The 576,716-nt window shown below is 41.3% G+C and overlaps 2 protein-coding genes, 2 long non-coding RNA genes, 2 other non-coding genes and 2 pseudogenes across 15 annotated transcripts; 4 read left to right on the forward strand and 4 right to left on the reverse strand.

Moving 5' to 3' along the window:
* The first annotated feature begins 19,384 nt into the window (after nucleotides 1-19,384).
* LOC133260543 (uncharacterized) lies at nucleotides 19,385-34,853 on the forward strand. The gene is made up of 3 exons (XR_009740852.1): nucleotides 19,385-20,149; nucleotides 24,458-26,761; nucleotides 31,574-34,853. It is a non-coding gene; the product is annotated as an uncharacterized LOC133260543 (long non-coding RNA).
* A 1,553-nt stretch (nucleotides 34,854-36,406) lies between these two features.
* On the reverse strand, nucleotides 36,407-36,479 carry TRNAE-UUC (transfer RNA glutamic acid (anticodon UUC)). The gene has a single exon. It is a non-coding gene; the product is annotated as a tRNA-Glu (tRNA).
* Nucleotides 36,480-56,890: 20,411 nt separating this feature from the next.
* Nucleotides 56,891-185,201, forward strand: LOC133260545 (uncharacterized). The gene is made up of 3 exons (XR_009740853.1): nucleotides 56,891-68,482; nucleotides 182,272-182,389; nucleotides 183,844-185,201. It is a non-coding gene; the product is annotated as an uncharacterized LOC133260545 (long non-coding RNA).
* On the reverse strand, nucleotides 70,180-70,286 carry LOC133260848 (U6 spliceosomal RNA). The gene has a single exon (XR_009740989.1). It is a non-coding gene; the product is annotated as a U6 spliceosomal RNA (small nuclear RNA).
* On the forward strand, nucleotides 80,564-82,123 carry LOC133260544 (acyl-CoA 6-desaturase-like; annotated as a pseudogene).
* On the reverse strand, nucleotides 100,109-100,780 carry LOC133260218 (chromobox protein homolog 1-like; annotated as a pseudogene).
* A 22,437-nt stretch (nucleotides 185,202-207,638) lies between the features above and the next one.
* JPH1 (junctophilin 1) lies at nucleotides 207,639-298,988 on the reverse strand. 7 transcript variants are annotated; one of them, XM_061439025.1, is made up of 6 exons: nucleotides 298,455-298,936; nucleotides 292,109-292,868; nucleotides 227,054-227,172; nucleotides 216,214-216,851; nucleotides 209,643-209,738; nucleotides 207,639-209,195 (listed from the first exon to the last, which is right to left on the reverse strand). In XM_061439025.1, exons 1-5 carry the CDS (start codon nucleotides 298,831-298,833, stop codon nucleotides 209,658-209,660), a joined length of 1,977 nt encoding a protein of 658 aa, XP_061295009.1. In that variant the 5' UTR covers nucleotides 298,834-298,936; the 3' UTR covers nucleotides 207,639-209,195; nucleotides 209,643-209,657. The 7 variants fall into 7 exon arrangements, 5 of the variants coding, with proteins under 5 accessions (XP_061295009.1, XP_061295011.1, XP_061295010.1 ...); XM_061439027.1 differs by having other exon boundaries at nucleotides 207,639-209,198; XM_061439026.1 differs by having other exon boundaries at nucleotides 207,639-209,467.
* Nucleotides 298,989-299,977: 989 nt separating this feature from the next.
* On the forward strand, nucleotides 299,978-349,282 carry GDAP1 (ganglioside induced differentiation associated protein 1). 4 transcript variants are annotated; one of them, XM_061439029.1, is made up of 7 exons: nucleotides 299,980-300,066; nucleotides 330,306-330,487; nucleotides 331,162-331,354; nucleotides 340,137-340,310; nucleotides 341,518-341,612; nucleotides 344,358-344,472; nucleotides 346,103-349,282. In XM_061439029.1, the coding sequence occupies exons 2-7, from the start codon at nucleotides 330,371-330,373 to the stop codon at nucleotides 346,483-346,485; spliced, it is 1,077 nt and encodes a 358-aa protein (XP_061295013.1). In that variant the 5' UTR covers nucleotides 299,980-300,066; nucleotides 330,306-330,370; the 3' UTR covers nucleotides 346,486-349,282. The 4 variants fall into 4 exon arrangements, with proteins under 4 accessions (XP_061295017.1, XP_061295013.1, XP_061295014.1 ...); XM_061439030.1 differs by lacking the exon at nucleotides 299,980-300,066 and having other exon boundaries at nucleotides 330,187-330,487; nucleotides 346,106-349,282; XM_061439031.1 differs by lacking the exon at nucleotides 299,980-300,066 and having other exon boundaries at nucleotides 330,447-330,487; nucleotides 331,162-331,209.
* The last annotated feature ends 227,434 nt before the right edge of the window (nucleotides 349,283-576,716 follow it).

A 576,716-nucleotide genomic window follows, 5' to 3' on the forward strand; every position in this document is an offset into this window, starting at 1 on the left:
TACTGGTCAGGCCTGGCTGTGCATCCTGGCTCAGCCACTAACTGTGTGACAAATGCCTCCATTTTCAACTCTGAAATACAGCTGATAATAATATTGACCAGCACAGGTGGTGGTGAAGACTAACAAAGCAATGCATTAAAGTGCCCTTGTTTGAGATGCAGTAATCTCCCCACAAATGATGGCTGTGAGGATGGCTCTGATAATCAAGATAATTCAGTCAACCAATATATTGAGTCAGAGTCAAGTCCATTTAAAATCTCAGGCATCTTTCCCATTTGCTCCCTTTCTTCTATTCTCATGCTGCTACTTAAAGTGAAGTCACAGTCGTGTCCGACTCTTAGTGACCCCATGGACTGTAGCCTACCAGGCTTCTCAGTCCATAGGATTTTCCAGGCAAGAGTACTGGAGTGGATTGCCATTGCCTTCTCCAGGGGATCTTCCCGACCCAGGGATCGAACCCGGGTCTCCCACATTGTAGGCAGACGCTTTACCATCTGAGCCACCAGGGAAGCCCTACTTAGACCAGGCTTAAATATCTCTCTCTGCTTAACTGGTCTTTCTGCTTCTAGACTTGACCCCTCTTACCTGTCCGTCGCTCTGCAGCCTCAGGTTCTTTGTTCTCATGCCCTTCCTACTTACTGCATCTTTCAATGTAGTTCTAATTCTCCATCTGTCTTACCCACTTTTCTAGCTCTTTTTTCTTTCTCCCTCCCTCCCTTCCTTCCTTCTTGCTTGTGAAATACAGCACACATGCAGAAAAATGTATAAAATCTGTACACAGTTTAAGGAATGCTCATAAATTAGTCTCTAGGTTAAGAAATTCAATGCTGTTGCTCTCCAGCACCCTCCACACTCCCATGTGCCCTTCCTTGGTTACAAAACCCACCCTCTCTCCAAGAAGGAACCACTATCCTGACTTCTGTGATAATGCTTTTGCTTTCCTTTTTAGCTTTGCCACCTATGTATGAATCACTAGACCATATACCTCACACTATTGAATCCAGTATTTGAGAATATCTGAAGTGGAGATGTGCTTATAATGATGCCCTGGCAAGGTTTAATTGGCAGCGCTTTTTTTTCTTTCCTAGGAGAAGAAATATAAAATTAAAATACATAAGCATGAAGTAATGGTGTGTACTACCATCAGTGGTACCTTAGATTTGATGTAGACTAGTTTTGCTTATTTTTGAACCATATGATTGAAATTATACAGTGTGTGTTCTTTTTCATTTTTATTATTTTTTATTGGAATAATATAGTTGCTTTACAATGTTGTGTTAGTTTCTACCGTACAACATTGTGAATCAGTCACATACATATATGTATAACCCCTCCCTCTAAAGCCTCCCTCCCACCCTCCCATTCCACCCCTCTAGGCCATCACAGAACACACAATGAGCTCCCTTGTACGTGTTCTTTTACCTCTGTCTGTTCTTGGATCAGCAGGATGTTTCTGAGACCCCTTCACTTCGTTGCTGCAAGCAACTGTAACTTGTTCATGTTGCATACTACAAACAACATTGCCATGAACAGTCTTCTGTGTGTGCCCTGGGCTCACAGGGTTTGCAGCACTAGGCAAAGGCACCATAATTTCCCTCTCAACTATTGCAAATTTTTTTTTTTCCGTTTTTGGCTGTGCCATACTACTTACAAGGATCTTAGTCCCCCAGCCAGAGACTGAACTTGGGCAACGGCAGCAAAAGCACTGAGTCCTAACCATTGGACTGCCAGGGAATTCCCTCAACTATTAAAATATTACCCAAACACTAAGACTAACCTTAATCCCAACTAGAGCAATGTGCTTGAAACACAAATCTGATCATCTTATTCTCCCGCTTAGAACATTTTAATGACTTCCAGCTGTTCTTAGGCTAAAGCTCAACATCTCTGATACAGCTTTCAAGCCCTATAAAACCCAGTATCAGCTTTCGCCATCATTCTTACCCATTTTTTTCTCAAGGCTCTGCAGCTACAGTGGTCTTCTTCCAGTGTCTTAAACAAGCCTTGCCCAGGTCACTTTTACCACCCCACCCCAGCTGGTTAAATCCACCCATCCATCAACCTAAGCTCTCACCTCAACTCTTCATATAAACCCACCTTCTCAGACCCTGCATAGGTCCTGGCTATGTCTCCTCAGAGAACTCTCTTTTATTTTATTTTTTTCAGCTTATTTTTTATTGGCTGAACTGTACTGGCACATGGGATCTTTGTTCCCCAAACAGGGATTAAACTCATACACCCAGCAGTGGAGGCGCAGAGTCCTAACCACTGGACCACCAGGGAAGTCTCTTCTTTCTAGAACACATATTTGTTAGGATTGAGATCTGCTGCTGAAATAGAGATTCTGATGACTTTAATATGATAGAAGTTTATTTTTTGCTTACAACACAGCGTGTGCCTATGTAGCCCAGGACTTGTCTAGATGCTCCATGTTCTCGGGATCCCAGGGTCCTTCTAGCTCCTTGCGCTGATGTCTCTAGACTGTTAGCTACCAGCCTGCTCTAAGATGATGTACCACCATCTCACATTCCAGCCACTGGAAGGGAGATGAAGGCGGGGAGGGTACAATCACTCTTTTTAAGTGCATGACTCAGGAGTTGCCCTTGTTACTTTTCCTTACCTCTCACTGATCAGAACTTGGTCATGTGGCCACGCCTAGGTGTAAGGATGGCTGGGGAAAGTAGCCTTTATTTTGGCTGCCGTATGCTTTGGTGATGAACCTGGAGATCTGTTCCTATAGATGGAGTGAATGGATATGGGGACACCTAGTGGTCCCCATGGCATAACACCCAACCTTGACTTCAATGCTACGTTAATTACTTCAATTATTTGATTGACGTCTATCCCACCAGACCATAATCTTTAGAAGAGCATAGACCATATCTGTTTTTGTTCACCATTGTTCTCATCATCTATCCCTGTGTTTGATATATAGGAAGGTCTTAATAAATATTTGTTGACTGCCTGAATGAATTAAGAGATTGGGTTTCTGACTCCCTCTTGCTATTTCCCGTGTCACATCTGACACTCCAGCCAGACCAAACCACTTGTAATTTCCTTAATTCACTCTCTACTTAAAAAAAATTTTTTTTGCTAATGTAGTAAGTAAAAATATTCATCTCACTGTTGAAATTTCTCTGATTTTTGAGATTACATACATTTTCATGTATTTCCATTTATACTTCCTGTTTTGAGATTTGAAATGACAAATTCTAACAATATCCTTTGAAGTGCACTAAGAGTTTAACACAGTAGATTTTAGTCAAAGTTAGGCAGCAGATTCAGGCACTCACTTGATGAGGAGTAAACTGTAATGCTTTCATGCAATTCTACCTGAATGCTATTTCGCAAATCTGAGCTTTCCACAAGAGTTAAGTAGCAAAGAGTTAAAGGTTACATTTCCTGTTTAGAATCTCGAAAGTTGGTGTGATGTTATGATTTATAATAAGAAATCTATGAATATATTTGGTCTTCCTCTCATTTCTGGCACAGAGCTCCTAAAACCCTTGGCATTTCCTAAGTGTTAAGAGCAATTAAAAGAAATAAATCACTTCGGATGGTGACTTCAGCCATGAAATTAAAAGACGCTTGCTCCTTGGAAGGAAAGCTATGACAAACCTAGACAGTGCATTAAAAATCAGAGACATCACTTTTCTGACAAAGGTCTGTATAGTCAAAGCTATGGTTTTTTCCCACTAGTCATGTATGGATGTGAGAGCTGAACCATAAAGAAGGCTGAGCACTGAAGAATTGATGCCTTTGAACTGTGGTGTTGGAAAAGACTCTTGAGAGTCCCTTGGACTGCAAGGAGATCAAACCAGTCAATCCTAAAGGAAATCAACCCTGAATATTCATTAAAAGGACTGATGCTGAAACTGAAGCTCCAATACTTTGGTCACCTCATGCAAATAGCTAACTCACTGGGAAAGACCATGATGCTGGTAAAGATTGAAGGCAAGAGGAGAGGGTCACAGAGGATCAGATGGTTAGATAGCATCATTGACTCAATGGACTTGAATGTGAGCAAATTCTGGGAGATAGTGACGGAGAGGGAAGCCTGGTGTGCCACAGTTCATGGGGTTGCAGTCAGACATGAACAACACAACAACAACAAGAGCAATTAAGGTGTCTTGATACTCATAAAAGCCCCTTTCAACCACACCTGAGCTTATGTTAATGAAGTGCCTTTGGAAAGGAGGGGAGAGGGGCTGGAGGTTGGCCAAGGTCCAGTGGCCAGTGACTTAATCATGTTCTAAAGGAGATCAGTCCTGGGTACTCATTGGAAGGACTGATGCTAAAGCTGAAACTCCAATACTTTGGCCACCTCATGCGAAGAGTTGACTCATTGAAAAAGACCCTGATGCTGGGAAAGATTGAAGGCAGGAGGAGAAATGGACGACAGAAGATGAGATAGTTAGATGGCATCACTGACTCAATGGACATGGGTTTGGGTGGACTTGGGGAGTTGGTGATGGACAGGGAGGCCTGGTGTGCTGCGGTTCATGGGGCCGCAAAGAGTCAGACACGATTGAGTGACTGAACTGAACTGAACTGAAGTAATGAAACCATATAAAGATGCCAAAGAAGGGCTCCCAAGAACTTTTTAGGTTTTTGAACCAGAACTCATCTACATTTCAAGTTCCAAACTCTGTAGGGGCAGAAGGTCCTGGATTGGTGACCTCACCCTGTGTAATCTCTTTTTCTGGCTGTTTATTCATATACATTAATATCCTTTGTAAAAACCATTAATATCCTTTGTAAAAACCATTAATATCCTTTGTAATCTAGTAGGTAGACTGGCTTCCTGAGTTTTCTGGGGTACTCTAGCAAGTTAATCCAAACTGAGGAGGAGGTTGTGGGAACTTCTGATTTACAGCCATTGATCAGAAGCACAGGTAGTAAGCTAGATATACAAGTGGAATATGAAGTGGGTGCAGTCTGGTTGGACTTGGCTACTAACCTGTGGAATCTGATGCTCTCTCCAGGCAGATAGTGTTAGAACTGAATTAAATTTGTGGGCTACTTTGTCTGTGTCCTCTGAGAATTAAATTAGTTTCTTGATGGTGTGGAAGAAACACACACCTTGGGGATGGTATTTTAAATTGCTATTTGAAGGAATATCCATGTGTTTCAGCAGTCAGTAAAGATAAATGTTGTACTGATCACTGAATAAGTCTAAGACATGGTGTGAACGACAGCCAACTCACCCATAATCACCTATCCCCACACCACCCAATACTAGATACAGATGTTTTACTTTTCATCTATTAAGAAATAATAAAAGTATTAACAATATAAAATGCTATATTTAATATGGACACACTGAATGAAGCTATATGAAAAAAATGGAAATAATCAAGGGTGGTAGGATTTAGATTTTATTACTATTATTTTAACTTTTTTTTTGACTGGGCTGCTCAGCATGTGGGATCTTAGTTTCCTGATAAGGGTTCCAACTGGTGCTCCCTGCACTGGAAGCATGGAGTCTTCACTGCTGGACCTCCAGGGAAGTCCTTATTTTAACATTTAAAAAATATTGTTGCCATATTATTACTAATGAAATATGAGTTTCATTACTAATTTAATTACTAATTAATTAATTACTAATGAAATCATAGCACCATTACCATCACCAAAACATCACCACCACCATCAATTCTATTAGCAATGTCCTTTTAAAAATACACAAGACCTGGGAAATCCCCTGAGGTCCAGTGGTTAGGACTCGGCACTTTCGCTGTCAGGGCCTGAATTCAAACCATGGTCAGAGTTCAGTCTGTGGTGGGGGAACTAAGATCCCACAAGCCATGCAGCATGGCCAAAAAAAATCACGCACACATACAAGACTTATAAGGTATTATGGGTAACAGAGAGAAGAAGAGAGGTTGTTCTAAATATGAGTACAAATGTGGCTGATGTGCGGAAGACACATTTTCCTGTATAAGATTTAATTATAATTCTGAAGGCCAAGAGAGGAAGCAATAATTCCATGGAAGGGAAGTGACAGGCTTCTATTTGCTTAGTGTTCAGGAGCAGGTCTGGTATTGACATTACTGCTGATGGGAACAGCATGCTTTCAGACAAGAGTGGGAGCCAGGCTTCTATGTGCAGATACCTAGTACAACATCAGCACTCAGGAGCTCAGCAGTTTGCTCCTGCTGTAAGTTGGGCACCACAGAGAGTGACCTCTTAATAAACTGTTCAGTGGCTGCTCAGAAACATGCCTAACTGTAGATGACCCAGTGAGCCTGTATTTCCCACTAGTCATGTAGTTTAGGAAGCTTCTCTTTCATAATGTCAAAATCTTAGCAGGGTTCAATTTTGCTCACTTCTCCATTCAAATAACTGGGTTTTGAAGTTCAACTATTGACTGAGTAAAGTTTACTCATGTGGATGTTTAGAGAGGCTGAATATGCAGAAAGGGAAAAGAAAAAAAAAAGACTTGGCAATATGGTTGGGGAGAGAAGATTATTTCAGAGATGGGGAGGAGATTTTGGTAGATGGGCAATTTTGGCCAATACGAGGATAATCACATGAACATGTGCATCGGAATGTGTGTGTGTGGTACACCAGGGCAGGGGGTAGTGGAGGTAGCACATAAAAGGGGCTAAGAAAAGAGACTTGTAACATAACTGCCTCCATCACAATATTATTAAAGCACTGGCTGCAGCCCCTCATAAACAGATAGATGTACCTGGAAAGCTGTAACTAGCTTCTTCCAGTTTAGCCCAGCTTGCCCTGACTAGGCTGATCCATTTCTGACCCTTCATTTCCTAGACTGATGGAAGACTACTCCTCTGGTATTGGAAGGAAGAAGGGCTAAAAAGACAAGAAGTGGAAAATGCTGTTTCTAGGCAGTGGGACCTGGAAACCAGGCATTCTTTCTGGGACAGACTTGAAGCATTAAGTTCAACTACAGTTGGAAAGAGAGTGGTAGCAAGGGCTCCACATGGTTCTAGGAACGCACCTAGAAAATGAGTTACCTGGGAGTGATGGGAGCTTGATTCATGTGAGACTTACTTCTCTGGCATCAATTGCATCGGCATAAAGCATTGTAAATTCAGATCCTGAAGAGGGCCTGTAGCATGTAAAATAATAGCGAGCAGTGTGATTATTGTCAATAGAAGAACACAAGAACAATTACAATTTACTGTTGTTTTTGTTCAGTCCTAAGTCATGCCTGACTTTTTGAGACCCCTTGAACTGCAGTGCACCAGGCTCCTCTGTCCTCCACTATCTCCCAGAGTTTGCGCAAATTCATGTCCATTGTGTCAGTGATGTTATCTAACCATGAGTCCTCTGTAACTCCCTTCTCTTGCCCTTAATCTTTCCCGGCATCAGGGTCTCTTCCAGTGAGTTGGCAGTTCGCATCAGATGGCCAAAATATTGGAGCTTCAGCTTCAGCATCAGTCCTTCCAATGAATGTTCAGGGTTGATTTCCTTTAGAATTGATTGATTTGATCTCCTTGCTGTCCAAGAGAGTCTTCTCCAGTACCACAATTTGAAAGTATCAGTTCTTTGGCGCTCAGCCTTCTTTATGGTCCAACTCTCACATCCATACATGACTACTGGAAAAACCATAGCTTTAACTATACAGACCTTTGTCAGCAAAGTAATGTCTCTGCTTTTTAATATGCTATCAATTTACTGTAGGGGAGCAAAATTTGCTGCCCCCCAAAGTTGTATTGATATGCAGATTATTTCAAGCTGAGAACAATCAAGGCCCAACGGACTCAAGAAGAAACTTTGACCTTCCTTCTAACTGCCTAGAGAATGTGGATAGAGGACTTGTTCCAAAAAGGGGAGCCATATATATATATCATATATATATGGTATATATATATATCATATATATACATACTATTAATATATATATGAACTAGGTGTATGGGCAGGGAGGAACCTAGCAAGGTCTGTTGAAATTCCTCTCTGAGTCCCACTATCCCTGCCTGGCCCAGCAAATATTGGTTGACCAAACATTTGCTTTTCCATCTCCTTGTCAATTACCTTTATGTTGTATAACGTAGCTCACACCTTTATTTCTTTAGGAAACTTTGGGTAAAATCCACATTCTATGAACAGGCACTTCACAAAAGAGTGTTCGCCATATTTAGGAAATGCAACTTGAAACCAGAATAAGATACCATTATAACTTCACCAGAATGGTTAAAATGAAACTTATCGACAATTATGAGTGTTGGAGAAGACATGAAGCACTTGGAATTCTCATATTACTGGTGGGAGAGTATATTGTAAGAATACCTTTAAAGCTAACCATGTACAACTTATAACTCAGCAGTTCTACTCTACTCCTGGGTATATGCCCCAAACAAATGAATGTTTAGTTCAGCAAAAGACATGTATTCATTGCAGCTTTATGATAGTCCCAAACTGGAAATAATCAAATATTCTTATAATAGTCTCAAACTGGAAACAATCAAATATCAATAACCACTGAATGGAAGAATAATTTATGATGTATTTGTGTGTGTATGTGCTAAGGTGCTTCCGTTGTGTCCAACTCTTTGTGACCCTATGGACTGTAGCTCGCCAGGCTCCTCTGTCCATGGGATTCTCCAGGTAAGAATATTGGAGTGGGTTGCCTATGCCCTCCTTCATGGTATCTTCCCAACCCAGGGATCGAACCCAGGTCTGTGATGTCTACCTACTTTGTGAAGCAGGTTCTTTACCACTAGCGCCACCCGGGAAGCCCCTTGTGTGTGTGTGCTTGAGTGTGTATATGTGTATAAACACATATTTTTAATATAACAGAGTGCCTACACAGCAGTAAGAACCAAACTACTGCTGCTTGCGACATCACAGATGAATCTCACAGACAGAAAAGCGAGTGAAAGGAGACATGGAACGGTATACCCTGTGTTATTCCATTTATACAACGCTCAAGAACAAACAGGAAATCTAATCTGTAGTGATACAAGTCAGAATAGTGGGTTGTTTGTTTTTTGTTTCATGGGAGAGTGTTAACTGGAGTATATGAAGAGGGGTTTGGGGGTGCTAGTAATGTTCTGTATTTCAATCTGAGTAGGGACTATAAGGAAGTAAACATATTTTAAAATCTTTGTACAATTAAGATATGTGCCCTTTATATCTGAGTTATAGCAACAAAGCAATTTAAAAAAATCCTGCTTTACTTATCAGTACATTCGTAATTGGATTTGCATCTGTGTTTTTGATAAGGTAGTTCTGAGACTGAGCAGATGTAACCTAATAAGACACAATCGTGTGTGAGTTTTATATATGATTAATTATAATGAAATTACCTTCACAGACTTATCTCTAGCACTCCCCAACATACACATTTCATTCCAGCCAAATTGGATTACTCATCATTCCTTGAACATTTCATCCTTCTCACTTCCTTTCTTTGCTCATATTCTCTTTATATTAATTTTTTGAGAGTTAAATCACATTGTAAATGAAGCTAGAGTTTCCTTTTGAAGGGAATCAAATCTTGTTAGATCCTTTGCAAAATGAAGAATCTCAAATTCTCATTATACCATTTATTTTTCAGAAAAACCTAGATTTTCATATATTGAGCTTGTTCAAAATGAAAATCATGTGATATAGAAACAAGAATTGTAGCTAGTAAAAGTTAATAGGAATAATAAAAACACTCATGTTTTACCTTATTTATGCTGAAGCATTTGGAAGTAAATTATAGACAAAATAACAGTTGTGGTAAGTTACTTTTCCTCTCAAACTTGAGACCCTAAGATGGGTATTGTATTTTCTTTCTCAGCAATTTTATCATCCCAAACATCTGATAAGCTCTGAAAGTGTGTATGGCTCTGGATACACATTAAATGAAGATTAGGAATAGAGGAACTTGGACATGTGTAACCTCTTAGCCAAGGTAATGTTCTTGTTTTCTTTTGTGTTGTGTAATGTTGAGAGTGTTCCAGTCTCTGCCCCTCCACGATAATTTTGGCAGAAAGAGCAGGGTGCATACATGAATAGTAAAACTAAATTATAATTTTCAAAAGGTTACAAGGCATGGCTTTTGTGCAAATGTAAAATAAATACGTGATACATTTTATTCAATACATTAATTAATGAGAGAACCAGTAAGACGTTGTAACCAGTTCAAAGGGAATTTGAAAGACAGAAATGCAGAGGCAATCGGGACTTCTGAAGTGAGTATAGTACAGGATGCAAAACTAAAGGCCAATAAACTGAAATAATTGGGGGTCATCCTTTCTACAGAGGGGAAATCAGTTGTACCTCTATTGGCAAAATTCATTTGCATTGCTATGTACAGGAACATGTGCCTTATATCTTAACTTTTATTTCTACAGAGTTGAAAGATAGGTGAATCAATAGACAGATGACCATACAGAATCAATTATCTAGGGAGGGTCTATATAGTGTTTAAAAACATGCCTATGAATTCTTTGATACTCCTTCCTTCAGGAGGTGGAGCTTAATTCCCGTCCCTTTGAGTGTGGACTGGATTTGACCACCAACACGATGGAAGTGATGGTGTGTAATTTCTGAGGTCAGGACATAAAAGACATTGCAACTGTCTTCTTCCTCTTCCTCTCCTTTTTCCTCCTCCTCTTCCTCGTCCTCTACCTCCTCCTCTTCCTCCGTCTCTTTTGTCCTCCTCTTCCTTCTCAGCATTATTTACATATAATTTTGTAATTCACACATTACACAGTTAACTTATTTAAAATATCCAGTTCAGCGGGTTTTAGTATATCCACAGAGTTGTGCAATCATTACCACAATAAATTTTGGAACATACTCATCACTCCCTAAAAAGAAACCCTGTACCCGGTACCCAGTCACTCCGCATTTCATTCAAACCTTCCCAGCCCCAGGCAACAACTAAGCTGCTTCTGGTCTCTATGGATTTGTCTGTTCTGGGCCTTTCCTGTAGTTGCAGCCATAATGCTTCTCTGATGGAGCTGGAGCTTCTACCTGATTCTGTCCCTCTCAGGTCACTCTCTCTTGGAAAAGTCAGCCACCATGTTATAAAGATGCTGAGGCAGCTCTAAAGGGAGGCTTATGGATGAGCCATCTTAAAATGATCTGCTGCTCCTGTCAAGTCTCCAGATAATCAAAATCCTGGCAGCATCTTCCCTGGACCCTCATAAGAGACTCTGAGCTCTCACCCCCTGGGTAATCCTCTCCTGGGTTCCTGACCCACAGGAAAAAAAAAAAAATAAGTGTTTTAAGTTGCTAAATTCCAGGGTCACATGTTACTCACTAATAGATAATGAAAAGAATATGCTACACCAGAATTCCACTGAAAGGACATCCAGGAATCTTTTATGACCATATGTAAGCCTTAGAAAACTTTTTTCCTTGACACTAGAAATAGATTCCTTAATTTGGGGGAAGTCTTAATATACGTGTATTTAAAAGCCAAATTTTATAATCTCTTTACAATCAGCATATATTTCTTAGGAAATTGCTCTTTTAAGATTAAGTAAGTGATTAGTTGGGGCTTGCCTGGTGGCTCAAATGGTAAAGAATCTGTCTGCAATGTGGGAGACCCAGATTGGATCTCTTCGTCAGGAAGATCCCCTGGAGGAGGAAATGGCAACCCGCTCTAGTATTCTTGCCTGGAAAATCCCAAGGACAGAGAGAGGAGCCTGGTGGGGTACAGTCCATAGGCCAACAAAGAGCTGGATACGACTGAAGTGACTTAGCACGCAGCAAGCACAAATGAGTAATTATCTTATTTAGTTTTTTAATAAATGCCATTCTGGGCAAATTGGCTATTTGTAAATGTAAGTTTGATGTACAATAGTTTTAGTTAAACAACTACTGTATTAAGAATTTTAGGAAAAATATAATTTTGTTGAATATACCAAGAAAAGCCAGTCAGGAGACTGGCTGAGCCCAGGATGATTTTAGAAATCTGAACCATCCATGTGGTCCTCTGACATTTTGTGACAACACATGTTCATGGATGTAGACACAAAGAGAGGATACATATATATATACCAGATAGAGGGAATGTGGTTTCAGGTAAAGGGTACAGCCTTGCGAGTCAGGGTCCCTGGTGTTTTAGACTCACTAGTGCCACCGACAAGCTGTGTCACCTTAGGCAAGTTATTTAAACTTTTTTGCCTTAGTCCCCACCTTCAAGATGGTTATGATATTCAAAGTGCCACATCGTCTGGTTTTTGTGATGATCGAATCAGTTGATGCATGTAAAACACCAAGACAGTGTGTGGCACATGTATAAACCACACCACGTATGGTTTGTGTCCACACTCTCATGCCTGGAGCGTGTCACACGGCAAAAAGGACTTTGCAGTTCTAATCCAGGTTCAGTTCAGTTCAGTTCAGTTCAGTCACTGTCGTGTCTGATTCTTTGTGACCCCATGAATCACAGCACGCCAGGCCTGTCCATCACCAACTCCTGGAGTTCACTCAAACTCATGTCCATCGAGTCGGTGATGTCATTCAGCCATCTCATCCTCTGTCGTCCCCTTCTCCTCCTGCCCCCAATCTCTCCCAGTATCAGAGTCTTTTCCAATGAGTCAACTCTTCGAATGAGGTGGCCAAAGTATTGGAGTTTCAGCTTCAGCATCAGTCCTTCCAGTGAACACCCAGGACTGATCTCCTTTAGGGTGGACTGGTTGGATCTCCTTGCAGTCCAAGGAACTCTCAAGAGTCTTCTCCAACACCACAGTTCAAAAGCATCAATTCTTTGGCACTCAGCCTTCTTCACAGTCCAACTCTCACATCCATACATGACCACTGGATAAACCATAGCCTTGACTAGATGGACCTTTGTTGGCAAAGTAATATCTCTGCTTTTCAATATGCTATCTAGGTTGGTAATGACTTTCCTTCCAAGGAGTAAGTGTCTTTTAATTTCATGGCTGCAATCACCATCTGCAGTGATTTTGGAGCCCCCCCAAATAAAGTCTGACACTGTTTCCACTGTTTCCTCATCTATTTCCCATGACGTGATGGTGGCAGATCTTAAAATAGGGAAAATTATCCTGGTTTGTCCAGTGTGGTCCAATCGAATCACAGAAGCCCCTGAAGCAGAGGACTTCCTCTGGCTAGAGGCAGAATAGTAGCAGCAGAACAGGGAATCAGCGGCACCCTAAACCTGAGAATCTGCACTATTGCTGACCCTGAGAGGTAGGGGTCCATGCTCAAGAACTGGAGAGAAGCCCCCAGGATCTAAAAGGTGATGCTGGCTGACAGCTAGTAAGGAAGCAGGGTTCTGAATAAACCTGGTAGCGAATTTCCCCCAGAGCTTGCAGGTGAGAGCTCAGGCTGGTTGATAGCTTGATTTTGGCCTTGAGAGACCCAGAGAAGGGAAGTCGCTGAGCCCACTGGTCTACTAACTTACAGAATTGTGAGGGAATAAATGTGTGTGTTGGAGAAGGCAATGGCAACCCACTCCAGTACTCTTGCCTGGAAAATCCCATGGACGGAGGAGCCTGGTAGGCTGCAGTCCATGGGGTCGCTAAGAGTCGGGCACGACTGAGCGACTTCACTTTCACTTTTCACTTTCATGCTTTGGAGAAGGAAATGGCAACCCACTCCAGTGTTCTTGCCTGGAGAATCCCAGGGACGGGGGAGGCTGGTGGGCTGCCGTCTATGGGGTCGCAGAGAGTCGGACACGATTGAAACGACTTAACAGCAGCAAATGTGTGTTACTTGAGCTATGGGCTCCTTTGTGTTAAGCCACTGGAATTTTGAGTTTACTTGTAACCACCTCCTGGGCTTTTCAAGTGGTACAGCCGTAAAGAATGCAGGAAATGTGGGTTTGATCCCTTGGTCAGGAAGATCCCCTGGAGGAGGAAATGGCAACCCACTCCAGTATTCTTGTCTGGAGAATCCCATGGACAGAGGAGCCCAGCAGGCTACAGTTCATGGGGTCAGAAAGAGTTGGACATGAGTGAGCACATGTACACACACACCTGTAACCAGTTCCTAGCTTATCGTAGCTAATGTATTAGTTTTGTAAATATAAATATTTACAAAATAGCCCCCAAATGCCATCTACTTTTTTCTCCTATAAAAACATTGCAATGAAAACAAAAATTAAATGAAGCTGGAAGTGTGTGGGAAAAGTTCTTGGCAGAAATACATGGAAATCAGTCAGTGTGTATTCATCCTTTTAGCTCATTAAACATATATTGAATATCTGCAAAAATATATTGCGCTTTGGGAGCACTGGATACAGAATTATATTATGTAGTCTCTACTTTTGATGAGCTTGTGGCTGAGTGGGGAGGCATAGTGAAAAGTGAAAGTGAAAGTTGGTCAGTCGTGTCCAACTCTTTGGGAGCCCATGGACTGTAGCCTGCCAGGCTCCTCTGTCCATGGGGATTCTCCAGGCTAGAATACTGGAGTGGGTAGCTGTCCCCTTCTCTAGGGGATCTTCCCAATCCAGGGATCAAACCAAGGTCTCCCACATTTCAGGCAGATTCTTTACCATCTGAGCCACCAAGGAAGCCCAGGAATACTGAAGTGGGTAGCCTATCCCTTCTCCAGTGGATCTTCCTGACCCAGGAATTGAACCAGGGTCTCCTGTGTTGCAGGCATATTCTTTACCAGATGAGATCCCAGGGAAGCCTGGGGAAGCACAGAGGCAAGGGTAAACTGATGTCTATACTGTTTAGAGATGAATGAGTGGCATAAAGTCACATGATGGAGTGTGAGATTTTGTGATACAGGTCATGTGCTATCAACATGTAGAGAAGAGAAACTATCCAGGGTTGGGACTGGCTGTCAGCAGCTTCATGGATACACACGAGGAATATGCTCTTGGTTCCTCCTCGCCACCTCCACTTCTTTCTCATCTCTCTCCCTTGTTTTCGTCTATTCCCGGGTTCAATGCTGTCATCATATCATCACAGAATTCTGAAATCTAAAAGGAACCTTAGAGATCATCTACTTATGGATGAGGAAACACAATCAGAGAAAAGTGTGTCAACACAGCTAACTTCAGTAGGCATACAGTGAAAACTATTGCTCATTTGGTGGTCATTCATATATAATAATCCCACTCTAGTACTCTTGCCTGGAAAATCCCATGGGCGGAGGAGCCTGGTGGGCTGCAGTTCATGGGGTCGCTAAGAGTCAGACATGACTGAGCGACTTCACTTTCTTTTTTCACCTTCTTGCATTGGAGAAGGAAATGGCAACCCCCTCCAGTGTTCTTGCCTGGAGAATCCCAGGGACGGGGGAGCCTGGTGGGCTGCCGTCTATGGGGTTGCACAGAGTCGGACACGACTGAAGTGACTTAGCAGCAGCAGCAGCAGCATATATAATAATATGTGATGAATAATATTGATTAATAATTATAAAATTTAATTTTTATTGGTAATTGATTATTTCAGTCAGCAAACCACTGGTTTCTTAAATATTTTCCTTCCCCAAAGATAGGAGGCTTGTGTGTCAAGCATTCACAAGGCTTGCTTAGCAGATTCCTCTAAGATTCTTTATTATGACCATTTCAAAACTTTCCACTCCCCTCCAGCCTGACCCAAACCCCATTATGTGACTTAAAATCACTGGTGGACCCAGCAAGAAACAGATAATACTCTCAAACCAACTCTAAAAGTTTAACAAAAGGATTTTCATAGAAGCCGTGTGCAAGATTTAAGAAAACCAATGGGGGAGAGTGCAGAATCTCAGAGGTAGTGAGAGTAGGAGAGCTATTGCCACCTTAATCCTGAAGATACAACCACGAGAAATGGTTACCGGAACACTAGGAGGGTAGTTATATGGAGAGGCAGCCTGGCAACATATGTGGCCTTGGGTACAGGCACATAGCCCACACGCAGTACCAGGCAGGGAGAGAGCTGGGGGAAACATAACCACCTTCAGTCTACTCCACCCCTGCATCTCCTGGCAAGGTCTGTCATTGGCTGACCCCATCCCTATGTGGAGACAAGTGTTGCTGACTGAGTTTACACAGTTCAGCCTCCCAGGCTCAGAGCAGGTGGAGAAGATTGGAGGTCAAACAAGATATCCAGTGTTTCTTCTCTCGACCCAACAAAGACCTGTTTTTTTCTGAAAAGATTAAGCCTTTCAAAGTTTAGATGTTTCTGATTCTTTTTTCAAATCTTTGGATATTTATCCATCCTGTTTCTCTTTCACTCATAGCCCACAGAAAGTGTTGCTCTTTTTCAAGGTTAAAATCATTCTCTTCATCTAACTTCCACCCCTTCTTCCAGTGTGGGTGTTGGGAAGGTAAACAGTTGCTGCAGAAATTCTCAGTGTTCTTCTAGTAACTCAGGAGAGCATGTCAGAAAGTAAAACAAATACCAGAATTGGGACAAATTGGAATACATTCTAAGTCATGTTAAATAGCAAATCATCACCATACTTTAGTATTCTCCCTCTTAACAAATCATCTATGGCCCTCATCACAAATGAACATGACATAAGACTGAGACTGATGGGACCTAAGCAATGATTTAAAGGAGAGTTGTAACCTATATTTTAGAGCGATCATTGGCCATGTTAGAATGGATGAAAGGGCATTGAGTTAGAGGGGGGACAACTGAGTCTTGTGGTAACCTAGATGAAGGCCATAGCAGCAGGGGTGAAGTGAGGGGCAGAAGATGGAGATTTCAAGGAGGCACCCGGACAAAAAATATAAGGGAAGTGAGAGTGAAGGGCAGGAATGAGTGCAGGATGACTCTCGAGTTTTTAAGCTGGGTTGCTAAGAGGATAATGCTTAGTATTTGTCAGCCAGATAGTGGCATGCTTTGAGCTGCAAGGAATAAAAAGACCAGCTAATAGTGGCTTAAGACAGTATTTGCCAACCAGTGTGCCTAGAACAATAGTGCACAGCAAGTGTGTTCCAGATGCTCTGAAATACTGACCCAATTAGTCCTTGGGGCAACCAGGTGGCAGCCTGGGGCGGCCTGGAGACCCTGGAGACAGTTACCTCTAGCCACGAGCATCCTCATCTGCCTACCCAAGTGTGTCACATGAGCATCACTTCTTAATATGTACTATGAAATAGAAAAGTTTGGGACTGGCTTAAACATTAAACCGCATAAATTCTGATTGAAGTTAGATTCTAGGATTGGTTAATTCAGTAGCAAAACACAGTTGTTAGGAACCCAGAAGATTTCCATCTTTCCATTCCTTAGCACGTTAGCTTTCCTCTTCACACTTGTTTCCAGATGATCCCTGGATATAGGTCAGCTGTTCCCATGTCTCTTGATTTGGGCTTTTCCAATGTTCTTCGTGATGAGTTTCAGGTGATGAATTCTGACAGGAACATGTCGTTGTTTCCCCCCGGTGGAAGGAAATCTTTCTCAGAAGCTCCCCTATGAGACTTTGCCTTGTGTCTCTCTGGGCAGAACTTGGTCACCCATCCACAGCCAGGCCAATCCTGACAACGGGGAAGGAGATCATTGTGACCTGCTTGCCCAAGCCAGATATGCAGCCACATCTTCCTTTGGGGCTCAGCCTTCACAGTCATCTCTGCTTTACAGATCAGGTTCTTATCCTTCTCCCTTCAAGTCCTTTAGTGCTTTTCCACTCACCTAAGCCCCAGATTTTGATCTGCATCTACTGTTTCTGGAATCTTTGCCACCACTACTCTTTGTTCTCAGTGTTTAGTCATGGTGAGCCTTTGAACGTTCTTCTGAAGAACCTTGCTCTCTCTACCTTCCAGTTCACACAAGGTATTCCTGTTTCCTGCTGTACTATGTGAATAATTCCTATTCCTATTGTCCTGTTGTCTGGAACATTATGTTACCCCTCTTTGATTTTCCGGTGGCACTAGTGGTAAAGAACCCGCCTGTCAAAGCAGGAGACAACAGATGCCTGGGTCGGGAAGATCCCCTGGAGAAGGGAATGGCTACCCACTCCAGTGTTCTTGCCTGGAGAATTCCATGGACAGAGGAGCCTGACTACAGTCCATGGGATTGCAAAGAGTTGGACACAACGTTCACCTTCACCTGCTTCTCTTGGGAATTTTCTCAGCCTTCAGGTCTTGGCTTAAAATTTACTACCCCCAGACATCCTGACCCTCAATTTGGTTGTTATATCACAACAATACTTTTCACTCCTTTTTTAAAAATTGGAGTATAATTGTTTTACAATGTTGTGTTAGTTTCTGCTGTACAATGAATCAGCTGTGTGTATATATATATTCCCTCCCTCTTGGCACTTCCCAGGTAGCACTAGTAGTAAAGAACCCATCTGCCAACGCAGGAGACAACAGCGATATGGGTTCAATCCCTGGGTTGGGAAAATCCCTGGGAGAAGGAAATGGCAACCAACTCCAATATTCTCGCCTGGAAAATCCCATGGACAGAGGAGCCTGTTGGGCTATAGTCCTTAGGGTCATAAAGACTCGAACCTCCCTCCCACCCCACCCCACCCCTCTAGGTCATCACAGAGCACTGAGCTGAGCTCCCTGTGCTATACAGCAGGTTCCCACTAGTTATCTGTTTTACAAAAGGTAGTGTCTGACCAAGTCGTAATCTCTAAAATATACGAATAGCTAATGTAGCTCAATATTAAAATAGGAAACAACCCAATAAAACAATCGGCAGAAGACCTAAATAGACCTTTCTCCAAAGAAGGCATACGGGTGGCTAAGAGTCACATGAAAAGATGCTCAGCATCACTAATTATTCTACTTTTCACTCTTAAATCATCTTTTTTTGTTTAGTACCTAGAGAATAAAGTCTTTGAGAGGAGGGAACAGTGTTTGATTTCCCCCACTTTTGAACCTCAGTTTCTTGCATTGTGGTGTTTGATAACTAGTTGTTCCAAGACTGACCAACTGAATGAATAAAGTTGAGTCTGTCCTTGACCCCTGAGCACCTCATAGGCTCACCCGTCTTCAACATCCACCCCTAGGTGGAACTCATGACCAACTTTACTTCAGGTGACTCAAGCAGACACTTGTCCACCAATGTTTATCACACCATTATTCATGATAGCCCAAAGGTGTAAACAACCCAAGTGTCCATCGATAGATGAGCACTGAGCTGAGCTCCCTGTGTTATACAGTATGTTCTCACTAGAATAAACGAAATGTGGCCTGCTGGGCTTCCTGGTGGCTCAGAGGGTAAAGCGTCTGCCTGCAACATGGGAGACCCAGGTTTGATCCCCGGGTCGGGAAGATCCCCTGAAGAAGGAAATGGCAGGCCACTCCAGTACTCTTGCCTAGAAAATCACATGGAAGGAGGAGCCTGGTAAGCTACAGTCCATTGGACTGCAAAGAGTCGCACACGACTGAGCAACTTCACTTCACAGGTGAAATATTATTTAACCATTAGGAGGAATTCTGAGCTTGCCTTTGAACACAAGCTGCTGCTAAGTCGCTTCAGTCATGTCTGACTCTTTGCGACCCCAGAGACTGCAGCCTACCAGGCTCCTCCGCCCATGGGATTTTCCAGGCAAAAGTACTGGAGTGGGCTGCCATTGCCTACACATGGGTGAACCTTAAAAATAATGTGCTAAGTGAAATAAGTTGGACACAAAAGGACAAATAATTCATGATTCCACTTATGTGAGGTACCTAGAGTAATTAAATTCATAGATACAGAGTGTAGAACAGAGGTTTCTAGAGGCTGTGGAGAGAAGCAAGGAAAATTTATTATTTAATGGTTAATGTTTAAGAGTTTCTGTTTGGGGTGATGGATAGTTTTGGAAATAGATAGTAGTGACGGTTGCACAACGTTATGAATATAATTAGTGGCATTGAACTGTACACTTAAGAAACTGTTAGAAAGGCTAATTTTATATATGTTTCACCACAATTAAAAAAATTGTTTTAAATACTGAATTACTTATAAGACAACCTCTTTTTCTACTCTCTTTCCTGCCCCTAATACAACTCATTCTTAATTTCTTTTCAGGTTTTGAGTCCTTCTGCTTTTTAAAAAATCCCTGATTACTGTTTTATCTAGGAATTCTCCTTTTCAGAGGCCCATAACAAAGTGTTCAGCATGCCAGGCGTGTTTTACATGCTGTCCTGGAGGCTGGCAGCACAATAACCATTCCTCTCTGTTATGTTAGGCTTTTTAAGAATATAAATGGGTCCAGGTCACAGAATTTTATGGCTGGGTTGAATATTTTCCTTCTCCCCCACTTTGACATCTTGACAGGAATGAAAGTTTAAAGAAGATACAGAAAAATGGATAGTGAAAGCCTGTATCCTATCACTCAGGTAAAACCTTACTTGTAAATTTTCAGCTTTGCTAGTATTGCCAAATTGCTCTCTAAAATAGCTATACCAATTTCTACTTCCACCAGTAAGATGTGAGAGTTCTTGTATTCCATATCTTTGCCAATATTCGCCCATATTAACAGAGCATTTCTGGGGGTAAGGGTAGAGTGAGGGAGAGTATTGGCTTTGTGTGTGTATTGTGTTATTTATTAATTTAAAATTTTGAATTGAAGTATAACATGCTCACAAAAAATGTGTTCACACCAGAGAAAGACATCTTGGTAAATTATCCTACGGTGAAGATGCCCAATTACCATCACTCAGGCTGAGTATGCTTTTTGCTAACTCTATGCAGAACAAGGAAGTCTCATGGTGATTTTACTTTGTTTTCCTAATGAGGTTGGTTATCCAATTTACATTCAGATTTACTCTTTTGTAAATTGATACCAGCAGCTAACACTTCTTGAATGCTTCCTGTGTGCCAGATATTCTTCCAGATGCTTTATTGCATCAACTCACTTAATCCTCACAGTAGTCCTGTGTGGCATGCTGGCATTGTCTCCACTTTACAGATGAGTAAACTGAGGTAGTTAGATGGCTAGTCACTTCCCACAGTCACATAATTAGTCAGCAGTGAAGCCAGAATTTGAATCTAGACAGTTTGACTCGGTGTTTGGGTTTGTAGTCACTATGCTGTTACTATATAACTTCATGTACTAGTTATCTATTACTACACAACTTATTACTACTAGATACAGCAGCTTAAGAGAGCAAAAATTTATTAACTCATAATTTCTGAGTGTCAAAATTCTGGGCGTAGCTTAGCTATGTTGTTCTGTGTCAAGATCTCTCATAAAGTTGCAGTTAAGACGTCATCTGGGAGTGTGGTCATCTGAAAATTTGACTGGGGCTGCAGAATCTGCTTTCAATATGGGTCACACATATGGCTATTGGATGGATGCCTCACTTCCTTGCCACATGGACCATTCCCTAGGGCTGCTTGATTGTCCTCATGACTCAGTGGTTCAGTTCAGTTCAATACAGTCGCTCAGGCATGTCCAACTCTTTGCGACCCCATGAATCGCAGCACTCCAGGCCTCCCTGTCCATTACCAACTCCTGGAGTTCACTGAGACTCACGTCCATTGAGTCAGTGATGCCATCCAGCCATCTCATCCTCTTCGGTACCCTTCTCCTCCTGCCCCCAATCCTTCCCAGCATCAGAGTCTTTTCCAATGAGTCAACTCTTCGCATGAGGTGGCCAAAGTACTGGAGTTTCAGCTTCAGCATCATTCCCTCCAAAGAAATCCCAGGGCTGATCTCCTTCAGAATGGATTGGTTGGATCTCCTTGCAGTCCAAGGGACTCCCAAGAGTCTTCTCTAACACCACAGTTCAAAAGCATCAATTCTTCGGCGCTCAGCCTCCTTCACAGTCCAACTCTCACATCCATACATGACCACAGGAAAAACCATAGCCTTAACTAGACGGACCTTTGTTGGCAAAGTAATGTCTCTGCTTTTGAATATGCTGTCTAGTTTGGTCATAACTTTCCTTCCAAGGAGTAAGCGTCTTATAATTTCATGGCTACAGTCACCATCTGTAGTGATTTTGGAGCCCAGAAAAATAAAGTCTGACACTGTTTCTACTGTTTCCCCATCTATTTACCATGAAGTGGTGGGACCGGATGCCATGATCTTCATTTTCTGAATGTTGAGCTTTAAGCCAACTTTTTCACTCGCCACTTTCACTTTCATCAAGAGGCTTTTTAGCTCCTCTTCACTTTCTGCCATAAGGGTGGTGTCATCTGCATATCTGAGGTTATTGATATTTCTCCCAGAAATCTTGATTCCAGCTTGTGCTTCTTCCAGTCCAGCATTTCTCATGATGTACTCTGCATAGAAGTTAAATAAGCAGGGTGACAATATACAGCCTTGACATACTCCTTTTCCTATTTGGAACCAGTCTGTTGTTCCACGTCCAGTTCTGATACAGTGGTTAGCATCTTCCAAATCAGGTAACCCAAGAGATAACAGAGAAATCGTGATGCCTTTTATGACCTAGTCATGGAAATAACACACAAGCCTCCCTTCATTCCCACTTTATTCTTTTTGTTTGAAATGCATTATCAAACTCAACTCACACTCAAGGAGAAGGAAATTAGCTCTACTTTTTGAAGGAAATATAGACAGAATCTGGGAGCAGATTTTAAACCACCACATATACTGTCTATATTCCTAAGATTTTGTTTGTTTATTTACTTTGTCTTGTGTGATTCTTTTTTTTTAATTAGAAATTTCCCCAGTTTTATTGAGATATAATTGACATTCAGCACTTTTTAGGGTGTACAGCATAATGATCTGACTTATGTACATCATGAAATGATTGTTACAATAAGTTTAGTAAACATCCATTATCTCACACACATACAAATTTTTTCCCCTTGTGATGAGAACTCTTAAAATCTACTCTCTTAGCAGCTTTCTTAGATAACATACAGCAGTGTTAATTCTATATCATGTTGTGTATTACATCCCTAGTACCTGTTTGCATCATACCTAGATGTTTGTACCTTTTGACTGCCTTCATGCATCTCCCCCTTCCCTCTGGTAACCACAGATCTAATCAGTTTTTCTATAAGTTTGTTTGTTTATTTAATTTTGAAGTATAATTTACTTACAACACTATGTCTATTTTGTGTGGCTCTTTATATACTTCAGATATACCATTCTTTGTTGAATAAATGCACTGCACAAGTTTTCTCCCAGATCTGTTGCAAGTATGATTGGAATTGCAATGAATTCACAGATTACTTTGAGGAAAGCTAATGTTATACTATTGAGTCTTTCTATTCATGAATATTGTGAATCTATTTCATGCTCATGCTCAGTAGCTAAGTGGTGTCCAACTCTTTGCAATCCCATGGACTGTAGCCCTCCAGGGCCCTCTGTCCCTGAGATTTCCCAGGCAAGGATACTGGAGTGGGTTGCCATTTCCTTCTCCAGGGGATCTTCCCAACTCAAGAATCGGACCCTCATCTCCTTCATTGGCAGGTGAGTTCTTTAACACTGAACAACCAGGGAAGTATATCTATTTATTTAGCTATACATGCATCGTGTAATTTTTATGATTTTCTTCACTAAAGGCCCTATACATCTTTTGTAAAATTTATTCCTATTCTTAAAATTTATATTTCTAATTATTTTTGGCTATAGGATAATAATATAATAAATTTTAAAACATTGAGCTAATATCTAGCCATTTTTGTTGAACTCTTTTATTAAATTTTGGGCTTGCCTGGTAGCTCAGCCAGTAAAGAATCCACCTGCAACACAGGAGACCCCAGTTTGATTCCTGGGTCAGGAAGACTCCCTGGAGAAGGGATAGGCTACACATTCCAGTATTCTTGGGCTTCCCTGGTGGCTCAGTGGGTAAAGAATCTGCCTGTAATGTGGGAGACTTGTGTTCAATCCCTGGGTTGGGAAGATCCCCTGGAGAAGGGACTGGCTACCCACTCCAGTATTCTTTCCTGGAGAATTCCATGGACTGTATAGTCCATGGGGTGGCAAAGGGTGGGATATGACCGAGCTAGCCATTTTTGTTGAACTCTCTTATTAAATTTTCTATTTTCTGTATAGTCAGCTAGATTGACTGTAAATACTGGCTTTTTAGTTTCTTCCTTTTTATTCCCTGTGGCTTTTCTTTTTCTTGTTTCCCTCTGTTAGCTAGGACTTCCAATATAATAATGCACATACTCACTCTTAAGAGAAATTCCTTTCTTAAGTACTTACTAAAGAGAAATTCTTGCCTAAGGAGCTATGTGCAAGAAGTTTATAAAAGCTTTTGTTGCTAGTCAATAAAAACCAAAGCAATCAGAATCAACCAAACACTCATACAAACAAAATAAAATAAAAGCCAAAGCAAGAAAAAAAAACAACCCAGAATTGGCAACAATATCCATTAATAAGAGAATGAATAAGTTGTGATATAGTCATTCAATGAAAAATTATGCAGCAGTGAAAATTAATGAATAAGACTATATGTGTCAACACAGCTAAGTCCCAAAAATACAATAGGAGAGAAAAATGCAAATTACTGATGCATATATACCACATGACCAAATGTTAAAAATACAAAATAATATTATATTTTGTAAACAACATATACACAAATTGTGAGGATCAGGACCAACTAAACATGATGTTTACCAGGGGAAGGGAATGCAGCTGGGGGGTTTCAGCTTTATTTAAGTGTTGTATTTCTTGTGTACAGTGGTGCATGAGTCTTGGTCATATTTTATCTTTTCCTAAGATATCACACAAGGACAAGAAAAAAGAGAATTGCAAAGTACTATACCAACAGATGGAGAAGGAAATGGCAACCCATTCCAGCATTCTTGTCTGGGAAATCCCATGGACAGAGGAACCTGGTGGGCTACAGTCCATGGAGTTGGAAGAGCTGGACACGATTGAATGACTAAATCACCGCCATGCAGACATAAACCACCTCCACCGTGCAGACAGAAGCAGCTGTCAAAGTAGAAAGATTAATCGCATGGAATCTGCTGTGAGACTATTTGGGTTTAAATTCTGGTGCTCCTCACTTACTATACAACCTTGGCCAAGTTCTGTAACTTGTCTATGCCTTAGCTTCCTTGTCTATAAAATGAATTTTAGTAACATTATTTATCTTTTTCTTTATTTTTTTTTACTGAAGTATAGTTGATTTACACTGTTGTGCTAATTTCTGCTGTTCAGCAAAATGACTCAGTTATACACATATATACATTCTTTTTTCATATTCTTTTCCATTATGGTCTATCCCAGGAGATTGTATATGGTTTCCTATGCTATACAGTAGGACCTTGCTGTTTATCCATCTAAATGTAATAGTTTGCCTCTACCAACCCCAAACTCTCATTCCATCCCTCTCCCTCACCCTCTCCGCTTTGGCAACCACAAATCTGTTCTCTGTGTCTGTGAGTCTGCTTCTGTTTTGTAGATAAGTTCATTTGTGCTACATTTTAGATTCCACATATAAGCAATATCACATGGCATTTGTCTTTCTCTTTCTGATTTACTTCACATAGTATGATAATCTCTAGTTGTATCCATGTTGCTGCAAATGGCATTATTTCATTCTTTTTTTTTATCGCTGAGTAGAATTCCGTTGTATATACGTACCACACCTTTTTTATCCATTTATCTGCCGATGGATATTTAGGTCATTTCCATGTCTTGGCTATTGTGAGTAGAGCTGCTGTGAATATAGGGGTGCATATATCTTTTTACATTATAGTTTTGTCCAGGTTTATGCTTAGGAATGGGATTGCTGGATCTTACAGTAATTCTGTTTTCTGTAGAACTTCCATTCTGTTTTCCATAGTGGCTGCACCAACTTACTTTCCCACCAATGGTGTAGGAGGATTCCCTTTTCTTCACACACTCTCTAGTATTTGTTATTTGTAGACTTTTTAATGATGGCCATTCTGACTGGTATGAGGTAGACAATATTACCTATCATAGGTGATATAAAGATGAGTACAAAGGTGAAATTGTTAACATGGTTTATGTGAAATACTTAGACATATAGGACAATTCGAATCTATCTGGGTAGCCTAGGTTTTTATTTGCTAAATCTAGCAACCCTGGATGTTAGGGAAGAGCGCTTGAGGCGTGAAGGAGAAAGCTGACTTTGGGGAGTATCACAGAGTTCAGTGTGGCCTAGCATAATGGGGCGGGAGAAGGCAATGGCAACCCACTCCAGTACTCTTGCCTGGAAAATCCCATGGATGCAGGGGCCTGGTGGGCTGCAGTCCATGGGGTCGCTAGGAGTCGGACACCACTGAGTGACTTCACTTTATTTTTTCACTTTCATGCATTGGAGAAGGAAATGGCAACCCACTCCAGTGTTCTTGCCTGGAGAATCCCAGGGACTGGGGAGGCTGGTGGGCTGCCGTCTATGGGGTCGCACAGAGTCGGACACAACTGAAGCGACTTAGCAGCAGTAGCAGCAGCACCATAATGGGGTGGCAGAGGTAGATGTGCATTTGTATTTCATGTGGGGGTGACGTGTGGAGGACAAAAGCATGAAGCGAAGCTGAAAAAGAGGTGGAATCCAGGTTTTTTAAGCCTCATATTTTAAACTATGGAATTTGTACTTTAACCTGCTGTCATTAGAGAAGCATTGAGAGATTCAAGCAAAGCAGTGAAGTAACAAGAAGAGATGATTGCATTATGAGACTAATGTGCTGCCCATTGCACCAAGAAGGTACTCAGATTATTGTATTAAAAGGTCTTTCTGGAGGCAGAAGGGGTTGAAGCCAAGAAGCTGGGGGCAGGCTGACCAGCAGCTGCAGTCTAGGCAAGCAGTCTGGGTAAGAGGATGGAGGCTTAATGGAAACAGTGGAGACTTCCCTGGTGATCCAGTGGTTAAGAATCTGCTTTGCACTGCAGGGGATGTGGGTTCGATCCCTGATCAGGGAACTAGCATCCCACAGGCTGTGGTGTAACCAAGCCAATGTTGCAACTACTGATCCTGAATGATCTGGAGCCTGTGTCCGTGTGCCACAAAAGATCCTGTGTGCCACAACCAAGACCCGGTACAGCCAAAGAAGTAAGTAAAGAAAAAGAAAAAGAAACAGTGGAAGAAGAGGAGCACCCAGACTTAGTTACGCTCAGGAGCCCACCTGGCAGAACTTGAGAGCCCTTGGATCTGTTGGTGGTAAGGGAGATGGAAATGTCGCCGTGGATTCTGAGCCCAGAGCCTTGGCACTCAGATGCGCTGCCATATTAACCATGGTGAGGCATAGGCGAAAGAAGGGGTTTGGTGAGAAAGAGTGCCTTCCGTTTTGGGCATTCAGAGGTGGCATTTCTTGGAACAGAAGCAGGAGAAAGTTGGGGGTTAGGGGTGGGAACCATCATTGTCCAATGTAGCTGAAGCCACAGGGTCCCTGAGATTCCCTCTGGGAGAGAAGAACCTGAGCTGAATATTTGAAGAACCAGAGAGAGACCTGGGAAGGTATCACTAAGTGAGGAAAGGCGTAACAAAAGGGGAGCCAGCTATGAAATTAGCCAGAGGTTAGGCTGAAAAGAGACCACTGGCTAGCTAGGGTGCTGCTGGTGATCTTGTGTGTGTCTGTTAGTTGCTCAGTCGTGTCTGACTCTTTGCGACCCCATGGACTGTAGCCCTCCAGGCTCTGTCCATGGGATTCTCCAGGCAAGAATACTGGAGTGTGGGTAACTGTTCCCTTCTCCAGCGAATCTTCCCAACCCAGGGATTGAACCCGGGTCTTCTGCATTGCAGGCAGGTTCCCAGTCTGAGCCACCAGGGATGCCCCCACTGGCGATCTTACAGAGAGCAATTTCAGCCTAGTGTTGCAAAGCAGAAGCCAGAAGGAAAGATAAATGCAAAATGCTTGGGGCCCAGAGATCATGCTTTTTTGAACAGAGAAGAGACTCAAAGGAGAGAGACGCTGAGTGATTAACAATGTGATTGTTCACAACTGACCGCAGCTGACAATTTCCTTAAACTCATTTTAGGTCATGTTCTGGAATGAGAGGCTGGTGCATGTTTAGCCAGTCTCTCCCCATTTTGTGACAAAATCAACTGATTCTGTTTCCCTCTTCTGAATATTCTTCTGAGAAAACAATTTTATGCATCTCTATAAATAATATATTTTATATCCCAAATCAGAAATTTTGATGTGAAAATTCTCAGCTTTTAATGAACTACTGAATTTTTCATGAGACTGTGCATTGTGGAAAACCTATTCAATAATACAAATCTTGAGTGATAAACACAAAATGTAGAGAATAAAATATAATTAAGAAGACAATTTTACCTCTCCTGTATGACAAACTGAATCCCTGAAGCATGACATGATTTCATTAAATAAAACCTCCTAACTCTGGTTCATTGTTGTAGCTCGGATTCATTCTACTGCCTGGCACAAGATAAATATTGGTCATCACCATTTGGTATTAATCACATGTTGCTTTGCATTTAAAATGAATAAGTTTTGTGTGGATGTGTTGATTCATTTTTGTGCATGTTTCTCTGGGAGGATCAAATAAAATTTCTGGATGTATTTTAAATAAGTCTCAGGGATGTAATGTATAGCATAGTCAGTAATGTGATAACTTCTGTGGTGACAGATGGTAATGAGACTTCTCATGCTGTCATTTTGTTGTGTAAAAACTATCAAATCACTATGTGGAACAATTGAATATATATAATATATTGTATATAATATTGTAAGTCAATTACACTTTAATTTAAAAATATAAATCAAGTGAATATGTTTAAATCTCACTCCAAATGAGGATGTTTCTTAAATGACTTTGCTTAAGACTCCATCACCAGATTTTTTTCTATCCCTGAAGTCAGGATCTATAAATTATATTTCCTTGAACTCTGGATCTGGAATTTGGTAGGTCCAATAATGCTTATTGAATTATAGAGCAAATTACATTAACTATAAAATGGTAGCCCCCACATGTATATTTATGGCTAATACTAACTAAAAACTTCCTGTTGGTTTTTTGTGAATCCACTTTATCAGAATAAAGATGCTCCCTTTTGTTCCTAGGTCACCAAACTTAAAAAAAATTATGAATGATTGTTTGGAATTCCCTGGTGTCCAGTGGTCAGGACTTTGCGCTTTCACCACCAGGACCTGATTTCGATCCCTGACTGGGGAACCAAGATCCTGCAAGCCATGTGGTGTGGCCAAAAACACTGAATGATTGTTGAATTTTATTGTGACCTCTCTATAGATAATCATATATCTTCTCCTTTAATTTGTTAATATGGTAAATGACTTTAATTGTTCAACTAACACTAGATGATGCTGTGAAAGTGCAATATACCAGCAAATTTGGAAAACTCAGCAGTGGCCACAGGACTGGAAAAGGTCGGTTTTCAGTCCAATCCTAAAGAAAGACAATGGCAAAGAATGCTCAAACTACCGCATAATTGCACTCATCTCACACACTAGTAAAGTAATGCTCAAAATTCTCCAAGTCAGGCTTCAGCAATATGTGAACCGTGAACTTCCAGATGTTCAAACTGGTTTTAGAAAAGGCAGAGGAACCAGAGATCAAATTGCCAACATCTGCTGGATCATCGATAAAGCAAGAGAGTTCCAGAAAAACATCTACTTCTGCTTTATTGACTATGCCAAAGCCTTTGACTGTGTGGACCACAATAAACTGTGGAAAGTTCTGAAAGAGATGCAAATACCAGACCACCTGACCTGCCTCTTGAGAAACCTATATGCAGGTCAGGAAGCAACAGTTAGAACTGGACATGGAACAACAGACTGGTTCAAAATAGGAAAAGGAGTATGTCAAGGCTGTATATTGTCACCCTGCTTATTTAACTTCTATGCAGAGTACATCATAAGAAATGCTGGACTGGAAGAAGCACAAGCTGGAATCAAGATTTCTGGAAGAAATATCAATAACTTCAGATATGCAGATGACACCACCCTTATGGCAGAAAGTGAAAAGGAGCTAAAAAGCCTCTTGATGAAAATGAAAGAGGAGAGTGAAAAAGTTGGCTTAAAGCTCAACATTCAGAAAATGAAGATCATGGCATCCGGTCCCACCACTTCATGGTAAATAGATGGGGAAACAGTGGAAACAGTGTCAGACTTTATTTTTCTGGGCTCCAAAATCACTGCAGATGGTGATTGCAGCCATGAAATTAAAAGACACTTACTCCTTGGAAGGAAAGTTATGACCAACCTAGATAGCATATTCAAAAGCAGAGACATTACTTCGCCAACAAAGGTCCGTCTAGTCAAGGCTATGGTTTTTCCTATGGTCATGTATGGATGTGAGAGTTGGACTGTGAAGAAAGTTGAGCGCCAAAGAATTGATGCTTTTGAACTGTGGTGTTGGAGAAGACTCTTGAGAGTCCCTTGGACTGCAAGGAGATCCAACCAGTCCATTCTAAAGGAGATCAGTCCTGGGTGTTCATTGGAAGGACTGATGCTGAAGCTGAAACTCCAGTACTTTGGCCACCTCATGCAAAGAGTTGACTCATTGAAAAAGATTCTGATGCTGGGAGGGATTGAGGGCAGGAGGAGAAGGGGACGACAGAGGATGAGATGGCTGGATGGCATCACTGACTCGATGGGCATGAGTTTGAGTAAACTTAGGGAGTTGGTAATGGACAGGGAGGCCTGGCGTGCTGTGATTCATGGGGTCACAAAGAGTCAGACACAACTGAACGACTGAACTGAACTGAAGCTAATTTTTACTCACATACCACAACTAACTTGGTCTTGAGAATCTTCTTGCTTTGTTTTGAATGAATTTTTTTTTTCAATGGTGAATTCAGTTTGCTAGTATTTTTAAACCAACTTTATTGAGAAATAATTTATGTAAAATACATCCATTTCAAGTATACAGTTTGAGGAGCTTTGATTAACTATATGCATTTGTGTGACCGATACTATAACCAAGATATAAAATATTTCCATTACCCACCCTCCTCACAAAGTTCCTTGTTTTCTTTTTGGTCGGTGTCCTTCAGTGCTCTGGCAATCCAATGGTCTGTTCTCTGTCATTATAAATGAGAGTTTCCTTTTCCAGGTCTCATATGAATGGAATTATATAGACTGTGCTGTTTCACCCAGTATAACGTTTTTGAGTCATCCATGATGAGTGTAACAGGAGTTCATTTCTTTTTTTTTTGATGAATAGTATTCCATCATAAAGATATATAGGCATACATTGTTTTATTACACTTCATTTTATTTATTTGTTTTTGCCTATGCTGGGTCTCCTTGCCTGCACACGGGCTTTCTTTAGTTGCAGCAAGCTGGGGCTATTCTTTGTTTGAGTTCACAGGCTTCTCCTTGCAGTGGCGTCTCTTGTCATAGAGCATGCGTTCTAGGCACGTGGGCTTCAGTAGCTGCAGCTTGTGGACTCTGTAGAGTACAGGCTCGGTAGTTGTGGTGCATGGGCTTAGTTGCCATGTGGCATGTAGGATCTCCTGGACCAGGCACTGAACCCATGTCTTCTACACTGGCAGGCAGATTCTTAACCACTGGACCATCAAGGACATCCTTGCACTTCATTTTATTGAACTTTGCAGATACTGCATTTTTTTTTACGAATTGAAGCTTTATAGCAACCCTCCTTTGGGCACTTCTATTGGTGCTGTTTTCCAATTGACTTTGTTCACTTTGTGTCTCTGTGTCACATTTTGGTAATTCTTACAGTATTTCTAACTTTTTCATTATGATTTATATTTGTTATGGTGATCTGTGATCAGTGGTCTTTGATGTTACTATTGGAATTGTTTTAGGGTACCATGAAGTATGCAATATAAGACAGCACACTTAATTGATAAGTGTTGTGTGTGTTTTGACTGTTCCACTGACCAGCTGTTCCTCATCTTTCTCCCTCTCCTCAGGCCTCCCTGTTCTCTGTGATACAGCAACACTGAAATTAAGTCAATTAATAATCCTATAGGGTTTCCCTGGCGGCTTGGTGGTAAAGAATCCGCCTGCCAATCCAGGAGACACGCGTTAGATCCCTGGTCCCGGAAGATCCCACATGCCCCAGAGCAACTAGGCCTGTGCACCACATCTTTTGAACCTGTGCTCTGGAGCTGGAGAGCCACACTACTGAAGCCCGAGTGCCCGAGAGCCAGTGTTCTGCAACAAGAGAAGTCACGGCAACGAGAAGCCTGCACATTGCAACTGGAGAGTACACTCTGATCACTGCAACTAGAGAGAAGCCCAGGTAACAAGAAAGATCCAGCACAGCCAACAGAAATAAATAAATAAACCTATAAATAACCCTACAGTGCCCTCTAAGTGTTCCGGTGAAAGGAATCATTGCACGTCTCTCACTTTAAATCACAAGCTAAAAATGATTTAGTGAGGAAGGCATATTGAAAACCAAGATAGGCCAAAAGATGTGTGTTTTGTACCAGTCAAGTTGTGAATGCAAAGGAAAAGTTCTTGAAGGAAACTAAAAGTGCTATTCCAGTGAACACACGAATGTTGAGAAAGTGAAATAGCCTTATTACTGACATGGAGAAAAGTCTGAGCGGTCTGGATAGAGGGTCAAGTCAGCTACAACATTCTCCCAAGCCAAAGCCTAATCCAGAGCAAGAGCCTAACTCTCTTCATTTTGGTGAAGTGTGATTGAGGTAAGGAGGCTGCAGAAGAAGTTTGAAGATAGCAGAAGTTGATTCGTGAATTTTAAGGAAAGAAGCCATCTCTATGACATCGGAGGGCAAGGTGAAGCAGCAAGTGCTGATGTAGAAGCTATAGTGAGTTAACCAAAAGATCTAACTGGGATAACTCACAGAAGTGGCCACACTAAACAACAGATTTTCAACGTAGATGAAAAAAAAAAAAAAAGCCTTAAACTGGAAGAAGAGGTCAGGTAGGACTTTTATGGCTATAGAGGAAAAGTCAGTGCCTGCCTTCAAAGCTTCAAAGGACAGGCTGACTCTGTTAGGGGCTAATGCAACTGGTGACTTTAAGGTGAAACCAATGCTCATGTACCATTATGAAAGTCCATAATCCTTAAGAATTATGTTCAATCACCCTGCCTGTACTCTATATAAATGGAACAACAAAGCCTGGATGAAAGCATATCTGTATACAACATGGGTTTACTTGAATATTTTAAGCCAATTGTTGAGAACTAATATTCAGAAAAAAAGATTGCTTTCCAAATATTCCTGCATATTGGCAATGCACCTGGTCACCCAAGAGCGCTAATAGAATGTACAATGAAGTTAATGTTTTCATGCCATGTTATCATAACAAAACATCCATTCTTCAGCCCATGGATGGAGTAGTACTTTTGACTTTTAACTCCTATTTAAGAACTCTGTTTTTCAAAAAGCTATAGTTGCAGTAGATAGTGGGTGGATCTGGGCAAAGTAAATTGAAATCATCCTGGAAAGGATTCACCATTCTAGATACTATTAAGAATATTCATGAATATTCATGGGAAGAGGATATCAACATTAACAGGAGTTTGGAAGAAACTGGCTCCCACCCTCATGGATGACTTTGAGAGGTTCAAGACTTCAGGGGAGGAAGTAACTGCAGATGTGGCAGAAATGACAAGAGAATGAGAATTAGAAATGGAGATGTAACTGAATTGCTACACTCTCCTGAAAAAAATTTAACAAATGAGAAGTTCCTTCTTGTGAATGAGCAAAGAAAATGGTTCTTGAGATGGAAGCTATTCTTGGTATGAAGTGAACATTTTGTGGCTTGCTTATGTCAGAAGAATTGTTGTGAGCTTTGTATCCATATCATCAGAGACATGGATGTTGGAGGGACAGCAGGCTGATCTCTTGAGTGCACAGTGACATTCCTTAACCAGGAAGAGTCTCTGTGATGTTCCTTTCTTTCTTTCTTTCTTTCTGTTCATACTGCACAGCTTGAGGGATCTTAGTTCCCCCACCAGGGATTGAACCTGGGCCCTGTGCAGTGAAAGCAAGGAGTCCTAACCACAGCATCTCCAGGGAATTCTCTAAGTGATGTTCCTTTAGCACTATATAACTGTTTAGTTCCTTATCAACCTTTTTCCTAATGCTTTTAACCTCCATTCAGTTCAGTTCAGTCGCTCAGTTGTGTCTGACTCTTTGTGACCCCATGAATTGCAGCACGCCAGGCCTCCCTGTCCATCACCATCTCCCGGAGTTCACTCAAACTCATGTCCATCGAGTCGTGATGCCATCCAGCCATCTCATCCTCTGTCGTCCCCTTCTCCTCCTGCCCCCAATCCCTCCCAGCATCAGAGTCTTTTCCAATGAGTCAACTCTTTGCATGAGGTGGCCAAAGTACTGGAGTTTCAGCTTTAGCATCATTCCTTCCAAAGAACACCCAGGGCTGGCCTCCTTTAGAATGGATTGGTTGGATCGGTCAGCAGTTAATTCATTCATTTGTTGAAAAAAAATAAAAAATTTTATTGAGGCTGTGAAATGAAGATTTTTAATTAGTACTCTTATTCCTTCTGTACTTATTAGCTGGCATTTTTTTTCCCTGTAAAATAGAGCCATTTGGCTCTACTGAAATATATTTTATACTAGAAAACCAGGGTAAAAGTTTAATTCTTCCCCTTTACCAATTTTCACAGTAAGAATTTGGTTTAATAACTTCTTTAGACGGTGGTAAATGAGTTCCTCCTCCCTCCAGTTATATCTTTTTTTAATACACTGGAATTTTTGGTTTTAATATAGTCAATGTGTGCCATTAAACTATAATAATTACTTTTTGATTCCTATATTATCACTATTAGGCCCTTAAGATCCCCTTAGACTTACCTCTATGTCTTTTTGTTATGATTCCATTAATCTTTGAAAGTTTTCCTTGTTTCAAGCGCTACAAAAATGTGACAGGCTTACTTTGTATCCTTCCTGATTCCTTCCTTCCCTTTGTATCCTTCCTGGTTCCCCCTGGAACCAGGTGTTTCTCCAAGGAATCCTGATCTCTTTTCATGGGAAAGGGTTCTAGAGACCAAAATCAGGATATAAGTTGTTTTATTTTCTTGTTGGTTTAAGGGTGCATTTAAAAAATTAAAATATTTTATACAGCACATTATAAAATTTCTTTTTATCAGGAGTGTTGTTCTGGGTACTAGTGTGCCATATTGCCAGAAATGAGAATTTCCTTACTGAATATCAGTTGTCAAGCATTTTATTACACAAATATTTAATTATCACATCGGTGAAGTATGGTAGGACTCTTATTATCATGCTCATTTTAAAGATGACAAAGTGAGACTGAAAGTAAGTGACGTACCTCAGGTACATGGCAGGGTGGCCTTTGGGACTAGGCGGTTGGACTTGGGAACATGGGCTTGTTACCACCATGCTAGGATGCTATTCAGCTGCTCAGAAGTGTTACTCACAGAGGACTTGGCAGGAAGTATCTTACATGGCATTAATTGCTTGGCAAGAATTTTTTTTTTTTGAGAAGCAAAACTTACAAAATAAGCAGAAACAGGTTAGAAGAAACAGATAAAGATGTTTCTGTAGAATTGGAAATTCATCCAAAATAGTCTTCTTCTCTCAGTATTGCCAACAGAGTTAACTCTTTGGTTATGGCACGTCAAACAATCCTCCTCTGGCTGCTCTCAAAAGTGAACCCACTTGACTCCAGAATGTCTTGTAATAAGAAAAAATGATATATTCAAAAGATTACATGTAAGTTTGATGTTAGTTCTCAAGCATAAAAATATAATGAATACTGTGTATCCTCCACCTAATTCAAGAATAGGATATTACCAAAAAGTTGTATCTACTTTCCCCTTCCTGAATCTCCTACCTCTCATCCTCAGGCCCACCATTTTAAATGGAACATGGCTTTAGTTCTAATGTGTATCTGTTTGGATTTCCCAGGTGACGCTAGTGGTAAAGAACCATCTGCCAATGCAGGAGACATAAGACATGGGTTGGATCCCTGGGTCGGGAAGAACCCCTGGAGAAGGTCATGACAACCCACTCCAGTATCCTTGCCTGGAGAATTGCATGCAGAGAGAAGCCTCAGAGCTACAGTCCATGGGGTCACAAAGAGTCAGACACAACTGAGGCGACTTAGCACGCACACGCGCCTGTATCTGTTTAAAAGCCCTATCGTTTGTCTTTGCTTGTTTTGTGCACTGTGTGAATGGCACATAGCCTTCTGTCACTTACCTCTCCCTTCTCAACATAATGTTTATTATTTATCCACAATATGTATAGCAGTGGTTCATTTCTCTGCCATTATCACGTTGCATTGTGTGGATATGCACAAGTTATTGATTTATTTTCCTGTTGGTGGCCACTTGGGTTGTTGCTAGTTTTTCATTGTTGTTGTTATTGCAGACACTGCTCTGATCTTATATATGCCTCTGGTATTCAAGTGCCAAGTGAAAACATTTCTTTGGGATGCAGAGTCAGAAATGCATTTACTGGGTTGGAAGGTATGTGAGAGTTCAACTTGTCAAGATGATGCCAAACAATTTTCCAAAGTGGTTGTGCTATTTTACACCTTTACCAGCCATTGATCCACAGCTTGATCTCGTTAAACTTCTGAATTTTGCTAAACTCATAGGTATAGAATCACATCTTGTTGAAATCTTGGTTTGCTTTTTTGTCATTCTTAATGAAATGAGCTTATAGGCCATGAATTTTTCCTCTTCTATGAAAAGCCTGCTTCTTGCAATTTATTTTTCTATGACTATATATATATATATATTTTTTTGCCTTACTGCATGGCTTGCAGGATCTTAGTTCCCTGGTCAGGGATTGAACCTGGGCCCTCGGCAGTGAAAGTGTGGAGTCCTAACCACTGGACCACCAGGGAATTCCCCATGACTGCTTTTAATGGATGCATAATAATTCACCATATGGTTAAAATTGAATTTTAATATTTCTTTTACTATTTCTTCAATAGTTCATCATGATGAATTAAACTGACATGATAATCCTTTCTATACATCCAAGGTATATCTTTCAAATAAGTTCTAAAAGTGGAGCAGGCTGAAGTGGCAGATATCCTCATTTTGAAAAGGATTTGGTACATGCTGACATTATGTTGTGAAATGGTGGCCATCTACATGGAGAGATTTTTCTTTTAAACCTGTGAAAAACCCTTTCAGCTTTATGGCTTTTGACAAAGTTGTTTTAAAACTGGAAAAGCTTGAAGGTACAGGGAAGTCCTGGGAAGTGCTGGAAGGGGGTGAAGCCGTGCTGAGGAAGGTAGGGAGCAAGCATGAGTCTGGAGGTGAGAGCGTGGCCCCATCAGACCTGGTCCGGCCAGAGGAGCAGAACCACTAGCAGAGGCTGACAGAGACTTGGCCCCGTCCAGTCAGGGGGACTAGTCGTGTGGTCTCTATAAGGCTGTTGTCTTTGGTCTGTCTGATTTGGGAGCTTGCAGGCTAGGGGACAGGCAGTCAGAAATTGAAGATAGATGGAAAGATGGGGAGAGTGTGGGAGGGCTGAGTCCCACAAGCATAAGTGAGAACTGAACCCATGTAAGTTCTTGTGGCTTCTCACCTGAGCGTTCCTTGTATGTTTGTCAAGGACCTAAACACGACACACACACCTGGCTCAAAGATCAGAGACCCTGAAGGTGGGAGGAGGAGGGTGGAGTATTCACAGGTCCAGCTGCTGCTTCCCAACAAAAAGTGAATCAGGAGATTTGCAACATGTGTGTGTGTGTGTGCTGCTTCCCAACTACAAGGTAAATCAGGAGATTTTCAACGTGTGTGTATGTGTGTTGTGTGTGTGTAAGCAAGGGTTTGTAGCTGCTGGCATGTAACAGTGTAAAAAGGTGCTTTCTTGTACATTATCCCATCAGCCTTCATAACAGTACTATGAAGTTGAGAGTGCTGTGTCTAATTCACAGGTGAGTCATATGAGATTCTGGAGGCAAAGAGGCCTTCTCATTTTTCCAGGGGGACAGGGAGTTGAGACTGCTTTGGGTCAGCCAGTTTTCATGGATATGACCAAGTGCTCTAGGAGGGTTTTTTGTTCCTCTAGGAATTATAATACGTGCAGTTTCCCTACAGCCTGTGGTTGCTCAAGTAGGCCCTTGCTCTATTAGGGGAAAGAAAGACTGATGAGCATATTATAATTTATACTAAAATAGTTTTAATAGACATCTAGACCTTTTTACTTTGTGACTTATTTTGGGAGTGTCAGCAATTTAGTAGAAATGTAGATGAAATAGTTTAGCTTTTTAAAGAAAATGGAATAGAAGGGTTAATGTACACTGTATTCATCTTTGATTTCTTTTGATTTTAGTTGACTGGAAGTTTCTTTTACTGAAAATGAGAACGTTTGGCTTATCATTTCCATTCTGGAAAAAAACAAATGTGTGGATGCTGAAAAGAGTTACTTTCTTATTTATATAATTGACATATAACATTATATTAGTTTCAGGTGTACAACATACTGACTCAATATTTGCACATATTGCAAAATGACCACCACAGTAAGTCTAGTAAACAGTGTTATAAAACATAAAGTCAGTCCTAGTTTCTTCCACTAGTTGATGGTATGGAAAGGGAGGAGAGCTATGCACATTGCATTCTCTAGGAGCAGATACTGCCACACAGTCTGGGTGCAAGGTGATTAAAAAGGATCAACACCTGTAAAAGAAAGGGGCTGGGAAGCAGGGGGCAGCAAGAAAGAACCCACGTGACACAGGCCTGGCAGATCAGATCAGTTGCTCAGTCGTGTCCGACTCTTTGTGACCCCATGAATTGCAGCACTCCAGGCCTCCCTGTCCATCACCAACTCCCGGAGTTCACTGAGACTCACGTCCATCGAGTCAGTGATGCCATCCAGCCATCTCATCCTCTGTCGTTCCCTTCTCCTCCTGCCCCCGATCCCTCCCAGCATCAGAGTCTTTTCCAATGAGTCAACTCTTCGCATGAGGTGGCCAAAGTACTGGAGTTTCAGCTTCAGCATCATTCCCTCCAAAGAAATCCCAGGGCTGATCTCCTTCAGAATGGACTGGTTGGATCTCCTTGCAGTCCAAGGGACTCTCAAGAGTCTTCTCCAACACCACAGTTCAAAAGCATCAATTCTTCGGTGCTCAGCCTTCTTGACAGTCCAACTCTCACATCCATACATGACCACAGGAAAAACCATAGCCTTGACTAGACGGACCTTTGTTGGCAAAGTAATGTCTCTGCTTTTGAATATGCTATCTAGTTTGGTCATAACTTTCCTTCCAAGGAGTAAGCGTCTTATAATTTCATGGCTGCAGTCACCATCTGTAGTGATTTTGGAGCCCCGAAAAATAAAGTCTGACACTGTTTCCACTGTTTCCCCATCTATTTCCCATGAAGTGGTGGGACCGAATGCCATGATCTTCATTTTCTGAATGTTGAGCTTTAAGCCAACTTTTTCACTCGCCACTTTCACTTTCATCAAGAGGCTTTTGAGTTCCTCTTCACTTTCTGCCATAAGGGTGGTGTCATCTGCGTATCTGAGGTTATTGATATTTCTCCTGGCAATCTTGATTCCAGCTTGTGCTTCTTCCAGCCCGGAGTTTCTCGTGATGTACTCTGCATAGAAGTTAAATAAGCAGGGTGACAATATACAGCCTTGACATACTCCTTTTCCTATTTGGAAGCAGTCTGTTGTTCCATGTCCAGTTCTAACTGTTGTTTCCTGACCTGCATACAAATTTCTCAAGAGGCAGGTCAGCTGGTCTGGTATTCCCATCTCTTTCAGAATTTTCCACAGTTTATTGTGGTCCACACAGTCAAAGGGTTTGGTATAGTCAATAAGGCATGGCAGAGTCTTGGACAATGCCTAGGACTCTCTGGAGCAAATGTTGGCCACTGGAGTTGTCTGTCCTGTGTCAGGCCAAGAAGCTGGGCTTTCTACCTACTCTCGAATGTGGGCTGCTTGGGAAGGGTGTGACCTTGGGTGAAGGGGCTTTGGCATCAACATCAAGCTTTGCAAATGAGCTGCAGCTGCTCCTTGAGGGGATCTGGGTGGTGCTCCTCCATGGCTGGCACAGACCTGTTACAGATATAAAAAGACTTAAGGAATATTAACCACATGCAGGGGATTCCTGAATCCAAGAAACAACCATAAGAAGGTATCTTTGAAACAAGAGGGGAATATAGACTGGGTATCAAATGATAGTTAGGATTTGTTATTAATTTTATTGGGTTTGATAATGGTATTATGGTTATGACAGAAAATGTCCTTATCTGTTAGTGACATACCTTGAAGCATTTATAGTGGTATAATAAGACATCTAGAAAAACAATAACAGCAACAACAGTGGAAGGATTGCTGGTGAAACAAAAATGCTCAATTGTTGAAAACCATTAAAGTTCCAATGGCTTCCCAGGTGGCTCAGTGGTAAAGAATCCTCCTGCCAATGCAGGAAATGCTGGAGATGTGGATTCGATCCCTGGGTCAGGAAGATTCCTTGGAGGAGGAAATGACCACCCACCTCAGTATTCTTGCCTGGGAAATCCCATGGACAGAGGAGCCTGGTGGGCTACAGTCCATAGGGATTGCACAGAGTCAGACATAACTGAGCAACTGAGCACACACACACATTAAAGCTAGATATGGGCGCACGGAGGTATTTTATAGCATTCTATGCTTGTATTTAAAATTTTAAGCATAACAAAGATCATTTACAAAGAAGCAATTTTCTCTTGGTAAAAGAATTATCATATAGAGTTGGCATATGTTATTGGGTATCTCATATTCTAGAGCTAGACAAATGAATCCAGAAAGAAGTCAAATTTGAGTATCATGTTGATCTGCCCTGTTCAGAAACCAAATATCCTGCAATGTCAGCTGAAAACTTTCAGTGGCGTTTGAGGATTTCCTTGTTGAGTGAGGCCAAATGCATAACTGGGAAAGGAGAGACTGAAATAATAGGATGGCAGGAAGGAAAGGGAGACAGAAAATGATTTAATTCTGAGAGTGCCCAGCCACAGTTCTAGGTGCTTTCCACACTTCCTCTCCTTGAATTCTCACGGTACCACCCTATGCTATTGTTCAAGATTTTCCAGGGTATGAGTCTCATTTCGCAAATTAGAGTATTAAGACTTAGAAATGTGTGAGCTCATCCAAGTGCTGGGGTAGGGAATTCCAAGTCAGGCGGTGTCTGGTTTCTAGGCCCTTGCACTGGGCCACTGGGGTTCAGAGCTGTTCACTTCTCAGATTCCTGACATCTGGCAGTGCTGCAGGAGAAGAGGGAGAAAGAGAATGGTCATGTCCTGGGTCTTGGGCAAGTTCCTGGGATAGGCCAGCATGTGATGGTCCTTGGTTTTGTGCAGGAAAGAATTCAAGAGTAAAGTGGAAGCAAATTTATTTAGAGAGATACACATCCCACAGGCAGAATGTAGTCTCAGAAGTTGAGAGTGGACTCAGGGTATGGGGCTGTTTTTTTTTTTTTGGTGGCGTGGGGTGGGATGCTGTTAGTTTTTATGGATTGGGTAATTTCATAGGGTGGGTTTCCCAGGTGGCTGAGTGATAAAGAATCCACCTGCCAAAGCAGGAGATGCAAGAGACATGGGTTCTATTCCTGGGTTGAGAAGATCCTCTGGAGGAGGAAATCCCCTGGAGCAGCAGACTCTCCCTTCTAGAAAATGCAAGAATTACACAACCTCCCTTGTCTACTAGGCTCCTGGCCAGACCTTCCACTGTCTGGCATCATCCTCTCTGCTCATGACACTCCATATTTCCCAAATCTAGAAAAATTAGATGAGAAGACAGAGAAAGATAGTATTCTGAATCCTAATCAGAAAAAGTTGTGAGATTTCCCTCTTCTCTGGAAGCATTTTCTGTTTCTTGTTGCCATTGTTTTTTGGCTTTTGCTCCTGACACTGTTTTTCCCTCCAGGCTCTTCAAAAGTTTCAGTTCTTTTTTTTTTTTTTTGTGGGGGGGGGTGGGGTGGCAGGGGTCTCTTTGTATCTTTGGGTCCAGAGCTTGCCCCAACTCCACTTGCTCCCAGTTATTTTTAGTCTCACGTAGTTTCTTTGTATTTTGTTGCTGGAGCAGAGATGTGTGCAGGTGCCCGCATTGCAGCAAAGGGTCCCAGGTGTGCCTTACCTTGAGGTGTGGGCTCTGAGGTGAGGACAGCTGGGGACAACCAGAAAGAGAAAAATCAAGGAGGGCAGCTTTCTTCAAATTCCTGCCCATCACTATTTACATACAATGAGAAGGAGGGAGGAACAGAGGGTGTGCACCTGAAGTGAAGAGAAAGTCCATTTCTGCAGATGATGTCAGAAGTATTGCTCAAGCCCACTTAGTCTGTATGAAAGCAGGCCCTTCTTGCATCAGAGCGGGGTCTGGGTTGGGGGTGAGGGCTCTGGATTTGCCTGGGACAGGGCTCAGGGTTTCAAAGCAAGCTGGAAGATCTGTGCCTAAGTGGCTCTGCATTTAACTTGATCAACACTGGTTTATTCCCAGGGGCCTCAGTGTCTCATAAGAAGACTTTTTGTTCTTGTTGCTGCTGATGGCCTGCTGATGACAGCATTAAGGAATCCAGGGAGGAGACCTTCGGTAATAAAGTGACACTTAAAGTGCTTTCAGGTGATTTCTCTGAGCAGTTGTGGGGCTAGGAATTAATCTTTAAAATGCAGGTACGTGGCTTTGAGCATGTGTCAAGAGGGAACCTGCAGAACACTTTGGCATGAGGTTTAGCTAAGTGTAAGTTTTCAGGATGTTTATAGGAAAAACTTTCCACTGGGAATACTCTACTGTATCCGCTATCACTTCATCACAGCAGAGCCTATCCCTCCCACACTGCTACTGATTTACTGCTTCCCAACATTCTTCCAAAAAGCTACTTAGGCACTTTTTGTTGTCCTGTGAGAGGTAAGCCCTGAAGCCAAGGCTGGAAGTTCCCAGCAGGAAGTGCTGAGGCCCCACCTTTCTGATCTGGGTTTCGCATCTCTTAGAATGTTAGCTCTTTGCTGCCTCCTGTGGGTGTAGGTTTCGTTTCCATCACAGTCCTTTACTGCCCAGACTCACCTGGGGATGAGCAGAAGCGAGGTGAAACCCGTTTCAAGTCACAGCCCACCTCCTCTGGTTATGGACTTTCGTACATTTTTGGTTTGTGGTTTTCTTCAAGTAGATTGAGGGGAGTCGTGTCCCTTTGCTGTTCTGTGGCAAGTCTAAACCGACTGGTCTTAGCTTCCCTCTCCCAGTTTTAGACATCAGAATCCCTCCCTTACTCGGTAATCTCTGCGTTTTGCCTTCCTCCTCAATTAGTGATGCTGCACTTGCCAGGTGTGGTAACTGGACCGAGGAAGGGGTAGATGAATAAAACGTGGTTCCCTGGTTTCAGCAGCTCACAGTGATCTGCGGGAGACAGAAATGTGAGCAGCTCACAGTGAGTGACTCCTTCCTTACCTTCTTTCTGGTCCTCAGGGGGTCCTCCTCCCCTTCTCCCAGGGTGATTGCATCAGTTTTTTGGCCTAGCATGTTCCTGGACTGGTTTTAGTCAAATGTATAGATTATTTAAGAAATGTTAGTCGTCATTATTACTGTCATCATGCCCCGCGTCAAAAGCTTTAATGCCTCTAACTCCCAGAGCTCTTGGTTACCAGTAAAATGTGTATAGAGAACAGGAACCTTAAGGAAAATGATAAAGTTGCAGCAGAAGCAGATATTTCTGATTTTAGTTTTTCTTATTTTAGTTATTAGTTAAGAAAAAAAAAACACAGCCCCCTTATTGGATTAATTTGAAGCAAATCTTAGATATTCTAAAATGTATTTCACACAAAATGTTTATAAATATATATATAAATATAGATATATAAACCATTATATATATCTGAAAGATGAGGACTCTTTAAAAAGTAACCTCACTACCATTATCACACCTAAAAATGAACAATAATTTCTTAACATTATCAAATATCCAGTCAAATTTATCTGATTTTATCATCAGCTTTTAATTTTACAGTTGGTGTCTCTGAATCAGGATCTTTTGATAAGCCCTTATGTTGAGGTACCTCTTAAATATATTTTTTAATATGCATGTTTCCCCTCGTGTTCTTTATTTTTCCTCACAATTTATTTGTTGAAGAAACTGGATTCCTCTCCCAAAAGGGTTTTTGATAGCCTGGATTTTGCTTCCCCTTGATTTTTAACATATTCCTCTATTCTCGATAGTTCCTTAAAACTGATAGTTGGAGCTAAACGTTTTAGGCCAAGTTTAGGGCAGAAATGCCTCATAAGTGGCAGCATGGACACTTCTATCAGGAGGCACAAAATACTTTGTGATGTGAGCGCCCTTCATGGCCATCATCACAACCCATTAGCTTGTTGTTGTTTAGTTGCTAAGTTGTATCTGACTCTGTGACCTCATGGATTGTCATGGACTGTAGCCCGCCAGGCTTCTCTGTCCATGGGATTTCCCAGGCCAGAATACTGGAGTGGGTAGCTATTTCCTTCTCTAGGGGATCTTCCCAACCCAGGGATCGAACCTGCATCTCCTGCATTGGCAGGCGGATTCTTTACTCCTGAGCCACCTGGGAAGAGGTTGCTGAATAGTATTATTTTAGTTCTATCATCTCTTCTTATGGCTTAACTAGAATACTTTTTATTGAAAAGAGAAACTTCTCTCATCAACATTTGGTTACTCTGAAATGTACTTGTATGGGAAAATAAAGGCTTGATTCTTTTATTAACAATTTTTAAAGAATTTAAATAATGTGAAAATATATAAATCCTCATAGAGAGAAGTTATGGCCCTCCTTATCTAACTTTTTCCTCCTTCCTTTGGTTCCTCTGACATCTAGAATTTCTCTCCTTCATAATTCCTCTTTTTCATCTAACTTTGAAGGGATTTGGGAAAGAACTGCAGGCTTATTCACACTGAAGTATAAATGACCAATAACTTAGTGTGACTATATCAGATTTTTTATTGAACTTGTATCAATGTCTTAAATTAGAGAAATGAAATGACGCTTCTTGGATAAGAATAGCATTTGTATGTGCTAAATATTGTGTCTGCTACTCTGGTAAATACTTACATATGTTGTAAGGTGTTCATGTCCCCTCCCCCATTTTACAGATGTAAATAACAAGGCTCAGGTTGTTTAGCCTCAGCTGAAAAGTGGCAGAGGTGAAAATAAAACCTGAGTTGTGTGGCTGCAAAGCCAGAGTATTGAACCTGCCTTTTCAATACCATTTCAGGCATGAAATTGAACAGGAGGAGGGAGGGGTTAAGGGAGATGAGGGCCTCTTAAGATCAAAATCCGCAATATGAAGGAGCCAAGTTACTCACTGTGTTAGTGTGTAAGGCAGAGCCTGGAGTCACCCACAAAACCAGAGATTTCTCCCCTCAGGAATGTTAACGTGGGGTTGCTTCTCTGCCGTTGCAGCAGCAGTAATGATGCCTGCCCCACTGCCCGAGGACCCTATTTACTTTTTCAGCTTCTCCTCCATCTTGTTCACTTGGTCCAGCCCTAACAGGAGAGTGGCCCTTTTGCTGTTCCTCAAACGTGCCAAGCTCCTTTCGGTCTCTGGGATTTGCTTGTTGTGGACCAGGGCTCTTGGCCTCCTTAATCAATAGACATTGATTACAGCATGACAAGAAATTCAGGCAAGGCTTCACTGGTACCCCTGCTGCAGCAGAGGGCAGTGAGAACAAACGGCAGACGGCCTTGCTTGTACGCTGTCTCCCAGAGTGGGGGACAAGCTTGTTCCTTATATGGGGTGAGGCTCAGATTGTGTCCAGGGGTCGGGCTGGAGGGGTGGCTTGGGTGTTTTGCCCACCCCTTAGGTGCTGTTGTGTGCAGGGGGCCTGCTCAGTACCCTGCTTTTGCTTCCAGCACCGTTTTTTTTTTTTTTTTTCTACAGACTCTTCAGAAGTGTCAGTTGGGGTTTTTGGTCCCTTTGTCTCTTTTGGGTTCAGAATTTGCCCCAACTGCTAGTTAGTTTTAGTCCCATATAGTTTCTCTGTATTTTGTTGCTGGAGATGTGTCCAGGTCCAAGCACTGCAGCAAAGGGTGCCAGGTCCCAGCCTTTCTCACATCTACTGTTCTTCCCCTGGATCTATCTTCTTCACCTTTAGTCTTAGCTTGAATGTCAGTCTTGCAGAGACTGACATCCTCTCTAAAGAAGAAACCATCCTCTCTAAAGAAGCCACTCCCTAGCCCCCAGTCACTCTCTCTTTCCCAGTTCTCAGGGTCTTTTCTAGCTCTTATTACCACTGAAAAGTACCTTCCCTCTTTGGCTTCCAGAATGTATGGAGAACATGGCCAGTTTTGTCCATGACTGGGACTCTGGAGCCCACCACATGGTAGGCACTCAAGAAGCCTTTGTTGAACAAATGAGTCAGTTCAGGCACCCTTTGCTCATTGCCTTCTACGTGGAGGCCTTCCTAGCCCAAATCCATCACCACTGGTTCCAATTAATCACCAGAACTGCCGCAGCTGTTATAATCTACTCTTCCATCTAGAAAGTCAAAGGTTTCTGCCTTTCTTATTTAAAACCATAGCTTAACACAAACAGCCAGATTTATTTAGTTATGAATTAGGCTGAGGTCCAAGATGATTCATATTTTAAGTGAAACCTGTTTGCTCAAGCTAGTCTGTTTCCTCTGACATAAATTGTTCTGGGAAAAGGACAGAGGTGGGGGAACATGTTTTTAGGCCACATTTTATAGCATAGCCATCTCACTCTTCAGTTTTGACATGTGGGATCTATCTTAGTCAGCTGCTATAACAAAATACCTAGACCGGTGGCTTAAGTAATAGACATTTGTTTCTCATAGTTCTGGAGGCTAAAAATCCAAGATCAAGGTTCCAGCAAATTCAGTTCTGGTGCCAGCTGTCGTCTTGTGGTGTCCTCATAAAGCAGAGAGAAGGAGCTCTGGAGTCGTCTTATAAGGTAGGAAACCCCATCATGGGGGTTCCACACTCATGACCTCAATTTAAGCTTTTTACCTCTCAGAGATCTCCCCTCCAGATACAGTCATATTGGGTGTTAGGACTTCAGTGTATGAACATTGCAGGGATATAAACATTCAGTTCATAATATCATCTCTCAGATTCTTTTTGATGGAAACCTTGAGTGCTTCTCGGTGAAAGAAAACTATGACAGATGGAAGCACCTCAGACATTCTCCCAAAGTTGGTTGGTGAAAGCTCTTGATGGTCTATGAAACTAAATTGGAAATGGATAAGTTTGCTCAGAGTTAACCAGTGGCTTGGGAGACAGTTCACAGGGCAGTACCAAGTATAGTCCTAGCTTCATCTGTATCAATCACCTGGTGGGATGGGGTGGGAGAAGGTGTTTAAATGCTGCTAACTAAACCACAATCAGAGCTGCTGGTTCAGTATGTTTGGGTGTGGGGCCTGCAGGCTACATTTTGACAAGTACTCAGGTGTAGCCTACTTGCCATTAAGTTCAAGAACCGCTGTCATTAAGAAAGGACTTCCCAGGTGGTGCTAGTGGTAAAGAACCCGCCTGCCAACGCAGGAGATGTAAGAGACTCTGGTTCAATCCCTGGGTTGGGAAGATCCCCTGGAAGAGGGCATGGCAACCCACTCCAGTATTCTTGCCTGGAGAATCCTATGGACAGAAGAGCCCAGCGGGCTACAGTCCATGGAGTCTCATAGAATTGGACATAACTGAAGCTCACGCATGTCGTTAAGAAGTGAGATTGGACTTTACCACAGCCTGCTTATCCTGAGGAACCTGAGGTAAGTTGCCTCAATCACATTGCCATTTCACACTGTGGTTTTTGTTTCTGGCCTGCTTACTTTCTACAGTTAGTCCTGTATGTATGAACCTTCAAGTTGCGAACTTTTGAAGGTTAGTTCATGTGTCTGGGAGCTTCCCTGGTGGCTCAGATGGTAAAGCGTCTGCCTATGATGTGGGAGACCCAGGTTCAATCCCTGGGTCGGGAAGATCTCCTGGAGAAGGAAATGGCAACCCACTCCAGTATTCTTGCCTGGAAGGTCCCATGGATGGAGGAACCAGGTAGGCTACAGTCCATGGCGCTGCAAAGAGTCGGATGCGACTGAGCAACTTCACTTTCGCTTTAATGGGTCTGGCTTCCATTGTCACGTGTGTGAATCCTCTGCAAGCGGTGGTACTTTTGTATACTTTATAAAGTATACTGTATGGAGCATAGTACAGCGCTATATAGCCAATTGTGTTAGGTAGGTACCTAGTCTAACATTGTTGGACTTCAGAGCAGATTGGGCTGACCAACGTGCTCTCGGAATGGAACTCGTTCTTGTGTAGGGGGACTACTATATTGCACAGGGGTGTGAAAAGTGAGACTTCCTGACCAACCAAAGGTATATCTCCAAACATTGCTAGAGGCTTCCCCTGGTCAAGAACCTCCTTTGCTTTTTTAGATGCTGCCTCTCTATTGTTACGGAGAAAAGGTGTAGTTGATCTTCACCTTGATGTAAACATTGTTTAATATTCAAAATAATAGTTGGCCTCAGACAACTCTCTCCTGTGTTGGCTCTTCTATGGGTCTTTCTCTGAAAGATTTTCCCCCTAACACTAATTTCTTTTTTTCCCCCTGGTCGTCTGAATCCTCATTTTTCAGGAACAAATTCAAGTTTGTTTTCATCCACTTAAGTCCCCTTTTTCCTCCCTCGAATTCCCAAAATAGATGTACCATAGGCTTTAGTACTTAATTGCGTTCTCCTGTGGAATCAATTAGAAGGCAGAGCCTGAAGCTGCTTTTGAGAGCTTGGTAAACACCTGAGGGCAGGTTGATTGGGTCCTTAGGTGAAAATTGCAGGACGACTGCATTGGATCCAGGTGGGTTCGGTCTAATCGCCCCAGCTCGAAGGAGCGAAGTTCAAGAGGAAACATTACAAAGTTTCTGGTTTATATTGATAAATATTTAGAGAATGGATTTTTGGCAGATGTAGACTTATTAGTCTACCTAATATGTTTAAAAAGCAGGTCTTACCTAGGAGCATAAATCTTTATGCTTTTATTTCCTCAAGTTTAGTAGTGAGGCAGTACCAAATTTGTATTTATGAAATAGTGCTTTTTAGATGTAAATGAGGCAGGGCTTTTCAGAAACCTTTACAAAGAAATTGAAAAAGGGTTTCTGTGTCATAGATAAGGTTATATAAATTTTCTTGTTCCATCCTAAAAAGGTTTAAACGGTGTTCTGCAAAAAATCTGTCCAGATACGTTTCTTTGGCTCTAATGAAAATGAGATCTAAGTTTCACCCTGTGTTTAATGTTGCTGGGCTGACTAGAGAGAGAATTCACTCATAACTACTTAGCGCAGCACATTTGTTTAAATTTCATTTTGATTGGAGTATAGTTGATTTACAATGTTGTGTTGCTGGTAACTACTTTGAATGCAAAATGTGCCTTTTTATGTGGCCATTTCTTGTGACTGCCTTCACTCAGAGAAGGAGGAGAGAAGGAAACTGAGAAACAAAGTTAGCATCCTAAAAGTTTGATGCTTTTCTGTTCCACGTTACAAACGGTCGCTCTCTAGTCACTACTTAAGGGTCTCAAAGAGATGATGATAATAGATTCTGCTGCTGCTGCTAAGTCGCTTCAGTCATGTCCGACTCTGTGCGACCCCAGAGACGACAGCCCACCAGGCTCCCCCATCCCTGGGATTCTCCAGGCAAGAACACTGGAGTGGGTTGCCATTTCCTTCTCCAATGCGTAAAAGTGAAAGTGAAGTCATTCAGTCATGTCCGACTCTTTGCGACCCCATGGACTGCAGCCCACCAGGTTCCTCCATTCATGGGATTTTCCAGGCAAGAGTACTGGAGTGGGGTGCCCCCTCTCTAAAACAGGAGCTGCTCTGCTCTCCTGTCTATATGGATCACCATGTCATTACTCTGGTAAGAGAAAGAGGCTGGAAAGTGTTCCTTACCCTTATCTTAGCACCCCTTGCACCCTCCCCCTGCTCCCCCCCCCGCCCCCCCAGGAATCTGGCTTGTTGTGTGTGCATCCATCATTCTGGAAAATCTCTTGGAGGCCTTGCCAGCCCTATGCGCATGGACATTTCCTTCAAGAGCCAGCAGGGGTCAGCCGGAACACTGGCTGCTCTGGCCACTTCTCTTGCCAAGACCAGGACGGCACAAGGAGGCACTTGTTGGTTCCCTGAGCTGAGACAAGCTGCTAAGTCTTCGGAGATGTTTTACATGCCTTCTACCTTTTGGCACTGCCCTCCACTTTGTACCACGTATCCCTAAGCGTTCAGCCCTCCCTGGGTTCAGTGCACTTTCCCATCAGCATCTAAGCCAACACCATAAACCATCTCTCTCCTCCGCTGGAATGGAGCTGTTCTATTTTAAATCTGAAGTTCTACAGTCACTAATTTTACAGTTTTATCCAAGTGAGTGTGCTATGGCTCCTCTCTTGCCATTCACTGACATTGACGTTAGTGGTGGGGAAGTCCAGCTTGTGGCCTGGAGGGAGGGAGACCTGGGGATGAGAAAGGTGCAGAGGAGAGAACTGCTGGAACCATCCCATGACCTGCCAAAGGGCTTCGCTGTTCTCGTCTGAAGAGAGCGAAGATCCCATGTGCCTCAGGGACCAAGCTCCCATCCTTGCGTTAGTACTGATGGGATAGCTGGTCACCATGACCTGCCCCAAGGGTTGTGCATTCTGAGAATTGTCCGTCTTTCAGGACCAGCTACATAATTTGTGGAGTCCAGTGCAAGATAAAAATATAGGTCCCCTTGTTCAAAGACTATTAAGAACTTAATCCATGATCACAGAGCATTGAACCAAGCACAAGGCCGCTCTGAGCATGGAGCCCTCTGTGACTGGCCTGCAGGTCACATACCCATGATGTCATCTCTGCCCCAAACATACGAAGGAAAAGCTCTTCCTTGTCCTGACCCAGGGGATCTGTGTGAGGGCATCTCACATCTGACTTCTCTCCCGTCCCCAGGAACCAGGGTCCTAGAGAGAGAGAGAGATACATGGGGGAAAGTGTGTGAGATCTTACTCCACAAATACTGGACATACACTGTTTTAGGCTCTGGAGATTCTGCAGTAAACAAGTCCTTGTCCTCATGGGGCTTGAAATCTAACTGGGGAGGACAGCAGTCAACAAACAGGCAAACACCCGCACGTCATGTTGGATACTGACAAGCACCTTGGAGAGAAGGAAAGCAGGGCAAGCAGGGATGGGCGTCAACGTGAAGGGATGGTGTCTGAGAGGGGCTATTCGAGTAAAGGCCTGGAGGGAGGGAGTCACGCAGTACTTGAGAAGGGGAGCATTCAGGCAGAGGGTCTGCCAAGTGCAGAGGCCCTGAGGCCTGTCGGATTTGAGGAAGAACAAGAGGGCAGCTTGGCCGGTATGGCTGACGGGGGTTTGGAGGCTGTGCAGTTGGAAAAGGGAGTTGCACTAAAGACTCTGGATTTTACTCTGGATCAGATGGAAGCTTTGGGTGTTTACAGCAAAGCTGGGTCATCATCTGACTTAGGTTAAATCGGGGGTCCCCGGCCTCCAGGATCTGATGATCTGAGGTGGAGCTGATGTAATAATAATAGAAATAGAGTGCATAATAAATCTCCTCCCTGCCCCTCGCCGCACTGGTTTCTTCCATGAAAATCAGTCCCTGGTGCTGAAAAGGCTGGGGGCTGCTGGGTTAAAGGGCTCCCTCTGTACTCCGTTGAGAAGAGATTGTGGGGACAGAAGAGTGAGTGGCCAGTGTGGAGGTTCTTGCAGTAATAATCCAGGTGGCTCTGACCAAGCTGCTCCTGGTGGAGGTGATGAAAAATGGCCAGATTCTAGAAATATTGTAATCTTAAAAGGACAAGGGGCCGGGTTGGACTTGTTTATCCCTTTAATCCTATTGCCAGACAGATGGTCTGGCCCATGTAGGTGCCCAACAAGTATGTGTTTAATGAGTTAATACAATTTAACACAATTTCTTATAATAGAGTTGTAAGATATATTTAAAGAATGAAAAGAGGCAGGAAGCCTTGCTAGTATTTTAGAATTTTTTATCCCCACTGTGCTTCAATGAAGTCTTCAAAAATGTTAAAGTTCAGTTCAGATGAAATAAATTACATGTCTCAAGGTGATATAGCCTGTCTGCCTGAACACGCTTTTAAAATCGACAGTAAGACTATTTTTAGTGTGTGGTCCGTAGGTGACACTGCATCTTGTTAGGGCTTCCTCTCCACCAGGTCATGTGTGCAAGGGCACTAAGGTAGAGTGTTTTGTTTTGTTTTCATAAGAGCTCTTTTTTATTCTGTTTTTTCTTTAAAAACTTTATATTGGAGCATACTTGATTAACAATGTTGTGTTAGTTTCGGGTGAACAGTGAAGGGACTCACTCATATATATTAATGTATTCATTCTCCCAAATTCCGTCCTCATCCAGACTGCCACATAACATTAAGTGGAGTTCCCTGTGCTCTACAGTAGGACCTTGTTATTTATTTTAAGTATAGCAGTGTGTACATGTGGATTCCAAACTCCCTAACTCACTCTCTCTCCACCCTTCTCTCTGGTAATAAGGTTGAGTGTTAAATGCAATTTTAACTGAACTTTATACTTGGTCTATAGATAATTAGATTAGCTTCTCCAACAATTTGGTAAGACTCTCTTGAAATTATATGTACAAGACAAACATTTGAAAAAGTCATTCTTCCTTAATGGAATACTTAGATATTATATAAAGGATCAAAAGTTCATCTCAGTGTTGGAAATACAGCAGTGCTCACAAGCTACAGAGACCTTCACTGCTTGATGGCAGTTTAAGTCTTTTCCCATGCGATTCTGGTATATGTATGTATTTCATATATATGGGCATGCTAAGTCACCTCAGTCATGTCTGACTCTTTGTGACCCTATGGACAGTAGCCTGCCACGTTCCTCTGTCCATGGGATTCTCCAAGCAAGAATACTGGAGTGGGTTGCCATGCCCTCCTCTAGGGGATTTTTCCAACCCAGGGATGGAAACTTCATCTCTTACGTCTCCTTCATTGGCAGGCGGGTTCTTTACCACTGGTGCCACCTGGGAAGACCCACATGTATATATTTTGAGGGGGCTGTTATTTGTTAAGACCACATAAAGTATCATTAGATTTATTTTCCATTTTGAATTTGTGCAGGGAGGTGGAAGTACAGAAAGGGATGGTGTAGGGAAGGGATATTCAGGGGAAGATGAGGCTGCAGTAAAACTTAAGAAACTGTGGGGTATCATGGGAAATTCTATGAGTGCTTTTCAGATGGCAAGTTTCCTCCAGCTGTGGGCCTTCTAAGCTGCTAGGCCATCTTTCTCCACCCAGAAAGCTTGCTGAGGCCATACCACCCTGCAAGACTGCTTCCCCTGGGGCTGTGAAGCTGATTGGTTCTTCTTATCCAGTGCCCACCTTCCTGCCATGGGAGTTGGTCATTCCAGATGAAACCTGGCTAAAGTCAGACATTGTGCGATTCCTGTCTTGTTAGACTTGAAGAGTCAGATGATGAAAGATTCCAGTAGACCCATGGCTTTCCTCGGAGTCAGGCATCCCCCTCCAAGATGGCTGGTGTCCCCTGGAGAGTCCTTGGGTGTTAGTGGAGCTGTGGGCCTCCAAGGATGGAACCATGTTCTTCACAGCCTACCATGTGCCAGGCATATGCCTTGATGTGTCCCTCCTCTGGACCCATTTGTAGTCTGATTTTCCTCCTCTTGTACTGTTTGTGTTCGTTTCTTGCCTAAGTTTCCCACAATCCAGGGCTAGACAGCATCCTATCTTTTCATGCCCCCACCCCATTATTAACATACTTTTTGCCATCTTATGGGTGACAAACTGGCTCTAAGAACTTCTAGGCCTCATGTCCTCATTCAAGGCAAACGGGGCTGCTCCAGCTATGCCTGTTTCTTTCATCAGAGAAGTGGGCTTTACCTTCGGCTCCAGTGGACTTCCCCATCACTGTTTCACCACTTCAAACTAAAAGCAATACTGGGAAAATGAGGGTCCGGCTTTGGGAAGAAGAGGTTTGGGAATGGCTCCTGACTTAAGTAAAAGTCATTCAGTCATGTCTGACTCTTTGTGACCCCTGGACTGTATCCTGTCAGGCTCCTCTGTCCATGGGATTCTCCAGGCAAGAATACTGGAGTGGGTTGTCATTCCCTTCTCCAGGGGATCTTCCTGACCCAGGGATCAAACCCAGGTCTCCTTCATTGCAGGCAGATTCTTTACCATCTGAGCCACTGGGGAAGCCTATATACCTATCTATGATAAAGTTTAATTTATGAATTAGGCATATTTCAGAGATTAGTAACAGTAATGGATAATAAAATGGAGCGGTTATAACAATATACTGTAATAAAACTTGTGATATGGTCTCTCTCTTTCTATGTGTCTCAGAATGTCTTATTGTACTATATTCACCCTTCTTGTGATGATGTGAGGTGAATAAATGTCTATATGATAAGGTGAAATAAGGTGAATGATGTATTGTGATCTGTGTGCGTGCTAAGTCACTTCAGTTGTGTCCGACTCTTTGTGACCCCATGGACTGTATCCCGCCAGACTCCTCTGTGCGTGGGATTCTCCAGGCAAGAATACTGGAGTGGGTTGCCATGCCCTTCTCCAGGGGATCTTCCTGATCCAGGAATGGAACCTGGGTCTCCTGCATTGCGGACAGATTCTTTACCCTCTGAGCCACTAGGGCTTCTGACTTAGCCAACTGCAAACATCTGCCCCAGGGGCCACTCTCTCCAGTTGGATCATATTCTTCTACACAAGCTGCCATAACATGTGAAAATTCATGTCATTTTGTTGCATCCACTCACTCTAGGGCCACCATCTCCCTCCTGTCTCTGTCGCTGCCTTTAAGTGCAGCATCAGCGACTCCTGGCCTTAGCGTTAGTTGCTTAACCTCGATCACCTGTTCACCCCTGGCTCCTCCCTCACCTACTGCTCTCAGGAGAGCCAGTGCTGGGCAGACATCTTCACTCAGGCTTGCCCTCTTCCTCCTCCTGCACCTACTACCCACAGGAGTGCCAGTGCTGGGCAGACATCTTCACTCAGGCTTGCCCTCTTCCTCCTCCTGCATGCCTGCGTGAGAGTCTTGGAAGTCTGTCTCATCTGTCACTGGAATCACTGGATTCATCCTGTGCTCCTGCATCTCTTTAACCTCCATCACACAAAGGTCCCTGAGTCCTGTTCATCTTGTTTTGAAAATAACTCTCACCTCACCTTCTCGTTTCCCTTTGCATAGACCTGGTTCCCCTTCAGGGCTTCCCTGGTGGCTCAGCAGTAAAGAATCTGCCTGCCAGTGCAGGAGACACAGGAGACTTGGGTTCGACTCCTGGGTTTTGAACATCCCCTGGGGTAGGAAATGTCAACCCACTCCAGTATTCTTGCGTGGGAAATCCCGAGGACAGAGAAGCCTGGCGGGCTACAGTTCTTAGTGTCAGAGTCGGACATGACTGAGCATGAACACAAGCATGAGTTCCCCTTCAATTCCTGCTTTCCTCACTCCACTTCAGTCCACTCTCCAAACTGCCACAGTTATCTTTATGTAACTTGATTGTTCGCCTTGACTAAAAGGCATTCATGGTTTCTTATTGTTTGAAGCATGGCATTTGAATTGCATCCTGCCCAACCCGTCGCTTTAATCACGTTTGCTCGGTGTTCTTGCCCTTCTGATTCAAGGTCTCCCGTTTCCCAGAGAGATCTCAAGGCTTTGCTGTGTTCGGAACGCTTGTCCTGCCTTTCTGCCTCAGTGACCTCCTCCTTGTCCTATGGACCCAGGTCAAAAATAACCTCTCCAGGGTGGTTTCTCGCAAACCGATTCATGCAGCTGCCTTTTCCCCTCTTATACTGTTGGTATCACATTTGTGACATTGTTTTTCACCTCCACATCCATCTCCTCTAAGAACCAGCCTGTGATGTAGCTTCACATTTTTAATAGCTGTTGCAGGGCTTGGCATCATAGCAGGTGCTCTGAAGATGTTTGTTAAACAAGTATTTTTTAACTCCTGGGAGATAGCAGTGGAGGAGGTTTTCTGAATGTTGTGCATTTGGTACATGTGTGGTCAGTATGAATCCTAACAGTTCAGTTAAGAAAACTTCAGAGAACAAGTGTTTACTGCAATGGAGAGCTCTTCAGCTTCCAGGATTGGAGGTGGTGTGTGTGTGTGGTTGGTGTTTTTAGAACAAGGCAATGGTTCAGCCCCGTGGGAGCAGATTGCATGAGACAGACACCCAGAATGGGGGAGATAATGCCAGCCAATCTGTCAGGTTTCATCATCTGCTGGTCTTGGGCTGGGAAGCTTCCTAATATACGCCTCTCAAACTTAACATCTTGGGAGGGACTGCCTTCAATTTTCATTTTCTGCAGGTTGCTTATACAACCCACCTAAAAGTAATATTTTAAGAAAGCTTATTATTTATTTCAAGTCGAGTAAGTAAATCTTGGTGTATTGGATTTAGTAAGCATGGATTCTGATCATATCTGCCCTGGTAAGGAAATGTACCTGGCATGGAGAAGAGGCAGATCTCTTTTATAGATTACTTCTTAGCCAAGAAATAACATTTTTTTCTTTTAATTTCACACAGCTAAAATTGCAATTATATAATTGTGAAAAAGCAGTTTTGGGAGTAGTTCATTTAAGACTCAGGGATAGAGGGAGCTGTGGATTCCCCCCCCCTCAAATTGGTGATTTTATTTTATTTTATCTGGGAAACCTACTTGCTCTTGGGTGTGTGCATTGGCAGATAAAGCATGTGGGTTGGTGAGTTGTTTGTATATACTTACATGACTGTAGGTGAGTGAGAGTGTGTGTGTGTATAGATCAGAAAGTACAATACAACCTCTTAAATTTAGAAAAATTGTGAAATGACATAACTCATGAATACACATCCATCATAAGCAAACATATATACTGCCTTTCTGTACTGTTAGTGTACAGATAGGTCTCCTTTAACAAATACATAATATTTGAAACACATTATGTTTTAAGTGAGTTAGATATCTTTCCTGAACACTGTTTATGTTATTAATTTTCTTTGCAGTGCTCCCTTTTCAAACGTGTTACAAAAGTAATCTTCAATCAAGGTTTAATTACTGTTATTTTCAAAGCAGTTGGATCTGAAATAATGAGGCTTTACTGGTATTTTCCTATTTTTTAGCCATAGAAGTTAATGATAGTTCTTTCCATCAAGTTGGAACAAAGCAGAAGATAAGCAGTATAAATAATCATGTCTTAGGTACTTTCCTAGAAAATATTTCATCTTCTGGTGCAACTGGAAAAATAAGCAATTGGTAATTCCTAGTGAGTTGGTACTATTCAGGACTTTTTTGAGGTGACCTTCCATTTTTGAGATAAATTCTGATGGGATTAAGTAGATCATCTCTTCTGCATTCCATATATGGCTTTGTGTGAGAAAGAACAAGGTGGTTCTAAGTGGGTAACTTGGCAGGAACACTGGCAATAGATGATTTTATGGGAGACAGTGTGTGGCATAAGAGTGAGCTTAGCCTTAAAAGTGGAAATCTGGCCTCTTTGGCCCTAACACCAAGAAAGAATAGTGTGCGTTTCCCCATATTGTTGTTCCAGAGGTGTGGCAACAATATCAAAAGCAAAAATTCATTGCTGGAACAATGTACCTCAAGTTGAAGCCTTCAAGCATGGCTTTCAGGTAATGAATTAAGTCCTGATTTCGTATGAGGGAAGGCTTAATAGCTGGTAGGTGACCTTTTATTATTATTTTTTCTTTCACTTAAAAGATTAAGCTGTATTCAGGACAGAGTTGGAGAGAGAACAAAGAGTCAGTAAGTCAGCAGCATAGTCTATTGAGTCATGAGAAAATAAAGACTTGTGCACACACAGAACAGCTCTGCTTGCCTTACTCACAAGTCTGTGCCTTAAATGCCAAAGGTGCATCACTTCTTCCCTCTCTCCTTTTTTCATTTTATCACTGATGTTTTCCTGTCCTTTCAGTAGGTAAAACTTCCTTGCCTTTCTCGCCTGAAACTGCTGCGAACATTACCTATGGCCTCCACTTTGCTAAATCTAAAGCTCAACTCTCTGCTTTGGTCTAACTTGACCTTTCAGCAGAGTTGACATACTTGATGACTCTCTTCTAGCAAACACGTCCTTCTCTTGACTCCCAGGCCCTCACAACTCCTTGGTTTCCCTCTGACTTCACTCATGGGTCACTCTTTCCCAGACGCTTGCTGCTTCATTTTCTCTTCGTGGATGCGCCCAGGACTCAGACCCTATAGCGCCTGTTCTTCTCAACTTGATTCCCTTCCCTGGAAACCTCATCTGGTCTCATGTGCTCACAGCTCCCATGTGGACGTCTCTGGCCCACGTCCCTGAATTCCAGACCCATGCAGTCACTCATCTCTTTTGTGTGTCTACACTTCAATCATCACCTGTCTAAATGCAGACTCTAGATCTGGCCTTCAAGTCCGCTTCCCTTGGAGTTATTTGTATCAATTAAGGACAGCTTCATTCTTCCAAGTGCAGGAAACATCCCTGACTCCTCCCTTTCCCTCACATTCTACTCTAAGCCTTCGAGAAATCATGAGACCCAGGTCTTATTACACTTCTCACCACCTCACTGTTACCCTTCTAGTCTGACCCACCGCTGCCCCTTGCGTGGGTTATTGCAGCTGCCTTGTAACTGGTCTCCAGGCTTCTGCCCACTTCTCAGTTGGCTCAGAGAGTGACTGGCGTGAGGTTGTTCAGTACATCGGTCAGGTCACGTCACTTCTCAGCTCCAAACCCTCAGCGACTCCCAGTTTCCCTTAAAGGTGTCCTTCTCTAGACCTGAGGGGCTCTGTAAGGTAGACCTTTCTGCCTACCCATTACCTCCCTGGCTTCCTCTCCTATTAAATCCTTCACTGCAGGTACAGTGGCCTCTGCTTTTCCTTACACATTCCAGATGTGGTCTGTTTCCATTTTAGGGCCTTTGCACCTGGTGTTCCATCTGCCTGCAGATGTCTTTTCCCCAGACATGTGTGTAATTAACTCCTTCATTTCAAGCCCTTTCTCCAGTGTCGCCTTCTTCCTCATGACCCTAATGACTAATGCAGTCTGTTCCACCCCAGCACTCCTTATCCCCCTCTAATTTTTCTGTAACACTTATCATCTATTAACATATAGTATGGTTATTTACTGTGCTTGTTTTTAAGAACAGTTCTTTCTTTTTGGCTGTGCTGGGTCTCCGCTGCTGGGCAGGCTACTCTCTAGCTGCAGTGTGTGGGCTTCTCATTGTAGGCACTCGGGCTTCAGTAGTTGCTGCGTGTGGGCTCTGTAGTTGAGGCTCCTGGGCTCTGGAGTGCAAGCTCAGTAGTTGTGGTGCACAGGCCTAATTGCTCCGAAGCGTGTGGGATCTTCCTGGATGAGGGATCCAACCTGTGTCTCCTGCATTGGCAGACAGATTCTTTACCACTGAGTCATGAGGGAAGCCCTATTTTTTATTGTCAGCTTCTCCTACTAGAATGCAATCTTCATGAGCACAGGGGCTTTTGGCTGTTTTCTGTCCTAAAGTCTGGTGTGGTTGATGGCACAAGTTCTCAGTAGCTATATGCTGAATGAATAAGAGAAAATTGTGGATGCTGGGAGGTGTGGGCTGGCTTTCTCCCACGTACTGAGACTTGTTCTGTCAAGCCTTTTTCCCCTTAAGACCCCACTTTCTGAAGTGTTTGTTGTGGGAGCTGGGGCTAGAGTGAAGTCTCCCTTGGGATGGTTTCTGGGAGGAGGAGGAAAAAGAGAAGGGAAAGCCTTTCCTGCTATTGCCATAATGCATTGGCTTGTATCAGCTTGAGTGATGGAGCCAGGTAATCAGCAGGCCTGGCCTGGTCTGATACAGTTTGTATTCTGATGTTTTTACTTAACATTATCTCATGAGTACTTGCCCCACTTTTTCTTTTCTTTCTTTCTGCTTTTTATGAATATATTTTAAGATCTACATATTTAAAATATGGTCCTAATGACTCAGCCTTAAAAGCTGACATGTGTAAGCATGGAGGTGATCTTGGATTGCTTTTAAATGTTTATTTTTAAAAATGTCTCTTGCTTTCATTATTTTTAAAAATAACTATTTACTTTTGGCTGTGCTGGGTCTTCATTGTTTCGAGGGCTTTTCTCTCATTGCGGTGAGTGGCGGCTACTCTCTCGTTGCAGTGCACAGGCTTCTCACTGTGGTGGCTTCTCTTGTTACGGAGCTCAGGCCCAAGGGCTTCAGTAGTTGCAGCCCTTGAACTCTGCTGCTGCTGCTAAGTCGCTTCAGTCGTGTCCGACTCTGTGCGACCCCATGGACAGCAGCCTACCAGGCTCTGCCGTCCCTGGGATTCTCCAGGCAAGAGTACTCTAGAGCTCAGTAATTGTGGAGGAAGGGCTTAATTGCTCCACAGTATGTGGGATCTTCCTGGATCAGGGATGGAACATGTGTCTCCTGCACTGGCAGGCGGATTTTTTTTTTTTTCTTTTTTTCCTTCAAACCACTGAGCCACCAGAGAAACCCTAAATATTTATTTATTTGGCTGCATGGGGTCTCCGTTAAGGCATGCAGGATCTTCGAACTTCCATGCACTATGCGGGATCTTTAGTTGCAGTATGTGGAATCCAGTTCCTCTACTAGGGATTGAACTTGGGCCCCCTGCATTAGGAGCATGGAGTCTTAGCCACTGGACCACCAGGGAAGTTCCTTGGATTGCTTTCAAGAACCTAAGGGTAAGATAACAGTTAAGAGGACTGGCTAGAATTTGGTCCTCTGGGTGACCCTGGCTCCAGCCCTTCCCAGCTGTGTGACATGAGGCACTTCACTGAACTCATGCTTAGTTTCCTCCTCTGTCAAATGGAAGTAGTGCCAGTGCCTGGAGAGTACCTGGCTCTGTCACAGAAACAGGGTTCTTCTGCAGAAATGAGAGTTTGCTCTTAGAACCCTTCTGTTCCCTGTCATCTTCAGACCAGCATGATCAGTGATACCTGGGGAGCTGGTCAGTAATAGACTCCGAGACCCCACCCAGACCTGCCCAATCCGAATCTGCCTTCTGACAAGCTCCCCAGGTCTTTGCTTGCACACCGATGTCCCAGAAACAGTGACTTCAAGCACTGGCTGGGACATAACCAAAGACTACCCGATGCTGGTTTTGTTTTGGAGCAATTCTGCTTTGGGACCGGTTAGAAACATACTTCTTTTCTGTGTCAAGCAAGCTTTTCTAGTATTAATAAGCACCTGTGGGATCCCAGGCCCTTCATGGCACATCTCTGGGCTTCAGCGTCCTCATCTGTGATGTGACAGTCAGAAATGAGTCATTTCAGAAGCAACCTGCCAGCTCTGGCCTTCTGGGATTTGGTGCTCCTTATCAATTCATATTTTACTGAATGGTGGTGGTTTAGTTGCCAGGTCGTGTCTGACTCTTGTGACCCCGTGGACTGTAGCCTGCCAGGCACCTCTGTCCATGGGATTTTCCAGGCAAGAATACTGGAATGGGTTGCCATTTCCTTTTCCAGGGGATCTTCGCAACCCAGGAATCGAACCTGGGTCTCCTCCATTTCAGGCAGATTCTTTACTGATAGGGAGTTTTAGAAGACTAGGATTTCTTTTGGAAACTGGATAAGAGTACAGCCTTGGAAAAATGTTCACAAATACTCTTGTGGTGAAAGCTAACCATACCAGAGGGACTGGTCTTTTCTAAATCCTCCAGGTGCATCTTACTCTGTTTTAATGTCTTGTTTGACAGCACTCTAAGAACCAGTAGGATTTGGGTGCTTTTGGTAGAAGCTATTCTACTTAAGTAATCATTAACCCTTTTAGAACAAAAACAATGGCCCTTAAAATGATCTATCTTTCAGTGACATAATTGCTTCATAGGCTATATATCAGAGAGAGCAACAAATTCTAAAAGATTAATCTTGTAAAATGCAGTCAGTAATCATGGTCTACTAGTTTGGAAGGGATCCTAGAAAATAGCTCTTATTTTATAGACCAGAAAAATGAAAAGGATGGTGCCTTTCTTGAAAACATGTCCATGACCACTTTTGAGATTTCCAACATCTTTCTACCAGCAACTAAATGGAGGTCAAACTTCTTGGGCTGGTTGGTAGTCTTGACTCATGTTGGTTTGGCTCAAGATTATTTGCTGTGTACTGAATTGTGTTCCCTCAAATTCATATCTTAAAGCCCTAACCCTCAATGCATCTGTATAGGGAGGTAGGACCTTTAGGGGGAGGTAATTAAGGTTAAATGAGGTCATAAGGGTGGAGCCCTAATCCATTAGGACTCATGTCCTTATTAGAAGAGGAAGAGACACCTGAGAGCTCTCTCTCTGTACACATAGAAGATAGGCCACATCAGGTGCACAATGAGAGGGTGGTTGTTCGGTCACTCCATTGTGTTTGACTCTTTGAGACCCCACGGGCTGCAGCATGCCAGGTTTCCCTATCCATCACCAACTCCCAGAGCTTGCTTAAAATCATGTCCATTGAGTCAGTGATACCATCCAACCATCTCATCCTCTGTTGTCCTCTTTTCCTCCTGCCCTCAATCTTTTCCCAGAATCAGGGACTTTTCCAGTGAGTCGTCTATTTGCATCAGATGACCAAAATATTGGAGCGGCAGCTTCAGCATCAGTCATTTCAGTGAATATTCAGAGTTCATCTCCCTTAAGATTGGTTTGATCTCCTTGCAGGAGATCAGATAATATGGAATATTACTCAGTCATAAAAAGGAACACATTTGAGTCAGTTCTAATGAGGTGGATGAACCTAGAGCCTATTAAACAGAGTGAAGTAAGGCAGAAAGAGAAAGATAAATATCATGTACTAATGCATATCTGGACTTCCCTAGTGGCTCAGATGGTAAAACGTCTGCCTACAATGCAGGAAACCTGGGTTCAGTCCCTGAGTGGGGAAGATCTCCTGGAGAAGGAGATGGCAACCCACTCCAGTATTCTTGCCTGGAAAATCCCATGGATGGAGGAGCCTGGTAGACTACAGTCCATGGGGTCGAAAAGAATTGGACATGACTGAGCGACTTCACTTTCACTTAATGCATATGTATGAAATCTAAAAAGGTAGTAATGATCCTATTGGCAGGGCAGCAAAGGAGATGCAGGCATAACAGACTTCTGGACACGGGGGGATAAGGAGAGGGTGGGATGATTTGAGAGAATAACATTGAAACATACATTACCATGTGTAAAATAGATAGCCAGTGGGAGTTTGATGCATGACACAGGGAGCTGAAAGCTGGTGCTTTGTGACAACCTAGAGAGGTGGGATGGGGTGGAAGGTGGGAGGAGGTTCTGGAGTAGGGGGACGTATGTATACCTGAGGCTGATTCATGCTGATGGATGGCAGAAGCCATGATAATATTGTAAAGTGATTATCCTTTAATTAAAATTTTTTAAAAGCAAGAAACAAATGGTGCTGGTCTGTCACAGTTCCTAAGGGAAAGAATATTAACTGCGCAGGACAGAAATCTCAGAATGAAGACACCTGCATGTGATGGTATCCAGATTAATTTATTTGGAAGGGTAGAGAATGAGAGTCTTCTGTACAACTGATTTAATGGTAGTTTACAGAAACTTTATGAGGAATATTACTATGTAGTAGAAAGGGGACCTGGCTGGGAATTTAACACTTTGAGTTGGGGTTTGAATCAAGATCCTGCTTATCTGTGGCTGTTACGCCTTGGACAAGTCACTCTCAGAGGCTCCGGGTCAATATTAGCAAAGTGAGGAAAGAATTGCCAGTGCTACCTCATGAGACTCTTATTAAAATTCTGTGAGGTAGATGATGAGAGAAAGCTCTGGAAGATGCAAAGCCTTTAAGAGTGACAGCCGGGTTAACCATTATCAAGGTGTCCTTGTTGAGTCATGGTCATATGACCCCCAGAGATGCAGGAGTTAGATTCATAAAGAAATTAAGGGATCATGTAATAAACTCCCTAATTTCACATGCAAAAACTGATGTCTGAAGAAACTGACTTATCCATCTGGTTTGGATCAAGGGGACTCACAGTGGGAGCTTGGGTCCTTCCTCACTGAAGTGAGATACTGTGTTTACAGAACAAAGGGCCACAGTGAGCAGGAAACCTGCAAAGCTTCTGCCTTTGCAGAAGGTAACCACGCTGACTTCACCTGGCAGAATGGATAATTAGAGCAGTACAGTTTCCAGAAACACTGTAAGAACTTTGTAGATAATGTTAAGGGCTTCCCAGGTGGCATTAGTGGTAAAGAATCTACCTGCCAATGCAGGAGACGTGGGTTTGATTCCTGGGTTGGGAAGATTGCCTGGAGGAGGGCATGGCAACCCACTCCAGTATGCTTGCTTGGAAAATCCCATGGACAGGGGAGCCTGGCGGGCTACAGTCCATGGGGATTGCAGAGGTCAGACATGAGTGAAGGAACTTAACATGCACACACAGATAATGTTAAACTTATTTTGTAAAATGATTCTTTGGAAGTCATTTTGAAAAAGAATGTGATAAAAAAATCTTAGCAATCACAGTCTGGTAAGGGCACAGTTTACAATGGCATTTATTCAAGGCTTAGATTGTAGGGTAATATTATATCCTAGATTATTTGACAGACAGGGGTGTGGGTTTTTAAGGCAAGTGGATTAGATGGAGATGCCCAGAGAAGACACTGACAAGTCAGCAGCTCTCAGCGAAAGAGGAAAATGAATGATTGTGTCGGTGATGTGATGGAGAGATTGACAGCCTAGTTCTTGAACTTGAAATGATTAAAATGCTAATTCTGGTAATCTCACATGCTTGCTGAGGAAGGAAGGATAGAAACCTGTTATAAGGCACTGCAGTTGCAAGTGATCTGTTAACTTTAAAATATCTTTTACTGTGGGAAGGAAATAACAAAGATCAGAGCAAAAGTAAATGAAACAGAGACTAAAAAGACAATAGACAAGATTAATACAACAAAGAACTGATTCTTTGAAAAGATAAAATTGGCAGACTTAGCTAGACTCACCAAGAAAAAGGACACAAAATCAGAAATGAAAGGAAATGTTATAACAGATACTACAGAAATACAATCATAAGAGAATATTATAATCATACACCAACAAATATGAAAACATAGAAGAAATGTATTAATTTCTAAAAATGTACAACCTACCACGACTGAATCATGAAGAATGTGAAAATCAGAATAGACTGATTACTAGTAAGGAGATTGAATCAGTAGTCAAAACCTCTCAACAAACAAAAGTCCAGAACCAGATGGTTTCACTGGTAAATTCTCCAAAATATTCAAAATATATAAAATATAAAAGAGGAAAGAACACTTCAAAATTCATATTATGAGGCCAGCATAACCCTGATAACAAAACCAGACAAGATGCCATAAGAAAAGATTACAGACCAATATCCTGATGAACATAGCTGCAAAAATTCTCAGCACAGTATTAGCAAACTGAATTCAACAGTACATTCAAAAGATTGTATACCACCATTAAGTGAGATTTATCCCAGGGATGCAAGGATGGTTCAGCATCTGCAAATCAATTAATGTGACACAATACATTAACAAAATGAAACATAAAAATCATCTCAATATCTACATAAAAAGCTTTTGACAAAATTTAACATCCGTTGTGATAAACTCTCAACAAATGAGTTAGAGGGAAGGTATCACAACATAATAAAATATGAAACTTTTCCCTCTAGGGACCAAGACAAGGATGTCCATTCTCATCATTTTTATTCAATATACTATTAGAAGCCCTGACCAGAGCAATCAGGCAATAGAAAGATATAAAAGGCACCCAAATTCTAAAGGAAGAAGTAAAACTGTTACTCTTTGCAGATGACATGATATTATATGTAGAAAACCCAAACGATTCCATCAAAAAATTGTTAGAACTAATAAATTCAGTAAATTTTCAGGGTACAAAACCAAATTAAAAAATCTGGGTTTCTATATGCTAATAATAAGCAATCAAAGAAATTAATTTACAATTTCATTTACAACTACATCAAAATAATAAGATAGCCAGGAATAAATTTAATCCAGGAGGTGAAAGATCTGTACTCTGAAAACTATAAGATATATTTTTAAACTTTATTTATTTTTAATTGAAGGATGTTTGCTTTACAGTATTGTGTTGGTTTCTGCTAACCATCAACATGAATCAGCCATAGGTATACTCACTTCAACTTCTCTCGCCTCTCCCGCTTTAACTTCTCGCCCACCTCCCTCCTCTCCCACTCTAGGCTGTCACAGAGCTCCCGTTTGAGTTCCCTGAGCCATACAGCAAATTCCCATTGGCTATCTATTTTACATATGGTAATGCATGTTTCCATGTTACTCTCTCCATACATCCCAGCCTCTCCTTCCTCCCCTCCACTCTGTGTTCATAAGTCGTTCTCAATGTCTATGTCTCCATTGCTTCCCTGCATATAATTTCATCAGTACCATCTTTGTAGATTCCATATATGTGTGTTAGTATATGATATTTGTCTTTCTCTTTCTGAGTTACGTCACTCTCTATAATAGGTTCTAGGTTCATCCACCTCATTAGAACTGACTCAAATGCGTTCACTTTTATGGCTGGGTAATACTCCATTGTATATACGTACCACAGCTTCCTTATCCATTCATCTGTAAGTGGACATCTAGGTTGCGCCCATGTTCTAGCTATTGTAAATAGTGCTGCAGTGAACACTAGTGTTCATGAGTCTTTTTCAGTTTTGGTTTCCTCAGGGTATACGGCTAGGAAGGGGATTTCAGGGTCATATGGCGGTTTTATTCCTAGTTTTTTAAGGAATTTCCATACTGTCTTCCATAGTGGCTGTATCAATTTACATTCCTACCAACAGTGCAAGAGGATTCCCTTTTCTCCACATCTTCTCCAGTATTTGTTTGTAGACCTTTTGATGGGTGGCCATTCTGACCTGTGTGAGCGATATCTCATTGTAGGAAAACTACAAGACACTGATGAAAGAAACTGAAGGTACACATCAGTGGGAATATATGCTTTGGATTGGAAGAATAATTATTGTTAAACTGTTCATACTACCCAAAGCAGCCTACAGATTCAATGCAATCTCTATCAAACTTTAAATTGTGTTTTTCATAGATATAGAACAAACAATCCTAAAAGTTGTACGGAACCACTGAGACTCCCAAATAGTCAAAACAGTCATGAGAAAGAACAAAGCTGGAGGTATCATGCTTCTTGATTTCAAGCTATATTACAAAGCTACAGTAATCAAAACAGCATGGTATTGGCAACAAAACAAAAGCACAGACACCATCGATCAATGGTGCAGAATAAGAACCCAGAAAAACACCCATGCCTATGTGGTCAATTAATTTAAAACAAAGGAGCCACGAATATGCTGTGGAAAAAGGATAGTGTCTTCAGTAAATGGTAGTAGAAAAACCGGATCACTATCTTACACCATACACAAACTTTAACTCAAAATGGACTCAAGACTTGGATGTGAAACCTTAAGCCATAAAACTCCTGGAAGAAAACAGGTGGTAAGTTCCTCGAGACACTACCCCACGCTGATCAGGATGGCTGTTATAAAAATAATAATATATACAATTATTAAATCATTATGTTGTACACCTGAAACTAGACAATGTTATGCCAGTTATTCCTCAAAAAACATCCTTTTCTATTAAGAAAGATTTCATGGTTCATTAGGTGTAAGAATGCTTTATTTGTTAAGGAAATAAGAAATATGAAGATGAAACATGGATAATAACATTTTCAGATGGGAACTTATTGTATTTTCAAAAGAAAACATTTGGTGGAGAGGTTCTGTGATCGTGGCAGGGCGTATGTCTCAAATTAAGGCTATGCCTTGCTAGATATATGAAGAGCTATGTCTTTAAATGACTTAACAGGACATTTTCAAGCAACTCAGCACTTGGCAGATTTAATTTTGACAAGCAGGAGCAGGTGGGTGGCTCAGGCTTCTCAACCTTCAAGAGATGACCCTGGATGACTTTGTTTTTTTCCTGATAGTTGCAAGATAAAATAAGATTTAATTAAGGAACTTGGAAATGGTGTCTCCGTTGTTCAGGTGAAAGGAAGAGGAATGTGTGACAAATAGAAAGAAACAGGTGTAATGAAAGCATGGGATGATGTAAGCCCTGGGAAGTACACTGGCAAGGCGTCCCTGGGGTTGGTGGTAACTTGCAAGAACAGTTTCTGTTTAGACAAAGAAATGAAACCCAACCAGCAATAGTGCTTGCACATGTACTTCTGTAACTTCTGAGTCTGAGATCTCTTTTCTGTTTTTCTACAGCTGAGTGAAAGATTTCAAGGTTGAGGGAAGTCACCTCCCTGCAGGCTTGTACCTTTTGAGAGCTTTGAGAGGCTTTAAATGCTTTGAAAAAATATGTAGCTGTTCTGAAGTTGTTTCAAACTGTAACCATCTTGACCTCATCTTTCATTTTTTTTTTTCCTGATGATTCTATTTTCTTCCTTCATGCCCTCCCCCTCCCCTTCTGCTTCCTCTCCTCTCTTTTCCTCCCCGTCTGGGTAAAGTTTCTGGCACCTGGCTTGTTTGCCAGGAAAAAGACAACTGCTTGCAAAGGAGATATAACCCTTTCCTGCGTGCTCACTGCGTTGGGCTCTGACCATCTTGGCTGGGGTGGGGTGGACAGCTGGTCAGTGCAGGGGTTCGTGGGCTCCCACAAAGGGAAATGCCCCTCCTTGTACCTCGTACCCCTGTTCCCAAGATGTAGGCCAGATCAGGGGTTACAAGAAAGATTTTGAAATCTTTGAAGTCTGACTATCTTTCCAAAAAAGTGCTTTGGTAGGTTAATCATTGACTTAACATTTTGTACTTGGGAGCATATGATTATGGGCACATAAAGAACATACTCTGTTGCTCTCTGCTGCAGTTTGGGGACACATGCAAAGCTGCGGTCAGCGACTGCTGGGAGGATCCGTACGGTGGACTGAACAGGGTTAGAGTGAGGTGTTTGATTTGCTTTTGTTTGTTTGGTATTGTTTGGTATAAAATTCTATCAGCTTCTCTTATATTCACATCTCACACTGAATTTGTGAAAGTTTTGTAAATCAGGATAAAAGTTACATATGTTAATGTATGTCCACACCCCCATTTGTCTTTAAAAATTGTGACCCTTATTACATTGTACTGTTCTTTTTCTTCACACTGCTTTCTCCCACTGTTCTCTTCTTAGATATTTCCGTGAGTCTATCTACACCTATGAAATAGAAAATTAACATTAATTGTTTATATAACACACAGAATCATAACTATTTAAAAATTGTTACTTCAGTTCTTACCTTTCATTTCATTTTATTTTGCTTCCTCCTCTTGCTGTCTTCCCCTTCCTCCTCTTCTTACTCTCCTCTGCTTCTCTTTCTTGATATATCTCTATATATACACACAAACAAATATTACATATATTTTTCTAAACCTTGATCATTTGATTAAGGTGGTGTTTGCCAGGCTTTGCCACTGTAAAGTACTATTTTTCTCTTTGCAGTTAAACAGTTTGTGAGGAGATGCTTTACAACTGCATAAATCTCCTGTTTGATAGTAAATTTGCAGCCACTCATGTTAGCATCTACAGATAATTTCCCAATTCCGTCATGTCATTAATAAATGTAGATGAAATGATGGAGACAGAAAATGAAAACGGATTTTATCCCAGATTATGTGCGACACTCTACTGTCCTACAGTATATTTTATAGATGATTTATCTAGCCTACAGATACATAATTTCAACTGTAATGTAAGAGATGGAAGAATAGTGATTTATAAAAAAAAGTAATATGCATTTCAGTATGTGAATGCGTTGGTACTTCTTCACGAGAGGACACATTGAAGAAGTTGGATGTGGTATCTAAAACATATGCATAGGATTTAGATGATTGTAAATAGGGTTTCACCTACATGAATGTGGGGCGAGAGCCTTGGATGTATATGATATCGTATAGGGTGTAGAAGGGTGCTTTGCCCCGTGGCACCAGCCTGCTCACTTCGGGACATTTTCCATCTCTGGTCTGCATCCACTGGATGGCTTTGGGGTTCTCTTACCATTGAGACAATAAAATAACCCCACAAATGTCCAAAATGTCCCCTGGAGGTGGTGACATTGGTTGAGAAGCACTGTTTTAAGATTTCTCATAAGCACAGATTGCTGCCCTCCATCAAAAAAATAAATTAAGCAGCAGCCCATATATTTTTTCCTCTTAGCATTCTGTGGTAATTTTGTCATCCCTCACCTGTTTGCTTTAGAATTCTCTATTGCATCTTATAGGTCTTGGGACCCATGAGACTTTTATATTTCCATAGATACATAATGTGTTGATTTGAGGTTTTGGAGAACAATATCAAATAGCACGACCTACCCAACTGACCACTTTGTGGGGCTGAATACAGAGATTAACATCCCCTTCAATTAGATCAGAAAGACAAGAGACGTTTCCTAGAACTCATATCGAGGCTCTAAATGTTCCACACATTTTTCCCCATCAAATTTTGCAGGTGTCTTTACATTATAAAAGTTTTTGCCACTGAGTGTTCCTGAATGAGGATTGAAATCTGGAACAGAAATGTGATTAGATAACAGGAGGTCTGATTTGGGAAGGCTGCCTTGTTACATTGTTTTTTTTTTGTTTTTTTTTTTTTATTTAAATAAGAAAGACTTCAGGAATGTGCATGCCATCCTTGTGCAGGGGCCATGCTAATCTTCTCTGTATCCTTCCAATTTTAGTATATGTGCTGCCGAAGCGAGCACTGTCTTGTCACAATGAAACAGGAAATCTTATAAACAAGTGCTTGGGTGACCAGCCGTCCAATAGTGAAACACCAGACTGCTGCTAATCTGAGTGATGGAGGATGTTTTGACAAAAGAGGGCCTTGATAACCTGATTAACGAATCTGTTATAAACAATAACAATGCAATCTAAGGAATCTTAATGGCAATTCTGTTTGACCTGACTCGAGTTTAGATAGACGTGCTAACAGGAACATGCTCTGTCAGTATTGGTTATCATTGGCATGGTCCTTGAACCCATTTTTTCTCTTTCTCCATCTTTGTCTCTCTTTTGCTTTTTCAGACCTCTCATCATTTCTTTCTTAGGTTTTTTCATGTTCCAGCTTTTCAAACTTGATGAGTCTGACGTCTTAGCTGAGCTGACCAAACGGTCTCATGACCTTTGTGCTCTATGATTATATTTACATGGCCTTCCCTGGTGGTCCAGTGGTTACGACTCTGTGCTTCCACTGCAGGGGGCTTCCACTGTGGGTTCAATCCCTGGGTCAGGAAGATCCCTTGGAGACAGAAATGACAACCCAACTCTAGTATCCTTGCCTGGGAAATCCCATGGACAGAAGAGCCTGGTGGGCTGCAGTCTATGGGGTCACAAAAGAGTTGGACATGACTTAGCAACCAAAAAACAAAAACAACAATAGGTCAGCAGCAGAGAAAGAGACTGGAAGTGCCTGCTAAGATGGGGTACATTAATTTTGTGGTCTTTTAGCTTTGTGGGTTTTTTCTTTGTCCTTTCAGGATGTTTTATGCAGCCTTCCCTTGTTGAGAATCTCTTCCACAGGAGTGCTCCGGGTATGTTGACCTGGGGCATTACTGCTTTGGCTGGTGGTAACGTGACAAACTGGAGTGACAGGACAAAAATGAGTTGATTATTTCAGCTGTGTTTGCTGGGCATCTCATGCACAATAAAAGAGAGGCAGAATGTGTAGAAACGGGAACACATAGCTCCTCATTATCCCTTTGTTGTACCATCCATTCAGCAAATGTTTATAGAATCCCCTTTATGCTTCCTAGTGGGAGACCAAGAGGCAGAGTGGCTGGGTTCCCATGGCTACGACAGGAGGCAGGAGGTGGTGCAAAGAATTCGGGATGAGGCATTAGGTGGCCTGGCTGCTCCTTCAGTGCCCTCTCTTACCAGCTATCATGTCTGAACCTCGGGCTCCTTACTAAATACTTGATTTGTCTACAGTCCAGTATGACTGGAAAGTGAAAGTCAAGGGAAATAGGAAAATTTGAGTATTATAAAAAAATTTTTTTTTTTTAATTATGAGACACTGGGCAGCTTTTTTGAGACCTGGGAGTCTGGGGTATAAGGCTGACAGCCAACCGTGGTAGCTCCGTTCTGCACCACCCAGGGCTGCCAGCCTTTTGAATGAAGGTGGAGTGGACCAGGCAACAAGTCCTATTGTCTCTTCAGCCTCAAAATGTCAGCATTGAACTCATTACGTCTTAACCTTGGCTTGAGGCCAAGTCCTCTCTGGCCCTAATATCCCAGTCTTTTGAAGTTGATGGCATGGAAGGCAGCCATGTCCTCCCCCAGTTTGATCCTTGGCTGCACTGGCAGGACCAGGGTGGACATGATTCAAACGGCTTGTCATTGTCCCTATCATAGGCTCACAATTCTGTTTATCGTGTCTGCGGAGAATGGAGACTATCAAGAGTCGGTTTCCACTGAATAATTCAGAGGGTGTTTAACAAAGTCAAACTGCAAATGATACAATTGGAGAAAAAGAACTGGATTTAGGGTTAGACGATCTAGGGTCTAGTTTACTTCCCTCTTGTAAGGCTTTGGGAGAATTGCTTCACCTTTTTGCGCTGCCATTTTCCAGTCTGCAAGAGGAGGCTAATACTGGCTGCCCCTATCCTGTTACAAAGCTATCTGAGAGTCAGATGGGTTATTTCACTGTTTTTTTTTTTTTTTAAGTCAATCTAAAAAGAAATTATACAAATGAACTTATTTACAAATCAGGAACAGACTCATACACTTAAGAGAAGGAATTATGGTTGCCAGGAGTGAGAATTGAGGGAAGGGATAGTTTGGGATGGACAGGTACACAGTGCTGTATTTAAAATGGATAACCAACAGGAGTCCACTGTACAGCACTTGGAATTCTGCTTGATGTTATATGGCAGGCTGGATGGGAGGGGAAGTTGCAGGGAGACAGATGCATGTGTATGCATGGCTGAGTCCCTTCGCTGTTCACTTGAAACTATCACAACATTGTTAATTGGCTATACCTCAGTATAAAATAAAAAGTTAAAAACTGAAATTCCAGCCACTAGAATTTATTGAGCATTTATTACAAGCCTGACTTAATGTTAGGCATTTTACATATATCATCACATTTAATCTTAACAATCTTCGGAGCTAGGTGCTGTTATCTCTGTCTTGTAGGAGATGACATGCTTGCCTAAGATGACACATTGCTGGAATTCAAATCCAAGTTGGACTGACTCTTAACATTGCACCTACCAACTCAATAGTAGAAATGTATATTTTGACCCTCGCCAGTAAATTAGTGAGTTCTGTGCTTGCACAGACAAAGACAGAACAAATGAAAAACAACTCTCCAAATCCAATCTTTGTATCTTAATCCAAATAGGACTTCTGTGTTTGAGAGAGGAAAGGCCAGGCTAAACGCATGTATCAGAGAGATTAAAACTGAAGGGCTCTTCAAACACCACACCTAAGTGGGCGTTTAAGCTGGGAGTATTAGTGGGAGATGCCAACTGATGTGTCTGCTGTGAGAGTCCATAGGGAGAGTGAATACCATGATGAGTGTCCACTGTGAATGCTGGGAGCCAAACACATGGCCTTCAGCAGGTGGTTGGATCGGCAAATCCATCTTGAGTCTGGCTGCCGGCAAGCATTTCACATCATCCTTGCTGGCCAGAGCTGAAACTCACTAGATTTAAATGAAAACTGCTGACAGGAAGTGAAGTGATTTCGATTTTGTGGTGGAAGGTGTGAAGTGCAAAGTCAAGTGTAAACCTCTAAGCATTTTGTTTCGAGGGATCTAGGAGAAGATTTAAGAAGCTGGGTGTTTTAGATTCATGGCCTTCTGCTTAGGGTCCTGTTTTAAAACTGGTCCCTGGGTTGCAGAAGACAGAGAAACAGTACAGCCATTCACTATGACTTGTTATAAAACTTAGCTAGTGCTTTTTAAAAATAGTGTCAAACCAAATTAGCTCTGGGCACCTGCTGGAGCTTATGTGTTTTCAGATAGACTTGTTTGCTGTCAGCCAAAAAAAAAATCAACCCAACAAAACCCTCCACCCACATGGTTTGTTATAAAACCTGACACTCCTAATGCTTTTCTAAGCTACTTCTCTTAGATCAAATCATTCAAAAAAAGTCATACAGAAAAAAGTCATTTGACACCTTGAAAGAATGGGGCAAATTATTTGTTGTTAGATATGGTCTCGGGGTCAGGTGACAAAAACTGGATGTTAAATGATGTGATGTATTAATCCCATTGTAAAAGGTTTTCTAATTCTTTAGGTGAAAAATTTCAACACTGATATTATAATATGGCTGGAACTTGAGGATTTACAGTTTCATGCTTAAAGCATCTCTGTTATTGTACTATTTATCCAGGACCTGCATGGATAGCTGTCAAGTGATTTGAACATTTTGTTTATTTATCAGACAGAGAGATATAGATGCTGGCTAAATGAACAATGGCAACAATTATAGCAAAAAAAAAAATGGCAAAAATCATTTCATGGAGGTTTTATATTAAAATGTCAATAGCTAAAGCTGTTAATTGCTCATAGAGGATGCTGAAATCTGGACCAACGCTGACAAATGAAAAACTCATTTCTGAATTCTGAGTACTCTGGGAGTATCTTAGACTTTGCAGACCTCGCCTAAACTCTCACCTCCACTGGCTCTCTGATTGCCGTTCAAAACTAATTCTACTTAGACAGACATTATACAGACATTTTATATGGTAGAAAGGCTTGGAGAAGAAGCCTGTCTTACCATCATCAGGTACATGTCAATGAATAAAATACAACTGACTTACTAGTGATTCATCCTGCCTTCCTGAATAATTTTGAATAATTGCTTTCCTAAATACTGCAGGTTCTCAAAATCATGTTAGTATCTTAGAAGTCCTGATGGGGTACTTGTAATAATAATAACATGGATAATGATGGTGCTTCCACTTACTAAATACCTGGTGTTGAAATAGATACTTTCTATGCATTTTTTATATACATGATAACAACTGTGTGAAACAGTTATTCTTACCCCAATTTTATAAATGGGGAAACTGAGCATCTTAGCATTAAAACATAGTTAAAATCAAGGGAATATTATTAATAGAATTTGAATCAAACAGCCTGACTTAAAACAGTGTCGTTTCCTTTATACAAGGAAGGGAAAAGGCAGAAGAGAATGTAAAAGAAGACATTCACTCCACGAAGTGACCCATAAAATAGCAAACTCACTACTCCCCTGCTTTGAAACCTGAGATACAAATATGATATAGAAACACATTCTTGCTTACTCTGAATGAGGAGACGCAGGTAAAAACTTGTAGAAAATTTCTAGGCACCCTTCTAAACAGGTGTGGTTTGAATTTACCCAGGATGGCAGAGTAGTAACAAAAGTGCCTTATTTGTTTGCCAATAGGACTGGTCAGATACAACCATAAAAATGTGTGAATTCTCTATTGACTAATCCACTTTGCCATAGAAATCTTAAACGTCTTTTTTATGAATGCTCACCAATCCTCCTTTCGTTGAACCTCAAACCCTATAGTTTTACTAAGGACCCGAGAGTCTCACAGATGCTTATACTAGAGCATTTGGTTTTGCTTAAATTATCATTGCAAAATCGGATTCAGTATTTCCTACAGCTATTTGAAATGAATCTAGATATACCAAATAAAGCAAAGTAACCTAAAAAAATTTATTGGTTTTGGACTTTTTTCTTTTTTCTTCTTTATGGAGAGAACTCAAGCTTTGTATAAATCTGTGTGTGTGTGCACCAGTGGCCAAATCAGAACATATGAGAAATTTGTTCAGCTTCATTTGCCACCACTTATTTATACAGCTGAGTCATGTGTTAAGTATTTGGAAGCATCTTTCATTGCTAAATTAGCCCTCAACTAATTGGCCTGGAGTTAAAAAAACAAAGATCCTATTATGATTTGTCTGGGGTTATGTAGCCTTGTCTAAAAATACCCTGTCTTGTTCTTATATTAAAACATTGTAAATATCATATAAAAACCAAATAGCAATGCTTTTATCTCATGATAAATGTAATCATGAGATATCCTTTAGCTGAAGTCTTTATTTCTGTCCCCAAGCTGTTATAAACATATTTTCTTACTGCCCCAAATTGCTTAGGTCATTTCTTTTTCTTACACAAGACCACCTGTGGGGAATTACCATCTCTTTGTGCATATTATCAAGAGGTACCTCACTGGCTGGACTAAGTCTGTAAAAGGTAGCCCTTCTCTGGGTCAGGCTGAGACAGCTGTGGGCTAAAAAATACAGTCACAACCTGAAAGGAGAGAGTCATTTTATTTGGTGGGAATGTTTAGGACTCCAAGCCTAGGAGACAGCATCTCAGTAGCTCTGAGAAAATTGCTCTAAGGAGGCAGAAGGAGAGGTCAGGCTCCCTTTGCAACAAAGGGAGCAGGCAGTCTGAACATCAAAGAGAATTTAGCACTGGAAGTATGGAAGATGCAAGCCTCTGGGCTCACTGAGCTCATTCCTTTCACGTGCACCTCAGCTCTCGGGGCCAACCCTGTTTCCTTGTCCACTCTTCTTGATTCCCCCAGCTCCTCAGCAATCACCTTGGCGGGTGGCAGCACCCCCTGAATTGTAGTTTTGGAAGCCCTCATTCACATTTGGAGGCTAGAAATCGCTGATGGCTGTGACATTTCTTGTTTATTAATACACAGGAGATATTTTCATCTCACATAGCTCTGTGCCAACTCTGTGTAGACTGGATTTCAGCCCCTTTCCTCAAGGAATTCATATCATAGTGGGTGAGAAAGAGGCTTGTGTCAGTGTCACAGTAGCAAACAGAAGGCATAGCCATTGAGTAAACTGAAGAGGACCCAATAGTGGTAAAGAATCCACCTGCCAGTGCAGGAGACACAGGTTTAATCCCTGGGTCGGGAAGATCCCCTGGAGAAGGAAATGGCAACCTGCTCCAGTATTTTTGCCTAGAGAATCCCAAGGACAGAGGAGCCTGGTAGGCTACAGTCCATGGGGTTGCCAAAGAGTCAGACATGACTCAGTGACTGCTGCTGCTGCTGCTACTGCTGCTAAGTCGCTTTAGTCGTGTCCGACTCTGTGCGACCCGATAGACCGCAGCCCACCAGGCTCCCCTGTCCCTGGGATTCTCCAGGCAAAAACACTGGAGTGGGTTGCCATTTCCTTATCCAATGACTCAGTGACTAAATGACAGCAACAACAATAATGAGATCTTTACAGGCCATGGGTAGGGTGCCTGTAAGGGAGAGTGCAGGGCTTCAGAAGGGTCCATGGAAGGAAGCAGTTACTGGAATCTAGAGAAAAAGAGACAGTCAGGGTTCCTGGATGGAGCTGAAATCTTAGATGGGTGATACAGGTAGGGACTAAATAGGTAGAGAGAATAAACATCTCATCTCACTCTACTTCTGTCCTCTGATCTCCTGATATTCCTCAACCAGACATCAGGAGGCAAGGAAGTTCACTGATGTGGTTCTTGTGGTTCTTAGAGGTCAGCAGAGACCAGGGTGGAGGAGAGGGGAGACTAGGTCTGGGCGGGGGGCATAGTCCATTTCTCTACCTCCCTGTGTATCCACTCTTGCCCTTCACTCAGGTAAGTGTTTGTGTCCCAACAGAGGAAACATTGTGCCATCAGATAATCATTGATTCGTATGTCATCAATTTGGTTGTACTCTCAGCTGAAAATGTTAGCAATCACCAGCGTTCTTCCTGTAAAATCATGAGGATGTGGGGGAGAAAGGGAAAAATAATATAAAGTATTGCTGCTATGTTTTCTATTAATATTAATACTTCTGTAGATTGCCACAAGAGTTAACTGGTAGCCATTATTGCTTTTGTTTAGGAGCCAATCCTGAACAAAAAGCCAATGCTTCCTCTGTTAACGTCTCACCCAGATAGTGTGCTTTTCCTAGTGAGGTGGTCCAAACCTTCATTCCCGTGGGATTTGCATCCTTGGATGTCTGTCTTAATTGAGTTGCTGCAATTTTTCATTGATCAAGGCTATTGGTCAGTTTTCCATTGACCAGAGTTCTAGGAGGTGCTCTAGTCTTTCACATAGAGTCCTTCATACCTCTGTTATATAGCAGCAATCCAATTTCCTCCTGGTAATTGGGATCAATTTCCCTGGCCAGTAGAGAAACCTTTTTCCTCTGTCAACTCAGCAGCATGAGAATTTCAGAAAGGTCAGAGGTCAACCTCAGGATTCATCAGAACAGTGACTGTGTTTCCCCTGGCCACTAAGATGTCTAAATCCACTGAGCTCAAAGTCACGTTGATAGGAAACAAAATTTCTTTGAGTTGCAAGGAAGATGAAAAAATTCACTAGATAACAGTGAGAGGGAGTACGTTTACCTTCTCCCTTTGGTTCCTGGACCCATGAACTCTGGCTCTGGAGGACATAGAACCATGTTGTAGAAACTGATTTAAGGCATATATTGTATTCTATAGGGTGGCATCCCAACCTCATAGTATTTCCCAGTGGTCTCTTAGTGCAGTAGATAATATTTAAACAGGCCATTTTATTGTTTTATCAAGCCAGTTACCTTTGGAGGGAAAGACCAATCAACTATATATACACACGACCCTTACTATTCTTTTTTTGCCTTAAAATATTTCCTCTGGATGGAGCATGTGAGTGGGACACCACTGGCAATAGTTAGAGCATTCTGTAAGTCCACATGGAGGGGCTGGAAAAAGCACTTTAGGCAGAGAAGACAAACGTATATCCAGAATATGAGTCTAAGGTGTGGGGACAAATTTCACCCCTTCCATCATGGAGGAAGGCCAGTGTAAGTCCAGGTGACTGGCTGGACCTCTGGGAAAGTCATTTTATGTGTTTAATTTGGGTGGGGGGAGATCATTTTATATCAGGAGTTTGGTGTTGGCTTCTACTGTTGGGACGCTGGACACTCAGCAGATATGGTAGCTGGATGAGCTTTGATAAGCTGATGCCTAGCCTTTATCCCTGTTACTGTGGCCACTATTTTTTTTTTAAGACTTTTTTGATGTGGATCATTTTTAAAGTCTTTATTGAGTTTGTTACAATATTACTTCTGTTTTTTGCTTTGATTTTTTGGCCAAAAGGCATGTAGGACCTTAGCTCCCTGACCAGGGATCCAACCCACACCCCTTCCACTGGAAGGCAAAGTCTTAACCACTGGACCACCAGGGAGGTCCCCCATAACCACTCTTTGCATGGACCCACTGAGCAAACACTGAAGAGGCTAAGGAAAGAGGCTACTGTCAGAAATTAAATAGGTCATTTTGTCTACCTGATTGAGAGCCTCCTTCAAAGTGATCCTTGTGGTGAATGTCTTCATACCTCATGTGCATTCTGAGTCCACTCACATATCTCTCCCCCACTCACCTTCACCATCCATTTCCCAATTTTGATTGCAAGTCTGTGACTAGCTAGCCAGCACTATTAGGTCTTGCCCATGAGTCAGTGTTGATCTAGATCTCAGTGGCTTTTCCTTTTTCACAAAGCAAACAACGCAACGCTTTTCTTGTGGGGAGGGTTTACACTAGCCACTGTTTTGCAGGGGTGACCTGAAAGGCATATGGTGGAGATTTATTTTTTAGCAGGACTAGGCATTTTTCTCCTCTCTTAACTGATCACAAGAAACTCCCAGTGACCCCTTGGGATTGGGGGGAGAGATGTCCTTTCCAGACATGCTGAGTCTGATTTGTATTGTAGAATTTCTAGTTGGTTTATTTGTGTACCGGGTTTTATTTGCAGCTCCTGAGTTCTTCATTTGCGGCATGTGAACTCTTAGTTGCAGCATGTGGGATCAAGTTCCCTGGGACCAAACCCAGGCCCCCTGCATTGGGAGCTTGGAGTCTTAGCCACTGGACCACCAGGGAAGTCCCTACAATTCTACAATTTCTAATTTATGATGGAATGCTGCTGTATATAGTCAACTTTGTAATTTGGTGGATCAGATAAACAACTAATTCATGATAGCTCAAAATTGCAATATCACTTGATGCTACGTGGTCTAGGCTTTCACCCTCTACCAGGGCTTGGGAATAAGCCAAGAGCTGCCTTTCAAATGAAGAGTCTTTATTGATAAAAGAGGGCATGGTTTGTTGAAGGCACATTTTTGTGGTACCAGCTGAAGGTATCTCCTCCAAATTCTCTTACGGGAGAGGTGCTGAGTCAGATTTTGAAGAATGACTTAATACTTATTGGTTGAGTAGACAAGCTATTGAACAGCATGTACATAGATAAGAAAAAGTGACATAACAGAGTACTAATGTAGGGGACTTCCCTGGTGGTCCAGTGGTTAAGAATCTGTCTTCCAATGCAGGGGATGCAGGTTTGATCCCTGGCCTGGGAACTACCATCTCACATGCCCCAGGGCAACTAAGCCTGCATACCACAACTAGATAACTCTTGTACTGCAGTGAAGATCCTGTGTGCCAAACTAAGACCCAACACAGCCACAGTAAATATTTTAAAAAACAGATGATGTGATACCTATCTAAGAGTTATAAAAAAAAGAATACTGCCCCACCGCAAAACACACGGAGCCGCGCGGCCCTCTTTGTGCGGGCATCAGGTGCACATCCAGGAGAGCGGGTCGCCGGCGTGCGCGTAAGCGCCGGGAACCCCAACCGCCGCCCCCTCTTGCCCGCCTGGCTCCCTTGGGATCTCCTCGGGCGCCCCCGGCTGGAGTCGGGGGAGGAAGGAATTCGGACACGTAACCGGCCTCCCGGGCCCTCTGGACTCCGCGTGGCCAGGGACCCGGGAACCGCTGCCCCAGCCCGCTGGCCTTCGAAAGATCCGCCTGGGCCAAAGGCAGGAGGGGCAACGCGCCCGGATTGGTGCAGTCGCTCTGCTGATCACTGTGGAAACCCAGGCGGAGGGGAACGCGGGAGGATGCGGAGCCCTGGGCTAGGGGGGGTGGGGGGGGAGCCGGAGGGGCGGGCAGAGGAGGCTTTGAGGCCCTGAGCTACCCGGGAGTTTTCTCTGGAGGCAAAAGTCCACTGCAAGCTGTGGGCGGGGAGGGAGGGGGTGGCAGTGGGGCGCGGACAGAGGGGACCGCTTGGGGGCACTTGGAAGCGGAGAAGAAAGGCAGGGATGGATACTCCGGAGCCGAGGCAAGGAGGTTGGGGGAGGGGATGTCGTGGAAGGAGGAGGAGGAGAAGACAAAAGCCTAAAGTGGACTGCACTCACCGCACCTGGTCAGCAGGCAGCATGGGGAAGTGGGGTAACCAGGGCGAGGGGGCCACCAAGCTTGAGCCGCCGATGCCTACCTTCCGCTGGGAGGAGATTCAGAAGCACAACCTGCGCACCCGACAGGTGGCTGGTCATCGATCGCAAGGTCTACAACATCACCAAATGGTCCAGCCGGCACCCGGGGGGCCAGCGGGTCATCGGGCACTACGCCGGGGGAAGATGCCACAGACGCCTTCCTGGCCTTCCACCGCAACCTCGATTTTGTGCGCAAGTTCATGAAGCCCCTATTGATTGGCGAGCTGGCCCCTGAGGAGCCCAGCCAGGACCACGGCAAGAATTCCCAGATCATCGAGGACTTCCAGGCCCTGAGGAAGACCGCTGAGGACATGAACCTGTTCAAGAGTAACCAGTTCTTCTTCCTTCTCCACCTGGCCCACATTATCGCCATGGAGAGCATCGCCTGGTTCACTATCTTCTACTTTGGCAATGGCTGGATTCCAACCGTCATTACGGCCGTCGTCCTTGCTACCTGTCAGGTCCAGGCTGGATGGCTGCAACACGATTACGGCCACCTCTCTGTTTACAAGAAGTCCATGTGGAACCATATCGTACAGAAGTTCATCATCAGTCACTTAAAGGGTGGCTCTGCCAACTGGTGGAACCATTGCCACTTCCAGCACCACGCCAAACCCAACGTCTTCAACAAGGATCTGGATGTGAACATGCTGCATGTGTGTGTCCTGGGCGAGTGGCAGCCCACTGAGTACGGCATGAAGAAGCTGAAATACCTACCTTACAACCACCAGCATGAGTACTTCTTCCTGATTGGGCCTCCGCTGCTCATCCCTTTGTACTTCCAGTACCATATGATCATGACCGTGATCGTTCTCAAGGACTGGGTAGACTTGGCCTGGGTCATCAGCTACTATACCCGTTTCTTTATCAGCTACATCCCTTTCTGTGGTGTCCTGGGAGCCATCCTTTTCCTCAACCTCATCAGGTTCCTGGAGAGCCATGGGTTTGTGTGGATCACACAGATGAATCACATCGTCATGGAGATTGACCGAGAGCCCTACCGCGACTGGTTCAGCAGCCAGCTGGCAGCCACCTACAACGTGGAGCAGTCCTTCTTCAACGACTGGTTCAGTGGGCACCTCAACTTCCAGATCGAGCACCATCTTTTCCCCACCATGCCCCGGCACAATCTGCCCAAGGTCGCCTCCCTGGTGAGGTCCCTGTGCGCCAAGCACGGCACTGAGTACCTGGAGAAGCTGCTGCTCTGGGCCCTGCAAGATATCATCGGGTCCTTGAGGAAGTCTGGGCAGCTGTGGCTGGATGCCTGCCTCCACAAATGAAGCTGCGGCCCTCGGGGAGCTCACGGGGACAGTGGGGGAGGAGCAGGTGGGAGTGGCGGCGAAGGGGAGGGTGGGGTTTTGTTCAAAGAGGCGTCAGGAGGCTGTGGCGCGTGGCTCACAGACTTCAGGCTTGGTCTTTCCTCTCTCGCTGTCTGGTTTCAAGGCTTTCACACTTCCCTCTGACACCCTCCCTCCCGGGCCCCGGCCAGTCAGCCCCACCTCCACCCTCTGTCCTTAAGCATCTGTCAGACCAGATGTGCACAGGTGCAGCCTATGAGCCCCCTGCAGCCTGGCCTCCAGGCCACACACCACCCTCTTTTTCTCCCTCACCGCTCTTGAGGTCCGCAGGGCTGGGTCCCACCCAGCAGGTGGGACAGCTCCGTGAGCCTGCAGGTCGGCCCCACCCCCTCAGATGGCCGCCCACCCTCTGCCCTTCTGTGAGTTGATGTGCTTGATTACCCGGGTCTCCTTCCCACCACCGGCTCAGTACTGGGGGCACCCCTCCAGGCCCCACATTCTCTTCAGATGTCCAGGGCCCTGGCCCTGATGCCAGGCTCCCTTTGGCTATGTTGCAGCCAGCTCAGGCCTCTGAGCCCAGGGAAACGTCCTGGCCCCACCAGAGCCCTCTGACCCAGGGCTCCAGCAGTTCCATCCCGCCACTTCCCAAGTCCAGAGCCTGTGACCTTGGATCCACAGAGGTGGGGCCACAGATGAGCTCAGCGGAAGCAATGGCCAGGCCTGTAGGTTCAGATGTTTGTTCTGGTTGGGAGACCCAAGATTCTAGAGGATTTGGACTCTCCCCTAGAGTGCTCCGTTACTGCCAGGCAGTGCCAGCCAGTCCCTGGCCACTTGGCTGGTGCGGACTTAGGCCCTACAGGCAGCAAGTGGGCACTGGAGCCCAGAAACCCGTCAGCCCCTCCCTATGTTGGGGCTGCCCGTGGGGGCATGCTCTTTCCTGGTCTATCACGCTCTTGTTTCTTTTACTCGTTTTTTAACCTTTTGCTACAGGATGCGTTCTGCTGGCGGTGGCAGTGGGACTGGGCCTTGGGAGGATCTGCCTGTTCCCACCCCCACCCCCTCTGCAGCCTCCCCAGGCCCCACAGTGGGCTGAGCTGGGCTCAGTCACTGAGACCTCTGTGGCCTGACTATCAGCAGACAGAAGGAAGGAGTTCCAGAGGAGGGTGACCCCGAGAAGCCGGGGACTTGGTGGTGGTGGGGGTACCCAATAGGACAAGGAGGGGTTGGGGCTGAAGGCCAGACAGCTGAGGGGACAGGAAAGTGAGAGGGTGGGGAACCTGGGAGCCACTGGGAGGATCCAGAGCTGCTGCATCTGGAAATTAACCCACTAACCCGTAGATAGCTCCAGGGGAGGGCAGGGCAGGGCAGGAGGGACCAGCTCTGGCTGGTGACGGACCGAGGGTTGCCATGGCAACGAGGGATCCAACCACCTGAAGCTGTCCCACTGAGAACACACTGGCCCAAAGAGCCACTGTCCCTCCCCTGAGACAGAATGGATCCATAGGGAACTGAACTTAATTTTTATCATGTTGCTTTCCCACCTCTACACTTTTGGAAATAAATGAAGTGATTTTATTCGCAAAAAAAAAAAGAATACTAATGTCATTGATATTCCTGGATTATGGGGTGAAGGCTATGTGCTCAGTGTCCGGGTCATGGGGGCCCACTGAACCCTGGTGGAGGAAGGTACTGAATTCTTTTAAGCGGATCAGATCAGATCAGTCGCTTAGTCGTCCGACTCTTTGCGACCCCATGAATCACAGCACGCCAGGCCTTCCTGTCCATCACCAACTCCCGGAGTTCACTGAGACTCACGTCCATCGAGTCAGTGATGCCATCCAGCCATCTCATCCTCTGTCGTCCCCTTCTCCTCTTGCCCCCAATCCCTCCCAGCATCAGAGTCTTTTCCAATGAGTCAACTCTTCGCATGAGGTGGCCAAAGTACTGGAGTTTCAGCTTTAGCATCATTCCTTCCAAAGAACACCCAGGGCTGATCTCCTTCAGAATGGACTGGTTGGATCTCCTTGCAGTCCAAGGGACTCTCAAGAGTCTTCTCCAACACCACAGTTCAAAAGCATCAATTCTTTGGCACTCAGCCTTCTGCACAGTCCAGCTCTCACATCCATACATGACCACAGGAAAAACCATAGCCTTGACTAGACGGACCTTTGTTGGCAAAGTAATGTCTCTGCTTTTGAATATACTATCTAGGTTGGTCATAACTTTCCTTCCAAGGGGTAAGCGTCTTATAATTTCATGGCTGCAATCACCATCTGCGGTGATTTTGGAGCCCAGAAAAATAAAGTCTGACACTGTTTCCACTGTTTCCCCATCTATTTCCCATGAAGGGGTGGGACCGGATGCCATGATCTTTGTTTTCTGAATGTTGAGCTTTAAGCCAACTTTTTCACTCTCCACTTTCACTTTCATCAAGAGGCTTTTGGGTTCCTCTTCACTTTCTGCCATAAGGGTGGTGTCATCTGCATATCTGAGGTTATTGATATTTCTCCCGGCAATCTTGATTCCAGCTTGTGTTTCTTCCAGTCCAGCGTTTCTCATGATGTACTCTGCATGTAAGTTAAATAAACAGGGTGACAATATACAGCCTTGACGAACTCCTTTCCTTATTTGGAACCAGTCTGTTGTTCCATGTCCAGTTCTAACTGTTGCTTCCTGACCTGCATACAAATTTCTCAAGAGGCAGATCAGGTGGTCTGGTATTCGCATCTCTTTCAGAATTTCCCACAGTTTATTGTGATCCACACAGTCAAAGGCTTTGGCATAGTCAATAAAGCAGAAATAGATGTTTTTCTGGAATTCTCTTGCTTTTTCCATGATCCAGCGGATGTTGGTAATTTGATGTCTGGTTCCTCTGCCTTTTCTAAAACCAGCTTGAACATCAGGAAGTTCACGGTTCACATATTGCTGAAGCCTGGCTTGGAGAATTTTGAGCATTACTTTACTAGTGTGTGAGATGAGTGCAATTGTGCGGTAGTTTGAGCATTCTTTGGCATTGCCTTTCTTTGGGATTGGCATGAAAACTGACCTTTTCCAGTCCTGTGGCCACTGCTAGGTTTTCCAAATGTGCTGGCATATTGAGTGCAGCACTTTCACAGCATCATCTTTCAGGATTTGAAATAGCTCAACTGGAATTCCATCACCTCCACTAGCTTTGTTCATAGTGATGCTTCCTAAGGCCCACTTGACTTCACATTCCAGGATGTCTGGCTCTAGGTCAGTGATCACACCATCGTGATTATCTGGGTTGTGAAGATCTTTTTGTACAGTTCTTCTGTGTATTCTTGCCATCTCTTCTTAATATCCTCTGCTTCTTTTAGGTCCATACTATTTCTGTCCTTTATCGAGCCCGTCTTTACATGAAATGTTCCTTTGGTATCTCTGATTTTCTTGAAGAGATCCCTAGTCTTTCCCATTCTGTTGTTTTCCTCTATTTCTTTGCATTGATCGCTGAGGAAAGCTTTCTTATCTCTTCTTGCTATTCTTTGGAACTCTGCATTCAGATATTTATATCTTTCCTTTTCTCCTTTGCTTTTCACTTCTCTTCTTTTCACAGCTATTTGTAAGGCCTCCCCAGACAGCCATTTTGCTTTTTTGCATTTCTTTTCCATGGGGATGGTCTTGATCCCTGTCTCCTGTACAATGTCATGAACCTCATTCCATAGTTCATCAGGCACTCTATTAGATCTAGGCCCTTAAATCTATTTCTCACTTCCACTGTATAATCATAAGGGATTTGATTTAGGTCATACCTGAATAGTCTAGTGGTTTTCCCTACTTTCTTCAGTTTCAGTCTGAATTTGGCAATAAGGAGTTCATGGTCTGAGCCACAGTCAGCTCCTGGTCTTGTTTTTGCACTGTATAGAGCTTCTCCATCTTTGACTGCAAAGAATATAATCAATCTGATTTCGGTGTTGACCATCTGGTGATGTCCATGTATAGAGTCTTCTCTTGTGTTGTTGGAAGAGGGTGTTTGTTGTGACCAGTGCATTTTCTTGGCAAAAACTCGATTAGTCTTTGCCCTGCTTCATTCCGTATTCCAAGGCCACATTTGCCTGTTACTCCAGGTGTTTCTTGAGAGGAGTTGTCTTATATCTTTAGGAAATGGGCTACTCTTTGTATCTCTTCTGGTGCCTTGGACAGCCCCTTTCAATAATTTTTCATGCAGATTGTTTTGGCTTGGAGTTTTAATTGAAAATATGGTTAGTCACATATTGTATCACTTATATTTAATATTTATTTTTATTTTATTTATTTGGAGGTGCTGGGTTTTAGTTACAACATGTACCAATGAAAAGATCCATGCAGGATCTTTAGTTGTGGCATGTGGGATATAGTTCCCTGACCAGGGATTGAACCTGGGCCGCTTGCGTTGGAAGCGCAGAGTCTTAGCCACTGGACCACAGGGAAGTCTCCACATGTTTTGTCACTTGTTATAGTAAGTTCACAACTTTTTCTTTCTACTAGGCTTCTCTCTCTCTCCCCCTCCTACCTGCCCCCCATCCCTTCATGTAAATGAGACTGCATGGGGGCACTTAAATGGGAATTAGCTCTAATTCTGCTACTGGATTCTCAACATTATAATTTCTAATCTATTTGCCAAGTTCTTTGCCAAGTAACTTCCAAAGAAAAAAAGGTTTCACCTCCTCACTTCTATGAGTAAGACACTAATGCAAATACATCCCATCTGTTAACCTTTTTGTATACCCTTACTACATGTAGAAGTATTTTGCCTAAGCTACATGAAATATTCTATGGATAATGAGCCTTGTGTTTTCATAAGTGCATAGTGTCTTTAAAACATGAATGAATCCATTGCTAAAATATTTATAGTTTAGTCAACAAACACAGACTTGAAGAGTGATCAGTTGTGGTAACAGACATCCAAATCTTGGAAATATTTTGAGGAATACATTACCTTACGTGGTAGATACCTTCAGTCCTGAAACACTGCTTCCATATTTGGAAATTAAAACCTTTGTTGTTCTGTGACAGGAATGGGGCACAGCACCAGTGAAAAGTGCCATCTGGACCAGGACTCCAGGAGGGAGGGAACAGGGAACAAATGGCAGATCAAAAGTTTGGATCAGAAACTCATGCAGCATTTAGAGTAGGTCTGAGCACAGTGTGCCTTTGATTTCAAAGACTGCTCCGTGCCTGGATAAGTTTTGTAGACTGCGGAACATGGCAAAAGTTGGTCCTGAGGGAAGGCACGGAACACTGGGTGACAGACGGCAAAGATCAAGTTCGCAAAGGAAGCTTGAAGGAAGCATTAACCAGTATATCAGGATCTGAACTCCATTCAGTAAGCGTTCTGAAAACATGCTGATGACACTCAGCCACTGAGCAGGGTTTCTGCGGCATTGGAGTTGAGCCTCTGGAGGGCTGGGGGTTGATAATGTTGTCTGTCAGTAAGAAAGAAGTGGAGAAACTTTTTATTGATTGATTTTTATTGAGGCATAGTTGACTCGCAATATTGTATAAATTTCAGGTGTATAATGTAATGATTTGTTTACAGTGTTTAAAGGTTATACTCCATCTATAGTTAGGATAAAGTATTGACTATATTCCATGTGTTCTGTGATATATCCTTGAAAGTGAAAGTGTAAGTCACTCAGTCGCGTCCAACTCTTTTGAGACCCCGTGGACTACAGTCAGCCAGGCTCCTCTGTCCATGGAATTCTCCAGGCAAGAATACTGGAGTGGGTTGTCCTTTCCTTTTCCAGGGATCTTCCCGACCCGGGGATCGAACCCCAGTCTCCCACATTGCAGGCAGATTCTTTACTGCTGAGCCACCAGAGAAGCCCCTACGATATATCCATGGAGCTTATTTTATACCTAATAGTTTGTGCCTCTTAATCCCCTATCCCTCTATTGCCTCTCCCCACTTCCCTGTCCTCATTGGTGACCACTAGTTTGTCCTCTGTATCTGCAAGTTGTGGACATTGGTTCAACCCATCTATTCTGAGGATTTTTATCTTTTCTGGAAATCTTTTTTTCTCATTTCTATTTCTTCTCTCTATTCTTTTTTTGAAATTCCTATTAGGCAAATGTTGAAACCTTTGAATTTTTTTTCCCACCCATATTCACCTTTTTATCTGTCCTTTCTGAGCTGTGTTCTAGGAGGATCCTTAGTTGTATCTTCTAGTTAAGTAATCATCTTTTAGTTATATCTTTTCTGTTACTTGGCACATTTATTGAGTTTTTCAGACTTTTTCAATAATTACAACCTTCCTTTCAAAGATCCCTAGCTGTTTAGAATATGTTTCTATTAAAACGGACATTATCTTCTTATTCCTCTTAGGATGTTAATCATATGTAATGTGCTCAGTTGTGTCCAACTCTCTGTGACCCCACGGACTAAAGCCCACCAGGCTTCTCTGTCCATGGAATTTTTCAGGCAAGAATACTGGAGTGGGTTGCCATTTCTTACTCAAGGGAATCTTTCCAATCCAGGGATCAAACCTTTGTCTATGGCCTCTCCAGCATTGGCAGGCAGATTCTTTATCACTGTTGTACCTGGAAAGCCCCATATGTACCATACATACTTTTTAAAAAAAATCTCATTTTTAAACTTTGTTTCTTTGGATATTAGTTTATCCATATGATGATTATGGTCCCTTTCATTCAGAAGATGATGTCTTCCCAACCCAGGGATTGAACCTGGATCTCCTGCATCTCTTGCATTGGCAGGTGAATTCTTACCATTGAGTCTCACTAAGGTTTTAAAGAGTTACTTTTCCTTAAATATTTGCTGGGTTTGGGGACTTCCCTGGTAGTCAAGCAGTTAAGACTTCATGCTCCTTAATGCAAGGGGCACAGTTCCATCCCTGCTTGGGGAAGGTGTCACATGCCACATGATGTAGTCCAAAAGAGAAAAAAGAAAACCAAATTGCTGGGTTTGCATGATTATATGGGATCTGGGCTCCTAGGTTAGTCGGTCTCATGCTATATGTGATTACCTGGCTTGGCTCTAGAATTCCAGGCAGCAATGTGGCTGCCTCAGTTATGGAGGCTTCCCCTTTCTTCTGGGTGGCAGTGAATTCTGTCCCAAGCCCTGACCACCAGGAGGGACATCTTCCTGGTTGTGCATGGCTTCTGTCTAGGGACACAAACCTCTCCGGATCCTGCATGGCACAAGGAGAAGATCCCCTTGGATCTTGCGTCAGTCAGTCATCCTGGTGGTTGACCCTGGATCCTCTCTTTTCATCTATTTTCTCTCAGCTTGAAGCCCAAGCTGAGATACTCTCACACTCTTCATCAGTTCTCTCTTTTGTGTGTTTTGGCCATTATTTCTTCCTTCAATATAAACTCCTCTGCCTTTAATATTTTAGGAACTTTATTACAATTTCTGATCTATTGGGGGCACCAAGTCTTCTTTTCTTGTGCTGTTTTCAATTTAAAATATTTTCTTACTATTTATGGGGATTTGAGATGAGAGAAGCATGTTCTTACTTTGCAATCTTGATCTGATTACCTCCTGGTCTATTACAAAGCAGCCTAGTCCAGTTTAAAGAAAGTACATCAGTGTATCTGGCAAGTAACATTTATTCCTATGACTGAATTCTACTGGAAATTTACACTGTGAGTTTGTTAAATATATCAACATTTATTAATTTCCTGTTTGTGAATGCCTATTTTGGCCCTCTCAAAAAATCCTGATATATATCAGTTCTAAGATAGTAAAATAGAGGCTTAGAGGGGTGAAATCATTTATCCAACAGATAGCCAGAGACAGAGCCAGAATTCATGCCTATGTCTTGCTATAACAACAGCTTCCTTCAATTAAAGACAAAAGGTAATGATAATGCACAATGTCCTCACTATGGGATACCAAAAACCACAGCATTCACTGGAGTGGGTTCTTCTAGAAATCCTGAAGTCAGGAATCACTGATTATTGTGGATAATTTGTCAGCAAATCACTGAGCTGACAGCACTTTTCAATTTCATTTCGTTGCCTTTGTCAATAAGATTATTCTTAGAGGAATTTGTGAACTGTTAGTGCTGTCTCAGTGGGCAGCACACAGAAATGGTGTGTGCATATTGGTAAACATCTCTGCAGGGTTGGCAAGTTAGAGGTGTTATTTTGCATTGATTTTTTTCCCTTGCTTTCAGCCGAGGTTTATTTTCATATAAGCAGTAATTACAGAAAACGAGTGCCTGTGAAGGTAAACGTAGTTATGCTGGTTAAAGAGCATTGTATGTATTATGTGGCATGCTGTAATTATTGAAGTTATTTCACAGGAAACAAGGCTTTCTCAGCAATTGTGATACATGGGGTTCAGATCAATATTGGCAGAGATTATAGACAGTTTAAGCTTTTGTAAAGTCTGTGTTCTGTTGTTCAAGAAGCATTTTTGGAGAATCTGTCATAATAAACATTTGGAAAATGAAGATAGATACAGAAATAAAAACACTTTGTTTTTTTAGCTGAGAAGGTTTAAATACACAAGTGCCAGAGGACTTAAAACTAAAAATATTGTCAGAATGCAACGGGGTCCATCAGAGAAGGTGGGGAGTATGGAGCTGGGTCAGCAATGGTGTTCCATCCCTGTTGAACAGCATTCTTTGCTGTTTGATTTCCTTGATATGTTGTTGCTGTTATTCAGTCATTAAATCAGTCTGACTTTTTGCAACCCCATGGATTGAAGCACTCCAGTTTCCTCTGCCATCCATTATCTCCCAGAGATTGTTCAACTTCAGGTCCATTGAGTCAGTGATGCTCTCTAACCATCTCATTTTCTGTCAACTCTTTCTCCTTCTGCTTTCAGTCTTTCTCAGAATCAGGGTCTTTTCTAATGAGTCTGCTCTTCACATCAGGTGGCCAAAAGATTGGAGCTTCAGCATTAGTCCTTCCAGTGAAAATTCAGGGTTGATTTCCTTTAGGATTGACTGGTTCGATCTCCTTTCTGTCCAAGGGAGACAAGCACCACAGCACCACAATTTGAGACCACCAGGTCTTTCATCCTCAGCCTTCTTTACAGTCCAGCTCTCACATACGTACATGACTACAGGAAAAACCATAGCTTTGAGTATATGGACCTTTGTTGGTAAAGTGATGTCTCTGCTTTTTAATATGCTGTCTAGGTTTGTCATAGCTTTGCTTCCAAGGAGCGAACGTCTTTTAATTTCATGGTTCCACTCACCATCCTCAGTGATTTTGGAGCCCAAGAAAGTATGATCTGTCACTGCTTCCACTTTTTTCCCATTTATTTGCCATGAAATGATGGGACCAGACGCCATGATCTTAGTATTTTTGAATGTTGAGTTTTAAGCCAGCTTTTTTTTTGCTTCTTAATGCTTCTTGATGCTCTTTAGTTCCTTTTCACTTTCTACCACTAGAGTGGTATCATCTGCATATCTGAGGTTATTGATATTTCTCCGGCAGTCTTGATTCCAGCTTGTGATCCACCCAGCCTGGGCTTGGACATGATGTACTTTGCATAGAAGTTAAATAAGCAGGGTGACAAAATACAACCGTGTTGTACTCCTTTCCCAATTTTGAACCAGTCAGTTGTTCCATGTCTGATTCTAACTGTTGCTTTGTGACCCGCATACAGGTTTATCAGGAGACAGGTAAGGTGGTCTGGTATTCCCACATCTTAAAGAATTTCCTCAGTTTGTTAATGTGATCCATACAGTCAAAGGCTTTAGCATAGTCAATGAAGCAGAAATAGATGTTTTTCTAGAATTGCCTTGCTTTCTCTGTGATCCAACTAATGTTGGTAATTTGATCTCTGGTTCTTTGCATTTTAAAAAATCCAGCTTGTACATTTATCTGTAAGTTCTTGGTTCGTGTACTGCTGAAGCCTAGCTTAAAGGATTTTGAGTATAACCTTGGTTGCATGTGAAATGAGTGCCCTTGTATGGTAGTTATCCTGATGCTGGAAAAGATTGAAGGCAGGAAGAGAAGGGGACGACAGAGGATGAGATGGTTGCATGGCATCACTGACTTGATGGACATGAATTTGAGCAAGTTCTGGGAGTTGGTAATAGACAGGGAAGCCTGGTGTGCTTTAGTCCATGGGATTGCAAAGAGTCAGACATGACTGAGTGACTGAACTGTATGGTAGTTGAAACACTCTTTGGCATTGCCCTTCTTTTGGATTAGAATGAAAACTGACCTTTTCCAGTCCTATGGCTGCTGCTAGTTTACCAAATTTGCTGGCATATTGAATGCAGCACTTTAACAGCATCATCTTTTAGGGTTTTAAATAGCTCAGCTGGAATTCCATCACTTCTGCTAACTTTTTAGTAATGTTTCCTAAGGCCCACTTGACTTCACACTTCAGGATGTCTGGCTCTAGGTGAGTGACCAGACCATCATGGTTATCTTGGTCATTAAGACCTTTTTTGTGTACTTCTGTATATTCTTGCCACCTCTTCTAAATCTCTTCTGCCTCTGTTAGGTCCTACTGTTCCTGTCCTTTATCATGCCCATCTTTGAATGAAATATTCCCTTGATATCTCCAATTTTCTTGAAGAGATCACTAGTCTTTCCTGTTCTATTGTTTTCTTCTATTTCTTTAAATTGTTCACTTAAGAAGGCCGCCTTATCTCTCCTTGTTGTTCTCTGGAATTCTGCATTCAGTTGAGTATATCTTTTCCTTTCTCCCTTGCTTTTCACTTCTCTTCTTTCCTTAGCTATTTGTAAAGCCTCCTCAGACAAACTTCTTGCCTTCTTGCATTTCTTTTTCTTGAGGATGGTTTAGGTCACTGCCTCCTGTAAAGTGTTATGAAACTGTCCATAGTTATTCAGGCACTCTGTCTACTAGATCTAATCCTTTGAATCTAATCCTTTGAATCTATTCACCACCCTTACCATATAATCATAAGGGATTTGATTTAGGTCATACCTGAATGGCCTAATGGTTTTTCCTACTTTCTTCAATTTAAACCTGAATTTTTGCAATAAGAGGCTGATGATCTGGGCCACAGTCAACTCCAGGTCTTGTTTTGGTGTCTGTGTAGAGCTTCTCCATCTTTGGCCACAGGAAATATAATCAGTCTGATTTCGGTATTGGCCATTTGGTGATGTTCATGTGTAGAGTCGTCTCTTGTTTTGTTAAAAAGGGTGTTTGCTATGACCAGCATGTTCTCTTGACAAAACTTTGTTAACCCTTGCCTGGCTTCACCTTGTACTCCAAGGCCAAACTTTCCTGTTACTACAGTGTCTCTTGACTTCTACTTTTGCATTCCAGTCCCCTATGATGAAAAGGATGTCTTTTTTTGATGTTAGTTCTAGTGTTATAGCCACACATTCCGGGAAACAAACTCACTCAGAAGGACAATGCAGGTAGTGGAGTGCAGTTTATTATACCAGTGGGCCCAAGGCAGAGTCTCCTATTAGCCAAGGATCCCAACCAGCATTTGTGAAAATCTTTTATACCCCATGTATACGTATCCGAACTCACCACCTCAATTTCCTTGAGACTTACATAAAACAAAGGAAGGGTAAATACAATCACAATAACTCCATTATTCAAGTGTTATCAAGTGTTAGGTGTTCAAACAGTTAATAATCAATAAACTCTGATAGATACAGAAAGAATTTATGACCTGTCCGGAGGTAGGGGTGATTAGAGTATGTTTTCTCTTAGGCGATGAGTAACCTGGATGTGATCTTCAAGATTCCCCTGTCCAGAGGGGGTCCCATCCTTCTATTGTTGTTTCCATAGGCACTAAGCACAGAGTCCAGAGTCCGTTGGAGAGGTGGCCGAGCATGATCAGCATGAACAGGCCTAAGATGGGGTCCGGGCCCTGTGAATTCCTTCTTCACTAGGTGGTTTGGTAGGTCTTCATAGAACTGTTCAGCTTCTTCAGTATCAGTGATTGAGGCAGAGAGTTGGATTACTGTGATATTAAATGGTTTACCTTGGAAATGAACTGAGATCATTCTGTCCTATTTAAGATTGCATATAAGTACCGCATTTCAGATTCTTTTGTTGACTATGATGGCTACTTCATTTCTTCTAAGGGATTCTGCCCACAGTAGTAGATATATAGGTCATCTGAACTAAATTTGCCCATTCCGATCCATTTTAGTTCACTGATCCCTAAGATATAGACGTTCGCTCTTGCCATCTCCTCCTTGACCACATCCAATTTACCTTGACTCATGGACCTAACATTGCAGGTTCCTATGCAATATTGTTCTTTATAGCATTGGACTTGACTTTCACCACCAGACACATCCACAACTGAGTGTCATTTCCACTTTGGCCTAGCATTCTTACTGGAGCTATTAGTATTTGCCCTCTGCTCTTTCCCAGTAGCATATTGGACACCTTCCAACCTTTTGGGCTGTCTTCTGGTATCATATCTTTTTGCCTTCTCATCCCCGTCCCAAGATTGTGAGTTAGTGGATGCAGATTCCTTATCATTTACTTTCAACCACTTGTGTGAGACACATTTCTCAGACTAAACTCATACACTCTTCTTGCATTCCTTTCTGGTTTCCTCGCTGCCTTAAGGTCAGCCTAGGTGGCTGATGGCAGAGCAGACCACTGGAGAACAGTCTGAAGAGCCATCTCTGAGGGACTTGGAGTCAGTTATTGCCTCATTCAGGGCTTTGGTCCAAATATGGGTGGGACATATACAGGTGACTTTGTGTCTAAAATTCTAAGTTCCAAAGTAGTGAGCATGTGTTACATTCATGACTGTTCATCATCTTTTGAGTGGCCTTTCTATATTTAGGGACACCTCTCTTATAGTGAATTTTTACCTCCTCGATATAGAAATAGATGTAAATTTCAAGTCTTTTTGCCATGAGAATGCAAATATGAAGCCAGATTCTGCAATCAGATGCACCTGGATGAGTCTACAATTCACATGTGAAGAATGTAAGATAACATAATGGGAATGGAGCCTCCATTTTTGGTGACACTGATGGCCGAGGTAGCATTTCTGTCAATGCTTAGTACGGTACTGGTTTCCTCAACTGGCCAGTTCTGTGGTGTGAAATTGGGCTTTGTTTTTAAAGGTAAGCCTTGCACTGGTTCTCCAGACCTCCTAACAATTTTTGTGCTACCCAATATCTCTTAAATACATTTCTTTTCTAATTAATCAGTCAGGGTTTTCCTCTGTTGCTTACAGCTAAGAACTGCTCTTGATAGATAAATAATCTGGTGTATTTGTATTCCCTGGCCTGACTCATCTTTAAAGAACACCCCTACCTTCTCATATAAATTAAGGGAGACTTGAGGTGGAATTCATTCACCTGTTCAATCAGCAAGTATTATTAGATGCCTTCAGTGTGTAAGTACTGTATTAGGCACTGCGTGTTCGATGGAGAAGACTCTTCCTAGTCTTGAGGGACTTGAAATCTTGTAGCACAGATAAACATTAGCATATAAACCAAATGTGCTGTGACAGAGGACTGAACCAGATGTGACCTGTGAATGTGATACGATTGATAAAATGCTGGAATTTTTTCAGCCATTTGGCATCAGTTGAGGATGAAACAGCTGGGAATCATTTATAGTAAAAGAATCTAATACATGAAAAGAACTTTCTTTATAGTGGGAAGGGAAGGAAGGAAAGGTCACATAATTGACCACCTTGCTTCCTTTTTCTTCTGCCTTGTTTTTGGGGCTGGTGTGGATGCTTGGCTGGGTCTTATTTCAAACTTGTGGGACATTTAGGATTGGGGAGGTGGAGGGAGTTGGAGAGTATTGGCACTTACTTGATGTTATTCTTGGTTGTGATGATTTGACTGAAGGATAAAAGAAGTACAGAAAGCATAGATTTAGGGTCCACTGTTGTTATCAGTTGCCTATGGCCTGACATTCTTCTGGAGGTTTTCCATGTTATCTCAATCAGTCTTTTTTCCTCCCTCCATACCTGTGTATATGTTCAGTTCAGTTCAGTTGCTCAGTTGTGTCTGACTCTTTGCGACCCCATGAATCGCAGCACGCCAGGCCTCCCTGTCCATCACCAACTCCTGGAGTTCACTCAGACTCATGTCCATCGAGTCAGTGATGCCACCCAGCCATCTCATCCTCTGTCGTCCCCTTCTCCTCCTGCCCCCAATCCCTCCCAGCAGCAGAGTCGTTTCCAGTGAGTCAACTCTTCGCATGAGGTGGCCAAAGTACTGGAGTTTCAGCTTTAGCATCATTCCTCCCAAAGAAATCCCAATGCTGATCTCCTTCAGAATGGACTCGTTGGATGTCTTTAAATTACAAGTGGAGGAGAAGCTACATAAACTAGGAAGAAGGGAAAAGGAAATTTTTTGATTCATGTAACTGAAAAATTTGGAGGTAACTTCATGGAAAAAACCTGGACCTAGATGTTCAAATAATATCATCTGTCTGTCTCCAAACAGTGCTTCTCTTGTTGACTTTCTTTTCTGATTGCTGCCTCCCTGATAGAGGTCAAGAGCACCAAGGTCACATCCCACCTGATTAGTCACATCAGTGGAAGAAGAACTTCCGTTTTCCGAGAGAGGCAGCAAAAGTGCCAGGTTTCATCCTGAATCACTCAGGATGGTTTTGGCCACAAGTAACGGAAAACTGGGTCAAAGGGGCTTACTTTCTCACACAGCAGAAAGCCCAGAGATAGAGGCAGTTCCAAAGTGAGTTGATGTAGGGGATCAATCATGTGAGGGCATTTTGTCAGCTTCTCTGTGGGCCTCCTCCTTGTAATCTCAGATGGTTGTAGCAACTCCTGATATCACATCTTCATATGACAGTGTCCAAAAGTACTAAAGAGTAAGTCCCTGCTTGTGTCTTTTGAGAATGCAAAAAAACCTCTACAGAATTCCTCCTCTAGGTCTCGTGGGTCAGTTACCTTGCACACTCATGCTTTACCAATCCTTTTCAAATGGAATACAATTACTTGGTAGTTTTAGGCTTATTGACATTTGTCCCCTAGGGGCTAGATATGAATATTGGATATTGCTAAGGTCACCCAATAATTGAAAGTCAGAATTTAATTTGCAAGGAAGAAGAGGCAGGCTGTTTCAGTCCTTGATAGTATCTGCCTGTGTCTCACTGGGTTAATTCAGGTTATGTATCCATTCCTGAACCAATCACAGCAACCACCCATAGTCACATGACTACCTGTGATGCTATGGAGGTAGTGGCCTTGATGGTTCGTAGGGGTATTTTGTCAGTCTGCTAAACTCAGAGGAACCGAGTGGAAGAAGTTGGGTCCCTATTATTCAAACTGACTCCTAAGCTAACTGTCCTACCCAGAGGAGCAGGAAAACCCTTGTTAGATTCTTGACTCAACTGTTAATGAAGAAAAAAGGAATTCCTGTTCCTGTCATTCATCTGTGATCCAAGATTTGGGGTAGCTCATGAATATTTCAGAGTCACCATTGCACGTGAACCCCATGGTTAAGTATAAAGGAAAGCATGTGTTAAACAGGATCTCTCAGACAGAAGGCATGTTATAAGCTTCTCAACAGAACACTGTTATAATGGACCATCTGTAGAATGTGGACAAGTTCGTTAGGCAGAGTAATTTATTGTAATGATACTTGGCATCATGAAATTTCACTGTTACTGTGCTTCTTCACCTCGCTATATCTTTGGGAAATTCTCCATTTTAAGATTTCTTTATATAAATGTGGATGATCAAAAGGCTTTACTGAAGAGATGATAATTTTGTGTTGGACACAGATGTGAATACGCATGGGATGAATCTGCTAGACTACATTTGAATTAAGTGGTTAAATGTTTCTATCATGACATTCTTCTCTTCAAAATGTATAACAGCCTCTTGTTCCCTATTGTGATGAGACTTCATTCTTCTTCCTGATTTTTGGACCCCTGGTAACCTGCTCTTCCCTGGGTTTTTAGTCATCATGCTTGTACTCTGTAACCTAACTTCTGCCTAAGTTTCCACTTCTGCCTTCTGACTTGGTGTGTGTGTGTTCTGACCACTGAAGTGTCCTTCCTCTGCTTTTCCAAATTCTTCCCATTCCTCATAGCCAAGCTTCCTTTCTCCTACTCTGCTAACTGGCATGGTTCTCCCTCCTCTTCGAACCCTGATTATCCCACTTAAGGAATTTTAGCATCTTAAATGCTCCACATTTCTTTGTTCACTAATTGTTTCCATGTGTACATCCTCTCTTGTCTCCTTAGTTACAGCTTTTGGAGATATAACAGGTAACTCTGGCTCAACTATTTTTCTGTACTCCCAGTGGCTACTAGAGATTTGAACTTGGATGTCTCAGAGTCATCTTAACTTTAACGAGACTGAAGTGGCACCTGTTACCGGCCCCTCCTTCCTGCTCCACCTCGCTCTTGTTGTTGTAATCAGTTTCTGTAAAAAGCTTCTATGCAGTTACCCAAGCCACTCGTGATTCTGCCCTTTCTTTTAGGGACTCGTCATTCAGCCCGAGTCCTCTCAATTCTGTTCCTAAACATGTCTTGGTATCCCTTTCTCCATCCCTGACACCACTGGCTTGGTTCAAACCTTTGTGATCATTCACTGGGACCATTATTCTTCCAACAGATCTCCCTGGCTCCAGGCTCAATGCTTTATTTATTTTTTATTGAAATATAATGGATTTACAATGTTGTGTTAGTTTCTGGTATACAGTAAAGTGATTCATATCTATATATGTATATATATTTTTTCACATTCTTTTCCATTATAGTTTATTACAAGATACAGTAGGACCTTTCTGTTTTTATATGTAATAGAGTGTATCTGTTTATCCAAAACTCCAAGTTTATCCTTCCCCCTTCCCTTTCCCCTTTGTAACCATAAATTTGTTTTCTATGTCTGTGAGTCTGTTTCTGTTTTGTGAATAAGTTCATTAGTATCTTTTTTTTTTTAGATTTCACATATAAATGATATCATATGGTATTTGACTTTCTCTTTCTGACTTCATTCAGTATGATAATTTCTAGTTTCAGCCATGTTGCTGGAAATGGCAATATTTCCTTATTTTTATGGCTGAGTAATATTCCATTGTATATATGTACCTCATCTTTATGCATTCACCTGTTGATGGACATTTAGGTTGCTTCCCTTGTCTGTTGTGAATAATGCTGCTATGAGCATTGTGATTAATGTATCTTTTTGGTAGCTTCTTAGTCTTTTTTTGGGATCAGCATTAAGCTCAAGCAGGGAATACCTTGGCTTCTAAGTTTCAGGCATTCACAGCTTTTAAATAGTCTCTCACAGTGCTCATTTAGGTGGCCAATGACATTTTTTGAAAGGATACAATATTCTGGACACAGAACCGAATCATTATTAGTTGTTTTTTCCTTTGTTTCACCATTTCCCCAAATTTTAACAAAAATGATCCTAACCCATCTCCCTTCTTTCCCACCCCATCCCACCCACCCCAAATAATACACCAGTAAGTGGTGTTGGAGAAGACTCTTGAGAGTCCCTTGGACTGCAAGGAGATCCAACCAGTCCACTTTAAAGGAGATCAGCCCTGGCTATTCTTTGGAAGGAATGATGCTAAAGCTGAAACTCCAGTACTTTGGCCACCTCATTCGAATAATTGACTCATAGGAAAAGACTCTGATGCTGGGAGGGATTGGGGGCAAGAGGAGAAGGGGATGACAGAGGATGGGATGGCTGGATGGCATCACCGACTCCATGGACATGAGTTTGAGTGAACTCCAGGAGTTGGTGATAGACAGGGAGGCTTGGCGTGCTGTGATTCATGGGGTCGCAAAGAGTTGGACACGACTGAGCAACTGAACTGAACTGAATAGCCAAAAACGACACACATGCTACTCTGTAAAAATGCAGAGTTAACACGATTGGGAAAAAGGCTGTGTGGATTGTGGAGATGCTTTTTGAAGATCTACAGTATCTCTTGCTCTCCTACATCCCATTCTGCGTTTTGTTCTTCAGAGAAGGCAATTTGCTTTTTTTTTTTTTTTGGAAAGTTCAGAATGGGTTGCCATCAAACACTGACCCTCCTTCCCTTCCCGTCCACTGGGATGGGTGTGCAAACTGTATAGCGTGGAATGGCCTTGAAGCCCTTGGGCTGCTGTAGAGCACAGAAACTATACTGGCTCTTCAAAGGACATCTTCTCAAGCCACCTTTATGGTGTCAAGACAAGGAGAACTTTTTCCCCACTTGAAACCCAGTCAGATGTGACAGGGGCTGGTATTCAAGAGAGTTAATTCCTGTCATCTTTTTTGTCATCATCCTCTGAGGGGTAAGAATGCCATGTCAGCCTTTCCTCATAGAAGGATATGACAACCTGTGGGTACTTGACATTGGGTTCCTTGGCAGGGACCAGGTCAGCCTCATCAGAGTTCTTCATGTCATCAGGAACATGAGTTCTCCACTGGAGTCTCTAGCTCCAATAATCTGCTCTGGTTCCAAATCCTGGGCAAAGCCTCGTGGCTTTTCTGACTCTTCTTTCTTCTTTGGTTTGCTCTCCTCCCCCTTATCTTCCGAATCAGAATCAGCTTTGTGCTTGCCTGCCTCTGATTTATCTGTCTCGTATGCTGTTTTCTGTGACTGCAGAAACTCAGCAATGAGGTCAGGGCAATCCAGTTTCTCTTCTGGTTCCCATGTGTTATCCTCATCTGAGAACCCCTTCCACTTTAGGAGATACTCCACTTTGCCCTTTACCACTCGATGGTCTAAAACTTTCCCACTACATATTCTTCTTCCTCCTCTTCTAGCACCTCCTCCACTTTCTTCTTGTTTTATTTTTTCCCCATAATGCCCACCAGCTTTCTGGTATAAAGGATGATGCTGCTCGGGTCTTGTAGTTGTCAACCCTCCCTGCACTGGTTCAAGCGTCCAGGCTGTCTCTTCTGTCCTCTTCCCAATTTACTATGTTTCCTCTCCAGCCCAATCTCCCAGCCGTCCACCCAGCCCACGTCTCATTGTCTCGGTCTACTCAGACCAAAGAGCGACCCGCAAATGCCTTGTGGTCTGTACTTTCTCATGATGAGAACTTCATTCAGCCAAATTGAGCTTCTACTGGTGGCATGAGCACCTGTGCACCTTCAGGTCAGCAGACATGGACTCAGGATCTGGAGTCACCAGGTGCTGTGCCAAATTCCTCGCAGTACCAGTTATGTGTGTTTGTGTTTCTTTCCTTCAGTGGACTATGAGATTTTTGTCTCTTAATACCTGCTATAAAGTAGCAACTCAATAAATGATAGATGAGTATATGATACAGCATCATGATCTCATTCATAATTTAAGTCTCTCATTGATGAAACAATATTAGGCCCAGTAGAGGCATTCAATACATCCTCTTCATTTGATGGATTGTTTGCCAATGCCCAAGTCATGTAGTGTGAAGTGTCTTCTAATTTAACCTTTTGATCCATCTATGTTTTTATTTTTATTAAATGCATTATTGACTGAGTTTTTAGAACTGGTACTGGGTTTGCGTATCCTCTGGTTCCTTTTTGGATAGAATCCTGAACATTTCAGAAAGTTGTTGGCTGATGTGCTCTGGGTATGATGGGGAATCACCTTAGGTTGAGCCTATGCTGGATCATATGTTATACATATTTGTTTTTTCAAAGGAATGGGAAATACATGAATTAGAACATAATTTAGATATGGAAACCTACTCTGAACTCTCTGTTGGATTAATCATTAATATATTTTAAATTCCATATGTTCGGTGAGGTAGGACATAAACTGTGGTGTTGGAGAAGACTCTTGAGAGTCCCTTGGACTGCAAGGAGATCCAACCGGTCCATCTTAAAGGAGATCAGTCCTGGGTGTTCACTGGAAGGACTGATGTTGAAGCTGAAACTCCAATACTTTGGCCACCTCATGCGAAGAGCTGACTCATTTGAAAAGACCCTGATGCTGGGAAAGATTGAGGGCGGGAGGAGAAGGGGATGACAGAGGATGAGATGGTTGGATGGCATCACCGACTCAATGGACATGGGTTTGTGTAGACTCTGGGAGTTGGTGATGGACAGGGAGGCCTGGCGTGCTGCAGTTCATGGGGTTGCAAAGAGTCAGACACAACTGAGCGACTGAACTGAGGACATAAACATGTTAAGTGTAACTATATAAATACTTGTTAGTTGCTCAGTCATATCTGACTCTTTGTGACCCCATGGATTACTGTAGCCTGCCAGGTTCCTGTGTCTGTGGAATTCTCCAGGCAAGAATACTGGAGTGGGTAGCCATTCCCTTCTCAAGGGGATCTTCTCAACCCAGGGGTTGAACCCTGTCTCCAGCGCTGCAGGCAGATTCTTAACCATCTGAGCCACCAGGGAATCCCCTTGTAAGGCAAAGTCAATAAAAAGTTTCCAGGTAAAGTCTAAGTGGGGAGTTCTATTTTTCTAGGGATGAGTAACATCCAGGTGAGATTACATCCCTCTAGAAATAAAGCTGTCACACTGACGCAAGGATAGAGAGCCTGCTCTACTGATTTTGAAGGAGGAAACAGACAGAACAGGCTCCATCTTGAAAGCAGGACTCCATCTTGGGCCAGACTGTGGGCTTTGAGCTCTATGCCCAGTATCTATGGAAATGACATACCAACCGGAAAACCAGGCCCCCTGGAAGGAAGAGCCCCAGGGCTCGTACCTAGAGTCTCTGTTGCCTAAAAGAATACCCTAATTATCTGTGTAACTGAATAGAAGCATAAATTCTATTATGCTTATTGGGGTATGACCACAGGCCTATTGATAATTGTCCACTGTTAACTACCTAGGCTTAAGGCATATGGATCACGGGTTAACTTTGATCGTGTCTTTCTTTTCCTTTGTTCAGACTAGTTTCAGGGAATTTGGGGAGGTGGGTTTGGGCATGTACACTTAGGGTATATACGGTTTTCAGAAAAACTGGTCAGGGTCTTTGGCTAAGAGGAAACTCTGCCTTGGGCCCACCGGTGTAATAAACTGCACTCCATTGTCTGCATTGTCCTTCTGAGTGAGTTTGTTTCCCAGAATGCGTGGCTACAACAGTTTGATCAGCAATTCCTTAAAAGAGAATCTTCTGTATGACTCAGTCTTAACTGTGTAATCCTCTCAAAGCTTTTAAATGGGGTTTGGGCAGCAATTTTAATAATAGAAAATAATCGTTAATCTCAATGATTATTAACGTCAGTTGCTCTTCTACTTTGTAATGAAGTGTCTTTCAGGTAGGACTTGACTCATTCCTTCTCCAAATTCCTCACCTGATGCTGGCTATGCGTTTCTGTTTGCACTCAAACTGCCAATGTTCTGGTCTTTTTTCGCCTCCTCTGATTCTTTGTTACCAGATCTCTTCTCCATTGTCACTTTTTGCTTCTGGTTATTTTTGTGGTCTTGCCTGCTTCTAATCTCTAGTGTCATATCTTCTATCTGCCACCCCTGCAGCTTGCTATTCTTTTTCTTCTGTTCCAGTTGTTACTTTAGTTTTTTGATCTTTCTTCTTCCTGACTCTATTGCCAGTGTGTTCAGCTTTCCAGCTATTTCTAGCCAAGTATACCTCTCCTTCCTTGTTGTTATTGCTGTTCAAGGCCCAGTTGCTTCTTAGCTGGAAAGAGCAATACTGTTCATAGTTTTCTGATGTGTGAGGTCTGGTGTATCGAGAGTTGAGGTACTGGAGCATAACAAAGGTGAAGTTCTTCATCCATGGGACAGAAGGTTTGCATATTCTCTCCCCATTCTATTAGGAATAGAGCCATTTTACTTAGGGAAGAGTTACTGCTTTCATGATCTGGTGAAGGAGACAGAAAATGCCCTCATTAATTTACCTATCTCTTCTATACTAGAGTATAAGCTCCATATGGGTTGGAAACTTGCCATATTAATGTCTGCTATGTATTATATATATATTATGTGTGTATATATATATATAAAATGTGTGTGTAATATTACACATTATAGACCATCTGCAGTTCAGAAAGTGTTTAAAATATGCTTCTTGAATGAAGAATGGCTGAATAGTAAGACATATGGCAGAGGTATCAGGGCAGTGATTCTTATTAGAATCATTTAAGTCTCATTTAAAACACATAGTCTAGTTGTGAAGAGTTCACACTCCTAATGCAGGGGACCCAGGTTTGATCCTTGGTCAGGGAACTAAGATCCTACATTCTGCATCTAAGAGTTCACATGCTGCAACCAATACCCAGCACGGCCAAATAAATAGATATTAAAAAAAACCCATGCATTAATGCCTGGGTCCCCAAACTAGGCACAGTGCTATTCTTAGGTGTAATTTCCCCCTACATTTCAGAAATCTGTGCTTCTTAAAATTGATGAAATAATTGGAAGCATTTTTCTTTCTTAGTTGTAGATAAAATACACTTCAAATAGGCAGTGACATCTTAGATCGGATGAAACACAGTAAATCAGAATTTCTATAGCATGTAGCCTGGGCAGAAATGTAAGTCCTCCCAGTGAGTCTGAAACATACCGAGAGTTACAAGGTTCTGTATTTAGGAGGCTTATATGAGGGATAGATTAACAAGGGATCACTTACAACTACCTTTGAATTCTGAGCACAGCATCTGGTCTGTTGTAAACAACCAGTCCTCATTAGCTGAACCAAATAGAATTCCTCAGGGCACTGGAGAGGCCATTAAAATTACAATATGTATGTATTCTCTCTCTCTCTCTTTCTACATATATACACACATATACACACACACACCATGTTTGCTCTCTAGGCATCTGTATCTATATTTATAGCTATGGTGTGTGTGTGTATGTATGTATGTGTATATATACATGTGTGTATGTATATATATATATATATAGAGAGAGAGAGACTGCTGCTGCTGCTGCTAAGTTGCATCAGTCATGTCTGACTCTGTGTGACCCCATAGACGGCAGCCCACCAGGCTCCCCCATCCCTGGGATTCTGCAGGCAAGAACATTGGAGTGGGTTGCCATTTCCTCTCCAATGCATGAAAGTGAAAAGTGAAAGTGAAGTCGCTCAGTCGTGTCCAACTCTTAGCGACCCCATGGACTGCAGCCTACCAGGCTCCTCCGTCCATGGGATTTTCCAGGCAAGAGTACTGGAGAGAGAGACTGCTGCTGCTGCTGCTAAGTCACTTCAGTCGTGTCCGACTCTGTGCGACCCCATAGACGGCAGCCCACCAGGCTCCTCTGTCCGTGGGATTCTCTAGGCAAGAACACGAGTGGGTTGCCATTTCCTCCTCCAATGCATGAAAGTGAAAAGTCAAAATGAAGTCGCTCAGTCGTGTCCGACTCTTAGTGACCCCATGGACTGAAGCCTACCAGGCTCCTCCGTCCATGGGATTTTCCAGGCAAGAGTACTGGAGTGGGGTGCCATTGCCTTCTCCAGATAGAGAGATTAACATCCTATAATTTCAGTGGCCTCTCCAATGCCCTGAGGAATTCCACTTTGTTCAGCTAATGAGGACTGGTTGTTTACAACAGACCACATACTGTCTACACTGTAGATGATATGGGGCTTCCCTGGTAGCTCAGATGATAAAGAATCTGCCTGCAAAGCAGGAGACCCAGGTTCAATCCCTGGGTTGGGAAGTTTCCTTGGAGAAGGGAATGGAAACCCACTCCAGTATTCTTGTCTGGAGAATCCATGGACAGAGAAGCCTGGTGGGCTACAGTCCATGGCATTGGAAAGAGTCAGACATGACTGAGTGACTAACACTTTCACACTTATTCAGATGATATAGTAACTGTCCTAAATGACAATCAGGCATTTCCCAGGTGAGTTAGAAGTCTAAGAGAACCAAGCAAAGGCAGACAAGTACAGCCCCTTGAAGTGCATCTGGGTGGGTGTCATTGGAGGGGAGGCAAGTCAGGGGTATGGGTGGAGGAGGCTGGGAAGAGGGTCATTTTACTCTTTATGTTGTTGTTCAGTCATTCAGTCATGTCCAGCTCTTCATTCAGTCATGTCCAGCTCTTTGCAGTTGCGTGGACTGCAGCACACCAGGCTCCTCTGTCCTCCACTGTCTCCTAGAGTTTATTCAAATTCATGTGCATTGAATCAGTGATACTATTTAAACGTCTCATCATCTGCCTCCCTCTTCTTTTGCCTTCAATCTTTCCCAGCATCAGGGTCTTTTCCAATGAATCGGCTCTTCTAATTAGGTGGCCAGAGTATTGGAACTTCAGCTACAGCATCTGTCCTTCCAGTGAATGTTCAGGACTGATTTCCTTTAGGATTGACTGGTTTGAATTCCTTGCTATCCAAGGGACTTTCAAGAGTCTTCTCCAATACCACAGTTCAAAGCATCAATTCTTCAGTGCTCAGCCTTCTTCATGGTCCAACTCTCACATACATACATGACTGCTGGAAAAACTACAGCTTTAACTATACAGACCTTTATTGGCAAAGTAATGTCTCTGCTTTTTAATATGCTGTCTAGGTTTGTCATAGCTTTCTTCCAAGAAGCAAGTGTCTTTTAATTTTGTGGCTGCAGTTACTGTCATCAGTGATTTTGGAGCCCAAGAAAATAAAGTCTGTCACTGTTTCCATTGTTTCCCCATCTATTTGCTATGAAGTGATGGGACCGGATGCCGTGATCTCCATTTTTTTTTTTTAATATTGAGTTTCAAGCCAGTTTTTTCGTTTTCCTCTTTTACCCTCATCAAGGGGCTCTTTAGTTCCTCTTCGCTTTCTGTCATTAGTGGTATTCTCTGCGTATCTGAGGTTATTGATATTTCTCCTGGCAGTCTTTAATTCCATTTTGTGATTCACCTAGCCTGGCATTTTGCCTGATGTACTCTGCATATAAGTTAAATAAACAGAGTGACAACATACAGCCTTGACGTACTCCTTTCCCAATTCATGTCTGGTTCTAACTGTTGCTTCTTGACCTGCATACAGGTTTCTTAGGAGGCAGGTAGGAGGATCTGGTATTCCCATCTTTTGAATTTTCCACAGTTTGTTGTGATCCACAGTCAAAGGCTTTTACATAGTCAGTGAAGCAGAAGTAGAAAACATCTACTTGCTTTCTTTTCTTGCTTTCTCTATGACACAGCAAATGTTGGCAATTTGATCTCTGTTTCCTCCACCTTTTCTAAGCCCAGCTTGTACATCTGGAAGTTCTTGATTCACGTACCGCTAAAACCTAGCTTGAAGGATTTTGAGCATACTTGCTAGCCTGTGAAATGAGTGCAATTGTGCAATAGTTTGAACATTCTTTGGCATTGCCCTTCTTTGGGGTTGGAATGAAATCTGACCTTTTCTAGTCCTGTGGCCACTGCTCAGTTTTCCAAATTTGCTGAAATAGTGAGTGTAGCACTTTGACAACATCATCTTTTGGGATTTTAAATAGGATTATTTAGAATTTTAGAATTGTAAATTACTCAACTGGAATTCCATCCCCCGCCCCCCCAACTCTGTTGTAGTAATGCTTTCTAAGGCCCACTTGACTTCACACTTCAGGATCTCTGGCTCTAGGTGAGTGACCATACCATCATGGTTATCCAGGTCATTAAGACGTTTTTTCGTATAGTTCTTCTATGTGTTATTGCCACCTCTACTTAATATCTTCTGCTTCTATTAGGTCTTTACCACTTCTGTCCTTTACTGTGCCCATCCTTGCATAAAATGTTCCCTTGATATCTCCAATTTTCTTGAAGAGATCTCTAGTCTTTCCCATTCTATTATATTCCTGTATTTATTTGCATTCACTTATGAAAGCCTTATCTCTCCTTGCTGTTCTCTAGAACTCTGCATCCAGTTGAGTATATTTTGCCTTTTCTCCTTTGCCTTTCACTTCTCTTCTTTCCTCAGCTATTTGTAAAGCCTTCTTAGACGACCACTTTACCTTCCTGCATTTCTTTTTCTTGGGGATGGTTTTGGTCACTGCCTCCTGTACAAATTATGAACTTCCATCCATGGCTCTTTAGGCACTCTGTCTATTAGATCTAATCCCTTGAATCTATTCTTTACTTCCATTATATAGTCATAAGGGATTTGATTTAGGTCATACCTGAATGGTCTAGTGGTTTTCCCTGCGTTCTTCAACTTAAACCTAAATTTTGCAATAAGGAGCCGATGACCTGAGCCACAGTCAGCTCCTAGTCTTGCTTTTGCTGACTATATAGAGCTTCTCCATCTTCAGCTGCAAATAATATAATTAATTCTGATTTTGGTATTGATCATCTGCTGATGTTCATGTAGAGAGTTGTCTCTTGAATTGTTGGCAAGGGTGTTTGCCATGACCAGCATGTTCTCTTGTTACCCTTTACCCTGCTTCATTTTGTACTTGAAGGCCAAACTTGCTTGTTGCTCCAGGTATCTCTTGACTTCCTCCTTTTGCATTTTCAATCCCCTATAATGAAAAGGATATCTTTTCTTTGGTGTTAGTTCTAGAAGGTCTTATAGGTCTTCATAGAATCATTCAACTTCAGCTTCTTCAGCATCTGTGGTTAGGTCATAGACTTGGATTACTGTGATGTTAAGTGGCTTCCCTTGGCAATGAACTGAGATCATTCTGTCATTTTTGAGGTTGCACCCAAGTACTGCATTTTGGATTCTTCTGTTGACTATGAGGGGTACTCCTTTTTTTAAAAAAAATAAGGGATTCTTTTCCACAGTAGTAGATATAATGGTCATCCGAATTAAATTCACTCATTCTCTGTCCATTTTAGTTTACTAATTCCTAAGATATCAATGTTCAATCTTCCATCTCCTGCTTGCTGCTGCTGCTAAGTCACATCAGTTGTGTCTGACTTTGTGCAACCCCATAGACAGCACCCAACAGGCTCCTCCATCCTTAGGATTCTCCAGGCAAGAATACTGGAGTGGATTGCCATTTCCTTCTCCAATCTCCTGCTTGACCATGTCCAATTTGCCTTGATTCATGGACCTAACATTCCAGGTTCCTATGCAAAATTGTTCTTTCCAGCATCTGTCTTTCCTTTCACTACCAGACATATCCACAACTAAGCATTGTTTGCCTTTGGCCAAGCAGCTTCATTCTTTCTAGAGCTATTATTAATTGCCCTTCACTCTTCCCCAGGGGCATATTGGACACCTTCAAACTGAGGAAGCTTATCTTCTGGTGTCATATCTTTTTGCCTTTCATATTGTTCATGGAGTTTTCAGAGCAAGAATACCGGGGTGCTTTGTCATTTCCTCCTCCATGGACCGTTGTTTGTCTGAACTCTTCATTATGACCCGTCTATCAGTGGGAGGCCCTGTGCAGCATGGCTCATAGCTTCATTGAGTTACACAAGCCCCTTCCCCACGATAAGGCTGTGATTGATGCCCAAAGTACATTCTGTTGGGACTGATTTGAGAGGAGGCCAATGGGCAGTTAAGAATTCAGAGCAAATTTAATTGAGGATCCAATCTGTCAAAATTCTAAGCAGGCCAGGAATTTCTTCAGTCACCTCCCAGCTCCCATTTTGGTGACGTTTTTGCTTTGTATCAAATTCCCACAGCCTCACACCTCTGCTTGGCTGGCCTAGTTGTTCCCCCAGGCTTCCCTCCTTCTCTCTTTTGGACCTCACCGCAATCCAAAGCATCTCCAGTGCTTCACGGACTTGGTCATTTTCTTCCTGCTTCAGGGCTGCCCGCCTCCAGGGGGAGCCACTCACACCGCGGTCTTGGAGAATGGTGCCCATCCGTACCGCTCAGTGGTGCCGGGGTCACTAGGTGCTGCCTTCTTTTGTTTACAAGTTTATACAGGCCTTCTGAGGCCCTGGCCTTTTTCATGGAATTGGTCCCACAGAAAGAAGTTTAGGTTTCCTGGTTGATTATGGAGGAAGGTTTGTTTGTTTGCTTTTTGATTGAGTCAGTCTTCTATCAGAGGCAGCTTGATCCCATAGTTGGTGAGAGTATAGGCTTTGGAGGAAAACTGAGTTTAATTCCTCACCCCCTAAAACTGTACATGAGGGATAATGCCTTGCTGTTGGTAACTACATTTTCTCTTCTGGAAAATGGGGATAATAATAGTACTTATCTCACTGATAATCCTCATTGGTGTGAGGATTAAGGAGTTTAATATGATAAAGCTTCTAAGATAGTATCTGTCACATGGTAAGTACTCAAAACCCTCAGAGAATATTATTTGCTCAACCCTTCCATACCATAAGATTGAGAGCAGGAGGAGAAGAGGGCGACAGAGGATGAGATGATTGGATGGCATCACTGACTCAGGGGACATGAGTTTGAGCAAACTCCAGGAGATAGTGAAGGACAGGGAAGCCTGGTGTGCTGCAGTCCATGGGGTTGCAAAGAGTCAGACATGACTGAGTGACTAAACAACAACCTCCCTTCTACATGTAATGTAATTTTCTGCTTTCAAGAGTTGCTTGCTATTTCTGGTATTGTTAATTTGGCCACAAGGAGGAGAATAATGGTAGAAGTGTGCTAGCTAATTTAGTAGCAATGTTCATTTCAGATTTAATTGTGGTCCTGAATGTCTAAATTACCTACAACTTTGGTAATAATTCTTCGCTTTACCATGTTCTGTTTGGCAAAAAAAGTTTGATGAAATTCACAGGAGGACAAAAATTAGCTTGATGAAACCGACTCACTATATCATTAAGCATGAGCATTCTTTGGAATATCTTCACTTAGAGATTCTAAAATGATACATCTAAAGTTAGTCTAGAAGACTGGTGGAAAGAGAAGCATCGAATCTCCTCCTCCTGAAACTGGGGCTCTAGGTCTCCAGGTTGACATCATGGCTGATCTTTTATTTTATGGTCAATGAAGTTCAGGCTTGGCCTTGTGATACCATGCACAAGCTTAATGGTGCTTCCTAATGCACTACATAAGCAGGATTGATTTGAAGAAGAAATTAGCCCAATATCAGGAGCTTCTTGTTTCATATTAAACTTTTAAAACCAATCAGAAGCAAACTTAGTCAAGTCTCTGCAGACCATATTTTATTGACAGTTTATTGCAAAGGCGGCTCACTCCGATTTTTAAGTTAATGTTAGTTATGGAACAATGTCAGATTTCAGAGGAGCACACAGAATGTCTAACCTATTTTCAAAAAGCAGGTCAAATTTAGCATCTGGAGGATAACTTGCAATTTGGTTGAAAATAATTGAACAAGTTTAACATAAAATTCAATAAAGGGATCAGGGTATTCTAAGTTTAAAATTCTGAGATAAATGGCCCAAGGCTCTTGTCAACTGTCATTATTGCAAAGTCCAAGAGGGTTCCTGGGTTTCCATTTTCTCAGAGTGTATCTGTCTTGTTAAAAGAAGATTGTGCTGATTCACTTGTCTTGGTATTTCTTTAGAAAGACATTTTCAAAAAAAGTTAGAGATTTCACCACTCTAAGAAGTGAGGTTTCCTTCTACTATACTGAAGTACGGTAGAAGGAAAGCAGACTATAGAAGTGGTTTGAGCTCACTGCTTCTAGGAAGACGAAAGAAGAGAGGGAAATGGAGAGTCTTAAGTCATGTTTCCCAGAAGCAGACCTGGAGAGAGCGTTCACGTGTGAGTAAGTGATGCATTCAAGGCAGTAGCCAGGGAGATGGGGAAGGAAGGGGGGCCTCAGAAGGAAGGACTTCCACCCCCAACCCTCCAGGGGAACTTGAGGGTTTGTCCCAACCCACAGCAAGGCTGCTGAGGCTCTTATGTTCCTGCCCCATTAGCTATTGGTTAAGGACCGTGACTGCAGCCATGAAATTAAAAGACATCTGCTCCTTGGAAGAAAAACTGTGACAGACCTAGGGTATTAAAAATCAAGACATCACTTTACTGACAAAAGTCCGCATAGCCAAAGTTATGGTTTTTCCATAGTCATGTACGGATGTGAAAGTTGGACCATAAAGAAGGCTGAGCACCGAACAATCGATGCTTTCAAACTGTGGTGAAGACTGTGGAGAAGACTCTTGCGAGTTCCTTGGACAGCAAGGAGATCAGTCCAGTCAATCCTAAAGGAAAGCAACTCTGAATACTCATTGGAGGGACTGATGCTGAAGTTCTAGTACTCTGGCCACCTGATTAGAAGAGTCAACTCATTGGAAAAGACCCTGATGCTGGGAAAGATTGAAGGCAAAGGAGAAGAGGGCAACCAATGATGAGATGGTTGGATGGCATCATTGACTCAGTGGAAACGAGTTTGAGCGAATGCCAGGAGATAGTGAAGGATAGGTAAGCCTGGTGTGCTGCAGTCCCTGGGATTGCAAAGACTGCAGGGAGACATTACACTAACCTTATTCCTCATCCTCCACTAAGGGGAAGAGGGTTAGGCACTAGGAACACACATTCACAGACAAGTCTACTTTCTAGGCTTGCAGGTGAAGTGGACTCTGAGAACTCTTTCAGAGAAGACCCTTCAGTGCTGGCTGTTGAAGGTGAAAGCCAGGGAGCTGTCTTAATGCATAAAGGTAACCCCAGAGGACCTGTGCAAAGTGCTGACCTCATCCTCCATAGAGAAGAAAAGGAAAGGAGCTGGGGCGCCTTGATTTTCTCCCTGACTCCCCACTCCCTGGGCCAAACTTTAATGCGGGTGCTTCTAGTAACAACTGGATATGAGGGAACCATGCAGGACAGAGCCGGGTCTCCTTTGTCTTCCACAGAGCACGGAAGATGTCTGCATGTTCCCACACACAGGCGGACAGCACTGGGTCGGGGGCAACCGGGAGGCGGCAGACCCCAGGGGACAGCAGGGTCCCAGTGAGAACTGCAGTGAACACAGGAGCCAGGCAGCAGGGAGAGCTGCAAGGTCACAAGGCCAGTGCACGGCAATGCAGGTGAAGCTGGGCTTTGCTGAAAGGCATCCCCGAGCATAGACGAGGCTAAGCTGAAGGGCTCAGTGCCCTTTCTTCTTGGTGTTCTAGTTTGGGCTCCTGTTTGGTAGGCTTCTCCCCATCTTGGACAGTAAGACGCCTCAGAGCCAAGCCTGGAGGAGGTGAGAAAAGGATCAAGTGCTTTGGCCTAGTTCTGTGTTACTCATTCGGTCACATCTGACTCTTTGCTACCCCATGGACTCTTGCCCACCAGGCTTCTCTGTCCATGAAATTCTTCAGGCAAGAATACTGGAGTGGGTTGCCATTTCCTTCTCCAGGGGATCTTCCTGGCCCAGGAATTGAACCCAGGTCTCCTGCATTGCAAGCAGATTCTTTATCATCTCAGCCACCAGGGAAGACCTAGGCTTGAAATTCACAGGTGAGAGATAAAAGGGACTTCAGAAATCATCAGAGGAGGAAGAGGGGCAGGCAGAAGCACTCCCCTGCCATAAGGGGTAGAAGTGCATCTAGGCGTTTGCTCCTTCTCCTGCGTGCTATGGGGATAGGGGCAAAGGGATGGATGACTGGAGGTTGAGGAATAAGGTTAGTCTCCTGTGTCCATTTTTGCAAAGCCTTCCTCCTCTAGTTGACCTTAGATGCCTTAATCAGAAAACTATGGCCTCTCACTGTGGCCAGCTTCATCTAACATAGAACTTTTCAACATCTCATTTTCCTCGATGCTCTGATATCAACTGACTGACTTTCCAAATCATTGACAGCAAGGTATTAATACCTTCCTCTCATGCTCATAGCTTAATGGGCTTCCTTTTCCAAGGTTATCTGCAGAGAAGAAGGGTACAGTCCTTTTGTATTTGAAAACTCATTTTAAACATTATTGTAAAGACAGCCCAGGTTCATTTTAGAAAATTTGTTGTTCAGTTGCTTAAGTCCTGTCCGACACTTTGCAACCCCATGGACTGCAGCACTCCAGGCCTCCCTGTCCTTCACTATCTCCTGGAGTTTGCTCAGACTCAATGTCCATTGAGTCAGTGATGCTGACTAACCATCTCATCCTCTGTTACCCCCTTCTTTTCCCGCCCTCAATCTTTCCTAGCATCAGGGTATTTTCCAATGAGTTGGCTCTTCACATCAGGTGGCCAAAGTATTGGCGCTTCAGCATCAGTCCTGTAGAAAAATAAAAAAAAGAAATACCAACAATTCTACAACCCAAAGAAAACCATTGTTTATGTTTTGGCCTGAATCCTTCTCATCTTTTTATCAATTCATAAATAATGAAGACATACAGACATATATACTTAGATTATTTGCATTTTAACAGAAGAACTTGAGGGAGGCGGTGGAAGTTCTCAGCCAAAGGAAAAAGTTAGTGCCAGGGATATGTGTTAACCCCTTTCCAGACATTGACTCAGTTGATGCATGGGGCAGGAGTGAGTCTGGTCCACAGCCTGACACTCTATTCCCTGTTGAACTAGCTTAGGGCTGGGCCTTAGACAGGTCAGGTTGTAGGCTTGGAGACTTTGGAGAGTAGGCATTCAAATATAAAGATGTAGGGGAGGCAGATGGGAGCCATGGTTGGAGCAACCCCCAGACTGAGCTCACAGTGGATTTTCTGGCCTGGAAAGGAATCTGAGTCAACTTTTGTTCAACTGGTGGCAGGCCCTTTGTACTTGCTTTTGTTCATACACTAGGCTAAATCTTAAACATTCAGAAACTCTTAAGACAATGCTTGTGCCTTTTGTAGGTGTAAAAATTCACTGTGTTCAAGGAATGGGCAGGTTACGTGTCACAGGCTGAGTACTTCTAGATGTGCACTCTAGGATGGAATTTAGTGAGCAAAACACTAATTGGTAAGTGCCCTAGAGAACAACACCCATGGGAGGGAGGGAAGGAAAGGAAGCAGAACTGGAAAGAAGACGGTGAGTCACGATGCAATGACCCAAACCCTGAAGGAGCTGACAGTTGCTTGTGACAGACAGGTCCTTCCATGAGAGGGGATCTGGACAGTTCATCTTAGTGTCCGTCAATTACGTAGGTGGGATTAAGACACAGTGGTATGCTGGGGAGGGTGGTGAACTTGTGGAGCAGGCTGCAGGCAATGGCCAAAGTCAAATTTAATTCATGAAAGTGCTGCGCTGGCCACGCAAAACACATTTTGGGGTAGATTCTGGACTTGTCCTCTTGTCTAGAGCCTCTCTGCTCCAGCACTTGCTGGCTCTGAGACCTAGGACAGGACAGTCTGTGTGTGTTTCAGCTGACTTATCTGAAAAAAAAAAATTGGATAATAATTATATCTACTTTGAAAAGTTTGTTATAAGAATTACATGTAATCTGTAATAAAACACTAAGCAGGGCATATTGTTATCAATAACAATGTTATTTGCTTTTATGGTATTGGTAATACTAATTATTACCTTCAGATTACCTAAAAGCTCCTGGTGTTGATGACTCTGTGACCCTCAAGTCTTAATCTTATCCATGTCTCCTAGCCTCAAAATCTATTCTCTTTGCCTACTGGATTTTCCCATCTGATTCCAACTCAATGTCCTCAATGTCCTCAAACAGAATTTATGACCTGTATCACCTCCCTAACCCCTGGCTTTCTGCATTCACCATCTCTCCAATCTCTTCTGTGTATTTCTTTCTTTCTTTCTTTTTAAGTTTTTGTTTGGCTGTGCTGGGCCTTGGTTTTGGCACTCAGGAATTTTATCTGTAGCATGTGGGATCTAGTTTGCCAACCAGGGATGAACCTGGACCCCCTGCATTGGGAGTGTGGAGTCTTAGCCATTGGACCACCAGGGAAGTCCCATTTTCTGTGTATTTCACAGTCACCCAATATTGTCTTTCTTTCTCTCCTTTTCCCCCCAGATTCCACCCAGGCCTCCGTCCCCATTCCATCTTCTGAAGTGTTTCTGGAAACCTCCTCTTTTCCGTGACTGATTTTGGCTCTCATCCTGCTATCCACTTCTGATAACTCAATTTCATTTTCCAGATGGAAAAGATGCGAAGGAGATTATTTTCCAGATGCGAAGGAGATTATTTCAATACAAAACCACAGTGACCGCCTCATTTGTTCCAGCAGAAGTGCGAAACTCCTCAGACTGCTTTTTGTGATCTGGACTTGACCTACACTCCAAACCTTGTCTTTAACAACCTTTCGCCAATATGCAGCCAATTCCATAACCTGAGTCCTTGCTGCAAGGCTGGCATGTCTGCAGTTTCATGAATAAGGCTTTCTCAAGAAGGCTGCCTCCATCCTTGCCCACCCTCCTGGAGAATTTTAAATTATCTGTAAATTCTAAGTTCGCTTATCTCCTTGTCTCTGATGTGTCTCTCCTGATCAAATTCAGGCATTGTCTTTTTAAAAATAATTCTCTATCATTCCTCTATTTAAAATTTATTTTTTCAGTAAACACTCACTGAGTTCCCATCAAATGCTGAGCAATCTGTTCAATGCAGCTGTTACAATGAGTTTTTCGTTATATGTCTAGCTAGTAAAGTTATGAGGTCTGGGGTACTGGCTCTCTTAATCTTGCATGCCTTGTATCCAGCTTAGTTCCTTGCATGTAGTAGGTGCTCAATTTATGCTGTTTGTATAAATCAAAATAATATGATAGGATTTTCAAAATACACAATCGGGACAGATGGTCTGGCAAAGTATGTTTTTCTTATTAGTAGGTGTATTTATATAGATTCTTCTTAAAATTTTATTTTTTTCTGTTGGTCATGTTGAAAAAAACACAAAGACATAGAACAGGACATGTCTCCCCAGTTGGTTGCTGTTTAGTTGCTCAGTCCTCTCCGACTATTTGCGACCCCATGGACTGCAGCACTCCAGGCTTCCTTGTCCTTCCCTGTCTCCTGGAGCTTGCTCAAACTCATGTCCATTGAGTTGGTGATGCCATCCAACCATCTTGTCCTCTGTCGCCCCCTTCTCCTCCTGTCCTCAATCTTTCCCAGCATCAGGGTCTTTTCCAGTGAGTCACCTCTTTGCATCAGGTGGCCAAGGTTTTGGAGCTTCAGTTTTAGCATCAGTCCTTCCAAATAATATTCAGGATTGATTTCCTTCAGAATGGACTGGTTGGATCTCCTTGCAGTCCAAGGGACTCTCAAGAGTCTTTTCCAACACCACAGTTCAGAAACATCAATTCTCCGGCACTCAGTCTTCTTTACGGTCCAACTCTCACATCCATACATGACTACTGGGAAAAGTAATGTCTCTGCTTTTTAATACTCTGTCTAGGTTTGTCACAGTTTTTCTTCCAAGGAGAATACATCTTTTAATCTCATGACTGCAGTCACCATCCTCAGTGATTTTGGAGCCCCCCAAAATAAAGTCTCTCACTGTTTCCATTATTTCCCTATCTATTTGCCATGAAGTGATGGGACCGGATGCCATGATCTTAGTTTTTTGAATGTTGAGTTTTAAGCCAGTTTTTTCACTCCTCTTTCACCTTCATCAAGAGACTCTTTTAGTTTCTCTTCATTTTCTACCATAAGGGTGGTGTCATCTACAAATCTGAGGTTATTGATATTTCTCCCAGCAATCTTGATTCCAGCTTGTGTTTCATCCAGTCTGACATTTCACATGATGTACTCTGCAGATAAGTTAAATAAGCAGGGTGGCAATACACAGCCTTGATGTACTCCTTTCCCAATTTGGAACCAGTCAGTTGTTCCATGTCCGGTTCTAACTGTTGCTTCCTGACCTGCATACAGATTTCTCAGGAGGCAGGTAAGGTGGTCTGGTATTCCCATCTCTAAGAATTTTCCAATTTGTTGTGATGCATACAGTCAAAGGCTTTAGTGGAGTCAATATAGTAGAAGTAGATGTTTTTCTGGAACTCTATTGCTTTTTCAATGATCCAGTGGATGTTGGCAATTTGATCTCTGGTTCCTCTGCCTTTTCTAAATCCAGCTTGAACATCTGGGGATTCTCAGTTTATGTACTGTTGAAGCCTTGCTTGGAGAATTTTGAGCATTACTTTGCTAGCATCGGAAATGAGTGCAATTGTGTGGTAGTTTGAACATTCTTTGGTATTGCCTTTCTTTGGGATTGGTATGAAAACTGACCTTTTCCAGTCCTGTGGCCACTGCCGAGTTTTCCAAATTTGTTGGCATATTGAGTGCATCACTTTCATAGCATCATCTTTTAGGATTTGAAATAGCTCAACTGGAATTCCATCACTTCCACTAGCTTTGTTTGTAGTGATGCTTTCCAAGGCCCACTTGACTTCACATTCCAGGATGTCTGGCTCTAGGTGAGTGATCATTCTAGGTGGTTATCTGGGTCATGAGAATCTTTTTTGTACCCTTCTTTTATGTATTCTTGCCACCTCTTCTTAATATCTTCTGCTTCTGTTAGATCCATACCATTTCTGTCCTTTATTGTGCCCATCTTTGCATGAAATGTTCCCTTGGTATCTCTAATTTTCTTGAAGAGATCTCTTGTCTTTCCCATTCTGTTGTTTTCTTCTGTTTCTTTGCACTGATCACTTAGGAAGGCTTTCTTATCTCTCCTTGCTATTCTTTGGAAATCTGCATTCAGATGGATATATCTTTCTTTTTCTCGTTTGCTTTTCACGTCTCTTCTTCTTTCAGCTATTTGTATTGTAAGGCCTCCTCAGACAACCATTTTGCCTTTTTGCATTTCTTTTTCTTGGGGACCTTAACTGGTATACTCTGATTATAGAGTCACTTTCTTTGAGCTGAATTTGAGTTCTCCTGAGACCTTGGTTTTCTATTGTTTTTGTTATTTAGTCACTCAGTTGTGTTTCACTCTTCGTGAGCCAGTGGAATGTAGTCCACCAGGCTCCTCTGTCCATGGGATTCTCTAGGCAAGAATACTGGAGTGGGTTGCCATTTCCTTCTCCAGGCAATCTTCCCGAAAGGGATCAAACCCAAGTCTCCTTTGTCTTTTGCGTGGCAGGCAGATTCTTAACCACTGAGCCACTGGAGAAGTTCACGAGAACTAGGCTCCTTCCTCACGAGTGTCCTATTCCTTTAAGGGCTGATGGTTTGTCCTGGTGCAGAAGCAGTGGAGATGCTGTTTTTTCCCATGGTTTTCTAAGAATCCGCTTTTATATTACATCATTTTATTGCAGCTGATTCCATAACAGAAAAGCATTTCCTTCTCTCCTACTTCACCTTTATTCTTCAGTCCTTGAACTTGTCTCTGAATGTGCAGGCTATTTTGAGATCTTCTTTCATCCTAGGTTTGCTGTGGCACCCCAAACTGGCCAGCCATTTGAGGCAGAATGGCTGGAAAGGAGCCGTGATGAGCTCTATTTATATTCAGACCCTCTCTGGCTCCCACCTCAGGACACAGAGCCCGAGCAAAGTGGATCCTACCTGTGATTACTTTCAAGACACTGCTTCATTCTTCCTAGTGGTCAGAGTCCCAGACTGAGGCACCCAGGTGGCTTATTTCAACTGTGAGCTTTTGTGTTTCTGGGACAGAGGTGTGGAGGAAGCCATTATGTGGGGTAGATGGTGGTATTCAAGGGCCCAGAAATATCTGGTCTTATTTTTTTCCCCCAACAGAACTATCTGTATGGAGAGACACAGAACTTGGAAGTTGCTATACATGTGGCATAACTAATTAGTGATTTATGGAACTTTGAGCGCTCTGAGAATTCTGTAACAAGATGACGTTTGTATTAAAAATGATCTCGGGCTGGGGAAATGTACTAGACGTGCAGTTTATATAAGGAAAGAACATCCTTTTCTCCCTGATACAAGCCTCTTTCAAGCTGATTTTAGAAAGTAGTTGGGCTTTCTTTGATGGACAGAGAACAGTTCACATCTTATCCATAATGCTGTCATCAAGAACCAAAGTTTCTAATTGATTGTTATCAAATAATAATGTGTACTTGTGAGGGAGTTTACTCCTCACAAACTAATGCATTTTGAAAAGCTTTTTATTTTGTATCGGGGTATAGCTGATTGCCAGTGTTATGACAGTTTCAGGTGGACAGCAGAGGGACTCAGCCATACATATACATGTATCCATTCGCCTCCAAACTCCCCTCCCATTCAGGCTGCCACATAACATTGAGCAGAATTCCCGGTGCTATCCCTGTGGGTCATTGTTGGTTATCCATTTTAAATATAGCAGTATGTACCCTTCCATCACAACCTCCCTAACTGTCCCTTCCCTCCAGTCTTCACCCTCCAGCAACCATAAATTCATTCAGTCTCTGAGTCTGTTTCTCCTTCTCTGTATGACTTATTTCACTCAATACAACCAAGCAAAGGCATTTATGACTCAGTTGTTCTGGCCAAAAATGGGTAGCTGCATCATGTGGTGATCTGGTCGTCTTTTTCATAGACATTGATCACTATCAAATTCATTTCAGATCAAGATCTATTGATTCTGTCTCTGAATTTGAAAATGTCTGCCATTTGGAAATTTTATAAGTCATGAACTAAATCTTTATCAATTTAAATAATTTTAAAAAGTCTCTTCAGGACTCATCTGTTCCTTCGGGGAAACCCTGGCACTGTTTTCTTTAAGGGGAGTCAAATTCAGATAAATTTCTTATATTGCCTTTTATGCTTTAGGGTCAAAGGGGATGCCTTTTACTTTTTTTTGTTTTTAAATATAAGTTTTTAGTAGATAATACATGTATCTGGTATGAAATACATAAAATACAAAATCCTCTACAGTGAAAATTAAGCCTTCAAGAAAATTAAACCACTCAGTTTTTTCTATGCCTACCTAGAACTATCTCATTTTCAGCATGGATTTCCAGAAATACTCAATGCATATCAAAAATATACAGTATATGGCATATGTTTTTTAATGTGAAGAATAAAGCATGCTTTTTCCTTTCACTTAGTATCTCTGGGAAATGATAGTAAACATTGCTACTCATTAATTATTTCCAGTTCTCCTTCTGGCTAATTAGTAGGAATGCACTTCTCTGACCCTTTGTAGTTAGTCATGATCATATATATGACTTGCTTTAACCAATGAAGTGTAATCAGAAGTGACATGTGTCACTTCTGGGTAGAAAGACTTTAGAGTAGGTCATAATTCTTTTTATCTCTCTTCTTCCTGCCACTATGATTATGATGTTCTAGCTGGCAAACCCAGGTCCTTGAATTATATGGAGCAGGACATTCCCCTGCTTAAGGAATGCATATTTTATGATTGTAAAATAAAGTTTTATTGTGATAACCTGCGATGACCCAGACCATCCTGGCTGACATAGAGTACTTTATTAGTACGTACGGAATCATCAGTCTTTTCAACAGATGCACAGTAATCTGTTGTTTGCTGTGTGCTGTGCTAAGTCCCTTCAGTCATGTCCGACTCTTTGCAACCCTGTGGACCATAGCCCACCAGGCTCCTCTGTCCATGAGATTCTCCAGGCAAGAATACTGGAGTGGGTTGCCATGCCCTTCTCCAGGGGATCTTCTCGAACCAGGGGTCAAACCTGTGTCTCCTATGTCTCCTGCATTGGCAGGCGGGTTCTTTGCCACTAGCGCCACCTGGGAAGCCCAATCTATTGTTTGGAGATAACAGTATGTAACTAGTTGCCTATGACAGACATCTAATGTGTTTCCAATATTTTGTCATTATAAACAATGTGTTAGTGAATACCGCAGCAAATTATGTTGTAGGGCTGGATCCTTTATTCATTCATTCATTCAGCTGCGGTCTTAGTTGCGGCACACAGGATCTTTTAGTTGTGACATTTGAGATCTAGTTCCCTGACCAGGAATGGAACCCAGGGCCCCTGTATTGGGAGTGTGGAGTCTTAGCCACTGGACCACCAGGGAAGTCCCAGGGCTGGATACATTTTGATTATTATTCTTCCTTGAATAAGATGACAACTTCTTAAAACAGGTCTTTGCAGAAGTTGTCTGTGTGTGTTGGAAAGGGATTGTATAGTGGTGGGAGTCAGGTCATATTCAGGCTAGCAAGAATCTATCCTGTTTCACAGTGACATTTTTCATGAGATAGGTTATATGGGCTCATGTAGCCTTTACTCCCTTTAACTAGCAAGAACGAGCAGTTGTATCTAACCAGCCTTATAGACAGTTTGTGCCCTACAAATATGGCATGATTATTGATTTCTCACTTAGCTCTGCCTCCGCCACTTCTCCTTGGTGCCATTACTGATTCACAGAGCTTTGCAAAATCAGAATTACTGGTCTTGCCCACCTGTATGTGTCACCTCTTTTACAGGGTCTGTGCTTTGCTATTTTGCTGAGGTTAGCGGTCACAGGCATGCTCTTTTGCAGTATCTTTCTAGCCTCCTGTTTGATGCTGAGTTTGGCATCTTCTCCTCATTTTGTGTCCTGGAGCACTTATGCCTTCTGGTGTCATCGAGGATGTAGTTTGATTTATATTTCCCATTGTCTTTGTTTTACAGTGATTTCCAGGAGAAGGGGCAGTGTCATTTTAAAACTAGAAGTATCCTCCAATTTTTTGAAATTTGAAAGTGTCCTCTAATTTTCTGGTTGTTGCTCATTCCTTTTAAGCCGTGCTGAATCTAAGAAAGTTCACTGACAGTTAGATTTTTTTTTTTTATTGTAATGCAAGCGCCTGGCATTAAGCTTTTGATTGGCCAGGCATCCACTTTAAGTACACTTACTTCAAATAACCACAGTGCCAGCTACACAACCAGATAAAGAGCTAATAACCTGACCTGCCTGTGAAGTCGTCTTTCTGTAAAATCACTGGTTGACTGAGATCAATGACCATTTTGACCACCTGCAGTGCTTTAGTTTCTGCTCTTATTTTATTTTTTTAATTTAAAAAGATTACTTATTTTTGCCTGTACTGGGTTTTCATTGGTGCTCAAGTGAAGAGTGGGGGCTACTTTCCAGCTGTGGCTCACTGGCTTCTCAATGCAGTGGCTTCTCTTGTGGAGCACGGGTTCCAGGGCACACGGGACTCCGTAGTTGTGGCTCCCGGACTCTAGAGCACAGGTTCAGTGCTTGTGGCACACAGGCTTAGCTGTTCTGTAGCGTGTGAGATCTTCCCAGATCAGGGATCGAACCCATATCTTCTGCATTGGTAGGTGGATTCTTTACCACTGAGCCACCAGGGAAGCCCAGTTTCCACTCTTATATTTTAAATTCACCAGCAAAGAGTGAGCTCTAGAAACCCTAGGCATTTTCGCCTTGACCCTGATAGATGCAGAACCCTGGTTCTCTGTCTCCAACTCCCCCTATCCCCCACCACTGTGTGGTACCAGGCATGCCTTGTATCCTCCAAGACCTGTGAGTAATAAACTTGTTTTTTTCCCAAAGTTCTCTGATGTTGCTGAGGTTCATCTTGCAATCTTAATAAGAGCCACAAGGGCCCAGTCCAGCCACAGCAGTCAGAAAAGGAAACTGTTTGTGGGGGCTTGCCTTGATAGCATCCCTATTGGTGGCTGAGACTGACACAAAACATCCCTGCAACTTGGTTGGAGGGTTATTTAACAGTATGAATTTCGTAGCTGATGAGTTGTAGAAGATCAGCAATCTTGTATACACTAACCTACCATATTGAGTTTACTTGCTGCCCACAGCATAACGCTTTCTCTGCTAAACCCAAGAGTCAGAGTAACTTCTCCTCTTGCCCTCGATCTTTCCCAGCATCAGGGTCTTTCCAATAAGTCTGCTCTTCACATCAGGTGGCCAAAGTTTTGGAGCTTCAGCTTTACCATCAGTCCTTCCAGTGAATATTCAGGGTTGATTTCCTTTAGGATTGACTGGTTTGATCTCCTTGCTGTCCAAGGGACTCTCAAGGATTCTCTCCAGCACCACAGTTTGAAAGCATCAAATCTTCAGTGCTCAGCCTTCTTTATGGTCCAACTCTCACATACATACATGACTATTGGAAAAACTATAGCTTTGACTATATGGACAAAGAAAGAGGATAGGGAAAAAGCTAGTGCTTGGAAGGAAAGTTATGACCAACCCAGATAGCATGTTCAAAAGCAGAGACATTACTTTGCCAACAAAGGTTCGTCTAGTCAAGGCTATGGTTTTTCCTGTGGTCATGTATGGATGTGAGAGTTGGACTGTCAAGAAGGCTGAGCACCAAAGAATTGATGCTTTTGAACTGTGGTGTTGGAGAAGACTCTTGAGAGTCCCTTGGACTGCAAGGAGATCCAACCAGTCCATTCTAAAGGAGATCAGCCCTGGGATTTCTTTGGAAGGAATGATGCTAAAGCTGAAACTCCAGTACTTTGGCCACCTCATGTGAAGAGTTGACTCATTAGAAAAGACTCTGATGCTGGGAGGGATTGGGGGCAGGAGGAGAAGGGGACGACAGAGGATGAGATGGCTGGATGGCATCACTGACTCGATGGACGTGAGTCTGAGTGAACTCCGGGAGTTGGTGATGGACAGGGAGGCCTGGCGTGCTGCGATTCATGGGGTTGCAAAGAGTCGGACATGACTGAGTGACTGATCTGATCTGATCTGAAGCAGCTATATCGACTCCATGGTTTATTTTTTCTTTAATCTTTTTCAAGACCAACAGTAACATTTTAGAGAGAGCATGTAAATGATTTCTTTACAAATGGCAGCATTTCCTAAATCAGACTGTGATCCTCACTAGAAATAGTTAAGTAGAAAATGCTAGCAATCCTGCATTTGACCTTGAGGGTGGCAGATAGACTTTTTAAAAAAAATTTTATTTTATTTTTAAACTTTACAATATTGTATTGGTTTTGCCAAATATCGAAATGAATCCGCCACAGGTATACATGTGTTCCCCATCCTGAACCCTCCTCCCTCCCCATACCATCCCTCTGGGTCCTTCCAGTGCACCAGCCCCAAGCATCCAGTATTTTGCATCGAACCTGGACTGGCGACTCGTTTCATATGTGATATTATACATATTTCAATGCCATTCTCCCAAATGATCCCACCCTCTCCCTCTCTCACAGAGTCCAAAAGACTATTCTATACATCAGTGTCTCTTTTGCTGTCTCGTACACAGGGTTATTGTTACCATCTTTCTAAATTCCATATATATGCGTTAGTATACTGTATTGGTGTTTTTCTTTCTGGCTTACTTCACTCTGTATAACAGGCTCCAGTTTCATTCACCTCATTAGAACTGATTCAAATGTATTCTTTTTAATGGCCGAGTAATACTCCATTGTGTATATGTACCACAGCTTTCTTATCCATTCATCTGCTGATGGACATCTAGGTTGCTTCCATGTCCTGGCTATTATAAACAGTGCTGCGATGAACATTGGGGTACACGTGTCTCTTTCCCTTCTGGTTTCCTCAGTGTGTATGCCCAGCAGTGGGATTGCTGGATCATAAGGCAGTTCTATTTCCAGTTTTTTAAGGAATCTCCACACTGTTCTCCATAGTGGCTGTACTAGTTTGCATTCCCACCAACAGTGTAGGAGGGTTCCCTTTTCTCCACACCCTCTCCAGCATTTATTGCTTGTAGACTTTTGGATCACAGCCATTCTGACTGGCGTGAAATGGTACCTCATAGTGGTTTTGATTTGCATTTCTCTGATAATGAGTGATGTTGAGCATCTTTTCATGAGTTTGTTAGCCAGGCAGATAGACTTTTTTCATGGTGTGATCCAAGAAATAACAACAGAGTAAATGACTTCCGTGGGATATCTTTTGTTTGTTTTGACTGGCATTCTGTCTAGAGGATATCTTTCCCCAGCTCATGTCCGAGGAAAATTATGTTAGCATCGTGGCAACTGCACCATCAAGAAGATGTTCTTCAGTTACTGAAGTAAACTTCTGAGTCAGCACTGAACTCACATAAGACAAGTAGGCCTCCTTATGTTCCCACATAGACAGTATATTCTGTCCAACACCTAGAGAAGACTGGAATAACTTTAATTGAATAAATGCAGTCGCTCATTGTGTACTTGAGCAATTTCCCTCTTTGCTTTCTTGACTCTGAGAACTTAAGAGTAGAATAAAGGTCTATTTGTTGGGGGCAGTGACTAAGGAAAAATGACATTAGCTTTCTTCTTGCCCTCTTATTTCAGAGTCTGCCTCGCCTGTATCCAAACTCAAGTCCACAAGCACTGGGGTATTCATTTCACTGTCCCTGAGTATGTTATATTGGAGGATAGCAGTATGGTGTGTATTCTACCTGTGTCCCCTCAGCATCACTGTTTTTAAGCAGACAGCTGCTGCTTTATAACAACCTGTAACTTTCTGAGTGACCCTTTCTCTGGCTACGGGGGTGTGCTTGGCCCCTACACAGGGCGGGCCAGAAGTGCTGGAAAGTCTGTGGTACCAGGAGCAGGTGAGAGCTGCTTGCCCCTTGCCCCCCAACCTTGGTGGGTGTACACCCTGAGTTGAGATCTATGAAGTTTCCCAGATTTTCCAATGGGGATGAGCTGTACTGGCCCAAGGTGATAACCAGCTCATTAACATACCTATCTCAGCTTTCTCCCCTTCTCAGTCTCATTTCTCCACTCCCTTTTGATACTTCCTGGGATCACTTCCCAAACAAACTCCTTGTAATTAGTCCTATGTCGGGCTCTTCATTTAGAAGATTCCAATCTAAGACAGTTGATATAAGAGTGGTCTGTAGGGAGCAGGGGCTTCCCAGGTAGCGCAGTGGTAAAGAATCCACCTGCCAGTGTAGGAGACTCAGGAGACATGGGTTTGATCCCTGGATCAGGAAAATTCCCTGGAGAAGGAAATAGCAACCCACTCCAGAATTCTTGCCTAGAGAATCCCATGGACAGAGGAGCCTGATGGGGTATAGTCCATGGGGTTGCAAAGAGTCAGACATGACTGAGCATGTGTGCATATATGTGTGTTAGGAAACAGAGTCTTAGGAGGAAATCCTGAAGTTGGATAATTCTCTGGCCGGTGGGAGCAGGCCCAAATGCTGAGGTTCACGTGGTGGTGATAACCCCTGGGGTCCTGTAGCATCACATAGATAAAACTCTGACCAGGGCTAGACTGGGGTGGGGAGTCAGAAGACGGAGACGGATGGCCTATACAGTCGTCCTGATGCTTGGAAGATGTGGCATAATGGTGATTAGTTGTCTGGGGTTCATGGCCAGGGACACCCTGAGAAAAGAAAATGACCTATTCAAACTAGTCAATCATCACCTAAAGGTACAGTGTGAAAGCTCACCTTTATGGCAACATTTCAACAGACCCTTATCTTCTGGAGTTAGAAGGTAGATTGTGCTGAAAATCAGACAAGATTTGATTGTAAACGTGATAGAGTTACAACTCTAAAAATCCCTGGGTCAGGAAGATTCCCTGGAGTAGGATATGGCAACCCACTCCAGTATTCTTGCCTGGAAAATTCCATGGACAAAGGATCCTGGCAGGCTACAGTCCGTGGGGTTGCAGAGAGTCAGACATGACTGAGCACACACTTCTATATATGTCTATATTAAAATTAAGGTTCCTAATTTTAGGAGGTGGGAAGAGGTGGGATCCCAAGGTCTGGGATGAGGATATTAGGGTTTAAACTCTGGAATCCCCTTGGCTGCCTTCCCTGGCTGGCAGAAGTGGAAAAGAGCAGCCTCTGGGTGCATTCATTTCTCAGGGCTGCTGTGACAAGTTGCCACAAAGAGGGGGCCTTAAACAGAAATGTATTCTCTCACACTTCTGGAGACCAGAGTCTGAACTCAATCGTTGGTTCCTTCTCACAGGCTTTAAGAAAGAAGCTGTTGCAAGGCTCTCTCCTAGCTTTGGATGGTTGCTGGCAATCCTTGGAATTCCTTGGCTTTTAGATCCATCACGTCCTTCTTTGTTTCTTTCTTTCTTTTTTTTTTTAATTGGAGGCTAATTACTTTACAATATTGTAGTGGTTTTTGCCATACATTGACATGAATCAGCCATGGGTGTACATGTGTTCCCCATCCTGAACCCCCCTTGCACCTCCCTCCCCATCCCATCCCTCTGGGTCATCCCAGTGCACCAGCCCTGAGCACCCTGTCTCATGCATCGAACCTGGACTGGCGATCTGTTGCACATATGATAATATACATGTTTCAATGCTATTCTCTCAGATCATCCCACCCTCACCTTTTTCCACAGAGTCCAAAAGACTGTTCTATACATCTGTGTCTCTTTTGCTGTCTTGCATATAGGGTTATCATTACTATCTTTCTAAATTCCATATATATGTGTTAGTATACTGTATTGATGTTTTTCTTTCTGGCTTACTTGACTCTGTATAAAAGGCTCCAGTTTCATCCACCTCATTAGAACTGACTCAAATGTATTCTTTTTAATGGCTAAGTAATCTTCTATTGTGTATATGTACCACAGCTTTCTTATCCATTCGTCTACTGATGGACATCTAGGTTGCTTCCATGTCCTGGCTATTATAAACAGTGCTGCGACGAACATTGGGGTACATGTGTCTCTTTCAATTCTGATTTCCTCGGTGTGGGATTGCTGGGTCATATGGCAATTCATTGTGGTTTTCATTTACATTTCTCTGGTAATGAGTGATGTTGAGCATCTTTTCATGTGTTTGTTAGCCATCTGTATGTCTTCTTTGGAGAAATGTCTGTTTAGTTCTTTGGCCCATTTTTTGATTGGGTTGTTTATTTTTCTGGAATTGAGCTGCAGGAGTTGCTTGTATATTTTTGAGATTACTTCTTTGTCAGTTGCTTCGTTTGCTATATTCTATCTTCACATGGCGCGTGCCCCTTCTGTGTCTGTGTGTCTTGTATTCTCATAAAGGCACCATTCATAGTGGATTAGGGCCCATCCTAATCCAGGATGAACTCACCTTAACTTGATTACCTCTGCAGAGTCCCTATTTCCATATAAGCTCACATTCTCAGGTGCTGTGTGTTAGGACTCCAACCTCATTTTGAGGGGACATGATTCAGTCTGTAACATCTGTAGACCATGCACAAGACTCTCCTGAGATGGACAGTCCACAAGATGAGCCTGTGCTTCTCAAGATCTGCCTCTCCTCATCACTCCTAGACCAGCAACTAGGGTGACATTTCAACATGACAAGTGGGGGAAGACTTTCTCCTGTATGAGAAGCGAAGAAGTGTTCACTAAAAGAGCTGCAGGACAGGGCTCATGTGTACCAGCATGAACCGGAAGAGTTAAGTCTGGGAATTGAAAGTTTGAACCAGGAGAGCAGGACATGAGAGACAGTGTTTGAGACAAGGAGCAGAGAAGGATACCTCAGAGTCTGTTGTCACATATAGATGGGATGGTGTCTTGCAGTTTGAGAATAACATCAGCATCCAGTAAATGAGGTGGATATTCTCAGCTGCCTTGGTAGGTGTTGAAGGAGCCAGAGTCACAGAAAGCTGGCTCTGTTAGCATAAGAGCTACAGTGCAGGTGTAGAACCAGGTAATTAAAGGATAAGAGAATCTGGGCAGACCTGGTCAAAGACTCTTCCCTTAATTCATTGCTATTTTCCTTAATTCATTATTGTCAAGAATGAGAATCAATATTCAAGGCAAACTGTAATTAGAACTGTGTATTACTTAAAAGTCTATTTATGGAAGCTGGAAAACTACCTGTATGCTCCTGCTGGTGTGGGTGTCTATGTCACAAAACCAAGATCCTCCAACCCTTCTAGAGGGTCTGGAATCGGGGTAGTTTTGCAAAATTCTTTGAATTTATTTATTTTTACTTATTTATTTGGTTGCACTGGGTCTTAGTTGTGGTATGTGAATTCTTTAGTTGTAGCATGAGAGATCTAGTTCCCCAACCAGGAATGGAACCCAGGCTCCCTGCACTGGGAGTATGGAGTCTTGGTCACTGGACCACCAGGAAAGTCCCTGCAAAATTCTTTACCACTTACTGCCTGTGACATGAGGTGTTCTCCCTGAGCTACCATCTTGAGGTCAGGAGAGATGTATCCATGGTTCCCAGTGGATGTGTTGCAAGGAGAGGGACCCCTTTAGGGCCTGAAAGGGGGCTCTTATCTAACATGAATTATCCAAGGAGACACATGTGCTGACAGAGACTTTATTGGGAAGGGGTGTGCCTGGGCCGAGAGCAGGAGGGTTAGGGAACCCAGGAGAACTGCTCTGCCACGTGGCTCACAGTCTTACGTTTTATGGTGATGGATTAGTTTCCGGGTTGTCTTTGCCCAGTCATTCTGACTCAAGGTCCTTTGTGGTGGCACAGGCATTGTTCAGCCAAGATGGATGGCAGTGAGAAGGATTCTAGGAGGTGGTAGGACAGACTGCAAGGAGATCCAACCAGTCCATTCTGAAGGAGATCAGCCCTGGGATTTCTTTGGAAGGAATGATGCTAAAGCTGAAATTCCAGTACTTTGGCCACCTCATGAGAAGAGTTGACTCATTGGAAAAGACTCTGATGCAGGGAGGGACTGGGGACAGGAGGAGAAGGGCACGACAGAGGATGAGATGGCTGGATGGCATCACCGACTCGATGGACATGAGTCTGAGTGAACTCCGGGAGTTGGTGATGGACAGGGAGGCCAGTCGTGCTGCGATTCATGGGGTCGCAAAGAGTTGGACACGACTGAGCAACTGAACTGAACTTTGACCTTTCCCGAACTCTTCCAATTGGTGGTAGCTTGTTAATTCTGTGTTACTTACTAGGACTTTCTGTCTTAAAATAACTCATGCAGATGGTTACTATGGTTCCTGGCCAGGGTGGGCAGTTTCAGTCAGTGTGTTATTGGTAACAGATGTATCAAGGATCCCAGCAGAGACTTGCAGGCAGGAGCCACCAGGTCAATCAAGTGTCTGGCAACTTGGATTTACAACCACGAAATCCACTTTCCATGCACACATTTCTCATGTTTCCTAGCATTTTCAAATGCCTTTCAGCTTTCCACTAAGCCCCGAGTTGAGTGCAACTGCTTAGCTTTCACTACATATATAGATGCATTCGTTGAAAACTTAATTGATTTGGCATCTATTAATTGTTGCATTTGTGATTTGCTGCAGAGTCCTGTTCTGCAGGAAGACGGGAAACAGAAGTCATATTCTTCCTCCAGTGGTGACAGGGAGTCTTCAGTTAGATCATGTGAGGAAGCAAAAATAAGCCCCTACTGTGAGAATGAGAAGTATGCTGCCTGCAACCCAGCTGAAACCCCCTCCTGCCTGGGAATTACAGCGACAACTTAATTGAACAATTGGTTCAGCAAGTGGTGGAGTTTTGCATTTTCTGAACAAGACTATCAATTACCATAAAAACAGAACATACTGTGTTTCTTTCATTTGAAGCAATGCATAGCAATTAGGGAATGGGATCTATTGTGTGTAGAACTCAGAGTAAAAATGAAACCCGAATTCTGCGGACTCTATGGGAATTCAGCTCGTTGTCTTGCAAGGATCCTCTTTGAGGAAATTAATCACTTCTTACCTTGCTGCTTTCCTGGGCATTTAGAGCATTTGAGGAATGCCTTTGACCTTGATACTCTCTTATCCAGTTCCCCTTTTTTCCACTTGCCATCCTTACTTTGGGCTAGCCTCTGTAGTGTCCCGTATGGAGACTGAGACCCAAAGCTACAGGCGTGATGGAAGTGGATAAGCAGGTTATGTAGCAGGCTCTGAGGCCAATGACAACGGAAATCCAGTGCTTCCAAGTTGTGTGGGAGAGTCAGGCTCTCACACCTGTATGGGGCAGCTCAAGTAACACTTGGAACGTAATTCACCAATCAACTAAAATATATGTTGTTGTTGCTGTTCAGTTGCTAAATCATGTCCAACTCTCTGCAACCCCATGGCCTGCAGCACACCAGGCTTCCCTATCCTTCATTATCTCCTGGAGTTTGCTCAAATTCATGTCTATTGAGTCAGTGATGCTATCTAATCCTCTCATCCTCTGCCACCCTCTTCTCCTTTAATCTTTCTCAGCACCAGGGTCTGTTTAAATGTACACAATTATTTAGATTAAGATGAAGGAGGCGGAACATATAACCTCGAAAAGAGTCCTGTTGAACTTTTTACGATGGATGAAGCTATGCTCAGCTGAGACAACCAGATGTTTTTCTGTCTCTGTTACCATTATTAATGACAAAATTAAATCTTATCCAATGCTTCTGCTTGCATGTACCATCACATTCAAACTCAAATAATGATAGCCAACATTTATTGAATGTTTATATACTTGTCGCTGTCTAAATATTTTAGAAGTGTTAATAATTTGTCTAGTCCTATACAAAACCTGAGAGATAGATGCTATTATTTTTTATTTTATATTTTTGGTTGTACCACATGGCTCTGTGGGAGTTTAGTTCCCTGACCAGGGATTGAGCCCACACCCTCAGAGTCCTAAGCATTGGACTGCCAGGGAATTTCTGGTAGGTACTATTATTATCCTCATTTCACAAATGAGAAGCAGAGTCAGAGGTAAAGTTACATACCTGAAGCCAAGAAACCAGTAAATAGAGAAGCAGGGATCTAAACCCTAGCTGCCAGCTCCAGGGCTTCACACACTCCACCACTACACGACAGCTGCCCCTGAGCTGATGTTGGAAATGCTCTTAAATGGTGTCACAGGAATAAGACAGATAATTGAAAATGGCTTGGCAAGGCAGTCTTTACTTCTGCAGAAGGGTGTGCTATAGAAGGGTGTGCTCCTGTGTCTCGGAGCAGGCACACTGAGTGGGAAGTCCGATTGGTTTTTCTCCCGAAGATGCAGGTTCCTTCAAAGGTTAAGGACCACAGAGTAAAAATCTTTCCTGGACATCGCCTAAGTTTGTATCGGACAACTGGTCTCCATGAGGGCCTTGAGTAGTTCTTGTAAGTTCCTCACTGAAGGATTTATATTAACTATTTCCCCTCCCTTTTAGTTTCTTTGCACATGTCAAGAATAAAGCCTGAGAAATTAGCCCACCAAAATGTTCTTATGAGGAAGGAGAATCAGGAAGTGAAAAGAACAAAGGATTGGCAGTGAGCCACCACTTAAGGAATCTTATTCACAAGTCTTATACCTTTCTGTTCAACTATTCTAAGAATGAATCACTTCTTTATTTCTTGTAACTTCTCCTTTGATAGAAAAGACCATATCTTTCTTACTCTGATAGCCATCCCTTTTGCTGTTTTGCCTGAAGTGATTTGCTCATGTTATTCTGAGCTCAAGGCACCACAGTTGCGGAGCTCACGCTCATACCTGTTTGTCGTCCTTTTTTTTGGCAACCTTTGTGTGTGCCATTAAGGCTGGATGTGTGCTCACCATGAGAGCCCAAGGGAGGGGGTGGGGATGGTTCGTGGGACCCCGTTTCCATTACTGGGAAAACAGCTCACATTGTTTGCTCAATGAGATTAGGCAGGGTCAGCTTTATCTCTGTATGGATCTCCTTATTCCCAGACTGAGCAGTCAAGTGAGAACACTTCAGCTCTGTCCCTTGCATTTAATGGGAAGAGGCTGAAATCATAGAGTACTGCACGAGAAAAGGCAGGCATGTGAGCTGAATGACAACTTCTAATGGGCTTGAATGGAGAAAACAGAGTTGTTGAGCGTGAGGAGGGTCTCACAGAATTCCAGGAATTAGGGTTTTAAGAGATTACAATTTAAGACTTTTTCCACAAATCTGTGCCCGCACCTCACCACCCACCCCATCCCCGGTTCTAAGTGGAGTGATGCATGGAAGCTAGAGAAAGGCAGATCCCAAGAGCCACCACGCAGTAGACAGGCATCTTCACCAGTCACTGGCCTAGAAGGGCAATAGCTGGCCTCACCTGCATGCACAGGATCCTTACCATGCTCCCAGGAGAGCAGCCCCAAGCATACTGGTCTGTGGCCACGCTGACTCTGAATGAGATTTCCAAATGGGCTGAGTGGAGCACACCTAGTTCATTTCTCCAGAATCATCGGTGACATAGTTCACTTCTCCAGGTATGAGGTGGGGTGGGATGGGTGACTGGCCCACACTATTAGTATAGTTAATGCTCTTCTTGGTGCACACGGAAGGAGATGAGGAGTGGGAGACGAAGCGATCTTCACTAACCTCAGGCCAGTGTTTTGTATACATGGTGACACATACAATCAAATAGGACATGACTGCAGATACAATCCCTGGAGGAGGAAATGGCTATCCACTCCAGTATTCTTGCCTGTGAAAACCCATGGACAGAGGAGCCTGGCAGGCTACAGTCCATGGAGTTGCAAACAGCATACAAATGAATGACCAAGGAATAAACAGTTGGGGATGCGGACAGAACAGCCAGCCTTTGATGTCCTCTCCAAGGAGGTCCAGTGACCCCCCAGTGTTACAGAAAAAATGAGAATAGACAGGAAAGTGCAGTGGTCCAAAGCTACTGCTTTGCCAGAAGAAAGTAACATCACATTTACCCCCACCTTTCCAGTTGTTGAAAACTGGAAGTTGAAGTGGAAGATTTAAAAGATGCGAGGGGACTGTGGGGGAGAATGGATACATGTACATGTATGGCTGAGTCCCTTTGCTGTACTGAAGCTATCACAACATTGTTAATTGCCGGAGTCCAGCTCCAGCAACCAGGGATTCAACCTGAAGGGAGGGTCGGTGTTGGCGAGTAACGACACCCCTCAATTTTCTTGGACTGCACATTTATTTCAAGCTTAAGATTTTCTTTTATACTTTTACAAAAGCATTAGGTCAGAGGTTTGACACTTTCAGTTCCCCCTCACTCAGATTTATTATCTCCATAAATCATTGTTGCCCTTCAAACAGAGTTCCTGCTTCAGTGATATCTTGGTATCAGATTTACCATCTATTATCTACTTCCTCTTATGTGTCCAATAGTTAACTTGTGATTACATTGTAACTCATGCTCCATTCCTCAGTTTATTTCTTATCTTTCTAAATCCGGTTTGCCCCTAACATCCTGAGCTCACTATCTCTTAAAAGGGCTTTTAGCTATAGTATCTCTAAAATTCCTAACCTCTGTAAGCTATAGTAAAATATGCTAACATTACAACATTCCTTAAATCTAACTTCTAACTATTTTAATTATTTCTAAGCCCTAAATTCAGTAAACTCCTTTGCCATAAACATTTTTCTCACAAATAGGCTTCAGATAGCAATCCCTCCCGTGGCCTCAAGCTGCGGCCTACCTGCTCACCCTGGAACACTCTTTTGTAAAAGTCCTTGAACAAATGTCAATGACTAACTTTAAGAATTATTTTCTGAGCACAGCTGCAGAAGGCTTTGTGCCTTCTCATGCTCCTCTCAAGAACAATAAGCACCTTAGTATTCTTTTCAGTCAACTTAGCCAAAGAGAGGAAAGAACAAGTCAGAACCACAAGGCCTAACTCCTTCATCCCGGGTCTGTGCCTGTGGGAGAAAGAGGGGGGGTTGGGGCCATGCCTCCATTTTGTCAGTAATGCCTAACGTGGCTCCCAACAGTTAATCAGCTATACTCCAATATAAAATAAAAAGTTTTTTAAAAAAGTAACATTAAGTAGCAAATACCCAGTGGAGGACAAGCCATAAAAGATGTTCCTGTGGTCCTAGGTGGTGCGTGCAAAGTCGCTTCAGTCATGTCCAACCCTTTACAATCCCATGGACTATAGCCCGCCAGGCTCCTCTGTCCATGAGATTTCCCAGGCAAGAATACAGGAGTAACTTGCCATGCCCTCCTCCAGAGAATCTTGTCTACCCAGGGATTGAACCTGCATCTCTTATATCTCCTGCATTAGCATCTGGGTTCTTTACTACGAGCGCCACCTGGACTGACCTGGAAATGATCCAACTTCGATCCTGAAGAAGATGCCCCAAGAAGGTATTTGAATTCTTCTGCCTTAAAAATTTTTTATTTATTTTTGGCTCACTGGGTCTTTGCTGCTGTGTGTGGGCTTTCTCTAGTTGTGGTGAGCAGGGTCTACTCTTCGTTGTGGTGGGCTTCTCAGTGCGGTGGCCTCTCTTGCTGCAGAGCACATGGGCTTCGGTAGTTATGGCCCACAGCCTTAGTTGCCCCAAGGCATGTGGGCTTAGTTCCTGGATCAGGGATTAAACCCGTGGGCCTTGCATTGGCAGAATGGAATCTTAACCACTTGACAACCAGGGAAGTCCCAAATTCTTCCATCTTGTACGTGACATAGAGGACAGACACAGATTGTTTACCCTGAGAATTTTGGGTTCCTTGTGAAAATATTCACTGAGCTTTGTAATTGTTATTCCTAAATTATTTTTGCATTTATTTTCCAAAAGCTCTGTAGTAAGATAATCTGTAGGTATTTTAGCTATTTCCATGGGTGCTACAGCAGAGATAGTGGTGAGAACTGACATATTCCACAAAGCCAATTGTCTGGAGAATGCAGGTAAACCGAAATTGGCATGGTTATTTACAGTTATGCCATTCACATGCTGCTTTGTTGACTACACACAGAAGGGTTTAGAACTACTGTGGTGACACTACTAGGTGAAGAGAGGACTGTCATAACCTAACCTCTCTGTGCTTCAGTTTCCTGTTTGAAAAATAAATGCTGCAATTTTTTTTCCAAAGAGTGCTAAAAGTAATTATCTACAGGTGTCTAATATTGCTTGAAAGAATGGAAAAACTTTAACAGGAGGTTTCCATAAGGTAGCATATGAAAGACTGTAAATTCTGTGTTAATTTTAAAAGCATATGTGTGTGCTAAGTTGTTTCAGTCGTGTCTGACTCTTTGTGACCCTTTGGACTGTAGCCCGCCAGGCTCCTCTGTCCATGGGATTTCCTGGGCAAGAATACTGGAGTGGGTTGTCATGCCCTTCTGCACTGGATCTTCCCAACCCAGTCATGGATTGAACCCATGTCTCTTATGTCTGCTGGATTGGTAGGTGTATTCTTTACCACTAGAGTGATCTAGGAAGTCCCAGATGGGGCTTTTAAAAGCATTTGGCTTTAAACATTTCTTTGGAGGTGACTGTTTTCTTGCTATAGATGTGATTTATAGACCCTTCTTAGACCCTTCTTATAGGCATTAAATAAGGATACCAATTGTTTTCCTTCTCTTCATCTTTCGTTCTTTGGCTGCATCAGGTCTTAACTGCTGCATTTGAAATCTTTGCATTGGTAGGATCTTTCACTGTGGTTTATGGACGCCCTCGTTGTTGTACGTGGGCTCAGTAGCTCTGCAGCATGTGGGGTCTTAGTTCCCTGACCAGGGATTGAACCTGCTTCCCCTGCATTGCAAGGCAGATTCTTAACTGCTGGGCCACCAGAGAAGTCCCTACTTCATCTTTCTTTCAAATAATGTCTTCATTGAACCCTTGTCCCCAAAAGCATATATGACAGTTGTTAGTTGATAAGTCATGTCTGACTCTGTGACACCCTGGACTATAGCCTGTCTAGCTCCTCTGTCCATGGGATTTCCCAGGCAAGAATGCTGTAGCGGGTTGCCATTTCCTACTTCAGGGGATCTTCCTAACCCAGGGATCAAACCTACATCTCTTATATCTTCTGAATTGGCAAGTGGATTCTTTACCACTGCACCATGTGACAGAGTGCTTAGCAATTCCCCAGCAAGCTAAGCTGGTCCCTATTCCTTTGCACTGTCAAGAGGGTTTCTAAGAGGGAGATTGTCTACAGTTTCATCTCTTGCTTCTGATTGGGAACTGTGGGCATAGAAATCCATGTCACCTTCCCATACCCCTTCTCCTCTTTTTTTTTTTTTTTAATCTAGGGGAGTTGGCAGGAATACAGTGTTTCACAAGAAGGAAACTCCTATGTTTCAGTGTATACTGCAGCCATCCAGCCTGGTCCTGAAATTGGAGCTTTCCAGCTGAGAAACTGGGCATTTTAGTTATGTTAGCCTTCAGGTTTGTGTAGATGATGTGTTCTTAGTCTCATTTTTATTTTTAGTAATAATATTGGGTTGGCTAAAAAGTTCCTTTGAGTTTTTCTATAAGATGTTATGGAAAAACCCGAATGAACTTTTTAGATAACTCAATACTAAAAAAGGGCTTCCCAGATGGTAGTGGTAAGGAACCCAACTGCCAATGCAGAAAACATAGGAGATGTGTGTTTGATCCCTGGGGGAGGAAAATCCCCTGGAGGAGGGCATGGCAGCCCACTCCAGTAGTCTTGCCTGGAGAATCCTATGGACAGAGGAGCCTGGCGGACTATAGTCCATAGAGTCGTCAAGAGTCAGATATGACTGAAGTGACACTAATAAAAAGTATTTGGGTTTACAAAACATTTTTCTTTATTTTGTTGGAGCCTCTCTTTGACCCCATGATCTTTTTGTCATTGTTTTAGGGGTGGGAGAAAATAATTTAGATTCAAATAAATTAAGCCAAAACCATATAAGTGAATCAGATTTTCTGATTGCAAACTCTGCCTTCTTTCTATGAAAACCTCACTCTTCATACTATGATGATTTTTTTAAAGAAATATCTTGGCTCTGTTTTTGTTGTGTTCTTTTTTTTTTTTTTTCCTGTGATTCTTTTTTTTTTTTAATTTTATTTTTAAACTTTACATAATTGTATTAGTTTTGCCATATATCAAAATGAATCCGCCACAGGTATACATGTTGTTGTTCTTAATATTTATTTATTTGGCTGTGCCAGGTCTTGGTTGCAACACATGGAATCTTTAGTTGCAGCATGTGGGATTTAGTTCCCTGACCAGGGATCAAACCCGGGCCCCCTGTATTGGGAGCTCAGAGTGTTAGCCACTGGACCACCAGAGAAGTCCCTACTGTGATGATTTTAACTGAAGTTTTAGGTCATGTTTGACTTGTGAGAATGGATAATGGATCAGTTCTGAGGACATACTGGGTGCCCAGCACTCTATGGTTTACCCTGAATTATTTGCTGGAGTCTCCACACCAGCCCTGTGAGTTATGCACCATCATTGTCCCCGTTTTACAGACAGGAGGTAAATAACTTGAGCATCGTCACAAGGCTTGTAAATGGCAGCTTTGGGATTTGGACCCAGGGCTTGAACTCCGAAGCTCAAGCTCTTAACTCCAGCATTATGTTGCCTCCCTGAGATCTGGTTTAATCTTGATGACATTGAGAGTGGCCTTTGAAGCCAGTGAGTGAGAAATCGGAGGGCGGAGACCCATTGGTGCCTGGAAAACACAGTAATGGATCCTTGAAGGGTGGGCAGGGCTCTCACACATGTGTAAGTCGATCTGCTGATGCAGGAAAGTGTGTGATGTGCTGTCCTGGGGTGCAGCCCAGGGGCTTGGAAAGACTTCTGGCTTTTACTGTTGGTCCCTTTAAAGGCAATTAGAAGACAGAAGGGCTACATAGGAAACTATAAACTCATGCACCGATTTTAAAATGTTCAACGATGAGCTGCCATGTCTGAAAGTAGATGAAACGTAATTCAACTCCTCTGATGAAACGACATTTATTTTCCTTTTTTTTTTTTTTTTAAAGAATCTAAAAACTTAAAATATTCTCTTGGATTATATCTTGTATGTGTGTGATTTTTAAAAAGTGAAGTTGCTTCTTTTACTCCAAATTTAGTCTCATTATTATAGCAACAAAGAGCTCCAGCAGCAGGATATCTTTTGCTGTCTCTTAGCAATGACATGGCTTGGGGGAAATTTATAGGGAGCCTCAATTGCAGTGCACCTGGGAAAAACACGATGTGCTGTTGTGTTCACCAACTTGAAAATATTGAGGGAGGGCAAATGCCGCACGCAACTTGGCCCCTACCCTGTGTGTTCCTGTCTTTTCTGGATCGTGAGGCACTTGTTTGATTAAAGTCCGCGCTGCAGTTACCCTGGGGAGTGTGGAATAAGGCAGGACGAGCATTTGGCTTTAGAACATTATGAGATACAAATCTCTGTATGGAGGATGACTATATGATTTATTGTACAAGGCAAAAGCTTTTGAGAATAAAAGAGGGCACCGTGCCTAGTTATTCCAGGACAACAGCCTAGATTGCAATGGTCCCAGAGAAATGGGACATATGTTCACTCAGCTTCCCTGAGTCATTGCTTTGCAAGGAAGAGGTTTCCATAAGCAGTTGTCAATTATTTCCCTCCCACTCCGCTCCCTTTGCACACTTCCCCCTTCTCCTCCCCCATGAGCCACCCAGTTATCTAAGGATCATCTAGATACTGGGCTACCGTTGTATTTTACTACTCTGACTTCCTCCCCAGGCTGTCCTGACTTTTTCTTTGACACTCAATGCAGAGGAGGAGGTTTCCCTCGCCTCACCCCCCACCCCCGCCCCTGCACGCAGAGCCAGCACACTTCCCCAGCTCAGGGGCATCAGAAGTCACCGGCTGAGCCCTGACACAGCACCTTTCCGGATGTGTCAGCTTAGAGAGTTTTTCTTCTCTGAACCTCAGTTTTCCATTCTGTGATATGGGAATATGATAATTCCTATTCAGCCTACCTCTGGGGTTTGTTGCGAGGATCACTGAGCAACAGGGCACAATAAACAGTTCATGTAACACAGATGCTGGTTATTCAGTAAGTATTACTTTGACTGTTAACTAGCTGGGGAACTGGGCATGTTATTTCACCCCTCTGAGTCTCTTTTCCTGATCCATAGAAAGAGGAGGATTACATTTGCTTTTCCAGGGACCAATGAAATATGTAGTGTGTGAATTAGCTTTTTTTTTTTTTTTGCAACTGAGCTACTCCTGGAGCTTCATAACTGGGGATAAATGGAGTCTTTTTATTCTCAGCACAGTTGTCACGGGGATGAGGTCTTGCTGGCTTAAATGTCCCCACTTCAGGCAAAGGAGCTCCAGTAAGCTGGGCGCACCTCTTCACCGGCTTCCAGGCATGAATGCAGATGCTGACGGGTGCAGAAGCCGAGTGAGGGGAGGATTCAGGGGACAGGCTCAGGAGTGGCAGACTGTGAGCCTGCCAAGAAGCAGCACAGGGAGCGCCTCCCCTCACGCGCTAAAAATACTGCCGGGAAAGTCATTTCTCTGGTCCTATTTTAGAAATCAGAGACAGTTCCACCATGTTCATGCTTGGATCCTGGTCAGGCTTCTGGTTTGAGTTTTGAATTTCAAGAGACATTTTTCTGGGGAGAGTGAAAATAATCTGCGTAGAGTTTGGGAATCATAATGTCCAGCGTTATTTATGTGATTACTAGTGATTTTAAAGAACGGCTTTGTTACAGATAATTGAATTGTCTTAGTGACAAAATCCTTTCAGGCATGTGCTCACATATGTATATCAATGATTATACAGGTATATAATTTTTATTTTTACTTCAGATTTTTATATTTCCTTTCCTTTTCTTTTTAATTTTCCTTTTCCCTTCTTCTTTCCCTTCTGAAACCTTCCTTCTTCCCCTTCCTCCTCTGCTCTTCCTTTCTCAGTGATTTTTTCACAAGGAGATAGGAACCCTCTTTTTCTACATGTAACAGTTTGTATATCTCTGATGGATTCTGTCTGTCTTTGCTTCTGTGTTTCACTGTATCTTTATTTTTTTTCATTCCCTTTTTTTTTTTGTAAACAATTACTGAGTAGCTATTTGTGCAAAACAATGTACCTGGGCCCTAGGAGATGTCTGGGGAAAACAAAAAGAAGGTAGCGCATGATTCTCCCTCTCAGAGGATCCTGCAGTGTAGTGGAAGAGTCTTCAAACCAAGACAGCTAGGAGATGTATATGGAAGGTGCGGGAGCAGTGAGTGCAGAAGTAAGTCACTTCACCCAAAACCAACTTGCCAAAATATTTTCAATATGCTGAAAGTCCAGTGCATTGAAAATCAGCTTGCCATTAGCCAAGAGCTGCTGAGTTTTGCTTGGCAGGAATAATTTACCCTGGGACTTCCTGGTGGTCCATTAGTTAAGAATCTGCCTTGCAATGCAGGGGCGTGGGTTTGATCCCTAGTTGGGGAACTAAGAGTCCATGTGCCGCAGGGCAACTAAGTCCTTGAGCTGAAACTGCTGAGCCTGCATACTCCGAATCCCTCACCCCGCTGCAAAGATCCCACATGCCTCAACTAAGATCTGGCTCAGCCAAATAAATAAATAAATATTAAAGAAGAAGAAGAAATAATTCACCCTAAGGTCCCACAATAGCAAGCTTGGTATTAGGAGAGGGGTCTCTTTGAAGTGCAGGCCTAGGGATAGAGTTATGGTTGGTCTTGAACCTGGCCATGGGAGAGCATTTGGTATACAGAGTTGCACTAATCAGAAGCATTGGTTCAGTGCTTAAAGAACAGAGACTGTGTTTTCCTCTTACTCCTGATATATAGCTCTGGGTTCCAGCAGGAAACAGATGGCACCTGCAAACTTGGAAATGCAAAGATAATCCAGCCAAAGGGATGTTTCTCAAGGCACGGGCAGGATTAGGGAAACCAACAAGGGCTAGTTTGGTGCCTTGAGGGGTAACAAGAGCTGGGAGCCACAGCACCAGAAGCTTGAGAAGGGGAGCTACACAGACAGGACCGCCCATCCGGAGAAAGGGGTGTGTACTGTGAACCCAGGAAAAGGATTTCCAGGAACAGAGGAGGGGGAGAGTGGATCTAGTGGCATATTCAACAACATGGCACCAAATTGCCATTTGTTCAGTGAAGGAAGAATATGATTGTCATTTCGGATTTAAAACTCAGTGTCCCTCCATAAGTTCCTCAGTGGTACCAAATTTATTAACTGAGAGGTGAAATGTAAAATAGGGAGTCTGATCAGATTGTTTTTAACAAGAGAAATTTTCAATAGTTCACTCTGTAGGTGGCTACAGCAATTTTGGAAGTAGATCTTTGTTCAGAAAAGAGTCATTTGAGTGAAACTCTCTATTATGTTTAATGCGAAGCCTTTTTGAAGGCTGTACCAGAATCTTTTGGCTTAACAAGTTGTTTGTTTGCTTTAACAAGTTAGCTCCTATCAGTAGAGTGGACCCGTTTTGTGCTAGGTGCCATGGACTCATCACAAACCCATGGGGTTTTGGGAAAATGCTGGGGCGTGTGTGCTCAGTTGCTTCGGTCATGTCTGTCTCTTTGCAACCCCATGGACTGTAGCCCGCCAGGCTCCTCTGTCCATGAGATTACCCAGGCAAGAATATTGGAGTGGGTTGCCATTTCTTTCTCCAGGGGATCTTCCCGACCCAGGGATTGAACTCGAGTCTCTGACATCTCCTGCATTAGCAGGCAGGTTCTTTACTGCTGCTGCTGCTAAATCACTTCAGTCATGTTCGACTCTGTGCGACCTCATAGAGGGCAGCTCACCAGGCTCCCCCATCCCTGGGATTCTCCAGGCAAGAACACTGGAGTGGGTTGCCATTTCCTTCTCCAATGCATGAAAGTGAAAAGTGAAAGGGAAGTCACTCAATCGTATCCGACTCCTAGCAACCCCATGGACTGCAGCCTACCATGCTCCTCCGTCCATGGGATTTTCCAGGCAAGAGTACTGGAGAGGGTTGCCATTGCCTTATTGGTCTTTACTGCTAGTGCCACCTTAATTCTGGCTCTGGAGAACAGTGTCTTAGCATGTGAGAGCCATTATAAAGCAAGGTTATGGGGAACCTGTTCAGTCAGAGCATCACTGCAGTGGTAAATGTTGTGGGCACCCGACTGTGCAGGACCAATGTTCAGTAGTGACACCTTGGGGCAGGCAGGAGCATGGGAACAGTGTGGACCACCTAGACTCATTCCCTTCAGGTTTAAAAAATCACTGGGTTTTTGGGAATCTCAGAGAAGAGGGAGTTCCTGGGGGGTAGGGAAAGATGTGGCTTTGGGGGATTCATTAGAGTAATGAACAAGATGTGATTTCATTTGTATCTTAAGTTGATCAAGCAGATCATGCTGCAAGAGAATATTTCAATGAAAAGAGGTCTATTCATTGCTGACTAGATGTTCTGAGTGTCTTTTTTAGGCAGAGGCAGGAGCAGTGGTTAAAGTGGGAGGGAGAAGGAATAAGAATACTTTACACTATTTATAGTTTCTCCATATTCTTGGTTTTTATCCCAATACAGCCACAGCTTCAACTTAGAAGGTACAGAGATGCAGGCAAGGGCAAAATACCATCTTGGGGTAGTTTGTGGGTATAAAAGGCAGCCAAGTCAATTTGGGACGTAAAAAATAATTCCTGAAATTTTTTACTGTATTTCCTTCTAATCTCAGCCTTGTACAACAACTTTAAGCCCTGGAAAGAAAAGTGTTCGATTTGAGGTGTGTTTAAGAAGGGTACCACACATGTAGCTTGTTACTGAGCTCTGTGAACTGGGCAGGGTTCAGTTTTCTTTTCCTCTAGTCACTGTCCCCACGGTGCAGCGCTGGATCTCTGCTTCACTTGGTTGCTATTGTTGTTGAGTTGCTAAATTGTGTCCAGACTCTTTTGTGACCCCCTAGACTCTAGCCCACCAGGCTCCTCTGTCCATGGAATTTTCCAGGCAAGAATACTGGGGTGGGTGGTCAGTTCCTTCTCCAGGAGATCTTACTGACCCATAAAAATGTCTTGGGAAGATTTGATAGCTTCCCAGTCATTTTCAGTTATTAATATTTATACTTAGGACAGCCTACTTTAATTGACATCTTAATGGCAATTGGAGTCTCCGCCTACTCCATCTAGTCTTTGGTTCAGGGGACTTGGAGAAGGGGAAGGAGGTGTAGGTTTACCTTTCTGTTTTTGCTCTGAATCGTGTACCTTGGAGGAGTGAGTGTGTGTGGGGGGGTGTGTGTGTGTACATATGTGTATGAGTGAAGCACAGGTCTGTTTCCAGGGCCTCTCCTTCCTTGTGCTCTGTCCCAGGCTCTAGCTACTCCCATATGTTGGGAAGCGGGGATAGGGTGATGGCTGGGTTCACCTTCCATGGGGGGAGCCTGTGTGAAGAGGGAGGCTGCCCTGGTCCTACCCTGGCCCACTTGTCTGCATGTGCTGCTGGTGGCTTCAATCAACTAGGGTGGTCTCTGCCAAGTTCAGTTGCACCCCAACCCCCTCCAATAATGTTGGAGAAGGAAATGACGACCTGCTCCAGTATTCTTGCCTGGGAAATCCCGTGGACAAAGGAGCCTGGCAGGCTACAGTCCATGGGGCCACAAAGAGTCGGACATGACTAAGCGACTGAACAACAACCCCTCCAATGCTGAGGGGTCAGCTGTGCCTCTCTTTGGTCCCTGACAGTGGTCCACAATCCTAAGTCTCTTTCCAGATGGGCCATCCCTTCATCCATGTCCTTGGGCACATTCCATGGCTTCTGTTCTCTCTCTTCCCCACCCTTTGAAGACTGCAGGGATCTAGAGTGGAGTAGGGGGCCCCCATCTTTTTTCCAGGCTTGCTAACTTCACTGTGATTCTGTCTCATCCTGTTGTTGTAAGCAACACCTCCAAATCTCTCATCTTCAGCAATCTCTGGATGAAGGATGACTTGGTCAAGTTGAGATGGGTTTCCCAATGCTGTGGGAATGAAGCTCTTCCCCTAGTCAATCAGGTTTCCCTTGATGAAAGCAGTTAGTGGTCCTGCTGATGGTTCAGTTCCTCTGTACCCATATAGAGAATGAAAACTCACCGTCCCTTCTTACAAGCACTCACAACTTTGCAGGTCATCTCCTTGGACCACCAGTGAATACAGGGGGTTGGGAGGCATGGAGAGCAGCTTGAGATGGGGAGAGTCTTTCCTTGGGGTTCAGAAATGTTGGGCACAGTGGAAGGTGTCTGCCAGACTGAGGGGCCAAACCTCTTTGAATCGTCTTGGGAAGGAGAGATACCAGCAGGCCCCAGGCTGTGGTCTCTTAGCTCCCCTCAGGTGCTGATGGTTAAAAACCCACCTGCCAATGCAGGAGACATAAGAGACGTGGGTTCGATTCCTGGGTTGGTAAAATCCCCTTGAGGAGGGCCTGGCAACTCACTCCAGTATTCTTGCCTGGGGAATCCCATGACCAAGGAGCCTGGCTAGCTACAGCTCTTCTGAAGCGACTTTGTACCCACACCCACTGCTATGTATGGGTGTGTTCTATTACCTATTGGGATAAACTTTGGCCAGATAGTTGCTTATCTAAGATCCTTCCTGGTAGTAAACCTCATGTATCCAAGTATATTCAAATGCATATGAGAGAATGCTCTGTGTTTTTCTGAATACAGGGGTAGTTTGATCTTACTGCTAGATACAGAGGGCTTCCCTGGTGGCTCAGTGGTAAAGAATCTGCTTGTAATGTAGGAGACATGGGTTCGATCTCTGGGTCGGGAAGATCCCCTGGAGGAGGACTTGGCAATCCACTCCGGTATTCTTGTCTGGAGAATCCCCATAGACTGAGGAGCCTAGGCGATGGGCTACAGCCCTTAGGGATGGCAAAGAGTTAGACATGACTGAAGCGACTTAGCACACACGCACAGGTGCTGAAGAGAAGGGGAGGCCTTAATTCCTGGGTGGGGGTGGGGAGAGTTATTGGAATAATAAAGGAAGGGCTGTCTGTGCACAGACTCTCTTTGAAACATTGGGAGTACAAGGCAGCATTGTTCTGAGAGCAGGGAAACAGAATAACAAAGTGGCAGAGAGGCATGGGCACCTGCAGAGCTCTGGCACTTAGGGGGCTCCTGCATGCCAGTGGGGTCTCCAGTTCTACTGGAGCAACTGATTTCTTCCACAGCAGCAGGAGGAGCAAGGAGAGGAGGAGAAGGCTTCACTAATGGCAATGAGGGCCATCAAAAGCTTTGGAAACCATGGGAAATGTTGCCCTTGGCTCGGACAGCAGCGCTCTTGCTCTCAGATGCAGGCAGAAGTGGCATCCTGTGTCAGCTATGTTGGTTTCTGGTCTTGGTGTCTAGGGGAGAAAGGCTAATTTTCCCTCTATCCTTCCGAGCGCTTAGCTGAGACCCCTGTAATAAAAGGGGCTTCCCAGGTGGTGCAGTGGTTAGAATCCGCCTGCCAATGCTGGAGACTCAAGAGATAGTTTGATCCCTGGGTCCGGAAGATCCCCTGGAGTAGGAAATGGCAACTCATTCCAGTATTCCTGCCTGGAGAATCCCATGGACAGAGGAACCTGGCAGAGTATAGCCCCTAGGGGTCACAAAGAGTCAGACACACGCTGTAATAAAAGAGAGATTAACAAGAGAAAACCACACAGAATTTTGTTGACCCATATATGTCATGTATGCAAGGGAGATACTCAGGGGGGAAAATGAGTAACTTATGAGCTGGTTTAGAATTCAGGATTCAATACCATCTTGAAAAATTGTTTTAATTTGCTTTTTCTTCCAGTTTTATTGAGATACAACTGACATACAACACAGTAGAGGTTTAAGGGGTGTAGCATAATGATTTGATATATACATATTGTGAAATGGTTACTGTAATGCCTATATCATCTTAACTGGGAAAAGGGAGGAGGAATGTAGGCTTCCCAGGGGAGTAAATGATTTTTAGGAAGGGTGAGTGGGCCCTTGGATACATGGGAGTTATGACAGTTTGTGACAAAGTTTGAGTGTGGTGTCAACTTCTAGTCTCCTCGCCAGTGATAAAGGTCATTGCTTGCTGGTTGGTGAAACTCCTGGGGGAGGGGGTTTATGACATTCAAGTTCCTCTTAGAGGATCTGTTTTTAGGCAGATAAAGGGAATTCAGAGAAAGTCTTTCCCAGCATTTGCTGGTTTTCAAGTGGTTTAGTTGGTTAAATCGCCTGTCAGGCTTCCCTCATCACTCAGGGGTAAAGAATCCACCTGGAGTGCAGGAGACTCGGATTTGATCCCTGGGTCAGGAAGATCTCCTGGAGGAGTAAATGGCAACCCACTCCAGTATTCTTGCCTGGAGTATTCCATGGACAGAAGAGCCTGGAGGGCTACAGTCCATGGTGTTGCAGAGTCAGAAATGACTGAGTGACTAAACAACAGTAATGATTGATTGAAAATCACTTAGTTGTGGCCGACTCTTTGCGACCCCATGAACTATACAGTCCACAGAATTCTCCAGGCCAGAATACTATAGAGGGTAACCTTTCCCTTCTCCAGGGGATCTTCTCAACCCAGGGATCGAACCCAGGTCTCCCGCATTGCAGATGGATTCTTTACCAACTGAGCCACAGGGAAGCTCAAACAACAGTAATAGCGCAAAATAATTCACATACGAAAGCGTGTGTGGGGGTGGCATGTGCTGAACTCCTACAGTCACTTTGGATGGCATTTTCTGCTGCCCTTCAGGTGCATCCCATCAGCATTGATGCCAGGCCAGCAGGCACAGCACAGAGGGGCTCCTCTCGTATCTGAGTGGGATGCATGCCTCAAAAGCAGAGGGCACCAGTGTTGCCTGAGCAGGGGATGGTGGGGGGCGGTGATGGCTGTGAGGTGTTCTCCATCACTCCAAGACACAGAAGTTGTTACAGGGGAGAGGAAATTTGCAGGGAGCTGGAGTTTCCAAAATGCAGAGTGGGGTTAAGAGGGTCACATCTATAGGTAACAGTGATTGACAGTGGAGTTACCTGCACATAGGAAGAGAACAGATACTTACATATACATCTGTGCTTATAATTTATCAGGAGAAGAGTAAAGAGGATAAGATAGACAAACAGTTTCTGCAAGGAGAAGTCCTAGAGATTTATCACCCATAGAGATTCCGGTAGGCAAGCAAGAAGTACGGTGACAATTAGTAGAAATTCAACACCCAAAACAGTATCTATGGTTATAGGAACTGCTCCTAGCTGAATCCATGGGCAGCGTGTCAGTGAGGCTTGCTTTCTTTAGGCAGGAAATCCATAAACAAACCTCTTTTTCACCTGGCTTTGTGCATTTGGCTTGGTAAATATTAGCAACCAAAACAAAGCAACAAATTGAGAATTCATATCTTCTCTCTCGCTCTCTTTTTTTCTTTCTTTCTTTTTTTTTTTTTTTTAAACATTTTGGCTGCACTGTGCAGCATGTGAGATCTAGTTCCTAGACCAGGGATCAAATCTGTGCCTTCCTGCAGTGGAAGTGTGCAATCTTAACTACTGGGCTATCAGGAAAGCCACTCTTAACTGCTGTAGAGATACTGGCTGGCTCCTGGAGTTCTTAACCTGGCGTTTCTATTGGCCCACAAAAAATAGGGTTGATCTGTGGTAAAGAGAGAAAGATCAAAAAGTACTGAAGACTAATAAACACCATCACATAGTATCTGAAAAATCTGGGAAGAATAACATGAGGCCAATGAAGAGGGAGAAGGCTCTCATCTACTTGGTGTGGGGAGTGAAAAACCCATATTTTTCAAGTAGCTTGGAAATCTGAGGGGAGGAATAGACACCTGGAGATGATGAAAACGCTCTTCCTAATTACATTTTCTTTGGAAACACTGGGAAAAGATGGTAGATGCTTTTAAAATAAAGCTTGAGCAGGGATAAATGGACTAAGAAGGAAACCCTGGTTTCACACTGTTAATTGAAAAAATGCACAACTTAAAAGTTGAGAATTATGTTTTATTCCAAGGAGTACTGAGACCTGAGGAGCTAAGTTCTCCTAAGTACTGAGAACTTAAGCCTGGGAGATGGTCTCTCAGTTAGCTGTGTGGGACTGTTCCAAGTGGTGAGGGAGGAGCCAGGATATTCAGGATATTTTGCAACTTGCTTGGCTCACAGCGCTTTCCTGAAAACACATGGGAATTGTCTATTCAGTTGTCCATTCAGAATTCTCACAGCACTTGTTTTGCATCTCTCTTTTATAACATTGACCACATTTTAGCTTGTTTTATAATTTATCAGATGTGTTTTTTTTTAATCTCCTCCTCTAGACAGTGTACTGTGTCTGTATACCTGTCTGTCATCTTTGTATACACCTCATTGATGTCTTGGCAGTGTAGCCTCTGAGCAAATATTTTAAATGGATTAATTCTGCTGAGTTCAGCTGGGACTGTTAGTCCACACTATAAAGAGGCAAAAAGATAGGAAACTGAAAGATGAAATCCTCAGGTAGGTAGGTGCCCAATGTGCTACTGGAGAACAGTGGAGAAATAACTCCAGAAATAATGAAGAGATGGAGCCAAAGTGAAAACAATACCCAGTTGTGGATGGGACTGGTGATGGAAGTAAAGTCTGATGCTATAAGGAACAATATTGCACAGGAACTTGGAATGTTAGGTCCATGAATTAAGGTAAATTGGAAGTGGTCAAACAGGAGATGGCAAGAGTGAACATCAACATTTTAGGAATCAGTGAACTAAAATGGACTGGAATGGGTGAATTTAACTCAGATGACCATTGTATCTACTACTGTGAGCAAGAATCCCTTAGAAGAAATGGAGTAACCCTCATAGTCAACAAAAGAGTCTGAAATGCAGTACTTGGATGCAATCTCAAAAACGACAGAATGATCTCTGTTCATTTCCAAGACAAACCATTCAATATTATGGTAATCCAAGTCTATGCCCCAACCAGTAATGCTAAAGAAGCTGAAATTGAATGGTTCCCCCCAAAATGTCCTTTTCATCACAGGGGACTGGAATGCGAAAGTAGGAAGTCAAGAGATACCTGGAGTAACAGACAAATTTGGCCCTGGAGTACCAAATGAAGCAGGGCAAAGTCTAATAGAGTTTTTCCAAGAGAATGTACTGGTCATAGCAAACAGCCTCTTCCAACAACATAAGAGAAGACTCTACACAGGGACATCACCAGATGGTCAATACTGAAATCAAGTTGATTATATTCTTTGCAGCCAAAGATGGAGAAGCTCTATACAGTCAGCAAAAACAAGACCAGGAGCTGACTGTGGCTCAGGTCATGAACTTGTTGTTGCAAAATTCAGATTTAAATTGGAGAAAGTAGGGAAAACCATTAGACCATTCAGGTATGACCTAAATCAAATCCCTTATGATTATACAATGGAAGTGACAGATTCAAGGGATTAGATCTGATAGAGTGTCTGAAGAACTATGGATGGGGGTTAGTATCATTATACAGGAGGCAGTGATCAAGACCACCCCCAAGAAAAAGAAATGCAAAAAGGCAAGACGGTTGTCTGAGGAGTCCTTACAAATAGCTGAGAAAAGAAGAGAAGCTAAAGGCAAGGAGAAAAGGAAAGATATACCCATTTGAATACAGAGTTCCAAATAGCAAGGAGAGATAAGAAAGCCTTCCTCAGTGATCAGTGTAAAGAAATAGAGGAAAACAATAGAATGGGAAAGACGAGAGATCTCAAGAAAATTAGAGATACCAAGGGAACATTTCATGCAAAGATGGGCACAATGAAGGACAGAAATGGTATGGACCTTACAGAAGAAGATATTAAGAAGAGGTGGCAAGAATACACAGAAGAACTGTACAAAAAAGATCTTCATGACCCAGATAACCATGATGGTGTGATCACTCACCTAGAGCCAGACATCCTGGAATGCAAAGTCCAGTGGGCCTTAGGAATCATCACTATGAACAAAGTTAGTGAAGGTGATGGAATTCCAGTTGAGCTATTTTAAATCCTAAAAGATGATGCTGTGAAAGTGCTGCACTCAATATGCCAGCAAACTTGGAAATCTCAGCAGTGGCCACAGGATGGGGAAAGGTCAGTTTTCATTTCAGTCACAAAGAAGGGCAACGCTAAAGAATGTTCAAACTACCGCACAATTGCACTCATTTCACACGCTAGCAAAGTAATACTCAAAATTCTCCAAGGAAGCCTTCAACAATACGTGAACTAAGAACTCTAGATGTTCAAATTGGATTTAGAAAAAGGCAGAGGAATCAGAGATTAAATTGCCAACATCTGTTGGATCATCAAAAAAGCAAGAGAGTTTAGAAGAACATCAATTTCTGCTTTATTGACTATGCTAAATTCTTTGACCGTGTGGATCACAACAAACTGTGGCAAATTCTTAAAGAGATGGGAATACCAGACCACCTTACCTGCCTCCTGAGCAATCTGTATGCAGGTCAAGAAGCAACAGTTAGAACTGGACATGGAACAACGGACTGGTTCCAAATTGGGAAAGGAGTACATGAAGGCTGTATATTGTCACCCTGCTTATTTAACTTTTATGCAGAGTACATCATGTGAAATGCTGGGTTGGATGAAGCACAAGCTAGAATCAAGATTGCCACGAGAAATATCAATAACCTCAGATATGCAGATGATACCACCTTTATGGCAGAAAGTGAAGAATTAAAGAGCTTCTTGATGAAAGTGAAAGAGGAGAGTGAAAAAGTTGGCTTAAAACTTGACATTCAAAAAGTGAAGATCATGGTTCTGGTCCCATCACTTCATGGCAAATAGATGGAGAAACAATGGAAACAGTGAGAGACTTTATTTTTGGGGGCTCCAAAATCACTGCAGATGGTGATTGCAGCCATGAAATTAAAAGACGCTTACTCCTTGGAAGAAAAGCTATGACCAACCTAGACAGCATATTAAAAAGCAGAGACATTACTTTGCCAACAAAGGTCCGTCTAATCAAAGCTATAGTTTTTCCAGTAGTCATGTATGGATGTGAGAGCTCAACCATAAAGAAAGCTGAGCACCAAAGAATTGATGCTTTTGAGCTGTGGTGTTGGAGAAGACTCTTGAGAGTCCCTTGGACTGCAAGGAGATCCAACCAGTCAATCCTAAAGGAAATCAGGCCTGAATATTTATTGGAAGGACTGATGCTGAAGCTGAAACTCCAATCCTTTGGCCACCTGATGAGAAGAACTGACTCAATGGAAAAGACCCTGATGCTGGGGAAGATTGAAGGCAGGAGAAGGGGACGACAGAGGATGAGATGGTTGGATGGCATCACCGACCTGATGGATGTGAGTTTGAGTAAATTCCGAAAGTTGGTGATGGACACGGAAGCCTGGTGTGCTGCAGTCTGTGGGGTTGCAAAGGGTTGGACAGGACTGAGCGACTGAACTGAACTGAGGTTCACTGGTCTATCTGTGTATTGGAATTAAATCTAGGGTTGGTCTCAAACATAATTTGTTCTTCAGATCTTTTCTAAATCAGGCCAAATACAGGACCAGCCTTTTACCTTTTAAAACATTAGCCATTTTGCCCCTAATTCCAACGTGGTGATAAGGGGTAGGGAGGGTTCCCCATACATCCAACAAGCCTTTCATACCAGCTTGGGATCCTACAAGTCAACTCAATCCTGAAACTATATACTTGGAGACAGCATCAGATTCCACATGTTAAGAGCTCAGTCCTGAAATAGACCGCTCCCAACACCAGCTCCTTCAGAAAAAAATTATACGTCTAGTTTGTTACCTGTGCTTCTGACCTACTTGCTGCAGATTGGAGGTTTCTATGACCTCCTCCTTGGGTTCAGTTGATTTCCTAGAGCAAGTCACAGAAGTAAGAGAAACATCTTACTAGATTACTGGTCTATTACAAAGAAATGTAACTTAGGAACAGCCAGATGGAAGAGATGCACTGGGCAGGGCATGGGGAGAGGGTGTGGAGCTTCCATGCCCTCTCTGAGCCCACCTCTCTCCAGATCTTCACATGTTCACCAGGCCAGAAGAACCCTATCCTTTCAGATTTTTATGGCATGGTTGATTACATCACTGGCCATTAAGCCCAGTCTCTATCCTCTTTCCTCTCCCTGGAGGTCAGTGGGATGGGACTGGAAGTTCCAATCCTTGAATCATATGATTGGCTCACTGTCAATGCCCCCAGCCTTATGGGCTTTCTAAAAGTCACCTCGTTGACATCTCAAAAGACCATTTCCAAGGATTTCAGGAGTTCTGTGCCAGAAATGGGGATGAAGACCATGTTTATATTTCTTATTATGAACCACAATATCACAGACATCCTTGAAGGACTGGGATGAGGTTTTTCTTGTCCAAGCTCCAGTTAAGAAAGGAGCATCAGTGACTGGGGGCTGTAGGTGGTGCCCCTTGGGACCTGGCCTGCCTTTTCTGAGTATTATGCCCATTGTGTGTGTGATTGTGTGTGTATTTCCTTTTTTAAAATAGGTAACATTAAAATTTTTAAAATTTATTTATTTTTGACTATACTCGGTTGTCTTTGCTGCCTTCAGGCTTTCTCTAGTTGTCCCAAGTGGGGGCTACTCTAGTTGCAGTTTGTGGACTTCTCATTGCAGTGGTTTCTCTTATTGTGGAGCATGGGCCCAGTAGTTACAGCATGTTGTGTATTTCCTTTAGGTGACTTTTCCACCCTGTTAGTCCGGGAGTGAGGCAGAAGAGGCAGGAGGAAGGGTGAGCAGAACAAACAGTGGAGTGGCCAATCAGATATCTCAGATGAAATTAGATGGGGTGGGAGACGAAGCCCAAACAGCAAAGACCGAATCATTCTCTTCAAGTGAGGAGCAAGGGTCGCCCTCATTGGGGTGGCTGATGGCTTGTGACTGATGTGCTGGAAACCTCTGGGTGCTCTGCTCATGGCTTTGCTTACTTCTCCCATTGCTTGGTATCTCCTCCACATTTCCAGGTTCTGCAAGTTCAATCAATGATCGATGTTTATTGAGCACCCACTTAATTCAAGGTACTGGATCAGATATTTTGTTTTTTATTAAAACTTTTTATTTTATATTGGAGTGTAGCTGATTAACAGGGCATCCCGGTGGCTCAGTGGTAAAGAATCTGCCTGCAATGCAGGAGAAATGGGTTCAATCCATGGGTCAGAAAGATCCCCTGGAGAAAGGGAATGGCAACCCACTCCAGAATTCTTGCCTGGAAAATTCCATGGACAGAAGAGCCTGGGAGGTTATAGTACATGGGGTGGCAAGGAGTCAGACATGACTGAACAGTGAACACACATACACACATAACTGATTAACAGTGTTGTGGTTGTTTCGGATGAACAGTGAAGGGACTCAGACATATATATTTATATATCCCTTCTCCCCCAAACTCCCCTCCTATCGAGGCTGCCATATGACATTGAGCAGAATTCCATGTGCTATACAGTAGGTATTTGTTGGTTAATCCATTTTCAATATAGCAGTGTGTACATTGAACCAGATATTTTAGAGAGATAAAAAGTTTAAGTTATAGGCTCTGCCTTTAGGAGTTTGTAATCTAATTGGAAGAGGAGGTGTGTTTCAGGTGGGTCTGGGAAATGCCAATAATATAAAATAATATCAAGCCCATAACATAATCACAAGGGGAACCTAGCTATAAAATATTGGTGGTTCAGAAGATTAAATTCACACACATGAAGAAACACTATAAACACTGATTTAAGCCACTTCTCTTCAAGACAAGATCTGATCCTCAGAAGTTTTTAAGTTTCTTCCACAGCATGATAACCAGCAAATCCTGCTGCTGCTAAGTCGCTTTAGTCATGTCTGACTGTGCGACCCCACAGACGGCAGCCCACCAGGCTCCTGTCCCTGGGATTCTCAAGGCAAGAACACTGGAGTGGGTTGCCATTTCCTTCTCCAATGCATGAAAGTGAAAAGTGAAAGTGAAGTTGCTCAGTCGTGTCTGACTCTAGTGACCCCATGGACTGCAGCCTACCATGCTCCTCCGCCCATGGGATTTTCCAGGCAAGAGTACTGGAGTGGGTTGCCATTGCCTTCTCCAACCAGCAAATCCTATTGCAAGTCAAAACATACTTGATGTTAACTCATACTCTGATATCAATCTGTAGCCATCTGCCTTATTTAGGGCCTCTTCTCCAGATTCAAGAAAATTGTAATGAAACCTAAAGGCTAAGAAGGAGGGGGTCCCTGGAGTTACTCAAAATTGTCTTATTTGGGTGAAAATGCCAGACACAAAATACAGAAAATACTTTTATTTCCAGATGAACAAGCACCCGTCTCTGAGTATTGCGAATTAAACCTGAAATATTTACCTGCTTCTGTCCAGAGAAAGATCTACAAACAACTATTAATAGATGTCATAGTCTGATGTGAAGGCCATCCACTCATACTAATGCTCCAGCAAGAATGTCCAAGTCATCCAGTTGATGGCCGGAATTAGAAACCTTCTTTGAATTTAAAATGACTGGTACTTACAGAGGAGTCATAAAATCTATAAAAAGTGATCATTCATGTGTCTTCATCAGCAAACCAGGAACTAGCAGCCATGGCTTCAGTTCTAAACTTGGAAGCCCCAGGGGTTTGCAGTGTGACCTGGCCAGGCTGCCTTCTCAGTATCTCGCATCCCTCCCTCTCTTTGAAATAAGTGCATTCATATTATCCACCTCATAGAAACATCTAGAACCGAGAGATGAGACAAAGGAAAGGTTCTCATTATTAATGAACCAAATTCTGGTATATCTAAAGTGAAAGCGTTAGTTGCTCAGTTGTGTCCGACTCTTTGCAACCCCATGGATTGTAGCCCGACAGGCTTGTCTGTCCATGGGACTCTTTAGGCAAGAATACTGGACGGGTTGCCATGCTCTCCTCCAGGGGATCTTCCTGACCCAGGGATTAAATCCGGGCCTCCTGAATCACAGGTGGATTCTTTATCACAGTGCCACCTGACTAGCAGTATTCTCAAGGTATTCAGAGTTTTGTTTTATGTTTTTTTTGTTTTTTATTTTTGCTTGAAATCAATTGATAAACTGGTAATGAGAAGTATGATGCAGATAACAGATCCTTAGATGGGAAAAACTGAAGCTGGGGGTAGGGCAGTGAAAATTCCATTTGTATTAGTCATGGGATTCTGACAACCCTTGGATCTGAAGTGGCAAATACTCTGAATTATTGTCCATTGTCACCTGTAGTGAAGCACTCACTGAAGGCAATATTTGGGGAACTCCATTACTGTAGACACAGAACATTATGAAGTCATGAGAACTCGAGTAGTGGGAAGAATGCTTTTTTCTAACAGCACTAAAAAACCTAGAGAAAGATAATGAATAATAAGCCTCAGTATCCAAACCCTCAGCTGAAGATTGCACCCCCTTTACTTGATAGAACTTCAACTAAAAGTCTTAACCACCTGAAGCTAGATGGTTGAGGTCACCCAAAACAAAATTCATAGTTGGTGTAAGTTGCTGAATTACTTTAGTTGAAGCTACAGCTTTATCACATCTTTTGCACAAGTGGCTTTCTAATGTTTTTGGCCATAGCCCTTATAAGAAATATACTGTATATCATGATCCAACATACACACAGACACACACACACACCCACCCACCAACACCCACCCACACACCCATACCCACTCCTCTCAAAATGACTGAAACAAAGATATCACAAAGCAATATTTACTTTTATTATATGCAAAGTGTCTGCTGTTTTTGTTCTATTTAAAAAGTTCTGCTTGCCACCAACCAAATTGAACAACAGAGCGTTACAGGAAGAATTAGAAGGAAGAAGTGGAGGAGGACTGAAGGACTGAGAGGGTAGCTGGAACCCAGGTATGCACTGAGCCTCCCTTGCCAGTCAAAGCAGCCCAGCACGTGTGCCATGGGGGAAGGTGTCATGGTCCATGCACAGGTTGGAAAAGAACGTCCAGACATGAGGTCAAATGAGGGGATTATAAAATTTATTAGAGTGGGATACGCTGTTAGAAGTAGCGGGGCAGCTCAAGGGAGAGCTGAACTCTTTCCCAGGCTAGTAGCCAATTTTCATAGCTACTAGACAGAGAAAATCGCTACTGGAAGGCTGGCATTAGGTGACTGGGTAGGATGCCACAGGGTGGGCAATAGGGTGGCTTCTTGTTGTTCAGTCGCCAAGTCCTGTCCGACTCTTTGCAATCCCATGAACTGCAGCACACCAGGCTTCCCTGTCCTTCACTATCTCCTTGAGTTTCCTCAAACTCATGTCTATTGAGTCAGTGAGACCATCCATCCATCTCATCCTCTGTCACCCCCTTCTCTTCCTGCCCTCGGTCTTTCCCAACATCATGTTTTTTCTGGAATTCCCTTGCTTTCTCTACGATCAAATGGCTGTTGGCAATTTGTTAGCTTGATTAGTTGACCAAAAAAAAGCTGTTTTCAATAGCAGCTCCCATCAAATGAAACTGATCAGCTAAAAATCTTTTGTAAGCAGGTAGAGGAAAGAATTTAAAGACCTAGGAAGCCTGGAGTGAATTTACCCTGTGTAATCTGCCAACCACTGGCTCATTAAGCTATGTCTTCCCTCTCAGGGGGGCGCAGAGAGCCTTTCTTTTTGTGGTACCTGGAGAAAAAAAACAGCTGACGTGGGGAGTGCTGAAGAATTGATGCTTTTGAACTGTGGTGTTGGAGAAGACTCTTGAAAGTCCCTTGGACTGCAAGGAGATCCAACCAGTCCATTCTAAAGGAGATCAGCCCTGGAATTTCTTTGGAAGGAATGATGCTGAAGCTGAAACTCCAGTACTTTGGCCACCTCATGCGAAGAGTTGACTCATTGGAAAAGACTCTGATGCTGGGAGGGATTAGGGGCAAGAGGAGAAGGGGACGACAGAGGATGAGATGGCTGGATGGCATCACTGACTCGATGGACATGAGTTTGAGTGAACTCCGGGAGTTGGTGATGGACAGGGAGGCCTGGCATGCTGCAATTCATGGGGTCACAAAGAGTTGGACATGACTGAGCAACTGATCTGATCTGTGGGGAGCCTGGATCTTTGAAAACTTCTTTAGTGACTGTTCTCTAGAGATGTCATTGTAACGATATCACTGATTTCAGCAGCAAGATGAGGGGATTGAAGAGTCCCATCCATATGCAAACTGTGCATTTGGAGTTGCTATTAGCAACCCCATGGACTGTAGCCCTAGGGGTTCCTCTGTCCAAGGGATTTCTGAGGCAAGAAGACTGGAGTAGGTTTCCATTAAAATTTCTCCAGAGCATTTGGAGTTTATCTGCTAAGTGTATGGGGCAAGGAAGCAGAGTCCCTCCATAATGAAAGGTAAGCTGGTACCTTTGCACTCCATCATTAAACAGAGACAACAGCTGATATTAACTGAATATTTAGTGTGCCAATCATTGAATCCTCATAACACTATGAAGTAGGTACTCTTGTGTTCTCCATTATACAGGTGAGTGGAGGGAATTGCAGAGGTTAAAAACTTTGCCCAAGATCTTACAGCTATTAAGCTGTGAAGCTAGGATGCTCTCCTAGGGCAGTGTGGCTCCAGACTGTGGGAGTGTTTGATTATGGAGGCAACCCTTGCCTAGAGGTGGATTTGCTATAAAGCTATTGAAGCATAAGCTTCAAGGACCCACTTCTGCTCCTCTGAGATCCTGGGAGGGCCCTAGGGGATGTACTTATGTGGTCATATGTTGTAAAATTTGCAAAAAATAAGGTATTTTAAGTGCAATTCATAATGATACTGTTTTTTTACTCTGGGTCTAAAGTCCCCCACAGTCACGTGACTTTGGAGGGGTTGTGTGCAGTATTGGGATCTGGCTAAGGGGAAGTTGAATTAGAGATTCGTGTTGATGAGTTTAGTTGATAGTATTTGTGTGGTTAGTAGCTGCTCGGCTGACTTATCTATGTCAATTTTTATAGATCAGAGGTGGGGGAAAGTAAGGAAACAAAGTAAGAAGGCCACTAAACTTACAAATATTACCTAGAATGGCAAGCCTCAGGCATGGGGATGTGTTCGTTTCTGCCTTCCTGCCGTCTACAGGTGGACACGGTTCTGAACAAGGGCACCTTAGCTTACTGGGCAGAAGGGCAGGATTCTCTGAGGCAGGCCATTCTGCATGATTGATTATAATAACACAGGCAAGGGAAAGCGAGTCAAAGAAGCCATTCCACCGTGGAGTAAGGATTGGCTTTTCCTGCAACAAAGCGCTTCCGGGTTAGGTGTGAGGCAGTTGTTTGAATAAGTTCTTTCAGGAGACCCAACTGAGGCAGAGAAATCCAGACAGAAAGCAAGCAATACACAACAACCGTGCCCTCAGTTAACTCATAGCAACAGAGGGAAGAAATAAGGGGACTCACGAGGTGTGATATGGACGCAAGGTGTCCCACACACCCACCTACAAACTTCAAAGATTATATAATATAGATCATTCCTGCAAAAGGAAATTGAAAGTCTGCCAAATCTCACCATGCAAATAAGAAACTTGATAAAGATTTTCCTAAATTTAACCACAGTCCTGAAAATGAAACCAAAATCTTTCCCCATAAATTATCATTAAAAAACTTTTGATCAACTATGCAAAAGAATGGTAATAAATTATTTCCATTTTTTTGCATAGAAAATATTAGTCACAGGAGAATGTGTAATCAAAACCTTGTGAAGAATGTTATTAGAGATGGGTTAGGCATTAATTAATGAAAATATATCATTTTTTTGAATTTTCTGATATTTGTGGTATTAGTTTTCTAAGAATTGCAACTTGCTTACTCTTTTTTTTTTGGAGATTATATCTTTATTTTAATCAATATAGAGAATTAATATCTTGGCTGTAATACATCATCTGGATTGAGTTATGCTCTGTTTTCTTTTTAGATGAAATACCTAATTTTCCTGCAGTTCGTTATGTATGATATAATTTCTTCTCTTTTTAATTAAATTTGAATATATGTCAATTATAATTTTTCACATTAAGTACTATTCTTGACTCTAGTCAAGGTGTATAACCTTATGTTCTCATAATCATGTCAGTGCATGATAGCAGTACAATTTTTCATACTTCTAAAAATCCTTTTTTTTTCTTGGTAACAAGTCCTTTTTTTAATTTTTTTAAATTTATTTTAATTGGAGGCTAATTACAATATTGTGGTGGTTTTTGCCATACATTCACGTGAATCAGCCATGGGTGTACATGTGTTCCCCATCCTGACCCTTCCTCCCTCCTCCGTCCCCATCTCATCCCTCAGGGTCATCCCAGTGCACCAGCCCTGAGCACCCTGTCTCATGCATCAAACCTGGACTGGCGATCTGTTTCACATATGATAATATACATGTTTCAGTGGTATTCTCTCAAATCATCCCACCCTCGCCCTCTCCCACAGAGTCTAAAAGTCTGTTCTTTACATCTGTGTCTCTTTTGCTGTCTCGTATATAGTGTTATCGTTATCATCTGTCTAAATTTCATATATATGTGTTAATATACTGTATTGGTATTTTTCTTTCTGATTTACTTCACTCTGTATAATAGGCTTCAGTTTCATCCACCTCATTAGAACTGATTCAAATGCATTCTTTTTAATAGCTGAGTGATATTCCATTGTGTATATGTAGCACAGCTTCCTTATCCATTCGTCTGCCGATGGACATCTAGGTTGCTTCCATGTCCTGGCTATTATAAACAGTGCTGCGATTAACATTGGGATACACGTGTCTCTTTCATTTCTGGTTTCCTCGGTGTGTATGCCCAGCAGTGGGATTGCTGGGTCATAAGGCAGTTCTATTTCCAATTTTTTAAGGAATCTCCACACTGTTCTCCATAGTGGCTGTACTAGTTTGCATTCCTACCAGGACTGTACGAGGGTTCCCTTTTCTCCACACCCTCTCCAGCATTTATTTTTTGTAGACTTTTGAATAGCAGCCATTCTGACCATTGTGAGTGGTACCTCATTGTGGTTTTGATGTGCATTTCTCTGATGAGCGATGCAGCTTGCTTACTCTTGCTTAATGTTGTGGCCTGAGGGACCCCTTCTAGGGCCTAAGAGTTCGCTCTTGTCTAACACTTGGAAATGAATTGTCTGAGGAGACACGTGTGCTGACAAAGCAAGAGGCTTTATTGGGAAAGGGCACCTAGGTGGAGAGGTGTAGGGCCAGGGAACCAAGGAGAACTGCTCTGCCTTGTGGCTTGCAGTCTCGGGTTTTATGGTGATGGGATTAGTTTCTGAGTTTTCTCTGGCCAGTCATTCTGACTCTGAATCCTTCCTGATGGTGCACACGCTGCTCAGGCCAAGATGCATGCCAGGGAGAAGGATTCTGGAGGTGGTAACGCGTGGCGTCTCCTTTTGACCTTTCCCAACTTTCCTGATTGGTGATGGCTTAGTAGTTCCATGTTCCTTACCAGGACCTCCTGTTATAAAATAACTCATGTAAATGGTTACTATGGTGCCTGGCCAGGGTGGGCGGTTTCAGTCAGTGTGCTTCCCCTAACATTCATGTTGTTCAGCCACTCAGTCATGTTGGACTCTTTACCATCCTATGGACTGCAGTATGCCACCCTTCCCGGTCCTTCACCATCTCCCTGAGTTTGCTCAAACTTATGTCCATTGAGTCATTGATGCCATCCAACCATCTTGTCCTCAGTTGCCCCCTTCTCTTCTCGCTTTCACTCTGTCCCAGCATCAGGGTCTTTTCCAATGAGTCGGCTCTTTGCATCAGGAGGGCAAAGTATTAGAGCTTCAGCATCAGTCCTTCCAATGAATATCCAGGGTTGATTTACTTTAGGATTGACTGGTTTGATCTCTTTGCTGTCCAAGGGACTCTCAAGTGTCTTCTTCAGCAACACAGTTCGAAAGCATCAGTTCTTCGGCACTTAGCCTTCTTAGTCCAACTCTCACATCCATACATGACTACTGGAAAAACATTCACACCAAATATTCATAATTTTTTACTATTTTTCATAAAGAGGCTTCTTCCAAGGTTTCTAAGTGTAGGTGCCACAAAAGAAAAAAAAAACCCCAAAACCAAAGACACATTTAGATTAAAATTTTAAATCTCAACTCCAAAGTCAAAATATTTAGATGTTGAAAACTTTTGGACCTTAGGTTGATTAAAAATTAAAAAAAATTTTTTTAATTGAAGGATAATTGCTTTATAGAATTTTGTGGTTTTCTGTCATACATCAACAAGAATCAGGCATAGATACACCCATGTCCCCTCATTCCCCAACCTCCCTTCCCATCCCACCCTTCAGCCTGTCATAGAGCCTCTGTTTGGACCTTAGGTTGCTTTTTATTTGTGTTTTTGTTTCTCCATCAAGATTTTTGGGCAACATACAGATCCTGATATGTTATCACAACCTCTTCTGTCATCGATGTGTGTGATTTTTTAAAAAATGTATGTTATATATTGATACTCATTTTATAGGATATGAAAGACTGTACTTTAGTTGCTTTCAAGCTCTTTGCTCTTAGGACTCTTTTAAATTCTTATAAATTATTGAGGACCCCAAGGAGCTTTTTGTTCATATATGGATATTTACTATATTACAAATTAAATCCAGGAAAATGTAAACATTTTATTTATTATTTCATTAATTTTTCAAATTAAATTAAATTTCAAATTAAATTTTCATTAAAATTTCAAATATTTCAAATCATTTATTAATTCATTTAAAAATAAGAATAATCAACCCATTATCAGTTCAGTTCAGTTGCTCAGTCTGTCCAACTCTTAGTGACCCCGTGAATCGCAGCACTCCAGGCCTCCCTGTCCATCACCAACTCTCGGAGTTTACTCACACTCACGTCCATTGAGTTGGTGATGCCATCCAGTCATCTCATCCTCTGTCGTCCCCTTCTCCTCCTGCCCCCAATCCTTCCCAGCATCAGGGGCTTTTCCAGTGAGTCAACTCTTCGCATGAGGGGACAAAGTATTGGAGTTTCAGCTTTAGCATCAGTCCTTCCAATGAACACCCAGGACTGATCTCCTTTAGAATGGACTGGTTGGATCTTCTTGCAATCCAAGTGATTCTCAAGAGTCTTCGCCAACACCACAGCTCAAAAGCATCAATTTTTCGGCACTCAGCTTTCTTCACAGTCCAACTCTGACATTTATACATGGCCACTGGAAAAACCATAGCCATGACTAGACAGATCTTTGTTGGCAAAGTAATATCTCTGCTTTTCAATATCCTGTCTAGGTTTGTCATAACTTTCCTTCCAAGGAGTAAGCGTCTTTTAATTTCATGGCTGCAGTCACCATCTGCAGTGATTTTGGAGCCCCCCAAAATAGTCTGACACTGTTTCCACTGTTTCCCATTATTTGCCATGAAGTGATGGGACCAGATGCCATGATCTTGGTTTTCTGAATGTTGAGCTTTAAGACAACTTTTTCACTCTCCTCTTTCACTTTCATCAAGAGGCTTTTTAGTTCCTCTTTACTTTCTGCCAGAAGGATGGTGTCAACTGCATATATGAGGTTATTGATATTTCTCCCAGCAATCTTGATTCCAGCTTGTGCTTCTTCCAGCCCAGCATTTCTCATGATGTACTCTGCATAGAAGTTAAATAAGCAGGATGACAATATACAGCCTTAACGTACTCCTTTTCCTATTTGGAACCAGTCTGTTATTTCATGTCCAGTTCTAACTGTTGCTTCCTGACCTGCATATAGGTTTCTCAAGAGGCAGGTCAGGTGGTCTGGTATTCCCATCTCTTTCAGAATTTTCCATAGTTTATTGTGATCCACACGGTTAAAGAGTTTGGCATAGTCAATAAAGCAGAAATAGATGTTTTTCTGGAACTCTCTTGCTTTATTGATGATCCAGTGGATATTGGCAATTTGATCTCTGGTTCCTCTGCCTTTTCTAAAACCAGCTTGAACGTCTGGAGGTTTCTGGTTCACATATTGCTGAAGCCTGGCTTGGAGAATTTGGGGCATTACTTTACTAGCGTGTGAGATGAGTGCAATTATGAGGTAGTTTGAGCATTCTTTGCCTTTCTTTGGGATTGGAATGAAAACTGACCTTTTCCAGTTCTGTGGCCACTGCTGAGTTTTCCAAATTTGCTGGCATATTGAGTGCAGCACTTTCACAGCATCATCTTTCAGGATTTGAAATAGCTCAACTGGAATTCCATCACCTCCACTAGCTTTGTTCGTAGTGATGCTTTCTAAGGCCCACTGGACTTCACATTCCAGGATGTCTGGCTCTAGGTGAGGTATCACACCATTGTGATTATCTGGGTCGTGAAGATCTTTTTTGTACAGTTCTTCTGTGTATTCTTGCCACCTCTTCTTAATATCTTCTGCTTCTGTTAGGTCTATACCATTTCTGTCCTTTATTGAGCCCATCTTTGCATGAAATGTTGCCTTGGTATCTCTAATTTTCTTGAAGAGATCTCTTGTCTTTCCTATTCTGTTGTTTTCCTCTATTTATTTGCACTTATTGCTGAGGAAAGCTTTCTTATCCCTCCTTGATATTCTTTAGAATTCTGCATTCAAATGGGAATATCTTTCCTTTTCTCCTTTGCTTTTTGCTTCTTTTCTTTTCACAGCTATTTGTAAGGCCTCCTCAGACAGCCATTTTGCTTTTTTGCATTTCTTTTCCATTGGGATGGTCTTGATCTCTGTCTCCTGTACAGTGTCACAAACCTCCGTCCATAGTTCATCAGGCACTCTGTCTATCAGATCTAGTCCCTTAAATCTATTTCTCATTTCCACTGTATAATCATAAGGGATTTGATTTAGGTCATACCTGAATGGTCTAATGGTTTTCCCTACTTTCTTCAATTTAAGTCTGAATTTGGCAATGAGGAATTCATCATCTGAGCCACAGTCAGCTCCTGGTCTTGTTTTTGCTGACTGTATAGAGCTACTCCATCTTTGGCTACAAAGAATATAATCAATCTGATATTGGTGTTGACCATCTGGTGAAGTCCATGTGTAGAGTCTTCTCTTGTGTTGTTAGAAGAGGCTGTTTGCTATGACCAGTGCATTCTCTTGGCAAAACTCTATTAGTCTTTGCCCTGCTTCATTCCATATTCCAAGGCCAAATTTGCCTGTTACCCCAGGTGTTTCTTGACTTCCTACTTTTGCATTCCAGTCCCCTATAATAAAAAAGACATCTTTTTTGGGTGTTAGTTCTAAAAGATCTTGTTAGTTCTAAAAACCTATTATATATTAACATAAATAACATAATTTTAATGAAAATAAGTATATTTTTCAAAGCAAAACTAAAATTCAATGAGTGGCATTGCTCCATGTTTACATATCCCCTAGATGTCTGGCTTGATAGAAGCCAGCTGGATTCTCATATCTGGACATAATCTGTTGAGATGTCACACATCGTGTGGCATCTGGAAAACTTCATTGTGTACCTGTGAAAGGGTGAGAGTAAAAAAGGCAAATAATAACATTATTACAAAAATCAGGCTTCCTTGAGGGCTCAGATGGTAAAGAATCTGCCTGCAGTGCAGGAGACCTGGGTTCGATCCCTGGGTTGGGAAGATTCCCCTGGAGAAGGAATGGCAACCCACTCCAATATTTTGCCTGGGAAATCCCATGGACAGTGGAGCTTGGTGGGTTACAGTCTATGGGGTCACAGAGAGTCAGTAGTGACTGAGCAAATAACACTTTGATTTCACTTTCACTATCACTTTATTATAAAAATAGTTTTGACCTCATGAACCCCCTCAAAAGGTCAGAGGTACCTGCAGGGGTCCCCAGATCACAGTTTGAGAGCCTTTCCCTTATCATTGTTCAGTCGCTCAGTCAAGTTCAACTGTTTGTGACCCCATGGACTGCCGCACACCACCCTTCCCTGTCCTTCACCATCTCCCTGAGTTTGCTCAAACTCATGTCCATTGAGTCAGTGATGCCATCCAACCATCTCATCCTCTGTTGTCCTCTTCTCCTACCTTCAATCTTTCCCAGCCTCAGGGTCTTCTCCAGTGAGTCTGCTCTTATCATATTCCAGCCTCATCAGGCCATTGTGCTTGGGCAAGTCATTTCAGGTTTTTGGCTTGAATTTCCTCATCTTTAAAGTGGAGGGAATATCAGTAATTATCTCCCTGTGTTGCTGTGATGATCCAATTCATGTGATGTATTTAGAGCCAGGCCTGTATAGAGAAAACTTGAGAGTCACTAATAAGATTTTTATTTTATTTATTTTTAGAAATATTTATTCATTTGGCTGTGCTGGGTCTTAATTGCATCATGTGGGATCTTTAGTTGTAGAATGAGGGATCTTTAGATTCAGCATGAGAACTCTAAGTTGCAGCATTTGGGACCTAGTCCCCTGACCCAGGGTTGAACCCTGGCCCCTTGCATCAGGAGTACAGTCTCTCAGCCTCTGGACCACAAGGGAAGTCCCAGCATGGTTTTTAAATACAGAAGTTGATTACAACTATTTTCGATCTGTGATATTCATATATAGCATTTAAGTTTATGTCACTTCCTCGGTCAGGAATGCACCTCCTACTTAAAATCTTGTTATGAAAAAATAAGACACTGGGTGAAAAGTATTAAACACACATACACGTCTGTTTTCTTTTTTTGAAAAAAAATTTCTCTTTTACTGTATTTTAAGTTCCATTACCTATATTTTCACATTGATAATCTCTTTGTGATCAGGACTGAGAAAACCATGTCTTCCCACTTCCCAAGATGAAGCATACTTGTATATGACAGTTCCCCAAGTATAGATCTCATTTGCTGTTTGCTCTCATCATTGAACTGAATTCCTAAGAAGTCCAAGAAGAAAATTGCCATCAACCACTGTAATAATTTCTAAGGGACCGTTGGACCTTCAATGCTGCTTTCATTTACATCCATTTTGCATGTTGATCTAAGTGTCATAAAAGTAGTGTAAATTAAAACTTCCAGTCAAGAACACGGAATGCTGACTTTTTTCTGTGTTCAAATTGCAATGATTCTCTCTTAATTCAGGATGTATGGCCTTCCTTTTCTGTTGTTGTATTTCCCCCATTCGGGTTAAAATAAAAAAGCTTCCAGTCACTTCAGCAACAGATGTACTATAAGTTGAGCAGTCCTGTAATAACTCTTAAATGTAAAAGAACTTCAAAGGACAGTAGTACTATGCTAATCCAAGAAGCATTAACAGTCTCCTCCTCACCCACCCTGAAAAGGGAAGCCTTTATGCAACTAATTAGTTTACCATAGTAAATAATCCACTGACATTTAAAAGAAGCATTCCTATTGGAGCCTGGAGTCAATATTATGTTGCATGTTAAACTATAAATAGGGTGAATAATGGTGCCAGGCCCAGTTTTAAAATGCTATGGAAAATAAGCGAGCTCCATCTGGGTAGAATGGGTGTTACCAGCCTTCTATACACAAGTGTCCGGTTGCCTGGCTCAGGTTCCCTATAGCTGCCGTGGAAACTTGATGATTCATCTCACTTTCCAGCATGACTCTACCAGGTAGCTAAAAAAGTGAGTGAATGTTTCTCTTGGGGGAAAAAAAAATGTAGACGACGAAAGGAAACAAAATTTGTAACTGACTCAGGTAGATTCTATGTCATTTTGAGTGAGTGGAAAAACCAGGGCTTTCTATATAAGAAAATTTTGCAGCCACTTAGAACTTAAATGATTTGAAGAGTTTTGATAAAATCATATCAGGCTCCAGATCACTGTATTACGGACGATCTTGGCCTTGGAGGTCTGTGCACTTAATGATGTTCTTCCAAACTGCACATCACGTGTAGCAAGCCTGAAGCCCAGAATAGAAAAGTGAATGATGACACAGAATCTCTATGTGGAGAAAACGTCTCAAGCCCACGGATTGGGGTAAGGCAGAAACCAGGGGCTCAATTTAAGGCCTCATTAAAGAGGGAGTGAGGAGAGGGATAGAAAGAGAACCAGTATTTTTAGGGCTCACCTAGGCGGAGCCAAAGAAGCAGCTGCCTTTCCAGAATATATGAGGGGCCCAGAGCTTCTCACTTGCCTCATTCCTGAAATTCCAAACTTAAGAGCCACATATTCAAATTAAGTCTCTCTATGGCTGGACCCCATTCCTGTGTGTGACACATAGTCTTCCATTCAGTGCATTGATTCAATATCTCCATTTTTAAAAAAATTTTTAAAGTTTATTTATTTCTAATTGAAGGATAATTGCTTTACAGTATAGTTGGTTTCTGCCATGCATCCATATGAATCAGCCAGAGGTATACTTATTCCTCTCCCTCTTGAACTTCCCTCCCACCCCATCCGACCCCTCTAGGTTATCACAGAGCCCTGTTTGAGCTCCTTGAGTTATATGGCAAATTCCCCCTGGTCATCTGTTTTGCATATGGTAATATATGTTTCCATGCTGCTCTTTCTATTTGTCCCGCCTTCTCCTTCCTCCCCCCTCCCCCGTGTATCCACAAGTCTCTGCTCTGTTTCTGCATCTCCATTCTTACCCTGCAAATAGGTTCATCAGTACCATCTTTCTAGATCCCATAAATGTGCATTAGTATACGATATTTGTTTTTCTCTTTATAATTTCACTGTATAAATAGGCTCTAGGTTCATCTACCTCATTAGAACTGACTCAAAAACGTTCCTTTTTATGGCTGAGTAGTATTCCACAGACATGAGTTTGAGCAAACTCCAGGAGATAGTGAAGGACAGGGGAACCTGGCATGCTGCCTGCAGTCCCTGGGGTTGCAAAGAGTGGGACAAAATTTAACGACCGAACAACAACAACAACATGCCCCTGGGCCGAGGCTGCCCCCAAGTCTGTTGTTTCCCTCACGTGAGACCTCCTGGTGTGTGAGAAGGCTGAGTGTGGTCGGCTTCAGGGCCCGGTGGCAGGATGCCCTTGGTCATCTCTGCACTGGGCAGAGCGTGTCTGCTGCACAGTGTGGTTACCCCCTTGCGTTAGGAGCTTTTGGGGGCAGGGATGGAGTTCACACACCCAGAGAACCCTTTGATCAGAGGATCAGGCTTTAATTCTCTGAAGGTATCTTGGGACGTAGCATCTCTCTGAGGTTGTTCATGGTGGTGGCTATTTAAGTAGTTCTATTTCTGTTTTGGTTCTTGTGGTCTAATTACATCTGCTTGGGAAAGGATTCTGGGTGACTGGGGTGGGGTGCTTCCCAAGTGATGCTCGTGGTAAAGAACCCATCTGTCAAGGCAGGAGACACAAGAGACTTGGGTTTGATCCCTGGGTTGGAAAGACCCCCTGGAGGAGGGCATGGCAACCCACTCCAGTATTCTTGCCTGGAGAATCCCATGCACAGAGGAGCCTGGTGGGCTACAGTCCATGGGGTCGCAAAGAGACGGACATGACTGAAGTGATTTAGCACGCATGCACAGGACAGAGTTCTGAGTGGCCAGGATGGGCTGAGATACAGACTTCCCCAGGGTTATTCTGCACGTGCTGGTTTGATGAATGCTGTACTCTACCAAGGCCAGTGGCCCTGATGATTGAGGCTGGGAAGGCCTCTTAGCATCCCACTCTGAATTTCCCTGGTCCTCCAGCCATTTTGCTCATCACGAGTGTGCTTCCAATCCAGGCCCTCTCCTGGCCACTCCAGTCAGGAAAGAGGTGAGGATGGGAGTGCCATTTTCTTGGGAACCCTGACCCAGTAACCCTTCCCTTAGGGATGGATGATGAAGGATAGCCCCTCTTGCTCCAGAGGGTTCCCAGCTCAGAATAAAGCCCAGATCTCTTGCTATGGTCTCCAGAGTCCTATGCACTGCGGCCCCTGTGAGTCTCACCTCTTTCACTTCCGTTGCTTACTCCAGGGCAGCCCAGCTGGCTCCTTTGTCAGCCGTGGATCCTGGATGGATATAGGAGTCATCCCGCCTTGAGGCATTTGTGTTTGCTGTTCCTTCTGCCTTGGGTCGTTGGCAGGCCTTACTGATTCAAGGTCTGTATTCAACTATCTGCTCCAAGGTCTTATCAGAGGCCACCTTACCTGACAGACTACCTCCCTTCTCCGTGCCTTGCCTCTTACTCGGTACCCCTTCCTGACTATTTCCTCTCCTAGCTCTTCTTACTGTCTGACATGTGTTTTTGTTGTTTGTTTTTTCGCTGTGCTGGATCTTATTGTGGCATGCAGGCTCCTAGTTGCGGCATGTGGGATCTGGTTCCCTGGCCAGGGATGAGTCTGGGTCCCATGCATTGGGAGCGCAGAGTTTCAGCCAGTGGACCACAGGGAAATCCCTGTGTCGCGCATTTAATATAATAGCTAAGTGTCTCTCTCCCCTGATCACCCAAATACAAACTCCTTGAAAACAGTTACTTGGTATTCCCAGAGTCTAGAAGAGTATGTGGCACATTAGGACTGTCGAATAATTTTGGAATGTTTGTCGAATGGGTGAGGGCAGTTTTCTCAAAAAAGAACTGTTGCTTCACTGTCTCTGTCTGTCTAACCCTGTTCACATCAGCTCACCACAGTGAAGCCACACCCTTGGCTGGATGATGACTTCTCACATTTATCCAGCTCTTTTCAGCCCTGTTTGACTTTTTGAAGCAGTTTGTACTATGAAAAGAGTATTATGGACTTTGGGGCCAGAGAGGTTTGGCATTGATTCCAATGCACCGCTTGGTAGCTATGTAATCCTGGGCAGGTCCTTTCACTTCTCTGGGCCACAATTTCCATCATAGTTAAGCTAGGATACTAATACCTCACTCATGGGATTTTTCCAGGAGGATTAAGTGAGAGAACATACGTGAGATTCCTGGTCCTGGCTGGGGACTCACCAGCGCTCCGTACATGTTGGCTCCATTGCTCTCTTCCCGTCCCTGTCGCACTCTGTGACTCCACTCTCTTCCTCATCTGCTCATCTCCAGTCAAATCTTTGTGTCCCTTGCATGCTTATCTTCATCCTTCTCTCCACTCCTAGAACTGCTGTTGCTCCTCAAGGGTGTCCGCAGCCTTGTTCTCTTTTTCTGCTACTGTGTGTCCCCTGGATTATTTCGTCCACACATCTGATCCCAGCTGCCACCTGTATATTGACTTATTTATTTATTTAGCTGTGCCAGGTCTTAGTTTTGGCACTCAGGATCTTCATATGCATCTAAGAGTTGTGTCATGTGGGATTTAGTTCCCTGACCAGGGATTGAACCCAGGCCCCCAACACTTGGAGTGTAGAGTCTTAGCCACTGGACCACGAGGCAAGTCCCTATCAATGATTTAAAACCCTCAGGCCCTTCCCAGTCCTCCTTCCTGGGCTCCAAACTCCTATTTCCTGCTGCCTTCTGACCACTCCACTCAGATGGCCAGCTGGTATCTCCAGCTCAACATATTTTAGCCAAGCTAATGAACTTCTCTACTCCCCCAACAGCTCGTCCTCTGCCTTATAGAATAGTATTTTCTGCTAAGCTGCTCATTGGAAGTTTGAGTCACTTTTCTCTCTCCTGTGTTCCATATCATTAAGATGAATAATTGCTTTTTCTTCTTTGTTTATGTTTGATTGAAGTCCAGTCGATTTACAATGTTGTGTTAGTTTCTAATGTACAGCACAGTGATTCAGTTATACATAGATATACATGTTTTTTTCCATATTCTTTTCCATTCTGGTTAATTACAAGATACTGAGTATATTTCCCTGTGCTATACAGTAAGCCCTTGTTTATCTCTTTTATATGTAGTAGCATGGACCTACTAATCCCAAATTCCTAATTTTATCCCTCCCCCCAACTTGTTTCCCCTTTGTTAACCATAAGTTTGTTTTTGTGAGTCTGTTTTGGAAATAAGTTCATGTCTATCATTTATTATTTAGATTCCACATATAAGCAATATTATACATGTTGTCTTTCTTTGTCTGACTTACTTCACTTAGTATGATAATCTCTAGGTCCATTCATGTGACTGCAAATGGCATTATTTCATTCTTTTTTATGGCTGAGTAGTATTCCGTTGTATGAAAAACAGATATGTATACCACATCATCCTTATCCATTTATCTGTCGATGGACATTTAGGTTGCTTCCATGTCTTGGCTATTAAGAATAGTGGTGTTGTGAACTTTGGGGTACACATATATCTTCAAATTAAAGTTTTCTCCAGATATATGCCCAGGAGTAGGGTTGTTGGATCTGTAATTTCTAATTTCTAAATACCCCTTAAACATTTTTACTCTCCCTGATGCTCCCTTAATTCCAACTCTAATCATTTCTCACCTGCTTTTGTTTTCACCTGGCCTCCCTCTTCAGAGTACTCTTTTCTAAACAATCCTCCAGTGTGAACTTTCTAAAATGGGAATGCAATCATGTTACATCCAGTTTAAAGCCAAATCCTTGGACCATTACCTGTTATCTTCAGGTCAAAGTGCAAAACTCTTCGGCGCAATAGATGAATCTTCATGAATCAGCCATTCTCAGCTACACTTGCAGTTGTCCCAACCCACTGTGTTACGACGAGCCCGCCTGCCTTTGCCCAAACTCTTCCCTTTGCCTGGAACACTCTCATCTTCCCCTCGTCAATTTGACAAACTCCAATTAGCCTTGCAGTACCAGGTATGATAGTTACCTCCTCTTTGACGCTTTGTTGACCTTAGTCCTTCCCCTACCTGAGAATACCCTTCTTGTAAGACTTATCCATTCTCCACTATAACCCACTGATTTTTCTCATGCCTTCTTATATTCAGGAATGTTGCTGAGGTTTTCACCTCTGATTCCCCAGCATTTAGCAAATTGCCTGACCCTCAATAAATAATGATTGACTCTGTTCAATCCACCTGCAATGCAGGAGACCTGAGTTTGATCCCTGAGTTGGGAAGATCCCCTGGAAGAGAGCGTGGCAACCCACTCCAGTATTCTTGCCTGGAGAATTCTGTGGACAGAGACTCTGCCTGGCAGACCTACAGTTCACGGGGTTGCAAAGAGTCAGACACAACTGAAGTGACTGAGCACACATGCCGTTATATGGCAGCCTGGATGGGAGGGGAGTTTGGAGGAGAATGGATGCATGTATATATATGGCTGAGTCCCTTTGCTGTCCACCTGAAACTATCACAACATTGTTAATTGGTTATATGCTAATACAAAATAAAAAGTTAAAAAATAAAGGTTGGGTTAGTGCAATACATTGGCCCATCCTTTATCTAAATATCTATCCACTTATCTATCTAAATTTATTTAGTTTTAAAATTGGAATATAGTCATTCTACTATGTTATGTTAGTTTCAGGTATGCTACATAAAGGGTTTTTTTTTTTTTTTTTTTTTTTACATAAAGGTTTGACATTTGCACACATTCACTTGTTCTTTAGGGCGCTGAAGTGGCTGATAAATTTGACTCTGCCTTTTTCCACCCCTGTCTCCCTACTATCTGTGTGAATTGACTCTAGACTTGCTTTGTGAAGTGAAGTGAAAGTCACTCAGTTGTGTCTGACTCTTTGCAATCCCATGGACTGTAGCTCACCAGGCTCCTCTGTCCATGAGATTCTCCAGGCAAGAATACTGAAGTGGGTTGCCATTCCCTTCTCCAGGGGATCTTCCCATCTCAGAGATCAAACCTGGATCTCCTACATTTCAGGAGGATTCGTTACCATCTAAGCCAGCAGGTAGCTTCAGTTATTGCTTTCTTAAGAACTAGCTCAGTTTTTCTCCTGAATCACACTGGAGGGGTGTACATTGGACTAGTTCATCTGTAAGTTCCTCTTGGATTCTGGTGTTACAATCATACAGCAGGAGCAGAAACTGGGAGCCCCAGAGTCTTGCCCCAACTCTGCCACCAGGCAGCTCGCACAAGTCACGTAGCCTTGAGCTTCAATCTTGTGTAAAACGAAGAATATCCTTCTACATATTTGTGAAGATTCACCACGTACTGAAAACCTCAAATGCAAGGCAGTTTCTTTAGGGTTGTTACACTGCATATTTCTGCATTTTATACCATCTTAAAATAACGACGGACACTTGTCGCATGGCTGCCTGGTCTTGCTATTTTGAATCCGGAGAGGCTGTATCAAAAATTGTGAGTGAAGTCGTGAGAAAATAATGCAGTGTCCTGAAATAACCCAGAGCGTTCAGAACATTCCAGAAGACTCTCTGAGAGGAGTGGTCTAAGAATCCCTCTTTTGAAACCTGGACAAGCTGAGATGGAATTTTCTGGGGTGGAGCCATAAAGACTGGGCTGCACTGGGTCTTCATGAACTCTGTGCTGGAACATTCTGCTAATGTCCTCTTCTGAGACCACTGACAGTCACAGATGAGGATGTCTCTGCTGAGATTTAGAAATCTTGGAAGCCCCCAAAGTATGCTCCAAACATAGGCTTCTAGGTGGCTCAGCGGTGAAGAATCCACCTGCCAATGCAGGAGACACAAGAGATGTGGGTTCGCTCCCTGGGTTAGGAAGATCCCCTGGAGGAGGGCATGGCAACCTACTCCATGCCATGGACATGAGAAATCCCATGGACCGAGGAACCTAGTGGGCTATAGTCTATGGGGTCACAGAGTCAGATATGACTAAAGCACGTAGAGCAGGCCCTGGAATCTGTCTGGTGTAACAGCCACAGGAATGAATGGGGTGGGGCAGGAGACCAGAGCAGGGATGGAGCCTGTCGGGATAAACCTGTCAGTTGGAAAAGACTTTGTGAGCAACTGCTATGTGTCAGGCCCTCTGTCGAGTTCTTGGGATGCAAAGATGACTAAGAAATGCTTGTGCTTGCAGTGGAAGAGGTACAGAAAGGGGTTTAGCATCAGCATGGTCTGTAGAAGAGGAGTGCCCCCAAGGAAGTGTGGTCCTGTCCTTCGTGGCTGAACACCACTGAGCGCTGCAGGGGCCAGGGACACAGGCTGCCTGGGTTTGCGTGTGCGAGGAAGCCTGGCCTGGTCCCCACTCCACTCGTTGAGTGTTAGTCGCTCAGTTGTGTCCAACTTTTTGCAACACCATGGACTGTAGCACACCAGGCTCCTCTGTCCATGGAATTCTCCAGGCAAGAATACTGGAGTGGTAGCCATTTCCTTCTCCAGAAGATCTTCCTGCCCCAGGGATCAAACCTGGGTCTTCTGCATTGCAAGCAGATTCTTTACCATCTGAGTCACTAGGGAAGCCTCTACTCCACGCAGCCCCTTCCCAATAGCTGCATGAGTGACAGGGCTTCTTCTCTCTTATTTCTACACGGTGGTGGCCTGACTGCTTCCCAGAGGCTGAGAAGCAGAACCACGGGTGGTTTGCAAGCCACCCAAGAAAATGGTGCTCTCGCATGTGGTTCTCTTTGATTGATGCCAAAGCCTCTCTCACTTCAAATAACTTCCCCAGAAGTTTAAAATCAGATACCTTAAGGGTCTTCTATCCCACCATCCTGCCCAATGCCATACATACATTCCCTGATAGGTACCAACCCTCTCTCTACTTGTACATTCTCATTCATAGGAACTCACTGCTCCTCAGACCACTGTTCCTTTGTGAATGTTGTGAGGAAATAATGCAGAGTCCTTAAATAACCCAGAGCACTCAGAACATTCCAGTAGACCCTCTCAGAGGAGTGGTCTAAGAATTCCTCTGTTGAAACCTATTTATTGTGGCTGAATTAGTGAATGGAAATTTGCAGCTCTGTAACTTCTATTTCTACCCCTTGGAGTTAGATGGGATTTCTCTGTTCCTGAACCTGTCTCCCCATCATTTCATACCAAGTCCCCTCACTCTATGGGCTCTTGACCCACTAACTTTCTTTGAGGCAGTCACAAACATTCGGATTCAGGTGGCAAACCTGTCTGCTGCCACAGGTCGTTTGCTCTTGCTGTGTCCTCTGCCTGGAAGACTTCCACCTTTCTTCTAATCCATGCTGCTAAGTTTGACTCTTCCTTCTCTTTCAGCTCCGTCATTTTCTTAGGAAAGCCCTCCCTAGCCCCTCTGACTTGGTCAAATCTCCTAGTTACAGGCTTTCAGAATATTGTTATCTTAGATGAGGTTCTCTAAAAGCAGAGCCTGAGGCAGGGATGTGTGGGGACTTGTGATTTATTGCGGGAAGGAAGGAGGCAAGACAGAGATGAAGAAGTTGTTGCACAGGAAGGCGGCATTGTGTTCTGGCTTCAGCCTGATCTAGAGAGGGGCTCTGAAGGGCGGACTGAACTGCAGAGTCTGTCCTGACTGTAGGAAGATGTGGAAGGGGGCTCCTGTATTCCCTACTCCTGTACGACAATGACTGGTTGTGGGCTTCAGCGTGGGTGAACGTCCAAGCATTTCCTTCCAGAGATATCGATAGACAAAACTCTTGAGAAGGTTGCATGCTGAGGCTTTAGGTGAAGACTTTAGGGATGGGCTCACCTAGCCCAACAAGTAAAGGCATCCCAGAGGTCTTGGTGGGATACTAATCCTCCTCTTCATAGAACTTGCCCAAATAAACTTATACATGTGATCGTGTGATCACAACCTGTCTCTTCCATTGGAGCATAATCTCTTTTTAGGAAGGACCTGCATCTTTGTTTGCTTATAAGGTTTCTGTGTGCCAAGCACAGGGCTTGTAGATGGTCAGTATTCAGCAGGTACTAGTTGAGTAAATAAATTGATCAATGAAGAATGGATGAAGCCTACTTCCTCTTTTAGATTATAACTGTCTCTTTCACTTCCTTTTCTATTTATCAACCTTTGGACGCTTTCCATTCTGTCCTATGACATCTCTTCCTTTTTGGCTTCCTTGAATTCCATTGTCCATCCTAAGAATCCTACATCCTGGTGGTTAACAAGCCAGGGTTTATAGAGACATTCCTCAAGTGCTTGTTCTCAAGAGTGGGGACCAGCCTGCCTTTGAAACAATGTGTAATTGTCAAGAGCCTCAAGGAAAGAGAAAAACACAGCAGATGGAATTTAGAGCAAGGTTCCCTTAGTGTTGCTTTCTGGGTATCAGGGGAAACACCGGTGACATAAGTCTGTTTTTAAATTCTCTTAGAAAGTTCCCTGGCCAACTTCCCATTGACTTTTTGCTATATCTCAGTACCTTATACTACTTAGATGAACGAAGATTTTTAAAAATTTTTGTTTATTTAATTAACCGAATCCCACTTGTTGCTATGTAGATTGTTGAGGGCTCAGGGCCCAGAAGCGATGTGATGAGAGAAGGCTAACACTGGTGCAGAGAAAGTGTTTGGAGCCTAAGAGCTTTTAGAAAGTTGAAGGCACTGAGGTCTGGGCAGAGGATCTTTATCAAACGATAGGAAGTTCAAAGGCACAAGGAGTCTGTCTTAAATCTAGGGCTGACTCTCTATTGGACAAGGAAGTAGAGTTCAAATGAGAGCTCTGCTTTGCGGAAGGGGATCTTCCTTCTTGATCCAGGAAGGGGACCTTCCTGATCCATGAATCAAACGCAAGTCTCCTGCATTGCAGGCAGATTCTTTACTGTCTGAGCCAACAGGGAAGCCAAAATTATTGGCTGGGATCTACTAACTTTGAAACAGTCTTCTAGGCCCTTTGAATATAGCAGTGGATGACATGGTAAAGTTCCCCCTTAAGGAGCATGTCCGGGTGTATCTGTGTGTGTGTGCGTGCACACATGTCTGTGCACATATCCAACCCTGATATTTCAGCTCTCTAAATCTGCACCTGAAACATGCATTCTCATCTGGATTTCTGCAACCTTACTTTCCATATGTCAGAACAGCATGGTGTTTGGGACAAGCACGAGGCCAGGCATGAGAAGAGCTGGTATCCATCCTGTGCTCTGTATGGCCCAGCTGGGTTACCTTGGGAACTATACTTCACCTCTCTGAGCCCCAGCTTCCTCTTTTATGAAACAGAAGGGTTGGAACAATGGCCTACAGCTGTAGAATTCTATGGATACATTTACTGTGGATCTGACTATGTGCAGATCTTCCCTGTAGCTCAGATGGTAAAGAATCTGCCTGCAATGCAGGAGACCTGGGTTCGATCCCTGGGTCAGGAAGATCCTCTGAAGAAGGGAATGGCAATCCATTCTCGTATTCTTGCCTGGAGAATCCCCATGGACAGAGGGCTACAGTTCGTGGGGTCGCAAAGAGGGGGACACGACAGAGCGACTAACACTGCTGCTGCTACTGCTGCTGACTATGTACTGGGTGCCTTCGTGGTGTCTCATTGGAGTTCATTTTCTCATTTATTTCTCTGCGAATCTGATGTCCTTGATTTATAGATGAGGAAACTGAAGCCAGAGAAGTGGAGTTACTTGCTTAAAGTCATTTAGCAAATTAGTGTCAGGGTCAGGATTAGACCCATTAGACTGGACTCCACATTCAGTGCTCTTTGTCATCAGCACAGCTGACCCTGCTCCATCTTGCGGCCCTCGCCCCATCGTTAAATCTGTTTCTCATCCACCCCTGTGCCTGCAGTCATCAGGGACCGCAAGGTGGGTGGCACTGGAGGGAGCCAGAAGGTAGAAGTGGAGGGAAATCCCATCAGGATCAGCTACAAGACTCTTAGAGCCATCCTGTTTTCAATGCCTGTCCCTGAAGCTTATTCCATGCTTACCAGTGAGTCAGCGTCAAGGGGGAAGGAGAGCCCAGGTCGGAACTCTGAGCAAGTGGAAACAGGATTTCATGTAAGTGAATCTGACACTCAATGACAGGCATAATAATTTGAACTGTGGTGCTGGTAACGACTCTTTTTTTTTTCTTTCTTTTTTTAAATTTAATTTTTTAATTTTACAATATTGTATTGGTTTTGCCAAACATCAACATGAATCCGCCACGGGTGTATGGTAAAGACTCTTGAGAGTCCCATGCACTGCAAGGAGATCAAACCAGTCAATCCCAAAGGAAATCAACCCTGAATATTCACTGGAAGGACTGAAGCTGAAGCACCAGTACTTTGGCCACTTGATGTGAAGAACTGACTCATTGGAAAAGACCTTGATGCTGGGAAAGATTGAAGGCAAAAGGAGAAGGGGCAACAGAGGATGAGATGGTTGGATGGCGTCACTGACTCAATGGACATGAGTTTTGAGTGAACTCCAGGAGAGAGTGAAAGACAGGGAAGCTGACGTGCTGCAGTCCATGGGGTCGCAAAGAGTCAGACAAACTTGGTGACTGAACAACAACATAGCAATGAAGAACAAATAGTCAATTGTTACATAAGTATGATTCAGATTGGATTTTAAAGTTCAAGCTAAGCACTGGTCTTTTTAGACAAAGACTTGGCCACAATAGGGAATTTTTTACACTCAGCTTCCTCTCTTAAGTTACTCTCATGCTAGCTCTCACCTTTCCTGACTGTGTGTTCTTGGGCAGTGATTCCTTCAGCCCACTGTCCTGCAGTTTCATTACCTCTAAAATGGGCACAATAAACAACTTCCTGGGGTTTTGGTCAAGATTAGATATTATTTATGTAAACACTTTGTAAACAGCAAAGTGCCAGACAAATGTTTGTTACCTTGATGGACATTATGCCATCCTAGTTGTGGGGAATATAAGAAAGAAGACTCATGCCTGGCCTGTAAATTGCTATTTTCTTGATGCCCTTGTGGTTGTGGCTGGGTGGATGACTTGAGTGTTTTAGGGTCAGGGTCCCCAACCTTCAGGATCTAATGCCTGATGATCTGAAGTGCAGCTGATGTAATAATAATAGAAATAAAGTGCACAATACATGTAATATGCTTGAATCATCCTGAAACCATCCCCCCAGCCCCAGTCCATGGAAAAATTGTCTTCCACAAATTGAATGCTAATGCCAAAGAAGGTTGGGGACCACCGTCTAGGTGCTGCAGGTCACCTGGTTTCCTGTTTCTCACCTCCCTTGTTTAATGTTACACAAAGAGCACACTGAGTTGACTTAAGGGACCATTCAAAATTCCAGCCTCCTAGTGAAGATTTTCCTAACAGCAGATTTGTCAGTAACTGAGGGCTCAGTAGAGAAGCACAACCTGAGTGGATGCTGGTGTGGGCTGCTGACTGGGAGATGCCCCCGGGGTGGCCTGGCTTGGGGCAGAATAGGAGCAGGGAACCTTAACTACCTCCACCCAGGCATAACGGGTGAGTGGGGCAGAGACGGGCCATTGGCCACTCATAGCAACCTCACTTCTTCCATTATTCAGAGAGCGCTTGGTCTGAGCTGAGCACATGACTGTCAAGCTCTTTTACACTTAGGTGACAGCTGTGCAGATGAGTTCTGTGATGTGAGCAAAGTGACGGTGGGTGCAGCTTCGGGGTTGTGCCCTTAAAGGGACAAGGTCTTTACTTAGTCTCCTCCCCTTTCTGTAGGCTGGAAGGTTGACGTCATAGCTGGAGTAACAGTGGGAACTTGGACTGTAAGACGGAAACGGCCTGCGGAGAATGGCAGAAGGTCAAAAGAGCCAGTGTTCCCAACACCATAGGGCCAATGTGACTAGTAATGAAGTACTTATCCAAACCCTGTCACACGAGGGAGAAATGTGTCCTAATTTGTTTAAGCCTCTGTTATTTTAGCATTTGCTATAGTAACTGTCTCTTAATCCAGTGAGAAAGGTTATTCTGTGCCCTGGTAAAGACAGACACCTCCATACACCATGGGAACCACTTGATGAGGTTGTTGTAATTTCATGGAATAAGCTCAGATGCTGACATTGAAAGGCGACTTGGGCATTGCCATGTGATAATTTTTCAGGATGTTGTAAGCCTCTGTACCTGTTTCATCAGTAAAAATAATAATAGACATAATGGTATCGGTTTCTCATGTTTTAAATTGAGCCCATAGCTTGGTTCAGGTGCTACACATTGTCTGGATTACATAAAGCTGAGAGGTCATAAGTAAACATAATACAGATTATACATCTATAAGCATTATTATTTGATTTTTCCTGCTCTAATTTCTTGTTTACTTTAGCTACTTATGGGCCTTGACCCTCCCTGAGGCTTTAAATCCCCCCAAACAGCAGTTCCCAACCTTTTTGGCACCACGAACTGGCTTTGTGGAAGATGATTTTTCCACGGACCAGGGTAGGGTGGGAGGTGGTTTTCAGATCAGATCAGTCGCTCAGTCGTGTCCGACTCTTTGTGACACCATGAATCGCAGCACGCCAGGCCTCCCTGTCCATCACCAACTCCCAGAGTTCACCCAGACTCACGTCCATCGAGTCAGTGATGCCATCCAGCCATCTCATCCTCTGTCGTCCCCTTCTCCTCCTGCCCCCAATCCCCCCCAGCATCAGAGTCTTTTCCAATGAGTCAACTCTTCGCATGAGGTGGCCAAAGTACTGGAGTTTCAGCTTTAGCATCATTCCTTCCAAAGAAATCCCAGGGCTGATCTCCTTCAGAATGGAATGGTTGGATCTCCTTGCAGTCCAAGGGACTCTCAAGAGTCTTCTCCAACATTGGGATGATTCAGATGCATTAAATTTAGTGTGCACTTTACTTCTATTATTATTACCTTAGCTTCACCTCAAATTATTAGGCATTATATCCCGGAGGTTGGGGACCTAGTTCAAAACTGAGCACATAATAGGTACTTATGAATGTGTTGAAGACATAGCTTATCTTTAAGTGGGAATACTTTTATCCACAGAGTGACATTTTATCTTGATTTAAAGTTTTTTTTACTGTTAATATACATGACAAAATTGACCATTTTTAAAAAGTCATTTTAAGTGTACAGTTCAGTGGCTTTAAATCCATTCATGCTGTGTAACCATCACCACTATCCATTTCCAGAATTTCTCCACCATTCCAAATAGAAACGAAATGCCCAGTAAACAATCACCCCTCATTTCTCCCCTCCTCCAAGCCCCTGGGGAACTACTCTGCTCTCTGTCTCTATGATGTTGCCTATTCTCGGTGCCCCATGGAGGAGGGGTCATGCAGCATTTGTCCTTTTGTGTCTGGTTCATTTCACTCAGCGTAGTTATCTCAAAGTTCATCAGTGATGTAGCACATATCAGAACCTCATTCCTTTTTAAAGCTGAGCAATATTCTATTGCATGTAGATGCTGCACTGTGTTTCTCCACTGATGTATGCTTTGGTTGCTTCCACACAAGTGGACCAGTTTGGCTGTTGTGAATAATACTGCTGTGAACATGGGTGTGCAAGTCTTAATTTGATTTTTTTTTTCCCCCCGGCTATGCTGGGTGTTCGTTGCTGCTTGTGGGCTTTAGTCATGGAAAGCAGGCTTCTCATTGTGCTGGCTCCTCTTGTTGGGGAGCTCAGGCTCTAGGTACGAGGGCGTCAGTGGCTGGTGCTGTGCAGGCATATGGCATCTTCCCAGCCCAGGGATTGAACTTGTGTCCCCTGTATTGGCACATGGATTCTTAACCACTGGACCACCAGGGAAGTCCCTTAATTTGATGTTAAAGCAACAACTTGGACTTCACATCTGGAGTGGACACCCATGTTTCTCTGGGGTGGGACAGCACTGGGACCGGCTCCAGTGTTTTTGTTGGAGGCTTGCTTAGGATATTGACAGAGTCTTGTGAATGCCTAGACACAACATCTCATCCCTGGTACAGCTGCGAGAATGTTCACAGTGTGTGGCCATCTCCTCACTTTGTATGGAGGGACTCTGAGGAATAGAGAAACCACAGGGAGGGTGACATTAGCGTGGATGGGCACAAAACGTGTTGGTCTAAGTGAATCTCTCCCTGTCCCTTCCAGGGTATGACATGTCCAAACTGATCTTGGTGGACTGGATGAAACGAGCAGGGGGCTCGATTTACTGAAGAGTCAGAGGTTGGTGTCCGAGCTTGAGGTCGGCCTTCCGTATCCTGGAACAGTGAGTGCTGCATGTGTTTGGTTGATAATCCTTTGGTGGTTGGCTCGCTGGTGCAGAAGCAGAAACTGATGACCCTGAAGCCGTGTGACAGCAGAAGAATGCCTGGGGAAGGCGGCCATTACTCTGGTTCCTGAGAAATGCCATCAGGAGGATTCTCACTTAGGTCACAGAGCTCCAAAGACACAGCTCCCCAGGCCTGCAGGTTTCATACCAGCTGCCAGTGAATTCTCTAATCCGTGTCAACAGAGAAAGCACTGCACAGCCCTCGAGTCTCTCGTGTTGATCCTGGTGTCTGTGAGATCAGATTCCGGGATGATGGGATTTTAAACATCTCTGAGTCTTAGACAGAGTCAGCTAAGGACAGAACAAGCAGGTGTTCTTATATGACCTTGGTTTTGAGATCCGTCTCTTTGGGTTTCAGTCATTCAGTAAAAATTCAGATCCTTTTATGTGTCGTGGTTGTAAACTGTGTTTATTGCTTGTTAGACTGTGTAAAAGGCCTAATAAGATACACTAAAAAAATAAGGCTGTTGGCCTATTAGGGAAAAAAAGGACTCAATTTTCATTTTTTTGGTTAACTGTAGAAATACAAGAGTTTATGGAACATTATAGCTCCAAACCCAGGGCCTGGGCTGCAGTTTTGTTTTGCTTGCTGGGTTTCTAAAAAATTAATTAGCTCTTTTTCTTTTTAAAATTATAGTTTATGTACAGTCTTATGTAAGTTAACAGGAGTACAATATGTGATTCACAATTTTTAAAGGTTATACTCCATTTATAGTTATTATAAAATATTGGTTATATTCTCCATGTTGTACATATGTCCTTGTAGCTTATTTTGTACCTAATGGTTTGTACGCCTTAATCCCTTACTCCTACATTGCCCCCCAATTGCCTGTCTCATATTTCTCTCTTTTTTAAAAAAATTATTTGGCCTTACTTGCAGCATGGGCTTCTCTCTAGTTGTGGCTGCAGGCTTAGTTGCCTTGTGGCGTATGGGATCTTAGTTCCCCAACCAGGGTTCAAACCCACATCCCCTGCGTTGGAAAACAGATTCTTAAACACTGGACCACAAGGGAAGTCCCCACCCCACCCCACACCTCTTTTTTAGTTGCAAAAGAAATACGTGCATATTGCCTTAGCCTAGGAAACAAGAGCTTAAAGAAAAGTTTAAGTGCCTCTGGTTCGTTGGGAGGTACAATGCCAAGGTGGCCGGAATGAGGGAATCGGATTGTGGAGCCTGGGAGGAATGGGGAGCAGATATAAGGCGGTCTGTTATGACTGATAGACACAGAAGGTGGCTACTGCTTCACAGACAAGTCTAGCCAGTTTCTCTGCCCCAAGTGGTAGCTCTGGATGAGATGTGCAGAAACATCACACCCTGGAGCAGTTCCTTGGGGGATGAATGAGGGATAAATGTATTTGTTGACTCTTTCCCTTTTCCTGTCCTTCCACAGGGTGAAGTTCACCTTCAGGACATTATTTCTCCTCATTCCCAGGTTGCTTCCCTCTGACCCCTTAGCAGTTGCAGAGAAGTGAGACCCCAGGGTGTGGTACTTCATCTGAAGTGGTGGGAGGAGCCAGCGATGCTGGCCCTTTACTTCACCTGGGGAACCAGTGTGTCACAAGGGCAGCAGGTGAGTGGGGCAAGCACCAGAGATGTGGGAGAGAGATGAAGCTGAAGGATTCCAGGCAGGCCCTACCGTGTGTCAGTACAGTACACGGTAAACGCCAAAGCGATACTAAAGAGGGGGCGAGAAATAAGTTTCCCTTCCATTGCAGACCTTCAAGTCACTATCTGTAGTTTGCCACAACATCCTGTGTGTACAACCTTCATCTGTGTTGATGAGATTGTATCAGAATAAGATTTTGCTGCTTATAGCAAACCTTCCAAATACAGGGCTTAAGGGAGGTAGAGGTTTATTGTTCTTTGTCTTATAAACTTCAGAGGAAGCTGAGAAGGTAGGAGGAAGGCAGACGAGCAGTGGCTTCCTAGTGAGCACTCTGTTCCGTTGTGTTTAGCACGGCTTCTGTCCTCAGAGTTGCTTTACATTTTCAAAATAGTTACTGGAGCTCCAGCCGTTTCCAGGCCACAAGGAAAACAGAAAGAACAAAAAGATGTGCTTTCCTAGCAGAGTGAACCTCATTTAAGCAGTTTTCTCAGAGGCCCTGCCTTACAGTGCCCACTTATCTCATTGGCCATCCTTAGCTGCAGTGGAGGCTGAGAAATAAGGCCTTTTGGCGGGAACCCTGTAGCTTGGAATAAAATCCTATTTCATTTAGTAAGAATGAAGGAAAGAGTGAGTACTGGGTAGACATCTGGCAGCTTCATTTTACACAAATTCAACACCTTGCATGTAAAAATTTAATGCATCTTGTAAGCTTACTTCATTGATTTGAATACCTGTATTGCATTCTATTGTGCAGAAATACTAAAATTTATGTAACATGTCCTCCGTGGCTAGATATTTAAGTTACTTCCCATATTTTAGCTATTATAAACAGTGCTGCAGTTAACATTTGCATGTATACATATGTATTTACTCATTATTTGAATCCATGTCCCCGGGATAGATTTACAAATGAGCAATGGCTGAGTTAAAAGGGTAACTGTATTTTACATTTTACCATATATTGTCACATAGCTTTCTAAAATGTTGGCATTGATTTACCTTCTACCCAACAGTGTGTGAGTGCTTATTGCCTTCAGATAAGCACTGTGAAAATAATACGGATAACACTGTGTATCATTAACCTTTATGATTTCCTCCAATTTGATGTAAAAATGGTATCAATTTAAATTTTATTCATTGTGACATTAACTTTTTAAGTGATAGTGTAAATGGTCATTTCTACCTACTTCCTGTCCTAAAGTAGTTTATATCATAAATACCATGAATGGGTATTTGTATAACTCTTAAGATTCAGAAAGAAAGATTTACATTTTCAATTTGCAATCCATTCTAGTGGATTAAAAATTTTTTCATGTTAAAAAAAGAACAGCTTTATTGATATATAATTCATATACAACAAAATTCACTCCTTTAAAGTGTACAATTCAGTGGATTTTAGTATAGTCACAGAATTGTGCAACTACCTCTGATCTAATATCAGATTTTCTCCATCCCCAAAAGAAACCCTGGACCCTTATGGATACTAAGGGAGAAAGGGGAGGTGGGATAAATTGGGAAATTGGGATTGGCATATACACACTATTGATACTATGTATAAAATAAATAACTCATGAGAACCTACTGTCTAGCACAAGGAACTCAGTGCTCTGTGGTGACCTAAATGGGAAGGAAATTAAAAAACGAGAGGATATGTATATACCTATAGCTGATTCACCTTGCTGTTCAGCAGAAACTAATACAACATTGTGAAGCAACTATACTCCAACAAAAACTAAAATAAAAAAAGGAACCCTGGACCCCTTAACAGTCACTCCTCACCACCCACAGTCATTCATCTATTTTCTGTTTCTGTAGATTGGTCTATTTGTCTATTCTGGGCACTTGGTATAAGTTGAATAATACAGTATGCGGGCTTTTGTGACTTGACTTTCACCAGGCATAAATGTTTTCAAAGTTCACCCATGATGGAGTATGCTTCATGCTTTATTTTTTGTAAAATATACATAATACTTATCATTTTCATCATTTGTACATGTACAGTTGTGGTATTAAATACACTCATAGCATATTTAGTGCATTCACTACTATCTATACCCTAAACTTTTTCATCATCCCCAGTGTCAGTTCTGTAGCCATTAAACAGTAACTCCTATTTTTTTTTTTACCTCTCCCAGCAGCTGGTAACCTCCGTTCTACTTTCTGTCTCTGTGAATTGCTTATTTTAGGTACCCCATATAAATAGAATCGTGCTGTAGTTGACCTTTTCTGTCTGTTTCACTAGGCATGATTTTTCAAAGTTCATCCTTCTTTTTAAAATTTATTTATTTTTAATTAAAAGTTAATTGCTTTACAGTATTGTGTTGGTTTCTGCCATACATCAATATGAATCAGCCATAAGTACACATATGTCCCCTCCTTCTTGCACCTCCCTCCCACCCTCCAAGTTCATCCTCGTGTGTATATAACACTGTTTGTTTGTCCATGAATCTGTTGTTCAACACTGAGATTGTTTGACCTTTTGGCTATTGTGAATAGTGCTGTTATGAACATTGGTTTAAGATGTCTGTCTGAGTTCCTGCTGTCGATCCTTTCAGATATATCCCTAGGAGTGGAGTTATAAGGTAGTTCTATGCCTTACTTTCTTAGACACCACAAACTGTTTTCCACAGTGGCCACACCATTTTATATTCCCATAAGCAGTTCACAAAGGTTTTAACCTCCTCACATTCTCACCAACGTTTGTTATTTTCCATTAAAAAATTACAGCCATTCTAGTAAGCAGAGGTGTGAATTGAGGTGTGTATTTTCCTAATGACTTAATGATTTGAGTATCTTTTCATGTGCTTACTGGTCGCTTGTGTGTCTTCTTTGAAGAAGTGTTCAGATGTGTTGCACATTTTTAAATTGGGTTATTTGTTTTTTAGCTGTTGAGTTGTAACTGTTCTTTACCTTTGTAGATAGAAGTCATTGGCAAGCTGTATGATTTGCAAATAGTTTCTCCCATTCTGTTTTTTTCTAACTTTCTCAATTGGTGTCCTTGAAGAATTAAAGTTTTAAATTTTGATGAAGGCCAAGTTATTTTTTCTTTTGTTGCTTGTGCTATCATATTTAAGAAACCATTGATTGCTTCATCTAAGATCATTAAAATTTATTATGTTTTATTCCAAAAATTTATAGTTTTTGGTCTTATATTAAGTCTCTAGTTCATTTTGAGTAAATTTTTATATATGATGTGAGATTGGGGTAAAACATTAAAAAAAACATTTTTATAAAACAAGAAATTTTTCATTACATGTAAATGGTATATATCTGCTTAGTTTTAGCTCATCTTCCTTCAATAGAGAGTTCTTTATTCACATTTTCAAGTAACATTTATTGAGCAACTGCTTTGTGTCAGGCTCCAGTATAGAAGAATGCAAAGAGGAATAAGGACTAGTCTCTATTTCCAATGAAGTAACAGTGGAGAAGGAACACAGATGAGGCAACCAACAGTTAGTGGATGCGATGGCAACAGAAGGGGCACTTACTTCATCTTGAGAAGGTTCAGGGGATGTTTCTTGAAGAAATGATTGACTTGAGCATTGAAGAATGAGGTCAAGTTTGTCAGGTGGACAACTGGTGAGGGAGAGAGATGACATTCCAGGTGGAATCAAAGCACATGCAAAGTAAGTCATGGTGCCCATGAGGAACTGTGGGATGTGTGTAGGCATGAACATGAGGTTGTTATTAATGAAATACTATATTAGGGGTCTGTGTTACAATTCTGGCAGCAAAAAACCGAGGTGAGTAGACCTTATTCCTGGAGACCTTTGCTATTATACAGTTATGAGCGGCTCAACTAAATCAGAGACAATGGATATGAAGCAAGAGGTAGATTCAAGGAATATGTCAGAATGTTAAATTAATGAGAGTTGATGGTGGATGAGGTTTGGCCAATCAATGAAAAGGAAAGAGAGGTCCAGGATTATAGCTTTGGGAAACCTGGGGGATGTACAGGGTGTAGTTAATTCACTGAAATGATGAATTTAGTTAGGGACCTAAATATGGTTTATAAACATCTACATTTTTGAGCTTCCCCGGAGGTGCTAGTGGTGAAGAATCTGCCTGCCAATGCAGGAGACCTATGAGATGTGGGTTCGGAAAGATCCCCTGGAGAAGGGAATGGCAACCCACTCCAATATTCTTGCTTGGAGAATCCAGTGGATAGAGGAGCCTAGCAGGCTACATTCCATAGGGCTGCAAAGAGTTGGACATGACTACAGCTACTTAACATGCATGTACTACATTTTGAAGTAAACTTGGATCAGGTTCAAAACTTTCAGAAGTCTTCAAAGAAGCTTATGTGTTCAACTCTTCCTACAAAGCCCTATTCAATTTCTTCCATTTGAGCTCTTGAATAAGGAGTTTCTTATACTATTTCTTATGCTAACACGTTGCTGGATCACACTTGTGTGTGTTCTTTCCTTTCTTCCCTCCCTCCGTCTTTCCCTAATTCCCTTCAGTTTGTTGTTGTTCAGTCGCTAAGTCCTGTCTGACTCTTTACAACCCCATGGATTGCAACACACCAAGCTTCCCTGTTCTTCACTATCTTCTGGAGTTTGCTCACACCCATGTCCATTGAGTCGATAATGCCATCCAACCATCTCATCTTCTGTTGTCCCCTTTTCCACCTGCCCTCAGTCTTTTCCAGCATCAGGGTCTTTTCCAGTTTGTCAGCTCTTTGCATTAGGTGGCCGAAGTGTTGGAGCTTCAGCATCAGTCCTTCCAATGAATATTCAGGGTTAATTTCCTTTAGGGTTGACTGGTTTGATCTCCTTGCAGTCCAAGGGACTCCCAAGAGTCTTCTCCAGCACCACACTTCGAAAGCATCAAATGTGTACTATTGCAATGGGGAAGGAAAGAAAAAAGGCAGAACTTCCCAGCACTGCTTTTTTGCTCCCTGAGTTGTGGTTCCTCTGTTTGTTGGCTAGCTCACCAGATCCCAGTGGATACAAAGGAATTTGCTTTCCTGCTGGTTCCCTTGGTTAGAGTGCCGCATGGAACAAGCAGATGCCTCATAAGGAGGAAAAGCTGTTGTTCGAATAGGAAATGTGGATAATTGGCATGCTTCCTTCATCTGCCAACGCTGCCCTGAAAACAAGCCTTCACAGAGCGCAGCTCTTCCGCAGTGCAGCTGTGGCTCCCAGCACGCAGAGTCTGTTCTTTGGGAACTAGAAACACATTGATCAGAGCTGTAAGAGCTAATGGCTAAAAACAGTCTAATTGCATATGTCATCTGACAATTCACTCAGTGGGGCTATCATGGTGATGATCGAGGTTTTTGCTGCTGTTTTTGCTTTCTGTGACCCCAGTTTTCAAAGGCAAGATTACAGGCCCCTGGGCTTCATCCTCAGCCCCAAGAAACCCAGGGGAGCAGGAGTCCGTGCATGTCAGTCTCATGCAAGCTGTTTGAGGCCAGGGGAGGGGAATTTAATTTTGTATTTTCCACAGCACTTAAGCAACATTCTGTCAGAAGAGGTAGTTCATGCCATTCACCCAAGTGTCTTCTGGGAGAGTAACTGACCCCCTCTTTTCCGGCTCACCCTCAGGTGAGCTTGCAGGGCTTGGAACAGGCCGTTGGGTGACCACTTTCCCAGGAACTCTAGAGAGAATGGACACAGGCTGCCTTCTCCTTGGTGTCTAGGGAGGACCGAGGGACCAGCTGATGGGGGGAGAGCCTGCCTTACCTTTGGGCCTGGGACAAACACTGACATTGTATAGCTGCCCAGGAGCCTGAGGGGCTTCCTAGGAGGCTCAGTGTAAAGAATCCGCCTGCCAGTGCAGGAGAGGCAGGTTCATCCCTGGGTTGGGACTATCCCCTGGAGGAGGAAATGGCAACCCACTCCAGATTCTTGCCTGGGAAATGCCATGGATGGAGGAGCCTGGTGGGCTACAGTTCATGAGGTTGCAAAGAGACACGACTAAGCAATAGAGCACGGCCTCTCGGTATAGGTCTGTTGCTTGAGCAAACAACCCCGGAGAGGCTTGGGTATTATAGAGCCAGGCTGCAGATAATGTCGTTGAGGCTGAAAGTAGCTTATCTAAACTGAGCCAGGCAGAATTCCAGCCTGGATTTGAGCCCAGAGCCCATATTGGTCACCTGGAACAGCTCTGCTCCATAGAGAGAAAGGCCAATGCAGCGGGTTTGTATAACCCAGCCTGTGTCGCTGCCTTCAAGGAGTTTACCATCTGGCTGCTTTAGCACGGGAAGTCGGCCTTTGGAGCACAAGCTGCCTCAGGGCTGTGGTGCTAGTAGGCCGGGGAGGAGCCAACCCTGAGGGAGGCTGTGGTGATGGGGGGCTTCTTAGAGGAAGCTGACCTCACTGTGGACTTGGCTGAAGAGAGGGAATTCCAGGGTGGTGGGTGCTGTGAGGTGATGCCTGGAACCCTTTTTAGGAATGAGGGACATACTCTCTCAGTTGTCGGGTGTGCTATATGAAGATGACCCTCAGTTGACGCCAGCTAGCGATTACCTCAGCTGAAGAGGACTGTATCACTCACCAACTCATGGGCCCATCTCCTTCCAGGGGAAGTCCAGGCCCAGTGACTGACCATGGCTGAGTGATAGGCCTGGTTGTTTTCCCCAACTTGGGACAACTCAGAAGGTTAGTTTAGCCCTCAAGTTCTCTGTAGGGTTGGCTGAGCTCCTTCTTGGGGCTACAGCAGAGCTCAGTCTTTCCCTCTCCTTCTCCCCTTCTCCTCGTTCTTCCCCAAGTGATTTGTCTCCATTGGTTTCTTAGAGAACCTCACCTGTGACATCTGGTTTCAGGTGATAACTCGTATCTCTGACTGCAGCTGAGTCTACATGATTCTAGACCATTCCCTGGATGTTGTATGGTGAGAGGGCAGGGATCAGTGTGGAATGGGGATGGATTAGTTAGTAGCCCCTGGTGGTACTAGTAGTAAAGAACCTGTATGCTAATGTAAGAAATGTAAGAGACACAGGTTTGATCCCTGGGGTGGGAAGATCCCCTGGAGGAGAGCATGGCAACCCACCCCAGTATTCCTGTCTGGAGAATCCCATGGACAGAGGAGCCTGATGGTTTACAGTCCATAGGGTTGCAAAGAGTTGGAAATGACTGAAGTGACTAAGTACACAGACAAGAGTCCACCAGTGTATGCTCCCTACAGGACTTGGGTCTGTCCCCTGCCACTACCTCATAACTACCCCCTTAAAATTCTTGTCTGGGAGGAACATGCTCTTTAATGCAGGTTGGGTCAGAGCTGAGTGTTTATGTGTACTTGTATGGGGGTGTGGTGGGGCAGTGGCTGGCAGTGGTGCCCCGAGGGGTGGAGGAAGCACCATCTTCTAAATTCCTTTGTGGCTGCCTGGAGAGAGGAGCAGAGCATGGAGAGGCAAGTTGGGAGGGACTAGCTGAGAATGAGGTCCACCATTGAGTGGGAAGGGGAATTAAGTCTGGGAGGGACACTTAAGTAGTCTCAGTGTTTCTAACCTGCGCCCACTTTTGATGCCTGCGCCCACTTTTGATGGATGTAGAGATACCTTGTTCAAAAGGATCACTTGTGTGTGTGTGCAGGACACAGGAGCCCAAAGCCTGCAAATCTCGAAGCAGGCGAGTTCCATTAGGATTGAGTTTCTGTAGTTAGGGTGATCAAAGCAGCTTTGTGCATACAAAATTATAATTTGTAAAGCTGAGACTCCCCACTGGAAGTGCTGTCTTAGCATTGAGCACAGTAGCCTGAGGCTGTGTCGATGCAAACCTAGAACATCTATTTGGCAGCTCCCATCATGCACACCAGTGACAAGAGGCTGCACACCTGACAAAATCTCTGGGCTGCCTCATTTGCCTGTGACTGTATACACACACACGTACACACACGTACAGACACTGGCTTGTCTATAGCCGTACCCACGCCCAGACACACACAGTCAGTCTCCAGTGAGTTTTCTGGGGGCTCTTCTAATCGAGTTCTCATGGAATTGTCCAGTTGGAAGATCAAGACCCAGAAGGGAACTGGCTCCCACCAGGGGGGCTGTACCCTCCTCTGACAATGCTTCTGACCCGAGAACCTTGAATCTGAAAGGGTCTGACCTGGCCCCATGAACGCACGAAGGCCTATTTCCCTGTTTCTTCTAGTCTTTAAGGCAGCAAAGGAGCTGGTGTACATTCTTCAAGGAGGTCACAGGCTCAGAGCTAAGTCTGAGAAAGCGTTGGCTTCGTGTCTCCGGCAAGTCCTAGCAGGGGCAATAGACAGGGCAGGCTGTGGGCAGAGACCGGTTTGGATACTCTGTGATCCATCTGACCAACCAGTGGTCACGAGGAGCCGAGCTGGTGGCTGTGGGACTGGGAAAGAGGGGATCATCTGAGACACACAGGAGGCAGGGTGTGTGGGCGGCAGTAGTGGGGCCAGCAGACAGAAGTCCGGGGTCAGCCCTGGAGGAAGGATGGCTGATAAAGCCACGAAAAGGAACTAGGAAATCAGTTCTCACAAACCTATGAGACAGGCTTCAAAAATAGATGTGGTTTCAAATTCTAGCTCTGTTGCTATAATACTAGCCGTGTGGGAGCCACTGCATAGACAAGTCACCTTGTGGAGACTGATTAGTTTTTTAGTAAAGGAATGGTTTCTTTCAAAAACATGTATTCACTTATTTAGCTAGCTAGCTAACTGTGCCAGGTCTTAGCACAGGTCTTAGCACATGGGATCTTTGATCTTCATTGTAGCATACGGGATCTTTAACTATGACATGTGGGATCTAGTTCTCTGACTGGGAATGGAACCTGGGCCCCTTGCATTGGGAGCTTGGAGTCCTGGCCACTGGACCGCCAGGGAAGTCCCTGTTGTTGTTTTTTAATTGTAAAATCTAGGATAATAACAATAACTTCACAGAGTTGTTTTTTTTTTTTTTTTGCAAAGAATACATTAAGTGAGAAAATATTAGGAAGCATTTATAGTAAGTCAGCACACATCACACTTGGATGGGACTGACTGGATACGGTCTGATTAGCACAATTGATGATGTTGTAGTGGGGAGACATCTTTCAGAGGACAGTTTTAGTTGAGCTGCTCAGGGAAGGGATGACTCAGGGAGGACTCAAGGGTTTACATTGGGGTTTCTTCAGGCCTTTGATGTTTACAAAGTTCAACTTTCCCAAGCACAGAGATGAACTGATTTAGGAAAAGTCTTTTATTTTGAAGAGTCGATACAAATTACAAGCATGAATACTGTTGATAATCTCTTGCATACTTAGATGCATACTTAAATAGTTCAGTTCAATCACTCAGTTGTGTCCAACTCTTTGCGACCCCATGAACACACCAGGCCTCCTGGTCCATCACCAACTCCTGGAGTCCACCCAAACCCATGTCCATTGAGTTGGTGATGTCATCCAACCATCTCATCCTCTGTTGTCCTCTTCTCCTCTTGCTCTCAATCCTTCCCAGCATCAGGGTCTTTTCAAATGAGTCAGCTCTTTGCATCAGGTGGCCAAAGTATTGGAGTTTCAGCTTCAACATCAGTCCTACCAGTGAACACCCAGGACTGATTTCCTTTAGGATGGACTGGTTGGATCTTCTTGCAGTCCAAGGGACTCTCAAGAGTCTTCTCCAGCACCATGGTTCAAAAGCATCAATGCTTCGGCACTCAGCTTTCTTTATAGTCCAACTCTCACATCCATACATGACCGCTGGAAAAACCATAGCCTTGACTAGACGGACCTTTGTTGACAAAGTAATGTCTCTGCTTTTTAATATGCTATCTAGGTTGGTCATAACTTTCCTTACTTACATAAGGTTTGCAATTATTTTATTACCATTATAAGAACAGCTGAGATTTTCATTCAGCTATTTATTGAGGTATCATTGACACATAACGTTAGTTTCAGGTGTACAGTGTCATGATTTGATATTTATCTGAACTGTGGGATCGTCACCACAATGTGTCTAGTTAGCATTCATCACCGTTCACAGTTACCATCCTTTTTCCTTTTGAGAACTTTTAAGATTTACTCCTTACAACTTTCAAATATATGAAACAGTATTCTTAACTGTGTTCACCATGCTGTACATAATAGTCCCTGTGACTTACTTACTTTATAACTGGAAATTTGTGCTTTTTGACCCTCTTCACTCATTCTGCCCACTCTTCCCTCTGCCCCGCACATCTGGCAACCACCTATCTGATCTATTTCTATGAGGTTTTTGTTTTCGTCTTTAAGATTCCACATATAAGTGAGAGCATTTGGTATTTGTCTTACTTCACTGAGCATAATGCCCTTAAGGTCTATCCATGTGGTTGCAAATAGTGAGATTTCATTCTTTTCTATGGATGAATAATATTCTACTGTGTGTATCTGTATAAAGATACCACATTTCTTTATCCATTCATCCATTGGTAGACACTTAATTTCCATTATTTGGCTATTGTAAACAATGTTGCACTTAAGGATACATATATCTTCTTGAATTAGTGTTTTTGTTTTCTTTGAATGAATACCTAGAAGTGGATCATATGGTGATCCACTTGTTGGATCATATGGTGGTTAAGATTTACTCCTCACAACTTTCAAATATAGGAGACAGGATTTTTAACTATAGTCACCATGTTGTACATAATAGTCCCCATGACTTATTTACTTCATAACTAGAAATTTGTGCTTTTTGACCCCCTCCCCTCATTTTGCCCACTCTTCACTCCTCTGTTCTTTGGAAAAGTTTGAGAAAGATTGATATTCCTTGTGAAGCTGTCTGTTCCTAGACTTTTGTTTGTTGAAAAGTTTTCCATTACAGATTCAATCCCATTACTAATAATCAGTGTAATCAAATTTTTGAACTGTACGTGATTCAGTCTTGGTAGGTTGTATTTTCCAGGAATTTATCCATTTCTTCTACGGTGTCAAATTTGTTGGTGTGTGATTTTCATAGTTGGCACATACATTTCATCCTTTGTATTTCTGTGGTATCAGTCAATCTCTTATTTCTGATTTTAAGTCCTCTTTCTTGGTGAGTCTAGCTAAAGCTTTGTCAAATTTATCTTCTCATGTATGTCAGGTTGAAATTATTTTTTGTTACCATTTAATACTGAGATTTTTTAATGGGAATTAAATGATAATGAAAACTTAATTGTTTACTTAACTAGAAAGTTCAACAATATTATTAAGGATCCAAGAAATTGTTGGGTTTTCTTGAATTTGTTGCTTCATGTTTATAATATGGTTGCCATTGCATAAAGCATCACATCTACTTTCAAGACTGAACAAAAGGGCAGGTTGCAGCACCACTGAGTTCTGTGCTTTGTATTTTTTTTTTTTAAATCAGGGAAGCAAGGATTTTCCAGAAAATTTGGAGTTTCATTGGCCAGAATTAGATCACATGGTCACCTCCAGGGATTAAAAAAGACCAAAAAAGCAAAAATTTGGTGAAGAGGAGCAAGGTTGCCTGATAATCACTCCCTACACTAGTGGGGAGATTTTTAAGCAGCTGAGATTTTGGAATAAGATTTTTGGCAACTAAAAATTCTGGTTTATCCAGTGAGTTATCATTTAACTGTAGATCGGTAGATAGTCTCATGGTTAAGTAGGTAGTCCCCCTGTTTTCTAGGGCATAATAGAAATCAAAGATATTTTTTGCCTTTTTGGTTTCCTAGGGCCTACAGAAGCTTAAATTCCTTTTCTTTGCATTTTTTTTTTATTGCAATAAATAGTAGATCTGTCTCGGTAATGACTAAAAATGACTGGTGGACTTCCATGTTAGACTTTGTTGTTGCATTTTAAATTTATCTGAGTGCAACAGTGGGCTCAGTTGCATAGGAAGCTGGAACAACAGGAAGGAGGACAAAGAAGCCAATTCCACCTGGTGCAGGAAGGGGCTTGTGCGGTAGTGATTAGCCGCTGCCCCTTTACTGCCTTCGGGCCTGATGGCAAAGCCTAGGCTCCTCCTTGTAAAGAAAACCTTTCTTGATCCTTCATGGAAGACAAGAATTCAGAGATAGTTACAGTAGTTTTTCAAGTTCCTTGTTATAAAATGAATTTAAAAATCGTGCATTTGATGTGATATTCAGGGACCTCAGACTCAGTGATAAAACAAGTTATTAGAGTAATTTCAAACACCTCTGTATTTAAAAAAAAAACACCAATTGGTGAAATGAATGACAAAATAGCGATTTTTTTGAAGAAAGGAAAATTTCACATATCTCAAAAAATCTTCTGAAGATGGATAGAGGGGATAGATGTACAGTGTGAATGTACTTAATGCAACTAAATTGTATACTTAAAATGGCTAAAATGGTAAGTTAATATACATATTTTGCTGCAATAAAAAAATCTCAATGTAGTTTTGTTAAGGGACCTGCTGTTATGAATAGGTAGAATAATTTGTAAGTGAGTGTATTAGTTACTCAGTCGTGTGCAACTCCTTGCGACCCCACGGACTGTAAGCCGCCAGGCTCTTCTGTCCATGAAATTTTCCAGGCAAGAATACTGGAGTGGGTAGCCATTGCCTTCTCCAGGGGATCTTCCTGACCCAGGAATCAAACTTGCATCTCTTGCATAGTGGGCAGATTGTTTACCGTCTGAGCCACCAGGGAAGCCCTGAATAATCTGTAAAGAGAAGAGCAAATAGTTGCATATCAGTGGGTGTCTTCTCTTTACACTCAGTGTGTAACTTGATTACAAAGTGTTCTCTTGCACTTTGGACCTGTATATCCAATGCCATCCTCTCCATTGGGCCTATCTTACCAACACCTCAGGTCTCAAACCGAATTCAGTGTGTTCAGTTCACCTGTGTACATCTGTTCCTCCTCCCACCTTCTCTGTTCTGGTTAAGGCCCCTAACAAGTACCCAGTTGCTCTATCTTGAAACCTGGGTGTCATTCTTGTTGTTTTTTTTTGTAGAAATTTGCTAAGGGAATTTTTATTAAGAACATAATTCCACTTTTGTCCATTTCTATTCTATACCACTATTTTTTCTCAGTTTTATATCATTTTAATGTTTTTTAATTCACATATTTAAGGTACATTTGATGAGTTTGGACATTGGTGTATACTGGGGTTATTCCTGAATCCAACTTTTCCCTTACCCTCCACACCCAATCAAACACCACTTCCAGTTAATGCTGTCTCCTTGGTGTTGCTCTGATCTGTCCAGTTCTCTTCACCTCCACGGTTGCCACTCTAAGGTATATAAGCAATCAGGAACTCTTCTCTTCTAAGGAGCTCCTAGCATTCATTCTGCCATCACTTATTCTAAATGTCTGAAAAACATTCAATGTGTTAAGATACAAATTGTTTTGTTGTGGTAAGACCACTTAAGATCTTCCCTCTTAATAGACTTTAAGTGTAAAATAGAGTATTGTTATCTCCAGGCAAAATGTTGTACAGCAGGTTGTCTAGAACATCTTGTTTGTGTGTGTGATAGTATTGTATTTTTTAAAAGAATAATTTATTTTTAATTTAAGGATAATTGCTTTACAATATTGTCTTGGTTTCTGCCATACATCAGCACGCATCAGCCATAGGTACCCGCCCTCTCGAACCTCCCTCCCACCTCCCACTCTACTCCACCCCTCTAGATTGTCACAGAGTCATGGTTTGGGTTTGTTGAGTCATCCAGCAAATTCCCACTGGCTATCCACTTTACATACGGGAGTGTGTGTGTTTCCACGCTACTCTCTCCATTTGTCCTACCCTCTGCTTCCTCTCCTGCATCCATTCGGACGCAGTCTATTCTGAATGTCTGCATCTCCACTGCTGCCCTGCCAATAGATTCATCGGTACCTAGGAGGTCTTGTTTTACTGAAACTTCATGCCTGTTGATTAGAAATCATTTTCTTAACCAAGATAGATGATCTATTGGCTTTCTTGGATCCATCATCAAATTGCTTGGCAATTTTTACAAAGGCATTCAGCCCTAATTTTTGGCAAATGAAAATGACTGTTATCTAAGCTTCTAAAACTATTGAAGACTTCTTACTCTTCCTCAAAATATTCACACCTCTACTTTAGCATAGTAATATTAACACTTACAAAAAAAAGTAAGACAAAAGAAATTGGGGGAGGTCATATCCTCATGGCGAGTTGTGGAAGATGGCTGCTGCTGCTGCTGCTAAGTCGCTTCAGTCGTGTCCGACTCTGTGTGACCCCAGAGACGGCAGCCCACCAGGCTCCCCCGTCCCTGGGATTCTCCAGGGAAGAACACTGGAGTGGGTTGCCATTTCCTTCTCCAATGCATGAAAGTGAAAAGTGAAAGTGAAGTAGCTCAGTCGTGTCCAACTCTTAGCGACCCCATGGACTGCAGCTTACCAAGCTCCTCTGTCCATGGGATTTTCTAGGCAAGAGTACTGGAGTGGGGTGCCATTGCCTTCTATGGCCACCTTATATTAATAACTAATTTGCCCAAGTGGGCAAGGTTATTTCAGTTTTATTAATTCACTCATTAATCTTACTGAACATATATGTATACCAGGCTTTATTGGGGTAGAGACATGGGACAAATACCCCACCAATGAGGAGCACACAGCCTTGTATTGGAGACAGATTTGAAAATCAGATGATTTAGGCAGTGAAGTGCTAAGAATCAAGCAAGGTGGTCTGGAGACATTGAGAAGGGACATTCTGGTAGAGTCTGGGAAGGCTTCCCAGAGCTGGAACGTAAAGAAGATCTGGATTTGAGATCCAGAGCTGCCTGCAAATCAAGCCCTTTTTCCATTTCAGCTAAGAATGTAATCAGTGTGGCAGGCACTGGATTTTCAAAAATCTCCTTACTTTAATTTGCATTTCCCTGGTTGTCAGTCAGGTTGAGCACCTTTTTACATTTATTGACGATGTATATTTTCTACTGTGTGTTATCTGTTTTTACCATTTGTGAGAAGTCTTAATGTTGAAAATAAACTCTGTGACAGATAGGGGACTTGTCTGATGCTGATTGTAGGATGGATTTTGTAAGTCCTACACTCATCTCCTGACAAAAATTAGGATCAGGATGTTTTCCTAACCATCCCCCTCGCCGCTTCCTGCCAGTATCTGCCTTCTCTCTGATAACTAGGTTTCCTCTTCTAGCCTGGTGGCTGCTGAAGAAGGTCAGCTGGACCTGATGGAATCTGTGTGCAGACACTATCGTCTTTAACTGCACAGTTTCTGCTTCTGTCAAAATGAGGGGAGAAAGTCTACACAGATGGGCAGAGGGAGTTATGTGCAGGCTTGCAAATGTGAGTGCTGTCTGATAAAATGCAAGTTTTTGAGTGTGCAAGTCTTAGAAAATGAGGTCCAATTTTATTTCTGGTTTGTGAGAAATATCTGTAGATAAAATACTGTATGGATTTTTAGAATGCTGTCATTCATGTATTAGAAAGTGCACTGCCTTCAACCTCAGAAGTCAGTGATTCGTCCCAGTTAAGCCTGAGGACTCAGCCATCCTGTGGTCTTCTTGCCTGATGACAGCCAGAAGGACTGTGTCCAGTGCTCCCACCTCTTGATGGCCAGAGGGCAAAGCCGCTGACATGTAGGGGAAGGAATGTCCAGGACTTGGAGAGAGAGGCACTTGGGTGGGAGTCTTGGCTCTGCTCTTTATCAGCTGTGTTTTGTTAAACAATTCTCTTCAACCATCTGGACCTTGGTTTTCTTATGTGCAAAATGTGGAGAGTACGTTGTAGGTTGTAGAGGTAGTTTAAGGATCAAATAACATGATTGCTGGGGCTTCCCAGGTGGCTTAGTGGTAAAGAATCCACATGCCAGTGTAGGAGATGTGGGTTCAATCCCTGGATCAGGAAGATCCCCTGGAGAAGGGGATGGCAACCCACTCCAGTATTCTTGCCTGGAGAATCCCATGGACAGAGGAGCCATAGGGTCTCAAAGAGTTGGAAATGACTGAGTGAGTGAGCATGAGAAACATGATTGCATTACACGTTAAGTATGCAAGTGTTCTTTTTCACTCTTCTTTCCTCTCTTGAGGACACCATACACACAGCCAAGCAAAGGGCTTTGGCGGTACTTGGTGCTTGATACTTGTGTACTGCTTGATTCCATACAGCAGTTGTTCTCAGAGTACAGTCCCCTGGCCAGCAACATCCTGCACTTGTTAGACGTGCAAAACCCGGACCTACTCCATCAGAGACTGTTGTGGGCTCAGCAGTGTTTGACTAATGCTCGTTAAAATTTGAGAACCACTGAAAGTCTCCTGCCTGCCGTGGTCATTATAGTATGAGATTTGGGAAAAGGGAAAAAATAGTGTGTGTGTTTTAATAATATAAAAGCTATTTAAAGTCCCAGAAGGTGACTTTCATCCAGTGTCAGACTGTCTTTAAAATAGTGAATAAAATGTTATAAGCAGGAGCGCTGTTTCCTGTTACCCTTTGGAGGAAAGCACCCAGGTTTAGCTTAATGCAGGATTTGAGATAAGCTCTCTGGACTTGGATGATCACTTAACTGGAACAGATAACTTCTTGCCCTCTTTTCTGTTCTTTTTCTTATAAATATTAATGACAGAACTTGTAAACTAATGGTTGCTACACTAACTACTCAGCTCTGGGAGATGCAACCTGGTATTTTGCCATGCTATTATTTCTGATTAAATATATTTTAATTTAAAGGCACAGCCATTTGCCTGTGTTCATAACCACAATGATTAAACATAATAGGCACATTAACATACTTCTGGGCATCAGTGAAAATCTTGACACTCTACATGCAGCAGGAAGCTTGGTCCTACAACCAACAGTGTAATCATCGTGGCCAGCCCTTTTCCAGCTTGTTTCTCATACATCTTAATTGTACCTTTTCATTATAAAATAGCAGACATTAATGAATAATTGTACCTACTGTATATAATGAGTGTTTTGTGTTATTAAATATTCCTAAGCTTCTTATGAGAAATGAGTCAGTACTCATCACTGTACCATCTGATGGTCATTAGGAGCTTTGATTTTTGAGTACCCTTTGCTTTTGGGAAGGAACTCATTTAATTGTGTAAAGTACAACTGATTCTATATGCCAAATATATTCCTTAGGTCAGGACCTGATACTTAAGGATCAAAGAATTTCAACACAGTTAAACATCAATGATCATTAAGAATAAAACAATCTAAGGGATAGAAACAAACTTCATTTTACACTTGACGAAGTAGATAGTTTCCTTTTTAGAGAACTGCAAAATGGGACAGAAGGCAGGACTCTTTTGTCAGATAAAGAACCAGGAACAGAAAAATAGAAAATAGCTAATTGGCTGGGGCCACAGAGTCACCCTTGTTTGGGGCGAGAAGACCCAGGTTGGCTTGATGGTTGGTGGACTGAGTGTGTATATTTATTTTTAATTTATTATCTTTTGCTGTGCTGGGTCTTTGCTGCTGTGCAGGCTTTTCTCTAGTTGCAGGGAGTGGAGGCTACTCTCTAGTTGCGATGCGCAGGCTTCTCATTGCGGAGTGGGCTTCAGTCGTTGTGGCACAAGGGTAGTGTGGCTCCTGGGCTCTAGAGCACAGGCTCAATGGTTGTGGCACATGGGCTTCGTTGCTCTGTGGCATGTGGAATCTTCCCAAACTAGGGATCAAAGCTGTGTCCCCTGCATTGGCAGGCAGATTCTTATCCACTGAGCCAACCAAGGAAGTCCTGGGATGAGTATATATTGCATTTCTTGTCAAATGGAGCATTTGCAGGGACCAGAAGGTATCTGGTTTTGGTTTCCTGACTTGGTATTCCTGGCAGGAGGGGCTCCATCTTGGGCCAAGAAGTTTATCAATGGAGTAAGTGCAAATTGCTAACAAAGGTGAGACTATTAATATTACCTACCATACACTGAATCTAGTAGGTGCTAGGGAGCTGACCGAAATCACCTACTTTGATTTGTAGAAAAACACTATGAGGCAGATTTTATTGTTCCCATTTTACAGACACCAAAACTATCCTTGAGGGTCCCAAATGGACATATGATGTTTGGTGCTGGCATAGCCAAAGAATGTAAGGATGAGTCAAAAGGAAGAGTGTGGCTGGTTTCATAAAACCACATCTGAGAAAGTCGTGGGCCTGATGTAAAGCCTTCATAAGTTTCTTCTGACTTCACATCCTCAGTTAGGCTGAGCTGTTTGTTACACCGCACTGGTGCACTGTGTGTGTCTAAGCTTGGCCCTGGTGTGGGGAGACGGATAGGAAACTCTGCTGCCATGAGGTGAAAAGGAGAGCTGGGGTTTCCCAGTACACTGGGCAGTGTACTGAACGCACAGGCAGCAGGAAAACTCCTGAGAGCTTGGAGTAGAAGAGCAAATATTAATAGTTTTGAGTGCTTCCTTTATAATTTACTGAGGTAGTCTTTGGAAGTCAACACAAATATGTATAGATTAATAGTTTGAGTGAAGCAATGAAGACTTTAAAATACCATCTTCTAGGATCTTTTCTGGTTAGTGCTACCCCTTTTGTGAAGGAAAAAAATAGACATGATTATTTGGGGAAAAAATGGTAAGATCTTAGAAATATTCAAAGCCATGGTGGCTCAGATGGTAAAGAATCTGCCTGCAATGCAGGAGACCTGGGTTCGATCCCTGGGTCAGGAAGATTCCCTGGAGAAGGGAATGGCTACCTACTCCAGTAGTATTCTTGCCTGGAGAACCCCATGAACAGAAGAGCTTGGTGGAATGTGGTCCATGGGGTCACAGAGTTGGACATGACTGAATGACTAACACTTTCACTTTCAATGGAAGAAAGTCAAACTGTACAAGTAAGGAAATATTAGGCTTCTATTTGCAATTTCTGGGTTAATCCTAGAGATCAGGTTCAAACAAACGCCCACGCAAACTTCATTTACAATGTACCTCTTACTCCAAAATACCAAGCAACTTTGTATTTAAGAGCTAAACGTTTATTATTCAGTATTTTTTAAGATTCAGAAATAAATATGTAAATACCTCACTAAAAGTTATGAAACTTTTACATACATTTAACATTTAGGATTTTGAGTACATTTTCCAGAACTTTTTAAAACGTTGGGAGTATAGTTGCTTTACAATGTTGTATTAGTTTCTGCTGTACAGTGAAGGGAATCAGCTATATAGATACATGAATCCCCTCCCTCTTAAGATCTCTCTCCTAACCCCCATCCTCAGCCCTCTGGATCATCACACAGCACTAAACTGAGCTCCCTGCGCTAGCTATGTTTTACACAGGGTAGTCAATCCCAGTCTCCCAATTTGTCCCATCCTCCCCTTGCCCCATCTGTGTCCACAAGTCCATTCTCTGTATCTGCGTCTCTATTCCTGCCCTGGAAAAAGGTGCACCATTTTCTAGATTCCACATATATGCATTACTGTCTCTTTCTGACTTTTGTATGACAGACTCTAGGTCTATCCACATCTCTATAAATGACATTATTTCATTCCTTTTTATGGTTGAGTAATATTTCATCGCACACACATGCACACACACTCACACACTCTCTCACACACACACACCCCACATCTTCTTTATCAATTCACCTGTTGTTGAACATTTATGTTGTTCCCACATCCTGGCTGCTTTAAGTAGTGCTACAAATGAACATTGAGGTCTATGTGTCCTTTTAAATTATGGTTTTCTCAGGGTATATATGGGATTTCTGGGTTATGTCGTAGTTCTATTTTTAGTTTTTTTAAGGAACTCCCATACTGTTTTCCCGGAGAAGGCAATGGCACCCCACTCCAGTACTCCTGCCTGAAAAATCCCATGGATGGAGGAGCCTGGAAGGCTGCAGTCCATGGGGTCGCTGAGAGTCGGACACGACTGAGCGACTTCACATTCACTTTTCACTTTCATGCATTGGAGAAGGAAATGGCAACCCACTCCAGTGTTCTTGCCTGGAGAATCCCAGGGACAGGGGAGCCTGGTGGGCTGCTGTCTATGGGGTCACACAGAGTCAGACACGACTCAAGTGACTTAGCATAGCACAGCATACTGTTCCACAGTGACTATATCAATTTACATTCCCACCAACAGTGCATAAGGGTTCCCTTTTCTCCACACCCTCTCCAGCACTTGTTTGTACATTTTTTGATGATCGTCATTCTGACTGGTAAGAGGTGACACCTCGTAGTTTTGATTTGCAATTTTCTAATAATTAGGGATGTTGAGCATCTTTTCATGTGCCTCTTGGCCATTTGTATGTCTTCTCTCGAGAGATATCTATTTAGGTCTTCTACCTGTTATTTCTTGAGTGGGTTGTTTTTTTGATATTGACCTGCATGAGCTGTTTATATATTTTGGAGATTAATCCTTTGTCCATTGCTTTGTTTGCAAATATTTTCTCCTATTCTGAAGGTTGTCTTTTCATCTTGTTTATGGTTTTCTTTGCTGTGGAAAAATCTTTTAATTAGATCCCACTTATGTTTTTATTCTCATCACCCTAGGAGGTGAGTTGAAAAAGATCTTGCTGTGGTTTATGTCAGTGTTTTTCCTATGTTTTCCTCTAAGAGTTTTATAGTGTCCAGTCTTACATTTAGGTCTTTAATCCATTTTGAGTGTATTTTGCATATACTGTGAGGTAGTGTTCTAATTTCATCCTTTTACATGTAGCTCTCCAGTTTCCCCAGCATCACTTATTGAAGAGGCTGTCTTTTCTCCGTTGTATATTCTTGCCTCCTTTGTCATGGGTGCGTGGGCTTATCTCTGGGCTTTCCATCCTGTACCATTGATCTATATTTGTTTTTGTGCCAGTTACACTTCTTGATTACTGTAGCTTTGTAGTATCGTTTGAAGTTGGGGTGCCCAATTTCCTCCAGTTCAGTTTTTCTTTCTCAAGATCCTTTTGGCTATTTGGGGTTTTTTGTGTTTCCATACAAATGGTAAAATTTTTTGTTCTAATTCTTATGAAGGATGCCATTGGTAATTTGATAGGAATTGCATTCAATCTGTAGACTGCTTTGGGTAGTGGAGTCTTTTCACAATATTGATTCTCCCAATTCAAGAATATGGTATAAATAAATAAATAATAATTAGTATTTTTAAGGCTCAAAATAAATATATGTAACTTTTAAATACATTTAACATTTAGGATTTTAAGTGCATTATTCAGAACTTGTGATAGGCTTCTGTAATTACATAAACTGAGTAGAACTCAGGAACTTATGGAAATGGGCTCATGGAACCCACACTGTTACCTTGAATTTCATCATATTGTCTGCCTTTTCATGGCTGGAAAGTACGACAGTGTGGAATAATGCTAGTCAATATACTGAAATGAAAAAGCATAGTCATACCTGGGACTCTGTTACAAATATTTACAACTTTTTGGCTACATAACCTTAGGCAAGTCTACCTGCAGGAAATCTTTCATAGGGACCTTAAAAGACTAATGAGATAAGGAAATTCTTTGTAAAGCAAATGTCACATTCTCTACCAAAAATCACATTCAGTGTAGAGAAGGAGGTCTGTAAGTATGGTCTTTGATTTTCAGAGACAGGGAGACTCACAGATCACCACTGAAGAACAACCTCTGACCTACGGCATGATTAACCTTTTAAAGAGGCCTTTAGTGGGATCTTACTGTATTTTAAAAATTTGAGACACACGAATTAAATTCTTTCCCAGTTCCTCCCATTAGTAAAAGCTAACGTGGCCACAGCAGTTTCTCTGCACTAGATTCTATCCTAAGCACTTAATGTAAATAAGTTCATTTCCTCCTCAGATCCACCCTGTGAGGTCAGTGCTATGGTTCTGCCCATTTTACAGGGAGCACGGATTAGTGAAGAATCCACAATCAATCACAATCACAGCCAAAATTTCATTCATACTACTGTTAATCAGTATTCACTGCATTCTATACATTTTGATATTTTCTCTTACTCCCATATATCAGACCCCTATTGAGAGAATGTTAGTCCCTACTCCCATATATCAGACTCCTATGAGAGACTCCTAAGTACTTCTCCAGTATTTGGGGAAAGAAGGAAATGCTGGACACAGATAATTCGTAAACCTGGGATAATCGAACATAGCCTGATGAATTGTTACACTCTCCTGGCGGATATGCACGTCCACAGTGCTTGTGATATTGAAGACATGAGTCTACACGTTTTTCCAAAGTCTGGGGTGGCTGGGTAGGGGCTGTGCGTGTGAGCAAAAGCCCAGTGAGCTGCTCACGACTCTTGAAATAGTTATTGCATGAAAAGGGCAAATCGAATATTTTCCACATTTCCCAACCACACAGTCTTCACCCTAGCTTTTGGCTTCAGCCACTGAAATCTGTGGTTTGGACATGAATCTGGAGTCGGTAATTGTTCTAGCACCCTGTGCTTCTCCTGACTGCTTCACAGTAGTTTGTTCTCTGTTCTGTTCCTGGAGGATTTGCTAGGAGAGGAATCATCTGAGTTGATAAATCTGTTAATACCTAGAGCCAATAACTCTGCGTGTTATGTTTGTGGGGATCTTTGATACCTTAGCTCGCAACAGGAGTGACCAATTTGGGATTTAAAGGTGCTGTGGCAGCTTCCTGGGAAGCTGTTCTAGAGAAGCCCTTTTTATTATTCCTCATAGGCTGCAAGTTCTATTTGCAGCAGGTTTGTTGAAGTATAAATTTATTCATGCTGCTTGTACCTAAGCAGCAGGGGCTAGAGTAACATATCGATTTCTCTGGCCCACAACAGACAAAAAACTAACTGCAAAGTGCCCGTGCAGGAGATTTACTTCAACTTGATGTTTTCCTTGAAAACAGGAATGGACTTAAAACCTAGGATAAGGCACTAATACAGTTAATGACTCTGGCTGGTGGCTCAGCTGATAGAATCCGCCTGCCAGTGCAGGAGATGCAAGAGACATGGGTTCGATCCCTGAGTTGGGAAGATCCCCTGGAGAAGGAAATGGCAACCCATTCCAGTATTCCTGCCTGGGAAATCCCATGGACAGAGGAGCCTGGCGGGCTACAGTCCATAGGGTTGCAAAGAGTTGGACACGACTGAGCACATACACAATGGAGGCAACGAGCAGAGCCAAGAATCTTATTTTGCAAAATTACTTGAAAGGCCCAAGGTGAAAGAAACATAGAAAAAAAAATGGTGCAGCATTGTGACTTTCTGCCAGGTGGATTCTTTGAGCACTTTGCTGCGCCCACCCCCCCATTTCTATTATTAATTTTTCAGCAGATCTTTCTTTCAACACCATCACCATCAAAAAATTCCACATAACTCAAGACAGTAATTTACTCTTAAAGGAAACACACCTGCAACTTTATTAATAACCAACTTTTTTTTTTTATTAGAGCAGATACAGTTGTGAAAACTGTACATTATACATTTTGGTTTCAAGGATTATAAATAACGGAACTCGCAGGTAGGGAGTTCTTTTTCACAGCAAGAAACTTTAAATAAACAAAGTCATGTTTTATTAAGTACATTGGCAGACTTCATGTGCTGTCCAAAATGTAGAGTACAGTATAACAACCCATTAGAAAGAGCCTTTCATGTAAAATACAGCTGTGCACATTTTAGAAAAATACCAACAATTTGAGCTTTGTTTTAAAAAAGCTTATAAATCATACATATATTTATAAATGGAACCAACATGCTCACTTTATAAACATATCCTTTATTATCTGTTACCCATTACTTCCAAAGCATTACACATTTGAAATAAACACTTAAGATTAAATATTTTATTTCGTTTTTTTAAAAAAAAATCAGTTTTCCCAGCATCAAGAGCTATGGGGTTAGGAAGGAGCAGTGAGAGTATGGAGACCGACACAGGAACTGAAACGTTTCTTGGGTAAAAACGTACTTCCTAGATTTAAAAGTCAAAGGAAAATGTAAAAAATAAATATACAAGTTGTAATTTTCATTTGCTCTCTTTCTGCTTTCTTCTTTATTTCCATATTGGTCACACCCAGGAGTTTCAACATACTGAACTTCTGCAAAAAACACCACTGGGTCACTAGCCTGCAGGTGACATTCACTCCCATCTGTGCTAACATATGACTTCTCTCTTCTGTATTGAAACGGTAGCAAATAAGGTAAGAAGAATCTGATTAAACCATGCAGATCGTGAAAATACTTAGGAATAGCTCCCTCTCCTCAATGTTTTACCAAGATTGAATGGATAACTTTCCTCCCCTGATTTTCTTTTTAAATAATTATATAAAGCCCACATAGTTTCTCTAAATAAGCATGCTTCTGAGTAATAAAGAATAAATTATAAAACAGCAAAAAAAATCAGTTTATGTCAGACTAACAAAGGACTGCAAAAGACAGATACTTGAAAATTGTCTACGCCTTTAAAGTGTGAAATAAAATTACAAAATGACTTTGAAAAACACGAAAGGCATAAAATTGAGAAGCACTGATTGAACAAAGCTTTATGCTCTACCTGAATGTATTCAACGAAAATTTGTAAGTTGGGGGAAAAAAAAAAAGAGAAGAGCAGTTATTAATAGCATCTTGCTTAACTTTCATGGGAATTAACATAGCCACTGACAAGATTTTATTTGGTTGGTAAAGTACGTCAGCAATGAAACTGAATCCTTTAAACACTGATTACTGCAACCCATGCAACATTTTGACTATACTTCTTAGAATTCTGTTGTCTTTCAGCTTTTAAAATTTAGCACCTCTGAAGTGCATAAATAAATTCATCTCAGTAGCTTTAAAAATGTTTAAGTGATTTCTTAGGTATAATGCCTTCAAATCGCTAAATTTTAAACAGCCTTTTACAGGTTTAGGAAGACTAAAAATGACATGAATGATGTATTGCTATCAAAATAAACACATTTTCTCTAGAATTCTGTTGTTTTCTTTTCCTCGAGATGTGACACGTGTGCTTCCTCCGGCCAGGACCGCACGCTGTAGGTGACTACACATCAGATTTAAGTAAACAGCAGAAATGAACAGAACCGTGCACAAGCTGACAAAACCTTCTCTCCCGGGACGTTCCAGGAGATGAGAAAGCAGCAGGTCGTGGCATAAGACTGGTGAGTGATGCTGCTGCCTACTTCCTCTACTGAGACAGGAGTGAATGTTGGAACCATGGCCGCAGCAACACAGTCCTCCGACCGCATTCCTAGGGCGGTCGTTTGTTTCCCCAGCTCCCTACTAGCAACGTCAGATGGTAAAATAGTAAGGCAGCTGTTGACTTCCATCAAAAAAAAAAAAAAAAAAAGCAGCTCCATACATCTCCAGTTTAGTCACACTCTGCTAGGACAGATGGAGTAGCCAATGCCAAGAACTTCGCCGGATGGGGCTGCTTCAGCAGATGTTAAGAAAGAATGATTATTAAGTTTTGCTCTCCAACATGGTTGCCTGCTTCAGCTCCCAGAGGACCCCATAGCCACAACGCCTTCCCAGGGGGACTGGACAGGTCCTCCGGTTGAATTTTCCATCTTTCTCTCTCTCGTGAGCCCATCCTAATTCCAAGCCTCCTTCCCTGTGTCTGAGTCTGCCTGGAGTGTGCCATTTAAAGGGCTGATGACACCACTGCAGAGGACCGTGGGCTCACACCACTAGTTGTCATGACTTCACCGAAGGGTCAAAACAGTGATATCATTAAGTAACTATGTTGAATCATATTCAGGCGCAGCCAAAATTAAATTGAAGGACAATGCACGGTTGTTTAAAAAAATGTAAATCTGAATAGGGGAAAAGAATGTGACAGATTGTGATTTTATATAGAAATTAAGGCTATTCTTACCTTTCCTAATTCCAATCAAGTTAGAAAGTGAACAAAAAGAATGGCCAACCCGATATTCAACAGCATGACGAGGATGATCATGATTGAATTAGGGCCCTGGAAATCAAACAGAACAAAACAGAAAATTCTAAGTGTCACCTTCCCAAGTTAATAGCAATAGTTAAATTAGCTCACAAAACCAATTACCAAAAATACTTGAAAAGACACAACACAGTTACAGGTCCATATGGTCAAAGCTACGGTTTTCCTAGTAGTCATGTACAGGTGTGAGTTGGACCATAAAGAAGGCTGAGTGCCTAAGAATTGATGCTTTCAAACTGTGGTGCTGGAGAAGACTCTTGAGAGTCCCTTGGACAGCAAGGAGATCAAACCAGTCAATCCTAAAGGAAATCAGCCCTGAATATTCATTGGAAGGACTGATGTTGAAGTTTCAATACTTTGGCCACCTGATGTGAAGAGCTGACTCATTAGAAAAGGCCCTCATGTTGGCAAAGATTGAGGGCAGGAGGAAAAGAGGCTGGGAGAGGATGAGATGGTTAGATAGCAGCACTAAATCAATGGACATGAGTCTGAGCAAACTCCAATAGACAGTGAAGGACAAGGAAGCCTGGCATGCTGTCAGCCAAAGGGGTTGCAAAGAATTGGACATAGCTTAGTGTGTGAACAACAACAACACAGTTGCAGTAAATAAAGCATGAATAATGACAACAGTTCTAAAAGGTATAAACTAAAAATAGCTATGCTGTATTTAGATGGAGTCATCTCTGAACTTTCATACAAAAATGAATCTAATACTGATTAAACAGTATTTTAAAATACCTTAAAACACTAGGCAACAGTCTGGGTGAGACACAGCTCACCATAATGGGTTTAAAACTGATGGGAATTAGAGATGTATTTTTGTTAGGTAGGGTGTAATTTGGACTAGGTAGAAATCATTTCCTCATCAAGGCAGCTGGGAACAGGAGAGTGAAATCTGAAGGATGGTGAGGCTGCTCCGGGGAAGTTCAGGAAAAACTCAGGAGGAAGTTCTTTGACTCTTCTTTTTCCTGGTCTTCTTTTTGGATACCATCCTTTCCTTAAGGTAAAAACTACAAGTGGGAAATTGAACCCTTTCGTAAATTACTGTGCAAGATCTAATTTTTAATTTCTCTGCTTACAGCCACAGCATTTCAGAAACCAAGTTATATTTTAACAAATCACAGAATCGTATTTTGTAAGTACCACTATAATAAATACCACACAGTCTAAAGTGCCCCAAATTTACTTTCTTTTTTTTAAATACAAAACAAAACCGTTGTATGACCCATCTGTTTAGATCTGGTTGTGTTTTGCTATCTTTACTATAAAGAGGCATTCTTGGTGTTAACTATTAAAATAGTGTCTAATTCTTAAATAGCATTAAAAGTGCTCTAAAACTTGCCTTATAAGGGAGGTGGGGTAGGTAGTTTTATTCTCATTTTACGGACGAGCAAACAGTTGTACTATAGTTGATTATCCTACGGTGAGACTGTGTCAGTCTTCAGATGCTGTAATGATGTGATTTGTTGGGGGTGGTGAGTGAGTAAGGGAGGCTGGAACTGCCATTGGTTAGTGCTCATCTCACGGGGTCCAGGGCTTTAGTCCCGTGTCCTTCGTGGAGGCCTCCTTTCTGGATAAGGCCACATCCTCCCTGGTAGAGGTCAGAGTGCCTCCTCTTTCTGTGTCCTAACACTTCACACTACTGTCCTTTCTTGTTAACTGCCATCTTTTCCCCTAGACTGAGTCCCACAGGGGTCCTCCTTGTTCACCATTGTGTACCCACACATAAGGGCTGTCCAGTTCATCCAGACAACCAGTCTTTAATGAGAACCCACCTTCCACTTTTCCAAGTACTATACATGTGGTGGCTGAACAGATATATTCACTGTATTAAATGAAGAACAGGGTGATTCATAAAATCAGGGTGACAGAGAGGAGGAATAAAAATGGGTGTTATGGAGGGATTCTTAGAAGAAAAAGCCTAGTTCCTAAACTCCAAGTAAAGGGGAGGAAAATAATTCTTCACAGTGTAATCCAAAAAGGTAAGTATCTTGCCCAAGGTTACTCAGCCAGTTTGAATAAATTAGAACTGAGATTAAACAACTTTGGTTTGTTCACTTCAGAACTACATGTTCTTCATCTCTATTAAAGTCACAGGCCTTAGTTTAAAAATAATTTACCATCAACTTCTTTAAAATGGCATTTTCATCGGTATCCTATAGTATCAGAAAAACATCAGATAATGACCAATGCGTCTTTTAGAATAGTTGTGTTCTAAATTAATAGGAGAGTACTAACCTATGTAACTCCTCAATTATGGCTAACTTAGAACACATAAATAATGTAGGGAAACTCTTAGAACTCAGAAAATAATTGATGATCTTTCAACGTTATTAGTCAGGCCGGAGATTACGGAAATGCTATTAATATACATACTGAACAGACTTTGCTCACTGAATGTGTTTAGATTTTCTTAGGAATGTGTTGAGAATTCTGGGATTCTTTCAACTCTTTTGGATTAGTGGATTTCATTTCATAATTCCTCAAGACAGTGAGTGATAATGAAAGAAGACAAGGGAAAGTAACGTCAAACCAATATGATGCAAAGTCCAGTGACTTACAGGGGACCCTGAGAAAGCAGAATGATAGAGAAAGTACCTTCAGTAAAGGTGTTCCTGGACCTTTCACTCCCACTCTATGAGTCCTTAAAAGGTTCCATGAATTTATCTAACTTTTTGAATTGGTTAGTATTTTGGGTTTGTGTATACAGACATAATTTTTACTGAGTAAGTATTTCTCCCATATATATTCTAATATACACATACATTTATCCTACCAGTATAGATCTACTTATAAAGCTATTTTTAAAGATGACTCAGAGATAAGAGTAAACTGGCAATAGAAGGCTCAAACAGCCAGGTAAAAAAAATAAATTCTGGGACGCTATGTTTAACAGGTGGATATCAACACATGACCTCTGTGCTCATCAGACACCTGGGCTGGGTACAGAGTGGAAAGCTTTAAGGTGAAGTCTCATAAACATGACTGCAGTGGCCAGTTGTAGCTTAAAATAGCAAAAAGAAAAAGTCAGTCTTGCTTTTGAAGACTGACTGAGACAGGTGTAATACAAGAAGCTGTTGGGGCAGGGCAGAGTATAAGTCTTGATTAGAAGAAACTTTCAGGCAGTTAGAAACTAAAGTGCAGGAAGTCAAACTATGGAAAGAAATTCTAACTCAAGAATTTTTTTCTTCCAGAGACTATCACTCATTTAAAATTATGAAGAATTTTCTGAAGAGTTAGCACAATTTGCTAAACTTCAAGCTTTTCCAAAAACATGAAAAGAGCAAAAGTTAATTATATGTGTTTACTCGTGTGTGTGTGTGTGTGTATGATTCAGACCTGATTTGACATGGCTGCCTTAGGTTTTATAACAATTCAGAAGAAAGGTTGGGTAAATCTTAAACTTGGAAGCTGATCAGTGTAACTGCTAAGAGAAAAGTGTGGGTTCTCAGGAGTTGAGTCTCCTAACTAGAAGACCCCTCACTAGTCTCTTTGATCATAAGGTTCTCAAGATACCTCCTTATTGCCTTCTACCCAAGTTGCCATATTGCAAAAATCCTACAAAAATCTTGGCATCACATAGAATGTACTTTCCTGGGACATGAGTCCACATGCAACCACTGCCCACAGGAGTCACAGACTGGAGGAAGGTTGTTAAGTAACCCTTGTTGTGGCTGCCCTTCTCCCAAGTGTTAGCCTGTGTCCCTGAAGATTCTATTTCTAGGAATCAATACCCAGGGTGATCCTGAGGATGGATCAAAATCTACTGGAAAATATTTATTAACTGTTTATGCTCCAACTAGTATTGAGGTGAACTTAATAATAGTCAGTGCTTTCTGAATACCTACCCTATGCGAGGAACTAAGACCTTTACAAGTATCAACTCACAACCACTGATATTAATCTTCACAATGTTTGATATAGGTACAGATGAAGAAACTAAGTCACAGAGCAGGTTAAGAAACTTGCCTAAAAGTCAAAGAGCTGGTAAGTAACACAGCTGGGATTTGAACCTATGGTCTGGCATAAGAGGCCACACCCTTAGCTAGTAGCCTACACTCTCAGTAAGTTGGCTGACTACAATTCTGCAAATTGTTTGGTGATTCTGACTCAAAGTGGACCTCTCACACTGTTTCACAAAGAGGAACTCAGTCTGGTTTCCCCTCTAATGTCTGCTTTAGTGTGAATGTTTCTATGAGTTTCCAAGTTGTTATTTGTAAACTTCTAACTTAAAACACTGTCTTAATTTCAAAATTGTTATGTAGAGCTCTTTTGTTTTAAAGGTCATTCACTGACTACCTTTAGGATGATTCTGTCACTATCCTAACTCCTTGTGAAGAAAATAGTTATCAGGGGTGTGAAAGGCCGCTTTCTGTTACCAAGGAAGGGAAGGTTAATTGTTAAATCTCTTGTTAAATTGTTAAAACTCTTCAGAAAGCGAAAGTGAAAGTGAAGTCGTGTCCGACTCTTTGAGACCCGTGGACTGTAGCCCACCAAGCTCCTCCGTCCATGGGATGCTCCAAGCAAGAATACTGGAGTGGGCTGCCATTTCCTTCTCCATACACAAGCAGGCGCCAATTCAGCCCTGACTTCCAGCTCCTAACAGAGGTACAGAGCTGCTGGCCGCCTCCTATCCTGGGGTGTCCAAGGGAACCCTAGAGACCAGCCTGCAGAGCTGCAAGATGCTTGGCTGACTCCTAGACTCCGAATGTTCTGCATATCCATGAAACAGATGCTGTTTCTAAACAAGAAGGCGCCAATTCACCAAACATACCAATCAGTTTATTACAGGTAAGAACTAGGTAACTCACCTAAGGGACACTGGGGCATGTACTTTCCCTTAGGGAGTTCTGAAAATCAACTGAACCCCACTAACGGGTACCCAAAAGGTATAAATGATATAGTCTTGTATTGTCTGAATTTTCCTCTTGTAAATCAAGCAAACTAATACCAATTTATATGGGAAGCTTGACTAACCCTATGGATAAATGCTGAAAGCCAAAAGAGAAGTTATCACATATTTAGTATCAGGATACTGATATATCAATGTTAAAAAAATGCTTACTAAACAGTGAGTCTCAAAGTTACTGTTTTGAAAACCACGTATCTATATAAAAGCTTGACTCTTGGAAAGTTAATCATGTTAATTTGATTAATTTATATTTAGATAATTAAAAAGGTGAGAATTTAAAGAAGGTGGGAACCCATGTTAATAGATATTAGCAAAATAAACCCAAGAAATTTCAAACGTAAAGGTTAGTTGAAAAATGACTTTCAATGTTAACCCTATGAGCAGACTGACAGACAAAAGTAAACTGATGGTTATATTCCTATTGGCCAAAATATTAATCTACGCCTTTATGCAAATATGTCTCAGAAATTACTAGTCAATACTGGGTCAACTGTGGCTTTTTCCCTAAATTACAATCTTTTCCAAAGCCATATGACCAGGTGAACAATTTAACAGACTTTTAAATCTTACTGAATATCAATGAGAGCTTTCTGGTTGAATAATAAAAATGGTAAAGACTCATAATAAAACCAGCATCTACGAGAAAACTGAAATTTTAGGAAGATTTATACTCTGAGGAATTAGAAAACCAAAGTAACTTTCTTAACCAATTGAAAATTTTCACTTCTTATACGGGAAAGCAGTAGTTCTGAAAAGCCTGGCTATTAAATAAAATCCAAACTAAACATTTATGAGAATAATTCACAATAGTAGCCAGAAAAGATGTTTTGTCGAAAGATGCTGACTGTTGTGGGGGTGGAGTCTAAAGGCAAGTTAAGAACGTAGCAAACAGCAGTGGAACTCTCCTGGTTAGAGCACGACAGCCGGCCTCTGGGCCAAGGCCCATGATTCCTTCCCAGCCCCAGCAGTCAGCTGTTGTTACAGGCTGCCCGTTTGTGTCCCCTGCCCCCAAATTCACACAATGAAGCCCTAAGCCCTGGAGGATGGACCTTTGGGAGGTGATCAGGTCATGAGGTTGGAGCCCTTTGATGGTATTAGTTTCCTCTTTCTTAGCCCTGTGAGGACTCAGGGAGAAGGTGGCCCGTGGTCCATGGATCAGGCAGTGGGTTCTCACCAGACCTCAGATCTGCTGGTGCCTTGATCTTGGGACCACTCAGCCTCCAGAACTGTGAGAAATAGGCATTTCCTTTTTAAACCACCCAGTTCAAGGTATAGTTTTTTGTTACCACAGCTGGAGCTAATAAGACAGCTCCCATGAAGCTTACCACCACGTGCTGGTAAAGGCTTGTGAAAGTGGAGCTGGGACAGGGTGGTCACGTGAGCCCACCTGTAGGAAGCCTGAGGAAGGTCGCGAATGCTGCCTGGAGAGCCCCTGGTGGCTAGGCTACTGGTGCTAATAAACGCTACCCTTCACAGCCCTGGGCTCCTTATTGTCATCAAGGCATCAATCTCCCCTGATGTCACCCAGAAGAACCCAGAGGAGCAGAGGGACAGGGAACCACATCTCGTACAACTTACTGAATTGGCTTCTTTTTCCAAAGCAGGGCGCGCATCGCTGCTCGCTGGGTTCTTTGGTATAGCAAGTTCAGACTTCTTAGCTTTTGGCTCAGCTTTGCTTTCTTTGGCAACTGGTTTTGTCACAGATTTAGGGGGACTCCACTTGTTGGGTGACGGCTTGTGCACCAGTGCCGAGGAAGACTGGCTCGACCCCTCCTCCTCTGTGTCCTCCGGAGGGTGCTGGGGGGCGTTCAGTTTCACGTAGTAGCCGTGGTACTGAGAGTGCAGCTCCCCGTTACTGGGGTTGGGGATGTGGTGGCGGCCAGAGTACTTGGAGGAGGGCACGACCGCCCCCACCTCCTTGGGGGGGGCCTTGGAGGTCAAGGGCTTGTTGACGGCGGCTGTCACCTTCTCCTCAGCCGCGCTGCGTCTGTCCTGGTTGAGTCTCGCCCCTGAACTGGGGTTCTGCTTCCTTGCGGGCTTTGGGGAGGGAGAGCGGCCTTGTCTGGGACTTGGCTCAGGAGACTCTGGGGGTGTGGTGCCTTTGCGGTAGAAGTGAGGCGATTCCTTTGGTGTGGGGGGCTTTTCCGGGACCTTGTCTTCGGGATTTTCTTTAGCATCTACACCTTCCTGAAATCTCTGTTTGATGTAATCTGGGCCTGGGGAGAAAGTGGACAACAGAAGGGGAGGTGATAAAAATGAGGCATAAAGGCTTACTCCTCTCATGGCTACAAACATATAAATATTTGCTAAATCAACTTAGCCTTTCCTCTTTTTCTCTAAAATATATTTATAAGGCTTTGACTAAGCACAAGGATGTTTCATGCCCTGGGAGAAAGATTAAGGTGATTATGTACTTGCCTGGAGAATCCCATGGACAGAGGAGCCTGGCAGGCTATGGTCCACAGGGCCGCACAGATTCGGACACTACTTAGCACGCACACGCACATATGTACCATTAATTTACACTATTTTGATAGCCATAAAAGTGAAACAGTCCTGATTTCCCTTCCTCCTGCTGGCAGAACAGGGAGGCAGAATTCATATGGATGGAGCACTGCTGACAGCACCATAATTAATCTGCATGTTCAAATTACATGGTATAACTAAAATACAAAGTATATGCTCATATACAAAAATAAACTGACTTGTATGCTTAATATTTAATATATTAGAACACTTAAATATATTAAAAAGAATGTTTTAAAAAATCATCTACATTGGAGGAGGAGAACATGCAAATAACCTATTTTTTAATGACCCTTCATTAAAGGAGCATTTAAACCGCCCAGTTAGAAACAAACACTGCGGTGTAGGTTACACTTCACAGGATAACTTACTCAGAGGCCCTTCAGAGTCTGGCTTTGCATCGGCCGCGTTTCTGCAGGCATCCGAGTTAAGACAAGCCAGCTGTCCTTGGCTCTGCAGTCTAGTCTCAAGACTTTTTTTCTGAGTACTTTAGAATTGTTTAACAATCACATGTTATTTTTATAAAAAAGAATCATGTTTTTAAAAAGGGACCCTGGTGCATTGTTATTTTATGGGCAGGTTTGGGGGAGAGTAAGGAGAACTTGTACTACAAGACTGTCCCACCAGCTGTAAGCGCTTCAGGAGGCCAGCATCCAGAGAAGGAAGTCTCTGCAGACCTCAGATGTGCTCCAAGGCCCAGGCACTCTGCCCTTCCCCAGTAGCCTCCCCTGTACAGCCTTTGGCCACCACTTCACCCAGCCACCATTTCTCATCAAAGGAAATCAAATCAAGGTCACCCAGTCCAACTGGCCCTCTTCTCTGCAAATGGGAGGTAGCTGACTGTATCATCTCTGGAGTATCCAAAGGAGAACTCACCCATCAACTTGCTTATAGGAACTGACTAGCTCTTGTCAATCCCAGAGCATTGCCTCTATCACTTTCCTTCCTGCCTCCATGCCCAGCCCTCACCCCAGGCGGGGCTGAAAGACAATTACCTGTGATTGTTAAAAATGCATACTACTTCCATCAACAGATGAATGGATAAAGGAGAGGTTTAGACACCCAAAACTGACAGACTAATGAAATTTTGCCATTTATGGCCACATGGATGGACTTGGAGGGCATGATGCTAAGTGGAATAAGTCAGAGAAAGACAAATACCATATGTTATCCCTTATATGTGGGAATAAAATAATTTGACATATAAGGGATAGCATTTGTCTTTCTCTGACTTATTTCGCTTAGCATCATGAATATGTGAAACTAGCAGACTCACAGGTATAGAGAACAATCTTGTGGTTACCAGTGGGGAGGGAGGGACAGGCAGTGTATGGGTGGGGGAGTGGGAGATACAAGCTATATAAGTGGTAAGACAGGCTCAAGGATGTACTGTACAAGGAGAACATAGCTAATATCTTGGAATAACTGTAAATGGGAAATAACCTTTAAAATTGTATAAAAATAAAAAATTACCAACTAGTCACTGCTCTTCCTGGGACAATCTAATTATTTATTGTGAGATGGCCATTTATTATACAAGGTGTTTTCCAAAGTGTTAAGCCTTATCAAAATCCTAGCAAGTGGGCATTATCCTGATTTTACTGATACGGAAACAGCTGCAGTAGCTGAAAAACCCAAAGTCACACAGCTCCTGTGGATCCTTAAGATAAAATATCATGCAACATGTAATATATTAAGCCCAGAAGTGAGAATTCCCAAGGGCCCACATTTATAGGTTGCACTAAGGGACAAAAGCATAAGAGTTCTATCTCACAGTCCATCCTGCAGAAGATAAAGCCACCACTCAGAGGTCAAACTTCCCAAACAGGTCAAGATCATATGCCAACAATCGAGATTTCCTTTCTAAACTTAAGGTTAAACACCCTCTTTACAAGAATTGGCAATATTCTTTTAAATCCACTAAATATGGCAGCATGAATTCTTGGCACAGAGAAAGTTATCTTGCTTGGCTATCCTATCCCCTCTCCAGGTGACTCTTCCCGACCCAGGAATTGAACCAGGGTCTTCTGCACTGCAGACGGATTCTCTACCAGCTGAGCTATCAGGGAAGCCTGAAGAAAAAGAGGCAACTGCAATTATTCAAAAGGTGCCGTTTTTCTTTCCAGCTCCTTCCTTGGGGCTCTGACTAGACCATTACCACCAAGAGAAAGCAGCATTAGCAGCAGCCCTGGAAGGACAGGTTTTTCAACAGGTTCGCCCTGACTTTCAAAAACCCATGAAGAGAATTTATCCTGGTTTTTCACAGAGAAGTCCCTCATCTACTGCAGACTCATTTTTATACAACACCCCCTCCGCAGTATGCTGATGGCATATTTCCTCCCACCTTTCAATGCCACATTTCATCAGACTTTGGTTTCACCTGTGCTTCACTTCCATCCAATTTTAGAGCATGACTGAAATACCCACCTAGGCATGGTAGTAAGTGTTCCGTGCAAAGGTAATTAATAGGCAAGACTCTTAAAGCCAATGGATTTTCCCCTTAAAGTCACCTAACTCTGAAACACAAACTACAAAGTACTTTCAATGTCTTCAATCCAAGGGGTAAGTGCAAAAGTTATTTTTGCAGACCTTTCTATCTTAAGATTGAGGCATATGAAAAGCTAATGTCTGACTTAAATACACACACCAAAAAGAACAGGAACAAAATAGATTCTGGCAGACGTGGCTAGTTATACATTCTTAAAGTTGGAAGGAGAGAGTCACTGAACCACAGGAAATAAAGATGTCATAAAGCCCGCGTGCTTCAATTTGAAAATGTGAGACTGGAACTGCGATGCTTAAGAGTTTAGGGTTTATCTGGGTAACCACTGGTCTTACCTGTGTCTACTGAGGAAAGCAGATGAGAAGCTGAAATGGGAACTGCTTTGACAGGTCCCAGCAACGGGACAGCTGCCAGCAAAGGATGAGACTGCTGAAATGCTAACAGCGGCAAGAGGTGGTTTATTTGAGAGGAAACTCAGTCAATTCAGTGATAGTGGGTCCCAGAAAAAGAATTTTTTTTAAAAAAAGTGATATGCTTTAGTTATCTGGAAAAAGAACAAAGACCTATAATACCTGAATAGAAAGCCTAGTTTCAAATGCTCTTTGTAAAGAGTAAATAGATCTCCCCCTACCTCTTAATTTATGCCATTGTGAATAGGCCAAGCTGAGACTGATCTGGCCCCTGGAGGATTCTGTATTAATGGCCTTACAAAGCTATATTCTGGATTCCACTGAACATATTTACTATGTTTATTAACTCTTAAATACCAGTGTAGCCAACTCCTTTAGATCTGTAGGCCTCTCGTGCATTGCTTCTAATCTTAAATGTTTTCAGAAAGGCATTTTTCACTTGTGCCCATCTTCTCAGACATGGTTTTCAGGCATATTCAGTTTTATCTACAGGGCTTCTGATGATACTCAGAATCTGTTGAGCTCAGAGAATTTACTAGCACCATCTTTCAGATTAAAAACACACACACACACACACACACACACACAACCTCCCAGCTTTATTACCCATTAAAAATTGGCTGAATGAGGGAATAAACGTACTTCAAAGCAGTGTTCCCCATGAGCTGCCTAGCGGAGGCATGTGGGGTGCGATTCCCAGAGAATTTAGTAAGTATTAATTGAAGCCTAGAAATCTTGAGGTTTAATAAATGTTCCAGGTAACTCTAATGTATTCAGAGCTGGCATTTAAAAGCATGGCAAGTTTGGGATGGACATGTACACACTGCTATATTTAAAATAGATAACCAACAAGGAATTCCTGTAGAGCACAGGGAACTCTGCTCAATATTCTGTAATAACCTCCATGGAAAAAGAATCTGAAAAAGAATGCCGCTGCTGCTGCTAAGTCTCTTCAGTCGTGTCCAACTCTGTGCGACCCCATAGACGGCAGCCCACCAGGCTCCCCCATCCCTGGGATTCTCAAGGCAAGAACACTGGAGTGGGTTGCCATTTCCTTCTCTAATGCATGAAAGAGTGAAAGTGAAGTCGCTCAGTCGTGTCCGACTCTCAGCGACCCCATGGACTGCAGCCTACCAGGCTCCTGCGTCCATGGGATTTTCCAGGCAAGAGTACTAGACATATGTATATGTCTAACTGAATCACTTAGGTGTGCACTTGAAACTAATACATTGTTAATCAACTATAATATAAAATTAAAAATAAACGAGAAAAAAAGACACCAGGGTGAGAGACCTTGAAATAAAAGACTGATTTCACACACAAAAAAATAAATTTGAACAGTATGGCAAGAAGTATGCTGACCAGAGCCAACCTAACTCCAGCCTTCCTCACCTGCATCCAGCTGGAAATGGTTCCAACATGGCATAGTCAACTGGGGCGGGCCAGCTCAATGAGGGTGTAGACTTAGATTTTCCAGAGTAAGATTAAGTGCTTTTAAAACAAAATATCTAACATACTGTGGAGGGCAGAAGTTTTTCCTGGACAGTTTCCTTGGGGGGCGCATGGTGTGCCTGTGCTTGTTCTGTGTGGTAACGTGCCCATGCCGCGATGCCAGCACCACAGAGCTGATCAGATGCAGCGGCTCACTACAAAGATGGGTCAGAATATCGCCAGAGAGGAAATGATGACAAGTGCTGAGAGTTGCCGCAGTCAGCATTTTGGTCTGTTTTTACAGACAGTATTTCTGAGTCCTTAAGGGATGTTTCTGGGAAGAAGTCAGGTCACCTGCTAACTGACGTGCCACACAACACAAAACAACAACACATTGTTGTTGAGCACATGTCAGGCCCCCACGCGGAGAGGTTATGAGTTACAGTTGGCATGAAGCCTCTGAACAGATACTGCAGATGGAAAACAGCGGGGCGTTCAGCTAGTTCTTCATATGTGAGCCTCGGTGAAATGGTGGGGGGCACCACGAAGACCCCCCAGGGCAGTGCACATGCTTCGTAGCAACATCAGAAGTCATTACATGGAATTTTGGTATTTTTGATGGGGACTGTCAGTCACTAAAAGAAGACCAGATTGAAAGGTTTTAAAAAAATTATACAACTGATGGCAGATCACTATGTGGAAAGAATGACACTTTCCAAAGGACTTTAGGGTCCCATCCAGTACTGTCCTGCAACTTCTGAGAACAGAACCGTAGCACTCCGGTCTGCAAGTCATAGGACACTCAGCCAGGGTTGTGCATGTGGCAGGCTCTTAGTACACATGTGTGTCAAATGGGATACAGTGGGATACACAGGTGGTAATAATCTGAAGTCCCATGAATTACTAATTTCTCATCAACTAGTAGATTATTCCATTTCCCTTTCTCTATGAAAAAAAGTTATTCCAAAATTTGGGTCTGTAAAGTGAGTTTAGAAGTTATCTATTCCAGGAAACTTTTTTTTTTTTCTTAACAAAAAGTACTTATTAATAATGTGTGTTAGTGTGTCTGACTCTTTGTGACCCCATGTATCGTAGCCTGCTAGGCTCCTCTGTCCGTGGGATTCCACAGGCAAAAGAATATGGAATGGGTTACCATTTCCTATTCCAAAGCATAGACAATTCTTGGGACTTCTAATTCATACCAGAAGTGTGAGCTTAGTTGACACTGTCTCAAAATAACCTATACCAAAAGACTTCACTTGAAGTAATCAACACATTCTATGCACATGTGTGTAACATACATGCTCTTGTACCTTGAACGCTTGTGTCTCCTTGCCCTCACAAATTCAGATGTTGAGGCCCTAACCCCCAGTGTGATGTTACTTGGTGGTGGGGCCTTGGGGAGATAGTTTAGCTCATGAGGGGAAACTCTCATGAGTCTCATGGGCTTAATGTTCTTATAAAAACTGGAAGAGACACCAGAGTTCTCATCCTCCAGGTTCATGGACTGTGGAAAGGCTGTCTGCCAGCTGGGAAGAATCACCTGAACCCAATCGTGTTAGCATCCAGATCTTGCAATTACAGCTTCCAGAACTAAGAAAAATAAATGTCTGTTGTGTAAGCCACCATGTCCATGGTATTTTGTTGTAGCAGCCCAAGTCAACTAATAGACATGCTTAAACCCAGGAAGATGAAGCTTGTGAGGCTGTTGCTTGGGTCACCTCCCAAGAGGGCTCTACATAATATAGTCACCTATACTATGTATATATAATATACGCTATATAAGTATAGTCTACATAATGTAGTCACATTCGCTTTTTCCATCCATGACCAGTCACCCCCACAACTGATAAACATCACTTGAAATAAAAAACAAAATAAGGCATCTTGATGGAAAGGAAACTGAAGCAGTGGGAGGAAAAGAGCCATACACAGAGTTTCCTAATTACCGTTCGCCATGTCCAGCTCCCCACCACCTCCTCCGTTGACCATCCCAAGTCCTGTCTAGGCTTTCCTGGCTCAGAAAGCCCATTTCATCAGCCCTTTGAAGCCGCGCCACCCCTCAGGGCCGACTCCCATCGCCGAAGCTCACAAGACTGACATGTGACACCAGAAGAGCGATTCATCAGTTCACAATGAGCGAGGTAAATGTCACAAAGGCCGGGACCAGCACTGATGCCACCAGGGCACGCTCTCCCCACTGGCAGACCTCCACGAGAAGCTTCACCAAAATTAGAAGGTTACTGGTGATGGTGGAATTGAGACAGAGGCATGAGATGAATCAAGTATCCAATGGCATCAGGCTGAGCGCGCCTGTTGCATCCATTTCCTCACTTGGATGATCTTGCCAATAAAGCCATACACGCTGGCTACCTCTCCCTGCGTCCTTCCCCATAACAAAACGTCCCTGCCAGTGCAACTACAATACTCCAAGGTTCTGGCTGCAGCTTCGCTCTCCTCTGGATAGTGTTCGAATGGACACTGCCTATTTTTGCCTCTGTGACTCTTTTTTTTTTTAATACTACTTTGGGTGACCAAGTCTTAGTAAGTTCTAATACACTAAATCAGGTCACAAGGAAATCTTGCTGAACTACAGACATACTACCTATCACATATGATCATTTTATACATTCCTGTGCTGTCTCTTGGGCTTATTTTAACACTCAGTTGCTAAGTCGTGTCCGACTCTTTGCTACCCCATCGACAGCAGCACGCCAGGCCTCCCTGTCCCTCAACCACCTCCCGGAGTTCGCCCAAGTTCATGTCCATTTAATTCTCAGAGGGCAATCTTACTTCTAAGTTCTGGGGGTATGACTCACTGCGTCACTCTTACTCATGGCAATTTAGGTTTCTGTGTGTGAATGCAATTATCTACATACATGAATTCAACTACACACACGAATGCAATTACCTACATACACGGTCAGATACATCTATTCGAATGCCTTGTACTGTTCTAACCCTGCCCTTTGAATGATTAAGCTATCCCACATGGCCACCGTTTTTACTGTGCATTTATTTGCCTGTGCCTGGTCTTAGTTGCGGGATGTGGGATCTAGTTCCTTGACCAGGATTGAACCCAGGCCCCCTGCATTGGGAGCACAGAGTCTTAACCACTGGACCACCAGGGAAGTCCCTTTTCCGTCATTTTTAATTGAACTGTAGAATAATACAGATTTGAGCTAAAAAGTATAAGATTGAATTAAGACTGGAAACTTCTGAAAATACTGCCGACTCCTGAAAAGAGGTAACTCATCATAAAAGTTCAAAATATTAGCTATGACAGATACCCTTTTTTCCAAGGGTTAACGACTTCTATGCACGACACATTCATTCCCAACAAAGGAAACATTTGTATCTGGGATATGTAAATGAAACGCGCAGTCTGACTCAGAAAAAGTACTTGAAAGCCCTTTCAGAAATGTCTATCTGATTTGATCACCCTGTGAAGAATACACAGTGGAAAGCATGAGTTATGCTCCCTTGAGAAGATCAATAATACTCAGTACAGAAAAGGCTTTCTATACAGTTGCTGAAGGTAGTGCTGGCTGTGGGTCAAAGGGGATCGCTGCCGTCCCCCCTTAGCTCCTGTCTCAAATAGACCCCTTGTCATCTCATGCTACTCTGATGTATTTATTACTGAGGGACAACTGGCTTGTGTGATGATGTTTTAGCTACGAAAGGGTGGAATGGCATTTTCCCACATTTTCCCCCCTCCTCAAATGCTTTCCCATCACAAAAGGCTTTAAAAAACCTTTTAGTCTGAAAAATTGAGATGACCTCCCCTATCATCTACCTCCTGTTAACACCAACTGGCAATCTCAGGGACCCCATCCCCAGCGGAGTGAACAACAGAACTGAGCAATTACCATCTGCAGACAATAGTGAGTTTGTTTGCTTCCACAGCAGCTCAAGGCTAGGGCTGCGTCATGAAGCTGCTTTGCCTCCCGACTGCCCAGCTGCTCCCAACAGCATCACTACTGCAAAGGGACAAGAGGGTCCCTCCTGGGTGGCTGAACCCCCTCTTCAGCTCTCACACCCTACAACAAGTAGTTCCCAAGGTCCTTAGGCCCAGGGATGTGGGAACTTCCAGAGAAGCGTTTATTCCTACCCCCAAAATGGAAAATTTCCCTTTCCTAATAAAACAAGTATGCATTAAAAGATTTCAGTTGACCCAGAGATGGGACACAAATAAAATAAAACACAACACAAAGGACGCATATGAAAGAAACATCCATTGCCACTGGTTTTCTCCCTTGAGCTATACAGAACTAGTCACTCTATAGTAACTCAATCACTCTGCACCCGAACCCAGCCCTGTCCCAAAGCGCTCTCATAAAAACTGAGTCTTGCTAAATGGCCTTTTACTGTCTTCACCCTTAACAGAAAAGAAAAATCCTGTCCTTTCTTTCTCATTCTCCCATGCCATGTTACAGTCAATTTTCTAGCTTTTACATGGAAGCTTGCTCTTCTGTACACCGTGACTTACCTTGTTCACGCAGTCACACGGATGCCCTGTGGGTTCCAGTATTTTATCACCCTCACTGGAACCAAACAGGTATTGGACACACGTGTTGTGCAGGGTGCTAGTTATCCAGCTTGATTAACAGAAACCAATGGGGAAAAACTCTTCACCAAGAAAACATAAATTTCGATACTTAGAAATTAAGAACATTTCTTTTAGTCTCTTTGCCTGGAAACCTGTTGATCCCTTCAATCAACAGGAAGTTGTTTCTACAACAATGCAGAATCAATAAAATGGCAATTGCCACCTTTTCCTATAACACATATTAAACATAATCCTATAACATCCTGTATTAAAGAAAGGGATGGAAACAGTTTACTAGGAAAGCTCTAAGGAGTGAGTTAAATATTTAAACCTGCTGTAAACATCTGCTTACTGCTACGGTACAACGTTTGAGAGGCAGATGACCTGGGCTGATTTTGTGTGTGCGTGGTTGTCCCTTTCATTTTTCTATCATGACATACATTCTCCTCTTAGTCTGTGCAGAGGCAACTGTCTTTAAGTGGTGCGTTTCTTTACATCCCAACATTCCTTAGGTGTATTAAAAACATGAGCCCAGTACTTCTAGTTTTTCCTTTGCTAATGTGATTGTTACAGGTGCCTGATTTTGAGGCATTTGTTTTAGCACCTGTGATGGGCCCTGACACATAACACCATTTCTTGGATGCTTCTTTTAGATTCTCATCTTGCTTATGCTATCAGTTGGAAGTTTGCTGCTCTGGGTGGGAGAGCAGAAGGCGAGGGAGACGCACCCGGGAAGAACAAGCCAGAACTCCAGCACGAACACTCAAGACTTCAGACATGTGTTACTCTAAGCTCCCAATTTTACTGTAGTCCTGCTGAAATTCAGGGGGCACAGATCTTCAGATTATAAAGAAAAGCAGGCGAAAGGAAACCAGAGGCCACGTTCCTAGCCCCCCACCCCCTCCTATCTCAGCAGGTCCTACCTGCTCCTACTTGCCCCCCACCCATTGCAGGTCCTACCTGCTCCCATCCCCCGACCAACAGCATCGCAGGTCCCACCTGGCTGGTAGAAGTCCGGCGACAGCTCTCGGGCCACAGCTCTCGCGATGTCACACTCCTGGCGGGCGGCCAGCGCGGCCTGGTCTGCTGCGTCAGCTTTGGCTCTCGCGTGGGCGGTCCTGCGGAAGCACAGAGGGTTGGTCAGCAAGTGTGCTGCTGCTGCTGCTGCTAAGTCGCTTCAGTCGTGTCTGACTCTCTGCGACCCCACAGACGGCAGCCCACCAGGCTCCCCTGTCCCTGGGATTCTCCAGGCAAGAACACTGGAGTGGGTTGCCATTTCCTTCTCCAAGGCATAAAAGTGAAAAGTGAAAGGGAAGTCACTCAGTCATGTCCGACTCTTAGCGACCCCATGGACTGCGGCCCACCAGGGTCCTCCATCCATGGGATTTTCCAGGCAAGAGTACTGGAGTGGGGTGCCACTGCCTTCTCCACAGCAAGGGTGGCGCCCTGGTAATTATACAGGACCTGCAAAAATGGTCTATGGGGCAGGCGGGGAGGGGAAGAAATGCTCAAAGTGACCCTGGCCCCACACCCGCCACAGGAAGTTCTGCACTCATTTCGCTGTGAGACGTCAATGATAAAAAAGGCGGATGAACACCTGTGAGTTGCCTTGATCTTTCTTGCAAGGTTGACGAATGTACATGGAAGTTATGCGCAGCTTAAAGCAAAGCTTACTGTTCAAAACGTACAGGATCAAATCCCCTATTGACTTTGGCTGGGGGTGCGGTTCTTCTTTTCTGTCCCCCAACCATGGAGAACAGAACTGGATCATGCAAATTAGTATAGAGCCCATATATTTCATTTCTCTGGTAGAGTCAATATAAGGATTTGAGTAAGAAAGATCTGCCCAGTGGTGTGCTAGTAAAGAAGCTCTCTGGGGAACAAAAAAAATTTAGTAAAACTCTGATCTGTAGCATCGACTGACTGCTTTAGAAATATTTTTTTGTTTTTTGGCCATGCTACACACCATGTGGGATCTTAGCTCCTAGACCTGAGATTAAACTTGAGCCCCCTGCACTGGAAGTGAGGACTCTTAACCACAGGGAAGTGCCAGCACTGGCTGATTTCTGTCGTGTATTGAAGACATGCTCCCAGCACGGCCAGGTCATGCTACCAGTGTGATTTGCTGAATGTGTAGTTGGGAGCAGACCAACACCGTGGGCTCCCCTCTGGGTCTGCTGGGAGAATGTGCCCAGGATGGTTCCAAGAAGTCCATTTAGTTGCTCTTTAAGCACGTTTCTTGTGTGAAACAAAAGAGGAGGAGAGAAGTGGAGCTGCAGAGGAGGAAAGGGGTCTGTTTCAGTCTACCACCTTCTCCCTGGCCCAATTCCTTACCCACTGAAACCTCTGCTCTTTCTAGAGGACTAGGGCTGAGAGGAAGGAAGCAGGAGTGAGAATGGGCCTCCCTATGGCAAGACTCACGGAGACTGACATCTGCCTGCCCAAGAAGAGGGGCTTGGAGGCTGAGACTGGGTCATCCACTTCCGAAGGAGAAGATCTTGTCCAATTGGTATTTAGATGACGACCCTGTGCACCTACTTCTTATAATTTTATAAACTTCCTATTTTCTTCTATTAGTGCTAGGCAGGGCTATGGTAACTAGTAGTAAAAGCTTAGGAAGAGTTTAAAACAGGTGACAGCACTTATTTCAGAGAGAGCAGGAGAGGAAATGTTGGGAAATGGCATTGTGTCCTAGCCAGGGAGGACAGGGTTTGACCTGAGGATCTGGGGCTAAATGCCGGAGGCCCCATTCTCCAATGACCTTCTCTAACTCCCTGCTTGCACCCTGTGTTCTCAGGCAGGGGCCCCCTTCACTCCTACTTAGGACCTAGCTGAGCTTGGAGGCTTGCTGTACTATAATGTTAAGTGTCATGGAGATTTTTATTTTAGGGATTTTTTTTTCTTAATTTTGGTCCTCTACTATATTCCCACCCCTTCATGGATCACAGCCTTGTCATGGGGAAGGGGCTTGCGTAACTCAATGAAGCTATGAGCCATGCTGTGCAGAGCCACCCAAGATGGATGGGTCATAGTGAAGAGTTCTGACACCATGTGGTCTACTGGAGGAGGGAATGACAACCTACTCTAGTATTCTTGCCTGGAGAATGCCACGGACAGGAGGAAAATGCAAGAAGATTAGACACCAGATGATAAGCCTCCAGGTTGGAAAGTGTCCAATATGTTACAGGGGAAGAGTGGAGGGCAATTACTAATAGCTTCAGTAAGAATGAATCGGCTGGGCCAAAATGGAAATGACATTCAGCTGAGGATGTGTCTGGTGGTGAAAGGAAAGTCTGATGCTGTGAAGAGCAATATCGCATAGGAACCTGGAATGGTAGGTAGGTCCATGAATCAAGGAAAATTGGACATGGTCAAGCAGTAGATGGCAAAGATTGAACACTGACATCTTAGGAATCAGTGAACTAAAATGGACAGGAATGGGTGAATTTAATTCAGATGACCATTATATCTACTTCTGTGATCAAGAATTCCTTAGAAGAAATGGCTTCGAGCTAGGCTTCAGCAGTGTTTGAACAGAGAACTTCCAAATTGTACAACCTGGTTTTCAAAGAGGCAGAGGAACCACAAAATCAAACTGCCAACTTTCAGTGGATCATGGAGAAAGCAAAGGAGTTTCAGAAAAAATCTATTTCTGCTTCATTGACTACACTAAAGGCTTTGACTGTGTGGACCATAACAAACTGCAGAAAATTCTTTAAGAGATGTGAGTACATGACTTTATCTGTCTCCTGAGAAACTTGTAAGCAGGTCAAAAAGCAACAGTAAGAACCAGACATGGAACAATGGACTAGTTCAAAATTGGGAAAGGAGTATGACAAGGCTGTATACCATCATGTCACCCTCTTTATTTAACTTATATGCAGAGTATATCATACAAAATGCCAAGCTGGATGAATCACAAGCTGGAATCCAGACTGCCAGGAGAAATATCAACAACCTCAGATATGCAGATGATACCACTCTAATGGCAGAAAGTGAAGAGGAATTAAGAACCTCTTGATAAGGGTGAAAAAGGAAAGTGAAAAAGCTGGCCTGAAACTCACCATTAAAAGACCAAGATCCTGACATCAGGTCCCATCACTTCATGGCAAACAGGAGAAAAAGTGGAAGCAGTGACAGATTTTCTTTTCTTGGGCTCCAAAACCACTGTGGACTGTGACTGCAGCCATGGAATTAAAAGATGGTTGCTCCTTGGAAGGAAAGCTATGACAAACCTAGACAGTGTATTATAAGGCAGAGATATCACTTTGCTGACAGAGGTCTGTATAGTCAAAGCTATGGTTTTTCAGTAGTCGTGCACAGATGTGAGAGTTGGAACATAAAGAAAGTTGAATGTCAAATTGATGCTTTAAACTGTGGTGCTGGAGAAGACTCTTAAGAGTCCTGTGGACTATAAGGAGATCACACCAGTCAACCCTGAATATTCACTGGAAACATTATTGCTGAGGCTGAAGCACCAATATTTTGGCCAACTGATGGGAAGAGCCAGCTCATTGGAAAAGACCCTGATGCTGGGAAAGACTGAGGGCAAGAGAAGGGGGCAGCAGAGGATGAAGATGGTTGGGTAGCATCACCAATTCAATGGACATGAGTTTGAACAAACTCCAGGAGACAGTGGAGGACAGAGAGTCGGGCACGGCTTAAGGACTAAATAACAGCAACACTATATTCCCAAGGCACAGAACACTGCTTGACACATAGTATTTATTGAAGGATCATTTCATAAATAAAAGAATGAAGGATGTTAGGAACAGCTGGGCAGTCACTTAAAAATGAATGGACTGACCAAACTACAGATCAGCAGTTTCCAAGGGTTCACAGTGAAAGCAGGTAAGGGATGAACAAGTGGATCACAAGGAATATTTAGGGGCTGAAACTATTCTGGATAATCCTCTAATGGGGAAGGGGGCACGACATCATGCTCTTGTCATAACCCACTGAACTGTACAAAGAGTGAACCATATAGTACGGACTTTTAGTTAATACTAACATATCCACATGGGTTCCTCAATTGTATCAAATGTACCCATTACTGCAAGATGTTAATAACAAGGGGAATTGGGTGTGGATGTGGGCAGAGGAGGTATACAGAAACTCTGTACTTCCTGCTCAATTTTTTCTGTATACTTAAAACTGCTCTAAAAAATAAAGTGTGTGAATTAAAATCGAATAAATCAAATTCATCAGAATTATTATTTATGAATTACAGAGGGTATTATATATGATCCCTGTTGATAGGGTATGCAGACAAGATCAAGAGGGTTAGAACATATTCCTAAAACCCCCCGAGGAAGCCACCACTGATGAGGCTTTAGTTCCATGTGTTGGGCCTGAGACTCAGTGGATGCCCTCTCTTATGCTCTCTCAGTTTCTCAGAATCTCAACTCTTTTTTGTCCCCAGAATTATTTTCCATTTTATCTGCTATACTTAGCTCGAGCCTAATTATGTCTAGGTACCATAATTAATGAAGCCACAAGAGTATAGTTATCCTGCCCTATAATAAAATCTGCTAGCCTTTCAAAGATAAACTTGCAAAATTCAAGTACTATCTATTCTGACTCAATCACAAACCACCACCATAGAGTGAAATAAATGGCGGAAGTATTTCCACCACTTCTGACAGCAAGCTAAACTGGAAAACAGACAAACACAGCTTAACCCTTCTTCAAATATATTTTGGAAGCACTGCATCAGTGAAGCCTTAACCCTTTACTACTTGTTCTTTCCTGTAAGATCAGACAAAGGTGGCGGGGGCACTTTTCCACTGAGTGCCTCCCTGTGTCAGTGCTTCTGCACGACTGCCATGATGGTCAAAACCATAGTCAAGCCTGAAACCAGGTGTGTGCCCAGGAGCTTCTGGTAATCCTGGACCTGGTAACAAGAAATAGAAGAGAGGGACTTCCCTGGTGGTCCAGTGGTTAAGAATCCACCTGCCAATGCAGGGGACACGGATTCAATCCCTGGTCTGGGAAGATCCTACATGCCGTGAGCAACTAAGCCCATGCATGACAACTGCCGTGTGCCTGGAGCCCGTGCTCTGCAACAGGAGAAGCCACCGCACACTGCACCGTAATGAAGAACAGCCCCCACCCCCACTGCAACTAGAGAAAGCCCACACACAGCAACAAATACCCAGCTTAGCCAAAAATAAATAAATAATTTTTAAAAAGTAGGAGAGAACAGGAAGCCATCTAAGTTTGCTGTCATCAAAAGTGCTGTGGGGTCGGGCCACTGATACATCTTGATTTTGTCCAGGGGAAAAATCCGGGCTTGACCCCAGTTCACGTGACTCATGTGTTCCAATCCCAGGCTCAGTTCTCGAGCAACGCACAATCCCTTTAGTCAGTAAGAGATGCCCAAATGCCATCGTTCGTGGGTCAGTGGTGGGGGGTTGGTGGTGGGAGAGAAGACAGGTGGAAACTACTCAAAGTGGATGCCCGGCTGCTTCCAGATGGCTGTTCACGTGAAACACATACAAAGAAGGAGCGCTCACACGTGCCCAAGAAGATTTTGTTTACTCCAAAGACTGCTGACACCCATCAATCTTCAGACCCTCAAAAATCTCCTAATACCATCATCATCACCTATACTTTCTCATATCAAATGCAGCAAAAAGTAAGGGGAAAACACCATCTCTCAGGCATCAGTGGCTGACTTTCTTTCAGGGTCCTACTTTTACCAATAAACCAGTTTTAACATGTAGAGAGTTACTATTTTGGGGTAAATAGCTACGGAGAGTTCTGGGTCACTGGCTAAGCTGGTATAGCAGGTTAAGTGACCCTCACCCAGACATAAGCCCTGCAAAGGTCACTTGCGAACAGCCCAAACAGCAACAGTGGAAGTTTTGAATGTCAGGCATCACTGCACTCAAACCTTCATTACAACTTGTTGCTTTCCAATCAGTAGTAATGTTAGTCGCTCAGTCATGTCCGACTCTTAGTGACCCCACGGATTACAGTCAACCACGCTCATGGAATTCTCCAGGCAATACTGGAGTGGGTTGCCATTTCCTTTTCCAGGGGATCTTCAGGGATCGAACCTGAGTCTCCTGCACTCGCAGGTGGATTCTTTACCATCTCAGCCACGAGGGAATTTGATGAGAATTTTTTTTTTTCTTTAGAGACTAAAATACATGTTTCATGAACTCTCAGAAACACCTTACTCAGAACAAAACAATCTGGCTTTCTCAGTTTTTCTTAAACATTATGTTTTTACAAAAAAAGAAAAGCACATAATATATGGAACACGCTCAGCACATACCTACTACTAAGGTACACGCAGGTCCCTCAGACAACTGTTCCAACTTGTTTCCATATTTTATGCACCTATTCACTGATGTAGCAGATAAAGATTTTAATCTAGAATGAACCAGAATTTGACTAAAGGTAAAACTGTATACAATGTTTATAATTTTCTATTTCTACTGTTTATATTTTCTTCCCAACAAAAAACTGCTTTGAGAAAAACATGCTGATTTTGATGTGTCTTCAAATTTGTTATGTTCAAAGTGAAGGTGCCTGATCTGACTCTGAAAATTTGATGGCAGAGGCTGTCATTGATTGGTTCAGGAGCTACACATGTAATCTGCTTTGATTTCCATATACTTACAGGAAATTATTATCAACATTTAAAAACCACAGTAATCAAGGGACTTCTCTGGTGGCCCAGTGGTTAGGAGACACTGCCAGTGCAGGAGACAGGGGTTCAATCCCTGGTCTGGGAACTAAGATCCACATGCCATGGGGCAACTAAGTCTGTGCATTGCAACTTCTGAGCCCACACACCCTAGAGTTCAAGCTCTGTGACAAGAGGAGCCGCTGCAATGGGAAGCCTGCATGCCGCTACTAGAGAGCTGCCACTGCTCTCCACATCTAGAGAAAACTTCCAGCAATGAAGACTCTGAGCAGCTCAACAAAGACCCAGTACAGCCAAAAATTTTTTTTAATGTAAAAAAAAAAAAAAAGCAATGGTGCATAAGACTCCAGCCCTTAGATAATGGCAACTCTATTTTCCAGCTGCTCAGGCCCAGACCCTGTCAATCATCCCTGTTGCCTCCCTTTCTCTCACAGGCCACATCCACGGTCAGCAAAGGCGGCTGGCAGGACCTTCAACACACGCCTGACCCCAGCACATCTCCTTCTGTCACTGCTCCTGACCGGGTCGCACCTCACTGGTTCCCGCAAAGGCAGAATTGATCTCCCTGCGTCTGTCCATGCAGTCCGCCACTGCACTTCCCTTCTGGCTCCCCTGAAACTGCCTGACAATAACCACCAGTCTTGCCTGGATTATGGTATCATGTTCAAGAAAATGCCAACAAATGACCTGTTAGCCTTCCTTTTGGGCTGTGACATTATTCACTTATGAAAGCTAGCCTTGCAAAATCCAGTTACTCCATGTATACAATGGTAGTTCTAAAGAAATTAGTGTGTTAAGCAAGGAATACTTTTAATATGAACAAGAAATTGGTGTTTCTACAGCTCTCAGCTAAAAAGCAAACGCGTGATGTCTAAGTTCCTGTATCTGAAAGAAACTGCTTTCTCAGTATCGATGTGCTTCTCCACTCAGACCAACTCGATGGGATGCAGCATATACGCCTGGTAAGGCACAGGTGGGGCCCTGAGCTGCCCCTCCTGACTTCTAACTTCCAGTCTTTCACACACAGACCTATTCACTGGCATAGCTGCTGATGATTTTAATCTGTAACAGGCAGAGAGTCAGCAAAAGCGCCTCAGTAAATTTGGTTTGGAAAAACTACTTCTGACGAGTCCCATCTTTACACTCATTAGTTCCTCAATGTTAATGTTTTCTTCCGAAGTTGCTTTTTTCTTTTGTAAAAGGCAGGACCAGGAATAGTCACTTCAAAACTGTGTTCTTAGGTCCTGGTTTAGAACAAGTGACAGCATCAGCAAATAGCTGTCTCTTTTGCCAGGGTGGTTCATTGCTTCCTTTTCTAAAGGCATTATCAAGTTATACAGATATAAAATGTAGCTTAAGGGGTGTGCTATCCCCATTGAAATGTGGCTTTGATGTTTCAAGGGCCCAAAGTCTTGCAGAGGTATGATGACATGGGCTTTGAAAGCGTGGGTAGCCAGAGACCAGGCTGAGGCCAATCTAGTCACAGATGGTTCCTGTCCATGAGATCAGAAGTTTTAAACCACATTACATTAGTGGCCTTAGAGATGCCTCCACAGAAGCATAATTCATATCAAGCCTTGGCCTTTTATCCAGCGGAGATAGGAGGATGAACCAAGAGAGTCTATGAACCAAGATTCATACGAAGAATGTGAAATGTTGTCCATTATGTGTATTACTGTCACGTTCATAAACATCTAGGCAATATATTTCCTCTTAAATTTAGTGCCAGGAAAAATCTGGTCTGATGACATGCTGGTGTGCTTCCTTGCATCATACAATGAGAACCACATTATTTATTGTTTCTCTTTTTGTTACAGCTACTGGGAAACCTGGAATAAAATTATTGTCAATCTATGTGTATGGTTATCTCCTCTAACAACATGGCTTAACATTCCCTGGTGTCAGGAATGCTCTTATGTATGTGACTTATAGTGCCCTGCAAATCCTTTTTGGAGACTAGCCAGATATTGAAGAAAGATTACAGGATCAATAAGATCTTATTATACTAAGTTTTCTGAACTTCAGTTCCTGACAGTGTGTGAATGCTTAAGGACATATGTGATTTACTTGGGGACAGAATAGCCAGCCATGCAGTTTTCTTTATATATATATTTTTTATATCCAGAACATTTTCAAGCTTGGAAAATGAGTCTTCATTCTTAAGTACATTACAGGCTCTATTCCCTAACATTTTATCAAACTTAATAAGCTTAAAGGTTATATTCTCTGGACAGGCCAGGCCAAAAGCACATTTCTAATCCTCAGCTGGAATAAGCTAAATAATTGGCTATCTTCTACTTTATTCTGGGTTTTATAAAATTTATCTAAAATTTACCTTGCTGTGTAATTTACACATTAAGACAAATCTGGTATAAAAACAAATTTAAGGGATATTTTATTCTTGAAATAATGTTTAGAGAAAAGTCCTTTTAATGAGTGTTATTCTACAGTTCAAACACATTACACTAAATAAGACTAAAACTTCATTTTATGGGAGAAAATATTTGCTGATCATTTATCTGATACTTGGATAGTATCCAGAATATATAAAGAACTCTTACCACTTATATAATAAGAACAACAATTAAAAAATGGGCAAAGGACCTGAAGAGACATTTCTGCAAAGATACACAAATGGCCAGTAAGCACATGAACAGGTGTTCAACAACACTAATTGTAAGGGAGATATAAATCAAAACCACAATGAGATACTACCTCATACCCACTAGGATGGCTACTATTGAAAAAAAGCCACTCAAGGTAACAAGTATTGGCAGGGACGTAGAGAACTTATAAAGCTGGCGCACTGCTGGTGGGGACGCAAGATGGTGCAACTGCTGCAGAAACAGTATGGTGGGTCCCCCCACAATGAAAAATGCAACTGCCATGTGATCCCCAATTCAACTTCTTGGTATACACCACCCCAGATTGAAAGCAGGGTCTCAGAGAGATATCTGTACACCCATATTCACAGGGGCATTATTCACAACAGCCAAAAGGTAGAAACCACCCAAGGGTGCCTCTATGAAAGAAGGGATAATTGAAACACAGCCCGATTGCACATGCAGCGTAATTTGTGTGGGCTCAGTCACGTCCAGCTCTTTGTGAGCCCTGGACTGCAACCTGCCAGGATCCTCTGTCGATGGAATTTTCCAGCCAAGATCATTGGAGTGGGTTGCCACTTCCTACTCCAGGGGATCTTCCTGACCCAGGGATCAAACCCAAGTCTCCTGCACTGGTAGGTGGATTCTTAACCACTGAGCCACCTGCGAAGTCCACATGGAATGTTGCTTGTGTGTGTGAGTGTGTGTTGCCTATGTGTGTTAGTCACTCAGTCGTGTCTGACTCTTTGCGACCTCATGGATTGTAGCCTGCCAGGCTCCTCTGTCCATGGGATACTCCTGGCAAGAATACTGGAGTGGGTTGTTAGAATGTCAACCTTAAAAAGGAAGGAATTTCTGATGTATGCTGTATCATGGATGAACCTTCCATGGAACTTAATGCTAAATGAAATAAGCTAGTCACAAGAGGACAAACTTTGTATGAGTCCATTCCCAGGAGGAACCTAGAACAGTCAACCTCCTAGAGTCACAAAGTAGAAGGGTGGTTGCCAGAGGCTGGAGGAGGGAGAACGGGGAGTTGTTATTTAATGGGTAGAGTTTAGTTCTGGAAAACCAAAAAGTTCTGGAGATTGGCTGCATAGCAATGTGAATGCACTTAACACAGCTGAACTGTACATGCAAAAATGGTTAAGATGGTAAATTTTATGCTATGTGTATTTTACAATGAAAAAAAAAATCTAAAAAAATCACCCATGAATAAGTATTTCCAGAACATTCTATGCATCCAGAGGAAGTGAGAAGAAAAGACCAAAGGTTGGGTCATCAGGCAAGATATTGCTTCACTAATACTGGCCAGGGCAAGCTGGGGAAGCTATGTCAAGTGAGGGGAATGGTGCTAAGAAAAGGAAGAGCCAAAGCATCTTTAAGGGAAGAAGTGTCAGAACTTTGAAACATGCAGGCAGCCTCCATATTTGTTTTGCTAGCTCTTACCATAAAGCCTGGCACACCAGCTATCCTCAAATATTGGTGGAATAAATAAATAGGTAAAGGGACTTCCCTGGTGGTCTAATGGTTAAGAATCTATCTTGCAATGCAGACTGCAGGGGACTCGGGTTTGATCCCTGGGCTTCACTGGTGGCTCAGATGGTAAAGAATGTGCCTGCAATGTGGGAGACCTGGGTTTGATCCCTAGCTGGGAAGATCCCCTGGAGAAGGAAATGGCAACCCACTCTAGTATTCTTGCCTAGAGAATCCTATGGACATTCATGTCAATGTATGGTAAAACCACTACAATATTGTAAAGTAATTAGCCTCCAATTAAATTAAAAAAAAAAAAAAAGAATCCTATGGACAGAGGAGCCTAGAGGGCTACAGTCCGTAGTGTCACGAAGAGTCGGACACACTTACGACTAACACTTTCACTTTCACAGGGAACTAAGGTCCGACATGCCACAGAGCAACTAAGCCCACACACCAGAACTAGAGAGTCCATGGGCTGCAATGACAGATCCCACATGTTGCAACTAAGACCTGAGACAGCTAAATAAATACATAAATACTTTAAAAAATAAATAAAATAGGTAAGAAAGAGAGAAACCTAAAAGATAACCCCAAGGTTTCCAACTTGGTATGCAGATGAACAGCTTTGCTACACCGAGACGTTGTATAGGTGGGAAGGATGGACAGTTTGAAAGGGGATACATTCAAGCAGGATTTTACACGACCTAAGCATTTCAAGCTGGAAATGAAGGCTGCAATGCAAACTTAAGGGTCAAGGTGAGCAATGTGGGTCATGTGATCACAGATGGTGGAGGAGTCCATCAAATGAGTATGTCAAAAAAGCAAAGAACCAAGGATGGAGACAAAATGTCCCAGGGACCTAATGGAGGAAATGAAGTGAGAGGCAGTGGTGTACAGGTAGAAGGTGAACTTCCAATGGAACCTTTCAAATTTCCTGTTCTTGGGTAAGACCTGTGCTCCTCTTAGGAATGAAGTGGGCCACATCTGAATTTGTCTGAGGCAGCTGCACTGGCTGGCTGATTTGGAGGCAGCTGAAATGAGCCAGCATGGTTTAGAGTCTGAGAAAGGGGTCGTCTGTCAACCTTGCTCTGTGCTGGAGAAAGGTGACGGTAGGTTTGTTGAGAACCTCTGAGATGGCAGTTCCAACAGGAAGGTCAGGGGACATCCTGGGTGCCCCAGCAGTTAAGACTCTGAGCTTCCACTCCAAGTGGTGTAGGTTTGACCCTGGTCGGGGAACCAAGATCCCACCATGTGGTCAGAAAAAAAGTTTTAACAAGAAGACCACTGCAGAAACCAGTCCAAAGAGGGTCGGTGAGGAAGGAAGAGAGGGAGTAGAGGAAGCAGGTGTGAGCCACATGCTGGTGACTTCTGACCCAGAAAGGAAGAGGAAATTTGGATAGTAACCAGGGGGATTAGCTGGGCTAAAGGAAAAGGCACTTTACTTGTATCCATGACAGCAGATCCTGTTGGAAGGCGGGAAAGAAGATTCTCAGAGAATAGGAGAAAATGAAGAGGCTTTGAGAAGGTGACAACTGTTTAAGTCGGGTCTTAGATGAAGAAAAATAAAGAAACAGGAAAAAAAAATGATGGGTTGATTCAATGTTTTAAAATTATTGAAAAGATCCTAAGCTTGCAACCTGATCCAGTATTCCTGCCTAGAAAACTCCATGGACAGAGGAGCCTGGCAGGGGAGTGTATGGAGTGGCAAAGAGTTGGACATGACTGAGCACAGCACACAGCACAGCAAATCTGAAAGGGACAGAGAGTGTGGACTCTGGAAACCAGACAGACCTGGGCTTAAACCCACTGATCACATCCTGGCTGCGTCACTTGTGCCTCACTTTTCTTACCTGTATAATGGCAATGATATTACCTTATACAGTTGCTAGGGTCAGAACTGAGTTCTATGAAGTACTGAGGACTAATGCAGAGAGGGTATTTAGTTGATAAATGGCCACTATTAGTCTCTGGCTGAAATGTAGGGCTGGTAGGGAAAATCTGGGTGCTTAAAGATTTGGAATCAGCATTGTACTAAAGTTCTAAGCAAGGAAAACGAATTGCGACATAGGACTGGGAGGACCTGATTTTAGGCTGACATGGCTTTGCATCTCTCTCTGGCAGGGGTCTCTTTTCTAGGAGAAGCAGAGAAGGAAGAAGGGGGCCCTTGATGCAAAGCAGAGACCTGAGCAAGGAGGATGGACATGAACCCACCTCAGAGCTCTGGGAAGAGGGGAATGGCGCACTGCCAGTGGGAGACTCTGAAATACAGAGGGTTAAGTTAGGAACCACTGACCAATGTGAAGGCAATCAGAAAACTGTAAAGTCATATAAATGCAGACTATTATGACAGTTTTAGGTGCTTTTTAGTTGCTTAAAATAAGGCTTCTTTCCTATGGCCAATTTCATAGAAATGGCCCTATTTTGATTAAATCTCACTAAAGTTATCAGGCCTTTAGTCACAAAAGGTGGGTCAAACTATTTCAAAATGGACGCACATTCAGTAAAATGAAATCAGATATAATTATGACCACATTTCTTTCTAGTGTTGTAATAGAGACATCTGGGCGTGCCTAAAAAGAACTTCAAAACCTTCAGGATCTGAGCAGACTCTGTGGGTAGTGATGAGAACTGTCAGGTCAAGGCTGTTTGTATTTCCACGTCAGTGCTGTTATGCTTTTTGTCCTTTACCAATGGTCACTGTGGTGACAGATTAAAAGTATGACTAAGAATCAGAGCAATGTAAGACTATCTAGTGGTCGAAACACATGCTGGCAGCTAGCAGTGTTCAGCCGAGTGACTAATGGAGCCCACTGCAGGGTCACGGGCAGACCTAATTTCCTCTTCACAGGGCAGACGCCCACTGGGTGTGCACTTGCTGGTGCTAACGTGATCCCACTTCATAAAGACTTAATCACCAAAAAAAATAAAAAAGCAAACATTATTCATGCCTTTAAAATGACACAAACTAGAACTCTCAGTTGAAACACAGTCTCTTAAGTAGTAAGATATTCATTTTGTAAATTACCTAAAATGGCTCTCTAAAGATCCCAAATCAACCAGTTACATTTGATCTGTCTAGACCTTCCAAGATAGTGACCAGTAAAGGCATCGGCTCCTCTGTTGGGCATGGGACGCTGAATATGAACTTGCTTGGGACTGGCTCCGCAAGCCATTCTGCACCTGAAGTTCTATCATATTCAAAATATGGGTTTGGAAGTTGTTGGGTTTAGGACACCACTGCTTTTCAAGGAATGACAAATAGGAGTATAGTTATTCTCTCAGTAAACCATTTAACAAATATTCCTAGTAGGAATATTTCTTTTTTTAATTTTATTTTTAAACTTTACAATATTGTATTAGTTTTGCCAAATATCGAAATGAATCTGCCACAGGTATACCCGCGTTCCCCATCCTGAACCCTCCTCCCTCCTCCCTCCCCTACCCTCCCTCTGGGTCATCCCAGTGCACCAGCCCCAAGCATCCAGTACCGTGCATCGAACCTGGACTGGCGACTCGTTTCATACATGATATTATACATGTTTCAATGCCATTCTCCCAAATCTCCCCACCCTCTCCCTCTCCCACAGAGTCCATAAGACTGATCTATACATCGGTGTCTCTTTTGCTGTCTCGTACACAGGGTTATTGTTACCATCTTTCTAAATTCCATATATATGTGTTAGCATACTGTATTGGTGTTTTTCTTTCTGGCTTACTTCACTCTGTATAATAGGTTCCAGTTTTATCCATCTCATTAGAACTGATTCAAATGTATTCTTTTTAATGGCTGAGTAATACTCCATTGTGTATATGTACCACTGCTTTCTTATCCATTCATCTGCTGATGGGCATCTAGGTTGCTTCCATGTCCTGGCTATTATAAACAGTGCTGTGATGAACATTGGGGTACACGTGTCTCTTTCCCTTCTGGTTTCCTCAGTGTGTATGCCCAGCAGTGGGATTGCTGGATCATAAGGCAGTTCTATTTCGAGTTTTTTAAGAATTCTCCACACTGTTCTCCATAGTGGCTGTACTAGTTTGCATTCCCACCAACAGTGTAAGAGAGTTCCCTTTTCTCCACACCCTCTCCAGCATTTATTGCTTGTAGACTTTTGGATCGCAGCCATTCTGACTGGCGTGAAATGGTACCTCATAGTGGTTTTGATTTGCATTTCTCTGATAATGAGTGATGTTGAGCATCTTTTCATGTGTTTGTTAGCCATCCTTGTAGGAACGTTCGTAGGAACTGTAATTCAGTGACTCCACTGATTTCACACCTAATCTGTGACAAGGACACATTCCATAGTTCCATTTTTAAAAAGATACAAATGAATTATCTACAAAACAGAAACAGAGTTACAGATGTTGACAACAAGCGGAGGGTTAACCCAGTAAGGTGGGGAGAGGGGTAAACTGGAAGCTAGGATGCATATACACTACAGTGTACAGAACAGTAACCAATAAGCACTTGCTGTATGTAACAAATGTGTCTCAATCACTGCTGTGTCTCTCTCTTTGTGACCCCATGCACTGTAGCTTGCCAGACTCCTCTGTTGGAGAAGGTTTCCATTTTCTCCTCTAGGGATCTTCCCAAACCAGGGACCAAACCCATGTCTCCTGCCTTGGCAGGTGGATTCTTTACCACTGAGCCACCCAGGAAGCCACGGGGAACTCTATATGATACCCTGTAATGGCCAATATGGGAAAAGAATCTCAAAAAGAGTGGGTATATGTGTAACTGATTCACTGTGCTGCACACACGAAACTAACACATTATAAATCAACTCTACTTCAATAAAAATTTTTTTAAAAAGAGAAACAAAGTCCTTGACTGCTTCCACTTCAAATTTTCAGTCTTTTGTTGCAACAGATATTGGGGACACTAATGTAATGAGCACAAAGGATTTACTTGACTTACATTAACCTTCTAGTTTTGAGGAGAGGACTCTTGACAGTTCTGCTTTGCCAGACAGATTAAAAACCACAATTAGAACTGGAAGGGCCTCGGAGAGCCCAAGAAGTCTTTCTCCTGTGGTCAGATAATGACTCTCCCTTCTGTAGGAATTTAAAACTCAGAGAGACCAAGCAACAAACTCAAAGTCACACAGCAATCCAGTGGGATGACCAGGCAGATGCCAGGTCTCCAAAGGTTTAGGGCAAAGCTGGTAACTATGCTGTGAAGAGAGACTTCTGTACTGCTGTCTACAGATCTTATTGTAGCAAATGTCCATGATCTATTTCGTCTTCAAGTTATAAACGTCCCTTTCTGCTATAAATATTCCTTCATACCCACAGTTCTTATAGTCATGCTTTCTCTTTATTGAGTATACTGCCCTCATTTATTATCTTCAATATTAATAGATTTTTGACTTGTACTAAAAAATGCAGATGAGGTGCTTTCTTCTCTTACATATTTTTTAAACCAGTTTTGGCTGACTTTCAAGTAAAATGCAGCTTAGAAAACATCTTACTAAAGACTAGGGGAAAAAACTGGTTTTCATCAAGGTTATTCTTCAGCAGGAACATTTTAGGTGGTGTTAAAAATACTGCAGATTCATCTAACTCATAGTTGCCTTCCCCAAACCACCAAATTAGTAATTAACGCCTCCAAGTTTAAAAGGAAATATCAGAAGATCATCTAGCTCCTCCTGAATTCTTGAAAAGTTTTCTTTTTCTTTTTTTCCCCTCGTGGGAATCTTAAAAAAAAAATGTGATTTTATCTGTTTTTAAGTATTTGGCTGTGTTAAACCAAGAACAGGAAACTTTCATCCCATACTCAATGGATAAGATAACAGCTTACTTACCCTAGGACACTGAGAAAAATGGTGGCTGGAACAAATATATAAACCAGGATGGTTGCTTTTTTGCTCAGTACCTTTAAATAACACTTGGTATAATTTGGACTGGGTTGGGGTGGGGTGGGGCAAAGGCGGTTTTGAAGATGAACACATGTATGTTGAGACAAAAAGAACTGTGTGCTTCTCCTTCATTAGAGATGGTGGTGGAAATGCAAGGCAGAATTCAAACAAATTAAGTAAAAGGCTCATGTTAAATTCTGGCTCAAATAATAGGAATCTTTTCCTTCATTCTTAATAGACTGTCAGTGAGCTGCCTCAATAAAATATCCTTGTGGGACTTATAATACTTGGATTATTCTTGACCAAGAGCTGCTGTTGGCTTGAGTTTCTGCTCTAGACACTTTCTGATGAACTCTTAACCTTTACTTTTCTTTATAATGGGATTAACGGACTGCGGGGCCTGGGAGGCAATGCCATGTAGGTTGGTGGGATGGATGAACCGCTGTCACTGGGGAATGTGGGGCTGCCTTCCTGGATCCATTCCTTAGTGACAGATGCACTGATCCCAACGGAAATACCCCTCATCAGTCCGAAATTCAGACTGAGTCTCCAGAATTCCAAGCACAGTGGGCACATTGCACATGCTAAGAATGAGGCAGAACATTTAGGCTCTGAGCTCTGTTTGGGGCTTCTCTGGTGGCTCAGATGGTAAAGAATCTGCCTGCAATGTGGGGGATCCAGGTTCGATCCCTGGGTTTAGGAAGATCTCCTGGAGAAGGGAAGGGCTACCTGCTCCAGTTATTCTTGCCTGGAGAATTCCATGGACAGAGGAGCCTGGTGGGCTACAGTTCATGGGGTCACAAAGAGTCCGATAAGACTGAGCAACTTTCACTTCACTTGGCACTTAGGAAGGGGTTTTCTCTGAGGCCCAAGAATTCAGTCTACTGGCACCATGTAAAGGAGAAAGCAGACTGAACTCGGGAGGGATAGGAAGAATTACCCACCAAACCCTGAAGTCTGCCTGCCCCCTGGCTGAGAGTGGCCCAGTGTCAGCATGAAGGTCCTGGGCCTTCCCTGCTGCTTCTCAGCTCTGACAGTTGCTGAAAGGCTCCAGGTTTACCTTCCAGAATGGGCTACACTTTCCAGGTCAGACTTTCTGAATGTGCTAAGTGTCAGGCAGTAGGAGGAGGACTGCAGACGGTTCTTTTTTTCCGGTATCAGTAGTTTTAGTAGAATCACAGAATTTACTTAGAATGACAACAGATTTGATGACCGAAGGATGTGCCCTTGTCTTACTGGTGCTAGGGAGTAGAAGCATGAGAAATCCCCTTTTACTTGAGGCCGAGAACCTTGGAGCCTTGAGAGACTCTGGAGGACTCTGGTGGAAACCTGTAAAGTACGTTTATAATTCTGGACCCCAATGGACTGTAACGGACACAGTGGTGGAGGAGACTTCCCATTTTTCACTCTGCTCTGACATGAATGAGATGGGGCAGGAAATAGAAAAAGCCCTCTTTATAGCTTCATATGCAATCCCTTTGGGCTGACCAGTTACCCTGAAAACGTACAGGACATCAAGGAAAGGGGAGGCTAATTAGAGTCGGTCATCAAGTCTGGAGCAAGCCCATCCCGAAGAAGTCGCCATCCTTAGAAGGACATGGGGATGCCTCTGCACTCCAGTCTCTCCCAACGAAGAATGGGAATGTCTGCAAAGTGTCATCTGTTCCAGAGTAAGGAGGAGAGGTAAGGATTAGCCTCTTTCCATGCAAGACAAGGAAGCTTGAAGCTGGTGAGTGACTTGCTGCTCCACGACTCTGTTTCTGGGAGCTTTTACTGACAACACTCATGTCCTGCTGTCCCATGTCTTTCTACTGACATGTCTCTGGGTTTCAGATCATGTGTGAATTTGTGCTTTCTAAAATAACCGCTCTTGGCCCGTCTCCTTTCAAGGCTGTCCACATTCTCATTTCATGATCAGCTCCTAATGTCTGCTAAGGCAAACAAAACCTCAGTGTACTCAATGATCTACAAATGTCCAGAAATGCCTTCAAATTATTTGCTATTCCAGGCAACACCCCCAAGTCTACTTAACTCTAAATTCATTTTTCTTCTCCTACTGATTATATTGTCCATGTCACCATCCTGCTCTGACCCTTCTGTAACTCCGGTGGTGAAATGAAAGCTTTTTTTCCCCCTTCAATTTCTCTCTGGCTGGTGATCACTGTTGGCAACAGTTAATTGTAAATAGGAAACTTCTCTGCAATGTTTTTCTTAGACATCACAACAGCAGCAGCATAAATGGGTGAGCCTGTACAGCCAGACAAAATAAAAAAGGTTCTCATGCTCAGAGAACAGACTCTGTATGATTTCAATACGTGTAGACCATCAAATTTTGGCAACTGGTCTTATGTCCCTGGATATGTTCCAGGGTCTCCTAGTTTATAGTCTAGGAGAACTTGAGTAGAATTTGTATTTTGCTCTTGTGTGAAAATTGTATAAATCTTAATTATGCTGAGTTGGTTCACTGTGCTTTTCAGGTTTCTACTTCTACTTGTCTGTGTGTTCATTCTATTAGTTTTTGAGAGTTTGATATTGAAACTCCAAGTAAAAATCTTAATTTATCTACCTTAAAAAACTGTAATATTCTAAAGGAGATCAGCCCTGGGATTTCTTTGGAAGGAATGATGGTAAAGCTGAAACTCCAGTACTTGGCTACCTCATGCGAAGAGCTGACTCATTGGAAAAGACTCTAATGCTGGAAGGGATTGGGGGCAAGAGGAGAAGGGGACGACAGAAGATGAGATGGCTGGATGGCATCACTGACTTGATGGACGTGAGTCTCAGTGAACTCTGGGAGTTCGTGATGGACAGGGAGGCCTGGCATGCTGTGATTCATGGGGTTGCAAAGAGTCGGACACGACTGAGCGACTGATCTGATCTGATATATAGTTGAGCTATATATAACCTTGTTCTATATTTTCCAAGTCTCATGTAAATGTGTTATCATATTTTCATAATTAAAATAATAATAAATTTTTAAAAAGGTTCACATGCTCATCTGAGAGAGAAAGGTTTCTGTTACCCCCTGAACTCTGAGACACTACAGTAAGTCACCGCAGTCACACATTTTAATATGATAAAATAACTTCTTGCTGTTTAATTTTTAAAATATCTCTTCCATAGTGCTGGCATAATTTCAGAAACCAGCTTATCAACCATGGTTCTCAAGGTCTGAAATTTAGATGCTATCAGATGACGAATTCCTCATATCACTAAAAAAGTAGTATTAAATATCTGCTGGATAGGTTTAACGTGGCAGTTAATTTTGGGGGAAGAATAAAAAATATATGCAAATATATAATATACATACATTTTAGTTATGTGTATCCTGATTGCTGCTGCTGCTGCTGCTAAGTCGCTTCAGTCGTGTCCGACTCTGTTCGACCCTATAGACGGCAGCCCACCAGGCTCCCCTGTCCTTGGGGATTCTTCAGGCAAGAACACTGGAGTGGGTTGCCATTTCCTTCTCCAATGCATGAAAGTGAAAAGTGAAAGTGAAGTCGCTCAGTCGTGTCCGACTCTAGCAACCCCATGGACTGCAGCCCACCAGGCTCCTCCGTCCATGGGATTTTCCAGGCAAAAGTACTGGAGTGGGGTGCCATTGCCTTCTCCGATACTGATTGCATGGCCTATCAAATGTCTATCTGCACCAGCAAACATTAACCACTGCTGAGCATCTTTTTTGGCTTGTTCTCAAAGCAAGTATCTATCTAACCGTACTTACTCTCCTACAATGAAATGTGTCTTTGGTGTTGTTCAATCTCAGGGTACATGACAGGTGGAATCAAGAAAGACTAAAAATCAACCAACCAAACAAAAAATTTCAGGAATGAATAACTGAACTGAAATATTTGCTGAAACTCTTGTACTGACCACTATCACTGTTCTGATAAACCAGGAAAGGCAGGGCTGTTCATCATATTTTCAAGTTCTAATTTCATTATGTGCAGCACCAGGCTCAAATAAGACTTTATTATACAATTATTACGTAATTCAATTCATGGGCTAAAAACATCTACGCCTGGAAAACCTAGCTGCAATGGTATTGTCCTTGACTTTCGGTAAGATGTCACTATAGGGGGATTCAGGGACCAGATTTTAATTCTGAAATAATCACAGAGCACATTTGGAACAGCCTTCTGGGCTGCTGAGTGTTTTCATCGGCCCTTTCTTTTGGACTCTGCACATTTACGTTGACCTGAAATTGAAGTTTTGAAGTAGGATCCCAGGGTGTCCCGTCTGCTGTTGTTATCTGAGCCCTCACAATCCATCTCAAAAGCCCATTTTCCCGTCCCTTAGCCATCTCCTGGCAGAGAGCCCCGCGCCCTGCCATTTGCCACTTGTTCTGGTCTATTTTAATTCTGGACAAGCTGTGGTAGTAGGCTATATTTAAATTGGCCTGCTCTGTGCAGAAACATGGCAAATTCACGTGGCACCTTTTCCCTTCTCGACATAATCCAATTGTGCTTTGGCTCCGAACTAGCTGCCTGAGTCTGTGTCCTACACACTGGCCTCGCGCCCGCGCCCAGCGTCCCAGGTGTTTACCACCAGAAAGGTGCAGGTGAGCGGGGAACTTCTGCAGGAAGGGAGGAGAGTTGGCCACAGCCCAAGGAGCAGTCACCCAAAACTCTTAATTGAGACACACGAACAATAACGAAAGAAAAAGAAAAGAGGTCTCCAGCTCCTGCCTGCATGCTCCTGGAATATTTGCAGAATGACTTCTCAAAGGCCAAGCTTCCAATAGGAATTTTTATAAAACAAAATGGATCTACTCAAAGAGTTTTAAGAGAAACTGCGTGCCCATAAAAAGCCAGCTTTCTCAGGTTTCTGAGCTTTTAGGGAAGCCCAGTGGACATTCTAAGAAACACTTGGTTCTAACCTGTCCCTCCTGACTGGCCCCATTCCCATCCTCTGTCAACAGTCTATGCACTTCTGCGCTAGACAGAAGGCGTATGTCCTTACTGGAGCCAAGCTCTTGCTTCAGAGAAGAACAAGCCAGAAAAGCCCCTTAAAAACATTGAAAATTAAATAAAATGTAAAACCTTTCTAGAGAACTGCTCTTGAGGTTCTGTAAACTTTCACAGCTCAAAACTACCTGAAAGCCAGAATCGACTATGAAGACTCTGAAGACAGTTAACTTTTAAGGGAGTATTTTACAAGTCTACGGCGTCTGCCTTGAGACCTTAATGTACCAATGCTGTACGAACATACTCATTTTGCTGACAGTGGAATTAAAATCCAGACCAGTTAAAAGAGCCTCTTCATCTAGATGGTCTAGGGAGCTCAAGTACAGAACCAGAATTTCTGCCTATTTACTTTTGAGATGTTTACTTTAACCACTTGGGCCATTAGACTTCACCTGTGGTCAGCTGAGATTCTACTTGATTTTTTGCTGAACAAACTTGACTATCCAAGCAGGTAGTAAATAACAGACTTGGCCTCTCTTTTCTGGAATAAGCAAGAAAAGCGTCTTAGAAATGTCATGTTAAAAAAGCATTCACCCACACAGACTTGTGAATTAATAGGAAACCATTTTTAAACCTCCCTAACAAAGGAGGGGCCCTCTGGTAGACTATTTGGTTACATATAGTCAGGGCTACAAGCTTTCAAATTTATCTACACAGTAAAACAGAGAAGAAGAAAATGGATCAAAACAAGAAATGCTTGTTTTTACTAGAAGGCACACAAGTGTTACTGAATACCATCATGCTCTTAATATCATGGAAACACAACTCAAAATAAATCCCATATTACCCTGAGTGCTCTAAGCTTCTGGAGAACTAGTTCCCAATTACAATAGACAAAATGCCATTTTCTTTCTCCAATGAATTCCCCCAGGCTCCCTGGTATTCTTTCAGGTAATAAAATAACCTAATATCTTCTTACTTTTTCTCTTTTCCTAAAATACTGTTCAAACTCAGTCTTAAAGGCAATACAACAATGAAAAAAAAATGTGAGGGACTCTTCACCACAACTACTCAGAATAAATCATGCATTTATGAGTCAGGATCAAGGACCTGCCATGGAAACGCTGCCAAGGGGAGTATAATTTTGGCTATATCACAAAAGATAATGGGAGCATTATGTCCCTAAAGGACCCTCAAAGCCTTTAATGTGATGGCTCTTACAGTCATTAGGACTTTCTTCACATAACCAGCTCTCCCTGCTCTGAGAACAGAGGGAAGCAAAAAAGCTCTTGATGAGATACCTTCTTAGGTCAGAATCGAGGCAGGAGAGACCAATCTGGCATTAAAGAAATAGTGTAAATGATTATTAGCACTTCTGAAGACCTCTTTTTAATAACTTTCTAAATATCAATTAGTTATTTTAATAACTTTTATTATATTGTGTGCTTCTCTGTGATTATTACCAACTAACACACACACATATTTATCTCATATACTCCAAGATCACAACAGTGGTGGTGGTTTAGTTGCTCAGTTGTGTCTGATTCTTTTGGGATCCCATGGACTATAGCCCTCCAGGCTCCTCTGTTCATGCTTCCCTGGTTGGCTCAGCAGTAAAGAATATGCCTATGATGCAGGAGGCCTGGTTTGATCTCTGGGCTGGGAAGATTAGAATATGGATACATTATTTCTAGGAATGAGAGAGTAAAGGGCAAGTTGAGGGGAATTCTACCACATTTCTTAAGGAGCCTGCGAAAGGAATGAACATTAGCAGACAGAACCACAGGTTTGTTAGCTGAAAAAAAGTGGGGGGCGCACAGGCCAATGTCTGGGTTTGGAGGAGAAGAAGCGGGTGAATGAATGGGACACGTCCCAGAAGCGTACAGCCTGGGTGACGGGCTAAAACACTGAGGCCGGGAAGGTGTGAACAGGGTGGTGACCTGTGAACTCTGCCCTCTGTGGCCTGGAAGCCAGCCCCTGCCTTGGGTCATTACACAATTTGATAGGACAACAGACAAAGTGTAGGCTCCTCTTAGTTGATTCAATGACTCATAAGCTACACAATATGACCACTGGGAAAATATAACCATCTGGGAGATGTATACTGTATTAAGTTAGGCCAGCCTAACTTATAGGTTTCCCTGGTGGCTCAGATGGTAAAGAATTCACCCGCAGTGCAGGAGGCCTGGGTTCAATCTCCAGGTTGGGAAGATACTCTGGAGGAGGGCATGGCAACCCACTCCAGTATTCTTGCCTGGAGAATCCCATGGACAGAGGAGCCTGGTGGGCTACCTGCAGTCTCAAAGAGTCAGACACGACTGAGCAACTTATGCTATGCTATGCTAAGTCACTTCAGTCGTGTCCGACTCTGTGCGACCCCATAGACGGCAGCCCACCAGGCTTCCCCATCCCTGGGATTCTCCAGGCAAGAACACTGGAGTGGGTTGCCATTTCCTTCTCCAATGCATGAAAGTGAAAAGTGAAAGTGAAGTCGCTCAGTCGTGTCCAACCCTCAGCGACCCCATGGACTCCATCCATGGGATTTTCCAGGCAAGAGTACTGGAGTGGGGTGCCACTGCCTTCTCCGACTGAGCGACTTAGCCTACTAGCAAGTTACAAGTATCAATATGATGAGGATTTCAGTGGGTAACACACCCCAACCCCTCAAAGTGGGCACCTCACCCCCACACTGGTGGCATATGAAGCTCTGTGCCTGCTGGGCCACCACAAGGCCACCTTGTCATCCATCCTGATCTCTGCTGTCTCCCTCCCCACCTACCACCCTCGACGCACCCTCAGGTATCTCAGTATTTGTGACAATCTGTTGGCACTTAAAGCCCGAGACCTCCATTGACAGCATACTGTTACAACCATAGCATAAACGTAATCCTTGGACTAAATAGCATAATGGAAACTGCACGGTCTCCCTGGACTTGCTCTATAAATGTAGATGTATTATTTAGGATTCACAGACTTCAAAAGTGCCAAACTAAAAATATCTCTTACATCACACTGGAACACCCTCAAAGTTGAGTTTCTTGCTGTTTGTCTAAGCCCTTCCTATAGTGGTTACAAGCATGAGCTCTCCAATCAGATTGCCTGGATATGAATCAGCTGTCACTGCTTGCCAGCCTGGAATCCAGGGCAAGTTCCCTACACCCTTGGGACATCTTTGTTTCTTCTTACGTAAACCCAGAAGAGTGGTAGAACCAACCTTGCAGAGTTATTATGAGGACTACAGATGATACAGGTAAAGTGCTAAAAACAGAAGATGCAAATAAAGCTGGGCATAGAATATTCAACACCATTATAGATAATATCTATGCATTTAGTTAACTCAATAATTTAAAGAGATATTAAGTTTCCAAATAAGCAACATATTCAAATGGATCAATAAAATCTAATAAAACTAGGGAAGTCTCCCTCTTCTCTTGTTCCTTACTCACCCTGATATTAATCCAGCAGAGCTAACCAGTGTTAGTGTTTTTTAAAAAGATATTTCTGCAGTTATTTTTAAAGATATACAAGAAAATAAGAATACAAGTTTCTGTTTTCTCCTTTTCTATAAAACAGGAAGCAATATATATGACACTTTCACCTTCATGAAATGTAACCAGAAAGCTGTGACCAAAGCATTAGGTTTCATATTGTGCCAAATTACTGCATCTGTGACCTTCGTGAGGGTTGACAGCGACTGTAGCTACCCAGGTGAAGCAGCGGGGCTGGGGGTCCTGGTCCCACCTGTGCAATGCTGGGCAGCTTACTTAAAAGTCCTGGAGAAACGGAAGTGGTTGTCAATGTTTGTTATGGGGCTATAATGAGGTATGAAAACTTAAGGACACACACACAGCATTATTTCCAGTTCGAAGCTACCAGAGCCCATAAGGCCACTCTTTCTACCCTGGAAACACCCGCAGGTGAATGTGCAGAGTATACATCCCTATTCCTGGTCCAGTATCGGCCAGCCCGATGATGTTTCTTGTCAAGGGTCACACAGGTCTACTTTTCCTTGAGGAATCAAGAGCTGGCATGGCCTGTGCTCTGTGTCATAGGTCTGCCTAGTCCAACTTTCCCAACATGGATTGGGTTTCTGGAGTTGCTCTAAACTGTCAACAACAGTTTCTAAGTTGTGTCCGACTCTTTTCGACACCATGGACTGTAACCCGCCAGGAATTCTCTGTCCATGGAATTCTCCAGACAAGAATACTGGGGTGGATTGCCATTTCCTTCTCTAGGGAGTCTTCCCTATCCAGGGACTGAGCCCACGTCTCCTGTGTCTCCTGCATTGGCAGGCGGATTCTTTACCTTCTGAGCCACCAGTCCTCTCAGAGCAAGGCCAATGGTTTATAAATATGATCATAAAGCCCAAACATCTTCTAATTAAGCCTGGAATTATTAATCATGATATCAATATATTTCACAAAATCTGTCCCTTCTGTGCTCCTGACATGGTGGGCTGGAGCTTTGTTTTTTCATCTATAAAACAAAGGAGTTAGAATGAGAATTCTAATTCATTCTTGTATCAAAATTTGGCATACTTTTCCCCAACCATATGAAATCAGACAAAAGTGCCTATGTTCTGGCTTGCAAGGACCTATCTCCATCTCCTCAGCTTTTCCCTGCCTCCTACTGACAGCCCTTCCATAAAACCTGAGAACTCCCAGGTCTGAAACTATAAGCTGAAGACCCCTGGGAAAGTAGAGAGTTCTAAAGTTCCCTTCTACCTGAATATTCAGTAACTGTGGAAGCTATACTTTTGTTTCTAGAGAAATTCCCTTATTACATATAAGTAAAATCTAGGCCTCTCTTTATTGCTTTTTAATTTTTCCTAAGAGTGATAACAGTCCTGCTACTAAACCTGCTGCTAAATTTTCTTTGGTAAAGAAAGTTAGAGGTATCAGATTTAAGTAAGACAGGTGAGTATACCTTCTAACTAAAACTTCCCTATAACTTGAACATAAATAAAAGCACCTTACGTAATGGCCTGTACACAGCAGTCAAATCATCTGTGCACAGTGACAAATGAAGTTCTATGTCTTTTATAATCACACAGATCAAAAAGCCTAACAAGAGAGGTTTATAAACATGATCATAAAGCCCAATCATCCTCCAGGATTGATGGCTGATTATTTTTGTAAGTGAATCTCTAACGCTAGACACAGTCTTCAAACATTCTGTAATCTAATTAATCTGGAATTATTAATCATGAGATCAACATATGTCACAAAATCTGGAAACTAAGAAAGAGCTCAGAGATCATCCAGTTCTAACCAAATGATCTGTGCCAATCAGAAAGCTTAGGCCTAGAGGAGTTAAGGTGACAAGACACTCACATGCGTGCACACACATGCACACACACACCCCCCGAGATGTATACATTATATGATCCCAGCCTTCCCAGCACCAGCACCCATGGGGACAGCATGGCAGGGGCCATGAGAAAAAGAGCTACACAGGATGCAAAATACTAACATTCCTAAGTAGTTGGGGAAAAAATATCACTCCACCGGCCATTAGGTGCTGAAATCTGGGGGCCATGCCATTCTCCTAGGACTAAGAATGCATTGTGTGCTGGAGTGGCTATTTGAAATTTGATTGCCAAGAATTGGGCTATTCTTCAGTAGAATATTAGATGCTGCCTAAGTATTCGTTTTTAGTTAACTATACTCCTACTGCATTCATTTTCCTTGCATGCATACATGCTGTTGCTTCAGAATCATGTCTGATTCTTTGTGACCCACTATAGGCCCTCAGGCTCCTCTGTCCATGGGATTCTCCAGGCAAGAATACTGCAGTGGATTGCCATGCCCTCCTCCAGGGGATCTTCCCAGCCTAGGGATCGAACCCTCATCTCTTATGTCTCCTGCATTGGCAGGCAGGTTCTTTACCACTAACACCACCTGGGAAACCCATTCACTTTCCTTATTAATGATGAAATGGATGGGAGGAAGGGAGGAACGACAGCAACTGCCCAGAGAAAGGTAGATGGACAGGGAACGTGAGGAGGAAAGGGAAAGAATGGTGCTGGTGCCCTGGCTACTGTGGGTTCAACACAGCAGAGGCTGACGAAGCAGGGAATATTCCAGAGCTATGCTTAGCACTGACAAACTAACCTAAGTGCCCAAGAGACATGTGAAAATTTTTAATATTTATAGATTACTATAATGTATGCATTGATGCACACACACACACACAAATGATAATAAATGTACACTGCTACCCTGAAACTACCAAACATCCATATTATAGGAACTCTGTGAAACACTTTATGAACAAAATTACTAGAGTCTCCCTACAACCCTTCAAGGTTATTATTCTATTATGTATAAGGAGTCATGCTCTGAAAGGTGGTGGTCTGTCCAAGTAGACAGAACACAGCAGAATCAGAACTGGGTAAGTTTCATGAAAGAGCCTGTACTCTTCCTTCCACATCATGAAGGAAAATGTGTGTGTGGGGAATCTGCCAACTTGTGATAACTGTTTATTTATTATACTGGTTTTTGTATTTAAGTCACACATAACCCTGACAGAGTGAACTTTCACTAAGTTGACCATTCAGATAAAAAGATTGTCAGCAATTCTGCAACCTACGAACAAAAACCAGGGAATTAAATGGCATCTCCAACTCAATTCTGCTGCCACTGTCCTCCCAAGATCAGAACGTGACCAGCGGTCACTTGGGCATGTCAGGCTTGCCTTAATATAGTAGGAACAAAACCCCTTCCGAGCCACCAGTGAGCCCATCTGGTGAAGAGAGCCGAAAATACTGAGTGGACACATGTGTTTACCCAATTATTTCAGGCAAACAGACCCAATCCAAGGGCCCAACACACTGAAATAGCCCCATTCTTCTCTGGAAGCAAGTGTTTGCGGACACGTTTCTCACTTAAGTTTGATAAGAACATTCTGTTTTCATGAGACTTTATCAAAGCTGTTCAGTGTTCTCTTGATCACCAGAATCCTAGTGCTCAGGCCCTGCTCCCCACGCCAGATCGGCTCCTGTCTATCCTGTGTGGCCAGTGGGATCGACCCCAAGGCTGACTTCACCCAGTCCACAATTATCCCCTCACATTCCTCCTTCGATGATCTTATGTTGTGGGATAAATCTCCTTAAATACAGCTGGACTCCCCCTCATACACCCTGTCCTTTTCTCATAAGCCCTGGTGCTGCCCACTGCCAGCCTCCGCCCTCCCAGGGGTGCCCTGCAACTGCCATCCTTGATCTCAGGATGGGCTGGAATACAGGGAGAGGTGACACAGAAATGACCACGCTGGCTCTCAGAAACCCTCAGAAACACACCTGGGTTGCTGTCTAACCCAGGTGGAGGTGAGGACACTTTCCTGATATTCCGGAGTTCCCACTTAACAGAACGCCCAAGACACGTCAGGTGTTACACAAATTCCATCTGTTAGCTCATTCAATCCTTCTGATGTTCCTCTGGGAGGGTTCCATAATTACTCCTATTTTTACTGATGATGAAAACAAGGCTGAGAGAGGTTAAATAACTTGCCCAAGGTGGAGTCAAGACTGCCTGACTCTAAAGCACGTGTTCTTCCCACCTGGCAGGACCTTCAATTACAGAGTGTGAGTAAGTTGTCTCTCTGGCCCATCTACCACCTTCCTTCAAGTTTTGCCTGCCAAAGTCCCAAACTATGATCAGGGAAAACATGTGAATATCTTATTCTCAAACAGAAAACCCAGTGGCTATCTGCCCAGCGCAGAACGCATTCCAATCAGAAAGTTTTGATTTCATCTGGGTCTTTATTAGGATAGACATGCCAAAAATACTCATGCTGTGGCAGTGCTCTAAACCGTAGAGAGACATTTTAAATGAAGAACTTTAGAAGGGATATGTCTGAATTTAAACAGGTACCACAAAATTTTACGAAAGGGATTTTACTGAACTGCATCTTGGCTTTTTAAAAGCTAGTTCAATGATAACACTGCTGTGATATGGGGTGTTTGAGGCAAGCTCAATGTCCATCACTAAGTAAGTCAACTGGTGAGTACACTGGGGTGCAGGCAGAGACTGGTATACCATGAAAGTCAAAGTGTTAGTTGCTCAGTCATGTCCGACTGTTTGTGACCCCACGGACTGTAGCTGCCAGGCTCCTCTGTCCCTGGGACTCTCCAGGCAAGAATACTGAGTGCGTTGCCATGCCCACATCCAGGGGATCTTCTCAACCAAGGGATTGAGCCTGGGTCTCCTGCATTGCAGGTAAACTCTTCACTCTCTGAGCCATCAGGGAAGCCCTGGAATACCATGCAACCCTGAAAACCAATAGCCCAGGGGTACATATGGCCAGTGGATAAATCTTAACACAGTATTCTCAAGGGGCAAAAATATAAACAAAACTAAAAGAGTTATATAGGAATGTTACTAATCTATTAAGCATAACTACAAATAAAATCCACTACCACCTACTTGGGCTTCCCTGGTGGCTCAGTTGGTAAAGAGTCCGCCTGCAACGCAGGAGACCCGGGTTTGATCCCTGAGTTGGGAAGATACCCTGGAGAAGGAAATGGCAACCCACTGTAGTATTCTTGCCTGGGAAATGCCATGGACAGAGGAGCCTGGTGGACTACAGTCCATGGGTTACAAACAGTCGGACACGACCAAGTGACTAAACCACCACAACAAACTGTGACTTGGTGCCATTCACATAAACTAAAAAAAAAAAAAAATTGAAGACGACAGTTTTCCCATTATACAGAATCAAGAGCATGTGATGAAAACATCTATTACTGAGAATTTCTGGAGGGGAAGGGATGGGCCTGGGTAAACAGACAAAGGGGAAGAGGGGAGAGAAGGGGGGCCCTGCATTCAGAAAGTCAGGACCTGAGAAGCGTGATTCCTTCAACCCTCTACACTAAGGGGTTCAGCAAAGAAGAGAGGAGGAGAGGGAGGGATGGGCAGAGGGGAAGGGGCGGGGCAGGAGGGACGACACAGAAGGACAGTCAGAGGGCGCTGACCCCAGCTCACAGCTTTGCCTCCACTCCATCACTGTAGTCTTGAAGTTCTATTTCCTGGTGGTGTAATACCCCGTCAGTAGTTTGGGGAACCTCCAATGTGCTCACATGTACAGAGTCACCCCTCAACTCTGTACAAGCAAGCCTGGATTAGACCCGGTTTGCAGGCTTGAATACTAACAGGAACTGAAAATGCCATTTGCTGGCATTAGAAGTGGACCCTTGGACTGATTCCTATAAAAAATGCTCTGTTTTCTTTTCATAAATACACAGACTGGTAGAGTATAAACACTGCAGAACACAGAGACCAAAGAAATGAAAAGAAAGGTGAGCCCAAGATCAGATGTGATTGAAAAGTCCCTCCTTTCCCCTCCCCCTGCACCCACTGATTCCATGGGTGGCCGTGATGGTACCTCTCCTTTCCTGGAACCCCAGCCTTGAAGAGCCTGCCAGCCTCTCAACCTCAGGCTGGGTGGGGAGGCGCTGGGGTGGTGGGGAAAAAGCTGCAGGGAGCCAGGGATAGTGAATGAACTCCTAAACAAACTCTCCACTGACACATCACTAAAAATAAGTATGCTTACATGCATAACACATTTTTGGAACAGTATCCTGAACTCTCTCTTTTCTCCTCTCCAGGGACTTAACATCTCATACTCAAGCTTTATAGGAAATCAAATGCAGGTACAACAACACTGGGCATAGCAGGTAGGAGCTTCTGATGTCTGGGATCGATGCTCATCTGCCAAGAAGCTAAGGAATTGCAGAGCATGGCCGGGCACCATGTATCAGCTGCTAGCCCGTATCCCGGTCAGACGCTGATAAGGCTCGCTGGGGCATTGCCTTATTTAGTCAGACTTCTGGGCCCAAACACCGGTGCACAGTGACAACTGCGCATGCTATTCTCAGTGCTCCTCCTCTCGGTCATTGGTGCTGACACACCAATTACAAAAAGTGTCGCCATTATTTAAACAGCCCCTTGCCTTTTCGGGCAGCAGCTTTCTACCCAGAACAATGGTAACGATATCACCGAGAAACCTGAACCTCTTCACTGGGCAAAGAATTCCCATAAGGAACACCGACAATTAAAATTCTAATTCTTAAGGCCTTCCACCACCATCGATCCCAATATTGAACCAATTATACATGAACACTCTTATTGGCTAAACTGTTTATTTGTTGTAGCAAGGCATATTATGATTCTACTTGGCTAAACTGCCTTTTCCCCCATAAACTAGTATTATTACTAGTTTTTACTAGTTATTACTAGTATTTCTAACTAGATAATTTTTTTAAAAGCAGCTTAAGTGTAGAGACTCATACTTAGAAGTCAATAATTTGATCTGGACCTTACTGTGCTTGGGCTTCCCTGATGGCTCAGTTGGTAAAGAATCTGTCTACAGCACGGGAAACCTGGGTTCGATCCCTGGGTTAGGAAGATCCCCTGGAGAAGGGAATAGCTACCCACTCCAGTATTCTGGCCTGGAGAATTCCATGGACTGTATAGTCCATGGGGTCGCAAAGAGTCGGACATGAGTGAGCAACTTTCACTTCACTTCACTTACTATACTCTTAATTGTACCAATAAATATGAATCTTGTTTCAGTAGCTCAGGTGTGTCCGACTCTTTGCAACCGACCCCATGGACTGTAGCATGCCAGGCTTCCTTGTTCATCAGCAACACTTGTTTATCTATATACAAACATGTGTATGTGCATAAATCACTATATGTGTTTAAACTGCTTTCTGCAAGAAATCTAGCACATGAGCAGTTTTAATTGTTTAGATGATGAGGAAGCTCTTTCTGTACTGAGAATTCCAATACATACTGTTAATTAAAAAAAACACAGGGTAGGGAATAGTGGGGATTCCAGTTATAATCCTATATCAGCTATTCCAAGACCTAAAAACCTCTAAAAATCATAATTTTGTAAGCTTAGTGTTCAAACATATCTGACAGTAACACCTGAATGCAACTGACATGAGGCTATTTATGGTTCTTATTTATCCCACTTTGGTGTGAATATTCAGTTTCCCTGGAGAATTAATTTATCGCTTAGTGCTGCACAGATCCCCTGGGGGTGTTATGTCATTTATACTCTACGGACCATATTGCTTTTCTAAAATCCAGTAAATTTTGAATTCTACAACCCATCTGCACCCAAAAGGTTTTGGAACGCAGTTATGGACTTGTGGTATGTAACCATCTGTGTCAAAGGGAATAAAATGTATATCTGTATGTATAAATTATCAGGAAAAGCTTATGAAGTACTAATAACACTGGTTATCTTCAGGGAGGAGAAGTGCTTAGTGGGAGTTGAGTGTGTGAGGGAGTTTATCACTCAGTCTGTTCCATTTTGTAACTTGAAACATTTGAACTGTGAACATGTATCACATATTGAAAAAATAAATTAAAAAAATTTTAAATCACCCATTCTATGCATACTACAAGAACCTGATCTTTTTAAAATACATCCTATTAACAAGTCTGGTCGGCAATGTTTCACACCCACTGTCAGTGGGTCCCTTCGACCAAACTTCCTTAGTCACTGTGAACTCGAGTTTCTTTTTACTCTCGTCCTGAACATACTTTCCACTCTTCCTCAAAATACTGTTTGCAGTTTGTTTCTTAAATGAAGGCTTTGTCTCCCTAACCCAGCTGTGGTTACTTCGCTTATCTCTGTACATCTCTAAAATTCATGTAGCTGGCCAGATATGTTTGCTTATTTGTCCTTTTTTTTTTCCTATTGTACTGGAATCTCATGAAAGTGGGGATAAAATATGTTGCTTTAAAAACTTTACTTGGCAGTTTTTCTTAAATGAATGGTTAATTATACTGTGTGTATATATAGGGTCTTCCTAATGAACCTTCAAGGGCCTGCCCAAATACTAATAAATATTAGCGAAATGGAATTAAGCCTAGAAAACAAAAATTACTTCACAAGAAAGCTTTATAATGAAAAGAAAACAGAAAACACAATCAAGGCCGGTTTCCGAAGGCTCAAATACCACCTGTAATGACAATTAGAGGTAGAGTTCTGGGATGACAGAGAACTACTCTGAGTTTACAGTTTCCAAGAGCAGACACATGCCCGGATGGTAAAGAAAACCCAGTTACATTTTGGTGCTCTTGCATGCAGAAGCAGTGACCTAATAATAAGTGCTCTGAGCTGGGACTTCCCTGGTGGTCCAGTGGCTAAGACTCCCTGCTCCCAATGCCGGGGGCCTGAGTTCAACCCCTGGTCAGGGACCTAGATCCCACATGCCACAACTAAGAGTTTGAATGCTGCAATGAAGACGTGACACAGCCAAATAAATAAATCTATTTTTAAAAAAGCTCTCAGTTAAAGAAACAAGTTATCTACTGATCATGGTAAGTCCTGAGGACCTAAACTAAGAGTCAAAATCTTTAAAAACCATAGGCTACTAAATATAGAAATAACCCAAATCCTTATCTTACAATCCTTGAAATCACTTCAAAAGGATTTCTGAAAAGGTCACTGAACTGCATTCGTACACATACTCATTTTACCAATTAGTCCAGTTTAAGATGGAAAGCAGAGACTTTTGAAGAAGAGTAAATTCCATCCAGTGAAGCTAAACTTCCCCTTATGCATTCATCCAAGTCCATTGTTTTGCATTGGTAACAAACTGTTGCATTTGAAACCATTAAAAAAAAACATCTTGAATAAAAACTATATACTCTCTCCTTTTTATCCTTGGAAATTAATCCTACTATAGAAATTCACTTTCTCTTTTCAGGACAACTTTTTAAAATTTATTTATTTTTAATGGGAGGATAATTGCTTCACAATACTGTGTTGGTTTCTGCCATACAGCAACATGAATCAGCCACAGGCATATATATGTGCCCTCCCTTTTTAACACAGTTTTCTTTTTTTGGCTGAGCTGTGCAGCTTGTAGGATCTTAGTTCCCTAACCAGGGACGGAACCCAGGCCCATGGCAGTGAAAGTGCTAAGTCCTGACCACTGGATTGTCAGGGAAGTCCCAAGAAATTTACTTTTAAGCCATGTTTATGTAGTCACAAAATAAAGACAGAATGGCTAAATAGTTTTCAATACAAATATGTACTTGTTGTAACTGATAACCACTGAATTTTTTTAAGCCAGAAAAACCTTGGTAAGAATTCTAAGTCACCATTCTCACCTTACAGTTGAAAAAAAAAACAAGTCCAGAGAAATCAGTTTATTGGATGTGTTCGATCTGCCATGCACTGTCAGGTATGCAATTATTAAGAGCTAAAAAAGACACAAGTACACACCTAGGGCTTTCCAGGTGGTGCTGGTGGCAGAGAATCCACCTGCCAAAGGAGGAGACGTGAGAGACATGTGTTATGAGGAGCCTGGCAGGCCACAGCCCATGGGGTCCCAGAAGAGACGACTGAGTGACTGAGCATGCACACACACACAAACTTAGAGCCTAGTAAGTATTGAAACAAGAGGTCTGCACCTAATGTCAAGGGTGGAGAGAGGAAGACTGAGGAAGCTAGAAAAGGCAGCCGGGAAGCGGGGAGAGGGAGAGAGACCAGGGCTTTGGCAGGGACAGGTTTCGCTGTTGTCCCCACCCCCAAGCCTCCTGTCACCCTCCTCGGCAGGATTTCAGCTGCACCCGCACTAGCTCCTGTAACCAGCTGTTTACTTGTCTGCTCACCCAAAGGGCCAGGGCTGCCTGTGAAAACCCCTTTTGTGGCCATGTGTAAGGTTGGCGTGGAGCAGGCTCTTGGTCAGCATCCGTCAACTGGACTGGATGGACACACATAACTTTATGGTAAAAACAGGCCAATCTAGAAGGAGGGTGGATGCTGTCTCTGAGAGGAAAAGTAGGAGAAATGGGAAACAGGAGAAGGCAGATGTGAGCAGAAGGCAAGAAAAAGCAAGAGGCAGAAGGCAAGAGATAATTAAGGAACACACACGTGTTCAAGGAAATGCTTTATGAAGATGAAACAAAAAGAAAGTTAAGTTTGTGGACAATTCTCAACAGAGGTGAATGGGTATGTTATTCTTAACCCACCCTAAATAAACAGATCAGGAAACGAGACACTCCTTAGTTATTCGAATAATCTTTTGTTCCTACATTTCCGGCAATGCCTAGTAAATATTATAACTGTGTAGAGCTGACTTGGCCTTAAAAAATGACTTTCAAACCAGGCACTTCTTTTGTGCATGGAGTAGGAATGCTCCCTAAGAGTCTGTTGTGTGGCCAACACGGAGTTGTTCAGCAAAGGGAGTGGATGAGATACTGGAAAGGAGGCTGCTGTGTAAATAATGAAAGACACCCACCAACCAACCCAAAGAAATCCATCTACTCTAAAACCACAGAACTATTAAACCAAGCGACCTTTAAGAAGGAGGAAATAGATTTTCTATAGAAATCTTATTTGAGAAGATGGTGCATTTGTTTAGTTAGATCTGATAGTCATTTCTTTCTGGGATTGAAAGGACAAAAAGGATCACCAGGGCCTCACATAACCTCAGTCACAGCCATAGGCATCTGTATCCATCACAGGCATGCCACCACCCACAGCATGGTCCTCTAACACCCATCTAACTAACACCCATCTGCTTAGCAAGAACAGTAAGATGGTATAGCAGATTTATAATGGTAACCAGAGCTTTGAGTTTTAAAGGTGATACCTCCACAAGTACTTCACTGAAAGGTGCACAAGAGGGACTTTCCTGGTGGTCCAGGGGTTGAGAATCCACCTAGCGACGCAGGGGACAAGGGTTCAGGCCCTGGTTGGGGAAGATCCCGCATGCCACAGGACCACTAAGCCACAACTACTGAGGCCGCACACTCTAGAGCCCATGCTCCACAACAAGAGAAGCCCGAATGACACAGCCAAGACCCAGCACAGCGCCGCTCCTCCAAAAACAGTGCAGAACAATCCCCAGCCTTCAGCGGCATTCCAGGAAGCAGGTACGTTATAAGATGCTCCCCACTGCCCTGCTGGTGCTCTCACACCTGCTTCCGCGCCCTGTTCTCACACGCTTTGCTCTGCTTAGAACGCATCCCCCCATTTCTGCTGCCCAAATTGTTCTAGTGGTTCAAGAACCAATTCTAACCCTCTCCCCGTAAAGCCTTTCCTGACGCTCCCCAAAGGATAATTCACTTTGCTCTTTAAAACGTTACGCAGAACTGGAAAGATTCAGAAAAACAACTGCTTGTATCCAGGCACAGACTCCCCACCTTGGATCACGGTGACCTGTCACATTCTACCACGGGAGTGGAAGCAGCTGGAGATGCGGGGCTATCCCGGGCTTCCTTGTGAACTCCTGGCAGTACACGCTCATGGAAGCACTGACGGTGTTCACTGTGATAAATGTGTGGGGGGCGGGCGGGGGCAAGCTGGATCTTCCATGAATTTTCACAGTACACATGACACATGGGTCTGTACTGACTTCTCCCAATTTTTTATTTTTCTGATGTCATTTTCCAAACGACAAATGTACCCAATTTTATATGGATAGGAGAGACTGGTTTCAGTTGTCCCTCTAAAGCCTAAGCAGAAACACTCAGAGGAGGCTATAATGAAGAGGTTTTAATAACAGATGCTGCACACTTGTTTTTCTTTGATTAAACAGAGAAGTAGTACACAAAGAATTTTTCTATCTAACTTTAATGTTATTTTCTCATACTTTCGAGTCTGGCTGCTTTCTCCTAAAGCAATATGAGGCCGGAATGCAGAGATGCAAGGCAAGTAGGTGGGCAACTGTGCTGGAAAGAGAAGTTCAATCAAATCCTGTTTAGCAAGGCGAGACCGGGACAAAGACACAGGTGTTCTGCTCAAAGCTGTTTCAACTTCCCTGGCAGACAAAACACAAAGGAGAGTCAGGCTGGTCTCAAAACAGAAAACCTGCGTAACAAAAAACCTGTCTTTGTGGCTTCACAAAGTGGCTTCACACCGTCCATACACACCCTGGGGTGGCGGCCTTCAGGCACCTCACCCAGAGGCCTGGTCACATCCACCACAGGCTGGGGGCTTTCTTCACATCTGTATGTGATGAATTAGGAGAAAATCCTTCATCCTCTTCTAGAACTGGGTGAACCTCTTTCTCAGAGACCTATGACTGCAATACCTTTCCACTAAACCCAATAACTGAACATGTCTATTACTTGATCAGATCAGATCAGATCAGTCGCTCAGTTGTGTCCGACTCTTTGCGACCCCATGAATCACAGCACGCTAGGCCTCCCTGTCCATCACCAACTCCCGGAGTTCACTCAGACTCACGTCCATTGAGTCAGTGATGCCATCCAGCCATCTCATCCTCTGTCGTCCCCTTCTCCTCCTACCTCCAATCCCTCCCAGCATCAGAGTCTTTTCCAATGAGTCATGCGAAGGCATGAGGCGGCCAAAGTACTGGAGTTTCAGCTTTAGCATCATTCCTTCCAAAGAAATCCCAAGGCTGATCTCCTTCAGAATGGACTGGTTGGATCTACTGCCTTATGCATACTAAGTTGCTTCAGTTGTGTCTGACTCTTTGCGACCCTCTGGACTGCAGCCTGCCAGGCTCCTCTGTCCATGGGATTCTCCAGGCAAGAATATTGGAGAGGGTTGCCGTGCCCTCCTCCAGGGGATCGTCCTGATCCAGGGATCGAACCTGCGTCTCCTACACTGCAGGCGGATTCTTTACCAATGAGCCACTGGGGAAGCCTGGCTAGTGTCTCAAAAGGCATCATATCCTCAGATACGCCCGACAAGGCAGCAAGAGAACAACTTTACCGAAAACCTTGCCATGTGCCCTGTGGTAAGAACAAAAGCACACACCTGCTTAGATTTGCTGGCACCAGGCACCCTTCCAAACACCACATTCCAACACATGGGAGTCCTCTCTCCAGCCCTGTGAGGAGGCACTATTAATCATCACACCCAGTCCACAGATGAGAAAACTGAGGCTAGGAGAGGTACAGTTGTTTGCCTGAGACCACTCGGCTGAAAAGTGACAGCCAAGACTTATTGTTGCTCCTACTATATAGGGTGCTGTACTACCATGCCATGTTACAGAAAGACCGCAGAAAAATTCTCTGGGTGAAAATCAGGCTGTCATGTTAAAAGACTCATGTGAATTGCTTCCCTCTTTCCTCCCTTCTGAAATTCTCCACAAGGCAACCAGCTCGCCTTCACCTCTTGCTTCATCTTCCAGCAATGATACCTGAATTACAGTTGCCATGTGAACCTTCTCTTCCCAGGCCCAGACTGACCCAAAGGAGGCAATGGCATTTTCACAGAGCTCGAACTGCAGTTCAGAGCCAGGCATACAACACAGCCCTTGCCTGAGATAATGCTGTCAGAAACAGGACAAAAGGGACCCAACTGTTGGAAGATACTGGTGGGGAGGGAGCAGCAGACACTCATTCCCTGTCACCCCACAAGTGACTGGCAGTCCCTGGAGAAACAGGGACTCTACAGAAGGCTGGTCCCCACTGCAGGCAGGGGTTGCACTTAACCTCTGCTCTCACATACCTGGTTTCCCAGGCCTGTCTGGTCTACCCTGGGGGAGCCATGGAGGCAGCAACCTGCCAATCTTTTTTTTTTTTGCCACACTGAGTGGCACGTGGGATCTTAGTTCCCCAACCAGGGATCAAACTCGCGCCCCCTACAGTGGGAGGGCAGGCTCTTAACCACTGGGGAAGTCATGAAACCTGCAAATTTGAGAAAACTCCTCTGACCACGGGAGAAGGCTGAGTCACTGGAACTGACAGCAACAAAGCAGGTGGAGCCAAGTGGCTGGGAGGGAGATCCAGCAATGGGCTCGAGTCTCACCGGAAACTGACTTGTCACCACCAGAGAGCAAGGCTCCAGCCCTGGCTCTCTCTGTGCCTCTCTCAGGCCGACCAAAGACACCTACCTGACAGCTTCAGTTCCACCGGAAGCAGCTGAAGGCCATCCAGGTGGATGGGAGAGGAGCCGAGATGAAGTCGACCACAGGGAATGAAACGAGGCCAAGAGCAGCCTGGACGGACGCCCTAATTCCCACACCACTGAGCCACAGTGAGCCAAAGCGGGCAGCCAACAGAGACTCTTCAGCAATCTCTTCTTCCCAAGAATCCCTCATTTTTCGGGGAAAACCCTGCTGTCGGGGGATGCTCCCACACTCTGCTGCCACCTCCACAGAGCTCTTATTTCATTTCTGGCTGCATGGCTAGTTGCCAACGTGTCCACCTCTGTCCCTTGGTGATGAATGTCCGGGAAGATGGGGCCCTGTCATTCTCATTTGGATCTCTCCCAGGGCACCAAATCTCCCTTGCTCTACAGACAGCGTGTATTGGAGAGATAGTCAAAATGAAAACAGAACTGACACTAACATGAAACCGTTATCATCCACTTTCCATTTAAACTGATGATCCTCATTCAACCCTGGAGACAATCTTGGGAGAAGACATCACACCCCCATGTGCAGCTGGAGGGGTGTGAGGCCTGGAAAGGTCCAGTGGCTTGCCCACGACACACCATTGGCAGCGCCAGGACATGAACCTGGACTGCAGTTGCAGTGTCTGTTCTCGACCACTAATACCTTGAACGTGAAAGCGTTACTCGCTCAGTCATGTCTGACTCTGTGCGACCCCAAAGACTGCAGCCTGCCACGCTCCTCTGTCCATGGGATTCTCTAGGCAAGAATATTGGAGTGGGTTGCCATGCCCTCCTCCAGGGGATCTTCCTGACCCAGGGATCCAACCCAGGTTTCCTTCATTGCAGGTGGACTCTCTACCATCTAAGCCACCAGGGAGGCCCACTAATACCTCGGACTGCCTCTCTGTGCCCAGGAACCAGGCGGACATAAATGACAATAACATTTGAGCCGAGGAAACAAGAGAGACCGCTCCATCCGCCAGTCTTCACCCTGACCTTTGCCCTGTGGTTTCCTCGGCTCGAAAAGCCCATCATCCCCTTTCTGTTCCTGGAAAGGCCAACATGTCCTCTCCAATTTGCCCCTTGGTTCCCTGGGCTGTTAAGGACCCTCTGTTGGGCTCTTACACATTCTGTCCTTTGCTATATCACACCGAGTAATATCTGCTGGTTTTCTCTTCAACCTCCTGCCCTAGCATATGAGGCTTCTGAGAGCAAAGGCTGCCTTTTCACAAAATTCACGTGGAAGTATTCAACAACTGTTGGCTGTATTTGTTTTTCTAGCTGAGGTCTAGGAAAGCAGGGTCATGAACCATAAAGACCTTTTAGTAAATGAATGATCATTTCCATTAAACTGAACAATTTTTATACAGTTATCTTAGTATAGAGATTTAAAAAATACATGTATAAAGTATTGTGGAGAAGGTAATGGCAATTCACTCTAGTATTCTCATCTGCAAAATCCCATGCACAGAGGAGCCTGGCAGGCTACAGTCCATTGGGGTTACAAAGAGCTGGACATGACTGGCTACTGCTGCTGCTGCTAAGTCGCTTCAGTCATGTCTGACTCTGTGCGACCCCATAGACGGCAGCCCACCAGGCTCCCCCGTCCCTCGGATTCTCCAGGCAAGAACACTCAAGTGGGTTGCCATTTCCTTCTCCAATGCATGAAAGTGAAAAGTGAAAGTGAAGTCGCTCAGTCGTGTCCGACTCTAGTGGACCCCATGGACTGCAGCCCACCAGGCTCCTCCGTCCATGGGATTTTCTAGGCAAAAGTACTGGAGTGGGGTGCATGACTGAGCACTCACACACAATACAGGAACTGTTAGATTGGATCTTAGTCTTGTACTGAGGATTCTAAGTCTCTAAGGAAGAATACCAACCTAAAGATGACAGAGCAATCAAAACCAAGTATTTAGAGTGCCAACGTCTTGACACCTGTGCCAGGTTCCATACAAGATTTAAACACTGTATTGTTTTTATTAGCTAGATAGTATATATTGTGCTAAGTCGCTTCAGTTGTGTCTGACTCTGTATGACCCCATGGACTGCCACCCACCAGGCTTCCCTGTCCATGGGATTCTCCAGGCAAGAATACTGGAGTGGGTTGCCATCTCCTCCTCTGGGGAAATATTCCCGACCCAGGGATCAAACCCATGTCTCCTGTGTCTCCTGCACTGCAGGCTGATTCTTTACCAGCTGAGCCATGGGGGAAGCCCACTGTATATATTAATAAGCATCAAATAGTCCTCTAAAGTCTAAAAGAGATCTGCTCATGAAGATCATTTTCTTTCCACGTGTGTAGGATAAGTAAACATTTCATTCCAGGTACAACCCTCAGAGTTCTTACTGAAAATGGTTCTAGCTTGCTTTAGATTTGTGCTTAACTATGAGGAAAAGTAAGACTTTTACAGCTCATTGGTTCAGTGTTTATTGATTCAGACTTCTAAAAATTATTTAGAATTTAAATGAGAAGAATTCACACTAATCAGAGATGCAACATATGGGAGAAAAGAGGAACAGAAAAATTGGGAGGAAAAAAATCCTGAAAATGTCATGAGAAAATCTAGTTTTGCACAGACTACCTTAAATTCCTAAAGGTCCTTATACCTATTTAGTGCAGAAACCGTAAACATCTCAATTTGCCTAAAAATTTCATTTTTTTTCCTACAAAGATATCCCTCCTTAATTCCTATGACTTGAAAAGCTTAAACTTTCACATCTCTGGCTAATTCAGAGTCCTCATAGAGACAAAAATTATAAAGCGTGATTCAATGTAACCCGTAATGTTGAAAGAATAAATTATCTTTGAAGAGTTTATGATATAAACAACTTTATATTTTGATTCACTTAAGAAATGATCATAGTTTAATTAAAAATATTTTTCTTTTCATATCATCCTGTTTTATGAGCATTAAGAAAAACCACTGACACACTAGAAGCAGTAACTAGTTTCTTCTCAACGGAAAAACCAGACTGCTCCACAGTGACCCTTGCACCTCAGTAAGCACCTCCACACCTGCCTGCTTTCTAGTAGGAGCTGTGATTTCTCAGCTGGTGGGTCAGATTCGGCTGAAGAGAAGGCCCTTTCAAGCAGGGACTTGCTAAGGCTATGCAGGAAGCTTGGACTGGACCCCTGGACACCTCAGCTCTTGAAGACCAGGTGGATTTTCTATTACAAGTTAAGAGAGGCGATCAAACAAAACAAATCCACAATGAGTTAAGAGTGGGGGCCAGAGAAAGAAAAGATGTAGCTGTTATCACTGTGTGCTGTGCACATGCTTAGCTGTTTGCAACTCTTCTGCAACCCCATGGACTGAACACTGGAGTGGGCTGCCATTTCTTCCTCCAGGGGATCTTCCTGACCCAGGGATTGAACCCATGTCTCTTTTGTTACCTGAACTGGCAGGCATATTCTTTACACTAGAGACAGCTGCGAAGCCCGAGGTGGTATCACGGAACACGATTAACACAAAACGAGCCTCTAGCACTCTCTGGGTTTGGATCCTCAGCTGAGCGCGAGTGCTATGCTCGGGATTCCTCACTCACTCTCCGTTTTCTGTCCTCCCTACTGCACACGGGGAACATGCCTACTGATGTCCTTCTACAGGTAAACCCTGGACGATAAGGCTGGGGCCTGAAATTATACACTGCAGAGTTTCCACATTTTTAATTATTAAGACATGTATCTTCATGTAGGTCATGTGCTTCTTTTCCTTATTTTGTATACTTATTTTTTGTAACGCAGGTCACATTTTAAACTCAAAATGGATTAAAGATCTAAACGTAAGACCAGAAACTATAAAACTCCTAGAGGAGAACATAGGCAAAACACTCTCCGACATACATCACAGCAGGATCCTCTATGACCCACATCCCAGAATATTGGAAATAAAAGCAAAAATAAACAAATGGGACCTAATTAAACTTAAAAGCTTCTGCACAACAAAGGAAACTATTAGCAAGGTGAAAAGACAGCCTTCAGAATGGGAGAAAATAATAGCAAATGAAGCAACTGACAAACAACTAATCTCAAAAATATACAAGCAACTCCTACAGCTCAACTCCAGAAAAATAAATGACCCAATCAAAAAATGGGCCAAAGAACTAAATAGACATTTCTCCAAAGAAGACATACAGATGGCTAACAAACACATGAAAAGATGCTCAACATCACTCATTATCAGAGAAATGCAAATCAAAACCACTCTGAGGTACCATTTCATGCCAGTCAGAATGGCTGCGATCCAAAAGTCTACAAGCAATAAATGCTGGAGAGGGTGTGGAGAAAAGGGAACCCTCTTACACTGTTGGTGGGAATGCAAACTAGTACAGCCACTATGGAGAACAGTGTGGAGATTCCTTAAAAAACTGGAAATAGAATTGCCTTATGATCCAGCAATCCCACTGCTGGGCATACACACTGAGGAAACTGGAATTGAAAGAGACACGTGTACCCCAATGTTCATCGCAGCACTGTTTATAATAGCCAGGACATGGAAGCAACCTAGATGTCCATCAGCAGATGAATGGATAAGAAAGCTATGGTACATATACACAATGGAGTATTACTCAGCCATTAAAAAGAATACATTTGAATCAGTTCTAATGAGATGGATGAAACTGGAGCCTATTATACAGAGTGAAGTAAGCCAGAAAGAAAAATACAGTATACTAACGTATATATATGGAATTTAGAAAGACGGTAACAATAACCCTGTATACGAGACAGCAAAAGAGACACTGATGTATAGAACAGTCTTTTGGACTCTGTGGGAGAGGGAGAGGGTGGGATGATTTGGGAGAATGGCATTGAAATATGTATAATATCATATATGAAACGAGTCGCCAGTCCAGGTTCGATGCACGATACTGGATGCTTGGGGCTGGTGCACTGGGACGACCCAGAGGGATGGTATGGGGAGGGAGGAGGGAGGAGGGTTCAGGATGGGGAACACATGTATACCTGTGGCAGATTCATTTTGATATATGGCAAAACCAATACAATATTGTAAAATTTAAAAAAAAAACCAAAAAAACTTCCAAATATAACCATAAATTTAATCAGGAAAAATACCTGAAACATGTATGTTAATTAGTTATTAGTGTGAGAAGGCAATGGCTCCAGTACTCTTGCCTGGAAAATCCCATGGACGGAGGAGCCTGGTAGGCTCCGCAGTCCATGGGGTCGCTAAGAGTCGGACATGACTGAGTGACTTCACTTTTACTTTTCACTTTAATGCACTGGAGCAGGAAATAGCAACACACTCCAGTGTTCTTGCCTGGAGAATCCCAGGGATGGGGGAGCCTGGTGGGCTGCCGTCTCTGGGGTCACACAGAGTTGGACACGACTGAAGCGACTTAGCAGCAGCAGTGTGAGTGCTCAGTCATGTCCAACTCTTTGCAATCCCACGGACTGTAGCCGACCAGGCTCCTCTGTCCATGGGATTTCCCAGGCAAGAATATTGGAGTGGCCTGCCATTTCCTTTTCCAGGGGATCTATCTGACAGGATTGAATCTGTGTCTCCCCCATTGGCAGGTGGATTCTTTACCACTGAGCCACCTGGGAAGCCTATAATTAGCCACCAGTACATTATTTAAAAGAACTTTTTCTTGAATCCTTGGTTTACTTCACTGGATTTATAAAGGTATAAGCAGAAGAGTGGCAAGAATACACAGAAGAACTGTACAAAAAGATCTTCACGACCCAGATAATCATGATGGTGTGATCACTCACCTAGAGCCAGACATCCTGGAATGTGAAGTCAAGTGGGCCTTAGAAAGCATCACTATGAACAAAGCTAGTGGAGGTGATGGAATTCCAGTTGAGCTATTTCAAATCCTGAAAGATGATGCTGTGAAAGTGCTGCACTCAATATGCCAACAGATTTGGAAAACTTAGCAATGGCCACAGGACTGGAAAAGGTCTGTTTTCATTCCAATCCCAAAGAAAGGCAATGCCAAAGAACACTCAAACTACTGCATGATCGCACTCATCTCACAGGCTAGTAAAGTAATGCTCAAAATTCTCCAAGCCAGGCTTCAGCAATACGTGAACTGTGAACTTCCTGATGTTCAAGCTGGTTTTAGAAAAGGCAGAGGAACCAGAGATCAAATTGCCAACATCCGCTGGGTCATCGAAAAAGCAAGAGAGTTCCAGAAAAACAAACATTACTGCTTTATTAACTATGCCAAAGCCTTTGACTGTGTGGATCACAATGAACTGTGGAGAATTCTGAAAGAGATGGGAATACCAGACCACCTGACCTGCCTCTTGAGAAACCTATATGCAGGTCAGGAAGCAACAGTTAGAACTGGGCATGGAACAACAGACTGGTTCCAAAAAGGAAAAGGAGTATGTCAAGGCTGTATATTGTCACCCTGCTTATTTAACTTCTATGCAGAGTACATCATGAGAAACGCTGGGCTGGAAGAAGCACAAGCTGGAATCAAGATTGACTGGAGAAATATCAATAACCTCAGATATGCAGATGATACCACCCTTATGGCAGAAAGTGAAAAGGAGCTAAACAGCCTCTTGATGAAAGTGAAAGAGGAGAGTGAAAAAGTTGGCTTAAAGCTCAACATTCAGAAAATGAAGATCATGGCATCTGGTTCCATCACTTCATAGGAAGTAGATGGGGAAACAGTGGAAACAGTGTCAGACTTTATTTTTTGGGGGCTCCATAATCACTGTAGATGGTGACTGCAGCCATGAAGTTAAAAGACAGTTACTCCTTGGAAGGAAGTTATGACCAACCTAGATAGCATATTCAAAAGCAGAGACATTACTTTGCCAACAAAGGTCCGTCTAGTCAAGGCTATGGTTTTTCCAGTGGTCATGTATGGATTTGAGAGTTGGACTGTGAAGAAAGCTGAGTGCTGAAGAATTGATGCTTTTGAACTGTGGTGTTGGAGAAGACTTGAGAGTCCCCTGGACTGCAAGGAGATCCAACCAGTCCATTCTAAAGGAGATCAGTCCTGGGTGTTCTTTGGAAGGACTGATGCTAAAGCGGAAACTCCAGTACTTTGGCCACCTCATGTGAAGAGTTGACTCATTGGAAAAGACCCTGATGCTGAGAGGAACTGGGGGCAGGAGGAGAAGGGGACAACAGAGGATGAGATGGCTGGACGGCATCACTGATTCAACGGACATGAGTTTGAGTGAACTCTGGGAGTTGGTGATGGACGGGGAGGCCTGGCGTGCTGCGATTCATGGGGTTGCAAAGAGTCGGACACGACTGAGTAACTGAACTGAACTGAAGCAGATTTATTTTTCTGTTTGAGTATTTCATACTAAATGTAGTTTTCCCAGCTGATAATTATAAATAAATCCATAGACAAAAGTCATGTTTCAAATACAGAAAAAATGAAAGATGCCTTTTTCTAAGCATCTGGCAAAGAAAATCATGGGTATTAATTTCATTCTGTGGAGTTAGTTAAAGACACCAGGCAGCATGTAAAGTTAATGAGCTAATGAGATCTATGACTAGGGTATAGCTAATCATCTAGATATTTTGATGACTAGTCTCTTAATAGAATAAAAATATGAGTGAAGTCAGTCAGAGGAGAAATATCGTATGAAATATCATATATGTAGAATCTAAGAAGAAATGATACAACTGAATGTATCTACAAAACAGAAAGAGAGTTACAGACAGAAAAATGAACTTATGGTTGCCAGGGGGAAGGTGTCGTTAGGGACCTTGGGAAGGTCATGTACACACTGCTATATTTAAAATGGATAACCAACAAAGACCTATTGTCTAGCACATGGAACTCTGCTCAATGCTACATGCCATCCCTGGATGGGAGAGGGGTTTGGGGGAGAATGGATACATGTCTATGTATGGCTGAGTCACTTCAGTGTTCACCTGAAACTACCACAACATTGTTAACTGGCTATACCCCAGTACAAAATGTTTTGGTGTTAAAGAAAATAAAAATTAAAATAAAAAACAAAACAGATTTGCTAATGTGATTTCTGACAGTGGAATTATGCAAATAGAGATGTTAGCTATAACCATAACCAAATCTTGTTCACTATCTTATCTTAGTAAAAAATAATTCCTTGCTTCCCAAACACGGGTCACTATTTCTGACACTTCCTAATAAATTTCTCAACCTCCGCTCTATTCATTTTCCTAATGACTTTGTTACAAATGACAACACAAATCTTTGATTCTCACGCTGTCGTTTCCTTGGAAGCTCTTAAATGCACAAGGCTTCAAAGTGCCATTCTTAAGAGAAATCATCTGTCTGTTTCGTTCCTCCTTGAATGTCCATAAATTGAAAGCTCCTCCCCAAAGTGTCTCCATCATCGTTTATGTTCTTCTTGTGCTCGCTGCTAACTCTGCTCAGATCCTCAGAGCCTGAACTCCCTTCTACACAACCACTTGTATACATGATGAGTTCTGCTCTATAAATTTCAAGGACCCAGTCCTTTATGTCTGTACTGACTTATTCACGTCCTGATGTTCCCGTCCCAACTTCTGCTGCTTGCAGTCCACGCTGTGCATGGCAGCTAAAATCACTCTCCTCACATGTTGTCTTGCTCATGTTACTAACTTCCTCAGAACTCTGAAACACTTTCCACTTATGTGTTGCATAACACCTGATTAGTGCTTTCAGGCTCCTTTAACAGGCAGCACTCCCCCTTATCTAATTGCTCTCCTTTCTCTCCCACCATGACTCAGCTGTGCTCTACACCACTGCAAAGCAAAACACTTAGATCAAATATGTCACGGGATAGTGTGAGATACAGAAGGGGCTTGAGTGCATTTTTTTGTACTAACATTTGTAAGATTTCTCAAAAGGAAATGAAGCTCTGGAGTCTGAATCTGATAGCAGGGATCTATCCAGCAGTTTCAGCCTCCTACTTTCCTAGTGTTTTTATTTTTTTCTACAAATCGGCAGTGTTAATTTTTGAGGAATTTCAGGGCAACACCATGACTGCCCTCCCCAAATTTACTAACTTTCTGGATCATTGCTTCTTGTGGTAGGATGAGGGTGAAAGTGATGAGTCTGCCCGCGAAAGAGCCTTGTTTCAGGTTTTACTGACAATGGAACTCATTAGGGGACATGAACACAGATCATTAGATGATTAATAAAGCCATGAAAGATCACTCCAGCAAGCCACAGGGCAGAACTGCACACAGATAATGAACACTGGTGATTCTCACTGCCTTTAAGCAGTTCTTTCTCTTCAGGCTGTGAATCATCAGATACGCTTTTCTTTCTCCAACTGGCAAAAATCTCTGTTTGCCTCTGTGACAAATCATGCCTTTGTGTCCGTTTAAAATGTTGTTCAGGGCTTCTCTGTGGTTCAGCGGTGAAGAATCTGCCTGCAGTGGAGGAGATGTGGGTTTGATCCCTGGGTCTGGAAGATCCCTGGAGAAAGGAATGGCAACCCACTCCAGTATTCTTGCCTGGAGAATCCCATGGACAGAGGAGACTGGTGGGCTACAGTCCATGGGGTCGCAGAAGAGTCGGATGTGACTTAGTGACTAAAGAGCAACAACGATATGTTGCTCAAGGCTCAAATCCCTTACAAATCACGCCAGATCAGTTCCATCTGGCACGAGGCACACCAGTTACACCAAGAATCCCTACCTCTTTATTCAAGCTGCCTAATTTCTCCCCCTTTTCTCCTTACTGGGCCTTCCTTTAGGGCCAGCATTCCTATACATATATGTTTACATAGACACTCTATGGGCTATATCTAAGACTTGTTTTCTTTATTTTGTTGGCTGATGCCTATACTTCCCTGGAAATACCTTTAAAGTCTTATTACTGGGCACTGAATACAGCAGCGGCCCTGTACGATTACAAATACAGCAACTTTAATTTAAAGAAAACTTCTAAACAATAAAGTTTAGTGACTGAACTTCCATGCCACAAAGTGAATGCATTACTGAAGATTCCAAAACAAAAGAAAGGGAAAACCTTTAAACAAGCTCTTCTTCCCCTTGTTTTCATTTATAGAGAGCTAAACATTACTGACTGCTCACTTTAAAACCACATTTTAATAATTCCAACAATGAGTTGAAGGTTATTCTAATTTAGTGAGGAGTAAGAAGAATGGCTTCCCTGGTGGCTCTGGTAGTAACGAATCTACCTGCAATGAGGGCGCCCCGGGTTCGACCCTTGGGTCGGGGAGCTTCCCTGGAGAAGGGAATGGCTACCCACTCCAGTGTTCTTGCCTGGAGAATCCCATGAACAGAGGAGACTGGTGGGCTACAGTCCATGGGGTCACAAAGGTAGGACAGGACTGAGCGAATGTTTCAGTTTCAAGAATAGCATAATTTTGAAAAGTGCTTTCACTGTCAAATGTATACAGTAACATTAAACAAAAATACAACAAAATACTACTAAGATATGAGGCCAAGTAAAAAGTCTTTGCAACTGCTTTATGAACAGTCAATTTATTTCCTTTGATACCTGTAAGACTAACCATTTGGAGATTTTAATCTACTTCAAAACCTGTATGGAATGGAGGCAGAGTGCTAACAGCTGACTGAACGAATTACTCTGTGCTCTTATTTAACTACTTCCTATGAGTACAGGTTACCTCCCATCAACTCTAAGCTTGTGCGTGTGGCAGGGGGAGGGAAGGGTTAGACTCACATTTCCTCTTCCCCTTCAGGGCTAAATGTGTGAGCACCTAACATACCTCTGTCATGACTGAGGCTCACTGGTATGTTAAGGGTGCTTCAAAACAGCTTCGATCTTGGTTAGACACTCCTCACTACAATTTTCTTTCTAACAATTTACACAGTTATGCATTTCCCCTTGCAATCCATCATCTTCTGATTGCGGACAAGTCTGGAGTTGGAAAAGTAAAATGTTACTGATGTTTCACTAGGTTTTTTTTTTACTCACGGACAGAGTTCTGTAAGAAGCACTGTTGGCAGAGTGATGGGAAATCAAGGTTCAAAAACAGGCAAAGGGAACTTCCCTGGTGGTCCAGTGGTTAAGAATTTCCCTGAAAATGCAGGAGACATGGGTTCAATCCCTGGCCTGGGAAGACCCCACATGCTGAGGGGCCACTAAGCCCATGTGCCACAACAACTGAAGCCCCGGAACTCTAGAACCATGGAGCCGCAACAAGAGAAGGCACCGCAATGAGAAGCTTCTGCTTTCCACAACTAGAGAAAGCCCACACACAGCACCAAAGACCCAGAGCAGCACCCCCCCGCACCAAAAAAAAAGCTGCCCTGTATTTAAAACAAAACAACAAAAAATAGGCAAAGTAGGTGAATTCACTCAATGGTGGAGACCCAGACTGCGGTGTTCTGTGATGGTCTCGTCTCGTTTCCCACTTCCTCACTCCCATTGTATTGGTAAGAACGAGAGACCTGGAAAGATTGCTTGTTCACTATGTTTGAAATAAATCACCCATATTCTGGGAATGAACGAACCTTTCTGCTAATGTGATTCAGGGGCATCAGAGCATCAGACACACGTCTTAGGTCTGCATCTGCCTTTTAGCCCCCACTTCCAGTTCATCCACTTCTGCTCATTTTATCCCTTGCTTTACTACTACCCCCACCCTTGACTGAGTTTTTGTCATCTCCACAGACCACGCCTCCAGTCTTCACCCTACTTAAATCCATCTCAAAGGCAGATGGCTCCCTGCTCGAATTCCTTCAAAGACTCCCCAAGGCCAACAGTTGAAAACTCAGCTCCCAAACCTTTATGACCTTGTTCCTGTGACATCTCAATGTAGCACACGTGAGCAGGCTTGAGGATAACCCGGGAAGTCTGTGAAAGGCAGATCTCTGGGCTTCACCCAAAGGTGTGATAATTCAGTACCAGGTGCAGGACCCGGGGTTTTTTAGCAGCCCTTGGGGTCTGCCCTGTGGTGGATGGAGCACACCTGGGGGAGCACTGCCCTTCCATCCCACTGCCTGGAGGAACTCACCCTGGGCACGTTCCCTACACTCTGTCTTCCCCAAGATGCTCCAGGCAAAAGGAGCTTGCCAGCACCTGCTTCCTGCCTCATCTCCACAGCTCACGCTCAGCCCCACTCCCTGAAGGCCCCACGTGCATTTGGTGTTCTTCCTCTTCTTTCATGTTTCCAGGTTTTTCTCAGAATTTATGATGTTATACTGACATAACCTGTTTATTCTTGTCTCTGACACAAGATTTGTGGCTGCTGAATGAATAATATCTGTTAAATGAAACAGCGGCAAATGCAGTACACGTCTGTGTGTTAAGTCGCTAAGTAGTATCTGACTCTGTGACCCTCTGGTCTGTAGCCCGCCAGGTTCCTCTGTCCATCTCCAGGCTAGAATACTGGAGTGGGTTGCCATTTTCTTCTCCAGAGGTTCTTTCTGACCCAGGGATTGAACCTGCATCTCCTGCACTGGCAGGCAAGGTTCTTTATCACTGAGCCATCAGGGAAGACCAAAATGCAGTTCAGTTCAGTCGCTCAGTTGTGTCTGACTCTTTGCGACCCCATGGACTGCAGCACGCCAGGCCTCCCTGTCCATCACCAACTCCCGGAGCTTACTCAAACTCATGTCCATTGAGTCGGTGATGCCATCCAGCCATCTCATCCTCTGTCATCCCCTTCTCCTCCCACCTTCAATCTTTCCCAGCATCAGGGTCTTTCAAATGAGTCAGTTCTTCACATCAGTGGCCAAAGTACTGGAGTTTCAGCTTCAGCATCAGTCCCTTCCAATGAATATTCAGGACTGATCTCTTTTAGAATGGACTGGTTGGATCTCCTTGCAGTCCAAGGGACTCTCAAGTCTTCTCCAACACCACAGTTCAAAAGCATCAATGCTTCAGCGCTCAGCTTTCTTTATAGTCCAACTCTCACATCCATACACGACTACTGGAAAAACCAAAGCTTTGAGTAGATGGATCTTTGTTGGCAAAGTAATGTCTCTTCTTTTTAATATGCTGTCTAGGTTGGTCATAGCTTTTCTTTCAAGGAGCAAGAGTCTTTTAATTTCATGGCTGCAGTCACCATCTGCAGTGATTTATATGACTTCACAGTTCTGCTTCCAGACAGATCTTCCTTTAAGAGCCTATAGAGAGAATGTGGGGTAAAGAAAAAATCCCAACCCAATTCGCAAAGTCCAGTGGAGGCTAAAGCCCTGGGTTCTGATGGTGACGCTGCCTGGGATCCTCCCTTGCTAGGCTGTCTACTGGCCTTGTGACCTTCTTATGCCTTGGTTTCCCACATGCTCAGTGTTGCCATGGGGATGAGAGGAGACGACTGATGACAAGGTCGCGGCACGGGTCCAGGCTCCAGGTAACTGGCCAAAAGGTAGCACCCCAACTGCTATCCTCACACCAAAAGGGGAAGGGCGTTTGCACTGATGTGTGATATATATGGGGGACCGTTAAGGAGTATCTACACTACTTCCATATCTGGAAACACTGCCAAAAAATTCACTAACTGCTCAACAGCTACCTTTGGTGTCTCTGAATCCATATGCTGCTCATGAGATTTCTGCTACTGTCAAAAATCATACCTTATAGACTCTAGGAAGAATTTTTAATTTAAATTAAAATGTGATTTAAATTAAATCCAGGCAAGAATACTAGAGTAGGTTGCCATTTTTTTTCTCTAGGGGATCTTCCCAACCCAGGGATCAAACTCGCATCTCCTGTATTGGCATGTGGGTTCTTTACCACTAGCACCACCTGGGAAGCCCCACTAAATATTTAAACATTCTGATATTTTTAAAAGAATGCGTATTCATCTTCCCTTCAGCACAATACAATTCTTATATACTCTAGCATATATACTGCTGGCATTCCTACTGTCACATAAGATTACATGTTTGGAGACATTTGATCAACTTTTTCTAACTTAGTCCAGGCCTGCTATGGATCTTGAGGGTGATCACAGAAGACAAACAGGGGCTAGGCAAAGGAAAGGGGCCTGGGAGGGAAGGCATCCCAGGCGGACAAGAGTCGCCTGTGCAAATAGCACAGGAAATTGTCTACCATAAGTGGCCCAGGCTGGGTTAAGTGCTTCTGGTGGGGCCCTCCAAGTTGCAGCCCTGCCTTGCTCCCAGCTCTTGTCCTGGTGCAAGGAGGCTGCCAGTTTCCCCAATCTTCACGACACGTGTTATTTGTTACTCATCTCTCTATTCCTAGGGCCTAGTGCCATCCCTGGACAGAGCTGGCACCAAGTAAATGTTTGCCAAATGATGTTTCTGTAGCATAATAATTTCTGAGAATGATATTTTGTTCTCACGTGTTGCCAAGACAGAAACAGGCCAACAGATCTTGCTCACTGGGTAGGTCCCTTGAGCACAAATCTTAGAAAGCATAATTTCACAAATTCAGGAACAGACATTCTGATACCTGCATTGCATTAAGGCAAAAGGCTCCCAAGCATTTAATGTGTGAATTGCTTTACCGCTACTTCTTAAAAAAAGAGCTGTGTCTAGTATCATGTACAAGGAATTCTTCCTTCGTGGCAGGCCTCATCAATGTCTTTGCTCTTCAGGGCTAGTGTCTTGAGTTCTCCACATACAGTACAAACCCTTTCTGAGTTCCAGGTCCATGTCCCCTTTTGTCTTCGGCGCCGGCAACTCAAAACTCAAGAAGTTAAAAAAATCCCAATTCTTCCTCCTCTCTAAATCTGTACTTTCCTCCCTGGTCCCTATCTCCATAAACTGGACCAGCATCCATCCGGCTGGCCACACCAGAAACTTGAGTCACTGACTCGTCTTTTTCTATTCTCTGCACCGTCAACCAAACATCAGGTGCTCCTGAGTCAGCCTGGGAGGCTTCTGCCCGTACATTCACCTCTTCCCATCTTCACTGCCATGGCTCAGCTCAGCCCATGGGTGCTCACCAGGATTACTAGTTAGCCGATTACTACTTAATCTGTCTCTAGTCTTATTTCCTGCCCCTTCCACCCTTCAATCTCTATACCACCTCCAAGCAGAGTGATCTTTCTAGAATTTGATCATGTAATTCTTTTGCCTGAAACTATCAATAGCTCTCTCCTGTCTTCAGGATAAGGTCCAAATTTCTCCTTAAAAGTCAGGGAGCCCTTGCTTACTTCTCCACCTCATCTCTCAACACCCTCTACCTAGTACCCTCTTTTCCAACCTTACCAAACATTTTACAGCACCCCCAATACACTGTGCCCACCGTCCTTGTGCACTATCCACCATGTTCTTCTGTAAAATGTCTACACAGCCTTTAGTTCCCAGCTGGATACCACCTGCAGAATCTCGCCTCCAGCCCCAACCTATGATTAAGCTCCTCCTCAATGGACATGGGTTTGGGTGGAGTCCGGGAGTTGGTGATGGACAGCGAGGCCTGGCATGCTGTGGTTCATGGGGTCACAAAGAGTCGGACACGACTGAGCGACTGAACTGAACTGAACTGAACTGATATACTACCTGGACTTTCCTGGTGGTTCAGATGGTAAAGAATCTGCCTGCAATGCGGGAGACCTGGGTCCGATCCCTGGGTTGGGAAGATCCCCCGGAGAAGGGAATGGCAACCCATACCAGTATTCTTGCCTGGAGAACCCCATGGACAGAGAAGCCTGGCAGGCTACAGTCCGTGAGGTCGCGGAAGAGTTGAACACAACTGAGTGACTCTCTCCCTCTCTCTCTGTCTCAATACACACACACACACTAACTAAACTCATAGCAAGGTGCGAATCATCCAACAGATAACTGCTTTTTAAAATCTGTACCAACCAGACACTATGACTGAATTAGGCCCTAATCATAATTTTATATTTACACAGTAAGAAATCAGTGAATATTACAAAGAACAATCAGAATTAGTATTTCACTGAGATAAGAAACTTATAAAATGGGCTGGTAACCAAGTATCTGGGCTTCCCAAGTGGCTCAGTGGTAAAGAATCTCCCTGCAATGTAGGAGACACAGGAGACATGGATTCAATCCCTGGGTTGGGAAAATCCACTGGAGGATGAAATGGCAACCCACTCCAGTATTCTTGGTGGGAAAGTCACATGGACAGAGGAGTACAGTCCATGGGGTCTCAAAGAATTGGATGCAACTGAACATGCGCGCACACAGAGAACCAAGTATCTTTTCTGGGACTCTAGGCCAGACTGTTAACTAACGTGTTAACTGACAATGGATTGGGGTTAGAGGTACCACTCTTTCAGGGTATTTGTATCTTTTACAAGGTAACTTGTCAATCCATAGCTCAACTGACTCCGAAATCACTGGGATGAGCTGCAGGAGGTGGGAACTAGTGACCAGGGCTAGTGGAGGGTGGATGGAGCTCCATCGTCTGACATTCCGCCATCCTCATTCTTGAATCCTAAAACCAAGCTCCCATAGGATTTTTCATCATGTTTTGACTAGGAGGCTCCACCCCCATGAATCTCAAACCTTTCCCCTAACAGATGGAAGTAAACAGATGAAATCTTGAAATATTAATTCCAAAAAGCTTCCTCACCAATAATAAAAAAATGAAGCTGACAGAGATATCTAGACCAAGCAACTGAGATCAAAATTTGATTGACCTGATATCGTAGAGAAGCTTCCCAGTGGCACTAGCGCTAAAGAATCCATCTGCCAAGGCAGGAGTTGTAAGAGATGTGGGTTTGATCCCTGGGTTGGGAAGATCCTCTAGAGCAGAAGTGACAACCTGCTTCAGTATTCTTACTTGGAAAATTCCATGGGCAGAGAAGCCTGGTGGCCCCATATAGTCCATGGAGTCAAAAAGAGTTGGACACAAATGAACAAAATTGACAAAAATTTTACCTCATTTCCAGTTTTTAAAAAATAACAAAAAATATAACAAATGATGTGTTATCTCTAGCATAATTGTTTTTAAAACACTAGAAAGTGGATTAATTGTATTTTACTTGGCTTGAATAAGTTTCTTTGGGTGCATAGGGAAATTCTAAGAAGATTTGACTTCAAAGAGCTGTACTACTTTCCAGGCAATCTTGATTCCTCACACCTTAATTAAATTTCTGATAAAGCAGCTTATTCTGAGTTGAGCATATTATACAAATAAATATGAAACACCAACCAAAACAGAAGGGCAAAATTATTAAAAGCTGATTTGGTTGTAGTCTCAAGAGGCCATTGGACTAAAGCTGAGTGACTTACATAAATACCTTTGGCATTTGTTGGATCCTGTTCCTAAACACAATGTTCATATTTCATCTATAATAAGAAAAGCATCTCAAAGATTTGCAAGGCACTGGTCTTGCAAGCGTCCAGTTTGGTGTCTTGAGTAAAGTGAGATTGGCAGAGTCAGCTTAATCCATAATGGAAAGTTGTGAGCAGGGTGCTGGGGCCGCCTGGCAGCTGCGGCTCCCAGGCGTCTGCCGCTAGGTGAGCATGTGCACACAACTCTGCCACTGGCCCCCTAAAAAGAGCTTCTCCAGGGCAAAGCGCAGGTTCACACAGAGCCCATGGGCTGGAACTTGAATGCAATCACACCTCCAGCCTTACGATAAACAGTGTACTAGGGTGGTTTCCATTACAACCAAGTTGTACTAAAAAGTATCTGCTGCTTTCATTTTTCATATTGACTGAATCAGTCAAGTGTCGTATTTCACAGTTCACTGAGATGGAATCTGCTGAAATCTGGGCTGTCTGCAGCAAACTCAGATTTCAGCAGTTAAAACCAGGCCAACATGCGTCCCCAAAACCTAGCTTCTCATCACCCTGGATTGTTTTTTCCCTCTGGTCCTCAGAGCCGGTTTTCACCAAATAGGTCTCTGCAGAACTGACTCACCTCATGGCCCGTCCACTCCATGCACAGCATCCTTCTCCTCACCCTCCCTGCTCAGTCACAGTGGGTAGCCATACCTGCACCATTCAGGGTTTCACAAGGAATGTTTTTAATGGCTCTAGAGTGTGGGTAACTGTGCGGTCATCCCAGGATGACAGCCCAAGACTGAGTTTCATTAAATCGGAATTACTTGGACATACCTGTTAATCATGAAAACTCAGGCTCACCTCAATGCCCCAGGGTTTCTGAATGGGCCTGGCACTGGTAGGGCTGGATGAAGAATTTTTTAAAGAAAGATCTTTAGAAACGAGATGACCTAAGAACACTTTACAAGGTGTGGGTAACAGTGTGTTCCAATGTCACGTGTAATGACCTGTTAAGCCACGTAACAGTGTGTTCCAATGTCACGTGTAATGACCTGTTAAGCCACCAAGTTAAGTAACGTCAGAGCTGAAGGAGAGGAGCGGGCGTGGGCTTGCTCTGGGTCCCTGAGTTTGGCCTCTAGATAAGCATTATAGCCAGGCTCAGCCCTCTGTCCGTGGGCACAACAGGGCTGACGCCGAGGTCATCTTCGTGGTTTCAGCTGTCTCTTGGCACGCTGCAGAATTCTCAGTGACTGCTTGGGCCCCTTAAGAAGTCCTGGGCCTTGTGATAGGAAGAAGAAGTGTGTCTTTCAACAGCCTGGAGACGAGCATGAGGAAATCAGAGCGGGCACCTCACTTGCTCCCACGGGAAATGGGCCATTTTTGGTAAAAAGGAGAAACAAGTATTTAAAACTTTTCAAATGGGCAATCCAGGGACTTCCCTGGTGGCCTCGTGGCTAAGACTTGGAGCTGCCAAGGCAGGGGACTGGGGTTCCCTCCCTGGCCAGGGAACTCGCTCCCACATGCCGCAACTAAGTCCTAGTACAGCCAAGAAAAAAACTTAAAATAAAAACGAACACTTTTCTGTGCAATATGAAACCATAACACACATTAAGGGTAATGGTGATCTACATGAATATACCCGAACAGTATGAAGTCCTTGCCCTCTTGTCTTCCGGACAGGGCCCCGGTCTAGCCTGGCTTCAGAGAAACACATGTGCCATTTCTCTGTTCATCTTCTCTTCGGTCTCAAAAAGTCTAATCTCCTGCTGACGGTATGCTGACTCCAAATCGACTGAGGCTTCTGGGAAAGGGGTGGGGGTGTGGAGACAGACAGACACACACACACATGCAAACGTCTGCACACAGGTGGTCAAGCTTGGTAAACTTAATTCCTTCCCTTTTGCTTAGCCCTATTTCTGCTTCCCAAGCCTTCCTTCCCTTCCTCCTTCTTAGTCTGGCTTCTCAGTCTCCTTCCAACCTTCCCTTTTGGGAATGGCACCCGAAAGGGCAACACACTTTCTAAAATGTTAACTAGACATAGTGATGTACAGGTTAAAGTCCCATGACACCCATTCTTTCATTTGACCCTTAAAATGACCCTCCCATACGGAAAAAGTCAAGCATCAATCCCCACTCGTGGTAATTTTTCTGCACCTCAGGGCCTGAGTGTTTTAATCAAGCCTCTGAAATTTGCTTGCAGGAGGCTGGTGAGAGCAGGTGGACGAAGCGTGACAGACAGCAAAAGCAGATATGGAAGAACACAAGAGACACACCTAAAGAAAATGCCAACTCTCTCCCCTGTTGTAAATTCCCATATTTTAGGTGACTTCCCCACAAATTACTTTTTTAACATACTTTTCATTAAAATGACCTATGAGGCATTATAAGAAATTCAGCTTCCTATGAAAAAAATCACTTTTTGCTAATAGTGGAAAATTAACCAGAGCCCCTGTAGAAGAAACAAAACAACTCATGGAAAAGGTAACCTAAAACTGTTTTTAAAGATATGATATGGCCACCAATATTACTGAAAATACATAAATACAGAAGATAAACTATAATAGTATCAATTTGCAAAAGAGAAAGAGAATCCTCTTATCCAACAGAATTTAAGAATCTCAAATTCCTTGCCCTTCACAATCACTTGGCAGAAATTGAGCTTTTCCCTATAATTGGTGGAGATAAGTTTAATCTGGATCCATAACACACACTGACTCATGGCTGACTTTGGGTTTTAATTACTAATAAGTGAAGTGTGAATCCAGTCGAGTAATCTTGTGAGAGACTGTTCCATTGATTTCGTATTCACTTATTCAAATGAATACGAAAAATGACTCCAAAATCACTGGACAAGAAAAACTTTCAAAAGGAAACAGCTGAATATTTAGCAAACTTAGATTTCTAAAAGACAATAATAAGCTCTTATGTTCTGCCCTATCACAAGTTTTGGCGATGTCAACTATGAAGGATGAGCCAACATTATTGCAGTTAGTAAAAGCTAACTTTCTGGAAATTTCTCATCTGTTTAGGTAAGTGCTCACAGGTATTCCTGACCAGCTCATACCAATGAAAAAAGGAGTTAACAGTTCAGGTTAACCAGGAGCTCGTATTCCCTGGCTATGCTTTAGTTTTGACACTTTAATGATGTTGACCTAATTAGGGGAAAGGGCAGCTGTAACACACACCTTTGCATTTTTTGCACTTCCTTTATTGCCAGATTATACGATGATGAATTGTGAGAAGCAGGTTTCCTGCCTGAGAACAGCGGTTTCAAAACGTCCGGCAAAACAGAATTAGAAGCACTGGCAACGTTCAAACCCAAAGCAGTGAGGATTTAATTCACTCATTCATCAAATATTTACTAGAGCTCTTATAAAAGTGCCCTGATCTAAACTGCTGCTGCTAAGTCACTTCAGTGATCTAAACTAGCTGCTGGGAATTACAGATCTGCGCCCAGCCTCCCTCAGGGCCTGGCTCTCCAGTCCAGTTGGGAGAAAAATACAACACAAATATACTGAAACACAATGACAATGCAGACTGATTGCAGGTGCGGAGCGGGGATAGAGTCTGGTCTGTGGGGGATGCAGTGGGGTGGGAGGGGGCGGGAACAGGGAGACCCTCTGTGAAGAGGAGGTTTTAGGTCTAAACCAGAGTGGGGAGCACGCCGAGCGGCTGGCCAGGGGAGCTGGGCAGGGGTGCCAGGCATGGGGAGGGATAAGCGAAGACTTTCCTGAAGGAAAACTGTTGTAGCTGAGTCATCCTGGGCAATGAGGAAAGAGAGAATGGCATGAAATTGTAAGGTATCTTTTTTCTAAAAGCGAAGTATGGGAAACAGATTTTTCCTATAGGATTAAAACAAAAATACTATGTCATTTTAATATGGAAGTTCGAAACTGGCAAGTAGGGACTCTAATCTCTGGTTCTGCAAATGGACACAGCAGGCTCAACAGACCCCTTGATCCTGAGGTCGTCCGTGTGCTATCTGGCTGCTTCCACACACCCCCCAGAGTGACTCCTGTGACAAGCACAGAAAGACTGGGCAGGGGACATGGTCAAGGTGCTGCCATTACCACCGGAAGTGGCAGTGATGGTTGGGGAGAGGTTGAGAGCAGATGGTCCCACCCCACTAACTGGATTGTCCCATCAGTGACACTTCAGAGCGGTCCTGGGGGCCTCCCAGCCCACCAACCAGCTAGCTGCAGTGAGACTGGCCACAGAGTCAGTGGGTTAGGGACACTCCCATTCAGCTCCATCCTCCCTTAGTTTTCTTTCTTCTGATCTGCCACAATCAGATTACATAAACACCTATGGTTCTCAATTGCTTTAGGCCTTTTCATCGTGGCTCTTCCACCCTTATAGCAGATAGCTACTGTAAGGGGCTTCCCTGATGGCTCAGTGGTAAAGAATCCACCTGCCAATGCAGGAGACGCGGGTTTGATCCCAGGGTTGGTAAATCCCCCAGAGCATGAAATGGCAACTCACTCCAGTATTCCTGCCTGGGAAATCCCATGGACAGAGGAGCCTGACAGGCTACAGTCCATGGGGTCACAAAAGAGTCGACAAAACTTAGTGACTAAATGACAACAACAACTTCCTCTAAGTTCCAGATGCTACAAAGCTGTTTTTTTTTTTTTTTTTTGTCTATGCTGCTGCTGCTGCTTCTAAGTCACTTCAATCGTGTCTGACTCTGTGCGACCCCATAGACGGCAGCCCACCAGGCTCCCCCATTCCTGGGATTCTCCCCCTTCCTAAATTATCTGTTCGTTTCCACAGAAGTGTGGCTCTCCAAGGGTCACTTATTTGCTGTCTTTCAACCAAATGCCTCATGTTAAAATTCTTCCTTAAAATATTTTTCTTGAGTAACAGTCATTTGAACGTCTCTCTTAAGGAATTACTGAAGTCAAGAGTTAGTGGAGTGAAAAAATGACCAAATGAGAAAAGTAAATGATATGACAGGGAGAGTGAGGTGATCCCAAGTAGTGCCTCAGTCTCTGCCTCCAGAAATGAGGAGCTTGAGATGTACAGGGCTGCTCCCCTTCCTCCTGAACGTTTCTTTAAAATCAAGGTTGAGACACTATCTTAATTCCATGTGATGATTTTTACCCTCAGGACCAAGACAAGAGGGGAGCAAAACATTCTGTCACATCTTATAAACATGGAATCAGAACAGAAAAGTTACAGGAGCCAGCGAATTATTAGCATCCCTTAAAGTTCTAACTCTAAATGCTAACCTGCAAGGCAACTCAGTATCTACAGACTGTTGCGTCATTTCTATCACCTACTACCTCTTAGGTGATCCTCATATTCCCTGATCTAGAAGAAATAAACAGGGCTCCATAATAAGACTTCAGAAATAAGCTTCTTGTGTTTCCTAGGATGATGCACCACTGCCTACTCTAAGAAGTAAAGATCCAGAGATTTACCATGCTTTCCTGAATCTTTGCACTGAAGTTGGTTGGTACCATGTCTCCTGATTTTCCTAAGCTGCCATTGTTGGGGAGTACAATTGTTTTCCCTCAAAGGTTTTGCTTCAAGCTAAAATAAGGTGATGTACAAAGGTGGACCCATTTCCTTGGGATTTCAGAAACAAGCAACAATCTCTATAGCACAAGAAATAATAGCAATACAACAGTAATTAACACTACCAGTCAGGCAACCTGAAGTGGTCAGTAACTATTAACACATCATCTCCCTTTGCTGCTAATGGTGAACCAGTGATTTTCAACAGTGGCCACTGCCAGGAGTCTTACTTTCTAGTTCTTATTCTGCCATTATTGGGGCAGAAAAAGGGGCAGGGAAAGGGGAAGTGTGTCTTTATGTTCTTAAACCTTTGATTATTTTTTAAAGACAAAAACACATTAAGTAAATAACAACTGCTAGAGGGGCCAGGAAGGACTGAGCAAGTTGCAAGTCTCTGTATCTGGAGAAGTCATTAAAGCAGAATCTGGAAAGAGACTAAAAACAGTCAAAGTAAAATATAAAAGGTTAACAGGGTAGTAAACTTTTTTTTTTTGGCCTATTGTGTCATTGAAATAGTATTTTTTTTATTGTAGTAAGAATACTTAACATGAAATCTACCCTATTAAACATTAAGCGCCCAATACTTAGACTGTAAACAATCTCCCTGCAATGCAGGAGACCCGGATTCAATCACTGGGTTGGGAAGATCTGCTGGAGAAGGGAATGGTTACCCACTCCAGTATTCTTGCCTGGAGAATTCCATGGACAGAGGAGCCTGGTGGGCTACAGTCCATGGGGTCACAAAGAGTTGGGTACAACTTAGTGACTAACACTTTCACTTATTTTTTACAGTATTATCTCCAGGCACAATGCGGTATAAAGCTCTAGGACTTATTTCTGTTTAACATGAAACTTTATACCTTGGAACAGCACCTTGCAAATGCTCCTTCAGCCCCTGGCAACCACCATTTCATTGCTTCTACGTGCTGGACCATTACAGATCCTTTCTATAAGTAGAATTATGCAATATATTTGTTCTGTGATGGACTTATGTCACTTAGCAAAATGAACTGAGCATTTTTAAAAAAGCCAAGTGAAATCTTAAGAAGTAGTTAACTAGCTAAGTTAACTAGCTAGTTAGTACAAGGTCTTAAAATGTTTGTTGATTATAAACTATTACAACAGAATACTCGCAGACTATTTAACACCCTCCTCCCGCAAAGACTTTCGACAGACAGATTGTGGCTAGCTAGGACTTGGTTAAGAGTTTTATGAAGCTGTTATAATCAGAGATCTTTGCATCACAACCTTTCATTATGTAGGTTCCTCCAATTTAAACTAATCATAAAAGTCAATAATTAAAGTAAGCATAAGAAAGTCATTTGCTAGAATGTCCCTCATAGGTTCATTTTTCACCTGCCAAGATTGAATTACCTCTTGTATATCACTAGGTGACAATAACAGGGAAGAAGCCAAGAGTGCATTTCAAATTAGAGGCTAAGAACTAACAAAGAGTATCTCACTAGCTCTAAAAGTTAGCTGAGGGCCACGAAGGCTAGCAGGGTTACATGTGCCAAGTACCCTATCTACAAGCAAAGTGAAAAACAAGTCAATGCAATGCTCGGTGATCACAGAAAACCATCATCTAAAATAAATGATGCTCAGCAGAGAAGAGAGGAAAGACCCTTCCTCAAAGTCTGTGCCTATTAACAGGCAATATTAACTTTAAAACAGGGTCAGTTTGGGATAGAGATGTAAATCTTGAGTACTTTTATATCTAAAAATATTGCAAAACACAAGACGGCTTCCAGTTTCCAGTGTGTCAGACACATAAAAGTAAACAGTAGCCATAAAACAGGAGCATTTTTTAAAAAGAAATTTCAGACGTCTGGAAATATTAAGTTGCACAATATGAAATGGCCATTTTTGTATATTAAAAGTCTGAACATCAAAAATTACACATGATTCCACCAAAGAAAAGGCAGGGCTTATTAATTTAATGTTAAGAATTAAAGTTTGAAGACCTGCTACAAGTCTTTGGTTTCATAAGGAGGTTTACTTCAGTGGGAGAATATTACTAAAGTAAGAAAAGGATTTTCAATATTCTGTGCTAAACATATATCTCAAATCACACAGAACTGGGGCCTGTCAGTATTTGCTTAAATAAGCCTAAGAATAAAGTTTTCCATGTATAACCAGCCCTTTTTCATTTTTGTCTAACATATGACATTCATCCCTAATAACATTTTCTATTCCCAATCAATTTCTCCATCCTCCTGGGGGAATGCTTGAATCCAGCTATTAATGGTAAAACTTTAGGTGCATGGACCTTCTGTGCCCACATACACCCCACTTCTCAATCTATTATTCACTGCTTTCTCCTACTCACTCCAGCCCTTCTCTACTGCTCTTTCTTTCAAACTTGGCACACTGACAGTCCCATCTGTCCGTGTCAGGCTCTCCCCACCCCCCTTCTTTTAATACACCAGTGATCTAATCTTTCTTGCCTAGAATGGGGGGATTCTGCTTAGCCCCAATCCCTCTGCCTTTCCCATACAGGTGAGTTCTGTTGTTCAAAGAATGCTTGACGGATTTTGTCATATAACTCTCCATTTCTGCCTTATTTAGACCTTGATCATTTGCTCAAAACCAATTTCACCTAGAAGGCATCAATAAACAGAATGTGAATGTTATAAATGAGGATAATTTTCTAGGGAGGAGTTGTACACACCTGCAACTTTAATATTAGAATAAAAAGGTTCACCTACACTGGCTAGATTTCCATGTGGATGGATATTTTCTTCCCAGTACACGATGTACTATGTTCTCTCTGGAAGTATTTCAGTGGTACTTTTTTTGTTTTGTCTTTTTTAAAAAAGGTTAACTTTCTGGACTCTGGGAAATGTACACAGGCACTGAGTGAACTCCATCACGTTTAGTATTAAGGAAGTAATTTTAAGAGGAAGGGGACCGCAATGCGCCTTCAACACTTTCAGGATGGAGACTTTCAGAAGAGTTTCGGGTACATGTCTGCCTCATTCTATCTGGCTGAATCCTTTTTCACTTCTGGTTCTGGAACCCTATGCCGCCAAAGGACTGACACACATAGATTATCTGATGTTCTACCGTTTCCAAAGACCCGGGCAGTACCACCCTCCGGCGTTTACATACCTGGAGTTTGCTATTTCCACTTTGGTTCTTGCCATGGCGGCTGCCCGTTGTGCGCCTTCGATCGCTCTGTCCACCTTCTCCCTAGTTTTTGTATTTCTTATTGGTATCAGCTGCTTCCTTATTCCACGGACCAGGATATTATTTTTGTATTTTCCCTCTTCCTTGGAGCCATCGGGAAAGACAGTGCAGCCGTAGCCGTGCCTCTTGTTATTTGCCCACTCGCCTTCGTACTTCATACCGTTGGAGCGCTCGCTGATGCCGAAGCCGGTGCGCTTGTCGTTCTTCCACTCACCCATGTAGATCTCCGTGGTGGTGGCGTCCACGTGGTCTTCCACGGGGCAGAAGTCACAGTCGACGTCGCCAAAGCTGATGGTGGAGTTGGCGTCGCTGGAGCTGATCCGGCTCATGGCTGCGTCGCTGCGGACCGAGCTGCGCTTGCTGGAGATGGACGACTTGGACTCGGACTTGCGCAGTTTCATGCTTCCCAGGAGGGAGCCCCGGCGGAAGAGGCCGCCCTTCTTCTTGCCCGAGAGCTCGGCGTCGGCGTGAAAGTTGAGCACGAAGCCGCCGCGGGTGCCGGCCGGGCTGTCGGCGGCGGCCGCGGCGTCGTGGAGCACGCTGCCGTTGCTCTGCTCGCTGCGCAGCGAGGCCAGCGACGTGCGCAGCGGCGAGCGGATCACCGTGGCCATGCCGTAGGGCACGCTCTGGCGCACGCCGTAGCCGTGCCGCATGCCGCCGGCCCACTGGCCCTGGTAGGTACCTTCGAGAGAGCGCAAGAGAGCACAGCGTGAGTGCGGGGCCGCAGATGGGCCGATGGGGGCGTGGGTGCGCACATGGAGAGCCCTGCGCGGGCCCGGGGACTCAAGGCCCAACCCCCCACACTGCCTAGTCAACTCTAAGCCATGCTTCGGAAATTCCCTTTGTGAATCCCCACCCTGAAGTGTTGTGTCTAGGCCGTTTCTGTAATTGTATATCAGCTTTGGGGATGTATCCCCCAAACGAGTGTACTGCTTACCTTTGGTAAAATTGAGAGGAAGCCAGAGGAAAATTTCCACTCTTAACCCTATGAAATTCATCTCAGAGCAAAGGTGTGCCTGACAGTGCCCATTAAAACTTTGTTGACACCATTTTTTCAATGAATATTATGCCTTCTCACGAATAGGATAATCTCTAATCTAAATCTACATAGGTTTTTCCGATAGGTGTTTGTTTGTTTGTTTGTTTTTCTTTTCACTGAAAACATTTTACAAAGCACTGACTTCTAATACAAGAGAGTGATCATTAGAAAACTTTTCTCCCCTTAAATTAACACATCAAAACCCCCTCTGAGGAAGGCAGTGCAATAGCAGACGAAGAAATGAGCTCTATTTGTGAGCTGTACTTTTACTAATCTAACTGAAAAATGAAAGACTTCAGGTCTGGCAGTTTGACATTCCAACAAGCTCAAAGACCTAAAATTATTAGTGATCTGAATGATTGGAACATGAGTTGTCAAACAAGTTTTCTTACATTTTCTTTCTACCACATTCATCATGTTCTTTTAGGGCAGGGAAAACTATTTAATATTCAGGATTATTATTTAGTTTTGGGTGAACCTTTTTAAGCTGAGACGGATTTGACAAATAGAATATATATTCTGAATAGAGTGAACCATTATGAAAAAACGGGCAATTTGTTTTAACATTTTGTACTTCCAAGTGAAAAGGTCAAGATCTGTCCCATATTTGCTAAATTTCTGCTTTCTTCTGGCCATTCTCCTCATGGTTTCCCTAGCTTCTGCCACTGTTCTATGAACCACATCATAAACCAGAAACATTCTGAGGCCAGGCATTACTTCATAGGAGAACACAAAATGTCCACACTCCTAGCTGTGTGTCCTGTGGTATGTAGATGTTTGATGACTTTATAACAAACAGCTGTGGTGGCTAAAAAGCATGCACTATTTATTTACCTTTGGGAAAACTAAGTTAAGGTCAGAGGGAAACTTCCATTCTTAACATTATGGAATTCATCTCAGAAGAAAGGTGTGTTTGACACTGTACATTAAAACTTTGTCATCACCAGATCATTTTTTCAATGAATATTATGCCTTCTCAGGAATAGGATAATCTCTAATTTAAAGCATTTGTTTTCAGAAGTTTTTCTATTAAGTAAATTAGCAAAGACATTTAAAAATTAACCTGGAGCAACTTCCTAAATCATTTTAGGAGGAACTGGATGTTAAGATTAGGAACTTAGAATTTTCTAAATTGAGTCCATTTCCTTTTAATTAAAGGCAAATTTTATATTAAACTAGCCCTCCAAAGAAGTTACATGGAAATTTTAAGACATAATTACTACTGTATTCTTTCTAACTCACAAATATTATAGAAAGTAAATCATAACTGTCTTGACTTCTTTCAGTTTTTGGTTATATAGAGTTACTTTGCAGTATACTTTTCATTTCAGATTGCCATGAAAAAAGTTCCATTGCATGGCATACATTTACTTTTAAAATACTTAGAAGTGCTGCTTACTGATTATTTCATGCACTTAAAAGTTAAAGCCATAGTGGCTCCCAAGTCAAAAGTTTTGACTAATTGCAAGACTACCATCTCCCTCTGTTCGTTCTGACATATTTTTGGTATATAAATAGACAGTAGCAGGGTGACAATGACATATTGGGTTGGTCAAAAAGTTCATTCGGGTTCTTCCCCTATATATCTGACAAAAAGCCCAAACGAACTTTTTGGCCAATCCAATACAAAGGGGGTCTGGTACTGTGAATGTCCTACTCTGGGTAGGTCTTAACATCTTAACCTGACATCTTAGAACTTTTGAGGAGGTGGGTGGGCCATGACTTTCCCAAAAGGATAAACCCCAGAGGATAAGACACTCAAATACAACATTTCAGATGAAGAAGCTTTCTACTCAGTATTAGCCATCTCCAAACACCACCACTGTAACCCAGAAGGAAACTGAAATTATTAGAAAATTGCAACTGATTTTCCCTTTGCCTAGATAAAAATTCAAGTTCTAAAAGTTATACAACCTGACTTACATGCACTAACACAAGCCACCTTATTTTAAAATATTTTGTTTAAATAAACAAGGAACACTATAATCATTCTCCTCTAACTTTTCTACAGGTTAATTTTGCTAGAACAACTTCCAAACATACTGTTTGATATCAAGAAGTAGTTACACTTTTAAAACACAACCACACTATCTTAGGAAATGTTTAACACTAAGCAGAAATGAACTACTAGTTTCCTTAATCTGCTGTCTCCAAAATAAGACTAGTATTTAGAATTTCCAAACACACATTGCTTGAAAATCTAAGTGGTTTAAGGCAACAGCGATAACTAGAAAGTTTAGGTTGTTGCTTGACTGTAGTAGCAGAGAAGGCAGAACAATGGGATTGCCTATATTCCCATCTTAACCCTGTTGAGAAACAGTACATGGAAGAATTCCTCCATAGAATTGCTAGAAACTAATTTACAGTCAAAGTGTTAGTGATTCATCTGAAATTTAAAGTAGGTTTAGTTTAGTCAGTGAACTTAAGTGGGGGAAAAGGGCCTCTTTTTCCTTACGAAGCAGGTGGGTTCCACCTGCTCCCTGCTGCTCAAAGTTCTAATTAGTTCCTCTCACTTTCTTACACATGGATGCATAGTTCATAAGTTTAAAAAATATTTTTATGGATGATCTATGACTTTTCATCTGGGAACTGATTTTCTAGATACAGCCATTTTCACTAAATAAGTTTGTAGTGGAAGACTTCCAATTCAGAGAGAATTCCAGTCAAATTTAGATTTAATGTGCCAAATTTAAATCTACATGCTATGAATGAAAATGTGCATGGACAGGAATGCATATAATTAACACAACAATGTGTCTTTCTAGATATATTCTAATAGTTTCATGACAGGTGAAAAAACGAACCACAGCAGGATCTGAATTTTTAGCGAATATTCTGGGCACCTAGACTTGGATTTTGGGAACACTGTACTAACTATTCTTCCTTAATGTTCAGGGGGTTCTATTTCAGCAACACTTCATACTCAGATCACTAGTAAAATAAACCAAGTGATAGTTGTCAATGGAATTACAACTTCCTTCCTCCTGAGTTAAACGTCACCACAAAATACATGCAATCAGATTTTCTTAAGTCTGACAGAGGCTGCTAGGGATGGACTTGTAGTGGTGCAGAGGCAAGAAGTAAAGCTTGTGGAAGTGATCTGTCTTATTGTGGCCAAAATCTTTGCAGGAAATAAGTTATAGCAATACACTTCCACTTAGAATCCCATTTTATGATTCAGGACTTTCTAATTAACTGATTGACATATGAAAGAAAGTAACAGTAAGAATTCAATAATGATTTTTAGGAGTTCCCCCCTTTCCTAATTGGTCGCATACTTGTTTGTTTTGGTAGAAAAAGAAAACAGCAGTCCTGTGGTAATGCCAAATTTTGAGGTTTTTAAAAAATTCTTTTAAAAGTTAGTTTTAAAACAGGAGGCCAATTATCCATAGTCACCCTAGACACTTATTCGAGCTTCTGCAACACATAAACAGAAGACCTCTACTGTGCTATATATATATTTATTGCTAGGTATAATGAATACCCTAAATCAAGAGATTTTGTTTAATGAGTAGTAACTTTAAAAGAAGACTCATTTATTTTTAGCCTTCCAAATACTGAAGTAAAAGAACTATCCACCACCTTCTTGAAAGGTTGTAAACTAATGCACACGTTTGAAAGATAAGATTTGCATTCCACTTTTGAGCATGGAATTTAGTTATATTGTAGACCAGGGCCTCTGATAAAATCCAGTCACAAGCTAACACATTTATACGGGTGTCAACTAAGGTGCTCTGTGCCCATTGAGAACATTTAAGGGCCCTAATTTAACTACTGTGGAACTTGAAACTCATACAGCCCATACACAATTATTAGAGACAGTCCCCCCCCACTCCACTTTTAATCCATGAGAACTATATCCTTTATTTATACTGTAGGACGAAAAGATGTCCTTTTTAGCCAATCCTACCATGCTGCCGGTTTGTATTTGAAACATGGCCCAAGTGTTCTGAGTAAGTGAAGTGTACAAATTGTTTAAGCTTTTATATAAGCAGTTGCCTGACTGGGGTTGCACTGGGCTGGACAAACTTTTAATTGGACCCCTTTAATATCCTCCAACTCTGAGCTGCAGAATTCCGAAATGTGACAACCCTTTTCAATTATGATTATTATCAGAAAATGTGTTTTGCCAAAGCATACGCCATTTGCCCTTCTCAGTTTATTACACAAGTAAATTCATCAGGTTTTGACACCTGTATCAATAATATATACTTTTCCTGGTTGGGGAAAAAAGTGTAGGGGGGGGCTCTCCCCTATTGTATACAAAATTTCTTTTGCAAATATTAGTAAATATTAAAATTAGATGAATTTTGCTCACAGCCAGCATACGGTTTTCCATCACATACCTTAGGGCAAACCGGCGATTCCCTACTGCTATTCTCAGGAGTGAAGTAGCTGTTAATTTAGCTATTATAGGAATACACCTTTCAATTGTATTTTTTAAAACATAGACTTCACTGTTCGTTTCTAAAATGTTTTCCTAGTAATTTTTCCAGATATCTCCAGATCAACAATGATTACCTTCTTTTGATAGAAAACCGATACTTTAAGAAAGCGAAGGAATAGCAGAAAGAAAACCCCGCATTCTTTGAACCCCACCTGCATCAGGTGGCCTCTCCACTCCCATAACTACGATTACTTTCCAAATGCAGCTCCGATAAGGAACAATTCCCCAACATCCCAGTTCTGGGGTTCTGGCTTCTATCTTTAGGCCACTAGAGGACCAGAGGCGAAATACGACTCCACGTGAAACCAATCCCGGGAGCTGTGCGCCGCGACCGCCAGCCTCCAAGCCCAGCGCGCTCGCTCTCACTCCACGGGAGTGGCGATTTCAAACCCGGCCGGGAGAGGGAGGGATCAGGAACGTAATGTGACGGGCTCAAGTGACAGCGTCCTCTTCCCAGTCCAGCCCTCTCGGGCGCGCTCCCTCCCGGGGGCAGCGCGGCGCTGGCGCCGGCCAGGTGTCTTCACGCCTTGTTCCCCTGGGTGTGGACACACCACCCGCCCCCAGAACCGGGTCAGATCCAACCCCCAGCGCACCCGCCGCGTCCTAACGCCCCCTCCCAGGGAGAGTGGCCGCGGGAGGAGGGTAGGAGGCTCCCCCAGGTGTTTTGGCGGGTTTCCGGACACGTGCGCCTCTCGTCCTCCCCGCGGCCCCGCAGTCAGGGGCAAAGCCCTCCCCCAGCGCCCAGCTCGCGGGGCAGCCGAGCCGCCAGCGACGCAGCTCACCTCCGTCCCCGTAGGTCTCCACGCCGTACCCGTCCTGCAGCCCGTTACTCCAGGTCCCCTCGTAGCGGGCGGGGGTGCACAGGCTCTGCCGGACCCCGTAGCGCCCCTTGAAGCCATGTGACCACTCCCCCCGGTACATCCACTTGCCCTTCGTCTCCACCCCCAGCCCGTGCCGCTTGCCCTGCGCCCAGTAGCCCTGGTAGGTGTTTCCGCTGGGCCAGGTGTAGCCTCCGACCACCTCGAAGCCATGAGACCAGGAGCCCGAGTACTCGCCCTGGCCCTTGGGCCCCGTGCAGATGCCATGCCCGTGCGCCTTGCCCTCCTCCCAGCCGCCGCAGTAAGTGCCGCCATCGTCGAAGTCGAACCTTCCGCCCGTCATTCGGGGGGCAGCCCCGGCGCGCTCCCCGCGGGGGCACGGACGCGGGCAGAGCTGGGCACGGCAGGGTGTAGCTCGGGGGTGGGGGCCCGGCGGGCGAGCTCACGACAGCGCCCCGGGCAGCTCGTGCCGCCGCTCGGCTCCAGTCCGACGCCGCCCCCGTCCTCCCCTCTTCTTTCGTCGCCGCCACCGCCGCCTTCCTCCTCCAACTCCTCCTCCTCCTCCTCCTTCGCCGCCGCCGCCGCCGCCCGGGGCCAGCGCCGAGCGCGAGAGGACAGCCCGGGCTCCGGAGCGGACCTTCAGCTGCTCCTGCCCGCCCACGTGAGCCGGGCGCCGCCCCGTGCCCGCCCCTCTTCCCCTCCCCAGGCGCCGAGGCCCGGCCCCGCGGCGCTCCCCTCCCGTGCCAGCTCCCCCCCGCCCCCGGCCCTGCCCCCAGCCCGGGAGCCACCGCTTCCCCGGCGGGCGGGCAGGGGGACGTGGGGACCGCCCGGCGCGGCCGTGCGGCGTAGCGGGATGCGGGTGGGCGGCGAGTGTGCCCAGGGGCGCGCGAGTGCCCGCCTGCCTGGAGACCGAGGCGCGGGCGTGGAGGGCGGCGGAGGCTCCGGTGTGTGTGTGTGTGGGTGTGCGTTTGGGGTTTATCACCGTGCTGGAGCGCCTAGAAGTGCGGCCACGTGTGAGTGGAGGGAGAAAACTCCGAGGCGCGTTTGTCTGCAAGGGCTTTTCGTAGTTGCCTGTTTTCCGGCATTCCAACTTGTGTATCGTGGCGTTTGTCATGCTCAGCTGTCACCGTGAATTAACATCCCCCGGATAGATGGTTGCATGTGAAAGAAGTCTGCGACAGCCTAGATATAATTGTGCAGAATGTTCTTTTACACCTACCCGTCTTGAAACACATGTGTTTGCATTTCTTTAATGAAGATCGGGGGGAGGGCAGTGCAGTTTGAAAAAGCACAAAATACATGGGCTCGGTTTTTTGGTTTCTAATAATAAAGAGGATGTCTTTAATCTCTCTTTGTAGGGATTTAGGTATTCGCGTCCACCTCAGAGCCTGCTCCCTCTGAAGTCTTCTGTATTCTTCTAACAACCCTAGAAATTCTTCAACCCGGAGCTGTGTACTCAACAGGCAGACGGCTCAGCCTGTGTATGTTGTCTAAGTGTCTGGAATGTACACCTGGTTCCTCTCCACTGGCACCCACAATTTAAGAAAGTAAATAGACGCTTTCAAGGAGGAACATGGTAAGTAAAACACTGCTCTAAACTTACAAAGTCTGTGACCTACAAAACCGGGGACAGGTGTCAGCTGGTCTACTTTCCAGCTACAACACTGCTTGGTTGAATTCACTGTACACAACTCTTTTAAACCTCTATTTCATCATCATCCAAATGGGAATGTCAAGATTTACCTTTCACTTTCTCTCTAAGTAATAACTGAATTTATTGTGAGGGCAGTGTCAAGCCAAACATGAGAGATTTGTTAATAGGCGAGTTGAAACGTCTGTATTGCCTCTGGGTAAAAGCAGGCACTGGTTTCAACCTCACCCTTAAAATCCCCATAGGAGATGTCTCTCTGTGGTGCATCAGTTCAGTTCAGCGTAGCCAGGGTCTTAGGTTGGCCTTTCAAGGACAGTATTTATGGTCTCCCTTAGACTTAGAGGCTTTTGCATGACAGAGTAAGCACCAGAAGCTGCCAACGGTTCTCTCACTAGGTTCTGATAATCAGATAAAAATATAAGGACAGGTGTCAGAGAAGGCAGCAAGGAAAAAAGGAATCTAAACCGCACAGAAAAGGAACTGAAACTGACCTTGATTGGCTCTAGCTCAGGACTGGAGCTGGCCTTTCCTGCTTATCTGGCTGAAATAGTGAAAGAAAAATCTCAGTTTACACAGAACCAAATCACCAAAGAGGATTAGAAACCCTCATCCATGGCGCTGCCTACAGAGTTGCCAGGAATAGTGCTTACCCTAGTGGCCTGAAATAATTACGCACCTTGCTCAGCATCTTGTCCCCGGACTGGGGATTGATTTAGGCCACTGGGAAAATGAGGGCCCAGGATTTCGAAGCTGAACCATAATTCCATTTTTCTGTTGCAGGGCACACCAGGATCAGGAGCTACTGTAGACATTTCCATCTATTTTGGGGTTCTGTTTGATATGAGAAACTGTTATTGCTCAGGTCAATATACTTTTTTTTCCCCCTCATTTTTGAACTGGCTCTCTTTGTAGAGCAACCTTTGTTTCTTTCCTTTTTTGATTTTTTACCCACTCGTGTGTTAGGATCTACATACATGAATATTTGAGGTTTACACTTTTGTTTGCAAGCAGGGTAGAATCATTTAATACTGTGTGTGTGTTTGCATGTATGCACTCAGTTGTGTCCGACTTTTGCGACCCCATGGACTATAGCCCATCAGGCTCCTCTGTCGATGGGATTTCCCAGCAAGAATACTGGAGTGGGTTGCCCTTTCCTTCTCCAGGGGATCTTCCTGACCCAGGGATCGAACCCGCATCTCTTGCGTGTCTGGCATTGGCAGGCAGATTCTTTACCACTGTGCCACCTACTCTTCCTGATTAGCTCTCAGGCAGATGATGAATTTTCTGAAATATACAGCACAGAGTGAGTTTCTGGCTAATAGACATGAGTGAAGTCCATCTATGGTAGATGGACAAAGGGTGGTGGTATGGACACATCCTGGGAGAATATGGAGATTTGAGGATGACAAAAGATATGACCATTTAGCTCTTAATCTCTTCCTCTTGCTATCCCTAATAGATGTCTTCCTTGGAAAGACCCTTCATTAAAAGAAAGACTTCAGCACCAGATGTCTGCTATTAAATTTCAACTAATCAGTCCTAACTCGACTCTGCCACTGACTCTCTTCATGGGTGAAAATTAGTATCTAATTTTTGGTAGCTCACTGAGCAGTTTTTGGCAAAGTAACCACTCAAGCCATGCTTCCATTTGCCTGCTATTGTCCTGGTGGGATGTTTCTCCAGTCTCACTGATGTGTTCATTAATGTCAGTGTTCACGTTCAATGGTGGTGATTGGAGAAGACAGGGAACAAGAACCAGGAAGAAGAAGAGGCGCTGACAGTGATGGCCCCGCTCATAGGAGCAGTAGAATAATGCTGCAGTTTACTAGCTGGGGTTAGTAATGTCCTCATTTTCCCTCTCACTCTGAATCTTTGCCCTGGATAAGGGGGAGTTGAATTTAGCTTTAAGAAGGGATTAGTAAGAAGAGAATGTGAATGTTGGTTTGACAGGTGGGGTGGGGGAGGCCACTAAAGCCCAGGGGCCAACAGCCATGCTAGCACTTGCCTTTCCTCCATGTTCAAAACCCAGCACTAGTAGGTTTCCATTCTAAAAAAACTTATAGCAAAAAGTAAGCCATTTGAGTGTGAATGTTACTAACAATGTGGTGGTGAGGATATTTGGCTTAGAATTTTATCTTTTTTTTCAAGCTGAGGCTGTGTTTAAAATTTCATCGGTGATTTCCCTTTATTTACACATTAGAATTATTGAGAATTTTTAATAAAACTACAAACGACAGAAAGCTAACCTGAAGGTGTATGTTGTCTAAAGTGTGTTTATTGATTGAAAATGTAAGACAGCAAATAGAATTAAAATTGCTTGATTTATAAGTCGAAGCTAGTATTACTACTGTAATATATAGGATGGATAAACAAGTTCCTACTGTATAGCACAGGGACCTATACTCAAGATCCTGTGATAAACCATAATGGAAAAGAATATGAAAAAGAATATATATATATATGTATAATGGAATCTCTTTGCTGTACAGCAGAAATTAACACAACATTGTTATTTGTAAATCAACTATACTTCAATAAAATAGAGGACTGCATGCATGCTCAGTTGCTGGAAGTCGTGTCTTGACTCTTGAGACGTAATGGACTGTAGCCCACAAGACTCCTCTGTCCATGGGATTCTCCATGCAAGAATAGTGGACTGGGTTGCCATGCCCTTCTCAAAATAGAGGATTACTAGCATGTTTATAATAAAGCATTTGTGAAAATTTAAGAAATTTTCCCACAGTAAATGCTAAAGTTAAGAAATGTAGCCAGAAACTTTGTAGACAGCATGAAGTCAGAAGAGGAAGCAAATTACAAAATTAATGATTTTTAAAACTTTGAAGGAAATTATATTATGCTAGATTAGGTACTAAATTCTTTACATGCATTAATTAATTTAAATCTCATAATAACCCATTGGTTAGTACTAGTATTATTACCATTTTACAGAAGAAAATCTGGAGAAGGGAATGGCTTCCCACTCCAGTATTCTTGCCTGCAGAGTCCCATGAAGAGAGGAGCCTGGCAGGTTACAGTCCATGGGGTCGCAAAGAGTCAGACACGACTGAGCAACTAACATGACGACAGAAGAAAATAAAGTTTAAGGACAATTTTGTGCCCGGGATCGGTCGAGGTAGAAATGGTTGAGCTGGAATTTAAATCTGTCTGACTCTATTACCAGTCTTTACTGGCGTGTGGCTGAGAGCTTCCAAATGGGGGAGGAGGCAGATATGTGGAGACCGTAAGGGGTGGTAAAGATGACCTTTTTATTTTATAGAACAGCTACCTGGATAATAGTGATGCTGCTATCTAGAATTAAACAAATGGTGGAAGAAGAGTAAATTATAGAGGTTGGGAAGATAGGTTCATATCGGAACAGATGATCCAGAAATATATCTTAGAGATGTTCAGTAGGCAGTTGTTAATACAGGTCAAGAACTAAAAGTAAATTAGTCAATAAGTAAATATAGTTTTCCTCAGTATCTGTGGAATATTGGTTCCAGAACCACCCCTCTCAATAACAAAATCCACAGTGTTCAAGTCCCATATATAAAATGGCACCGTATTTGTATATAACCTATGCCTCTCCTCCCATATTCTTTAAATCCTATCTAGATTTACTTATAATCACCAATATAATTCAAATTCTATATAAATAGCGGCCAGCATGTGGCAGATTGAAACTTTACTTCATGAAACTTTCTGGAATTTTTTTTTCCCAAATATTTTTGATCTGTGATTGGTGGAATCTGTGGGTGTTGAGTTTCATACAGCATAAGGAGGGCCAACTATAATCTGTGAGCTCTTTTTCTGAAAGTTGTTTTTCAGTAGCCCCTCCTTTTGAGACTTGTACTATTCATGTTAGCCCGCTCTTTAGGAAGCCAGAAATTTGCTCTGTGCTGTATATTTCAGAAAATCCATCTTCTCTAGATCAGTCTCCTTGTTCATCCAGGACCAGTGGCTTATCTGCTATTCCCCCACCTCCTGTCACTTCCATTGTCCCAGGCTACCTCAACCTGGCCTCACCACCCATCGCCTTTTTCAGCATCATGGCCTTTATCTTAAAGCCCTTGCACACAGCCTGGGTTGTCCTCTGATTCAGACATAGGTCAGTGCTGAAGCCTAGAACTTGACAATCTGACTCGTTGAAAAGGCTCGCTGGTCTTTTCCATTCACTGAACAAGCATGGACTCTTAGTAAAGTCTTCACTCCTTTGATGCCCTTCATGCCTTCCTGGCCCTTCCCTGTCCTGCCTGAAGAACCCTACTGCATCTTTTCCACTGCATTTTCCTTTCCATAGTGACCTTCTGGTTCATCCGCCTGCCCAGCCCTCAAGCCTAAATCAGTTTCTCCTCCCCTGCTGATAGGAAGCCCCTTCTGGGAATAATTACAACATTTACCAGTTGCCATTGCAAATCATGGGTGGCAAACCTCAGACCAACCCCTCCACACCGCATGGCAGATCACTTCCCAGGAAACTTGTAGAAGCCCATTACTGTCTTCAAGCCCTTCTCAGCCCCAGTTCTTTCCTATTTGTCTTCTTCCTCCTGGAGAAAAAGTGGTAACCCATGGGAACACCTTTCCTCTCTTAAACCTTCCACTGGTTCTCATTTTCTTCCTTTCACCACCACCTCATCCCAGAGGTGAAGATGTCCTTTTTCCTCTCCAAGTTTTGGGTCAATTTCTTCTCTTTTGAATATACTTTAATTTCTTTCCTTCCACCCAACAGAGGTACTCGTATGTCTGCCATGTTAAGACAGCCCTTATTTCCCAGTTCTGCTTTCACCTCGACTCCTGTCCTCAAAACTGCACACCTCCTTGAATGAGTAGGTTACATTCAAGTCTTTCCTCCCCACCTCTCCTCACACCAGTTGATGTGGGTTTTATGCCCACCAGTCTAGGGCAGCTTGTTCAGCCATTAGTGAGTCACTCAATCATGTCTGACTCTATGACCCCATGGACCATAACCCACCAGGCTCCTCTGTCTATAGAATTCTCCAGGCAAGAATCCTGGAGTAGGTTGCCATTATTTTCTACAGGGTATCTTCCCAACCCAGGGATTGAACTCACTGCAGGTGAATTCTTTTCTGTCTGAGCCATTTAGGGACCTCCCAGTTGACAGCTACGATGGCATCTCTTCAATTCTTCTGCTAGGAGTGGCAGCTGCGAATTTGATACTGGTGAACACTTACCTCCCTCGGCTTCTGTACAACCCACATCTCTTAGCTTATCTCTGTTCTCCCACCCCCTGTCCTCCCACTTCAGCTGTCTCATTCCCTGTGTGTTTTGCTTCTGATTCCTTTCTAGTCTCCTTAGGCTATCTTTTGTGTCCAAAACATTAGCTTCACGGTGTCCAAATTTTGTGTAATTACTGGATACTTGTTGGCTTATTTTATACAACTAGGCAATCCTGCCCTAGGGGCTAAGAGTCTAATTTAGAAGTAGTCTTATTCTGATATAAAAACATCAGCTGAGCCTTATTTAAGTCTCAAGGGCAGTTCTTCAGTTCTTCCTATGATTTGTCCCTTGTGGTCTCTGCCTGTTTTTCCTAGTGGGCAGAGGTCCACTGGACTTAGACAGCATATGTGTCCAATGACAAGGCTCACAGAGGGTTCAGGAAAGGTCTAACAATGAAAAAGGTAATGACAAATTAAAGAGAGACTTAAAATGGATAGCAGGCTTCCCTGGTGGCTTAGATGGTAAAGAATCTACCTGCAATGCAGGAGACCTGGGTTCGATCCCTGGATCTGAAAGATCCCCTGGAGAAGGAAACTGAAGGTGATTTAAAGCAATGGAAAGTTTTCCTATACTCTTGGATTGAAGAATTAATATTGTTAAAATGGCCACACTACCCAAAGCAGTCTACAGATTTAATGTGATCCCTATTAAATTACCCATGATATTTTTCACAGAACCAGAACAAATAATCATAAATTTTATATGGAATCACAAAAGACCCAGAATCGCCAAAGCAATCCTTGGCGGGGAGGGAAGCTGGAGGCATAACCCTCCCAGATTTCAGACAACACCTTAAAGCTACAGTAATCAAAGTGGCATGGAATTGGCACAGAAACAGACATCTGGGTCAGTGGAACAGAATAGAGAGCCCAGAAATAAACCCAGACACCTAGGTCAATCTTTGACAAAGGAGGCAAGAGTATATAGTGGAGAAAAGACAGTCTCTTTAGCAAGTGGTGTTGGAAAAGCTAGATAGTCACATGTAAATCAGTGAAGTTGAAACACTTCCTTACACAGTATACAAAAATAAACTCAAAATGGCTTAAAGACTTAAATATAAAAGAAGGACACCCTAAAACTCTTAGAACATAGGCAAAACATTCTCTGACGTTAAGTTGTAGCAATGTTTTCTTAGGTCAGTCTTCCATAGCAATAGAAATAAAAGCAAAAACAAACAGATGGAACTGAATCAAACTTAAAAGCATTTTCACACAAAGGAAACCATAAACAAAATGAAAAGACAACCTATGTACGAGGAGAAAATATTTGCAAATAATGCCATCGACAAGGGCTTACTTTCCAAAATATACAAATAGTTCATACAACTCAATAACAGAAACCCGAACAGCCCAATCAAAATGGTCAGAAGATCTAAATAGACATTTCTTCAAGGAAGACGTACAGATGACTATTAGGCACATGAAAAGCTGCCCACATCACTAATTATTAGAGAAATGCAAATCAAAACCACAATGAGGTATCACCTTACAGTGGTCAGAATGGCCATCATTAAAAAGTCCACAAACAATAAAAATGCTGAAGAGGGTGTGGAGAAAAGCCCTCATACACTGTTGGTGGGAATGTAAATTGGTGCAGTCACTATGGAGAAAGGAATGGAGTTTCTTTAGAAAACTAAAAATAGAGTTACTATATGATCCACCAGTCCCACTCCTAGGTATATATCTGAACAAAACCCTAATTTGAAAAGATACATGTACCTCAATGTTCATAGCAGCACTTTTTACAATAGTCAAGACATGGAAGCAACCTAAATGTCCATCAACAGATGAATGGGTAAAGATGCATTACGTATATACAGTGGACTAATACTCAGCCATAAAAGAGAATGAAATAATGCCATTTGCAGCAGCATGGATGGACCTAGGGATTATCATACTAAATGAAGTAAATCAGACATAAAAAGGCAAATATATCATTTGTATGTGGTATCTAAAATATGATACTAATGAACTTATTTACAAAACAGAAACCAGGCTTGCTGCTCCTGCTGCTAAGTCACTTCAGTCGTGTCCGACTCTGTGTGACCCCACAGACGGCAGCCCACCAGGCTCCCCCGTCCCTGGGACTCTCCAGGCAAGAACACTGGAGTGGGTTGCCATTTCCTTCTCCAATGCATGAAAGTGAAAAGTGAAAGTGAAGTCGCTCAGTTGTGTCTGACTCTTCGTGACGCCATGGACTGCAGCCCACCAGGCTCCTCCATCCGTGGGATTTTCCAGGCAAAATATGATACTAATGAACTTATTTACAAAACAGAAACCAGGCTTACAGACATAGAAAACAAACCTCCCAAAGGGGGAGGGGTAAATTAGGAGTCTGGCATTGGCAGGTACAAACTGCTATACATAAAATAGATAAACAACAGGGTCCTACCATAAAGCACAGGGAACTATGTTCAATATCTGAAAATAACCTATAATGAAGAAGAATATGAGAAAGAATGTATATACGTATAACTGAATAACTCTGCTGTACGCCAGAATCTAACATAGCATTATACATCAACTATGCTGCAATTTAAAAAATTATTAACAAAGAAGGGAGGTGAACAATGTTGCTGAAAGCACAACTAAGGAGTAAGTAGTTGCCAAGTGACTGCTCGTTGAAGGAGAGAAAAACACAAAATCCATTATTAGACAGGAAAGAGGTATATAATATAATTGGGGAATGAATGGTTCCAAGAGATCTGAGATGGGATTCGAAACAATGGCCCATAATAGAAGAGGCAGCCCTCTGACTGAGTGCCACTGGGGAATGCCGCATCCTTGCCAAGTGCTGCAGTCCAAGCCCACATACCACCTTGGCACGCACACCTCAGAGACCTGGTGGATTCTTCAGATACTGACTGCATTCCAGATAAAGCTTCAATTCCTCTTCCTTGCCTTAAACACATTCTAGAATGTTTGTCATCGCTTACATCTCACTTATTATTTTCATATGGCAAACACTTTTTAAAGCTTACTCAGAAGGAGGAACACTCCAGGGGGTGGCCTTGGGGGCGCACAGCTCAGATCTCCCTCCCAGAGAACCTGCAGCTCAGAGGGAACATGGCAGACAGCCTTCAGCTGCTGTGAGTTCAGATCTGCTGTGGTGTTCACACCAAGTCCATGCTCTGCCTGGGACATCCCCTTCAATGTAAAGGCAGGGCTTCCCTGGTGGTTCAATGGTGAAGAATCCACTTGCCAGGGTGGGAGACACCAGTTCCATCCCTGATCTGGGAAGATCCCACGTGCTGCAGAGCAATTAAGCCGGTGTGCCACACCTACTGAGCCTGTGCTCTAGAGCCTGGGAACTGCAACTACTGAGTCCATGTGCTGCCTACTGAGCTGGTGCACGTAGAACCTGAGCTCTGCAACAAGGGAAGCCACCACAATGAAAAGCTGTCTACTGCAGCTGGGGAGTAGTCCCCATTCTCTGCAACTAGAGGAAAGCGTGCACAACAACAATGACCCAGCACAGCCAAAAATAAATAAATATATAAAAAGTAAAAGGCAAATGGCTGGATCTCATAAACTCTGATCTATAACTCCCCCCTGACCCTGGCCCACCCCCCAAAAAAAGACAGGAAAAAAATAAAGCAGAGCACCTGGTAGGCCTCTTGGATTCTGGGAGCAATACCACACTTAGAAACAGCTCCAGTCTACATGCTGAATGACATGGAACGAAGGCTGCCAGCTTTGAGAGGGCTCAGAGCAGGAAAGCGTTTTGCAGGAGGCTGGGGCTCTGGTACTAGCAGCCCTTCCTCTTGGGCCATATCATCAGGCAGATCCTTTGGTGTTAGTGTTTGGTGTAGGTGGTGAGAAAAGATGCAATGTGAAGACTGTGGTAAGGCCCAGTGGAGGGATCACAATGCAGGGCTCTGGAGTGCTGACACAAGGCCATAGAATCTGCAGAAGAGAATTATAGAATTTTTGAGAAACAGTTACTTGACTTTAGCAAAAAAAAAAAAAAAAAGGAATGCTTGACCGTGGGATACCAAGTGACTATTACTTTAGAATTTCCCACTGTGAGCTGGGTCCTGCTAAGACAAAGTTGGATGAAACCATAGCACACATAAAGGGTAATGGTGACCTACACAAAAATACCTGAACAATATGAAGATGGACAAATCCAGTTGCCATCTGTTGTAAGATGAACGTGGTATATCCAAGATCAAGATGAGCAGAACCAAAGGACACAAGAAAGCTGCAAGAACAGGTTGCCCAGAGCCCCATGTGGCCCTAGGATTGCACTAACATTCCTTACCCACCATCACCTATGGGAAAACTAGGGTTCCATTTGACCAGTTGAAGGAGGAAGAGAAGCCACACTTGGTTTATCAATGGACAGGCTATTATGTGGATAAAGCTGAAAATGAATGAAGGCTGCATTATAGCTCCACTCAGGAGGGGTCTTGAGAGTATTCAGAGAGGGAAAATCTTTGCAAGGGACAGAGCCGTGAGTGCTGAACCTGGTCATCTATTTTATGGGAAAGGAAAAGTGGCCTGAGGTGGGGAACATATGTAGATTTTAAGCAATGGCCAACAACCTGGCCATCTGGTCAGAGGTCTGTGAGGGAAAGGACTGGAAGGTGGTAGAGCAGACATGTGGATGAACATGTGGGAATGGGCCCTGAGTGTGAAGAATTTTGCGCTACATGTCAATGGCCTTCATGAAAGGGACACTGAGAACCCAGGACTCTCCAGCCAATAGCTGAGCACAGTGGGACTGCTTGAGCTGGACCATTCCTTCTCAACACAGGCCTCCTCTGCCAGGCTTATATTTTCTGTGCTCCCCACTGACCTGGCTGAAATGTTCCCCACTGACATTGACCTGGCCAAGCTACACAGCAGTCTGAATTCTCCCTACTAAATCCTGCTTTCTTCCCTCTTTCCTTTCATAGGTTTCAGACCTGTGTTGTGACCCAAAGACTCTGCCCACCTACTCCTGATTCCTTTGGTCTTATCCCTCACATGTGTTCACTTCAGTATATCTCTTGTGTGTCTAATTCCATCCTGACATCTGCTTGTTGAAGGATCTAAACTGATACACCCAGTGATCTTTCAAAAATAAGCACATACATAAACATGTTTATGTTTACAGGTGGGCGCCATGGTCAAAGAGAGATGAAAGTCTGCTGTATTATTTGAAAAGGTACATGCACCCCTATGTACCTTTAGTGCTATTCACAAGAGCCAAAATATTAAACAACCTAAATGTCCGTCAACAGATGCATTCATAAAGAAGATGTGGTACATATACACAATGGAATACTACTTAGTCATAAAAAGAATGAAATAATGCCATTTGCACCAACATAGATACAACTAGAGATTATCGTACTAAGTCTGAGAAAGCCAGATACCATATGATATCATGTATATGTGGAATCTAAAATATGTCTACCAAACAGAAACAGACTCATAGAGAATAGACTTACGGCTGTCAAGGGAAAGATGATGTAGGGGAGAGGATGGGTTGGGAATTTGGGATTGGTAGGAGCAAACTCAACAACAAGGTCCTAATGTATAGCATAGGGAAATATATTCAATATCCTGAGATAAACCATAATGGAAAAGAATATGAACAAATAATGTATAGGTTTGTATAACTGACTCATTTTGTAGTTTAGAAGAGATTGGCACAACACTGTAAATCAACTATACTTCAATAAAAATAAAAATAAAAAAGTCTGCTTTAGAACTTAACAAAATTGAATTGAAAATCAGATTTTTATGGGTTCTTAAGAAAGAATGAAGAAGCTCTCTGTGTATTTATATGGAAAAATCCCCAAGATCTATTAAGTGGGTAAAAGCAATATACAGAATAATGTATGTAACCTGTTGAATTTTTCTGCATGTGTATCTGTGTAAAAAGCTGTAGAGGAGGATGGGCAGGGGGAGAACCCTCTAAAGATACAAATCAAACTAAAGGGGATGGGAATGGCCATGCTCATTAAATAATATTTTCATTTGTTTTTTTCTTGCACCTTGAAATTGTGCTACCTGTTAATAACTACACTGAAATGTCAGTCTTCAACATTTTTGCATGTTACTATTTTAAAAAGTCAATCCTTTATATGTTATTGAACATAACTTCCCATTGGCATATGAAATAGTAACCTATATACAGCAGTGAGTGGACCTGATAAACCTAGAAAGAAGAAAGAAAGATAGTGCTAAGTTGTGTCTGACTCTTGGGATCCCATGAGCTGAAGCCTGCCAGGCTCCTCTACCCATGGGATTCTCCAGGCAAGAATACTGGAGTGGGTTGCCATTTCCTTCTCCAGGGGAACTTCCTGACCCAGGAATTGAACTCAGGTCTCCCACATTGCAGGCAGATTCTTTACCAGCTGAGTTACATGGGGACCTGATAAACTTACGGACTCTAAAACTTAGTCTCCCAGATGGTAAAAGACTGCGTGATCCAGATGGCTGGAGCAATTTCTGACTCGCCAACTGATGGAATGATTCATAGCTTCTCTGTGTGAGTGTGACAGAGTGGACATTTAGAGACTTCCAACTGTATACTGTATTTCAACTGTATACTGAAAACTAAGATCATGGCATCCAGTCCCATCACTTCGTGGCAAATAGATGGGGAAACAATGGAAACTGTGAGAGATTTTATTCTGGGGGTGCTTCAAAATCACTGTGGATGGTGACTGCAGCCATGAAATTAAAAGACCCTTGCTCCTTAGAAGAAAAGCTATGACCACCCCAGAAAGCATATTAAAAAGCAGAGACTTTGCCAACAAACATCCGTCTAGTCAAAGCTGTGGTTTTTCCGGTAGTCATGTATGGATGTGAGAGTTGGACTATAAAGAAAGCTGAGCACCAAAGAATTGATGCTTTTGAACTGTGGTGTTGGAGAAGACTCTTCAGAGTCCTTTGGACAGCACAGAGATCCAACTAGTCCATCCTAAAGGAAATCAGTCCTGAATATTCATTGGAAGGACTGATGGTGAAGCTGAAGCTCTGATACTTTGGCCACCTGATGTGAAGAACTGACTCATTTGAAAAGACCCTGATGCTGGGAAAGATTGAAGGCAGGAGGAGAACGGGACAACAGAGGATGAGATGGTTGGATGGCATCATCGACTTGATGGAATGAGTTTGAATAAGCTCTGGGAGTTGGTGATGGACAGGGAAACCTGGCGTGCTGCAGTCCATGGGGTCACAAAGAATCAGACATGACTGAGCGACTGAACTGAACTGTATGCCGTTGTACTAGTCCCGGCATGGTTGCTGAGCTAAACGAGTTGCTACTTCTGTAAAGAAGTATGCACCACCATTTCCTTCCTGAATGTTACAGCCCACGCTAAATTATGCCTCATTTCCACCTCTGATCCATACTAAATATTCCTTCAGTACAGATACTTCATTAAAGTGCAGGTAAGAGTCCCTTGGCAAGCATTTTCATTGCTTGTCCAGACTCTACTTTTCCCTGGCAAAATCTCCTGAAGAGGCTTAGTCACATACATTCTGAGAGCATCCCCTGCATCCTAATGTATTTCTGATGAAGAATCATGTCTGTAGGACAATTTTCCAAACTCCCTTGATGTCAATCATCAGGGGGTACTTGTTAAATAAACATGCCCAGGTCTCTTCCTTGGTGAATTCTGCTTCAGTGGGTTTGAGCTCAAATCTGTGATTTTAGTAAATACTCTGAGTCTTCAGGGAAACATTACTGTAGGGTCATGTAGCCTCATGTAGGCTACCTTAGATTCCATAAACTGATAAAGTGAATTCAAAGTTTCCTGATACTAGTGATCCTAATATTGGTTTCTCATATGAATTCTTCCTCAAAGTGCTTTGATAATTGTAAACAATATCCTCTACATTGTTTAAAAGGCAAAATTTAAAAGTCCTATGTAAGTGAGTGGTTGCTAAGAGTAAGTGTACAATAGACAGTGAATAATTATCAGTAAAAGAAGTCATTAATGAGGTGACCTTGAAACCCAGAACTTAACAAAAATCTGATAATTCTAAACCAAATCAGTTGGTGGACTTGTGAAGTCTCCATTCCTTTCCCAGTGACTTTAGAGTATAATCCCTTATTGGTCATATCATTTGTAATTATTTTCTTCTATTCAGTAGGTTGTCTTTTTGTTTTAGCAATGATTTTCTTTGCTGTGCAGAAGCTTTTTAGTTTTATTAGCCCCCATTTGTTTATTTTTGCTTTTATTTACTTTAGGAGACAGGTCCAAAGAATTACTGCTGTGATTTATATCAAAGAATGTTCTGCCTGTGTTTTCTTTAAGGAATTTTATAGTGTCTACTCTTATATTTAAGTCTTTAATCTTTTTTGAGTTTATTTTTGTATGTGGTATTAATGTTCTCATTTCATTCTTTTACATGTATCTGTTTCAGTTATCCCAACATCATTTGCTGAAGAGATTTTCTTTTCTTCATTGTATATTCCTTTCTCTTTTGCCATAGAATAATGGACCATACATGTGTGGGTTTATTTCTGGGCTGTCTGTTTTGTTGCATTGATCTATGTTTCTGGTTTTGTGCCAGTTCCATGCTGTTTTGATTACTGAATCTTTGTAGTATCGTCTGAAGTCAGGGAACATGATGCCTCCAGCTCTGTTCTTTTTTCTCAAGATTACTTTGGCACTTTGACATCTTTTGTGGTTCCATGTACATTTTAGGATTATTTACAGTAAAGTGACATGTTAGCTAGGCTCTGAAGGATGAGGAGGAGATGGCCTGGAAAGTAAGCAGGAGATCAGCTGGAGAAGAGGAAACAACTCTGAGGTAGAAAGAGCTTGGCACACTGAAGTAACTGAAGACAGGACAGTATGCTTGGACTCACTGAGCAAGGGAGAAAGAAGATCTTGGTAAGAGACGTTGGTGGAGAGGGAAGCAGCCACCAGGGCCTTGTTGTGGTCGAAGAGCTTTTAAGAAAGGATGACTGTCTAGGCATTTCCCCCATAGCTCGGGGTAGGGCAGAGAAAGGAAACGAGAAAGAAGGGTAGTATTGGAAAGAAAATATGAAAAAGGTATTAAAACCAGCCCCTCCTTTCTGATTCTGTGAAGCAAAATTTGACACCGCCCGCCCCCCCCCCCGCCCCCCGCTACAGAACAGTGTTTTTCAAACTTAAGAAATGCATCAACAGTTTTTGAAGAAAAGCAAAAATTTATCCAGACCTCTTGCCCATGGTGGTTTCAATAATTTTGTACGTATTTATATATTCATTATATACATGTACTTAAATATATAAACCATCAGATAAGGTATACCTCTGTCTGCTTAGAATTTATTTAAAACATAAAACCAACATAAATTAAGAACAATTAATTTTGAAATTAGCAACCTGAATTTAATGTGACAGATGATGTTTTGATGAAATAAGATTACTGCTTGCATTAAAAAAATTTTTTTTATAGCATTTCCCAAGGAGTCACAGTTTCTCCTGATTCAGTAAAGGCATCCTGCCAGATGCTGTTGAGGACTCGTCTATAGGATTTCTTAGGAAGTCTTTCTTTGTATAGAGTACTGGCACACCATTTGGCTATTAGTTGATGGATATATGTCATTTACATATTAGGTGTGCCTCTCTACTCATTGCTGCTGCTAAGTCGCTTCAGTCGTGTCTGATTCTTTGTGACCCCATAGACGGCAGCCCACCAGGCTCCACCATCCCTGGGATTCTCCAGGCAAGAACACTGGAGTGGGTTGCCATTTCCTTCTCCAATGCATGAAAGTGAAAAGTGAAAGTGAAGTCGCTCAGTCATGTCCAACTCTTTGTGACCCCATGGACTGCAGCCTACCAGGCTCCTCCGTCCATGGGATTTTCCAGGCAAGAGTACTGGAGTGGGGTGCCATTGCCTTTTCTGCTCTACTCACTAGTCAGAAACAATTAAAGTACAAAGACTCAACGGCAATGTCTGCCTGAACATAAACACAAGCTTAACCACCAAAACCAAGTGATAGTCCAAAGAGATGAAAAATCTAGAGAAAATTACCAGACCCCTTAGAATACATGGGTGAACTCCCATAGGTGTGTGGACTTTTGTTTGGAAAACAGTTTCAAATATGAGAGCCAATTATCCCCAGAGACTTCCTAGAGGAGGGGAAAATAAAAGGACACTATTCATCCCCACATAGAGCCATGGAGACAGAATAAATTGTTCCTTCCAACTTTCTAAAAAGGGATCAGTGGAATCCAAGGTTTGGTAGGGTCAAGAGGGATCATTAAGATTTGAGTGTAAGGAGAGACCAACCTGGGTGTGGTCACAAGTCCCTGTGGTTCCTACTATGGTACTCAGGACAGACAAGATTAAAAAGAGGCGTCTGAGATGTCTCTGCCTCCCAGCCAGTTGGCTGAAAAAGGCTTACAGCATTAGCCTCCCAAGTCAGGTGCACAAACCTATCCAATGGGGGGTGGGAAGAAATTATTAAGAGCCCTGGGAGACCTAAGTCCCAATCTCTGAGCCTCTCTTTACCAAAATCTGTGTAAAATAAATCAGGTTTTTCTGTTGGAACTAGAGAAAGCAATCCAGCCTCCGGGAAATGAAAATATCCCAATGTTTAGGAAGGCAGACTTGGCTGAGATGCATCATTCTAGTTCTCATGGTCCATCACTGGGTTTCTGGATCTAGTGTGCAAACATTAATTACACCAAGTAGAAGAAAGGTTTCCTTGCCAAGCTGGTTCTTAGAACTCGAAACAACAGCTTCCACTTCGGCAACGCTGTTGTAGCAGTAGAGCCCTTTGTGCAGAAGACAGTGAGAGGCGCAGCGTGTCAGAGAAAACACCGACGTGTTACTATCGCAGTGGAATCTGGGGATAGTTAAGACTGGGTTTTTTTGTTTATTTTAAAATAGTGTGTAAAAATATTCAAAGTTGAAAAATTGCATTTGAAGTTATGATCATTTCATGTATTCATATAACCAAAACGATTGTACTGAAAGTGGTTTCTGTGTTATAAAGTTTTAATTTTACACAAGTCAGGTACTCAAAGTAAATTTTAACCCTTAAAAAAAAAAGGTGGGTGCTCAGTTGCTTTAGTTGTGCTTGACTGTTTGCAACCCTATAAACTGTAGCCTGCCAGGCTCCTCTGTCCATGGGATTCTCCAGGTAAGAATACTGGAGTGGTTGCCATGCCCTCCTCCAGGGGATCTTCCCAACCCAGGGATCCAACCCATGTCTCCTGCATTGCAGGCAGATTTTTTACTCACTGAGCCACCTGGGAAGCCCCCCAAAGGTGGAAATGTATATCGTTATTAACAGTGCCATGGAAATATTTCCCTTCTCTTAAGGAAAAGTAAATTTCTTATCAGAATATCTGGTTGGCCCTGTAATTAGATAAAATTTTGGAGAAACAGACCAAAAAAAAAAAAAAAAAGAGTAGCTGTAAAAGAAATTTGAGTAGGGGCTCTGTAAAGCTGAGAGCTCTCAACAATTTGTGTAATTTACCAAATGCAAAGAGTAACCAGTAAAAGAAATGTGTATTTTCTGATAAGGTAGAAAATCATGTAGTGTATCACTGTAAGTTGATTAGGTTAATATATATGAAACTTCAACCAAAGTTTTACTGTTCCAGGGTGTTAAAGTCTTTCACCTATCAATAATATCCATTACTTCAGAGAGAGGGGTGGGCACGGTACAAAGAACTAAACTTGAAACTCAGCTTGAAATCAAATTTTAACTTTAAGAAAAAGATGCCAAGTCTAATATGTGTACTATTCAGGCTTTGCTGAGAAAAAGAAGTCATTTGTGGGATTCCCCAAAGTTATCCATTGGAGACTTGAACACAAGGTGTTTTCTGTTTTTTTTTTAATCTAAAATGAGAGTTATTGCATTTCATGCAGTTTGAAGTCCATGCAGCAAAGGAGACTAGCACAATTTTTAATGCATTTAAAAATAAAATAAAGTTGAAAACAGGGGGAAGGGGAGTTATGCACAAAGTTTTAGTCTCCTTGGGTCCCTGGAAGAGAAGGGTTTGGGAATGAAACCATCCATGGTAAACTCATCTCCATGGCAAATGAGTCTTGTAAATGCAGGGAATGTTCCCACAGCCTCTGGAGGAAAATCCACAGAGCTCTGGGCAGGAGCAGGGCCCAGGGAGAAGAGCACTAGTGGAAAGGAAGCTACACACATCGCCTAATTTCACCTGAGGGTAGAAGAAGGTGGCGAATCCTGGGGCACTGCGGCTGTTCTGAGAGTCGGGAGACTACACACACCCCTGGGGAGATCTGCTCCTAAAAGAAGTGGTGGTAAGAACCCAAAAAAGTAAAACAAAAGAAATATTTCTTAAGCTCAGTCTTTGAGAAAATGCCATAAATAGGTTATTTAATATTTTCATTTCATAGCATTGGACACACAGCTCAACATATTGAAATATTGATTCCTTGGAGAAAAAAAAATGAGAAAAAAGGAAATAAAAAATATTGCATCTTTCTGTTGGAGGGAGGATGTAGGCTATATCACCCTCCCTCGTGGCTCAGACGGTAAGGAATCTGCCTGCAGTTTAGGAGATCCAGGTTCGATCCCTGGGTTGGGAAGATCTCCTGCAGAAGGAAATGGCAACCCACTCCAGTATTCTTGCCTGGAGAATTCCGTGGATAAAGGAGTTTGGCAGGCTACAGTTCATGGAGTCGCAAAGAGTTGGACATGACTAACACTTTCACTTTCAGGCCATGATACCAGTGCAGTTTGGAGAAGTCTGGGAGAGGATGAATGGGAATGAAAATTCCAAGACATATTCCCAGATATACAGAGACTCTGAGGCGGGAGGGTTGCATATTCTACTTTCCTGGATGTCTGGGGAGAAGGCTGGCAGCACCTCATCAGAGAGTTGGAAGAAATGCTGGACAGGCATTTAGGACAGAGGCATGTTAGACATGATTGACACTGATGTGGGTCAGGTACTTGTTCCCCAGCTCTGTGAATCCTGGCAGCTGAAGCCTCACATCTGAGTCCTTCTCCAAGCATTGTTGTTATTGTTTAGTTGCTAAACTGTGTCTGCTCTTTTGTGACCCCATGAACTATAGCCCACCAGGCTCCTCTGTCCCTGGGATTTCCAAGGCAAGAATACTGAAGTGGGTTGCCATTTCCTTCTCCAGGAGATCTTCCCGACCCAGGGTTCAAACCCACATCTCTTGCATTGGCAGGCATATTTACTACTACTGAGCCACCAGGGAAGCCTTCTTCACGCACTGCCCTTAGCCAAAGAAGGCCCCTTAGCCCAAGGTCAGGTGAACTCCCTGAGCAGCACATATCCAATGATTAGTCCACTGTGGGGGATGTAAAGTTCTAGACCCCATGTCTCAATTGGAACAACTATTAGATTCCCTCCCAGCTCAGAGATGCCAGCAAAATCAGTTTCTTTGCAAGTCCCTGGCAATCCTCACTTCTCTCTCTGCTCAAGCCAGCTTCCCACACTCTCTTACAAGTGTTGTTCTGAAGAACATTTGCCAATAAACCTTCTCTAGGCAAATCTCAAAGTCTGTTTCCTGGAGAACCTTAACTACAACAGGTCTCTTAGGTCTCTCTAGCTCTGCTGCTTGGGGGTTGAAATATGGAGGAAGCCACAGATGAGTTCCCCTGACTCAATGCTGGTAAGAATTATGAGCAAGTGGACTGCTCGTGGGTTTCCTTGGTATGGTGAGAGGTAAGGTTTTAGGTGGATGTCACAAAGGCAGGGACTGGATGGAAGATATGGTTGAATTTGAGAGGATCAGTTAGAGGCAAGACAGAGTCAGCATTGTGAGGGAGGGCTGGGGTGGCCACACACTGCCCAGGCCTGACCATGCTGGAAGAACTGGCAAGTTATGAACCCTTCAGTACATGCAGCAAGGCCAGAGATCAAGTCTCAAAGATCCAGCTGCACAAGACACCTTGTGAGAGACCAGTGAGGACCAGGGGATTGTTTTCAAACCGGATGTCCTTCTCTTGAGGTCAGGTGAACTGTACACCAGCTGAAAATTAGAGCCATTCCTCGCTCTCCCTACCACCACCAGAGGGAGGGGGAAGAGTGACTGAATATTTCTCCAGAGAGATCTGTATTCTATGAGAGGGACTGAGCTACACCAAAAGGAACAAAATTAAGAGTATTTTCCACTATTGGTGGTAATGAGTCTTCAGAGCTGTTAAATGGTCCTAGAGAAATAAAACAGTTCCATTTTTACATATCTGAGGTGTGATGGTCCAGGAATATGCAACTAGAAAGAAGGAAGAAAGACCAAAATCATATTAGGGCAAAAAAGCCATAATTGTGATATGTGTATGTATATAAGTGAAAGTGAAAGTGTTAGTCGCTCAGTTGTCTGACTCTTTGCGATCCCGTAGACTGGTAGCCCACCAAGCTCCTCTGTCCATGGAATTCTCCATATATATACATGTGTGTCTGTGTGTATGTGTGTGTTAGTCGCTTAGATCTGTGTCTGACTCTTTGTGACCCCATGGACTGTAGCCAGCCAAGCTCCTCTGTCCATGGAGTTTTCCAAAAAAGAATACTGGAGTGGGTGGCCATTTCCTTCTCCAGGGGATCTTCCTGATCCAGTGATGGAACCCAGGTCTCCAGCTTTGCATGCAGATTCTTTACCATCTGAGCTACAAGGAATGTACATGTCACTTTCTTAAGAAGAAGAACCAGGCCTTGTAAGGGCTTTTACTGAACTACTCCCATAATTTATGGACATTTCAGGTGAAAATTAGCTGAGCTGCCAGCTGATAGTGCACTTTAGATACTACCCTGGATGTTGGAAAGGCATTTCGCAGGGAGACAGTCAGAAACCTCCCAGTCTGGAGCACAATTGCATACTGTGATTTTGAGAGTGAACAGACCGTTTGAAGACCAGCTACAGTTGAGCCAAAGGAAACGTGCTAGAGAGAGGTTAAATTTCCCTGCCAGTAAATGACAGCACAGCTCCTGTCCTCGGGCTTTTAGTTTTTCTAACTGTGTTTACATATGTATTTTTCTCCTATTTAATTCTCACCACAGCTCTAGGAGGCGAGTACTGCTATCATCCTAATTTTACAGAGGAAGTGGGGTCTTAACGAGGTCCCACAGCAGCCAGCCAGGGCTCAAACCCAGGCAGCTGGCTCCAGGGCCCACGCACCTACCTCTGCAACCCACTGCCTCCCCTAGAATGTTCTGCTGCCTTGTATGTGACAGAGTGGAATTGCAGCAGGGCACATGAATCCGAAGAGTCATTTTAGCAAAGCCAGAGATAGAACTGTTGCCAAGGGCAGACGATGGATCAGCCAGGTGAGCCCAAACAGAGTGGTCACGAGTTACAGTGGAAGATTTGACCCATCGGTAATGAATAGGGGTCAGTGGTAAAGACAGACTCCCTCTCATTTGGTGCAGCGTGCAACACATGCGGTAATTAGTTATTTATGTACCTAAGTTCTTCATTTAGAAAGTCTGTATATAGTTACTTTCTAGGAGCCCTGTCACCTGTGCCCTGCACCATTGTATCCTTAATAGGAGTTTCTGTGGCTTGTCAATTAGTCCCTTTCACGTCACAAAAGAGGAGTGGCTTAGTAAGGAAGAGTCTGAGGCAAGCAGAAAGCTTCAAGTGTTCTGGTAACATGTGGACACTCCCAAGACTCAACAGTGGAAAATTCAACATTTGCCAAATCTCCAAGCCATGTTTATCAGCCAGATCATTTCCCCACCACCTTTATTCATGTTTTCTTTCCTTAGCAAAGTTACCATCAGTAGCAGCTTATGGTAACAATGGGATGCTAATAGTACCCGTTTAAAATACAGAACGGCAGAACTTATAACTTTTCATGCTGTAAAGCAAATAGGTTCGGAATACTTCAGAACTTGTCGTTTTAACTTTCCTCCTGATAGAATCTATTTGTATCCCTGCTTTTAGCCTCGCAGACTTGGAGGGAGTGGTGAAAGATGAACGGGCTCAGCCACAAGGGGAGAAGAACGTCACCCAGCCCCTAGAATAGCAACAGCAATAAATATGGTCATGTCGCTCTTCTGCTGAGGCCAAAACGACAGACGGGATCACATTTGCGGCACCCAGCGCCTGCTGGCTCTGTGGAGCTGGCTCAGGGCTTTGGAGGAAACATGCACAGAAGTTGATGCTGACCAAGCGGCTTGATTTTGGAGCTGTGACTTAGCGTACAAAGAAGAGGGGTGGGTGGTGGGGTGTACAGAGCCCACCGCAGAGCTAGGGGGCTCAGCACCCTTCTGGTCACAGGGAGGTTTGTTCTAAATCGGCTTTCCGGACAGCTGGCTCAGGGCTCTGGAGAACTGAGCCCAGAACTTCCCCGCATGTCTGCCTGAGAACTCGCTGTTATCTGCAGCTGCCGTGGCCGTCAAGGCACATGCGTAACGAGGAAGGTGAATAAGAGGGCTCTCGTTGGTCATCAGTTATTTAAAGCGCGCCCATCGGATTTCAGCCACTTCATTGTACAGAATCAGCACCTTTGCCCCAGCAGGTCTTGGAGGAAGCAGCATATCCTTGCCTTCAAACCTTCCTGGTCTCCCTTTGCAGACTGAGCACTGGTTTTTCACCATTTTTTGCAACTCCAAGTGCTAGATCTTCCTATGTCCCTTTTCATGTGTACTTCAGTTTCATATAATATATGGCCACGTCCCTGGGTGGTTATGGTTTTTCCATCTTTACATTCTTTGGCCACGTGGATTTGGTCAAATTGGGCTTTTCCATTTTTGTAACTTGCGTACAGCAATAGTTTTTTTTAGGCTGAAAACAGTTTAAGCTAATATATGGTCCTGACTTTTTTCTATGTGTTTTAAAAACTAAACCATCACCTGAATCTGTTGAGTTTTCCTTTTTCCCTTAAACTTTCTTGCTCTAAAAGGATTTCATTTCTTATATAAAGCCCAGCTCCTTCTCTCTGGATCTTTCATTTGGTCTCTCCAACCAGTCCCAAATGTCATGCAATAAGTCATTGGAAACAGGTTCACGGTGGTCATGTGTCGCCTGTCTCCCTCGTGTAGCTTTTTCTTTTAATGTTTAATTTTAATTTATTTATTTGGCTGTTCAGGTCTTAGCTGTGGCATGCAGGATCTTCAGTTGCAGCCTTCGAACTCTTAGTTGCAGCGTGTGGGATCTAGTTCCGTGCATGCTCAGCCACTCAGTTATGTCTCGCTCTTTTCAAGTCCACGGACTGTAGCCCGCCAGGCTCCTCTGTCCATGGGATTTTTCCAGGCCAAAATACTGGAGTGGCTTGCCATTTCCTCCTCCAGGGGATCTTCCCAACCCAGGGACTGAACCTGAGTCTCATGCATTTCCTGCATGGGAAGGCGGATTCTTTACCACTGAGCCATCAAACCTGGGCCCCCAGCATTGGGAGCACAGAGTCTTAGCCACTGGACCACCAGGGAAGTCCCTCTTCGTGTCACTTCATGAACACAGATTTGGTTCCCTGCTTTCATCTGTTTCAGTTACTGTACATGCTTAGGATTTAAATGAACCTTCTCCATGGATCACAATATTGCTTTTATTCAGAAAATGCAGTATGTAAAAAATGAAAGGAAATATTGCTTTAGACTTTGGTATTGGAATGTAAACTTCAGCACTCTTTTATTGTCACTATTATCTCATGCTTCTTTAGGATCTTACTAAGACTAAAGAGATAAATGAAGTAGCTTTTATAGCACTAGCAGTCATGTTTGTTCTCTCAACGTCCCTGGTGACGTTGGGTGGTTAAGAAAAAAGAACCACGCTAGTGTGTTGAAGTCGGTGCCAAAGGAACAGAGATGACAATTTGGTGCCTGGGATCTGCTGCTGCCCAGAACCTTATCTGGTCCTATTTATACATTCACAAAGCAAAATCCGACTTAGAGCAATCCTTGTAACATTAGCTTTTCTTTCTTTAAAGCTCATGTCTCTGAGCTTTAATGCCATTTTTCTCATGTGGCCAGGGACCATGCGGGCATAAATTAACTTCTCTGCTTATTATTTAGTGACTAAAAGAACACAAAAGCAAGGACACTGGAAAAAGAAATTCCAATGTATTATTAAATATTCTAATTTGAATTACCAGGATAAATGCCAAATGATCATAAATGCCTGGAAAGAGTCCTGTAAACATACAAAGAAAGTGACAGAAGAAGGTGTCCTGGAAGACGACTTGAATCATTTATTGAGAAACAGGAAGAAAAGTATCTTCCACTGTGTGTGTGCTTAGTCGCTTAGTCGTGTCTGACTTTGTCACCCCATGGACTGTAGCCTGACAGTCTCCTCTGTCCATGGGATTCTCCAGGCAAGAATACTGGAGTGGGTTGCCATGCCCTCCTCCATGGGATCTTCCCAACCCAGGGATCGAACCCAGATCTCCTGCACTGCAGGCAGATTCTTTACCATCTGATCCACAAGGGATGCCTGTCTTCCATTGAGAGGAAGGCAATTGGTTAGGATGAAAGGATGATCAATATCTAAGCATACTGTCAATTAGTAAGAAAACATTAACTTCAGGAAACATAACTAATCAAAATGTAATTTCATACATAAGCAGTAAGTATCCTCTATGGAATATGCTTATTTTTTCACATCTAAATATCCTTGAGGCTTTCATCACTGCAAACATTTATGAATAGATCTCTCTATTATTGTAACATTAATGAAAGAAATGTTGGTGATACTATTCAAATACCAGTAGAGCAAGCTGCTAAGTGACTCCTTTTTTTTTTTTCTCTTTGATTTCTTTACCCTCATAAGTGATATTCACTAATACTAACATAATCACCAAAGTACTTTTTTAGTGACATGCTCCAGTGAGCACAATGTGAAGTCCAGAAATGAACATGGCAGGGTGGGGAGGCTAAGTTGCAGTTTTGACGCTTACTTATTTGTATGAGTTTGAAAAATTTCCTGACTTCTCTGTGCCTCAATATCCTCATTTAAAACACAGGGAGGATATCTCCCCTGCTCTAGGGGAGTTTGCAAGTGTTACAATAGAGTCCACATACAAAGTCTTCAACATAGGTCCTGATGGTGCTGCTGCTGCTGCTAAGTCGCATCAGTCGTGTCTGACTCTGTGCAGCCCCATAGACAGCAGCCCGTCAGGCTCCCCTGTCCCTGGGATTCTCCAGGCAAGAACACTAGAGTGGGTTGCTATTTCCTTCTCCAATGCATGAAAGTGAAAAGTGAAAGGGAAGTCGCTCAGTGGTGGGTCCTGGTGCACAATAAACATGTCAAAAAATACTAGCAACCATATAGTGCAAATGCATCTTTGTTTTAACTGTATGTGTGCGTGCTCAGTTGCTTCATTCGACTCCAACTCCTTGGGACCCTATGGACTGTAGCCCACCAGGCTCCTCTGTCTGTGGGGATTCTCTAGGCAAGAATATTGGAGTGGGTTACTGTGCCCTCCTCCAGGGGATCTTTCTGACGCAGGGATCGAACCATCATCTCTTGTGTCTCCTGCATTGGCAGACAGGTTCTTTACCATCTGGGAAGCCCTTTAACTGTATACTGGTCCATGTTCATGTACATTTATTCTGAAATGTACAGCATTCATCACAATAGAGATGGGTGAGATAGGGTGGACAGATCTGTCAAATCCTTTCCATGAGAATTATGGCTCAAAACAAATTTTCTACTAAAAAATAAAGAATTTAATGCATTGTTAACATTAGTAGTGTTTCTTTGAGAAACTAGGAAACTAATGAAATATAAATTTACAGTAGCCTCATGGTGAGATCCTCTTGAATTAGTAAGTTGCACTTGGTATTAATTATGACTCTTTGCTTCTGGGATGCAAAGAGAGCCAGAGGAAGCACTTTGGAGTTTCAGAAGATGGTCTGGTCTATTCTAAGTTCATTGAGGCGTTCGTCTAGAAGCCCACAGCGGGTAATCTACATTTCTGGAGGGGAAAGCAAAGGAGTCTTGATATCTTGCACTTGTAAACTCTAACTGATGGCTTGGCTTCCTGGGATTTTACCAGGCTGTTTTGTAGGAGTGGTTCCAAATTATTTTTTTCTTCCAGAAACCATAAGACAGCCTTTGACATACAGGCACTATTCGGCTCTACAAATTTTACCAATGGGGCAAATTGGAGGTTGAGAACTAAGATGGCTCATCAGTTAAACATTAAACTGGTAGTTCTCAGACTTAACGTGCATCAGAAAAGCCTGGAGGGCCTTTAAAAACATTCTGGGTTCCACCTTCAGAGTAGAAAGTGCAGTTCTAACAAGTTTCCAGTTGACACTGATCTGCTTGTCAAGGGACCACACTTTAAGAAGCACAGTAAGTATAGGAGCTGATTAGAGCTTCGTCGGTAAACTAGTTGGAACCATTGCAATTATATGATAAAATCAGTGTATTTTTGAGGAGCCCATCTTTTATCTCATTCAATTAGATAATTAGTTTTGTAGATACTTGAGAATATCAGTTAACAGGAATTGTACACATTTGAGATAAAAATTCTTGAAAATAATTTCTAAATAAGGACCTCTACCCCTTTTTCTTATTGTAATTGTAATATATCAATTACAAATCCTATGCTATTCACATGGGTCAGAAAACTGGCAGGGGTCAGACAGGGCAGGCATAATAGATTGTGGGTGCTTAGTAGCTATTATCAGGAGAAAGTGGAGATATTCTATTTTTTACATATGTATAAAAGATTTTTTCCCCTAATTTTGGAAAATTTCATTTTGAATTAGATAGCTTAATTAGTCATATATATTCTCTGAAGAATATCGCCATTTCAGTTTTCTTATTTGTCAAGGAAGAAAAAAACAATGGCAAGGGATTGATTATTCTTAAAAAGATAGAGACCTCTTGTGGTCATTCATAAAAGTACTTTCAAAAACAAACCTGGAGTATTTCAGTTTGTCAGAAGGTTTCAAGATCTCTGGCTTAGTTGACATACATTAAAAAATGTTTACAAATATGTATGAATTACCTAATACCTGTCAAAATAGGTAATGTCAGTAATAGAACTTTACATAATGACAACTGCATAAATATATATACATCATTCAGCTATAATAGTTCTATATGATAATTTTAAAATTGACTGAAGCATAAGACATAATGCAAAGTGCACAAACCATTAATTGTTTAGCTCAAGGAATTTTTCCAAACTGAATAGATCTGTGTATCCAGCATATCTGGTAGATTTTCATCATAATTATAGGTAAGGTGACTCAGGTTCAGAGAGAGCATGTCATCTGTTATTTCATAGTACCAATCAAATCCATTTTAACTTCAATCACTCAGAAATATTTAAATGAATAACAAATTTCAATAAATATTAACAGAGGACTTCCCTGGTATTCCAGTGGTTAAGAATCTGCCAGCCAATGCAGGGTATATGGTTCGATACCTGGTCTGGGAAGATTCCACACCCTGAGGGCGAACTAAGCCTGTGCGCCGCAACAACTGAGCCCATGCACTGCGATTCCTGAAGCCCCTGCGCCTGGAGCCTGTGCCTCACAGCGAGAGAAGCCGCCGCAGTGAGAAGCCCTCACACTGCGACGAAGAGCAGCTCCTGCTTGTTGCAACTAGAGAAGGCTCTCATGCAGCAATGAAGACCCTGTGTAGCCAAGAATAAATCAGTAAAGTTTTAAAAGTTAACATAAAAAAGAGTCAATTTACTGAGCCATGATCCACAGTCCAGATTTGTAAGTACTGAATTTTGTTGAATGAAATTACCTTTACGCAGAATTTTTAGAGCAGTAGATAGGCTATACTTTACTATTGTTGTTGTCTGTCATTGTTTACTGCTGCTATCGGTGATGGTGGTTAGCTACTCTTTTTCTCAATTAATAAGCAGTTTGGGAGCATCTTTTATGTACAAAGCACTATTTTGGATTCTTGGGGATACTAAAATGAATAATACTGAGTCTTTGACCTTCTGAGGCTCAAAGTCTAATGCACAAGAAAGACATGTGAGCAGTAGTTTGATATGGTAGTTTGTGTTCTAATAGACTTGAATATCTATATATCTATGTGGACTACTTTTCAAGAAAGTGGCTATATTTTCCCTAATGTCTACTCCAGCTGTGTAAAGCTTGAAAGTCTACAACTTTCTTTATTTGGTGTAAAGCTAGCTTGGTGTTGTAGAAAGCAGTACTTGACTAGTAGTCAAAAAGTCATGTTTGAATTGTAGCTCTTTCACTTACTAGTGAAAACATTTTGAGGCCTAAAGAGAGAAGAGCAAGTGTGATGTCTTCTTAACATCATGAAGGGGCTTTTCCACAAATTCTTTTTGCAGCAACTGCTGTTTTGCAGGCAACATGCTAAGTGCTTTTGAAATGGAGCAGGATCCTGTGGTCTTTGCCCCCCATGTCCTCTGCCTGCCTTTTGTCTGTGGAATAATTTGAGCCAAAGAATAAGTTTAATCAGAGAAGTGAGAACATGTAGAAACAAAGGAAAACAGTCAAAGGAAACCAAATAATAATAATAATTTAGTCATTAAGCATAGTCAAGGACCTTTAGTTCTTGCTCAAGGGCTATGGATAATATTCTGAGCCATATCCTGGGAGCTGTCTTATACATACTGAAACCCCTACCAGGTGGAAGGAGTTAACTACATGATGACCAGACTATAACCATGACATAAGCTGCTACAACTCTGAGAACTGGTCAAGGAAATGGGAACAAACTGACCCTGAAACTGAAGATTAACTGTACTTAAAACAGTCAAGATGATGTTGGTCAGACCACTGCATAACCGATTTCAAGATGACTATCAGAGATGACTGTGCATGTAGCCACCCCTCCCCACCCCTGCCCTTCTGTCTATAAAAGCTCTTCCCCCTAAAAGGTCTTGCCCCTTGATAGTCCGGGGTGGGAGGTGGGGAGGAAGTTGGCCTTTGGACAGGTGGGCCCCCGTTTCCCACTCCCCCAACTGTTGCAAGCATCCAGAATAAAACTAACTTTCCTTCCCACCAACCTGGCCTCTTTATTGGCTTTTGAAAGGCAAGCAGCTGGACCCCACTTTTGGTTACTCTTTATACACAGTCTCTCAGCGAATGCCATGGCACTCACATATTTTTAGATGCTCATATTTTGCACATGATGAAGTGAAGGCTCAGGAGAGTTCAGGGTAAGAGTGCAGCGGGAGTTTAAACCCCACTCTGACTGATGTCACAATTTTGCTTTTTCTTCTGCTCTGAAGTGTGAATGGATAAAGAACAAATTTGGTAAGGATCACTTTTGCTGTAGCAGTTGAATTCACGTAAGGGTATAAAGGGACTTCCCTGGTGGCTCAGATGGTAAAGAATCTGCCTGCAGTGTGGGAGACCTGGGTTCAATCCCTGGGTTGGGAAGATCCCCTGGAGAAGAGAACAGCTATCCACTACAGTATTCTGGCCTGGAGAATTCCATGGACAGAGGAGCCTGGCAGGCTACAGAGTGACTTTCACTATAAAAAGGGGCTTCCTAGGTGACGCTAGTGGTAAAGAACCTGCCTGCCAACAAGAGATATGAGAGACTTGAGTTGGATCCTGGGTTGGGGATCCCCCTGGAGGAAGAAATGGCAACCCATTCCAGTATTCTTGCCTGGAGAATCCCCATGGATAGAGGAGCCTGGCAGACTACAGTCCATAGGGTCCCAAAGAGTTGGACATGACTGAAGCAACTTAGCATGCATGCAAGGGTATAAAGAGATACTATAAAAATCTTTAAACAATAATTACAAAGAACAACAAATAAAGTGTTATAAAGGAGAGGAAGGACCTCGTGAGATTTCTGTCTCTTCTAGGGGCCTTTTTTAGACCTTTCATTTCTCTTAGTACTTGTGTTTCCTCTTAAACTGATAGTTCTCATCTCCACTGTGGTCATCTATTTTGTTGTCCCTGCCACCAGACTTATATCTTGGGTGCCATGTATGAAGAGTTATACATCTTTGTATTTCCAGTGCCCAGTACAATGCTTGGAACACAGTAGATACTCAATAAATATTTGCTGGATGAATTATAACAAGCATTCATTTCACGGTCATATTAATACATATTCACTAAAAGAGAAATTCTGCTGATTTACTATTGTGCTGAATTTTGAGAAGTGTATAATAATGACTAGATTATCATAAAATCATGATTTTGACCATGTTTATAAAGAGAATGTTTATAAGGCAACTGAAATTGTACATAATATTTGGTGTCTACAACATGCTAGCCTGTTTTGGGTGTTTAACATTGTATTTAATTCTCACAAAAACCTTATGGGGAAAATAAAATTATCTCTACTTCAAAAATTGGGAAAATTGAAAAACTAGGAAACAAACCCAAGTAATTCTGCTCTAAAAATTCTGTGTTAATTAACAGGTGCAAACTATTGTATATAGAAGGGGTAGACAGCAAGATCCTATTGCATCGCACAGGGAACTATATTTGATCCTGTAATAAACCATAATGGAAAGAAATATGAACAAGAATACACACACACACACACGACTGAATCACTTTGCTGTGCAGCAGAAACACACACAACATTGTAAACCAACAATACTTAAATAAAATGAATTAAATTTTTAAATGGATAAAAAATTTCTGTATTTAACAACTAGACTTTTAATTCGCATTGTTAAGGAGATTTATTGTTGTTGTTACATGACCTCATAGTAGCATCTTCTAATGAAAACTGATAAATGTTTTGTCTATCAACCTTCCACCAAAGGCACAGCCTCTCCATGAGGAATCCTAAGTATCTTGGGAAACTGATGCTTTTGTACCTGAGCCATCTCTACTCCATCTACAAAACCCATGAGTAATTTGCAATTAACATGTTTCATTACTCATCTTAAATAATCAGGAACTCATATTTTAGATCATTTCCTCTACAAAACGTCCAGTTGCACCTCCCAAGTGACTTCCGTGCGCAGAGACCCCGCCCCGAGTCTTTGCGGACTCGCCCCGCAGCTTTCTCGCCGGCGAAACTACACTTCCCAGTGATCTGTTCGTCCATCCGCCCGCACGCAACTTTCCCGGCTCCGGGTGGCACCCGGAAAAGCTAAACGGCTCTTTGCAGGGCAGTGTGGCTGGAGGAAGTAAAGGACGGACCGGCGAGGCCCTCCCGCTCTCGCGCACCCCGAAATGGCTCGGAGGCAGGACGAGCAGAGAGGGGGAGCGCCCTTGATGGCGGAAGGCAAGTCGGACGCAGAGGTTAAGCTCATTCTGTACCACTGGACGCATTCCTTCAGCTCTCAAAAGGTAAAGGCCTCGGCCGGGCGGGCGGCACAGATCGGGTTTCAGCACCTGGACAGCTCCCGCTGGGTGCCGCCCCGGGAAGCCCGCCCACCAAGACCTCCAACTCAACCCCTGCGGGCGGCGCGCCCTGTGGGGCAGGGGTGCGTTTTATATGGAGGAGCAGGGAAAATCAGTCTGAGATGGGAAGGCCGTGACTCAGGCACCGCCACTCATGAAATGCGACAGAAAACATCACTTTCGGCGTTGGGGCGGGAGGCCTCGTCTCCGGGGCCTTTGGAGAGTGAGGCAGAGGGAAGCGTCTTCCGGCAACCGTCCCATCCAGGGTTCCTTCTTTTACTCTTGGTTGATTGACTTTTCAACAGGCCTAGTGTATCTGTTTCAGGTTCTTACTATGGGGACGCATCATAAGGTTTAGGACACAAAGAAAAGTAGTAGTGATGAAGAGGGTGACCGTGGACTGAATATTGCCAGAATCATTCTCATTACGTATCTTTTCTAACTTACAAGATTGAGGTGCGAGAATATGTCTCACTTGTTAATTCCAGGAATAGAGTTGAAAGGGGTGTTGAAAATATTAATAACTCAGGGAAGCACAAAAAGGCTGCTGGCTGGTATCCAGGGATGTCATTTAATTAAAAGCCTACCTGCGTTGTGGTAACCAATGTGAACTCTTCCAGGTGCGCTTGGTAATTGCTGAAAAGGCATTGAAGTGCGAGGAACATGATGTAAGTCTGCCCCTGAGTGAGCACAATGAGCCTTGGTTTATGCGTTTGAACTCAACTGGAGAAGTGCCCGTCCTTATCCACGGGGAAAACATTATTTGTGAGGCCACTCAGATCATTGATTATCTTGAACAGACTTTCCTGGATGGTAATGTTAAGGCTATTTGTGATTTCTTGGATTTACTTTCAACACAAATATATGTCTTCCCTCCTTCCTCCCTTCCATCCCTCCTCCCCTCCTTCTCTTCTTCCCTGCTTCCTATTTCCTCCCTTCCTCCCCTCCTTCTCCCTTCCTTTTGGTTTCATGATGGTGGTTTAGTGCTAACAACCTTTTCCATTTCCATAAGCACACAAATAAAAATGGGTCAATAGCATAATTTGTATAAGCCATTGTGACTCCATTGAAACGATTTCATATAAACTACCAATTTTAATGTTGAAATTTCCCTTTTAAATTCATTGCAAGAAACCCTGCAGGTGTATGATTTGTGGTGGTAATTTATTAGCCTTGAAGTCAGATTCATATTATTGACAGCCTATTCTATGTCCGACATTTTGTAATTTCTGTTCTAGTCAGTCTTCAAAAAAAAAAAAAAAAAACCAAAAAAAACCTGAGATAAGCATGGTAGATTAATTATTCCTATTTTGTACATGAGGAAAGAGAAAAAGGTTGCCTAAGGTAACATAGATGTTTTATAGCAGAATGGGCTGGAATGTAAGCCTTTCAAATCCAAACCTTCCTATCACATGGACTGTCGCTCATAGTCATTGGCACTTACACATTGTCCTTGCTCCTTCCCTAATAACAAGCCTTTCAGGTAAACTGTAGCTTTAATATTTGCCCAAGATTATACAGCTGATCAACGGCAGAACTGAGAACAGAACAGAGGGCTCTTAGCTTTCAGGCTAACAACTCGTCTGAAAAAGGAACTGCATGATAAGATCCAATTACTCTTCATCTGCTACCAGTTATGCGAATGTTAATTAGGCAGGATAAAACCAGACTATAACCTCAAATTACTGGAAGCTGAGAAAGGAAATTTTAAGGCAGAAAAAAAAAAAGTCTGAGGTACTTAGAAGAAAGATAAGTATAGGACCTAAATAGGGGTGGGGTTTACCACAGGCAATTAGATTAGCAATGGCCTACCCTTATTCTTAATCTAAGTGTTTAGTTCCCTAGGATTTTGATTGGAGTTGGCCATCTATCTAAACCAAGGAGTTTAACTTGGTGTAATGAACTTCTTTTCCATCCATCATTATTTGCTAGCCCTTATAAGTCTAAATTCTGGGGACTGTACAGAAAATGGGGGCTAATTGATTTAAGATACATTTTCTCAATCTTGAGCTTTTTGGAAATGGAGAAGTCTGTTAAATAATAATTTGTATTTCTTGGGAGAAGTGATTATAGTAATGTGAATAAGACAAAATAATTGCATAAGAATTCTACTATAAGTCATCAAAAACTTTTAAAAGATACAGCAAATGAAAATCATATTTAAATATTTTGTTTAGCATCCCTTGAACTACTATCACTAGCCTTTTCCCACCTCCTCTTCCTTACATTGTTTCTACTCTCAATTGTTCAGTAAGGTACAATGGTACTTCACAATATAGTCATGTTAATGATGATTAGGCTTTATTAAATTTTTCTTTAGGCTTTTTCTTTTTCTTTGACTATTTCATAGCAAAACTGGAATGCATTCTGAGTCCTGCTCAAGGTGAATACTAAGTTCTTACTACAATTTGTTGAATCAGAGGAGAAAGCATTGTGGGCTAAACATTAAGATGAAAATATGGAAACTAAGAACTTAATTCTGGTTGTACTGATAGAGTAAACAGACAGTGAAGAATCCTAGCTCTTAGTCTGAAACTTGAATTTTCTTTTTGTTCTCTTGGGAACTAGGTGTCATAGTTTTATCAGTTGCAGAGATAAAGCAATCCAAACAACTCTTATTTCACTCTTTGCTGTTTCCCAAGGAGAAGAGTCATTCAGTTGGGAAGGGTTAAATAAAGATTAAGATTAAGGGAACTAAAACCTATAGTAGATATGAAGGCAGTAAGAAAACAATTACTTTATATAAATGAAGGCTACTCTAGTTTCTAGATGAAATTTATCTGAAATAAACATGTAAGCATTATCACAATGATCATTAATATAATGTATATTTATTATTAAGAATTCATGGAGGTTAGGAAAAGTGCCAGACAAGAGAGAGAAAATGTTATTCATTGATAACATGTTATTTAACATGTATTCCATTGACCAGCTTCCCTGGTGGCTCAGAGGGTAAAGCGTCTGCCTGCAATGCAAGAGACCCGGGTTCCATCCCTGGGTAGGGAAAATCCCCTGGAGAAGGAGATGGCAACCCACTCCAGTATCCTTGCCTGGAGAATCCCATGGACAGAGGAGCCTGGTGGGCTACAGTCCACCGGGTTGCAAAGAGTTGGACACAACTGAGCAACTTCACTTTCACTTTCTTTCTTTCCATTGACCAGCAGCATTGGTATCACCTCGGAGAAGGCAATGGCACCCCACTCCAGTACTCTTGCCTGGAAAATCCCATGGACGGAGGAGCCTGGTAGGCTGCAGTCCATGGTGTCGCTGAGTCGGGCACGACTGAGCGACTTCACTTTCACTTTTCACTTTCATGCATTGGAGAAGGAAATGGCAACCCACTCCAGTATTCTTGCCTGGAGAATCCCAAGGATGGAGGTGCCTGGTGGGCTGCCGTCTATGGGGTCGCACAGAGTCGGACATGACTGAAGCGACTTGGCAGCAGCAGCAGCAGGAGTCTATTAGAAAGGCAGAAATATAGACCCTACTGCAAGTCTATTGAATCAGAATCTATATTTTAATAAGATTCCAAAGTGACTCATACATACATAGAAGTTTGAAAAGCAGTACTACAAATTATTTTGCATTAAGTAATTGCTTAAGCTTTAAGCAGTGCTGTAAAACACTTCTTTATGTATAGCAGAGTTCTAGAATGTGTTGTCAAAAATTAAAAACAATATTTTTGAGTATCTTGATTAAAAGGATCCAGCATAAGTTTTACATTACTGGAGAATGTCTCTAACACTTTAAAAAGTGTGTGCTGGGCATAGTTCTTGGTATAGTGTTTCTTGATTTAAGTAGAGCATTTGAGATTGTGTCATATGATAGCCCTGTGGAATGAAGGAGCACGTATGGCTAGATAAGAATAATGCATATATTCTGATGAATAAACCACCATTCTGAAGAATATTCATTTATAAATTTCTTATACCATGTTGCTGATTTAGCTATATTCTCTCATTTCACTTATCCTATGATAATTCTATCACACCTTAATTATTTCATTTACTGGCAGACCCTGTATGCACTGTGAAGTCAGAGACAGTGTCTGTTTCACTAACAACTATATTTCCAGTGCCTCATATGGTGAATGTTCTCTAATGGGAGCTTAATAAATATTTTTGAATGATTAAAATGAATGAAATGTTGAAAATAGATATCAACTTGGACAGGGATCTCTGCTGGTGTTCTTTTAGGCTTCTGTTCTCTGATTTGAGTCTAACAATTCCATAAATGATTTGAAAAGGCATGGAAGAAATACTGTTAACTTGTGGATGTGTAAACTGCAGTCGTTAAAATGATGAGTAGCTTATGAAATGCTTTGCATGGAACAATAACTAAGATAAAGTTTAACAAGACTAAAAGTAGTATATGAATTTTGTTTGGAAAAATCAGCTTTGTTAATGAAGGATGGGAGCCCTGGCTTGCTAATAAGTTACCAACAACAGCCAACAATGAAATAAAAGACAAGTGTGATCTTGAGTTGTTTCAGAAGTGTAGGTTCTATCCAGAGCATGGCTAATTGTGAGCTGCTACATTTGAACTCGATAGAACATGCAGCATTTTGGTCAATTATGGATGGAACTTTGAGGAAAGTTGACAAATTAGAATGAATAACACTTGAATGAATTTCATGAGGTGTGTAGTTGCCCGTGGTTCAAATGAGAGGCTTTAAGTGTATCCATTCATCTCCAGAACAGAGTGTAGTCGTCAGCAGGCATCACTTTTGCTGTTATTTGTTGGTATCTTTCATTAGTCTACCAAATGAGACTGTACTAAAAATGATGGCTTGCTGGCCTGTACACTTTTCTCAACCTTTCTGTGTAATCAGTATTTACATATTTACATCCTTATGCTTTTGGTATATTGTAATCTCTTTTAATGAACTTTAACATGGCCACTAGATAGTTTAAAAAAAAAAAAAAAGGTGAGCATTAAATAACTACAAAATACTAGAATATATACTATTTATTATTGTCAAATAACTCATTGGTAACCTGGAATCAAGGGTGTTGTATGGTAAATATTGAATTTTGGTAACTTAATATGTTATATAACAGTTCTCTGAAGATTATGTCCCATGTCTTATGTCCATATATGTCATTTTGAATATTCTTAGGAAAAGAATTTGGTTTGGAAAGAATCCCAGTATCCTGGTAGATTAAAGGATCACATATTAAGTCCAATTAGGACATGTAAATTTATTTTATAAATACAGTTTTATCAATAGAAAATTAATTCAGATTTTAAAAATAATATTAATTCTGAAATTACTGTTACTTTAAATAATATATTTATTTATGTAAAGGAATTTCCAATTATTGTTAAGGTCATAGAATAAATAATTTTATGTCTGTTAATAAAAGGCTCTCATATATAATTGAGTAATATTACATACTTGTTAGCACATCTACTGAAATTGCAAATTAGCTCAAAGTGTGTAACTGAATGCAGAGAAAATATGGTATATGGTAAGGAAAAGAAACGGAGTCTTTAAAACTCCTGATTATGCCAATAAAAGTGGTTTTAAAAAGTAATTAAAACAACTTTCTGTGATTTGTTCAATTTTAGTGGATGCTAGGCCCCTCTGTCCATGGGATTCTCCAGGCAAGAATACTGGACTGGGTTCCACGCTCTCCTACAGGGGACCTTCCCCACCCAGGGATCAAACTTGCATCGCCTATGTACGTCTCCTGCATTGGCAGGCAGGTTCTTTACCACTAGTGCCACCTGGGAAGCTAAACTCTTTTTATTGTTTGCTCTTGGAGAAACAATGTAATTTTTAAAAAAAATTGCTCAGGGCCATTCTTAGTCTACTTAGCAACACAGGGACTTGAGGATATATGGAGCTGATGTCCCCATTAAATGGATTGCAATATGATTTTATCCTTTCTTTCTGGTTTCAAATTTCGTGCTTTTGTTTTCTCTCCTTGTTTATCGCCTCTTTCTGCTTTGTGTCTATCTGCTTGTTTCTGATCTGCTGCCTAAATTTAGTCTTGCCTTTGTCCCTACTCAGTGTTTCTACAAAGTCAGGTCTTATGCCAATGTATTTGTTTGTTCTTCCAGCTTAGTCACTAATCCTGGCTTCCACTACGGCAATGCTCCTCCCCAGTGCTGGGAACTTCTTTTATTGCTTTTTCTTTAAAATCCTCTGACTGTCTCTCCTGCCCCTGTAACCCTTCTGTTGTTTTCTCACTCCTGACCAAGATAGACCCAGAAAAGATTTTCTAAGTATCATAACAAAAGTGCTTTATGAAAGGACTGGAAAGTAAAAGAAGATGAGAATGAGAGGGAATATTTTCTGTGTCACTCAAAGGAAATTCCCAATTGTGTTTTGAAAAAACTTTTTCCAGAGGCAGCTGTCTGTTGCTAATTTGTTGCTGGTGTCAGGAAGATGCTGGTAGTACATCGTCATGTGGACAGGGTGTCCTTGAAGAGAGAAAGTGAGCTTGGAAAAGAACATGGGTTCAGCGGGTATCTGAGCCTCTGTCTGACAAAGTTGTCTTAGGAGATAGTTATATAGTTCATGGCGCACTGAGTAGAAGATTATTTTCAGGCGTTCAAACATTTGGATGCAGGCTTGGCCAGATGGACCTTTCCCAGAAAGCAATTAGACATTATTTTTCCTGCTCTCATTCTCTTTCCAGGAAGGAAGTGGTATGCTCTTCTGAAGTCAAGACCCCAGCCTGGCCCCACAAAGCAGCCAGAGCCAGTAGCCATAAATTTAACAACCTGGGAAGCATTTTAAAATGCTGCATCATTTATGGTTATTAACCTGTGGTTCTTGAACCCTCCAGAGCAGTGGTTCTTAAACTTCTAGGTTTCAAGGCCCCTTTGTTTTAGAAGTTAATGAGGACACTTGAGAGAGCTTTTGTTTATATGGGCTATCTATCAATACTTATCAAATTAGAAATTAAAATTGAGAAAAGTTTAAAATACAAGAACATACAAGCCTCATATCCCGTTAACTGTCAGAGCGATGGAGTTTTTACACATTGTGTAACCTCTGGAAAATACCATTGTACACTCCAGAGAGGTTAAGAATGAAAAAGCAATGAACATCTTAATATTACTATAAAAACAGCTTTGATTTGTAGACCCTCTGAGGGTGTCTTCAGGAAGCCCAGGGATTTTCCGACCATACTTTGTGAACTGTTACCCCTAGTGGTCTGTGAACAAAATCCAGGAGATTTACTATCTTAGAGGGGAAAAAAATTACATCTTTGTTTTTCACTAATTTCCAAAAGAAATGGATCAGTTCCTTCATTTCCAGTGTAGGCAGAATTCAAAGCAGTATCAGAAGCGCCTATGACTTTGTTCATATGTTCACATGATGGTGATGTGTTAATAGCATTATTGTTATTGCAGATGTCTTAAATATCACTTATGCCCCTCACTACATTGAAATTATTGTAGTTATTAGATCTGCTGTTAGATCTTGTTAATGTGTTAATAAAAGACACCCATATTACTGTTTTATCATTTAAATTTACTCTGATAACATACTTTAATATAATCAATTTTCTTTGCAATGCTATGTATTTTATTCATTTAAGAACATTATTTTGGAGGTCAGTGGCAAACAAAAAGTTAAGAACTCTTCAGAATTTCAAGCACCTTAGACAGCTGCCAGTCTGTTATTCTCATGGGAATGTCTACTGTGCATTATTGGGGGTACTGGTGACATTCTGAGATCCTGAAAGGTCCGTAAGGAAGTGTGGTCTAGTTGGGCAAACCCACAGTTGATGAGCAGTTTGCAGCTGACATGTGAGCCTTGGTCATTCTAATGCAGACTTCAGAATTAGAGTCGCTAGCAGGGAATTAGACACTTGCCCACTGACGAGTAATCCATCTTCTGTTTTTCTTAGAGAGTCAGAAATAGCCTATTCACTTAAAAGCTTGTTCTTCTTAGTCTGGCATGATGAGATCTTGCCTGAAATGCTCTGCAACCAATTGTGAATTGTCAGTGCTTATGAATGAGTGTAGGATGCTCAAAAGGATTCTAAATTAAATAAATAACCCAAACTAAATAAGTGAATAAGCAAAAAGAAATGTATAGAGTAGAGGCTGTTCTTTTTAACCGTTGGATTAATAAGCTTTTTGGCACTTTTTAGAGGCAGTTTGAGAGTTAAAAGTGGGAATTGGTTCTGCAGGAACTTATTCCTGGCCTCTGGATCGTGTGGTTTATCTTTATTTTTCTTGGATAGTCTCTGAAAAGTATACCCTTCGAAGATGTTATGATGATGTAATACAACAGAGCACTGCATTAGGAGTTCATGACTTTGGTTCTTGTTCTGCCTCTACTTAGCTGTGGGCTCTTAGGAGAATGTCTCAGCCTCTATATGTCAGTGTCGTCATTAACTGCTCCAGAGCTTCTCCAGCGCAAATGTTCCTATAGCTAGCGATTTGGGGACATATTCATTTATTAATTGAAATTTATTGAACACCTGCTATCAGCCAAACATTATATTAGGCAACTGGGGATTCAACAAAGAATAGTACATGATCCCTACCTTTAGGAGTCTATAGTCTAGAGTTTAACCAACAACAGAAGATTTATGTGAAACCCAGTTTCCAGAGATAAAATACCAGAATTTCCTGGTGAATTCCATGAAGACTAGCCATTCACATTCACATAGCATCAACAGGATCACTCTTTTTTTTTTTTTTTTAATATTTTTAATTGGAAGATAATTGCTTTACACTATTGTATTGGTTTCTGCCATATACATCAACAGGATCACTCTTGGTATGTACTGGAACCTTGGAAAGTGTGGTCCCTGATCATCTTTCCATAATGAGCCTTGATTCACTTAACCAACATTTACCAATGGCCTAAAATGAGACCTCAGTTCAAATCCTGGGTTGGGAAGTTCCTCTGGAGAAGGGATAGCCTACCCACTGCAGTATTCTTGGGCTTCCCTGGTGGCTCAGACAGTAAAGAATCTACCTGCAATGCAGAAAACCTGGGTTTGATCCCTGGGTTGGGAAGATTCCCTGGAGAAGGAAATGGCTACCCACTCCAGTATTCTAGCCTGGAAAATCCTCATGGACAGAGTAGCCTGGCGGGTACAGTCCATGGGGTCGCAAAGAGTTGGACAGGACTGAGCGACTAAGCACACATGAAGTGTATGAGACACGATGCTGAACTCTGGATCATATGTTCTCTGCCCTGAAGGAGTTCATAGGGCAAAAAGATACAATAACTAATTAAGGTGATAAGGGTTATAAAGGAGTTTGTACCAAGTATTTTTCGTGTACAGAGGAAGGCACACTTGATCAAGTCAGATGTTGGTAGTTGTGGCAGGTTGGAGAAGATTTCACAGAGGAGTTGGCATGAAAATCTGGACCTTGAGAGTAGTGATTTGCGAGTTGGAGAAGTCTGATCATGGTTTGGAATCTGGTCTAGGACATCAGTTCAATTCAAGTTTTGAATGTTGAGGCTGGGAAAACGTCATCCTTTACCTCCCTTCATATAATATTGAAAATGTTAATGATGAGGGGGCTGGTATTTTTCTTTTTTGCTTTTAGTTGTAACGTCTCATTTGTAACTTTTTCTTCAATGTTTGTGTATGTGTTTGTATGTATATTTTAGAAAAAACACCCAGATTAATGCCTGATAAAGGAAGCATGTATTACCCACGGGTCCAGCATTATCGAGAACTACTTGACTCTTTGCCCATGGATGCCTATACACACGGCTGCATTTTACATCCTGAGCTAACCGTGGACTCCATGATCCCAGCTTATGCAACAACAAGGATTCGCAGTATGTAGAGGTCTTAAAGACCTGCAATTCTGCCTCACATTTCTTTTCACTCATTTTTGACACCCAGCACATCTCAGGAAGACCTGGGGGCGGGATTGTTGAGTTTGCTTCGGGGACATACACGTTACACATCGATCCATGTACCAGGCAGATGAATCTGTGCTTCATCTGTTTGGCTGGACATTTGTTGTCTTTAGGATCTGATTTTCCAGCTCTTGGCCTTGAGGACCAAGCATAGATAAAACTCAGAAGAGTGGCCTGTGGAAGAGTAAAGAACGTAACATGTTTACAGGGACAGACAGACTAGGAATCAGAACAGCTGGGGTCTGCAGGCAGTTATGGGCGATGGAGTTCACATTTCTGGTCCTTTAGTTTTGTTTCATTATGTGAAGGCTGTCTCATCATTACTCTGCCTCTAGGTTCAGTGAGTGGTGATCCACTGAGGTTGAGCTGTGACCGCTACCTCTCTCCTTCCTCCTATCCTGAGCATAGGGATGGGTCAGTGTATGGGATGAGGAGCAGGAGGTGTGCTTCATGGCCCAGTGGTGGGAAGGGAAGGGGCTGTGGTCAGAGTGAGGAGTGACCAGGAACACTCGCACTCAGATCTCCAATTCCGCCAAGCACGTTCTTCCCATGACATCATGCCTCGTTTTTAGGGTTCTCTTACTTGCACTGTTTTCCTTTCTTTCTGATGCCCTCCTGCTCAGTCCTCTCCCGTTCCCCGCTCTCCCTCACTCCATCTTCCTCGTCTCTCTCCTGGCCTCTCACCTTCCTCGTGTTCCTCCTCCTCCTCCTCATAAATACCCATCATATGGTTTGAAGCAAGTATTCTGACCATAGTTCTATCATCCAGAATAAATATTTCTCTAAATAATGCTTTTTCCTTCCCTTCACAAAAAAAGTTTATTACAGAAGACTTGAAAAGTAGGACAACTATTCTGCACTTAGCACTCACGGTATGCTGGACTTTGCTCTAAGCACTTTCCAAGGTGCCTCTTATTTCATCCTCAACCTGCATGGCAGATAGTCTCATAGCTGCAATTTAAAGGTGAGGAAACCGAGGCACAGAGAGGGGGGAGTCTGGGGCAGAGAGAGGGAGTGACCCCGTAGCGCGTATGCTCTTACCATCAAGTTTCCCTACTTCTCCTTGTTTCTTATATGGAAGGGAGGAAATAATTTTCTGTTTCAAAACTGATTTCATCATCAGGCCAAATTGGTAACACGGAGTCTGAACTGAAAAAACTTGCCGAAGAAAACCCAGATTTACAAGAGGCATACATTGCAAAACAGAAGCGACTTAAAGTAAGTAAACCAGGCTGTCCTCAATTGACATCTGCTATTTGTGTTAAATGGTCCACTTTTTGTAAAAGTATTGCTATTTCTTAGAATATCTTCTATTAAATATCACAAATCATCAGTGCACATGTTATCTTTGGCTCATGCTCTGCTTTTAGAAAGAATTTTTCTTTATTAGATTTGATATTCAGACCTAACGACAATTGCTTGAAGAGCAGATATTGCTCATGCTGGTTGCCAAGGCAAGTTATAAAATGTAAAAGCAGATTAATAAAATATCATAGGAATCTGTCATTTCAGGTATTTTGCACTTTGAGTCAGCTGGACCTCTGTTTATGACCTTTTTATACCAATAAAGCAATCAGCGAATTTTTTTTTAATACTGTATATCTTCCCCTCACACCTTTCATTTTTTGCCTTTTTACGTTTTGATCACCTTCACCCATTTCTCCTACCTCTTACTCCCTGCCTCTGGCAACCACTGGTCTATTCTCTGCATCTATGAGCTTAGTTCCCTAGTGGCTCAGAGGTTAAAGCGCCTGCCTGGAATGCAGGAGACCTGGGTTTGATCCCTGGGTCGGGAAGATCCCCTGGAGAAGGAAATGGCAACCCACTCCAGAACTCTTGCCTGGATAATCTCACGGAGGGAGGAGCCTAGTAGGTTACAGTCCATGGGGTCACAAAGAGTTGGACACGACTGAGCGACTTCACTTTCACTTTCACGAGCTTAGTTATTTGTTTTTTAGATTCCACAAATAAGAGAGATCATATGGTATTTGACTTTTTCTGTCTGATTTATTTAACTTAGCATAATTCTCTCAAGGTTTAACTACATTGTTGTAAATGGCAAAGTTTTTATTCTTTTTTTGTAGCTGGAAAATATTCCATTCTATATATACACATCACAATTTTTTAAAATCCATTAATCTGTTGATGAACACTTAAGTTGTTTTGCCTATTGTAAATAATACTGCAAGGAACATAGGACTGCAGGTATCTTTCAGATTAATTTAAAAAATTGTTTTTAACTAGAGGATAAGCTTTACAATGTTGTGTTGGTTTCTGCCGTACAACAGCGTGAATCAACCATAAGTATACACATATCCCCTCCATCCTGAACCTTCCTCCCACCCCCTACTCCATTCCACCGTCTAGGTTGTTACGGAGCAGTGGGTTGAGCTCCCTGTGTTATGCAGCAGCTTCCCATTAGCTGTCTGTTTTACATATGATAATGTATATGTTTCAATGCTACTCTCTCAGTTCATCCACCCTCTTGTCACCTGCTGTGTCCACAAGCCTGTTCTGTGTGTCTGTATCTTGATTCCTGCCCTGGAAATAGGTTCATCAGTACCATTTTCTAGAACCCAGATATATGCATTATTAAGAATTTATGTTTTTGTTTTTATTTGGCTAAATACCCAGAAGTAGAATTGCTGGATTGTGTATTAGTTCTATTTTTAATTTTTTGAGGAACCTCTACACTATTTTCTATCATGGCTGTACCAGTTTACATTCCCACCAATAGAACACAAAGATTCCCTTTTTTCCACATCCTTGTCAACACTTACAGTTTTTGTCTTTTTGATAATAGCCGTTCTAACAGATGAGGTAGTATCTTACTGTGGTTTTGAATTGTTTTCCCTGATGATCAAAAATGTTGAGCATCTTTTCATGTACCTATTGGCCTTTGCATATCTTTGGGAAAATGTCTATCTAGATCTTCTGCCCATTTTTAAATTGAATTGTTTACTTGCTATTGAGTTGTGTGTGTGTGCGTGCATGCTCAGTCATGGCCAGCTCTTTGCAACCCCATGGATTGTAACCCACCAGGCTTCTCTGTCTGTGGGATTTCCCAGGCAAGGATAAGGGAGTGGGTTGCCATTTCCTACTCCAGGGGATCTTCCCATCCCAGGGATCAAACCTGGGTCTCCTGCATTGTAGGCAGATTCTTTACCACCTGAGCCACCAGGGAAGCCACACATCTCTGACCCCTCAGTTACTCATTCATTGAAGACTGCTGACTTTCCATTCTTAAACTTCCTTTGTGGTCCAGTGGTTGACTCTGTGCTCCCAATGTAGGGGACATGGGTTCAGTCCCTGGTCGGGGAAGATCCCACGTGCCACGTGACATGGCCAACGAAGCAAAACAAAATCAACACAACCATCTTCAGGACTTCTCTGGCTATCCAGTGACTGAGACTCTGCACTGCCAATGTAGAGGTTAGGAGCTCCATCCCTGGCTGGGGAACTAAGATCCCACATGCTGCTAGGTGTGGCCAAAAGATTAAAAAAAAAAACAAAAAACGAAAAAATTGCATTCTTGAGTTGGGCATGAAAGGAATCTCTCTTTTTTTAAACTTTTTATTTTGTATTGGGGTTAAGCTGATTAACAAACAGTGTCATGATAGTTTCGGGTGAATAGCAGAGGGACTCAGCCATATACATATGCACGCATCAGTTCTCCCCCAAACTCCCTTCCCAGTGACAGGAGTCTCTTTATGCCCTCATATTCTTTGTCCTCTCTGATCCTTCAGTCCCACAGGAGTTGCCAGTGGACAGTGAGTCTGGCCCCTGGGATAGTTTCACAGCCAGGGCATTTCCGCTCAGGTTTGCTTTTGCTTTGGTTATTCTGTTTCTTCTCATTGTCTAGAATAAACAGACTCCCACTGTATAAAAATTTATATCTTCTCTGCTCTACACTGATTATTTTTACAGGCATAAATAACCTACTTAGTTGTTTTTGTTAATTAGTCAAAGCTCCTTGACCATGACAATGTCAAATATTTGAAGAAAATTCTTGATGAATTGGAGAAAGTCTTGGATCAGGTTGAAACTGAGTTGCAAAGAAGAAATGAAGAAACCCCAGGTAGGTTCTCATTTATGTTCTTTTTGTCTTTTTCTGTATACCAGGGGTATTTATGGGAACATTCTTAGATTTCACCCAAAACATTCTGTAAACTATCTTTAACTGTTAGTACTCACGGACAGTTTGACTTTATGATAGCAACAATAATACTGAATTCAACAAAACCCAGGTGTCTAGTTGTAACTCTGCATTTATATGAAATATAGCCAGTGAAGAATTTTTTTTTGCACAACTTAAGTTATGGTTGGTAGATTCCTACCTGGCCTGTTTCACAAGTTTTAATTACAGTGGTTAGTTTGGGAGTGTTCTACTTGCTAGAACATTCCCTCTAGTTTTTTCCTTAGGTGGGATAAAAATTGCAAATTGAAGTAAAGTATAACATGGGTGGGCTTCCCAGGTGGCGCTAGTGGTAAAGAACCCCCTTGCCAATACTGAACACATGAGACATGGGTTCAATCCCTGGGTCAGGAGGATCCCTTGAGGAGGAAATGGCAACCCACTCCAGTATCATTGCATGGAGAATCCCATGGACAGAGGAGCCTGGGGCAGGGAGAGGTGGGGGCTACACTCCATAGAGTTGCAAAGAGTCGGAAACAACTGAAGGAACTTAGCATAACATGGGAGTCAGCCTGTGTGTATGGGCAGGCTGGCTGGTGAGCACCCGTCTTCTGTACCTGTGAAAATGAGTGAATGATGAAGCCCAAGTGCAGACACATGGACTGTTTGCACTATTCTGACTGACCACAAAGTTGAAGACCATGTTACCTGCAACTTGCTTCACAATAGGGATTTTCTTCTGTTTTAAATAAGTAGCAATTAACAAAAGCAGCAACTACTGAGTGATGTTTAAATCCTCAAGTACATGTGTCATTTTTTTAACCCACGAGGAAATATCTGTTAACTCTGTTGGCTTGGAGGCATGATAGACAGGCTTTGAGCTTAAGTAGCTCTAGTGACACCTAGGGACCCAGGTGCCTGTCAGGTGTCAACCAAGTGTCCCTTAGCTTTGGGATGGATTATTTTGATGTGGACCATTTTTAAAGTCTTTATTGAATTTGTTACAATATTGCTTCTGGTTTATGTTGTGATTTTTTTTTTTTTTTTTTTTTGGCTGAGAGGCATGTAGGATCATATATTCCCCACCAGAGATTGAACCTGCACTCCCTGCATTGGAAGGTGAAGTCCCGTAGCTTGGGATACATTTGCATGCTGCCCTCCTTTTTTTTAAGCATAGAATTACTCACTGAGTGTGATTGTCAAGAAAATGTACCATAGCCTTCATCTTTTGCCATACTCACCCTTGCCCTCAACACTAAGAGCAGAGATGCCAACCAGAGTCTGTCTGTACAATGCGTGCACGTGTGCTCAGTAACTCAGTCATGTCTGACTCTGTGTGACCCCATGGACTGTAGCTCACCAGGCTCCTTGTCCATGGGATTCTCCAGGCAAGAATACTGGACTGGGTTGCCGTGCCCTCCTCCAGGGTATCTTCCCAACCCAGGGACTGAACCCGTGTCTCTTACGTCTCCTGCGTGGGGAGGCGGGTTCTTTCCCACTAGCACCACCTGGAAAGCCCTGTCTGTCGGTACAGGGCTTGCCCTTAACCCACCGTGTCCCTTTCTCCAATTAGAAGAAGGCCGCCAGCCGTGGCTCTGCGGGGAATCCTTCACCCTGGCGGACGTATCACTTGCTGTTACACTGCATCGACTGAAGTTCCTGGGGTTTGCGAGGAGAAACTGGGGAAATGGAAAGCGACCCAACTTGGAAACCTATTACGAGCGTGTCTTGAAGAGGAAAACATTTAACAAGGTTTTGGGACATGTCAACAATATATTAATCTCTGCAGTGCTGCCAACTGCATTCCGAGTGGCCAAGAAAAGGGCCCCAAAGGTTCTTGGCACCACCCTTGTGGTTGGTTTGCTTGCTGGAATGGGATATTTTGCTTTTATGCTTTTCAGAAAGAGACTTGGCAGCATGATATTAGCGCTTAGACCCAGACCAAATTACTTCTAGGTGGGTGGGATCTAGTGGTGGCCATTCATCCAGCCATTCAGCTAGACCCTTCTCCACTCTTCCAGGTCCAGGGAAGAATGGCCCTGGGCGACTAGTAAAAAGCATAATTGACTTTACTCTTTGGCTAGCTTATGTGAGAAAAGGAGGTAATAAAGATGTTTTTGTGCGCTGGTAACTCTGACAGGACTTATTTGCAAACCTCTTCTAATTCATACTTAAAACATGCACAAAGTCAAGATAGGTGAATACCGACAGGTAGAAGAGAGAGCTTTAACTCAAAATTCCAGTTCAAGTTCTGGGTTATTTGGGGGAGAACATTATTCTTATGAGCAGACAGTAATGATAACCTATGATTGCCCATAACTCTTCATCTGAGACTATCTGGGTGTGTTGAGTGGTGAATAGTTTGCAGTATTTTCTCCTAGAATTCAGAAGTCATCTTTGTTACTCAACCCAGGTGTTCAGACAGCAGAAGGGCACAGCAGTGCTTCATACTCTCACTGTTAGCTTTAGGCTGAAATAAGGGAGGCAAAGGGACAAAGGAGGGGGGAAAGGGAGGATGAAGCTACGTAATGAAGGCAATGGAAAGCAACCTCCATGTGCCTCCAATGCCATTCACAGCTGCTGTCCCCTTAGTAAACGTTACATTTGACTGCTTGTGGCTATAGCCCATGCATCCTCGTGTAACTGAGGACCTTGGAAAAAGAGGACTGGAGAGTCACTGGGGGGAGTTGGCTGGAGAAAACTCTGGGCTTTAAACTTACAGCATCTCACTTTAGTGTTAATTTTAAATGCACATAAATCACAGTCATTACTTTAATAAAATTAACTGCTTGTCTCTTTGGGCAAGAGATACCTACTGGAACATGTCTTGATTAACATTTACATGAAAATCTTAAATGACACTAAAATTTCTTCTTGGTTCCGCAATTTGAAGGTACCTATGAGATGTCACTCCCATGGACTGTTGCAAACAGTCACTGGAAGCCTTGGCCTCTCCAGCCCTTTTGTGCACACAAGTGGCATTTAGGTGAATGTCCCAGGTAGTCACTGACATGGCATGTGGCTGGGGAGGGGATAGTTTGGTGATCTGGTAGTGATAAGTAGGCTCATTCTTCATTTGGAGAGGCTGGTGGTATGTTAACACAAAAACTGTTGTCTAAGCCTTGCATCTATTTGTTGTCTTCAATAGAGCCTTAAAAGGTTACAGGGAGGGAGAAAGTCTAGTTTTGGTCCTTGGCAATGAAATACAGGGAGATGAAATAAGTCAATAGATAGTGATTCCACCTACATTCATTCATGTATGTCTTGGCACTGTGGGGGGCACCTCAGTCCATCTGGAAGGGATAATTCCAGTATGTCCTGTCAACAACAATGGGGTTTGTGCTCAGGAAAAATCTTCCCTGGTGACGGGAAGGTGCAGTTTCTCTGGAGTTGGCCAGAAAGACATGGGGAGCAGTGTTGGGTCTGATGGGAAATATGCGTAGTGAACAGAGCTAAGGTTCCAGCAAACAGCAAAAGCTTGCTTGGACTGCTTCAGATTGACTGTGCAAATGGCTAAAGAATGTACCGATTTTTTCACTAATAGGAAACAGTCCTACTTACTAAACAATGACTTTGATGGTAAAGTGATTCTATAATTCATGAATCATTTGTTTTAGAAAATCTTGATGAACCTGATATTCCCTATTGACAAGAAATTAATAAAATGTCCCGTGTAAACTCCATCCAACAAGAATTAACAGACTGGCAGCTTTTATAATGTCTTGATTTTGAGCCTTAGTTCACTGTTGTATAGAGTGTTTAATTTTGTTGCTGGGACATTCCAATCCATGTATTCATAAAAGACCCACAAAGCCGATCATTCAGTGGTTCAGAGTGTTTCAGAGTTCTTTATGTCATCCTACAATAAGCAAGAACTCAGACATGAAGAAATCAAAACTGGATTTTTATAAAAATCTACAAAGGCAAAGGGTTGTTGATTAAATATTTTAAGGTCAATGCTGGCTTTTCCTTACAGTTTATATTATTACTGATCAATATAAAAGATAATGAAAGTATTTGTGATTTTCAGATTCAGTTTCATTGGAAATAGGCTTCTGTCACATTTAAGGGGGATGCATTTGTGGCGATTTCTTCACGGATACCCTTGTTTATACTTTTAAGATATTTGTTTAGGAGTATAATGACCACTAGGTGTCGCTGTTCCTCCAGTAGTTTGAGATTGGGCTTTCTCTAGGTTCAGCAAGCCTTCTGAATGTTTCAAGGGAAGGTAAACATTTATGACCTTAGTTTCTGAGATGAGGGCATCTTCATCAGATCATTCATCTGTAAAAGAGCTTGAGGCACATGTAGTATTGATCTGTAATGCTTGGAAGGGATAACTGTACCACACAATGTCAAGCTAAAGAGCTGAACATATCCTATTAGCAAAATAGGCACTTTTACATATTTTGTCTTTCATGATCATTAGTAGACTGGCCAGTGTGCTCAATTTAATTTCCAAAATTTGTGTAAATACCACAATTAGAAAAATGCCTGAGGTACTACATTTACGTTGGCTATTTATGTCTTAACACAAATACTATTTTATTGTTATTGCTGTTATATGCCTTTTGGATCTGCTTTCCGTAATTGCAGATAGTTGGAAATTGCTTGCTCGATTTTTAGTAATTATTGATATTGACACCAGAGCTGTAGATTTTTTGGTGTTGTTGAATGTAATAGAGATCAAGATACTACTCTGCCTGTAAGATCAATAAAATTAATTGGAAAATAAACATGTATACTGAAAGTACTAATTTTGTAATCTTTTTAAGAAATCGGATTGTGTTTTTCATTTAATGTCAAAGCATAATGTCATAATTAAAGTAAGAAAAGTAAGCAAAAGTCAGTTATTCAAAATATTTAGCTATAGGATGTTATATTTTATTTGTAACATAAAAATTACTGACTTGATTTACTTAGATATAGATAATTTTCTGGTTAAAATGAATGGTGGCTTAAAGAATAACATATTTAATACTGATTATTAAAGGAATTTTTGCAGACAGCCACCTGACATGGTATGAAGCATGAAAATGAAAAACGCAATATTTTTTTTTTCAAAACAGTTTTGTTACATGTTTGTGTGCCTGTTCAGTCACTTAGTCATGTCCTATTCTTCCCTACCCTATGGACTGCAGCCCACCAGGCTCCTCTGTCCATGGAATTTTCCAGGCAAGAATACTGGAATGGGTTGCCATTTCCTTTTCTAGGGAGTCTTCCTGACCCATGGATCAAACCTGCATCTCTTGTGTCTCCTGCATTGGCAGGTGAAGTCTTTATACCTGGGAAGTCACATGTTTACTGTCTTTCAAATACAACTCTTTTCATGATATTTACGTATTCCTTTTATTGAATCATGGATTATGAATAGTTCAAATTACTATCCATATTTCTAATCTTGTTGAGCTTAGCCATTATTCTAATCATTAAATAGAAGTCGAGTGCTACTTTTGTTTTACATTGAACAAAACCAACTGAATAAGAATCAAATTGACCTCATTTTTCCCAAGTTTGCAAACAAAAGGCAACAATCTTGAATGTCATGGAATGTCAGATGCATATACCACTCTATAGTCTGCTCAGAAAAGAAAAAAACACTATAAGGACAGAAAAATCAAATTAATACAATGAATAAATTAGTATTTAGACATAATCTTCATCTTGTTTGTGCTAAATATTTGGCCTGTTTATACTGTTGTTTTCTACTTAGTCCTACCAGAATGTCTTGATTTTCTAATTTTCCAGAATACTAGCGATTTGCTCAGTAGGGTGCGTGCGTGCATATCATGTGCATGCTAAGTCACTTCAGTCATGTCCAACTCTTTGCGACCCTGTGGAGTATAACCCATCAGGCTCCTCTGTCAATAGGATTCTTCAGGCAAGAATACTGTAGTGGGTTGCTAGGTAGGATCGGTTCAGTTCAGTCGCTCAGTCATGTCCGACTCTTTGCGACCCCATGAATCGCAGCACACCAGGCCTCCCTGTCCATCACCAACTCCTGGAGTTCACTCAGACTCATGTCCATCGAGTCAGTGATGCCATCCAGCCATCTCATCCTCTGGCACCCCCTTCTCCTCCTGCCCCCAATCCCTCCCAGCATCAGAGTCTTTTCCAATGAGTCAACTCTTCACATGAGGTGGCCAAAGTACTGGAGTTTCAGCTTTAACATCATTCCTTCCAAAGAAATCCCAGGGCTGATCTCCTTCAGGATGGACTGGTTGGACCTCCTTGCAGTCCAAGGGACTCTCAAGAGTCTTCTCCAACATCACAGTTCAAAAGCATCAATTCTTTGGCACTCAGCCTTCTTCACAGTCCAACTCTCACATCCATACATGACCACTGGAAAAACCATAGCCTTGACTAGACGGACCTTTGTTGGCAAAGTAATGTCTCTGCTTTTGAATATGCTATCTAGGTTGGTCATAACTTTCCTTCCAAGGAGTAAGTGTCTTTTAATTTCATGGCTGCAGTCACCATCTGCAGTGATTTTGTAGATTCCAAATCAAGTGATGAAGTATAATTTCTAAGAGGGGATAATAGTTTTGTTTTAAATCGTGTATTACATTATGAAAATGAAGAGAGGGAGAGCAGAGAGCTCATGTTATGGCTTAGGAAGGCAGTACACTGGTGAAAACAGTATACTGTATTACTTGTGTCTGAGTTGAGCCCTCAGTTTTGTTTTGGAAGATTGCCATATGTGTCAGGAGGCCGTGGGGTACAGCAGGCTATGAGCTGCAAGACAACACTACCATGTAGAGTTTGAGACATCTCATGCCCACCATGGACCTTAATATACTCTGATTCAAGTAAGGTGGCATATCTCATCCATGGTACCTTGTCATAAAACTCCTTTGGGAAGGATTGACATTTTTTTGTCCTAAGCCTTTACTTTGAAAAGTGAAAGTGAAAGTACCTCAGTCGTGTCTGACTCTTTGCCACCCAGTGGACTATGCAGTCCATGGAATTCTCCAGGACAGAATGCTGGAGTGGGTAGCCTTTTCCTTCTCCAGGGGATCTTCCCAATGCAGGAATCGAAGCCAGGTCTCCTGCATTGCAGGTGGATTCTTCACCAGCTGAGCCACAAGGGAAGCCCAAGAATACTGGAGTGGGTGACCTATCCTTTCTCCAGCAGATCGTCCCAACCCAGGACTCGAACCAGGGTCTCCTGCATTGCAGGCAGATTCTTTACCAACTGAGCTATCAGGGAAGCCCAGAGCCTTTACTTTATTCATTATTTATATATTGGCTACTTAATTACAAAGTACTGTCTTTGAACTCCCTTACTAAGAGAAACCAATAATATGGGTAAAAATATAGAGATGTTAATGCAATTGTAGTTCAAAGGGTCAGATAATTTTTCAAGCATATGGGCAGCATGTGTAAGTCTTTGTATTATGAGATTAAGCTGTCCTTTGAATATAAGTTTCTGATATTCAATAAAGTCACACAAACATCATCAAATATGCATCCTATTAAAAATATAATGAAGATATAATTTCAGAAAATCTGTATTTATTAAGTTCAATGCTCAAAAGAAAGTAAAGGTTTGCATTTAGAAAATTAAATGAACTAAAATTTATTAGCACTAAGAGCAGAGGTAGCTATACTGTAGAAATAGTCACAAATCCTTCTCATTTCTCCACTCATTTCCTTTCGGTCTTCCCTTCAAAAATAGCATCTGCAGAGCATGACTATTAACATAGCTTACCAGAGAGTAACCTACCAGAGGTATTAGATGTCAAGTAGTGAATCAAGTCACTGGAGGTCCATTCCAGGCAGAGTGGACGGTCTCCTGAACACCTCGTTACCAGGCAGACCATGCCCTAGTGAAAGCCCTGAGGTAGACCTGGGCTTTTTGGTCTTGGCACTATTGATGTTGCAGGATGGATCATTCTTGTGTAGACCTGTTTCACGTGTTGTAGGCTGTTTAGCACTGTCCCTGACCTCCATCCACTAAATGCCGGTAACTCGCCTTTGCTCCCTTGCTGTGTCAACCAAAACTGTCTTCAGATATTTCCGTGTTTCATCTGGGGGGAAAGTCACCTCCCGACAAAGGCCGCTGCTCTATACCCACCCTGTGTGTGTGTGTGTGCTAAATCACTTCAGTCACGTCTCTGCAACCCTGTGGTCCGTAGCCCCCTAGGTTCCTCTGGAGTCCATGGGATTCTCCAAGCAAGACTACTGGAGTGGGATTCCCTGCCCTCTTCCAGGGGATCTTTTTGACACAGGGATCAAACCCGAGTCTCCTGCGGCTCCTGCATTGCAGGCAGATTCTTTTCCGCTGAGCCACTGGGGAAGCCCCACACCCACCCTGACAAAGTCCAAAACCAAGCCTTGATAAGACCTGCAGGGAAGACAGATTTTGGAGGTTGAGTCCTGTCAAGTTAGAGTGCTTGGGGAACATCATGGGTTTCCACTTATCCACTATAACAGGTTCCCAACCCCCTGGGCCGTGGGTGGACTGGTACTGGTCTGTGGCCTGTTATCAACTGGGCTGCAAAGCGGGAGATGAGTGGCTGGTGAGCAAGCCAAGTGAAGCTTCCTCTCTATAAAGCTGCTCCCTCTCGCTTGCATTACTGCCTGAGCCCCGCCTCTTGGCAGATCAGCGGCGGGATTAGATTCTTATAGGAGCACAAACCCTACTGTGAACTGCACATGCGAGGGATCCAGGTTATGTGCTCCTTATGAGAATCATCCTAAAACCATCCACACCCTCCTACCAGCGCCCTGTCCATGGAAAAGTTGTCTTCATGAAACTGGATCCTGGTGCCTTAAAAGGCTGGGGACTGCTGCCCTATAACAAAGCATAAAAACTGGGCCTATACAACATAAAGGTTATTAGCCAGTAAATGAACTGCCTACTAGAACAAGTCAAAGTCCTTTAAAGGAAACATAACAGAAAAGCTCCAGAGTCTATACTGTATCACTAACAATGTCCAGTGCACAGAAAAAAAAAAAATTACCAGACATGCAAAAATCAGGAAAATAAGGCCTATATAGTCAACCAAAAAAAAGGCAATTGTAAATAGAAACAGAATGTGATGTGACTCAAATGTTAGATTTTGCAAAGATTTTAAAGCAGCTAAAGACCAATAAATGTTTAATTATTTTAATGGAATTAAAGGAGAATGATGGCTCAGTGGTAAAGAATCTGCCTGTAATGCAGGAGATGCAAGTTTGATCCCTGAATTGGGAAGATCCCCTGGCGGATGGCATGGCAACCCATTCCAGGATTCTTGCCTGGAGAATCCCATGGAATGAGGATTTTGGTGGGCTATAGTCCATAGGGTCTCAAAGAATTGGACATGACTGAAGTGACTGAGCAGACATGTACATAGTCTGTTTGAGTCAATAGATAAGGAATCATAGTAGAGAAATAAAAAAACATAAAAAGTACCAAATGGAAATTCTAAAATGGAAAAGTGCTGTAACTTAAGTGAAAAAATTCATTGGATAAGCTTCACAAGCAAATAGGAGATTGTAAAGGAAAGACAAAGGAACAGAATTTCAGGGACAGATGGATAATATCAGCTGGTCTAATATGTGTGTTATTCAAGTACTAGAAAGAGAAGAAGGTAAGGATGAGGCAGGAAAAATATATAATTAAAATAAATAAATAAATAAAATAAAATAATGCTAAATTTCCCCAAATTTAATGGAAAACATCAAATGACAAATCTAAGTAAACAGAACGCTATGGAAGATAAATACCAAGAAACCTGTACCTAGACACATCATAGTGGACAGCTGAAAACTAAACATAAAAATAAAATCTTGAAAGCAGTCAGAGGGGAAAAAGGACATATAATATACAAGTGAACAACAATAAGAATGTCTGCCTAGTTTTTATCAGAAACTCTGGAAGTCAGAAGAGAGTAGAAATGTCCTTAACGTGCAAATAGGGAGAAAAACTTCAGAATTCTATACCCACAGAAAACATCTTTAAAAAATTGAGTGAAATAAAGACACTTTCAGATAAATGGAAGCTGAGGGAATTGGAACTAGTAGGCATGCAAAATGAAGATTTTAAAGGAATTCTTGAGACTGATGAGGGAATGACATCAGAATGAAAATCTAAATCTACACAAAGGAGGAAAAATATGTGCCAGAAACAGCGATATATGGGTGATATAAAAGATCATTTTTATCACTTCCTAATTTCCTTAAGAGGTAACATCCAAAAATGACAACATCCTAAGCTGGATTTTACAGTATCAGTTCAGTTCAGTTCAGTGGCTCAGTTCTGTACAACTCTTTGCGACCCCATGAATCGCAGCACACCAGGCCTTCCTGTCCATCACCAACTCCCAGAGTTCAGCCAAACTCATGTCCATTCAGTTGGTGATGCCATCCAGCCATCTCATCCTCTGTCGTCCCCTTCTCCTCCTGCCCCCAATCGCTCCCAGCATCAGAGTCTTTTCCAATGAGTCAACTCTTCACATGAGGTGGCCAAAGTACTGGAGTTTCAGCTTCAGCATCAGTCCTTCCAATGAACACCCAGGACTGATCTCCTTTAGGATGGACTGATTGGACCTCCTTGCAGTCCAAGGGACTCTCAAGAGTCTTCTCCAACACAACAGTTCAAAAGTATCAATTCTTCGGCACTCAGCTTTCTTCACAGTCCATCTCTCACATCCATTCATGACCACTGGAAAAACCATAGCCTTGACTAGATGGATGTTTTTTGGCAAAGTGCTTTTGAATATGCTATCTAGGTTGGTCATAACTTTCCTTCCAAGGAGTAAGCGTCTTTTAATTTCATGGCTGCAATCACCATCTGCAGTGATTTTGGAGCCCCCCAAAATAAAGTCTGACACTGTTTCCACTGTTTCCCCATCTATTTGCCATGAAGTGATGGGACCAGATGCCATGATCTTTGTTTTCTGAATGTTGAGCTTTAAGCCAACTTTTTCACTCTCCACTTTCACTTTCATCAAGAGGCTTTTTAGTTCCTCTTCACTTTCTGCCATAAGGGTGGTGTCATCTGCATATCTGAGGTTATTGATATTTCTCCCGGCAATCTTGATTCCAGCTTGTGCGTCTTCCAGCCCAGTGTTTCTCATGATGTACTCTGCGTATAAGTTAAAGAAACAGGGTGACAATATACAGCCTTGACGCATTCCTTTTCCTATTTGGAAACAGTCTGTTGTTCCATGTCCAGTTCTAACTGTTGCTTCCTGACCTGCATATAGGTTTCTCAAGAGGCAGGTCAGGTGGTCTGGTATTCCCATCTCTTTCAGAATTTTCCAATTTATTGTGATCCACACAGTCCAAGGCTTTGGCCTAGTCAATAAAGCAGAAATAGATGTTTTTCTGGAACTCTCTTGCTTTTTCTATGCTCCAGCGGATGTTGGCAATTTGATCTCTGTTCCTCTGCCTTTTCTAAAAGCAGCTTGAACATCTGGAGGTTCATGGTTCACATATTGCTGAAGCCTGGCTTGGAGAATTTTGAGCATTACTTTACTAGCATGTGAGATGAGTGCAATTGTGTGGTAGTTTGAGCATTCTTTGGCATTGCCTTTCTTTGGGATTGGAATGAAAACTGACCTTTTCCAGTCCTGTGGCTACTGCTGAGTTTTCCAAATTTGCTGGCATATTGAGTGCAGCACTTTCACAGCATCATTTTCCAGGATTTGAAATAGCTCAACTGGAGTCCATCACCTCCACTAGCTTTGTTTGTAGTGATGCTTTCTAAGGCCCACTTGACTTCACATTCCAGAATGTCTGGCTCTAGGTGAGTGATCACACCATCATGATTATCTGGGTCGTGATTAACTGTATTTTGTACAGTTCTTCTGTGTATTCTTGCCACCTCTTCTTAATATCTTCTGCTTCTGTTAGGTCCATACCATTTCTGTCCTTTATTGAGCCCATCTTTGCATGAAATGTTCCCTTGGTATCTCTAATTTTCTTGAAGAGATCTCTCGTCTTTCCCATTCTATTGTTTTCCTCTATTTCTTTGCATTGATCACTGAGGAAGGCTTTCTTATCTCTCCTTGCTATTCTTTGGAACTCTGCATTCAGATGGGTATATGTTTCCTTTTCTCCTTTGCTTTTCATTTCTCTTCTTTTCACAGCTATTTGTAAGGCCTCCCCAGAGAGCCATTTTGCTTTTTTGCATTTCTTTTCCATGGGGATGGTCTTGATCCCTGTCTCCTGTACAATGTCATGAACTTCCGTCCATAGTTCATCAGGTGCTCTGTCTATCAGATCTAGTCCCTTAAATCTATTTCACACTTCCACTGTACAATCATAAGGGATTTGATTTATATCATACTGGAATGGTCTAGTGGTTTCCCCCACTTTCTTCAATTTCAGTCTGAATTTGGCAATAAGGATTTCATGATCTGAGCCACAGTCAGCTCCCGGTCTTGTTTTTGCTGATTGTATAGAGCTTCTCCATCTTTGGCTGCAAAGAATATAATCAATATGATTTCGGTGTTGACCATCTGGTGATGTCCATATGTAGAGTCTTCTCTTGTGTTGTTGGAAGAGGGTGTTTGCTATGACCAGTGCATTCTCTTGGCAAAACTCTATTAGCTCCTTCATTCCGTACTCCAAGGCCAAATTTGCCTGTTACTCCAGGTGTTTCTTGACTTCCTACTTTTGCATTCCAGTCCCCTATAATGAAAAGGACATCTTTTTTGGGTGTTAGTTCTAAAAGGTCTTGTAGTTCTTCATAGAACCATTCAGCTTCTTTAGCGTTACTGGTTGGGGCATAGGCTTGGATTACTGTGATATTGAATGGTTTGCCTTGGAATCGAAGAGATGATTCTGTCGTTTTCCATGATGAAAAGGTCTGACAGAATGTGGTCCACTGGAGAAGGGAATGGCAAACCACTTCAGTATTCTTGCCTTGAGAACCCCATGAACAGTATGAAAAGGCAAAATGATAGGATACTGAAAGAGGAACTCCCCAGGTCAGTAGGTGCCCAATATGCTACTGGAGATCAGGGGAGAAATAACTCCCAAAAGAATGAAGGGATGGAGCCAAAGCAAAAACAATACACAGTTGTGGATGTGACTGGTGATAGAAACAAGATCCGATGCTGTAAAGAGCAATATTTCATAGGAATCTGGAATGTTAGGTCCATGAATCAAGGCAAATTGGAAGTGGTCAAACAGGAGATGGCAAGAGTGAACGTCGACATTCTAGGAATCAGTGAACTAAAATGAACTGGACTCTCCGATATACATCACAGCAGGATCCTCTATGACCCACCTCCCAGAATATTGGAAATAAAAGCAAAAATAAACAAATGGGACCTAATTAAACTTAAAGCTTCTGCACAACAAAGGAAACTATAAGCAAGGTGAAAAGACCGCCTTCAGAAGGGAGAAAATAATAGCAAATGAAGCAACTGACAAACAACTAATCTCACAAATATACAAGCAACTCCTGCAGCTCAATTCCAGAAAAATAAATGACCCAATCAAAAAATGGGCCAAAGAACTAAATAGACATTTCTCCAAAGAAGACATACAGATGGCTAACAAACACATGAAAAGATGCTCAACATCACTCATTATCAGAGAAACGCAAATCAAAATCACTATGAGGTACCATTTCACACCAGTCAGAATGGCTGCGATCCAAAAGTCTACAAGTAATAAATGCTGGAGAGGATGTGGAGAAAAGGGAACCCTCTTACACTGTTGGTGGGAATGCAAACTAGTACAGCCACTATGGAGAACAGTGTGGAGATTCCTTAAAAAACTGGAAATAGAACTGCCTTATGATCCAGCAATCCCACTGCTGGGCATACACACTGAGGAAACCAGAAGGGAAAGAGACACGTGTACCCCAGTGTTCATCGCAGCACTGTTTATAATAGCCAGGACATGGAAGCAACCTAGATACCCATCAGCAGATGAATGGATAAGAAAGCTATGGTACATATACACAATGGAGTATTACTCAGCCATCAAAAAGAATACATTTGAATCAGTTCTAATGAGATGGATGAAGCTGGAGCCTATTATACAGAGTGAAGTAAGCCAGAAAGAAAAACACCAATACAGTATACTAATGCATATATATGGAATTTAGAAAGATGGTAACAATAACCCTGTATATGAGACAGCAAAAGAGACACTGATGTATAGAACAGTCTTTTGGACTCTGTGGGAGAGGGAGTGGGTGGGATGATTTGGGAGAATGGCATTGAAATATGTATAATATCATATATGAAACGAGTCACCAGTCCAGGTTCGATGCACGATACTGGATGCTTGGGGCTGGTGCACTGGGATGACCCAGAGGGATGGTATGGGGAGGGAAGAGGGAGGGGGTTCAGGATGGGGAACACATGTATGCCTGTGGCGGATTCATTTCGATATATGGCAGAACCAATACAATATTGTAAAGTTTAAAAATAAAATAAAATTAAAAAATAAATAAATAAATAAAATGGACTGGAATGGGTGAATTTAACTCAGATGACCATTATATCTACTACTGTGGGCAGGAATCCCTTAGAAGAAATGGAGTGGCCATCATGGTCAACAAAAGAGTCTGAAATGCAGTACTTTACAGTATAGGTAGAAGAAAATATATGACAAAAAAGCAAAAAATGTTGGAGTGATGGATAAATGGAATTATATCATTATAAGACTATTAGATTTGTGGAGTGTGAAGTATGAATTGTGAAAAGGGATGTTTCAAGTGTCAAGGAACAAGTGAACAGTGTGAAGAAGGAAGTGCTGTCAAGTGTAATGGGTGAAATTATACAATTTTGACTCTAACCAGACTCTATTAGAATGCATTGTTAGCCCTGAAAGAATACTAAAAATTAGTAAGAAGGGCTAAGAAACCAATAGAAGGAATAGAAACAAAATATCAATGAAATGAGAAACAAAATGAAAAAAACAGAAGAAAGAAATAGAAAATAAATAGCAAGGTGTAGACTTAAACACTGGAGCAGGAAATGGCATCTCACTGCTTTATTCTTGCCTGGGAAATCCTATGGACAGATGATCCTGGTGGGCTACAGTCCATAGGGTCACAATAGAATCAGACAGAACTGAGTGACTGAGCATAGCACAGCACAAACTTAAATGCACTGTAGCAATAATTATATTAAACGTAAATGTAGTGTTGCTGCTGCTGCTGCTAAGTCACTTCAGTCGTGTCCAACTCTGTGCGACCCCATAGCCGGCAGCGCACCAGGCTCCCCCGTCCCTGGGATTCTCCAGGCAAGAACACTGGAGTGGGTTGCCATTTCCTTCTCCAATTCATGAAAGTGAAAAGTGAAAGTGAAGTCTCTCAGTTGTGTCTGACAAATGTAATTTCCACTGAAGGTCAAAGACTGTCAGATTAGATAAGAATGAAAGACACAAGTATATGCATCTGTTAAATATACATTTTGCATTTAAAGATATATATAACTTGAACATAAAAACACAAAAAGCAATATGCCAACCAAATGGCATAAGAAAGGTGGTACAGCTATGTTAATTTTAGAAAGAGTAGACTTTAAGACAAAGTCTTTTACAAGAGATAAAAGAGACATTCACAAATCAAAAGAGGACCAATTCATTCGGAAGACATAATCATAAATGTATACATCTATTTAAAAAGCTTCAAAATTCATGAAGCAAAAATTTGACAGAACAAATGGAAAATCATGGGAGTGTGGAACACCACTTTCTCAGTGATTAGTAAACAAGTAGACAAAAATTAGATATAGAAGATTTGAGCACACTATCTTGAGCAAATTGACATTTACAAAACATTTTACTGAACTGTGGAATAAACATTCAAGTGCATGTGGAACGTTCATCAAAGTAGACATATACCAGATCATAAAAGAAATCTCAATACACTTCCAAAGATTTGTGTATTACAGATCGTATTCTGTGATCATAATAGAATTGTATCAGAAATCAATAATTAAAAGATTTAGAAAATGTCCAAACATATGGTCATTAAATAGTACATGTCTAAATAACCCGTGTCTCAAAGATGAAATCACATGAGAGTAATAAAATATTTTGAGTTGAATGATAGTAAAAATAAAATATCAAAATTTGTGGGATACAGGGTACGTAGTGCTTTAGAGGGAAATAGCTTTACAGCTTTTATATTTATAAAATTTATATTTTTATAAATTTTAAAATTTTATAAACTTTAATTTTATAAATTTATAAAAATTTTATATTAATAAAATTTATATTTATAAAATATTTATATTTATAAAATTCCCTTTATATTCAGAGGGAAATATCTTTATAGCTTTAAAAATTTATAATGGAAGAGAGGAAAAAATTTTTAAAATTGACATAAATTTCCATTTTAAAGGGTAAAGAAAAAGTAAATTAAACCTAAAATAAGTAGAAGGAAAAAGTAATCAAGTCAGTCAGAACTCTATGATTTAGAAACAGAAAAATTTATATAGCTCAAATTTCAGTTTTTGAAAGATTAATAAAATCAGTAAGCCCCAACAGGACAAACCAAGAATTACCAATATTACAAATAAAATAAGAAATACTATTACAAACCTTAATGATTTTGATAGGAAAATAAAAGATTAGGAACAAATGGTGCCAACAGATTTGGCAAGTAGATGAAATAAATAAGTTTTTTGAAAAGCAAATCTTTTCAAAAGTGACTCAAAAAGAAATGGAGAACTGGAATAGCCATATAACTATTCAATACATTGAATTTATAATAGTAATCAAAGAACTTTTCACAAAACTCAAGGCCAGATAATTTCACTGTTAAATTACATAATGCACAAAGTAAGAAATAATAACAATAATGTATAAACTCTCCTTCAGAATGTAGAGAGAGGAATACTTCCCAAGTCATTTTACATGATCAGTATAATCCTGATACCACAATCGGACAAAGGTTTATAAGAGAAGAAACCAGAGACTGTAATGGATAGACTGTCCTTCTCCATTCCCTGTTCAGATTCATATGTTGAAGCATTATACCCCTGATGTGACGGTACTAGAAGGTGGCCTTTGGGAGGTAATTAGAAGGAAAGGGGTCAGAGTTTGCATAATGTCTGCTTTCCACCACATGAGGATACAATGAGAAGTTGGCACTCTGCAAATGTAAGAGGGCTCTTGCCAGAACACAGCCATCTGTCATCTTGACCTTGAACTTTCAGCCTCCAGAACTGTGAGAAGTAAATTTCTGTTGTATACAAGCCACTAGTCTATGGTCTGTTACAGCACCCTGAATTGAATAAGAGACAAGTATCCTTCATGGAAAAAGATTAAAAAATCCTCAACCAAGTATTAGCAAATAAACCCAGTTCAGTTCAGTCGCTCAGTTGTGTCTGATTCTTTGCAACGCCATGAACCACAGTATGCCAGGCCTCCCTGTCCATCACCAACTCCCGGAGTCCACCCAAATCCATGTCCATTGTGTCGGTGATGCCATCCCACCATCTAATCCTCTGTCATCCCCTTCTCCTCCTGCCCTCAATCTTTCCCAGCATCAGGGTCTTTTCAAATAAGTCAGCTCTCTGCATCAGGTGGCCAAAGTATTGGAGTTTCAGCTTCAGCATCAGTCCTTCCAATGAACACCCAGGACTGATCTTCTTTAGGATGGATTGGTTGGATCTCCTTGCAGTCCAAGGAACTCTCAAGAGTCTTCTCCAACACCACAGTTCAAAAGCATAAATAAACCCATTATATACACAAAGGATACATCTACATTATGGCCAAGTAGGGTTTCAGGAATGCAAGCTTGTTTTAATGTTTGAAAATCACCCAACATAGCTAATTGCATTAACTGAACAAAGATGAAACATTATATGGTCATCTCAGCAAATAAGGAAAAAGATTTTAGTAAAATTCAATACATATTCAAGATAAAAACATTCAGCCTAGTAGAAAGAGAAGGGAACTTTCTCAGCCTGAAAAAGGCATCTACAAAGAATCCAAGTTAATACCATTTAGTGGTGAAAAATTGATATTTTCTCTCTTAGATCAGAAATAGAAATAAAGTAAAGATGTCACTGCCATCATTTCTATTCATTATCCTACTGGAATAATCAGGATGGGGAACACATGCATACCTGTGGCAGATTCATTTTGATATTTGGCAAAACTAATACAATTATGTAAAGTTTAAAAATAAAATAAAATTAAAAAAAAATAGCCAGTGCAATAAGGCAACTTCTAAATGAAATAAAAGGGATAAAATTGGAAGGGAAGGAAAAAAACACTTGCTTCTGTTTGTAATGGATATGATTGTCTATATAGAAATTCCTAAGGAATTGTCTAAAAAAATTAAAAATATTAAGTGACATTATCAAGGTCACAGAATGCAAGATTAATATGAAAAACTCAGTTTTATTCATATGTACTATACATTTGAAAATGGAATAAAAATTCCTGTTATAATATGTCTAAAAGATAAAATACTTGGGTTTAACAGAAGATGTGCAAACAGCTACACTGAAAGCCTCAAATATTTGATAAGAGAAGTTATGAAGCTCTCATTCAATATTGTTAAGAAGTCCATTCTCCCTAGATTTGTCTATAGGTTCAATGGAGTACCAGCTGACATCCCAGTAACCTTTCTCCCCTGTTAAAAAGGAATTGATAATCTTACTCTAAAATTTGTACAAAAATGTAAAGGACCCAGAAGAACCAAAACAATTTTGAGATAGAACAAAGTTGGAGGGAGAACTTACATGATCTTTTTCACAAATAATGAGAAAAGTACAGCTTCAACTTAGTGTGGTGTTGGCATAAAGGTAGAAATACAGATCAGTGACACAGTGTAGAGAATCCAGAATATACTTTCATGTATGGCCAACTTTTTTTTTTTTTTTAAAGCATAGGAGCCAACACTTTTCAATGGAGGAAAAACAGTCTCTTCGAAAATGATGCTGGAATATCTAGATAAATATATAAAATATATACCTCAACACTAATCTCAAGCAGTACACAAAAATTACTTTGCAATGTATCACAGACCTAAATATAGAAGCTACAAACTATGAATCTTCTAGAGAAAGATACAAGAGAAAACTTTTGCTACTTTGGAATGGGCAAAGACTCATGAGAGAGAGAGAGAGGACACAGAACACTCATCATAAGAAGTGATACATTAGACTTCATCAAAGCTAAAACTGCCTGCTTCCAAAAGATACCGTTAACAAAAAAAAAGGCAAACTACAAAATGGAAGAAAATATTCACAATATTTGTATCTAAGAAAAGACTTAAAGCAAGAATATATGAAGAATTCTTACAATGCAATAGCAGCAAATAGTTCAATTTGAAAATAATTGAAAAAATACTTCATAAAAAAATACATGAATGGTCAATCAGCACATGAAAAGATGCTCAACATAACTTCATCAAATCCAGTGACAGAGTTTGATTCAATTGGAAATAAAATAAGCCAATTATTATACCAATTATGCCATTATACTAATATATAGAAACTATTAACATTTTACAATCTAAGCCAAATCCAAATTAAAATTACAAGGAGGTACTACTTCATATCCCCTAGAAGGACCAAAATTAAGAAGACTGATGATACTGATTCTTGGCAAGGATATCGAACAAATTTTATAAATTATAATTTGGAGGTAAATTTTACATCCACTTTGGAAAACAGTTTCATAGTATCTTATAAATTAAACATGCACTTTACATACCTAACAATTTCTTTATTAGGTATTTATCCCAATGAAATGACAACCAATATCCATATTTATGTAGGGGATCCCAGGTGGCTCAGTGGTAAAGACTCTACCTGCCAATGCAGGAGATGCGAGTTTGATCCATGAGTTGGGAAGATCTCATGGAGGAGGAAATAGCAACCCACTTCAGTATTCTTGCCTGAGAATCCCATGGACAGAGGAGCCTGGTGGGCCACAGTCCATAGGGTCACAAAGAGTCAGACATGACTGAAGCCACTAAGCATGCACACATGCACACATCCAGATTTATGGACAAGGCCTACACACAAATGTTTATAGCAGCTTTGATAATCCTAGCCAATTATGGGAAACCATTGAAATAGATGTCATAGATGGATAAACTGTGCTATATTCACACACTAGAATATAATTCATTAATAAAAAGAATGAACTGATACATACACTAACATAGATGATCTCAAAATCACATTATGTGAAAGAAGGCATGGGCTCACACTTGTGACTTAACCAAAGAGTAACCATCACCGGCCAAGAGCCCTGAACTTGTCCTGCGTCTGACGTGAGTGAGGTCACCTCAAGTCAGTGTGTCAGTGCTATTCTGGTGACCCGACCTCAAGTGATCCTGTGGAAGAAGAACTGTACTGGTCAGTGGGGATCACTGGCCTTGTAGGCCCCTCTCCTAGAACTGGGATCGGACCTGGAAAGTCTCATAGGTCTGGACTATGGGGCTTCTCAGGGCATCTAGTTGTTCTATATGTAGAGTAGGTGGTTGGAGAGTGTCTCGAAACAGGAGAAAGAGGGATATAAGTCCAGCTCCAAGCGGGAGGTTCTCCACCTGTATGAAACTACTGGCCATGGCCAGTTACAGGCACTTGAGGAGAACTCAGAAAAATCTGAAGAAACCCGTCTAAAGTGCAGGCTGTCCCAGGGCTGTACCCTGGAGGTACCCAGACTGCTTGCTTGTGTTTAAGGGCAATGCTGATAAGATGTTTGAGAATTTCAGGAATGGCTATCCTTGACTGATCAGGCTTTACAGTATTTTGAAGATACTGCCATCAAACTATCACAGTGTCCTCAAATTGGTATCAATTCCAAAGGATTCTGAACTAACAGAGGCTCAGTTCAGTTCAGTTCAGTCACTCAGTCATGTCCGACTCTTTGCGACCCCATGAATCGCAGCACACCAGGCCTCCCTGTCCATCACCAACTCCCGGAGTTCACTCAGACTCACGTCCATCGAGCCAGTGATGCCATCCAGCCATCTCATCCTCTATTGTCGCCTTTTCCTCCTGCCCCCAATCCCTCTCAGCATGAGTCTTTTCCAATGAGTCAACTCTTCACATGAGGTGGCCAAAGTACTGGAGTTTCAGCTTTAGCATCATTCCTTCCAAAGAACACCCAGGGCTGATCTCCTTTAGAATGGACTGGTTGGATCTCCTTGCAGTCCAAGGGACTCACAAGAGTCTTTTCCAACACCACAGTTCAAAAGCATCAATTCTTCAGCGCTCAGCCTTCTTCACAGTCCAACTCTCACATCCATACATGACCACTGGAAAAACCATAGCCTTGACTAGACAGACCTTTGTTGGTAGCATTTAACCAATGGAGGAAAAGGCATACATAATTACCAAAATGGGGAGCAATTTGGAATCACAGCTGTTGACCCACAAGGATCTGTTGTGTAGCAAATAGACCATGTGTTCCCAGAGGATACTCTAAGGGAAGCCCACTAGGGGGTCACTTTGCTTGCATAACTAGAAAAAATTGAGAGCTGGTGAAAGTCTAACAGCTATTGTAGTGGAAAATCATGGCCTTTCACTTAGATTCCATAGCTAAAAAAATTCTCAGAACCAGAGTTTGTATCTGAAGGAGATGCTATGGTCCTTTAAGAAAGAAATTTGCAGTTTCACGTTAAGAGTACATGATAAATATTTTGGGACCTGTGGCCAGGCCTACTTCTTTCCTTACAAAAATGTATAGAAATATAGGTGGTGCTAGTGGTAAAGAGGCGATGGCACCCCACCCCAGTACTCTTGCCTGGAAAATCCCATGGACGGAGGAGCCTGGTGGCTGCAGTCTGTGGGGTCGCTAAGAGTCGGACACGACTGAGCGACTTCACTTTCACTTTTCACTTTCATGCACTGGAGAAGGAAATGGCAACCCACTCCAGTGTTCTTGCCTGGAGAGTCCCAGGGACAGGGGAGCCTGGTGGGCTGCCATCTATGGGGTCGCACAGAGTCGGACAGGACTGAAGCAACTTAGCAGCAGCAGCAGCAGCAGTGGTAAAGAATTCGCCTAGCAATGAAGAAGACATGAGAGGGGAGGGTTCGATCTCTGGTTTGGGAAGATCCCCTACAGGAGAGCATGGCAACCCACTTTAGTATTCTTGCCTGGAGAATCCCATGGACAGAGGAGCCTGGTGGGCTACAGTCTGTAGGGTGGCAAAGAGTTGGACACGGCTGGACCAACTTAGCACACTCACACACAAATAGTATAGAGCAAGTATGCAAATGGTAGCTGTTGGGTCACGGTCCATCCTTCTTAAAAAGTATTTAAGTAGTTCAATTTACTACAGTTTACTTCCTTTTTTTGGTATTCAAAGCTTAAAGTCATTTGACATTGTTCAAAAGATAAAATAAGAACAAGAACCTACTATATAGCACAGGGAACTCAGTATTCTGTAATAACCTAAATGGGAAAAGAATTTGAAAAAGCATACTTGTATATGTATAACTGAATCATTTTGCTATACAGCTAAAACTAACACAACATTGTGAATCACTATGCCCCAGTATAAAATAAAAATTAAAAAAGTAAGGTCTTGATTTATGATTTCATATAATCAAGATAAAATACATAGCACAATTTTTCTATTCTAAGTATTGTATTTGTTTCCTAAATTTGAATGCCCTTTTCTTCTTAAGGTTTTCGCTTAACAGGTGGATACAGACTAATTGTCTGTATCCCTCCCTAAGTTCATACATTGAAATCCTAACCCCAGTGTGGTGGTATTAGGAGGCGGGGCATTCAGGAGGTGATTTGGTCATGAGGGCAGAGTCCTCATGAGTGGGATTAGTGCTCTTATAAAAAGGCCTGAGCAAGCTTCCTTGTCCCTTCTACCTTGTGATGCTACAGTGATAAGATAGTCTTCAATGAAGAAATGGACTCTCATTAGTCATTGAGTATGTTAGTGCCTTGATCTTGGACTTCCCAGCCTCCCAAACTATAAGAAATAAATTTCTGTTGTTCACAAGCCACCCAAGCTACAATGTTTTGTTATAGTAGCCTGAATGGATTAAGGCAGAAACTGGTGCTGAGAAGTTGAGGTGTTGCTGTAACAAATACCTAAAAATGTGGAAGAGGCTTTGAACCTGGATAATGGATAGAGGTTGGAAGAGTTTTGAGGTACATAGTAGGAAAAGCCTTTATTGCTGTGAACAGACTGTAGAGGGCAATTTTAGTGAGAGCCCAGAAATAGAAGAGGAAGCCTGTAGACAGTCTTAGAGAATACCTAAGTAATCTTAACAGGTTTTTTTGTAGGCATATCGACAGTGAAGACCACTGCAATGAGGTCCAGGTGGAAATATGCTAAGGTGCTAAGTCACTTTAGTCATGTCCGACTCTTTGCGACCCCATGGACTGTAGCCTGCCAGACTCCTCTGCCCATGGGATTCTCCAGGCAAGAATACTAGAGTGGGTTGACATTTCTTTCTCCAAGGTGGAAATGAGGGATGCCTTATTGGACAGTAGAGGAAAGGCCATCCTCATTATAAAGCAGCCAAGAACCCGGCTGGATTATGCTTGGGTTCTCATAGTTTTTAGAAGGTGGAACTTGTGAGCAATGAAATTGGTTATTTGCATGAGGAAATTTCTAGGCCCAGTGTTGAAGGTGTGTCTTGGCTTCTCTTGACTGCTTACAGTAAAGTGAGAGAAGAGAGAAAGGACCTAAAGATATAATTGTTAATCAGAAAGGAAACAGACTTTAAACACTTGGGAAATTCTCAGTCTGTTCATAATGAAAGGAATGAAAAAGACTGGGAGAGAACTCAGAGAATGTGTGCAAAAATCTATCTGAGACAATGGGTTTATGTCAACCACACCTAATGTAATTACTTTAAATAATTGCCAATTAGAATCTCTTAATTTTCCACCATTTTTCTCAGCAAATGCATCACAGACTTGAGAATGCAACACGACATTTCCTTACCCACAAACATATGTAGCCAGTTGATTTTTGACAAACATTCAGAAGTAATTCAGTGGCAATGTAGTCTTTCAACAAGTGATGCTGGAATAGTGGATATCTATGTGCAAAAAAAGCACTTTGCTCCAAACCTCATACATATAAAAAAATCAGCTCAAAATAGTTTATAGTCCTGAACATACAAGCTAAAACTATACAACTGCTAGAAGAAAACACAACAGAAAATCCTTGTGACATTGTATTTGGCAAAGAATTCTTAGTATTAATAACTATCCCAAGCACAATCTGTAACAGAAAAGTTGATAAATTAGACTTCATCCAAATCAAGAACTGCTTTAAAAAAAATACTTTTAGAGACTTCCCTGGTGGTCCATTGGCTAAGATGCTGCACTCCCAATTTAGGTTCTATCCCTGGTCAAGGAACTAGATTCCACATGCAACAACTAAGAGTTCATAAGTGAAGTTGCTCAGTCGTGCCCGACTCTTTGTGACCCCATGGACAGTAGCCTGAACCAAGCTCCTCCATCCATGGGATTTTCTAGGCAAGAGTACTGGCGTGGGTTGCCATTTCCTTCTCCAGGGAATCTTCCTGACCCAGGGATCGAACCCAGGTCTCCCACATTGTAGACAGACACTTTACCGTCTGAGCCACCAGGGAATCTCATACTGCAATGAAGATGGAAGATCTCAAATGCTGCAGCTAAGACCCAGTGCAGTCAAATACATACATATTTTAAAATGTTTACAATTTTTAAAATATTTATATCAGAATGGAAAAATAGGACCCAAACTGGGAAAATATTTGCGACTCTCATATCTTGTAAAGGATTTCTATCCTAAATATTCAAAGTTTTAAATGAGAAAACAGTCCAACAAAAATAAAAAAAAGATTTTAACTGACATTTTATCAAAGAAGATATATGGATGATAAATAACTACACAAAAAGGTGTTCAATGTCATTAGTCTTTAAGGAAATGCAAAGTAAAGCCACAATAAGACACTTTTACGCAACTCCTGGAATGTCTAAAATTAAAAAGACTGATAATACCAAATGGTGGTGAGGGTGTGGAGCAACTGGAATTTCATATACTCCTGGTGAAAATATAGAGTAAACGCTGTTTGACAGTTTCTTAAAACATATGGTAGGTATGTATCAACTGTTTGATTCCTACGTATTTAACCAGAAGAAATTAAAGTATATTCTTTACAGTTTTCATGTACAAAGACTTGTACATGAATGTTTATAGCAGCTTTATATGTAATAATAGCCCCAAACCAGAAAAGATCTAAGTGTTCAACAGTAGATGAATGGATAAACAAATTGTGTTGTGTGGATACAATACAATGCTACTCAGCAATACAAAGGAACAAATTATCAATGCATACAGCAACACGGATGCATATAAAATATTTAAGCTGAGTAAAAGCCACCAAAGAAAAAGTTTGCTTCTTTTATGATTCCATTTATATAAAATTCCAGAAAACTCAGACCAATCTATAGCATGACCAAGATGGCCTTAATGTTTCCTCTCAGTATGACGAAACTTTTAGATTTCTTCCTGACAATAGGCTCCTGACCTTCCTTTTTCTGGAGAAGATAATGAAGGACAGGGAAGCCTGGCGTGCTGCAGTCGATGGGGTTGCAGAGAGCTGGACACAACTGAGTAACTGAATAACATACTGTAGAAACTTGTAATTAAAAAAAATTTTTCCCCCCTTTGGGATATAAATCTTCTCCTAGCCTCTCATCACTTTTACAATCCAGGACTAACTATCTCTCAAAGACCTGGGTGCCACCTCTTTGAAATATAATCATCAAGAAAGACAGGACTGAGGGGTGTCTTTTAATCTTGTTTATGGTTTCCTTTACTGTGCAAAAGCTTTTAAGTTTAATTAGGTCCCATTTGTTTTTGTTTTTATTTAAGAGGTGAGTCCAAGAGGATCTTGTGATTTATGTCAAAGAATGTACTGCCTATGTTTTCCTCTAAGAGCTTTATAGTTTCTGGCCTTACACTTAAGTCTTTAATCCATTTTATTTTTGTGTATGGAGTTAGGAAGTATTTTAGTTTCATTCTTTTATATATAGCTGTCCAGTTTTCCCAGCACCACTTATTGAAGAGGTTGTCTTTTCTCCATTGTATATCTTGGCCTCGTTTGTCAACAATAAGATGCCCATAGACACACTGGTTTGATAATTGCAAATGAAACAACTGCCAAAGGATTAGGCTTCAAAATGTATAAGCAGAGCATATAGCTCAATATCAGAAAAACAAACAGCCCAATCAAAAAATGGGCAGAAAACGTAGACAGACATTTCTCCAAAGAATACATACAGATGGCCAAGAGGCACATGAAAAGACGTTCAACATCATTAATTATTAGAGAAATGCAAATTAAAACTACAATGAAGTATCACTTCATACCAGTCAGAATGGCCATCATCAAAAAATCTACAGACAATAAATGCTGTAGAGAATGTGGAGAAAAGGGAACCCTCCTGCACTGTTGGTGGGAATATAATCTGATAACAGCCATTACAGGAAACAGTATGGAGATTCCTTAAAAAACTGTGAGTTAAACTACCGTATGACCCAGCAATCCCATTACTGGGCATATACCCTGAGAAAACCACAATTCTAAAAGACACATGTACCCCAATGTTTACTATAGCAGTATTTATGATAGCTAGCATATGGAAACTATTTACAACAGCCATTTACAGATAAATGGATAAAGAAGATGTAGTATATACAGACAATGAAATATTAGCCATAAAAGGAACAAATTTGAGTCAGTGGTAGTGAGGTGAATGAAGCTAGAGCTTGTTATACAGAGTGAAGTAAGTTAGAGAAAAACAAATATTGTATATTAACACATATATATGGAATTTAGAGAAATGGTATTGATGTACCTATTTGCAGGGAAGGAATGGAGACTCAGATGTAGAGAATGGACTTGTGGACCCAGTGGAGGAAGAAGAGGGTGGGATGAATGGAAAAGTAACATTGACACATACACACGATCATGAAAAGGGGTGGGACTGCTGGAGTGGAGGGAGGCTTAAGAGGGAGGAGATATATATATACATATATTTATGCTGATTCACATTGTTGTGTGGTAGAAACCAACACAACATTGTAAAACAATCTTCCAGTTTAAAAAAAAAAAAAAAAGACAGGGCTTTATCTCTCAGTCCTTTTAGGAGGGTAGAAGCCTGGATTGGGTAAGCACCACTTAAACACAGACAGACTAATCATATTAACCAGCCTCCCCTGATCTTCCTTTAGTATTTTTCTACAACTTACACCAATGCTTAAAAAAAATCCTGCCTTTTTCAGTGGGATTGTGTTTAATCTCTTTTCACTACTGAAATAATTCTTACCCCTATTGCAATACTCTTGAATAAACCCTTCCTAGCTTGTTTAACTCAGTCTGATGCAATTTCATTTGACAAGTGAGAGAAAGCAGATAGTGACTGCTTGGGGACTGGGGAAGGCATGAAAGAAAGGGATTACCAAGGGGCATGAGAAACATGGTGGTGATGGATATGTTTTGCATGTGTTTGTGGGTATTGATGACTTCATAAGGGTATTCTTATGTCAAAAATTATTAAACTGTATATTTATTTATATTAATTATATCCAAAAAAGGCTATTAAAAGGCTATTGCAGGTAGCATCTAACCCAATTATTTGACTTTTAAGAGTCCATTTTATTAAAACAATTGAATATGAATACAGATATGTATGAATAAGGGTTTGCATCATAGCAGAGTTTGATGTCTTTAAACAGTCTTTAAAAGGACTGAAAACAATCTTGATTATCAATAAGAGAATTAGTAAACAAATTATGGCACATCTGTAATAGTATGAGTGGAAGAATATTCAAGAGTAAACTGAAGATAAGTATATGTATATTACCATGTGTGATTCCATTTATGTACAGAAGTATGTAAGCACGTATGAAAAAATTTATACTAAAGCTCTTAATAGTGATTGAATCTGCAGAGGTAATTGGAATTGTGAAAGGGTATGTGAGGGAGATGAAGAAGGAAATGGCAAATCACTCCAGTATCCTTGCCTGGAAAAACCCATGGACCAAGGAGCCTGGTGGGCTGCAGTCCATGGCGTCGCAAACAGTCGGGCATGACTGAGAGACTAACAGACAGAGGTGAGGGAGAGGACTTAAACTTTTTCCTTTACCTTCTGTATTTTATATCAGTAGCTTGCTTATCTTTGAGATCTCTATTCTCTGCTTGTCCCTTCATGTCCTAATATTGGCTACCATGCTGGAGTGCACATTAACAACTAAAAGCTTGGTTCTCAATTATTTTCCAGTTTTCAAAATAGTGGATTTGTTTCCTAGTATTCTCCAAAGATGAACAATGAAGGATTTGGGTAATATTATGTAGGTGTTTAAACATATTACCTGCATTTTAATTCATTGCCTTTATTATCTTACTAATGCTCATATTGTTCTGTTATTGGCCACTGTAAACCTATTCAAGTTGGCTTCTAAGTTCTTATGTATATAGTATAATTTGATAGTTCCCTTGATTTGTGACATGATAAAATGCTTCAAGTATATATTTTATATTTCCTGCCCCAGATATGGAATCAGCCTTATTTTTTTTTAAAGATCCATAGATCCTGTTAATAAGAAATTTATGTGAGAGTTGGTTATTGCCATTCGATTGATATTTTTTTTCTAGATCCTTTCAGTGGACAGAACTTGATATGTTCTAGGTATGAAGTCCAGTTAGGATCTGGTATCTTGCTAACACCTTGTTAGATATCTTGAGTACTTCAAAAATGTCCTCAGTAAGCTTAACAGTTTAATAGGAGTTTACTTATTATGCCTAAGAATTAAAAAATAACATGCTTTGTATTAATCCCAATTCCAGTTGAGCTATTTCAAATCCTGAAAGATGATGCTGCAAAAGTGCTGCACTCAATATGCCACCAATTTGGAAAACTCAGCAGTGGCCACAGGACTGGAAAAGGTCAGTTTTCATTGCAATCCCAAAGAAAGGCAATGCCCAAGAAAGCGCAAACTACCGCACAATTACACTCATCTCACATGCTAGCAAAGTAATACTCAAAATTCTCCAAGCCAGGCTTCAGCAATATGTGAACTGTGAACTTCCAGATGTTCAAGCTGGTTTTAGAAAAGGCAGAGGAACCAGAGATCAAATTGCCAACATCTGCTGGATCATGGAAAAAGCAAGAGAGTTCCAGAAAAACATCTATTTCTGCTTTATTGACTATGCCAAAGCCTTTGACTGTGTGGATCACAATAAACTGGGGAAAATTCTGAAAGAGATGGGAATACCAGACCACCTGATCTGCCTCTTAAGAAATTTGTATGCAGGTCAGGAAGCAACAGTTAGAACTGGACATGGAACAACAGACTGGTTCCAAATAGGAAAAGGAGTACATCAAGGCTGTATATTGTCACCCTGCTTATTTAACTTCTATGCAGAGTACATCATGAGAAACGCTGGGCTGGAAGAAGCACAAGCTGGAATCAAGATTGCCGGGAGAAATATCAGTAACCTCAGATATGCAGATGACACCACCCTTATGGCAGAAAGTGAAGAGGAACTCAAAAGCCTCTTGATGAAAGTGAAAGAGGAGAGTGAAAAGTTGGCTTAAAGCTCAACATTCAGAAAACTAACATCATGGCATCTGGTCCCATCACTTCCTGGGAAATAGATGGGGAAACAGTGGAAACAGTGTCAGACTTTATTTTTCTGGGTTCCAAAATCACAGCAGATGGTGACTGCAGCCATGAAATTAAAAGACGCTTACTCCTTGGAAGGAACGTTATGACCAACCTAGATAGCATATTCAAAAGCAGAGACATTACTTTGCCAACAAAGGTCTGTCTAGTCAAGGCTATGGTTTTTCCAGTGGTCATGTATGGATGTGAGAGTTGGACTATAAAGAAAGCTGAGTGCTGAAGAATTGATGCATTTGAACTGTGGTGTTGGAGAAGACAGAGAATCCCTTGGACTGCAAGGAGATCCAACCAGTCCATCCTAAAGGAGATCAGTCCTGGGGTGTTCATTGGAAGGACTGATGCTGAAGCTGAAACTCCAATACGTTGCCCACCTCATGTGAAGAGTTGACTCATTGGAAAAGGCTCTGATGCTGGGAGGGATTTGAGGCAGGAGGAGAAGGGGACGCCAGAGGATGAGATGGCTGGATGGCATCACTGACTCAATGGACATGAGTTTAAGTGAACTCTGGGAGTTGGTGATGGACAAGGAGGCCTGGCACGCTGAGATTCATGGGGTTGCAAAGAATCAGACATGACTGAGCGACTGAACTGAACTGACTGATCCTTTTTTTTATAGATGAATATAGCTTTTGAGTTTTCTTTATCAGTGTTGGGTTCAGATAGTTATAATAATGATTTAGTTAGAAAAATAATTAATGAGGGGAAAATGACAAGTTGGATTTTTGTTATCAATAATCTAGATAAATTGTAACAAATATTTTCTGTTTCAGTTCAGTTTAGTTCAGTCACTCAGTTGTGTCCGACTCTGCAACCCCATAAATTGCAGCATGCCAGGCCTCCCTGTCCATCACCAACTCCCGGAGTTCACCCAAACCCACGTCCATCGAGTCGGTGATGCCATCCAGCCATCTCATCCTCTGTCATCCCCTTCTCCTCCTGCCCCCAATCCCTCCCAGCATCAGAGTCTTTTCCAATGAGTCAACTCTTCACATGAGGTGGCCAAAGTACTGGAGTTTCAGCTTTAGCATCATTCCTTCCAAAGAAAACCCAGGACTGATCTCCTTTAGAATGTTCTGTTTAGAATTTTATTATTTTCTTCTATGTATGTATCTGCTTGGGAATTGAATTATCAAAATGGAGAATTTTTAAATTATTAATTTGGCTCACTTTTTATTTGAATTATTCTCTATTTGTAATCTCTTCTTTCCAGCAGTTCTAAGCTTTTCACTCCCAGTTACTGAATTAACAACTTGGAATTTATGGAATCTGACTTACATTTAAACTAAAAAACAAAACAAAAATAGGCTTCTTCCTCAATTTACTTAAAAATCAATCAGCTCACAAAATGTAAAACCTGCCTTTTACGAACCTGGATTAAGCCTGGGTCTTTTCAGGATATGGCTTTCAAATAAAGCAAAGTTTCACAAAACGGGAGAGTTTGTTTCCCTGGGTATTTGCATACAAACTTATTCAAACAAACCCAAATCCACAAAAAGCATTTAATACTTCAGCTGGTCCCTCCAAAACTGGGTCAGGGGAAATCTTAAAAAATCAATTCAAATTAGCTTATTTTGTTAAATTTCACCTGTTTGCAGGTTTCTGATGGCTTTCATCCCTGCCTTTAACCCAGTCCAGCTTTATTTGAAAGCCAAATGCACTACCTTTAGAACTGACCTGAGCTTGTTCCAAATGGCTGTCACTCAAATTGCAGCCCAGATCAGATCAGTCACTCAGTTGTGTCCGACTCTTTGTGACCCCATGAATTGCAGCACACCAGGCCTCCCTGTCCATCACCAACTCCCAGAGTTCACTCAGACTCAAGTCCATCGAGTCAGTGATGCCATCCAGCCATCTCATCCTCTGGCGTCCCCTTCTCCTCCTGCCCCCAATCCCTCCCAGCATCAGAGTCTTTTCCAATGAGTCAATTCTTCGCATGAGGTGGCCAAAGTACTGGAGTTTCAGCTTTAGCATCATTCCTTCCAAAGAAATCTAGGGCTGATCTCCTTCAGAATGGACTGGTTGGATCTCCTTGCAGTCCAAGGGATTCTCTGTCTTCTCCAACACCACAGTTCAAATGCATCAATTCTTCGGCACTCAGCCTTCTTCACAGTCCAACTCTCACATCCATACATGACCACTGGAAAAACCATAGCCTTGACTAGACGAACCTTTGTTGGCAAAGTAATGTCTCTGCTTTTGAATATGCTATCTAGGTTGGTCATAACTTTCCTTCCAAGGAGTAAGCATCTTTTAATTTCATGGCTGCAGTCACCATCTGCAGTGATTTTGGAGCCCAGAAAAATAAAGTCTGACACTGTTTCCACTGTTCCCCCATCTATTTCCCATGAAGTGATGGGACCAGACGCCATGATCTTCGTTTTCTGAATGTTGAGCTTTAAGCCAACTTTTTCACTCTCCACTTTCACTTTCATCAAGAGGCTTTTGAGTTCCTCTTCACTTTCTGCCATAAGGGTGGTGTCATCTGCATATCTGAGGTTATTGATATTTCTTCCAGCAATCTTGATTCCAGTTTGTGTTTCTTCCAGTCCAGCATTTCTCATGATGTACTCTGCATAGAAGTTAAATAAACAGGGTGACAATATACAGCCTTGACGAACTCCTTTTCCTATTTAGAACCAGTCTGTTGTTCCATGTCCAGTTCTAACTGTTGCTTCCTGACCTGCATATAGGTTTCTCAAGAGGCAGATCAGGTGGTCTGGTATTCCCATCTCTTTCAGAATTTTCCCCAGTTTATTGTGATCCACACAGTCAAAGGCTTTGGCATAGTCAATAAAGCAGAAATAGATGTTTTTCTGGAACTCTCTTGCTTTTTCCATGATCCAGCAGATGTTGGCAATTTGATCTCTGGTCCCTCTGCCTTTTCTAAAACCAGCTTGAACATCAGGAAGTTCACAGTTCACATATTGCTGAAGCCTGGCTTGGAGAATTTTGAGCATTACTTTACTAGCGTGTGAGATGAGTGCAATTGTGCAGTAGTTTGAGCATTCTTTGGCATTGCCTTTCTTTGGGATTGGAATGAAAACTGTGGAATGTGGAAAGAAAATTGCAGCCCAGGTAAGTCCAAAATGTATCTCTAGAAATCTCTCTCTCTTTTTTTTTTCCTCTTGGGAGACAAGAATCTGATTGTATCTTGAGGAGTAGAACTGATTTCAGAAATTTTAGATTTAATAGCCCATTTTTGAATTTTTGGAGTTTCCCTCATAGCTCATTCGGTAGAGAATCTGCCTGCAATGCAGGAGACTGGGGGTTCACTTCCTGGGTTGGGAAGAACCCCTGGAGAAGGAGATGGCAACCCACTCCAGTATTCTTGCCTGGAGAATCCCATGGACAGAGAAGCCTTTTTAACAGCTATTTCCATTCTTAATTTAAAAATCTGTTTTGCTGGCAAAAGTCAACTCAGAACATAGTAGTGTATAAGCCACAACCGAAGTCTTCTAATTTCTAAGTCTGTCCCTTCTCTTCCCCAGGCGGGGGAGGTTAATCAACCCTTTAACTATATCCTCTGACATTCATGATCCGTACCTCATTTCCACACTCTCTGCATATAATTGGAAGAAGTTATTTTTTTCTCTTAGTTTTCCAGTTTACCAGTTTTTTTTCAGCTATACCTCTTAAAAATTCACTTCTTCCATGCAGCTTTCCAATCAAAATCTATAAAAAGCCAAAAGAAAAAGCATAAGCTCACAAATATAAGTTTTCTTCAACCATGTGAATCAACCCAGATCGTGGTAGTAGTTGTTGTCTGAGCAAGAAGGTTGTAAGGTTCATATTATCACATAGCATACACAAATTCAACCCTTAACACAAAGTAGCAGATTTCCTGTCTTTGAAATGATGAGAATAATTATTTCATTTATTTACCTCCCAGGAATTTATTATTTGGAATACAACCAGCTGAATTCAGACAATGCACTGATAACTGTTTGCTTTTCAAAACATTCTGCTTATTTTGAAAGCAACTTGTTAAATTTTGTCTATTAATATATGACTTATATTAACATTTTCTTGCTCAAGATTATGTGCATCAACACCTCTTATAGCTTCTGGGAATTCATTTCAGTAGTGAGCATAACAACCAGTGGTAACATACTGTATTACACAATTTCTTTAAATTCCTTTCAAGCAACCTCTTCTCAACCATGATGTTTTGTTCCAGAGCCCATGCATGAACAGTTTTTATATTTTCCAAAGTAAAAGTTGTTTTCTCCAGGTCTTTCCGCTAGGAAGTCATGATTTCCCTGTGAATGGATGGAACTTAAAGCCCAATTGTTCAATTCAAAATTCAAAAGCCACAGAATTTGGCCTAAAGTAAACAAAGCACATTTATTCTCTTGTTCCTAATTGCTTGAAATTTTATCCAGGTTTTCTAAAAGTTGATTGAGTCTTACCAACATTTTCTATGAACCACACATGGATTTGGAGTTTATAGAAAACCCCAAAACTTTAGAAACCAAACCTCACATCAAGAAAATTTCATTTGGTTTCAAGTTTCAGTACAAAAATCTAATATAACTGTATTTAAAAAAGCACTAAGCAATACTAGATGAAGTGATCTGTTTCCAGCAAAATGCCATGCTTACATATCATTGCATACTGGTACTAATTTATGTCTTTAAGTCTTGAATGAAGTCCTCTCTATGTTTTGAAGTAAATGCGACTATGCCCATTTTATTTGTAGATAAAATTCAAATATTGACTTTACATCTTGAAATTACACAAAACAGAGTACTAAAGAACAGCATTATATGGATGTGGATCTATTCTAAACCATAGTTGAATGATTAGATCTAGAAAGACAAGGGATACAGATGGTAATTTTTGTTGTTTAGTTGCTCAGTCATGTCTGAAGTCGGCCAGGCTCCTCTGTCTATGGGATTTTTCAGGCAAGAATACTACAGTGAGTTGCTGTTTCCTTCTCCAAGGGATCTTCCTGATCCAGGGATCAAACATGTTTTCTGCATTGCAGGTGGATTCTTTACCACCGAGCCACTTGGGAAACCCATGGGTGCTAACTAGCTAAATATTAATCTATCAACTTTCAAAAGACCTAGAACCACAGAAGTAAAAGGGATTGTTTTGGTACTTCTTCTGCAGGTAGGTTATATATTACCAAACACAAGTGATTTACGCCACAAAGACACTTGGCCTTCACAAATCTTCCTTGATCCTTCCCACATACTTTCTCCTCTTACTGGAACAGACACAGATGTTAAGCTGAGAGAATGGCAGAGTCAAAAGACAGGAGAAGATGCACAGGCTGGAGGAAATTTGCTGCTGATCCGGACACCCACACTGAACTTATTAGCAAGAAAAATCTACAGGGTTAAGACATGAACATTTGGGTGTTTCTTTATTGCAGAGGCTTCCCTGGTGGCTTAGAGGGTAAAGCATCTGCCCACAATGCAGGAGACCCGGGTTCAATCCCTGAGTTGGGAAGATCCCCTGGAGAAGGAAACGGCAATGCACTTCAGTACTCTTGCCTGGAAAATCCCGTGGATGGAGGAGCCTGGGAGGCTGCAGTCCATAGGGTCTCAAAGAGTCAGACGTGACTGAGAGACTTCTTTTCGCTTTTGTTGCAGATGTTAGCCTTATTTTTATGAATACAGGAGGTATTTTGACACTGTCTTTATGTGAGTTATTTTTAGCATACCAAAAATATTAAGGCATTAAACAGAACTTTAAATTTATAGGGAGAAAGTTTAATATAATCAGCAGTATCTTAGAATTGCATCATCTAAGGTAGTATTTTTAACAACCATGAGAATTATAGTGCCTAGACCATCTTTAGATATCCTAGTTCATCTTTAGATATCCTAGTTGGAGCTGTATAATTTAAGCAATTTAAGTAATGGCTGCTTTCTAGTAAAGAGCCTGACAAAAACATGAAAGAAAAACTACAACTTACTGTCTTAGACAAAAAGTGAGAGAAAACCTATTTTTTTACCCCTTCTCTCCACTTTCTCCACAACTTGCTTTAAAAACTTGCCTTACTGTTTCCCTCTTTTTTGCTGTGTGAGCTGAGTAAGTTTGGGACAAGCGATAATGGGCATACGGGATGAATAAAAGGCCTCAGGAAATTGTAGACGAAAAACTTTGGCCCCCAATTTTTGTTTAATGTGTATAAACTATGTAAAATATTCTGGATTAAAATGTCCTGAACAGCCTAAGAAATATGGTTAGGACTATTTTAGGTCTTTTTATTGGTACCAAAGAAAGAAAAAAATATGGGGCTGAAATAAAAAACAAATTTCCATGTATTTTGACTGTTCAAGTATCTGTTGATCTAGGAAATAACAAAATGTATTTTGATTTAAAAAGTAAACTCCTGTCAACAAAAAATAGATCATTAAATATTGCCATCACCAATTATTTAAAAATTATTATAACCTTCTCAATTAACACAAGTGGGGGCTAAAGTCATTAAATGGGGGCTAAAGTCATTCAACAAGATGCATGTATCTGTGAATCCTTTCACGTGTGAAATAACTCTCTAGCTACTGAGAGATGTACCCGAAGAAAGTAGAACCATCAAGTGGTGATCACACTATTGGATATTTCTTGAAGTCTATTTTTCTCCTCCTTGCATTCCCCCTTCTCCCTCACTCTTCTATGACTGTGCCTTTTCCAAAGCACATTCTGATATAATCGTCATGTGAATGTTCACCTTGAATGATGTGAATCATCTAGTCTAGATAGAATCTTCTTGTCTTTGTTCTGCAGTGTGTCTTCTTACAGGTCCTCTTTTCCTCAGCCTCATTGTTCAGGTTAAGTGCACTCTTTGACTTTCCCAGGCAGAGTTAATCATTCCTTCCTCTGTTTCTATAGTGTTTGATTCTTTCTTTTTTTAAAAAAATGTATATATTTACTTGGGTGCACCAGGTCTTAGTTGTGGCATGTAGGATCTAGTTCTCTGACCAGGGCTCGAACCCAGGCCCCCTGCATTGGGAGTGAGGAATCTCAACCATTGGACCACTAGGGAAGTCCCTAAAACATTTGATTCTTGCCTCTATTATCCACACACTCCCACATATATGTTGATGTTGACTGGAGCATTGGTTACAAATGAGGTGATGACTCAGAGAGAACACTAAGAGGTCGGTAGAGTTGAACTGAGCTGGGGACCAGAACTGATACTGCTGGCGAAGAGCCAGAAGACAGAAGAGCCCAGTTCCATCTGGAAATAGGGATTCAAAGAATGTGCAAACCTGGAGAAGCTGTCATGATAACAGGGTCAGGTCAGGAAGTAAAATCGTGAAACCCAGAATGGAACAATCCCTGACGTTCTATCAATTGCAGAGAAAACGCATGCATGGAGTCCAGATATTGCTTAATCAGGCTTTGCTTCCTGGTTCATCCCTGTTGGGTGTCCTTTGATCACATGTCTTTTCTGCTAGCCTGTGAACTTCTACTGCATCTTCTGTTCACAGTGCTTATTTTACAGGTGATACACCTAGAGGTTGATCAAAGCTTTTAAGCATGTTAGTGAGTATGGACATGGCTTCAGTGATACTTTAGTTAGAATGTGATGCAACTTTGTGACTTCCAATCTTACTTTTAAGTACAGGGATCTAATTTTGCCTTATAAGTACTGTATCTAAGGGGGGACAGAGGATGAGATGGTTGGATGGCATCACTGACACAATGGACATAAGTCTGAGCAAACTCCAGGAGATGGTGAAGGACCGGGAAGCCTGGCCTGCTGCAGTCCATGGGGTTGCAAAAAGTCAGACACGACTGAGCGACTGAATGACAATGTTTATGTCACGGCACCAGTATTTGTCAGTGAAGCATCCAAAGTCAGAGGCAGATTAAATGCAGAGAAGACAGGAATCTTAATTTGATGTCCTCCCTTCTTTCACAAAGCAATGACTGAAATGGGTGAGGAGAAAAATTAATCTCTTTTGTACACAAGAGTTTCACTGTGCAGCAAGTCCTAAGACCATGTTGTTGAGAGTGTAGATGACACTTACGGTCACATAATCCTGTTTTCCAATGAATGATACTGGTACATTGCCTTTGGTAATTTCCTGATGCCATATTGCATGTGGTCATAAGACTCCAATGCTTTGACCACAGCAGTGGGTTTAATTGCATCTTCAGTCAAGCCTAAATAAAGCAATTTTTTTTTTTTTTTTTTTTTACCATGCCTGTACTTGTATCTCTAGTCATTCAGTCTTAGGCTTATTGAAAGTTTGTTTAAAAAACTATATATGCACACATGAACATAGCATCTATATATGTACCACACTGTTTTAGATTTTATAGTGATAGAGAAATAGCTTAAAAGAACTAAAAGACATAGTTCAGGTGTAAGGCAGCATTTTCAAGCCAGTGGTAACAACCCAGTACTGAATAGTGAAAGTTATTAATTCACTAGAATGTGATTGGCATTAAAAAAGAAAGGAAACAGTATAGAATAAAACAGAAGAACAAACAGAGAGCCTCCCATGTCATAAGGAGAAATGTTGTTTTCTGGAGTATTTTTTCCATATATGCATGCCTGTGTGCACTGGGTCATAATGTAAGATTCTTCAGTGTATATCATAATCAAAAGAGTTTAGGAGTCACTGCTTAAGAAGTTCTGCTATAGAAACCCTAGAATTTACAATACATGACAATAGTTTGGGTACTAAAGACTCTCTATCCAGGTATTTATTGTTGAAATTCCTAAGAAGATTTTTATAATGTCAAATTGAAACAAAATCCACGCAATTATTGTTTTTCACAATTTCAATGTAAAATTCTCTCATAGAATAAAAAAAAGATTTCTATTTTTGTGCTAAAAGCAAAAATAATTTTTCCTCAAAAATATAAATGAGTTCTGCAATGAAATGTCTTCAAATTAATCTTTAAAACTTTTAATTTAATATAAGTCAATCTGCCATGAAATTGTCTATCAAAACATATCTGAAAGGATACATTGTCCTTTCCTCATTCTTTTTTTTTTTTGATTGAGCTTGGTTTAAGTAAAGAAAGTTTTGGCCTTAATGTACAGATTCTTCAAAAGCTCATGGAAAAAAGAGTCAGTAAATATGTAGAAATTTATATGAATAGAGAAACCTCTATAATATAGTGATAGACATTTTCATTACAAATATTAATACATATATGACCATACTGGCAAAGAATGTATTAAAATATAAGACATTTTATTCCTTGAAATCGTGGGAGAGAGTCATTTACTGAGTATCTGTTGTTTATCAAAAACATTTGAATATTTTAAATTTGGTTGCATTTAGGTATTTTTTAATGATACATATGCATGCTTAGTTACTCAGTCTTGTCCAGCTCTTGAGACCCCACAGATTATCTGCCAGGTTCCTCTGTTCATGGAATTTTCTTTGCAAGAATACTGGAGTGGGTTGTCATTTCCTCCTCGAAGGAATCTTCCCAACTCGGGGATCAAACCTGTGTCTCCCATGTCTCCTGTATTGCAGGCAGATTGTTTACTGCCAAGCCACACAGGAAGCCCAATGGTACATATGGTTTAGCTTAATAGTTTCAGTTTTATTAGTGTTTGATTCTGCATCTATTTTTGTGATAGTATGGAAAACATTTTATTGCTTCATTTGAATAAAATTTAAAAGGAAGATATATCGGAAGGAAACGTTACAAATAGCTTTAAAAGTTTAATTCATTTTGATATTTGGCAAAACTAATACAATTATGTAAAGTTTAAAAATAAAATAAAATTAGAAAAAAAAAAAGTTTAATTCTTAATTTTTTCCCATCCAGTCAGGAAAAAGCACAACGCATGTTTACATGTTTTGTTTGGGTGACTCTCTTGGTCTACCATTCTGCTTGGGAGAGGGTTAAAGCTGCAAACCAACCCAGAGAATGGAATTTCCCTTCTAAACAAGGCTGCCAAATATTTATGTTTTACATGATTACATTTTAGCTTTTGCTGATGAAGCATATCCACTGAATTTCACCAGAACTTCCAGTAAAAGTACATGGATTATGGTTAGCAGGATTTGGGTAAGACGTTTGGGCAAGTTTCTCAGGTTGCAGCTCTCTGTTGTGTGTGCTTGAGTAACTCTTAGAGACTACCTGATAGAAGAGGCAGGATGAACTGACTGGTACAGCCTATGTTTAAATATCAACCTTGATGGAGCTGCTTTTTAATTCAAATTCAACGGAGATTTAACAACTCAACACCTTAACTAACGAGGTGCTGTGTATAAGGTTTTAAGACCTATGATACCTGGAAAATTTTGATTTTTAGTCTCTTTATTAAACATTTACAATGAGCAATCTTTAAATATGAACCATTTAAAAGAAAAAAGATAGGGAGTGTTTGGAGTTTATACAGTATAAATTGCTAAGAATGTAAGAAATCTTTATGAAGATTAGGAGACAGTGAGATATTAATTTGTGATCGATAAACATGACAATGGCTGTTTCTTTTTTTAATTGACATATAGTTGACTTATAATATTGTGTTAGTTTCATGTATATAGCAAGATAGCTCAGTTTCATGTATTTGTATATATGAATATATGTACATGTGTAATTGAATCGCTTTGCTGTACACCTGAAACTAACATTGTAAATCAATTCTATCCCAATAAAATTAAAGTGAAAAAAAGGAATTTTATTTTAAAAAGTTTACTATTGCCCATGTTGGCCTTGGGGCCCTTTTTAAATGCTTTTTTATGTCTTTAATATCTGCATTTACCAGTGTTGGCTGTTGTGGTATGTGGACTTCATTTCTTTGAATTTTCAAATGATATTCTTTTAAAGTAAGTAGTCACATTATTTTAAAAATTGCTACACCAGTCTTGATTGATAGAGCAAAGCTGAAATATTTTAGTAAATCCTGACACTGAGAAGGGAAGAGATTGAAGGACTAATACATGAGTGAGCTTCTTAATGGCAAAAATCTACCCAAAGGAATATAACTTTAATATTTCAGCACTGGAGACCAGTCATGAATATGACATGGGGAACATTAGAAGGAGCTGTTGAGGTACAGGATGGTGTGTTCTGGCAAAGAATAGATGTCTGAGGAGGAATTCCAAATTGTGAAAATTTACACATGGGATACTTTCCAAGGAGCCAAAAATATATTGGAATCAATAAATGTCAATTGCTTACACAGGCTTTAAATCATTTTTTAAAACCATTTTAGTGTAGGAATACAAAGCCCTTGGCATAAACAAAGCTGATTGCTTAGCGGTTACATATGCCTTGTATCATCCAAGACACTCACCTGACCTTGTCTCGGTTGAAATCCTGTTTTTAATTACCACTGAGTTGCAATTCTTAGATGCTGAAAGGCAGATGAGGTAAAAATGTGCAGAGCACATGTCTTTACAGCAACATGGCAATACATTGAGAATATTTGTGGCTCAAATTAAAGTTTAGGACAGTCAGTGCCATTTAATGGATTTTCTGTTAGTAATGATACGTAAACAGTGACTCAGTAACAATGTTTATTTTCTATGCTTGAGACTTTGTTTTGGAGTGGGTGAAAGGTTGTTGAATCACGCGAAGACACCAGGATTCTTGGCCCCCGGAGGAGAAGAATTCAATCCGGGGCCAGAGACGAGGCTTGATCACTCAGAGCTTTTGTGTAATAAAGTTTTATTAAAGTATAAAGGAGATAGAGAAAGCTTCTAACATAGGCATCAGAAGGGGGCAGAAAGAGTATCCGCTTGCTAGTGTTAACAATGAGGTTATATAATCCAAAAAATGTGCGGAGGTTGTAATGTCATCAGACATCAGAATGTCATCAGACCTACTCCCATAATTTACATTTTAAGATAACACTGTCCTCAGGCAAGATACATCCTTGTAAAGACCAGGTCTACTCCCATAATTAACATTTTAAGATAACAGAAGGTTTAATCCAAAGACTGTCCTTAGGCAGGATACATTATTGTTATATAATCCTAAGGAATGTGGAGAAAGAAAAAAAGTTTGTCCTTTCTTCCTCCTTGAGAATTCCATACCCCTCTCTCCTTGGGGACCCCTAGACTCCCTATCAACCTGCCTAGGAAATGACTCTCTCATTCCCCCCTTTTCTTTTAGGAGAATTATGTTGCCTAGGGAAAAGGGGCGTCGTTCTCGTTCCATAACTGCTTCCGAGCTGACAAGAGGTGTTGTCCCTAAATTGGTGAGGCAACATATTCTCCTAATCCTCATATTGAGGATATCTGATCCAGGGGCCCAAATAGTAGTTGGAGGAAGCAACAGCAGTAGCAGGAGTTTGAACAATCATTTGTAACTTAAAAGCTTTCATGCGGCTAGAAACAAATCCAGTTATACAGTTACAGATGCAGGCAACATAGTCATTAAAACAAGTTAAAATCGAAATTAAGTCACATTATGTACATAGTTAAAGTGCAAAGTGTTGCACCAGTCCATTTTAGGGTTGGTAGATGTCATCAGATGAAGAAGAGGCATCGCATGTGATTGTTGTCAAAGGTATTCACAGACTTGGAGAAAGTTCTTCTTTTCCTTGAAGTGGGGATGTCCACCACGGGAAGCCTTCCACTGATGAAGAGGGGAGTGCTCCACAGACCCAGCAGTTAGACCGATTGTGGAATGCAGCATAGGAGGAGCCCAGGACAAGAAGGCATTGTCTTGAGGCTCAAACAGCAGACTCAGGATTTTTGGAGTCAGCAGAAGTAGACTCACATAGATTATCAGGCCCATCCGCTGCCCTTTGCTTAACTCTAGAGCTCGGGTCAGAGCCACAAGCTCCACTAACTGAGCACTGGTTCCCTGGGGGAGAGATTTTGCTTCCAAAACCTGTTCAGCAGTCACCACAGCATAACCTGCTTTACGCTTTCCATTCTGAACAAAAGAACTGCCATCTGTAAATATTTCCATGTCAGGATTGTCTACTGGGGTATCCTTTAGATCCTCCCGAGCTGCATAAAGTTAGGAATTGAGAACAATCATGATCAGGTGTTTCATTTTCCTTTTCAGGAAGGAAAGTGGCAGGATTTAGATTTCCACAAACTTTAAGCTTAGTTACTGGTCCTTCTAACAACAATGACTGATACTTAAGAAGCCTACTGTCTGTCATCCAAATATTAACCTTAGAATTTAATATTCCACTCACATCATGAGAAGTCAATACAGTAAGGTTCCGTCCATTAATTATTTTTAAAGCTTCAGGTGCTAATAAAGCCTCTGCCCCAATTACTCTTAGGCAGTGGGGCCACCCACGTGAAATTACATCTAATTCTCTGCTTAGATAAGCAATAGGTTGCTGGTGAGGCCCTCGGGGTTGTGTCAAAACTCCCAATGCCACACCTTTTCTTTCAAATTAAATTCTGACCCTGTGGGCAAGCTCAGAGCTGGAGCTTGCAGGAGAGCAGTCTGAAGAACCTTAAAAGCCTTTTGAGTTTCTGGAGACCAAACCAGTTTGTCGGTTTGGGCCTACTGAGTTTCAGCTATAAGTTTATATAAAGGCCGGGCAAGTTCCCCGTAACCTGGAATCCAAATGCGACAGTAACCTGTGATTCCCAAAATTCCTCTCACTTGTCTTAAAGTCATAGGTAGGGGATGATTTAGTATAGGTTTAATTCTCTCAGGGCCTATGGCCCTAGTCCCTTCTGATATGATTAGGCCCAGATATCTAACTGATTGTTGACAAAGCTGAGCCTTTTCTCTTGATGCCTTGTAACCACAGCCTGCCAGAAAGTTTAAGAAATCTTCTGAGGCTAGCGAACAAGCTTCCTCTGTCTCAGCACAGAGCAAAATATCATCTACATATTGTAACACCACTGCTTCAGAGCTATTAAAGTTTTGTAGATCCCGTGACAAACTTTGTCCGACTAAGTGAGGACTGTCACGAAATCCCTGGGGCAAAACTGTCCAGGTTAACTGAGAAGCTGGCTGCGTAGGGTTTTCAAAGGCAAATAGAAATTAACTTTCTTCCACCAAAGGCACTGAAAAGAAGGCATCCTTAAAATCAATTACTGATAAATATTTGGCCCGTTCAGGAATTTCAGACAATAGAGTATAAGGATTAGGCACCACGGGGTGTAAAGGAACTACAGCCTCATTTATTATTAGTAAATCTTGAACTAGTCTCCATTTACCATTCGATTTCTTTATACCCAAAATAGGAGTGTTGCAAGGACTGTTACAAGGAATTAATAGTCCCTGCTCCTTAAAATTTTCGATGATGGGTTTTAACCCTTCCTTAACTTCAGGTTTCAGTGGATACTGCTTCTTATGTGGAAATATGTGTGGGTCTTTGAGCTTAACAACTACAGGAATAGCATTTTGTGCTCGATCCACAGATTTTCCATCAGCCCATACTCTAGGATTTACATTTTGTTCAACTAAAGGGAGAGAAAGGAAGGGCTCCATATTCATGAAAACAGAGGCATGGATCTTGCTCAGTATATCCCTTCCCAAAAGGGGTGAGGGAGATTCTGGCACGATCAGAAACTCCTGTGAAAACAACACAGAATCCCAGTTGCAAGATAAAGAATAACTGAAATAATACCTTTTGGCTCATCCAGACAGTCCCATTACGGAAGCAGATCGGGAAGAAAGTGGGCCAGGGGCTTCAGTAAGCACAGAATAAGTTGCCCCAGTATCTAAAAGGAAATCGATGGATTGGCCCCCCACAATTATTAATACCCGGGGTTTCTCAGGTGTAATTAGGACGGGAGCTTGTGTGGGGGACCCCCTGGCACCTTCAGTCCTGATTGTCTAGAGAGTCCAACCCTGGAGACCTATGCCTCTGGGGGCAGTCTCTCAGTGTGGTCTTTTGCAGACTGGACATGGAGCCGGGGGCGGCTTAGATGCATGAGGGCAATTCCGCTTGAGATGCCCCTCCTTTCCACAGTAATAGCAAGCCCATCCCTTTTCACCTGGGCCCCTCTGGGCATTTTTCTCAGGCTGTTTAAGAATGTTTTTCATAGCCATGGCGAAGGCTTCCGCCTTTTCCTTTGTCTTTTTTTGCCTTTCTTTCTTTTCCTCATATTTCCTACCATCATAGACTGTCTGAGCCAGTTGTAACGGAGTATCTAAAGACTGATTTGGTCCATACGCCCATTTTAATAGCTTACGGTGGACATCTGGAGCTGACTGAGTGAGAAATCTATCCTTTAAGATCACTTTTCCCTCTTCACTTTCGTGATCAATCTCAGTGAATCTGCGAAGGCCTTCTCTCAGTCTATCTAGGAATTTACCAGGAGCTTCCTTCTCCTCCTGTTCTATGTCTGCCAATTTGCCATAGTTTAAAGGCTTAGAACGCGCCTGCCTAAGTCCTCCAAGAACACATCTAACAAAATGACTCTGATCACATCTTCCTTTAGCTGTGTTGTAGTCCCAATCTGGATCTATAGTTGGGACTGCCTGATTCCCAGTGGGGAGGGCCGCTATCTCGTTCTCCCTCTTCCCTACTGATTCATTACCAAGCCATTCATCTCCATAAGCAACCGCTTTTCCCAAAACTCGAGTCTTTGACTCGGGAGTCAGCGTTTGTCCCAAGATATACATCACATCCTTCCAAGTGAGGTCATAAAGCAGAGTAACACCTTTAAAAGCTCTAATATATTTTTCTGGGTCCTCTAAATAGTCTCCCAGATCCTCCTTGATTCTTTGTATTTCTTGATAAGAGAAAGGCTTATTCACTCTCACAGTCTGATTATTTCTCTTGGTGGGTGTTTCATAAAGAGGCAACAGCTTGTGTGGCTGTTCCTCAGTCTCTGGCTGCTCCACGCATATGATCCCAGGGATAGATTGGAGAAAACTGTTTTTCCTCTTCTCTTTGTCTCCTGTCCTCCATCTCATTTCTTACTTCGATGGTCTGAGTTTCCACTGAAACCGGACTAGTCTGAGGTCGTACTGAGACAGGAGTTGTTTGGACCTCCACGTGGGCAGTTTGAATCTCAGTTTGGATTTCCAGGTACGGGAGCAAAGTAAGAGGACAGGAGGGAGCTGAAGGTTTCACGCCCAAATCTATACCCTTAGGACATAAGTCGGGCATATTTTGCAGAGAGACAAAGGGCAACACATATGCTACCTCTACCCATTTCCCTTGTTCCTTACAGAACCAGTCTAATTGTAGAACAGTATTATACTTAAAAGACCCTCCAACTGGCCACCGTTCGCCATCCTCCAATGGATACCGTGGCCATGCAGTATCACATAGGAAGACCAGGTGTGTCTTCTTTAAGCCCTGGGGATCAAATCTATCCCAGTTTTTCAGGATAAAGTTCAAAGGAGTGAGGCTGGAATTGTTAAGCTCCCATCTGTAAGAGAGAAAAAAGCGACCAGCGCCATTTTTTCTACTGGAGGCGTCCCTCCCTGCTCTAGATGGGGGTGTAGACAGACGTTACGCCAAAAGCTTTTCCTTCCTGGTCGGACTTAGTCTGTCCCTTACCAACGCAGGCGCAGTCCGCATACCTCCCGTTCTACCACGGAGATGGGGTGAAGATGTACCAGGGGTAGACCTGATAGCATCCCTACTTGACGTCCAGCTCTTCACCCTTAACCTTGCTTGCCTCTGAAGCCACCCGGGGTGCAATCAGAGTAACCTTCCGGAATGCCTCCCAAGCTAAGACTGCTGGGGAAAACATTCATCACCTGAGTGCCTGTGCATGACCCTGAGTATTTCCTGAGCACAATAAGACTGACACGAACATAAAACTGAGATGTTCTTTCCAAGCATCACCACACCAGTATGACAGCCTCCTCTGATCCACTAAGAGCCGGCGTTACCAAAGAAAAAACCCATTGCAGTCCCAATCTGAGTAACATTTAACCTCAGAGATGTTCTTGGAACTAGAGTTCCATCTAGCTTCCTAACTTCTGATTCCTAGCGAGGCTAGGCGCTTTCTTGACTACCAATCCAAATTTGGGACCTAAGCCACAGTACACAATAACAGTATAGATCACAAGTCCCTTGAAAGTCTATGATCTGATAGATTAGGTTAGTACTTCTAATTCCCAAGGAGTTCTGAAATGGTCAAAGAGACCGAAAAGTTTGACCGAGAAAGGAGAGTTTGGTCCACACGCTTTGCCCATTTCTGGTCGGTTCCTGAAGGAGACATTGGGTGCCTCTTGGCATTGGCAGGTCCGTATAACCCCCGACAGGTTTCTGCCATAAGCCGTATGAGATCACCGTGGAACTGCAGAGCCGGGCTCCTTACTTGCTTCACGCAGGGCATGCCATTCATTCACACAAGCACACGGTAGAGTTAGTAAAGCACAGCAGAAAACGTGTTCACTAAGAGAACAAAGAACTAAAGCTCCAAGTATCCTTACCTTGTCCTGAAGGATCCTGGACGAGCCCCCAAGATGAAAGGTTGTTGTTGAATCATGCGAAAACACCAGGATTCTTGGCCCCCGGAGGAGAAGAATTCAATCTGGGGCCAGAGACGAGGCTTGATTGCTCAGAGCTTTTGTGTAATAAAGTTTTATTAAAGTATAAAGGAGATAGAGAAAGCTTCTGACATAGGCATCAGAAGTGGGTAGAAAGAGTACCCACTTGCTAGTGTTAACAATGAGGTTATATAATCCAAAGACTGTCTGGAGGTTGTAAAGACCTCATCAGACCTATTCCCATAATTTACATTTTAAGATAACACTGTCCTCAGGCAAGATACATCCTTGTAAAGACCAGGTCTACTCCCATAATTAACATTTTAAGATAACAGAAGGTTTAATCCAAAGACTGTCCTTAGGCAGGATACATTATTGTTATATAATCCTAAGGAATGTGGAGAAAGAAAAAAAGTTTGTCCTTTCTTCCTCCTTGAGAATTCCATACCCCTCTCTCCTTGGGGACCCCTAGACTCCCTATCAACCTGCCTAGGAAATGACTCTCTCATGGGTCCTATAAATAGACATGCACTTCTCACAGGACCGGCATTAGCATAATATTCTGTGATACCAAGAAAGACTGGTTTGAAACATCAGCCCTTCCTTAGATGAACAGCTCCCTTCACTTCTTATTATAAGAAACCATGGGAAATTATCCTTACAGCAGCAGCCTGATTTCAAGAGTTTCTATATTAGGTATACCTTTACATTGCTTAATAACTTCTACAACTTTATCTCAGATGGAAGATAGAATGCGTTGTCCATCTCCTAATTACTTTTAAACTTGGTGAAGGTTATAAATGGTGCAGAACTTTTCACGATAATTCAATACTGCTTCGCCCTTTTTTAGATCTACTGCTGATTCTCATAACGAAATGTGACTTTGACCAATAATTGTCCAAACTGGTACTCATGAAGTCAAGAAGTTAACTCACTGTGAGATAATTCATGTTTCAAAGCTATAGCAGGGTTTTCATAAAGTACCAGTTGGTAACTGTGTGCAATTCATTTATAAGGAAAGTTTTGATTAGAATCATGATTGTTGATCAGGTCCACCAGGTGTCTTGGCTGCTTATTTATAAAGTCATCATAATATAATTTTGTCTGTTGATGTAATGCTTCATTGCCACTGTCATAATTGAGAGAAAACTTATGTATCAGTTCCTCTTGTGTCATGACATTTTAACGCTTTGATCAATAGAAAATACCTAGGAAAAGTGCCTATATTCCATTCAATCAGAGAAATTGTAGCTCTTAGAAATGTCTTTCTAGAACAACTGCAATGGTGACACCTGGACCAATGGAGTCTTTATCCCCAGGAACAACTTCTGCCTTCCTTCCCTGTTCCTTTATTTTGCTGGCAAATTGGTGGATACAATAAGAAAAGTACTTCTCTCTTTATCTCTTTCCTTAAAATCAGAACTGATTGCTTAAAAGCTTCTATTGTTCCTCTGGATTTGAGCCTTAGCAACTGTCTCAGCTTTCCAGAATCAAATGGACTTTCCCAAGTCCATTCAGACACATCCTACGAAAATCACTGCAGATCTTTTATCAATCCCAAAGAAAGGTAATGCCAAAGAATGATCAAACTACCACACAATTGCACTCATCTCACACACTAATAAAGTAATGCTCAAAATTCTCCAAGCCAGGCTTCAGCAATATGTGAACCATGAACTTCCAGATATTCAAGCTGGTTTTAGAAAAGGCAGACAACCAGAGATCAAATTGCCAACATCCGCTGGATCATGGAAAAAGCAAGAGAGTTCCAGAAAAACATCTATTTCTCCTTTATTGACTATCCCAAAGCCTTTGACTGTGTGGATCACAATAAACTGAAGAAAATTCTGAAAGAGATGGGAATACCAGACCACCTGACCTGCCTCTTAAGAAATCTGTAAACAGGTCGGGAAGCAACAGTTAGAACTGGACATGGAAAAACAGACTGGTTCCAAATAGAAAAAGGAATACATCAAGGCTGTATATTGTCACCCTGTTTATTTAACTTCTATGCAGAGTACATCATGAGAAACGCTGGGCTGGAGGAAGCACAAGCTGGAATTAAGATTGCCGGGAGAAATATCAATAACCTCAGATATGCAGATGACACCACCATTATGGCAGAAAGTGAAGAGGAACTAAAAAGCCTCTTGGTGAAAGTGAAAGAGGAGAGTGAAAAAGTTGGCTTAAAGCTCAACATTCAGAAAACTAAGATCATGGCATCTGGTCCCATCACTTCATGGCAAAGAGATGGGGAAACAGTGTCAGACTATTTTTCTGGGCTCCAAAATCACTGCAGATGGTGATTGCAGCAATGAAATTAAAAGATGTTTGCTCCTTGGAAGGAAAGTTATGACCAACCTAGACAGGATATTGAAAAGCAGAGACATTACTTTGTCAACAAAGGTCCGTCTAGTCAAGGCTATGGTTTTTCCAGTGGTCATGTATGGATGTGAGAGTTGGACTATAAAGAAAGCTGAACGCAGAAGAATTGATACTTTTGAACTGTGGTGTTGGAGAAGACTCTTGATCATCCCTTGGACTGCAAGGAGATCCAGCCAGTCCATTCTAAAGGAGATCAGTCCTGGGTGTTCATTGGTAGGACTGATGTTGAAGCTGAAACTCCAGTACTTTGGCCACCTCATGCGAAGAGCTGACTCATTTGAAAAGACCCTGATGCTGGGAAAGATTGAGGGCAGGAGGAGAAGGGGACGACGGAGGATGAGATGGTTGGATGGCATCACCGACTTAATGGACATGGGTTTGAGTGAACTCCAGGAGTTGGTGATGGACAGGGAGGCCTGGTTCATGGGGTTGCAAAGAGTTGGACATGACTGAGCGACTGAACTGAACTGAACTACTAAGTATCCTTCCTATTTTGAATCATTTTACAAGTCTGAGCAACTCAAATCACTCACAGTCTAGACCTGTGATGCTTCAGAATAAGACAAGATAGGAAGAGAGGGGAATATATCTGCTTCTTTATTTATTTTTTTACATTGAAGTATAGTTAATTTACAATATTATATTACTTTCAGGAGTACAAGAGTGACTTAGTATTTTTACAGATTATGCTCCGTATAAAGTTAAGTATAAAGTATTAGCTGAATTCCCTGTGCTCTATGTTACATGCTTGTATCTTATTTATTTTATATCTAGCAGTTTATCCCTCTTATCCCATACTCCTCTTTTGCCCCTCACCCCTTCCATCTCCCCACTGGTGACGAATATTTTGTCCTTTGTATCTGTGAACCTGTTTCTGTTTTATTACATACATTTGTTTTGTTTTTCAGATTTCATATATAAGTGAAAACATACAGTATTTGTCTTTCTCTATCTGGCCAGTTTCACTAAGCATAAGTGTGTGTAAGTAAAAGTTGCTCAGTCGTGTCTGACTCTTTGTGACCCCATAGACTATACAGTCTGTGGAATTCTCCAGGCCAGAATACTGGAGTGGGTAGCCTTTCCTCTCTTCAGGGGATCTTCCCAATCCAGGGACCGAACCCAGGTCTCCCACATTGCAGATGAATTCTTTACAAGCTGAGCCAAAGTGGAAGCCCTTCACTAAGCATAATACCCTCCAGTTCCATCCATTTGATCGCAAATGGCAAAATTTCATTCATTCTTTTTTATGGCTGAGTAATATCGCTTTGTGTGTGTATATATATGCAATATATACACATAAATACACAGTTTATGTACACATAATATGTATATATAATTATATATAGTGTATATATATAAATTGTATATGTATATAGTGTGTGTGTGTATACCACACATACCACATCTTCTTTATCCATTCATCTGTTGATGGACACTTAGGTTATTTTTATATCTTGGGTATTATAACTAACATTGCTATGGACACTGGGGTTCAAGTATGTTTTTGAATGTTTTGTTTTCTCTGGATATATGCCCAGAAGTGGGATTGCTGGACCATATAGTAACTCTTCTTTAACTTTTTTGAGGATCCTCCATACTGTTTTTTCGTAGTCGATGCACCAGGTTACACTCCCACCAAAAATGTACTAGGGTTCTTTTTTCTCTATATTCTTGCCAACCTTGGTTATTTTTTGTCTTTGCTTCTTTCTCTTTTTGGAAGATAGACTTAAAAAAAAATCTTTATTACATCTGGACAATGTTGGTTTGCATTCCGATGGTGGTTTGTAATGCCCTCTCCACTGAATATTATTTAATTCTCTCAGGGTGTCTCCTAGTGGAGGTGGGCAAAGGTTAGAATCATTCTCTCAGTTCTATTCCCTGTCTTTATTTCAGGACTTGTTTGTTAGTGTCATCTCTAACAAAAGGGCCAGCATGGAACCCCAATTCCTGACTCCTTCTAAGGTGGCCATGGGTGACCCCAGTAGGATCATGAAGGATACACAGTACAGGCACTAAGCAAATGCATCCTTTATTACTGGCTATAAATTTGGACTTCCCTGGTGGCTCAGATGATAAAGAGTCTGCCTGCAAAGTTGGAGACCCAGGTTTGATCCCTGGTTGGGAAGTTCCCCTGGAGAAGTAAATGGCAACCCATTCCAGTATTCTTACCTGGAGAATCCCATGGACAGAGGAGCCTGGCAGACTGTAGCCCATGGGGTTGCAAAGAGTTGGACATGACTTAGTGACTTCACTTGCTTACTTATAAACTTGGTCTTTAATCCCTATCCGATGCTCTTATCAGGTGAATTGAGAGGGTTCCTTTGTAGAGCTTCAAGAACAATGTTTGGACCCAGGTTCCCTGCATCAGAGTCATTTGGGGAACCTGTAAATGTGAAGATTTCTGGACTTCATCCTAGAGTTACTTTATCTCCAGCACTGGAGCTTAGAAAATGTATGGTAAAAAAAAAAAAAAAAAAAAAAAGTCACAGCAATTCTGATGTGCAACAAGAATTCTGAACCTTGTGCAGGAGCCAAAATTAGAAGCAGATATGACTAGCTAGTTTACTTCAATGTTCCATCTCCCTTTGCTCTTCTAATATTTGATTCATCTACTAAAGTAAATATATCCCCAACTTTGTGTATTTGTATCCACATTACTACAGAGACGTGAATAAGGAAAGATATAAGAGAAAACTGTCAATGAAAGAGTATGACACATGGTAGATCTACCTGTTTCTTGAATTGGTTATGCACAGTCACCAGTGGGAAATTCTGGTATTAATTCTGTTATCAACTTAGCCACCAGGACCTCAATCTGTAGCCAAGAAATTATGAAGCCTGGTGAAAAAGCTGTGGGGGTAAGAGAGCAAAGAGATTAAGGGGAAATTCTGAATTGATTGAGTTTGTCCATATTTGTGACCAAAAGTAATTGGGATACCTTGATGAGTTTGAGTAAACTCCGGGAGTTGGCCATGGACAGGGAGGCCTGGCATGCTGCAGTCCATGGGGTCACAAAGAGTTGGACACTACTGAGTGACTGAAATGAACTGAACTGAATTGAACTGGCAAAGTTCGATTCCCTTACTGTCAGCAGAAATGGAGACTTGGGTGCTAAGTCAGATTTAAAGACAGAGTTCAGAGTCCACAATCATGAAATATTAGACCAGATAAAATTTAAAACAGATATCTATAGTTCTATATTAGTGTTTCCATGTGGAAATTCCTTCCCAAAGTTTCTTGGGATAGTTAAATGATCTGTTTTTTTTAAAATCCTGAGAAAACTCAGTAGAGAAATGGGGAAAATAGGGGGCAATGTATTGTAATTCACTGCAAGAATTAAAGTTTAACAGGCAAAAGAGCAACAATACTGGTTTAAAGAAATTCACTGATGTTACATCAAAAGCAAGAGTAGAACATATAGACACGCAGAGCCCAGAGTTAAGGTGGACAAGGGCGGGAACCCGGGCGGGAGCAAGCACGTAGGGGAGGAGCAGTTAGGTGGTCAGGACTGAATAAGACTTGCTTCTAGCTGGTGCTGTGTTATAAGTGCGTGCTTTGGGCCTTGAGTGCTGGTAATGGTGAGCCATTCCCGTAAATAAAGTAAATATTAATATGTTTTTATACATAGTATATTTTATAAAACTCCTATGAATGGTGTTCTAAGAAATCACAAACTGGGAAGCAAAATAAGTTCTCATATTGGAAATTTTGACTCATGATTCTGTGTAATCTTGCTAACTCGATTAGGAGATCCAAATGTTATATTATAAAAACACTGTTCAATAACATTTGCTATAGGCTACAGTTCCTTGTAAAATTGTTATTAAAACAGTTTTAATATAGCCACAAAGCAAATGAAGAGCATGAAAATGTTAAAAGTATTTTAAGACTATTTATGATTTTGAGAATTTAAGTGTTTCATTCCTGAATCTGCAACATTAATATCTGTCAGGAATTTGGAAACACTAGGAGAGTGCCTTTTTTTAAAAGGCATTAAAAAATTGAGATTAAAATTCAGGGTATTTTCTTTATCATTCAGGATTCCTACAAGTAAAACTTCATCGGTGAGTTCACAGTCTGCAGTTATACAATGCAACAATAGGTGTCAGAGTCATACACATTGAATAGATTGAAAAGCAGATTATAGTTAGCTAAAGGGAAAATTATTAATGGAAAATATATCTGAATAATTCTGTAAAAGTAACACAAAGATACATAGAAATGTGAAATATTAAAGAGGTATGAAATATGGAGTGAAGAAGTCTATCATATAAAAATCAGTTTGAAGTTCTAGTAGCACTAGAGAGGAGTGGGGAAGGGGCAATATTGGAAAAGATAATACCTTTGAATGTCCAGAAAACACTAAAGATACTTTCTCAGACTCAGGAAGCACAGCAAGTCTCAATCAAAGACAGAATAAAATTTTAAGAGCCAAAATAGAGAAAAGCATGTCATTCAAAAGGGAAAAATTAAACTGATAGCAGGTATGTCAACAAAAGGAAATAGAAGATGATGGTAAAATAATAGCTTCAAACACAGAAATTATTGTCAATCATGAATTATAAAACAAATTTTAATTCTAACAAAAACTAAGAGCAAAGGAATGGCAAGGTAGTATAACAAGATGAAATAAATACTGGTAAACATTATATAAGATGGGAGGGGTGATCAAAGATCAAGATTTTTGAAGCTCTTGTATACATTAACCATATTGTTCATTGTTCAGTTGCTAAGTCATGTCTGATTCTTTGCAACCCTATGGATGGACAGCAGCATGCCAGGCTTCTCTGTCCTTCACTGTTTCCTGGAATTTTCTCAAGCTCATGTCCATTGAGTCCGTGATGCCATCCAGTCGTCTCCACCTCTGTCGTCCCCGTCTCCTCCTGCCTTCAATCTTTACCAGCGCCAGGGTCTTTTCCATTGAGTCAGTTCTTTGCATCAGGTGTCCAAAGTATTGGAGCTTCAGCTTCAGCATCAGTCCTTCCAGTGAATATTCAGGATTGATTTCCTTTAGGATTGACTGGTTTGATCTCCTTGCTGTCCAATGGGCCATCAGTTCAGTTCAGTCCCTCAGTCGTGTCTGACTCTTTGTGACCCCATGGACCATAGCATGCCAGGCCTCCCTGTCCATCACCAACTCCCGGAGTTTACCCAAACTCATGTCTGTCAAGTTGGTGATGCCATCGAACCATCTTATCCTCTGTCGTACCCTTCTCTACCTGCCCTCAGTCTTTCCCAGCATCAGGGTCTTTTCAAATGAGTCAGCTCTTTGCATCAGGTGGCCAAAGTACTGGCATTTCATCTTCAACATCAGTCCTTCCAATGAACACTCAGGACTGATATCCTTTAGGATGGACTGGTTGGATCTCCTTGCAGTCCAAGGGACTCTCAAGAGTCTTCTCCAACACCACAGTTCAAAAGCATCAATTCTTTGGCACTCAGCTTTCTTTATAGTCCAACTCTCACATCCATACATGACCACTGGAAAAACTATAGCCTTGACTAGATGGACCTTTGTTGGCAAAGTAATGTCTCTGCTTTTTAATATGCCGTCTAGATTGGTTATAACTTTGCTTCTAAGGAGTATGCGTCTTTTAATTTCATGGCTGCAGTCACCATCTGCAGTGATCTTGGAGGCCCCCAAAATAAAATCAGCCACTGTTTCCACCGTTTCCACATCTATTTGCCATGAAGTGATGGGATTGGATGCCATGATCTTAGTTTTCTGAATGTTGAGCTTTAAGCCAACTTTTTCACTCTCTTCTTTCACTTTCATCAAGAGGCTCTTTAGTTTTTCTTCACTTTCTGCCGTAAGAGTGGTATCATCTGCATATCTGAGGTTACTGATATTTCTCCTGGCAGTCTTGATTCCAGCTTGTGCTTTCTCCAGCCCAGCATTTCTCATGATGTACTCTGTATATAAATTAAATAACCAGGGTGACAATATACAACCTTCACATACTCCTTTCCCAATTTGGAACCAGTCTGTTGTTCCATGTCCAGTTCTAACTGTTGCTTCCTGACCTGCATATAGGTTTCTCAAGAGGCAGGTCAGGTGGTCTGGTATTCCCATCTCTTTCAGAATTCTCCACAGTTATTGTGATCCACACAGCCAAAGGCTTTGGCATAGTCAAGAAAGCAGAAATAGATATTTTCCTGGAACTCTCTTGCTTTTTTGATGATCCAGCGGATGTTGGTTGGAGAAGGCAATGGCAACCCACTCCAGTAAGTACTCTTGCCTGGAAAATCCCATGGATGGAGGAGCCTGGCAGGCTGCAGTCCATGGGGTGCTAAGAGTTGGACACGACTGAGCGACTTCGCTTTCACTTTTCACTTTCATGCACTGGAGAAGGAAATGGTAACCCACTCGAGTGTTCTGGCCTTGAGAATCCCAGGGACAGGGGAGCCTGGTGGGCTGCCATCTATGGGGTCACACAGAGTTGAACACGACTGAAGTGACTTAGCAGCAGCAGCAGCAGCGGACGTTGGCAATTTGATCTCTGGTTCCTCTGCCTTTTTTAAAACCAGCTTGAACATTGGAAGTTCACAGTTCACTATTGTTGAAGCCTGGCTTGGAGAATTTTGAGCATTACTTTACTAGCATGTGAGATGAGTGAAATTGTGTGGTAGTTTGAGCATTCTTTGGCATTGCCTTTCTTTGAGATTGGAATGAAAACTGACCTTTTCCAGTCCTGTGGCCACTGCTGAGTTTTCCAAATTTGCTGGCATATTGATTGCAGCACTTTCACAGCATCATCTTCCAGGATTTGAAATAGCTCAACTGGAATTCCATCACCTCCACTACCTTTGTTCGTAGTAATGCTTCCTAAGGCCCACTTGACTTCACATTCCAGGATGTCTGGCTCTGGGTGAGTGATCACACCATCGTGATTATCTGGGTTGTGAAGCTCTTTTTTTGTACAGTTCTTCTTTGTATTCTTGCCAGCTTTTCTTAATACCTTCTGCTTCTGTTAGATCCATACCATTTCTGTCCTTTATTGAGCCCATCTTTGCATGAAATATTCCCTTGGTATCTCTAATTTTCTTGAAGAGATCTCTTGTCTTTCCCATTCTATTATTTTCCTCTATTTCTTTTCACTGATCACTGAGGAAGACTTTCTTATCTCTCCTTGCTATTCTTTGAAACTCTGCATTCAAATGGGTATAACTTTTTTTCTCTCCTTTGCTTTTCACTTTTCTTCTTTTCTCAGCTATTTGTAAGGCCTCCCCAGACAGCCATTTTCATTTTTGCATTTCTTTTTCTTGGGGATGGTCTTGATCCCTGTCTCCTGTACAATGTCATGAACCTCTGTCCATGTTCATCAGGCACTCTGTCTATCAGATCTAGTCCCTTAAATATATTTGTCACTTCTACTATATAATTGTAAGGGATTTGATTTAGGTCATACCTGAATGGTCTAGTGGTTTCCCCCACTTTCTTCAATTTAAGTCTGAATTTGGCAGTAAGGAGTTCATGATCTGGGCCATAGTCCACTCCAGTCTTGTTTTTGCTGACTGTGTAGAGATTCTCCATCTTTGGCTGCAAATAATATAATTAATCTCTTTTTGGTGTTGGCCATCTGGTGATGTCCATGTGTAGAGTCTTCTCTTGTGTTGTTCGAAGAGGGTGTTTGTTATGACCAGTGTGTTCTCTTGGCAAAACTATAGGGATTTTCAATTCAGGTGTGTATACTAAAAATAGTTGATAAGATAAAATAGGCCACTCCCACTTCCCTCCATTTCTTATACTGAATGCAGCTATAAAACCTGGACAGAATGCTCAGGGCAGTTATTTGAGGACTTTTGAAAAGTAATGAGTAGCAGGCAGATTTGGGAAGAAGGCAAGTATTTCAAGTGTCTCTGGACTGGTGGTGGATTTACCAATCTGCCTCCTGGCTCCTGTATTCTGCTACCCTGGATTCATTGCAGCCTGAATCCAAAAATGGGACTGCTAGGGAAAAGGGGCACGAGAAAGAAGCAGAGAGAAAGAGACAAACAGACACAGAGATGGGGAGAGACAAGGGGTCCTTCAGTGTTTTCTGTTAGTTCTGACTGGAGATGTAGGGAGGACAACTCCTAGTACTTAGAGAGAGTGTAGAAATCACCCATTTTGCTTCTCTGTTCTCTCACACCACCTCCCCCAAGCAGTCCCATAATGGCTGTGGCAGCTAAAGCAACAAGAGGCCAGTTAAAATCTAAAGCCCTGAGCAGGGAACCCTTTATCCCTGATTAGAGATTGGAGAAGTGGTAATTCCCAGATGGTTGGATGAACACTTGTTGCTTTTTCTCCTCTTCCTGTTCCCCCACCATTTAGCCCCAAAGCAGGTGCATCATGGGAAGTACACAGCAGACTAGGGTAAATAAAGTCCTAGCTTTCTTGCCAGAAGACCAGGGGTAGGGGTGCATGAGAGATGAAGAAAGTCCTGGGGAGATTTCAGAGAAGGAAGCCATTGAGAAAGTGACCCTTTAAGCTGTTTATGAGTTCTTGGGCTCACCCTTGGGTTGTACAAGCCTGGATCTGAAACAGCATACACAGACTTTGGTAACTGGACCGTGGCATACAGACCACTACCAAAATGCAAGGCCAGTCAAGGACAAGCACACGTACAGGAGAGACCAGAACAGCACTGCTAGGGAAAGGCTTTGGAAACTGAACTGGCACTTCAGCCACTGAATGTGTGAATCCAATTAGTGGACTGAATCCAGTTTGGGCAATTTCCTGCTTAAAGAAAAATTTCAGTACTATCCCATAAGATTCAAATAAGGCCCAGCGACTTTTAGTTCAGTTCAATCGCTCAGTCGTGTCTGACTCTTTGTGACCCCATGAATCGCAGCACGCCAGGCCTCCCTGTCCATCACCAACTCCCGGAGTTCACCCAGACTCACGTCCATCGAGTCAGTGATGCCATCCAGCCATCTCATCCTCTGTTGTCCCCTTCTCCTCCTGCCCCCAATCCCTCCCAGCATCAGAGTCTTTTCCAATGAGTCAACTCTTCGCATGAGGTGGCCAAAGTACTGGAGTTTCAGCTTTAGCATCATTCCTTCCAAAGAAATCCCAGGGCTGATCTCCTTCAGAATGGACTGGTTGGATCTCCTTGCAGCGACTTTTAAAGAAATATTGAAAATGTCTGGGATACAAAGTTCATGTACCTAATAGCCATTTCAATGTCTTGTTTTGAAAAATGTCTGTGCAATTACTCTGCCCTTTTAAAATGGAATTGCTTATATTTTTGCTATTCAGATGGTAAAAAAATCTGCCTGCAATATGGTAGACCTGGGTTTGATCCCTGGGTTGGAAAGATTCCCTGAAGAAGGGAATGGCAACACACTCCAGTATTTTTGCCTGGAGAATTCCCTGGACAGAGGAGCCTGGCAAGCTACAGTCCATGGGGCTGCAAGGAGTCAGACATGACTGAGCGACTAACACACACACATTGAGTTGCGCTTGTTCCTTTCTTCTTGACCACACCATGCAGTTTGCGGGATTTTACTTCTTCAACCAGGGATTGAATCCAGGCCCTCAGCAGTAAGAGTGTGGAGTTCTAACCACTGGACTATCAGGGAATTCCTGAGTTGTATATCTTTATTCAGTATTACCCCTTACCAGATATACAATTTATAAATGTTTTCTCTGCTTCCACAGGTTGCCATTTCATGTTGTTGATGGCTTTCTTTTTTATGTAGAAAATTTTTAGTTTGATGTAGTTGAACTTGTTTTTTTTTTTTTTGGTACTTTCACTTTTGGTGTCAAATCTGAAAAATTATTGTCAAGACTGATGTCCAGGAGCTTATTGCCTGTGTTTTCTTCAAGGCATTTTATGGTTTCAGGTCTTACGTTCATGTCTTACGTTCAGAGTTGACCTCTGTATGGTGTAAGATAGAGACCCAGTTTTATTGTTTTGCATATGGCTGTCTAGTTTTCCCAACATCTTTTATTGAAGAGACTATCATATATTCTTGGCTCCTTTGTTGTATCAATCCAAAATTGTACGTCTAGCAAATATATTCTTCAGGAATGAAGGAAATAGTTTTAGATGAAGAAAAACTAAGGCTATTTGTTGAAAGCAGATTGGTTTTAAAAGAATTGCTTAAAAAAGTTGGTCATATATAGAGGGGAAATTGTACCAGAAAGAAACCTGAAATAATGCAAATGATGAAAAAGCAGCAGTAAAATATATATCTGGGTAAATATATCATGCTATTCTTTACCTATTGAGTTCTTTAAAAAGTGTTTGAAAATTAAAAACAAAAAGTTTCACAATACTTAAAAACTATTTCTTCCTGGGGGAGGTGGCTAAAATGGCAGAGTAGAAAGGCCCTCAACTTAGGAGAAGTCCAAGGACACACCAAAATTAAACCATGTACAGAAATGATCTCTGAGAACAAGAAGGAAAGATTTTCCACACTACAGAAATGAAAAACGAGATGAGTAGGAGGGGTGGAGACTCAGTAGAATCAGAACCCACACACCCAGGTCAGTGGCCCAGGAAAGGGAGAAATGTCACAACTGTAGAGCTCATCCTCAAGCAGTGAGACGCTGGACCCCATGTCGGGCTCCCTAGTGCGGGATACTGCACTGGGAAGATATCATCCCCACCTACCCCCTCGACACCCACCAAGCCCCAGAATATCTGGCTTAGAAAACCAGAGAGACTTATGTTTGGGAGAGCTGAAGAGCTGGAGGAAACAGAGATTTCACTCTTGAAGGTCATGTACAAAATCTCACAAACTCTGAGTCCCAGCACAGAGGGAGGAGTTTGAAAGAAGCCCGAGTAAGACCTGCTTGTTGATCCTACAGAGCCTTTTAGAAAGGCAGGAGGAGACTGTGACTTCTCCTGAGGATGGAGACACTGGCCATGGGGGAGTGTATCCTATAGTGGAAACATTAGCAACTGCTAAATGCCACTTTAGAATCCTCCCTCTAGCCTATTAGTGCCAGGGACCTGGTCCTGCCCATTAGTGGGCCAGCCCCAGTCCTAGCCTCCCTGGCCCATGCAGCCAGCCATTACAGCAAATATTAATTAATGGAAAAATATATCCCTGACTACCAATCTGGGCAGATTTTTGCTCTCACCCTATTATTCTCTATTTAATTTTAAAAGCAATTGGTACCATTTCTCTTTTAGGTATCTGCTGTGTTATAAAAACAGTTTATTTACTTATTTATTTCTTACTTCTCATTTCCTGGGCTCACTCAACTTGTAATAGTCACAAAAGACAGGGATAAGGTTGTTTTACTCAGGAATATATACCTCACTTAATAGTGTTTACATGTATGGGGTCACAAAGAGTTGGACACAACTGAGCAACTGAACTGAAATTGAAACTGACGTATTATATATTCAATAAATGTTTGATAACTGAATTGATGATGCTATCATTGGTGTTGACTCATTCCTGACTCTGCATTTTTCTAACCTCTCTGATTTTTATCAACCCAATACAAACTTGATAAGTTTTGATTTTGATCTACATTTATTTATATTATCTTGGATGTAAAATGAAGTTTCTTCATTAAGACAGACTTACTATTGTTTCTTAATGCAACAGTTCCATTTTTCATCCATGCTTTAATTGTTCCCCCTTCTGGGGTAAATTGATGAGTGCCAGAGAAACCCTTTCTGTGGGCAAAAGGGACTTCAAAAACCATAGAAGAGGAATCCCTAAATTATAAGTGTAGGTGCTTATATACTCATTGTCTCCTCTCCTTTAACTTCTCTAATGCAGACAAAGTCTCCTTGGGAAGACTGGGGAAGGTCCCTGGGTTCTTACCATTTGGAATACTATTTGTATTCTCAGAGGGAAGATGAAATAGATCTCTCTGGGTTACAATCCCTGAAATGTTTTCATGATTCTAGATTTTAGCGCTCTTTGAAATGTAAACACATATCTCTGAGAAGATAAATTACTTCCCCGAGGTTCCCCACTGTTTATTCAGTCATCATTTAGCTTCCAAGGTTTATCCTTTAATCTAGGTTCCAGTAAAGGTTGCTCAGAAAACCCTAACCGTGCAGAAAACACGAATATATTCATTTCCTGACAAGTAGCTGTAGATATTTAACTTCATTTATGCTCTTCATTAAGGTATTACTAACCCCATTTTACATGGGGCTAAAAGAGGTTAAAAGATCTTGTTATTTAAAGCATCAATAAAAGAGTGTAGGCGTTGCATACATTACTGCATCACATTTGTTTATATTTTGATAACTGTATTGTAATAAAACTAGTTGACTTTGTAACTAAATGTGTTCCATTTTATGCAGAGTATTCTGAGAAAATGTTTGTAGATTCCACCAGATTGCCAGAGGTGGCCATGGGAAAAAAAATTGTTAAGAGTCTGGTGTAGGTATTAGAAATTGTGGATTATACCAATCAATGTCTACTTGACATATCCTGGACAATGCCACACACTAACACATCCTGAGTTTGCAGTTCCACAGGTTTCCATTGTGCATTCAAAACCTTTAAACTTAAAAAAAAACTTTAAACTTTTCTGTTATATTGTCTTACACTAAGAATTCTTTACCCTGAATGATGAGAATGAGCCTCTGGATCCTCGACTGGCTTCTTGGATCCTTCTCTTTTTAAAGGAAAACTGCATTCTGTTCAAACTAGCTGAAATATCCTCTGCAGGTCAAATGGTATATTCCGTGCAGGAATACAAATTTGGTTTGGGTCCTCAGGAGGATGCTCTGTGTATGATCCTGACAAAGTCTCATATTAACTCCCAGAGCAAACTGCACAGCACGTTGAGGATTCTTTCCCTGAGTTTGCCTTGGCCTCAGGGCATTGAGGCCTCTGAAGGTGCTGTGGATTAGTACCATTTATAATACATATCTCGTTCCTCTTTTATTTGCTTCAGAAAATACTTGCAATTAGCCTTAACTTTCTTCACATCAGAATGTGAAGACTGATAATGGTGACTGTGTCTTGCTTTGTGCAGTTGGGGTTCAACAGAGATATTCTATAGCAACTTGTAACAACTTATCAGATACATTTAAAAAGAACCAGATGATAAAAGGGTGATTATAGTTGGATGGGACAAACTGGAGGGATACAGAAAGTAGAAGTGGATAAAACCACAGGAATAAAGCAATTGCTCTGGAAACATAGCTGATGCAAACCCTGGAAGATGCAACTAACGGTATACAATGGAAGAGTAAACTGTTAAATGGAAAAGAGTTATTTAAAAAGGGAGGGAGGTGAGCTGTAGGAGTTGCTTGTATATTTTTGAGATTAGTTGTTTGTCGGTTGCTTCATTTGCTATTATTTTCTCCCATTCTGAAGGCTGTCTTTTCACCTTGCTAATAGTTTCCTTTGATGTGCAGAAGCTTTTAAGGTTAATTAGGTCCCATTTGTTTATTTTTGCTTTTGTTTCCAATATTCTGGGAGGTGGGTCATAGAGGATCCTGCTGTGATGTATGTCGGAGAGTGTTTTGCCTATGTTCTCCTCTAGGAGTTTTATAGTTTCTGGTCTTACGTTTAGATCTTTAATCCATTTTGAGTTTATTTTTGTGTATGGTGTTAGAAAGTGGTCCAGTTTCATTCTTTTACAAGTGGTTGACCAGATTTCCCAGCACCACTTGTTAAAGAGATTGTCTTTAATCCATTGTATATTCTTGCCTCCTTTGTTGAAGATAAGGTGTCCATATGTGCGTGGATTTATCTCTGGGCTTTCTATTTTATTCCATTGATCAATATTTCTGTCTTTGTGCCAGTACCATACTGTCTTGATAACTGTGGCTTTGTAGTAGAGCCTGAAGTCAGGTAAGTTGATTCCTCCAGTTCCATTCTTCTTTCTCAAGATCGCTTTGGCTATTCGAGGTTTTTTGTATTTCCATACAAATTGTGAAATTATTTGTTCTAGCTCTGTGAAGAATACTGTTGGTAGCTTGATAGGGATTGCGTTGAATCTATAAATTGCTTTGGGTAGTATACTCATTTTCACTATATTGATTCTTCCAATCCATGAACATGGTATATTTCTCCATCTATTAGTGTCCTCTTTGATTTCTTTCACCAGTGTTTTATAGTTTTCTATATATAGGTCTTTAGTTTCTTTAGGTAGAAATGGGCCAAAGAACTAAATAGACATTTCTCCAAAAAAGACATACAGATGGCTAACAAACACATGAAAAGATGCTCAACATCACTCATTATCAGAGAAATGCAAATCAAAACCACTATGAGGTACCATTTCACACCAGTCAGAATGGCCGCGATCCAAAAGTCTACAAATAATAAATGCTGGAGAGGGTGTGGAGAAAAGGGAACCCTTTTACACTGTTGGTGGGAATGCAAACTAGTACAGCCACTATGGAGAACAGTGTGGAGATTCCTTAAAAAACTGGAAATAGAACTGCCTTATGATCCAGCAACCCCACTGCTGGGCATACACACTGAGGAAACCAGAAGGGAAAGAGACACGTGTACCCCAATGTTCATCGCAGCACTGTTTATAATAGCCAAGACATGGAAGCAACCTAGATGTCCATCAGCAGATGAATGGGTAAGAAAGCTATGGTACATATACACAATGGAGTATTACTCAGCCATTAAAAAGAATACATTTGAATCAGTTCTAATGAGGTGGATGAAACTGGAGCCTATTATACAGAGTGAAGTAAGCCAGAAGGAAAAACATAAATACAGTATACTAACGCATATATATGGAATTTAGAAAGATGGTAACAATAACCCGGTGTACGAGACAGCAAAAGAGACACTGATGTATAGAACAGTCTTATGGACTCTGTGGGAGAGGGAGAGGGTGGGAAGATGTGGGAGAATGGCAATGAAACATGTAAAATATCATGTAAGAAACGAGTTGCCAGTCCAGGTTCGATGCATGATGCTGGATGCTTGGGGCTGGTGCACTGGGACGGCCCAGACGGATGGTATGGGGAGGGAGGAGGGAGGAGGGTTCGGGATGGGGAACACATGTATACCTGTGGCGGATTCATTTTGATATTTGGCAAAACTAATACAATTATGTAAAGTTTAAAAATAAAATAAAATTGGAAGAATAAAAAAAAATAAAATAAAATAAAAAAAAAAAGGGAGGGAGGGACATAAAGAGAACAAAGACAGGAGGTAGACTTTTTGAATATGTCTTGTAATCTTAACCTTTGAACTGTGTAAATATTTTATTGTAATTATTAAACAAAAAATATAAAAAGCAATCCCTAAATAACCTGCATATTTGATTGGGGGCATAACTTACCCTGGAGGGCTACAGTCCATAGGTTGCAAAGAGTTGGACATGATTGAGTGACTAACACTTTCATTTATAACTTCACAGAGAAGAACCAGTCCAAACGCCTTTAACATACTGTAATATTACTGTTCATCACTGGTGCACAACAAGGAATTTTAAAGCATTTTCAGAACTTAGGGTCCACAAAAGTTTCCACACATTGCCTGTTTGACAAGTCTTTCAAGCCTCTAACAATCTATATTTTCTCCTCCATTTCTTTTTCTCCTTTAAATTTAAAAAGTTTTCCTCTTATCGAACACTGGTTATCTTGCAGTTTTCCTCAGAGTCTAGATTTTGCTGTTGCAGCCCCATAATGTAAAAATAAAGATTTATGACATTTATGAACCCACTGGGAAAGCAAATATGGACTGGTTATTTGATGAAATTAAGAAATTATTGCTTATTTTTTAGGGTAATTAAGAAATTATTGCTTATTTTTTAGGGTAATAGTGTAGGGTGGTCTTGTTAAGAAATATATGCTGAAGTATATAAAGAGCAAACGCAAATGATATAATGTCCGAAATGTGCTTTAAAATAATATGGGGGGCAGTTGATCTGTGGATTACCTGGGGGAGCTCAGTCAAGAATAGGTATAAATCTAATGACACTAGTTTGACTTATTCTGAATATGTTCAAATTTCTTTATGATAAATAATTACATTGAGAGTTCTATCTCTAGAGTCTTCACCTGGGTTTGAATTCTGGCCCCAACACTTAATAAGTTGTTGTGGGTAAATCATGCCAACTTTCTCTTTCATAATCTGAAAATTGGAGCTGATAGTATTATTACTTTATAGGATTTTTGAGCTGATTAAATGAGATAGTATCAATACATGTAAAGTGATTGGGACATATTCTGGCACATGGTAAGTGTGCGATAAGTTTTAGTAATCATCATAACTATTATTATTTTCTCTAAGATTTAATATTTGAAAACTGGGAGAGAAAGAGACAGAGTCTCTCCTTCTGAGATCATTGCTTTGAGAGTAACATAAACCTGGAGCTGCTGGCAGACATTTTTCCACTGGAGGGAGCCACAGTTCAGAGGGAGACAGAGGCACTGGGTGGGCAGAGCCACTTCAGCATACTTGGAGCACCTGGGTTTAGCCATTCCTGAAGCTGGAATACCCCTGCATTTACCACTTACTGGGGCAATAATTTGGAGAAGGCAATGGCACCCCACTCCAGTACTCTTGCCTGGAATATCCCATGGACGGAGGAGCCTGGTGGGCTGCAGTCCATGGGGTCGCTAAGAGTTGGATAAGACTCAGTGACTTCACTTTCACTTTTCACTTTCCTGCATTGGAGAAGGAAATGGCAACCCACTCCAGTGTTCTTGCCTGGAGAATCCCAGGGATGGGGGAGCCTCCTGGGCTGCCGTCTATGGGGTCACACAGAGTCAGACACGACTGAAGCGACTTAGCAGCAGCAGCAGGGGCAATAATTAAGTTACTTCGAGTTGGGTTTCTGACACTAGCAAATAAAATTGTTCTGGTCATTTCCATACATCCTAACATGTCTTACACACTGTTCCACCCTTCACCTAAAGCACACTCTATTTATAGAAACTGCCGCTCCAAAAAAATAAAAAAAATACTTCCCCATTTTTTAATAAGTAAAACCCAACCGTGCAGCCTGATACTGAACATCCTTTTTCAGTCAGTTCAGTTCTCAGTCGTGTCCAACTCTCTGCGACCCCATGGACTGCAGCACGCCAGGCTTCCCTGTTCATCACCAACTCCCAGAGCCTACTCAAACTCATGTCCATCACGTTGGTGATGCCATCCCACCATCTCATCCTTTGTCATCCCCTTCTGCTCCCACCTTCAATCTTTCCCAGCATCAGGGTCTTTTCCATCCTTTTTGACTTAGTCCATCCTTTTCTTTGGACTTAGTCCAAATCTACTTTTCCAGCTTTATGTTTTACTCTCCCAGACTTTTCATCTTTCTGATGGGCTGAATGGCTTCTTTCTTTACCAGGTTCTTAAATATACTATTTCTGTGCCTCTAAGCTTGGCTGCCTCTCACCTGAAATAGAACACCTTGCCTGTCCATTTAATAAGTGACTTCTCATCTTTCAAGCTCTTTTGCAAATGTTACTCTTCCCTGAAAACGTGCTTTATTAGGAACTGGAAGGACTGTCCTACCTTTTATAGGTCTTTGTTTTACTCCTTCTACAGCATGCATCACTGGTATTTTGGTATTAATATTATTGTTAGTTTAAAAATTGGGATGCTAAAAAAATTCATATGATATCATGTGTGCATGCTAAGTTGCTTCAGTTATGTCTGACTGTGATCCCATGGACTATAGCCTGACAGGCTCCTCTGTCCATGGGGTTCTTCAGGGAAGAATACTGGAGTGGGTTGCCATTTCCTCCTTCAGGGGATCTTGCTGACCCAGGGATCAAACTGGAGTCTCCTGTGTCTCTTACATTGGCAGGTGGGCTCTTACCACCAGTGCCACCTGGGAAACCTGTATGCTATCATGGATCCCCTTACATATGGAATAACAGCCTATCACTTTTGTGTACAAAGCCTCACACCATGTGGCTCTTTTCCAGCTTCTCTGATGTCATAGAGATGATTGTCTCCCCTCAGTATGCCCCAGCCTAATAGGCCTTACTTACATTCTTCAGAAAACCCAGCTTTTCCTGCTATCGATCAGCCATTGCCATTTGCCTATGAGACTCTGCTTCCATATCTTCCTATGGTTGATCTCTGCTCATCATTTATTTACATGATTTATCTAAGGTCCTTTCTCAAAGACCTGCCCTGATAGTTCAGTTGGTAAATCCCTGGGTCAGGAAGACCCGCAGGAGAAGGGATAGGCTACCTACACCAGTATTATTGGGCTTCTCTTGTGGCTCAGCTGGTAAAGAATTGGCCTGCGATGCGGGAGACCTGTGTTTGATCCCTGTGTTTGATCCCTGGGTTAGGAAGATCCCCTGGAGAAGGGAAAGGCTACCCACTCCAGTATTCTGGCCTGGAGAATTCCATGGACCATATAGTCGCAAAGAATCAGACATGATTTAGCGACTTTCACTTTTTCTCAAAGAGGCCTTTAAGGTCATCCTACCTAAATTAGCCCCTACCTTCACCCTGGAACCCCTATCATATTATGCTGTTATTTTCTCTGTAGAATTTTCAAGTGTCTTGCATTACTATGTTTATTTGTTTCTGCTTGGATGTCTTTTCTGCCCCTTCTCCTAACTGTACTAGATAAATAGTTCTATGATGGGCAGGATCATTTTCGTCTTGTTTAATACTGTATTTACATCATGTAGAACAGAGGCTGGCCTTCTCTGGTGGCTCAGAGGCTAAAGAATCTGCCAGCAATGCAGGAGACCTGGTTTGATCCCTGGGTCAGGAAGATCCCTTAGAGAAGGGAATGGCTACCCACTCCAGTATTCTTGGAAAATCCCATGGACAGAGGAACCTGGTGGGCTATAGTCCACAGGGTTGCAAAGAGTAGGATACAACTGAGTGACTAAGTATGCATGCATCCACTGTTCTAATTTCAAATTCACATTTTACTAGAGTTCAAGCCAACCAGTCTGCATTTTCTGAGAAGTCTGGGAATTGAGCTCAACAGGTACAGTACTTGATACAAGGAAACTGCTGTGATGTACTAAAAATAGTGAAATAATGCAAGACTTAGGCCACTTGTCTTTGGGACATGTGCCTTTTGTTTATTTTTATTTTGCTATGAAAGTGGCAGATTTATGAATATATAGTTTTATGGCTTTATAGGTCTATCTTGAGTTTCATTTAATAAGGGTGTATCATGGATATACAAGGAAGCCTGAGATGCTGTGGTCCAGGGGGCCTCAAAGAGTCAGACAGAACTGAATGACTGAACTGAACTGAACTGATGGATATCAAGCTGTTGATGAAGAGCATATGCATTTAGCAGCTGATAAACCGGCTGGCTCACTTTTGGTTTCCTTTTGTTATAATCTTTGAACTGCTGGGGCATAAAACAAAAAGATTGAATGAGAGAGCTATGTGAACTTTATGGCCATGTGCTCATGAATGGAAGTAACTTGAAAAGATTAATGAGATGGGGCTCATTATAAAAACAAAATTGGTACAGACTTTGTAATAGTTCTTACTCTAAATGTTTCCCATTGAAACATCACAATTTCTCCATTTTGTTATTCTAACTCCAAGTTGGAATTATCCTTATCATAGTTTTTCAGGTCAGTTCAGTTCAGTCGCTCAGTCGTGTCCGACTCTTTGCGACCCCATGAATCACAGCACGCCAGGCCTCCCTGTCCATCACCAACTCCTGGAGTTCTCTCAGACTCACGTCCATTGAGTCAGTGATGCCATCCAGCCATCTCATCCTCTGTCATCCCCTTCTCCTCCTGCCCCCAATCCCTCCCAGCATCAGAGTCTTTTCCAATGAGTCAACTCTTCACATGAGGTGGCCAAAGTACTGGAGTTTCAGCTTTAGCATCATTCCTTCCAAAGAAATCCCAGGGCTGATCTCCTTCAGGATGGACTGGTTGGATCTCCTTGCAGTCCAAGGGACTCTCAAGAGTCTTCTCCAACACCACAGTTCAAAAGCATCATAGTTTTTAGGGATTCATAATTTAAATTTTAATACAAGAATTGAAGCTAAAGTTATGTTCTAAAGTAGGATTTCTGTTGATGGGGAATTATCCATCTTCCCAAACTATTTAAGGCTTGCTATGAGAATTTTACTCACTGTGAAAAATATCTCTTTTTAACAATCTTTCAGTTGTGCTACCTTCATTCATAGATGTAACTGCTATTGAAACTCATACACTCTCACACCCACCCCCCATATCTTGATTTATCAGGTTGAAATATGAAGTGGTAGAAGTATACTTTCCTATTTAAAATTTCAGAGTTCTTACTTTTTGTTCAAGTTCCTTCATCATGTCCTGTAATTTCATGCTACCATTTTAAAACTTATGTCACAGATTAAAAAAAAAATACGGAGCAAGCTAAGTTAAAGGATCATTTTCATAATAATGTGTTACCTCTGGCTAGGATGCCTGCATTTCAAAATACAAATGGTGATGTCCACAGTAATCACAAAGGATGAGTCTGAATGGGGGAAGTCAGGCACTTTTGAAGGGATGTGGGCCATTCTGTGGCTATTCAAAGCCTTAGTTCTACTCTTAGCCACATGCTACGACCAGGTTTCCCTTTCCAGTCTTATACTATGGTGCCTTCCTCTCCTTCTACATTTACTCTCCTGAGGAGTCAATGACATGCAGAGCTTCCTCTTTAGAGTTTTCTCTCACTTCTTTAACTCCAATGAGTAGTCCAGTATTGAACTTCAGCATTTTTACTGCTCAGTTTGCTTAATGTTTGACTTGTCAATTCCATTCCTGAGGCCACAACTTGATTGAGGACCCAAACTTTTCACTAATTGATTTCTTAAATGTGAAATGGAATATCTTCTGCCTTCTCAATAAATAAGGATGTAACAGCCATCAGTGATTTGGGGTCTCCAAGTGTAAATGAGGGCTCCCCAAAGGGAAAATAATACCTGGGATCCAGCAGATACTGGCACCATCCCCCTCTCTCCCCACCCCAGTGATTGCTGGGGGTGGGGAGAGGATGTGAGAAATAAAAACAAACAAACAAACAAAAAACCAGGATGCTGGCCACAGATAGCTGAGATGCAGATGAAAGGAATGACTTCAATAATCCAGACTCTTTCATATTCCCATACATATGCATAGAAGAGCACTAAATTCCTTAACTTGAGCTATCTGGTTTTCCTTAGTTAGTGTTAGTCCTTCAGTCCTGTTTGACTCTTTGCGACCCCATGGACTATAGCCCACCAGGATCCTCTATCCATGGGATCCTCCAGGCAAGAAGAGTGGGTTGCCGTGCCCTCCTTCAGGGGATCTTCCTGACTGAGGAATAGAACCTGGGTCTCCCACCTTGCAGGCAGATTCTTTACCGTCTGAGCCACCCCAACTAATTAGCAGTAATCTCTTCTGTTGAAACTGTCCCCCTTTGTTACAAATGTCCATACACTTGACTCCTTCCCTCGGAGTAGTTTCTTAGGGCTACCTGAGATACTGCCTCCCGGGTTTGAAGTCCTAAACATTCCCACTGAATTAAACACTCTTTACTTTCAGGTTGTGACGTAGTTTTCAGTCAACAGAAACTAACCATAATTAGTCTCCAGTGTATCTCTACACAATTTCAATATGTGGAGTCCAAGCAGAACCCACTGCCCCAAACCTTTGGGTATGATTATTTATTTAGAGAATAAACTGAGAGAGACTTCTTAAAACAGTGAGTTCTCTGATGATTATAACTGAAATATTCAAGGTTGGGAAAAGAGCAGACATGAGCACAGGAGAGGCAATGTAAAGGTAAAACAAAGGAATAAGAGCCTAAAGCCATTGGGGGAGCAGTAGCAAAGGAAGTGAAGTGAAGTCGTTCAGTTGTGTCCAACTCTTTGCGACCCAATGGACTGTAGCCTACCAGGCTCCTCTGTCCATGGGATTTTCCAGGCAAGAATACTGGAGTGGGTTGCCATTTCCTTCTCCAGGGGATCTTCCCAACCCAGGGATCGAACCTGGGTCTCCCACATTGGAGGCAGATGCTTTAACCTCTGAGCCACCAGCAAAGGAAGGTTGTATGCAAACATGCAGAGTCAAAAGTTCAAAATGTGTACATTTTTCAGATTGTCCAAGCACTAATGTGGCAAGTGGTGTATAGGGTTGCAATTAGCATGTAGTCATCAAAACTCTAGGATTCTACCTGTTCTGTCATCTTTTCATTGTCCATTCATCCACTGAAGCAAACAGAACACCACATTTGAACTGGATCTCTGCCAGACATTAAAAAAAAAAAGAGGCATTTTTCCTCTTCAAGGGCTTAGAGGCCAGTTTATAAACATGAAAGCAGGGATTGATTTATTAAAGAGAAACTGGGTGATTTCCTATGTAGACTGGGGGACCAGGGAGAGGTTTAGTGGTATAGGAAGAAGAAAAGAACTCAGTGAGCCTGGAATCTTTGCCTGCCAAGTCAAGAACAATCTTAGAATAATGAGTGGATTATTGAAGGCTGGGTTTTTAAGTGTTGGATTTGGGCAAAGGGCAGATTGTAATGAACTTTTTGTTAGACTAGTGCAGTGAGAGCTTCAATACAGCGAACTATGTCAATTTAAGGAACTGTCTTTCCACCCCCACTCCTCCACTGGTAATAGGTCTGTCTCTTCTACTTTTTAAAAGACAATGGTGATAGGTAGTTTAAAAAAGATTTTTGAGAAGAGTAGTATCATCAAAATGGTGATATAGGAGACCTAGTCTCTGTCCCCTGATGAAAATCAACAATTAGCTATCCACAAATAAAAACAGCTCTGGGAGAACTGGAGAGAAATTTTAGCAACACAGAGAAATAAAAAACCCTGAGAATAACTGCATAAGAAAAAAAAAAGACAATTCCATTTTGCAACTTCATCAACTTCATCACCCCATCCTCAAAATCAGAATTGCTCAGCAGAAGGAAGGAATTTCCCAGCTAGAATGACTTTCCCTCACCAGGAAAGTAAGAAAGAAGTACTGCACAAAGGTCTCATTTTGGTTCACCCCACCAGACCAGCAAAGTTGAGATATAGCGAGTTAGGAAGAAGAAAAGCAGGGGCTACCAAAAGCACTTGTACAGCGGGAGGGATCACGGTTCACAGCGACTTGCTCTGCAGACAACCCTAGCAGATTTCACCAGCTCAGGCTGATTTTTGGTTATGCTGGGCTTTCACTGTCGCTCAGGTGGGCTTTTCTCTAGTTGTGGCATGTACGGCTACTCTCTAGTTGCTGTGTGTCGGCTTCTCATTGCAATGGCTTCTCTTGCTATGGAGCATAGGCTGTAGGTGCATGGGCTTCGGCAGTTGTGGCTCGTGGGCTCAGGAGTTGCATTTCTCGGGCTCTGGAGCACAGGGTCAATAGTTGTGGTGCATGGACTTAGTTGCTCCGCAGCATGTTGGATCCTCCTACATTAGGTATGAAACCCATGGGTCCTGCTTTGGAAGGCGGATTCTTCATCACTGAGCCACCAGGGAAGCTCCACTTCTTGCATTCTTGAGTTTATAGCCAAGATTTTTATCAAACATACACACACACACTTAAGCATATCGATACCCTTTCCCTCTCTGCTGACACAAGGTTATTTTCACCTTTAATTGAAGATATATTAAGCATAGATACAGCATGTGGCATTTAGCACAGTCTGGTCTTTGAATAAAACTGCCAGAAAATCTCTTGAGATGAGGGATGAAATCTACACGAGAACTCGGGGTTGGCAGTACTCATTGAACTTCTCCTTTGAGTTCTAGGGTATTACAAGTCCAGAAGAAGTTTCTAGTAAGCCAATACTAACAGCTGTGATCAGTTAATGGGTAAAAATTGAAAAGAAGAATTAGAGAATGGTGATTATACAACTAAATAACTTCAGACTTGAATTTTGGTCACATTTATTTCAATTAAAGATCTGTATAATTTCCAGCTCTACACAGTGTGAGAAAAACTCAGCCAAAACTGAAGGGAAAAAAACCCCAAGAAACAAAACATATGTTGGGTTATGATTTTGCATGAACTATTTTGAAGTTAAAAGTGCTAAATGATATATTTTAGATGAGTGGCATTTCTTCTTTAAGACTTGAAGTAGAAAAATACTTAAATTAGATTGCAAATTAAATTAGTGTTAAGGATTAGAAATATTTGAGAATATCCTTAAGGGATAAATGCATATTCCATTTCCCCTGTTTTTTTTTTTATTTTATTTTTAAACTTTACATAATTGTATTAGTTTTGCCAAATATCAAAATGAATCCGCCACAGGCATACATGTGTTCCCATCCTGAATCCTCCTCCCTCCTCCCTCCCCACACCATCCCTCTGGGTCGTCCCAGTGCACCAGCCCCAAGCATCCAGTATCGCGCATCGAACCTGGACTGGCAACTCGTTTCTTACATGATATTCTACATGTTTCAATGTCACTCTCCCAAATCTTCCCACCCTCTCCCTCTCCCACAGAGTCCATAAGACTGAAGGCTTCTACTGATTACTCTTATCAGAAAGCATAATTTGCCATTTCTAGTCAAGGAATAATAAAATGATTAGTTTGCTTCTGTGGTTCTAGATTTCCAGAGAACTGACATATTTTGACAAATTTCTCTATTGTGTCATAAGAAAATTTATCTCCCTTGTTTTCCTTTGTGTATTTTGGGATATCAAGTTCAATGCATTTTGGGGTGTCAAAGTCAATACACACGTCTTTTGGGGATCTACATTAAGTTGCAATGAATCATAGAATCATAAGGTTGAAAGGGTATCTAAAGGTAATTTGATCCTATCCTTAACTTCCAGGCAAGATTTAAGAATCATGCTTTACACTGTTTATAAAATCTGAAAGAAGAAAATAAAATAATCTAGAATAGATGATTTTGAAATATTTACCGTAAATTGTTATTGTTGAATCTCTTATAACCTTTTTTTTATAATCAATATTAATAAATAAAAAATAGATGAGGTTGTTTGACTTCCTTTGCGAACTAAGTCTTTAAGAGTTAACATATTAGCTTGGGTACTTCTTAGCAGTCCATTTAGCAAGACAATCTCCTAGTGTCTTCTGCTAAAGCCAGTACTAACTGCCTAGAAACTATATTATCATTGCTGTAGTTGAATAGTCCACATTCTTATCTCTATATAGTCAGTTTTCCTTTAGATAGTTTATAATTTCTCCTAGGTACTGATCCTATACAAACATGCTAATTTACACTATTTTAAAAAAAGACTAACAAAACTTTCTCCATCATTCCAGTTACCTCTTTAATATTTTCATTTTCTCTAAAAGAGAAATTGATTGAGAAGAGTAACTAAGGACATATACCATTTGCTATAACCCATAGAAACTGCACATTATACAAGTAGATCTATATAGACTACAAGATACTTTATAGTCACTACAGTTTAAGAAGATACCAAATCAGATACTATTCTGAATCAAAGACAGTCCTGAGTGTCAGTCTTTTCAGTGTGACATTTCAACATGAGTACCACATTCAGTTATGTTGAATGAAACAGAGGTATTAAGAACAATTTTAAAAGCAACTTTTATTCATTACCCTTTAGAGGAAAGATGCTGGTCTTTAGATTCAAAAGAACTTTAAGTTTCTAATCAATTTGTTCCCCCAAAATGTCAAAAACCCATCTGACTTGAATGACTGAAATAAGCCTCCTGCCGGTCCGACCCTGGATATGTCCATTACTGTAAGAAGACTGTGACCCAAGTTGTGGATTAAGACAGATGATTGCAACACCAATGTCCTGGAGACTTTCAAAGAAGTAACTTCTTCTTTTTTTTAATGCTTTGATATGTAAATAACATGAAAAATAGCCCTCACTTTTTTTCTAGGGTACTTCCTAGGGTAACAGAGAAATAATAAGACAATGGAAAAAAAACAATCAATTTTTCCCCTCTATTGTGATGCATTTCTTGGCAGCTGGTAGAGGTCCAGGGATCTGGAATTTGTAATGTAGAAATGCTGAACTATCTGTAATGGGTGCTTCATGCCAGAGAGCATGAAGTATCTACTTTTTCAGACCCCAAAGCATCATTTGATAGAATTTATTCTGAGGAAACGTCTCTTAGAAAGAGTTTAGCTTGTCATATAAAATCTCCTGAAAATTGACATTAGAGTACCTGCTTTATAGATCAAAGTTATAGCCTCATTAAAAACTTATCTACATCTGGAATAATTCTCACTGAAAACTAACAGAAGATTGGCAGAAATCCTTCCTACAACCAAGGCTGTAGGAAGGATTCACATGGAATCAGGTAGGAAGGGAAGAGAAACAATCAGTTCAGGACCTATGCCCCTAGGAGAGGACTCAGGCAAAAAGGGACATTACATGGACAGAGATCCTCCTTGGGGACTGAGCAGTTCAAGTCACATATGGGGTGCCCCAGCCCTGGAGTCCTACATAGGGAATATAGGCCCTTTTGACTGATTGGAGGGCGTGTGGGACTAACAGGAGGGCTGTGGAAAGCCTGGCCTCTGCTTGTGAGGCACACATGCATGCTTGCTTGCACCTGAAGCAGGGCGAGAAGGTGGATTGAAAACCATAGGAGTGGCTGGTTGGCTTTTTTGTGTCTGCTCCAGTGCCTGCCCCAAGCTGAACCAAGCAAATTCTTCAGCCCCACTTGAGAGCTTGTCTGTGAGACACAGAGGCATCTCAGACCTGAAATGTCATCCAAGCAGGGTGGGGACTGCCATCACTGGCACTTACACAGGCAGTACATCAGAAGCAGATCTCTGTCCACAGCTGGAAAACCACAGCCTAGGCCCCAACACATGCCTAGTGCTCACACCAGCCCCTTTTATTCCAGCACTGCTCTCCTCTGGGGCAAGGATGCTGGTCTGGGAGAGGGAGAGCACACATTTAAAGGGAAGCCCCAGCTCACACCTGGCTGCAGCCCCAGACTCTCCATTTTTAGCACCATCTCCTACCAAGGTGATAGTTGCCAGTACACCCTGAGAAAGACCTGACTTGTGTTTATATCATATCCAGGTCTCCCACCAAAGCCACTGGACATCTGTAGACTGTATAGAGACACTCCCACATAAGGACATCCCTTTAAGACCACAAGAGGTAACTGCTTACCATAGAGATAGTGAAAGTTAAGCAAAACGAAGACAGAAGGATTTGTCTCAATTGAAAGAGCAAGAGGAAAAACCTTAAAAAATAAATAATGAAACAGAAACCATTTATCAGACAAAGACATTACAGGAAAGAAGCTTATAGGCAAATGTCTCTGATGAATATAAATGCAAAAATCCTTAACAAAATATTAGCAAGCCAAATTCAACAATGTATAAAAAGAATCATACATCATGATCAAGTGGGATTTATTCCAAGTATGCAAGGATTTTTCAATATCCAGAAATCAATCAATATATATGCCACATTAACAAAAGCAAGAGTAAAAATTATATAATCTTGATAGAAAAGACATAGTTTTTATTCATTCAGGATGAAAGCTATCATGATAATTGATATTAGAGGGAACATACCTCAATGAAACAAAGGCCATTTATGATACAGCTAACATCATATTCAATGGTGAAAACCTGAATGTCTTTCCTCTAAAATTAAGGAAAAGGCAAGGCGGCTGACTTTCACCATATCTATTTAACATCATATTAGAAGTCCTAATCAGCAATCAAGAAGAAAAGGAGCAAAAGGCATTCTTTTGGAAGGGAAGATTGTAAGGCAAGAAGTAAAACTGTTACTATTTGCAGATGATGTGATATTCTATATAGAAAATCCTAAAGCCTGCACCAAAAAACTATTGGAATAGATAAATTCAGTTAAGATGCAGGATATAATATTAATATACAGAAATCTGTTGCATTTCTATTCCTTAATAACAAACTATTGGAAAGAGAAACAAGAAGACAATCATGTTTAAAATTGTATCAAAAAGAAGAAAATACCTAGGAATAAAATTAAGGAGGTGAAAAACTGGCTGAAATCTATAAAAGATTAATGAAGAAATTTTAAAATGATACAAAGAAATGAAACAATATTCTGTGTTCTTGGACTGGGAGAATTTTGTTAAAATGTCCATACTACTCAAAGCAATTCAGAAATTCAATGCAATCCCTATCAAAATACCCATGACATTTTTCACAAAACTAGAACTCATAATACTAAACTTAACATGGAACCACAAAAGATGCCAAATTGCCAAAATGATCCTGAGAAAAAAGAACAAAGCTGGAGGTATCATGTTCCCTGAATTCAGACTATACCACAAAGCTACAGTAATCAAAACAGCACAGTACTGGCACAAAAAAGACACATAGCCCAGAGGGACTGATTAGGAAGCCCAGAAGTAAATCCGTATCCTTATGGTCAATTAATTCACAGAGGAGTCAAGAATATACAATGGAGAAAAGACAGTCCCATCAATCCGTTGTACTGGGAAACTGGATAGCTACATGTAAAGAATGAAATTAGAACATTTCCTCACATCATATATTAAAGACCTAAATGTAAAACCTGAAACCATAAAACTTCTAGAGGAGAACACAGGCAAAATACTCTATGAAACAGATCATTGCAGTACTTTTTTTTGGGATCTGTTTCTTAAGGCAAAATAAATAAAAGCAAAAATGAAAAGGCAACCTAGTGAATGGGAGAAAATATTTGCAAATAATGTGACCAAAAATAGGCAGATATGAATAAACATTTTTCCAAAGAAGACATACAGATGGTGAATAGGTACAATAAAATATGTTCAACATCAGTAATCATCAAAGAAATGCAAATCAAAATCATAATGAGATATCACCTGACACCTGTCAGAATGGTTATCGTCAAAAAGATCACAAATAACAAATGTTGGCAAAGATGTAAGAAAATGGAATCCTCATACACTGTTGGTACAAATTATAGCCACTATGGAAGACTGCAAGGAGGTTCTTTGAAAAACTAAAAATAGGACTACCATCAGTTCATTTCAGTTCAGTTTAGTTCAGTCACTCAGTCGTGTCCGACTCTTTGTGAACCCATGGACTGCAGCATGCCAGGCTTCCCTGTCCATCACCAACTCCCGGAGTTTACCCAAACTAATGTCCATTGAGTTGGTGATGCCATCCAGCCATCTCATCCTCTGTCGTCCCTTTTTCCTCCTGACTTCAATCTTTCTCAGCATCAGGGTCTTTTCAAATGAGTTAGTTCTTTGCATCAGGTGGCCAAAGTATTGGAGTTTCAGCTTCAGCATCAGTCCTTCCAATGACTATTCAGGACTGATTTCCTTTAGGATTGACCAGTAGGATGTCCTTGCGATCCAAGGGACTCTCAAGAGTCTTCTTTAATACCACAGTTCAAAAGCACCAATTCTTTGGCACTCAGCTCTCTTAATAGTCCAACTCTCATATCCATACATGACCACTGGAAAAACCATAGCCTTGACTAGAGGGACCTTTGTTGGCAAAGTAATGTCTCTGCTTTTTAATATGCTGTCTAGTTTGGTCATAACTTTCCTTCCAAGGAGCAAGCGTCTTTTAATTTTATGGCTGCAGTCACCATCTGCAGTGATTTTGGAGCCCCCAAAAATAAAGTCTGTCACTGTTTCCCCATCTATTTGCCATGAAGTGTTGGAACCAGATGCCATGATCTTAGTTTTCTGAATGTTGAGCTTTAAGCCAACTTTTTCACCCTCCGCTTTCACTTTCATCAAGAGGCTCTTTAGTTCTTCTTCGCTTTCTGCCATAAGGGTGGTGTCATCTGCATATCTGAGGTTATTGATATTTCTCCCAGGAATCTTGATTCCAGTTTGTGCTTCATCCAATCCAACATTTTTTATGATGTAATCTGCATAAAAGTTAAATAAGCAGGGTGACAATATACAGCCTTGATGTACTCCTTTCCCAATTTGGAACCAGTCTGTTGTTCCATGTCCAGTTCTAACTGCTGCTTCTTGACCTGCATGCAGATTTCTCAGGAGGCAGGTCAGGCAGTCTGGTATTCCCATCTCTTTAAGAATTTTCCACTAAGGACTACCATATGATCTAGTAATCCCACTCTGGGTATATATCCAAAGAACATGAAAACACTAATTTGAAAAGACACATGTATTCCATTGCTCACTGAAGTATTATTTAAAATAGCCAAGATATGGAAACAATCTAAGGGCCCATCAACAGATGAAGGGATAAAAAATGTATGTATACATATACACACAATATATATTGTTATTATTCAGTTACTAAGTCATGTCTGACTCTCTTGTGATCCCATAGACTGTAGCCCACCAGGCTCCTCTGTCTTGGATTTCCCAGGCAAGAATACTGGAGTGGGTTGCCATTTCCTTCTCATGGGGCTCTTCCTGACCCAGGGCTGGAACTTGAGTCTCCTGCACTGGCAGGCAGATTCTTTACCACTGAGCCACCAGGGAAGCCCACAATCCACAAAAAGAATTAAATTCTGTCATTTGTAACAATATGGATGGACCTAGAGAGTATTAACCTTAGAGAAATGACAAAGATAAATATTTTGTGTTATAACTTTTAAGTGGAATCTAAAAAATAAAACAAATGAGTGTACATAACAGCAAAACTCAGAATCACAGATACAGAGAGCAAACTAGTGATTACTAGTGGAGAGAGGGAAGGAAGAAGAGGTAAGATTGGGGTATGGGATTAAGAGATACAAACTACTATGTATAAGATGGATAAGCAACAAGGATATGTTGTACAGCACAGGGAAATATAGTCTTTATTTGTAATGACTTTAAATGGAATATAATCTATAAAAATATTGGATCACTATGTTGTACACTTGAAACTAATTTAACATTGTAAATTAATTATACTTCAATTAAAAAGATCAAAGTAAAATCCTGTATTTTCTAAGTTACAATTTTAGAAAAGCTTTAAAATTTCTCTTTTGGTTAAAAAATGAAGAAGAAAGGTAATATACACTGAGCAACTATTCTGTGTCAGGCTCACATAAATAAAATGTAGTATATTTGTATAATGGAACATTATTCATTCATAAAATGGAATGAAGTACTATATATACTATAACGTGGATTATGCTTGAAAGCATTATGTTAAGTGAAAGAAACCAGACACAAAAGACCACGTATTAAATGATTCCATTTGTATGAAATGCCAAGAATAGGCAAATCCATAGATACAGAAAGTAGGTTAGTAATAGTAAGAAGCTGGGGGGAGGGGGAGTAGGGAGTGACGACTAATGAGTACTGGGATTTGGGGGAAATAAAAGAAATTTTCTGCAATTAGTGGTGATGACAGTGTAAACTTGCGAACATACTAACAACCACTGCATTCTACACTTATAAATGTGAATACAACTTTTCTACGTGGGTCTTCTTTCACACTACTAAATAAATTAGCTGGAATGGAAAAAGATTGGGCCAGAAAGGAGCTATGTCTTTAAGAATTTAAATATCCCTTATAGGTGATTAAGGAATAAATTAATAATTTAAATACATGCTAGACTAAGATAGTTATCATGAGGGTAAAACACACCAACATTTTATAAAACCATTTTTGCCTTGTGTCTTCCAGTTATAGTCTTCAAATTATGTAATAATTTTGTTACAAGTGCCAGTATGTCTTTCTCATTAACAAAGTTATTTCATGAAATTGGCATAAAGTTCATAACAATTCAAGTTGAGAAATGGGTAAATGGAGTCCCTTTTCTATTGCTTGTACTTTCATGTTTACATGAAAATTTCTGTAGAAATAAAGGTATTACCTATTTGGGAAAAGTGTTATTTTCCTAAGTTGGAGTATATTTTACTTTCCTGAATTTTTTTATAATAAAGGTAAGATTTATATCAGGGAAATACACAGATCTTAAAACTACTTCCTTCACCTTAGAAATTTCCCAGCCAATCATTCTCTCTCCTAAGCAGCCACTGTTCTGATTTGTCACTGTAGATTTGTTTTTCCTGGTTTTGAATTTTGTGTAGATGGATTTACAATATGTTCTTTTTCAGTCTGGCTTATTTTGTTCCACATAATATTTTTGAGGTTTTCCCCAGTTGTTCTATGTGTCAGTAGTTCATTTTTTTTTTATTACTAAGAAGTATTTGATTAAATGAACATGTCATAATTTGCTAATCTGTTCTCCTATTGATGGACATTTGGACAAGTTTTAACAATTTTGCAAAGAAGTATTGTATTTCAATACAAGTCTTTTTGTGAATATATGTTTTCATTTCTTTTGGTATTTATGATAAAGCTATTAATGATTCTGCAAAGTGTTATATGAACTTACAGTCTTACCAGCATAGTGACTGAGCGTTCTAGTTATTTCATATCCTCACTAATACTTTTGTTTTGTTGGTCTTATTTATTCTAGCCAAACTAGTGGGTATGAAATGATACTCAATTATGGTTTTACTTTTCATTTTCCTGATGACTAATGATTTTTAATATCTCTTTTTAAATTTTTAGTATCTTTTAATGTACTTATTAGCCACTTTAATATCTTTTAATGTACTTACTAGCCACATGAAGTGGCTTTTCATGTCTTTTGCTCAGTTTAACAATCTGTCTTTTGTTATTTATTTTTAGAAGTTCTTCATATATTCTAGATCAATTTCTTTTATATATAATAAATGTCTTCTTCAACATGTAGCTTGCCTTTTCATATTTTTAATTCTATCTTTTGATGAGTAAAAACTTTAATTTTTATTAAGTCCAAATTAGCAATGAAAAAATGTTCAGTGCTAAATAATCTTTGACTATCTCATGGTGGCAAAGATTTTCTTGCTTTATTTTCTTCTAGAAGCTTTATAGTTTTAGCTTTTCAATGGAGTCTAGGCCATTTCAAGTCATTTGTGTAATGTATTTACTTTCCTCCATCCAGCTAAATTGAAGTCAAGAGACGTTTTAGTTCCAGGCTTATCACTTTCTCCTTTCCTCAGTATATTTTGTGACAAGCCATTTCCTCTTTTCATTTCTGTTTCCCATTTTTAAACTGAGAGCATTATAATAGGTGAATACAGCCTGATGATTTTCTAAAAGTTGAAGTAGTCCCACATATAGAAACAATTTTAGCCCTGTGCCCTACCAAGATGTTAATGGAGAAGTTAGATTTTAAGGATTGCAGTCAGTGTAGACAGTCCTTGTTATCTTACTATCTACTCATATGAAGAAAATACATGTGTAAGGAACTATTCTAAAATCTCAGGGAAAAATGCCTTCTAGAGTCAAACTTGGAAACCAAGATATTTATTAAGTGCAGTATGTGAGTAAGAATTAATGGAGTTAATCAGCTAACTCTGTTTTTGTCCTGTGATTTAACAAATATTTACTTGGCATTTGGGCCTGTGGTTAAACTGTTTGTTGTTGTTGTTTTTTTAAAGAGTTGGATTAGGGGAAAGGTTTGCCAAATATGAACTACAGAATTGTATCTTAACACTTTCCAAATGTGCTCACCTGGGAAAGGAGTTCAGAGTAGTGAAAAAGAAAGTAGGATTAGGGGCAGGAGAATCAGAAATGGAAGTATACTTTGTGGATCAGAAGTGTGCGTAACTGGGGTTTGGCTTCCATTGTTTGCAGAAGAGAGGGGCCAGGTTGAAGAGAAGGAGCCAAAGTGTGAGGATTTAAAGCCAGAAGCAAGCTAAGTTTAGACTGTAGACATTAGAGATGGAAAAGATCCACAGGATAATATTACCAAACTCATTCCTGGCCAGCTCAGGATACATTTAAACAGAAAGATCAGATACAAAAGTGACCACACAAAGGCCAGTGCTCGGCCATTGCTCTGGGCCTTAAAATAGTGATGTGACTGAAGTTTAGTTTAAGTGGATACTATTCAGATCCAATCTAACACATCTGCCTTCTTAAAAGAAGCTGGGGTAGAAGGTTTTTTGATGCTTGAAATCAAGAAAAAAGTATTCTGCAAATGTCTCTACATTCTCTAGATAATATAATTGCCATGTTTTTGCTTCTAATGTCTATTAGGAACAGGGGTGTGAATGAGTGTGAATGTTTGTGCAACAATATCCTGGAAAAGTGATTCCAAAATTGTGGATCATAGATTGATACAAATCCACAAAGGGGGGGGGGGAAATAAGGACAATGTGTATTTTCCATAGTTAATTTTACTAAAAGTAAAGGATTAACCTTAATTCTAAGATTAAGATCTCTCTATATATTCACTTTTAGACTATCCTTTTGGAAAAAGAAGAGATAGTATTGCTATGTGTACTTTTAATCACCTTTCTTGGCAAAATGAAAATTGATAAATAACACTATATAAATCCCTTCATTTAAAAAAAATGAGTCTATGATATTTAAATTCAAGCCGCAGCTTCTTCAGAACAGTCTGAGTGCATCTAAAAAATGAAACAGGAAAGTCATCATGAAACTAGGTCTCTATTGATGTAAGACAACCTATTGTTTTAGCTATGACTAGCCTAGAAAACATATCAAGTAATTATTCATGCCATCAATAATAAGGTACATCCTAATATCAGAATTTTTAATATATGAAAACATATGGATATGACCCTAAGTATCTGTGAAATACAGTGTATCATTTGCATAAAGACAATTGATTCATTTAACACATAATTAACAATTATTGGTATTCTTCCTGAATGCTTATTCATTGTACAAAGTACCCGAGTCCAGGCTTTGAAGAGTTTCTGAGTGATCCATAAAATTGTATCCCATATTCTTCATTCATTTCCTAATGTAAAATTTTCTTCAAATTTTGAAGGTATTTCTCATTTGATACCTATATGTTTGGCTTTGCTAATTTCTGGAGCTATGCAAACCATTCTAGAGTTTCAACCATTCACAGCTCCATGTACAAATAGCCAAATGAAAACCCACTGTAACATGTGATACGCCTCTTAATGTTTGGCAAGGGGGACCTAGTGCTGCTTGATGCAATCACAAGTATAGTGTTCTTTCCGATAAGCTCAAAGTGTAACTGGGGATATGCTTAGGGATCATAAATAGGAAAGATAAATTCAAATTTATGTTCACGTTAAATATCCCCTTACATAGTTCTCAAAAAGAGTTGCTGAAATTCTTTAGAAATTTCTGTCACATTCTTTAGAAAGCAAGGCAATCTTTTCTTTAAGCTCAATCCTTAAACATTTCTCATCACTATTTCACTTTGGTATTTCACCCTAGTGACAGGTATTTTATTGGTCTTATGTTGATTTTCAAATTCCTTAGTACAACTACAATTTTTGGCATTGCAAAATACAAAGAAATCAACTTGAAGTTTATAAAAATTCTATCACTGGGGGAATAGGTGGTTGATAAAGAGGTAGTTTTGGAATTCTTTGTAATTTCCCTTGTACTTGAAAAGCCCATGTGCTAGTAGACTGTTATAGTGAGGTTTCACTGAACTAAGAACATTTCTCTACCAGAAACATAAAATAGTTCTTCATCAATACTTAGATTTCCCCACTGCTTAGTATTCATTGTACAAGTACAAAGAAGCAGTGCATTTTAGGTTAAATGAAATTAAGATCTGGATTGAGAAAACTGGGTAATGACCCACACTAGAAAAATTCACTTTGGCCCCTTCTCTGTTTTTTTTTTGTTTGTTTGTTTTTGGCCCCTTCAATTTTAAATGTCTTCTTTGGATGGTGTTAATGCCTCATCAGAGATAGTAGAGAATCACTTATAATGTTTTATGAACATATTAATAGACATAAATAGGAAACAGCCTTAGCTGTTTCTTGGAGAGAGTTAAAATAGATAGTATATTTGCTGTCAACTGTGCACATTAACACTGAAAAACAACTGATAGGAAAATCACAAGGCAATTATAAAATAAAATAATGATGATTCTGAAATAGTGGTATTGTTTGTGCCACAGGTTCAGGAGTAGGAAAGAATTTTAATATGCTTAGGATGCGGGGTTTGATTTAACATTCTGATGTGTGATGAAGCTGAAAATATGTAACTTGGGATATGAAAATGATCTGCAAGGAGAGGGGAAGGAAATTTGTGGCTTTTTTTTTCCATTTGCAAATAATTATGGTTTCCTTTAGCCAACTCCAGGAGATTTAATAATTTTTTGTATTGGAGAAGGGTGGCCTCTGCCATATGGCTACCCCCCGGCTTCTGTGTTCAAGTTACAAATAGCACAGTTTGGGAGCCCAGGACAATTTGTTCATTGTAAATTTATGCTATAATTCTTCTTTATGTCTCAACATTACATCTGAGACCCTTTCTGGCTCTTGGATTGCCTTAAACAACAACGACAACTGGCCAGTGTCTAGGGCAATAATTTCTAAGTGAGTGACAGAACACTGTGCCCTTTCCACAGTCCATTTCAAAACAAGCTTTGATGAGTCCACAATCCATTTTAATTACCTGTGCAAATATCCTATTTCTAATATTGTGACCAGTGAGTGGCCTTGTAACTCTGTAACTGCTTGGACTATTGCTGCTTAGATATAGTAATGATTTATAAGGGGCACCTATTCAACCACAAGACTAAAGGCCATAGTATTTCACATTTTGAACTAAGATTCAGCCATTTAACCTTGGATAATTCCAGTGTTCCTCTTAGATTCTCTCTCTGTTTGTATAGAGAGAAACAAACTCATGATTTCAGAATGTTATCATATTGTTTCTAGAATTTATCACATTATTCAATTCATGAATACAGAATAAAAATTGATTCCAACAGATATAATGATTAACAATGTGGTTATAGTATTCTGCTTGATGGAAATAGGAACGCATAAGATATATGCTAAACATCTTTATTTTAAAAAACAATATTTAAATAATTTTATAGAGATTTTTATTTTGTTTCTTTCCCATAATAGACTCAGGGGAAATTTATGGCTACTTGGCGATTGACAAAAATGTTTAGTGAATGACCATAATTACTTAGCTTCACTTTGATTCTGAATAGTGTTTTGGCTAAAAGGCATTATAACTCAGGGATTAGAAACAATATCTGAAGTTATCAATCTCTTCATATTTATTTTTCTAAATATGTAATAATGATTACCACCAGATTGTCTGTAAAATCCTATGTGGTCCTTGGAAGTAATATGATACTTATTTGAATTACGGTAATTCCTTCTTGCCGGGAGAAATAACAGTAACCTCAGATATGCAGATGACACCACCATTATGGCAGAAAGTGAAGAGGAACTAAAAAGCCTCTTGATGAAAGTGAAAGAGGAGAGTGAAAAAGTTGGCTTAAAGCTCAACATTCAGAAAACTAAGATCATGGCATCTGGTCCCATCACTTCATGGCAAATAGATGGGGAAACAGTGGAAGCAGTGGCTGACTTTATTTTTTGGGGCTCCAAAATCACTGTAGATGGTGATTGCAACCATGAAATTAAAAGACGCTTACTCCTTGGAGGGAAAGTTATGACCAACCTAGATAGCATATTGAAAAGCAGAGACATTACTTTGCCAACAAAGGTCCATCTAGTCAAGGCTATGGTTTTTCCAGTAGTCATGTATGGATGTGAGAGTTGGACTGTGAAGAACGCCGAGCACCGCAGAATTGATGCTTTTGAACTGTGGTGTTGGAGAAGACTCTTGAGAGTCCCTTGGACTGCAAGGAGATCCAACCAATCCATCCTAAAGGAGACCAGTCCTGGGTGTTCATTGGATGGACTGATGCTGAGGCTGAAACTCCAATACTTTGGCCACCTAATGCAAAGAGCTGACTCATTGGAAAAGACCCTGATGCTAGGAGGGATTGGGGGCAGGAGGAGAAGGGGACAACAGAGGATGAGATGGCTGGATGGCATCACTGGCTCGATGGACGTGAGTCTGAGTGAACTCCAGGAGTTGGTGATGGACAGGCAGGCCTGGCATGCTGTGATTCATGGGGTCGCAAAGAGACGGACACGACTGAGCGACTGATCTGAATTGAACTGAATTCCTTCTTCATATGGTAACATCCATTTTCATTTAAAAATTAACTGACCACTGTCCCTAAATGAACGGCTACTATTATCTCTAAAACATGGAGTTGAGAATATCCCTACAGTTTTAAGCAGAGATAATAAACATAATATTGATGTCACATGCTCATTGCTATTGCTCAGTTCCTAAATTGTGTCTAACTCTTTGTGACCCCATGAACTGCAGCACACCAGGTTTCCCTGTCCTTCACTGTCTTCTGGAGTTTGTTCAAATTCATGTCTATTAAGTCAATGATGCCATTCAACCATCTCATCCTCTGTTGTTGCCTTTTTCTCCTGCCTTCATTATGTCCCGGCATCAGGATCTTTTCCAGTGAGTGGGCTCTTCACATAAAGTGGTCAAAGTATTGGAGCTTCAGCTTCAGCATCAGTCCTTCCAGTGAATATTTAGGGTGATTTCCTTTAAGATTGACTGATTTGATCTCCTTGAAATCCAAGGGACTCATATGCTTATATTTTTTATTAAAGTAGCTCTATTAATGCATTTTGAACTGTTTATTGAGACGGTAAATTCAAATGAATAACTATACCTTGGTAATTTAATTCACAATGTAGATTAAATTATTTTATACTATTGAAATATTAGTCTTTTTTTAAATTTATAAAAAATACTTTATTTTGTTAAACACAAAATCTTTAACAAATGTGCAATTTGGTGTGATGGTGAATAGGAGAAGGGTTCATAATGGTAAGAAGTTTGGAAACCATTAACGTGAAGTGAAATGAAAGTCGCTCAGTCGTGTCCAACTCTTTGTGACCCCATGGAATAGTCCCTGGAATTCTCCAGTCCAGAACACTGGAGTGGGTAGCCCTTCCCCTCTCCAGGGATCTTCCCAACCCAGGGATCAAACCGGGGTGTCCTGCATTACAGGCAGGCTCCTCACCAGCTAAGCTTTACCAGGGAAGCCCCTGGAAACCATTGACTTGGAGCTAAAAATCCACTGAATCATGAGTGTACAAACTTCTCCAGTACATTTTCCTCAGGTCTTTCTTGGGATAGGCCTGGATTTTGTACCCGTGACTCTGGACTGTGTGGGGAAATATGAGCAGCCTGATTTATGACCTTTACCTTGAAGCTGCAGTTACATGTGAGACTTTCCCTGTAGCCCAATGTTGCAACCCCTGCCTTTGTTATTACCTTCTCCTCCAAAATACACACAAACTCTAGCTTATAAGGGAGAAAAGGCCAGGATCACAGGTGGAATAGTAGCCTAGGCCCTGGGGTTGAAGGGGAACATCTCTTCAAAAAAACGTAAATGTGTCTCAATTTTGTTACAGGCAGAAGCCAAGCTGGTGTTTCTCCTCCTTACCAGGGGCTGGGAGACTCCCTGAGAAAGCTGATGGGGAGCAGAGGAACTTCACGGGAGGCCTGAGCTCCATGGGCTCAGTGGGGATCCTATAACAAGGTGAGCCTGAGAGTCAGGCTTGAGTAAACATGCAGAGATTCATGCCTGAATCTCGAGAGGCAACAAGTTATTTACCTGTGGGTGTCTCTTCCTAAGGCTCCAGAAAACCATACTGATGGGTTCTACCTCATGTCCCATGTCACAGCATGTCACTTGTCCATGAGCATGAGCCAACACAGGCATGGTCCCCACTCTCACATCAAACAGGAGAGATGACACTAACCATCACACAAATAAAATGGAAAATTGTAACTGTAGTCAGTGCTATACAAGAGAGGTCCATAGTGCTATGGAAGTGCATACCAGGGTATCTGACCCAGATAAGGAAGGCTTCCTATGAGGACTCATTGAAGAAAAAAATGAAGATATTTAGCTCGAGTCAGAAAAATCTTTTGAAGCACCAGGTGTAACTGCTGTCTTCTAATCTGAGGCTGCCAAGCAAGAGGTAGATAGGACTTGTCCGGGGAGATATCAGAATGTAGCACAAGCGATAGAGAGTTAAGGTTAGGTCACCTAGAAAGCTTACCAACTGCAGAATGGTCATGGAGTATGCTAGTTTTGAACTCTTCTTGGGGCCATACTCTATATTCAGTTCTATACATGTAATATCTCATTTACTCTTCATTACAACTCTATGTTGGGCTTCCCAGGGAGCTCAGTGGTAAATAATCCACCTGCCAATGCAGGAGATGTGAGTTCGATCCCTGGGGTGGAAGATCCCCTAGAGAAGGAAATGCAACCCACTCCAGCATCCCTACCTGGAGAATCCCATGGACAGAGGACCCTAGGGGGCTAAAGCCATGGGGTCATAAAAGCTGGATATGACCCAGCAACTAAACAACAATAATGCTATGTTAGAAATTTATATTTCTCTTCCTTTTTCAGATGACCAAACTGAAACACAGAGTGAGGCGACTGTCTGAGGTTGCCTAGTAGTGAGTGGGAGAGCTAGGATTTGAACCCAGGTCATCTGGCTCTAGAGCTGGGTTCTAAACTACTCTTCTCTATGGGGTTGGTGTGGATATTCAAGTTTGGGCCAGTGTACCAGAGAGCATTCAGGAAACAATGGAAATCCTTGGTCTTTAATGTCCCATGTAGCCTAGAAAATACTCTGCTTCCTCTTCCAGCACCATCAAAAGGAACAACTTTACTGCTCGTCTCTGACATCCACAAGCAAGTCTTAAAAGAAGGCATTGTGCAGGTAACCATTCTCAATATTAGTCTTTAAACTACGAGAAGTGATCATGGCTAAATCATTTTAAGGCCATAGCACTCTACCTAACTTTGCGATGCCATTACAAATGACACATGCAAAGTGAGTACAGGGTTTACAGTGGTTGGCCCCATGACACAGTTCCATGTATACACTTTGTCATTAGGACAGAGTGACTATCCTGATTCCTGATAGATCTGACCACGATGGGACAGACAGGGTCTAAGTGAGAAAGAAGTACAAAGGCCAGTCACTACTTAAGGAGTTATTTTATGAGGTGACCTGAAAGAAGATAGCTTGATGAATTGAACTGGTTAACTTCAATTTAATGGGCCATTGTGAAATTTCAAAGACTAGTTCTCAAAGTGCACAGAGAGCCAGTGGCTCTGAGGTGATATGCTGGCTCAAACAGTAGCTCCACCGCTTTCCTCCTACCCTCCAAGCCAGGAATTTTGGATATGACCTCATTTGGAAATAGGATCTTTGCAGATATAATGAAGTGCAGATGAGGTCTTACTGGATTAGAGTGGTCCTAAGTCCAGCATGACTGATGTCCCTCTTGTAAAAAGAGTGAAATTTAGATACACACACAGGGGAAAATGCCGTGTGAAGACGGAGGCAGCAATTATAGTGCTGCATCTACAAGCCAAAGTGTGAAACATTGCATGAAGAGGATGGCTCGGAGTCAAAAGAATACAGGAGAGAAGCATTTACCATATTCTTCAAAGCCTCTAGATGATATGTTGATTTCAGACTTTTGGCTTCCAGATAACAAATTTTAGTTGATTCAAGCCACCTTGTTTATGGTAATTTGTTATGCCTACCCTAGAAAATTCATACAGGTGATCACTGGGTCTGGTAGAAAATTGAAGCACTAATTGAAAAAAAAAAAAGTGTAAATAAAAGTGGAGGGCTAAGATGAGAACCTTGTTGGATATGCCAACATTTAGGGGACATAAGTCCAAATGAGAGAGAAGAGATAAATCAGGAAGTTCCAGAGATAACCCAGACAAGCTCTACTTTTCAAGAAAAGGACATAAATGTAATGGAAAAGGACGAGGAGATGAGAGCTAGAAAAATGGGGTTGACAAGTAGTAGGTTATTAGACTTCCAAGAAAACATTTCTAAAAGAGCAGCATTTGTCAATCTTGAATATGCAAAAGGATCATACATAGACTTTGTTAAAAATGTAAGTCCCAGAGTCACTTTTCTGAGGTGCTGATTCTGCAGATGGAGAGTTGAGTCCATGACTCTGCATTTTGATGGGTGATTCTGAGGCAAGAACTTCTTGGACTTTATGAAATGATGCTAAAGTGGTGACGGTGGTGGTTTAGTCGCTAAGTCGTGTCTGACTCTTGCATTCCCATGGACTGTAGCCCACCAGGCTCCTCTGTTCATGGAATTTTCCAGGCAAGAATACTGGAGTGGATTGCCATTTCTTTCTCTAGGGGATCTGCCTGATCCAGGGATCGAACCTGTATCCTTTGCATCGCAAGTGGATTCTTTACCACTGAGCCACTAGGGAAGCCCTAGGTCAGGAGAAAACCCAGGGTTTGTGAAACCTGAAACTTATATGATTTGGGGGCTTTTTTCTAACAAAAAGAATATAAAATTATAAATACAAAACTGGGAGAAAGGCAATATTTATTTATTGATAGAAGAATCAGAAAAGAAATAATTAGTTACACATTTTAAATATAGTAATTATCTCAAACTTTAAAGACATTTTGAAGCTTCTATCAGTTTTCTTTAGTTTACATGTTTGGCTTCCTATTAGCATACTTCTTCAAAAATATTTGATTTTTAATATTGTCACTGATTCTGTAAAATGTGCAAAGTTGAAATTAAAGCTGCTCAAGAGCCACTTAAATGCATTTGAAAATCAGTTTGAGCCACAAAATTGTGAATAAATTGCTTTTATACTATAGTTGGATGACTTCCCAATGAACATGTGTAGGAATTTTGTCTTTGGAACAATTGTCTTTTCAGTCAGTTCCTCTGTGTTGCTGGCAATTTTATGTATAGCTTTGAGTGGAATACCTAGTCTTTTATCAGGATAAGATTATCAGATATGCTAAGATGCTATTTAATAACCTGGGATACATAGATCACATTAAGTTAAACAGAGACACATTGGCTATTTGTAGTTCTGCTATAGATATATGCCTAACAAATGGAAAGTTTGATTAATTTCATTCATTATGACCTTCATTAAAAAGGAAAAACATATAGTGCATTATTGTATTTCTTATAGTCATCCAGAACTTTTTGACAAAAGAGAACATTCTAAGTATCAATGAGAACTGAATTTATTTTCCGTTTGTAACTTTCCACAGACTAACTTGTGTTTCTCTTTCACATCAATGTATTTCTGGTGTCAGATGCCATATTGCGATACAACTTCTGGCCCTGCGACCTCACGCTGCAAATTTTATCAAAGCATATGCCTATATGAACATATTGCTAGGGCCACTCCCAGGGCCCTGGATAATAAAATAGAAGTTCTGAAGTTTGAGCTGTATTAGCTTAACGGAAGCTCTAACACTTACTAACAGGAACGGAAGCTGACCTGTAGGGCGCAAAGAAGAGGTATCTGGTGAACAGGCAGTGGAGAGCTTAAAGAAGCCTGAGGGTTCAGAGATATTTAGTTGGGAAGAAGGAAGAGATGGAGTGGTGGTTAGAAGGAGGGGTAGTAAATATTATATGAAAAGATTCTGTCTGTAGAATCATGGATTGCATTTTTAAATTCAGGGATATGAATACACAGAAAAGGGGGAAAGGGGACAACAAAAGGAGAGGAAGGAGAAGAAAGAGAGGGAGAAGGAAGTGGATGAGGGAGAAGAAAAAGAAAGAGAATTCGGGTAGCAGTTTTGAAATTTCTAGTCACAGATGCTAGTCTCTTCTTCCTTCCTTTAAGTTGATCTAAGTTCTTGATGGGTTCCCAACATGGCTTCCATGTGGTCCTTGTATTGAGGGAGGGTATCCCCATCCTTTCTGACTTCCCCTAAAGAGCATCTCCAACCAGCACCTTGATGTTATTTCTTTTCCCTCTGCATCTCAGGTTGTTGCCAAAGCTTTGTTTCATTTTGGCCTCTGATGTCAGACCTTTAAATTTTTCATTCTTCTGCTCCCAGTCACAAAGTATATTTCTTTCCCACATCCCTCCTGGAGAAACTTCTCAGACATTAAGGGAGGGATTAGAGGAGGCACAATAACACAATGAACTCAAAATGGGGTACATATACTGAAAACAGATGACCTCAATATGGATATTTTCCCTGGAGAGTAGCACATTACTGCTATGCTTTCTAAAATCTATTGAGTCAATATATGAATTCACTTAATGGGCCTTGATATTTTTGCCATGATAAGTGTTAAATATAAGTTCTTTTTCAAAATGAATCTCAAAAAACTGTATTCTAAATAGGTTTTCTTTGGATATTGAATGGCTAGGACTTTTAAGACATTTTAGAACTTGACACTTAGAAGGAACAACACAGTCGTAAGTGCCACACTTGACCGTGTTCACACGCTGCCAAAACAATTCAGAAGAAAGGTGAAAAATTCACTCATTCATTTGGAAGTTTCCAAATATCCAGATGTTTGGCATCATGCAGATTGTTACGTGACTGATTGGGTTGTTCATATTCCACATGTTTGGCATGTATAAGCAGACTCTGGTTATGTTTTCAGATAGGGAAATGCAATGTGTTACATGTGCTCTCTTGGGACCCCAAAACTAATGGTGTCAAATGGATTTTTCTCATTTGATCCCCATGAAGACAGTTTAATTTCACTCATTTTTCTAGTCCCACAAAAATGCAGGTGCAGATTTTTCATTGCTTCTAATCTCAAAGTACTAAAAGATTTGAATAAGAAAAACAATTCTGTTCCAACAGAAAGCATTTCATCCCAAGAAATAAAATTTTCCTTTCTTTATTCCAGCAAATGAACAATAAAAATACATGAAATCATATTATCACTGAGAATAAACATAAAAACTTGACTGCTTTCTTTAAGGAAGATCTAGAGGATGAGTTTTTTTTTTTTTAATCTTTCATTTAAATTGTATCTAAACATACTTTATTAGTTTGGCTCATCAAGATTTAGAAGAACTAGGAGAATGGCTGGCTAACTTTCACTATAAATAGTGATTCTTTGAAATCTGTTTGCCTAGAGTTAAGTTTTTTGTCAAGTATTTCCCAGCTGGACTGTGCTATTCATTTTAAGTTGATTGTGTGTTCTATATGGAGCTATAATAGAAAACTGGGAAAACAGATCAATTTAGGCTCCAGAGAGCTACCACAAAGAGATATTCACATTAATAAAAGAGACTTGGGCTTGTAAGACTTTTCTTCAATATGTCTAATGACTTAATTCAACAAATATTGACTGAGTTGTTCCCATTTGAAGAACACTTGCCTTAGTATTATGGGACATAGAGTTGAATAGGGGAAAAGCCTTACATTTCAATTGACTAAGAGAATATTGTGCTGAAGCAAGAAATTTGATAAAAAATACACTGTAGGGAAGAAATGGTACCTACTAAATAGAAATTAATGATCAATTATTAATATTTTGAGACACTGAGACTTAAACGTTACTAATATATTCTTAAGGAAAAAGCATAGAAATAAGGAATATTTAAGAAAATTTAATTCTTCCTGCTTCTATATGATACAGAAATCATTAAAGAGAAAATAAAGCAAAATGAAAGTAAAGAATGAGGATTGCAAGATTTTTCCTATACTTGAATGGTTTCAAATCATATATCAATATTAAAACAAGTCCTCAAGAATTCAGATTAGCAAGCATTTGAGTCATTTGAGTGCTTCAAATGCTAATAGAGTGACAAGTACAAATCAATACAAATGATAAGCTGATGGACCGATTCATTCATAAGGGATCAAATTATTAAAAGGTCAAATGCAAAGGGGAAAATCCATAAATATTGATGTATCCTGATACATTGAGGAAAGGACCTGGATTATAACAGGTGACAGCTCATCTATGTGGTAGATAAGTAGTACAGTCCGCCAGCCCTCCCTAGCCACAGGTTCCACATCCATGGATTCAATCAACCCTGGGTGGAATCAAAGGTGTGACTGTATCTAGGTCCTTTTATATAAGGGACCTGAGCATCCATGGAATTTGATTCCCTTGGGGAGGGGGATCCTGGATCCGATTTTTTGCAGATACTGAAGGATGAATGTAATTGCAATAGGTACGTAATTAAGACAGTAAATTGTGGCAAATGAGTAAATAATATTTCTTAGATTGATCCTCATTTGGGGGCTGGCACAAATTAATGTAGTACAGTAAGCATAACTTTAAGAGTATTTTGGAAGTGAACTGCTGTGTCGTGTACTGGCACGCACCTAAAGCAGATCAAAGTACTGTTGCTGCAGAGAAGTATATTCTGCTACAGAATAGTTTTAACAAAGCAGTGGAAATCATCCCCTCCCTTCCACCAACTGTCCAATGTAATAGAAATAAGCATAAGAAAAATGTAGCTCTTGGAGAAGGGACTAAACAAGCGCAGAAATAGGAGCATCAACATTAAAATGGCTGCTATTCCTAATTATAAGAAACCACTTCAGTAATTGTAAGAGTAAGCAAAACTTTTCTAGTGCTTCATTCACTTATACAACTAGAATCTGTTATGCATAGGTACAGATCAATACAAACGGCCAAATGTGGCTGTTTGCTTCAGTCAGTAGAGACTGAATTATTGAAAGATTGAGTGTAAAGGGAAAATCCATAAACATCTATGTTTACTGTTACAGTGACAGAAACATCACAAAATAACTAACGGCAACACGGAGCGAATCTTCAATTCTAGTGTGGAGTTGAACTCTTCCAGGGAGGATGAGGATAAACCTGGTACAAAGATAAGAAGGCTCTGATAAACAAAACAGGCTTGGTGGATGCGTTCTGAAACCCCATATGTGAAGAACCCTTAAAGGGGTAGATAGCACAAAATACAGTGACAATAGAGGAGTGTCAAACTTCAGTTTAATTTAAGATACTGAGATCCAAATTTGAATTGGTAAGCAGCCACAAAATTAAAAGATGCTTCCTCCTTGGAATAAAAGCTATGAGAAACCTAGATAGCGTATTAAAAACAGACATCACTTTGCTAACAAAGGTCCATAGAGTCAAAGCTACGGGTGTGAGAGTTGGACCATGAAGAAGGCTGAGCCCTGAAAAATTGATGCTTTCAAATTGCGGTGCTGGAGAAGATTCTTGAGAATCTCTTGGACATCAAGGAGATCAAACCAGTCAATCCTAAAGGAATTCGACCTTGAATACTCATCGAAAGGAGTAATGCTGAGGCTGAAGCTCCAATACTCTGGCCACGTAATGTAAAGAGCTGACTCATTAGAAAACACCCTGTGGCTGGGTAAGGTTGAGGGCAGGAAGAAAAGGGGGCAACAGTGGATGAGATGGTTGGATGGCATCACTGACTCAATGAACTTGAGTTTGAGCAAACTCTGGGAAATAGTGAAGGACAGGGAAGCCTGGTGTGCAGCAGTCCAAGGAGTCACTAAGAGTCAGACGTAACATAGTGAACAATATGAGTAACAACAAACCATTACAGTAGAGGGACTCAGGCTTCAATAAAATTCAAACTCAGGAAATTGTTGCTTCATATTATGGTGGTTTGATTAATTTGCCATGGGATCCCCAGCATTGGTTATGTAATAAGGAGAACGTACAACCCTAAGGGGAAACAATTGGAAGGGCTTGGAAGGCTGCCAACAGCCAAGTAAAGCAAGTTTGTTTTCAAGGAAAAGTCTGGAGACTAAAAAGCATATGTTTCTCTTTGCTTCCATCTAAGCACCCAAATACTGGTTTTATGGCAGCAAAACTGAATTTTGTGCACACTAACAGATGGAGACCCTTAATGTACTGCCTGCCTTGGCAGGATGCATTCGAGTTGAGTTTGGATGAGACTGTATATCCTAAGGGTATTTAGTGTCTATAGTTAAGAACTCAGTAAAATGAAGAATGAAGAATCAGGCCACATTTAGGGAAAGGGATACTGATTTCACATTCAAACCCAAATGTCAGCCTACAGTCACTGATTGCTTGTTTTGTAAACACCTTAAGTTGAAAATATCTAAATCTAAGTTTCAATATTCTCCTTCAGACTGCTGCTGCTGCTGCTAAGTCGCTTCAGTCGTGTCCAACTCTTAGCGACCCCATGGACTGCAGCCCACCAGGCTCCTCTGTCCATGGGATTTTCCAGGCAAGAGTACTGGAGTGGGGTGCCATTGCCTTCTCCCTCCTTTAGATTAGTTCCTCCTTGTCATCATTTCAGGCACCTAGTTGCTCAAGCCAGCAATTTAAAAGCCATCTTTGATACTTCTACCTCCCTTATCTCTTGCATTCAATTCATCATCAAGTCTTATTAATTTTGCCTACAAAATACTCCTGGTCTCCGTGCATCTCTATCTTGGCTGTATCTCTGGTTCAAGCAGATGACTGCCTGTCAAGTTCTCCACTTCTCCTTTCTCAACCTGTTCTCCACGGAGCAACTTGATCTTGTAAAATTATATATCAGATCAAATTACTCATGTGTTTCAAATAACTTCAAAGATCTTTCATTGCTCTTAAAGTCAAGTTTCTTAGTATAGCCTATGATCTTCTGCATGACTTGGGCCTTATCTGCCTCTCCAGGGTGATTTTTGACCATTTTCCCCCATGTTAACCATGCTTCAGGCTCACTGGCTTGTTTGTTTGTTTTTTCCAGTTCTTTAACCACACAAATTTTTTTTCTCAACTTAAGGCTATTGTATTCTGTGCCTAATTTTCGCACCATACTTCTAGGCCAAAAGGAAGACCTGACAATTTTATTTATTAAGTAGCTATAGCCAAAGAACTTGACAACTATTCATGTCCTAACAACTTAGTAGCTACTTAAAGAAAAGTAAATCAGGGCTTCTTTGGTGGTCGAGTGTCAGGGGTCTGCCTGCAAATGCAGGGGACATGGGTTCAATTTCTGATCCAAGAGGACCCCACATGACATGGAGCAGTGAGGTCCATGTACCACTACTGAGCCCGTGTTCTAGAGCATGTGCTCTGCAAAAAGAGAAGCCACCACAGTGAGAAGCCTGTGTACCACAATGAAGAGTACTCCCCACTTGCCACAACCGGAGAAAAGTCTGTGCAGTAATGAAGACCCAGTGCATGCAAAAATAACTAAATAAAAAATGAAAAGTAAATTCAAAGAAAAAAGAAAAAAAATAAAATTCTTAACCATAATTATTATGAGTGGGATGTCTGCACCATTTGTCCATAGCACAAATACTCAAACTTTGGAATCAGATTAAATACTGCCACACTTGTTTTCTCTTCCACATTAGTTTTTATGTGGTATTTGCTTTTTGGTGTAGAGAGTGTTGAAATTCTGTAATTCTGCTTTAAAAAGATATCACGTCATGAAAAGAAGTGTAGCATGATTTCATACTAAAATTATCAACTACTTAGAATTAGTAGCTCACCTTATGTCTCCCAAGTGCTGAATATCTCTGTATTCCTTTCTCTAAAATATAAACTATCTTAGAGCACCCTAGTGAGTTCATTGTGGTGCTCCAAGGGTGCCTTGGCACACAGTTTGGAAACCATGGCTCTAGAGAATTTGAGCAGAAGAGTGACCTGATCTGACTTAAATTTTAGTAGAATCCCTCTGGTTACTGTAGAGAACATACTGAAGGAACAAAGGTAGAAGCGTGACCACTGAATAGTGTACTGCAGAGATTGAGAGCTAATAGTGTGGAAATTAGACTGGAGTGGCGATAGTGGAGGTGATGAGAAGGAGTTTAGACATATTTACGATATGAACTTACAAGAGTTGCTGACAAATTAGATTTCAGCTGAGGAGGAAAGACAGAAGTCAAGGACAACTCCAAGTTATTTGTCTACATAACCGAAAGGATAGATAAGCAGTCTTCATGAAGGTAGGGAAAGATTAGGGACTCAGTTTTCTATGAGTTAAATTGATCCAAGCAGAGAATAGGAAATCAGGTTCTGGAGCTTGAGGGAGAGTCCTAATCTATATACATCTTTGTGAATCTTTATCATATATTTATAGGCAAGAGAACAAATGAGATTTCCAAGGGAATAAATTATATAGATAAGAGTTTCAGAAGATAGAACAGCATGTTTACATATAAATTAAATATATATTTATCCAGATAGAGGGGGAAACTCATGCTGCTGCTGCTGAAAAGAAAGAATTCCTGGAACAATAATATATAGGAGATGAGAGATCATGCAGTCTAGTCCAGAGTCTTAGTTAAGGGCTGGCATTAGTTTGGAGCACAGAAAATTTATTCATAGTAAGAGGGGAGAAGGTAGAGGATATGTGGATAAACAAAAGTGTGGCTATATATGAAGACTGGAAGAGTTTTCTTTCTATTGTTCCTATCTTTCAGAAAAAAATATAAGCAAAGTCATCAGGTGAGAGTAACAGTGGTGGGAACTGAGTTGGAAGTTTGAGGAGAGAGAATTTATGGAACAGCTTTCTAAGAGAGTGGAACAACAAATAAAATAGGTCAAGTTGCCTTGTCAGGGAATATTAATGGTCTACTGGAGGTTTGTGATCATGAATTAAAATGAGAACATTAAGCAGGGTTGTAGAGTTTTCTGAGCCAGGTTCAGCTTCCCTGGTATAAATCTGGAGTAGACAGGTAGACAGCTAGATATAACCAATGTTGTGTGTATTTTTTAAAGCGTGATGAAGAAAAAGAGGTCAAGGGAATTGAGGGTTTATCTAAGGTAGCAATTATAAGGACCAGTTCTAGGTTGGTCATTATAATTTTAAGCTGGTTAATAAGGCTAGTGAAGATATCAGGGTGGAGAAGGCAATGGCACCCCACTCCAGTACTCTTGCCTGGAAAATCCCATGAATGGAGGAGCCTGGTAGGTTGCAGTCCATGGGGTCGCTAAGAGTCAGACACGACTGAAGTGACTTAGCAGCAGCAGCAGCAGCAGATATTAGGGAGGTAACGATCAATGAAAAGATGGTAGAATCAATAGTTTGTAGGACCTGATGGGTTCAAAGAGTTGTTGGAGTAAAGGTTACTAGAGGTATTTCTGGTCGGAGTGAAATTGAGATTATGGAAAATTTGCAATTATTGACAATTACAAGGTAGAGGTATATCCATGGAGTGATAGCTAAGCTAGGGTGTTTAGAAGAGGGGCATCAGGGAGCTGTAAAATCAGGGTGTTGGGATGATCACTAATCAGTTTTGCTTTTATGATCTCTGGATTTTTTGGGCCATTCTTAGAAAGGCCTTTTGCATTCCATTGTTATAAAAGCAATTCTATGCTTTCTTCTGTTACTTTTAAGATTTCATTTTCTACACTGAATTATTCATCTTTTAGGATTTTTTTTTTGAAACATGATTTTGAGACAATACTTAGTTTTTCCACACACATACCTAGTTGGCCTAACGTCATTTATTGAACAGTCCTTTTACCGTTGATTTAACACCTTTATCATACATTAAAATTACATACGTATTTGGGCCTACTTTTGGAAATAACTATTCTATTATAGTCTTTGGGTCTGTTTGTATACTAGTACAATATTATTTAAATTATTTTTTTTTAATTTTATTTTATTTTTAAACTTTACATAATTGTATTGGTTTTGCCAAATATCAAAATGAATCTGCCACAGGTATACATGTGTTCCCCATCCTGAACCCTCCTCCCTCCTCCCTCCCCATACCATCCCTCTGGGTCATCCCAGTGCACTAGGCCCAAAACAGAGGATGAGATTGTTGGATGGCATCACCAATTCAATGGACATGAGTTTGAGTAAGCTCCGGGAGTTGGTGATGGACAGGGAGGCCTGGCGTGCTGCAGTCCATGGGGTCGCAAAGAGTCAGACACGACTGAGCGACTGAACTGAACTGCATTTTGGTTTTCCCCGATGACTCAGTGATAAAGAACCTTGCCTGCCAGTGCAGGAGATGCAGGTTCAATCCCTGGGTCAGTAAGAACCTCTGGAGAGGAAAATGGCAACCCACTCCAGTATTCTTGCCTGGAGATGGACAGAGGAACCTGGCGGGCTACAGACCAGAGGGTCACAGAGTCAGATACTACTTAGCGACTTAACTCACAGACATGTACTGCATTTTGCCACTGTTTCATTTATTTAAATTATTGAATTAAATTAAATTATATTAAATTATTATTATTTAATATCTGTTGAAGCTAACCTTCCCACTCTCATTGCTCTTCTGTTTCAGTGATTTCTTGCTGTTCTTACATAAATTTACCCATATACTTTGGTTTAGAAAACTATTAGTATTTTAAATGCAGTTGTGTTATGCTTATGAATTATGAATAATTGACATCTTTATGATTTTGAGTCTTCTTGTTTAAGATGTCCATTTGTGGCCCTTGCCGATGCACTAGTTTAACGGCATAGGCCTGATAAATTTTTTGTTAAATTTATATTAAGTAATACATTTTTTTGTGCTAATGTGACTGTGGTCGTTTTGCTCATTATATATTCTAACTGGTTGGCTTTTGCAAATGTGAAAAACAATTAATTCCCATATATGAATTTTTTACCCAGCTACTTTAATCAATTCTCTTTTTGTATGTAATAATTTTTAGTTGATTCCCATGTATTTCAAGGTATGTGTGTGCGAGCTAAGTTGCTTCAGTCGTGTCTGAATCTTGCTGACCCTATGGACTGTAAGCCATCAGGCTCCTCTGTCCATGGGATCGCCCAGGCAAGAATACTGGAGTGGGTTACCATACCCTCCTCCAGGGGATCTTCCTGGAGGAGGGATTGAACCTGTGTCCCTTACGTTTCCTGCTTTGGCAGGTGGGTTCTTTACTACTAGCACCATCTGGGAAGACCATTTCAAGGTATATAATAATATACTTTGAAAAACTAAGTTTATCTCTTTTCCAAATTTTATATTTCTCCATACTGTTCTTATATCTAATTGCAGTGGCTGCTAATTCAAGTACAATGTTAAAAAATAGACATCCTCATTATATTTCTCTTGCTCTTGTCTTTAATGGGAACACAGTTAAGCATAATGCTGGGTTTAGGCAAAGAATATATTCTCATCCATACTTATGAATTATTAAGAACAAAGAATAGTTTTGAATTTCATTTTTTAGTATCCCAGGAGATGATTCTAAAAAATTTCTCCCCAGATAATTAATATAAATTGTATTACTAGATGAATTATATTAACAGATTTCTCTAATTCTGAACCATTCTTACATTATTGGAATTAACATCCTGCCTTATCACTCTTTTAAGTGTCATGCTTTTCATATGCTATTAATATATTACATAGGTAATTTTATTATATTCATAAGGAAGTTTAATCCTTTTTCTTTTCTTTTTTTTAGTATCTTCCAGGTTTTGCTGCGTATGTTTGCTCAGTCATGTCCAACTTTTTGTGACCTGATGACCTGAGCCTGCCAGGGTCCTCTGTCCATGGGATTTTCCAGGCAAGAATATTGGAGTGAGTTGCCATGTCCTCCTCCAAGAGATCTTCCTGACCCAGGGATCAAACCTTTGCCTCCTGCACTGGCAGGCAGATTCTTTACCACCGCACCACCTGGGAAGTGGGTTTAGGTATCAATGTTATATTTGTTTCATTAAAAAAATCCTTGGAATATTCTTCCTTTTTAATGCTCTGGAACAGTTGTGTCATTTAAATTATTTGGTCTTGATGATTTGTTAGAATTCTCCTGGGAAACATTTTGAGCTTTATTTGAGGGGTTTGCAGGTAGCTTTTAGCTCTCATCTTTATTTGTTCTATAGATATTATCTGTTTAGGATTTTTCTCCAATTGTGAAGAAATTATGCTTTCCTAGAAAATCACTCATTTCATCCAAGTTTTAAAATTTATTTACCTAGTGTTGAGTAGCTTATTAAAATTCTTTTAATTTCTTCTGTTTTCAATGGTTTTATAGTTTTACTCTTTATAATTTCATTTAACAATATTCTCAGTTCATCTTTTTCCTGATTATCTTTGCTAGTAGTTTATTTATTGATATTTAAAAGATTATTTTAAAATCATTTTTGTTTCCTAGATGAGAGTAAATCCTTTTATTTTTATTAATTTTTTTCCTTCTGCTTTTTTGGTTTATTTTGATACCCTTTTTGTGAACGTTTGAGCGAGATTTTCAATTTATTTTTCACTGGCATAAATTCTTAATCTCAAAAATTTCCTCTAAACAATGTTTTAGCTGCATTTTATATACTTGATTTATAGTGTTTTTATTTTTATTGCTTTCTAGAAATTCTGAATTTTACATTTTTCAGGTAGAAAAGGCTTCCATTATTTTATTTTGTATTTAATTGTCTTCTTTGCATTTGAAACAAGGTGTATTCTCTATTTTTTAAAAAGTCTTTTGGCTGTACCACAGGGTATGTGGGATCTTAGTTCCCTCACCAGGGATCAAAACTCTGCTCCCTACATTGGCAGTGTGGAAAATTAATCCCTGAACCTCTAGGAAAGTCCTGGTGTATTCTCTATTTTTAAGGTGAAGAGTTCAGTAAATATTAATCAAGTTTACCTTATAATTATGTTTCTTAGGTGATATTTTATGCCCTTTTTCCCCCTATTTGGCTTTCATGGACAGAGAAGGGGAAATTAAAATCTCCTATTTGTAAGTGTTTCTATTTATCTTTGTATCCTTTACAATTTCTCCTTTATGAAGTGTTGCTTCTATGTTAATTGATATTATTATGTGCAATTTTTAAAGCATTGCATGGAATCTCCATTTATTCTTTTTAGCTTCAGAGCAAATTACCTTAAAAACTAGTGCCTTAAAACGACAACTATTTGTTTAGTTCTCCATTCTGTGGGTCAGTTGGTTGATTCTTGTCTGGGCCAGTTCAGCTGATGCTGCTGGGGGTCTCTTGTCCTTCTGCAACAAGCTGATGGATTGAGTGGCAGCTGAAGCAGCCCACACACCACAAGGAGAGAGTCGCTTCTGCTTGCTGCAACTAGAGAAAGCCTGCATACAGCAATGAAGATTCAGAGCAGCCAAAGGTAAATAAGTAATAAAAAAATCTACTCTTTGACTATGTCAGCCTTACTCGGTAAAGTTCATGCCTTATTTGAGGTATTTTTCTTAACTAAAAATGATTATTCACCTGTACCAGTTTAAAACATTTCTGTCTTTTTATCTCTAATTCTGTGTGTGTATGTGTGTGTGTGTATGTGTGTGTGTGTATATGTGTGTGTATGTGTGTGTGTTGCTATTCTCCAAACAAACATTCATTCTGGGCAATAACATCTGTTTTTCTGATGAGTTGCTCACCCCGGTGGCTTTGTTTTGGTCAGATTATATTTAGGCCACAGTTCAGATTTGCTCATTATTCTGGAGGCAGAAACTAGAAATTGGCTCCTTAGCATACTATTAAATAAAATAAGCTTTTCTTCTTTTGAATAATTGTTCTCTCAATAATACAAAACATGAATGCACAATAAGGAGAAGAGGAAGAAGAAAGCTTGAAAAGTGCTGGATAAATACCCAATCTTTTGTTTGTTATGTTTGGTGGTGGAAACTGATTATATAACTTGCTATCATTTGTTTCAAACAGACTATAAAAAGGAGCAAAACAATGGGGATTTAAACACGGGAGGTTGATCTCTATCAGGGGAGCCTAGAAAAGAAAGTTAGTGTCATGGAGGTTGTATTTTGTTTATCAAGTGGTGAAAGGGGAAAAAAGGGGCAGGATAGGGGTGGAGGTGAAGGGAATTTTCATAGATTTTCCAGACTAAACTGAGGTGTACCGGGAATGATCTTTTGTTCCCGGATCAAGCTTCTTAATATTGATACAATTTGTCTTGTATTTTTAAGTGGTTCTCAATTCCAACATCAAACTTTGGGAGGCCAGGATCCCTTTGCGTAAAAGTGGCAGAGCCCACCTGACTAGAAATACTTCCCTGATACTCGGCCTCCATGAATATGTTAGCAAATTATCCGTAAGCAGCAATCCAATAGGTTTTCCAGAGGCACATCCACTCCCCTCCACATTTCCTCTCTTGTTCCTGAAGAGTCACTGGGGTTTTGTTTCATTTACTTATTTTCACATTGTATTTCAGATTCTGTGTCTGTGGATGGACAGGGCATCAACGACTTACGTATTAAAATGTGTTATGAGGCATGGTTGCAAAATGAAAAAAAATAATTTAGATGAATGAATATCCCTTTAATAGGTATACATCCAAAAACACTATCTGGTCTAATTTTTCTTCCTTCTTCGCAAAGTTTCTCCTTTGTTAGCATGGTTTCAAGATCTCTCTCTCTCTACAACATGTGCATATGGTGGCCTCTCTTTCATCCTGAGAAAGATGATCTCACAGAACAGAGTAATATCTTTGGGACTGTGCCACTGGGCAGGGCCAACTCTTAACAGAACTTTGGTTTGAGATGATCCACTTTTCATCACAACCAGCTGTTCTTCTGCACGCTGTGACCACAAGTAAGTACTCCATGCTTTTATGCTCTTTCTTCTGGTTTAATAAATACTCATAAAGTCAGTATGTTGTGATACTTATAAGAATGGAATTTGCAGTCAGAATGCTTGGGCTTGAATTGTTCTGCCGTTTCCTGGCTGTGTGACCTGAACAAGTTACTTACCTGCCCTAGGCCTCGGCATCTTAATCTTGAAATGAAAATGAAGATAGTCCTATTTCATGACATTGGTAACAATAGATCAATGAGATTATGGAACTAGCATTCTGCTGGACAGATAGTTAAAGCTCTATTAATGTTAATTATTGTCAGAAATTAATGTGTGGGTCACAAGAAACTGGAAAATTCTTAAAGAGATAGGAATGCCAGACCACCTTAACTCTCTCCTGAGAAACCTGTATGCAGGTTAAGAAGCAACAGTTAGAACTGGACGTGAAACATCAGACTGGTTCCAAGTTGGGAAAGGAGTCCTTCAAGGCTGTATATTGTCATCCTGTTTACTTAAATTCTATGCTGAGTACATCATGAGAAATGCCAGGCTGGATGAATCACAAGCTGGAATCAAGACTGCCCTGAGAAATATCAACAACCTCAGATATGCAGATGATACTACCCTAATAGTACAAAGTGAAGAGGAACTAAAGAGCCTCTTGATGAAAGTGAAAGAGGAGAGTGAAAAAGCTGGCTTAAAACACAGCAATCCAAAAACTAAGATCATGGCATCCAGTCCCATTACTTCATGGCAAATAGATGGGGAAAAATGGAAACAATGGCAGATTTTATTTTCTTGGCTTCTAAAATCACTGTGGAAGGTGACTGCAGCTGTGAAATTAAAAGACTCCTTGGAAGAAAAGCTATGACAAACCTAGACAGTGTATTGAAAAATAGAGACATTGCTTTGCTGAGAAAGGTCTTTCTAGTCAAAGCTATGGTTTTCCCAGTAGTCATGTATGGATGTGAGAGTTGGACCATTAAGAAGGTTCCACATCCAAGGATTGATGCTTTTGAACCTTGGTGCGGGAGAAGACTCTTCAGAGTCCCTTGGACTGCAAGGAGATCAAACCAGTTAATCCTAAATGAAAGCAACTCTGAATTCATTGGAAGGAGTGATGCTGAAGCTCCAATAATTTGGCCAACTGATGTGAAGAGCCAACTCATTGGAAAAGACTCTGATCCTGAGAAAGATTGAAGGCAGGAGGAGAAGGGGGAGACAGAGAATGTGATGGTTGGCTGGCATCACCAACTCAATGGACATTGAGTTTGAGCAAACTCTGGGAGATAGTGAAGGATAGGGAAACCTGGCATGCTGTAGTTCATGGGGTCACAAAGCATCAGACATGACTTAGCAGCTGAACAACAGCAGCAAGATATACACTCAATAACAATATATGATGGAAATAGACAATTAAATGATTGTTTTTTAAGAAAAGGCTTTACATAGAATCTAAACTTATGCTGAGTATTGAAGCCTAAGTACCCTTTAAAAAGCATCCCTTTTTCTTCCTTACTAAAGTCTACTCTCCAGAGTGTTATATAAACACCTAGATTGGTATGTGTTTTTTGCAAAACATCTTTATAGAATTACTTACCTTTAAAACACCGTCTTTAGTTATGTTTTAAGAAACTTCATACTCAGAGGCATTACTGAATAGTGGGTAGAGATAGTTTTGCAGTAGAAGGATCTTTCTAGAATTCCTGAAATGATATCTATCTATCTATGGTGGTGGTGGTAGTTTAGTCGCTAAGTCATGTCTGACTCTTGTGACCCCATGGACTATGGTCCACCAGGCTCTTTTGTCCATAGGATTTCCCACTCAAGAATACTAGAGTGGATCACATTTCTTTCTCCACTACCTATATCTATCTATCTATCTATATATATACACATACACGTATGTATACATTATATTAATATTAATATAAATACTGTATAAAATACATTATATATAAATATATAATATATCAGCATATATGGAGTGTGGTTAGTTAGCCCCAGTCATATAGGAAGAATGGCTTCCACTTAGAAGTTGGTAAGATAATTCTTCCCTTTTGTTGAACCAGAGCTAGGCTCTCCTTGAAATGCATTGATTGCTCCTTCTGCTGAGGGGTCTTTGTCTTGAGACCATGTTAAGGGATAGTAGGGCTTCTTTCTTTCACAGGGGTTATAGGTTTCAATAGCAGGAAGTGACTTAGGGTCTATTATTATGAGGAATGCATGACTTTGTTCACAAATGCTTGGGCATAGCTGTGTTGTCTCTTTTACTTTGGAGGGTAAAGAAAATTCAGATCAATAGGCAATTGTGCAAGATGGTATGTAGAATATGCATTAATGTTTGTTTTAAAATTATTGGATATAGAAATTTTCTATAGAAACACTCATAAAAACTGGAAGATTCTTAAATATGAAGTCAAGGGACCTAATATTACACCATAAGCTGAATATTCCAATTAAATTCAGGTTGAATTTTGGATGTTGTTTCTCACTGGGGAACACTGGCAGGTTGTGTTGGTATCAGTCAGCTTAGACATCTATGTACACTGCTTTGTAGACTGAGCACACACGACTCATTCATACATGGCTGGACACTATAATAGACACTTGCTAGGCATACAGAAGCATTCTGCTGTGTGCACTGTCTTTTCTTTTAAGGATATTAGAAAAGAATACCAACTTAACATCCCAGAACACATTACTGATTTCTGCATAGTCTTATGACAAGCAGTTTTGAAAGAGAGAGACTTCTGGTTGGCTTGGGTAAGCAAAATTAGCCAGGAAATGAGCCTGAGTCATGAAATGAGAATACACTTCTCCTACCCTAGAAGAACCACATCTATCAATGGACAGCGTCTAGAAGATACCTGAAACTAGAGCCACATTCCTGCTCCTAGTTTGGTTTTGTTTGGAATAGATATTATTCCTGTACTTGCTTCCTGGTATAAGAATCGCTAGCCCTCCCAATAAATACTGGAAAATTGCAAATATGAACTTGCTAAGAAGACAACTCATGGAGGAACAGTAGCAGGAATCCAGCTCTTTGGATTTCTGCTCATTATTTCTGTGAGGCAAACTTTATTATTCTGAACACACTCATTGATTTTTCTGTTGAGTCCTGAAAGTTAGTCATCTTGCATCTTGATTCTTTCAACATCCATGCAATCTATGAAATCTGTACCATCTCCTATTGCCACTGACTTTGTTCAAGCCCTCAGCATTTCTTAGACTATAGTGGCAATTGTCTAACGTCTCCTTGAATTTATCTTCAGACTTTTCAAGTTGATGCCTTATCATTTTAAACATATATACATTCATACACAAGTTGACCAAATCACCATACTACTTAAAAGTCATCAGGCATACTCCACCACATACTGAAAGTGAAAGTGAAAGGGTTAGTCACTCAGTCCTGTCTAATGTTTTTTGACCCCATGGACAGTAGTCTGCCAGGCTCCTCTATCCATGGGATTCTCCAGGCAAGAATACTGGAGTGGGTAGCCTTTCTCTTCTCCAGGGGATCTTCCCAGAGATCAAACCTGAGTCTCCTATATTGGCTAGCAGATTCTTTATCACTGAGCCACCAGGAAAGCCCACTATTACTCAGTCAAAAAAAAAAAGAAGGAAATAATGGCCTTGCCAAGGAAATAATGGAAGGAATTGCAGCAACATGCATGGATCTAGAGATTGCCATATTAAGTGAAGCCCACATCTACTGAATATTTTCTTTAATTTAATATTTTAATATTTTCTTTAATATTCCCTTTATAATTTCTTTCTCTTGGCTTCCACAAATTAAAGTACTATATATCTCTCTCTTACTATCTTTCAGTGATACAAAACTGACAGCAATCCTTGTGATACAATTGTGCAACCAAAAAAATTTTTTTTTACCCCAAAGATCTATAGATAAAGTCCTATTGGAGAATAGTGTAGACGTTTTAATCAAGAGGTGATTACTGACCTCTTGAGTGCTACACTAGGGACTGTGACAGATACAAGTAATATAGGGTGACCATTAGTGCTGGTTTGTCTGGGACAGCCACTGTTTATGTCTGAAATCCCAAAATAATTGTGAATATTCTTTTTCCACTCTCAACTTGGGTGGTAAATTAGGAGTACCCCCACAGCATAAAAGGCACAGATCTTGCTGTTGTGAAGGTGCCACTTGGAAAGGCACAACAGAGCAGACTAGAGAGTAATTTAAGATTTGATACACTCAAGCACTTAATTCCTAATAGAGCCTAAAGTGCTATACTCAGAAGGGACAGACAGGAAGCTGATGTCATTAGGAAAGGGTTTAAATGGGAAGGATCTGCAGGCTGGATAGACCAAGCGGGAAGGCTGACTTCCAAGTGAGGGAGGAAGAGGAAAGCATCATAGAGGTGGGAATATGGGTAACAATTTTGTGTCCCACTAAGGAAACCAACTTGAATGAAATGGGGAAAATGGTTTGATGGATAAGGTGTGCCTTTTGATGGAAAAGTGTAGACTCTGCCTGAACTAGAGAAACTCCTGTGGCCTCCAGTATGTTTCTATTTGTTGCTTAGTTGCCAGGTCGTGTCTGACTCTTTGGCAACCCCATGGATTGTAGCCTGCCAGGCTCCTCTGTCCATGGAATTTCCCAGGCAAGAATACTGGAGTGGGTTGCCATTTCCTTCTCCAGGGGATCTTCTGGATTCAGAGATTAAACCCAAGACTCCTGCATTGACAGGTGGATTCTTTACCACTGAGTCACCAGGGAAGCCTTGGCATTCAGTACATATGAATGAGAAAACATGGCAACAATGATTTTGGAAAACTGGCCCCCAAATGGGAGATGGACACTTCCTGTGTGGGGGAAAAATTGCTGAGATCCTGAGTTCAGGGCAGAAATTCTCCCATTACAGAGCCTCAGTCGAGGGAATCCCATTGAAGGGGAAATCCATAAACAATGCTCAACGTGGGCTTCTGTCATCCCATGGGACACAGTTGCATGGCCCAGATTGATGGCACTCTTACCATAGGACTAATCGGACAGGAACTCATTTTTCTGAAGGAAATAATTTTGCATAATATGACATGCCTCTTTTCTGGGCATGAAACCTATAGAGTTATTAACACATTTTTAATGAGAGGGAGAACAGAACTAAAAATACAATCATGTATATCATACAGCTTACTGCCATGTTCTACAATGCACTACAGAATATCAGTTTATGTCCTTGCCTTGGCTGTATTTTGCACACTTATCACACACATGGCAAATGCTTCTTTTACTCTTCTAGCTCCCATTGCAAATTCTGTGTAGTCAGGATCTCATTTTAATAATATTTTATCTTCAGTGTTTTGCATAATACATTCATGAATAAATTAGTGACTAGGAAGATGATGCTAGAATTTCTGTTTAGATAATTCATTTTTCACTCAAAGAAGTTAAAAGATCCTCAAAAAAACAAAAAAGAACCAAAAAAAAAAAAAAAAAGCCAGAGAAAGGAATGCAGTGTGTTCTAGAGGGCTAAGCATGATCAAGAAACATGAATGTCTTTCCTGTTTAATGCAGGCTGCTGTGGTTTTGTTATGAACTTGAGAGTATATGATAACCATAAGACATCTTTCCTCTCAATTAAAGATGCATGATGGTCCTTGCTTGGATGTTAATGTATTTTACTCTTTCTGCTTTTTCTTTTACTCTTTCTCATAATATTAGTTTCTAATACTACCTAAATTAGCAATCAATAAATATTAACATTTAGATACATTAGGTAGGAAGTTAGGCATGACAACTGAGGGGTGGCCTAGCCAAAAGGATGCAAGCTGATCTCTAAACCCTACCTCAGATATGCCTAGGGGAGCTCACAGATAGGCTACAAAAATAACCAGAGACTTTTTAACTCCTGCACATATGCCCTGGGCACACAGTGGATACAAACTAACAACAGGGGTTTCCTCAAGTAACCTTAGGCAGCCAGGAGCACATTGCTGCTGCTGCTGCTGCTGCTGCTAAGTCGCTTCAGTCGTGTCCGACTCTGTGCGACCCCAAAGAGGGCAGCCCACCAGGCTCCCCCGTCCCTGGGATTCTCCAGGCAAGAACACTGGAGTGGGTTGCCATTTCCTTCTCCAATGCATGAAAGTGAAAAGTGAAAGTGAAGTCACTCAGTCATATCCGACTCTCAGCGACCCCATGGACTGTAGCCTACCAGGCTCCTCCGTCCATGGGATTTTCCAGGCAAGAGTACTGGAGTGGGGTGCCATTGGGGTTCATAAATATTCTATACATATATACATCTGATTATAATAGACTGAATTATGGGAATACATGTACAATAGAGCCTGGTGTTGTAACTTGCAACTGTCAATCAATCTTGAGCATATGCCCATTTGCATTCCCTTTCTTGACTGTTGGTAGGTACAAGCCCTGTTTTGCCCAGGGTACAACCAAAAGGAGGTGACGGGAAGTATAAGAGGGGGGAAACCAAGAGAGATCATTATAATGACTTCTTTGTGGTCAGTCTGCTCCCATGTCTTAGGAGTGTCTGTTTAATAAAAGACCTGTTTGCTTGAGCTATAACTGAGCTGTAACCTGCCTGTTGTTTAAAACCCTTTAGTCTGCAGTTCTAAATTTTTTTAAAAGATTTTTTTGATGTGGACCATTTTGAAAGTCTTTATTGAATTTGTTATCATATTGTTTCTGTTTTCTGTCTTGGCTCCTTGGCCACAAGGTATGTGGGATCTTAGCTCCCCGACCAGGGATTGAACCTGCAAGTCCTGCATCGAGAGGTGAATTCTTAACCCCCGGACCACCAGGGAAGTCCCCCTGTAGTTCCAAATTTTTATTGTTATCAGACAAGAACTGAGGGAGGAAATAAACCAAACTGACAGATATACAATTTGTCCTTTATGGCACATCCTTAATGCCTTTTATTGCTAATTAGAGCAGTAAGATCACAGATAGTTGTCTTAGGAACCTTAACAGGTGTCAGATGGACCTGGCTTAAATTACTCTATTTTGCTAACTAGTGTGTAGGTTCTTTCTTTTCTCCAAGCCTCCATTTTTATTCCTTAAAATAGGGATAGCAGTAGAACATATTCTCATAGGGTTGTTGTCATTATTAAATGATGTATGTATTTAAAAGAATATTTAGGAAGGTGACATCATTAAGATGGTGACATAGGTTACTCCTGAGTTTAGTCTCCCTCACAAGGAGATACACTAGCAACTATCCAGACAAGCCACCACTGCAAAAACCCCAGAACTGGGGGGTAAGGGTGAAATACCAGCCTGGGACACGGGGAGCTAGAAGGACTGCAGGCAAAGGGTAAGGGGGGGTGGTCTCTCTTTGGGCGCATTGCCCTCCCTCAGGCCAGCACAGTGCCTCATCCAGGGGCCTCTCTGGGCTTTTGGCTTCTCCAGTGGGAAAAGAGAGCCCAGGGTGGACACCTAGCTTCCTGGTCCTTGTGGGACACTTCCAGGGAGGCCTATTCAGGTTTTGCTTCATAGCAGTTGAGGCAGGAAATACAGGGCCAGGCCCAAGGACAGCCTCCTCACGCATAGGCAGAAGGCAAAGCCACCTCCTTGTTTGCCACTTAATGAGGCCATGACACATGGTAGAAGGGCATCAAAAAGAGAAACTTTGTAACTTCTGAACAAGAAACTCTAACCATGAAAACTGGAGGCGACTCAATAAAAATGCACAGGTTACTGATGACACTGTACAACCTTTGCTGTTTGGGGCTTGACTGGTAAAGGAAAATTGAAGGGAAAACAGCTCTTACTGTGCTGTCGGCTTCAGGAGACAAATGCATAGGACTGGGAATTGAGGCAACCTGGTACAATCCAGGCCACATCTCAACCATCCCCTCAGTGAATATTCCACCCCTAATCAAAAGACCCCACCCATTCAAAGGGCTAAAAATAAGATAAAAGAAGGATCAAAAAGCTCTGCTGCATGCCCCTCATTAAGAAGGACAGCCACATTCTTCTCTGAGTGTGTCCTCTCATATCTTCCCTAAATAAACTACCTCATTCCTCTCTTTGCTCCTCAGCTTGTATGTGTCTGTGTGTCTCTCTCTCTCTATTTGTTTTCCTTGCCCAGATTCTTCTGGACAAGTTGAACAAGAGCTTGGACTTGATAAAGCTTTTCTGGTATCACGATCAGAGGGGGAATATGTAAGAGTCAACCACCAGGGACCAGCTAGAGATGGAAAAGGGGTGGGGCTTATAGCAATCAGGACTCATATCTTGGTGGACAGCATTCCTGCTTGCCGTTGTGCCTAAGCAGAGATTCCAGCTCTGCCCCAGTGTTGAGCTGAGCTGGTATGCCCATCAGGCCAGGGAGCTTGGTTGACAATTCTCTCTGATTGAGTCCCCAGTCAAGAGCCAGCCATATCTAATGGTTGAGCTTAAATTCTATCCCTGCATAACTAGGGAACCTAAACAGTGACAACAGGAGCCTCAAAGTCCAGCCTATGGTATTGTTTAGCTATGGAGTCCAGGCTACTGTGGTGCCCAGCAGTGGAGTCCAACCTATGGCCCTATTTGATTGCTGAACGTAGCCTGTGGCCTTGCCCAGGCAGGGAGCCTAGCCAGCGATTCCCCTGGCCCCCAGTCATGGCTACACGCAACCAGGAAGCCTTGACTGACCCTGACCAACTGCAGAGCACAGTCTGTAGCCCCACCTAACTGTGGGATACAGCTGGAGGCCCCATCTGAACATAGAGCCTAGCCAGTGATCTTGCCTCACAACAGAACAAAACCAGTGGCCTATCTGATCTCAAAGCAAAGGCTGTGGCCCCACCCAAGTTTGGGTCACAGTCTGTTACCCTGTTTGATCAGAAAGCACAGTCTGAGGCTCTGTCTGATGACAAAGCCCTGACCGTGGCTGGCCCTGCCTGAACAGAGTCCAGCCAGTGGCACCATTCAGTGTGGCAGCAGAACCTAAGACTCTACCTAATCAAGAGCAAATGTGGAGTCCAACTTGTATCCCTATCCAATTGTAGATTCTAGCCCATGGCACTGCCCTGCCAGGAAACACAGTCTGCCATCTCACCCAACAAGAGGCGAATTTGGAATCCACAGGTGGCCTTATAGAACTGAGTACAGAACACAACCAGCAGCCCTACCAGATCAGAGAGTTCATCCAGTGGGCCCGCTGGAACACGGAGCCCAGCCATCAGGCCCAATCAAGCATGGCACCCAGAAAATAGCATTAGATTACACCCTCAACCTCAGAACACAGGCAGTGGCCTCCCCCAACCAGAGACCCTTATATAAAACTACACCTACTTTTGGATGCCATCAGCTGATCCATCCAGTACTCTACTCTGAGTTGACCAGTGAAGGCAAAATCTTTCCCTGCTGTAACAAACCTGTAAAATCAGGAAGAAGAAATTGCTTAAATGCATAGGTCATTGCAAGGATACAAGGATCACAAAGAATCAGGTAAGCATAATACCATCAAAGGAAACTAATAAAGGCCCAATAACTGATCCTAAAGAAATGGAGATCTATGAGATGTCTGAATTCAGAATAGTCCTCTTAAAGAAGTTCAGTGAACTGCAAGAATATACAGACGAGCAACTAAACCAAATTAAGAGAATAATACATGAACAAAACAGGTTCAACAAAGAAATAGAAACCATTAATAAAAAAATCAAATAGAAATACTAAAGCTGAAGAAAACAATGACTATACTGAAAACTTCAACTGAGAGGTAACAACAGATTCAAACAAGCAGAAGAAAATCAATGAACTTAGGTCATTTGAAATTTTGATGGTATCATACTTCCTGGTTTTAAATTATAATACAAAGTCATAATAATGAAAACGACGTGGTATTGGCAGAAAACTACATACATAGATCAGTAGGATGTAACTGAGAATCCAGACATAAACCCATGCCTATATGACAATTTAAAATAAAGGCAAAAAATGTACAATGGAGAAAGAATAATCTCATCAATACTTAGTGTTGGGAAAATGGAACAAACGCATGCAAAAAATAAAATTAGATCACACATAACAACTAGAAATGGATTAAAGATTTAAGACTTGAAATAAAAAAAACTCCTAGAGGAAAACATAAGCGCACATTCTTTGACATTAATCTTATAAATATCTATCTAGATATATCTCTTCAGGCAAGTAAACAAAAGCAAATATAAACAAATGAAATCGTATCCAGCTAAAAAACGTCTGCACAGCAAAGGAAACCAGCAATGAAACAAAAATACAGTTTACTAATGGGAGAAAATATTTGCAAATGATATGTCTGATAAAGAGTCAACATCCAAAATATATTTAGAACGCATATAACACAGCAATAGCAAAGCAACCTGACTAAAAAATGGGTGGAAGAGCTGAATAGACATGTTTTCCAGTGTGGACATACAGATGGCCACAGGCACATGAAAAGATTTTCACCACTACTTACCAGGGAAATGAAAATTAAAACCCCCGTGAGATATCACCTCATACCTGTCAGAATGGCTATTATCAAAAAGACAAGAATTAACAAGTGTTGGTGAGGATGTGGAGAAAATGGAACATCCAAACATTGTTGATGGGAATGTAAATTGGTGCAGCCACTGTGGAAGACAGAATGGAGATTCCTCAAAAAATTAAAAATATAAATACCATTTGATCTATCCCTCTTCTGTGTATTTACCCATAGGATGTTAGAGTACAATCCCATAAAGATAGATCATCCTTATAATCTTTGTAGATTTATTTATAATAACATAGATACAGAAATAGGCTAGGTGCCCTTCAATGGACAGATGAATGAGTAAAAAAGATATGGTATATAAATGTAATGGAATACTACTCAGTCATAAAAAGGATAAACTCTCACTATTTGTGGCAATATGGATGAATCTTGAGGGTACTATGTTAAATGAAATAAGTCAGATGGTGGAAGACAAATAGTTTGATTTTACTCATATGTGGAATATAAAAAGCTAATAAACAAAAAAAGCCCCAAAACAAACTAAACTATAACAAGCAGAATAGAATAGTGCTTACTAGAGGCGAGGGGAGAGCGAATGGGTAAACAGTAGTCACTATATGGTGAAGGATGAAAAATAAATTTTTGTAAGGCTAGAAACTCTGAGAGTCTTAGAGGAAAACATAGGCAGAACACTCTGACATAAATCACAGCAAGATCCTCTTTGACCCCTCTCCTAAAGTAATGGAAATAAAACCAAAAATAAACAAATGGGACCTAATTAAGTTTAAAACCTTTTGCATAGCAAAGGAAATTGTAAACAAGATGAAAAGACAATCCTCAGAATTGGAGAAAATAATTACAAACAAAGCAGCTGACAAAGGATTAATCTCCAAAATATACAAGCAGTTCAAGAAGCTCAGTATCAGAGGAACAAACAGTCCACTAAAAAAAATGGGCAAAGACTTAAACATTTTTCCAAAGAAGACATACAGATAACCAACAAACACATGAAAAGATGCTCAACGTAACTCATTATTAGAGAAATGCAAAACTACAGTGAGTTATCACCTGACACCAGTCAGAATGATCATCATTAAAATGTCTACACACAATATAGGCTGGAGAGGATGTGGAGAAAAGGGAACACTCCTACACTGTTTGTGAGAATGTAAATTAATACAGCCACTATGGAGCTATGACTAACCTAGACAGCATATTAAAAAGCAGAGAAATTACTTTACCAACAAAGGTTTGTCTAGTCAAAGCTATGGTTTTTCCAGTAGTCATGTATGGATGTGAGAGTTGGACTATAAAGAACAATTGATGCTTTTGAACTGTGGTGTTGGAGAAGATTCTTGAGAGTCCCTTGGACTTCAGGGAGATCCAACCAGCCCACCCTAAAGGAAATCAGTCCTGAATATTCATTGGAAGGACTAATGCTGAAGCTGAAACTCCAGTACTTTGGCCACCTGATATGAAGAACTGACTCATTTGAAAAGACCCTGATGCTGGAAAAGATTGAAGGCAGGAGGAAAAGGGGATGACAGAGGATGAGATGGTTGGATGGCATCACCTACTCAATGGACATGCTGCTGCTGCTGTTGCTAAGTTGCTTCAGTCGTGTCCGACTCTGTGTGACCCCATAGACAGCAGCCCACCAGGCTCCCCCATCCCTGGGATTCTCCAGGCAAGAATACTAGAGTGGGTTGCCATTTCCTTCTCCAATGCATGAAAGTGAAAAGTGAAAGTGAAGCCGCTCAGTCGTGTCTGACTCTTAGTGACCTCATGGACTGCAACCTACCAGACTCCTCCGTCCATGGGATTTTCCAGGCAAGAGTACTAGAGTGGGGTGCCATTGCCTTCTCCACAATGGACATGAGTTTGGGTAAACTCTGGGAGTTGGTGATGGACAGGGTGGCTTGGCATGCTGCAGTCCATGGGGTCTCAAAGAGTCGGACATGACTGAGCAACTGAACTGAACTGTAATGAACTGAAAATCGAATGATACTTAGCCATAAAAAGAAGCCAAGAATACTGAGTGGAGAAAAGATGAATCTCTTCAATAAATGGTGTTGGGAAAATTGGATAAATATATGCTAAAGAATGAAACTATATTATATGCTAAAGAAAGATAGGTCACTGTCTTATACCACTCATAAAAATGAACTCAAAATGGATTAAAGACTTGAATGTAATTCCTGAAACCATAAAACCTTTGGAAATAAAGGAAAAGCCTCCTTGATATTAGTTTTGTTAATGAGTTTATGGATATGACTCTAACATACGTGCTAAGTTGCTTCAGTCATGTCTGACACTGTGCTATGGACTGCAGCCTTCAAGGCTCCTCTGTCCATGGGATTCTCCAGGCAAGAATACTGGAGTGGGTTGCCGTTTCCTTCTCCAGGGGATCTTCACGGCCCAGGGATTGAACTCACATCCCTTATGTCTCCTGCATTGGCAAGCAGGTTCTTTACTACTAGCGCCATCTGGGAAGCCCTCTAAAGCACACTCAAAGAAAGCAAATAGATACAAATGGGACTACATCAAGCTAAAAAGCTATTGCATGGCAAAAAACGCAACTAAGTGAAAGACAGCCTGCAGAATGGAAGATCTTTATACACCATGTATCTGATAAGGTGTTAATATCCAACATAGAGAAGTAACTCATACAACTCTATAGCGAAAAAACAAAAAACTCAAACTTTTAAAAACAGCTGAATAAACATTTTTCCAAAGAAGATATTCAGATGGCTAATAGTTACACAAAAAGGTGGTTAACATCTGTAATCATTAGGGAATACAAAACAAAACCACAATGAGATATCACTTCACACCTGTTAGAATGGCTAGAATCAGAAAGATGGGATATACCAAGTGTTGGAGAAAAGAAATCCTTGTGTACTCTGTGGGGATATAGCCTGCACAGATACTATGAAGAGTATGGAGTCCCTCAAAAAATTAAAAATAGTATTACGATATGATCTAGCAATCCCACTTCTGGGGCATACATTGGAAGGAAATGAAATCACTATGTTGAAGAAATATTGCACCCCCACATTCACTGCAGCATTATTTACAATAGTCAAGACATGGAAGCAAGCTGGGCTTCCCTGGTTGCTAGGACGGTAAAGAATCTGCCTGCCATCGGCAATGCAGGGGACCTGGGTATGATCCCTGGGTTGGGAAAATCCCCTGCAGAAGGAAATGGCAACCCACTCCAGTGTTCTTGCCTGGAAAATCCCATGCTAAGAGGAGCCTGGCGCACTACAGTCCATGGGGTTGCAAAAAATCAGACACAACTGAGTGACTAAGCATGGAAGCAATCTAAATTGCTTTATATATATAATAGAATATTATTCAACAATAAAAAATGAGATCTTGTTATTTGCAACAACATAGATGAACTATGAGGGTATTTGGCTAAGGGAATTATGTATGATAGAAAAAGACAAATACTGTATTATCTCGCTTGTATGTGGAATGTGGAAAAAAAAAAAAGAACAGAAACAGATATTAGATTGGGGGTTGCCAGGGCTTGGGGTGGGTGTTTAGAGAAATGGGTGAAGATGGTCAAATGGTATAATCTTATAGTTAAAAGAGGAGTAAGTTCTGGGCTGTAATGAACCCACATGTTGACTATAGTTCACAACACTGTATTATACACTTGAAAGTTGATAAGAGAGTATATCTTAAAAAGTCTCACCACATACACACACTCACACATACACAAATGATAACTATCAGAGGTGATGGATGTGTTAACTAACCTTACTGTAGTAATCATTTCACAATATATACATACATCGAATCATCATTTCATATACCTTAAACTTACACAACATTGTATGTCAATTGTATCTCAATAAAGCTTGAAAAAAAGAATGCTGTATAGCACCTGGCACACACTAAGTCCTCAATTAATGTTAGCTATTGTGTTGATACTATTTATGAAAATAGACTTTTCCAAAAAAATCTCTCAACTGTTCTAGAAATGTGGCATTGAAAATGAAGGAAACAATGCAAAAATATACCTTAAGGAAAATGAATGTAAATTCAAGGGTGGGGAAAGGCAGGAAAACTAAGATATGCTCTTAGTTTTCTAAAACATTAATTCTTAGAACTTTTTTCTTCCATTCTGGCTTCCAGTATCTCATGGAGCCAGGATATACTGACTGCATGGAATTAGGACTTCTCTGTCTCATTTGGCAAATGTGGGCAAGTCCTCTGGACCTAGATAGCTTGCTTGGCTTACTATAAATGAGAAAAGGGGGAAACTGAATATTTAATACTTATTAAATATGATAGGTTTGCTAGAGGTAGATCTGAAAGACTGAAGCCAAATGTGAGGTCCATATGTTTCACTGGGTCCAAGAGTGAGAAGTACTGTGGTCATGAACAATTTTCTGGGGAATTCAAGTGGTAGAGAGGTAGAGTAGGTCATTAGTAGGTCATTTAGCCCAAAGGATATACATTAGACTTGCCTCTTTAACTTCATTTTAGGAATCAAGTGTGGACTAAGCTTTGAGGTGCATTGAAAGGAAGAAAGTACATCTTCACTGCAGGACATGGACTATAAGCTGGGAGGCATCACTGTAAGTTACACTTGCCTGGGACTTTTCTAAGAAGTTCCATCTTGATCCAAACACCCCAGGGTCTTGGATAACAGTGGGGATTTGTGTGCCAAATAACTCATCCAAACTCAGTGAACTTGTAAATATGCCAGTCCTCACTTAGGTCATTTTCTTTTCAGCACTAGTTCAGAGAGAATACTCCTTTGAAATGTACTGCTTTTGCAGCAGTTTTTTCAACATATATTCCATTTCTTGTCATTCTAGCGATTCTATTGGTAAAATGTTAGAAAAAGAAGCTGTTGCTAAGCTGCTAAGTCACTTCAGTCGTGTCTGACTCTTAGCCACCCCATGGACTGCAGCCGACCAGGCTCCTCTGTCCATGGGATTCTCCAGGCAAGAGTATCGGAGTAGAATAAGGATCTAATTATTTTAATTTAAAATTATTCAACTCACTCATTCATTCCTCTATCATTATCCACAAACATTTTGACCAATTAATAATCAGAAGAGATTTTACTTTTTTTCTCTCCAGAAGTTATTGTAAAGAATGTGCTGTGCTAAGTTGCTTCAGTCATGTCCAACAATTTGTGACCCTATGGACAGTAGCCCACCAGGCTTCTCTGTCCATGGGATTTTCCAGGAAAGAATACTCGGGTGGATTGCCATGCCCTCCTCCAGAGGATCTTCCTGACCCAGGGATTGAACTTGCGTCTTTTATGCCTCCTGCATTGGCAGGTAGGTTCTTTATCACTAGAGCCACCTGGGAAGACTATTGTAAAGAATATATGGTTTTAACTCAAGGCATACATGTATATGTATGTGTATATGTGTGTATATGTATAGATATGTATATATATCCACACATACAATGACTGTTGGATTTTTGTCAAGCTCTTAAGAAATAGAATTTCTAGGAACTTTTCCCTCCCCATTGGAGTTTGGGAAATGTCCTATACTCATCAGTTTTCAGTGTAACTCTCTACTTATACTTGGGTACAAGGAGGATGTTTCTTGGAGTTCAATAAAGTCACCATGGCTATGGTTTGTAATAGCAATTCTGTGGATAGAGTGAGTTAGTTGAGACTGACACAGTACATATTGAGTTGTATTTTGGTTACCAACTATTTTAATTAGATGTTTGAAAACCATGATTTATTTTGATGCAGTTATCCAACTGATTTATTTGCTTTCTACTCCCAGTTTCTTACATCCAGTATACCAATAGAAGAACATCTCACCTGGTGCCAAAGATAACGGAGCACTTGGAAGAGCTGACGGCTTTGACAGTGTATTTACAAGAGAGCTGATCTGGCAACTGATGGTTGGGTTCAGTTCAGCAAATCCATTATTAAAATGTTATTAGCCAATGATGAATAAATAGGTTTGGAGCTTCCCTCTCCCTCTATCTTATTTTATGTAATCAGCATTGTGTGAAATTTTCCTGTCTTTCTGATCTCACATTAGTGTTTTCAAAGTAAAGTAATCAATGAATCTTCACAACTGAATCGAACTGTATTATTTAATTGGGCTTCTCTGGTGGCTCAGATGGTAAAGAATCTGCCTGCAATGCAGGAGACCCAGGTTTGATTCCCAGGTCAGAAAGATCCCCTGGAGAAGGCAGTGGTTACCCACTCTAGTATTCTTGCCTGGAGAATTCCAAAAGAGAGGGTTATGGATGTGATTTTGAAAGTTGAGTAGGAAGCCAATAAGCTCAAGCATAAAAGCTTGGTTATTTGGACTTAGCAAATATATGATAAATTCAAACTGAAACAGTTTGGCTCAGGAGAGATAGTGGTAGTAAACACGTAACTTGAGGGATATTGACCAGATAGTTTGCTTCTCAGTAGAGACCTACATCTACCGAGTGATGTATTGTCCTGGCACATTTAAATGCATGCAATCACAGAGGCTCTAAGTCTTCTTAAGACTATGCCAGACCACGCCAAGCATCTTTTTTTTTTTTTGACAACAGAACAATGCTTCAGGTTGTGATACAGTACATTTCTCTTTCTACATAATATTTCTAACCAGAGAATTTAAATGACTCATGATACTTGTTTGGCCATCTTTGTAAAATTTTCTAAATCCTTTCTACCTAGTATGAACTTTTCATCTATTACTTAAGTAAGACTGTCTACTCTCTACTGACTTATTTCAGAGGAACTTTCACAGGGGAGAACAAATGTTTCCCTGCAAGAAGAATCCTCTAATATTTCCTTACAAATTCAGTAAACCACACAATGTAAGTGGAAGGAAAAGACAGATTTTATCAAACCACATACCTTGAATCTGATAAACAAATACACATTTATACACACTTATTTATTATGTGCAGCTGACAGAAAAGAAATTGCTCTTCCCACACCAGAAACATTTCAGATATTAATCCTGTACTAATTTCAGGATATTAGAAAACAGGCTTTTATTGTGGTGAGAACAACCACTACTGCTCAATCTACTTTTACTTATTAAAACTTAATAGTTTCACAGGGATAAAATTAAGATACAGACAATATATAAAGGTTGATATAATCTTATGTTCTCTTATGATAACCATGATAGGGCCCCAAACAAATGATCATTTCATTGACTAATTTGACACTGTGGAAATATGTTCACTACCATTCTTGGTATTACTTTTGTACCTTTTTATATCATTTGATTATTGTAGTCATCCAAAATCCTAGTTATTGTTACTATCCTTGTTTTAAAGATTGAGAAATGGGGCTTATAAAAGTGAAATGACCTTTCCAAAGTCACCCAGATAGTTGTAGGTGACAGTCCTGGGACTTGAACCTGCCTTTTAACTGACCTGATGCACTCTTTTCACTGCCTAGTTATGCCTTTCTCTGTAATCATGATCGTCTGTCTCAGCGGACAGTTGCATAAACAGTTGTGAAAAATTATACCGTCGTTGACAAATAGGCACATGCTTTGAATCAGTCCTGTAAGGTTTCTCCCTTAAGAAATTTTCTTATTTTTTCCATAAAGAAATCTCATCTTCATTTAGAACCCATCTCAGACCTCCAAGTATATCAAGATAGTTCTGGGAAGAAAACAGAGCTCTTCATCCAAGTCTGTCTGTATTATTTCAGTCATCATTCCTCTGGGTTCATGAAACAATTTTTCAACACTTCTCAACATTTCTCTTTTTACGTAATATTTCTAACCAGAGCATTTAAATGACTCATAATACTTGTTTGTCTGGCCATCTTTGTGAAGTTTTCTAAATCCTTTCTACCTAGTATGAACTTTTCACCAGATACTCTAGTAAGGCTGTCTACTCTCTACTGACTTATTTAAGAGGAACTCTCTTAGGGGTGAACAAATATTTCCCTGAAAGAAGAATCCTTTAATATCTCCTTACTAATTCAGGAAACCACACATAACGTAAGTGGGAGAAAAAGACAGATTTTATCAAATCTATTTTGCTTCTTAAAGGGCCACTGAAAGAAATAAAAAGACATGTTTTATTTTTTTTTTATTCTCTATTTCTCTTCCTTTCACCAATCTCCCCACATTTACTCACTTGTACAATCTATTTTTTTTCAGAATATGATTTACGGTGGCTTAACATGGCACACAAAATACAGCAAAGTGACTAATAATTGGAAATGAAGAATAAGATGGTACTAATAATAGGAAGAAAGGAAAATACTCTATAGATTAAATACTTGAGAGGAGAAGGCTCAAGAACTGCTTGATATAAATATCCATATATTACTCTCTATGATTTTAGCATGATCATTTAAAAATGAATACATAATATTGACATTCAAAAAGTCCCTCAGGAAATTTAATTTCCAAATTCATGTGCACAAGTATCATTATTCATACCGTGTTGTGTTTATTTTCTAACTTCTTACTAAACTGTGAGCTGTACTAGGAGCTTGCCTGGTGGCTCAGACAGTAAAGAATCTGCCTGCAATGTGGGAGACCTGGGTTCTATCCCTGGGTTGGGAAGATCCCTTGGAAGAGGGCATGGCAGCCCACTCCAGTATTCTTGTCTGGAGAATCCCCATGGACACAGGAGTCTGGAGGGCTGCAGTCCAGGGGGTCACAAAGGGTCAGATAGGACTTAGCGACTAAGCACAACTCTCAGTTAATCTCTGTACTACCAGTCTGAGTTTTTGCCTCATTTTATCTTGGAGAACTGTGGTTACTAGCCAAGCCCATAGCGTGGGAAACCATGGTTTTCTATCCCCTCTCCCTAGGACATGGGCTTCCCTGGTGGTGCAAGTGGTAAAGATGGTAAACGTCTCCTGCCTGCCAGGAGACATAAGAGAGGCAGGTTTTATCCCTGGGCTGGGACGATTCCCTGGAGGAGGGCTGGCAACTCACTCCAATATTCTTGCCTGGGAAATCTCACGGACAGAGAAACCTGATGGGCTATAGTCCATGGGGTTGCAAAGAGTCAGACACAACTGAAGTGACTTAGCACTCCCTATGACTTAGTTCTTAGAGCAAATCCTCAGCACTCAGCTGTCTGCTACCCTTTTTGGTGCTACATCAGGCAGTGGTACCTAGCACATAAAAACACAGATTTCTGGCTTGTCTTGAAAATAATCAAAAGACTTGGTAATGTTAAGCCTGTGATCCTATGTGGCATTGGTTGGCGGATCTGTGTAAACATTCTTTTTAGTGGGAGGTTTTATTCTCCAGTTTCCTAACCTGTCTTCTTCTTCATTTATGTTACCTGCTTGTCATTTAATCTTGTGATTCCTGGTGGCTTCTTAAAGCTCTCTTGTTCTGTTGTGTGCGCTTTGTGCTGAAGGCTAGGGTGACAGGGGAAAGAACGGGCCACCCCCTCCCTGCTGCCTTCCTTCTCTTTAATGGTTAAACATCATCTAAGCTTTGAGACCTCTGCCAAAGCTTAAATAGAGTCTCAGTGTAAAAAGGCAGGGGCTGTAGGAGTCAATTGAAAATTAGACTGGATGACACAGATATGAGACAGTCAAAAGACAATACACACTCTTTTAATTATAGAAAGATATTGTAGTTTGAATGCCACTTCCACATCTGCTGTGTGAAACAGAAAGTACCTTTTCAGGGAACAATAAACCAAATGAAAAGGCAACCTAAGAACAGGAGAAAATATTTGCAAACCATGTATCTGCTAAGGAGTTAATATCCAAACTATATAAGGATTCCTATAGTTCAACAGCAATATAACAAATAATGCAATTTTAAAATGGGCAAAGAACCTAAATAGATACTGTTCCAAAAAAGACATAAAAAGTACATGAAAAGGTGCTCCACATCACTAATCATCAGGGAAATATAAATCAAAATCACAATGAGATAGTAAGGTAGTACCTACCCACCTGCTAGGATGACCATATAAAATACAATTAAAAATGACAAGTGTTAGTAAAGATGTGGAGAAAAGGGAACCCTGTACACTGTTCATGGGATGAAAATGCTACAGCCACTATGGAAGTTCCTTAAAAATTAAACATAGAGCTACCATGTGATTCAGCATTCTCACTTCTGGGTATTTATCCAAAGGAATTTAAGGAATAATTCAAGGAATTATCCTGAAGCGATAGCTGAATTCCCATTGTTCATTGCAACATTATTCACAACAGCCAAGACAAGAAAACAGCATAAATGTCTATAGATGGATGAATGGATAAAGAAAGTGTGACACATATGTTTATGTATGTGTGTACATATATACATATAATAATATGGAATATTACTCATCTATGTAAAGGAAGGAAATCATTCCAATTGGAAATTATTCCAATTGGGAGAGCATGGATGGACCTGGATTTCATTATGTAAGTGAAATAAACCAGACATATACAGTGGGAAAAAAAAGTGCCCTTTCAGAACTGGCAAACTCTTATCTTTCTTTATTACAAACTCCAAATTCCAGTCAACTATATCTCTAAAGTAAAGGAAAAGTAAGCTGTCTGCAAGTCCAGCCAGGGCATTGCTTACTGGTCATAACCACAGTTTCAATTAATTCTTTTAATTGATTCATAAGTATTTCATTTTCTCTTTTATTTTAATGAAACAAGTTTACCATATATATTATGATTTTAAGGTACTCTCAAACCTTCTTTGAGCTTATTCTTCAACTTAGTGAAGAACTATGTTTTTCTACAATCTAGAAACCCATATTTTCACCAGTGTTATCAATTTACTGAATTAGGGAATGAGGTAGATTCAGAATAGCTGGATTTTATAACAATGCTCTGTCAGCATCTCCCAAGACCTCTTGTAAGACAAGAAACAATTAGTTAATGGGACAGTAAGGCACATTAGTTTCTGTTGAATAGATGCTATGGAAAAGTGCTGATAAACTTACGTTGACTGGGAGGAAGATCTCTGTAGACATTTTCTGAGCAGTCATATTCATTATATTTTTGCAACATCATTATGGCATATTTTCATATCAGGATCATTATTTTTGGTTAGATAATTATATGGAATAAGAACTGATCTTTTACTGTATTCAGATGACACAAAATTGGGTCTGTATTACAGCCAATGTCAGAATCAGAATCTTGAGAGTTCTTATGAGCATGAAATGAGAGGGTGAAATGTTTAGAATTAAATTTAAGGAGGAAATTCTATACCCCTTTATACTCATGCAGAAGTAAAAACATATATGTCCAAAAACATGTATGCAGTGATCATTTTGGACGTACATGTTTTTACTTTTGCATGAATATAAAAGGGTATAGGTTTCCTTATCCATCTGGAGAAGATGTGGTTTACCAGCCATGCATGTGAAAAAGGTTATAGTTAGCTGAAAACTCAGAATCACCAGTATGATGTGGCTGTATCAGAAAAGTGAAATCCTAAACAGATTAATGAAAACATTTTTGTTCTGAAAAAGGCAAGGGATGTTCCCATTTTGCTAAGTGAAGTTGGATCCACGCTTGGATCTGCTCACTTCGGTTATCATGGCTTAAGTGGGAAACTGACAGAGGAGAGTGCTTTTGGAGGATGAAGACTAGACGAGGAAGGCTTGGCAACTATGACTAACCTGTAGATAGAAAGACTAAAGGCAGACACAGTAAGTGTTTTTAAATATTTCTAGGGCTGCCATACAGAAGTTAGAACAGATATAGCCTGCACTTGGATGGTTGATTGTGATCAACAAGAGGACATTAGAGGTGGAGACTGATATTTATCTTTATATAAAGAAATACTTTATACTAGGTGATATGGATGTTTAACTTTATTTCTTGAAAATCAGATTTGTCTAAAACTGTACTAGGCTGCTTCAGGAGGCATTTCCATGATTACTTGTGAGGTATTAAAGAAGAGCATAGATATGTAACAGTCACAGAGTTTTCACTACATGATCTCCAAATGCCCTTTAAAGTTCTGGGTTTTTAAGTCCTTATAAGCATAGGTACTAAATGACCTCTACTTGGTTTGATTTCTAAATAAGATTCAACTTCCAAACAATAATTTCTATTGAGGTATATTCACTCAAACCATTCATTTCCATACGTGCTGTCTTATTAGATCATAATGGCTGCTAAGTAACTTCAGTCGTGTCCGACTCTGTGCGACCCCATAACCACAGCCCACCAGGCTCCCTTGTCCCTGGGATTCTCCAGGAAGAACACTGGAGTGGGTTGCCATTTCCTTCTCCAATGCATGAAAGTGAAAAGTGAAAGTGAAGTCACTCAGTCGTGCTCTTCGTGACCCCATGGACTGCAGCCTACCAGGCTCCTCCATCCATGGGATTTTCCAGGCAAAAGTACTGGAGTTGGGTGCCATTGCCTTATCATAACGGCTATTCATCTCTAACTCCATAGTGTGGCAAAGAATATAGTCTGAATATGTATTTCTTAGATGAATGCAAACATTTGAATTACAGAAATTCTTTGGTAACATCACTGCCTCTATTAAACAGTTTTATAAATTCAACTGTAGAATTTCCTTTTCACAGACACTTAAAAAAATCATCTTGTTCTCCTGTTCTTTTAATATTGTATTGCTCCGTGTGGTCCGGACACTACTGGGGTTCTTGCCTGTGATTTATGTATTATATGTTCTTCAAGAAACTTAGCAGTTTTAGAGCAAAGGGTGATTATATAATTTTAGTCACATATTTACCCATATTTGAAACATGGGAATGGGTATTGAAACATGGGAATGGGTATTTTCCAGAAAAATTATAATAGTCTTAATCATTTCATTTTTAAGATCCCTATCTACTATAAAGATCACACCAGTCACTTTATTTTACCTATTATTTTCATGTAATATAATCATGTTTATTAGCTATATTTGCATATATATTATTGTTAGTATTATTTTTATGATAGTCCTTATGCACAAAAATGAATTTATGGCTCAAAAGCTGTTCTCTAAGGTATAAAAGTAATGATAAAAATAGCAATCCCTATGATTAATAAGATTTAAATATTATTTAAACATTACATAAATAAACAGATTTTCATATCCATAGTAAATATGAATATTTATACACTGGAGTAGATCTGCAAGTTGTTACCGTTCAGCAAAAAACAATGTAAATAGGATGCAGGGTAGATATCTAAAAATGAGATATTGTTACAGCAGGAGACCCTTGTTCTCTGAGTGCTGTTATAAATTTTGTCAGATACAGGAATAACGCGTTGGAAGCCTTTGTGTAATTATAAACCAAGGTAGGATGGGTTCTCTAGTCCAAAACAAATACAAGTCATTGATTTGCAGTATGAAATGCATAAACTTTGTTGCTAAAGATAGTGATGAGCCCCCAGATTTCCAAGTAGCCATAATTATATTCACCAGGGCAAAGCGCTTCCCTAGTGGCTCAAATGGTAAAGAATCTGTCTGCAATATGGAGACTTGGGTTCGATCTCTGGATTAGGAAAATCCCCTGCAGGAGGGCATGACAACCCACTCCAGTATTCTTGCCTGGAAAATCCTCATGGACAGAGGAGCCTGGCGGGCTACAGTCCATGGGGTCACAAAGAGTCGCACATGACTGAGTAACACATGCACGGAAAAATCTGATATTAAAGATACCATTTCTGAGAAAACTTTAAAACTTGCCACAAAAATAATGCCAATGTCTATGACACGAGAGAAAGCAGAAAAGCAGTTGGCAAAATGCTTTTGTCAAATGACAGTTAAAGGTTGTATAATATCAGTGGCATACAGTCTAGAAAGACATGCACGTGTCAGCAGATTCAGGCACGCGACACTGCAAGCATGCAGTGAGAACCATCCCGTGCATTTATGGGGGAGAAACATCTGAAGACTTTCTGCCTCTTCATCACTATAACCCTCTCTCAGAGTTGAGATTCTGTAAGTTAACGATAGTTTTGTGATTAATGTTAGAGTCTGGAAAGGTGTTGGGCGATCAAGTGGTAACGGGGAACCTGCTACATCAGGGAAGGGATTAATAAGGTAAGTAAGTTCTGTTCTGATTCAAGATGATGACATGAGAAATCCCTGCCCATGGACATGTGGAATCTACATCTATATATACTATAACTTCCTCAGAAAAAATCCTGATTCTGATTGAGAGCTGAGGAGGTAGACACCCGCATTCTCCCTGGAAAGATGGCCAGGCTGATCGTCATTTCTATGAAATGGCTCTAATGCAGAGGCATTAACCAGCTTGCTGAAGCTCGGGGTTGGGAGTGACAGCTGACCCTCCACGTGGCCTGGCTGTCCTATCTGTTGTGAGCCATCTTTGCCTTGTGCCCTAGTCTGGTTGTTAAATCAGTCAAGCTTGGCTCTGATCCTGTGCATGCTCAGTTGTTTGTCTAACTCTTTGAGATCCCAAGGACTGAAATTTCCAAGCAAGAATAGTGGAGTGGGTTGCCACTTCCTCCTCCAGGGGATCTTCCAGACCAATGGATTGAATCTGCATCTCCTGCGGGAGACTGATTCTTTACCACTGTGCCACCTGGGAAGCCCCTAAGGAAACCCTAAAAACTGACAAACAATCCCTTCTCATTAGGTAAACAAAAGGGAAACCACAGTAAAGTGGATAGGAGAGGCTGAGATGCAGACTTGCTATAAACCCTGCCTCTGGCATGGTAACACACCTGGGAGGGAACCCAAGCTCCAAAACTTCTCTGCAAGGATCAAAGGGTTTATACCCCTTATCAACCACCACAATTTTTAAGACTGTCACTGAAACACAAGCCCGCCCCCAAATTTCTGGCTTTATCAATCAATAGGACTCCTGCCATGAGACCTGTGGGACTGTGACAGAGTAAAACTCTTAGAGTGCTTGTACGCAGATTCACCCACCCAAGGGCTCTGCTAGAACCAGCTCTTTCCTTACATAATACAGTATGTCACCTTACAGTCTGTCACCCAGGAGACCCCAGACACAGTGGAAGTGACTCTCATCGGTGTGCTTCAGACAGAGACAGCAGAGAGGTACCAATAACCCCAGAGGCACAAGTGATGGCAGCTAAGGTACTGGGTGAAGCCTCTGTCAGAGGTGGTGGAGAGTAGAAAAGTGCTGACTCAAATACAACCAGAGGCAACTCAGGTAAGAGAAAACAAAAACAAAAACCTTGGTGCTGTAGCGCCACCTACTGGAAAATAAAAGAAAGGTTTCTAATCACTAACCCATTGAATTATTAGAATATGAAAAAAGCTTTGCTTAAAGAAGGTGTTGTGGCGGATTCATTTCGATATTTGGCAAAACCAACACAATAGTGTAAAGTTTAAAAATAAAATAAAATAAAAATTTAAAAAAAGAAGGTGTTTACTACTTCAAATGCACCAAAGGAGGAGAAACTCTTCAAGCTCCATGAAGAACCACAGTAACACAATATCATTCTCCAGAAATCAAACTAAACTCGTGGGGTGTTACAATCTAACTGCTAGAGAATTCAAAATAGCTGTCATGAAGAAACATAAGGTGCTGCAAGAAAACCCAGAAAGGCCGTTTAGTGAAATCAGGAATAAAGTTAGTGAACAGAATGAATACTTTAACAAGATGATTAAAACTCTAAGATCCAAATAGAAATTCTGAAGCTGAATAAATGAGATGAAGCATGTATTAGAAAATACTGGAAACAGAGCACATATGAAAGAATGAATAAGCTGAAAGATAGGAACCTAGAAACCATACAGGTAGAAGAGGAGAGAGAATAAGATCCAAAAAATAAAGAAATTCTACAGGAATTATCCAAATTCTAGTAGGAAGGGAAATATTAGGATAATGAGTATTCTAGAAGAAGAAGAGAGGGAGAAGGTAGGAGAGAATTCATTTAAAGAAATAATGACTCAGAACTTCCCAAACCTGGAGAAGGAACTGTATATACAGATCCATGGTGCTAAGAGAACACCTAATTACTTCAATGCAAAAAGACCTTCTTGAAGACACATATATTAAAACTGTCTAAAGTCAAGGACAAAGGAAGAATTTTAAAAGCAGTGGGGGATAAAGAATAATAACCCACAAGAGAATCTCCAGTAAACTATCAGCAGATTTCTCAGCAGAAACTCTACAGGCTGAAAGAGAGTGGAATGACATACTTGAAATGTTGAGAGATAAAAACTGTCAGCCAAGAATACTTTATCCAGCAAAGTTATCATTCAGATAAAAAGAAGAAATAAAGCCTTAACCAGACAAACATGAAGGAATTGTTCTTACCTGAAATGAAAAGGCAGAAGTACACAAAACTTTGAGTATGGTGATGAAAAGATAGAATCAGAAGTTACAACTCTAGATCAGCATAGGTTGTTAAAGAATTATAGCTTAAGATTATAGGGAAAAAAGCAGTAAAAATAACTATAGCTACTTCAATTAGGTAACAAATTCACAACATAAAATGGGATAATTTGAGACAACAAGACATAAAAGAAGAAAAAGATAGAACTTTTACAGGCAAATGAAGAACAGATGCTATCAGTATAAAGAGGACTATTTTATCTATGAGATATTTTATACAAACTTTATGGTAGCCATAAAACATAAATTTAGAACAAAGATATGAAACATTAAAAAAAAGAGGAAAGAAAAATATTATAGAATACCACCAAACTAAAATGGCAGATGGAAATACAAAGGAAAAGAAACAATGGAGGTATAGAACAACATAAAAACTAAAGATAAAATGGCAAGACTGAGTCCTCATTTATTAATAATCACCCTAGATATAAGTGGATTGAATCCACTAATCAAAAGACACAGAGTGCTGGATGAATTAAAAGACAAGACCTAACTATATGCTAACTCCAGAAGATTCATCTCAACTCTACAGACAAGTATAGGCTCCAAGTGAAGGAACGGAAGAGGAATTTCCAAGCAAACTGCTGCCCAAAGAAAGAGATGGTAGGCATGCTCATATCAGAAAAAATAGACCTCAAGCCAAAAATGTAATAAGAGACAAAGATGGATACTATATAATGATAAAGGGGATAATCAATCAAAAAAGCTTAACAGTAAATAATACATATGCACCTAATATAGAAGCATCAAAAGGAATAAAGCAATTATTAACAACCCTAGCAAGAGAAATCAATGCAACACAATACTAGCAGGAAACATTAACACCCCACTTACATCAGTGGATAGCTCATCCAGACAGAAAGTCAACAAGCAAAGAGCAGCCTTAAAGAAACTTTAAACCAGTGGACTTGAAAGATTTATAAAGAATGAAGGTGAAAGTGAAGTCGCTCAGTCGTGTCTGACTCTGCGACCCCATGGACTGTAGTCTATCAGGCTTTTCCGTCCATGGGATTTTCCAGGCAAGAGTACTGGAGTGGGGTGCCATTTCCTTCTCCAAGGAAGAAAATTATAAAGAATATTTCAATCCAAATGCAGCAGAATATATATTCTTTTCAAGTGTACATGGAATAATTTCGAGGAGAGACCATGTGTTGGGACACAAAAGAAGTCAATAAACTTAAGAAGACTAAGATTATATTAAGCATCCTTCCCAATCACGGGAATATGAAATTAGAGATTAACTAAAAAGAAGAAAGCTGGAACAGTCACAGATATGCGGAGACAAACAGCATGTTACTGAACAACTGTGGGGTCAATGAAGAAATCATAGGACACACTAAAAGATACCTGAAGACAAAGGAAAATAAAAATACACCGAAATCTGTCAAATGCAGTAAAAGTGGTACTAAGAAGGAAGTTTACGGCAATACAGGTCTACCTCAAGAAACAAGAAAAATCTCAAATAAACAATATAAACTTACATTTAAGGAAACTAGAAAAAGAAGAACAAACAAGCCCAAAGTCAGAAGAAGGAAGAAAATAATAAATATTAGAGTGAAAATAAGTGAAATAGAGATTTAAAAGACAATTTAAAATGGATGAAACTAACAGTTAGGTCTTTTAAAAGGACAAAACTTTAGTTAGATTCATTAGGGGAAAGAGAGAATACTCTGATAAATAAAATCAGGAATGAAAGAGGAGAAATAGCATCAGATATCACAGAAACACAAAAGATTATGAGACATGAACGGTTATATGACAACAAATAGAACAATCCAGAAGAAAAGAATAAATTTTTTAAAACACACAACCTTCCGAACTGAACCATGACGAAATGGAAAATCTGAATAGACTGATCACTCGTAACGAGATTAAAATAATAATAAAAATCTCGTGAAACATCTGGGACCAGAAGTCTTCACTGGTGAATTTTACGAAACATTCAAAGAATATTTAATTTTAGAACCTATCCTTCTCAAATGCTTCCAAAAAATTGAAGAGGAGGGAATGAGTAAGTCATTTTAGGAAGCAAAAATTGCCCTGGTACCAAAACCAGACAAGGACAACAACAAAAGAAGATTACAAGCTACGGGGCTTCCTCGGTGGTGCAGCAGTAAAGAATCCGTCTGTAATGCAGGAGATGCAGATTTGATCCCTGGGTCGGGAAGATCACGGAGGAGGGCATGGCAACCTACCCCAGTATTCTTGCTTGGGGAATCCGATGGACAGAGGGGCCTGGCAGGTTACAGTCCGTGGGGGTCTCAAAGAGTTGGTCATGACTTGGTGATTAAACAACAACATAGCAATCAAAACAGCATGGTATTGGCAGGAAAACAGATACTTAGATTAATGGGACAGAATTGAGAGCCCAGAAATAAAACTACAAATATATGGATACGTACTTTATGACCAAGGAGTGAAGAACATAAAAAAATTCAATAAATGGCTTTGGGAAACTTGGAGAGTCACATGAAAAATAATAAAATCAGATCACTATCTTACAACCATACATAAAAATCAAATCAAATACAAGACCTGAAACTACAAAACTCCTAGTAGAAAACATAAGAAGTATATCCTGTGATGTTAGTCTGTCTCTTCAGGCCAGGAAAACAAAGCAAAAACAAATAAATATGACTATATCAAACTAAAATCTTCTGCACAGCAGAAGAAACCATAATAAAACAAAAAGACAAAATACTGAACAGGAGAGGAAATTTGCAAAGGGATATATCTGAAAAAGTGGTTAATATCCAAAATATATATAGAAACTCATACAACAAAAAAACATGGACAGAGGAGCTGAATAATTTTCCCAAAGAAAACATGTAGATGGCCAATAAGTACATGACAAGATGTTCAATGTCATTATTATTAGGGAATTGCAAATAAAAACCACAGTGAGATATCCCCTCGCGCTATTGGAATAGCTAGTAGCAGAAAGGCAAGAAATAAGTGTTGGAGAGGGATGATCCTTTTCTCCAAAAGGAATCCTTATACACTGTTGGTATAGTCCCACTGTTGGTGGGAATATAAATTGGTGTGGCCACTATGGAAACTAATGTGGAGAGTCCTCAAAAAATTAAAAATAGAACTACCATAATATTCAGCTATTTCACTTCTGGGTATTATCCAAAGAATATGAGAAATACTAATTCCAAAAAATACTGGCAATCCTATGTTCATTGCAGCATTATTTATAATAGTCAAGATATGGAAACAGCCTAAGTGTCTTTCTAAGGGAAAAAGAAGATGTGGTGTATGCATACATTGGGCTACTTCTCAGCCATAAAAATAGATGAAATCTTGCCATTTGCGACAACACGAGTGAACCCTAAAGGTATTATGCTAAGTCATATGGAGAATGACAAATAGCATATGATTTCCTTTCTAAAAACAGAAAAAAATAAAATGAATAAAGCAAAACAAACAGAAACAAATGTAGATACAAAGAACTGAGTCGTGCTTACCAGAGGGGAAGCAGGGTAGAAAAAGGGGGAAATGAGTGAAGGTGGTCAACTGTATGATGACAGATGGAAACTAGACCTTTGACGGTGAACATACTGTAGTGTGTACAGACATCAAAGTATAATATTGTTCACATGAAATGTATAATGTTACAAACCAATAAAAAATCCAAATTACCAACACTTAATATTTATATCAGGCTTCCCTCATAGCTCAGTTGGTAAAGAATCTGTTTGCAATGCAGGAGACCCCAGTTCGATTCCTGGGTTGGGAAGACCCACTAGAAAAGGGATAGGCTACCCACTCTAGTTGGAGGAGGCAATGGCAACCCACTCCAGTACTCTTGCCTGGAAAATCCCATGGACGGAGGAGCCTGGTAGGCTGCAGTCCATGGGGTCATGAAGAGTTGGACACAACTGAATGACTTCACTTTCACTTTTCACTTTCATGCATTGGAGAAGGAAATGGCAACCCACTCCAGTGTTCTTGCCTGGAGAATCCCAGGGATAGCAGAGCCTTGTGGGCTGTCGTCTATGGGGCCGCACAGAGTCAGACACGACTGAAGTGACTTAGCAGCAGCAGCAGCAGCACCCTCTCTAGTATTCTTGGGCTTCCCTTGTGGCTCAGCTAGTAAAGAATCCACCTGCAATACAGGAGACCTGGGTTCAATCCCTGGGTTGGAAAGATCCCCTGGAGAAGGGAAAGGCTACCTACTCTAGTATTCTGGCCTGGAGAATTCCATGGACTATATAGTCCATGGCGTTGCAAAGAGTTGGACATGACTAAGTGACTTAAAAATCGTAGACTAAAAATACAAAATTGTAGACTAAAAATCAAAAGTATACAAGGCTAATAAATCATAGGGATCAGATAATAAATGGAAACTTGGACAGAGTTCAGTGAGTCTGAAGACCTTCCCAGAGACCCATTTCTCCAGTCCTCAAATAAATGTGTAATTGGGATTAACATGCTTGGCAATTAGTACAATCCCCATATTGGGTCTTCTTCTGAGTGATAAAATCTATTATAGATGGAAAGGTCACAGAGAGAAAACCTCTGAAACTACCTACTACCAGAACCCAGGTGAAAAATCAATAACATACTGTATCACACCTGAGTGTGAAAGAGTGACAGATATTAGTGTCACCTAAAGCTCAACATTCAGAAAATGAATATCATGGCATCTGGTCCTATCACTTCATGGGAAATAGATGGGGAAACAGTGGAAACAGTGGCAGACTTTATCCTTTTGGGCTCCAAAATCACTGCAGATGGTGATTGCAGCCATGAAATTAAAAGACGCTTACTCCTTGGAAGAAAAGTTATGATCAACCTAGATAGCATATTCAAAAGCAGAGACATTACTTTGCCAACAAAGGTCTGTCTAGTCAGGGCTATGGGTTTTCCAGTGGTCATGTATGGATGTGAGAGTTGGACTGTGAAGAAAGCTGAGCACCGAAGAATTGATGTTTTTGAACTGTGGTGTTGGAGAAGACTCTTGAGAGTCCCTTGGACTGCAAGGAGATCCAACCAGTCCATTCTGAAGGAGATCAGCCCTGGGATTTCTTTGGAAGGAATGATACTAAAGCTGAAACTCCAGTACTTTGGCCACCTCATGCGAAGAGTTGACTCATTGGAAAAGACTCTGATGCTGGAAGGGTTTGGGGGCAGGAGGAGAAGGGGACGACAGAGGATGAGATGGTTGGATGGCATCATTGACTCGATGGATGTGAGTTTGAGCAAACTCCGGGAGTTGGTGATGGACAGGGAGGCCTGGCGTGCTGCAATTCATGGGGTCACAAAGAGTCGGACATGACTGAGCAACTGAACTGAACTGAACTGAAGGATCTGAAGAAGGGGTTGAAAAACTACGCATCTGGGCAAAATTTGTGTGTGGTCAGTTTTTGTACAGTCTGCAAGCTGATTACAGTTTTTCTATTTTTAAGGTGTTATAAATAAAAATATGTCACAGAGACCATGTTTGGTCTGAAAAATCTTAAATAATAATTGCCATCTGAGTCTTCATAGCCAAAGGTCATTGTCTCCTTATCTAAAGAAAGAAGGGGTGGTGGTCCCATCACATTTATTTACTTCACCTGATTGACCCCTCCAGCAATGAATGGATCCTATAGATTGACTGCAAACTACAGCAAGATCAACCAAGTTATAGCTCTGATTAGTCCTCATCCCAGACAGGACTGGTGTCTTAGCTAGCACAGATTACCAGGACATCAGGCAGTGCTATGCAGCCACTGATTTGAGCAAATGCATGCTATTTTGTTTGTTAAATCATAATCAGAAAACTGTGTTCAAATGGAATGAATGAACAATGTACATTTGCATATTTGCCTTAGGGCTGTCTTCTACCCTCTCTTGTAACATGTGTTAGCCACTCAGTTGTGTCCGGCTCTTTGTGACCCCATGGACTATACCCTGCCAGGCTTCTCTGTCCACGGAATCCTCCAGGCAAGAATCCTGCAGTGGGTTGCCATTCCCTTCTACAGGGGATCTTCTTGAAGTCCAAACTTACTTGGAGCATCTTAGCATCCTGTAGATCATCGTATCCATTCATTGTATTGATGATTAGTTATGCTGATTAGTGAGATGAGTAAATGGTAGCCACATGGGAAGCTTAGAGAGGAAACATAAGCTCCAGAAAGTGGGAAGATAAATATTGCAGAATCAGGGGCCGTCCATTTCTGAAAAATGTTTAGATATCTGCAGTGGGGGTGGGGGGGTGGTCATGACAGGACATATCTGCAGAAATAAATGACAAATTAGTGTGTCTTGATCCTTTTGCCATGAAGAATGGGCACAAACTCTTTTGGGTTGGAAGTAAACTGCATGAGCAGATAGCCCAGCCGTCATCCACCTTGGTTGCACCAGTGTCCTTTCTTCAGTTTGGGCCTATGGCCATACGAGGAGTCCTGACACAGGAGTAAAAAGCCTGAGCTTAATTTTACAGAAGGGCTGGCTTAATGTGTGGGTATAAGATGAAAATAAACGGCAGCTGCACTAAGGCTTCAGGGTGGTCTTAAATATGGTGGTAAGGAAAAATCCTCCTGGTGAACCACTTTGTGGGGAAAGAAAAATAGTTGGAGATTAGAAGATATATAGATGTCTGGTTAGGGATCTGGAAGGGGAAAAAAGGAAAGATGAAGGCCAAGGAAGTCTGGAGTAAAGGCAAGTGGATTAACATATGGGAGTGGGCACAAAGTGTGGAGATCTTTGTATGTTACACCCACCAGGGAACATCTTTCTTGGAAGAGGCAGTCACCAATAAAGTAGACAAAAATCACCTGACTAACTGGTGTTTGCCAGCCTCTGAAATTGGCCACCTAGTGCTGTCAGGATGGGCTCATGAAATTGGAGGCTGAGATGGCAGACATGGAGGAGAGAGCTGGGTCCAGCAGGACACACTCCCAGTGCTGGTGGTGGTTTAGTCACTCAGGCATGTCCGACTCTTGCAGCCTCATGGACTGTAGTCTCCCAGGCACTTCTGTCCACGGGATTTCCCAGGCAAGAATACTGGAGTGGGTTACCATTTCTTTCTCCAACTCTCAGTTACCAAGACTGATTTAGCTGCTGCTATTGTGTTCAAGTTGCTGGCAGCAGAGATCTTCCTCAGTCCCCATTATGGCAGCATTTCTTGAGGAGACCAGTTGGCCCCTGATGAGAAGTTGACTACAACAGAGCCTTTTAGCTTGGAAGAGTTAGTGATTTGTTCTCCCAGAAAGAGGCACACTGAGGTGTGGAGTTATCTTTGCTGCACCATTAACTGAAGACTTACAGAGTGCTTGATCCACCAGCATGGAATCCCAGAGAACATTGCTTTGGACCAAGAGACCCACTTTACAGAAGCACAGGTATGGGAGTGAAGTTGACTCTTGACCATGAGATTCACTCGTTATATCACATACCATACCATCCAGAAGTTGTCAGCGGTTTAGAGGTTTGTAATGGTTTGCTAAAAGCACTGTTGGAGCACAGCTTGAAGGATACTATGTGGGGATGGGGCAGCATCCTTCAGGATGCCAAATATATATTGGTATGTGTATTAGAAATAAGATCTTTGTTTGAATGCATGATTCTAGGCAGGATTCCTTTCCTTGTTATGCTTTTGGGTACGGTTAGAGATTGACTTTGGGAAGGAAATGGCAACGCACTTCAGTATTCTTGCTTGGGAAATCCCATGGGCCAAGGAGCCTGGGGGGCTACAGTCCATTGGGTCACAAAAAGTAGGACAGAACTTGGCAACTAAACAACGACAGTGAGAGATTAACTTAATGGTACACCTTATAGGAAAGCACAGAGTTATGCCAAACATAACTACAAGTGGAACAGTTACAAGTCTATCAATCAGTCCATTCATTGGAAATCCAGCAGATGATACCTCCCTAATGGCAGAAAGCAAAGAGGAACTAAAGAGCCTCTTGATGAGGGTGAAAGATGAGAGTGAAAAAGCTGGCTTAAAAGCCAACATTCAAAAAACTAAGATCATGGCATCCAGTCCTAAGACTCTGTGACAAGTGGATGGGGAAATAATGGAAACAGTGACAGACTTTAATTTCTTGGGCTCCAAAATCACTGCGGACAGTGACTGTAGCCATGAAATTAGAAGATGTTTGCTCCTTGGAAGAAAAGCTATGGGAAATCTAGATATCATATTAAAAAGCAGAGACGTCCCTTTCTGACAAAGGTCTGTCTAGTCAAAGCTATGGTTTTTCAAGTAGTCATGTATAGATGTGAGAATTGGACCATAAAGAAGGCTGAGCACCAAAGAACTGATGCTTTCAAACTATGGTGCTGGAGAAGACTCTTGTGAGTCTTCTGTACAGCAAGGAGGTCAAACCAGTCAATCCTAAAGGAAATCAATCCTGAATATTCATTGGAAGGACTGATGCTGAAGCTGAAGCTCCAGTGCTTTGGCCATGTGAAGCAAAAAGCCGACTCACTGGAAAAGACCCTGATGCTGGTAAAGACTGAAGGCAAGAGAAGAGGGAGGCAGACAGTGAGATGGTTGGATGGCATCACTAACTCAATAGACATGAGTTTGAGCAAACTCCGAGAAATAGTGAAGGACAGGGAAGCCTGGGGTGCTGCAGTCCATGGGGTCACGAAGAGTCATACACGACTGAGCGACTAAACAACATAACAAATAAAAAGAAAGGTTGGAAAGAACCTAGCCCTGGGCAATATAGCTGTGGACAACATAATTATTTTCTCAACCTACTGCTCTTGCTGATTCAGTGATACCTGGTAGAATTTAAAGCATGTCTGTGGATTTCTGGTTTCCTTAAAGGCTCCTGTTGCTCCCCTGGCCTTTGGAGGGTTTCTAGAGGACATGTTATTGACTGATGCTAATGGTCTAATTCAGACTTATATTGAAGAAAATAGGGAAAACCACTTGACCATTCAGGTATGACCTAAATCAAATCCCTTATGATTACACAGTGGAAGTGAGAAATAGATTTAAGGGACTAGATCTGATAGATAGAGTGCCTGATGAACTATGGAATGAGGTTTGTGACATTGTACAGGAGACAGGGATCAAGACCATCCCCATGGAAAAGAAATGCAAAAAAGCAAAATGGCTCTCTGGGGAGGCCTTACGTGAAAAGAAGAGAAGTGAAAAGCAAAGGAGAAAAGGAAAGATATAAGTATCTGAATGCAGTGTTCCAAAGAATAGCAAGGAGAGATAAGAAAGCCTTCCTCAGCGATCAATGCAAAGAAATAGAGGAAAACAACAGAATGGGAAAGACTAGAGATCTCTTCAAGAAAATTAGAGATACCAAGGGAATATTTCATGCAAAGATGGGCTCAATAAAGGAAAGAAATGGTATGGACCTAACAGAAACAGAAGATATTAAGAACAGGTGGCAAGAATACACAGAAGAACTGTACAAAAAATATCTTCATGACCCAGATGATCACGATGGTGTGATCACTGACCTAGAGCCAGACATCCTGGAATGTGAAGTCAAGTGGGCCTTAGAAAGCATCACTACGAACAAAGCTAGCGGAGGTGACGGACTTCCAGTCGAGCTGTTCCAAATCATGAAAGATGATGCTGTGAAAGGGCTGCACTCAATATGCCAGCAAATTGGGAAAACTCAGCAGTGGCCACAGGACTGGAAAAGGTCAGTTTTCATTCCAATCCCAAAGAAAGGCAATGCCAAAGAATGCTCAAAGTACTGCACAATTGCACTCATCTCACATGCTAGTAAAGTAATGCTCAAAATTCTCCAAGCCAGGCTTCAGCAATATGTGAACCGTGAACTTCCAGTTGTTCAAGCTGGTTTTTGAAAAGGCAGAGGAACCAGAGATCAAATTGCCAACATCCGCTGGATCATCAAAAAAACAAGAGAGTTCCAGAAAAACATCTATTTCTGCTTTATTGACTATGCCAAAGCCTTTGACTATGTAGATCACAATAAACTGTGGAAAATTCTGAAAGAGATGGGAATACCAGACCACCTGACCTGCCTCTTGAGAAACTTATATGCAGGTCAGGAAGCAACAGTTAGAACTGGACATGGAACAACAGACTGGTTCCAAATAGGAGAAGGAGTACATCAAGGCTGTATATTGTCACCCTGCTTATTTAAGTTATATGCAGAGTACATCATGAGAAATGCTGGACTGGAAGAAACACAAGCTGGAACCAAGATTGCTGGGAGAAATATCAGTAACCTCAGATATGCAGATGACACCACCATTATGGCAGAAAGTGAAGAGGAACTCAAAAGCCTCTTGATGAAAGTGAAAGAGGAGAGTGAAAAAGTTGGCTTAAAATTCAACATTCAGAAAACGAAGATCATGGCATCCGGTCCCATCATGTCATGGGAAATAGATGGGGAAACAGTGGAAACAGTGTCAGACTTTATTTTTCTGGGCTCCAAAATCACTACAGATGGTGACTGCAGCCATGAAATTAAAAGACGGTTGCTCCTTGGTTGGAAAGTTATGACCAACCTAGATAGCATATTCAAAAGCAGAGACATTACTTTGGCAACAAATGTCCGTCTAGTCAAGGCTATGGTTTTTCCTGTGGTCATGTATGGATGTGAGAGTTGGACTGTGAAGAAGACTGAGTGCCAAAGAATTGATGCTTTTGTACTGTGGTGTTGGAGAAGACTCTTGAGAGTCCCTTGGACTGCAAGGAGATCCAACCAATCCATTCTGAAGGCAATCAGCCCTGGGAAATCTTTGGCAGGAATGATGCTAAAGCTGAAACTCCAGTACTTTGGCCACCTCATGCGAAGAGTTGACTCATTGGAAAAGACTCTGACGCTGGGAGGGATTGGGGGCAGGAGGAGAAGGGGAAGACAGAGGATGAGATGGCTGGATGGCATCACTGACTCGATGGACGTGAGTCTGAGTGAGCTCCGGGAGTTGGTGATGCACAGGGAGGCCTGGCGTGCTGCGATTCATGGGGTGGCAAAGAGTCGGACACAACTGAGTGACTGAACTGAACTGAACTGAATGGTCTAAATGTGTCTATGATGCTATTTACTAGCCGGATTAAAAACAAAAAGGTGTTTTATGTTAATATTTAAAGTTTTATTGGAAACAATGTGTCAATTTCTCTTTTACCACCTGTTAAGCCTGCATTGGACTATAGTGAGACTTCCCTGGTGGTCAGAGGTTAAAGCGTCTGCCCAGAATGCGGGAGACCTGGATTCGATCCCTGGGTTGGGAAGATCCCCTGGAGAAGGAAATGGCAACCCACTCCTGTACTCTTGCCTGGAGAATCCCATGGACAGAGAAACCTGGTAGGCTGCAGTCCACGGGGTTGCAAAGAGTTGGACACGACTGAGCGACTTCACTTCACTTTCACTAAGCCTGAATTGAAAGTAAATTATTTTGTCATATTCTCCCTAAAGAAAAGTAAGCTCTTCATTCACTAATTTTATTAAATACTTTTGATCAAACTTGAGGTTCTGTCAAAAATTTCCTCTCTGTAAAACGTATTTTTTTAAAATCCAGCTTTCACATTGGGAAAAGTGGTTTCTCTATATAACTCTTTTTAAACTGCTTCTTTGTCCGTTCAAATTGAAATTCCAGTTTAACCATGGGAAGGGACTTGCTCTCCAAAACTTCGTTCACCTGACAGGACTGTATACTCTATGCTTTTCTTGTAGTCATGTACAAACTGTTTCCATATACTAGGGGCTGACTATCAGTTCAGTTGCTTAGTCATGTCCAACTCTGTGCAACCCCATGGACTGCAGCATGCCAGACTTACCTGTCCATCACGAACTCCCGGAGCCTGCTCAAACTCATGTCCATCAGGTTGATGATGCCATCCAACCATCTCATTCTCTGTCATCCCCTTCTCCTCCTGAACTTCCCTCCTCTCCTCCCGTCATACCCCTCTGTCATCAAAGAGTGCCAGGCTAGGCTCCCTGTGTATATAGCAACTTCCCCATGAGATCCACCAGACTCCTCTGCCCAGGGATTCTCCAGGCAAGAAAACTGGAGTGGGTTGCCAATTTCTTCTCCAGGGGATCTTCCCTGGCCCAGGGATCAAACCCTGGTCTCCCACACTACAGGCAGATTCTTTACCGACTCAACCACTAGGGAAGCTCCAATTATATATAATTTATATATATATATATATATATATATATATATATATATATATATATTAGGATGAGAGGAGGAGAGGAGGATGGGAGGATGTATCTCCTGGGCTCTAGAGCACAGACTCAGTAGCATAAAACATATTATTATAATAATATATATATTATATATATCCCTTCCCTCCTGAACTTCCCTCTCCTCTTCCCATCCTACCCCTCTAGGTCATCATATAGTGCCAGGCTGGGCTCCCTGTGTTACATAGTAACTTCCCACTAACTATTGAGAAAATAATACAGTTCTTAATAAGCCAATTAGAGGCATTCATCTTGTGCAGATAGAGGTAGAAACAATAGCAATAGTAAGACCTGATAGCTGGGCTACCCTGGTGGCTCAGTGGTAAAGAATGTGCCTGCCAATGCAGGAGACACATGTTTATCCCTGATCCAGGAAGATGACACAGATGCCATGGAGCAGCTAAGCCCTTGTGACACAACTACTGAGTCTGCTCTAGAGCCCAGGAGATACAACTACTGAAGCCTGTGCGCCCTAGAGCCTGTGCTCCACAGCAAGAGAAGCCACCACAATGAGAAGACCATGCGTGATGACCAGAGAGTAACCCCCACTCTCCACAACTGGACAGAGTTCACACAGCATAGGAGGCCCAGCATAGCCAAAAAAAAGGGAGAGACCTGATGGCTAATGGATAAATGGTAAGAAAATCAAAAGATGCTGTGCATACACACATGTGAAATATGCAATTTATAATACTGATTAGTTTCAACACAAAGAACACGAAGTATACTCAGTACATCCTGTTAAATAAATTGGTAACATATAATACATTTTATAATTATGACTTTCAATAACTTAAATATTGGTCCTTAAAATTATAAACCTTTGATTTTTGGAGAATAGATTTTTATTAAGTACTTAGATTATCTGGAATGCTAGACAACTTGTTTATTTAGACTGGAAATAAATAGAACTATACATTTAAAGTGAAAGTCAGTCATGTCCAACTCTGCAACCATATGGACTATACAGTCCATGGAATTCTCCAGGCCAGAATACTGGAGTGGGTAGCTGTTCCCTTCTCCAGGGGATCCTCCCAACCCAGGTCTCCTGCATTGCAGGTGGATTCTTTACCAGATGAGCCACTAGGGAAGCCCATACATTTAAAAAGAAAAGGCAATTACTTTAACTTTATATTTCATTAAATGGTTTAATTACAAATCTGGGGCTTTTCCTGCAAGTTGAATGAGATAAAGCGTTTGAAGTGTTGGTGAGAAACAGCCAGCACTGGGTGAAGTGGCAGTGAGTTCCACTGTGTGTTTGAGGCATGTCCAATTTTTGTTTGTAAACAGGTGATCTTTAATCAGCTGCAATGCAGTTTTATTCAGCTGTATAACTGTTACCTAGAAAAGACATGGTGAATATTTCAGTTCTCTTTGTCATCTCCCAGTAATGTGTCATTTTGCATGGTACATTCTGGAAGATTTTGAGGCTGTATCTAGATTTGGGGGTGGGGTACTGAAGTGTTGTGAATGATTAGCCATGTTTGAAAAAGGCATGGAAAAGGGAGATTATTTGTTGCCACTTATTTACAATCTCTGGTTTAAATCAGCCGTAAATTACATCCTTTCCCTCTCATTTCAATTTTCATGTTATTAATACTACAACTAGCCAGTGCTTCTATGTGTCTGAAATCTAGTGGACCTCAGTATTTTTATATGCTGTAGTAGGAAGAATAGGTAGATTGAATATGAATCTCAGCTTCCCCAAGGGTTAGCATTAGCCTGAGCAAGTTACTTAATTTCCATGAGTCTCTGATAATCATAATAATCTATGTTTCATGGATTTGTGAGAATAAAAAAATTTATAATTGAGAATTATAAGTAAAAATCTAGCATTTTATCTGAAATTATTTACATGCCTTCTCCCCCAGCAAATGCCTATATGTGCACTAGCTGGGAATATAATGACATTTTAATATATAGGTTTAAATATATAGGTTTAAATTACAATATTGGTTTAAATGGAATTTTCTTGGGAAAAGAAATCTGTTACAATCCCTCCATTTAGAACGTCATCCACTGTAAAGAACAATATACATGAGGTTTACATATTGGCCCAACTCTTTACCTAATGAGGATAGACGACTGAGAAATCTCCATTTAAATTACACGTCACACTTTGGTGGCTTTGTAAAATTGATTTTCAAATATATTTTATATATTTATTCATATTATGAAAACATTTTGAACAAGAAAAGTACAGAGGCATGGTTTAAGCCAGTTAAAAGAAAATAAAGCATATAATATTATAGATCTATTTTAGCAATTCCACTTACTTTGAATTTTTGAATCTAAGCCTATGCAGGGCTGATCTTCATCCCATAGCTTCCTGTTTTGCTGGCCACACAATGAGTTTTATTTTTATAACTACAGCCTGTCCTAGCTTGCCCTCTACTGGTTCATGTTTTTGGTGCACCAACATGTAGGTTGGAAGAGAAGACCAAACAGAAGATGTTGCTTTTAGAGTTTATGGGTATCATTAGACAGTAAAGAATCTGCCTGCAGTGCAGGAGACCCGACCCCAGGATCTTCGATCCCTTGGTCAAGAAGATCCTCTGGAGAAGGGAATGGCAACCCACTCCAGTATTCTCGCCTGGAGAATTTCATGGACGGAGGAGCCTGGTGGGCTTCAGTCCGTGGTGCTGCAAGAGTCAGACATGTCTGAGCGACTAACAGACACAGAAGTAAAGCATATAAACAGATGCACACAGATTGTATTTCAGACGCCTACCTTCTAGAGTGTCATGTCTTATGGCCACAATCTGCTCTGTGCATTTATTGTTCTAGAATTCTGTACTGCTTCTAAAAGCTTATAGCCAGGATATCCTCATTTTGTTCTTACTGTAACACACACACACGTATGGAGTTCACACCATGTTGATGTACACGAGAAAAGAAAGAGAGACACACAAGAATTTCTGCTTTCATGGAGGATTTGGTTTATATGCTTTCTGTGGAGCCAAATAATAAACAAGTGAATTTAAATGCAGATAGAGACAAGTGTTTCACAGAAGAGAATACCATAGTGCGATACCATCTCTGTGCCTGAATGGCATGGGTGCTGTGATAGAGTGAACCTCTCAAAAGAGGTGAATGAATTTGAAGAGAACTAAAATTAAGTGGAAGAGACAGGCAGGGTCAGGTCACTATAGGGCCTGGACATCATGGTAAGGTGCATTGGGAAGTTATTTGAAGTTTTAAATAGTAGAGTGATGTCATTCAACTTATATTTTAAAAAATGTGAATCTGGCTGTTCTATGGGAAACAGACTCTCTGGGGAGCAAAGTCTACTCTCACAGCAATCCAGGCTGGAGATGACAGTGCGCTGGTTGGGGTAGAAAAGGTGAAAATGCTTGATAATCAAGGTAGCTTTCTTGGGGCGGGAGGGAGGTTCAAGAGGGAGGAACATATGTATACCTATGGCTGATTCATGTTGATGTATGGCAGAAACCAACACATTATTATAAATCAATTATCCTTCAATTAAAAATAAATTAAAAAGTAGCTACCAAATTATATAGTTCTGATTTCATAAAAAAAGATAGCTTTCTCCTTTTAGCAGTCTGGTGAAGCTAATAAGAACATTTCAGAATGGCTTAAAATGCATAATATACAACACAAAGAAAATCAACTGTATTAAATGTAGTCATCAAAACATTTAAATATAAATTTGTGAAATACTGATATATGTACAGCTTTAGTCATACATTAAATGATAAGAATTGGTAGTGAATCTGATAACCACATAATTTCAAAGTAGTGGTGTACATAAACATTAATGTGATATAACTGATTTAATAATAATGTGACATACAAATATCTATTATTTCTGTGGGTGATGAAATCAAAGACACTGCTCTATGCTGACCACATTCATAATGGAAGGAAATGCTAAATTTTCACTAGAAGATACTGAAAATAAAGATGTAATTTTTTGCCCCTTCAAGTTTCCTGACTTCATGCTTTAGCGGTAGAAGTGAAAGGACTTGTTTATGAATTGATTTGGCTAATAAAGAGGTGAGAAAAAGAAAGCATATAGGGATAGGTGAGAGCATAATTTAGGTGTGCAGACATGACTGAAATAAAAGTTACTGTGTCTGGGCTCAGGAGAAACTCATTTGCCTAGTTATGTATGTGTGTGGGAATTCCATCTCTTGAACTGAACACAGGTAAAAAGACAAACTTAGAAGAAAGTTATTTTAAAACATGCTCCAGCCATACCATAATAGGTCTTTCTATATGGAATAGGCTAATTTTTATGCAAAGTTGCTGCTAAGGACTATTACCCCAACTAGAAAGGTATAAAATAACACTGTGTAGTTTGGTTAGGAGATTTTTAACACGTTTTTAAAAGGCTGCCAAGGAACTGAAGCACAAGAAATCACTAAGGAAAATAATGAACAATGATAAAAAGAAATCAGTAAGGCAGTGGTTATTTGCTTTTAAATTGTAGATACTTGAGAAGATATAATAAAGTTTATGAGTAAAGTAATTAAAATGGAAGATGTTGTTTTTGCAGTTCAAGGTGTAATGTCCAGCCAGTTCTCTCATATTTGACTGCCTCAGTTTAAGACATGGCAAGGATAAAATAAATGAAATACAATTTTCTTTAAAATTTTCTTCCGTTGGTTCAGTGTGTTCAAATTACTTCTTCTTTTGCTCAAGATAAAGAAACTAAAGAATGTCATTAGAAAAGAGACACGGTCCCTTGTTCAATATGATTAGAAGGGACAGAGAATTAGAATACTACAAGACAGAGTCAACTTTCTTGGAAAAATGAGCTACTGTTTCCACAAGAGAGGACCTTATTCTTATTTTGTAAATTATACTTGTAAGGTTAATGACTCTGAAAAGGATATTTAAGCTAAACCTTTGCTTTCTAAATTATGAATTGGAATTTCACATGGGTTGAAGGTTTCTGGGTTAACATAGGTATAAAGTTTGGTCACTCAGTCGTGTCTGACTCTTTGCGACCCCATAGACTGTAGCCCACCAGGCTCCTCTGCCCATGGGATTTTCCAGGCAAGAATAGTGGAGTGGGTTGCCATTTCCTTCTCCAGAGGATCTTCTTGACTCAGGGGTTGAACCCAGGCCTCGCACATTGTAGGCAGATGCTTTACCATCTGAGCCACCAGGGAAGTTCTAAGTACAACATAGGTAGAAGATGATATTAAATCTTGACTTTGGAAACAGTATTCCTTGCAATCTTCATATAAAAGTTACTCATGCTGCCTTTGTGGTTGGATGAAAACTTACTGTAGCAAGAATTACATACTACTTAAGTTGCTCAGTCGTGTCTGACTCTTTGCAACCCCAGGGACTATAGCCCACCAGGCTCCTCTGTCCATGGGGTTCTCCAACACAAATACTGGAGTGGGTTGCCATGCCCTCCTCCAGGGAAGAATTACATATCCCTAGCAGAAAGTAATATACCTGTACTGTCTTCAGAGTCCAGTGAGTTCAAAATACATAAAATGAGGACAACAATGAAGTATGTCTATGGTAAGCAGTTACTAGAGGCAAGGTTATGTTAATTCTTTCTTTTGAGTCAGGATTTGAATGTCTACTTTAATATCCAGACATTGTTATCTTATTTCACAGAGCTATTGTGGAACAATGAGGTTTTGTAAAAAGAACAAGAATAGTCATTTTACATGCTTTAGCCATTTGAAGTGGAGAAGGCGATGGCAACCCACTCCAGTACTCTTGCCTGGAAAATCCCATGGATGGAGGAGCCTGGTGGGCTGCAGTCCATGGAGTCGTGAAGAGTCGGGCACGACTGAAGCAACTTAGCAGCAGCAGCCATTTGAAGATAAGATTTTATAAGGTTTCTCTCTTCTCCATATAACATTTCATACTCTAGCCAACTTGTGAATACATGCTACTCCAAATTTGTTTTTTTTTTTTTTTAACATCTAATAAGAACTCTGTCAAAAAAGTTTGTAGTTATTCAGTGAACTACATTTTTTTGATGAGTTGTTTTCCTTCTGTTCTTCAAATATAATGTCCATAAGCACAGAGCAAAAGACCAACTTACCCAACAAAGTGCTTTCAGTGATGGATATCAAAAATGATGTTTTAATTTTAGAGAAAACAAAACCCAAAAAACCACGATTAGTGGATCTATATATAGGAACATGAAGTTTTCCAAGTCTGTAAGGTTCTCCCTGATCCCCAGGAACCTGTGCCTTCTAGTTGCTCAATCTCTCTATTCTTCTTCTTCACTCCTTAAAATTTAATCAATACATTAAAAATTTTTTTTCTTTAAGTATCATAACACAGTAGTTAAGAGTAAGTGTTTAATAGGTACCATATATAGACACAGACCTGTGAGCAAGTTTTAGTTTCATCATTTAACTTTTAAGTTAAGCAAGTCACTTCCTTGGATGTTAAGTAAGTCACTTCCCTAATCCTCAGTTTACCTAACTATAAAATGGAAATTACACCTATATCTTGGGGTTTTGTGGAGGAGTAAACAAGAAAAAAAATATATGAATTAGGAGTGCCTGATAGTGAGTAAATACTCAATGAATGGTAGATTATAATAAGCTCTGGCTCTCCATCTGAATATTCATTGGAAGAACTGATGCTGAAGCTCCAATAGTTTGGCCAACTGATGCAAAGAGCTGACTCACTGATGAAAAGACCCTGATGCTGGAAATATTGAGGGCAGGAGAAGAAGGGGGCAATAGAGGATGAGATGGTTGGATGGCATCAGTGACTCAGAGGATTTGAATTTGAGCAAACTCCGGGAGATAGTGAAGGATAGGGAAGCCTGGCGTGCTGCAGTCCATGGGATCACAAAGAGTCAGACATGACTTAGTGACTGAACCACAACAACTCCATTAGATAAGAGGTAATTTTAGTGGGTATTCCTGATGCTAGTATGTTAGAGGAAACTACTACTCCTACCATGTTTCCTGAAGAAAGTCTTGAGGTTCTGAGTTTTGGTTTCTTCTCAACAGGTAATAACTGTAACATTGTTTTGTAGCACATTATAGTCAATTGTTCTATTACATATATTGTCTCACCTGATCTTATTTAAAGCATGTGGGAAAACTGGAAATAGAACTGCCATACGACCCAGCAATCCCACTGCTGGGTGTACACAAAGGAAACCAGAATTGAAAGAGACACGTGTACCCCAATGTTCATCACAGCACTGTTTATAATAGCCAGGACATGAAAGCAACCTAGATGTCCATCAGCAGACGAATGGATAAGGAAGCTGTGGTACATATACACAATGGAATATTACTCAGCCATTAAAAAGAATACATTTGAATCAGTTCTAATGAGGTGGATGAAACTGGAGCCTATTATATAGAGTGAAGTAAGCCAGAAAGAAAAACACCAATACAGTATACTAACACATATCTATGGAATTTAGAAGGATGGTAACGATAACCCTGTATGCGAGAGAGGAAAGGAGACACAGATGTATTGAACAGTCTTTTGCACTCTGTGGTAGAGAGTGAGGGCAGGATGATATGGGAGAATGGCATTGAAACATGTAAATTATCATATGTGAAATGAATTGCCAGTCCAGGTTTGATGCATAATACAGGGTGCTCAGGGCTGGTGCACTGGGATGACCCAGTGGGATGAGATGGGGAGGAAGGTGGCAGGGGGTTCAGGATGGGGAACACATATACACCCATGGTGGATACAAGTCAATGTATGGCAAAACCAATACAATATTGTAAAGTAAAGTAAATAAATTAATTTTTAAAAATTTAAAAAATAAAAATAAAGCATATGGGCTTCCTTAGCATTGGTATTAAAATCATATGTTGAGGAATAACATTTTAGTATTTGGTTATATATTACATTTTTCTAAGTAATCAGAAAAAGTAAAGGAAGTTTCAAAGAGGAACAGACCATACAGAATAGTCATAGGTAAAAAAGAAAGACTGAAAACCATACCAGGGACTGCTTGCTAGCCAACGAGATACATGGGGGATGGCTTCATATGAGATGAGGCAGGTGTCAGGAATAAAGTAAATGATGTAAACTTTAGGACTGAAGCAATTGATGCTGTATATGGAAAAAAAAATGTGGAATGGAATTGAGAACAGATGGCTTATTTTGAAATAATATGTCTCTGCAGGCCAAGGGAGGAAACTGCACCATCCAGAAATTCAATGGCTGCTTGAGATGGCTTCACTAATAGAAGAATTAAGTATTACAATTCAGTTGAATAACATATTGGCAAATTTTAGGTGTGAAGGTAAATGTGAGAGAGTCAGAGGGACTAGATCCAAATCTTTTGCTATTGCCTAAGATACTTTTCAGAGAAGGCAATGGCAACCCACTCCAGTACTCCTGCCTGGAAAATCCCATGGACAGAGGAGCCTGGTAGGCTGTAGTCCATGGGGTCACTAAGAGTCGGGCACGACTGAACGACTTCACTTTCACTTTTCACTTTCATGCATTGGAAAAGGAAATGGCAACCCACTCCAGAATTCTTGCCTGGAGAATCCCAGGGACAGAGGAGCCTTGTGGGCTGCAGTCTATGGGGTCGCACAGAGTCAGACACGACTGAAGTGACTTAGCAGCAGCAGCAGCAGCATACTTTTCTGGGGGTAGTAGAGGCAGTTATATACCCATTATGAGTGAAAAATATATTATTTACTCAACACATTTATTGAGCACCTCAAGTTTGTTGCTATGTTGGCCCTAGAAGATACACATATAGGTAAAATTTAAATATGCTGGGTAATTTGGTAAGGAAGGCAATCTTTGCTCTAGTTGCTCAGATTTAGAACCAGAAAGGCAGGAGAAAAAAAAAAGTTTAGAAAGCAGAAACAATCAGCATAGCTTCTGATTATCTGTACAGACCCCTTTGCAAGGGAAGACAGCATATAGACTATAAAATGGGAAAAAGACTCATCACATTGGTTAAGGATGAAAATGTGAGTTTGACAGAGTAACTGTGAGATAGAAGACACAATGTGATTGCAATTCAGAATGGTGGCAGGAGAAATGGAGAAAAAGAATTCGAGTGCGGGAGGAGGAGGAGGCAAATGCATGCCTGGGAACAGGTCAGGCTGTCTCCTACTCTAAAGGAGGGACTGTGGAGCGCCAGGTGACAGTTTCCAGGTTCTGGCTATTTGCCTAAAAGCAAAAAGTCCAAGGAAATGACCCATTCTACTCTCTCTTCACAATGAGGACTGTGTATATGAAAGGCTGAATGAAATGTGAGATCCTAAACTTAGAAAGTCTGATGTTCCCACTAATTTGAGATCAAGACAAAATTGGAAAAAAATTAGAGGAAGTTTCATGACAGAGATTAAATGGAAAGAAAACAAATGAGCCAGAAGACTGGTTCATAAGGAACTTTGCCATCAAATGTGGATTTGTATATCATGGTCATTGGTCTTGATATTCAGTGATGGTCCCTATAACACTGCATTCTTTACTTTTCTCAGGGATTTTTTTTTTTTTTTTTATAAAACAAAGGTCAGTTGTTGAAAGAGGAAAGATAGGTAACTGTAGGGAATCAGATTAGGCACTATAAAGTCGATTTTGTGTGCTAAAGGGATTGGATTGGAGAACTTCTTCTCTTTCTCCAGGAAAGGATCTTGGTATATTTTTTATATTTTTCAAACAATAAAAAATAAGATCTCCAAGAATATTGGAAATAAAAGCAAAAATAAACAAATGGGACCTAATTAAACTTAAAAACTTCTGCACAACAAAGGAAACTATAAGCAAGGTGAAAAGACAGCCTTCAGAATGGGAGAAAATAATAGCAAATGAAGCAACCGACAAACAAATAATCTCAAAAATATACAAGCAACTCCTGCAGCTCAACTCCAGAAAAATAAACGACCCAAACAAAAAATGGGCCAAAGACCTAAATAGATATTTCTCCAAAGAAGACATACAGATGGCGAACAAACATATGAAAAGATGCTCAACATCACTCATTATCAGAGAAATGCAAATCAAAACCATAATGAGGTACCATTTCCCACCAGTCAGAATGGCAGCGATCCAAAAGTCTACAAGCAATGAATGCTGGAGAGGGTGTGGAGAAAAGGGAACCCTCTTACACTGTTGGTGGGAATGCAAACTAGTACAGCCACTATGGAGAACAGTGTGGAGATTCCTTAAAAAACTGGAAATAGAACCGCCTTGCTGCTGCTAAGTTGCTTCAGTCGTGTCCAACGCTGTGCGACCCCATAGACGGCAGCCCACCAGGCTCCCCCATCCCTGGGATTCTCCAGGCAATCCCACTGCTGGGCATACACACCGAGGAAACCAGAATTGAAAGAAACACGTGTACCCCAATGTTCATCATAGCACTGTGTATAATAGCCAGGACATGGAGGCAACTTAGATGTCCATCAGCAGATGAATGGATAAGAAAGCAGTGGTACATATACACAATGGAGTATTACTCAGCCATTAAAAGGAATTAATCTGAATCAGTTCTAATGAGGTGGATGAAACTGGAGCCTCTTATACAGAGTGAAGTAAGCCAGAAAGAAAAACACCAATACAGTATACTAACGCATATCTATGGAATTTAGAAAGATGGTAATGATAACCCTGTATGTGAGACAGCAAAAGAGACACTGATGTATAGAATAGTCTTTTGGACTCTGTGGGAGAGGGAGAGGGTGGGATGATTTGGGAGAATGGCATTGAAACATGTATAATATCATATATGAAACGAATTGCCAGTCCAGGTTCGATGCATGATACAGGGTGCTTGGGGCTGGTGCACTGGGATGACCCAGAGGGATGGTACGGTGAGGGAGGTGGGGGGGCGGTTCAGGATGGGGAACACGTGTACACCCGTGGCGGATTCATGTTGATGTATGGCAAAACCAATACAATATTGTAAAGTACTTAACCTCCAATTAAAATAAATAAATTTATATTAAAAAAATAAGATCTCTAATGCTAATAATAACTCACATAAAAGGAAGGATAATTAAGAACAATTAAATTTTCTATTCCCAAAGTGAAAATCTACTTTAACACTAACTCTAGGTCTTTTTCTGTGCACTATAGTGTTAGGGATGTTCGGCGGGTAGATATTTATTTGTATTTGTTAAGAAAAGAAAGATGGGGTAGAGTCTAGAATAAAAAAAAAATAGATGAATCATTTGGAAACATATATAAGGTGGTAGCAAATAATGCTGAGTTAAAGTCTGAAAGTAACATTTGCAGAATATTTGCTTTTCCTCCCAGTTATTGGTAATGAGAACATAAATTAGAAAGGATACATATAATAGATGAATTTGGTAGACTTTTCCAGATTAATTAGAGAAGTTACATAAGGGTATGCTTTGAAACTAGAGATTAAGCTCTTCTAAAATTAACTAATTTGGCTGTGACTAAAATTCAAATACATATTAGCCTACAGATAATTTATTTAGCTTTAGATACACTGTAGCAAGAAGTTCAAGTGAATTGCATGATTATATGAAGAAACAAGATATAATTCAAAGTCAAGAAAAAATAACTCATAATAAATATAGGACAAATGGTTGATAGTTAACAAACCTGTACTTTAAGTTGCTGTATATGAAAATAATTTGTGAATTCTAAGCAATGTACTAAGAGAATATTGAATTCCTCTTTAGTGTCTAGATACTAGGATACAAAAATAAATAATATTTGGGTATTACTGGGAGCCAGCGTGAGGAACTCCGCCCATGGCAAAGGTCATGAGGAAGGAGGCTCGGCATACACAAAGGCAGGATAGAGCCTCAGGAGTCCCCCTGGAAATTCTTGAGCATCTACCCCCAAAACCAGAGTCTGCCTACTTTCTGCTTTGTGCTCTCACCTACACCTCTGACTTTACGGGGGGCTGTCCCCCACCACCTCTCTCTGAAAAAGAGTTAACTTACAGCTTCAGTTAACAAAGTTCCTGGGCGTGATAAGAGTGTTTAAACTGTCTAAATACAGATTCCTTTGTAACCTCAGATATGCAGATGACACCACCCTTATGGCAGAAAGTGAAGAGGAACTCAAAAGCCTCTTGATGAAAGTGAAAGTGGAGAGTGAAAAAGTTGGCTTAAAACTCAACATTCAGAAAATGAAGATCATGGCATCTGGTCCCACCACTTCATGGCAAATAGATGGGGAAACAGTGGAAACAGTGTCAGACTTTATTTTTCTGGGCTCCAAAATCACTGCAGATGGTGATTGTAGCCATGAAATTAAAAGACGCTTACTCCTTGGAAGGAAAGTTATGACCAACCTAGATAGCATATTGAAAAGCAGAGACATTACTTTGCCAACAAAGGTTCGTCTAGTCAAGGCTATGGTTTTTCCTGTGGTCATGTATGGATGTGAGAGTTGGACTGTGAAGAAGGCTGAGTGCCGAAGAATTGATGCTTTTGAACTGTGGTGTTGGAGAAGACTCTTGAGAGTCCCTTGGACTGCAAGGAGATCCAACCAGTCCATTCTGAAGGAGATCAGCCCTGGGATTTCTTTGGAAGGAATGATGCTAAAGCTGAACTCCAGTACTTTGGCCACCTCATGTGAAGAGTTGACTCATTGGAAAAGACTGTGATGCTGGGAGGGATTAGGGGCAGGAGGAGAAGGGGATGACAGAGGATGAGATGGTTGGATGGCATCACTGACTCGATGGACTCCGGGAGTTGGTGATGGACAGGGAGGCCTGCTGCGATTCATGGGATCACAAAGAGTTGGACATGACTGAGCGACTGATCTGATCTGATCTGATCTTGAGCAGTTAAAAGATTGATTAGAAATTGTGTTGGTGAAGGGTTTTTCACTTGTTGGACCAATGTTTGCTGCTGTTTCCATATCCCTTACCTACTGTGTCCCTGGCAGTGTATTGATTAATATAATTGGTGTATAGGAATGTAAGTAGTAGCTTTAATGTTTGTAACCTTGGACCCTTGAATTAATTCTTTTTCTTGTTATAGCCCACCACACCTTTGCCCTGTAGGAATGCAACTTTATCTAATGCTTTTGGAGGGTGGCGCCTGAATAATCACCTTTAGAGAAAAATAAGTTTTCTGAAGGGTCTTAAAATGTTAACAGGCCTCTGGGCCAGAAGATGATGCAAATCACCTAAACTTTTGCATATGATTAAGTTTGCAGGAAGAAAGTCTGGCTTACTGCATGACTCTACCCCTTTCCCCATTATCCTCTATGCATAACTTAAGGTATAAAAACTACTTTGGAAAATAAAGTGTGGGCCTTGTTCACTGAAACTTGGTCTCCCCATGTCGTTCTTTCTCTCACCTTCTGGCTGAATTATTCAGCCTCTTTTCTCCACTGAATTTCCTCCACTGAGCTATCCTTATTTAACCACTCTTTATATCCTTAATTAATGTTTAATTAAGCAATTGTTTCCTGATCCTCGGCGACGCCGTCCCTGCTTCGAATTCCCTGGATCCACCAGGGCTGGACCCTGGCAGGGTATCCCCTCAAGAATGTTATAATAACGTTGTTTCATTTTCCCAGAGTCTAGGTGTTACATTAAACGGAAACAAATTTTTGAGGCAGAAATATTTGACAGGGGCTTCCCTTGTGGCTCAGCAGTAAAGAATCCACCTGCCAATGCAGGAGATGCAGGAGACGCAGGTTCAATCCCTGGGTCGGGAAGATGCCCTGGAGAAGGGAATGCAACCCACACCAGTATTCTTGTCTGAGAAATTCCAAGGATAGAAGAGACTGGTGGGCTGCAGTCCATGGGGGTCACAAAAGAATTGCCCACAACTAAACAACAACAAAAATATCTGACAGAATGATAATCTGTAATTCAGTGTGTGCATGCTGAACTTAGTTTTATGCTTCAAATAGAGGGCTACATTACGTTAATGCTTCTCAAACATTGATGTGCTTATGAACCGTTTGGGGATCTTGTTAAAATGCAGATTCTGATTCAATAGGTCTGGGGCTAGGGCCTGATATTCTGCATTTCTAACCAGCTCCCAGGTGATGCTAGTGCTTCTAGTCTAAGGACCACAGTCTAAAAAGTAAGCTCCGATGTACCTTCTAAAGAAAGTAATTTGTTCCTATGAAGTTTCATTTATTCCAGTTAGGGTACTTCACTACAAACAGTGGCAACGTAACTCTGGTAATGTTAAGGGATTTATTAGAAGGGTGTCAATAACCTCAGATATGCAGACGACAACACCCTTATGGCAGAAAGCGAAGAGGAACTAAAAAGCCTCTTGATGAAAGTGAAAGAGGAGAGTGAAAAAGTGGGCTTAAAGCTCAACATTCAGGAAACTAAGATCATGGCATCTGGTCCCATCACTTCATGGCAAATAGATGGGGAAACAGTGGAAATAGTGTCAGACTTTATTTTTCTGGGCTCCAAAATCACCGTAGATGGTGATTGCAGTGATGAAATTAAAAGACGCTTACTCCTTGGAAGGAAAGTTATGACCAACCTAGATAGCATATTCAAAAGCAGAGACATTACTTTGTCAGCAAAGGTCTGTCTAGTCAAGGCCATGGTTTTTCCAGTGGTCATGTATGGATGTGAGAGTTGGACTGTGAAGAAAGCTGAGCGCGAAGAATTGATGCTTTTGAACTGTGGTGTTGGAGAAGACTCTTGAGAGTCCCTTGGACTGCAAGGAGATCCAACCAGTCCATCCTGAAGGAGAAAGGTCCTGGGTGTTCATTGGAAGGACTGATGTTGAAGCTGAAACTCCAATACTTTGGCTACCTGATGCGAAGAGCTGACTCATTTGAAAAAGACCCTGATGCTGGGAAAGATTGAGGGCAGGAGGAGAAGGGGACGACAGAGGATGAGATGGCTGGATGGCATCACCGACTCAATGGACATGAGTTTGGGTGAACTCCAGGAGTTGGTGATGGACAGGGAGGCCTGGGGTGCTGCAGTTCATGGGGTCACAAAGAGTTGGACATGACTGAGTGACTGAACTGAACTGATCAGTGGAGATGCTAGGGAAATGTGTTCAAGAAAATGAGCAGGATTCAAAAAGGCACGGTCAAGATCATCTCAGGGACCATCTGCCCAGGACTGTGCTGCTAACACCAGCTCTGCTAGACTCTCCCCTTAGTGGTGTTGGATTCTTGGCTGTCATATATTGGGAAGATAACCTTTGGCTTTGAAACTTTGCCTTATTCTCTAAATAGGTTCAAAGTTGTAGGCTTGAGACATTGATTCACTGAGATAGGAATCCTTCCTCTTGTTGCTGAAAGTACCCTTCCTTCAAGGTTCTACTTGTCTTGGAATTCCCAACAACTAGGAGAGGTATTTGGATGTTGGTATTGGATAGTCCAAAATGGCAAGTGTCATTTACACTCTTAAGTCTTACATAGGTGATAGGCAACAAAAGGCCATATAGTTCAAAGATGCATCCTTGTGATAAATGAAAAATGTAAATTCCAGAGATGTTATTAAATTGGCTAAAGATTTCACATAAAGTTAGTGGGGAAAAAAATGTCTATTGTTTTCAGATTATTTCCAATTTCTACTGTGTCCCATCTCTAGAATCCCTTGAAGACCTTTCCTTCATTGACTTAATTCATGCTTTTTACAGATGTTTAAGTGAAAAGATGAACAGATGGTAGATTTTAAAAGCCAGTGTCATTTTATGGTTCATGTTATGGATGTGTGCATGCACTCAGTCGCTCAGTTGTGTCTGACTCTTGGTGACCTCATGGACTGTAGACCCACCAGGCTCCTCAGTCTATAGAATTTCCCAGGCAAGAATACTGAATTGTGTTGCCATTTCCTATGCCAGAGGAATCTTCCTGACCCATGGATTGAACTCCTGTCTCTTGCATCTCTTGTATTAACTGGTGGTTTCTTTACACTGGGAAAGCCCACATTGTTAAGGATGCTATGCTATGCTAAGTCGCTTCAGTCGTGTCCGACTCTGTGCGACCCCATAGACGGCAGCCCACCAGGCTCCCCCTTCCCTGGGATTCTCCAGGCAAGAACACTGGAGTGGGTTGCCATTTCCTTCTCCAAAGCATGAAAGCGAAAAGTGAAACTGAAGTCGCTCAGTCGTGTCCGACTCTTAGCGACCTCATGGACTGCAGCCTTCCAGGCTCCTCCGTCCATGGATTTTTCAGGCAAGAGTACTGGAGTGGGGTGCCATTGCCTTCTCCAATTGTTAAGGATACTACTAGATAAACAGTTTGTTTGTGTTACACAAAAGATAAGCTGTTGGCACAGAGCAGTGCGTTTAACTGCAAAAAAAGTAGCAATCTGTTTAATAAGTATATTTATGGAGAAGCTGGAAAAGAGAGAAATAGGTAAAGATATCACTATACTACACTGGATAGGTCAAGTATTTTAAATGAGTTCACCTTAATGGGGGTGAAATTTCAAGTTAAAAAGAACACAAATCAGAGGGAACATATTTTATAGTGTCTCTTTAAGAACTGTCAAATGAGTTTCTTTTTAAAGGTACATAAACACACACTCACACACAACTGTTTCCTTCATGCCTGTGACTGAGAGATTCCAAGTTATTTTTGGTGCCAGATTTTAACCCAGAGGAAGTTTTATGGCTGAGTTAAAACCCCCTAAAAGCAAAGGTTACAATGGAAATGCTGACAGAGTCCGTGCCATGGCAACATTTGTGAGTCTAGTTCTATTAAAACAATAAACAACTTTTGTTCAAGTGCAAGTGAATGTAAAAACAACAGAAAAAGGGCCCCTTCCTGCGTCTAAGGCCTAATCTCTTTCTGTTATTTCCTTGCCAGGGCTCTGATCCTGAGCTTGCTGGGTCCCACATGCAATTAGTGGTCTGAAATCAACCTTTGCACCCCAGGTCCTTATAAAAAGACCAGTAAAACACCAGGAGAGGTAGCTTAGCTCTGTACTTGTTAAAGTGGATACCAACGTGTACACTCAAGCAGGGCATTGGGTATATTTAAAATGGGCACTGGAATCAGGTTTTTAATCTCCTAATTGACTTTGTATGTACTTCTGCGCCAGATTATTATCTAACATACGATATGTGTTTCCTCCTTTACTGCCAAGTATCACATCAAAGTCTAAATAATACCTCATGTGGTGTACTCTGTGCATGCTCAGATGGATGAAAACAGAGGGGCCAGAGGCTGACTTTCTTTCACAATGCTGTCCACACAACAGGCAGAGCTGGTTCATGCTTTTCATATTTGAAGTCTAGTGACCCTGGGAGGTGTGGGAAGGGGTGGGGGCCTGGAGAAAATAAGATTGCTCTGCTTCCTCTCCCCTTCTTCTCCCTAAAGCGATACTGTGCACAGTGTTAGCAAATGATCCGAATCTAGCAGAATAAGGACCGTCCAAGAAACACTTTTCAAAGAAAGAACACGAGGAAAAAACATATCAACGAAGCCAAACTAAAATGTGAAGGAAATCATATCAAATATGATGGTATTCTCCCCTAAGGCATGAAAAAGAACGTTTGCATGTACAGAAAGTTATTGGCTGTAACAAAAGGGAATGATATGTTTGAAAAGTAATGGCAGGCTGGAGGCAAAAGGGCAGTGGATTGGTGAGAAATTTTCCATTGCCCAGAGGACTGTTTGAACTCACCAGAACAAAGGAGTCTAAATTTGCTGTGCTAATTAAATTATAACGGGAAGCTCTGTGTTCACATCTTCCAGCTACCATGTCCTATCAGTTTAGAACAGGCATTCTCAAGCCAAACTGAAGATGAGAACCACCTGGGGGTGAGGAGAGGTGGTTAAAAATCAAGGCACCTGATGGCCAGTGCACATCCCAGAACAATGAAATGCCAGCTTCGAGCGGCAGGGGGTGAGAGGTTAGCATTTTTTTTTTAAAGCTCCTAGGTGAATACTGGGTACAGCTGGGACTCTGGACCATGGTCTTAGTGGAAGCCAGCAGCCCCAGAAATACTGACCTTTCAACTGAAGAAAAACTACAGATGTTTGTGGCAGGACATTTCCTCAAGGCAATTTATTGGGCCCCTTTGACTGTTAGCAGCATTCACAACTTAGTCCTCTGACTGGCAGCCCAACCAGTAAAATGTCTATAGCAGATGTCTGAATGATATTAACAAATAGAAGCTTCCACCCCTTTCCTTGTTTAACATGTAACAGCAGGAACTTGTTTAAATAATACTCAGTGCCCGATCAAGTTTAATCCCCTTAAAAATTGCTACTTTTTCCTCTCTTCTATAAGCTAACTGCCTTCTGGAGGCACTAAGCCATTCACTGCAGACAGCAGCAAGTTGGTTTCAGAACTAACTGAGCTGTCAATCGAATTGCTATGCACCCCATCTTATTTAGTTATTAAGACTGAAATTATGGAAGGTGCTTGATTATTCCAGTGAATCAGGAGGAGTGTTCTAAATGAACTCAATTCTTTCTTCAGCAGTTATTCTCAGGGCCAAAACATTGAAGAGAAGGGATAACATTTGGAAAGTGGAATGGACACAGCCTTTTCTCATGTGCTTTTAATGTTTCACGTTTTAGTCACATTTTCATGATTATAAACTGTTATTTTGGGCAAAGAATTGTTTTTAAGTAGCCAATGAATTGCATATATATACACCGACTGGGTTACTCACTCATTTATGAGGAAACATCTCTCGGCCCACTAGCCTTTTGCTCCTCCCGCTGCTCCTTATTAGCATGCGTGCAGTGGAGGCATGCGCACTGGACACTGAGCCAGCCGCTGGCAGCCCTGGCTGCACCCTCGGTGTTTGGGCTGCTTGAGCCACCTTTGGAGGAATCGGAAGCAAAACCAAGAGCTCTTGAGGAGTGCTGGTGACCATTCGCCTGCAGCTGCACCATTGATACGTTGATCAGCAAATGCTGCTGTCTAGAGAAGAAGCTGTTCCTTCGCTGCTCTCCAGTCAAGACCTGGGGCTAATGAGACATAACCCTTTTAGTTTTCATTCTTCTTGGAGACAGCTCATAAAACTCAAACAGCTCCTCCCCTTTTCCTCTCCCTTCAGTCCCTTTAAAAGCTATCTATTTAACAATGTTCTCAGGGGAGAAGTTTTTAAAAACTGAAAATCCTGGTTTCCTTTTGAACTACTTTAATCTTTGAAGCATAATTTGACTGGAGCAATGGATGTGACAAGTCTATGTTTATCATGATTTATTGTTCTCAATATTTATTTTCTTGGGCTCCAAAATCACTGCAGATGGTGACTGCAGCCATGAAATTAAAAGACGCTTGCTCCTTGGAAGAAAAGCTAAGACAGCGTGTTAAAAAGCAGACATTACTTTGTCAACAAAGGTCCGTCTAGTCAAAGCTATGGTTTTTCCAGTAGTCATGTATGGATATGAGAGTTGGACTACAAAGAAAGCTGAGCGCCAACGAATTGATGTTTTTGAACTGTGGTGTCAGAGAAGACACTTGAGTCCCTTGGACTGCAAGGAGAGCAAACCAGGCAATCCTAAAGGAAATCAGTCTTGAATATTCATTGGACGGACTGATGCTGAAGCTGAAACTCCAATACTTTAGCCACCTAATGCAAAGCACTGACTCATTGGAAAAGACCCTGATGCTGGGAAGGATTGAAGGCAGGAGGAGAAGGGGATGACAGAGGATGAGATGGTTGGATGGCATCACTGACTGGATGGACATGAGTTTGAGCAAGCTCCTGGAATTGGTGAAGGACAGGGAAGACCGGCGTACTGCAGTCCATGGGCTTGCAAAAAGTCAGACACGACTGAGCAACTGAACTGAATTGATTGTTCTCAAAGAATTTTATGTATTATCATTTATTTCTCACAACTTGCTTTGTAAAGTTTCTGGAGCAGATTTTGCCAGTCCTTCTGTACAGATAGGAAACTGAGGCTTAGTGATATTAAGGGACTTGCCTTGGCAGTCAAATGCACTTTTAAATGTTTCACCAATTTTATGGAACTTTGTTATTAATATGTTTTGTTTTTAACAGCAGGAAACAGCTAGCATTGGGGATGTCAGGATACATTATCTTGTGCAAAAGAAGCCCAGGTAAAATATGACTTCATGACATGTAAATTCTTTACATAGTTATTTTTGAAGTTGAGTCTTCCTATTTAGAAGCCTGGTTATAGCCCCTTGGCTAGTGGTTTTGATTGCATTTGTGCTATTATTCTGCAATCCCAAATCAGCCTCAGTCCTCAAAGATGTTCTAGTTATAACCTTTCAGGTTTTTTTTTTTTACAATGAGCCACCCATTCCTTGCTCCAGGGAATCTGGTGGGACAGGTCTCTAGATAGTTGGATGTTTTTAGGAACAGATTTTATGATCTCAATCCTTACATCTCCTCATATCTAAAGTGAAGTGAAGTGAAGTTGCTCAGTCGTGTCTCACTCTTTGCAACCCCATGGACAGTAGCCTACCAGGCTCTGCCATCCATGGGATTTTCCAGGCAAGAATACTGGAGTGGGCTGCCATTTCCTTCTCCAGGGGATCTTCCCAACCCAGGGATCGAACCTGTGTCTCCTGCATCGCAGACAGACGCTTTACTGTCTGAGCCATTTAGAGAAGCACTAAATCCCTTCAAGGTGACTTCCCTTCAGATCCTCACGACTAACAAAAACCTTTTGTAAAATGAGTGTGTCATGGCACTGAACTCCCCCTTCACTAAAACCTTATATGTTGACTTTCCCCCACTGCTGCTTTGGAGCAGTCTCTCAGAGCTATCTGAGATGCTGCCTCCTAGGCTGCAGTCCTCATTTTGCTCCAAATAATACTTAACTCACAACTGTCAAGTTGTACATCTCTTTTTTAGTCAAGCTCTCAAATGAGGAGCTCGGTTTACATAGGGGTCCTAAGGGACTTCATTCACTTAAGCAAAAGGAAGCCAAGGTGGCAAACAGACAGTATCACACATACCCATGAGTGGGTAGTAAATATTGGCTAGTAGGTTTCCCCAAAAGCATGTGGTCAAATAGATCCTAAAAGAAAAATAAGCAAGGAAGCAGTACTAACAGGGGTGGTGAGGGAAGGCTCAGGGGAGAGGATCTGAGAGGGTTTTCTTGCTTGGCTCTAAGTTCTTAATATGTGTGAGCATAACATCTAATCTAGGGACCAAATATCATCTGTACCATCTAAAGAGATGCAAGTGCCGTGTGTCTTAGAAGGAAGAAAGTCAGCTGCAAAGGAATTCTAGAGAAGAGTGGGGTGTAACTGGCAGTGGGTATCAGGTATCCCTTGTCATCTGGAATAGGGTGTTTCCAGGACTGGAAATAAGTAGGTAATCTCAAAGTTCCTCCTTAGGCTCTGTTTATAGCTGTCTACTTTAACTTATTTTGAACTAATCTACCTTAAAACATCTTAATTAAATTTATCCCTGGAGTTCCAGTAAAGGGGTGAAAAACATATTTTCATATTATCGGGGGATAATATGTACATATGTACAGTATGCTGTTGGAGGTGATATGCTATGGAACCATAAACATAACATTTTTGGTAATTATAAGACAAACAGATGAGAGAAATAATATTTTCAGTTATCTTGATAATTTGGAGAAGGCAATGGCACCCCATTCCAGTACTCTTGCCTGGAAAATCCCATGGATGGAGGAGCCTGGTAGGCTGCAGACCATGGGGTCACTAAAAGTCAGACACGACTAAGCGACTTCACTTTCACTTTCCTGCATTGGAGAAGGAAATGGAAACCCACTCCAGTGTTCTTGCCTGGAGAATCACAGGGATGGGGGAGCCTGGTGAGCTGCCGTCTATGGGGTCGCACAGAGTTAGACACGACTGAAGTGACTTAGCATTAGCATTAGCATTAGCATCTTGATAATTGTGTTAAAAAGTTCACTTTGGTGGGTTCTAGGCCTCCCAGATATTTATTTTAGTATTTAATATTTTTTCTTCTAATTCTTTGATAACATTTTCCTTGATTTAAATGAGAGAGATGACGAGGCATTAGAAACAAGAGGACATAAAATATATTTAGCCCAAACCCCTATTTTTCAGAGAGTAAACTGAGGATCAGAGAAGTTATGTGATTAGCTGAAAGTCCCATATCTAGAGTCAGATCTAGGACTTAAAGAAAATATGCAGTGGATTCTTATTCCTGTTTGTTCTCTTTTCTTGAGCATTTCCAAATAAACATGTTGAGTGGAAACCATTCATAAAGCAGGTAAAAAGTAAGACAGAAAATGGTGTTTGAAGTACAAGGTTTTCTCAGAATGCTACACTCAAAATCAATAATGGTCACCTCTGGCTGACCTTGATCTTCTCCAGATTTTCCTTTGGACATAATTTATAATCCTGGCTGCCATCTCTCTGATTTTTTTCATGCATCTTTAATTGTTAATTTAGAAATGTATGGACTGCTGCTGCTGCTGTTGTCGCTTCAGTCGTGTCCAACTCTGTGCGACCCCATGGACGACCCCCCACCAGGCTCCCCCATCCCTGGGATTCTCCAGGCAAGAATACTGGAGTGGGTTGCCATTTCCTCCTCCAGTGCACAAAAGTGAAAAGTGAAAGTGAAGTTCAGTCGTTTCCAACTCTTAGCGACCCCATGGTCTGCAGCCTACCAGGTTCCTCTGTCCATGGGATTTTCCAGGCAAGAGTACTGGAGTGGGGTGCCATTGTGCTATTGCCTTCTCCGAATGTATGGACTACCAATATTTAATCACTCATTCTTTTTCAGTAAAATTAAAACAGGAAATTCAGGGATTTAAAAATTCTATTTACTTGTTTGTGTCCCCATTATTCTGTAAAACTTCCTGAAGATAGAGTGAATTATTTTGTTCACTGTTGTATTCCTGGTTCTTGGCACATAGTAAGTCCTCAAGAAATGCTGGTGCACTTTACAGGCCTTTCTCTAACTATTTGCCTTGAAAGCTAGTAAATCCTTAGGCGTGCATTTAAAATATCTGAACACATAAAACATTTTTCAGGTCTAGAATAAATACAGTTTAAATAATCTCCCTAGAGAGGCTAGCAAAAGCATTTCCTTTCTACATTTGTGTTAACAATTTGAGGCAACTTTTCTAGTGGTGAGAAAACTGTTCACTTTTAGGCATGATTTCACCTAGGACAAAGTTGTGTTTTTGCAATCATTCAGTAAACAATTGTTGGTTATATTTTTCAAAGTGGTTTTGCATGCAACCTCTTTTGATTTGTATAAAATCCCTATGAAATAGGTGAGACTGGTATTAGTATCATCATTGTCAGTTTATGTAGGTGGGAGGCACAGTGACAGACCATTTCCTGCCAAAGTTTAAAAAAAAATTCCAAAGTCATGCAGACCTTCTGACTCTAAATTCCATATACTTCCCCAAACCCCAGGCTTCCTTCTGGAGAGAATCTATGGTTTATGGCTTTGATAAATTACTCACGATAATGTGCTTCTTCACAAGGGGCATTGGGGATCATGGTCCTACTTCTGTGCCTCTCAACAGAGAAGGTCAAGTCGGTGATGTCATGGGGGTTTGCCCCTTCTCTATACAACCTACTCCTTTAATATAAAATCTAATGGCCTCCATTATATGTCTTGACGTCATCTATTCACCCAAAATTTCATAATCCTAAAAATCTCCAGATAACAGGCTATACATTGGTTTTGGGAAAATTTTATCACAACTAACTGCTGAGATAGTAATAGAGTTTGACAGTTCCTTTGAGTTTAGAGTCAGAAGATTTCAAGTCATTTTAACAAAACCATGAGCACTATATGATTAAAGTAGACTTTGCATTTACAAGCATAAGTAAGGCACCTTCTGTGTCTTTAGGAAATACACAGTTTTAGAAGAGAATGGCCTAAGTAATTAACTGCACAATTCAACAGTTGTTAAATGACAAGTATAATCTAAATGCTGTGAACTAGAGAGGAGGGATTAATTTTACTTGGCAGGATCACGTTCATTTTACAGGTGACACACAATCTGGCCTTTAAAGGATGAATTAGATTTCATCAAACAATAACCAGCATCCCAGGTGAAGGATATAGCATGAGTAAAGGCCCAGTGGCGTAGTGATACAAGACTTTTAGAGGAAATGGTAGAAAGCTGTTGTCATGAGATTATAAAACTCTTAGGAGGAAGTGAGAAATGAACATGGTGTACTTGACCAGTTTTAAGTCCTTGAATATCAGATCCTATCTATGTTTATGGCTCTTTTTGGTGGGAAATCTCGGGGTAGGGGCAGATGTAGTTATTAGGACTTAAGCATCTCACAAACAATGACTATGAATTGAAGCCTCGGGCTTGTGGAATATCTGTGATTAAGGCGCACCTATGTCATGTTGACAGTATGATTTTAACAGACTTTTACAAGGGACCAATCTATGATACAAGGACTATGTGAACACTTAATTGAGTCGTATGTAATGGGTATTGTGAAAAAAATGGCCTAACTGAAGGGCTTCATGACTTGAATGTGCACGCAGATCATTTGGGGAGTTTGGTAGAATGCAGATTCTGATTCAGTGAGTCTGGATTGGGGCCTAAGGTTCTACATTTCTATTAAGCTCCCCGTCAAGCTTCTGGCCCATGGATTGCGCTTTGAGTAGCAAGGACTTTATGCACTGAGCAAAGGCTCAAGCTTTTGTAAGTTTGCATTTGTGTTAACACTTTTTGGCTTTTTGTGATACAGGGAAAATTATTTAACCTTGCTGAATATCCTGGATTTTAGGGAATTGTCATTTTAAGAATGTTGTCATTAACATAAAAAACTTGCCTAGCCTCAGATGATTATAGAAATTAACTCTATCAAGATCTTCCAGCAAATGATTATAAACTAACAGACTAAATGTAAGACAAGTGACATCATTTAAAATGAGATATTTTCTTTGGAAATGAACTTTTAGGCTCTGAAACAATGAAGGAACTTTGTTTTTAAACTATGTCTTATGTAGATGGAGGCTACCTGCCTAGGTCTCATAAAACAGTCAGAAAATGAACACTTTCAGTCTAAGATATTTAGATTTTGCCTGGGAAACCAGTTTTAATTTTATAATGACTTTTAATTGTGTCATTATTGGAAAAAGGTGTGGAACATCTCAATCTGATCACATCATTTCAGTCTCTATAAACACCTCACATTCTCTTGTATCACCAGCCAGCTGGTGTCCTCATACTCCCTGGATATCTCCAACTTATGTTTACTAAATTAGTTACAGGACAATGAGTGACTTTACTTATCCACACCACTATGATTCTTTGTTGTCCCACTTTTTTCCCTCTCTTAAAAGGGATACACAATATTCCATTGTGGATTGAATTACTCAGAAAGATTGAGACTTTTGGAAATTGAAAACCAAGTCAAAGTTTTGTGTCTGAAAAATAGTTCTGGAAAAAAGATTCCCTGCTGAATCTCACAAAAACAAGATAATTCTATCTTTAAAATAGTTCTTGCCACAGGATATCTGCTGGAGAAGATAATTCACTTTTGATTCTAATCACTGAATGAAGAATTTTAGGCCAGGTCTTTTTGTTGTACCACTGAGATTAATTTTTACTTTTTAAAGCTGTTATTTAGTTGGCTGCATCCTCCTAATGGATACTCCAGAAAGGCCATTAAAAAACAAAAACAAAGCCCCTAAACAAACAAACAGAACCTCCAATTGGTTTAGATTCTTAAGGGAATTTGAAGAAATAAAAAGACTGATTATTTTCTCTAAAGAAGAGTGTGTGTGTCAGATACAGATTAGGACACTGCTTATATGATTAAGATAGCAAATATGAGATTACTTGGAAGTCAAATAATCATATGTACAAGTTGAGAACACAGGTTAGTCTTTCACAAAATGAAAAATTAATATTAGTTTTCCTTTTTCACTTTAGAAACACACCCTATATGTGACAAGCACTTTATCATGGGTAAGGCTTAGGAAATAAAACAATTTCAAGATTTTTCCAACAATAAAAAATATGGGAAATAATTATCTCAAACCTTAGAACACTTATTCCCAATTCAACGATCTTGATACTTCAGGATGCCAGCAGATTTGACAGGGGTTTTGAGATATTTTTAAAGTGTCCTAAAATTGTCCATGGGTGAATCATTAAATACCAGTTAACACAGGATAAGAACCACAGACATATAAGTTTTCATGAGGAAAAACAATGGATGGACAAGTTAAGGCCTGGATGAGAAATCCAAAAATTAAGATTAGAATCCAAGTTTGTCACTTAACTGAATGATTGACTAGCTACCTATGCACCTACCTACTTATATATCGAAGTTACCCCAGTCAAGGTTTTCAGCTTCTCTGATCTTCAATTCCTCATATTTAGTATGTGAGTTATTCTATAAGCCCTGCCTTCTACCAAGGGCTGTTTGAGGGACCACACTAGAGCAGGAGGGTACAAATGCTTTGTGGATGTTGAAGTGCTGGACAAAAAGAAGGTAAGACTATAGTTTTTCTTCTATTGTACAGTCTAGGGAATATGCAGTAATTTCTGTTTGCAGAAGTTACTACATTTATTACAAGAGTTGCTGTAGGTAGGGCTCCATGAGAATCCCAACAGATTGTGAGGAGGAAATTAGCATGCTGGAGGTTTATTGGGGAGTGCTCTTGGGGTCATACCATGGAAAGGAAGGAAGCAGGACTAGGCTGAGGGAGGAGCTGACCAGTGAAACAGTCTCTATGGAGGCCTCAGATAACACAGTGAGGAGATTTGAAACTGGAGTGATTCTTTAGTCGTGTAAGGTGGGGTAAAGGGCTTTGCGTCAATCAGTCATTGGATATGGGCTCTCCTGGGAAGGAGGCATGACCTCGACCAAGGTGAACTGACAGGGGAAGGCCATCTGCCAACAGCATTCCCAGTGAGGATCTAAGTTATTCTTCCAAGCAGGGATTCTGTGTGTAAAGTGTGCTTTGGCTAAAAATACTAAGGCAGTCAAATGTTCTTTTATTTATTCTGCATCATATTAGTTTCTCATAGTGTTTTGCCAGGTTTCTACTTAAATAGGAAGTCACATTAAAATTTTTCCTTGAAAATAGAGTTAGAATAGTATTTCTTAAGAACTGATCTTTATAACTCCAGTAAACCATTTTTTGTTCTAAATTCTGTGATAAAAATTCACAAAATTACTATTTTCATCTGGCATTAGTTTAGCATACCATGATAACAATAGTTAAATTGATGATTTAAGAATCTAACCATCTCACGCCAGTCAGAATGGCTGCTATCTAAACATCTACAAAAAATAAATGCTGGAGAGGGTGTGGAGAAAAGGGAACCCTCTTACACTGTTGGTGGGAATGCAAACTAGTACAGCCACTATGGAGAACAGTGTAGAGATTCCTTAAAAAACTGGAAATAGAACTGCCATATGACCCAGCAATTCCACTGCTGGGCATATGCACCGAGGAAACCAGAATTGAAAGAGACACGTGTACCCCAATGTTCATCGCAGCAGTTTATAATAGCCAGGACATGGAAGCAACCTAGATATCCATCAGCAGATGAATGGATAAGAAAGCTGTGGTACATATATACAATAGAATATTACTCAGCCATTAAAAAGAATACATTTGAATCAGTTCTAATGAGGTGGATGAAACTGGAGCCTCTTATACAGAGTGAAGTAAGTCAGAAAGAAAAACACCAATACAGTATACTAACACATATATATGTGTTAGTATACTGTATATATATGGAATTTAGTATATATATGGAATTTAGTATATATATGGAATTTAGAAAGATGGTAACAATAACCCTGTATGCGAGACAGCAAAAGAGACACAGATGTATAGAACAGTCTTTTGGATTCGGTGGGAGAAGGCGAGGGTGGGATGATCTGAGAGAATAGCATTGAAACATGTATATTATCATATATGAAACAGATCACTTGTCTAGGTTCGATGCATGAGACAGGATGCTCAGGGTTGGTGCACTGGGATGACCCTGAGGGATGGGATGGGGAGGGTGGTGGGATGGGGGTTCAGGATGGGGAACACATGTAAACCCATTGCTGATTCATATCAATGTATGGCAAAAACCACTACAATATTGTAAAGTAATTAGCCTCCAACTAAAATAAATAAATTAAAAAAAAAGAGAATCTAACAGGGGCTCCCCTGGTGGCTCAGTGGTAAAGAATCCACCTGCCAATGCAGGAGACATGGCTTTGATCTCTGATCTGGGAAGATCCCACATGCCACAGAGCAACTAAGCCTGTGGGACACAACTATTGAGTCTGTGCTCTAGAGCCTGGGAGCTGCAACCACTAAAGCCCATCCATTCTAGAGCCCATGCCCCACAACGAGAAGCCACTGTAATGACAGGCCTGCACACCACAACAGAGAGTAGCCTCCATGTCCTGCAATAGAGAAAAGCTCGTGCAGCAAGGAAGACTGAGCCCAGCCAAAACTAAATAAATAAAATTATTTTAAAAGAAGCTCGTGGGACCCACAGCTATTTTTCTGAAGAAAGGGTGAGCAGACACATGACTGTGCTGTACATGTCATGACTGTGGTGTCCTCTTCCACACACAGAGCATCTCACTTGATACTCAGGAGAAGCTGTGAAGTACTCAGGGTGTTATCATCCTTCCTATTTTATAGGTAATGAAAGTAAGACTCAGAGAGCCAACATGATTTATACAAGGTCACAATGATAGGAAATGGCAATCTGGTGTGAACACTCAGTTTTCTGACTCAAAATGCAGTAGTACTGTTCTCTTTTCACTAAAAGGCATCCTTTCTGAGGAGGCTGACATCCACATACATAGACTTCACATGTGTTTTCTAAGCATTGCTTAAATCTCACTAAGTCAGTGATAGAAGGCTATTTTTCCTCCCCCAAATCTTCTATATCCTGAATTAGAGTGTAGTAATGTTTATCTTTCCAGTTGAGCTATTTGAAATCCTGAAAGATGATGCTGTGAAAGTGCTGCACTCAATATGCCAGCAAATTTGGAAAACTTAGCAGTGGCCGCAGGACTGGAAAAGGTCAGTTTTCATTCCAATCCCAAAGAAAGGCAGTGCCAAAGAATGCTCAAACTACCGTACAATTGCACTCATCTCACACGCTAGTAAAGTAATACTCAAAATTCTCTAAACCAGGCTTCAGCAATACGTGAACTGTGAACTTCCAGTTGTTCAAGCTGGTTTTAGAAAAGGCAGAGGAACCAGAGACCAAATTGCCAACATCTGCTGGATCATCGAAAAGCAAGAGAGTTCCAGAAAAACATCTATTTCTGCTTTACTGACTATGCCAAAGCCTTTGACTGTGTGGATCACAATAAACTGTGGAAAATTCTGAAAGAGATGGGAATACCAGACCACCTGACCCGCTTCTTGAGAAAGCTGTATGCAGGTCAGGAAGCAACAGTTAGAACTGGACATGGAACAACAGACTGGTTCCAATAGGAAAAGGAGTACGTCAAGGCTGTATATTGTCACCCTGCTTATTTAACTTCTATGCAGAGTACATCATGAGAAACGCTGGGCTGGAAGAAGCACAAGCTGGAATCAAGACTGCTGGGAGAAATATCAATAACCTCAGATATGCAGATGACACCACCCTTATGGCAGAAAGTGAAGATGAGCTAAAAAGCCTCTTGATGAAAGTGAAAGTGGAGAGTGAAAAAGTTGGCTTAAAGTTCAACATTCAGAAAATGAAGATCATGACATTTGGTCCCATCACTTCATGGGAAATAGATGGGGAAACAGTGGAAACAGTGTCAGACTTTATGTTTTTGGGCTCCAAAATCACTGCAGATGGTGATTGCAGCCATGAAATTAAAAGACGCTTACTCCTTGGAGGGAAAGTTATGACCAACCTAGATAGCATATTGAAAAGCAGAGACATTACTTTGCCAACAAAGGTCCATCTAGTCAAGGTTATGGTTTTTCCAGTGGTCATGTATGGATGTGAGTTGGACTGTGAAGAAAGCTGAGCAATGAAGAATTGATGCTTTAGAACTGTGGTGTTGGAGAAGACTTTTGAGAGTCCCTTGGACTGCAAGGAGATCCAACCAGTCCATTCTGAAGGAGATCAGCCCTGGGATTTCTTTGGAAGGAATGATGCTAAAGCTGAAACTCCAGTACTTTGGCCACCTCATGCGAAGAGTTGACTCATTGGAAAAGACTCTGATGGTGGGAGGGATTGGGGGCAGGAGGAGAAGGGGACGACAGAGGATGAGATGGCTGGATGGCATCACTGACTCGATGGACATGAGTTTGGGTAAACTCTGGGAGTTGGTGATGGACAGGGAGGCCTGGCGTGCTGCAATTCATGGGGTCGCAAAGAGTCGGACATGACTGAGCGACTGAACTGAACTGAACTGAATGTTTATCTCTCTATTCAATTGTGAATATTTCCTGCGTATTTATAAGGTGGCAGGCATTAGACAAGGCCCTGAGATACACACATAGACAAGATATAGCCCCTGCTCTCAAGATGATTAACATGTACTAATTCTGGCCTAACATTCACCTGGGGAAGTTTTTGAACATTGACAGAGAGGGTTTTCTTTCCACTAAGTTAGAAAAGAAGGGCTGGGTTACGTCAAATTTTGCTTTGAAATCTCAGATACACTTTTATTTGGGAATTGTGGTGATGCATATGATACAGACCATCAGAGTGCACGAATGAGGTGTCCTACCTTGCCAGGCTCTCATACTTAAAAGGAGTGAGGTAAAAGACAGGAGAAAATAAAGACTTCTAGAATGTTCTAATTTTTTTTCTGAAAATTAAACAAAACTCCCAAATACCTAGCTGTATATTTACTGTAATTCAGTGAATGTCTTCCATATTCTTATCCTGAGAACATTTCTGCTCATAAGTTTCAAGTTACAGTTTGGACAACTTTCTCACTTTTAGAACCTGAATAATGATGTGGGATAATGATTACATAACCAAAATAAGAGGAAGGTTCTGGAGATGCTAAAAAATTATTGATTAGCTGAAATACTATCTCTGAGCAGCTTAAAAGTGAACACATTCTCAGTGTTTATTTATTTTGGAATTATATTTAGAAGTTGGCCAAAAAAAGTGTCAAATAGAACCATCTGTGCCACCTGTCATAGCTAGAGCTGGGCAAGGCCATTGACTGACTAAGGTAAGGATTGATGAGGGAGCCAGGCCTAGTAACAGTCTCTTGAAATTCTGTTTGCTTCATAGAGCCTAGACACTGAAATTTGCTCATTTTCCTATTTGTTGCTGGCTTATAATCAGTGATCAGGAGTGGACTCTTCTGATGAAGGGCTGTTACAATGTCTTTCCATGAACCAGGCTGCCTAAACGGTCATATTCTGATCTAATGCTTTTGGATATGGAAGAACTGGCCAACATATGATGTATTAGGTTGGCCTTTTTTTTTTTTTGAGGATCAAATATATTAATAATTAAGGATGCCATCCTTTTTCTTTCCCACTCTACCTTTTATTTCAATTGAATACACTTAGCTTAGAAGTCTAGGTTTTTGCAGTGAAGAGTAAAAGGCACATAAAAGATGATGTAAATATTTCCTTGGTACAACAACTTGATTATCAGAGTGAACTTTTATACCATAGCCTATTCTGAAGATGTTAAAAGATAATCTCATAAATTATGGTGACTTATTTCAGAAATAATTAGTAGATTCAAAGTTACATAAAAATAATAAGCCCTTTCTATTGTCATATCTCTAAGAGCAGGGAGCATTGACTGAACCATGGTTTATCACTCACATGCACAACTTCCTTTATGGTGACAACAGTTCTATTTGGAATAAAATTGACTTTTGTTGTTACTGGCTTGAGTAACTCAAGCCTTAGACTAGTAAGTTATGCTGATGTGACTATTTTAGTAAATGGATGTGTACTGTTGGAGGGAAAAATATTTTAGATCTATCAAAAAATACTGTTATTCAAAACTTTTCCAGCCCTTGAAGTTAGATTTAGATTATAGACAAATTCTATACTTACTGGCTATAAATCAATTTATATTTTAAATATATTCAGAGAAGATAATATTAAGAAATTTTAATAGTTTAAAAAAACCAAAACTTTTTTTTGGCACGCAAATCTTTTGGAAGTTATTACTATTGGACTCTCTTATGGAGAAATTAGGTCATTTTTGGCCCATTTGGTTGTATTAAGAGAATAACCTGCTCTGGTTTTGTTTCTTCAAGGGGCTTGATTTTCTCCAAAGAGTCTACACACTATAAACAAGAAGCATAATTCTATCTGAAACACTAGCTTCAGATATACAGAAAGATGATGAGGCCAGAAATCTTACAGAATCTTTGAAGTTATTGTTTAATCACTAACATTTAAAAATGTGTGCGAACGCATATATATGGAATTTAGAAAGATGGTAACAATAACCCGGTGTACGAGACAGCAAAAGAGACACTGATGTATAGAACAGTCTTATGGACTCTGTGGGAGAGGGAGAGGGTGGGAAGATTTGGGAGAATGACATTGAAACATGTAAAATATCATGTAAGAAACGAGTTGCCAGTCCAGGTTTGATGCACGATACTGGATGCTTGGGGCTAGTGCACTGGGATGACCCAGAGGGATGGTATGGGGAGGGAGGAGGGAGGAGGGTTCAGGATAGGGAACACACGTATACCTGTGGCGGATTCATTTTGATATTTGGCAAAACTAATACAATTATGTAAAGTTTAAAAATAAAATAAAATTTAAAAAAAATGTGTGCTATCTTGTAGAATAAATACTTTTTGAACACTACTATTTCCCCTCACCAAAATAGTGTAAATTAGTCAACAGCTTAAAAATGAACTGATCATTTGATTAATAGTGAACAAAGAGCAAAGAACTTATTTTCAGAGGCAAGGGAAACATCATGGGCTTCAACTTAAGTAAACAGATTAAATAAACATCTGTACTTCACCTGTTGTCTTAATCACACATTCCCAATAAGTATTTATTGATTTATTTAACAGAATGAGATAATTATAGATAATAGCACTGGCTAAACGGTAGCAGTTTGATTGATCTACCAACCAATTCATAGTTGTAGATTGAACAGAGGCACAAAATCAAGATGCTAGATGGGGTCCAAACCATTTGATTGCCTGTCTTCTAGATCGAAATAACAAAGAAACCAAATATTTCGGAGGTTTTCAATGAAATATGCTAATTAATTTCGTTAACAAAATAGTTGCTTAAAATTCTTGAATTATGTATGATGGGGCTGGGTAGGAAGAAAGGAAGCATAGTTACTGCCCCCAAATCAAGAATGGAATAGGGAGATGTTTTCTGATGCTCATTGAAACTATTGAAACTATAATGTTATGCGGTTGGGTTCATACTTTATTTTCTTTTTTACCAACCCATCACCTTATACAATTCCCAATTTCTAGGCACTCAATAGATATTGTTGAAAGATTTTATATGGAGGACATTAGGAAGAAAGAAAGGGGGAGCATTAAGGAAGCAACATACTTTCTGAAGAGCCTGAAACCTCAAGATATTCAAAGGTTTGCTATTCATTCCCTATCATTCTTAATTTCTCTGAATCTCAGTTTCCTCAGCTGGCAAATGGGGTTGATAAGACAACTTACTTCATTGGATGGTCACTGGGAATAATGATGTAATATGTAGCAAGTTGCTATGGCTGTTTAATTGCCCAGTAGTGTCCTACTCTTGCGACCCCATGGACTCCAGGGGATCTTCCCTGACCCAGGGATCCATCCTGCATCTCCTGCATTGCAGGCAGATTCTTTACCACTGAGCCACCAGGGAAGTCCTCATATGTAGCAAAGCTCTTTATAAAACAGAAAGTGCTATTCAGATGAAGATATAATTGGTGTTTTAAAAGTTATGGCAGTCGGGAAAATCTTGGTAGATGCTTCCTTCATAATATGCATGAAAGAGAGCTATTTTGGAGGATTATTTTAATAGCACCATTTAATGTACGTATCATGTCAGACCATATCAGTTGTGAATCTAGTTTTCTTAGGAAGAGATGTACTCTGTATATTATCTCATTCACTTAAGTAGTTAGGTAGACAGACAAGCTTCTGCTGAATACTGGAGACTGTTTATTTTATTTGATGCCTACATGGTTTAAATTTTATGTATTTGGCTTCATTTTGACCTGTGCCAACTGCAAAACATTTTTCCCCCTGCTCTCAAATTTGGCTTATTTATATAACAGGTATTAATTTGAAATAATGACTTAAATTATTATTTTCAGCAGGTTATCGAGAAATTCCAAAGAGAGAAAACCCTAGACCATTTAAGCTGGTGGGGATTTGTAAATAAACTAACCTACTCCCTCATTATATAGATGAGAAAGTTAGTCATAGAGGGGTCAAGGTACTTACACACATTTACACAGTTACTGAACAGACTTTGGAATAGAATACAGGTATACAGACTCCTAATTCATCATTCCATTAAACCAAGTTAATTCCCTAAAGGATAGAAACTTTGAAAGCTTGCACTTACTGGAAAAAAATTAGATAGTTGCTAGATATTTGGAAGAATATAATAGTTTCATGTTTATCTCTTTTTTTTTTTTTTAGTTCCAAGATGAGTGATGAAGTCCACAGCAAAGCAAAGCAACACAACACCTAATTGTGCTTCCTGGAAAGAGACTATGTACTAGTACCTTGATTTTAGTTAGTATTTTGATTATAATTTTACTCCTCCTGCTATTTATAATCATAGGACTAAATCTAAACATGAATGATTACCTCTGCCACTTGAAAGGGCATTAATGCATTTGGGTATTTGGTTGATGCTGACACTATACTCTCAAATTGCATTTTAATTCTGTATCTTTCAACTAGAAGATTAAATGCTTGTTTAACTTTGGAGTTTGAGGTCACCCATTGACCCTGATGGTAAAATATAGCTATCTCCAATTAACAGATAAACAAGACAGCAGTATATTAGGAATATCTGGCAAGCGACTTGTGCACTTGAAACAGCAGAAAAGGAGTTGGAATTTGCTGGAGAAAGTATATGCAAAGATCTTGCATCACAGTCTTGGCACCCATTGCTGGCTCAACAGCTTGTCTTAGTATGGGATCTGCTACGAGCAAACCAGTATTGGAGCCCTCACTCCTTTTTTTTGAAAAGCTACTTCAGTCTGGAAAACATTAAAGAAGCAAGGTAATTCTAAGGGAAAGAGGAAAAAGCAGAATGACTTCAAGTCAGCACTGTGTCTGAGACCTGATCTTTATAAGCACATTATAAAACATCAATGCCAAAACTGACTAAATGGAAAAATGTGGTACTTATGGTAATAGAAAAATAGATTCTACATATAAACTCTTCTCCTGCACATAATGATATTCAACTATTGTTCCTTTTATGGAGAGCAATTGATAAGTTATAGTGAGATAAGATGTATAGCAGTAGGAAAAATCCAGAAATGGGTCCTGAATGACTTATGGGAAAAAGTCATTTACACAAGGTTTTAATTACTGCCTGAAATCATGTTATTTACTTGATTTTTTAAAAGATGTTTGGTTTGAATGGAGCAGAAGAAATCTATTTTTCTCTGGAATATAAGTTTAATGAGGGCAGAATGGTTTCAATTTCCCAATTAGGAGATTTGAGACTAATTTTGGACATTTATTTAAAATTAAAACTAGCAATCTATCACATCTTTTCAAAAATAACGCAGGGTACTTCACATACACTGTCTCATCTAATCCTCTCATAAGAATACAGTTAGGCAGGTACTGTCACCATATCATTTTACATGAGGAACTGAGTCTTGTAAAATAACACAGCTTAAATTCTCAAAATCGAGACTCAAATCCAAGATTCTAAACTCTGAATTTTCTTTCACTTCATTGTACAAATTCAATACACCCCTTCCCTTGCAGAAAGTCAGGAGTCCTATAATTTTCCGGAAGGTGCAAGGCCATTGTTTTACACACAAGGTTGTTGTAACCGAACTCCCACATAGTACCTGACTTCCCTCCACAGTAGAGATACGTGCATGACAACGGCAGTAAAGTTGTTTGCATGGTAGCCCATTTTATCCAACAGTTGTACTTTTTAGGAAGTTTGTTCTTAAACAAAGTAAAATTTACCAGCTGATTTCATCTAGTTCTGCTTTCTGGGTCAGTTTGACCAAAGCTCACCTACCCTTCCACATCACCATCCATAAAATCCTTGAAGACAATACTAAGTCCCTTCTCCCCTTTGAGCCTTTTCTGGGAGAATTTACTTTGTTCTCTAGCTCTTTTTACACATGATATAATTTTTCACACCCTTCCTTTTTCTTGCTATTCTCTTTATTTTGCTTGTTTCCCAGTTTCTCTTTAAAAATCTAATATCTAAAGTTTAGTCAACTACTCAAATGTGTCCTGACCAGTAAAAAGTATGATGGATTTTTTTTTTCTGCCAAGATTTTGAAACTTGACTTTTATTAATGTGGCCCAGGTTTACACATTGATTTTTTATTAAATTTAGGGTTCAATGAAAACCTCAAGTCTATTTTTCAAGTGAAATATTACCAAGTTTCCAAACATTTATCATTTAACAATATCTCTTGGGCTTCTGTTATTTTGGTCGCTTGAGATACTTCTGAATTCTGGTATTTCCAACCCAGCCTCCCAAACTAAGGAACTTTTTATTTGTTCCATATTTGATAAGCTGTTGTCAATGCCTTTATCTTAGGTTTTGATAACAAAGTTGAACAGAAGGGAGACAGGGTCAGGGCATTCTGCCACCATGAGAAGCCTGGAGAGTTAAGTAACACTGAGCCCTTCTCTGTTCTCTGGTACTTTTGTTCTCCAAATGTCTTTATGGAGACACCAAGAATGATGGAAATCAATTAATGTTCATTCCTCTTGGCTCTCATTGTCACCTTTAGCAATTACCATGACCCTTTGACTGTGTGGATCACAATAAACTGTGGAAAATTCTGAAAGAGATGGGAATACCAGACCACCTGATCTGCCTCTTGAGAAATTTGTATGCAGGTCAGGAAGCAACAGTTAGAACTGGACATGGAACAACAGACTGGTTCCAAATAGGAAAAGGAGTACGTCAAGGCTGTATATTGTCACCCTGCTTATTTAACTTATATGCAGAGTACATCATGAGAAACGCTGGACTGGAAGAAACACAAGCTGGAATCAAGATTGCCGGGAGAAATATCAATAACCTCAGATATGCAGATGACACCACCCTTATGGCAGAAAGTGAAGAGGAACTCAAAAGCCTCTTGATGAAAGTGAAAGTGGAGAGTGAAAAAGTTGGCTTAAAGCTCAACATTCAGAAAACGAAGATCATGGCATCTGGTCCCACCACTTCATGAGACATAGATGGGGAAACAGTGGAAACAGTGTCAGACTTTATTTTTCTGGGCTCCAAAATCACTACAGATGGTGACTGCAGCTATGAAATTAAAAGACGCTTACTCCTTGGAAGGAAAGTTATAACCAACCTAGATAGCATATTCAAAAGCAGAGACATTACTTTGCCAACAAAGGTTCGTCTAGTCAAGGCTATGGTTTTTCCAGTGGTCATGTATGGATGTGAGAGTTGGACTGTGAAGAAGGCTGGGAGCCGAAGAATTGATGCTTTTGAACTGTGGTGTTGGAGAAGACTCTTGAGAGTCCCTTGGACTGCAAGGAGATCCAACCAGTCCATTCTGAAGGGGATCAGCCCTGGGATTTCTTTGGAAGGAATGATGCTAAAGCTGAAACTCCAGTACTTTGGCCACCTCATGCGAAGAGTTGACTCATTGGAAAAGACTCTGATGGTGGGAGGGATTGGGGGCAGGAGGAGAAGGGGAAGACAGAGGATGAGATGGCTGGATGGCATCACTGACTCGATGGACGTGAGTCTGAGTGAACTCTGGGAGTTGGTGATGGACAGGGATGCCTGGCGTGCTGCGATTCATGGGGTCGCAAAGAGTCGGACATGACCGAGCGACTAATCTGATGTGATCTGATCAGCTTGTGCCAGTTTTTATCATAGGCTAAAAGTACCTAACAGAGGACTGACACAGAGTGGGCATTAAATATTTGCATCTTTGATTTTTCTTATTTTCTATTTGTCTCCTGCTGTAATAAGAGATGGTGTGTTGGTGACTATCCTAGACTTCGCCACTGCAATCCACTTGTATGTTCATACTTGAAATAGAAGTTTCCAAAATTGAACTCATTATCTTCCTTTTGATCCCTTTCTGCTTTTTGGTCATCTGGGTTTATAACCTCACATTCTCTCTGACAGTCAGATTCTAACCCTTGCCATCATTTTAGACTGCTCTCTATTTCTCACATCTCCCCAGCAGCTGAATTCCTCAATTTATTTCTAAATATCTCCCAGGCTGAATCTTTACTCTTAATGTCTTTATCTTGCTCAGTTCTAAATTTCCTTTCTTTGGGATCATGACAAAATAGCTCTTATCTACACTGACATCTCTTTCTGTTCCCCACTGCTTCTTCCTAAGGACATGCTGATAATGTTATGCTATAATCACAGCCCATAGTAATTTCCCGCCAATGTATTCCTTTTTATAGTGACCCTCATGGTCCCTGTGACCTGAGTAGAACCTGCCTTTCTAGTGTCCTTCTCCATCATTCCCTCCACCTGCCTTTTATTATCTATCCTCTGCAGTGCTTTCTCAGTTCTATGGCCTTTGCCATTTTTTTCTCTTTGTTGAATGACTTTTCACTCTCATAAAGGTTTCATGCAAGACACTATACTTGGTTTTAAACATGAATTTGCACAAGTGAATGTTTATTTATTTATTTTATATTTATTATGGCTTGAGGCAGCATGGCATAGAGCTTGGGAGCATGGCCTTCAGAATCAGACCTGATTCTACCAGGCGGAGAAACTGATTTGTAGTTCTGCCCATGGTTGAATCCAGCCCTCAGCCTGCCTGAACAGGGAACCTAATTGGAGTCCCAGGGAAGCCGTGTACCCCATTCTATAGACCCACTCACAGTGGTGCTTGAGCAGAGAGTAAAGCTAGTGGTTCTCCCCATTTGCAGGACGAAATGAGTGGTCCCATCAGGCCAGGAAATTAGTGTGCTTTCAGTGTGCAGTTGTGATTTGAGTCCATAAATATGAGCCTTTCTGGCCTTGGGGATGTTTCTCCTGCCTCATGCAGGCACAGCTCTGCCTACTGCTGAGCGTAGTGCCCAGTTCTGACCATTGGTGAAGCCTGACCAGAGAATCTGGACAACAGTTGAACCCATACTGCAGCTTTGCTTAGGCAGGGAGCTAAGCCACCAGTCCCTTACAGCTGTTTCCAGCTAGTGCCACTCCCAGCCCATGGCAGAAGTCAGGCAGAGGCCTCACTCAAAACCAGAGCCTGTCATAGTGAGCTCAGTGTCCTTTCCAAGGACAGTGCCCACTGACCTCTGGAATCCAAAGCTGAGCTGACTGGTAAAGAACTGACTCTGCCCAAGCAAGCCTGTAAAGTCTGGAAGAGGAGACTGCTTGCTCAAAGGCACAGATATCAATGTAAGGAATCAAGGATTTGAAATCATACTGAGTGTACTTACAATGGTGTGTGTATGTGTGCTCAGTCGTGTCTGACTCTTTGCTACCCCATGGACTATAGTCCGCCAGGTTCCTCTGTCCAAGGGGATTATCCCAGCAAACACTGGAATGAGTTGCTATTTCCTCCTTCAGGGGATTTTCCTGACTCGGGGATCAAACCCGTCTCTTGCAGCTCCTTCTTTGGCAGGCAAATTCTTTACCACTGAGTCACCTCACCTGAGAAGCTCATTTATAGTGATGTGAAACTGGAATTCAACAACAGGAAGAAAGTTAGAATGTTCATAAATCCATGAAAATTAGATAGCACTCTTCTGATAAAAATGTGGATCAAAAAAAGAAATTAAAAGTGGACAGAAAAAGGTGTCTTGAGACAAGGGAAATTGGAAACAAGATCTACTAAAAATTATGAAATGCAGAGAAAGCTGTTTTAAGACGGAATTTTAGAGCTCTAAATTAATACATTAAGAAATTAGAAATAATAAAAACCTAACTTTACACCTCAAGTAAGTAGGAAAAAACCTCCAAATTCAGAAGAAAGAAAATGATAAAGATTAGAATTAGAAATAAATGAAATAGAAAGCATGAAAACAAAGAAAATATTAACAGAATTAAGAGTTGGTTCTCTGAAAAGATAATATTGACAATTAACTAGACTAACAAAGAAAAAAAAAAGGAAGTAGTCAAATCAATAAAACTATAAATGAAAGTGGAGACATTGCAAATGATACCCAAAGAAATAAAAGGATCATAAACAGCTAGTATGCCAATGAATAAGTTCTTAGAAACATATAACCTATCAAAATGGAATCAGGTAGAAATAGAAAATCTGAACAGACCAATTACTAGTAAGAAGATTGTATCACTAATCAAAAATCTCCCAACAAAGAAAATCTCAGGAGCACATGGCTTTGCTGGTAAATTTTATCAACTATTTGAAGATAAATTAATGCCAGTCTCTCTTAAACTCATCAAAAAAAAAAAAAAAATCAAAGAGGGGGGAACATGCCCAAACTTATTTTACAAGGATAGCATTACCCTAAATAATAAAGCCAGGTAAAGATACTACAAGAAATTTGTAGACCAATCAATATCCCTGATGAATATAGATGTAAAAATTCTCAACAAAATACTAGCACACTGAATTCAGCAGCACATTAAAAGGATCATATCTCATGGAAAAATTTCTGTTTGAGTAGTGTTTACCTAAGAGGGGACTGAGCCCTGGTGCCTGCAGTGCGGAAGACCTGGGTTCAGTCCCTGGTTTGGGAAGATCCCCTGGAGAAGGAAATGGCAACCCACTCCAGTATTCTTGCCTGGAGATTCCCAGGGACAGAGGAGCCTGGCGGGCTACAGTCCATGGGGTCACAAAGAGTAGGACATGACTGAGCAACTAACAAGACGGGACTAGTGGGTGGTTGTGGTAGGGTTATTGAAACTTTTAACATGGGCAGTGTGTACATGTTTATATGTACATATATGCTTTTAAAGACTTAGAGTATAAAAAGTTTATAAGCAGAAATATCAATAATGATGATAATTGCTTAAACTATGATGAAACAAAAAGTATTCTAATACAAGCAATTAGATTTTTGATTAGTGATACAATCTTCTTACTAGTAATTGGTCTGTTCAGATTTTCTATTTCTACCTGATTCCATTTTGATAGGTTATATGTTTCTAAGAACTTATTCATTTCTTTTTGTAGGCATACTAGCTGTTTTTGATCCTTTTATTTCTTTGGGTATCATTTGCAATGTCTCCACTTTCATTTATAGTTTTATTGATTTGACTACTTCCTTTTTTTTTCTTTGTTAGTCTAGTTAATTGTCATTGAATATCTGATATTCAATGGGGATATAGTGTAGAGAAAATATTAACTGTAAACAGAAGAAAGGAAAGGTATTGTTCTAGTTACCAAATCCTTAGTTTCTTTATAAATTCTCACCTCTGGGTCTCTGCCTTATTCCTCTGTTCCCCCATTTCTCTTTCAAAGGTTTGCCTGTCATTCTGGCTCCTTTAAGATTGGAGCCATACATTGCTCTCCCCTAAGATACTGACAAACAATTAGATAGGCTAACATAGAAAACAAGGAGGTAGTCAAATCAATAGTATTATAAATGAAAGAGGAGACACTGCAACTCAGCCTGGCTCCATAGCTGGATCTTTAGCTTGGATTCTGGCTCCAAGCTAGAAGTGGAGGTCCTACCATCCCACATGCATGCAAGATATTTCCAAATATAACCTCCAACCAGGACCTCAGACTTTTGGGAACCTTTAACATTCTGGCTTTGGCCATTTGTCAGGACCTTTATATTTCCCATGGACTGACAACTCAGATACCACCACCTGCTCTAGAGGCTACCCTTCCCCTATCTGCTCAGTGGATTTCCTGTTCTCAAAGCCTGAAGATTGATCTACTCCTAATAGCTAGTCCCAACCCAGTGGATGGATTGATGATTGATTTCAGTACTATGGTACAGTGAAAAGCAGCATGGGTTTGGGGACAAATAGACCTGAGTTTGAATGGCAGGGTACTTTATGAGTCCTGTGAAATTGGACTTCCTTTGTTTTCTATTTTCTCATCTGTCATTGATTCTCTCAACAAATATTATTAAGTGCATTGCTAAGCTCTATAGGTTTCATGGTGAAATAGAAATAACATTTTCCTCCATGGAGCTCATGATCTAGTGCAAGATACAGAGAAGTGAACATTGAAAATATAAAATGCACTGTGATCATAGAAGTTTGGGATATTCTTGAGAACACAGAAGTGGGTAATTACACTCAGACCTGAGATGGTTAGGAGAAAATGAAGACCCAGCTGAGCACTAAAGGCAGAGTAGGGATTAACACTTAATGGGGGATAATTAGGTTGAGGCAGGGAGAGGATGGTCTAGGTAGAGAGAATTACTTGAATGGTGATCTGGAGACAAAAAGAAGCACAGTGTTTTTAGGAACTGGTAGTCTATGGACCCCCGCATAAAGGCAGTGGGACTAACAAGCAGGGACCTAATCATCCAGGGCCATGCCAGCTACTTGAGGGGCTTCGAATCATCTTCAGAACAAACAAAAACCAGGAAGCATTTGAAGGAATTTAAGTAAGGGAGAGGGTCAGGTTTTTCTCTTAGAAATATTTCTCTGGTTGCAATATAGAAAATGTTTTGAAGGCGCAAGACTAGAAACAATGAGAACATGTTATAAGTGGTTGCAGTGTTCTAGGCAAGAGATGATGGTGGTTTGAATTAGGAAAGAGGTGTGCGTGCTCAGTCAGCTTAATCGTGTCTGACTCTTTGCAACCGCATGGACTGTAGCCCATCAGGCTCCTCTGTCCATAGGCTTTCCCAGGCAAGAATACTGGAGTGGGTTGCCATGTCCTCTTCCCGGGGATCTTCCCAACCTAGGGAATGAATCCAAGTCTCTTGTGTCTCCTGCATTTAAAAGTGGATTCTTTACCACTAGTGCCACCTGGGAGGCCCTTCAGAAAGAGGTAGTGAGAAGCAAAAAAAGAGGGTGAATTCATGGAGTCAGAATCTGCAGGAACTCAGAGAAAGTGACATTTCCATTCTTAGAGCAGTCATATCTGTAGCAGGAAATAATGATCTTGCTAATTCTTGATTATGTTCAGGCACCTCTGCAGGCTCAAGGATAATGAGTCTAAATGACCTGGAATTTTGAAAGACATAAATGCATTAGGTTGATTCAGTTCAGGACTCAGCACAGATATCAGAACTTTTATTGTAATTAGGTTGTCAATAATTGTATGTGCCACTGAGTATGAAATAAAAACTTGTGACATATTAAACAATATGTGAAGAAAGTGAAAGTGTTAGTCACCCAGTGTGTCCAACTCTTTGTGACCTTATGGACTATTGCTTGCTAGGCTTCTCTGTCCATGGGATTTCCCCAGGTAAGAATACTGGAGTAGGTTGCCATTTCCTTCTCCAGGGCATCTTCTTGATACAGGGATCAAACCCAGGTCTCCTGCATTATCAGATCAGATCAGTCACTCAGTCGTGTCCGACTCTTTGAGACCCCATGAATCACAGCACGCCAGGCCTTCCTGTCCATCACCAACTCCCGGAGTTCACTCAGACTCAAGTCCATCGAGTCAGTGATGCCATCTAGCCATCTCATCCTCTGTCATCCCCTTCTTCTTCTGCCCACAATCCCTCCCAGCATCAGAGTCTTTTCCAATGAGTCAACTCTTCGCATGAGGTGGCCAAAGTACTGGAGTTTCAGCTTTAACATCATTCCTTCCAAAGAAATCCCAGGGCTGATCTCCTTCAGAATGGACTGGTTGGATCTCCTTGCAGTCAAAGGGACTCTCAAGAGTCTTCTCCAAAACCACAGTTCAAAAGCATCAATTCTTCAGCACTCAGCCTTCTTCACAGTCCAACTCTCACATCCATACATGACCACAGGGAAAGCCATAGCCTTGACTAGATGAACCTTTGTTGGCAAAGTTAATGTCTCTGCTTTTGAATATGCTATCTATGTTGGTCATAACTTTCCTTCCAAGGAGTAAGCGTCTTTTAATTTCATGGCTGAAGTCACCATCTGCAGTGATTTTGGAGCCCAAAAACATAAAGTCTGACACTGTTTCCACTGTTTCCCCATCTATTTCCCATGAAGTGATGGGACCGCATGCCATGATCTTCGTTTTCTGAATGTTGAGCTTTAAGCCAACCTTTTCACTCTTCACTTTCACTTTCATCAAGAGGCTTTTTAGTTCCTCTTCACTTTCTGTCATAAGGGTCGCGTCATCTGCATTATAGGTGGATTCATTACCCTCTGAGCCACTAGGAAAACCCATGTTAAACAATGGAGGAATATAAACTAATGGTCTACAAGGCTGGCAAAAATTAAACAGTGGACATTTAGAATTAACACATTGTGAGCAAATACTTCTCTTATGATATCCCTTTGTTCTAATTAATGATCAGTTTCTTTCCTTAGAATCTTTTTTGGTTAATTTGTATAAGGAACTCCCCCACCCCCTGCCCGCTGCCCCCCATCATCTAGCAAACAGAGTGAAGTTACATTCTTTATGTGCCCAGCATGTACTGATATTCCTTAAAATGATGGATAATATTATAAAAAATTTCTTTTCTTTAGGTTTTTGCCTACTGGAGGAATCTGTGATGTATAGAGTGGGATAGGTATTTTCTGGTGTTAATTTTTATCAGCACTCTTAAAGACAGATGGTGGCAAATTGCCTTTCCATTAGAGAGGAGTACATGATTATTTTTTCTTAAAACTTTATTATCAAATAGTTTAAAGAATGAATTATTTTTGAGGCTCTGGGAGTGGAGTTAAGGTTCTTACCTCATGATTGATTAATCATGTGCATGAAGAAAGTGAATTAACTTTACATGCTGTAAAGAGTAGGACTAGTAACAATTTGTGGATCCTGAAGGGGCAGAGAGTGTTTATTTACAATGCATTTAACAATCATGGTCTGAGGAGGATGTGACTTATGGGTTCCTTTTTATCTTATCCTTGTAATCTTCACTATTTAAACATTAAGTTATTCAACGTGCATCATCACTGTATATTCGACTGTGAGATGTACTCTTCATAGGAGAGTTTGATCAAGGTGGTTGCTTCATTGACCAAGCAAGTTACCCTGGTTGAGAACTGTGACTGCTGGTCACTGTTCCACGTGCTTAGGGTACATCAGTGGACAAAGGAGACTAAATTCTTGTGCTGAAGTGTAGGAAAATTGACAATAAGACATAATGGAGTTATTATTGTGTAGTGAAAAATAGACTGACTGTGCATGGCACCAAGGAGCAGACCTTGAAACCAGTATGGGAGTTAAGGCGAATCAAGTGCTCCAGTGGATGGCAGTATGAGTCAACAATCATAGCAGTCTGAGGCTATCTGAGTGGTGTAGTGAAGACTAACTGAGAAGTTGATAACATGGCATTTATAGTCTATACTATCTATTGAGTGCCTAACACGTGCAAGAACCTGTGACATCCATTTTATATAGTTACACAGTTCTTATTGAATCCAGACTCAAAAGAGTCAACTTAATCTCTTCTCTCTTTGCCTTTTTCTCCCCACCTTGAGAAGGTTTTCTGCAGTAGTTCAGTTCTCACCTGTTCTTTTGCAGATGCTCGCTGCTTTCTCTACCTGTACAGTTGTCTTTGTAGTTGCTCAGTTGATGAAGGCAAAAATACTGCATTTACATTTGTCCTTTTAATTCCATTGTTTTTAAACTCCTTTGGGGGAAAACTGAACCTTCACTTTCCGTTTTAACTCTCCCTTGTTCTTAGTACAGTGAATTCTTAAATGGCTGCTGACTTGTGGAATGAAACTAAATGAAGATCAAAAGAAGAGGGAGGAGAGAACTCTTCCCACTTACGTGCCCCGCCTTTTTTTAAACAGATGATACATTTGACTGAGGGCCTAGGTACCAGGTATAAGGTAACATGAACATAAATCACTTCTTTGGCTTTGCAAAGTGTCAGAGGGATTATTCCACTACATGTAGCATCCTGTTATTATGAAAACATACATACATTATGTTACACCTTGTTTAGGAGGGTAGAAATCTGTCTGCTTCATTTTTCATGGTGTTGGATAATAGCCTGGCAGTGTTTCACTCTGGCATAATGCCTTCAAAAATTTAAATATTAAATCACATAGATTTACTGAATAGCTGCATCATATATACTTAATCTCATAAATAGACATTATATTTCCTACTTTCTCTGTGACTTTCCATTGTTAATAATGGAAATAATCATCATCTTACCAATAGTTTATTCACCTTACTTTCAATACTTCCTGACCCAGTACATAGAGTAAAAATCACTGACGGGGAGAAAATTCTTTTCAAGGGTAAAAAGGACCAAAATGATGATGAAAGAAAAAGTGTATCTGACATAGTTCTTCCTTTTGTGCACTATCTATCTCAACTGACTGCCCTGTTCCCTTCATTTAACTACTTTCTCAAGTCTGTTTTCTTGGGTTGATTTAAGAAAGAGATAAGGTGTTTCATTACCTATGGCTCCAGAAGTTTCTGGCTTCAGGATAGTTCTTCATTTGTTCATTTATTTTTCAAGCAAGCTATCTTCCTACTTCCAGGGAAGGAAAGGGGAGGGCAGTGGAAGAGGGTTTTTCCCTTTTATACTCCGAAGGTAAAACCAAGCAGGGCCCTGTGGGACACCCAAGAACAAACCTCTCTCTGTCTCCTATCTCTTCATTAGTGAAAAAAACTTTAGTCTCCTAGGCCTCTCTTGAGTTCCAAAGGACAAGTTCAACCTGTTAATCGTTTAATAAGAGAGAGAAATAGGAAAAAAGAGGCAATCCAACAAGGAAAGAGATAAAAAAGCAATAAGTCAAACTGTGGATAGGGTTGTAAGACCCCATTTCTTCTTGAGGAAAACAGATAACAGTGTCTGACATACATTCTGAACTTGTTTATGTGGGAACTAGATCCCAACCAAATACAAACTGCCCGCCTCAAACATGCAGGCCCTAGACTGATAGGAATCAGAAGATTGATGATCAAGATTCCTGAAATAGCACCCTGCTACCTCACCACTAACCAATCATAAAATTCTTCATGAGCTCATCATGCATCCTACAACCCTGTCTTAACAGTATCTTAGAAAACCCATGTCTGGAAGCCATTGAGGAGTTCAGGTCTTTTGAGTGTGAGCTGCCCATTCTCCTTGCTTGGCATACTGCAATACACACTGTATTTTCTTCACCCAGTGTCAGTAGATTGGCTTTGCTATATGTCAGGTGAGCAGATCTGTGTTCAATTTGGAAACAAGGTCTCTTTGTGTTATTTTATCTCCAAAGGGAAATTATTCTCTTTTCAACGTGATAAACCTGGAAAATCCCATGGACAGAGGAGCCTGGTGGGCTGCAGTCCATGGGGTCACTAAGAGTGGGACAGGACTGAGTGACTTCACTTTCACTTTTCACTTTCCTGCATTGGAGAAGGAAATGGCAACCCACTCCAGTGTTCTTGCCTGGAGAATCCCAGGGACGGGGGAGCCTGGTGGGCTGCCATCTATGGAGTCGCACAGAGTTGGACACAACTGAAGCGACTTAGCAGCAGCAGCAGCAGCAAAAATGAATTCTAAAATTTTCTACTCAACAGATAGCTTTGGGCATTCTATCCTAATTGAAAAAGTCCCCTGTGTTATTCTAATTAGTTGATCCAAATTACAGAATAATGAATGTAAACTTCCTATGACATTTCTGACAGTAGGTTCCAGGCTGCCCTTGTGTTGATGAGCCAGAAAGTGTCTCTGGAGTTTTTTTTCTTTTTTTCCAAAACTGTTTTTAGTTAATTTAAGAGAAAGAAAAACATTTAAAGAAATAAATATATGCTGACTGGGCATCATAGTATATGCCCCTAAGCCACTTAAGTATTTTTTCATCACTGCCTGTACATTGGGAATGACCACTCTGCACAACTCTATGGAAAGCTATAATATACTGATTAATCAAAGTAAACAAATTAGATGCTTTTCATCTACAATAAAGAGTAGAGCCATTTGCTCACTTTCCTCTGTCCATTTGATGTGTGGTTCTTGTTCGTAGGTCCCTAGATGCAATAACTATCAGGCTGGTTCATGAGGAACAAATCTCATGAATAAGCAGACTCAAAGTAACTTTTCAAATGTTATTTAAAATGTTTAGTTAACAAAATGGATCCATTTGAAAATAAAACAGAGAAATGTTTTGGCTTAGACTAAACCTGGTAGGCTGCAGTCCATGGGGTCGTGAAGAGTCGGACACGACTGAGCGACTTCACTTTCACTTTTCACTTTCATGCATTGGAGAAGGAAATGGTAACCCACTCCAGTGTTCTTGCCTGGAAAATCCCAGGGATGGTGGAGCCTGGTGGGCTGCCATCTATGGGGTCGCACAGAGTTGGACACAACTGAAGCGACTTAGCAGCAGCAGCAGCAAAGACTGATGAACTTGTAAATAAATGTTACCATTTCATTGCATCTTGTCCTAAACACCCACCACCATTTATTCTTCATATGAATGACTACTTTGAAGATTAAACATCTTCTTTTAAAATTCAGATTGGACACTTTCTTTCCTACAATTCAGTATTTCAAAGGATGTGTATAGTATTATTTTCAGGGTAGAGTAAAGCATGAGCAAGGAACTGAAGCATTTTCTTGGACATCATTTAGAAATAATCATAGTTATCTTCACCTTCATTTTTCACCTAGCTCTTCAGAAGTACTGTTTATTCATTCATTGACAATAAGTGAATACAGATGCAGCCTGATTAGGCTGCTATAGCAAAATACCATAGACTGGGACTTAAACATAAAACAGTTATTTCTCACAATTCTAGAGAATGAAAAATCCAAGATCAAGATACCAGCCTATTAGAGTCCTGGTAAGGACCCTTTTCCTGGCTCACAGACAGCATTCTTCTTGTTGTATCCTCAATTGTGGAGAGAAGGAAGAGGGGAGAGGGTAGCAGGAAACTGATGTCTCATCTTCTTATAAAGACTCTAATCCTATCAGAGGACCCCACCCTCATGACCTCATACAAACCTGAATTACATCCCAAAGGTCCTACTTCCAAATACGATTTCATTAGGGGTTAAGGATTCAGTTATATGAATGTTGGGGGGACACAGACATGTTATTACAAAATGTTTACTGAGCACTCACTAGATGCTGAATGTTGTGCAAAGTCTAGTACTCAGAGATGAACAGGGCCCCCTGCTTAAGAGTTTAGTGGGAAATAAAATAAACAACAGAAGATAGAGGATATGTGAGGTGTCCTTCACATTTAAAGCCATGTAGGAATGGGATAGTACCTAACCCACTTTGTGTACAAATTTATCTGTTATTTCAATCTCATTTCATTTATAAAAACATAATAAAACTATTACTATTTGCAGATGAAATGAAATTACATATAGAAAACTTTAAAGACCCCATCAAAAACTGTTAGAAATAATAAATTCAATAAAGTGGCAGGCTACAAGGTGAATACACAAAAATCTGTCATGTTACCATAAACTAAAAAACCTTCAGAAAGAGAAATCAAGAAAACAATCCCATTTATAACAGCATTCAAAAAATACCTAGAAATAAATTTAACCAAAGTGGTGAAACACTTGCATATTGAAAACTAAAAGACATTAATGATTGAAATTAAGCAAAATACAAATCAATAGATATTCAATTCTCACAGATTGGAAGAATCAATGTTGTTAAAATGTTCAATGTACTCAAAGCCATCTACAGATTTAATGCAATCTCCATCAAAATGCTAATGACACTTCAGAGAAGTAGAATTAAAAAAATTTATAAAATCTGCATTTGGATAGCAAGGAGATCAAACCAGTCAATCCTAAAGGAAATCAACCCTGAATATTCATTGGAAGGGGTGATGCTGAACCTGAAGCTCCAATACTTTGGCCACCTGATGCATAGAACCAGCTATTGGAAAAGACCCTGATGCTGGGAAAGATTGAGAGCAAGAGGAGAAGGGGGTGACAGAGGACTACATGGTTGGATGGCATCACTGACTTAATGGACATGAGTTTGAGCAAGCTCTGGTAGGTGGTGAAAGACAGGGAAGCCTGCTGTGCTGCAGTCCATGGGGTTGCGAATAGTCAGACACAACGGAGCGGCTGAACAACAACATAGTAATTCAAACAGTATAGGACTGGCATAACACAGACATACAGATCAATGGAACAGAATAGAGAGCCCAGAAATAAGTCCACCCATATATTTCAATTAATTTATGGCAAAGGAGCCAATAATAAGTGGTGTTGGGAAAATTGGACAGCCACATGCAAAAGAATAAAACTGGACCATTCTACACCATACCTAAACATTAACTCAAGGTGGATTAAAGACTTGAGTGTAAAACCTGAAACCTTTAAATTTCTCAAAGAAAAAGGAAGCAGTAAACTTCTTGATGTAGGTTTTGATATTTGAATCTGATGCAAAAAAGAACAGCAAAAACAAATGAGTGGAACTACACCAAGCTAAAAACTTCTGCACAATGAAGGAAACCATCAACAAAATGAAAAAATATATTTTTAATCAATGAAAATAAAAATATATAATATATATTATATATTCAATATATATATTCAATTAATAAATTGAATAAAATATTCAATACATATCAGTTCAGTTCAGTTTCTCAGTTGTGTCTGCATCTTTGCAATCCCATGGACTGCAGCACACCAGGCCTCCCTGTCCATCACCAACTCCTGAAGCTTACTCAAACTCATGTCTGTTGAGTCAGTTATGACATCCAATCATCTCATCCTCTATCATCCCCTTCTTCTCCTGTCTTCAATCTTTCCCAGCATCAGGGTCTTTTCAAATGAGTCAGCCTTTCACATCAGGTGGCCAAAGTACTGGAGTTTCAGCTTCAGCATCAGTCCTTCCAATGAATATTCATGATTGATTTCTTTTGGGATGGACTGGTTGGATCTTCTTGCTGTCCAAGGGACTCTCAAGAGTCTTCTCCAACACCACAGTTCAAAAGCATCAATTCTTCAGTGCTCAGCTTTCTTGCCTGGAAACTCCCATGGACAGAGGAGCCTGGTGGGCTGCCATCTATGGGGTCGCACAGAATTGGACACGACTGACGTGACTTAGCAGCTAGCAGTTTTCTTTATAGTCCAACTCTCACATCCATACATGACTATTGGAAAAACCATAGCTTTGACTAGACAGAAAGTTTTGGCAAAGTAATGTCTCTGCTTTTTAACAAGCTATCTAGGTTGGTCATACTTTCCTTCCAAGGAGCAAGCATCTTAATTTCATGGCTGCAATCACCATCTGCACTGATTTTGGAGCCCCCAAAATAAAGTCTGTCATTGTTCCTGCTGTTTCCCCATCTATTTCCCATGAAGTGATGGAACCAGATGCCCTGATCTTAGTTTTCTGAAGTTTAGTTTTAAGCTAACTTTTTCACTCTCCTCTTCACTTTCATCAAGAGGCTGTTTAGTTCTTCTTCACTTTCTGCCATAAGGGTGGTGTTATCTGCATATCTGAGGTTATTGATATTTCTCCCAGCAATCTTGATTCCAGCTTGTGCTTCATCCAGTCCAGCATTTCTCATGATGTACTCTGCATATAAGTTAAATAAGCAGGGTGAAAATATACAGCCTTGACGTACTCTTTTTCCGAACCACTCTGTTGTTCCATGTCCCAGTTCTAACTGTTGGAACCAGTCTGTTGTTTCATGTCCCAGTTCTAACTGTTGCTTCTTGACCTGCATACAGATTTCTCAGGAGGCAGGTCAGGTGGTCTGGTATTCCCATCTCTTGAAGAATTTTCCACAGTTTGCTGTGATCCACACAGTCAAAGGCTTTGGCATAGTCAATAAAGCAGAAATAGATGTTTTTCTGGAACTCTCTTGCTTTTTCAGTGATCCAACAGATGTTGGCAACTTGATCTCTGGTTCCTGTGCCTTTTCTAAATCCAGCTGGAACATCTGGAAGTTCATGGTTCATGTAATGCTGAAGCCTGGCTTGGAGAATTTTGAGCATTACTTTGCTACCTTGTGTGATGAGTACAATTGTGCACTAGTCTAGCATTCTTTGCCATTGCCTTTCTTTGGGATTGGAATGAAACCTGACCTTTTATAGTCCTGTGGCCACTGCTGCATTTTCCAAATTTGCTGGCATATTGAGTGAAGCACTTTCACAGCATCATCTTTTAGCATTTGAAATAGCTCAACTGGGATTCCATCACCTCCACTAGCTTTGCTTGTAGTGATGCTTACTAAGGCCCACTTGACTTTGCATTCCAGGATGTCTGGCTCTAGGTGAGTGATCACACCATCATGATTATCTGGATTGTGAAGATCTTTTTTGTATAGATCTTTGTATTCTTGCCACCTCTTTTTTATATCTTCTGCTTCTGTTAGGTTCATATAATTTCTGTCCTTTATTGTGCCCATGATTGCATGAAAAGTTCCCTTGGTATCTTTTATTTTCTTGAAGAGATCTCTACTCTTTCCCATTCTATTTTTTTCCTCTATTTCTTTGCGTTGATCACTGAGGAAGGCTTTCTTATCTCTCCATGCTCTTCTTTGGAACTCTGCATTCAAATGGGTCTATCTTTCTTTTTCTCCTTTGCTTTTCACTTCTCTTCTTTTCTCAGCTATTTGTAAGGCCTCCTCAGACAGCCATTTTGCCCTTTTGCATTTCTTTTTCTTGGGGATGGTCTTGATCCCTGCCTCCTGTACAAAGTCACAAATCTCCATTCATAGTTCTTCAGGCACTCTGTCTATCAGATCTAATGCCTTGAATCTATTTGTCACTTCTAGTGTATAGTCATAAAGGATTTGATTTAGGTCATACCTGAATGGCCTAGTAGTTTCCCCTACTTTCTTCAATTTAAGTCTGAATTTGGCAATAAGGAGTTCATGATCTGAGCCACATTCAGCTCCCAGTCTTGTTTTTTGCTGACTGTACAGAGCTTCTCCATCTTTGGCTGCAAACAATATAATCAATCTGATTTTGGTGTTGACCATCTGGGAATGTCCATGTGTAGTCTTTTCTCGTTTTGTTGGAAGCCTATTTGCAATGACCAGTGTGTTCTCTTGGCCAAGCTGTTAGCCTTTGCCCTACTTCATTCTGTACTCCAAGACCAAATTTGCCCGTCACTCCAGGTATTTCTTGACTTCCTACGATTGCATTCCAGTCCCCTAAAATGAAAAAGTGGTGCTGGAGCAGTGGCTGCATGGCATTGGAGCAACTTTGAGGAGATACCCCACGACCAAGGGCAGAGAAGCCCCAGCAAGATGGTGGGCGCTGGAGTGGTGGCTGTGTGGTTCTGGAGCGACTTTGAGGAGATATGCCACGTCCAAGGGCAAAGGAGAAGCCCCAGCAAGATGGTAGGAGGTGGGAAATAGCATTTGGAATCAAACCCCATACCCACCAGAGATGCTCAGAGGGCTCATACATACCTTATGCACACCAGGACCCAGAGACCCCACAGAGACCGAGACAGAACTGTGTCTGGACGTCTCCTGAGGGGGTACGTGTCAGCGGTGGACTGCTGCAGGGGCAGGGGCTCCGGGTACAGTAGACCTGGGTGTGGCATAAGCCCTCTTAGAGGAGATCACCATTAACCCCTATAGAGCCAGCAGAACTTACACAGGACCGGGGAAACAGACTCTGGGAGGGCACAAACAGAACCTTGTGCACCAGGTCCCAGGAGAAAGGAGCAGTGACCCCACAAGGGACTGACCCAGACTTGCCTGTGAGTGTCCAGGAGTCTCTGGCGGAGGCGTGGGTTGGTGGTGGCATGCTGCAGGGTTGGGGGCACTGAGTGTAGCAGTGCATGCATAGGACATTTTGAAGGAGGTCATCACCATTATCTTCATTACCTCCACTGTAGTTTGGCCCCAGGTCAAATAACAGGGAGGGAACACAGCCCCGCCCTTCAACAGAAAATTGGATTAAAAATTTACTGAGCATAGCCCTGCCCATCAGAACAAGACCCTCAGTCTCCCCCATCAGGAAGCTTCCATATGCCTCTTATTCTTCTCCACCAGAGGGCAGACAGACTGAAAACCACAATCACAGAAAACTAACCAATCTGATCACAAGGACCACAGATTTGTTCAACTCAAGGAAACTATGAGCCATGCCGTATAGGTCCACCCAAGACGGACAGGTCATGGTGGAGATTTCTGCAAATGGTCCACTGGAGAAGGGAATGGCAAACCACTTCAGTATTTTTGCCTTGAGAACCCCATGAACAGTATGAAAAGACAAAAAGATAGGACACTGAAAGATGAACTCCCCAGGTCAGTAAGTGCCCAATATGCTACTGGAGATCAATGGAGAACTAACTCCAGAAAGAATGAAGAGATGGAGCCAAAACAAAAACACCACCCAGTTGTGGATGTGACTGGTGATGGAAATAAAATCTGATGCTGTAAAGAGCAATATTGCATAGGAACATTAAGTCCATGAATCAAGGTAAATTGGAAGTGGTCAAACAGGAGATGAAAAGTGTGAACATTGCGTTTTAGGAATTAGTGAACTAAAATGGACTGGAATGGATTTAATTCAGATGACCATTGTATCTCCCACTGTGGGCAAGAATCCCTTAGAAGAAATAAAGTAGCCATCATAGTCAACAAAAGAGTGTGAAACGCAGTACTTGGATGCAATCTCAAAAATGACAGAATGATCTCTGTTCATTTCCAAGGTAAACCATTCAATATCACAGTAATCCAAGTCTATGCCCTGACAAATAATGCTGAAGAAGCTGAAGCTGAACATTTCAATATATATAATATACAATAAAAATACTCTTTGGGATTTGTTTACATATTCTTAGGTATGCCCAGTACCTGGCATATAACCACAAAAAATTAAAAAAGAATTCCTAATAACTTTAGATCACAATATGATAATTCTTTTCCTAGGATTGTTCTAGGATTTCCTGCAGTATCAAATTTTACACTTTCACCCAAACAAAGCATCCCATTCTCCCTGCCTCTCTCACATGTGATGGATCTCTTCAAGAATAGAGTGAGAGTCAGATGTAAAAACAAACTTATGGGTACCAGGGGGGAAAGCGAGGGGAAGTAGGAGGGATAAACTGGGAGACTGGGACTGATGTACACTACTATGTATAAAGTAGAGAACTAATAAGAACCTACTGTATAGTATAAGGAACTCTATTCAATACACTGTAATGACCTATATTGGGAATAGAAACAGTGGCTATATGTGTAACTGACTCACTGCTGTACAGCAGAAACTAATACAATATTGTGTATCAACTATACTCTAAGTTAAAAAATGAACTAAATTAAAAAATGAATGAGGTGGGAGAGTGAAGACTGCTTGGGATCCCCTTCACCACTCCTGGGAGACAGTCTTTTATTTGTGAAGGAACTCTGAGGATATTCGTTGGTGGAAAGTGAAGTGAAAGTGAAAGTTGCTCAACCATGTCTGACTCTTTGCGACCCCGTGGACTATACAGTCCATGGAATTCTCCAGGCCAGAATACTGGAGTGGGGTAGCCTTTCCTTTCTCCAGGTCTTCCCAACCCAGGGATCAAACCCAGGTCTCCCGCATTGCAGGCGGATTCTTTACCAGCTAAGCCACAAGGGAAGCCCAAGAATACTGGAGTGGGTAGCTTTTCCCTTTTCCAGGTGATCTTCCTGACCCAGGAATCGAATCTGGGTCTCCTGCATTGCAGGCAGATTCTTTATGAACTGAGCTATCAGGGAAGCCCTGTTGGTGGAAATCAGTACCCTCTGACTGTTTTAGGAGGGTTCTTGAGCTCTGGTCTTCTCAGCTTGGTGAGAGGCACACACTGTGCCCTCCTTTTATCTCCAGGCTGGTAATCTTTGTCTTGGTGAATAATACAGAAACAATCTGGAGCTGAGAGTAAAGATATTTCGCTATAGGGATTGTGATATTTAAACATTGTTGGGGTAAAGTGAAAGAAGTTATTTTTTTTCATGTGAAGAAACAGCAATTATGATTGGGTGCTATGATAAATTTTGAGTTTATAAATTTCTACTAAAAATAAAACCATACCTATCGGTTTCTCCTATTATTAGCACCCATGGCATTCATTGATTGGACTATGGAAATAATCTTGCTTCCCTACTATTAATATTTCTGAATCCAGTGGGTTATCTTTGACCTCAAGGAAGGAAAATCTATGCCATCTGGTACTCCACTGTTAGCAAAGGGACTGATGTGAAAAGTAGATGTAATGAGCAAAGGTATGGCTTAGTTAAGTGGGCTAACTCTTGACTCAGCCTTTCTGTAATTCAAATCCTGATTTCATATTTGCTAAGTATGTAAGTTGACCCCTTACTTAACCCAACTTCTCAGTTTTCTCATATGTAAAATGGAGCAATGGTAGTACCTACTCATTAAAACTGTTATAGTAACTTAAGAGGATTTTTTGAGACTTAAATGAGGTAATACATGTAAAACATGTAAAACAATGTCTAGCACATGATGAACATTCCATAAATATTGTTATACAAAGGAGTTCTAGAACCTCTGTAAACGTTTACCTGGGAATTAAGCTAAGTCTGGATTACTGAGGAGCCCTTGTCATTTCCTTTTATTAATTGGGGAACATTACACACTTTCTCATACTTCTTTAAGAGACCTAAATATTTATCTGGGGCTCTCTCTAAACTAACAGATTCTGCCCTAAGCCAGTGTATTAAGCAGGGAATATATCCAGAACTTCTTCAAATTACTTTCCAAAGAAAACAAAAGTCTCTGGACATGCAGTACTATTTGAAGCAGCATTTAATCTCTGGGAGGACTGTGTTAATTTGGAACTACAAGAGCCATCGAGGTATATATTTTGCGTCCAAGTGCCTCTGAGTGACCTCAGTGTACTCAGGCTCCATGTTATCAACTTGGTACATCAGATCACAGGTGAACTGGGGTGAGATCACATCCATTCATTCAAAGCACAGGGATGTTCCCTGTTCTGACAGCAGCAACACTTAACCATGGTGAACTCAAGGCAGGGCAGTAAAGAAGTCAGGAAAAAGAGAAAGCTTGTGACCGAATTGCCTACAACAATAAGTTAACAGTATAAATCACAATAAAAGATAGTCTTTATGTCATTAAAAGAGAAGAGTTCCCTTTAGATTTTCAGGCATCACTTATAAGCATTGCCTCAGGTGACTAGTAGGTGGTGGAGGGGATGGCCATACTGTCCTCTGCTTTCCCTAGGACTGTCAGCACAGAGTGCAGTCAGAGACAGAGTTGTCTTTTCTCTGAGGCTGAAATCCTGGATGTTCTCAGGAGGACAATAATTGTGAAAAACAAGCTAGCAGCAAGTAAATAGCTGGCTCCCTGGGGTAATTCCTCAAAGCCTACTGATGAGGCAAGCTTACAGGATCCACTCTCCCCAAGCCAACATCTGACACCAATACCTCTGGCAGAGAGAAGCCTGAATGTAACTTACAAGTGTAGGCCAGAAGGGCGGGTCAGGAAGGCTTGATGTGGTTTATCTCATAAGGGAAACAGAAGAGAGTTATGACCTCACCCTTAGCTTGGAGGCTTTACAGTGTTTTGGCAATCGTAGACATTGGCCTTGGGGTTAAGCTTGCAGAAAGCCCACGTCAACAGAGGGAAATTCTGTGGCCACCTGTGTACTTTGGCTGTAATAGTGTGTATGCAACAAGTGCATACAGAGGCCTGGGAAAAGCACAGGGAAGCAGAAGTTGGGGTGTTGTTGTTGTCATTGTCGTTGCTAAGTCATGTCTGACTTTTGCGACCCCTTGGACTATAGCCCCTCTAGGCACCTCTATCCATGGGATTTCCCAGGCAATATTGGAGTGGGTTGCCGTTTCCTTCTCCAGGGGATCTTCCTGACCCAAGAAAAGAACTGCATGTCTCTTACATTGGCAGGTGAATTTTTTTTTTTCCTTTAACCACTGAGCTAACTGGGAAACCCAGAAGTTGGGGTACGTGAGACTGAATAAGATGAGTTTTCTCATGAAAACCATGAGCACCACTTAGCAACACCATTCATGTAGCTTGGCTGACCTGCTTAGGTTCACTCCCAAGTCTGTTGTCATCTAAGGAAGGCAGTTGCCAACTGGCGTGTGCTATGGAGGGATTCTGAGGTCAGAACTGATCTGGACCGGTGATCTAGGTAAAAAATGGGGAAAAGAATCTGAAGTGTAATTGAGGATGGGTGTCCAGGAGGACTGAAGGTCAAATTGAAAGTGAAACTGCGAAGATGAGTATTGAGCTTGAATCAGGGAGGTCTCAGATGGTTTTAGACTGATGCTGTGAACACAGAAGGTGCTTCTGATTTTAGTCCCTTCTAAAGTGGAGATGTTTATGTGGCAAGTAGGGGACTGAGAGACAGGAATGGAGGCTTAAACAAGGTGTGCAGGCAACATCAGCTCAGAAACCAAAATTTCCTATCTGTACATTCAAGAGTATTATTACAACTGACCTCAGTTAGGCAGTAACTTAAAGTGTGGATTAGAATTAACTACTCCATTACCATTCAATTCAGCTATACTTTGATGAAGTGGAAAGGAAATCTGACTTTAAAAATCTTTTCCACTGATGTGAAAAAACAGACTTGCCCAGCCATAATCACTCTAGTTTGTGTTGTTCTTGGGTAGTACAACAGGACTGTTCTGTAGTCCTTAACTTTTGACAGGTACACAGATTATATGGCTTTTGGGTTAACCAATAATAATAATAATGCCATTCATTTGTAGAGTGCTTTACAGAGGATTAAAATGTTCTCACTTCCATGACCTCATTTTTTCCTAGTAAGACTGTGAACTATTATTATCAATCTGTTTTAATAGATGGGGCTTATTTTATGGATGAGATCACTGGGCTAATAAATAATAGACATAGGACTAGAATCCAGTACTTCATTTTGATTACAATAAAGAAAATGTATTGTTTTCTGAATTTTAAGACAACCTCCTTACAATATCTTGGCTTGTCTTATATACTTATTTTAGTTGTTCCTTCTCTCCCTTTTTTACTATACTTCAAAAAGATGTTTGTGAGAGAAAGTGAAAAAAGAACCTAAATATTATAATTTTTCAGTGAGGACAGATTATCACGCAGAATCCTCAGCCTGTAGTTCCTTAGCCTACTTCCTACAGAGTTGGAAATTTCTTAGAGTCAAGTAGTGATTTAAAGTCCTTTGAAAGCATTTGGTTAACATTTAATTCACATTGTGATGTGTGGCAGAGGCCAACATGATATTGTAGAGGAATTATCCTCCAATAATTTCATTTTGTTCTATACTTCTCAATACTTCACAATTATAATCTTTAATAATTGTTTAAAAAAACATTTTATTCCCTGGTCAATGTATCGTTATATACCAAGGGCTCACCTGAGGCTCTGAAAGAATGAATGAGCTTACACCAGTTTATGTCCATGGTTGACTGATTTGGGTTCCTGCACTTTTAAGACTACTGTCACCAATATTGTTATTATTAGTAGTAGTAGTATTAAAAGTTCAGGGAACCAATATGGGACTTCTCAGGTGGTGCTAGTGGTAAAGAACCCACCTGCCAATGCAGGTCATGTAAGAGACTTGGCTTTGAACCCTGGGTTGGGAAGAACCCCTGGAGGAGGGCACGGCAACCCACTCCAGTATTCTTGCCTGGAGAATCCCTTGGACAAAGGAGCCTGGCGGGCTATAGTCCATGGGGTTGCAAAGACATGACTGAAGTGACTTAGCACAGCACACACCAATATTGGTTTCAGTTTATTATGTATCTTGAGGAGCGTCATTTACTTGAGACATGCAGTCAGAGCCCAGGGATTCTGAGCTGTCAAGAGTTTGCTGTTATGGGAGGATGTGGATTCTCTTTTGGCAGTATAGAATGAACATGTGGGTGCACTGGGGGAAGGCCAGAAGTAAAAGCAATGACTTCATTGCATTTATCACAGTGGCATATCTGAGCGCTGAGAAAATAACTTAAATCATATCTCTAGTAATTTCATTAAAAAAATTAGATATATGCTTTTAGGCCTGATACCAGACATAGAGAATTTTGAGAGGGCAGAGATGTCCCTGGAACTACAAATGGAAAAAGTGATTTTAAACTGTTATTACCAGGTGGCAATAGAGATAAGTTTGGGTTTAACTAATCTCAGTTAGCCTTCTTCATAGTGGCTGTAACAAGGTAAAAGAGATCAGGGATCTGGGGATATCTAGGGTTTCCCAGGTGGCTCTAGTGATAAAGAACTCACCTGCCAAAGCAGGAGACGTAAGAGACACAGGTCCAATCTATGGATCAAGAAGATCCTGAGGAGAAGTTACAGCAACCCACTCCACTATTCTTGCCTGGGAAATCCCATGGACAGAGGAGCCTGGCAGGCTACAGTCCATAGGGTTGCAAAGAGTCAAATAAGACAGAGGCAACTTAGCACACACATGGGCATATCAGAAGCTGAATTCCAAGCTCTAGACTGCTTAGTCTTGCTGGACTGTTGGATAAGGCAGGCTGCAAATGAATCACTGAGGTTGATCTCAGAACCACATACTAAAGATTCTTTGTTTCCCCAAATACATCTCTACTTTATTAAAACTTAGCATCCTTTTTCTTTCTTTGGGATGTTTAATGGGAAGGCTGAATTTTATTATTTTCTTAATGTGTAGCTAACTTGGAGAATGGTAGCTAGTTATCATTTTTGAAGAAATTAGTTTATCTGAATGTTTTATAGACACCCACCTAATAGAATTAAGGATCTTGAAGATACATCTTGGGAAAATTATTCTGTGGAAGTTGGAAGTTTTGAAGTGGGACATCATTTGGAGGTAAGAACAGGTTCTGAGAAAAAACTAAGAGTCATGAAAAGACAGGAAATCCATAGGTTCAAAAGGAGGGGGCTGGGGAAAGATGCAAGATGAAGTGGTGCAGATGAGAGTGACATTTGGGTAGAGAAAAGGGGCTTTTGGGTATCTTGAATATCATGTGTTTTAGGTGGTACATCAAATTATGTTTGTCTAAAATGCTCCCTGGAAAAGTGAGCCCTGAATTCTGGAGAGAAAGACATACTAAGTAGCTACCACAGGTACAAAGCGGCAGCTAAGGTCAGGAAAGAAGTTGAGGCATTCAAGAAATTCCTGAGGGATAAACATGAGTAACAGCAGCACTTTCCAGGTGAGTAAAGGAAGTGGTATCAGACACAAAGCATTTCCAGGGCATGAAGACAATCAAAATTTACAGTTTTAAAGAGGAGAAAGTGATAAACAATGCTAAATACCATGAGGAACTTAAGACAATGGATGAGAAGAATTATTTTTGATTTGAAAGTGAGATCCTATGTTTCTGCCAGATAAATTTCAGTAGAGTTTTGAGGGCAAAATCTGCAATCTGGTGGTGGTGGTGCTGCTGCTGCTAAGTCACTTCAGTTGTGTCCGACTTTGTGAGACCCCATAGATGGCAGCCCACCAGGCTCCTCTGTCCCTGGCATTCTCCAGGCAAGAACACTGGAGTGGGTTGCCCTTTCCTTCTCCCAATCTGGTGGTACATGTGCAAATAATTAAGTGGGGAAGGAGAGGAGTGGTATATAAGGGTTTTGAGTATAGATTTAAAAACCAGAATGCTTAGATTTGAATCTCTGCCCTGCATTTGGTAGCTGTGTCCTTGGGCAAGTTATTAACCACTTTGAACTTCAAATTTCACATCTGGAAAATGGCAGTAGTCATGGTTATGAGGAATAATGTGTTATTTTATATGTAAAACAGAATTGTACCTGGCCTGTAGTTAAGTGTTACATGTAAAAATGTTAGCAGTTTTCATGATTACATTTTAAACCTGGAAAGTTGAGAGGTGTATTAGTTTTTAATCACCACACTTATTATCTCACAGTTCTGAAAGTCAGGCGGCCAGGTGGAGCTTGAATGAGTTTTCTACTCTATTTCTTTCAATTATGAATCAGGGCATTGGCTGGGTTGCATTTCTTTCTGGATGCTCTGGAGAAGGATCTACTTCTAAGGTCACTCAGGTTGTCAGAATTGATGTCCTCGTGGTTGAAGCACTAAGGTTCTTCTTGTCTTGTTGGCTATCAGGCAGGGGCCACTCTTAGCTCCTAGCTATGTGGTCTTCTCCATCTTCAGAGCCAGTAATAGAGAATTCATACATTAGAACTCTCTCACTTCAAATCCCTTTTTCATGGAAGAGCTCCCTTAATTTTAAAAGCTCATCTGATTAGGTCATGCCCACCAAGGATAATCTCCCTTTCTGAAAGTCAACTGTATAACATAAATGGATCCTAGGTCCACAGGTCACAGGTCTCTTCCATACACAGATGGGAGATTGTATAGAAAGCTTGGGACATTAGAGTTCATCTTAGAAATTCTGCCTGTCACAGTCTAGAAGTTTAAGTTTTGTGTGGGTTAGGTTGCTATGTTTGAAGGTTAAGGAGAAAATAACCAGTGGAGAAGGAGACATTACAGACAATAGAAAACAAAGATGATTTTTTTTTTCTAGTGTAATGGCTTGAAAAGAAATGGTTACACATGGGACTGAGGACAGAGCTGGATGGGTTAACACTGGGGAGGAGCAGAGACATTTCTAAGACAGTAGAAAAGGTGGTTAGAACATATGTTCACTATATTACTTGATGTTTAGCAAACAGCCTCAAAACTTGTGGTGCATTAAAAAAAAAAAATTATTTTTCATGCAGCTGCAGGGTCCAGCTGGTTTTGGCCTGGCTCCCTCCTGCATCTGTGGCTCAGTTGGCCCAGTCACGTGTCTGCGGTTGGCTCTCCTCCACACTTGTCTTGTTTTCTTCCCGGTAGTAGGAAAGCCCAGGCAAGTCCTCCTCATGGTGACATAGTAGAGGCATGTGAGCACAAACAAGATACACAGGCAGTGGCACACTGCCGCTTCTACCTTATTCTACTGCCCCCAGATGGGCCACATGTCTAGCCCCGTATCAGAGACAAGGGCACCACAGAGATGTGGAGGTGATGAAGAACTGACCCCATCAATACAACATACCAAAATGATGGGCAAGTTTGGAAGCAGAGCTGTTAGGTTGTAATGAAATCCACATCTAATGGCATCTAAGTTTCTGGTGATACGGAAAGATGATGGAATTTGATTTTAAAATTTGAACATAAGGAGAAAAGCCACAGAGGGGGAAAAAACCCTCAATATTTGGAGAAGATTGTTTGTCTTCATTAAAGAAAGTATAAAGGGGATCAATGGTGGATAAAGTAAAATGGCTAGATCAGAATGCCATCGATATTAAGATAATGTGCTGGATATTTTCCCTCCAAATCCTCATTCTACTTTTGTTTATTCTTTGCCCCAGGAAGCTGCAGTGTATGGATTGTTCTGTTTTGGTCTCTGGGTTCTATTTGGGTTCAGCCAACAGGAAGCACAGGGGGTGATGGGCATGGGGGAGGGAGCGATGTCAGGGGTTTATTCTCTGGGTTCCTTCCCTACAGGTTGAGTCTCTCCACAAAAGGTCACATGTAAAGCAGCCCTTTGTACATGTTACTAAGTCTAGGTTCTGGTAATTCCTCCTTCCTCTTGCCTTTTCAGGATTAGAAACAGCGAGGTTTTCCATTCTTGCTAGGTTTAAGTTCCTACATTACACTTGGCTGGTGTCCTTATATTCCTTCCACACTTAGCAAAATTTTTTAGAACTCTCCTCAGTTTGTGTCATATATTTCCTGCTGGGACTCTGACTAATGCAGTTAAGGACTTGGGATTTCATTTATTAGGCAACAAAAAAAGTGTCAGGAGAGGGCTGTGAACTAAACTGTTGTAGGAAGACTAGAATGGGAGGCATATATAGACTGTTTTAGAGGAGGCATGAGACCATAAGGAGACTCCACAACCACCCTGGGAAAAGCTGTAGGCAAGCCTGTGGGAAGGAAAGGGGAAATAGGAGTAAAAGCAGTTGTGCATGCAGAATAGATCAGTGTCATGGTGTTTAGTAAGCATTTAGATGGTCAGAATGAAAGAGCATGGTATTTCCAAAATTTTTAGCCTTGGGAACCAGGAGATCAGTAATATCATTAAGAGGAACTAGGGATTACAAGAGAATAAAATGTTCTGTTTTGACATTTAGAATTTTCCATGTGATGTTCAGTGTCCTGTTGACTTAACCAAAGTTGAGCTTGAGACACAGATCAGGGTTGAGAGTAATTTGAAATTGTCCACATAGACTAAACAATCAAAGTCATTAAAATAGATAAGATTGACTAGAACTAGAATATACAGAAAGAAGACAGCAACAGAAAAAAAATAAAATAAAATAATGACACCGATGAACTTCCCTGGCAGACCAGTGGTTAAGGCTCTGCGCTTCCAATGCAGGGGGTGTGGGTTGGATCCCTGGTCCAGGAACTAAGATCCTACATGCCCTGTGGCATGTGCACCCTCCCCTGCAAAAAAAGAAAATAATGACACTGAGGAATGAGAAGAATAAGAGAAGCCAGAGATAAAAGGGTGCTTAAAATTTAGGTTGAGAAACAAGAGGATTTAGTTCTGGAGAGTCTCAAGAAGAAGGGTGTTGATGTTTTTAATGTAGTGTTACTTTTGAAGGGTTGTCATGGAAACCAGGGCACAGTGGGTGGAAGACTGATGAGAGGCACAGAAGCAGGACCAGTGTCTAGACTACTCTTTCAGGATGCTTGATTTCTAAGGGCTCAAGACTATCCTGGGAAGGACTAGATAGAAAATATTTCAGACCTTGTGGGCTACAAAGTCCTTGCTGAAACTATTCAACCCTGCCACTGTTGTGTGAAATAAGCCATAGAAAATCCATGAACCAACAGCCCAGCCTGTGTTTCTGTAAGACTTCATGTACAAAGAGATAGAAGGTAGAATTTAGGCTACTGGTCATTGTTTATTGATCTCTGGATAAAGGTAAAAAGAATGTTCAGCAATTACAAAGGAAATACAGTAGTTATGAAGATAAATCAGTGTCTGGGGAAGAGTTTTATGATTTTATGTATGAGAGGTGGTAATTAAGTTGAGGTACCACAGAAGAATCTGATAGAAAGACGAAGGGCACACAGTACATGGTCTAGGCTTCATTTGGAAATATAGTTTCTAAGACTGAAGGGAAGGGAAGGAAGAGAGAAACTGATATACAGACTACTAATTTTATTTCAGCTTAGTATTTATTTCAGACTCTTTTTTTGGATATACTTTTTAAGAAACTAACATTTTAGGGATAAGTGGATTTTGGGTGTTTTTGTTTTATTTTAAAGGCCAAGCATCCTAGCACGGATTTTGGTTTCTCTCAGGAAGATCATGGGTCTGGCTGGGGTGCCACTTATTTAAGGAAATTCTTAAGTGCAAATATTTTTTTCTTATTTTGTTTTTAGATTTATTATCTAAGCTGTCTCAACTGAGAGATCTTTTTGTTTTTAGTTTGGGCTGTGCTGGGTCTTTGTTGCTGCACATGGGCTTTCTCTAGTTGCAGTGAGAGGGGCTTCTCACTGGGGTGTCTTCTCCTGTTACAGAGCTCAGGTTCTAGGCACATGACTTCTGTAGTTGTGGGTACATGGGCTTATTACTCCATGGCATGTGGGATCTTCTCACACCAGGGATTGAACCTATCTGGCATGCATATTCTTAATCTCTGAATCACCAGGGAAGGCCCACAGATGAGAAATTTTTTGAGTAGGTATTTTTTTCTTTGTAATATGCTTTCATACTTGGGGTAGATAAATGACAGAAACATATGGGAACACTAGCAATTCATGTCCATAAAATTTTTGCTATCTTCTAAATTGTTGCTGTTATTCTTGTTTCTTTGCTCATATTCTCTACAGATTTCATGTTATTCAATGAGTATATTCCTATACCAAAAAACCTAAGTCAATGGAACTTTGTGCTTAAATCTACTAGAGGAATAGTAATTTAAGGATTAATTCTTCAGAAAATTCACTTGTTGGGGGAGAGGAGGGAGGCTCAAGAAAGAGGTGATATATGTATAATTATGGCTGAATTGCATTGTTGTACAGCAGAAAGTAATACAACATTGTAAAGCAATTCTCCTCCAATCAAAATATTTAAAAGAGTAAAAAAGAAAATTCACTTGGGAAGTAAATCAAGCCCTCTAGTTTACCTATTTTGAATGTTTCCCATCTATAGACCTTTTTTGAATTGGATATTCTTCAGTTGAGGCATACCTATCCACTCTTTTTGCTTTTTACTTTTTCTCTTTCCCATTATCAGTTGCATGTCTTAGGGTGAGGTTTAAGCAGAGAAAACATTTAAAAGGAGAAAATAACAAATGAACCCTTTCATATTAAGTTTTCTAATTTGTGCTTAAAATTATTTTCAGCCTTAAATTTCAGAAAACTAAACACTTCTGATAATCTTGGGTTGTTAGTTGGGAATTTACCTCTAAACACAAATCTACAGTATATTACTTGGATCAGCAACTCCCAGATTTGTTCTTTATCTCTTCATTTTCATGGGCCAAATTATACCAGGTTCCAGGGAGAAAGTTGTCACAAAGAAACTTTTTTCTTTCAAAGTAGTTTGCTAATGATCCTCTCTCTGTGTACCCACCACAATCAGTTAAGGTCAGTATGGCATATGTTTATTTGGGTGAAGCACAGTTTAACTTCCACTTATATAATGAAATGGTTTTCATATGTTGAGACATTTCTTTTCTGATTTATTACTTTCTAAAACAAATCTTCATTACTCAAGACAAAGTCTTTGGTCAAAGCTTGAGCTCTGATTCAGGAATATGAACTTTGTTCATTTTGTGCTGGGTCTGTTAATAAATCTAACAACCATGTCTTGGGATCTCTTTTCTCTTATACGGCACATGGAATTCAACCTAGAGTGGAAACAAAGGAACCATCTGTTGCAAATTCTAAACAAACCAAAAGTCAAAACAAAGCAGATGAAGCATTTTGGGTTGGAGTACACATCCTTCACATATATGAGATAATGTAGCATGCAAAGTTACATGGAGATTAATTCATGGACATGTGACTGGTTGGAACCTGCAAGGCTTACCTTAAATGTAGGATTAAAAGGCATGTTTACAGATCCAAATGTATGTAGGAGATGATATACAGCCAGCTGTGTCCAAACCATTTGCAATGAAAAGAAATACAATTTTAAAAAGTATGTAACCCTTCAATGAGAGGTGATTTAGAACAATGAGAAACAATTTGTGTGTGTGTTAGAGAGAGGGAGGGAGGGAGTGTGCATTGGGATAATTGCAAAATGCTTCATATTAATTCTGGGACCTTGGACAGGAGATAACACTTTGAGCCTTCATTTCTTTAACTGTCAACATGAAAAGTATCTTTCCTAGTTACCTGTATTACAGGTCAAAATGTGATGATGTGTTTGACAAATCATGATGTTATATATATATATATATTTTTTTTTTTCACCCAGTAGCATTTGTAGAACATCTATGAAGCACTGTGCTAGTATTAACAGACTTAGTATAAACAAATGTAAATAATATATCTGCCTTCTAAAAGTTTACAATTTTATATGGTCTGTGTATACGGAAATAAACATGTAAAAAGCAACCTACTGCAAATGTGTGTGAAAAGGATACAATTGACCATAGAGGCATTAAGTGATCATTCAGTTGTAGACTACAGGAAAGAATTTCTACAGAAAGTGATCTGAGTAGGTGTTGTTACCAGACAGAAGGAAATGAAGGTGGTATTGACAGAGATTCTTCTACAAGAATAATCTTACAAACAAAGGTGTATATGCATGAAATGACATAGTTCATTAGAAGAAGTACAAAACTGCACATGTAGGTTTTCTGTTCTTGACTAATTTGTATCAGATACAAAACTAAGCCATGCTGTGTGGGGCCACCCAAGACGAATGGGTCATGGTGGAGAGGTCTGATAGAATGTGGTCCACTGGAGAAGGGAATGGCAAACCACTTCAGTGTTCTTGTTTCGAGAACCCCATGAACAGTATGAAAAGGCAAAAGATAGGACACTGAAAGATGAACTCCCCAGGTCAGTAGGTGCCCAATGAAAAGATACTGATGCATTTTGATATTTGGCAAAACTAATACAATTATGTAAAGTTTAAAAATTAAATAAAAATTAAAAAAAAAAAGAAAAGATACTGATGCTGGGAAAGATTGGGGGTTGGAGGAGAAGGGGATGACAGAGGATGAGATGGTTGGATGGCATCACCGATTCAATGGACATGGGTTTGGGTGGACTCCAGGAGTTGGTGATGGACAGGGGGGCCTGGTGTGCTGTGGTTCATGGAGTCTCAAAGAGTCAGACACGACTGAGCGAGTGAACTGAACTGAATAAACAGATGAAAAGTGAAAGTGTTAGTCACTCAGTCATGTCCGACTCTCTGAGATCCCACGGACTGTACCCTATCAGGCTCCTCTGTCCATACCATTTTCCAGCAAAAATACTGGAGTGGGTAGCTTCTCCCTTCTCCAAGGGATCTTCCTGATCCAGGGATTGAACCCAGGGCTCCTACATTGCAGGCAGATTCTTTACTGTCTGAGCCATTGGGAAAGCTCCTATAGATTTAGTGACAATATTAAGGAAAAAAATCTGTAGGTAATGAATTCTTTATGAGCACACATAAAGTATACTGATTTTAAGTTAACTTCAGAAAGAAAAACACCAATACAGTATACTAACGCATATATATGGAATTTGGAAAGATGGTAACCACAACACTGTATGCAAGACAGCAAAAGAGACACAGATGTATAGAACAATCTTTTGGATTCTGTGGGAGAGGGAGGGGAGGATGATTTGGGAGAATGGCATTAAAACATGTATAATATCATATAAGAAATGAATCACCAGTCCAGGTTCGATGCAGGATACAGGAAGCTTGGGGCTGGTGTACTGAGATGACCCAGAGGGATGGTATGGGGAGGGAGGTGGGAGGGGTTTCAGGTTGGGGAACATGTATACACCCATGGTGGATGCATGTTGATGTATGGCAAAACCAATACAATATTGTAAAGTAAAAAAAAATAATAATAGAAAGTTAAAAAAAAAGAACTAAAAAAAAATAAGTTAACTTCTCTGGATATATTCTGAATGGCAACCAATAGTGTAAAGAGTGAGATTTGGGATAAATTTCATGATATGGTAAGAAGTTATGGGTAGGGTCTCTTAAGACTGCTTTGATGAATAAAAGATAAAATGCTCAAAATTCCCCAAGCCAGGCTTCAGCAGTATGTGAACCGTGAACTTCCAGATGTTCAAGCTGGTTTTAGAAAAGGCAGAGGAACCAGAGATCAAATTGCCAACATCCGCTGGATCATTGAAAAAGCAACAGAGTTCCAGAAAATCATCTATTTCTGCTTTATTGACCTGCCTCTTGAGAAACCTGTATGCAGGTCAGGAAGCAACAGTTAGAACTGGACATGCAACAGACTGGTTCCAAATAGGAAAAGGAGTACGTCAAGGATGTATATTGTCACTCTGCTTATTTAACTTATATGCAGAGTACCTTATGAGAAATGGTGGGCTGGAAGAAACACAAGCTGGAATCCAGATTGCTGGGAGAAATGTCAATAACATCAGATATACAGATAACACCACCCTTATGGCAGAAAGTGAAGAGGAACTAAGAAGCCTCTTGATGAAAGTGAAAGAGGAGAATGAAAAAGTTGGCTTAAAGTTCAACATTCAGAAAACTAAGATCATGGCATCTGGTCCCGTCACTTCATGGCAAATAGATGGGGAAACAGTGGAAACAGGCAGTGGCTGACTTTATTTTTGGGGGTTCCAAAATAACTGCTGATGGTGATTGTAGCCATGAAATTAAAAGACACTTACTCCTTGGAAGGAAAGTTATGACCAATCTAGACAGCATATTAAAAAGCAGAGACATTAGTTTGCCAACAAAGGTCCATCTAGTTAAAGCTATGGTTTTTCCAGTAGTCATGTATGGATGTGAGAGTTGGACTATAAAGAAAGCTGAGCACCTAAAAATTGATGTTTTTGAACTGTGGTGTTGGAGAAGACTCTTGAGAGTCCCTTGTACTGCAAGGAGATCCAACCGGTCCATCCTAAAGGAGATCAGTCCTGGGTGTTCATTGGAAGAACTGATGTTGAAGCTGAAGCTCCAATACTTTGGCCACCTGATGCAAAGAGCTGACTCTTTTGAAAAGACCCTGATCCTGAGAAAGATTGAGGGTGGGAGGAAAAGGGGATATCAGAGGATGAGATGGTTGGATGGCATCAATGACTCAATGAACATGGGTTTGGGTAGACTCTGGGGGTTGGTGATAGACAGGGATGCCTGGCATGCTGTGGTTCATGGGGTTGCAAAGAGTTGGACATGACTGAGTGACTGAACTGAGATGAACTAAAATTATTTTTAAGTTATTAATTTTCCATAGATATATATGTGAAAGGGCTTCCCTGGTGGCTCAGATGGTAAAGAATCTGCCTGAAACGTGGGATACCTGGGTTTGGTCCTTGGGTTGGGAAGATCCCCTGGAGGAGGGCATGGCAGCCCACTCCAGTATTCCTACCTGGAGAATCCCATCAACAGAGTAGTCTGGCTACACTCTATGGGTTGCAAAGATTCAGACGCAACTGAGCAACTAAGAACACAGCACATGTATATGAAAACTATGGACTTTTCAGAAAAAATACTTAAATTACAAAAAATGAATTTCAACTTCTATAGAGAATGCTTTCTCCTTGTGCGGCTGCTCACAGTAGCTCCCATGAAACAGTTCAAATAGAATGTCTTTACTTGATGTCTGAAAAAAGTCCTATGAAATCTTGTTAAGCTGCATCATGTATCTAACAGGTGGCAGACATTGTACTTAAAATCCCTGCCTGTGTTGACTGTATAATTCCTATTCTACTAATTTTCCCCCTCAAGTCTCAGAAGATTCTATATATTAAACCAGAGTCCATTTCGCAAAGAAACAAGACCATCTTGTCTACCATCTGTGATTTTGATTTTCTTTTCCAGAAAGATATTCATTCTAATTTGTCCCCCGAGTTTTGAATATTCCCTAAGAATTCTCCATTCCCTCCTTATGATCACATATCCACCTACTTATGCTTCCATTCTATTACTGCTAGCTCTCTCAGCTCATTCCTTCTGTTTTTTTTCCCATGGCTTTCTACTTGTTAGGGTCACTTTGTCATGTGTCCAATTTTCATCTAACTTGGACTTTAGTCACTTAGAATTGAGTCACTAAGTTACGTCCTTTCCTTAAATATCATATTGAAAACAGAACCATCATTAGAAAAACTAATTGAGAGAGGAAATGTGTCATTTTCCTATCTGGTAAGGTCAAGTTCTCACTAAGGATTTAGTCTTTCAAATTTTATTACTTTATTTTGTTAGCCTTTTGGAGATAAAGATACCTATCTTTAAAAAGTAAAGTACCTCAAAAATGAGGATTTTGTTAAGTGGTAATTACAGTTTCTCTAATTATATTAAAATCTATTTCTACTCTTCTTTGGAAATTAATTTTTGAAAATTATTTTAGAACTTTAAAATATTATATTTTATTATAATATATAACATAATCAAAGTTCTTATATATATATATATATAATTTTGATATATTTGCCACACTGAACTTCTTGTAAATCACAGAAATTTGTTCAGATTGGCTTAAACATTTTTTTTTTAATTGAGGGAAGAGGCAAAGATTTATCCATGAGAACGACCTCATCAGATTCAAGAAAGACCATCTGTTTCACAAGGGATTGGCATTAGGAACTGGAAGCTGTCAAGAATCAAAGTTACTTTCTCTGTGACATGATTATTTATAACTGCTCTTCTCTACTTTTTTTGCCTCAATTTCTTTTACCCTTCAGTCAGTCTGGGTTTTACAATTGTCTGTGTACATTACAGAAAATGTCTGCTCCAGCCTGTCATGATTTCCCATGCCAGGCATACAGAGCTAATTATGTTATTCTGTGAAAAATTCCAATGATAAAATACTGTAGATAATCTAGAATTTAGGTATGAAAGAGTAAGCTTCATGAGAGACACCACTTCACATCTGTTAAATGGCTGTCATCAAAAGACAAGGATAACAAATGCTGAGGATGTGAAAAAAAGGAACATTTGTTCATTGTTGGTGTGAATGTAAATTGGTACAGCTACTATGGAGGATAAAATGGAGGTTCCTAAAATATTAAAAATAGAACTACCATATGATACAGCAATTTCATTCCTGAGAATATATTTGGAGGAAATAAAATCTCTGTCCCAAATATCTGCACCTCTAAGTTCACTGTACCAGTATTTATAGTACCCAAGACATACAATCCTAAGTGTTCACCAATGGATGAATGGTTAAAGAAAATGTGATATACATCTATTCATAAAAAGAAGGAAGTTCTGCTACACAGGTGGACCTTGAGGCAATTATGCATAGTCAAAAAAGTCAGAGAAAAGCAAGTACTGTATGATCTTATTTACATGTGAAATCTAAAATCTATATCATAAAACAGAGCTCAGATGTGTGGTTGAAGGAGGTAGTGGAATTTGGTGAAGGTCGTCAAAAGGTACAATCTTCCATGTGTAAGAAATAAGCTCTGGGGGTGTAATGTACAATATGGCAATAGTTAACACTCCTGTATTGTATATGTGAAAGTTTCTAGTTCTGATTCAAGATGGAAATGTAGAAAAATCCTGAACTTACATCCTCTCACAGACAGACTGAATCTATAGCTGTGAATGGAACAGTATCTTCTGAAGGAACCTAAGAATTGTCATAGAACCCCTTCACACTGGGCAGTTGAGAGGGAAACCACATACAGTGGCTAGGCAGGACTAGGACACAGCCATAAACCCAACTCCTGATGCAGTAACCCACAATCTAGAAGAAACTCAAAATCAGAGCTTCTCCCCAAGAAGTGAAGGCTACCTCACATTAGCCACCACTACTTTTAAACTGGCACTCAAGGATGAGCCTCTAACACATCTGCCTTAAAGATCAATGGAACTTCTGCCCACGAGAACTGCAAACTGTGCAATCTGAGAACTCTTTAAAGGACTTGTTTGTAGACTCACCCACCCTAGGGCCCTGCTAGAAACAGCCTTTTGAAAAGTGCCCAGACTTTTTGGGAAAGAGACTCATTTGTTAATTTTAAGGTGTTGAGTGGCAGAGGCCTGCTGGGATAATCTCTGCAATGGAAGCTGGTGGGCACCATCATCCTGATCTCCCTCTCCCTTCCTGAAGCTGGCAGGTACTTTTGTTTCCTTCTCTGGCAGGTACTATTTTTCTTATGTTCCAGTCAGCAGGCACAATCTTCTATACTTTTCCTCTGACTTGCTAAGCTGATGCATGCTGCCTTATTCTTTCTCTTTTTCATTTATTTTTCTTCTATTCTTTTTCAGTGTAGGTAGGGAAAAGAAAACTCCCCTGTATTGTTGGTGGCATAAAATATTAATAAACAGAAATTTAAATTAAATAGCATTGGGAGATCAGAAGGGGGAGCTTTCATGCCCTGTGATAAGACAAGCTTCTCTTCTCCTGACAAGGACTCAGCCAATGATAAGCCATGGACTCTTTATTTAGTATAACTCTCCCAACATCCTACTCCTCTCTATAAAAATTCTCTGCTTCTTTTTGCATGTGGGGATGTGGCCATTGTTGCAGACCCTGAATTACAATTCTCTGCTGATTCCCAGTAAACCCTTCTTTGCTGGATAAATATCTGGCAATCTATTTGTTTCAGATCAACACTGGGAATGTAAATTGGTGCAATTACCACTGAAAACAGTATGGAGTTTCCTCAAAAAATTAAAAACATAGCTACTACATGATTCAGCAATTCCACTGTTGGGTATCTACCTGAAGAAAATGAAAACACTTCTTTAAAAAAGATATATGCACCTCAATGTTCATTTAGCATTATTTACAATAGCCAAGATATGGACAAAATCCAAAGTGTCCATCAATGGATGAATAGATAAAGGTGTAATATATATCCATACACATGCACACAAACACACACAAAATGGAGTATTACTCAGCCATAAAAAGAATGAAATATTGCCTTTTGAAGCAACATGGGTGGATCTAGAGATGATCATACTGAGTGAAGTCAATCAGAGAGAGAAAAATATTATGTGTATCACTTATACGTGGAATCTTAAAAAAATAATACAAATAAACTTATTTTAAATAAGAAACAGACTTAGAAAGCAAAATTATAGTTATCAAAAGGGAAGGGGGGAGGGATAAATTAGGAATCTGGGAATAACACGTATATACTACTATAAATAAAATAGATAAGCAACAAAGACCTAATGTACAACACAGGGAACTATACTCAGTATTTTGTAACAACTTATATGGGAAAAGAATCTGAAAAAATATATATAAAATATGTATAAATGAATCACTTTGCTATACACCAGAACTAACACAGCATTGTAAATTAACCATACTTCAATTAACATTCCCAGAAACGAAAGTCCAGAACCAGATGGCATCACTGGTGAGTTCCACCAAACACTCAGTGAAGAATAAATATCAATCCATCTCTAACTCTTCCAAAAACTGAAAAGAAGAAACACTTCCAAACTCACCTACCAGGCCAGCATTACCTTTATATCAAAACCAGATAGGCCTCCACAACAAAAAGAAATTACAGACCAATATCCCTGATGAACATAGATGCAAAAATCCTCTGTAAAATATTACCAAACTGAATTCAACAATACATTAATAAGATCATAAAACATGATCAAGTGAGATTTACTCCAGGGATGTAAGAATGGTTCAATATCTCCAAATCAGTCAATGTGATACACCACATTACCAAAATGAAAGCAAAAATTTTAAGATTATTTCGATAGATGAAGAAAAAGCTTTTGACAAAGTTCAACATCTATCTATAACAAAAACTCTCAACAAAGTGAGTATCAATTGAATGTACTTCAACATAGTAAAAGCCAGATATGATAATTCCACAGATAACATCATACTCAACGGTGAAAAATTGTTCCAGAACAAGACAGAAATGTCCACTCTCATCACTTTTATCCAACATACTATTGAAAGTCTTAGCCAGAGCACCTGGGCAAGAAAAAGAAAAAAAAGGCATCCAAATTGGAAAGGAATAAGTAAAACTGTCATTATTTTTAGATGACAAGATATTATCATGTCAGATAATATCTGATATTATTATCATGTCATGATATTATGTCAGATAATATCTGATATTATTATATCATGATAATATAATACCTGATAATTATCTCTTGATAGATAAGAATCTATCAAAAACTTTTAGAACTTATAAATGAATTCAGCAAAGTTACAGGATACAATCTCAATACCCAGAAATCTCTCACATTTCTATACACGAATAACAAATTATCAGAGAGAGAAATTAAGAAAAAAAACATTTTTAATTGCAACAAAAGAATAGCATATGTAGAAGTGAATTTAATCAAGGAGGTAAAAATGATCTCCATATTGAAAACTGTAAGACATTAATGATGGAAATTAAAGAATACATAAATGGAAAGATGTTTCATGCTTATGAACTGGGAAGATTCATATTGTTCAAATGCCTATACTAACCAAAGCAATCTACTGATAAAATCAATAAAAATCTCTATCAAAATTCCAACAGCATTTTTCACAGAAATAGAACAACCCAAAAATTTGTATGGAAATACAAAAGATCCCCAATAGCCAAAGTAATCTGGAGAAAGAACAACAAGGCTGGAGGTATCACATTCCCTGATTTCCGACTGTATTACAGAGCTACAGTAACCAAAGCATTATGGCATTTGCATAAAAACAGATAAATGAAACAGAATAGAAGGCTCAGAAAGAAACACATGAATATATTGCCAATTAACTTATGACAAAGGAGGCAAGAATATACAATGGAGAAAGGGTGGGCTCTTCCATAAGTAGAGAAACTGGATAACTACATACAAAAGAATGATATTGGAAACTTAATTAACTGAAAGTGGATTAAAAGTTTGAATTTAAGGCCTGAAACCATAAAACTTTTAGAAGAAAACATAGGCAGTAAGCTTGTTGGAATCATTGGCTGTAATTTTTGATGATGATGATATATATATATATATATATAAATTTTTGGGGGGTATCTGACATCAAAAACAAAGGTAACAAAAACAAAAATGAACAGCTGAGACTACATCAGAACAAAGTATTTCTTTACAGCAAAGCAAATCATTAACAAAATGAAAAGGCAATCTACTTAATGGGAGAAAATATTTGCAAAGCATTTATCTGGTAAGTGGTTAATATCCAAAATATATAAAGAACTCATAGGACTTAATAGCAAAACAAAACAAAACAATCCTCTGCCTCCACAATCCAATTAAAAATGAACAGAGTGTCTGAGGGGACATTTTTGCACACAGATGTAACTGTACATGAATAGATACCCAAAATCACCAATCATCAGTAAAATGCAAATCAAAACCATAATGACGTAGCACCACACAACTGTGAAAATGGCTAGCATCAAAGAGACAAGGGGTAACGAGAGTTGGGGAGGATGTGGAGTAAGGAAACTCTTGAGCTTTATTGGTGGAAATGTGAATTCATACAGTCATTAAGGAAAACAGTATGGAAGCACTTCAAAAAATAAAAAAACAGGAGGATCATATGATCCAGCAGCTCCACTTTTGAGTATTTTTCTGAAAAGATGAAAATACTAACTTGACAAGATATCTATAACACCTCCCTCCATGTTCATTGTAGCTTTATTTACAATAGCCAAGCCTTGGAAGCAACTTGCGTCCATAGAGGGATGAACAAAAATGTGGGGTGTGTGTACACATATACATACACATGTAATAGAATATTATCAAATATTCCATTTGATATTTGGAATATCAAAAAAAGACAATCCTATCATGACAACGTGGATGGACCTTGAGGACATTATGCTAAGTGAAAAAAGTCTGATAAAGAAAGACAAATAAACAATCTCAATATCTGGAGTAAAAAAACCAAAAAACCCAACAGTCAACAAGCTCATAGGCACGGAGAAGAAATTGGTGGTTTCTAGAGGCAGGGGGTGCTTCCCAGGTAATGCTCGTGATAAAGAACCCACTTGCCAATGTAGGAGAATATGAGAGATGTGGGTTAGATCCTTGAGTTGGGAAGATGCCCTGGAGGAGGGCATGGCAACCCACTCCAGTATTCTTGCATGTAGCCTGACAGGCTATGGTCCATGGGGTTGTGAAGAATTGGACATGACTGAAGTGACTTAGCAATCAGGCACAAGAGGCAAGGCGATGTGGTATGAGTGAAATGAGTAAAGGAAGTGTGAAGGTACAAACTTCCAGTTATAAAATAATAAAGTCCTGGGGATGTCATTTGCAGCATGGTGACTGATAGGGCCTAGATAGGGGCTCATAGTAGAAATGGCTCATTATGTTGACCTGCAAACAAAGAATAAAATCACAGTGATCCTTGAGACTGACCAAATTGCCCAAACAACATTGTTTTCTCACTGGTGCCTACCTTCTCAAGGCTACGAGACCACCAGATTCCAGACCTCCAGCTACATGACGGCAGGACTCAACTACAGGCTAAAAAGTAACCATCTCTTCAGAGAACTTGAAAAACCTGTATGCAGGTCAGGAAGCAACAGTTAGAACTGGACATGGAACAACAGACTGGTTCCAAATAGGAAAAGGAGTACGTCAAGGCTGTATGTTGTCACCCTGCTTATTTAACTTTCATTTAGAATACATCATGAGAAAGGCTGGGCTGGGAGAAGCACAAGCTGGAATCAAGATTGCTGAGAGAAATATCAATAACCTCAGATATGCAGATGATACCACCCTTATGGCAGAAAGTGAAGAGGAACTAAGAAGCCTCTTGATGAAAGTGAAAGAGGAGAATGAAAAAGTTGGCTTAAAGCTCAACATTCAGAAAACGAAGATCATGGCATCTGGTCCCATCACTTCATGGGAAAGAGATGGGGAAACAGTGGAAACAGTGTCAGACTTTATTTTGGGGACTCCAAAATCACTGTAGATGGTGATTGTAGCCATGAAATGAAAAGATGCTTGCTCCTTGGAAGGAAAGTTATGACCAACCTAGACAGCATATTCAAAAGCAGAGACATTACTTTGCCAACAAAAGTCCATCTAGTCAAGGCTATGGTTTTTCCAGTAGTCATGTATGGATGTGAGAGTTGGACTCTGAAGAAAGCTGAGCGCTGAAGAATTGATGCTTTTGAACTGTGGTGTTGGAGAAGACTCTTGAGAGTCCCTTGGACTGCAAGGAGATCCAACCAGTCCATTCTAAAGGAGACCAGTCCTGGGTGTTCATTGGGAGGACTGATGTTGAAGCTGAAACTCCAGTATTTTGGCCACCTGATGAGAAGAGCTGACTCATTTGAAAAGACCCTGATGCTGGGAAAGGTTGAGAGCAGGAGGAGAAGGGGATGACAGAGGATGAGATGGTTGGATGGCATCACCAGCTCAATGGACATGAGTTTGGGTGGGCTCCAGGAGTTGGTGTTGGACAGGGAGGCCTAGCATGCTACAACTGATGGGGTCACAAACAGTCAGACACAACTGAGTGACTGAACTGAACTGAACTCAGAGAACTTTTCATTGGCAGGTACAAGAGAGATCCCTGTCAGAAAGGGAGGACACTGGTTCTCCTTAAGGGCCAGTCACCCTTGCATTTCCTTCTAATAAATTTCTTTTTTAACCTGACTGCCTGGCTTGCTCTCTTTTACTCTGCACTTGCCTTACAGTGACAATATCATGTTGCATGTGAAAGAAGGTAGATCTTAAAAGTTCTCATCACAAGAAAAAAAAATTCCCTAACTCTGTATTATGACAGATGTTAGCTAGACTTACTTTGGTGATCATTTCACAATATATAAATATAAAAAAATAAAAGTACAGGGGTGTAAAAAGAAATCATCTAACATTACACAGCTAGTTAATATAGAAACTAGAAACTGGAAGTAGAACCTAGGTTACTTTCTGTGTTCCCTAAGATTTCATCTTTACTCAGCTGATTTTCATTACCAACTTGAATACTTGAAGGTGATATCATTAATCTAGGCAGGTGAAAGTGAAAGTCACTCAGTCGTGTCCAACTCTTTGTGACCCAATGGACTACACAGTCCATGAATTTCTCCAGGTCAGAATAGTGGAGTGGGTAGCCTTTCCCTTCTCCAAGGGATCTTCGAAACCCAGGGATCGCACCCAAGTCTCCTGCATCGCAGCAGATCCTTTACCAGCTGAGCCACAAGGGAAGCCCAATGTAGGCAGGTGGCCTCCATGTTTTGTCTGTAGCTTTCTGTAGACATACTCTTGAGGGGTCTTGGTTCATTGCTAATCAGAGATGGGAACTACAGGACAGATACAGTTATGTTGTCTGGCCCTTTTCATAATCAGAGTAGTAGAGCATTGTACTAGGAAGGAGGATGCAGCCCCATGGGAGAGGACCACTACATTTTTCTCCAGAGTGGGACCTCAGAGTCCATTGCTTTCATGTTCTAGTAGGCAGAATAAGAAGATCCTGTGGCCAGGATCCTGTCCCTGCCATGGCCATGCTGACCCTGCATTTTCTGAATCCCTCCACTTAATACTTAGCAGTCTGGTAGGGTGATCTTTTCCAATGAGGGAACAATGTTTAGCCTTGTTACTGGGAAATTTCTAACTTGACTAGATGCTATTTCTATTTCTTGTTTCAGATTTAAGGCTCGGTTCAGTTCAGTTCAGTTGCTCAGTCGTGTCCAACTCTTTGCGACCCCATGAATCACAGCACGCCAGGTCCAGGCCTGATCAAAATATCAGAATACTTGCTAGACTAGCTGTTGTTCCTTTTGTATTCAGCCTCAAGACCCTCTTCAATTCCCTCAGCCTCCGTAGTAACAGGCCCAACCTCAATATGGGTGGGGCCCAGGGCAAAATCACAAGTGGAGGGAGCTTCAGTCTCTGAATGTCTAAATAGTAAGAAGCAATAAATCAAATCAAATCAAACAAACTGTAAAATAAAACATGTTCTGTCTTCCTACTTTGATACATTTATCTAATGAAATTTTAAAATATGGCTACAGTCCATAGTGTCGCAACGAATCAGCCGTGACTGAAGTGACTTAGCATGCATAAAGCTGATTTTTATATGACTGCAAATCAAAATATCAAAGACACAAATATTATTATGGAGGGTCCATTTGGTTGATGGCATAGCAGAGTGTAGTTTTCCCTAGTGGTTCAGATGGTAAAGAATTTGCCTGCAATGCAGGAGACCTGGGTTCAATCCCTGGGTCAGGAAGACGCCCTGGAGAAGGGAATGGTAACCCACTCCAGTATATTCTTGCCTGGAGAATTTTATGGACAGAGGACTGTAGCAGGCTACAGTCCATGGGATTGCAAAGAGTTGGACATGACTGAGTGACTTTCACACACATGGTAATATCCAGATAAGTAACAAAATAAAGATATACATCATTCACTTATTTTAAACAGTTGCTAAGACAGTAGATTTTATGAAGTGATGGATGTTAATCAGACTTACTGGGGTAATCATTTTGTAGTATATACATATATTAAATCACTGCATTGTATACCTGAAGCTTATATAATACTATATGCCAATTATATCTCAAAAAAACTAGAAACAACATTTTTTTTTTTAAATGCTACTGAATTTCAAAGATGGTAAATCCAAAAGCCATGAAATTAAAAGACGCTTACTTCTTGGAAGTAAAGTTATGACCAACCTAGATAGCATATTGAAAAGCAGAGACATTACTTTGCCACCAAAGTCCATCTAGTCAAGGCTATGGTTTTTCCAGTAGTCATGTATGGATGTGAGAGTTGGACTGTGAAGAAAGCTGAGTGCCACAGAATTGATGCTTTTGAACTATGGTGTTGGAGAAGACTCTTGAGAGTCCCTTGGACTGCAAGGAGATCCAACCAGTCCATTCTAAAGATCAGCCCTGGGTGTTCTTTGGAAGGAATAATGCTAAAGCTGAAACTCCAGTACTTTGGCCACCTCATGCGAAGAGTTGACTCATTGGGAAAGACTGTGAGGCTGGGAGGGGTTGGGGGCAGGAGGAGAAGGGGACGACAGAGGATGAGATGGCTGGATGGCATCACTGACTCGATGGACATGAGTTTGAGTGAACTCCGGGAGTTGGTGATGGACAGGGAGGCCTGGCGTGCTGCGATTCATGGGGTTGCAGAGAGTCAGACACGACTGAGCGACTGAACTGAACTGAACTGAAATCCAAAAGAGGAAGAGTAAATGTAGCACAATAAATACATTAAAACTGTAAAACTCTTCTTTCCAGATAAATGCAAACCAATAAATAATCCAGAGGCCCAAATATCTACTAGATTGCTGAAATTTTCCTCAAATAAGCTATGCAAAAGAGAATTCTTGGAAATGCCTGAAGTGTACACAAAATATTTTTCACAAAGACATTTCAAACATTGTAAATCATCTCTTCTGAAATGCTCCAACTTTAAGTCTTTTAACTACATTAGGATCATTGCCTTGGAATTTAACCCTTTATTGAAAGGCAGCATTAAAGGGCTTAATATAGATCGTCTAGGTTCAAAATATTAATATGTTGAATTAATATACAATATAAAATATAATATTTTAATCTTTGGCCAAATCAACATTTCTTCTGGATGAAAGTATTTGTTTCCAAGGTTTTTGTTTGCTTTGTTTTCTCTTCTCAACATTTCAATGGTTGTTATGGTGAAAAATTATTTTCTGTTTTAGCTAATGCCATCAGTCTAAACTCTTGTTATAATAAGATTCAAAGTAAAGGAGCAAAATTAATTTGACTGGATCTTGGTTAAGAGTTTTAACTTTGATTTCAACAAATATAACACAAAAGTGAAAAATCAATTTTGTTGAAGGTAAGACAGAAGAAATAAAAAGAACAGAAGCAAGAGACTTGATTAACCTTTATACTGATAACCTATTACTAAAAATGCAAGAGTTTTCTACATAAGTTGAGTTTCTAAAATTCAGTTAAATTTAATTTGAACTTTTTGACAAAATTATATAACCTCTCTCCAAATGTATTAGGCATTTTAATTGTTGAAATAGGAATTTTCAGGAAATATATAATTTATACAAATATTTATGTATTATTTATTTAAATATTATTTTATATATAATATTGAATGAAATGAAATGACAAAGTCTCATTTTTTTAGTTTCTTAGTATATTTATTGTATTTTGTGCTGACTACTTTCATTTTGGTATTTCACACTGATATTATTTTTTATACCAAAGTTTTATATTTTTTAAAATTATTTGAGTAGGTTTTATTATTTTTCTAGTTAGTCAAACAGTATAACAACACAGTTTCAGTTTTATCTTACTCAGAATTCATTAGACTTCAATTTATCCTATATAATTAAACTTCAAAATTTTACCTTATATTTAATGTTCAAAATTGGCAATGTTATATTTTTTACCATGTCTTACAGTAGTTAAAATTTTGCATGTGCTCTGCTTAATTGTTCAGTCATATTTGACTCTTTGTGACCCCATGGACTGTAGCCCACCAGACTCCTCTGTCCATGGGCATTCTCTAGGCAAGAATACCAGAGTGGGTTGTCATGCCTTCCTCCAGGAAAAGTTTGCATACTTATCTTATTTAAGAAATATATGTGTGTTTTTTTTTAATCTATCTCCCAGAATAATGGAAATAAAAACAAAAACAAATGGGACCTACCTAAACTAAGCAAAGGAAACAATAAACAAAATTAAAAGACAACCTATGGACTGGGAGAAAATATTTGCAAATGATGTGACTAATAAGGGATTAGTCTTCAAAATTTACAAACAGCTTATGATGCTTAACAGTCTTAGAACAAACAGCTCACTCAAAAATGGGCAGAAGACCTGAACTGACATTTCTCCAAAGAGGACATACAGATGGCCAATAGGCACATGAAAAGATGTTCAACATCTCTAGCTATTAGAGAAATGCAAAGGAAAACTACAGTAGGATATCACCCCACACAGGTCAGAACTGTTATCATAAAAAAAATCCACCACCAACAAATGCTTAAGAGGATGTGGAGAGAAGGGAACCCTCCTACACTCTTGGTGGGAATGTAAATTGGTACAGTCACCATGAGAAAAGTATGGAGGTTCCTTAAAAAATTAAAAATAGAGCTACCTTATGACCCTGCAATATCACTCCTGGGCATACATCTGGAAAAAAAACATGATCTGAAAGGATACATGCACCCCAGTGTTCACTGCAGCACTGCTTACAACAGCTAAGACATGGAAGCAACCTAAATGTCCACTGACAGAGGACTGGATAAAGAAGATATGGTACGTATATACGGTGGGATATTGCTCAGCCATTAAAGAGAATGAAATAATGCCATTTGCAGCAACATGAATGGACCCAGAGAGTGTCATTAAGTTAGACAGAGAAGGAGAAATACCATATGATTTCCCTTATATATGGAACCTAAAAAGAAATAATACAAATGAACTTATGAAACAGAAAGAGACTCACAGACTTAGAAAACAAACTTATGTTTACTGGGCGGAAGGGATAGTTAGGGAGTTTGGGAAGGTCACATACACACTGCTATATTCAAAATGGATAACCAACAGTGATCTATTGTATAGCACATGGAGCTCTGTCTAATGTTATGTGCCAGCCTGGATGGGAGGGAGATTAGGGGGAGAATGGATACATGTATATGTATGGCTGTTAACCTGAAACCACCACAGCATTGTTAATTGGCTATATCCTAATACAAAATGAAACTAAAAAATAAAATAAAATACACAGTAAATTTTAAAAACCACAAAGATATGTGTTGCATCTATTATGAACAAGACACTTTTCTAGGTATTTTAAGAACTCTGCAGATTAATTAGATATGGATCCTGCTCTCAAAGTGTACACAGCATTTAGGGAAGATAAAATTTATACCAGTAAAATTAATGCAAATGGATAATGAAGTGTAACATAAAATGTAAGGTGACATCAGAACAGAGAGGATTTCAATTCACCTGGAAGCATAAAACAATGCCTTGATGATAAGACAAGTAGGATTTCTAGTTGCATAAGTGGAATGGGCAAAGCAGAATGGGCAAAAGAATTTCATGGAATTCTCTGGGGGGGAGGGGGGGAGATATGGAAAAAATCTTCAAGCAAATATGGGAAGATGAGGTAGGACATTGGATTTGATTAATACAAAGATGTGCTAGAGTTGGCTGGTATTGGCTTGATAGAGCTGTTGAATTTTTGAAAATTTTATTAAACAGCTGACATCATTTTGGTGGCTTAAACTCAGCCATGATGGAGGGAGTACTTACACGATGGAAATTGTCAAGTGCTACAAGTCAGGGCTAGAACTGGTTGGTCCAGAAGCTGGTTGTTAAACATTTGCCAACATACCGCTAGATCCCTCTGACCTTGAATACCAGATGCTCAACATTACTCGTTTTATGTTATTAGGTGTTGATACAGCTTTTTATTATTTTGAAGGAGACTCTTTTAGAAAGAAAATCATTAGACATAAGCAAGAGTTAAATTCAGAAAGTTGGTTGAAAATAAGAACATTGTATTAGGTGAGATGAAAGTCATTAAGTGTCCTCTGTTGCACTAAACACAAGATTGAAAAGAGGTTAAGACTGGTGGTGTGGCATGCATCAACATGATAGAAAAATCTAACTATGGAGCATATATGAATGTGACCAGTTTTGACCATGAGTAAAGAGCAGTAGTTATTGCGGTACATGAACAGCTTGTCATAAAAGCCTTTAGGTCTGCCAACACATAGTTCGCATAGCTGCTAGTCTTGGGGGAGAGGGAATGAGCTACTGGTGGTTGCTTCTTCTGAAAGAACTGCCTGCATGGTGTGCTTTATGACTAGAGAAGGCAGAGGGCAAGCTTCTGTATGATGAATTGCTCTCTCTCCTCACTGACTAGAGCTCATACTTAAAACAGCACAGATTGCAAGACTAGAGCTTGAAGGAATCCCAAGAAGCAAAGTGCTGTGTTCTGTAGGTCAGTTCTTGTTCCTCCTGGCTGATGAGAAGGAATGTTTTATTAATTCTTTTCATCAGGAATGAGCTATGAATAGCTTAGTTTGAGTGACATTCCAGTAACCATAAGAGAAGTGTGAAAAATTCCCTGAAGTCTTAACATTTTGCCGTAGGTGTTCAGGCCTTCAGGAAGCAAAAAATCGAAACAAAATTTGCTATCACAACTTTGGAATCCAGGGTTAAGTTTTTTGATCTGCACCATAGCTGGGCTTCAGGGCATATGTGAACACCGCAGAAGCACAGGCCAAGGCTTTTTGTGTATGTCCATGTATTTTTTCTGAAAAAAGATCCAGAGTTTTTCTCATATTCTCAACTGGATCTCTGCTGTCCAAACTGCTTACTGCCTGTCCAATCTGTCAATTTTCTGCCACCCCTCAAGGATTAAGAATCACTGCTTTGGCTATTCTTAGACATACTTGAATGTTTTTAGGAGACAAGAGGAAAATTCATGTCTTTTGTCAAATAGAGGAATGACTTATTCCCAAAGGTTTTTTCTTTTTCAAGAAACTAGTCATGAGAAACGCTTTCAAATGTTTTTTTGGCATGACATATATTCTATCTTTTGATGCTTATAAGTGAACAGGTATTATCACTTCTATTATCCTGAACTGAGGACTAGAGAATTAGGGCTCAGGAATCTTAATCAGAGTTGGACATTGCTTTGGAACTTTTAAAAAATATGACACTCTTACTCCAAAATATTCAGATTTTAATTGATCTGGAGTAGAGTCTCAATATCTGCATATTGTAAGAGGTTCTCCAAGTGATTCTAGTGTGCAGTCCAGTTTGGGAACCACTGTGGTGGGTCAATTGCTTTAAGAATGGAATTTGTGTTTGAGGTGAGCATGAGACTGTTACAGCTTCTACTGTATCATTCTGTGACTTAGACAACTAAGTAATAAGAAGTTAGTAAGACAGGCAGTGTTACTGATAGAAACAAAATTTTTAAAAACACTTGCAAAGTAAGGGATACCTCTTAAAGAGGAATTTTTGGACAAAAGAACTATAGAGCAATGAAAGACATCATAAAGAAAAGGAGAGATGGAATTATTAAAAAAAACTATCACTAATTTCAGAAAGTTTAAGACTTTAAACACATTTTAAGATGAGGTCAGCACAACATAAAATTCATATGAACGGTAATTATAAAAAACAGCAATTTCATTAAAAATTTAAGAATAAACATGATAATCTCTGATTTTATTCATACTATGACTTTTATTAATATCTTTCTGGGTACTAGATATTTTTGTATTCTTACATATATCCTAAGCTTTGCTCTAAACACCTGGGGCTACTCAAGTGGTGCTAGTGGTAAAAAATGTGCCTCCCAATGCAGGAGATTTTTTTTTTTTAATTTTATTTTATTTTTAAACTTTACAACATTGTATTAGTTTTGCCAAATATCGAAATGAATCCACCACAGGTATACCTGTGTTCCCCATCCCGAACCCTCCTCCCTCCTCCCTCCCCATACCCTCCCTCTGGGTCGTCCCAGTGCACCAGCCCCAAGCATCCAGTATTGTGCATCGAACCTGGACTGGCGACTCGTTTCATACATGATATTATACATGTTTCAATGCCATTCTCCCAAATCTCCCCACCCTCTCCCTCTCCCACAGAGTCCATAAGACTGATCTATACATGCAGGAGATATTTAAGAGACACGGGTTCTATCCCTAGGTCAAGTAGATCCTCGGAGGAGGGCATGGCAACCTACTCCAGTGTTCTTGCCTGGAGAATCCCATGGACAGAGGTGCCTGGCAGATTACAGTCCATGGGGTCACAAAGAGTCAGACATGACTGAAGTCAGACATGACTGAAGTGACTTAGCATACATACATATATAATTAGGCTACTTAGAAATGATCTGATCTTCGTGGGTCTTTCTTTTAAAATTTGTTAACAAGAGCCAGAATAGCATTTAGTCTAGACCTAACTGTTCTCCATTAGGGAGGTAAGACACTTCTGCGCTCTCTAGCCAATGTCCCATGAATTGTAATGCATTTTTGTCTTGTTTGGTTGGCGGGAACAAATGCTATTTCTGATCCTACATGTGCACCTCTATAGTTCCTTATAACAACTTAGCCAGCTTGTTTTCTTCTTCTCAGTTATCCCTATTTGTATTTATACAAGCTTCTTTAGAGTAGAGGCTCAATCTTTTCATATTAAATTCATAATCTACCACTGTTCAACTGTAATCAATCATTCAAACTTTATTAACTTTATAATGTTTCAAAGGATTCCAACTGGGATTTCCCATCCCTGGAAACTGTTCTTCTTGTTCTCATTTTAGAGCCTTTATTCTTGCTATTCTATACAGTAGAGAATGCCCACAAGACAATGTTGCCTATGAATGGTAGGCATCTCCCCTTCTACTGCCTCATCTATTTTGACACATGTTAAAATCACTCCACATTTCAATATCCTTCAGGAAATTTAATTCAGTGCTTTCAATTGGAATAAATTTCTATCACTTCTTTTTCCCCATAAATCTTCTGATATGATATTGATCAAAATTTATATTGCACTAAAATTGGCTAATGTTGATTAACGTTTTTGACAAACATTTAACTCCTGCTCTATTTTCCTGGCAAATAGAAGGGGAAAAGGTGGAAGTAGAGACGGATTTCCTCTTCTTGGGCTCTAAAATTACTGTGGATGATGACTGCAGCCTTGAAATCAGAAGATGATTGCTTCTTGGCAGGAAAGTTATGACAAACCTAGACAGTGTGTTGAAAATCAGAGACATTGCTTTGCTGACAAAGGTTCGTATGGTTTTCCCAGTGGTCATTTACCCGTGTGAGAGCTGGACCATAAAGAAGGCAGAATGTCAAAGAACCGATGCCTTTGAGTTGTGCTGGAGAAGGCTCCTGAAATTCCCTTGGACAGTAAGGCGATCAAATCAGTCAGTCCTAAGGGAAAGCAACCCTGAATAGTCATTGAAAGGACCAATGCTGAAGCTGAAGCCCCAGTATTTTGGTTATCTGATGCGAACAGCTGACTCATTGGAAAAGTCCCTGACGCTGGGAAAGCTAGAGGGCAGAAGGAGAAGAGGGCATCAGAGGATGAGATGGCTGGATGGCATCACAGATGCAATGGACATGAACTTGGGCAAACTTCAGGAGATGGTGAGGGACAGGGAGGCCTGGCATGCTACAGTCCATGGGGTCGCAAAGAGTTGGACGTGACTGGGTAACTGAACAACAACAATATGCATAAAAACTTTGTTTTTTAATCTACTAAGCTCAACCATAATTTTTGTGTCCCTTGGGGCATACCAAAATGCCCAAGAAAGCATATGTTTAATGTGTGATTTGGTTGCAACCTGGCATTAGCTGGCTATATGAACTCTGACTTGGTTCTGACTGACTTCTCTTGTATTACTCAGGAGCATTATTAATCGTATTTAAATGAATAAATCTCAGCATATTCTCATCAAGAAGCATCCTCCACTTACTATGTAAAAAGTAG

Source organism: Bos javanicus, chromosome 14, assembly GCF_032452875.1.
Source record: "Bos javanicus breed banteng chromosome 14, ARS-OSU_banteng_1.0, whole genome shotgun sequence".
NCBI lineage: Eukaryota > Metazoa > Chordata > Mammalia > Artiodactyla > Bovidae > Bos > Bos javanicus.

What these genes read in the sequence shown, in the direction of transcription:
- JPH1 (XM_061439025.1), bottom strand. Translation starts at nt 298,833, where the DNA reads ATGACGGGCGGAAGGTTCGACTTCGACGATGGCGGCACTTACTGCGGC. An exon ending in GTGGAAATAGCAAACTCCAG is followed by an intron (nt 227,173 to 292,108) that starts GTATGTAAACGC and finishes GTGCTTCCGCAG; the next exon opens with GACCGCCCACGCGAGAGCCA. An exon ending in TGGAAAAAGAAGCCAATTCA is followed by an intron (nt 209,739 to 216,213) that starts GTAAGTTGTACG and finishes TTTGATTTCCAG; the next exon opens with GGCCCTAATTCAATCATGAT.
- GDAP1 (XM_061439029.1), top strand. Translation starts at nt 330,371, where the DNA reads ATGGCTCGGAGGCAGGACGAGCAGAGAGGGGGAGCGCCCTTGATGGCG. An exon ending in ATTCCTTCAGCTCTCAAAAG is followed by an intron (nt 330,488 to 331,161) that starts GTAAAGGCCTCG and finishes GAACTCTTCCAG; the next exon opens with GTGCGCTTGGTAATTGCTGA. An exon ending in CAAAACAGAAGCGACTTAAA is followed by an intron (nt 341,613 to 344,357) that starts GTAAGTAAACCA and finishes TTTGTTAATTAG; the next exon opens with TCAAAGCTCCTTGACCATGA.